Source organism: Thermothielavioides terrestris, chromosome 1 (assembly GCF_000226115.1).
Source record: "Thermothielavioides terrestris NRRL 8126 chromosome 1, complete sequence".
NCBI lineage: Eukaryota > Fungi > Ascomycota > Sordariomycetes > Sordariales > Chaetomiaceae > Thermothielavioides > Thermothielavioides terrestris.
Window position 1 is genome coordinate 7,016,711 of NC_016457.1, and position 501,801 is coordinate 7,518,511.

Sequence of the window (501,801 nt, forward strand, 5' to 3'; positions counted from 1 at the left end):
ATAGCCTATAACGATAGGATAGTATAAATTAGCAATATCTTAGGAATACTAGCAAGGGCTATCCTTAGGTAGGTGAAGATCGATAGTAACTGACTTAACGGTATATGATAGGTCGTCCTTCTTTTTATAATTGCTATACTCCTCTACTATTAGGATACAATTTAAATTAGTCTATAGATGCGGTATTGAATCTAATAGCTAGATCAAATTAATGCCAACTTTGATATCCGCTAGCGTAGATCTAATGTTGAATAGGAGAATCCTATAGCGTACTAAGCCGACCAAGTGTAAACGAGGTTGAGAAGACGTACCTAAATCTTCTTATACTTATATCTTAAGTCGCTTATCTTCTATATTAGGATACTTAGTCAGTTTAGAGGCGTTAGAAGCCTAGGTGTCAGCCTAAAGCTTGGCCTTCACCTGCTAGGCAATTTGCTTAATAAGTTTTATAGTGTTAGGCTTGGTTATAGCGATATCCTAAGCTATCGCTAATAGAATCCCCTAGGCAAGCTAGGTTGCCGACTAAGTAGGCTACTCTATTAGACAGAGGTTGGGTAGTATAGCCTTTAGCATTAGCGGTATAGTAGATAGGAAATCCTAAGCTATTATAATCTTATTTTAATAGTCCTTATTATCTATAATATTACAAATACGGTCTTTGTCCTAAATATACTCTTTAATCTAGTAAATAGCTAAGGGATCAAATTGGACCTTCTTCTACTTTGAGATAGTTAGCTTAGTTATCGGCTTTAAAGTAGGTTTAGAAGTCGACTTGTCCTTCTTCTTCTTAGTAAGAGGTGGGCGAGCTGCCTTTAAGTTATAGGCTATTAGGTGAATAATAAGCTGATAGGCGTCCTCGACGGCCTAAGCTTTGGCTATTATATACTTTATCTTCTGTTAAGCAGCTATAGCGTCTTCTATCGAGAGCGTTGCTATCAGAGGAGGCTCGGTAGTCAACGTAGATATATATAGAGCTCCCTTCTAGGTAGGGGCTGCTCCTTATAGCTGGTTATAACGTAGGGCATTGGACTATATAACTATAGGAGGTGGTAGCTAGTTTGTAATTCGACGATGAAAGTTGGCCTCTTAGATATACAATAGGATTTTATACTAGTAGGGGCACTCTAGCGTTATATAGTTAATATCTATAACACTATACTAGTTATAGTAGAATCGCTAAAGGGGCTTGAACTATAGCTAGGGTTATACTCCCTAAATATTGGGAGGAGGTAGGGCCGACTAATATAGCTAAAATTAATTAGGCTAAAACTAGCCTAGTCGAAACTAGCTCGACTGATCTTACTTAGGGTTATATAGCTATTGGTACTAGACATTCTAAGGGTAGGGAGTAGGTTGGGCTAACGGAGCCAATCGGATAGCTACGGTAATCGACTCTATAAGCTTCTTAATAAGCTGTATTTAGGGATCCTACTTATCCTTATCGATATCGTCTTCTATAGGCTTTTCAGACTCTTTGAGTTCTAAGGCAATATACCGAATCTTAATGTATATATCTTCGAAAGTTATATCCTTAGATAGCTTATCTTTATAGTTATATAAAACCATTTTCTAAGTACTATAAAGGCAGTTATAAACCTAAGCCTAAAGGGCTAGGTCCTTTTTACCGTTGTATATACCTAAGATAAGTCGGTTGGCAAGGATATACTTGACTTTTAGATCTAGGATTTTACACTCTAAATCTTTGGCTTTATATAAATAATAGTCTAGCGGCTCTCTATTATTCTAGGCAAAGGAGTTAGCTACAACGAAGTCGTCAATAGATTCGGAAGCCTTAGGCTCTAGGAACTAGGCTAGAAATACTACCTTAATGTCCTTAAATTTCTTATAATCGCTATAGTAGCTAGATAACTACTATTCGTATATTAGGCTATATAAGCTAGCAACATATAACGTGCTAGCCTTATAGCGTCTGCAGATAAGCGTACGATGTTCTATTCAACTACCTTAAGGAGAGAAAAGGAGAAGTACAGGCTACGGTTCTCGCGTACAGAGTTTTCAAGGGCTCGTATACAGGGGGCTCGGGTCGATATTATTCTAGGCGCGAGGCAGGTCCGCCTCGGGCCCATAGCAGGCCCGTCATAGGACCGCTATAGATCCTAGGCGTAGCCCTACATACCTAGCCCAGGTATAGCCCGGTCCGTAACATACCCCCCCCCTCCCGGATAGGAAGCTAGTTTAGGATATACGTAGCGTAGCGCTAGGCGCAGGTCTAGCGTAGTATAGGGTCAATCATAGCGAACGCCAGTGTCCAACCCAGTATTCAGGCAGCTCAGCGCTACTACCTATAATCCTACTGCCTAGCCACGGGTTATTTATTTACCTCGCTCTTACAGGACGCTGATTGGCCCCTTCCTCGCCCCGCGCTCTCCTCCACAACAGCCATATCGCGTAAGGCGTACTCGCTAATCGGGTACAACAGACCCCCTACCCATTGCCAATAAAACCCCTCCCCCTACACGAACTCGCTCTCCGCATTCTCTTCTCGTTTCTAATACACGCCCTCTCCCTACTCCTACGACTTTGTCTTCCTCCTACTCATATATCGACATTTCTCTCTTTATCCCGCTTCGCACACGTTCTTCGTTTATTACACTTCTATCTTATATATATCTTCCGCCCTTCGCGTTTTTTTTTTTTTTTTTTTTTTTCTCGCCTCCTGCTCACTCCGTCGAACGTTCACCTTATACGTTATCGGCCTCTTCTTATATAAGTTGTATAGTCATCCAGTGTCTATACTCCTATTGTATTAGCCCTATCGTCGTCATTATACGTCCAACCACTTTATTAACTACATTCGCCACATTTCTATTTCGCGCCTAACTTGTCTTATAATCCTTCCTCTTCACGTTCGCTCAATCCCCTAGCCGCCTCCTCCATACATATAGCTCACGTACGTTCTATCTACTCGCTTCGCCCTCTATAGTAGCTTCCTATTTCCCTCGCGATTCCGATATATTCCCAAGACTTACCCACTATAATGTCGGCAATAGTCGCTTCTCTTAGAGATAGCGGCGAAGGACGTTGTCCTAGAGGGGACGACAACCAAGATCGCAATGTACATCACCCTATATTAGGCCCACTCTAGCCTCGGACTAGAAGCTAATAGCGTCCTAGACAGAACTACAATAACCGTAGCAACTCCTCTTATTACGCTATTGGTAGCTATATTATAGAGGGAGATTCTAACGATAAGGATAACACCCTCCTAGAGGAGGAGGGAGATATCTACTTCAATTATATCGAGCGACTTCTTTATAATAACTTGGTGGATTACGTTCAAGGCTAGGGAGAAAGCTGCTCGAAATACACTAAAGCCTATACTAAGTGCCGTTAAGATCTAGCACTTTAGACAACGAACGCCTCTCTATACGCTAGTCTAAAACGCTTAGTCAAGTTTTACACTGATAACCAAGCTATCGCTAAGCCCGCTTAGAAGAAGACCAAGACTAAGCTAGCTCGTCGTACTATCTTGACACTATAATTCAGTACTTTCGTATATAACTTCTGTAATACGATTGGTATGGCCCTATAGCATTGGTCTCTAATGCGCTTTGCCTTCGTACCCAACGCGCTTCTAGCCCCCCCTTTATCTCCTTCGACCCTAGGCTAGCAAGGAGCCCTAGTTCTATACTAGGCTCCTTAGGACAACCTCGCTATACAACATTATAGCCGCCTAGTTAAGTATATAGCGCAATATCTCGATTCCTCCTAGCGAGAGAATCGGCGTATCGTAGAGGCTATTTACACTATAGCGTAGTCTCAGGCAACCGTCCTAGAGACAAATTCACGTCTTATAGACTATATTATCACGCTTACTACCCTCTCGCCCATCTATATCCCTTAGGGGTCCCACCCCCGCCACTCTCCCTACACACGTTCCCCCGCCTATAACCTATACTATAGTCGACGCCCTTCCTCCCTAGTAGAGGACATACTATACGCCTATCAAGTGCATATATAGCCCCCGCCTCGGACCCCTCGCGTCGCTACTCCACCCCCTTGTACGCCCACTTCGCCTATATACCCGTTCGAAGATAAAGAAAAGATTGCCGACATAGGTCTCGTTATAGACCCTAAATAAGTAACGCTACTAGTACGTCCCATTGTTTTTTTATATATAGTTCCGTTCTATCTAGGTTTAGGAGGATAACTAGGCTCAAGCGTATTATAGTTTTCCTACGCCTATATAGTTGTATTTGTCTAAGTAGCCAGTCTTTGTAGGGTAGTCTATATACGAATACAACGTTTCCCCTTCCTCCTCCAGTTCGACACTGGCCCGTCATTGTATTGTACGTCTCCCTACTCCTATTTGAATTCGTCGAATATAGTAGTCTCTAAGAAGTTCTCTAAAGGCTCCTACGTTGGTTTGTTGTAACCTACCCACTTAACGTATATATCACGGTTGTTCCCTCTCCCTCTTACGTTCTAAGCTTTGAAGATCGCCTCTACCCTATATTCCTATTGAGGAACACCCTTCTTCGATATAACCTATACGGGGTCTAGTCTCTTATCTATAACTTTCTACGAAGGAAGTAGGTTAGAAGCTACTCGTTTAACTAAGTCAATATAGAAGGTCAAGTATAGACCGCTTAGTACGTTAAGCGTCATCGTTAGCGGGGTCGGCACCACGACTACCTTATACTTAGCATTTAGCTAGTTGAGCTTCTTACTAGGGCGGTTCGTCTTTATATTACGTAGAGAGAGCTATACCTCGTCCCCTACCTAGAACCTCTCGGCTAGGTAGTAGGAGCGGTTCGTATTCGTCTACTACCACTACTACGTATACGCGATAGCTACTTAGGTCTACTCTATCCCCTCCTTTAGGTGACGGAGGAACCTAGCAACGCGACCTTCCAAGGATACTACGGACGCCGTTAGGATCGTAATAAGCTGTATAGAGCTTATATCGAACCTATAAAGGAGGTAGTTTAGGCTTACTCCGGTCATGGACAAGTCCCTATTGTTGAATATGAACTAGTAGGCTAGGAGATATTTAGGCTAGTCGTACTATGTAAAGGAGACGAAGATCCGGAGGATTGCCTATACCTCTTAGTTGACCTACTCCGTCCCTCTATTCGTCTAAGGATAGTAAGAAGTCGATAGGAGCTGCTCTACCCCTACCGCTTTATACAACGTAGTCTAGAACCTACTTAGCTAGTCTAACCTATAGTCGGTTATAATTTAGGTCGGGAACCTATAGAAACGCTACTATACGTTATAGAATCGAAGGGTATACTCTTCCGCTCCTATCGAATACATTACCTCGAGCTATATATACTTAGAGAGACGGTTGGTGATCACTATAAGGTAGCTAGGCGCTCCCTCGTCTCTCGTAGAGAGGTTAGTTATAAAGTCAATGGAGATCTGTTTCTAGAAGCGATCGGGGATAGGCAAGGGCTATAGGAGCCTTTGACGTAGCTATCGGGAGATCTTACTTCGGCGGCACTGATTATAGTTCCTAATGAACCACTTTACATTAGATAATATAAGGTCCTAGTAATAATCTCTCTAGAGCATTTTAAATAGTCTATTACGCCCTAGGTGTCCTAATATAGCTAAGTCATAGATCTACTAGATAATCGTAGTAGTCAGAGGCTCCTATATAGAGAGCTAGAGACGGCTATAGAACTAGAGCGCGCTTTACGTATTAAAGGAGTAGTCTACGATCTAGGTCTATACTATATTCGTCTCCTTAGGAAACTTCCAAGCTTCGTTGTAGACGGCTTAGAGCTAGTGAGCATAGTGCTCGTCTTTAGTAATACCCTCGTTCTATAGGGCAACGAGCTACTTGTCCTCGAAGAGCGTTTCTCCTATAGGTAGCCTAGCCTCCTCCTATACACTAGTCTAGTATACCTTGATTAGGGGAAGCAGCTAGGCGATACGCTAGTTGTCTTTAGGCTCGTCCTACTTACGCTAGGAGAGCGTATTAGGGCATAAGGCCTAGGATCCTAGCCAGTACTTCAGCTCGAAGTTGAACAAGGAGAGTGTCTCCGCCCATTTGGCCTATCGTTCACTGATCGAATACGGCTAAGTGAAGTACTTAAGATTCTTATAGTTGGTTAGGATAGTGAAAGGGGCTACTACACTTCGAAGCTCCGTCGACTAGGCCTTAAGGTACAAGATAATAGCCAATAGCTCTTTATCGTAGATAGTATAGTTGCGTTTAGTAGGGCTTAGTTTTACGGAGTAGTAGGCTATAGGGTAAAGGACCTCGTCCTCCCCCCACTAAGACAAGTACCTACTAAGTGTCGTACTAGAATAGTCCGCTTCTACGATCGTCTCCCTCTCGGGATCCTACTAGGCGAGGATTAGCTCCAATATAAACGTGGCCTTAAGTATATCGAAAGCCTCCTATTCCTCTTTGCCCTAGTAGAATAGGACATTTTTATAGGTAAGACGTATCAATAGGGCTACCTTTTTAGAGAAGTTGGAGATAAAGTTATAATAGAAGTTAGCGAACCTAAAGAAGCTCTATACTCCTTAGACTCTATAGGGTACCTCCTATTTATAGATAGCTTTGATCTTTTTAGGGTCGGGGTAGATATAAACTCCTACCTCTACGATATACCCTAGATATTTGACTTCCTTCATTGTAAATATATACTTCTTAAGGTCTAGGTTGAGGCCTATATCCTTTAGCCTCCAAAGGACCTTATATACCTTCCTTATATAGTTCTTCCGGCTCCTGCTCGAATATACTAAAACATCGTTAAAGTACACTGTTATATAGTCCCTTAGCATTAGGCTAAGGGCGTTGTTGATATATCTTTGGAACGTTGTAGAAGCATCTATAAGCCTAAAGGGGCAGACTAGCTACTCAAATAGCCTAAACTTTATATAAAACGCCGTAAGGTGCTCATCCCCTTCGGCTATCTAGATACGATAGAAGGCAGCTCTAACATCTAGCTTTATAAGCCATTTGGCCCTAGCTAGGGACTAGAGAGTCTCCTTAATTAAAGGGAGTAGGTACCGGTCTTGCTTAATAATCTTGTTCAGAGCCCAATAATCTATATAGAACCTCTATCCCCCTCCTAGCTTCTTTACAAGGAGGACTAGGGCAGCCACTAATGAGAAGCTTACCTAGATCTATCCCTTGTCTATCAGGTCTACGACCTACTTTCGAATCTCTAGGAGGTAGTCCCTTAGTATATTATATAAAGGTCCCTATAGGAGCTTAGGAAGTTTCCTATCTAAGCTCGTCTTAAGACGGATATAATAGTTGGCCTTCCCTCGATAGGGAGGTAGGCTATTCGCCTTTTCCTTGTCGAAGAGGTTGGCGAAGTCTCGTAGCTCCTTTAGCAATATAATCTTTAGGTCTAGGTCGACGTTAGGCTAGGAGATGGCAGCCTCTAATATAGTGGTCATCTCGTGGATACTAGTAACGAGGAATATGTCTTAGGCTCCTTTAGACTTCTTCTTTTATACTCTATAGGCTAAGCCTATAAATACTACGCCTATAATTAGGGTAGTGTTAGTTTCTTTCCACTACAAAGAGCACTCGTATACCTATAGGCCGCCTTACGAATTAACGGTAAAGACCCCGTTGGCTAGGTCTAGCACGATCCTATAGTAGTTTATCTAAAGGAGCCTTAGAATAACGTCGTAGGCTAGTCCTAGGACTATATAAAATATAGTAGTACTAATCTACCTATCGATATCTATTACAACCTAGGCGATATATATAATTTTCTTTATAATTTATACCCCCTTGACTACAACGCCTAGGGTACAGAGAGTCAGCAAGCTTATTTGCTTGATCTTTAACCACTAATATACTCTTTCGCTAATAGCTCTATAGCTCTAATACCTACTATCCACTTATACGTTTATAAAACCAAAGGAGTTTAGGAAAACGGAGATTAGAAAGGGTAGCTTATCCATTCTCTCTCTAATCTCTATAAATTCGTTCTATAAGCGGCTAGGTCCTTTCAGCCCCTATACAAGACTTTATATAGGGGCTACTCTTTTTCCTCCTCCTCCTTAGAAGAGGAGTCCTCCTCTACCTATTCCTTAGCCTCTAGCTTGTTGATGTCGACCTAAAGAGCTAGCCTCTTAGCTAGGGCGAAGGGACAAGCGGCTACAAAGTGACCCTAGCGCCTATAACGGATATAGGCTCTAGCCTATTGACACGCTATATATACTTCGTCGTTTACCTACTTCGCCTATAGCGCGTTCGCGCCTCGCTTTCCTCTGTTCTACTGCTACTTTCCTCTATAGCCCCTATTAGCTCCCCCCTAGGCGGAGGCAGTGTAGGCTACATTGATCCTAGTCATCGGTATATCTCCGTCTATATCCTTCTCCGTATCTACGTTAGGCCTAGGTCGCTTGCCCTAGGACTACTAATGTCGTTCCTCTAGGCGGAGGGCCTCTAGATCAGTAGCGATCTTATAGTACTTTGTAATAGCTATAACGTAGTCGTTCTATAGAACTCCCTATCCTACTATAATATATTTCAACTTTAGGGAGAGGTATCGTTGTAGTTTAATAAGTCGTACCTCGTCGCTCTAATTAAGTCCTCTAGCCTTCGATAGCTTCGCTTTAAAGCGAATAAGGAAGGAGGAGAACGGCTCGTTATCTCCCTAGCAGAGTATATCTAGCTCCGTCAAGGCTATAACCTGTTTATAGGGGTCTATATAAACGGTTGTAAGGTACTCAAGGAACGCTTCTAGGTCGTAATTGTAGCGGGGCCCTCCTAACTCGTAGAAGGCTACAACCTTGGCCTAAATTCCCTAGCTAAGGTTCCCCTAAATGAATACCTACTAGTCGTAGAGGCCTCCGATAAAGTCCCGGTCTACCACTAGGATATACGCTATCGTAGCCCTCTAGGCGGCAAAGAGTTCCTTCTTGCCATCGAAGGGTTGTCCTACGGGGAGGCGTTTCCGCTACGTCCTAGGAGCTACCGGAGCCGTAGCGTCAATCGTCGGAGCCGGGGCGTAGGCTACTACAGGGGCGTTTATAGTCTGAGCTACGGCGATCTAGGCTACACAGAGTTCCTCGATAGTTACATTCTACTGTACAATCGTTTCCTGCAAGACTTAGAAGTGTTCGTGGACCCAATCTAGGTCCGGAACCTACGGGACGCCTAGGTTGTTTATAGTGGCGTCCGGTCCGCTCGGTGCCGACGTCGAAACGCCTAGTATACTGCTCTCGTCTACGCCTAGAAGCAACAACTGCTCTATCTGCCTGAAGGTAGTTGAACTATAACGTACTAGCCTTATAGCGTCTGCAGATAAGCGTACGATGTTCTATTCAACTACTTTAAGGAGAGAAAAGGAGAAGTACAGGCTACGGTTCTCGTGCACAGAGTTTTCAGGGGCTCGCGTATAGGGGGCTCGGGTCGATGTTATTCCGGGCGCGAGGCGGGTCCGCCTCGGGCCCGTGGCGGGCCCGTCATGGGACCGCTATGGATCCTGGGCGTAGCCCCACATACCCAGCCCGGGTATAGCCCGGTCCGTAACACAACAAACCGATATAAAGTGACGTTGTCCACTATATTCTAAGCAACGCCTAGTATCTAAATATATATATAGATTATAGAGATGTAAAACTAGGCCAACTCCTAGTAGTAGCTATAAAATTCTAGCTAAGATGCTATTACATTTATACTTTTACAACGCTAAGTCGTAGAGAATAGTATAGGTACTGCTACTATAACGTTTAAACATTAGGGCGATAGTAGGTTTGAAATAAGCGGGGACGATACTAATAACTTATTGCTAGCTTTGTAGCGCTCTAATAATCTAAGCTCTTAGAATTAGGATTATAACAGAGCTAAACTAATCTCTAGGCTTATAGACGTAGAAGATAAAGTAGCTTAATCCTATAGGGTTTTTTACAAAGACTTACTAGATAACAACGATATACGAAATTAGCTACACTGATATACTAAACTAATTAAAGATTAATAATAATGATAGAATAAATAGTTAGTAGGCTAATAATACCGCCAACTAATAAAAACGAAAGGGTATACTATAGTAATTCGACGCTCTTTGAAAACAGTGATAATAATAGTTGTAGGATTGATTCTCTTTTAGGCTAAGTAGGGTAGATGCCCTTTTTCTAGTCTTCTAGTTACCTAAACGCTACTTCTATAGTCTAGTTTACAATTGTCGCTACTACTTAATTTACAATAGGCTTACCGATCTTATAATACTAGATAATATAATAAAGTACCGCTCTAGTGATATTAAGAAAGGGAAAGAGTTCCTTAGAAGGTAGATATTGCCTTATACATTGCCTTTCTAAGGTTACAACTTCCGCTAGTAGAAGGAGTTAGCTATATCTAGGTTAGGTTAGGACTACGATTTTACTAAGTCTAGCTTCCCTAGGTTTTTAGCTAAGGAGGAGGTCGTACTAGTCGATTTAAGTGAAAATTCGAATTCTAAGTTCAAGGCCTTTATTAGAGCTGCTAGAGCTTAGTGTAAATCTATCGCCTATTAACTTCCTTTGTATCCAGAGTATATCCCGCTACCCTAATTTCTTAGTAGATATAAATTCAAGGTCTTAACTTCCTAACTGTTAAAGCTAGTTTCTAGAAACCTTAATAGAAACCTCGGGGAAGTTTCTTAAAGGCTTAGATAAATATCGTAGTAATAAGCAATGGGATTCTTAGGCTATTGTAGAGGTTGGCTAGAAAGTTGAGGTCTCTAGACTTAAGCTCGATCTAGGCTATAGCAATATATATCTAAGAATATTTTTCGGCTACTACTACTAGCTAGGCTACTCTAGCCTCCCTCTAGGGCAACTGCCTAAGACCTAAGTCGCTTAGTATCGTAGAGGCTTCGGTACTCCCGTAGCTTCTACCGGCTTTAACAGTCTTATCGATAGCTATAACGCTTTCCCCTACTCCGCTATAGCCAATGTCGGTAGCCTAAGTCGCTATAAAATCGTGATTACAAGTTTATAATAGTAGTAATAGTAACCAGTGCCAACGTTGCTATTAGAAAACGGGCCTTTAAATGGCTATAAAACAAATAAATAGACTAGAAGCCAATGCTAGTATCGAGGCCTAAACTGAACAAACGGCGCCAAATTATACAATCGAATAACCAAATTATAATGCAATCGAGGCCCAACTTAGGGCAAACCGTCAAGAAGACATCAAAACGGTCAAGGTATAGCTACCGAAAAACATAGAAGAAAACCAGGGCCTAGACTAGATCGTAGAAGGGCTACACAAATAAAAGAAAAAGGAACAGCCTTAGGCGGGATGAAGCCACCCAAATCCTGTTATTGGGCACTATAAAGCAAAGAGGTGAAAGCGGTTGATTTTTCTAAGTATAGGAGGCCAGGATCTGAGATGCTAAATACGGCCTGTACGCCTTTCTGGCGCTGACTAAACTTTCTCCATCCTCCTAGGTGGCCTGTGCTGCCTCCTACAGTATGGAGGGCCGCTCGCCGGATCAGACACGCCGGTGCCGACCGACGAAGGCCCGATATTCCGTCCTCCTTACCAAGTAAACCACACGCTAGTTATTGCGTGAGCCCAGCGTTCGTTGTCAACCGAATTCGCCAAGCGGACACGAAATTTGCTCACCGGCTGTGTATCCGTTATCCACCTGGGTTCGCTCGATGGCTTTCGGATGCCAAATACCGTTGTCACCCCCCCCGAGATGAACGGACACATTTCGGTGGATGGGCCAGCTTGGAGCAGCACCTACGGGCCCGTGGCCGTATCACTATACATTTTCATATCGTGTGCAGACCATAGACAAATATCCCCTGACATCCAGACCGAGAGTTACACCGCCGTTACGATGAAAGCTCAGAGGCTCGATGCCCCCGCCTCCGATTGGGATCCGACGCAGATTGAACCAAGCTAAGCTACACTTAAGAACCCGTCATCCTGAGTTAATAGCAGCACAAAACTCGCCGGCCAGGGCTTGAAATGCAGCAAAGTGGGGGAGTGGCCAAACCGGCGACAAGCAGGTTCGTTGACCTTTGGAGCCGGCCGGTGCCCATCTACCGTCAGAATGACTCTGTACCAGCAGCCATGAGACACAACAACATGTTCCAAGCTGATCAAGGCCGGTTTCTGTACCTTGGACAGCATCCTTGCTCGGCCGTTTGCTCGGCCAAGCACGAACTTGTCACAGTACAAGCGATGGAAGATTCCCATAGTGTCGAATGCGAGTGCGGCCGAGCCAGAGCCCGCTGCCGTCTCGACATGGACGCAAACGCCGGCAACAAGTGGCTGTCAGAGGCGCTCAGTACGAGATTCCCCCACGTCACAGCCCATGGCCCCGAACGGACTGTCTCGCAGCGAATGGGTTGGTTGCCAAGCTGTGTCTTGCACAGTCGGTCAGGTCAGGTCAGAGCCGGAAAAACGGAGTCATAAAAGTCGGTGAGCGAGTGTTGCCAGCGACGATTTGTGCTGCTATGTGTCCACGATTGCTGGCGCAGAAAAAAAAAAAAAAAAAAAAAAAAAAAAAAAAAAAAAAAAAAAAAAAAAAAAAAAAAAAAAATAGAGCTGGTCGTGGCAGGGTGTGCAACTACGACGGGTTTCAATAAGCCCTACCATTCAAACACTGCGTTGAACTTCGCCGCCCACAGCGAGTAGGCTGGATGCACCTCGACACCCCCCTTTCTTAGCTCTCTCCCCTCCCCTGCCAGCTCAGCAAGCTCCGAGCTTTTCCAGAGCCATTGCCCAACGAAACGGGTGCTCTGCACAGCTTGCATCAGGCCGGAGCTACCCCTCCATCACCCCTCCTCGCGGGGCACCTCATTGCTGCCATGCATGTAAGAGGGGCCGCGCTTTCGCCGCGGACGCCGCGATCCAACCGAGATGCGCTAGCCTGCAGGTCGCTGATGAGTTGTTGCGCCTTCTTTGCCGATACGGTCTTGCCAAGCATAGAACCGCAAGAAATGCCGGGTAGGCCGTAGAAAAATTCGAGATAAATTGCTTTCACATTTTTCAGATTTTTTTCTTTGAAGAAAAGGTATCGCAGTGGATCTGTCTTTCCGCGGCTGAGTGCTGTTTGAGTGAGGGAATGAGTACCTCACCTTCACAACACACCGCCGGTTCTCAGCCTCACCGTCGTCAGGCTTACTACCGCGCCCAACCTGCTGCTTCTCCCTCCCTCCTGAAACCGAATAAAAATGCTTGAAAGGAAGTTGTTGATGACTTGACGACAAGCTAGCTGTCTCATCTGGGAACCAAAACTGCACTTACACGCCGCAAGCCTAAACACACACAAGGAGAAAACGGAACACCGTTCGTTGAGCCCCGAACCCTGCGATGCAGCGTTTGTAAGCCTTCGAATCCTCACCGACTGTTACCCATAACTTTCCAATCCTTACTCCGTAGTTCCGTACCTCGGTGCGCTTGCTGACTTACGGTAGCTTGCTTGGCGGCAGACCTCTCAACAATTTCCCTCACCTCATAACTAAACCCACGGCTAGCGTTTTGCACACCTCATGCCCCACAAGCCAGACATTCGCGCGTGAAACGCGCGTGCGTGTAATGAGACACGCGTGAAGCCCCAACGGAGCTAACGTTCGCTTATTTAGGGCCATGGCGTCATTACCCGCCCAAGCTTGGCCCTCCCAAACTTGATAACCGGGCCGCTTTCCCAAGACAACATCACAGCGGTGGTTGCACCTGATCCTACTGCCTTCTTTCGCTCTCTCATAGTCTCGTAATAATTTTGACAGTTTAGTGCTGACGTACTGGCCCAAAGTAAATGGCCATCACAGTGGCTGTATACCGCTGTCAGCCCCAAAAGCGGGGAGGTCGCGTTCGTGGGGTGGGAGCCCCGCCCCCGCCGCGTCTTGGAGTCACCTCAAGACACAACTGAATAGGTAACTAAAACTCGTGGATTGAGGGGCTCTGCGTTGAGAATGGGAAGCACAGAATCCTCGCAGAGGTGGGGGAAAATGGATGGTTGTCGAAGAGATGGCCATCATTCCATCGAAGCGAAGCTGTTGGGTAGCCAGCTGAGAGCCACTCTCTCGAGACGCATCCAGGGCATCCCCCCTCAAGTGCTTATTCCGTGCACAGGACACAGCAATCACAGTAGCGATTTCAAGTCTTTCAAATGGACCAAAAAAAAAACCCGCGGTTCAGTCCTGCTGCTCCTCTGACTGTAGCCGTCCCGGTGTCCCTATCACGAGAGCACGGAGAAGAACCGGTGCCGACAGAACGCCGCGAAAACCTGGAATGTGCCGGAGTGGTTACCTACCTACCTAGTGACCTCACCATGGCTGACATAAAGGAGGGAAACCGGGCGGGTGTGTTGTGGTAGTAAAGTCCAGTAGCACGTACCTTTAACGAGATGGTCCCGATCGGATCGGGTAGATCGTAGGTGCGGTGGGTGGTGACACCCACCGGATTCGTCTTCCAGGTCTGGGTGGCGCGTGTGGTATGTGCATGTCAATTTACTGTACCTACACGCAGGAGTTAAGGATTAACACGGATAATGCCGAGTCTGCCAGCAACGTCGAGCATTGCGTCGACACCACTCATCACAACGCCCAAGACATGGAACTCTTCTCAAGCAAACAGATCAACATCCACACCACCTAGTTCCCGTTTGCCCCCCGACCACCACCTGGAATGTACATACTGTATATAGCGTGCGTACCTATCCGCCCTCCTCCCGCGTGACCGCACAAACGATCGCCATCCCACGTGGCAGAACCAACAAACAAAGACGCGAAACGGCCAGCAAAACAGAAGAAGCAGCACAACAAGAGGTAAATAATGACGCGCCCTTTCCCTCGCTCGGGCACAAGCCCCTCGATCTCGGGACCGGGGCCGGCCGGACGGGGCTGTCCAAGACCGTCCGGCCACCACGAGAACATAGTCATAAGTATCCAACAGACAATCCGCACGGCCCTAGGAAGAAAGGCATGGTTTCCGTGACCGGATCGGCCGACTGAGGAGTCAGTGTCCAAACTCTCACAACCGCCTCCGTTCGCTGTTCTTGAACTGTTGAGTTCGTTCCGACGTTCTTGGGATCTCATCCAGCACAGCGGCTCGCCACCTGCCCCTGTCATTCCACGCTGTGCCATGCCATGCCACGGAAACAGAAAGCCGGCAGTCCTATTCCATATAGTAGCCATTTAATGGAGGGGGGATGATGCACGAGAATCTACACCCGTTGAAGCCAAGAAGCCACGGCCCGGAGAACGGAGGACGGAGGGCGGAGGTCGGGGAACGGAGGACGGCGGCGGGTGAGGGAGAAAAGGGGCTTGGGGGACGCAGGTTCGCAGCAAGACAAACAGACAGACAAGAACCACGAGCCAGCCAGCCAGCCAGCTAGCTAGCTAGTCAGCGAACAAACGAACATGCGGCAGGGGAAGGGGAAAAAAGAGAGAGAGAGAGATCAACATTGCCATCAATCCCTGTCTACGCTGCCCCCGGATGGGCGTCGTCTTGGATGGTGCAAACCTCCTTCCTTGATAGTCAAAAGGCGGCTGGGGATGAAAAAGGGAGGGCGCAAAAGAAGGGAGAGAAGAAGGGGTGAAATGCGGGGTGGCGGTGTGCTGAGGTGGAAAGGGGAAAACAAAAAGAGGCTTGACATTCCATTGTCTGTCTCCTTTCCCTCCATTGTGTTACTGCGCAATAAATGAGGTTGAAACTGCGCAAAAAAACCGAAGACGGCTTCCATTGAGGACTCTCGGGTGATGCGTGACAGCTCGGCTCACAATATCCTTCTGAGTTCAGCAAAAGTCAGCCGTAGCTGGAAGACTTGACTCGGCGTCTGGGCGGGCCGAGGTCCATACCTACCGACATACGAGCCAGGTGTGGCCCGAGGCTGTTGTTGCAAGTGGTCGCACAAACTGTCATGTCGATCAGCATTCAGCCACCCGAGGTCACTGCACCCAAGACGTAGGACACGGCACAGGTTTGAAGAATCTTCTTTTCATTTGTTTTCCCTGGATTTTAGGTGACTTTGAAATTTTTTTCTTGGTTTGCCCTGTTGACAGTGAAAAGCGCGGGGCGGGAAGCCACTGGGACGCTGGGCTCGACCACACCTCCCACCACCCGCTCTGTCGAACAAAAATAGTTGCCGAGTCACCCCGGCATTGTTTGACTCCTCCCTGGCAGCTAGTCCCCATTGTCGCAGGTCCCAAAAGACAGGCGCCACACCTTGACCCGTCACGTACCCCCTACTCCCGGACCAAAATGCAAAGGAAATTGGAAGCGCAACCCGCGGTCGCCCGCCAGCGCTTCTTTGCCCCAGAGTACACACTCCCCATGGCCGCCCGTCTTCCTGCTTGAAGTGCGCCAAAATGAAATGCAACCCGTGGTATCATGGTGGTAAAAAAACAAAAACAACGCTGCTGGATAATGAAAAGCGAAAAGAAAAAAAGACCATAATCAGGACAGCACAAGGGTTGTTATGCGCTTCCTCCCGTGCCGTTGACCCGATATCAATGCCAGCCCAGTTTCGTGCAACACGGTAGACCGTGGCCGAGGGCGATGCTCGAGCTTAACCGGTACACGGCAACGATAACCGCTGCCAGGTACACGCCAAGGTGTGAAGTGCCAAGTTCGAGTAACTGTGTGGGCGAGACCGTCTCAGATGGCGAATGGTGGATAGGCCGAGAGATTAGAGTTCTACCAGGCCTGCGCTTGGCCCGTGAACGGGTTCTGGAAGTATTGATCCCAGCTGTTCGGATTGGTGTCGATCTCCTTCTCCTTCTTCATAAACGGCCTCTCCGGATACTGCTTGAGGTTCGCCACGTCGTGCGTAGTGTGGCGGCGCTTCAGGACCGCGTTGGCGGTGGACGTCTTGTGCGACCGCTCGCGGAGGAGATTCCGCCGGAGCGACTCGGTCAGTTCGGTGGCGAGCATGTTACGCCGGGTAGTGCGCGGCGAGAGCGCCGCTTGGTAGTGCATTCCCGTGGCGGTGACGTTGATCGGCTGTGCCGCGGACCGAGGGACTTCGTTGATGGGCCGCATGGGCGGAGCGCGCGAGGTGCCCCTCATCATCAGCGGCGACTCATCCGAGTCGTTCGGAGAGACAGCCACGGAAGGTCCATTGAGCGATGGCCGCGCGCGGGGTATAGCCGAAGTCGACTGCGACGCCACGTTGCCCAGTCTCTGAGCACGGTTGTTGTTCGCCGCCAACATGAGGGTAATCATTGACCGCCGAGACGGCAGATGCGCGGTCGAGTCCACGCGCTTGAAGTTGATCTTTTCTTCGACGCTCGAGTCGCCGCTCTCCACGGTGGACTCCTCCTCCCAGTCCTCGTCGTCATCGTCAATGGCGCTCTCGTCGAGGTAGTCGTCCTCAGTGTCGCTGATAGCCGACGAAGTGAATGTCTGCGTCACGACCTGGTTGTTGAACGAAGCAGTCTTCTTCTGCCCGTCAGGTTTGGGTACCGGCCTCTGGAGTTGTTGGGCATTCTGTGGGGACTCTTCCTCCCCAGACGAACCGCCGATCTGGAACATCTTCGCTCGCGACGGCGCCGCCACCTGCTTTCTAGCCTCGAGTTTGCGGCTGTTGAACGACTCTTCTTCGGAGCCCGAAGAACCGCCGAGAGCAAACATTGCCTGCTGCTTCTTCGGAAGGACAACCTTGGGCGCTGGGGCATCCGTGGGTTCAGGGATCGCAGACGGCGAAGGGGTCTTGGAGGCCTGCGAGGTAATACGGCTCAAAGGCACCTGAGGAGGCGAGAAGCCGCGAGTAACGATCGGCCCGCTCTGATCCGCCGGCGCCGGCAGCTGCTGGGACGCAACCGAATCCGGGGATGGGTTCTCAGAGGTCTCGCAGGGCGACTCGGTCGTGGTGGAACCCGTCCTCTCAGATTCGACACCGCAAGCCGGGGTCTCTGCAACGGGGGAGCGAGGAATGACGGGGAGCGGAGCATTCAGTGGCTCCTTGGTCTCCATGATGGAGACAACCATTTTCTCCAACTCATCGGATGTGATGTGGCGCTCCCGGCCCCGGCTACGACTGCTGGCGCACGAATCCTGTCTCTGTATCCTCGGTCGCGCAATGTCCACCGGCGAGGAGCCTGTGTTGATGTCAACCGCCTCTTCATCGGCGACGGAGTCAACACTGCCGGAAAGCTGGGGGATGTCGTCTCGGGCTGTGACGTGCGTGTACCGGATATCCCGGGCCTTGCTGGTGCGGCACTCGGACACGAGCATCTCTTGACCCTCGCAGCAGAACGTCTCCCGGTTCCACAACCGCCAACTCAAATTCTCTAACCGTCGGCCCTGAGCAACGGAATCCCGACACCTTGCGAAGACTTGGTTGCGCGCCCCGTCAGCAATCAAAGTTTATGCAGTGAGAACGCCACCAAACTTACCAGTCCACATGCTGAAAAGATTTGCTGGGTTCGTCGTGTCGACCTGGTGAATCACATTCGCGTCCACTTGCAGGACGGGGGCCACTAGCGACAGCGGCATGGTGGCTGCGTACTGCTCGACTGCTCGAGCAGGCTCTGAACGTCGGTCAGATCGGTTGGTGAGGGTTTCCCCCGTTGCAGCGATCAAGGCCTAAACTCGTTCGCGGCTTGGTGCAGTAGTTTTCGGTAACTGGTGTGCTCAGCTGAATGCGATCCTTGGATCTGCTCTGCGCCGACAGCGGGACGGAATCGTGTATCGGGCTTCCGTATGAGCGCAAAACTGGCCGCGACCTTCCTGGCTTCTAGCGAATTGACTCGATTTTGTCGGGTCGAGCCTTTCTGTCGCGAGTGCTGTCCAGTCGCTGATGATGCGCCCTTGAGCTAACCCGTCGCTGACCGTGTTCCGCAAGTATTTCTTGTCGCTTTGTCAATGACGTGCGTCTTTGACTATTCGTCGACTGCTAGGAAGCAGGAAATAAGTGGTCAACGACAGTATTGCGGTCGATCGCGAAGTCGGTCGAGAGGACTCGGGAATAGAGAGGGAGAGTGAGGTGTGGTGGGGATGGGCTGTGCATGTATAAGGGAAATCGTTCGGGGCGCAGAAGTTGGGCCAACCCTGGTGCGCGGGATGCGGGTTCGATTCGCGGTGAAATAAAAGCAAGTGCCAGGGCAGGTACCCACGACATCAGAGCCCTGGTCGGGCTCGGTTCCCGGTACCGGTACAAACCCCGGGAAGTTCCCGGCGTAGCTGGCAGCCAGGGGATCCGACAGGCGGATTTGTGGCGGAGGGCGTGCCCGCAGTGATCTCGAGGTGTATTCCGTACCTTGACTGCAGCGACCACCGTTTCCAGTCAAAAGTTTGCGATCCCTTCTGTGTTGCCAAATGGAAAAAATTTCCTCCACGGAGAGCGTATTTATCCTTTGCGGAATAGCACCATATACCGCCACTGTGAATTTTCTTCGCAGGCGGATGGATTACCTTTGGGAAGATCGCAGGGCGTGTTTGGAGGATGAAGGTACATGGGCAAGCAAAAGAGGGAGACGAGTGAAGGGGAAACCTTCGCGCGAACGGACCGAAGACCCTGGAGCCACCCCGCCTGATGGATATTACTCTTTACGGCAGAGCTCCTGGAATTGTTGCCCAATTTGGTTCGGCCTACCTAACCAGTCTATGCCATTTGGAGTAGGAGCGCTCCCGACTGATACGCGTTTCGCAAACGGTGTGTACGCTAACCGCCCAAAACGTTGGCCCTTTCACATCCGTCAGCAAGCGCCGAATGGGGAATCGTCCCCTCCAATTGGCGACGGGACCAGACCTTGCAGATACAAACTACTCCGTAGGCTGTCCTGGATGAGATAATGATTCTCCCCTTCTTGAGTAACTGCTCTAGCTTTTCTTTTGCTTTTGAACATGACAACTACCATGCACAGTACGGAGCTACATGCTTTGCTTTCTCAACTCCTTTGGTGGCCATCTCTCGTCCCCTTCTCCCTTCCAGCTGTCTGACGCTGGTTCGCGAAAAGGTATTTCCCTTTGTGGCAAGATCCCGTTTGACACTTGGTCCCAAAGCGGCGCTGGCTCCGGGAAAGCCAGGAAGCAGCCTTGCCGCTCCCAAAGGGAGTCGCAGTCATGTGCTCAGCTGGAGAGCCTGGGCCACTTCCCCGCAAATCGCCACCTCATGCTCGTTATTTCCTTCCTGTCGGGCCCCAGTGGTTGCCTGCCCGAGGTCAGGCCTGATTGAGGCATCCCGTGATCAGTGGGAACGTACCTTTCTGTTCAATTCCGCTTGCCCCATTGACTCGCTGTTTCCGTCGCAGAGCGAGGTGAGGCGTATGCGGGCAGTAAACGGCGAACAGGTTGCCTACTCGCTGGCGGTGCATAACCTTCCATTGCGAAGCAGCCGAACCCAATTGCAACACGGAGGCCCTCGCCGACTTCGCAACAACGGCCAAAGAGCCAGAGGGCAATGGGCCAACGTAGGATCTGGTCGAATCGCCAGAGGCAACAGGCGCCGTGATGACACGGCCCAAAATACCGGGCGCTGAGTGGCCAGCCAGCCCCGTTTTTTGCAGGCGACAATTCTCCCTTTCTGCTGTTCCTCCTGACCTCGTGATCTTGCCCACTGTCACAGGTGCGCCTCCCCTGATTGCCGCGGGCCTCGCCAAATCGTTGCCACGATGCACGCAGCACTCCGCCGCCGCCCTTTTTTCGCAGTACTGTCACGCTGGTGGCAAAGGCATTTGTCAGGCGGCGATCACTTCTGATCCTTGGACTGACCCGATCGCTGGTGCTATCTAACTGAATTCAACCTTGCGATCGTCGCATTTCACTGCTTCTCTGTCCGCAGAAACACGTCTGCACACTACGGATGTACGGAAGAGTGTCTTGCGTTTGCACAGCACACCCCACGCCCGTGAACCGAGGCCCCTGCCGATACTCAATCTTATTCTGCCGCGGGAGAAGTTCCTGGCCTGCCAGGAGCCCAAAATGACTTGGACCCTTGTTGGCGGAAGCGTTCCCCGTCCGGGCTGGTGGTGTGATAATCGCTGACGCCTGCCGGATGCGGCTTGGCCGACCGCAACGGTCCCAGTTCATTCCTTTCGTCGGGTCGGGGCGACAGGGTGGGTGGTTGCGAAGCCGTGGCACTGGGACGAAGCGAATATTGCTTTTCGCTTGGCGCAAGCAAAAGGGGTGAGGGGGGTTCGCAGGGGACTTGATGAGAAATTGCTCCCTAAGACAACACTAGTGTAGTGTCGCGTTTTCAGATTGCGCTGCGGTATTCCGTACTGGATGCCTGAAAGCAGTTGTTTTGCTGGCCGCTGGCCGTTAGTTAACGTTATGGCAAGCATCTCTTGGTGGTACTGTACCTCTGTGCCGACTCGCCCGTTCTCACAACCCCATGGACGACCACGCAAAAATAGGGCTCTCGTTCTGTTTGCGCAGAACATACCTGGACGCCTGTCGAACGCCGCACCGTCACGATGGTCCAGTAGTTATACATTTGGCTCCTCCAAGCGGATCGATGAGAGTTTACAAGAAGTCGGGACGCAACAGCATCGATCGATGACCCCTTACCCGGAATTGGCAACCTTCCAAGGTTGCTCTTCTCTCCTCGAGTGTAGGACTCCAGTGTGCTCTCACTTCAAGTGTGTTTATGGTAGTCTTGCTTCCTTCTGTCAGCTAGTGTAGACTAGTGTACCGCAAGATTCCGACTGATAAACAGTTGCTCCATCCAAACCCTTGGTCAGTATCAACCAATGAATCCTGCGACAGCGACCCAGCGGCCGTCCGGAAGACCCCACCCCCCGCATGAGCGACCCCCACGTTCAGCACCCTTGTCGGCTCCGGAAATGCTCTCACCATCTACCTCCGCGTGGTTTGCCCTCGGTCAAGGCAAATGGAAGCCAAGAGCACAAATTCGGGCTCCAAGTCCTGCACGTGGTTCGCATCGGCCAGTTGGTTAGCAGGCGATGCTCAACACATGAAGCCCTGTGGTGATTGCAGGCTGATCGTCCAGAAGCCACAAAATCGCAGCCGTCGATAGTTCAGGAGCAGCTGAGGATGCTCCATGTACCTGGTAATGTGACTGGAGCGAAGCGGGCAAATCATACGCTCTCATTACTGTAGAACGAATATCAAAAATGAATGTGCAGTTTTGAGCGAGCAAGCGCAGGCCAAGCATCACGTTAGTGCAACCCCTGCATCGCAGATCTCAAGGGTCCAGATCCAACTGATCACATCCCGCCCCGTCTGTTCCGTCTAGTACACTATAGTGTACGCAGTAGTGCACTTCACTAACCATACTACCCCAGTACACGGGCCGGAGACCCCTATTCTCCGATGGCTGTCAGCTGAAGCGAGAGACAGTGATCAAGTCCAATGAAGTGTTTGCCGAGCTGTGGTCATTTCTGCACCACAGAGTCAAGTGACGGTTCCGAGACGGGCGGCAGCGACCCAACACCGCGGAGTCACCGCCGATGGTTACACAAATGCGGCAGTCTTGGACGCCCCTGTTGTCATGCGTATGCGGGCCGACGGCTTCGCATCCCCAGGGCAATCACGTCCCGTCTGTTTCGACCAAGAGTCTCTGTCCGCCCCCCGACGATTGACAAACACGATCTGCCGTGCGTTCGGAAACAGAGGTTGAAACGCGACGCCCAACGAGCTGGTTCGTTTGCGGCATCGCCAACTGCGCCGCCCCCGAAAGACAGGTTGTTGCTCGGAGGACGTCTCAGGATACCCCTTCCCCCCAACACATGTTGTGTACACGACGCCGCGGGCACCAAGAACAACTTCGTGAAACCCCCACGTCCTTCGCAACGTGGGATTGGGGATGGCAGCTGCGTGTGGCAATGCGGCTATGCTGCGGACAAGGGTTCAAATATGCAGGTGCCGCAGACGGCGGCGTCGGTGTCTTGCTCCCGCTGCATCCCCCATGCCAGCAGGCCGAGCATTCGGACGCAAAGGATGCAGCGCTGGCGCTAGTGTAGTTAAGTAATCGGCGACGGGGACAGATGCAGACGCGGTGCGACCGCTCGTGCAACCGCGGGGCGTCCAGTCCTCTGGCGCCGTTCAGAGACAAGGTCGGTCATTTGCGAATCTGAGTAAGGTAGGAAGCCACGTCAAATCTGGGGCCCCGAAAGCCATCCCCTCAAGTATGTAAGCTGTCCTGCACACTACGGATTACCGTGGACATGTGTCCTGCGGACAGATTGTTCCGTCAATAGGTAGTCAATGATATCCGGTTTTGTGTAGCCCGTCGTCGTATGCCCGTCGGGTGAGCATCACGCCTTCCGGGTATCTGCGTCGGATCTGCAACATGCTTTGTCTGCTGACAGCTACTGAAGCTGACATGATGGTCCGTACGCGCGTATCCATCCCGACGGCGTACGGAATGGCGAGGATCGTGTGGGGTGAAAGATCCAAACGACGGTGCAGCGGTCCGTCACGCACAGCACACATATTGGGACATTGCAAAAGACACAATACCTTGCATCATCTGCATTCGCGGTAGCTTACCTACACTAGTCTACACTAGTGTATGACCTCCCGTTTGCACGGCCCGACAACGACAACGGGGGACAACGCGCGGCGTGCACGACGTGAGGTTGCTTCGGGGTAGAGTTGGTGGAATTTGGAGATTAGCGAGGTTGAGGGGCCGCCCGGGGAAGAGTGGGGACGGTTTCGGCCGAGTCTCACCGAGGAGAACGGACGCCAGGCTCGGAAGTTCCGATCCACGAATCATGAGTCGCCGGTGTCTCCCTCCCGTCAGCTCAGCTTTGTTGAGCCATTGTTGAAGACAGAAACAATACCGTGTATTTAAACAAAACAGCCATGCTTCGATGGTCAATGGCAAATTGCTCGCCGAAACGAGTGCCTGCCCAAGTTGGCCGGTCCTTGTCAGGAGAGGAGGAGAATCACGAATCACCGGTACATTGTTGCCCCGAGGCTGCTTCTTGAGGGCGAATATGGTGGCCTCGGCTTTGACCGTTTCGCCTGCGCTGTAGCCCATCAAAACGGCAGCAATGGGGACCACTGCCGATAGAGGAGGAACCAGAATATGGACAGAGCATCAAGAACCCCGAGTTCGAATGAGGTACGGAGCTCCATACACTGCTACTGTGGTATGCAAGTTTCACACGCCAAGCCGGCCCGCTTCAAGCGCCCTTGCATGCAGAGAAGCGAGTCCTTCGCTTAAGCGGACGACGGCTGTCCGTGCCTGAGGTGAAATTGTATGTACATGTGTCCGTATTTGACATTTGTTCATAAGTACGGATTAGCCGTCGGGATCTGTTGACCCATTCCGGACGGATCTGGACGGAGGCGACGCATAGGTGATGTGGTACCACACGGGAGTTGTGCCTTGAATATCGTCCGTAGTGTACTCGAGATCTCCATCGGCTCTGAACAACCGAGTTGCTTGGATCAGGCTATCCCTTCCATACAACTGTGTAGTGTACATACACTACTGTGTAAGCCTGGCACTACGGAATAGTTGGGGAACGGTACCATTCCTTCTCCATTCCCGGCAGCTCGCACGCCCTGGAGATCCAATTTCGCCTCCCCGCAGTTCCGTCCCGACGGTTATTCTGACCCCCGGCCTGGGCTCGCATCGCAGGTGTCAAAAAAGGGCCACGATATTTAACCGGCACGTGTGGAAGGAAAAAATTGTCCTGGTTCAGGGAGTTTTCGGTTTTCCAGAACATTGCGGAGCTCTGTACCAGGGCCACCCCCCGTCCCTCCGGCGCAATTATTTCCCTCGGCCCAATATGTTCCTTGCTCCTTGCCGACGACGGCCCGACTGCCTTTGCTTTCATTCTCCATCTCCCTGACAAGGGCAATCTTTTCCCCTCATCCAGCAGGATTGCCCCAATTTGTCAACTTGCCCGAAATGGGCGTTTTATTTTTTTTATTTTTATTTACTTTTTTCTTTTATTTTTCTTCAATGTTTCCTTACTGGAACGGTGCAGTCAAGAAGCTCGGTTGAAACGGTCAGCAGCCCCACATCCACGTGTGGCCTGGGATGCGATGTGGCTCGTGCGCCCGCCCTCTCAAGCGACGACCTCCATTGGAGCGGTTGCAATGTGCGAGATGCGAGGCTGTTCATGCCCGTCATGGTGCGTCCGCGAGTGATCGGCTGCGTGACGTCTAACGTTAATCTAGTGTAGAGAGTAGTGTATGCTGTTGTCCTCCTTAAAACTCGGTGTTCGGGATTCTGCACAGTAATCGAAGTTATCCTCAGATAACCCATACACAGTAGTTGCACAGTAGTCTCTTTTCGCCTCAATGGATACGAGCTGAGATGACCGCGGACGTCGCATCTGCCGAACCAGCGCTCGCTGTCGACTCAGGCACCGCCTTGCTCCCCCCTGTCCTCCGGCAGCTGTTTGGAGCCTCTGAGTTCCGCTGCGCCAGTGCAAAGAGGAGTTCCAGATTCAATGCCGTGATGTCCCCGACTCACCGCCCGCACACCGCCTTCCGCGCCTGCAGCCTCCTGCATACACCTTAGTTATCTGCGTCTCAAAGCCAATCAGTCTCATCCAACCGCACGCAGTGTTCTGCTCTTATTTTGGCCACTGACAGCGAAACATAAGACTGTGACTCAACAGAACCAGAGCTCGCTGAGCCTCAGGCAGGTCCGGTTGCTCTTTCCCAGAGCTTCAGCCGGGTTGTGCTTGGACTGCCTCTCGATTGCCGCGTCAGTTACCCGTCCGTTGCCGCGCCCCCGCTCTCTAACCGGGCCAATCCCGGCTTTGCAAGACCGCGCAGGCTGTCAGTTGACGAGGCCATCCGACGGAGAAGCGGATGGGGCCTGGGGCAAAGGAGGCCGCCATGACTGTGAGCGAAAACATGTTCATCTTTCTGTCATTTCAGGGTCCACATCTGCTGGATGGTGTGTTCGGAATGGTCCCTGTCACGACGGCACCGGCAAAGTTGGTGACGAGGTACACTAACTTCCAATGCTCCAAGAGCAGACAAAAACGGTGGGTCGCAACGACGGCCAACACACCATGAAAGTTATCGAACTGGTTACTTTTTTGTTTTACCTCGTTTATTTCCTTAGTTAAGGTACTTAACGTTATTTCGATGCTACAGATCGGCGCAGAATGTCAGGGTATCCTCGTGGGATATCAGCCGCTGTCACCGTTCCCACAAGACAGTGATCCTGACGCTTGGGGTCGACACCAGCACGACCGTCGCATTGCCCACAATCACTACACTACATACACAAGTCCTCGGCCCATGGTCGTTTTGTATTGAACGAATAGGAGAGACAGATGGAACGCTGACAGTCCCTCCGTGAATCATTCCCACCGTCGTAGTGAGGCGTATTCTTTCGCCCTGCCGTAGTGAGGTGTGCTCTTTCGCCCCGCGACCCCATCGACCGTTTCGAATTGAACGACGGCACGGCGAGTCTGGATCTCTCAGATCATCCCCCCCTCCCCACCTCAACATGCCTCCGCTGCCGAGCTGCAGCACGCACAGACGGTCCGGCAATGCGGCGCGCCCGTTGATGAACCTGCTTCTCTTGGGTCGGTATTCACCAGAATAGCCGATGCAGGCGGCGGTAACAAGGCGACGGACGGCATAGTTACTCAGCCCTGTTGACCGTGACCCGCATGGTAGCCGTTGCTCAGATGACGTCTGGACAGTGACAATGTCAATCAACGTTGAACGTTGACGAGAATTGCCTCTCACCGCTACTGCATGTATGTACACGAGGCACGCGGAACACGGGATTCGGGATGGAGGCCTTCTCCCCGAAGATCCGATGGGACCCTCCTTCACCACTGTGTTGTGGAGGGCCGAATTGGACTGAGGGTCTCGGTGTGCGGAAGGGCGGGTCGCAGCAAACCCTCCCCTCCCAAAGCCCTCGTTTCAGGGTCCAGAGCGCCGGCGAACCTCCAAAAAGCGAGGATGTGCTGGGTGAGACACTGGACCCTGGGCTGACCGCTACACCGACTGCCGCGTGTAAAAGGTGTGCTGTCCAGGGTCCACGGGTGTGGTCAGTCGCGTGGGCCGCTGGCCAGATCCATCGCCCGTGACCTCGAGTCCCCAATCACTGACCCGTTTCGCTCCCCCATGATATTCTTTCTTGCCTCGCCCTCACCTCCAGATTCTCAGCTGCAGATCACACTCGGCACCGAATTGAGGTGCGAGCTACACGTGGAGGCGGCCGGCCGGCCGGGGCAAAGGCGCAGATGGGCCGCCCGTTGTTGGCTTTGCCGCCTGCCGCGCCGCAACAAGGGGCGGGTCATGTGCGCTGCTTTTATTGCAGTGATTTGCCAGGCCCGGGCGGCCGGCGCAGCACGTTTGTCCACCAACGGCTCTTTGCCGTTGCTGTGTTGAGGCCGCTGCTCGGCTGGTCGGTGCCTGAAGAGGAAGCTACGAAAATCGGGATCCAGGCAGTGGCCATCAAATGACTTGGTTGCGTTGATCCGCCGTTCTAGCCTTTCGCTGGTCAGCTCTGCGCTTGGTTGCACAGGTCAGGCTCCCCCGGCTCCGGCCGTACAAGTCGGTAGGGAGCTGGATGGTGGACCGCCGAACGACTCCAATTTTACTGTGGTACACTCCACAAAACGCTCGATCTCACGGGCTTTGAGACAGGCATTGTTGCGTCAGCACCGGCGCCCAAGCTTGTTGGTTCCCCGGATGGTCGCTGCTGACGGTGCCACACGGTCTTCAGAGTTGGTTCCATGAGACCCTCTGAATGAAGCGGCACGGCGAACGGGACTGAACTGAGCGACCGAATGCGCAGGCTCTCGGGATTCATTCGTGACAATTCCGTCAGGAAGTGGAATTGGCACCTGGAGATACCACGTGGCTGATACAGGGCCGGAAATGCGGGACGGAGGAAATTTGGGCTCAGCAAGCCGCCGTGGAGATGCCGGCCGAAAAAGAGCCGCGGTTTGCCATACCGAGATTCTGGTTGCTGTGTGGAGGCGAAATTGCATTGTTGCAGTGTAATGTCCACTACAGATACTCAACCGCCTGTCATTCGAAAAGTACCGTGGACATGGCTCGAAGTATCGCGAGACAGAGTTCGGTTGCTGTGTGTTCGCAGCTGCCCCGGAATCTGGGGAATTGGGGGAAATTTCCAAGCTGTTCTGACCTGAAGACCTGTGGCGCCGTGAGCCCAAAAATGGGTACCCACCCAGCCACCTCTGGGCACTGCAGGCTCAGCAGGCGAGCCAGGCGACCGCCTCAGCTTGCATCCAAGGGCTCCCGATTCGACGACTGGCTTCCATCCCGTCTTTCAGAGTGTCAACCGCCAATTCTATGGCAAAGCCATCGAAATCTTCCGACCACTACAACGCCAGCCGGTAAGTATGGGCAAACAGGCTTTGGGTCAGACGACAGCACGGAACGGTCAGGACCCGAGTCGGCCGACGAAGACGCAGCCGAGGACAAGGCAAACTGCAGCAGATCTCATGTGCGCTCGTTCGAGATTGCTCGAGACACGATGCTGCAGCCAGACGCGGCGAGGCTGACATCGCGTGTGCGGCGCCACACCATTCCCGCTCAATCCCGTCAGCCCATCGCCGCTGCCGCACGCAGACCCCCGGCCTCAGATCTGGCCCCGAACAGTCGCTGACTTCTCCGCGCCACGCAATCCGATGCTCCAGGGGCCGAATTCTTGGGCACAAGGTCAGCCGACACAGCGATGCGGTTGAGCGTACATGGTCATTACTGCCGTACCACTCGAGTCTGAAGACGCTGGATCTGTTCCAGACTGCCGAAGCTCGAGACCATTCGGTAGTTGGTACGGCTCGAAGCCAAGATCCCTCGACCCTGTCCGTAAGCCGACGCTTTCGATTCGAGGTCTCTCCTTTGTTATCTCGCCGTCTGACCCCGAATACGCCCCGGTCGGGGTCCGAAATGGCGTTGGTGCGGCCATCCTGAACTCAACGCCGCGGACTAGTGAAGTCAGAGTGGTATCACAGGCTCCATCACGAACTTGATAATACTGTCGTGCTACCCTATGGTTTACTCAAACGACAAGACGTCAGAGGCTGCTGTCAATCTCACCCTCTCCTGCAACCTCATTCACCTGAACATAGCTGACAACGCTGTGCAACCGAAAAATCTCCGCCAATGTCACGAGCGATCGGGCGAGAATGCGGAGACATACAGCCTCGCCAACACTGTATGCACAACGCTGCTTGATTCAAGGACCGGGCACGAGGTTCCCTGGCCGTTGGCTGGGGTGTTTGGCCGGATGGTCTCCGCTCTTTGCCAGGGCCAATTCTACGCTTCGCTCATCGCTCACCACTCGGCAGGACTGGCAAACGGGTTCGGATGGGAGCCCCAATATCGTCACGTTGGCATTCGGAAGTTTTACGGGGTGTTGGCACTGGTGGTTGGGTAGTACGATGGTCATCGAGTCGTGAGCTCCAACGCCCCGGGACCGGTCTCTTGATGCTGCCAGTCAGCTTGCTCTTTTGCCCCCCTTTTCACGATCCCGTTCACAAGGGACGTTCGTTACTACCGACGTTTCCGGTCTTGGGACCCAAGGACCTGTCGTTGCCGCCATCTGGATGACGTGCATCACCCCGGCAGATATTGCTGACCTCATGATTTAGTTTGATGTACAACGCGAGCTTGTTTGCGTGCAAGACACTCGGGACCGGCGTAATCTCACCATCTCTCCGGGGAAGCGCGGCGCCCGCGCACTACGCCTCGGACCGTTCCTTTTCTCCCGAATGATGATTTGTGAGTTCACGGATGGTCAGACTTTACACTACATGACAAGCGCGCACCGTCAGCGCTCGTGTCACACTCGAGTCTCCAGGACGCGCCAATGGGAATGATCCCGGTGAGGCAGGTGAGAACCCACGGTGAGGCTTCGCCGCCCTGTTGCGTCTGGGGAAGAGCCAATGGCAGGCCAGCGGCTTCGCGGATCTGCGGGCTGGCCGTTCCTGGAACTGGAGCATTGCGGTTGCCAAATCCAGCCCTACAAGACCCAAATTTGGGTTGCAGTTGCAGCTTTACCTGCCAGGTGGTCAAGTGCCGGGTCGAGTACCATTCCCCCAATGAACACCAGCCGTTTTACATTTCTCATTTTACCTATTTTATTTTGTTTTCGTTTCTCCAAGGTCAACCGTCCCGTCTCCGTCTCTGCAACGCCAGCTTCGTTGAGATGTCCGTGTCCTGTCTAGGCACAGTGGCGTTCATATTCGGTTGGACCAAGGCGCTCTGTCCTGTGACATGCGCAAGACTTATGCACGGAATGAAGCAGTAGCGCGCCTTTTGAGAGGCTTGACCGCCTCTTCTGCTTGCGACATGTGCCTCTCGTTTCTTGTTCACATGGTGTTTCGCAGACAACAGCCGTTCTGCAGGCCGTTGAGGCGTTCCCGTCCCCGCTTAGGCTAAATCGGCCGGTTAAAGTCGCGGGGGACGGGAACCGACTCGCCGGGTGGCCGCTGCGTTCAGCTGACAGGGTTGCAAGAGCTTCGAGCTCAGCCCAACAGCTCGCCGTTTAGCCGGCGGAGGGGACCCGTTGCAGCACTGACAGGGCGGGCGGAAAGGAGGCTGGCAGCCCGACAACGCCGTGCAGACGCCCAGACCCTGATGCCGGCGCGCAATCACACCAACCCTGGTTGCGCATGGGCCGCAGTTATGGCGCTCAAGAGAACGCGGGTCGCGGTTGTCAATGAGACAGTGACGCGCCTGCGAAATACCTCCGTGCCGTTGCGAAGTTACCATCTTCGCAGGGCTCTGGGCGACGCCGAACCCTGGAGGAAATGCAATCCCCTCTTCCTATTCGTCATGCGGAAGCCTCGTCACCTAACAGGCGTGAAACGAGTCCACGCCGCGTCTGTGCTCTGGCTTCAACGCATTGAAGACCGTGACCAGTCGGTCACGTCCCAGCTGACTGTCCCAGTTGCGATTTCCCCCCGGAACGCGGGGGACCAGGCCAGGAAGCAGGGGTCCTGAGAGGGCGAGCCTCCACGGTTGGACAATGGCGTGATCACATGAAGTTGAAGCCTCTCGGCGACCTCCTTCACCCTGTTCGCCTGCCTTTGCCTTGCCCCCATGTCCAACGGCATCACCAGGCTCGCGAGAAGCCGAATCACTGCAAAGGGGCGCTCTGTTCCCCGCGCCGCCAGGTGCGCCGCAGATGTGATGAGATGGTTGGCAAGCCGGGCCGCTTGCGTGATCGGCCAGCGATGACAATGAGGAATGGTGCCTCCGTTACACAAGTTACACGACACCGCACGTTGGACGAGTCAACGAAACTCGAATTTGCAGAGCACCCTAGGTAGTTACTCGGCAGCGTATTTACACTACACTGCCATTGCCTCCCGAGCGAACGCTACAAACTCGCGGCAGTTCGGTTCGGCTAGCGAAGCGAATCTACCCGGCTATGCATGGAACTTCGCCGTCCGGGCCGTCTTCTGCTTGCTGCCCGTGCGTGGGTTGTAGCGAAGTGCACGGCAGTCTTCTTGTCACCCCTTTTGGGAACTGTCACCGGCCCTGAAGCTCCCAAAAGGAGAACGCTCATCATCACACGCGTCCACACTGGGCCGCCCGTCCCAAGCGCCCCGTGCGACTGGGCTACCACCCCCTCCCCCCACCCTACCGGATCAAGCGCCGCGGGCGCGGGAGGCGGGGGTGGGTGACAGTGGGGAGTGGAGGGGGGCGTGGGTTTGAGGAAGGGGAGATTCGGGGACCGGCCGCATTGGGAACATCGCGAAACTGTTTGTGGATGAGACGGATTCGGGGGTGGTTCTTTTTGGACACGCTGGCACGCCGCATCCTTCCGTTGGCTGTGCCGCTTCTTGGATTTGCCGGCGTCGGCGTCGGTTCTCGCTTCGCTGCGAGACCGGCTGGCCGTTCCGCTCCTATGGCAGCTCTGGTTGAGAGCTCGGGGCGGAAGCCTGATGCCAACAGCGTAGCATGTACCAAGGTTATGCCTTCACAATGTGAGTAGCGTACTGTGGAAGTCTCGCCCGGCACTTCAAGCGAGTTGCCGAAGCGTCACACCCCGCCCTGTGCCCTCCAGATCCTGTGATAAGTTTGTTTAATTTATTTATAAGCGACTAGTTAAGCGCGCCGGTGCCGCCACCACCTCGCTCGCCCAATGACCGGTCGGTCGGGCCAGTCGGGTCGGTGTGCCGGCTGGCCAGTCAGAGAAATAAGCAAAAGCGACGCTGACGATCAGCGGACCTTAGCAAACCTTTTCTCGAACACACGGTTTCGGTGAAGTACGCCCGGAACTCAACAGGGCTGGCTCGTTGGGTTACGCTCAGGGAAACGTGAGTGAGCAGCAAATACAGAACAACGACGAGAGAACGCTGTGGTGAAGTCCAGGCTGTGTCGGGAGCTTTGTTGGGGAAAGGGGGGATGGCGGGGCCAAGGATAGATCACGCGCTGCGATCTGAAACAGTTGTGATGGGCGGAGGAGCTGACGGCTGGATGCGGGTTCATGGCGACAACGCTGGCTGCGGTGCGGCGAGGCTGATCAAATCACCAAGTAAGCGCCTGATACACACGTTGTGGGCGTGACGTTTCTGAGGATTGTTTTCTTTGGTGCAAGAAAGTCGCGGATTCAGGGGTCTTGGCATCAGAGCGAGAAGACTTGGATCAGAACTGTGAAGAGCCTTGAGTTGTTAGTTGCAAAGGGAAACAATACAACGAACTATTTGCTGCTACTGGCTGAGTGGCGAGGGCAAAATTCCAGTCCGACAGTAAAACGGTAGTCTACAGTCGAACAGAATGAAGCCCACTACGAAAAGCGCGGCAGCTGGATAAGTCTTCGACGGCTGACAACAATGTTTATCGGAGCCATTGAGCAGGGAGTCGAGAGTTGGTGTTGGTAAACCAAGACTGTACATAACTACCAGTAGCAGCGCTATTCTCTTTACTCTCAGTCGTTCCATTTGCCATGAAACATGGCAAGAGCGTTATCAGAGACGATGAAGCAGGGGTTGCGGTCCCTCCTTTCCTTCGCCCCCGTCCAGCATACTCCTGAAACCTTGTTTACTTAGAACTCGAAGCACTGCAGTCTTGCTACTCCTGGCAGACCCATCTTGCCGTGCTGTAAGGGCTTGAGTGTGCGAGGTTGGACAAGCCGGTGTTCCATCTCACCGGCGTCACATGGCTGGACAGAGGATTGCCATCCTCAGGAAGCTCCATCCCCGACGAGTCTCGAGGCGGATATCAAGTGAGCCAAAAGTGACAAAGAGCGGCGTCTTGATACAACGCTCATCTCATTGCCTTTCCTCTTTGAGTATTTGCCGTGTAGACGAGTGTATTAGTAGATGCGCAAACAAACGCCAATAACGAAGAGAGCGTTTCCGAGCAGCTTGAGCTTCAGAAGATGCATTAACTGCTGAACATGAGAATAGGCTGACTTGACCGGATGGAATTCGGTCAGCTTCGAGTCAAAGAGACTTGGACAGGCGAGAGACGAGAATCGCAAAGGACAAGACAATGCAGCGCCTTGGCAGCCATCATGGTTAAACTGGGTGCCCTGCTGCACAAGGAAGGCCAAAATGCAGCTTCGACAGCCGGATTACAACTGCCTTTGATAGAATTTGGTGGGAGTCATCAGCGGTATGGGGTTTCCCTTCCACGTGGATTCTTTGCTCGGCAAGAAGTCCATACAAAACTTCACAGCAACACCACTACCAACGGATGTGTGACTGAGAGCGGATCAGTGGTGGCTGCAAACCAGCAGTTCATCATGTAGCTTACTGTGCAGAGCGAAAGCCTTGGACAGGTGACATGCGGTACTATCTTCGTCATGGTGTCCGCATGGTGCCTATTCCGTGGCATCTCACTTGTCTTGCACATCATGACCATCCAGTTCAGGCAGTATTCCTTTTGCCTGCCGGAAGAAGCCCGGCGGCATGATATGTACACCTATCTGGTGATGGAATCCCAGAGTAAGGGCAACATGATTGGGTCTTGTGGAACCAGTGTACTGCTGTCATTGTGTAGTGGCCGGCACTGGCGATAGGCTTCGCAACTGGAAAGGGGTTCAGTGCACGGGGAACGGCTGTTGACGACCATCGTGCAACGAAGGACACCACCACAGCTCGTTCCAAGGTCCTGGATACGACAAGAGGAGAATGAGACCATATACCGAGGGTATGTTCATCCCCGGAACGATGATGCAGCATGTCCAGCAATCTCCGTGGTCTGACGTGCTGCCAGACATGTTTCCTCGTCACCTGCGCCACCAAGGCTGCCTGACTGGAAGAAAAACAGAAAAATCCACGACGGATATTGTCCCGTTCGACCGAATGGGCAGTTACACATGGTCGAGTGCCTTTGCTCTTTGCCGAGCCGACATATCGACGTCACCGGCAGGTCGCATGTGGCCCGGTTTGTAGGAATGGCAAATCGACATCCTCGGGCAAAAGGTGATCGCTTCGGCAATTGCAGGTGTTAGCGTGAATTAGGGATCTGCCGTATGTCCGGCAGTGGGGACTCATTGAGGCACCCTCGGTAACATGTAGACAGCGGCGTTTCTCTCATGACAGACACGTGTTTTGCGCCGTGCCTGTTGTTCCCGAGAATGGGTTGCGAGATCGTCTGGGAGGTGACTTCAGAAGCATTTTTTCCACGTGCTCCGTCCAGGAAGCGGCCCAAGGGCCTCGGAAACACCTCCTTTTTTCGGGAGCTGTGACGTCGAAGTGTTAGTGGCTGCAACCTGAAATGGAGGCTGGCATCCAGTCGCTCGGAAACCTGCGGTGGGTCACAACCTTGGAAATAATGGACCCAAATTTCCCTTTTTTCTCATTTTTCTAGAACAGAAAAATCTGAATAAACCTGTCAGTTGTTTTATGTGCTGGAACTTTTCGAAAACGGAACCAGGGCATGCGTTAGGTTGCGTTGCCTTTACAGAGACGTTACGGAAGAGTTGCGCACACACAGAGGTCACCGCCCCACAGACAGGCGGGACTGGACTTTCTCAGCCCCTGACCAGGCTACCCTCGGGTCAAGCCCAGCCAATTGAATTTGGTGAACACGCTCGGCTGCTTCCCGGAAGGGGAAGCGCCATGCGCACGGTGAGGCCGCGAGACCCCATCTGACCTTCTGGCGTCCTTCTGGAAGGAGCTCACGAACCTCCTGGTCGTTCCTTGCGTAATCTCGCCAGCTTCCGGACTAAGGAAAGGGCACCAAAAGACCCACGCCGGTGAGTCCAGGCTGTGACCTCGCGATGCCGTTGCTAGGGCGAAATCCGAGCGATGATTTGACCAGCAACCCAGGAAACAGTGACTAACGTTAACTCATGTTAGTAACGTCAGTTTGGGTTCTTCGGCGTTGCCGATGCTGCTCGGACGCCGTCCGCGTCCATTTCTAGCAGAAGGAAGGATCGCCGTCAAACTCGGCCCGGGAGGAGACATGGTACCGCGGCGCCGTCAATGCCGCCATGGTTTTTGTTGATGGGTGCAATGCGAGTTGGCCAAGCAGGCACCAAGGAAGCGTCAGGCCATCTTCCGCAGGATCGGGGGGGCATGTCCTTCGCTCATACTCGGTGCATGAACTGGCGGTGGACGGTCCGCTCAACTCATCTCCGCTGGCTGAGCGGAGGATTCGAAGCCGAGCGGTCGGGCCGAGTTCAACACCGCGCTTCTCCAGGCCCCTGCCTCGAAGACTAGTGAAGTTCACCAAGCACCCAGCTGAGACGACAGGGCTTGCTGTCAAAGCGCTGCTTCAGGCACGATATGTACCAGTACACAACTGCGAAGCATCGTCTCAGTTCATTGCGCACATTCTAACTCGGTGGACGGAGTAAACCGTAACTACCGTACCTAAACTTAGCATTCTTCGGTCGAGCGTGAAACGCTGAGGTTTCATGAGCAAGAACCCTCAGGCCAGATACGATAGTTAATGGATTCCAGCGCACCGCTGGAGCCTTCTGGTGGGTACTCAGCCGGGCGACGCACTGAACCGCGCATTGCGTTGAGTTATCTTCTAGCGCGAGGAGCAATTGTTGCTGGACATGAAGATCCATCCGCTTTTCTTGCTTTCCAGGTTCTGTTGTTGTCGAGCGCAGAAGGAGCTCGTTCCACGAAAGGTTCGGGGTAAGAGCCTCCCACCAGTGCCAAGTCAGGTTTGAAAGCGTTAGCTGCTGTGGTGCCGCCGATTGCCCCGCCTGGTTGGCTCGTGCGCGTTCAACGACATTCCAGATCTGACACGCTATAGCGAGCTGCAATGTGTAGATACAACAATAGGATCGTAGCAGAGCATCGGAATGCAAAGAGAGTGCGTTGTTCTAGTACAAAGGAAAGCTAAGGACTGAACAGAGCGTGGTATATATATATCCAGGAGTAGGGAAATTATAGCCAGTGCGCTATACCAAGCTCTGAACCCCTTACCCCTAACGTGATATACCCCCTAGTTGTTCAATAGAGCGCTTAAATACATGTAGTTGAACAACTAGACTACGAAAAACTAGAATATAGGAAATCCTTATAAACAGTAGGTTGTATAGGAGTAGGTTGTATAAGGCTATAAGAAATTCTAAAGTACAGTTCTAGCTAAGTAGAGCGCCTAGATCTAGAGAGAGGTATAAATTCTTGCCTATAGAAGCTTAAGCTTCCTTCTTCCTATATATATCCTTTTGTTTATATATATAGTAGCTACTACCACTATTACTATTTTTAGCTCCCTAGAGTATATAAGACTATTATACTTCTATACTTCGATATCTTCTTAGACGAATCGCCTATATTTTCACCTACTTCTTTAGAGTAGGGTAATAGTACTAAAGAGCTTATAATAGAGCCTACTACCCTATATACTACTTCTAAAGAGCCTACTATACCTTTTTCCAATTAGTACTATAGTCTTCTAGTCGAGTAAATTATATACTTTTCCTTCTAGCTTACTACTATATCGCTCTAATATACCCCCTAGTTATACTCTATAAATAACTATAGAACGTAAGATCCTATACTTAGGTTGTATATATACTATTCTTATAGACTCCTATAATAGAACCTACTACAACTATAATGGCTATAGTGTATATTGCTAGTACTATAAATACTTTAACTATAGCTATAAGCTAATTCTACCTACTACTATAGAAAAGGTATAAGCTTTAACCTTAGCTATCAACGACCTCGACTAAAAGGTAAATCCTAATTATCTACTACTCTAGACCCTCTATCTAATAGCTGAGTAGGCTATAAAGAAGATTCGTTCTATACTTTGTATACTCTTAAACAATCTTTAGAAGGTCGAGGAAGAGGGAGAGCAATAGGATATAGAGATAGTAGAGCTAAAGGAGTAGTAGCCTTAATAGTAGGTATAGGTATAGAAGTAGGCGTAGAAGGTTCCTATAGTCGCTTAGAGTAGTGCCCTAGATAACCCCCTTAGTTTTATACCTATAGCGTTAATAGAAAGTAAAGCGTAGAAGGTACTCTCTAAGTAAATAAAGAACAATAAACTAGTTAATAATTGGGAGCTAGAGTAGGTCGTTATATATATAATAGAGCTAGTAAAGTAGTTAGAGATATAAGCTAAGATCCTTTAGCTTTAGAGAAAGGTGGCGATAATAAAGCTTATTAATCGCTAGAATATATAAGGCAAGAGCGTAGAATAGTAGTAGTAGATAGTCTTTAAAAAGAAGATAGTTGACTTCTCTACTCTTTTTTTACCTAATATATATCTTAAAGGTTTAATAAAGTATAGAAGTGTTTAAACTTCTGCTTTAAAAGCTACTTCGTTAAACCGTCTATAGATATCTATACTATAGGAAGGTAGAGTATATTGAACTACTTATTCTAATACTCCTAACGAAGCTATATATTGTAAATATCTATATAGCGTAGACGAGTATTAATCTTTATATACTCTTCTACTATAAGGCGAATCGTCTATTAGTTGTTATAGAAGATCTTCTAAGGCTTTCTAGTCTTAAATATAAGGTCCTTGAACAAGCGTTTTAGAGCAATTGTCTTAGCTATAGTAACTAATAGAGCTTTTAACTCTACTTTAGTAGAAGATATAGTGACGGTATCTTACTATATAGCTTTCTAAGAGATTAATCTACTAAAGAGCATTATAATATATTCCTATAAAGAGCGTTGTATATCTAGATTATTAGTATACGATATATTAGATATAATCTAAAGCATTTAGTAAACGACTCTACCCCTATACTATATACTAAGGAAGTATATAGTATATAAGTATTAGATAACTTGTTTCGCTATTTTAATATACTCTAGTCCTAGATTTGTTAGGAACTAAGAGAGCTTTATAGCTATAAATGCGACGTTGGGCTAGATTATAACTGTAGAGTAGAGGATTAAGCCTATAAGCTCTTAGTATAGTTTAATCTACTTAGGGGTCGCCTTTTCTTTAAATTTACAAAGCTCCTCTATAAAGAGAGGAATAGCTAAAGCGTTTATAATATCGGAGAGACTATACTTCTTTATAATCTTCTCGATATACTAGTTGTATATAAGCTAGATTTTATACACTCTATAGTTATAGATAACCCTAATCCTAAGGAAGTACTCGATATTACTTTGCTTATATACCTTATACTTTGCTTTAATGCCCTTTATAATATACTCTATAGCTATAGCATTATCTCGATAGTAAACTACTAAGAAGTTGTCGATATAGAAGATAAGGATTATCTTCTTCTTAAAGTCGAGGAATAAGTAGAGTTCTTCTATAGAGGGCTATATACTAAGCTCTTTAAAAGTACTATAGAACTTATTATACTATAGGAGTAGTAAGTCCTTTAGCCTATAAAGAGCCTTTAGAAGCTCTATATAGATCTCTAGTTTTTTAAATCCCTTTAGAAGCTTATAAGTCACCTACTTTGTATCTAGCCTCCTTATATTTAGGAATATCTACTTAATATCGAACTGCTTCACCTTAAGGTCAAAGTACGTTATAAGCGCTATAATAGTACGAAAAGAGTATATAACAAAGGTAGCTATATATATATTTATAATGTTAGTAGTATCTTATAGATCGCCTTATATATAGATATACGCCTTATACTTTTTAAAGTTGCTATCTTTGTCAAGCTTATAGTCGAATATCTATTTTAGGGGTAGAGGCTTTGTTTTTATATACTTTCGTTTAATCTCTTGCTATATTCCCTTGCTCGTAAGATTATAGATCTCCTTATATATAGCCGCTTTAAATTCCTTCCTATATAGGTAGTTCTCTAAGTCTCTCTAGCTCTTTAGGAGAGGAAGGAGCTTAGTATTATAGTATACCGTTAGTATTTGGCTAATAGCGGTAGTAAACACTATATATAGGGTCTAAAACGACTTTAGGAAGAGCGTCTTAATATCCTCCTAAGATATAGGGAAAAGCGTTTTATTACTATCGTAGTATTCCTAGGGAGTAGGATCTAGGTGATTAGTCTAGAACCTTAGCCCTAGGTTCTCCTATATTTCTAACAACCTAATAAAGAAAATGTATATATACTCTAAAGCTATATTCAAAGCTATATTCTTATATACTTTTATAGAAGGCTTCTAAATCTATATACTCTTCCTTATAGATATAAGATACTCCCTAGGCTTATATTATAGTTTTAATATATTCGTTCCTAGCTTATTAGTCAAAGGTTATATTTATAGAGCTTTAGGCCCTATAAGCTAAATATCTTACTCTACTATATATTCCCTTATATTATAGAATATATCCTCTTCTTTACTTTATAGAGCTGTAGGCTCTATAGGCGGAGACGCCTCCTTATACTTACTTTATAGAGCTAGAGGCTCTATAGGCGGAGAAGCCCTATATTCGCTCTTAGGGGTAGCGCTTTATAGGATAGCTATAGCTAGCCTAAGATCCCTAGATGCTCTACTAGTCTCTAGAAGAGTATTAGAATTATCGACTAGACCCCTATTTCTGTTATTACCTCTATTTACAAGCTCTTTCTATAGCTAAGCCTACGGTTCTAGTAATATCTTAAGGGTTAAGAGTCTACCCTATATATACGCTTCCCCTACCTCTAAGTCTTAATCTAGTAGTGTACTCTTGTACTTAGGAATTATAATAGTAATAGACTTAAACGTTGGCCCTCTATACTCAAGTTTATAGAATATTTAAAAAATCGACCTAGTGTCCTAGGTCTCTTTAACCCCTTTATCTAGGTGCTTTACTACCTCTTTAATAATAGTAACTTCTTAAGCTAGAAGCTCTTCCTTATCTAGATAGTAAAAGGTCCTTTCGTTAAACGTTATATTCTTCATTATAATGACCTTATTAAGCTTAGGCACCTAGATATAGTAAATATTAGATGCTTTATACCTAACTAAGTACTTAATTCGCCTATATAGCTATACTTTGAATTCCCTCTTCTAATACCTAGCCTTATACTCCTTATCTAAAGAGTATACTCTATAGCTATATACAAAGATCCTAAACTAGTTAGGGTATAGATCCGCTATTAGCGTTTAATAGAAGGTCGGCTCCTACTAGCGAAAGTAGTTCTTAAACTAGAAGTAGAGCACCTTATTAGGGCTTCGAAGACTATAAGTATAGCTAGGCGAAATGGAATATAAGAAGGTTACTGCCTTTACTCCCTTTGGCTAGAGCTTTATAAGTAGGTTTATAGTAGTAAGTATCTTTATACTTTTAAGTTGTAAGACTTACTTTACTTACTCTAAAGCTCTATTTAGCTATAGAGTATATATTGGTATAAGCTCTAAGTCGATACCCTTGTTATATATCTAGAGCTAGTAAACTATTAGTTAATGATCTTTAAATGCAATAACTTCTATATCGTTGTTCTAGCAAATATTATAGATATTAAGTTTCTATTACCGTTTAATCTAGCGTTTAAAAGCTCTAACGGTATTAAAGAGCTTGGTTTAACCCTTATTAGAGAGTATAAAAGCCTAGATCTATCTATTATATTCGTCCTTGATTATAAGGAGGTACTAGGATCTATTAAACTTAGGAAAGAATGAGAAGAGATTCTAGGAGATACACTAGAATAGGCGTAGAGTACAATGCTCTATTTTATAAAGCGTATTATACTCCTTAGCGTACAATAGAGCGTATACCTTATATTTAATCGTCGACGTTCCTTAGATCTTAACGTTTTTAGTACTCTATACTAATGCCTAAAGAGCTTTCTAACCTAGATATCTAAATCTCTTATACTAAAGCTCCTTAGTATCTTCTTTCTCTTAAGGCGTATATAATATATACGACCTTATATTATCTTTATAAACAACTATATTTACTGTTACTAGGCCTATAAAGCTCTATAAAGGTTGAAGAGTATAAAAGTAAAAGGAAAGGTTCTTCGATTTAAAGAAAACTATATTGAATTTATAAACTAACTACTTAACCTTTATACTCTTCTTAAATGTTCTATACTATAGAGAGTAATCTAGACCTAAATACTAGATATTAGCTATATATAGAGCGATTTTTAATATAATATTAGTATAAAAGCCCTCTACTATAGCGACGTTCTTTAAATAGAGGTCTATAGTTCCTTTCCCCTACTCTCTATCTAGTACCCCCTTTATAATGTACTCTCCTTTTCCTAAAATAGGGAAAGTAGTAGTACCTACTTCTATATAGTTACCGTCTCCTAATAGTATAAAGATACTAGAAACTAAGAGCTTCTTATTATTAACGATATATAAAGTAGTATAGTTGTTGAGGAGAGTACTTTAAAAGAGTAAATAGGTAATAGTAGTCGAGAATATAAGTAGATAGTAAGCTCCTTTACCTAGGAAGCTTAGGTCGATAATAGTGTAGACAATCTTATTAGGAAGAGCTAAGCTAGAGTTCCTTTACTCTATAGAGCTAGAGCTATACTACTTTTAGAGGCTCTTTTAAAGGGAATACCACTTTAGTTCGTTAAAGCGCTCTCTAATTTTAGTAATCTACATTTCTAAAAGCTTATAATAGCTCTTCTCTACTTTAGTAATTACCGTCTAGAGAAACTAGTACTCTACTAGCTTCTATTTATACTTACTATTAGCCTTATAGAGGTATAGGTAGAGCTTCGAGCTATAAAAGCTTATACTATCTAAGGAACTATTGCCTTAAGCTACTCCTAGAGAGGTAAATACGCTATAGCCAAGCCCCTTAGAGTAGATATTGTCGATCTAAATACTAAGGTAAGCGCTTAGCTTATTGAGAGTAGGAATTGGATGTCCCTTAGCTTCGAGTACCTCGATCTTAGAGAGCTAGTACCGAGCCTAGTCTAGGGCGATCTAGTAACCGACTACCTCGATAAGGTGCTTAGACGCTCTAGGTCCAATAACCTCTAGGATATTAAAGCTCTTTGTATATAGGTATACTTTGTTCTAAGAGTAGTACTACTTATATAGGTTGATACCTACTCTATAAGCTTCTTATAGGACTATTATATACTAGTGAACAGCTATATCTTCTATAAGAGCGTCGATAGGGGCGAGCTGCTTATAGAGCTTATAAATAAGGGCCTAGGGGCTACTAAGGCTAGTGTTTAAGATAGCGATATATATAATGTTAAGTAGAGGCTAGTAGACAAAGTATATAATCTACTAGTTAATAAATAAATGTAATTTAACCCTACTCTCCTAGATAATAGAGATTATAAAGTAGTCCTTATATATAGCTTCGAGCTTAGTAGCAACCTTTTATTTAGTAGAAGCCTAAATTTACTCTAAAGGAACCTCTAATGCTTTAGTATACTTTTTATAAAGCTCTTTAATCGCATTTTTCTCTATAGGGACTTTCGATCGCTTATCCTAGGGCTCGTCGAAAATATCTAGATCGTATTTATCCTAGATACTATTGTTTAGAGCTAAGATCTTAAGCTCTATAAACTACTTGGTCTAATCTATATAGGACTAGAGTATAACAGTTGAGTTGCTCTCGGTAGTCGTTATATTGAGATATAGAGCGTAAGAAAAGGAGAGAGAGAGAGAGAGAGAGCTTGCTATAGGTTACTTGCTATATACAATTATAGAGCGCCTAGGCTTATAACTGATATACTATAGCGAGCTGCAATGTGTGGATATAACGGTAGGATCGTAGTAGAGTATCGGAATGTAAAGAGAGTGCGTTGTTCTAGTACAAAGGAAAGCTAAGGACTGAATAGAGTGTGGTATATATATATCCAGGAGTGGGGAAATCATGGCCAGTGCGCTATGCCAAGCTCTGAACCCCTTACCCCTGACGTGACAAGATCTTATCCTGCATCTCGAGGGGCGCGGAGCTCGAAAACGCACCAGAGACGCCGGCATGAGTCACTGCTCTGGCCTTTCATGTTAACATTTGCCGCCGCTTCGCCATTCTGAAGTGACTGCATATCACGCTGTCTCTGCATTTTGACAGAGCTTGCCGCTTAGCATTGCCGCGTTCCTGAACCGTTGAGGATATAACGTAAGCCCGGGCGGGCTTCTCAATTTCTCAATCGGCGGCGACGACGACTTCGGGAGTGTTCCATTGCCGTTCGTTTATTGCATTCCTGCTAGCAAATTACATCACAACGAGCCAGTTTTTTGTACATTGATATCTCCTGGTTCGAACGCTCTCCTGCGCATTGTCGAGATGATCCCAATTCGCACCCGCGGTGGCGCATCACCCAGATTCAGCAGACAGGCCGTGGCAGAAGCGCCCGCGTCCCGGGTTGTGTCGAGACCGGTCCCGGAAAAGGAGGCCAAAGATGCGAGAGGCTATCAGCTCGAGCAGCTGAGACGCCGCTACTCCCCCTCAGAAACGGATCTCGAGAACGGGGATGTCCGCCTCCTGTTCAACCTGAGTCCGTCTGATCCTGACTTTCCCTTTCCCCTCGACCGCCTGGAGTGTGAGCTCCACGTCCCGGCAGGATATCCGAGACAGGCGCCCCAGCTTCACGTCAAGAACACGGACATACCCCGAGGCTTTGCCATCAACATCGAAAGGGGCTGGGACAAGCTCGTCCAGGAGAAGCGTGGCGCGACCCTGCTGGCACTGACCAACGCGCTCGACAGGAACCTGGAGTCGTTCTTGTCGGAGAAGAAGGCCGAGACGGTGAAGTTGACGATATTCAAGGACACACGCCCTCTAGATGACGGGGCATCGGTAGGCCAGACGACCGAATGTCCCGCCCAGCCGGTTCCGAAGCCGTCTGCGGCCGCTCGGCCTTACGTGCCTGAGGAGTCGTACAGCCGCGAGCAGATCGCAGAGGCCAAGTCGAGACGCGCTCAGGAAGTGAGACAACTCGAGGCTCGCATGGGCCGGTTGCCACTGTACCACAAGTCCATCGACGGTATCGTCTACACCCTCCCCCTGGAACCAAAGCAGAGGTCCGATCTTCCCGATGGCCTCCAGCATATCCAATCCGTCCAACTCATCATCCCGCTTCTATACCCACTACAATCCCTGAGGATTCTCCTGAACGACGTGGAGTCCAAGGATGCTGAGCCGTTGGAGGAACTCTTCACGCAGAAGGCGGCTGAGCAGAAGCAGCGATCCTTGATGAGCCATCTGAACTATCTCGCCCAACACTTGCATGTGCTAGCGAAACAGGCCCGGCCACCCCCAGAGACGCATGGGACTGTTGCTGAAGTGCCGAGTGGTGCAGATCAGGAAGCAGAGGAGGCCGAGCATTCGTCAGAGTTGGGCGCTGGAAGAGGTCATGTTCATGTCATTCCCCGGCCGCCGGAATGGACCCTCGACGACGGAACCGACGCGTCATCGGAAGATACGTCGGATGGTGAAGATGGCGAGGAAGGAGGCGCGACGGTTGAACCCCAACAGGCTGATGAGCCGAGCCTGTCGACTCAGACGCGCGAACTGGGGACCGCAATGTCTTTTCCTTCAATCGAACTTCACGGGATTGAGCTTCTCCAGGTTTCTATTCTCAATCTCAGCGTCAAATGCGACCGCTGCAAGACGCTGAACGAGATTGCCGGGCTGAAGGACCAGTTGGAGAAGCCAAGCAGCTGCAAGAAATGCGCCTCCCCCTTCACCATCCGCTTCCGCCAGGAGTTCGTCCACCAGCATTTGAACCGCGCCGGCTTCATCGACGCCGCGGGTTGCGCCGTAGCCGATCTTCTCCCAAGGTAACAAAGCCCCTCTTTCTTTCTCCTCCCACCTTATTCCCCGCCGTCACCACAGCAAAGTCACCCACCGTCTAACTAACCGTCGGGGCAACCCCCCCTCCAGCACGTTCATCCCAACCTGCGCCCGCTGCTCCACGCCCGCCAGCGCGGGCCTGGTCTCGGTGCGCGGCGAGACCACCACCAACGTCTGCCGCGCCTGCCACGCGCGCTTCACCTTCGCCCTGCCCGAGGTCAAGTTCCTGGCCTACGCGCCGGGCCTTCGCCGCACCGCCCCGCCGCCCGCCCGGGGCCCGCGCCGCCCCAGGCAGGACGGCGGCGGCGACGACGACAGGAAGAGGCTGCCGGGGGGGCTGCTGCGCGCCGGCGAGCCGCTGCCCGCCCGCGGCACCTGCGCCCACTACCGGCGCAGCTACCGCTGGTTCCGCTTCTCGTGCTGCGCGCGCGTCTACCCGTGCGACAGGTGCCATGACGAGGCTGAGGCGCACGCCAATGAGTGGGCGAGTCGCATGGTGTGTGGGTGGTGCTCGCGGGAGCAGAGGTATAGCGTGGAGAGTTGGTAAGTCTTTATTATTTTTTTTCTTTACCTACGTGAACTCGCTGGTTACTTGCAAAGGGGTTGCGGCTGACATTAGGGCGTTGGTAAATTAGTGCTTTCTGCGGGAGGAGCGTCATTGGCAAGAGAGGCAAGGGATATTGGGAGGGCGGCAAGGGGACGAGAGATCAGAGGCTGATGAGAAGGGGGGATAAGAGGAAGTACAGGCGGCTCGGGCCGGCGAAGAAGGATGAGTGACGGATGTAAAGCTCCGGCTTTGTCTGGCCCATTGCGTCTGCTCCAATGGGGACTTCTGTTCGAAGGCTCGGTTTTCAAGCTGGCGCTTACGTTCACGCAAGCGTCGCCCTGGTATCATGGCCGTGGCCTGCCCTCTGACGAAGCAGCCTTGCAACAGAGGCAAGCCACGTCGGCGCTCTAAAGGTCCGGAAGTTTCATTTCCCTGTAGTAAATCTGAAATTGGCTGGCTGTCCAGCACTCAGGGACAACACAGAGCCGAACAATCCCCGACTGCAAGAAGCCTGGCCGACTCCAGACTCAACCCCTCGATGGGTTGTGCATCGAGGCTATAACCTGCCACATCTTCGACAGATCCACCCCTCTGAAGCTAGTAGGCTCGGCAACAGATGTTACTCTAGGCTTTCATATCAGACTCGAGCCGCAGGACTGACGCCGTGGTAGCATAAAAGCTCATCCCACCACGGCATGTACACTCTCCACCTTGAGAATGTGTGCTACAAGTGACTTCACGAGCAACCACCGCGTGGGATATGACAGGTACAGTACACCCGCCACGCCGGGCCTAATTCCATGAGAAGAAGGAGATATTGACCGGTGGGTATCAGACACTTTGACTATCCTCGATGGCGGCTGGATGATGGATATGCGGACGGAACCATCCTGGTCACGGTACATGATCTAATGCCCACAGTCCTGACCGCAAGGCAGCAGAATCACCAGTCCCTCGCGGTTCCAAACCCAGGACAAAATCGACGAATAACAGAGATGTTACCTCGGTCATGAGACATGGAGTATCGAGGCCAGGAATGCAACCATGGATGGGTCGGTTGGGCATTCAAGGCAGGCAATGGCATTCCACAACCAGGGCCTCCTTGGGGGAAGCCCACACACATGCCGAGGCATCGGTTTCGGATACCGAGAGGACGCTGCCCCATGGCGGGACAAGTCAAGCCTCGCCGAGGGCCGGGGGCAGGCAGCTGCACGTCCTTGCGCGCCCACTGCCGCGGAACGGACCAACAGCACGCACCGCAAGCGGCACGAGATGGACGGGTGCCTTCCCGGGGAGGGCTCTTCCTTCAAACCGACTGGCCGCCCGAACCGGACCGGACAGCCCCCCCGTGCGAGCAGACCTGGCACGCCCCCGCGAGTAGCGTGATCTCGTGCAGAACTTACGCCTGCTGCACCTGCGCCTGCACTTGCACTTGCACTCTGTTGCACTTGCGACCGCGGTCACGAAACCAGGTCCATCGAAAGCAGCTCGTATGGGCTGCGCATACGGGAGGGAATCGTCAAGGTCCGACGAGCAGAGGAAGGCCGAGTCAGTGCCCCTGAAACACAGGGCCGGCGGCCAGCAAAGAGCAGAGAAGAATAGCACCCAGAGAAACATGGACATGCCGAGTCATTTGCAGGACCGCGTCTCTATCGTCTCCAGCCCTCTGCCTGCCTGCCTGCCTATCAAACAGCAGCAAACCGGACCTCGCAGGCGGCCTGCCAGCACAGGCGCGGCGCCAGTTGGGCGGTTGGGGGTTGGGGGTTGGGGCTGTCGCGCGCCAATCCGCTGGCTAAGCCCTGCGGCCTATGACTGCTGCAAGACACGGCTCTGGATGCTGGTTGGGCCTGGCGTTCGTCACGATCTAATGATGACGGGGGCAAGGAGAGAGTGTGTCTGCTTGATTCTGCTTGATTTGATTTGATATGATTTTGATACGATGTGATGAGGACGCCCAGGCAGAATGAGTATGGCAGGGCAGGGAGAGCCGGGAGGAAGGGAAGGAGCTGGCGCTGCGGCGATGGCGATGGTGGGATTGTTGACGATACGGGCGGGCGCATGGCCTCGGCAGCGAGATGCGATTCGTGGTCGTGGGGTGACGGGTTCCCTGATTTCCATGCACTCGCGCGCGCGGTCGGCGAGGAGGGCTCTTCGTGACGAATGCTCCGGGCAATCCGTCCTCATGGCTCGAATGGCGATTTGACGGACAGCGAGGTGCAGCAGCGGTGAGCAGTCTTCCGTCACGGACTCCCGCTCAGCCCGGGCAGCCTGCCACTGGGGTTGGCCGCGTAGCGTCGCAGGTGGCATTACTCACCTGGTGAGGATGATGAGTTGGCAGTCTGCCGCCAGCGCAGATGACCAACATCTCCATGCAGCCGGGGGCCCAGCCCGAAGGGTTGGCCACACACCCTTTCGCGCTTATGGTTAAGTTTAGTTCACGTCAGTGGAAGACAAAACCCCCCCCAGTCTGGGGCTGCCGTGGGGCTTGGGGAAGGGGCGGGACGCAGCCCAAGGCGGGACGTCCAACCGAACCCAGGCCATGTGACGGCGACTCGGCCACATCAGCTCAGGGCCCAGGAACGCGGCAGCAGTGATGTAGCTGTCTCAAGAAATCATGAAAAAAAAGTGAAAGAAAGAAAAATTATCTCCGTTTACGTTACGTTTTCCTCCATTTTTTTTTTTTTATTTTAGTTCTTTTTTTCCAATTACATTTGCTTCCAACTTGACAAACACCATTGGCAGATCACGGGCTGCTCTGTTTCCTGATCCGGAACTGGCCCAAAGCCTAGCCACATTGTGGCACGTCGTTACACAGATAAGTGTGGTATATTTAGGTTAACATGCCCAGAACGAATGCCTGAGAGGTACTCCCAACGTCCGTTAAGTACTCTACCTGCGCGGCATCATGCGAGATTTGTACCTGTAACTCATTTGATGATGTATCTGTGCCTCCCACCCAATATCCTCCGCTACCCTCCTTCGCAGCTCCCACAACAGAAAGGAGACAAACGACACTGGGAATGCAGAGCCGGATGCGGTCGTGGGAGGTGTCAGCTGGGCCTGAAGAATAAGGCGCAAAGCAAACCACGCATGGGATCGGAGTCCTGCTGAGGGAGGTGAGGTCTTCTCTTTCATTGTCTCGGCCGCCACGAGGGAGGAGCAAACAGGCTGGTTGGGTGTGCCAGGCGTCCTGCAATGGCTCGCGGATCTCCTGAGGTAGCTGACATCGATAAATTCAATCACAATTTTCTGGCAATTTTTTTCTGAGCAAACGGCAAACGGACGCCGAAACCACCATTACGGATCTTGCAACCTTCGAAACGGATCTCAAGATTGTGTAACCCCCAACTCCAAGTCCGGCCCCCGCAGCCCCGAGCCCCAACCCAGCAGCACACTCAACCCAGGCAGGGGCGAGGCGGTGCAAGCAGCTCAGCCCTTCGTCACTCACATCGCCAGGCATCAACCGATCAACCGCCCCGACAGCCTCACTCACCCCGCGCCGAAGCGCCCAAGACGGAGGCTAGGAAACTACCTGAAATAGACCGCCCGGGCCGCATTCAGCCCACCGTCGACGACGATCATCACGATGGAGGAAAGCTTTCCCATGCAAGAACCGACAGAAGTACCTGGACAAGCGTCCTCCTTCACGCCTCGTGTCTGCGGCCCAACTGCCGCGTAAGTGTGTGACGCTTGAGTTTGGCAGTTGGACTGCCTCCCGTACCCCAAACCAAACCATGCCGCACAAGTGAACCACAAGTGAACCACCACAAACCCCCTCGCCCTACCAATTCCAACCCCCACGCTCCAGCCAAGACAGCACACAAACCAGCAACACGCAAAGTCAAATGCTTACCAAACACCACACACCACCCGCCCCATGTCTCTGTTCCTGGTCGAACCCAACACCCCCTCCCCCTCCCTCTTTTCCCCGTGTCTCGTGACCGGCTGGTGCACAGTAACTCGGTAACTACCTAGGTAACCACCAGGCAAGTAGCGGCGTCCTCTCATGAAGCGCAACACGCCACGCAACGACCTGCCCTTGTGGGGGTCTGAGGCTTGCTACGTGCTACATGCACGACTTGGGTAGGGCAGGTAGGACGGACGGTCGGTGCTACCCCTTACGCGTATGCTTTGTGTCTGCTTGTATGCCGCGTAAAGCGCTATCATGCAGATCATGACTTGCCAGGTACGGAGATAAGAGAGCGCGATCTAGCTTGGAAGCAGAAGTGAGGAGATGAGGTAGGACGATCGGACGGTCGCGAACGTGACACGCGCGCTGGCTGGTAGGGGATCAAAAATGGCGGGAGGGAAGGGGGTGCGTTTGTTCTCGGCCGGAAGTAGATAGACGGGCTTTGTTTTGGGTCTGGGTGCGTGCAGCAGAGCCTTGCCTGTTTCCAACAGGAATGGCGTTGGGAGTTTTGTTTTACGGAAGGGAACTCTGACTCGGCTGGTTCCCGTAGCCTTGCAGCGGCTGGCAATCTAAGTGCCTCTAAATAAACTCGACGCTGTCTGTCCAAGAAACAAACTGAAACGGGCCATAAAGCACAGAACACAGACGGCAGGAGTGGCCGGGACCACCTACCGTTGCCGAGAGAGCAAACCGGTCCACGGAACGCATATCGTGGATGAGATGACACGCTGAAGAAGCCGGACCCCCATCTGTTCCACCCCCTAGAATCTTGACTAGAGCGTTTTAGAGCTTGTAGCTATATCTGTTTGGTCGAGTATGCCACCAACGGGATGTCGACCTTGCGGTTCCACGAGTAGAGAGATGCCGTCGGTCTGTCAAGAAGGCTCACCGTCAACGCTGTACCCCCTCAAGGGGTGACAGTGGTGTTGATGGCACGAACATCAGCACTTAACAACGCTGCGGGACCACGCAAATACTGTAGCAAAAGATAAGACCAGCTGGAAATACCATGCTCCATACCTTCTCTGCAGCGATGCCGGACCGCCAGGCATACACTTCTCCTGCGACTATCCCTTACTGCATAACCATTCACTCCTCCACGGCAACCACCAGAACCTCACCAGGCACGCGGTACATCCCCCAGCCATCAAAGCCATCAAACCTTTCCAACCCCCTTCTTCGTGCCCACCCCAAAGAAGAACCTCCCCAGCCTTTGCAACCCACCACCCCTCTCCTTCCTCCTCTCCCTCTCCCTCTCCCCCCTCCCCTCATCCCCGCCAGACCGGTCTTCACCCGTATCACCACCACCCCCCCCTTTCCCATCCAGCGGACGCCCCTACTCGCCCCTGGACACAGCGACGGCATTCCGGTCCGCAAACGGGTTCGCCTCGTCCTCGTCCTCTCCAGCGTCCCCATCCTCTTCTTCCTCCTCCGCGGGGGGTGGGCCCCGCCGCGGCGACAGCATGGCGGGCTTGGTGGCGGCCGAGGGCCGGGGCGGCGGCGCGGGGCGCGACGACGACGAGGCAGACTGCGGCGAGCCGAGGGAGAGCGAGGCCATGCCGCCCGCGAGTCCTTGCGGGCTGGTGGTGGAGGTCGGCGAGCTGGGTTCTTTTCCTTTGGCTTTTTCGGTGACCACTTTGCGGTGGGTAGGGAGAGTATGTTAGCGGACGCGATAGAGGAAGGGTGTCACCGGAGAAGGGCATACTGCGGTAGAGATGGGCCTGCGCGGCGAGCTCGTCGTCCGAGTCGCTGTCGGCGTCGATGGAGCGGTCCAGCTGCTCAAAGGTCATCAGCGCCGTGACGAGTTCGTCGTTGGCGTGTAGCAGGCTGCCGAGCCATTGCTCGGAGTCGACGTGGTGGATCTGGAGGGTTCGTTTAGTTAAACTAGCTGGACTGTGGTGCGGATGGTAAGCAAGAGATGTCGACACTCACGTAGCGCAGGATTTTTCGACGGAGCTGCTTGCACGTCTCGAATCTCTGCAGCGCAAGCTGGTTCTCCGAGATGCGCTCCCGCTCTCGGTTGATGGTCTGCAGCGTGTTCATGAGGTTGGTGGCCGCCATGGCCGCCTCGGCGATGTCGACCTTCATTTGCTCCTGTTCGGCTTCTAGGTTGAACACTCTCGCTTTTTTGCCCTTCTTGCTCTTCTTGTCCTTCGTTTTGCCCGCCTTGGCGTCCCGTGGGGACGCGGAGAAGGACTGCACCACCGGAGGGTTAGTCTGGTTCCACACCGGCGTGTAGGCCGTCGATGCTTGGGCCGGTTCAGGTCTGTCGTCGTCCTCGTCCTCGTCGACAAAGGGGTTCGCAGTCTCCTGGATAACCCTGGACCTTTCCTGCGTTACGACATGTTTGCGCCGCGGAAGTTCCTGAGAACTGTGAGCCGGCAACGACATTATCAAGGCGGTGAGGAGGCTACCTGGTAGAGCCGGGCAACCTGTTCCATGCCGCGAGTGTTTTTGTACTCGTTCGCCCAGCTGAGGAAGAGTTCCGAGCACTTCTTCTTAACCTCGGGATCCGAGAGACTAGCCGTGCCGCAGAAACGGAGACGCTCGAGGAGGGCCTCATCAGCGAAGGTCCTCTGGAAGCGAGGGCCGGCATTCTGAATGAGGCCATCGAGGAGAGTCAAGGCGCGGAGCTGACGGTGCAAGTTGCCGTACTTCAGCTTCTTCCGGATGGCACGGGCAGCCTCGGTGGGGCCCGAGTCTTGGAGGTTGACGACCTCGACGAGATCGGGAATACCGCTGAGATCGTCCACAGGTATTGCCTCACTCGTCAGTCTCTCGATAGTCACGGTGACTGCCGTGTAGGGTTTCTTCTATTGAGCTTCTTAGACATGATGGACCATGAGAACACGGTGAGTGGTGTTGATTACCTGAGAGAACATGGTGGGCTGCCTCGACCTGCCCAGCTCCGGTCCCGCGGTACGGGCTTTGCTTGCTCCCCAACACCAGGTGTCTGGCGGAAGGCGTCAACCAATAGACGCGTTATTCAGGATTGAGGACCGGCCTCAGCGCGCAGACGCGCCACGAGCTCACGACGGTATGAGATGATGAGGGGCTTGTCTATCGATGGTAAGCGGAACATGCCCTGTAGGGGCCATATAAGTCTATCGATGGTGTCTCTTCGGTAGGCCTTGGACAGAGCCGAAGCAAAAAAATTTTCACTTCAGGTTCAACAAGCTGAGGTTCTGCCTGCGTCGACACGGGATGTCGGGAGGTCGCAGTCCGGCGACGGAAGTTGACTGCTGCTGGTGGCTGAGTGATAAGATAAGGCGAGCCCGCGGGGTAGCTCCGGCGGTGCGACAACCAAGCAAAGCTCGTGGTTTCGCACAGGTCAGGGGGGAAAGAATCACGCGACCTTTCCGAATCACAAAACGAGAGGAAGAGGAGGAAGCCACGGCCCAGATTGTTTGTGTTTCAGAGCAGATCATTTGCGAGGTGGCATTGAGAAAGGCACTTCCCCGCGGCCCCGCACCAACGTTAACGTTAACATCGGGATCGTCACTGGGCCCACGCTCAGTCCAAGCTTGCACTTATTAGACAAGGCTGACGACTCGATGGGATGATGGTTGGATTGGTACCCGGAAACCTGCTTGAGTGAGCAAATGGCACCTGGATCTTTCGATCAACGTCTTCATCAAACGTGCGAAACACCTGTGCACTGAATATGATGTAGACCCCCCTGGCTCAATTCTTGGTATGTACGTTACAAGAAGTACCTTTCCCAAACACGTGTTGCCAGGCTGGCAACAATGTTAGACCAAGCACAAGCGCCACGCCTGACGAAACGCTCATCGCAAATACGTAGCAGGGTGCGCAGCCTTCTCCTTGATGGCCAGCCGAGCGTGCAGCATGCCCTTGTTCTTCTGATTTTCCCACTCCTGCCGCCGGCCCTTGTTAATCACGTTCCTCACCCGCCGGTCCGACAGCGCCGTGACGCCCAGCCCTTTCATGTCCCTGGTAACCAGCGCGCGACCGCGAGCGGCAGCATCCCTGCCCGGGCGGGCGCTGCCGTCGACATCCATCTCGTTCTCTCTCTCGGCAGCCTCGATGGCGAGGCGCTCGGCCCGCTCCTCGGCCGTGGGGTGGTTGTACAGGTTCTGGCGGTAGTACTTGCTGAGTGACCGATGGCCGACGGACTTGCCCGACGGAAGGTGGAGCTCGTAGTCGTCGTAGAAAACCGCACGGGCCCGCTTGTGCGAGTGCGCATGCCAGCCGTCTGCTTGGCGGTGTGCGCGCGCACTGCTGCGCGAGTGGTGAGGATGCTTGTCCGGACGCCCGTGCTCATGGTCGTGTCCCTCCGCAGGAACGGCGTGGAGATCGTCAGAGTCGAGTGACGATGCTTCGCTGTCCGTCTCCCAGTTCTCATCCTCCATAACTTCATCACCGTCCTCGCCAGTGAGCTTGGTCTCCCTCTTAGCCCCAAGCTTGGGAGTCTCGTTTTGCTGCTCGTTGTCCTCGGATTCGTCTTCCCAGTCTCCCTCTTCATCCGAGTATGTGCTTCGGAAGTCATAAAACTCGCCGATGTCGAGCTGCTCCTCCTCGGTAATGTACGGGATGTGGCAGTGGCCCTTATCCCGCATGTGTGTTTGCACCGCATACACGTTCGCTTTCACTTTGCCGCAGCCGAGACACTCGTTTAGCGCAAATACCCGCTCCTGGAGGTAGCCGAGCAGGCCTTCAAGGTCCACCAGATACTTCTTTTCTGGGATGAACATGCCGTGAACGCTCTCCATGTGTGCGACGTTGAGAGGCGGGGTTGGGGACTCGTGATTGCAGAAAAGGCACGTCTTCAGCGACGGGGTCAGGGTCGGGGCTGGGGCAGCCGGCTTGCTGGCTATCGGAGTGGGTGCCAAAGGCGTTCTGGACGGCGACTCTTCCTCGCTGGACGTCTGTGACACGGGGTGCTCTGGCTTGTTCTGCGCCTCGGCGGACAAGTGGGGGTTAGAGGGCCGCTTAACGGGCGACGTGGAGTCGTGAAGTCCAGTGGTCCTCAGCCCTTCGACAACCTCGTTAAACTCCTCCTCGGCATCCGAGTCCACCACAGAGTCGGCCGCGGGTTCGCCTAGAGAGAACGACATGGAGCTCGCCTCATCGTCGACTTTGCGGTTCGGCTGAGCTGCCAGTGCGGCAACCCTTGCCTTGTGCTTAGCGCTGCTGAGATGATTCCGGAAGGAGTTCTCGCTGTAGTACGTTTTCTGGCAGATCTCGCAAGCGCGCTCGAAGCCAGCCTTGTCTGCCTGCGCAGTAGTCTCCGCTCGAGCTTGCAGGACTTTTTCGTTGAAAATTTCGGACGAGATGGGCGGCAGCGAAGCGACACGGCGCTTTAGGTTGTACCGACTGCGTGCCGAATGTAAGCTTCCAAGTAACAATCATAGATACATTTGTTGAAGAAGATCACTTACTGCCAGTCGCTGCGCATGTGAGCCCTTTGTAGGTCGCTGTTGCGAAAAGCGACCTGACAAGTGTTGCAAGTGTAGGGATGCAAAGCGCCCGACTCCATGTTCGAAACGCCGCTGCTGGGAGCATACCGACTGCCAATGACGGTGGCCATGGTTTCAAAAATTCGATGTATATGTTGCTCTCTGGGCTGGGTTCCCTGCAAGTCGGCGAGCGGGGTGGCAGGCAGTGGCGAGGAGTCTTTTAGAAGCAGAGAGCGCTGTAGCTCAGTGATACAACGGTCTCCTTAGCAACTCGCCTTATAAAAGGGAAAGGACGTTTCGCGGAGAAGGCGAAACAAGTGGTGCCTGCTGATTAATGCTGGGCAAAGCTCGGAGACGAACGTCAGTCTTTTGGAACAATTTTCTGGTGGCGGTTTAACTATGGCGGGGTTCAACTGTGGACGTCACATTCTCTTGGCAGGCGGGCTGCCACCCAGGTTGCCCGATCTGCAGTGCTCGAGACGCAGCCAAAAAGGTACCTGAGCTGTTAATTACGAGGTAAGCGCTAGAAGAGCAGGAACCAGTCAGCTGCCGAGGGGCAGGTAAAGTACCTTAGTTAGTAATCCGCACATATGCCGTACACTCCAACACTACACCAAAGCTCGGAAACCTCTTAGGGTTAGGGTCTCATATTTGAGTCGGGGGTCTCACGTGCTAACAGTCAGGTATCCGTACGTACTAGCTTTCCCCTTGCTCTCCCGCGATGTGGTGAAAGGCAAAGGTTGAATCTGGGCTCCGGGGTTCCTGTATCCTTGAATCAGGCGCTCAGAACAGCTCATGAGGTCAGAGATGGTAATAACGTGAGTCACGAGAGGAGCTGGGACACTGACCCAATATGGAAGGCAAGGTCCACAGAGGGAGTCGGGCGTGGCTCCGCCAAGCTCGGGTTCGGTGGGTCCCACTCTTTGCGATGTACGGAATACTCCGTACTGTGTACGACTCCCAGCTGGTTGTGGTAGCAGGGCATCATCACCTATTCACTAACTAACGGGTGTTTGACGACGAAATCCGAGCCCTGAATTCCAGGTTCCATCCCACCCAACGCCTCTGCCGCCGCATTTCTTAGTTACGCGCGCTTTTCAGGGTCCAATCTACCCGAAACTCCTGTGCCACGCCCCCCGGAGCCTTCTTCCCCCTCAGCCGCAGCACCCGCGATCGCCGCCCTCTCGCACCAAAGCCGAGCCGAGTCGAGCCGGACCCGCGGATCACAACTAGTCTTTCTCCTCCAACTTCTTCCTCTTCAATGTCCATGTCATGACGCGGGACGCCATGCGGCCAACGAGCGCCGGCGGCAGTAGCCGCAAGAACGACAGCGAACTCGATCTTCTGGCCGGCCTTTGGCAGGAAGCGCGCTTCGCCAGGCTGCCGTGCGATGCTCCCCGCGAGCTGAAGGACCTGGTCGAGGACATCGACAACCCGAAGCGCGTCTACGCAATCCACAAAGCGAGTCGTCGCCACAACTTCCAGCTGCTCGTGCAGAAGTGAGTCTCATCAGGCTGCTTGTGCCTGATTTTGCAACCTGCTAACTGCTGTCGTGCGTCTAGGTATATCGTGCAGCTCCGAGAGGGCTGTGGCGCCGAGCACTGCAATACCTCGACCTGCTTCACCTGCCGGAAGAGGATCGCAGGCCGGGCGCCGGTCCGCAGGTACAACACGACAAGCGCGAGAACATTGGCGTTGCATCTTGCGAGCCAGGAGAATCCAGAACACGGCTTATGCCCAAATTTAAGGCCTCCCAAGGCACCACCTGCCGCCCTCAGCTCCCTCGTCTTCGTTCCGAGTCCCAAGCCCCAACTGCGGGATGAACGAGCCCCGCCTCCCTCCCCGAAAGCTCAAGCCGTGCACAATCATCGTCCCGCATCTCCGAAGACGAGCAATGTGGACCGCATCCAGCCCTCGTCTGCTCGAAGTTGCGCCGGTGAAGGACATGCTGAGAGGGGAGAGAGGATAAAGATTGCACATTCCCGAACTGGACCGGATGACCACAGGCAACCTCGCCGCCCGGGTTTTACGGTCATCGAGGAGCCTGTCAGCAAAGACCACCGGTCCTTTGCGGCAAACCTGTTTGGGACTGTGGCTTTCAAAATGCTGGAGTGGCTCACTCCCGCTGCGGTAGAAGATATGTCCCGGAGAGCGCGGAGTTTTCGAGGTGAGCTGGATTCTGAGGATGGACTCGGAGACGCGGCAGCAGCCAAGCTCGACTCCTCCAAGTCGGAAAACGCAGCCAAATCCGGCCTGTCCAAGTCGCTGCAGGACTCGCCTCTCTCATCTGATGGGCTACACGGGAACCTGGCGAACGGTCGGAGCCCCTGTCTGCCTAGCCAGAGCGAGAAGGAGCCAAGGGGACTGAAGGATGTCCAGCAGCCGCTCGAGCCTGCCCCAGGCCCTCGTGTGACGAATCCGCGCCGGAACTCCAATGCCAAGGTCCGGACCTCATCTGGGACGAAGCCGAAACGGCAGCTCTCAATCGACCCCTATGCACAAGATTCCGCGGCCGAAGAACCCTTCGCAGCTTTACTGAGATCTCCCCGAGCCATTGCGGGACCCGCAGAGAGGGGTTCGCGAGGCCCTAAAACGGCTGGCTCGAGTCTCTCCCGGCCAATATCACAGCTTTCCTCGGCAGGCTTTTTCGACGACGTCTCGCTTGAGAAAATGCCTCCCCCAAAGAGCATCGATGTCAAACCTTGGAACAATCGGGCCCAACCAAGTGCGCCCAAAGTTAGCGAGTCCGGCAGCCTGACGGAAGTCGGCACCGCACCTGGCGTATCTGGTGACCGATCCTGTAGCCTCGGTTCGTCGGCAGCGGCAGGCCAGGACTCGGAATCGGAGGACGAGAGCTTGCTGCCCCAGGCGCTAGCCAGGCTGGACGCCGAAGTTGTCGACTTCCTTTGCGATGTTATCCAGGAGGACGGCACTGCCGAGAAGCACATGCTCGAGCCCCAGTCCGTTACGCGTTTCCACAACCGGCAGGCCGGGCAAAGAAGTCTAGCGAGGCGGAAGCGTCGGTTGGCTCAGGCCTATCCAACCAACATGAGATTGGAGTGGAAGTTGTTCGTTGAGCAAACCCTCTTCTATGTCCTCAGCGATCCACATCTGGCTCTTCGTTCCTTCACCCAAAAGGGCCAGCTCTACGACTCACAGACCCTCTGGTACTGCATGCTGAGGTTGACGCGGATCGCACCTAGCCTGGTGTTCCACAGTCTGTGGATGGCCGCGGCAAGTCTCTTCGCCCCTCCCAAGCCGCTCCAGACCCTGAGGTCGCCGACGACCAAGGTCTTCCCCAAAAACGAACCATCGCTCTCCAACGTGGAGGCAGGACGTCTCCTTTCGATATGCTTGCATGCGTTGGTTGCAGCAGCGCCCCTGGTTAGCGACTCTCGGCAGCTCTACGACATGTCGAGAATCAGATCGCACGGCCTGAGCCTCGCCGGGAGCGGTGCGGTAGCCCGGCAACCGACAGAGCTCTGTCTACAGTACGAAGACATCTTCACGGACGACATGGCGCTTCGGTTAGCGAAGCGCTTGTTCACAGCAATCACGACCCGCCGCTACTTCGACGAGCTGCGCCAGTCAAACATCGACGGGGAAGAACATCAGGAGCAGGACGTGCTAGCGCCGTTGTTCTCCCAACTGGATTTTCTGAATATGGACGCAGTCTATGTCCTTGATTTCTCGTTCCCCGACCGTGCTCTTCACGAAACACGGGTTCCGATTCTCCTTCTGGACTGGGCGAGGGCCGTCATGCTTAACGAGTGGGACGGCTCCCCGGAAGTTGCGGGGGACGGTCCTTTTGGCGGCACCCTCGCCCTGATTGAGGCTATGTGTAAGCCAACTAACCACCACATCACTCAGTGATAATGCCTGCTAACGGTCGTCACAGACAAAAGACGGCACGAGCTCCTCCTGGCCGATGCTCAGTTCCGCTTTGATTATCTCGCAGAGCGCCTGGACACGATCAAAGTTCCCATCTCGTGGTTGTCTCATACGCCGACGCGGCAACGCCTCCACCTTCTGGACTTTCCCTACTTATTCAGCCCCTCCACCCTGGTGTCATACTTCCGAGCAATCAACCTCTCCAGAATGGGCCGTTATTACGAGGAAGCCAGCTCGCTGCATAGCAAGATCAAGCTGATTAGTCACCAAGGAGGTCTAACCCAGCACCATAAGGACGAGCTGACCGAGCGGATGAAAGTGGCGGGAGCCAATTATCTGGTTCTCGATATTTCGAGAGATGCCGTGCTCCAAGACGCGTTCGACCAGCTGTGGCGGAGAGAGGAACGAGAGCTGCTGCGGCCACTGAAAGTCCGTCTGGGGGAGTCGAGCGGCGAAGAAGGCTTCGATTCCGGCGGCGTGCAACAGGAGTTCTTCAGGATGGCCATCGCAGAAGCTCTCAACCCAGACTACGGCGCCTTCACGGTGGATGAGCGCACGCGCATGGCTTGGTTCCTGCCGGGCTCGCTAGAGGACGAATGGAAGTTCGAGCTGATCGGCCTGCTCGTCTCGCTGGCCGTGTACAACGGCCTCACGCTTCCGGTGACATTCCCCAAGGCTCTCTACCGCAAGCTCCTGGGGGAGCCGGTTACCGAGCTGCACCACATCGCCGACGGATGGCCTGATTTGGCAAGTGGACTCACCTCGCTGCTGGAGTGGGATGAGAAAGACGGCCTCGTCGAAGATGTGTTCGCTCGCACCTACGAGTTCTCAGTGTCCACGTTCGGCCAAGTGGTTACCAGAGAAATGAAGCCACTCTCCGACGACCATCACCGTCGCCGCAGCCACCAGCAAGACGAGGCGTGGCCGCAGTTTTCCAAAACCCGCTCCGGCTCCCCGGCGCCCCCCCGCGGCAACCCAGATGGAGACGACGCGCCGCTGGTCACCAGTGCCAACCGCAACGCCTACGTGTCCGACTACATCCGCTACCTCACCGACGTCTCGGTCCGCCCGCAGTACGAGGCCTTCGCCCGCGGCTTCCACACGTGCCTGCACCCGAAGTCGCTCACGCTGCTCACCCCGTCGCTGCTGCAGTCCGTAGTCGAGGGTGTGCAGGAGATCGACATCGCGGAGCTGAAGCGGTACGTGCGCTACATCGGCTGGGACGCGTCGCACCGCACCGTCAGGGACTTCTGGAGCATCGTCAAGCGCTACGACGACAACATGAAGCGCAAGCTGCTCGAGTTCGTCACGGCCAGCGACCGCCTGCCCGTCGGTGGGCCCAAGAACCTCATGTTCATCGTGCAGCGCAACGGCGAGGAGGACGACCCGGCCGGCAGGCTGCCTACCTCGTATACGTGTTACGGCACCTTGCTGCTGCCGGAGTACAAGGACAAGGAGGTGCTGAGGGAGAGACTGGCCATGGCGCTGGAGAACGCGCAGGGGTTCGGGTTTGCTTGAGAGAAAGCCGGTCAGCCAGCAAGCATGCAAGCAAACTCAAATTTCAATTGAGAAGTCGGACGGAGCTGTACACCTTGGGCTGAGGTGGACTGGATCCGAGTCCAGGTGTGCAGCGACGTACTTGAACTCTGTTGTCGGAAGGGTGAGGAGCAACTGGGCGATGATTTCCTTCCGGTCGACCTCTACGTGTTCCTTGCACTTCTCGTTCGTTCCTATGCTAGTACCTAATGGTTGGTTCCCGGGTTGGTGGGATGGTTGGAGGCAAATGGCTGACTACGGCCTGGAATGGATAACGGGACTGACTGTGAGCGAAACTTGTTTCAAAACCACAAAATACATTCTTAATCTGTAGGTAGCGAGTGTATCATTCCGAACGTGGCAGTTTGGAACCTGCCTGAGATAGAGGGGTCTTCTGCTCTGCTCTGCTCTGCTCTGCTCTGCTCTTCTCTGCTCTGGGGAAGGCGAAAAAGCACTCCTTTTCCTCTTCTTTCACACTACCCCTCATTTGGTCAAGGTCTATAATGCCCGGGTTCAATGCCAAGGGATCCATACAGCGCCCATGATACCGCGGGCGTTGAGTAGACATCCAGGGGCAACACAGCCCCAGGGAGACAGAGCCGGACACCTCGATGACTTACTCACAAGCTACCATGATCGCTTGAGCTTAGAATGAGCTTAGAACTAATCCCACACACTCATTCATGCATGTATTGACGCCCACAGGTATCTATTTACCCAGTTTTGTCTCCGGAGCAACTAACTCCTCTTATTGACCCAGGGCATGCATGCTATATGTCTACCACACCCCCAATCTCCACCCTTAGAAGTCTTCCTCGCCCGACCCCGACACAATGACGTTATTCACCTTGAGCACCATGCGGCAGAGCTGGGTGGCCAGCATGAGCTGCTGCTTCTTGCCGATAAGCGGGTCGATGACGAAGGCCTCCTTCATGTCGTTGGACCCGCGGCCCATGCAGTCGACGCCGAGGCGGCCGCGGCCGGCGGGCGTCTTGACCTGCTGGCTCTTGATCTCGGCGAGCGTGGCGATCGGGTTCAGGCCGCTGTTCTCGGCGAGCGCCATGGGGATGGCGTCGAGGGCCTCGGCGAAGGCGCGCATCGCGTACTGCTCCAGGCCGGGCGTCTTGACGGCCGCGTCCTCGACCGCCAGGCTGCAGGCGATCTCGGCCGAGCCGCCGCCGTAGACGACGCGGTTGTCGCGGACGAGGTTGCGCACGACGCAGAGGGCGTCGTGGAGCGAGCGCTTGGCTTCGTCGATGATCTGCATCTTGGTCAGCGGGATGTCTTTCTTCAAGTCGGCTGAGGACTGGGGTGTGGTTTTACCATCTTGTTGCTGCCCCGGACAAACACGGTGACCGCCCGCGTATTGGCGCACTCCTCGATCACAAGCATCTTGTCTCTTGTTGTGCCAAAGGTCATCTCCCGCACGATGCCAGCGGTGCCGAGCTTCTCGGGCTTGAGGTCCTCGAAGCGGGGTACGATCCGGCCGTTGGTCGCGATAGCAATGAGCTCGATCTCCGGACCGCCCACCCACCTTACCGCAGGGAGGTTGTTCTGGAGAAGGAGGTGGTTGGCTTCGTCATCGAAACCCCACTGGCAGATGGCCAGGTTCGCGCCGGCGTCCTTTATTTGCTGGATCATCTCGACAAACTTCTCCCGCTCGTAGTTCTGCAGCTTCTTGAACTCCTCCACGCTGCCGATCTCAAGCTTGTGCTTCGTCTTTGGCTTGGGCGGCTCGAAGGCGCATGTTAGAATGGCGATCTTGGCGTCCCGCACTTCAGACGGCATTTGCGGGTGAGAGAAGTCCTTGTCGACGATGACGCCCTTGACAAGGATCGTGTCCTCAAGTGCACCGCCCACCTTGCCATCCACCTTAATCAGCTCGAAATCGACATCCTTGCGCTCCAGGTCGGCCACGGACAGGACGGCGTCCACGGCAATTTGGGCGAACTGGTCATGCGCCTTGGACACGATCTTGCTCCCCAGGCTCGTCCTCGCCACCTTGACCAGGTTTTCCGTATTCTCCCTGCTGAACTCAATCACGTCCGAAATCTTGTCGAGCTCCGCCACGGCGATGTCACATGCCTGGTCGTAGCCGTCGGCGATCCTGATGGGGTGGATGCCCTTGTCGATGAGCTCAGCCGCCTGTTCCAGAAGAGCGCCGGCCAGGACGACCACACCGGTGGTGCCGTCGCCGATTTCGTCATCTTGCGACTTGGACAACTCGACCAACAGCTTGGCGACGTGGTTCGTGATCTCCATCTGCTGCAAAATAGTCGCGCCATCGTTTGTTACTGTGATGTCGCCGTCGGGGGAGATGAGAATCTTGTCGAGACCGCGCGGGCCTAATGATGTCTTGATGATGTTGGCCACGGTGCGCGCGGCGAGGATGTGGGATTTGACGGCCTCGTTGCCGTACTGGCGCTTCTTCTTGCCCTGACTGGGAGGGAGAGTCAGCAGTGGGGAGCAAGGGGGAGCAGGGGGGCGAATGGGGACGGAGGCGCTGACTCTCTGACGACGATGAACGGCCGGCCCTGCTCATCCTTCATCACCGCCGCTGCAGTGCCGCCCACGTGTTAGCAGGGTGTCGAGCTTATGGCAGCACAGATAGTTGCATACCGTTCGACAAATCCAAGTCTGACCGGCCGCGGGTTAGCTATGAACGCACTCGATGCGATGCGGGGCGCGCGTTAGGTTGGAGCATACTCAACGCCATCTTGACCGCTGCTGTTTGAGCCCCGAGTTGTGCGAAGCTTGTTGAAAAGAAATTGCAGCTTCGGGATCGGGCTTCAGTTGTTGTGTCTGGTGGAAACAGGCACCAGCGTTGGCTCTTCCTGGCTCGGCACTGCTCACGCTCTCTCTCTCGGACGTTAGCGTTCAACAAAAAAATGAGGAGAGGCGTCGGCAGGCTTCCAGGCTGGCAACGGCAGAATCTAAGTCCGACCCAGCGCTGTGGTTGGCTGTTAGGTGGTTCTGGTGTGGGCTGCAGGCAGCTTGCCCCGCGATTTAGGCTTTCACCGCCTGCGCAGATGAGTGAGTGGGGTCGATTCGACCGCAACACCAAGGGGCCATGGTGCTGCCCCGCAGTTGACGGACTGGAGCTACCTTGCGCTCCTCCTGCTCTGAAGCCCAATCACCAGCTCGGCGCAACTCCAGTCGTGCCCGGTTGTCGGACGCATAACGCATCCAGCAGTCCAGCTTGCTTGAACACATTACCTATTTTCTCGGTCTATGAGATCGTGCAACTGGGCATCTGATTCGCCCTCTTCAAGCAGCATCAAGCTCGGCCTACTGTGGCCCGGCAAGCCCTTCCAGAGCACTACGACACACAGCCGGCGCCTCCGATTACAAGTTCCCTCCTCTGGACTCGGACCTCAACATATTACTGTCAACGCTTTGCGACACCTATACTCACCTCCTGAAGCAACGACCTTCTCGCGAACACTCACCCGTCATCGCCCCCGAGATGTCCCGCCATCAGTACATCCGCAATCTGGACTACCAAGATGCCGTGGACGAGTATGAGGGCTACTCGGAAGAGGAAGACGAACTCAGTCCGGAGGACCGCGAGCTGATGGACCAAGGCATTGCCGATGTCCAGGCTGCGCTCGGCGTCGAGGCCTCGAAGGTCACAGTTGCCCAGATCGAGGAGGCTTTGTGGCATTACTACTACGACGTCGACAAGTCGGTCGCCTACCTCACGTCAAAATTCATCAACCCGCGACCCAAGCAGACCAAGCCGGCCGGCCAGAAACCGACTGGTAAGTCTGTCACCTTTACACCTGGCCCAGAAGCGACCGGCCGTTACTCTGAGCTCGACACATCCGCGCGCTGGGCGAGGGACTACCTGGTCACGGCGGATGCTGAACACCCAGAACCTTGGATCCATTGCGCAAGGTTGGTTCGAGATTCGATGGCATGGCGCCAAATCCCGGGACATTCGTCGCCCTTGGCCTCGCCCTTGACTCCAACCACCGTACCCTTCAGATCTACGGCAACATTCTCAGCCTTCTTCCGAGACATGCCGTGGGGCCGCATCCCGAAACACAGGGAGACCACATTTGTTCCACCCCCGGCGCCTCGTGGCGGCCTGCTCGGCGGGTCCGGACAACCGCCCAAAATGACCAAACTGCAGGCTCTCGCTGCCGCGCGGAAGAAAAAGGCTGAGGAAAAGAAGGCCGAGGCGAAGGGAGACGCGCAGGACAAAGTGGAGCAGGCGCGGTCCAAGATGACGGCGCTCTCGGTCGATGACACGCCCGAAGCGAGGGATAACCCGCCCTTAGCTGGGGCATTCGGAAAGCGTCTCAAGACCTCGGAGTTGACGGCAGAGGGCCGGGTTCCCTTGGTTGTCTCTGAGCCAACAACAAGATCTGAACCGTCCCAGCCGGCGTCGGAGACTGCAGAGAAGCCAAAGATCGAGCCATCGATCCAGAAAGCTCGGCCATCCGCGTTTGCGCAGACTCTTTTCGGATCTCCGTCCGACGACTTGCAATCTGCCGGACCAGCATTAGATGCCCCTCCTTTGGCCAGCTCATCATATGCATCGCCCTTGGGTGACTCCAAGCCGCCCGAACCGCGGGAGTTGTTGCCTCTATATCCGAACCTTCCTTCCTCTGTCTTCGACGCCTTTTCCCAGCCCAGCCCGGATGACGTGGTCCTCGAGGCTCAGGCGAAAGGTTCGCTTTTGGGAAAGGCCAAGCGCTAACATGGAAACTAATAGCCGATACAGCTGGCAAAAAGACAGCCGCGCCTCAACCCAAGAAGAAGGGAGCATCGCCCACTGATGCTGTCACCGATGAAGTGAAGGAGATGAAGATTGACGATGCGCCGTTGCCCAAGAGCCGAAACCTCGACGTCCTCTCGGAGTTTGAAAAGAGCAAAAACAAAAATAATGCCAGTTTTGTGGTGGTGGGACACGTGGACGCTGGCAAGAGCACCATGATGGGGCGGCTGCTTCTCGATCTCAAGGTTGTTGACCAGCGGACTGTCGACAAACTCCGCAGAGAAGCCGAGATCATCGGCAAAAGCTCGTTCGCACTGGCCTGGGTCCTGGACCAGCAATCCGAGGAACGCAGCAGAGGCGTCACGATCGACATTGCGACCAACAGATTCGAAACAGACCGGACCGTCTTCACCATTCTCGACGCGCCCGGTCACAAAGACTTCATTCCAAACATGATTGCCGGAGCTAGCCAAGCCGATTTTGCCGTCCTCGTCATCGATGCCAGCATCGGCGCCTTCGAATCCGGCCTGAAGGGCCAAACCAGGGAGCATTCCCTGCTGATACGCAGCATGGGAGTCTCCCGCGTCATTGTGGCTGTCAACAAGCTCGACACCGTCTCCTGGTCGGAGGAAAGATTTAACGAGATCAAAGACCAAGTCTCGGGCTTCCTGTCAGCCACGGGCTTCCAGCAGAAGAACGTGAGCTTCGTGCCGGTTTCCGGTTTGCACGGAGACAATCTGGTTCGGCGTTCCTCGGATGCCGCGGCATCATGGTACACGGGCCCAACTCTTGTGGAAGAGCTGGATAGCTCGGAGCCCAATGCGAGGGCCTTGGAGAAACCGTTGCGGATGACGGTCTCGGAAGTCTACCGCACCATGCAGAGCCCCGTCACCGTCTTCGGCCGGATCGACGCCGGGTCTCTGCAGATGGGCGACGCCCTTCTCGTGCAACCGAGCGGGGAGAAGGCCTACGTCAAGTCGATCCAGGTCGATGACGAGCCAGCCGACTGGGCGGTCGCGGGCCAGAACGTGGTGCTGCACCTCAGCCACATCGAGCCCATCCACGTCAGGGTAGGAGACATCATCTGCGACCCGGCCAAGCCCATCCCCCGGGCGGACACATTCATCATGAAGGCGCTGGCTTTCGACTTCTTGATGCCCATGCAAGTCGACGTGCACCGCGGGCGGCTGCACGCCGCGGGCAGGATCGAGGCGATCTCCGCAGTCCTGGACAAGGTCACAGGCGCGGTGACCAAGAAAAAGCCCAAGATCGTCAAGCCTGCCATGGTGGCGAGAATTGTGGTCAAGCTGGAAGCGCAGGTGCCATTGGAGGCGGGCCAGCGGGTCGTTTTACGAAGCGGCGGACAGACGGTGGCTGCCGGGTTGTTGGAATAGAGCTGCAGTCGACAATTGAGGCTCTTCGGCAGCGGTTATATGTGCAATTACACACCTATACATGCTATTTAGAGCCGCCTGTGGGGTAAGATGGATTCCGCAGGTCTCGTTGCAACGTTCAGTCTGCTGTGGTCATTCCTCTCCATCAGTTGCATGATTGAAGGGCCCTCGAGGCAGCTGTTGCCTCCTGCCCATCAATCTCTATGTGATTCTTAAGCGGTATGTACCTAAGAGTAGACATCAACGTTGTTTGGAAGGAGATGCTGAAACAAATTACCGTGTAAGGCAGGAACCGGAAACTTGCATGCGCCGGATCTGGCCTCACCAAAAGGCCACTCTGGCAGGAACAGGGCCTGGAGTGGCCACGGCACTGAGCTTCTTGCCCGCCCTCTTGGCAAGCAATGGCATGCGGAGCCAAGCCGTAACTTTGCGCCGCTTTCCATTGTTGGAACACGCCTCCTGTTTCGGTTTGCCCCTCCGAAAGGCCAACGGGGATGATGGAATCAGCTGGAAACGGGTGCATTTCAGTCCCCCCCAAGGGCTCGCATCCAAATCGTGTGGTATAACTACCTTAGACATCATGAGACTTAGGTACTGTATGTAAAAAGCATGTCAGTTTTTCTTTGCAATATATGCAGGTCAGGTCCGCAAGCAAACGGGGAAGGGAAACGAGAATTGTACGGAATACACTAGACTCCCAGTTGAACTTTAAGCCAGCCGGAAGAAGTGACGTTAGGTGGGGGTCGCCCATGATCTAACGTTACCCACTGTGCAGTGTAAAGTTACCTTACGGTCGCTGACAGATCGAGGTCTCCCATCCTGTGCGCCAGGGTGGTCAAAGTATAGTGACCTAGAGGGCGTTTCAGCAGGCGGCAGTTTTTGCGGGGTATTAGGTATCCGGTACATGCCGCACGAGCAAGCCTGTCCCTGGCTCAGACGGGGCCGCCAGTGAGTTGCCCCAATCCAGCGGGCGGCGAATGGGGCCAGTGCGGACCCTTACGGGCGAGGTGGCTTCAACCCAGGATAAGGACAGATTTCCCATTCTCCAAAATTTAAGAGAGCATTCAAAAGGCGGGATTGACTTGCTTCTGCTCCCTTCCTCAATTCACCAGCCATCTTCCCTACCACGACGACGGATTCTCGGATTCCCCAACCCTCTTGACCAGCATCCGGTAGGATTGGCTTGAGGAGAGCGCCTGTCGGCAACGACAACCGCCCACCATTCTTTCTCGCTTCACTTCTCTGATCGCCTCTCCACGCCTGCAAGCAGAAGCGCGAGACGTTTTTTTGTTCTTTCCCCTTTTTTATAGAGCCTCCGTCATGGAGCGTCGATCACGGAGCTGGGCCATCGGCCTGAGCTTCATTGGGTTCTTTGCCCTCCTGTTCTCGCTGGGCTTCGTCCAGCAGGTGAAGGCGGACGAGGTCTCGGAGTATGGGACGGTCATCGGTATTGTACGTGCTGTGCACCATGACCCAGCGAGGCATTGCAATGAGGGCTAACGCGAGGTTTCAAACAGGATCTGGGCACCACATACTCGTAAGTCACCTCGCACCCGAAATTCGAAAACTCCGCGCCCTTTGCGCCCTTTCCCGCCTCGCGAGAGGAGCTCCTACAGGACACGGTGTCAGCTTCGCAGTGGGATGGATATGGTGCGGATTGGGCAACAAAGGACTAACATGCTCCAGATGTGTGGGTGTGATGCAGAAGGGCAAGGTCGAGATTCTGGTGAATGATCAAGGTGCGTTGGAAATGGCTGCAACGCTGTCGAGCGCAGCTGACGTCCCGTTTGCAGGAAACCGTATCACGCCGTCTTATGTCGCCTTTACCGATGAGGAGAGACTGGTCGGAGACGCCGCCAAGAACCAGGCCGCGGCAAACCCCCACAGGACAATCTTCGACATCAAGCGCCTGATCGGCCGCAAGTTCTCCGAGAAGGAGGTCCAGACCGACATCAAGCACTTCCCCTACAAGTATGGCAACTTCGACATCCCACTTCTTCTGATCGTTGGCTAACCTAGCGCGCAGGGTCGTTTCCAAGGATGACAAGCCTGTCGTCAAGGTCGAGGTTGGCGGCGTTGAGAAGACTTTCACTCCCGAGGAGATCTCCGCCATGGTTCTTGCCAAGGTATGCCCCCGCCCCGGGCAGCGAGGGTCGGCACAAAATTCGGTCGCTGACAACCCCACAGATGAAGGAGACTGCCGAGGCCTACCTCGGAAAGAAGGTCACCCACGCCGTCGTCACGGTTCCGGCCTACTTCAACGACAATCAGCGTCAGGCCACCAAGGACGCCGGCATGATCGCTGGTCTCAACGTCCTCCGTATCGTCAACGAGCCCACTGCTGCCGCTATTGCCTACGGTCTGGACAAGACCTCGGGCGAGCGCCAGATCATCGTCTACGACCTTGGCGGTGGTACTTTCGATGTCTCGCTTCTCTCCATCGACCAGGGTGTCTTCGAGGTCCTGGCTACCGCCGGTGACACCCACCTTGGTGGCGAGGACTTCGACCAGCGCATCATCAACCACTTCGCCAAGACGTTCAACAAGAAGCACGGTGTCGATGTCACCACCGACTCCAAGGCCATGGGCAAGCTCAAGCGCGAGGCCGAGAAGGCCAAGCGCACTCTGTCGAGCCAAATGTCCACTCGCGTCGAGATCGAGGCCTTCTTCCAGGGCAAGGACTTCAGCGAGACGCTGACCCGGGCCAAGTTCGAGGAGCTCAACAACGACCTCTTCAGGAAGACCCTGAAGCCAGTCGAGCAGGTGCTCAAGGACGCCAAGATCAGCAAGAGCGACATCGACGACATCGTCCTCGTCGGCGGTTCGACCCGTATCCCCAAGGTCCAGGCCCTCATCGAGGAATTCTTCGGCGGCAAGACTGCCAGCAAGGGTATCAACCCCGATGAGGCCGTTGCCTTCGGCGCCGCCGTCCAGGCCGGTGTTCTGAGTGGCGAGGAGGGCACGGAGGAGATCGTGCTCATGGACGTCAACCCGCTTACCCTCGGTATCGAGACCACGGGCGGTGTCATGACCAAGCTCATCCCCCGCAACACCCCCATCCCGACTCGCAAGAGCCAGATCTTCTCGACCGCCGCCGACAACCAACCGGTTGTGCTGATCCAGGTCTACGAGGGTGAGCGCTCGATGACCAAGGACAACAACTTGCTCGGCAAGTTCGAGCTCACCGGCATCCCGCCGGCGCCCCGTGGCGTGCCCCAGATTGAGGTCTCGTTTGAGCTCGACGCCAACGGTATCCTCAAGGTCTCTGCCCACGACAAGGGCACTGGCAAGGGCGAGTCCATCACCATCACCAACGACAAGGGCCGCCTCACCCAGGAGGAGATCGACCGCATGATCGCCGAGGCGGAGAAGTACGCCGAGGAGGACAAGGCGACGCGCGAGCGCATCGAGGCTCGCAACAGCCTGGAGAACTACGCCTTCAGCCTGAAGAACCAGGTCAACGACGAGGAGGGCCTGGGCAAGAAGATCTCCGAGGAGGACAAGGAGACTATCTTGGAAGCTGTCAAGGAGGCCCAGGACTGGCTCGAGGAGAACGGTTAGTTCCCACTTTCTCTCTCTGCTCTATCTGATTTCAAAGGACATTGATACTAACATTCGACCACTTGCAGCTTCCACCGCCACCACAGAGGACTTTGAGGAGCAGAAGGAGAAGCTGTCCAACGTGGCCTACCCCATCACGAGCAAGCTGTACTCGGGCGGCGCGGCCGCCGGCGGCGAGGATGAGCCGGAGGGCCATGACGAGCTTTAAAAAGAGTAATTTGAGCAGTGTACTTAGTACCATAGAGATTCCCCATTTTTTTTTCTTCTGTTTTGATCCTCCCGGTTGTCGGTGTGTGGCATAAAATTACCTATCCGGCTTGTCTCTCTCCTGAGTGGGGGGGTTGGGTTACTGGCAGTGTTTGTCTTGGCCTCGGTCGTCCCATCGTTGTTGCCTTATGTCGGTGTGCCTGGTGTTGGTGTGTTAGTGTGTCGGTGAGTCGGCGAGTCGGTGCGTAGGAGTGTCGATGTCATTGTTGTGTTGGCACGTAGATGTGTTGGTGTGTTGGTAACGTAATAGTGTGGGAGTGGTGTTATTGTTTGAGTGTGCTGTTCTAGTGAGTGTTCTGATGTTCCTGTGGGGGCTACTTGCTGCATTCACTGTCGAATGTACAACGTGAGATGGGTTATTGACTGGTGTTTTGCATTTAACTAAGCGAAGATCGGTTGGTGAACACTCAGATGATTGTTGGTTATTTGGCGAAGCAGACGATGGTTCAGCCAGTGATGGTTCAGTCGGTGAAATCACTCGTGAGAGGTAAAGTTTGGTGATTGGAGCTCCAGGGTTGTGTGTGTATCTCTTATCCTGGAACTTGGCGCCACCGAGCTGTCTGTTCGTTGACGCCGGGTGAGGCGGAGAGAAGGAAAGGGCGGGAAATGAGGGAGGGGAAACGGAGTGTGTGCGTTTTCCTGTAGACGATCGCACTCACGGGAGTGGGTGGCTGGCCAGGGGACGAAGAAAGGTCAGGCAGGTAAAGGCCAAAGGAGGAGGAGGAGTCGAGTCTACTTCCAAAGTGAGCGCTACTAGGGACTTGTGTGGGACATGATTGGATGGTAAGACGAAGGCTTTGCAGGTTATCATTGATTCACCAACCTCGGGGGCGGGCGGTTAGTGAGTCAAGAACGTGGAATCGGTTTACAAGGGGATGTGCCCGCTGCTGCTCCGGTTTGTCTGTGCTCAACGAACGGCCTCATCGCACAAGAGCATGTTAGACGCAGGAAATGAGAAGACGCGCTCTTGCTCTTGCAAAGACAGAGGAACCTCTATTCGTGAGCAATGGTTGGTATCCTTGCCGAGAAACATTGCTTATAGGAGGTGTGGGATTCCCTTGGAGCGGGAGCTCAGGTAGTTACTCTAGTTGCTGGTGTGCTCTGAATGTCTGGCCGCCAGCAGGAAAGCGTACGAAGGACGGACGATCGTAAGTAGTTCAGCAGCTCAACATCCAATGCCCCCAATGTTGCTGTGTTGTGGGAGGCAGGGCCGGACAATACCGTCCCAATCTCCCTTATCAGTTTTCCTCCATGTCCCGTGACTGACCACGCCGACTTATGGCACAGCTGATGGGCAGCATCAATGGCAGCACAGGTTACTAACCTTTCTGTGGTTTAGGCGTGTCGTTCTCCGTAGTCAATTGAATTGCAGAAGAGATTGGTTGCCCGGCCAACGGTAACCCCCTTTTTCAGGGGGCTCCACTTACAGGAGTTCGTTCCAGGCACTGACAACTTCCACTAAGTTCGCGGGCCGTTGGAGAGGAAGTTTCGCCGTGTTTGTCGGCCAATAAAGTGCGGCATATCCTCTTACTTCGTGGGTCATTAACGGCTCTTGCACAGGGCGCGTTCCCTCCTCCATAGCTTCTGCCGCTTCGAGCATGCGCTTCACTGAGACGACGAAATCAACGCGACAGGCAGTGGGGCTCAGTGAAGCTGCTGAGAGTTGGTTGCATCAAATTATGACAGAGACAAAGCGATATTTATGTGAATCAGCTGAGGAGCGGGCGGTGTGCTACATTTGAGGATTGAAGAAAGGTGAAGACCTGGGGTTGGGAACGGGGCAAGAATATCAGCCGCCGTTTGATTTCACTTGGTAAAAGGCCATGCAGTACCCGCTCGGGTAATCAAATGAATTGGGAATTGTCCTCTGGTGGACGGGTCTGGCAGACATTTCGCAGTGCGTATAGTAAGTGAGCAAACTATTCTCAGTGCTGTGGCGAACAGGCTTGTAATTACGTAGATGGCTGACCAGAGAGTCATTCAAGGAAGCCTGAACAACGTGGCGAGGAGCAACGCCGCTGCAAAAGGCTCGGACCACAAGCTTTCTAGAGAATCATAACCCACGATGGATATGAAACCGTAGTACGGATACTGATAAAGCGCAATCCCCCCATCCGTCCCTCCAGGCTTGACATGGTGCCAAACACAGTTACACGAGATCCGAGATATCCATAGAGGCGTCTAGCTAATAGGGCCCCAAATCCTTCTTCCCGTCACCTTGTCCTCGCGCCACCATTGCTCCACCTCGCCATCCCACTGCCATTCTCCCAGCTCCGCTGAAGGGAGGAAAGGGCCCACAAGGGTAGCAAACACGTGCGGATCGCCGCTTAACGTATATTTCTGGATTAATCTCTGCCGCTCTCGCAGTTGGAAGTCGAGGAACTGGCGCTGCTTCTCCCGCGCGAGCCCTTTGGGAGTTGTTGGAGCGATGGCGGGTGGTGGTGGTTTCGCTGGCGCTCTGGGTGCTTCGGACTCTCTGGAAGCCCCAGGGCTTCCTGGGCTTGTGATGCCCTTCCTTGATTGCTGAGATTGCTGTCGTTGTTGCTCGCAGTTCAAAGCCCTCAAGCGGGATCCCCGCTGCCATTTCTTGGGGCTCTCGTTGACATTGCCTCGCGGTACACGCGTCTGAGGCGGTTCGTGGCCAGGCTTACTCGTCTGGCGGCGCTGCAGGCGGGTGTTCTTCCGGGCGCCGTTGGGGTCGTGGTGCGAGACAGCCCCGCTCGAGGGCTTGGGGGATCTCGAGCTTGGCGGCGGGCGGAGACCGCGTCTTACTCTGGCCATGGTGTGAGAGACGGTCTGAGGCATGAGACGCCTATGACGATGCTGCTGAGTGCCGGATCCTTGTATCTCCGCATATCAAGCAGGGTCCATAGTTGAGTTTTCCCACTGGTCAAGTTGGGAATGGACGCGGCATATGGTCAGGGCAAACAGCGCTTAAGACCGCAAGCTCGCAAGACAGCATGGCGCCATTGCTCGGTTCAGCTCGCTCAGAAGGCTGATAATTCCACCGGCATGTGGCCGAATGCGAGGTCGCCACCTGCAAGGCTCTGCAGCCTCGGAGGCACAGTGTGCTGCTGATTTCGTTGTCGGGCAAGTGAACGTACCTGGCTAGGCTGGCACATTAAAGTTGGAACAAGACCTGGTCTGCCTGTCTGTCTTGAGAGATGACTGGGCCGTGACAATCAGGTAATGAGACGTTCGTGCCTAGCGCTATGCTTCGGGCAATCATGTGAATGCTGAGACCTGGAGAGGGGTCCTTGAAATTGGACTGCGTGCTGGCGCGAATCATGGATGTGCGGGCCTGTGGTGCCTGGGATGCTACTTCGGGCACTTAGGCGGCCACGGCACAGGACGAACACCTCAGATAGGTCTTGGCAGTAATGGCCAATGCATGGATGACTGAATGACCGGGTGCAGTTGTCCTTGAGCGGAATGTGGAGTAAGGTAGTCGGCTGGCCGGGCACATTGGTGTGAGTGAAGGGGGGGGACAAGTGCCTGCATCTAAAAAGCGCATGGGGCTGACCGAGAGCACCTGTAGGTATCGGCTGTAGGCAAGAGTCCCGGAGACTGGACGGGGGCATTGGAAGCTCGGGTTGGCACGCGAGCTGGAGGGGAAGGGAAGGTCGCGGTGTGAGCAACCGGATTGAGATGGTGGCTTGTGGGTACCAGGTAAGGTAGCACTCTCACCCGCAGGTACACGTGTAGCTCCTTCCCAACATGGATGTGCCTCCCACGCTCCTGGTGGCCGTTGCCTGGATGAATTGTAAATTGCAGAGGGGAACCGTGCACCGCAAAGTAAATTCCCTTCGACGGGACATCTTCCCAATCGACGGCCCACACGGTCCGTACGGTCCACACGGTGTAGGTTCGACTGGGCTCAGCGAGCAGCCTATTCCGCCCAGATCTCGCTTCCTTGTCCAGTTCTGCCCGTGGGTTCGCCTCGCAACGCTCCAAAGACGTTGCACGCGGTACTATAGAAACGACGGCCTTGGTCGAGCCCCGGCGGAGGCGGAGCAGTAGGTGAGCTTCTATGTCCTCGGCGATGCGCTGTCAACGTCTGATAGCCTGACGCAGCATTCGCGTCCGTATTGGAAAAAGGCTGCCTTTCATCTGCTTTGAAGTGCAGGAAAGGTTTCAGGACGCCCTACGAGTCGCTAGCCAGATACAATGTCTTTTTTGGGGGCCCCTGTCTTCGTATTTTGGTGGTTTTGTCAAGTTTGCCTTGTTACCGAAGGCATCCAAACTTTTTTCGAGACCGCATTGGCCGGTGACGACAAGTTCAGCATGCCCTTCACATTTGCCCTTCCAGGATGGGATATCGTCAGGCTGCCCATCTTGTAGAAGAAAGGTCCCTGATTACGGTTCGCGGACTGTTGTGCGGACTGTTGTTTTGGGCTCGCCTCAAAAGGATACCGCACCCTCCAGGGGCAGGCTCAGTCAGGCTTGCTCTCCGAGTCCGGGGTGTTTTGTCCAGCCTTCCGGTACATTTAATCTTCACGCCCACCCAACGGCGGAAAAAGTTCCGTCTTCTTGAGCGCCATTTTTTTTAGGGGAATCCCGCACCGACACCGCTGTGCTTCCCAGCCGTGCCACAGCCGACATACCTCCCTTCTTATTGCCAACGCGAAGCTTTCAGATATAAGGCCCCCCACCATTCCCCGACCCCCCACCAACACAACTCTTCGCGAGCCGCCTCTCCAATGGACTGGCCGCTTTCCCCGGCAAGCGGTAACTGCACGCCTTCAACCGGGTCTTCCACCTTCCTTCGGGACACGTCAGCTGGGACGCAAAATCCGGATTCTGGTGCTCTTTCAGCTCCGGAAAACCCACCCCAGAGCGGCCTAGCCCCAAGAGTCCACCAGCGTCAGAGAACAACAGCTCCAGGCGTTCGCAGACACAGACGGCTCAACCTCGGAAGCGGAGCATCCAGTGCAGCCCAGATACGGTCGCCGACGGAATTGCGCTCAGCCAGGCCGTCGACGCCGCATCCACTCCCGTCAGACACTGGACTTGAAAATGGCAAAGCCGTGACATTGGACCACAATAGGCGGGAACCTGGAGTAACTCGACAGCCGACCGAGGACAGGCAGCATGTTCCTGAGCGCCGGAGAACTTCCTCGGTGGCGAGTCTTCTGCGACGACTTCGTGCGAGTGGCTCGGTGCACCCCGACTCGGAAAAGAGGCATGCGGTGCAGCTTTTCTCCGCAGACTTCGACAAATATGCTTTCGATGCCGTCTTTAGCCAGCGCCTTGAGCGGTCGTTGGTGACGGCTTCTGCCGTGCGTTTTCTGGGGTTCAAGCCAATGGACCTGCCCCCTGGCGCTGACCGACGGCGGTTCGTTTCACCCTGGGGCTTCATCTACCCCAAAACTTTTGTAACACTGGTGATTGAGCAAGCTCGGATCAACCTTCCGCCAACTCCCCGGGATTTCATTGTCGTGGATGACAGGTTCTCGGAACGGGGCTTCGACATCTTCCTTGGGCGCCGGTGCTTGCAAGCCATGTTCGGCGGAAGGCTCCCTTGCAACACCTCTGATGCGGGGAATCAACAAGCCCAACCCAGGGACCCCGCAGCTAATTCGAATTTCGATGGCAGCAACGCACCGAATTGGGGATTCGATGCCAGTCTTGGAGGATCCGTCCCCACAGCCCCCTGGCTCCCCCTGATGTCGATGGACTCTGGCCCACAGCTAACTGGGAGTAAGTCGACCCCTCTCCCCAAGATATGGCATGAAAATCTGTTTCTGGCTACAAAACTAGCCAAGATTTCTTCATTGTTTGTGCGTGTATCATCTATCGTGTCCAGTCTCTTTTGCCGACGCTTGCCATGGTCAACTCCACTTGAGGCTCTAGTTAAGTTGCGCAACGGTCCGACCCGCTGTGGGTCCCGTTCGTATTTCGTCAGGGTCCACGGCATTGATCCGGAGCTAACAACAACGATCGGACAGACCCGACTCGTTCGACCCAGGAACAGGCAACTTCCGACGGTGGGATATCCTATCAGATTGCTCCGCCGTTCTCCGCGAGCCATGTTCCAATCATCGCCGAGGAACATGACTTCCCGCATCCGCTGCAGGGTCGGTGGGGCCACGACAGCAACCATGGACCTCACTCGACGCAGTGGCCGCCGCTTGGGCCATTGGACGATCTGGATGCTGGCGACACCGGCGGTTGGACGATGTGACAAGCTTGGTTGAAGGGCACCTCGTCCATATTGCAGCTCATTGGCCACATAAAAAGCTTTTTCCTCGAAGCCATTTCCGGTATTCCGTATACGGCCACGGGACTCTTTCCGTCCACCCAAGACCCCCAAACTTCCCAGCGCCTCTCTCCTCGCTGCTGCAGCAAGTCAGGGAACTCTTCGGCGCTTCCCAAGTTCCCTTTCTTTTTGTCTCACTGGCACTTCAACAATCCAAGATCTGGGCGGCACTCAACATCAAAACGTTGCTTACGCCAGGGGAGGTCGAAAGGTGCACGCGAGAACTCGCAGGGACGGCGAGTGCAGTGACTCCCATCGCGACTTCTTAAGTCTAGATCTCCTTCTGACCGACCAGATATTCTGACAGTTGTCGTTTGCAAGCACCAGGTTAAAGTGGGTCCAAGTGCCTGCAACACACCCCAATTTGAACAACAGTAGCCAACAGTGGGCAACCATCGCCATCGATCTTGAAGCTGTAGATACTGCAAAAAACGGCCCAAATAGCCATTTTCTAGTGTTTTTACGTACTTGTTGATAGCTCTACAGTTTATTCTAGCTTAGTTAGCTAGCGATTAATCGAATACTGGGCGTAATGCCGAATACTTACCCCTGAACCCCTGCTTCCCAGCTACCGACTTATTCTTAGGTGTTCAATATACTTTGATGGCTTACCACTATCTTCTAGCCTTCTTAAAGCTGTAGATAATTGTAACGTGCTGGCCTTATGGCGTCTGCAGATAAGCGTACGATGTTCTATTCAACTACCTTAAGGAGAGAAAAGGAGAAGTACAGGCTACGGTTCTCGCGTATAGAGTTTTCAGGGGCTCGCGTACAGGGGGCTCGGGCCGATGTTATTCCAGGCGTAAGGCGGGTCCGCCTCGGGCCTATGGCGAGCCCGTCATAGGACCGCTATAGATCCTAGGCGTAGCCCTATATACCTAGCCTAGGTATAGCCCGGTCTATAATATACCCCCCCCTTTCCGGATAGGGAGCTAGTTTAGGGTATACGTAGCGTAGCGCTAGGCGTAGATCTAGCGTAGCGTAGGGTCGATTATAGCGAATACTAGTGTCCAACCTAATATTTAGGTAGCTTAGCGCTATTGCCTATAATCCTATTACCTAGCTATAAGTTGTTTATTTACCTCGCTCTTATAGGACGCTAATTAGCCCCTTTCTCGCCCTACGCTCTCCTTTATAATAGCTATATCGTATAAGGTGTACCCGCTAATTGGGTATAACAGACCCTCTACCCGTTGCTAATAAAACCCCTCCCCTTATATAAACTTGCTCTTTATATTCTCTTCTTATTTCTAGTATATACCCTCTCCCTATTCCTACGACTTTGTCTTCCTTTTACTTGTATATCGATATTTCTCTCTTTATCCCACTTTATATATATTCCTTGTTTATTATACTTCTATCCTATATATATCTTCTGCCCTTTATATTTTTTCTTACCTCTTATTCGCTTCGTTGAACATTTATCTTATATATTGTTGGCCTTTTTTTATATAAGCTATATAGTTGTCTAATGTCTATACTCCTATTATATCAACCTTATTGTTATTATTATACGTTCGACTACTTTACTAACTATATTCGTTATATTTCTATTTTATATTCGACTTGTCCTATAATCCTTCCTCTTTATATTCACTTAGTCCCTTAGCCACCTCCTCTATATATATAGTTTATATACGTTCTATCTATTTGCTTTGCCCTCTATAGTAGCTTCCTATTTCCTTTACAATTTCAATATATTCCTAAGACTTATTTACTATAATATTGGCAATAGTCGTTTCTCTTAGAGATAATAGCGAGGGACGTCGTCCTAGAGGGGATGATAACTAAGATCGTAATGTATATTACCCTATATCGAGCCTACTCTAGCCTTAGGCTAGAAGCTAATAACGTCTTAGATAGAACTACAACAACTATAGCAACTCCTTTCGTTGCACTATTGGTAGCTATATCGTAGAGGAAGATTCTAACGATAAGGACAACGCCCTCTTAGAAGAAGAGGGAGATGTCTACTTTAATTATATTGAGTAGCTTCTTTATAGTAACTTAGTAGATTATATTTAAAGTTAGGGAGAAAGCTACTTAGAATATACTAAAGCCTATACTAAGTGCTATTAGGATCTAGTACTCTAGGCGATAAACGCCTCTCTATATACTAGTCTAAAACGCTTAATTAAGTTTTATACTAATAACTAAGCTATCGTTGAGCTTACCTAGAAGAAGACCGAGACTAAGCTAGCTCGTTGTACTATTTTAACATTATAATTTAGTACTTTTATATATAACTTCTATAATATAATTAGTATAGCCTTATAGCATTGGTCTCCAATATACTCTACCTTTATACCTAATACGCTTCTAGCTCCCTCTTTATCTCCTTCGACCCTAGGCTAGCGAAGAGCCCTAGTTTTATACTAGGCTCCTTAGGACAACCTTACTATATAGCATTATAGCTATCTAATTAAGTATATAGTATAACATTTTAATTCCTCTTAGCAAGAGAATTGGTATATTGTAGAGGCTATTTACACTATAGCGTAGTCTTAGGCAACTGTCCTAGAGACGAATTCACACCTTATAGACTATATCATTGCGTTTACTACCCTTTTGCCCGTCTATACCCCTTAGGGGTCCCACCCCCGCCACTCTCCCTATATACGTTCCCTCGCCTATAACCTATATTATAGTCGATGCCCTTCTTCCCTAGTAGAGGATATACTATATACCTATTAAACGTATATATAGCCCCCGCCTTAGACCCCTTATATCGCTACTCTACCCCTTTACGTATCCGCTCTACTTATATACCTATTTAAAGATAAGGAAGAGATTGCCAATATAGGTCTCGTTATAGACTTTAAATAAGTAACGCTACTAGTATATCCTATTGTTTTTTTATATATAGTTCCATTCTATCTAGGTTTAGGAGGATGACTAGACTTAGGTGTATTATAGTTTTCCTATACCTATATAGTTATATTTATCTAAGTAGCTAGTCTTTGTAGGGTAGTCTATATATGAATATAACGTTTCCCTTTCCTCCTCTAATTCGATACTAGCTTATCATTGTATTATATATCTCTCTACTCCTATTCGAACTCGTTGAGTATAGTAGTCTCTAGGAAGTTCTCTAAAGGCTCCTACGTTGGTTTATTATAACCTATCTACTTGACGTATATATCGTAGTTATTCCCTCTCCCTTTTATATTCTAAGCTTTAAGGATCGCCTTTACCCTATATTCCTATTAGGGAACACCCTCCTTTGATATAACCTATATAGGGTCTAGTCTCTTATCTATAACTTTCTATAAAGGGAGTAGGTTAGAAGCTACTCGCTCAACTAAGTCAATATAGAAGGTCGGATATAGACCACTTAGTACGTTGAACGTCACTGTTAATAAGGTCGGTACTACGACTACCTTATATTTAGTATTCAACTAGTCGAGCTTCTTATTAAGGCGGTTCATCTTTATATTATATAGAGAGAGCTATACCTTATCCTCTACCTAAAACCTCTTAGCTAGGCGGCGAGAGCGGTTCGCATTCGTCTATTGCCGCTACTATATATATGTAATAGCTACTTAGGTCTACTCTATCCCCTCCTTTAGGTGACAGAGGAACCTAGTAGTACAATCTTCTAAGGATACTATAAGCGCTATCAAGATTGTAATAAGCTATATAGGGCTTATATTGAACCTATAGAAAAGGTAGTTTAGGCTTACTCCAATTATAGACAAGTCCCTATTGTTGAGTGTAAACTAGTAGACTAAGAGATATTTAAGCTAGTTATACTATATAAAGGAGATAAAGATCTAGAGGATTGCCTATACCTTTTAGTTAACCTACTTTGTCCCTTTATCCGTCTAAGGATAGTAAGAAGTCGATAGGAGTTGCTCTACCCCTACCGCCTTATACAATGTAATTTAGAACCTATTTAGCTAGTCTAACCTATAGTCGGTTATAATTTAGGTTAGGAACCTATAGAAACGCTACTATACGTTATAGAATCGAAGGGTATACTCTTCTACTCCTATCGAGTATATTGCCTTGAGCTATATATACTTAGAGAGATAGTTAGTAATTACTATAAGATAGCTAGGCGCTCCCTCGTCTCTTATAGAGAGGTCGGTTATAAAGTCAATAGAGATCTATTTCTAGAAGCGATTAGGGATAGGCAAAGGCTATAAAAGCCTTTGACGTAGCTATCGAAAGATCTTACTCTAGTAGCACTAATTACAATTCCTAATAAACCGCTTTATATTGGACGATATAAGGTCCTAGTGATAATCTCTATAAAGTATTTTAAATAGTCTATTATACCTTAGATATCCTAATATAGTCGAGTTATAAATCCGTTAAATAATCGTAGTAGTTAGGGGCTCCTATATAAGGAGCTAGAGATAGCTATAGAACTAGAGTACGCTTTATATATTAAGGGAGTAGTCTATAATCTAGGTCTACGCTATATTCGCCTCTTTAGGAAACTTCCGAGCTCTGTTATAGACGGCTTAGAGCTAGTAAATATAGTACTCGTCTCTAGTAACACCCTTGTTCTATAGGGTAGCGAGCTACTTGTTTTCGAAGAGCGTTTCTCCTATAGGTAGCCTAGCCTCCTTCTATATATTAGTCTAGTATACCTTGATTAGAGGAAGTAGCTAAGTAATATACTAATTGTCTTTAGGCTCGTCCTACTTATACTAGAAGAGCGTATCAAGGTATAAGGCCTAGGATCCTAGCTAGTACTTTAGCTCGAAGTTGAATAAAGAGAGTATCTTCGCCTATCTAGCCTATTGTTCGCTAATTAGATATAGCTAAGTAAAGTACTTAAGATTCTTATAGTTAGTCAAGATAGTAAAGGGGGCTACTATACTTCGAAGCTCTGTCGACTAGGCCTTAAGGTATAAGATAATAGCCAATAGCTTTTTATTGTAGATAGTATAGTTACGTTTAGTAGAGCTTAGTTTTATAGAGTAGTAGGCTATAGGGTAAAGGACCCTATCCTCCCCCTACTAAGACAAGTACTTGCTAAGTACTATACTAAAATAGTCCATTTCTATAATCGTCTCCCTCTTAAGATCCTACTAGGCGAAGATCAGCTCTAATATAAATATAGCCTTAAATATATCGAAGGCCTTTTATTCCTCCTTGCCTTAGTAGAATAGGACATTTTTATAGGTAAGATATATCAATAGGGCCACCTTCTTAGAGAAGTTAGGGATAAAGTCGTAATAGAAGTTAGTAAACCTAAGGAAGCTCTATACTCCTTAGACTCTATAGGGTACCTCCTACTTATAGATAGCTTTGATCTTCTTAGGGTTAAAGCGGATATAGACTTCTACCTCTACGATATACCCTAGGTATTTAACTTCTTTTATCGCGAATATACACTTCTTAAGGTCTAGGTTAAGGCCTATATCCCTTAACCTCTAAAGGACCTTATATACCTTCCTTATATAGTCCTTCTAACTCCCATTTAAATATACTAAGATATCGTTAAAGTATATTGTTATATAGTCCCCTAGCGTTAAGCTAAAAGCATTGTTGATATATCTTTAGAACGTTGTAGAAGTACCTACGAGCCTAAAGGGGTAGACTAGCTACTTGAATAGCTTAAACCTTATATGAAACGCTATAAGGTACTTATCCCCCTTGGCTATCCGAATACAATAGAAGGTAGCTCTAACATCTAGCTTTATAAGCTATTTAGCCCTAGCTAAGGACTAGAGAATCTCCTTAATTAAAGGGAGTAGGTACTAGTTCTATTTAGTAATCTTATTTAAAGCTTAGTAATCTATATAGAACCTCTATCCCTCTTCTAGCTTCTTTACAAGGAGGACTAGGGCAGCTACTAATAAGGAGCTTATTTAGATCTATCCCTTGTCTATTAGGTCTACGACCTACTTCTAAATCTCTAAAAGGTAGTCCTTTGGTATATTGTATAAGGGTCTCTATAGGAGCTTAGGAGGTTTTCTATCTAGGCTCGTCTTAAAATGGATATAATAGTTGGCCTCCTTTCGATAGGGGGGTAGACCGTTCGCCTTTTCCTTGTCGAAGAGGTTAGCGAAGTCTCGTAGCTCCTCTAGTAAAGCGATCTTCGAGTCTAGGTTAACGTTGGGCTAGGAGATAGCCACCCCTAGTATAGTAGTTATCTTATAGATACTAATGACAAGGAATATGTCTTAGGCTCCTTTAGACTTCTTCTTTTATACCCTATAGGCTAAGCCTATAAACACTATATCTATAATTAGGGTAGTATTAGTTTCTTTCTACTATAAGGAGCACTTATATATTTATAGGCCACTTTACAAATTGATAGTAAGGACCCTATTAGCTAGGTCTAGTACGATCCTATAGTAGTTTATCTAAAGGAGCCTTAGAATAACGTTGTAGGCTAGTCCTAGGACTATATAGAATATAGTAGCACTGATCTACCTATCGATATCTATTACAACCTAGGCGATATATATAATTTTCTTTGTAATTTATATCCCTTTGATTATAACGCCTAAGGTACAAGGAGTCGATAAGCTTATTTACTTAATCCCTAACCACTAATATACTCTTTCGCTAATAGCTCTATAGCTCTAGTATCTACTATCCACTTATATATTTATAAAACCAAAGGAGTTTAAGAAAACGAAGATCAAAAAGGGTAGCTTATCTATTCTCTCTCTAATTTCTATAAACTCGTTCTATAAATAGCTAGGTCCTTTTGACCCCTATATAAGACTTTGTATAAGGGCTACTCTTTTCCCTCCTCCTCCTTAGAGGAAGAGTCCTCCTTTACTTATTCCTTAGCCTCTAGCTTATTAATATCGATCTAAGGAGCTAGCTTCTTAGCTAGGGCAAAGGGATAAGCGACTACGAAGTAACCTTGATACCTACAACGGATATAGGCTCTAGCCTATTGACGTACTATATACACTTCGTCGTTTACCTACTTCGCCTATAGCACGTTTACGCCTCGCTTTCCTCTATTCTACTACTACTTTCCTCTATAGCCTCTATTAGCTCCCCCCTAGGCAAGGGCAATGTAGGCTACGTTGATCCTAGTTATCGGTATATCTTTGTCTATATCCTTCTCTATATCTATATTAGGCCTAGGTCGTTTACCCTAGGACCACTAATGTCGTTCCTCTAGGTAGAGGGCCTCTAGGTCGGTAGCGATCTTATAGTACTTTGTAATAGCTATAGTATAGTCGTTCTATAGAACCCCCTATCCTACTATAATATACTTCAACTTTAGAGAAAGGTATCGTTGTAATCTAATAAGTCGTACTTCGTTGCTCTAATTAAGTCCTCTAGCCTTCGATAGCTTCGCCTTAAAGCGAATAAAGAAGGAGGAGAATAGCTCGTTATCTCTCTAACGGAGTATATCTAGCTCTATCAAGGCTATAACCTACTTATAGGGGTCTATATAAACGGTCGTAAGATACTCGAGGAACGCTCCTAGGTTGTAATTGTAGTAGGGCCCTCCCAACTTGTAGAAGGCTACGACCTTAGCCTGAACTCCCTAGCTAAAGTTCCCCTAAATGAATATCCATTGGTTGTAGGGGCCTTTGATAAAGTCCTAGTCTACTATTAGGATATACGCTATTATAGCCCTCTAGGTAGTAAAGAGTTCCTTCTTACTATCGAAGGGTTGTCCTATAGGGAGACGCTTCTACTATATTCTAGGAGTTGCTAGGGCTATAGCGTCAATCGTTGGAGCTAGGGCGTAGGCTACTATAGGGGCGTTTATAGTCTAAGCTACAGCGATCTAGGCCATATAGAGTTCCTCGATAGTTATATTCTATTGTACAATCGTTTTCTATAAGACTTGGAAGTGTTTATAGACCTAGTCTAGGTCTAGAACCTATAAGACGCCTAGATTGTTTATAGTAGCGTCTAGTCTATTTGGTACTAGCGTTGAAACGCCTAGTATACTACTTTCGTCTACGCTTAAAAGCAACAACTGCTCTATTTGCCTAAAGGTAGTTGAACTATAACGTACTAGCCTTATAGCGTCTATAGATAAGCGTACGATGTTCTATTCAACTACCTTAAGGAGAGAAAAGGAGAAGTATAGGCTACGGTTCTTACGTATAGAGTTTTCAAGGGCTCGTATATAGAGGGCTTAGGCCGATGTTATTCTAGGTACGAGGCGGGTCCGCCTCGGGCCTATAGCGAGCCTGTTATAGGACCGCTATAGATCCTAGGCGTAGCCCTATATACCTAGCCCGGGTATAGCCCGGTCTATAACAATAATGCCTTATTCGAAGGCACTATATAGAATTCTATAGTATTGCGCCCTCTATGCCTCCTAGCGTTGCCTAGCTAGCCTAGCCTGCCTAGCGACCTCCTAACTCTATCCTTAGGCGCCTAGGCGATCTACTGCGTATAATCCTTTGAACTCGCCCTCTTCGTACCTTGGTATAGTTCTCGATAGCGCCTTCAAAGCGTAGTTGTACACCTACGCAACAGAGCGAGGCGCCTAAACTATTTCGCTATAGTTGTAACGTACTAGCCTTATAGCGTCTATAGATAAGCGTATAATATTCTATTCAACTACCTTAAAGAGAGAAAAGGGGAAGTACAGGCTACAGTTCTCGTATATAGAGTTTTCAGGGGCTTATATATAGGGGGCTTAGGCCAATGTTATTCTAAGCGTAAGGCAGGTCCACCTCAGGCCCGTGGCAGGCCCGTTATAGGACCGCTATAGATCCTAGGCGTAGCCCTATATACCTAGCCTAGGTATAGCCTAGTCTATAATATACCCCCCCCTTCCTAGATAGGGAGCTAGTTTAAAGTATATATAGCGTAGCACTAGATATAGATCTAGCGTAGCGTAGGGTCGATTATAGTGAACGTCGATATCTAACCTGGTATTTAGGTAGCTTAGCGCTATTGCCTATAATCCTATTGCCTAGCTATAGGTTATTTATTTACCTTACTTTTACAAGACGCTAATTAACCTTTTCCTCGCTTTATATTCTCCTCTACGATAGCTATATTGTATAAGACGTACCTATTGATCAAGTACGATAAACCCTCTACCTATTGCCAATAAAACCCTTCCTCTTATATAAACTCGCTCCCTATATTCTCTTCTCGTTTCTAGTATATACCTTCTCTCTATTTCTACGACTTTGTCTTCCTTCTATTTATATATCGATATTTCTTTTTTTATCCTACTTTATATACGTTCTTTGTTTATTATACTTCTATCTTATATATATCTTCTGCCCTTTACGTTTTTTCTCGCCTTCTACTCGCTCTATTGAACATTTACTTTATACGTTGTTAGCCTCTTTTTATATAAGCTATATAGTCGTCTAGCGTCTATACTCCTATTATATTGGCCCTATTGTCGTTATTATATATCTAACTACTTTATTAACTGTATCTACTATATTTCTATTTTACGTTCGACTTATCCTATAATCCTTCCTCTTTATATTCGCTTAGTCCCTTAGCCGCCTTCTCTATATATATAGCTTATATATATTCTATCTATTCGCTTTACCTTCTATAGTAGCTTTCTATTTCCTTTATAATTCTAATATATTCTTAAAACTTATTTACTATAATATCGGTAGTAGTCGCTTCTCTTAGAGATAGTAGTAAAGGACATTGTCCTAAAGGGGATAACAATTAAGATTATAACGTATATTACCCTATATTAGGCCTACTTTAGCCCTAGACTAGAAGTTGATAGCGTCCTAGATAAAACTATAATAACCGTAGTAACTCCTTTTATTATATTATTAGTAGCTATATTATAGAGGGAGATTCTAATAATAAGGATAATACCTTTCTAAAGGAAGAGGGAGACATTTACTTTAATTATATTGAGTAGCTTCTTTATAGTAACTTAGTAGATTATATTTAGGGCTAGGGAGAAAGCTACTTAAAATATATTAAAGCCTATACTAAATGCTATTAGGATCTAGCACTTTAGGCGATAAATACCTCTTTATATACTAGTCTAAAATACTTAGTCAAGTTTTATATTAATAACTAAACTATCGCTAAGCCTATCTAGAAGAAGACTAAGACTAAGCTAGCCTATTATACTATTTTAATACTATAATTTAGTACTTTCGTATATAGCTTCTATAATATAATTAGTATAGCCTTATAGTATTAGTCTCTAGTATATTCTACCTTTATATTTAACGTACTTCTAGCTTCCCCTTTATCTCCTTTGACTCTAGGCTAGTAAAGAGCCTTAGTTTTATACTAGGCTCCTTAGGACAATCTCACTATATAGTATTATAGCCGCTTAGTTAAGTATATAGCGTAATATCTCGATTCTTCTTAGCGAGAGAATTAACGTATTACAAAGGCTATTTACACTATAGCGTAGTCTTAGACAACTGTCCTAGAGACGAATTTACACTTTATAGACTATATTATCGCGTTTACTGCCCCTTCGCCTATCTATACCCCTTAGGGGTCCCGCCCTTACTACTCTCCCTATATACGTTCCCTCGTCTATAACCTATACTATAGTCGACGCCTTTCCTCCCTAGTAGAGGACGTACTATATACCTATCAAATATATATATAGCCCCCGCCTTAGACCCCTTGCATTATCGCTCTACCCCCTTGTATATCTGCTCTACCTATATACCTATTCGAAGATAAAGAAGAGATTGCCGATATAGGTCCTGTTATAGACCTTAAATAAGTAACGCCGCTAGTACGTCCTATTGTTTTTTTATATATAGTTCTATTCTATCTAGGTTTAGGAGGATAACTAGACTTAGATGTATTATAGTTTTCTTATATTCGTATAGTTATATTTGTCTAAGTAGCTAGTCTTTATAGGGTAGTCTATATATAAATATAACGTTTCCCTTTCCTCTTTTAGTTCGATATTGGCCTATTATTATATTGTATATCTCTCTACTCTTATTTAAACTTATTAAGTATAGTAGTCTCTAGGAAGTTCTTTAAAGGCTTCTATATTAGTTTATTGTAACCTATCCATTTAACGTATATATTGTAGTTGTTCCCTTTCCCTCTTATATTCTAAGCTTTAAAGATCGCCTCTACCCTATATTTCTATTAGGGAATACCCTCCTTCGATATAACCTATATAGGGTCTAGTCTCTTATCTATAACTTTTTACAAAAGGAGTAGGTCGAAAGCCATTTATTCAACTAAGTTAATATAGAAAGTCGAGTATAGACTACTTAGTATATTAAGCGTTACTATTAGTAGGGTTAGTACTACGACTACTTTATATTTAGTATTTAGCTAGTTGAGCTTTTTACTAAAACGGTTCGTCTTTATATTATATAGAAAGAGCTATACCTCGTCCTCTACCTAGAACCTCTTAGCTAGGTAGTAGGAGCAGTTTATATTTGTCTACTACTACTACTATATATATACAATAGTTACTTAGGTCTACTCTATCCCTTCCTTTAGATAATAGAGGAACCTAGCGATACAACCTTCTAAGGATACTATAGACGCTATTAGGATTGTAATAAGCTATATAAGGCTTATATTAAACCTATAGAGAAGGTAGTTCGGGCTTACTCTAGTTATAGACAAGTCCCTATTGTTAAGTGTAGATTAATAGGCTAGGAGATATTTAGGCTAGTTGTACTATATAAAGGAGACGAAGATCTAGAGGATTGCCTATACTTCTTAGTTGACCTACTTTATCCCTCTATCCGTTTAAAGATAGTAAAAAGTCGATAAGAGTTGCTCTACCCCTATCGCTTTGTACAACGTAGTCTAGAACCTATTTAGCTAGTTCGACCTATAGTCGGTTATAATTTAAGTCGAGAACCTATAGAAACGCTACTATATATTATAGAATCGAAGGATATACTTTTCCGTTCCTATCGAATATATTACCTCGAGCTATATATATTTAGAAAGACGGTCGGTAATCACTATAAGGTAGCTAGGCACTCCTTTGTCTCTTATAGGGAGGTCGGTTATAAAGTCAATAGAGATCTATTTCTAGAAGCGATTAGGGATAGGCAAAGGCTATAGAAGCCCTTGATATAGCTATTAAGAGATTTTACTTTAGTAGTACTAATTATAGTTCCTAATGAACTACTTTATATTAAACGATATAAAGTCCTAGTGATAATCTCTCTAAAGCATTTTAAATAGCCTATTACACTTTAGGTATCCTAATATAACCGAGTTATAAATCTATTAGATAATTATAGTAGTTAAAAGCTTCTATATAGAGAGCTAGAGATGGCTATAGAACTAGAGTACACTTTATATATTAAGGGAGTAGTCTACGATCTAGGTCTATATTATATTTACCTTCTTAGGAAACTTCTAAGCTCTATTGTAGACGGCTTAGAGCTAGTAAGTATAGTACTCGTCTTTAGCAATACCCTTGTTCTATAGGGCAGTGAGCTACTTATCTTTAAAGAGCGTTTCTCCTATAGGTAGCCTAGCCTTTTTCTATATATTAGTCTAATATACTTTAATTAAGGGAAGTAGCTAGGCAATACATTAGTTGTCTTTAGGCTTGTCCTACTTACATTAGAAGAGCGTATTAGGGTATAAAGCCTAGGATCCTAGCTAATATTTTAGCTCGAAGTTGAATAAGGAGAGTGTCTCTACCTATCTAGCCTATCGTTTACTAATTAGATATAGCTAAATGAAGTACTTAAGATTCTTATAGTCGGTCAAGATAGTAAAGAGGGCTACTATACTTCGAAGCTCTACTAACTAAGCCTTAAGGTATAAGATAATAGCCAATAGCTCTTTATTATAGATAATGTAGTTACATTTAGTAGAGCTTAGTTTTATAGAGTAGTAGGCTATAGGGTAAAGGACCTTGTCCTCTCTCTACTAAGACAAGTACCTACTAAGTACTATACTAGAATAGTCTACTTCTATAATCGTCTCCCTTTTAGGATCTTACTAAGTAAGGATCAGCTCCGATATAAATATAGCCTTAAGTATATCGAAGGCCTTCTATTCCTCTTTACTCTAGTAGAATAGGACATTTTTATAGGTAAGACGTATTAATAAAGCTACCTTCTTAGAGAAGTTAGAGATAAAGTCGCAATAGAAGTTAGCGAACCTAAGGAAGCTCTATACTTCTTGGACTCTATAGGGTACCTCCTATTTACAGATAGCTTTAATCTTCTTAAGGTTGAGGTAGATATAGACTTCTACCTCTACGATATACCCTAGGTATTTAACTTCCTTCACTATAAACGTATACTTCTTAAGGTCTAGGTTAAGGCCTATATCCCTTAGCTTCCAAAGGACCTTATATACCTTCCTTATATAGTCCTTCTAGCTCCTACTTAAGTATACTAAAATATCGTTAAGGTATACTATTATATAGTCCTCTAGCATTGGGCCAAGGGTATTATTGATATATCTCTAGAACGTTATAGAAGTACCTATAAGCCTAAAGGGGTAGACTAACTACTTAAATAGCCTAAACCTTATATAAAACACTATAAGGTACTTGTCTCTCTCGGCTATCTAGATATAATAGAAGGTAGCTCTAACGTCTAGCTTTATAAGCTATTTGGCCTTAGCTAAAGACTAGAGAGTCTCTTTAATTAAGGGGAGTAGGTACTAGTTCTACTTAGTAATCTTGTTTAAAGCCTAGTAATCTATATAGAACCTCTATCCCCTTCTTAGCTTCTTTATAAAGAGGACTAGGGTAGCCGCCAATAAAGAGCTTACCTAGATCTATCCCTTATCTATTAGGTCTATAACCTACTTCTAAATCTTTAGGAGATAGTCCCTTAGTATATTATACAAAGGTCCTTATAGGAGCTTAGGAGGTTTCTTATCCAAACCTATTTTAAGATAGATATAATAGTCGGCCTCCCTCTAATAAAGGGGTAGACCGTTTGCCTTTTCCTTATTGAAGAGGTTAGCGAAGTCTTATAGCTCCTCTAGTAGAGTGATCTTTAGGTCTAGGTCGACGTTGAGCTAAGAGATAGCCGCCCCTAGTATAGTGGTCATCTTATAGATATTAGTAACAAAGAATATATCTTAGGCTCCTTTAGACTTCTTCTTTTATACTCTATAGGCTAAGCCTATAAATATTATACCTATAATTAGGGTAGTATTAATTTCTTTCTACTATAAAGAGCATTTATATACCTATAGGCCACTTTACAAATTGACGGTAAAGACCCTATTAGCTAGGTCTAGTACAATCCTATAGTAGTTTATCTAGGGGAGCCCTAAAATAATGTTATAAGCTAGTCCTAGGACTATATAAAATGTAGTAGCACTAATCTATTTATCGATATCTATTACAACCTAGGCGATATATATAATTTTCTTTATAATTTATACCCCCTTGACTATAACGCCTAGGGTATAGGGAGTCGATAAGCTTATTTGCTTAATCCTTAACTACTAATATACTCTTTCGCTAATAGCTCTATAGCTCTAGTACCTACTATCTACTTATATATTTATAAAACTAAAGGAGTTTAAGAAAATAGGGATTAGAAAGAGTAGCTTATCTATTCTCTCTCTAATCTCTATAAACTCGTTCTATAAACGGCTAGGTCCTTTCAACCTCTATATAAGACTTTATATAGGGGCTACTCTTTTCCCTCCTCTTCTTCAAAGGAGGAGTCCTCCTTTACCTATTCCTTAGCCTCTAGCTTATTAATATCGACCTAAAGAGCTAGCCTCTTAGCTAGGGCGAAGGGATAGGCGGCTATAAAGTGACCCTAGCGCCTATAATAGATATAGGCTCTAGCCTATTAATATACTATATATACTTCGTTGTTTACTTACTTCGTCTATAGTATATTTATACCTCGCTTTCCTTTATTCTACTACTACTTTCCTCTATAGCCCCTATTAGCTCCCCCCTAGGCGAGGGCAATATAGGCTATATTGATCCTAGTTATCAATATATCTCTATCTATATCCTTCTCTACGTCTATATTGGGCCTTAGTCGCTTACCCTAAGACTACTAATATCGTTCCTCTAGGTAAAAAGCCTCTAGGTCGATAGCGATTTTACAATACTTTACAATAGCTATAGTATAGTCGTTCTATAGAACCCCCTATCCTACTATAATATACTTCAACTTTAGGGAGAGGCATCGTTATAGTCTACTTCGTTGCTCTAATTAAGTCCTTTAGCCTTCGATAGCTTCGCTTCGAAGTAAATAAGGAAGAAGGAGAATAGCTCGTTGTCTCTCTAATAGAGTATATCTAGCTCTATTAAGGCTATAACCTATTTATAGGGGTTTATATAAATAGTCGCGAAGTACTCGAGGAATACTTCTAAGTCGTAATTATAGCGGGGCCCTCCTAATTTATAGAAGGCTATAACCTTAGCCTAAACTCTCTAGCTAAGGTTCCCCTAAATGAATATCTATTGATTATAGAAGCCTCTAATAAAGTCCTAGTCTATTACTAGGATATATACTATTATAGCCCTTTAAACGATAAAAAGTTCCTTCTTACTATCGAAGGGTTGTCCTATAGAGAAGCGCTTCCACTATATCCTAGAAGCTATTAGAGCTATAGCGTCAATCGTCGAAGCTAGGGTATAAGCTATTGCAAAGGCGTTCATAGTCTAAGCTATAGCGATCTAGGCTATACGAAGTTCCTTAATAATTACATTCTACTATACAATCGTTTCCTATAAGACTTAGAAATGTTTATAGACCTAGTCTAGGTCCAGAACCTATAGGACGCCTAGGTTGTTTATAGTAGCGTCTAGTCCGCTTAGTACTAGCGTTGAAACGCCTAGTGTACTACTCTCGTCTACACTTAAAAGCAACAACTGCTCTATCTACCTAAAGGTAGTTGAACTGTAATATACTAGCCTTATAGCGTCTACAGATAAGCGTACAATGTTCTATTTAACTACTTTAAGGAGAGAAAAGGGGAAGTATAGGCTACGGTTCTCGTATATAGAGTTTTCAGGGGCTCGCGTATAGGGGGCTCAGGCCAATGTTATTCTAGGCGCGAGGCGGGTCCGCCTTAGGCCCGTGGCGGGCCCGTCATAGGACTGCTATAGATCCTAGGCGTAGCCCTATATACCTAGCCTAGGTATAGCCCGGTCTATAACAGTAGTGCCCGCCTAGCTCCTAAACCTCCTAGACCTCCTAAGCTCCCTGAGCCTGCCGCTAGTGCCGCTAGTCGGATCAAGATCGTCTTACGCTATACCGCCGATGCCCTAGCCGATATAACGTCTACCGGTAATAAGCGGATTAGGGTCGTCTCGCGCTATATCGCTAAAGCCGCTATATCCGAAGCTGCCGCTACCCCTACCGCCGATGCCCTAGCCAATGCAATGCCTACCAGTAATAAGAGGATTAGGGTTATCTTACGCTATACCGCTAAAGCTACTGCTACTATAGAACTGATCTAGCGTCGCTAGGCTTATAATATATCGAAGCTATAGAATAGAAGCGTATCTACTGCTTGCTTACACTTATAATCGAAGCCTATATCTCGCTTAAAGTCCTAGATATATTTAAAATTGTATTCTATATCCTAGGGGCGTTTAGATTACTAGTTGTAACGCCTTTGATTACTGCCCTTTAAACCGATCGAAATACTTGATTTAGAAGAAGGTTTCGATATAGAGGAGGCTTTATAAGGCTATTTATAAGAGGAGGATATTAATATTTATATATATAACGAGCTACTATCCTTACTACTATAGCTATTACAATGGTTCAATACGTTGCGCTTATTGTACTAGCCTTCTTAATCGCTAGATGCCTCGCCGCTATTCGCACTATTGTAGGCTTAAACCTAAGACTACTCTCAATCGCCTATACTAGATGCCTTACTACTATTAGTACGATCGTAGGCCTAAACCTAAGACTGCTCCCAATCGTTTATGCTAGATGCTACGCTATTAGCTTATATACTACGTTCCCCTTGTTGTCGAGCTAACAATATATTGGTGGAATAGCCTGCTTTGCTAAGTACGATTATCGTTAATATTACCTATACCGCTATATTCTTCCTAAATACGTTCTACTAGAGCCTTTGAATACTACTACCGCTTCTATAGGAGTAGACCTATCGTTGTAAAGTTCTAGTAGAATATACTGAATAGGGCGATAAGGTTGATGATTTAGCTATTAGCAACAGTTTAGGCGTGAAGATCAAGGATATTATATCTAGCCTATACAACGAAGTGGTTAGCAACGTTCAACGAAGTGGTATTGTATTAGATCTTAAGTATATAACTACTTTTATAAGTGTAGTTACCTATATAAGCGTAAAAGCTAATTTGATAGTCTAGTTGAATTCGAAAAGGGCACATTCTTTATAGACGCGCCTAATATATATTAGTAGTACCAACGAACTGATGAAGGCGCTATTGAGCCAACCTATAAAGGACTATTCTATTAGTATTAAGTATAAATTCGAGCTAACTAATACGCTACAAGTGGCATCCTTAGTTATTTCTACGCCTTTATCTCCTATATCTACACCTTCTTACCAACTATTCGATTGTACTGCTATAGTACTGGCTAATACTAGTTGATCTATACAGTTAACTAAACTGGTTACGCCTACTAGCGAAGGCTAGAGATTGGTAGCTAAGCGCAAGACGCCTATAAATACAATATTATAAGAGGTAGAAGATCGTAACGCTCAAGAGCCGAATAAGGCGTATTTCTATCTCCTAATAGATAAATAGCGCTATAACCTAGGTATAGCCTATTAGAACTACTATAAAGATGTAGATATATAGTTCTAGTTCTATTACTAGATAAATAACGATAGTACCTACTATCCTATCACTGTTTAGGAGATAGTAGAGTAGGCTACCTAGATCGAACGTTAGAAGGCTACTGTTAATAGCGCCCTAGGTACCTTGGTTAAGAAATAGATCGGTTCTACAAAGACTAAGGCTGATTAAGGCGTTTAGATAGGTCCTAATAGCGAGATTATAACTAAGCGACTACTAGGCAGAGGGATCTAGTTTATTAACAATGTTAATAGCAATAACTTGAATGATCTAAATAAGATAATGGCACTGCTTTACCTACCACTATAGTTCTACAGTATACCACTATACTATCCTAGGTATTCGCTATATCCTCTAGCTCCCCTAACTATAGCAAAGAACGATGCGCCTAAGCTAGCCTAGCCAACTGGATTCCTAGCCCTTTATTCGAATATAAGCGCTATTTGCCTAGGAAAGCCTCTATCTATTGCTAGTAATGTAAATCTATAGGAGATTATCCTACTACTATATTCTTCGTCGCCGCTACTTAAGCTAGAAGGAAAGGAACCCTCTAATATAGTTAATAACTTTATTAAGACCTTTGCTTGCTAATATAGCCTATTAGGTTAAAAGGATGTAATAACGGCTCTCTACTAAGTTAGTAGGTTTCTATATATCGAAGATAGAAGGGTTTACAATATTCGTTAACTTCTAGATATATAGTTCTCTAATAACGGCTTCCTATAATACTTTGTTGCTATGTTCTATAGCGCTATAAAAGGCTTTTTAAAGGAAGAAGTAGAACTGGCTAGCTTTAATAGGAACCTAGCTCGCTAGACCTAATAGGCTATATAGAGCACTAAACACGTTGTATAACGTACTAAACAGGCTATATAGAGCGCGAGGCACGTTGTACAACGTGTTGAACACGCTATATAGAGCGCTAAGCAGGATAGTATATTCTTTCTATATTGTTATAATTATATAGCTAACGTTTGATTGTATACTAATTTCTTTAATTATCGACTTATCGATCGATCTGCTATACAATTCCCTCCTTAATGCCTCGATCTATTATATACCTAGGTTTAGGCTACTAGATCTAGAAGAGTTGGCGCTAGGATACTAGGAAAACATTATATAAGAGGAGGAAGATAGCTTAACAACGGCTTTATATATAGATGATGATGATAGTGAACTGTGACTAGGAATCTATCTATAAGATATAGTGTTTAACCAACGGTTCTGGTACTCTAGAACTCTTGGAACTACTTTGAATATACTGCTATATAATCTACCGCCTTGTCCTCCTTCTAGAACGGTATTATCGCCTTCTTAAAGTGCCTATATACTGCTAGGAGGTTGTTACTAACAGTAGTATAGGTACTATAAAGGAACTCTTTGAAGTCTTCCTTTAAATAATCCTATAGAAGTATCTTCTAGTAGTTGCGGCAGATATAAGCCTTTGTATTATAGAACGTTGCTTTAATTAGGTTTAAATCTAGCGAATATAGCGGTAAATACTATAGTAGAACACTAGCCTTCTAATAAAGTTGTTTAACGGCATAGCTCTAATACTACGATGTATTATCTATAACGAGAATGCTATAGTGGTCTAGGAATAGCTTTATTTTAGCTAGAACGTAGTCCTTAAGCTATACGAGGAAGCCTTCCTAATTGCTATAACCCTGCTAGACCAATAGATTAAGAACGTTATCAACTATAATCGTAGGGAGGATATAGTAGCGTTTACCTCTTTTAACAACGTTGTCGACGATAAGAGTAATGCCTAGTAGCGTTTAGCTAGTACGATAAACACTATCTCTTTGATCTAGGCCTAATTCGTTGTAGAATACAAATATCTTAGTAATAAACATCGTAACTTTTTTAATATAATCGAGCTAGAGGATATAGTTCTATTATATACCTCTTTGTAAAGCAACCTTCTTCTTTTAATCGGCTATACAAAGATAATATAATATCGTCGATAGAGATATAAATATATAGCATTCTTTAAAAAAGAAGGCCTATATTTCGTCGAAGTAGAGGTTAGACTTACTTATAAAGTAGTTAAGAAGCTCCTAGCAGATATAGTATATATATTAGCTAACTATTAGGAAGATCGTTAATAATACGTTGGTATAGAACGAACCTCTATAGCCTATAGCTATAGTATATAGGAGTTCTATAGCGTTTTTGGCTTTGGAAAAGGATCGCTAGTAAGGTCGAATATACGCCTATACCGGTATACCTATATTAGGCTAATGTCTACTTTGTATACAATGACCTATAGCGTTTCCCTAGCGTATATTATAACGGCGATTAGGCGCCTCTAGCGGTCATTGATATATCGAACTATAGTGCCTAGACGCCCTGTCTCTAAGTAAGGAACTAGGGCGCGTTGCGTGTATAGCGAGGCGGGTATCGGGGCGGTTCAAAGGCAGGCACTTAGGCGGTTCGAAGGCGGGCTCCAAAGCGGTTCGTAGGTAGGCTCTAGGGTAGTTCGAAGGCGGGCTCCTAGGCAGTTCGAAGGCAGGCTCCTAGGCAGTTCAAAGGCAGGTACTTAGGTAGTTCGAAGGCAGGCACTCAGGCAGTTCGAGGGCGGGTTCCTAGGCGGTTCGAAGGTGGGCTTCGATAGCTGGGTTCAGGGGCTCGATGGTTGTGCTAACTAAGCTGTAGATATCAACAAGCACGCAAAAACACTAGAAAATGGCTATTTGGGCCGTTTTTTGCAGTATCTATAGCTTTAAGATCGATGGCGATAGTTGCCTACTGTTGGCTACTGTTGTTCAAATTGGGGTGTGTTGCAGGCACTTGGACCCACTTTAACCTGGTGCTTGCAAACGACAAAGGCTTGCTTAGACTCTGAGCGGCAACGCAGAAGTGCATTTCACTAGAGATAAGCTCCTTATGCGCCTGCTTCATTTCATTCTGTTACGAGATATCCATAGGGATTGTTTCTGAGTATGACGTCGTTTGGATCGGGAAGAGTTACTTGGGAGGAGCGCCCGGCTCAAACCAGGGTTGTTTGGTGGTGTCGGTGCTCGTGATCTCGGTCTTGTTTTGGTTGCCTTCCGGGGGTGGTCAGGGTGGAATTCGGTCAGGATTGAAATTGGAATTACGGAGCAAGTGCGGCGTCTAAGTGTTTGGGTTAGGGTTAGCATCAAAGGATGGGCTTCTCATTAGCAGGGTTGAGGTTCACGGCGGACTCTCCTTGCGAACCTAGAAGGCAGAAATCAATGGACAGGAAGGCGGTATCTTGCGTGAGTTACACGGCCGCTTTTCATTCTCTAAATGGCGACTCATAAATTTGATTGTCTCGTACTTGGCGACCCGCATACAGGTTGTAGGTCGCGTAGCCAACGTGACCCTAACCCTGCTGTGAGTCTCGCTTTTTTTATGTTTGGTCGAGTGCGGCATTTGGCAGAGAGACTCCGCAGATACAAAGAGATCTCCTATAATTGATGTCTCTAGATGGTGAAGACGAAGTGTATATACGGTTCAAAACAGTGGCTAGGCCGTAGGAGCTAAAGGTTCTCTTTTCCTGCTTGGGTAGTCTTTACTACGATCCTACGATTTCTGTTGTTCTTTTCCTCTCTTTCCCTCCTTCCTTCTTTCTCTCTTTCTTTTTTTCTTTTTTTCTTTTTTTTTTTTCAGTTTTTTCATTATCTTTTTTTTGGTACTGTTCTCGCTTCTCAGTACTCATTTGAGATAGCGCATTACTGTTCTTTCTCCTAGTAGCAGTACCGTTTTGTACAGCAAAAGGGAAAGAGAAGCTTGAGAAGAGTGGTTTAGGAAGTATACGAGTGAACATCGTCCTTAAGACGAGGAAGGTCCCTGTCAGAACCAGCCTAGCCCGAGGCACCGGGCCGGCCCACCGAGATTAGGATCCACTGGCTTGATGCCCAACTGCCGCCTAAGACTGGGCTCCTGATTAGGAGAACTCTCCTACAATACAACATCTTAAATACCACGATTGATCTCAGTTATATACATTGCTTATATCGTAATAGCTTCATCTTCCTAAGCCTATATAGCGGTTCCAATAATTAAGAGTCTCATTGGCTCGAAAACCTAGCCCTATCTCTAAGTATACGACCCTATATATAGCGCTTAGTAGCAACTACTATATCTTCGAAAGCCAATACAAAGATCGATATCATCTTAGCTAGCCTAGATAACTAAGTAGCTTAGAATCGTAAGTTCGTCAATAAGGCTAAGCACCTCGACCTATTCGACTATTTCGAGGGTAAGGTAGAGCTCCTCCTAAAGCCTACAATAGCTAATACCTACGATCTCGCCTATAAACGTATCTAGCGTAAGCTCTAAGAATATATCATCGAACTATAGGCTTCTATACCGGCTATAGCTGTAAGAGCTCTAGCCGATCTAGAAGCGCCTACTATAGGCGAATAGCGGCCTAGCACTGCCTCTATAGCCTAGGATGACAATATAGATTCCTAGATCCTCTCTAAGAACGAGGATCTATAAGAGTAGCCTAGTGTCAAGGCACTGAATAGCCGTTAAAGGAAGCTCTACAATAAGAGAGAGAAATAGTTTAATAACAATATCGCTATCGTTATTATATAGGTCGAGAAGAATCTAGATTATAAGTATAAGGACTATAAACGTTAGACTAATTACTTTACCTAGATACTAACCTTTATAACTACTATAGTAGTAGCTAACTATTGGTCTACCTACTTTATAGAGTATATCGACCTTTAAATATAGTACAATAACCTTAAGAAGACTGTTTAGCCAACTATCGAAACGATAATAGAGCTTTAAATATATATTTATATCTATTTCAATATATTTAAATACCCTAGGAATATATATATTAAGGAGGCTAATTTCAAAAGGTAGCTTATTAAATAGAAGAACCTAATAGATAAAGCCTCCCTCTAGAGGATAAGTAAAGTAAAGGATCCTAGCCTATAGTTCAATAAACTAATAGCTACGCTAGAGAAGCTATTCCTAAGCTTTATTTCCCTCTATACTATAAGTAAAATAGAGATCTTTAAAAAGCTAACCTTTTAAAATATAGCTATAGAAGTCTATAAAGGTATATACCTATTCCTTAAGAAGGCGCCTAACTATATAGGAAAAGGATCCTTCCTAATATATAGCTCTAGAGAGAAAGAAAACAAGGACCCTAAGTAACTAGAAGATTAGGAGGATCGCCCTAGACGCTAAACTAATTATAAAGAGGGAGCTAGAATCAGCTAATCCTACTCTAAATATAAGCTAAGTATACCTATAGCTCCTAGTACCTCTATAAGGTCCTTAAGTATATTAAGGAAGTACTATATCTATAATTACTTCTATCTAATTAAGTAGTGTTACTACTTAAACCTTAAGAGTATACTACCTAGGTAGGAACCTAGAGAATACGTTAAAGCTTATATAGAGGCCAATTTAAAGGCTGATTTAACTCTACGAGTAGAGGCCAATAAGCTCTAGATAAAAAGGTCTAGGAGTAGCCTCGCTAACGATATAAAGAGTAATATAAGCGAAGATCCACTATTATATTAATTAGCTAACCGCTTTAAAAGAGCTATAGCTATATTCCTAATGAAAAAGCCTAAGGTCCTCGAAGTAGATATAGCTGATACCAATGCCTTTAAAGAGGGTACTGCTCCTAAAGAGAGTATTACCTAGGAAAAGGGTAATGTCTCTAAAGTAGGTACTGCCTCTAAAGTAGGTATCGCCCTTAATATAGGCAACGCCCCTAACGTAGGTACTAACATTATAGCGATATTTAGCTATTAATATATCGCGAGAATATAGCGGTAGAGAGCTATAGGTAAATGTATAGTGAGCTTCGCTATAATCCTAGCTATATTCTAGATAGGCTAGAGATATCCTTTAATCAACTTAGTAATCCTAGATTTAGGGTTAACTATTTATATCGCTAACTATCTAAGTAGGTTTAAAAGGCCTCCTAAGTTGGCTACGTCTAATAACTATATCTAGGTAAACGAGTACCCTATTTAGATTGAAGGATATAGCAAAATAGATATTAAACTATAGAACGATAAAGGCATTATAGTTCTTACACTATATAATATAGCTTACTACTTAACCTTTGTATATAATATTATATCGTTAGAGTAGCTTAACCGACGAGGGATCTAGTAGAACAATAGGCTAAAGAGTATACCGAACTACCTACTTAGACGCTAAGATTATACGCTCCTTGGATATACTATAAAGAGGCTCTAACAATATATTTTCGAATATATACCCGAAGACTATACGCCTATAGCCTTTACTATCTAAACGAAGAGGCTCGATTGCTAGGCTCGCTATATAGAGAGTGTAGTAGATACTATAACTTAGTACCTACGCCTTAGCTATATAGGCCTAAAGGCCCTTAAACACTTCGTTAATTGCTTATAAGGAGGGTATATCAAAGGTGTACCAACGTTCGAATATAATGGTTATAGCCTTAGCAAGTTAAAACGTAGGCCTAATCGTATTCCTAGGCTATTGAACTACAGCCTAGGCGACAGGATCGCTTTAGATCTATACCTTTTTTAAAAAGGTCGATAACGCTTTAAACATCTACTATTAGTAATAGATCGATATTTAGGTATAATATAGGACTATTATCTATATAATTATAAGGCGCTAGGTATCCTAGTAGCTATTAAATACCTTGCTATACTACTTAAAAGGCAGTATTAGCTATATATTAAGGTCCTAGAGTATAACAATGAATTTATATAGACAAGCGCTATTACTACCTAGGTAGAGAGACAAGGTATTCAAATAGAGCCTTTAGCGCCTAATACGCCTATATAGAACAGAGGCGTTAAACGCTTAAGGGGTATAATTAAAGAGAAGGCTAGAACAATAGCTATTAGTGTATAGTTGCTAGGGCAACTATAGCTAGAGGTCACTAGAGTCGTAGTATATCTCTACAATAGGACACTATCCTTGACAATAGAGTAGATAACGCTACTAGATCGCTTTTATACCTTCTTTGCTAAGAGAGATAGCCTAAGAGCCTTAGAGTATAAGCTATACTAAGGGTATTTGAAGGTCTATAGTTATAAGGTATTTACTATAATAAATACTACTAAGAAGAAAGAAAGGTACTTTAAATAGTTCTAACTAAGAGCTTAGATTAGCTACTTTGTAGGATACAATTCTTTAAATATCTATTGTATCTAGAACCTAGCTACCGACTAAATGGTATATATATGTAATATAATCTTTAACGAAAAGTAGGTATACCTAGGCGATCTAAAGCTTATAGTATAAGATATTCCCTAGGTAGACCTTAAAGAGCTAAAGCATTAGCTTAATGCTAAAGGCGCTAATAATGCTAATTAGCTAGATAACAACGATCTTATACCTATAGCTAAGGAAGAGGATACAATAGAGGCGTTTAATATACCTTTAACAACCTTTGAAGAACTAGAAGAGAGCCTAGCTACTATCGAAAAAGTGTTAGATACTATTGTAGTAAAAGACGATACTATAGGCACCTTCCTAGAGTTCTAATATCCAACTCCTCTACCTACTCCGCTAAGCGCCCTAATCGTGGCTACCTTCCTAGGCTTATGTTCGCCTAGAGCCTTTAAAAGAGTATTCCAACTATAGGAGGCCGCCTTTAATGTAGGAATATTAGGCCCTAGAGCTACTGAACGTAGGTACTTAAGGAGGGTCCTCTATATAAAGGAAGAGAAAGAGAAACTCGCTTAAAAGAGTAAAAAGAAGGCTAAGAAGGTAGTTGGTGCTATTAAAAAGGAAGATAGTAATACTAAAAGGATCTTCTAAGAAGAAGTTAATCGCCTATAGTAAGAAGGTAAGCTTAGATCTATCTACTAGTCGATACTTTCGCCTATACCTTAATAGTACTTTGAACTTAAAGATTATCTACTAGGCTAGCTATTCCTAGAAGCTAAATATAATTATCTTTAAAGCTATAAAGTAATAGGCTCTTAGGAAAAGATTCGCTATTATAATAAGGAGGTCTAGAGCAAGTAGATCCTAGATTATATATAAGTATACGTCTATAAGTTTAATAAGAGTAGGCACTTCGTTAAATATAAGGCAAGGCTAGTAGTATATAGCGATCAGTAAAAGAAGAGGTTCACTAAGGAGAACTATATAGCTATATTCGCTATATAATCCTTTAGAATAGTACTTACTACTATAGCGAGGTTCGACCTAGAACTAAAGTAGTTCGATATAGTTAACGCCTTTGTTAATATAAAGATCAATAAGGATATTTATATAGAGATGCTATATAGCTATTGTAAGCTAGGAACTATCTTAAAGCTAAAGAAGACGCTTTATAGCCTATAAAAGTCTCCCCTTTTCTAGCAATAAGAGCTAATAGCTACTCTAAGGAACCTAGGGTTCTAGGCTATACTATAAGAGCCCTATATTATAACGAATAAAGGTATTATTATCTTCTTCTATATAGATAATATCGTCTTCGCCTATTGTAAAAAGGATTAACACTAAGCTAACGAAGTGATTAGCTAGCTATAAGAAAAGTATAAATTTATAAAAGGAGATAACCTCCTATAGTTCCTAAATATAGAGATTTATTACAACTATAAAAGGCGTTTAATTTAGCTTAGCTAGATAGCGTATATCGAGAAGATTATAAGGTTAGCCTAGAGAGAAGGAGAGCTAGAGACTCTAATAGCTAAGGGCAAATTACTCCTATACAACGATATTGCTAGCTATAGCTCTATTGGACTCTATTAAAGGAAGGTTAGCTTAATCCTATATATAGCCGTCAATATACGTCTAGACATTGCTTTTGTAGCCTCTAAGCTTATATAGTTCAATTAGAACCTAGGACTAGAATACTACTATATAGCTAATTAAGTATTATAATACCTTTATTAAATGAGGTTCTAGGCCCTCTAGCTAGGAGGAGGAGATATCCTAATTATAGCTAGCGATACTAGCTTTGTCGACAATAATATTAATCATAAAAGCTTATAAGGTTACATTATTATCCTATTTAGAGAGCTAATCGCCTAGCGAGCTAGTAAATAGGATATAGTAACTATATCAACTATAGAGGTAGAGTTGTTAGTATTTATATAGGTAGTGAAAGAAGATATATTGTTATAGACCGGGCTATACCCGGGCTAGGTATGTGGGGCTGCGCCTAGGATCCGCGGCGGCCCTAGGACGGATCCGCGGCGGCCCTAGGACGGACCCGTAGCGGGCCCGCCTCGCGCCTAGAATAACGTTGGTCTGAACCTACTTTGTAAGCCCCTGAAAAACTCTATATACAGGGACCGTAGCCTATACTTCTCCTTTTTCCTTCCTTAAGGTAGTTGAATAGAACATCGTACACTTATCTATAGACGCTATAAGGCCAGTATATTACAGTTCAACTACCTTTACGTAGATAGAGTAGCTATTACTTTTAGGTATAGACGAGAGTAGTACACTAAGCGTTTCGACGCTAGTACCGAGTAGGCTAGACACTACTATAAACAACCTAAGTGTCCTGTAAGTTCTAGACCTAGATTAGGTCTATAAACATTTCTAACTCTTATAGGAGACGATTGTACGTTAGAACGTAACTATTAAAGAACTTTATATAGCCTAGATTGCCGTAGCTTAGACTATAAACGCCTTCATAGTAGTAAACGCCTAGGCTCCGACGATTAATACTATAGCTTTAGCAGCTCCTTAGATATAGTAGAAGCGCCTCTCTATAGAACAACCCTTCGATAGTAAAAAGGAGCTCTTTACTACTTAGAGGGCTACAATAGTATATATCCTAGTAGTGGACTAGGACTTTATTAAGGGTCTCTACGACTAGTGGATATTCATTTGGAGGAACCTTAGCTAGGGGGTCTAGGCCAAGGTCGTAGCCTTCTATAAATTAGGAGGACCTAGTTGCAACTACGACCTAGGAGCATTTCTTAAATATCTTACAATAGTCTATATAGACCTCTATAAATAAGTTATAGCTTTGACGAAGCTAGATATATTTCGCTAAAGAGACAATGAGCTATTCTCCTCCTTTATTATTCGCTTTAAAGCGAAGCTATCGAAGGCTAGAGGACTCAATTAGAGCGACAAGGTACAATTTATTAGACTATAACGATACCTCTCCCTAAAGTTGAAGTATATCGTAGTAGGATAGGGGGTCTTGTAGAACAACTATATTGTAGCTATTACAAAGTACTATAAGATCGCTACCGACCTAGAGGCTCTCCGCCTAGAGGAACGACATTAGCGGTCCTAGGGTAAGCGACCTAGGCCCAATGTAGATACGGAGAAGGATATAGATAGAGATATACCAATAACTAGGATCAATACAACCTATATTGCCCTAGCTTAGGAAGGAGCTAATAGAGGTTATAGAGGAAAGTAGTAGCGAAATAGAGGAAAACAAAGTATAAACGCGCTATAGGCGAAGTAGATAAGCAACGAGGTATATATAGTACACTAATAGGCTAGAGCCTATATTTATTATAGGCGCTAAAGCCACTTTATAGCCACCTATCCCTTCGCCCTAGCTAAGAGACTAGCTCCTTAGGTCGATATCAATAAGTTGAAGGCCAAGGAATAGATAGAGAAGGACTCCCTCTCTAAGGAGGAGGAGGGAAAAGAGTAGCCCCTATACAAAGTCTTATACAAAGGCCGAAAGGACCTAGCCGTTTATAGAACGAGTTTATAGAGATTAGAGAGAGAATAGATAAGCCCCCCTTTCTTATCTCTATTTTTCTAAACTCCTTTAGTTTTATAAATATATAAATGGATAGTAGGTGCTAGAGCTATAGAGCTATTAGCGAGAGAGTATATTAGAGGTTAAAGATCAAGTAGATAAGCTTACTAACTCTCTATACCTTAGGTATTATAGTTAAGGGGGTATAAATTACAAAGAAAATTATATATATCGCCTATATTACAATAGACGTTGATAGGTAGATCAGTGCTACTATATTCTATATAGTACTAAGGCTAGCCTACAACGTTATATTGGGGCTCCCTTAGATAAACTACTATAGGATTGTACTAGACCTAGCTAATAGGGTCCTTACTGTCAATTCGCAAGGTAGCCTATAGGTATATAAGTGCTCTTTGTAGTAGAAGGAAGCTAACGCTACTCTAATTATAGGTATAATGTTTATAGGCTTGGCCTATAGAGTATAAAGGAAAAAGTCTAAAGGGGTATAAGATACGTTCCTTGTCACTAGTATCTACGAGATAACTATTATACTAGGAGTAGCCGTCTCCTAGCCTAATACCGACCTAGACCCGAAGGTCGTTTTGTCGAAGGAGTTGTATAACTTTGCTAACCTCTTTGATAAAGAGAAGGCGAACGACCTCCCCTTCTATCGAGGGGAGGCCAACTATTATATCCGTCTTAAGACGGGCCTAGATAGAAAACCTCCTAAACTCCTATAGGGACCCTTATATAATATACCAAAGGACTATCTCTTAGAGATTCGGAAGTAGGTTATAGACCTGTTGAATAAAGGATAGATCTAGGTAAGCTCTTTATCGGTAGCTGCCCTAGTCCTCTTTATAAAGAAGCTAAGAAGAGGATAGAGGTTCTATATAGACTACCGAGCTCTAAACAAGATTACTAAATAGGACTAGTACCCGCTCCCCCTAATCAAGGAGACTCTTCGGTCCTTGGCTAGGGCCAAATGGCTTACGAAGCTAGACGTTAGAGCTATATTCTATTATATCCGAATAGCTAAGGGGGATAAGTACCTTATAGCGTTTCATATAAGGTTTAGACTATTCGAGTAGCTAGTCTACCCCTTTAAGCTTGTAGGTACTCCTACAACGTTCTAGAGATATATTAACAATGCCCTTAGTCCAACGCTAAGAGACTATATAACAATATACCTTAACGACGTCTTAGTATACTTGAGCGGAAGCCGAAAGGACTATATAAAGAAGGTATATAAGGTCCTCTAAAGACTAAGGGATATAGGCCTCAACCTAGACCTTAAGAAATATATATTTACAATAAAGGAAATTAAATACCTAGGGTATATCGTAGAGGCTAGGGTCTATATCCGCCCTAACCCTAAGAAGATCAAGGCTATCTATAAGTAGGAGGCACCCTATAAGGTCTAAGGAGTATAGAGCTTCCTAGAATTCGCTAATTTCTATTACAACTTTATCCCCAACTTCTCTAAGAAGGTAGCCCTATTAATATACCTTACCTATAAGAATATCCCTTTCCGCTAGGGCAAAGAGGAGTAGAACGCCTTTAATATACTTAAAGCTACATTTATATCGGAGCCGATCCTCGCCTAATAGGATCCTAAGAGAGAGACGATCGTAGAAGTGGACTATTCTAGTATAGCACTTAGTAGATACTTATCTTAGTAGGGAGAGGACAAGGTTCTTTACCCTATAACCTACTACTTTATAAAACTAAGCCCTACTAAGTATAACTATACTATCTATAATAAAGAGCTATTGGCTATTATCTTGTATCTTAAGGCCTAGTCGACGGAGCTTCGGAGTATAGTAGCCCCCTTTACTATCCTAATCGACTATAAAAACCTTAAGTACTTTACCTAGCTATATTCGATCAATGAACAGTAAGCCTAATAGGTAGAGACGCTCTCCCTATTTAACTTCGAGCTAAAGTACCAACTAGGATCCTAGGCTTTGTACCCCAATATACTCTCTTAGTATAAATAAGACAAGCCTAAAGATAACTAGCGTATCGCCTAGCTACTTCCTTCGATCAAGGTATACTAGACCAACGTATAGGAGGAGGCTAGGTTGCTTATAGAAGAGACGCTCTTCGAGGACAAGTAGCTTATAGCCCTATAGGACGAGGGTATTGTCGAAGATAAGTACTATACTCACCGACTCTAGGCCATTTACAACGGAGCTTAGAAGTTTCTAAAGGAGACGAATATAGTATAAACCTAGATCGTAGACTACTCTCTTAATATATAAAGTATACTCTAGTTCTATAGCCGTCTCTAGCTCCCTATATAGGAGCCCCTAACTACTATAATTATCTAATAGATCTATAACTTAGCTATATTGGAATACCTAAGGTGCAACGAGCTATTTAAAATACTTTAAAGAGATTACTACTAGAACCTTATATTGTCTAATATAAAGTAGTTCATTAGGAACTACAACCAATGCCGCTAAAGTAAAATCTCTTAGTAGCTACGTTAAGGGCTTTTACAACCCCTACCTATCCCTAATCGCTTTTAGAAGCAGATCTCCATTGACTTTATAACCAACCTCCCTACAAAAGACGAGGGGGCGCCTAGCTACCTTATAGTAATCACCGACTACCTCTCTAAATATATATAGCTTAAAGCAATATATTTAATAGAAGTAGAAGAGTATACCCTCTAGTTCTATAATATATAATAGCGCTTCTATAGGTTCTCGACTCAAATTATAACCGATTATAGGTCGGACTAGTTAAATAGGTTCTAGACTACGCTATATAAGGCGGTAGGGGTAGAACAGCTCTTATCAACTTCTTACTATCCCTAGACGAATAAGGGAATAGAGCGGGTTAACTAAAAGGTATAGGCTATCCTCTAGATCTTCGTCTTCTTTATATAGTACGACTAGCCTAAATACCTCCTAGCCTACCAATTTACGCTTAACAATAGGGACTCGTCTATAACCGGGGTAAGCCTGAATTATCTCCTCTATAGGTTCGATATAAGCTCTATACAACTTATTACAATCCCAACGACGTCTATAGCAACCCTAGAGAGCTACGCTACTAAGTTCCTCTGCTATCTAAAGGAAGGAATAGAGTAGACCTAAATAGCTATTGTATATACGTAGTAGCAGTAGTAGGCGAATATAAACCACTCTCGCCACCTAGCTAAGAGGTTTAAGGTAGGGGATAAGGTATAGCTCTCTCTATATAATATAAAGACGAACCGCCTTAGTAAGAAACTCGATTAGCTAAATGCTAAATACAAAGTGGTCGTAGTACCTACCCCCTTGACAATAACGCTCGATATACTAAGTGGTCTATACCCAACCTTCTATATCGATCTAGTTAAGTGAGTAGCCTTCGATCTACTCCCTTTGTAGAAAGTTATAAATAAGTAGCTAGACCCTATATAGGTTATATCGAAGGAGGGTATTCCTTAGTAGGAGTATAGGATAAAGGCGATCCTTAAAGCTTAGAACACTAGGAGGAAGGGAAACAACTACGATATATACGTCAAATAGGTAGGTTACAATAAACTAACGTAGAAGCCCCTAGAGAACTTCTTAGATACTACTATATTCGACAAATTTGAATAGGAATAGGGAGATATATAATACAACGATAGGCCAAGGTCGAACCGGAGGAGGAAAGGAAAACGTAATATTCGTATATAGACTACCTTATAAGAAACGACAACGATAAAACGAATATAGCTCGATAGTACTACTAGGCGTATAATTACCCCGATATATCTAGCTATAGCCTTATTACAAAAGAACGATAAGAAAAATATAAGTGCGGAGAAGCCCTAATACGCCAACTAGGTCTCCTTCCTTAGATATAGGTAGTCCTCTAGCCTTACCTTAGCGTCAATCCTATAGTACTATAGGATACCTAAGCGCAAACTAAGGGGAAGCGAGGTCGGTAGCTAATGTATTACCTACTCTAAGATCTCTAAAGCAAGGCGGGGGTAGATATCAAAGTTACTACAACTACTCTAGTCGATAAGTTGGTTCGATAACGGGTCGAGACGTAGGATAAAGCGGGAGCGAGGCTATAGCAAAGGATAGAGCTGTCTCTAGCTCTATTCTATAGCCTCTTTGTCTCCAGATAGTACTATATCGCTAATAAATAGATATTTAATACCCTCGTTAGACGATAAGAGCACCTTTATAATCAGCTATCTATTAGACCTACTAAAGGTTTAGGGTAGGGGATTAGCGTACTCCTAAGGGACGTAGGCAAGGTTCTTAAAGAAAGAGGATAGACGGCGCTAAGGACGTAGGACGAAGGGAACTAAGGCAATATCGCGCCTAGTAGGAGTTGTACTATAGCTATCTCGTAGAGAAGAGCTAGACTATAGTAAGCTCAAAATATAGTCGATAAGACAGTTATTAGTATTAATGACTATCGTAATAGCGTCGACCAAATAATGTATATCGTATTAGTAGGCTTCCTCGTTGTTTATTAAACGATAAGTTAGGTAGGTAGCTAGCTAGGTAGAGTGGTCTAGGGAGAAGGTAAGCGAATTATAGGGTATTAAAGCCCTACAACGGCTTAGTATAGTAAGGAAGACGACTAAGATCTAAGGGACAATGTAAGTCGAAGTCTATTCGGTAATAGACGAAGGGAGCAATGCTAGCTAAACAAGGATACGATACGTCTATACATTATTAAAGGCGGTTTAAAAAGACTATATTAGCTTCTAGAATTTACATTTAAAGACTATATAGCGAGTAGGCTATAAGCTTGTCTTCTTCTAAACTAGGGTCTCGATAGCCTAGCCTATATTATATACTTTAAGGATTTTCTTTAAACTAAACTAAAGGCGAGGGTTTATTACCTATAATATAGAGTCCTACTTATATATAGTATAGGCCTTCCGACATTCTTTATAAGATTTACTACGACTAGAGGTATATTCGACCTTAGTACTACTAAGAAGGCGAGCGATATACTATATATAGAACTCTCCTTTATTAAGGAGTAGTTTATTTTCTTCGTTGTCGGAGTCTCCTTCAACAATAAATTCGCTAATCAATAGCTTATTGTTCTTCTAACGATTGTTTCGATTCTATAACGTTGTAGTTAGCGAACGACTTAGGTCTATAGCGGAGTCGTCCTAGAAGTACTTATATTATAGTCTTCGTTATTATTGCTACTAGAATAGTAGCCTATGCCACTACCTCTAAGAGTAGCGGCGGCGATTGACATTTTAGCGTTCCTATATACGAACGTAGTAAGCGAGTTTCGAAACTATATCGCTATCAAAGGGGGGGACGAAGAGACTTTTATAGGAGCCGAGGTAATAACGAATAGCGTACTCGAAGGTATAGACAAACGTAAGGTAGGAGTGTAAAAGAAAAGAAACGTATATAAAGTAGAATAGGGAGAACGATGTCACTGTATAAGAAGAGGGAAGAACAGATTGTAGAGGAGGAAGGGGAGGCGTATATTAGGTATAGGAAGAAAATATAAGAAAGTCAAGTTGTATAGAAGGAGGGATTTAAATAACAGTGGACAAGGTTAGATCGTATATAATCAATAGGTATACTTAGTACAACGCGGTTATGATATACGAACGTACGAAACGAGGAAGGGCCAATCAACGGCTTGCCAAGCGATATAAATAAACAACTTGAGCCTAGGCAATAGGACGGCTACGAGTAGCAAAGCCTTAATAGGCAACTACATCGGACTACCCTAATAGCGAGGTAGGCGCTATACAACTGGATAGCAAGTGCCGGCGTCTATCACGACTAGCGCTACGCTGGACCTGAACCGTGCTCGATACAACGTTACGTATACTCTAATTTAGCCACCCAACGGGGCGGGGGGGGGGTATATTACGGACTAGGCTATACCTAGGCTAGGTATATAGGGCTACGCCCAGGATCCATGGTGGCCCTAGGACGGATCCGCGGCGGCCCTGGGATGGACCTGTAGCGGGCCCGCCTCGCGTCCGGAATAACGTCGGTCCAAACCCACTTCGCGAGCCCCTAAAAAACTCTGTGCGTAGAGACCGTAGCCTATACTTCTCCTTTTTCCTTCCTTAAGGTAGTTGAATAGAACATCGTACGCTTATCTGCAGACGCTATAAGGCTAGCACGTTACATATATTCTTTTAGTGCCTATTAGAGGCACTAGAGATCTATCTAGATAATAAGATCCTATCGATCAAGTATAATAATAAGTAGACGATCTAGTTGATCAACGCTAAAATACCTATACTATAGACAAAGCTAAAATATATTGATATTTTAATATAGGGCAAGAGGAACAAGGGGGGTTATGTGACCTATATGTCTATATATATAGATTAGATAAGGGTGCTCTACGCCCTACGTTGTAGACTTTGCAACGCTAGGCCCATTTGGGCAGGCGGTATACACATATATGTTCTGCCCTATAGGCATATATTTCTTAGCGTACTACCGCCTAGATCTTCGATCTACTACGATCATCAATCTACATCTTATTATTCTATACATCTATAGCACTTCTCTATATTAAGTAGTAGCTACGACTTCAAGATCATTGACCTAATTATTCTTTTATCGTCATCAATCGACTAGCCTATATAGCGGCCTTGCCAATAGCAGTAGCCAGTTAAACTACCGCTTTCTTTATATAGCGACTTAACAAGGTCGATAGCGTTGGAAGCATCCTACCTTTGAACGACGGTTCAGTTAAAGAGCCTCAATCATATAGCGGTTCTATCGATAGCGATTACAATCTTCAGCTATCGATCGATTAGTCTATATAATGGCGATCGCTAATAGCGTCGCCAATAGTAGTAGCCGATCAACCATCTAGTTCTTCTTATATAGCGGCAACGGCCAATAGCGATTAGAACGCCTTCTTCTTCTTCAGCCTTCCAACGAACCTTTTAGTAGGCCCTTGTCGACCATCTTTAATCGACTTCAATTAGCTAATCTAACTAATCAATAATACATCTATTCGACCTAGCTTCTACGGTTTAAACCAAGGCGATAGTCAAGATAGCCGATCACGGCTACAATACTCGTTCTCGCGCCTCCTCGCCAGCTAAGCAACTCTCTAAGTACAACGCCGCTATATCTAAGAAGATCAAAGAGACGTTATATACCCTACGTAAGGGCATTATTCCTCTAACTCTAGAGCTACCTACTCCCTAAAAGTGTACTTATTGTAATATCGACATTGGCTAAGATGATTATAACGATATACAACTAGGCGATAAGCTATCCTTCAAAGACGTTTAGAGTGACCCTAAGGAGGCTAAAGATATTCTAAACCTCTTAGAGCATATTAAGGTTAATACCAATCGGCCTTTTATTAAATAGCTTAGTTAAACCGTTGGCAAATATATAGCCTTGCTCGAGGATACTGTCAATATAGTCAACTAGCTTTGGAAGAAGGTCGCTAGTATTCGACCTACGTTTAAGAAGTTAATAGACTTTTATAATCGCTTTAAGGGCGTTCTAGAAGTTATAGGCCAACTCTAGACTATCGCTATCTAAACTAGAGAAATAGTACAATAGGTTCAGTACTAGGATAAGCTTTTTATACGGTATATACGTAATATAGACGATCGGCTAAGTAAGATCGATAACGCTATTGCCTAGCTAGTCGCTAAGGACTAGGCGACTAATCTAGTACTAGCTAAAGAGCCTTTGCTAGCTACTCCTATATCAACTATAGCACTATAGCTATATGCCCCCTCGATATAGAGCCGCCGCTCGGTTATAATAGTAGCTTCTTTATATAAAAGCCTTCGCCTACCTCCCTAGGTTAAGCCTATATAGCCTTGTCTATAAACTGTCTTTCCTATTCCTTTGGAGGGCATCGACATCGGTATAGCTTACAACCTAGCTATAGACACTCTACTAAGGCGTTAGGCCTATACTACGCCCCCTAACAATTCGCGCCTAGGTGGCTAGCGCTAGGCTAAGTCGCCTATAAGCGACCCTCACTAAGGCGAGCCGCCTTAGGGTGGCCAACGCTAGGCTATATCGCTTCTTAGGCGGCCCCCTAGCGCCAATGGCTATAATCTAAATAACCTAAACGACCTAGATAATAGCGATAGTAGGCGCCACCTAAACAACAACCGCCTACCTTTTCCGCCTTATCCTCCGAACCACGGCTACTAGGAATACTCTTACAATACTGTAGGTACCAGAGGTAGCCAATCTATCTCCGCCTTTAAGATTAAACGCAATGATATTAGCACTTTCAATCCTAGCTACGAGGACTCTAACGATATAGGTATCGTTATAGATAGTAAGAACGTAATTTTTACTGATATCTATTGCTTTATTCAACGTTTATCTACCTTTCTAGAGGACCTTAACACTGGCTACGACGTAGCCTAGTAGATCTTATACCTCCTACCTATAGTTCTCGCTAGCCAAGCCCTCCTCTAGTAGAATAGCGAGGTCACTATATAGGAGTGTTTATAATAGCGCTAGGCTAGCCTTTATATAGTCTTTGATCAATTAGTAGAGCGTTTTACAATAGATCGCTAAGTAGCTATCAACAAGTTTAACCGAGGACGGTTAACTATTAGGTATATCGTAGAGAACCCTAATGCCCTAATGAACTTCTTTTAGAAGAAGTTACGTTTTATATATATAGTAGGCTAGATCAATTATAATAATTTAAATTAATATAATGCTATAAGTACTATCTATAACTATTTAGATTCGACTATTATATCTTTTCTTCTATAGCCTAAGACAAAGTACACTCTAGTGCACTATATATATAAGATTATAGAAGTATAGCCTATACTTGTTACTATAGCTTATAACAAGTTCCTAGAGTTAAAGAAGTCTTCGTTTACTAATAAGTCTACTACTTCTAGCAATACCAAGTCTAATAAGAAGCTCTCTAAATACGTTGATCGCTATAGCGACGACCGCTAGAACTACGACGATAACCACTATAACTAAGATCGCGATCAAAGTGGCAAATACCGCCTAGATAACTACGATTTTAAGTATAACGATCAAGCCCGAGACCGAATATACTTTATTAATAACGCTAATTCAAAGACATTATCTAATTCGAAAGCTAACGACGAAGCTAAGGCTAATCGTAAGTCATCCGTTTCTAATAGTATCGACAAGTTGGATATCGCCTATATAGCTTACAATTTAAAGCTAACCTATTATAAATGCTATTAGACATTTAACACAGTTCCCGCTACTAATATATATATCTACACCTATAGTAAGACAATCGTTCCTAAGAGCGTTCACCGCTATCGAGCTAATTAGACTAACCTAGACCGTCGAACCTACAGATATTGCGATACCCTGTTTAATTCTTGGAACTAGCTCTTTAAACACTTGAAGGTCTATTCGGTAGCTACTTCCAGCTCTATTAAGTGCTTAGAATAGGCAACCGTAGTTACCGACGATGTCTCTAAGGACGATATCCTATTCGCCGAAGGCTCTAGCCCTACAATGAACTTCGCTATTAACCTAGAAGTCTAGGAGGCCTCCGAAGTGGCCGACCTAGGTATCGATAGCCTATATAGCGCTTATATATACTTATATATCAAGGCCTATGTTTAGCCCAACTACGAGGACCTAGAAGTTTACCTCGATCTAGGCGCTAGCTATTCGATTATCGATAAGACCTTCCTAAGTACCTTCGAACATTCGATTAAACGCTATAATAGCCGAATTCATAGTATCGGAAAGACCTCGCTTACCTAGTAGGCGACCTTCGTCATTTACCTACTAGACGTTACCGCTACTAGCCTAGCCCTCCTCAAGTTTACTTGGTCTACCTAGGTAGTAGATAAGCTATCTACTAACCTCCTATTAGGAGCCGACTTCCTAGATCTATATTAGGCCTCTATCGATTATAGTATAAAGATCGCTAGCCTATATAGTATCTTAGGAGGATTCGATATACTATTCGCTATATATACCTAGATGTTCCCCTATATATATAAGGTCAAGACTATATACATTGTCACTTTATAGCCTAAGTAGGAAGTGTATATCGCTATAGAATATAAACCTCTCTCAATAGACTGGCTTATAATATTCAACGCTCGCTATCCTACTATATTAAACGCCGTTGTCAATGCTAAGACCCCTAAGGTAGTAGCTTTTAAGAACCTAACTAAGGGAGTTCTCATTATTCTAAAGCGCTACCCTATTAGCTATATCAAGGATATTAACGATAGTGGTTATATCGCCTATTCCTAGGAGATAGCCTTTATAGCATTGACTATAGTGACCGCCTTGACTGCTATATCGTCTACCGCTATAAGCTTTGGGTCAGTTTAGACTGTTATTCAGTATACTAACCTTAGTGTATTAGCCGCCTTCGATATATATAGCCTAGTTTATACTATTCTAGGAGACTTAGTACAACTTATAAGCGATATTTCGTCTTAATCTCTAGTATCTTCTTAAAATCCGTTAGAGTCCTCGACGCCTTATAGCGACGTAGTATATTAGCTAACTACTTTATTCGAATCTAGACCTATATTATACTAATTAATGTACCTACTAAGCTAGCTAGCCTAGCCTATAGTGCGCTAATCGATCTAGGATCCTAGCATTGAAGGCTATATCAATGGGTATAATCTAAGCCCTAAGCCTATATACCTAGATTCTACTAATAGGTGTAATATACCTTCTACGCTAGAGGCTAATAGTTATATCAATAGGTATAATCCTAGCCTTGAATTGCCTATAGATAACTATAAGCCGATAGTGCTAGAGAAGTATTCGACTCTAGGCCTCAAGATATCTACCGACTTACTAGAGATACTTACTTCAGAGGGCGTATACCTATATACCTAAGATTATAAGCTAGCTTAGCGATTTGTTAACATCGTTAAGCGTTATCCCTACCTATAGAAGGATAAGGGCCAAATTATCTAGGACGAAGAGAATATAATATAAGTGCCTCTCGTAGAAGGCTAGTAATATCAGAAGATTCGTACTCGCTAATACCCTCTAAGCGTTTACGATTACGAGGTTCTCGACGCCACTTTTGACGAACTATATCGATAAAAGCGCTTTGAATAGGCTACAAAGGCTACTCCTTTCGTATACCTAGTATTTGTCGTTTAGTATACCTCTTATAGTAAGATCAAGGGCTATATAGTCATCGATTTATATATTCTCAACAAGGTTATAGTACTCGACAACTACCTTCTGCCTTTATAATCGGACATTATTGCGTATCTACAAGGTAAGAAGTTTATCACCGTGATCGATACTATATCCTTCTTTTACTAATTCGATATATATCCTCTATATCGTAACCGCTTCACTCTGATCAGCCCTTATAGATTGGAATAGCCGAAAGTATATCTAATAGGCTACTACAACACCTCTACGTATATCTAGCGCTTTATAGATTAGTTGCTTTGCCTTTACGCCTCTTTCGCCTATACATTTATCAACGACATCATTATCTTTAGCAACATTATAGATAAGTACGCTAAGTACCTAGAAACTATCTTTAGCTTATTCGAGAAGAAGAATATCTCTATCGCGCTAGCTAAATTATATATCGTATACCCTAGCGTAGAGCTACTTAGTTTCTACGTCGATAGATTTGGACTAACTAATATAGAGCACTATATCGCCGCCTTTAGGAACCTTGCCTTTCTAAATAACCTAAAGGCTCTAGAGCAGTATATTAGCGTATTAGGCTTTCTACGCTATCTAATCCTATACTATATATAGCTCATCGAGCCTCTCTAGAACTGTAAGACTATATTGCTTACGAAAGGCCGAGCTACTGGCTAAGTATAAAATAGAAACCTCAACAAACGTGCCGCCTATTCCGCTAAGACCTTCTTCGAACCTACGCCTACTAAGAAAGCCTTTTTCGAAGCTATCTAGGATACTATCTATAAGCTAGATCCAATAATTTTAGTCTATTTCGACCCTGATAAGACCCTCTTCTTATAGATCGATAGCTACCTAGAGCGTAGCTTCGACATTATAGTGTTCTACCTTACTAATGGTTATAAGTAGAAGCCTAGGACTATTATCCTATTAACCTAGGTTCGGCCTATTATATTTCTAAGCCAGTGCCTTACTAAGGAGGAACTCTAGTATAGACCTTCTAAATAGGAGGTCGCCTACCTTGTTTAGGCAGTTAAAAAACTATATACTACGATTCACTTATCGTATAAGCCTATCGTCGTCTTTATAGATTACACTTCTATAAAAGGCATCGTCAACTAGACTATTTTAGATATATCGTCTATTGAGCAAGCTAATCGTAGGCTTATCAACGCCTCTATTTACCTTTTATAGTACAATTTAGAGATCTATTACCTTCTAGGCTACTTAAACCTGGTATCTAACGCGCTTAGCTATTTGAAAGCTCTATAGGATAATTTAAATTACGAGAATAGCTCTAATGACAACGACGTAGTCCTCGACAATATCTAGTTCGCCTTCGTGAAAGCGAAGCTAGATAACAACCTTTACGCTCGCTTTATAGTTATATACTCTTATAACGCTAAGTACACCGCTATTATCAAAGATCTTACCGTTGAATCGGCTACTAAGGGCAATAGCAAGGTTTTCTCTTGGCCTAGTCTCCCGTTCATCCTTGTAGATAGCCTTCTCTATAATATTCGACCTAATGGATTACACTTACTCTATATACCTCACGATATAATTTAGACTATCCTAGAAGCTACCTACAATAAGAAGCACTACTTTGGCACTAAGCGGATATTATACGACTTACGAGGTATATTGATAGCTTGTAAAACCTATAACGTTAAAAAGTACATTAAACTATACCTAAAGTACCAAGTTAATATAATAGATCGTCGCCCTAAACTAGGCAACTATTAACCAATTCGACTATCCAATACCTTACTGATATATATTATCACTATCGATTTTATTCTAGGCCTACCGAAGGTCCTAGCTATTGGTTCGCCCTAGTAGCTCCTAAACTATAACCACTTCGATAGCTTGCTTACAGTATTTTATAAGTTATTGAAGCGTACTCTCCTTATTCTAGGCAATTCTAGCTATTCAGCTTAGGAATAGAGGTATATTCTAATTCGTCAACTGCTTCTTAGCGACTAGGGTGTACCTACTACGATCATCTCTAACTACAATTACAAATTTACTTCCGACCTTTGGCAAGGCGTTTAGAAGGCTCTAGGCACCAAATTGCTAATAACAATATCCTACCACCTATAAGTGGACAGCCTTTCGGAGCGTAAGAACTAGACTATAGAAATCGTAATCTACTTCTATGTATTTAAGCGCCCTAAAGGCAATTAGCTAGATATTATCGTGCCTCTACAATGGCACCTTAATAACGTTTATACTAAAGCCGTTAAATCCTCGCTTTATAAGTAGCTCTTTAGCTTCAAGCTTCCTAGACCTTTGGAAGCTCTTACCAACTAGGCTACCTAATGTGGAGAAGTGCTATAGATGCGTAGAATAACAAAATGTCGATTGATAATAGTGGTAGATCGAAGATCTAAGCGGCGGTGCGCTAAGAAATACGTGCCTATAGGGCAGAACACGTGTATGTACCTCGCTTGCCCAATCAGGCCTAGCGTTGCAAACTTTGCAACGTAGGGCGTAGGGCACCCTTATCTAATCTATATATATAGATATATAGGTTATATAACCCCCCTATTCCTCTTGCTTTATATCAAGTCCAGGCCTATAGGAAAAAACGGCAATGCCCTTATTGCCTTGTTTATCTAGATCCTCCGTATTATCAAATACCCTTCAATCGAGCGCTATAATATAGGGCTAGAAGCGTAGTGCCGGATTGATCTAGATAGCGGTCAACTGACTTTTTCTATATTTGGTTGTTATCTATAGGAATAGGGTTCTTACGAGGCTAGCCGCGTTTATAGGCTGGTCGAGGTGCCTAATTAGGTATAGGAGGCTTATCGCGAGAGACTAGGCGATCTAGATGATTGCCTTTACGAACCTAGTATTCGTTGATTAGGCGCTATATATAGCGTAGCTTGTATATAGTCTTCTAGACGCTCTCTTCTCGGCTATAGCCGATCTATTTGATTAGGTATTTAAGGCCTTTATGTATAACCTTGTAGTTAAAGATTACGTCAACCTTATATTTATCGTCCGATTCGTTGTTATTAGAGGAGCGGTCCAATTGAGAGTTAACAATTAGGCTAGGAGGTGGCGTATTATAGTCGAAAGGATCGTCTTCCTAAGGAGCTAGGCGAAGGTGAGCGATAGAGATAACTAGATAGATATCTATATTAGCTAGGAGATCTAATTTATACGTTAGATGGCCAATGTAGCGCTTAATTAGAAAAGGTCTAGCGCGCTACTACGAGTACTTCTAGGACGGGTTGCCTAGGAGATAGTAACTATAGTATAGGTATAAATAAACCTTGTTGTCTATATTGAACTCAATGTCGTAGTATTTACTATTGTAATAGCGTTTAGTATACACTATTGCAAAGTCTATACTTAATTAAGTATCTTAGTGTAGAGTATTTTATAAAGCTAGGATAGTAGCTAGCTTAGTAGTAGCCTAGTTAGTAAGAGCTTCCAACGGTCTAGGAAGCTTAAAGCCAAAGAGCTACTTATAAGGTGAGGATTTGACGGCTTTAGTATAAGCGTTATTAAGATACTATTGTAGAGGTACAATAATATCTAGCCAATTGCCTTTAAAGCGCTTAAATATATAGAAGCGAATCGCGATTTCTATAGTCTAGTTCTTACGTTTAGAAAGGCTGTCCGCTTATAGATAGTAGGACGTCGTTATTAGCAACTTAGTGCCTAGAGCCTTCTAGACGCCTTGCTAAAGGTCAGAAGTAAACTTGTAATTATAGTCGAAGATGATTACAGTAGGTATGCCCTAGTCGCTAAGAAGTAGTTGGCGAATCAGAATATACCCCTATTCCTAGGCCGAATAGCTAGAATTGCCTAGAATAAGGAGGGTATACTTTGATAACTTATAAAATATTATAAGTAAGCTATTGAAGTAGTCGTAGTTCAGGAGCTGCTAGGGCGAACTAGTAGCTAGGACCTTCGGTAGGCCTAGAATAAAATCGATAGCGATGACGTATATTAGCAAGGTATCGAATAGTCGAATTAGTTGATAGTTGCCTAGTTTAGAGCGACGATCCGTTGCATTGACTTGGTACTTTGGGTATAGTTTAATATACTTCTTAACGTTGTAGGTTTTATAGGCTATTGACATACTTTATAAGTTATATAATATCCGCTTAGTGCCAAAGTAGTGCTTTTTATTATAGATAGCTTCTAAGATAGTTTAAATTATTTTATAAAGTATATAGAGCGAGTATAATCCATTAGGTCGAATGTTATAGAGAAGGCTATCTATAAAGATGAATAGGAGGCTAGGCTAAAAGAAAACTTTACTATTGCCCTTAGTAGCCAATTCGACATTAAGATCTTTGATAATAGTGGTATATATAGCGTTATAAGAGTATATAGCTACGAAACGAGCTTGGAGGTTGTTATCCAATTTCGTTTCTACGAAGGTGAACTAGATGTTGTTGAGGACTACGTCGTTGTTATCGGAGCTATTCTCGTAGTTCGGATTATCCTATAGAGCTTTTAAATAGCTAAGTGTATTAGGTACTAGGTTTAGGTGGCCTAGAAGGTGATAGATCTCTAAGTTGTACTATAAAAGGTAAATAGAGGAGTTGATAAGCCTATAATTAGCTTACTTAGTAGACAATATATCTAAAATAGTCTGGTTGACAATGCCTTTTATAGAGGTATGATCTATAAGGACGACAACCGGCTTATACGACAAGTGAATCATAGTATATAGTTTCTTAACTACCTAAATAAGGTAGACGACCTTTTGTTTAGAAGGTCTATACCGGAGTTCCTCCTTAGTAAGGCATTAGCTTAGGAATATAATAGGCCGAACTTAAGTCGATAGGATGATAGTTCTAAGCTTCTATTTATAGCTATTAGCAAGGTAGAACACTATAACGCTAAAGCTATACTCTAGGTATCCGTCGATCTATAGGAAAAGGGTTTTATTAGGATTAAAATGGACTAAAATAGTTGGGTCCAGCTTATAGATAGCGTCCTAAACAGCTTCGAAGGAGGCTTTTTCGGCTAGTGTAGGTTCGAAGGAAGTCTTAACGCAATAGGCGGTGCACTTGCTAAGGTTACTATATTGTACTTGGCTAGTGGCTCGGCCTTTTATAAGTAGTATAGTCTTACGGTTCTAGAGAGGCTCGATAAGCTATACGTAGTACAGGATTAGATGGTGTAGAAATCCTAATACGCCAATATACTGCTCTAGAGCCTTTAAATTGTTTAGAAAGGCGAGGTTCCGAAAGGTGGCTATATAGTACTTAGTGTTAGTCAATCTAAATCTATCGATATAGAAACTAAGAAGCTCTATACTAGGGTATACGATATAAGATTTAGCTAGTACAATAGAGATATTCTTCTTCTTAAATAGACTGAAGACGGTCTCTAAGTGCTTGGCGTATTCTTTAGCTATATCGCTAAAGATAATAATATCGTTGATAAATGCTTAGGCGAAAGAGGTATAAGGGCGAAGCAACTGATCTATAAAGCGCTAGATATATATAGGAGTATTACAGTAGCCTATAAGGTATACTTTTAGCTATTCTAATCTATAAGGGCTAATTAGGGTAAAGCGATTATAATATAGAGGATAGATATTAAATTGGTAGAAGAAGGACGTAGTATCGATCATAGTAATAAACTTTTTGCCTTATAGGTATATAATAATGTCCAATTGGAGTAGTAGAGGGTAGTTGTTAGGTATTGTAACCTTGTTGAGAGTATATAAATCGATGACAATATAGCCTTTGATCTTACTATAAGAGGTACGTTAAACGACAAATACTAGGTATACGAAAGGAGTGGCCTTTGTGGCCTATTCGAAGCGCTTTTACTAGTATAGTTCGTCGAAGGTGGCGTTAAGAACTTTGTAATCGTGTACGCTTAGAGGGTATTGGCGGGTATAGATCTTCTGATATTGCTAGCGTTCTATAAGAGGCATTTATATTATATTCTCTTCGTTTTAAACGATCTAGCCCTTATCCTTCTATAGGCGAGGATAACGCTTAACGATGTTAATAAATCGTTGTACTAGCTTACAATCTTAGGTATATACGTATATACCCTTTGAAGTAAGTATCTCTAGTAAGTCGGTAGGTATCTTAAGGCCTAGAGTCGAATGCTTCTCTAGTACTACTGGCTTATAGTTATCTATAGGCAATTTAAGGCTAGGATTATACCTATTGGTATAACTATTAGCCTTTAGCGTAGGAGGTGTATTGCGCTTATTGGTAGAATCTAGGTATATAGGCTTAGAGCTTAGATTATACCTATTGGTATAGCCTTCAATACTAGGATCCTAGATTGATTAGCGTAATGTAGACTAGGCTAGCTAGCCTAGTAGGTATACCAATTGGTATAATATAGATCTAGATTCGGATAAAGTAGTTAGCTAATATATTATATCGCTATAAGGCGTTAAGGACTCTAGTAGATCTTAAGAAGATACTAGAGATTAAGATGAAATATCGTTTATAAGTTGTACTAAGTCTCCTAGAATAGCGTGAACTAGGCTATATATATCGAAGGCAGCTAATATACTAGGGTTGGTATACTAAATGGCGGTCTAAACTAAACTAGAGCTTATAGTAGTAGACGATATAGTAGTTAAAGCGGTTACTATAGTCAATGCTATAAAGGCTGTCTCCTAGGAATAGGCGATATAACTACTATCGTTAATATCTTTAATTTAGCCAATGGGGTAGCGCTTTAGAATAGTAAGAACTCCCTTAGTTAGGTTCTTAAGAGCTACTACCTTAGAGGTCTTAACGTTGACAATAGCATTTAGTATAGTAGAATAGCGAGCGTTGAACATTATAGACCAACCTATTAGGAGAGGTTTATATTCTATAGCAACGAACGCTTCTTATTTAGGCTATAAGGTAACAATATATATAGTCTTGACCTTATATATATAGAGAAATGTCTAGGTATATATAGCGAATGGTATATCGAATCTTCTTAGGATACTATATAAGTTAGCAATCTTTATACTATAATCGATAGAGGTCTAATATAGATCTAGGAAGTTAGCTCCTAATAGGAGGTTGGCGAATAGCTTATCTACTACCTAGGTAGACTAAGTAAACTTAAGGAGGGTTAGGCTAATAGCAGTGATACTTAGTAGGTAAATGACGAAGGTTGCCTATTAGGTAGGCGAGGTCTTTCTAATGCTACAAATTTGGCTATTATAGTGTTTAATCGAGTGTTCGAGGGTACTTAAGAAGGTTTTGTCAATGATTAAACGGCTAGTACCTAGATCAAGGTAAACTTCTAAGTCTTTATAGCTAGGCTAAATATAGGCCTTGATATACAAGTAGGTGTAGGCGCTATATAGGCTGTCGATACTTAGGTTGGCCGTTTCGGGGGCCTCTTATACCTCTAAGTCGATGGCGAAGTCTATAGCTAGACTAGAGCCTTTGGCAAGTAGGATATCGTCCTCCGAAGCGTTATTAGCAATAGCGATTATATACTCTAAGCACTTGATAGTACTAGAAGCGGCTACTAAATAGGTTTTTAGGTACTTAAAAAGCTAGTTCTACAAATTATATAGGGTATTATAGTATCTGTAGGTTCGACGGCTTAGGTTGGCTTAATTAGCTCGATAGCGGCAAACGCTTTTAGGAACAATTGTCTTACTATAAGCGCGGATATATATATTGGTAGTAGGAACTATGTTGAATGTCTAATAACACTTGTAATAGGTCAGCTTTGAATTATAAACTATATAGGCAATATCCGATTTGTCGATGCCATTGGAAATAGATGACTTATAATCAGCCTTAGCTTCGTTATTAGCTTCTAAATCGGATAACGTCTTTAAATTAGTATTGTCAATAAGGTGTATATAGTCTTAGGCTCGATCGTTATACTTAGGATTACGGTTATCCAAATAGTGCTTGCCACCTTGGTCGTGATCTCGGTTATAGTGGTTATCGTCGTAGTTCTAGCGGTCGTTACTATAGCGATCGGCGTATCTAGAGAGCTTTTTATTAGACTTGGTATTACTAGAAATAGTAGACTTATTAGTAAGCAAAGACTTCTTCAACTCTAGGAACTTATTATAAGCTATAGTAATAAGTGTAGGCTATACTTCTATAATCTTATATATATAGCGTACTAGAGTATACTTTATCTTAGGCTATAGAAAAAAAAATATAATAGTCGAGTCCAAACGGTTGTAAATAGTGCCTATAGCGTTATACTAGTTTGAATTGTTATAATTGATTTAGCCTATTATATATATAAAATGTAACTTCTTTTAGAAGAAGTTCATTAAAGCGTTAGGGTTCTCTATAATATGCCTAATAATTAACTATCCTCGGTTGAACTTGTTGATAGCTATTTAACGATCTATTATAAAACGCTCTACTAATTGATTAAAGACTATATAAAGACCTACTTAATACTACTATAAACGCTCCTATATAGTAACTTCGCTATTCTACTAGAGGAGAGCTTGGTTAGTAAGAACTATAGATAGAAGGTATAAGATTTACTAGGCTATATCGTAGCTAATGTCTAAGTCCTCTAGAAAAGTTGATAAACGCTAGATAAAGCAATGGATATTAGTAAAAATCACGTTCTTACTATCTATAACGATGCCTATATCGTCTAGGTCCTCGTAGTTAGGATTGAAAGTACCAATATTATCGTACTTAATCTTGAAGATAGAGATAGATTAGCTGCCTCTAGTACTTATAGTATTATAAGAGTGCTCTTAGTAGCTATAGTTTAAAGGAGGCAAGAAAGGTGGGTAGTTGTTGTTTAGGCAGCTATTTAGACAGCGCCCTTTATCACTATTGTCTAGGTCGCTTAGGTCGTTTAGATTATAGCCGCTAGCGCTAGGGGGCCGCCTAAGAAGTGATATAGCCTAGCGTTAGCTACCCTAAGGCGGCCCACCTTAAGGAGGGTCGCTTAAAGGCGACTTAGCCTAGTGCTAGCCGCCTAGGCGCGAATTGTTAGGGTATATAATATAGGCCTAGTATACTAGCGGTGTGCCTATAGCTAGGTTATAAGCTATATTGATGTCGACGCCCTCTAAGGGAATAGGAAAGGCGGTTTATATACGAAGTTGAGTAGGCTAGACTAGGGGAGGTGCGTAGAGGCTCTCTATTAGAGAGGCTACCGTTGCTACTAAGTAGCGGCTCTAAATCGAAGGGGTATATAGCTATAGCTTTGTAGTCGATATAAGAGTAGCTAGTAGAGGCTCTTTAGCTAGCCTAAGATTAGTTGATAGGTTCTTAGTAGTTAACTAAGTAATAGCATTATCGATTTTGCTTAGCTAATTATCTATATTATATATATACTATATAAGGAGCTTTTCTTAATACTAGACCTATTAGACGACTTTGCTAGTTTAAATAGTAGCTACTTAAAGTTGACCTATAACCTTTAGTAGGTCTTTAAAGTAGTTGTAAAAGTTCGTTAACCTATTAAGTATAGGTCGAATCTCAGTAACGTTAGCCTAAAGTTGATTAACTATAGTAATAGTGCTCTTAAGTAAAGTGGTATATTCGTCGATAATCTAGCTAAGCTACTTAACAAAAGGCCAATTAGTATTGACCTTGATATATTCTAGGAGGTTCAGAATATCTTTCGCTTCCTTAGGATTGCTCTAAGTATCTTCGAAGGATAGCTTATCGCCTAGTTGAGTATTATTAGGATCATCCTCTTAGTTGGCGACGATGTAGCGATAAGTATATTCCTAGGAAGTAGGCAGCTCTAGAGCTAGAGGAATAAAACCCTTATATAGGGTGTATAACGTCTCTTTAATCTTCTTAGATATAGCGGTATTGTACTTAGAGAGTTGCTTAGCTAGCGAGGAGGTGTAAGAACGAGTGTTATAGCTATAATTGGCTATCTTGCCTATTGCCTTAGTTTAAACTATAGAAGTTAGGTCGAATAGGTATATTATTAATATATTGATAGTTAACGAAGGCCTAATGAAAGGTTCGTCGTTGGGCTAGAGAAAAGGGCGTTCTAATCGCTATTGGCCGTCGCTATTGCGTAAGAAGAACTAGATAGTTGATTGGCCATTGCTGTTAGCGATATTGTTGGCGATCGCTATTGCGTAGACTGATTGATCGATAGCTAAAGATCGTAATCGCTGTCGGTAGAACCGCTATACGATCGAGGCTCTTCGATTGAACCGTCGTTCGAAGGTAGGATTAGGTGCTTCTAACGTTGTCGACCTCGTTAAGTCGCTATACGAAGAAAGCGGGGGTTCAATTGGCTATTGCTATCGGTAAAGCCGCTATATAGGCTAGTCGATTGATAACGAAAGAAGAAAATGATTAGGTCAATGATCTTATAGTCGTAGCTATCACTTAATATAGAGAAGTGCTATAGATATATAGAATAATAAGATGTCGATTGATGATGGTGGTAGATCGAAGATCTAGGCGGCGGTGTGCTAAGAAATATATGCCTATAGGGCAGAACATATGTGCGTACCCTGCCTGCCCGATCGGGCCTAGCGTTGTAAACTCTGCAACGTAGGGCGTGGGGTACCCTTATCTAATCTATGTATATAGATATATAGGTTATATGACCCCGCTATTCCTCTTGCCCTATATCACTACCGCTAAGCCGGCTACTATTCTAGCTCTACGAGATGCTCTATATTAGGATACTCAATTGAGCATAGACTTTGCTATAGTATACGCTAAACGCTATTACGATAGTAAACACTGCGACATTGAGTTCAATGTAGGCAACAAGGTTTATTTATGCCTATACTATAGTTACTATCTCCTAGGTAACCTATCCTAGAAGTATTTGCAATAGTGTACTAGGCCTTTTCCAATTAAGCGCTACGTTAGCCACCTAGCTTACGAATTAGATCTCCTAGCTAATATAGGTATCTACCTAGTCATTTCTATCGCTCACCTTCGCTTAGCTCCTTAGGAAGACGATCCTTTCAACTATAATACGCTGCCTTTTAGCCTAATCGTCGACTCTCAATCGGACTACTCCTCTAATAACAACGAATCGAGCGATAAATACGAGGTTAATATAATCCTTGACTATAAAGTTATATATAAAGGCCTAAAATACCTAATTAAATAGACTAGCTACGACTAAGAAAAGAGTATCTAAAAGACTATACTCAAGCTACGTTATATATAGCGTCTAATCAACGAATACTAGGCTCGTAAAGGCGATCATCTAGATCGCCTAGTCTTTCGAGAAGAGCCTCCTATACCTGATCAAGTACCTCAACCGGCCTGTAAGCGTAGCCGGCCTTGTAAGAACCTTGTTCCTACTAACGATAACAAGATATAAAAGAAGTTAGTTGATTGCTATCTAGATCAATCTAGCACTACGCTTCTAGCTCTACGTCGTAGTACTTGATTGAAGGGTATTTAACGATACAGAGGATCTAGATAGGTAAGGCAATGAGGGCATTGCCGTTTTTTCCTATAGGCCTGGACTTGATATAGGGTAGGAGGAATAGGGGGGGTTATATGACCTATATGTCTATATACGTAGATTAGATAAGGGTGCTCTACGCCCTACGTTGCAGACTTTGCAACGCTAGGCCCATTTAGGCAGGCGGTGTACGCATATGTGTTCTGCCCTATAGGCATATATTTCTTAGCGTACCACTGCCTAGATCTTCAATCTACTACGATCATTAATCTATATCTTGTTATTCTACGCATCTACAGCACTTCTCCGCATCATATTTATAACTACTAGCTATATTAAGAAGCTTAGAATAAGAGAGTTAACGTAGATTATATACCTTTAAATTAGATATTAGCTAATAGCTTAATAAAGGCGCTAGAACTAGAGCCCTATAAGAAGTTTATAGCAATACTCAATCTAGCGAATATCTAGGCCCTTATTAAGATCTACGTCTATTAAGTGACGTAGAAGGAAGAAATATAGAGCTAGAAGAAGGCTCTAGCTAAATAGAAGGTTCGGTTTATAGTATAATATATAGGATTAAGAAAGGTAGGTGTCACGGCATATATACGAACCGCTGTTGAGTAGGAGCTAGCATAGCTCTAAGACGGAGTGAGCACCTAGAACCTAGAAGTTTATATCTATAACGTACGATATAACGTATATGCTCGGAGCCTAGGAACCGTAGCTAAAAGGGTAGGCAGTCGCCTACCGAGGCGGAGGAAGATTCCTTATCCTCTAAGGATTAGCCTCTAATTATAATAGGAGATATATGTAGATAGTGTCGCCTTAGAAACTGCAACTACTTGCCCTAGTCACTACTATAGTACTGTTGTACTTCTTTGCTTTGAGGTATTTTACTAGTAGTACTTAAAGACTCCTATTATAGATTCTAATGCTTCTTCCTCTACTAGCTAAGATGCTGTCTATTTATAGTACCTCGACTTAGATACCTATATCCTTGTCCTACTTATCGCTATTAGTCATTGTCAATTCGTCTATAAATCTAGTGCAACTTTATAATTCTGAAATAGGGTCTCTTCCTAGCTTTTGCCATCTATCTCCTTTACTTCCTAGTGTTCTACCGTAGGGAGAGACGCTCTCTATAGGGGACCTACTATAGAGGGTATAAGCCTATATTACTTAGCTTTGGGCTCTAAAGGAGCTTAAGGACTAGGAGTAAGAATTGCTTTAGTCGTTAGGAATAGGTAAATCGCCTAGTAAACGGAAAAGGAATAGTGTTAGATCAATTAACAATAGTAAAGATAGAGGGTAGGATCGCTAAACTATTAAGGTTAAGAACATTATACTATTGGAAAAGAACATTACCTTTTAAAAACGTTGGATTTAGCTCTAAGATCTTTATCGAGCCTTTAAGGGTAACCCTAAATGCTTTAAAATAGAAAAGAATTAGATTCTTTTTACTGTTAATAAGATAGAGTAAACGCTATATACCTATTGGTATAGCTACTACAACAACCTGCTAAAAGAAAAATGAGTAGTAGTAGAGTCGATATAGAGGGTCTTTAAAGACTAGACCACTTTGTATATCAAGGACCTTGCTAATAGTTAGTTGGAAATCGCTAAGGCTATCAACTAGGCAAAGTAATAAGAGAGCTAGAGCCCTTTAAACTTTTACTAATACCTTGATTCCTTAGAGGCCTAGACTAAGCGCTAAGACAATAAGAAATAGGCTCTTTTATTCTACTCTAAGTTGTTGCTATAGATTTAGTTGTATATTGACTAATATTTCTTTAAAAAACCTAAGACCTATAAGGCTATAGTTCGGCTAGTAATCTAGATCTAGAATATTAAGTAGCGTAATATTCGCTAGAGACCTCTGAAGGTCGATTAAAGATCTAGGCGGTTCTCCGATTATAAATAGCGAGGTCGAGGGCAATCTATATATTAGGATCGTTATAGTTAGCCCTACTTTAATAATGTAGTAGAGAAGGAAAAGTGGAGCTATAACGACAAAGAGACGAAGGATAGGAGTAACAATTCCTTTACTTATTGGACCTATAGTAAGATAGGTTACTTCTCCTATAACTGCTTTAAAAAGCCTAAAGGTATAGGCAAGGTTAGAGGTATAAGACGTTGAGGCTATAGAGGTATTTGTTATACCCTAAGAACCGAGTATAAAACGAGCCTTAGTTATTTGTAAGACGATAGCGAAAAGGAGGGAAAAGCTTATACCTAATAGTAGACCTTAGTACTATTAGCGTACTCTTCCTATATAGGGACTAAGTTATAGAATATTTCTAAGCTATTGCTACCCTATATATTAAAAAACCCTAGGAGGTTATAGTAGATTTAGATACTTATACTAAGATTGATATAGTTAGCCTTAAGTTTGTAAAGCAGTATTATCTTCCTATAGTGAAGCCCTCTTTGCTATAAACTTGTATAGTAGACGCTTAGGTGTCCTAGTCGTATAGAGTGTTCTCTATACCTCTAGAGCTATTAGACGGAAGAGGTGTAATATAGAGGCTTAACGTCTCTTATATAGCTATTGAACGCCCTTTGATCAAGGGAGGGTTAGCTATTATTTTAGAGATATCTACAATAGTAGAAGAATATATCTTGCTATTTCTAGTAGCTAAAGAATAGTAGTTTATATCTAAGACCATTAAAGTTCGTTTTAAACGTCTAAAGCAGTTTACTAAAACGTTATGCTAAAAACCCTATATTTATGCTCTATTTATATACCCCGATGTACTGTAAGCTCTGTTCTCTAAGGAGGAGGAGGACGAAGAGACGTAGGTAAAACTGTTCTAAGGTAAGGACGAAATCCCTAAGGAGCTCTAAGACTTTACTAATATATTGGACTCTACTAAAGCCGATATTCTACCGCTATATTGTAAGACCGATTATACTATTGAGCTATTGCTAGGTACGATACTACTAGTAGGGCCTATTTACCTATTAGATTAAAAGGAGTTGGATATCCTTAAGGAAAACTTTTGTAAAAACCTAGCGAAAGGGCGTATCTAAGAATCTTAGAGCCTAGCTATAAGCTTGGTTTTATTTATACTTAAGAAGGATAGTACTCTCCGACTTTATATCGATTACTAAGGGCTTAATAAAATTATAAGGAAGAACCGCTATCTATTGCCTTTAATTTTAAAGATCTTAGACTATACAATTAGTACTAAGTACTTTAGTAAGTTGGATATTAAAGAGGCCTATTACCGAATCTATATCAAGGAGGGGGATAAATGGAAGATAGCCTTTTATATCTAATATAGCCTATTCGAATATTTGGTTATACTCTTTAAGTTAACCAATGCTTTAGCAACCTTCTAAAGTTATATCTATTAGGCACTAAGGCGACTTATAGACGATTTCTATATAGCTTTCTTTAATAACGTCCTTATCTTTTTAAAAGACTATAATATCTATACTTCCTATATTTGGCAAGTCCTTAAGAAGCTACGAGCTATATAGTTATACTATAAGCTAAACAAATGTTAGTTTTACTAACGTAAAGTCGAATTCCTTAGATACCTAGTGACTTCTAAGGGAATTACTATAGATCTAACCTAAGTTTAAACTATTTAGAAATAGCTAGAGCCTACTACTTACTAGGATATTTAAATCTTCCTTAGGTTCTATAATTTTTATTAGCGGTTTATCTCCTACTATTTAGAATTAGCGTTGCTTCTAACTGCCCTACTAAAGGGATTAGAAAAGGGAAGGAAACTAGGATCCCTCTAATTCATTAGTAAGGAATAAACGGCTTTTAAGCAACTTAAGTAAGCTTTTATAGAGGCGTTAACATTACGCTACTATAACCTATAGAGGAAGGTAACTATTGAGACTAATACCTTCGACTTCGCTATAGGAGCGGTCTTATCTTAAGAAGAAGATAATAGGATAAGACAACCTATAGCCTTTTAGTTAGCTAAGTTCTTTAGATTGCCTAAGAATTATAGGACACCTAATAAGGAAATAATAGCGATTATTAAGGCCTTTAAGCATTAGCGCTATTATATTAAAGGGAGTAACTTTCTAGTTATTGTCCTCTCTAACTACAATAATCTATAGAGCTTTATAAAACAGATATACTTAAATAGACACTAAGCTAGGTGGTATATATACCTTATAGAGTACAATTTTATTATTAAGCACTAGGCGGATAAACGAAACCTAGCTAACAGGCTATTAAGGAGACCCAACTACGAAGAAGGGTCGGCTTTAGAACGTATAGTATAGTTGCCAACTCTATAGAATAAGATAGTTAGACTCTAGCAAATGTTTGCTAAAGAGAGGCTTCTATATATTCAATCTATTATATAGATAGGTATAAGATACTAGATGTCTAATAGCGTAGAGAGCCAACTATATATTAGCCCTAAGATAGCTATAAAACGTTAGACAATCACTACCTAGCTAGTAAAGTAGAGTACTTAAGAGCCCTCTAATATAGACGAACTTAAAGAATTGTTTAATCGAGAGCAAATCGTTCCTAGAAAGGTCGTAGCTACTTATATACAAAGCGAAGCCTTATATAACTTAGTACCTTCTAAAACAATAAGAGAGTTGATCCTAGAGTTGTAAAACTTAAATCTAGTAACGCAAAGAATCAAAGACCACCTATAGACTCTATAGCAAAGAACTAATGTTACCTTTAAATAGAAGTTAGGACTTGATAACGAGCTATTATATTAAGCTAAGCTTTATATCTCTATTAAGGAGGCTATAAAGCAAAAGCTCCTTAGGCGATACTATAATGATCTCTTAGCGAAATACTTTAGTTATAACTAAACTAAGGAGTTAGTATAATGGAAGTACTATTAGCTAAGTATCGATAGAGAAGTAAACGAATACTATAATATCTACCTAGTATATTAGTACTAGAAACCATTAAGATATCGACCTTATAGTAACCTTTAATCGCTATTAATACTAATATAACCTTAGAGTAAGATTGCTATAGATTTTATTATAGGTTTTCCTATAATAGAACAACTAGATAGCGAAAAGGATATAATCCTAGTTATAGTCGACCAGTATACGAAGATAAGTCGATTCTTCTTTATCTTAACCTCTATTTATAGCTAAGAGTTAGTAGAACTCCTCTATCGAGAGATTGAGCTTAAGTACAAAGTACCTTATAGATACTTTAGTAATCGAGGCTTAGTCTTTACCTTCTAATTCTAGAGCGATCTTTGCTATTTAAACTAAGTAAACTATAGACTTTTAATAGCATTTTACTCCTAAACCAATAGCTAAACTAAATAAATAAACTAAACCTTTATCCAATACCTCTAATATTTTATCTCTTTAAATCCTATTACTTAGGCAATACTCCTCTCTAAAGCTAAATTCGTTTATAATAATTCCGTTAATACAACTATTGGCGTTACCCCTTTTCGAGTATTTATAGGTTACAACCCTACGATTTCCCATTATATTGAGGACGATGCTCAATAGAGGAGGGTACTATACTCTAACGTAGTAGAATAGATTAAGAAGCTTAAGAAATTACGCTAATAGCTAGAGCAACATTGGGCCAACGCTATAGCAAGTTAGAAACAGTACTACAACGAAAAATATAAGCTAATAGAGTTCTAGAAGGGAGCCCTAGTTAAGTTGTCTATTTAGAATCTAAGACTTAAGACTAGTAAGAAGCTAAAGCCCTAGTTCGTTAGGCTATTCTAAGTATTAGACTAAGTAGGATCGCTAGCGTATTAGTTGGCCTTATTATATAAATATATAAAGCTATATAATATATTCCTAGTAGCTTTGTTAGAGCCTTAGTATATACGAACTATAGCTAAAGAAACCTAGATGCTAATGCTAGACCTAGAGGATAATAAAGAATAAGAGGTCGAAGAAGTATAGGTTAAACAATAAATCGAAGGCGAAATATTCTTTTAGGTAAAGTAGGTAGATTAGCTATTAGAGTATAACTAGTAGGTCTACAAAGATAATATAGCGAACGTATAGTGGATAATCTACTAGTTTCGATAAATATATAAAGCTACTACTAAAAGGAAGCGAGGGGAGGACGCTTAAAGTGTATTAAGCAATATATAATATAGCGATATTAGGTCGGCTTAGTCGTAGCTAGAGACTAATATACGTAAATTAATTTATATAGTTATATATAGATAAAATAGCTAGACCCTCTCCCTAAAACCTTAATTAAACTATAAGAGAACGTTAGGTTAGCGACTTATAGAGTAGATAGATCTACTCTATTAGGTCTAGGGCATTTTCGTAATCGCCAATTTTATTAGTAAGCAATAGGATCAACTCTTTAGCGAAATTATATTTTACCTATATCTAGGTAAGATAGCCTATATTGTTAGGACAAAGGCGGTAAGCCCTTTTCAAGTCCTATACTTCTAGCTTACATTGGTACTAAATCGCTATTAATATTCTTAGTAATTAGCCTAAGGGATAGATAGGAGTGACCTACTATCAACAAAGATATATTATCTAAGCGCTTAGGCTATAAAAAGAGGAAAACGTTGAGTTCTATATATTTGACAACTATAGCCTTAAAGGCTAGTTGCTAGTCGGTTATAAGGCGCTTATTCAACGTAATACTATAGATATAGCGGTAAGCCTCGTCTATAGCGTAGAATATATTGACTAACTTTTTTGATAAATGTACAATGTTGTAGTAAATGTCGTCTAAAAAGGCGAATTCCTTATTATTCTCCTAACTACTAAAGGACTTACAATTAGATAGAACTTGACTTTCCTTAGCCTTATAGAGGAGGTGAGCGATATATAAACCGATTATTAGATTAGTTAAATCGCTAGATATTATACCTATAGCTTAATAAAGTTAGTAGACGAACTATTGCTAAGTATTAGTCCTAAGCTACCTACCGATATATAAATATCTTTCCTTTTAATATATTGGTCGTAGCGACTTAAAGAGGACTTAGTAATAATGTACTTAGGAATAACAGGTATTAACGAGTTATATAGAAGATTTTTATACGTTGTATATAGACATTTGAGGTATAGCGACTTCTTATAGGCGGGAAGTATAAGAAACTCTTTAAGATCTATAATAAATTAGTAGAGAAAAGGTAGTAAGTATAAAACGAAGAGAAACGACGATATATAGATAGTAATGAACGTAAGAATATAAAGTAAGTAAATAGAGAAGAAGAGAACGTTATAATTAATAAGATAATAATATATAAAGAAAAGAAAATACAAAGTGCAAAGTGTAGCTATAATAAAGTGAATTTAAAAGCGAGAAGTAGATAGTTTATATACAATAGTAAAATATAAATTATTATAAAAAGGGTAAAGCGTACTATATATATTGCTCTAGCAACTAGTCTAACTTTATAGGGATACTCTACTAAATCCTAGGCGAAGCTCGTAGTTAGGTAGACAACCTATTACTCTTTGTACCGCTAGTCGGTGAGTCTGTATAGGTAGACGGACCTTTTCTAGAGATCGGGCAATGTGGTACGCTGTCGACTACGAAGTCTAAACTTGTCCTAAACTGTTATAGCACGTGTGCAAACCGCTGTCGAGTAGGAGCCGGTATAGCTCCAAGACGGAGTGAGCACCTAGAACCTAGAAGCTTATATCTATAATATACGATATGACGTATATGCTCGGAGCCTGGGAACCATAGCTAAAAGGGTGGGCAGTTGCCTACCGAGGCGGAGGAAGATTCCTGATCCTCTAAGGATCAGCCTTTGATTACAATAGGAGATATACGTAGACAGTGTTGCCTTGGAAACTGCAACTACTTGCCCTAGTCACTGCTGTGGTACTGTTGTACTTCTCTGCCTTGAGGCATCTCACCAGTAGCACTCGAAGACTCCTGTTACAGTAGGCGCGTAAAGCTCGGTAGATCAGGGCAATAGTAGAAGGACCTTAACACTATAGAATTGCTAGATTAGGAAGGACGTAGCGTTGGGAATAGCTTTATAGATTACTAGATTTGGTAGGCTAGAGCCGGAGGCTCGACCTAGGGGGGTGTGTTAGAACTAGCCCGGCCCGGGGCACCGGGCCGGCCTACCGAGATTAGGATCCACCGGCTTGATACCCAACTGCCGCCCAAGACTAGGCTCCTGATCAGGAGAACTCTCCTACAATACAACATCCTGAACACCACGATTGATCCCAGTTGTACGCATTGCTTGCATCGTGATAGCTTCATCTTCCTGAGCCTGCGCAGCGGTTCCAACAGTCCCTATGTCGCACTACCTCTTTTTTGACGAAATGTCGTTTCTCGCAGTGGAATTCTCGGAAAGGACTGTATTTGAGTCTTGGTGAGGGAATACAAGAAGCCATGTCGGTGGCCTATACAGCCCTCCCTTTCACACCGGTGTTAGGTGTATTAAGTTGACGGACATCTTGAAATCCCACCCACCGAAGCCAAATATCCAAGTCCTCTGGTTTTCTTTCTAACAAAAGAGTGCACATTCTTGGCTGCGAAGGCCCGTGATGAGATTCTAAATAAAAAGAAAGAAAAAAGAAAGAAAGAAGGAAAAAACAAAGAAAGAAAGAAAGAATCCCAGAACGAAGTTTCAAAAGAGAGACCGCATATGTTCGTCTACCTGAAGAATCCCACAGAGTGAGAAGAAAGGTCGAGGTGAAGGCTAGAAGATCGGCCTACCAAGGCAGTCCCAATTTCCAATGGAGCCCGACGCGGAGGCCATTACGGCAAGGAGACCGCCTGCGTCGCCATTACGGTCAAGCATGGCCTCGGCTTCCATCCTCTGCAGCCGGAGAGCTTCGTGTTGCTTGTTCATGTCGTCGTCGACGAGGAGGTCGTCGTTGGCGAGGTGGCCGTCCGCACAGCTGTCCTCTCGACAAAGTCCCCAAATTGGCGGTTCGCTTGCCTGGTCCATGCCCAACGCCGAATAGCGTGCACTTGAGTTCAAGGTAACAGTTGAAGAGGTGGGATCCGAACACAAAGAGACGCAGTCCTCGTCATCGTCTTCTGGTAATTCGGCAAATTCAAAGGTGAGATCCCCATCAAACGGATAGCGCAGTGGCGGTTGGACAAGCCAATCTGGTCTGTTGCAGAACCTTGGTTCGAGCGGGCATGCCTGGGAGGGATAATTGCCGGGAGGTTGTAGGTGCTGCGAGGCGACCAAGATTCTGTGAGCCCAGTCGAGCCCGCCGCTGAAGCTCACGTCACTCGCGGTGTCGTCGACGTCGAGAAGATGACGAGTCGTGAACTTGGGGTACGAACTGCCAGGGAAAGTCCAGTCGAGCTTGATGAAGCAGTCTCCGGCTCTTGCACTGCCCCGGATTGCGTCTACATTGCGGCTGCTTAGGAAGGCCACTAGACGGGCAGAAATGACGTGGGAAGCACCGTGATCGTGGCTTAGGGCTTCCACAGCGTATCCCTGGGGCCGGGCCAAGACACCGTCCTGGCCGTACACTGACAGCTCTTGGATGCAGATTGTCGACTGGGACGGGTCAGCAAAATGGCTATTTGAGTGGCCAGCGGAGCCTACAGATTCGGCACCCAACGCGTCCTCGCGATGGTTCGTGCTTGACAACATGTTTGAACGTCTTCGGGTGCGATAGAAAAGCTCAGATGTGGATTTGGGGAGCGAGCAGAGCACATCGAGACTGCAAATGACACTGGAAGGCCTGTTTGAGATGATACGGGGCCCAATGCGAAAATGGAGGTGTGTTCGGTGGTGGTCGCGTACACAGCGAATTACCCCCGATCTGCCTAAGTGTCGGGACTTGACTTGTTTTATATTGGCCAGTTAGAACTCAAAGCCTGCAACCAGGCTTCAAGACGAGGCTGCGGTCTTGGGGTCATGACACGGGCTGCATACCTTAGGTATCTGAGGCACATTGACAATCACCGACACCGAATAGTAACAATGAGGACGGCAAGTGTGGGTACCTTGGGAAGTACCTCGGGCGGCATCCGGAATCGGCCTCGAATCTCGTCCTCTCTGCAAACTCAGCAGTCTTGTCCTCACTGCTAGCTCAGCAGTCTCGCCAAGGTGACCGGGCACGCCTGCTGTTTCTGGAAATTGTATTTTCGGCTGGTTTCGGGATCACATCTGGCAACCCCGTCAGCTGGTTGGCTGGCCACCCCGTGAAGCGGCTGCAGGCGCGCAAAGGCGCCTTCGTTCGCGGCCCGACCAATCCGTACCTGCTCGGTGGCCCTGCGAAGAGTGTGTTGGGAAAGTTGCAATAACCAACCTACAAAGTCCCATCTCGTGAATAACCCCCGTTCAGTTGCTTGACATACCTGGTACCTCAGGTAGGTCAGGCCAGGCGATGCTTGTGTCCCGGTTCACTCAGAATTGTGCAGCAAGGGGCAAAGAGCACAGTGGAAGCCGCATCTCTGAGTTGTCTCAGGAGGCATCTGCATCTTCGTGTGTGGATGCGGCCCGATCGGCGACTTTGAGAACCCTGGTTCGCGCACCGCCCACACAAGCACCAGCTTGAGCCTGCTACAGGTAGCTGCCTACCTACGCTAATGCAGCTCGTTGTTGCGAGCGTGGAATGGATTCGGTTTAAACTGTATGTACCTACCAAGGTATCTCATGGTACCTAAGCTTACAACTCTGCCAGACGGGATCGGTCGCCTCGCTGCTGCACCTTCCATCCACAGCAAGCCCGCTTCCCAAAGGCGAACCAATGTGTTGAAGCCTCTCGTGCCATAAAACTTTGCCCTTGGTTCCCGTAGTCCATTAAGAAGGCACTCCTCTCCCTTCGCCCTCTCACAAGGGAAGCACTCGACCCAATAGTCAGCTTAAGGTACCTTAGGTCGCCTTAGGTAATTTTCGCTTCCCCAGTCCCCTCCGCACCGGATTGCTACGGTCCAAGCTCCGGCCTCGTGCCCGTTTGGCCTCGAGCGCAGAGCCCTCCTCTGCGCATCCTCCGCGAGGTCGAGCGGTGCAAACCACAACAGCAGTTCTTAGCCTCAGCAGTCTGGTTGCCGTTGTGGTACAGTCTTCCGATCATCCATCCATCCCCTCAGCCTCCCAATGTCTTAGATAGTGCCCAAGTTGTTACACCTGGCTCTCTCTGAGAATCACCGTCGTGCGCAAGCCCCTGGGAAACAAAGAAAGACTTCAACAATCTCGTTGTTTCCCTCACCACTTAGCGGCACATTCCCCACCGCCAGCTTGGGGGCGCCCACGCATATCCTCGGTTCTCTGGTGCGTCTGCTAAAATCTAGACGGCTTCCATGTTTGGAATGCTAACCATCTCGCAACAGACTCCAACTTGCGTCACCCTGTTTGCTGTACGCTTAGACGCTCGGTAAACAAACAGCACATCACGGGCCGTGCAAACTACCCTCGGGGAAGTCTCCCATCCAGACCACGGAATGGACAGTACAGGGCATCCGGCTGCTCCGTCCCGCCCGCCGGGCCCTCCGCGCCGCCCATTGCGGAATATCAACTTCGACGCCCTTCATCCCACCGAATTTCAGACGGACATGCAGTTCTTGACGGCCAACTTGAACTGGGTGACCTTGCCCTGCGGTTTCGCCAGTCCGCGCTGGCCCCAGTCCTTCGTTCCTAACTGGGTCGTCGAGGCGCTGAAACTGCCGATCGTCTCCATACCCCCGGAAGACGTGCGAACGTACCTGACGCCGCGAGGACGGATCAGGAGCACGCGGTTTGCCGTCCTCTACGTCAGGGCTGTTCACCTGAACACGAACTTCATGCTCGTGCCGCTCCCCATCTTGGAGAGTGAAACCCACGGCAACTTGGGTGTGAGCATGATCATCGGAAGGGGCTTGCTCGACAGCTACCTCAACTGCGGTGCCGGCGTACCCTATCTTTTTTAACAGCTTACGTTGCGATCAGAGTCTCTGATCGCTAAAGGGACGAATACGCCATGATCTGTTAATGGACCGATAGGCCTGCCATGCTGACATTGCGGGGGGTTTTCCCCTCCACACGCTGACACACCTCACGACGGCTAAAACCTTGGGGAAGATGTCCATTACATGAGAATGGACAAGGCAGACGGCCGCTGCCGCTAAAAACTGCGCTCGGCCGTCTATGCTCCTTGGTTTTATGATTCCGGTGTTGGGCTGAAGCGAGGATGATGGTTTGTTTCAAGGGCAGTTGTGTTTTTGCTTACTTATACCAGGTGCACGCTCTGTCCCCCGGACATTGAGCCAACGCGCTGCCATGCCTGCACTTACTGCAGCAGCAGCGCAGCCCTGGACCTTGTTACGAAGCATTTCTTCCAATCTATTGCACTTTCCGCCATTCTTTCTTTTTTTATTTTTTTTTTTTAATTTTTTTCTTTTCACGTCTGCGAGAGCATCAGATTGGATACTACGCTCTGCCAGACTATATATAGCATGCTATTGACTTCTCAGCCGTCAACTGTGGCATATTTTCCCAATCGTTGTGACATTTCAAGACTTCTCTTGAGTTTGCGCATTTACACAGCCCAGGAAAGCGATCCCCTGAGCTCCCTCTTCTGGATCTCTTGACCCGAGAAGCCAGCAAACCGGGGAAACGTGGTAACGCGAAGGTAGGTCCAATTCCCAACGGTCCCAGATGCCCCTTTCCCTTGACTGCCGTGTATGTTCCAATGACCTACAACGGTTGTCCGGCTTGCTTCGGTTGGCAACAGGATCCCGGGTGCTCTCTGTTGGTAGCCCCGTCCTGCCCCCCTGATCTCAACAAGACGCGAGATCACAAACACACTTCAAAGCAGTGGGCTTGCACAATAAACGAATATTTGGAATATCATGCTCCCTCAATTCCTGTTCTTCTCCGCATCATTTTAGGCCAGTTGCAGAGCAGAACGGAGCACAACGAGTCGGGGGAGAAGCCCTTCTCCACGGCCGGGGTCCAGTGTGTCCGAAGTTTCGACTTCCCAAAACGGAAATATGTTTTTGTGATGGACCAATCAAATGCATGTATCTGACCGGTTCCCTACCTTACCCCCGGACCGTTCCCCGGTGTCGGTCGGCGGCCGTGGCTCGGCTCGGCGCTAGCTCCTGCTTCTGCTGTCAAGACACGCAGAAGAGGGGTAAAACAAGGCAACCTTTCTGCCACCGTCGTCAGCCAGTGAACAGCGACGCCGCGATCCCTGCTGACCAGTGTGTCAAGCGACGGACTCGCTGCGATCTTTTGAAGCACCGCCCCCGCATTAACTCGACCAGAGCGTCTTTGTACATGTACTTCGACGGTACATCCATACGGCCAGAGGGCTGATCGGGGAAGAGGGCCTTGCGGCCCTGGAAATGAGAGAGCCGCGGCTAGGCTGAATGGAAGACGCAGAGGGGCCTTCGTTGCTCCTTTTGCCAAAAAGATGCATACGCACTCAGGCTGCCGGCGTGTGTGCCGGGCTGGGCTGGGCTGGGCTGGGCTGAAGAAGCGGCTGGCGGTGGTTGACGAAATGCGGCGGGAGGCTTGGGGCATCGAGGCTGGTCGCCTACCTAGCTCACTCACTGCCGCTGACTGACTGGCTGGCTGAATGGGTAAATACGCAGGTAGGGAGTGGAAAACGAAAAACCTGGTCGTGGAGAACCTAGGATACCAGCATGAAGCCAGGCTAAGAACAAGGTAGTCCTGAGAGTCAACGGCTTAATAACGGCACTGGCATTTAGTGCTATTCCCGGGCACGTCACCCCAATGCTGTACAACACATTGCTAATACCAAAGGCGAATAACCGGCAAGTTGTACTCATTGGGGCTTCCCGTTCGAGTAATGAGGGACGGCTCAAAGATTCAGGGACCGGCGGGAAGGAAGGCACAGGGCGGGACGCGAGACACAGCGCGAACCCCTGCACCAAAGAGCTTCCCACAGCCGCGGCAGGATCTCGACTCCAAGACTCCTAAGCTGTATGACGTAGACTTGCAGACAAAGCTGGTGGGTTCTTCAACATCACAGGAACATAAATCTCGAGCAACAATCACACCGAAAACGCTGCTCTGAATTCCACTCGAAGACCAGTCGAATCCGATCAAGCAAAACAAACGTTAAATCCTCGTCTCCTCCAACGCCAAGCAGGGAGTTCAAGACACACAATTGCGAAGCCGTGAGTGGAGCCACAAGTTCCGTGTGCCTCTAAGCCAGTCTCAAGAGTCGTCATAGAAAGGAAGGTCGTCAAGCGAAGCTCCTTGCGCAGGACCACCCGTTCCGATGACTGAATGCATCTGCGTGTCAGGGGCCGTTTCCCCTTGGTCATTTACCTCCGTGCAAAGAAATCCAATCGGTATGCCACCCCCTCCATCACTCCTTCATCTTGACGTAGTTGCTCGGGAATATCCCGTGCCTTGTGCCAATCATGCCCGTCCTGTCGCAAAAGTCAGTCAGCATCATTCTCCTCCTCGAATCTCCCAGCATTGGAGAAGAACAAACGTACCACCAGTCGTTGTCGCTGTCCGTCTTCTTCAGCACGGTGATGATATCGCCCTTCTTGAACCCGAGATCGCCCGGCTGGTCCGGCTCGAAGTTGTAGAGCGCGATGGCCTCGTTCTTCTTGAGCATGGCCTCCTTGCTGGCATAATTCGGTTTCGGTGCTGCCGGCCGTCCGGGTCCCACCTTCTTCTCCGTGCCGTCGCCAGCCGCGCCTGTCCCGCCGTAGGTGTCGTTGAAGGTATTCGACCTCGAACCCTGCCCAAACGACCTCGGCTGATCATAGACGTCGTCCTGCCAGGTTGTCGACCGCTTCGGCCGGCCGAACTCGTCGTGCGCCGGCCCGCCGCTGACGTAGCCCTCGTCTCGCGACTGTCCCTCCCTGTACCCCGGCCCGGTCCGGTTGCCCCAGATGACCTCGTCGCGGTGGTCGTCGTAGATTGGTATGTCGTTGTACATCCTGTCGTCAATGGTGCCCGCCGACAGGCCATTGAAGATGCGTGAATTGAGGATGCTCAGGAGCGGCGCGGCCTGCGGCGGGGGCCGCTCGCCGCCGGAGAGCAGCTCGCGCGCCGTGACCGGGCGGCCGTACAGCTTGGCGTTAGCATCCCTGCGCTCGATGATGACCGACCCTTCGAGCGAGACGCCCGCGAACAGGCCCTTGGTCTTGGAGTAACTGAAGACGGCGGCCACGCTGCGCAGCGAGGCGGCGCCCGCGGCTTCGGCGTTCCTGCCGACGGGGCCCGCGGCGACTGACACGTTCCCGCCGAGCGTGAGGGAGCCGGCTTGCGAGAAGGTCTTGACGGCGCTCGAGTCGTTGAGGATGAAGACGAAGTCGGTCAGCTCAAAGCCAATCTGCCCGCCGAAGCCGGCACCGCCGGTCGCGATTGCCGAGGGGGCGCTCCAGGAACCGTCGTGGAGGCGCGCGACGACGAGACCGCTGCCGAAGCGGGCGGAGCCAAGGAAGCCGGCTTTGATTACTGTGAGGATTGCAAGGCCCTGTTGCGCAGAGGCGTTTAGAACGGGGAAATCAGCGTAAGGGATGAACAGCGTGGCCTACCTTGGCGCTGGCGAGGACCGACGGCGGGATGACCTTGTCGGGGCCAAACGCTTGTCGGGGGTCGATGAACGAGGACAGAATCTTGCCACACTTCTTGCATTCCGCTGCGATCGAAGTCAGTCAACGTGTCGCAAGAAACTCCAGCTGACAAGATGGTGTGGGAGGTGGCGACCGGGCGGTAGGTACGGGGAAACGTACACGCCAGAGACGACGGAAGCGGATTGTGGATACCCATGGCTGCTGGGTGAGCGCACGATCTAGGGGGAAGACACTGCAAAAGGGAGGCGGACTTCGAGCGCGCAAAGGATCGGGTCCGGAGTAGGGATCGCGAGGTGGTATGGCAGTCAGAGGCCGCCTACGTCGCACACCAAGTCCGTATTCCGGTCGTGAGCCGGGAAGACCAAGGTAGGTGGGGCAAAGGATCTGAGCGCGAATTCGCTTCTCGGATACTCCAGATGGAGCGATGCGATTGCGGCCAGAAAGTCAAACGGAGTAATGACACCTCACAGGAGTTATAATGTTATATTCCTACAACAAGCAAACGAGAGGGTTTTGTTGCGACGAAATTCAGAGGCTGCCGCGCGTTCGTGGCAGGCGGCGCTGGCGGCACAGACGGAAGCTTCCAGGTTCCCCGCAGCAGGCTGAAGTTGGGTCCACACACGCCCAGGACTTCCGTTAGTTCATAACAGGGGACGAAAGTTACGCTAGTATTCTTACTTTACTGCGGACGGTAGAGATCAGTAGAGCGAGAGATCATGAGAACGGATCAAAATCCCCCTAACCTGGCAGGTATCCAGCTACATACGAGGTTGGAAGTTCAAGGTAGTGCTTTTCCTTTATTTTCAACCTTACACTCATTCCTCGACAACGATCTGCGGTACGGAGTAGATTGTGACCGTGACTACCCGTCGTCCAGATACACTGAGGTAAAGTTACGCTGTAACGTATCCGTAATCACAATGTTTCGCCTACCGCTAAAGTTCCCCATACAGCACGTGCCTTGGAGTGGGCTGACATCATGCAGCGGAGCAGCGGGAGATATGAGCGCCACAGAGTGGCTGAGCCACATGACCGCCAAGCCGGCTTCCCCTGGTCGCAAACGGCCAGCCCCTTTCATGAACGTCTGGGGATTGCGTCGCGAGTTGCCGCAGAACCCCAACCAGCCTCGAGCCTCGAAGCAACCAAAGTTCTAAGGAGCAGCACCCGCTCCTCAGCCGCGCTCAATATCGCCGCTTATTGACGGTCGCGCCGATATCTCGCGCATTTCCAAACCTGGCCATCAGCGCTCATCAACAATCCGAAACACCGTCCCAGAGCCTGGCGCATCTCGACGAACCATCAACGACTGCGACCCCACCGAATCGTCAGTAGCCAGTTACCTACCTAGGTAGCTATCGGAACAAAGCTTTGCGTGTAGAAGTTCTCCAAATCCAGTCTTCTTCACCCGTCACCGCGCCCCCTTCCCGCGCGAAAGCCGAGACGCACCACTCCACCCACCAACTTGAAACGATCGTCAAGCGAGAAGTTAGACAGACGACAGGCGTCGACAACAGCAAAAATGTCCGAGGCCTACGAGCGCGAGCGCCAGAATAACGCCCGCTTGGATGAGCTCTCGGCCAAGGTCTCGGCCCTTCGCGGCGTGACCATCGACATCTACGACAGCGCGCGCTCGCACGAGGTGATCGAGTCGACGGTGCGTTGCGCCATTCTTTCCCTTTTGTGATTGTAACTGACCCGGTATTTTTTTACTTTCTCTCCAGAGCGAGACCTTCTCCTCGATGACGACACAGCTCAAGGGCTCGGCGGGCCGGCTGGGGCGGATGGCGGCGTCCGGGAACAAGGTGGCCATTTTCAAGCTGTCGGGCATCATCATCGGGACCGTGCTGGTGCTGTATTACATCTGGAGGTTGTTTTTCTAGGTCAGGTTCGGTATGGCATTGAGATGGGCGCGGCCGAGGCGGTTTGGTCGTTCAGACAGCCGGGCTCCCGGCGTGTTTCGGATGCGGAGCGGGAGCGGGAGTGGGTCGGGGATGGGGATGTGGTGCTGTGTGGTCGTTCAGGGCACGGGCTGCTGGTATGGTAATGCAGAGCTGGGCAACGCAGTGGGTGGTGCATGGCACGGGACTTGGGATACAATACCGCTTTCCGTGAGGGTTGGGCTTTGGGTTTGCGCGGGCATAGCAAGGCGTTGGGCGTTTCTTGATGGCGCACATTTATCCCGGAAAAGAAGTAGATACATACGCGTTGGTCAAACGGGATCAGATGCAATGGACGGTTTTATATATTCCTCCACACGAGGGTAGAACCGACCTCTCCGTTTTTGTCTCGCTTCCCGCTATGCAACCTGCCATATGTTCACTGAATCGCCCTCATCCTGATTGCGTGCCTGTCTAACTTAGCTTTCGATTCTAGCCGACAGCGTAAGCAGCTCACTGCCAGACGTTGGAAAAAAGATCATCACTCCCTCCAAACCCTGCTGCCGGCGTGGATCCGTTCCCAGCACTTGGTGCCGTTGTGCTGCTCGTCCAACCCCCGAACTCCTCGTCTGCCGCTACCTTGGGCGCAAAGCCTCCCGATGGGCCAGGAACGATGGGCTTGCTGGCGAGCGATGCCCACCCAAGATCGTTCGCTGCGCTGGCTGTAGCGGCCTTGGGCGGCTCTGGGGCGGCCTTGGGGGCTTCCGGGGCAGCCCAGGCATTGCCACCCCACACGTCGGAATTCGACAAGTTACTGGCGCCGAGGGAGCCCAAAGAGCCGAGGGGATTGGAGCTCGCCGTTGTAGATGGCGCCGGAGAAGGCTTCGTCTGGTTAGCGGAGAGGTTGAACACGGATGTAGTGGTGGTTGTCGTGGCCTTGGCCAGCGCCGGCTGCGGGGCGGCGGCGGGGGGCGGGGAAGATGCGGAAAGATCAAACAGATCACCCAAGGCAGAGGAGGCGGGTGCCGGGGCGGGTTTAGACGGCACCGCAGACGAACTCATAGATCCCCAGCCGGATGGGCTCCCGATGGACTGCTTGGACTGGTGAGCGGACGCTGCGGGCTTCGAATCGAAGAAGCTGCCACCACTCAGACCGGAGAACGCGGAGCCGCTCGATTGAGGTGCCGGCCGGGAAGCTGTGAAAGACCCAAGGCTGGAGAAGGCATCGGGTTGCGCTGGTTTCGGGGACGGCGAACTGGCGAAGCTTAAGTTACTGAAAGCATCGTTAAGTCCGCCCATTGAGCCCTGCGTCTGCGGCATGCCTGAAGGAGAGGGCAGCCCGCTCAACGACCCAGACGGAGCGTGCGAGGGCTGCGGGGCAACTGGCTGAGGCTGTGGTCGCGGGGCTGTTGCATAAAGTGAGAGAATAGACTGCTTGAGATCAGGACGTGACTGGGTTCCACCGCTTGCTGTCCCCGTTGTGCTCGCCGGCCGCGGCGGCACGGCCGGTTGGGTTCCCAGAAAATCCAACCCCAAAAGAGAGTCTTTTGTACTGGTCGCCTTCGGCGGGGCGGGATCAGATTTCGGAGGCACCTGCATCGCGGCTGGGCCGGCCGTGCTCGCTCTTGGCGGGACCGGTACAGGACTCGGGGCCGCGGCCGGGACCGGATCAGCTCCGATAAGATCGGGCTGCGGGGTTGCAGACTGTCCGATGGACGCCTTGCGCATGGATTCCCTCCGGTCCACGTTCTGCTTCTCCTTGACAACGCTTAGCGGCACGTCGTCATCGCCGTCCGCATCGAGCGTCGCCGGATCTGGCATGGGCCCATCCATTACCCATCTCTTTAGCTCATACTTGGTGCGGATAAAGTTCTCAATCTTGGCCTCGGATGGGATATGGCCAGGTGCTAATTTCGACTCCCAGTACTTGTTTGCGCGCGCATTACCCCAGTTCAGGATGCTCTGCAGTTGCTCATCGGTCCAGGCGTCTAGGTCGACGGATTTAACTCGGCTGATGTGTGTGCCCATTCCGCGGTGGATGCCCGAGCAGCGGATGCAGATGAAGACGCCGAGATTCCAGCTAGCCCATCGCGGGTCTGCATGTGCGCATCTGTCAGCATCGCTGCTTCGGCGCAAGGGGCAGCAAAGAAGCAGCACTCACGCTTGTTGCGCTTGCAGTCGGCGCACACCTTGTTGGCCTCTAGCTTGAGCAGGTTCTTGATGGTCTGTTGGTTCTGCGCTGCCCGCTCCGCAGCGGGGTTCGGCGGGCGGCGCGACATGGCGGCGAGGCGGTAGGACTCAGTGATGGCGAGTGCTGTGTTGGCGCGAGGTTCTGTCGAGTTCGAAACAGCTGGCGCATGCAGTTGAGGTTGCCCGATAACGTTGAGTTCCGGGTTAGGGGTGCGGGACCCGGATAACAGGATGCGGGACGGTAAAAGGGGATAAGTGGGGCTTACGTTATATTCGGAAATACCTCGAAGGAAACGTTATCGTGGAGTTGGCTTTACGGGCATACAGTGGCGAGTTGCGGCAGCACCGATAGCTGCACTCTCAACCCTTGCCATGCTGGAACGAAAAGCATGCCCGTCGGCTCTAAGGAAGACAGAGATTCCACCAGGGCAAGAACCTGCAAAAGGAACTTTGGATGCTCAACGGGATTATAACCTTTGCGAATGTTTTGCTTCTCCCGAAACACTAGAGGAGCAGTGTAAGACGCATCTCGCGGCAGAACCAGCAAGCAGTATTGGTACGATCAGCGCTCCGTAATTACGCACATATGTCCATGGTGTATGATAGGTAATTTATCCCGAGGGGCAATCTGGACTCAATAAAGATACCTTGCGTTACCACAACGCGTCCAGGCTCACGATGCTGTGTAATGAAGCTAATTCATGTTTTCGAAATCTGGAATCGTACCGTGTATGAACGGTAGATTCTTGATAAGGAACAGATCAAAGAAAGGGAACGAGTACAAGTCCGTAGGCCCATGTAAGACGTTTCACTGTGGTAACAGGGCAATTGCGGCGAAAGATATTCATGATGCCGAAAATTACCACCTAGCTCTGACGAAGCCCCGTATTGCCGGATTGAGGACGCTGATTCCAAAGCGCATCCAACACAGCCTCAGCTGCCAACTCAGCCCAAGGCGTGATTTGTCACTGTTCATCCCACTGTAACGATTTCATGCTTCACTCAGGGCTGGTCCCGAAACGGCCTACATTCTGAAAGCATATAAGCTCTAGGTTATCCCCCAAGGCCAGCAGCCCCTGAATCCCATCTGCACCACAACCCTTCATGCGCGCGCGACTCTTCCGCGTCCTGCTCACACTCTCCCAACTCACACGACCAGCCTCTTTGCGCCAGTCCCCACGAGCCGCAAGAGCCCCGATCATCCTCAAGTCCATGCCCTCTATCCCCTTTCTCAGCGCTCTATTTGGCAGCTCAGCATCGACCGCCAACAAAAACACCATGACATCATCCTATCCCGACCAGCGAACCCCAGAGGAATGGCGCGCCGTCCTTAGCCCTGGTAAGTCTCACCCTGGAAACAGCCATCCATCCCATGCCGAAAGATACAAAAAACCATACTAAAAGCCACCAGAACAATTCCGCATCCTGCGCGAGAAAGGCACCGAGCCGCCCGGCACGGGCGAGTACGACAAGCACTACCCGGAGGCGGGGGTGTACACGTGCGCGGGGTGCGGCGCGCCGCTGTACCGGGCGCGGCACAAGTTCGCGTCCGGGTGCGGCTGGCCGGCCTACTTCGACAGCATCCCGGGGGCGGTCGCCCGGCACGAGGACCGCTCGTTCGGCATGGTGCGCACCGAGATCGTGTGCGCCAACTGCGGCGGCCACCTGGGCCACGTCTTCAAGGGCGAGGGGTTCCCCACGCCGACGGACGAGCGGCACTGCGTGAACAGCATTTCGCTGAAGTTCGTCGAGGATGAGGAGGTGGTGGTGGAGGGGAAAGGGGCGGTTGGTGAGGGGAAGGGGGGAAAGGAAAGTAAAGCTTAGCTTGAGGTCAGGATGCAGGTAGCCATGAATTCTAACGAATGATGAACAAAGAAAAGAAGGTTGGGAACTCGCAGCGCTGTATCAAAAGTGCAAACCACCTGTAAAGATGGGATTCCTCAGATTCGCCAGAACTGTCCTAGACGCTGCTTATCTCATGCTAAATTACCACCAGTCGGGCATCAGAAAACATAACCGCCGACTCGAACCTCCCTCATCTTTTGCACCGCGGCGACCACGATCTCCTCCCAGCGTTGTGTGAACTCTCGCTCATACCTCGACAAAGCATCGGAAACATCTCGTGAACTTTCTGTCGAAGCCAAGGCGATCTCTCCTCTCTTCATGTAGTCCTCCCATAGCCTGCTCGCTTCGCACAAGCCTTGATGTTGGATCTGCGAGATTCGGAGTAGCACATTGTCCTCGATCTCCCGATTGACCGGATGTTCGAGCAACGTCGGACTTGAACTCCCAAACAAGGCACCATCGAACGATCCACTGCCCATTTCTGGCTGCGAGAAGCTGAATCCGCCCCTTTTCTCTGAGCCGGCGGCGGGGGCGGAATCATGGTTCAGGTCGCTGAGCCCGTCGGTCAAGTTTGGCTCCGAAGTGTCATCGGTTGTATGGAATCTTCGAAGGCTGGGTCGTTCCTGCGTGGGTTGAACGTCTCCTGGGGCGTTCGACGTCACGCTCAACGGCGTCTGGGCCCGGTCGCCTCCTAGCTTCTCCCCATTTGTGCCGAAATTTGACGACCTGACTGGGAAGGGAGCCGAGTCGACACCGGGCACACTAGAAGACAGTGCCCGACCCAGGTACCGAGCTCTTGAAGAGTGCAGGGCATCGCCGGTGCTGGCTGTCTTGTTGAAATGCTTCGAGACGGTGTACAACCTGGTGCCTTGGTGCTCCAGCGATGCCGAGGTCCGCCTCACCCTCGGACGAGCTGAAGAGACTGAGCCGATTTTGCTAACTTTGTATATACCCTCTCCCAGAATCCCGGGAACGCCCAGAGTCGTCGCCGGCCGAGACGGTACAAATGCTGGCGACCACGGTCGAATGCCTGCTGAGAAGTCTGCGGGTTGCCCTAGCGGCTGACTAGGAGGGCGGTGGAGGAGGACGCTGTGTGGATACCTTTCCAGATATGATGAGGAGGTGCCTTGCGAGCTTGATGTGGCGGTCAAAGAGGAGGCTGAGTTCAGCTGTGGCGGATTGCTGGGGGGTCTGTATAAGGATGGCGTGTTCTGGCCAGGCGGTGTCCATGCACCGAAAGCAACCGGTCCTGTTGTGATACTACCGTCTTGGCCGTCCTTTTCATATTCTATTTCGATGTCTAGGGCGTGGAATTCACGTATGACTCTCTCGAGATCAGAGGCTTCCCGTAGGGTGATTCGCAATGTAGAGGAAACCTGAGTTGAGTACAGTAAGCAAGGATTGCTCGTCTCGCCATAAGCCAGCTGAGGCATCTCTCACATTCTCCGTGCCCTTTGGATAGCAGAGCATGAGCGAACATTGGGACAAGGAGCAAGTGACACGGTGGCGGCGGACTGGGTCAGCCTCCAAGCCCGCTGAAGACGGCCTAAATTCGGCCAAGTCCAGCTTCACCTGTCGCCACGCATCAGTGTGAGCGGCCCACGGGTCTGGCTACCAACTTTGTACTGACCAGTTCATCTACCTTGTCCTTGACGTGAACCATCAGGAAGTGGCGCCAAAGTGGCATTCGCGGTCGTGAACCGGTGTATGGCCTCCGCGGAGCCAGCTGGAGCTGTGGCTTGAGTACCAGTTGAGGTTTCTTGTATGCATTCGGCCTATCATCCATGCAAATGCTCTCCAAATCAAACCGGAGTATCGTCCGCCTGGCATGCGTCGAGTCCTGTGACGCGGACATCTTGGCAGTTCGCGGCGGCTAGAACGAGACGGCATTGAACGTCGAGGATCCGGTGGACACCGCAGATGATCAGTCGGAAGTGTTGTCTTAACCACCTACCTAAGTGAGAGAGAAGCGAGAATTAAGCGACTGGAATCTTAGCTTGGGCTGCGAGTGCCCCAGGTGTTGCTCCGGTTGGAGGGGTGGAAGGAGCAACCGGGAGCAGTTCACATCCTCCTTAAGGCTGTGGCTGTTGCCGGGATATTAAGGTAGCTTAGGTAGTCAGGCATTTCTTTAGAACTTGGAACTAGCAAACCTACCTCACTTTCTCCTGGTGAGTTCACTGAGATTTCGTACACCATAGGTTTCATAATCGATCAAACTGATGCTCTATTTTCTTTGTGGTGAAGTTGTTCTCGCTGGCAAGTTCAGCAGTCACCCGGATGCTAGGGGCAATGTATAAATGAACGGGTAATAGTATTGAGCCTTCATACTTTCGGCATCAATTTCAGCCCAGCTCTGTCATGACAGACTATGGTGCAATGAGTTCCGTTCACTCCATTCAACAGAAACCCTCCATTGCCTGCTCGACTCAAAGGGCGGTTGCCAAATCTCTCTTGATTGCTGGTATGGTCCGTGCGCGGCGCTAGCGCCGTTGCAGCATGGCGTGGCCCACAATTCCCCCAGCAAGCTTATCAGGGTGCACGCCAAAAACTTCCAGGTTCCTCCAAACGCCAATCGCCGCCTCGCCTAGCACCTCGCGTCGCATCGCGAAGTATCTATCGCGTATTTTGCAGCGTGCGCGGGACCGAGAATTAAGTCGATTGCAATCGGCTTGTCTTCCAGCAACATTCCACGTATCCCATCTTTGAATTTGAGTACCTAAGAAGCACTGATCATCAATTTGTTTCGCGCATCTCGCCGACTTGTTGCGCGCATCGATTTTGGGCGCCGCGCTGCGCTCCAGGCGCCAAGATGGCCCCAACGAAACCCACCGTTGAGCACACGGTCGACCGCACCCCCGAGTATGAGAAGTTCATCGAGGAATTGCGCGCCTTCCACGAGAAGCGCGGCACGAATTTCGACCCTGAGCCCAAGATGGGCACAATCACCGTCGACCTCCTCAAGCTCTTCAAGTACATTGTCGACCATGGCGGCTACGACAAAGTGTCGGATGAGAAGTTGATGTGGCGGAAGATGTGTGAGGGCCTGGGCTTGATGCGACACAATGCGCCGGCAGATGCGTATACCTTGAAGCAAATTTTCTACAAGAATCTCGCCGCATACGAAATCAAGACAATTCACAACAAGGAGCCTCCTCCGCCCGAGATCCTCGAATTCACCACCGCCAAAGGCGGCGGCCTTCTGACGAGGACGCTCGAAACCTTCCAGGCCAAGAACAAGCCTGATCGCGAAGGCTCTACTGAAGACGGCACGCCGAACAGGGAGCGGCGCACCGAGGATACTCCCACTTCTGGCCGGGCGTCTCGGGGACTGAGGGAAGCCCCGCCCCCAAGGGTCATCTTCCATCCTGATACCGGCCCGTCGCGAACGTCACGGCACTCCTCAGGCCAACAATCTGGGGCGTCCGCTTCGACGACGCACTCTCAGGCTCAGGCTCACCCGCAACACAACTCGCAGCCGCACGCCGCGCCGGTCACGATGCAGCAGAACCACCCGCACCCCAGCCGCGGGGGTCCCTCTCACGGTTACAACGCTCCAGGGCCTGAAATGAGCAACCCGCTGGTACAGAGCTACCAGCCCGGCCCGCCGATTCAGGTGCCGCTGCGCACTGTGGACACTCCAGCTAGCAACCCGGATTCGTTTGTAAAGAAACAGCGGCTTTTGCGACAGCCAGCCGGTCCAGTGCCCAATCCCGGCACTCTAGTGCGCAACTCTGTCCCCATGGGTGGGTTATCCTAGACCCCCAGGCCGAGTGCATCTCAATTTCCTTGCCATTGCTAATGTTGATTAGGGACGCTTGATGGGCCCAATATCTATGAGAGGTGCCTTCTAGCTCTCCGTTCCGGGATCAAAGAAGAACAGGCTTTCGGCCTGAATCACCTCGTGAAGATCTCGTACGAGCGGGGCGACAAGTACAAATTCTCGCAGTTCAGCGGTCTCGCAGAGGGCTTGACCGAGTTCGCGCTGGGCGTCGGGAATATGTTTTTCGAGATCGACTGGACCATCTGCAACGACCCAGACGCCGACGAAGGCGACCTGGGCGAGCTCGACGGTATCAACGGCACCGCCGACATTCTCGAGAGGATTGCCCAGCTGAAACCGAAGGACGTCCATGATAACTTCCAGCCCGCTGAGTTCACCGACCAGCTGACGTTGGTCACCGAGGCGGTCCTGACCATCCGGAACATGGTCATGCTTCCTGACAATGCGTGGTTCATGGCCGACTACCCACCTATCAAGGACCTACTCTGCATTCTTCTCCACCTTCCACCGCTGGATCTTGTCGTCGAGCTGAAGCACTGCGCCCTCGACATCGCGGAGCAGATCACCCCTTTCCTCGTTCTCGATTCCGAGGATCCGCTGTATCAGACGTTGTTGGCGCAACTCCAATCGTCGGACCGTGGGATCATCCTCACTTCCCTTCGGGCAATCGGCCGCATCGCCATGAACCACCCGACCGAGACGAACAAGCTGGGCGGCGTCCCGCCCACTGTCCTGCAGTCCCTGATGGACTGGCTCCTGCTCAATGACGACGAGCTCGTGGATGCCTGTCTTGATTTCCTCTACCAGTACACGGCCGTCGTCGCCAACCTGGACGTCTTGTTGGAGGCTACCAACGTCGAGCATCTGGTCGTACATCTCGTCCGACTACTCTCGCATGGGGCCAAACGCTTCCAGCGAGAGGTTGTCATAAGCGAGGCTCGCGTGGCCTACGAAGTATCGGCTGAGCGAGTCGTGCCGATCCCTAGGGACCTCCAAGAGCGCCTGCTTGGTCTTGAAGAGCCCGATCGCTGTTACGGATGGCTTCGGTGCTTCTTCGAAGAGGACCCCGATGCCCAGATTACCCAGATCGACATCTGGCAAGCCTACAACGCGGCATTCCTCGAACCGATGAGGCGGATGGGTCGCCCGATGATCAACGCCGCCGAGTTTATTAGACACATAAGCACTGTCTATAAGAACGCCGGCGCTCAGGTCATCCGCGAGGGACCCAACGGGGAGATGCAGAAGTTCATTATGCGTGGAATCCGCCCTCGGCCCTTCCCGATCACGCCGGAAGGGCAAGCGTACTTCCAGTGCCAGTGGCAGCGCGCGCCCGGCCCGCAAGGCCAGCCCACCCGATGCGGCGTTTGGAACCTGACCGCCGAGAACATGTGGCGCCACATCCTGGTCGACCACCTGAAAGAAATCCCCGGCGAGGACGGCAAGTACCGCAACCGCGAGGCCGCGTTCGCTTGCCTCTGGGACGACTGCACCAAGTACCCTAAGCCGACCACCCTCCACCTCGCGCAGCTCATGACCCACATCAAAACCCACCTTAGGGCGGAAGAAGCCCTGCGTTCCTCCCCCGTGATCAACCCGACCGTCGCCACCGTCGACGGCGCCGGACCCTCGCCCAGTCCCGGTTCAGGCCCGATCACGTCTCCGGCCAGGCGCGCACCCACCTTCCCCACCACCCCCGCCTCGGCGGGCAAGGTGCGTGTGGTCCGGCCCGCCAAGACGATCACTGTCACCGTCGAGGAGACGGCCAGCGCGCGCGACGAGCGCAACCCCGCCGCCGCGCCCCAGGCCGCCGGCATCCCGCTCTCGGCTGTGCTGATCCTGCGCAACATCGCCCGCAACGTGGTCAAGACGGCCGCCGAGGAGAAGCTGGTGAAGGAGAACGCCGCTGGCGCTGATGCTACCGCTGCTGCCGGTAGTGGTAAGGGTGATACTGTGGAGATGGGCGGGTGGAACGAGCGGCTGTTCAGGCCCGTTCTCCCGCGGCTGTGGGAGGTGTTCACCGAGAACAAGCTGCTCGCGCCTTACCTGACGAATCTGTTCCAGCTCCTGGATAGGGGCAGCGAGAAGGAGCGGTTCGAGTTTGGGGTGTGATGGTTTTTATTTTTTTTTCTCCGCCGGTATGGCTGAGAGCTGCACGACCAGCGTGCAGCGGTTGGAGGAAAGGAGAGATACGTGGTGACTTGGGCAGCGCGGGATAACATACATTAGCCCCAGCGCAAGAGGTTTTTCTGCAGATGGCTGGCGCTCTTCTTTCTACATGGGAAAGGAAAGGGGGATTAAAGGAACATGGGAAGAGGGCGGGCAGCGGAAAATCACCAATGTGGCGCGGGGAAACTGATGGCCGGCCTTGTTTGTGGATGCTGGCTGGCTGATTATCTTTGTAGAGTAATACCCTTCCTTTGCCTAGCGTTCCGGGGAGATAGGGGAAGGGTTAGGTATGGAATGTTCTGTATGGAATTAACGATCTTTGTAATGCTGGGTTCTTCCAGGGGGCGAGGGACGTGAAAGTAATGCGCCCTGACTATCCGACATGGTCGAAATCATGCATTCCGTAGATGAGCTACAGTACTGGTCGTGGATATGCCTGGTAGGTCATGTGCGGTCCATAGCCCTGGGTGCACTCGCCATGCTGGCGATCCGACGGTAACCTGTACGGTACGGTACGGGACAACAGATTCTTGCTGAATGAACACCTACACTACGCTCGAGCCATCCAGGAGTTGTGTCGCGCGCTTCCACTCACGATGGTTCCGTGGGGGGGAACCCACGCGTCCTGTACCAGAGATGTGAGAGACGGTACATGCACAACGATCCAGAATAGGCCCACGATCCAACGTCGCGCGGGACAGGCCGCCGCTAGTTACGGTCTGGGCCGTCTCGGGGGGCACGCGGCTGCGAAAACGGCAAGCGGAACGAGACATCGTGAACACACACCCATGGACGGTTAGCCGGTTAGCCGGCTGCAATTGACCCCCCCTCGCCTACGTACAGTAGGGCTGCATGCTGCGGTCCGGGTATCCGGGTATGCTGTGGTCCGAGCTTTTCGGGGTCTTCCAGGGGTACGAACGCTGCTTTGGGGGGGTGGCAAGAATTGAGGCTATCGTGAGATCTGGGGAAGAAGCAAGGCCCTTCGATTAGTGTTACCGGCAGGCCGGGAACGGGACGGTTTTTGCGGGCTGATGGCTAAAGAGGTCCCGCCAAGACTAATTTCGGCCAATTGTCGGCAATGTTTTTACAGCGTCAGTACCCCGCCAAGACCGCCAAGGGGTTTGCACTATCGCCACGGGTTAGCCACGGGTTAGTTCGCCGGGGGTGCAGGGGGCGGCGCCAGCCCCCCGCTGGTTAGGGTGAGGGTTATGGTTAGGGTAAGGGTCAAGGTTAGGGTGAGGGTTAACTTCGTTTTCTTTTTTTTCGATTTGGTTGAGGTTTCGTAAAGTTGTTGCAACGAGTCTTTGCGATTGTTCGTTGTTATGTTGCTCGAAGTCGTCGAGGCCCCGTCGCGGCCCCGCTCACCCCGTGGCGATTGTAAATACTTGTAAGCGGCAGTCTCCGAAATTAGTCTTGGCGGGACCTCTTTAGCCATAACCTTTTGCGGTGGCGGCTCGCTTGCTAGCATCGTGTGGCACAAACCGGGCGGTGTTCGTGGTCCGGGTTCGAGATCAACGGACGATCTTGCTGATGATCAATCTGCGGTGTCTGTAGTGTAAAGATGGACATCGGCGTGCGCGGGACGAAGATGAGCGCAGAGAAAACGTGAGGAACGTAGGCAACCTGAAGGAATGCAGAGCACACTGCGCTCATCTCCCTCCTCTGCTGTCCAGCACCGGGGGGCAAGCTCCAGCTTTCCAGCCAATTTGTGGCGGGTTGAAAACCCTAAGCGGCGCGAGTGGGGCGTTCAAGGGTTTCTGAAGTTGGGGTCAAAGACAAATACGGAATACATAAAAATCTTTCCTGCCTAGCTTGCCAAGACCGCCACACATAGGACAGAATACTCCCCAGAGGGTCGTCGTTAAAGAGGTCCCGCCAAGACTAATTTCGGAGACTGCCGTGTACAAGTAATTACAAATCGCCAAGGGTGAGCGAGGCTACCACGACTTCGAACATCAACAATGTAAAATCGCAAGACTCGTAACAACAACAACTTTACAATACTTCAACCAAATCGAAAAAAAAAGAAAACGAAGATAACCTATACTCTAACTATAACCTATATCCTCACCTTAACTTATATCCTAACTAGCGGGGGGCTAGTGCCGCCCTCTGTACCCCTGGCGAACTAACCCTTGGCGATAGTGCAAACCCTATAGCGATCTTGGCGACGTACTGACGGTGTAAAAACATTGTCGACAATTGGCCGAAATTAGTCTTGGCGGGACCTCTTTAACGTCTACCCCCCAGAGAGGGATTTCGGAGCTAGGAGGTTCCTAGTCGTTGGGCATGGAGGCTGAATCGTTTGGCTCTAAGATTCTCACCGAGCCCTGCAGCGTAAGGTGTAGCTAGTGTATCTGTTACGGACCGGGCTATACCCGGGCTGGGTATGTGGGGCTACGCCCAGGATCCACAGCGGTCCCATGACGGGCCCGCCACGGGCCCGAGGCGGACCCGCCTCGCGCCCGGAATAACATCGGCCCGAGCCCCCTGCACGCGAGCCCCTGAAAACTCTGCGCGCGAGAACCGCAGCCTGTACTTCTCCTTTTCTCTCCTTAAGGTAGTTGAATAGAACATCGTGCGCTTATCTGCAGACGCCATAAGGCCAGCACGTTACAGTATCTCCGGTTCTCTAGTGTATTCATCCATGCACCAACGGCGTCCTGTGTCGGCAATGATTACCGGTTTCAACGCGTTAGCAGAAAAGACTGAAGATAGGCTGCGACAGATCTTGTGGCCAGATGCTGCGTGGGAGGAGAGCGGGGTAACGCTCTATGCCGCTCTTCTTGTACGCCAAGTAGTTCAACAGCGTGGTTGGACAGGATGCGAGGGGTTATCGGGCTCCTCTTGTGCAGTGTTGGCGCATCCACTACTCTGAACATCAGGTAGTGTATGTAGTACACTAGCCCCATACCTCGTGTTGCGCGCCACTACACTGGTGAACACGCAAGCTGGGACTTCGTTCCGACAAGCGGCGTAGCGATCAGCAAGTTGCTAGCTCGAGGCTAAGTGGGGAGCAGGTTCGAGATTTTGAGGTAGACGTTAAAGAGGTTCCGCCAAGACTAATTTCGGCCAATTGTCGGCAATGTTTTTACAACGTTTTTACGTAGCCACGATCGCCAAGGCGTTTACACTATCGCCAAGCGGTTAGTTCGCCGGGGGTGTGGGGGACGGCGCCAGCCCCCCGTAGTTAGGATTTAGGTTATAGATAGGATATAGGTTATAGTTAGGGTGCAGGTTATCCTCGTTTTCTTTTTTTTCGATTTGGTTGAGGTATTATAAAGTTGTTGTTGTTGCGAGTCTTTGCGATTTTGCATTGTTGATGTTCGAAGTCGTGGCGGCCCCGCTCACCCTTGGCGATTTGTAATTACTTGTATACGGCAGTCTCCGAAATTAGGCTTGGCGGGACCTCTTTAACGACGACCGATTTTGATCCAGCTGCATGGGTGGCCCCATGGATATGGAATGCAGATATGTGGTGTCACTGGTGTGCTTGTTCTCGGACAAGTCCCGCAGTGGATTCTTGCCACCCCCGGTCTTTGGTGAGATGGAAGATTGGAGACCGTTCCAGCCCAAGCGCGCGCTACCCCTGACCTCCGAGTCAAGAGGTTGCCCCATGGAAGCTCGGGCATCGGAACTCAGGGAGGCTCAGGTTGCTCAGGTGGCCACATGACCATGCAAGATTTTCCCTGTCGCCGCTGACACGCAGGGCAGCGCTTGCAGCAGCGGCATGTCGTTTGACGTCTCCTAGTGAACACTGTAGTGTAAGCACACTAGTGTACGTGGAGCACGGCAAAGTGATGAAAAAAGATAATCCGTGGACGTTAACCTCGAATGAGGTTACTGGACATACCTCCCTCTGGTTATCTCGATAATGGGGTAGATTGGAGACAGGTTGGCAGCTTGCAGTGGTAACAATGCTCTCAATGCTCTCGCCAAATTGGTTTGAGAGATGCCATCACCTAACTATTGCCAGTTCAGCAAAGCGATATGGATCGAGACGACCCTCAAACCCTCTTCGCTTGGAAAATCGCTCTGGCCCCGCCGTTGTGGTGGGTAACATCAACTACCGTACCTAGTGAACCTAGTACGGAGTAGCCGACAGCTGGTGGAGGAACTCGAGAAGCTTGAGCTTGCGGGACGCTCCCGACCATCCGCACTAACTGACGCACGAGAGCGAGACATGTCCCGGTGGCATGCAGGGAATCTTGACTGATCACAGCATGATACTCACCGCTTTATCTCGTTGCTGCTTGTGTAGGTAGCGTAGAGAAGCGGCAGCAGTGAGGAGGGGGTTTCTGTTGGTCACTGATTTCGATGGAAGCGGCTGTTGAGAGGGGAACCTCGATGGGAATTGCAGAATTCTAGGCCCCCCACGCGCTCCATTCATCGAATTTCCTTCGCCAAGCCGCTCGACGCGCCTTCCTGCATTGTAACCCCATGTGCCTAGCGTTAGGTGGGTACGGCGGGGCAGAACGGGGGCGACAAGGGTACCTCCTCGCCCAGGCTTGGCCCACACTCATTTCTGGTGGCCGCGGAGCATCCCCTGCCAGACCCGCAACCCTGGGCAGACAGAGAAACACCGCGACGCATCTCAGGAGTGCAGCTCTGTGCAGGGACATTCCATCCAGGCCTGACTTGAGACAAGGTACACTGCCTCTGTCCATCCACGACAGAGCAGGTCTTCCGCGTCGGCTTTGCCGATCAATCGGGGCCGGGCTCGGGGCAAAATGTTCGTTGTGTACTGTACTCGTCACATAACTCAGGTACCTCGTGTACAACAGCAGCGCGTAAGGTGCCTTGAGTGAACGGGTAGGTAAATTGGGTAATCGAGGTTTGCAGCGGTTGAAAAACTGATCATCTCAGCCCCTGCCAGCCCTTCTCAAGGGTCAACCCCCACTTCCCCGTTGAGTTAAGCAGTTGCACCATCAAACATCTCAAAACACCAAAATTTGTCGCGCTGAGATATTTGCCCTTTTGGAAATCCTTTGGTGCACAGGCAATCCGGCTGTTCTCCGCGGCTGAAACAGCCACCCCCTCCCCTCCCTTCCCCCACCCCCCTCCCAGGGACCCGGTACCGGACTTACTTTGGGGCAAAACGTGGGCTGTGAAAATCGCTGATGGTCTTGTGACTCCTTCTCCCAATCTCTCGGTCCCACAGACATACTCTCACCGCTCACTAATGCCGCGTCGGCATGCTCGGACAATGTACTGGTCGCTTGTTATGTATCCTCTGTTGAGAGTGATCCTGCCAGGGGTAGTCCATACCGACATAGATAAATACCCGTCCGAGGGCCGTTTGTTTCTGTAGATAACTTCAACTTTGAAAATCAACTCAGAGACCCTCGGCAATCCCTCCGCCAACCGCCAACTATCGGTAGAAGACAAGGTGCGTGGACTCGGGCTTCCTTTGTTGGTTGCTTTGTGAGTTTGAGGGGCACGTCTGGCGGCGTCTTCGCGGAGAGCTCGACTCGCAGCTGCCATCCAGCAGCATTCAAGCTGTGACCCATTTTGGCCCATTTCGCTACACTGCAACATTGAGCTTGACTTCTCGCTACACTGTTGGATTGCGGTGGTTTGCCCGTGGAACACTGCTTGGACTCGAGCAGAAGCATCCAGAACCCAAGCTAACCGTGTTCGCGGTGCAGCCGTTTTTCTTGGTGTCCTTACTAAGGGGTGTACCACTTGACCTCTTCCACTCAAAAAGTTCGTATCCGCCGGCACTTGCGAACCGCGCGTTGCGTGGAGACCCGAAGACTGGACCCGCGTCAAAAAAAGAGCGATCTCGACTCAAGTCCCGCCACCGTTCTGGACCCGCCTCTCCAACTTCAGCCCCTCGCCTCGCCCGGCCCTATCCGCAGTTTGGACGTTCCTCGCTACCTGACCTGCTTGGCTCTGTGACGGGACATCCGCGCTTGCTGGCCACCCCCTCCTCGAAAATTCGAAAACCATCCTCTCCTATAAATAACAAAAAAGAGGAAGGCCTGACGGTTTCCCATAACTGTCAGGTTTCTTCACATCGCACGCAGTTTTGTGGTCGCTATTGAGGAGCCCAGGTACCTTTGACGTACCTTGAAACCCACCTACCTTCACTTCCACACACTCTCTCCTGACTTACACGCGCGTTTCTTCCCACTTGCTCCGGTGCCAACCACAACCTGCCGCACCAGACAACGCCACCAACTCTTTTTTGGCGTGTGCACATCTGCAGTGACTTGTGAAGGATTTGCCTTCGCAGCGTCCTCTTCTTTCCCACTTGCTCGTTCTTTGGGCTCACGCGAAAACGGTCTTCTGGGAAACTTTCGTTCAGGCAACCCACGCCCGGTCACCGATTTTGCCTGAACTCCCAACTTTGCGTCTCTCAACATCGCGTCTCAGCCGATTCTGAGAGTCGAGAATTCTTCAAGGTCCAATTCTCGCTGAGTGCGACTTCTCTATACAAGTCGCTCGCTTATACCCCTTTGGGAAGGAACCCTTGCGCATACAAACAGCACAATCACAATGGCCGCCGCTGCTCGGACTGCCCGCCTGGCCCCGCGCCTCGCCGCGATCTCGAGCCGGGCTCTCACCCGCCCCGCCGTCGCTTCGGCTGCCCAACGCGCTGCATTTTCCGTGTCGGCCAGGCGCTCCAAGTCCGAGGTGATCAAGGAGACTGAGGTCCCCGTGTCTGTCTACAATCCGGATGCTAAGGGCATCGCGTCGTCTACCTCGGACCACTTCAAGATTCCCGTTCAGCCTGCTGCTCCCGCCGCGGAGCCCATCGCTGAGGATGACGATTCGGTCACGCCGCTGCAGGAGAAGGTGTACCGCCAGATGCCACGCACGCTCCAGAAGATGAGTGTCATGGGCAAGGTCATCATCATCACGGGGTGAGTCTTGCCTATTCTGAAAGAATGACTACTGCTCAATTGATGTGAACTTGTGGTGCTAACCGACTGCTAGCGGTGCCCGTGGTCTCGGAAACCACATGGCTCGTGCCTGCGCCGAAGCCGGTGCCAAGGCCATCGCCATCTTCGACGCCAACCAGGAGCTCGGTGACGAGGCTGCGGCCGAGCTGCACCAAAAGACCGGTCTGCCCGTCTCGTTCTTTAAGGTGGATGTGCGCGACGGGAATGCCATCAATGCCGCCGTGCAGAACGTGGTCGACCTCTACGGCACGCCCGACGTGCTGGTCAACTCAGCCGGCATCGCCGACTCCAACATCAAGGCCGAGAACTACGACCCGGCCATGTTCCGCCGCCTCATCGACATCAACCTGAACGGCTCCTTCCTCATGTCCCAGGCCGTCGGCCGCGCCATGATGGCCGCCGGCAAGCCCGGCTCCATCATCCTGGTCGCCTCCATGTCCGGCTCCATCGTCAACTACCCGCAGGAGCAGTCATGCTACAACGCTTCCAAGGCCGGTGTGATTCAGCTCGGCAAGTCGCTCGCTGCTGAGTGGGCCAAGTACAACATCCGCGTCAACTGCATCTCGCCCGGCTACATGGACACTGCCCTGAACAAGGTTCCCGCCCTCGACGCCCAGAAGAAGATCTGGAAGTCGCTCACGCCGCAGAACCGCCTCGGCGCCGTCGACGAGCTCAACGGCCTCTGCGTCTTCCTGGCCTCGGACGCCTCGAGCTTCATGACCGGCTCCAACGTCATCATTGATGGCGGCTACACGCTCTACTGAGCGGCTCGTTCTGGGGGGGACGTGTGGTTGCCTTCACGGATCGGCGGGGATACCCTAATAGACGGCATACTGGGATTTGTTTGGGGTTTTCGGAACCGGTTTCTTCCGGCCACAGCGGTTTGATCTAATGAGTGGACTGCGGGAAGGATATCCGTCCGCTGGAGCACAGGTCGGTGAGTTGCTACGGGAACGGAACTTCTCTTTTTTCTTGTTCTTTCCGGGTTCTCACGGTCTGGCTTGGCGCCTGCTTTCTTTGGGCTTCAACGACTGGCGCACGGCAGGTAAACAGAAGGATCACGATGGCTCTCCTCGATCAGGTAGTTCTGGTTGGGGGGGATAAAAAACAGCAGCTACAAATAAATACTTAATTCGACCGCTACTTGGTCTTAAACTCCTTCCCAACAGCCCCGCTGGGCAAAACAATTACGTTGACATGCCTTCAGATGTGAGTAACTGACTGACCTCCACGAGGAAGCAATAGGTCCCAATATTGATGATGACCCTGTCTCCTACAACGAGATTGGTTCTCAAACCTTGTGCCCATACGATGACCGAAGCCCTTCTCAGAGCCCCTGACAAAGCGTATCTTTCTCACCCCGAGCATCGCATGCTGTGCAACAATAAGAAGCCGGACATAGGTAAGTTGGCCCGTTATCAAACAACAGCCAGACCATCTCAAGCCCACTGTATATAACCCGGACCAAGCGAGGCATAGATAGATAGATAGGTCTGGTCTGTCCACCTCCAAACACCTCCGTGATACACATGAATAGACTCTCCACCGTGGCCACCGTCACCATCACTAGCATCGTCAATGCCCAAAGAAGGCAGGCCAGAGGAGGATAGTTCTCACATTGTGACTCCATACAAGTAGTAACATGGAACAACCGACCCCACAAAACCAACCAAGCGTTCCATCAATAATAGCCCCCAGTTCCGCAAACGCTTCTTCCTCCCACCTAGCATACCCTACATAAAGAATCTCCAGGCGACGACAAGGAGCGGGACGACCAAACCCCACCTCACCATCTTCCTTTGGAGACTAACTACCGCGCGAAAGAAAAAAAGTGAACACCAATCCCAGACAAACTAGGCCTGACTGAGCACCGATTGGGAGAGGGTGAAGAAGAAAGAAGTCCCCACCGATTTGCCCGCTTTCTTGCCTGCCATATTGAACTCCCAAGTGCCGCTCTGCTGACCGCGCAGTTGCTCTCTTTCCTTTATTCCTTCCCCGCCATGGCCGCCATTGATTAGAACCGCTCGCCAGGTCCCACAGCTCCCGGGAATGAGGAAAGGAGGGAGGTATGAGTTTGAAAGTTGACGGGTCCAAGTCATCCACGGCGAAAGACCACGCCGTGGGGAGAGAAAGGGGGGAGGGGAGGAGGAAGACAGCAACGGCGGGGACCTGACCAGGGAATCCTAACCGCGCTGTCTCCCCCAATGAGCAATGTCGAATGCCTCCCAAATGTACCCCCTTCCCCAACCAAAGTATTGGATCCGTCCCATCGTCCCGCGGTATAGGTTTGGATATAGCGTCCCGCCATGCCATATTCCCAATGCTTGCCCGATCCGATCCGTGACCATCGGAATCAGATCTGGCCAGTCCAACAAGCCCCCCTAAGAACGAAACCGCGTGCGGCTCATCGGCTTCTTCTTGCAGCTTCCCACATGCCTTGCTTTGCCCTCCGACCTTGCAGCCATGCATGTAACGCAACGCAACGCAAAAGTGAGCGCTGGAAACTGAGCCGGAGTGCGCGTAAAAGGAACCCAAAACAAAACCCAAACTTTTCGAGAGCACCATTGAAAAGCAGCCGATACCACCTTATAGGCGGGGGGTGCCCAGCCAGAGATGGCTGGGAGCAGCAGCATGCCTGCCTGCGGTGGTGTGCTGGATAGTCAGAACCGACAATGAAGAACCGGCAGAGTTCTCCACAGACACACACCAAAGAGGCGCATATCTTCCCGCTTGAGCGACCAACTGTTGCGGTGAACAGGGGGCTCCAAACAAGAACCGACTCGCCGGGGCAGATTTATGTGTTCAATGTCAACTGGGTGGAGATGATGAGAAAAAGAAAAAGGAAGGGGGAAGGGGGAGGAAGCAGGGAGAAAAAAAACCAGGACCGCATCTGACAATAAAATGAAAGCAGAAGGCAAATAAATTGGAAGAGTTCGCAAAACAATGCACTATGCCGCCTGCCTGCTTGCCATGAGAGTTTGCGTCAAAGGAGAAACGACAATCAGGCTTGCTGCAACAGAATTCAACGAAATTCACGGGATCGAGCCCTGGCAGGATAATAGCAGGAATGAACTTCGCCAAGCGAAAAAAGAGCCAGGTAATAGATATTGCAAGCTCGATCCGAGGGGGGAGAAAAAAGGTGTTCATTGCCCCTTGCGGGCCTTCTCCTGCGCCCTCGCCTCTCGTGCAGCCCTGACCAAAGGCGCGAGAGTGGATAGGTCGACGCATTGTTTCATGAAGTCGTGCTAAGGTGAGGGGCATGTTAGCTTCCCTGGACAATCCAATGCAAGGTGGTGAAAGAAAAAAAAAAGGTGGTCACAAGAGAAACACATACCCTCAAAAGATCATGAGCGCTGGCCCTTTTCTCCGGGTCGACCTTGAGCGCAAAGTACAGGAAGTCGCGGAAGACGGGCGACAGCTCATGCTCGTTCTTGATCTGCGGCGTCCCAGTGGTAGCGATCAGCCACAGAGCGCGCAGCGGCGACTCGGTCAGGTAGGGCGGCTCGCCCTCGATCATCTCGATGGCCATGATGCCCAGCGACCATATGTCCACCTTGCGGCCGTACTCCTTCCGCGTAACCACCTCCGGCGCCATCCAATACGGCGTGCCGACCATCGTCGTACGCTTGTTCTGCGCCTCGTTGATGGTCGCACAGAACCCGAAGTCGGCTGCGGGTGAGGGAGGGGAAAAGAAAAAGGACCCGAGTTAGTCAAACGGCGACCGGCAGGGAGGAGAGACATTTTCAGGATACAAAAAAGCGGGGAGAGGGCCTGTGGGGGGAGGGGCGGGAGGGCAAAGGCGCAAACAGAGACTTACTTAGCTTGATGTTGCCATCCATGCTGAGCAGGATATTGTCTGACTTGATGTCGCGGTGGATGACACCCTTCGAGTGCAGATGCTGCAAGCCGAGGAGGGTTTCCCTGCATACAGAGGCGATCTGCCCCTCGGTCATGATGTTGAAAGTCACCACGTCGGTCAAGCTGCCGCCCTCCATGTACTCCATCACGACCCACAGTTCGCCTCCGCACAGGTAGCTGTCGATGAAGTTGACAATGTTGGGATGAGAGCTCTCCTTCATGACGAGGATCTCGTTGATGATCAGGTCCTTCTTTGGTTGCTGTTCCAGGTTCATCTGCTTGATGGCCACCAGCCGGTTGGTCCCCCTTTCATGGCCCGTGTACACGCCGCCCGAGGCACCCTGGCCGATCTTGGTGAAGCCGCGATAGATCTCTCTCGGGTCGCCCTCGGAACATATCTTCTTCAGGGCGGCGACCACGTCAACGCCGTTGCTCTGCCGTGGCCTGTGCCGCGGCCTCGATCCCGGTTGCGCAAGCCTAGCTTGCTGCGCCTGTAGCATCCGATTGGCTCCAGTCGGATCCGCTTGCTGCAAGTGCTGGTGCTGCGAAGATGGCGGGGTTGGTTGCTGCCGCTTGCTCGCTTGCCGCCCCAGCTGCCCGCTCATGGCCGCTTGCGCCTGTGCCATGGCCTGCTCCTGCTGTTGCTGCAGCAGTTGCTGCTGGTAGACTGCTGCCTGGGTCGCCGGCGAGGTGGTGGAAGGAGAGGGCTGCGAAGGCATGTAGGGCGATGTGCCGTTTGCTCGTGAATTGGACCTCGACCTCGATCGGTGCTCTTCCGGTAGCATCGGCACGGCATCTTTGGGGGGAACGTAGGACGGCGAGACGTCGTCCCCAGGCGGGGCCATGCCGATTCCCGAGTCCTTTGCGGGATATGCCGGTTGTGTCCGGGTCGCAAGGCTGGTCGGAGGCTTCGGCGCCGGTCGACTGGGCATTAGGTTGATGTCCTTCATCGGAGGCCCCGGTGGCCCCTTGGGGATCGGAGGCGGGGCCCGGGGGTTCTCGAAGCTGCCTTCGTGGGCGACGTTGGGGAACCTCGGGCTCGCTGGGGGGCTGATCATGGGGGACATTCCGCCATAACCGGACTGCAGCAGGCCGGGGGAAGGGATGGTCGTCGCGGACGACGGGGTGGTGGCGATGCCGCGTAGGTCGGTTGCTCGCGCATCGTGGAATTTCTCTAGTTGCTGGTCCTCCTGCGGCTTTTCTTGCGTCTCTTTGTAAAACGTCAGGACGTCGACGAGGATCTGCGGGTGTTCTCGCGTGTCCTTCTCTGTGATGCCGCTCTCGTTGAGAAGGCGCTGCCACTCTTTTGGCAGACCCTGTCGACCAGTCAGCTCAATCGGCGGTGCTCGGAAGCGGGCGATTTTTTCCTTACCGTGAACTGGCCTGTGGAACTGTCATATCCGACATGCGTTAAGTGCACTGGATTCTCTGGCTTCGAGATGAGCGGCTTCCTCTGCGACCCCACCAGGCTGTTCATAAAGCCGGAGAAACCCGATTTCTTCCTGAGCATGCTGGGGAGCTTGCTCTCCTTGGACTCGTCCGAGTAGCGCTTGGTCGGCGCGCCGCTGTCGGCTTTGGATCCACTGGCCTTCTCGCTGAGAACCGAGGGCTCGCCGGCCGGAAAGACTGCCGACCGGCGGAGAGGCGGGGGCGAGTGTCCCATGGTCGGCGCCCCGGGATCCGCGTGGGGTGAGTGAGACAATGTAGGATGGGGCGGGGTTGGAGAGGAGATGTCGTCGTTGTCGCCGCTTTTGCCGTAATGGCCGTCGCCGTCGCTATTATTGCTGGTGTTATTGCTGGTTCTGTTGCTCCCGTGCACGGGCGATTTCGTCGCGGCGATGCGGTCGAGAATTGCTGTGCCGTCAAACGGGGCGCCAATTAACTCGTCGGATGTCTTGGTACTGAGCGGTTGCAGGGCGTCCACAGGCGGGACGTGTCGTGGTTGCTGCGCGTCAGTCCGGCTTTCCAGAGACCAGGGATGCGACTGGAAGGGCCCAGATGGCGCCGCAGGCTCGCGGCCGGGAAGGAGGGGGGAGGTGTGCGACCGGCCTGCTGTGTGCAAGAACGCGGGCGACGGCGCGGCGGCGGGGGAGAAGCGTGGCGAGGATTCGGAGTCGAACGCGGTATTCAGAGCGGGAGTCCTAGTGCCCAAGGGCGCGCTGGGAGCCCGTCTCAAGCTGGTCGAGCTTCTTTTGCTTCCTAGAGATCGGGCGTCAACACGGCCGTCGGGCCCGGCACTGGCGATGGAGCTCGAATGGTGGGGAGAGCGGTGCGCTGCAGCTACCGGCGGCGGCGGCTTCTTAGTGAGCCTGCGGCGTTGCGAACCGGCGCTGGAGCCAAGCTGCGGACTGTCCATTGCACGGCCCAGAGTCCGGGTACGGGGACGGGAAAGGAGGCAGAGAATGGCAATACCAAAAAAAATTCAACGTACAGTTTGGAGCCAGACAAAGCAGCTGGGATGGGTGCCGGGGTAATTGGAGGCGCGGAACGAGGGTCGCAAGCGAGCAAAATTGCGTTTCCTGGCCGTTCGTTGCTCCTGCTTGATCTCGTCCTCTGCTTGGCTGTTCCGTGCTTCCAGGTTCCCAGGTTGGCCGCTGTTCAAGATGGCTCTCGCACACTGGCCAGCTCTGGTCAGATTAGCGGGGCCCTCCCTGATTGGCACCTGCAACCCTGGATAAAGCTGCTAAGAAGTGGCCACACACAGTGCGAAACCTGTCCGCAGGCCAGCTACACAGCTCAGGTAGGTATACCAGCTTTGGGAGCATTGGCCGGACGGGACGGGAACTGGGACCAGGAAAACGGTACCTGGGCACGGAGGAGGACCCTGGACGCCACTGCAGCATTCTGAATTCGGGCCGGGCGATATCGCGGTGGTTGAAGCGCTTGCACAGATACCTGACCTACCCAGATACTTCTTACACAGTACTTTCCAGTTCGGAGTGCTCCATTCCGTAGGTACCTGAGGTATCTATCTGCCTTACCAGTCCCCGTAATGTGCACTCTTTGACCACAGACGCAACCGCGTTGCTGCGGTAGGTAGTGTACGACGGAATTAATGTAGGTACCTTGGTATGGTAGGTGTGGGAGGGCAAAGGGGATGGGGCGAAGGATGGGGACACGGCCGCGAGATGCTGTCGCACCACCACGACAATTGTCGCCCATTGCGTGGTCAATCATGTCCATTGACCATTTCGCTGGCTGTGAAGGTCCGACCGATGAATCTTGCAATGCCGCACCTCCGCGCGAACAACCCCCGGTCAAGCCCGTGGCGGCCCAGTCACCTTCCAAGAGGCCAGCAAACGCGCGCAGCTTGCGACGGAGCAGGGCTCAGGGACGGGCAACCGAAAGCTGTTGCCGCCCCTCTCTGGCTCAGTGATTAGATACCTTGGCAGTTAATGAACTGTCCTCCAGCAGCAGCGGCAGCTATCTCTTTGAATAGGAAGTAAGCAATAAACGGCAAAGAAAACAATCTGACCGGCATCAGCATTCCCGCCACCATGGAATGGGTAACGTAGGTAGGTCGTTAACCGCCGCTGTTGCCGCTCGTGAATCAACAAGGCACGGACAACATCCAAGCAAACAGCCCAGCCATGGAAGGGGTTGTCTGTGTGGGGCGAGCTGCCCTCGATGCTAACTATGTGGGGTCTCGGGGCGGGATGAAGGAGCGGGCGGTGGGGCGCGAACAGACACCTCTAGGGATTACCGTACCTAGTTACAGCACGTAAGTTACAGACATACGGAATACATCCGTTAGACATTAGGTGGGTGGGAGCGAGCGTTGCGGCGTCCGAGTCACTTCACAGCTGGTATGGAGGCTGCCTCACCAGGTACTTGCGAGGGTCTGAAAAGGAACTTGACTGAACCCTGTTGTTCTCGCTCTGCAATTTTCTGCTCCGGATGTACGGAACACATGTACAGATTAAACGCGAAGGAAGGCAGAATACAGGTGATCGACACCCGGCTGAACACGACCGTTTCAATGTCTGCATCCTTGGCTTGGACCCCACTAACCGTTTGGCGCACCGCAGCGGGAAGCGGGGCTCGGTCCGGCCAAGTTTGCTCAAGCCCGAGGCCGATGATGCACTTGGCGGCCTTGGATGAGGATGATTCCCCTTCCATAGTAGGTACTGTACCTACCATAGTGCAGTGTGAGGCACGCAGTCCCGGCAGTGCGGCTCTTGTTTGGGCGATGCGAGTTCTGATGGCGGGGGGAGGGACAAGCGCCGACTACCTAGATGCCAATGGGCAAAGCCATGACGTGGTCGAAGAAGCGGCTGTGGTAGAATCGGTTCGTCCTCGACCGACTGGACTCGGCCATCTCGAACCTGATCAATTGGATGCCGGCGAACTGCCTGCCTGAACCGGATGCACGACGGATACCCAACTGCCGCGGCGCTCAGCCACATTTCCAGCCGCTCCGCGTTCTCGAAGATGCCCAGGCGCGCCGATCCCTCTGATCTCGACTGCCGCCCGCATTGGGGGACTGGCCCCGCGAGATACATACACCACAAAGCAGGTCCCTCAGGTCCCGTATGGACAGTCCCGCACACAGCGACCTGACAGTTGCCAGCCGGACCCTTACCCCCTGAATTGAATCCCGAAACCAAGTTACTGTGCAGGGCCAAGGCACTCTTGCAGGAAGCAGGTCTGTCTCTCGCTTTTGGCATGCAGCTGCGGTGAAGCGACACGTGAGAAGCGTCTTGCTGCCGTTCACGCCGGCATCTGAAGTGAATGGCTGAGCAGAATCGTAGTGACGGCTCTCCCGTTTCTCTCCCAGCAAGAAGAGAGACCCCCCTTTTGACCCCCACCGAAGGCTCAAGTTACAGCCCAACGGCCCATCACTCCGACTCGGCAGACCTGCATGGCGTGGGAGGGCGTGGCCATTCTGCAACGGACACGAGGCCCTCCCGCTGTAGGTAATCTGTGTGGATGTGCACATACCCGGACGTCAACTAGGGTCCGCATGCGCGTTGTGCAACGCGGGGGGCGAGATGGCGGAGAGCCGAATGCTCGTCAACCTCTCGGACAATCGTCGGGTTGCCCAATGTGAGCCAGCGCAGTGCTGTGCTTTTGCGGACGCATGGTGGGAATTGGACCTGCATATCAAATATTCTGGCCAAACACGACTTAGCCAAGCACTCCTGGGTCCTCAATTGATTGATGTATGTACAGCTGTATCCGTACGGAGTATCCGTACATGGAGGGGTGCGGGAACGTTTACTTTGTGATGACTTCCATCCGGTCCATAGATGGGAACACCAAAAGGCTTTCTGCCACTGGCGATTCCAGATTCCGAACCCCCAAGGTCCAGGTTCTGCGCTACGACTCGCTCGCTGACCTCTCTGGCCCAAACTACCTATTAATGTTTCCAGATATCTTATACCATACGGAATAGTCAACTCTTCAACTGTTCCACTGTAGCGCTAACATTCATATGACAGCTCAGTCTTGCGCAGCTGGGCTCTCAGTATGGAACTGCAGGCTCGACACACGTTCGCACGCTCCAAGGCCCCATGCCAAATGACCCACAGCATCACATGTCGCAGACACACCCGCATGGAAATCTGCGTAGCACCTGAAGCATTCTCGATTGCTTCCGGACGCCGTACATACCTACATAGTTGAAGCACATGCACCGAGTCTGACGGCATGTGTTTGTCGTCCTCACGGAACACATCACTAGGGTTAGGGTTTTGCGCCAGCGGGGGCTGGGTGCCTCGAGCATTTGCCCATTGATGGCGTGCCAAGCCTTCCATGTGGTCCCTGGCCAAATGTTCAACATTTTTTTTCGGCGTCTGCAAGCAAGGTTGCGGGACCGTGCAATTGGCCCCCCCGGACTGGATATCAGACCCACGGCAGTTCGAGGCTCGTGAGCAACCTCGCTCCGCAGCTTGTCTGGCCTTTTCTCTGTGCTCCGCCGCTCCTCGGTGCAGCTGCCGTAGCCCATCCTCACCACCGAGCATCGATTCCCTTCTCCCAATTCGGCCGCACAAGCTGACGATCAGGATCCATCGGCCCTTCTTCCGACCAACTTGCTGCGCCGTGGCTGCGACTGAGCGTGCAAGCGAAGGGGTCGCTGCACTTACGCAACCAGCAACTCCCTCTACTTGCGACGACTGAGTGGTCGGCTGGCCCTTGTGCGGTCGCCCTTCCTGCTCGAAGCCGTTCTGATCTATCAATTGCTCCCACTCCTCCACCAAGGCGTCTGTGAGTCTGCTCTCCAGCGTCGCTCCTGGCGCGCCCCCGTCGCCGCGAGTACTGGGCCTGACGTCCTGACCAGCGAGTGTCTAGAGCCAGATCCGCCTTGCATTGGGCTAGCTCAAACGCCTTGGCGCCTTTCTTGCGGTCGATCGAGCCATTGACATTTTTTGAGAACGGCCACGGGAGACACGATGTCCGACCACACCGCTGCCGAGCCGTCCGCCGCGAGTCGGCTGCTCCAACAACACCGGTCACACCATGTGACGGTCGAGGATGCCAGCGACGAGGACCTTCCCGCTAAACCTGCCGCCGGCACCGAAGCAACTGCCAGCGAAGCGCATGCGTCATCCTCGAACTCAACGCCTGCTGGTGGGGCTGCGAAGCAAAAGGCCAACCTGGCTACAGACTCCCACGAGGTGTTCCCGGAACTGGGCGGAGCGGCATCCAAGCCTGCGGCGAATGTTCCCCCGGTCTGGGCTGCTCGCACCAACGCAAACGGCAAGACAAACGGCGCCAGCCCGGCCAATGGCACCCCCATGGCGTCTGCGCCACCCTCCGGCGCCACCACGCCGACCGGCCCGGCCCTCCGCGGTGCCCCGAGTCTGTCCATTCCGGGTCGGAACGTCGAATACATGATCCTTGAGGCTCAGCATGTGCTCCCGCGAGCCCAACTAAAGCGGCCTCTTGCCGATATCGTCAAGGACTTCAACCGCAAGTCCCGGGCCCAGATCAAGGTGATCACCCAGCCCGACAACAAGGTCAGGGTCGAGGCCACCGGCCCCTCGGAGATTGCGACACAGGCGCTCAAGGACTTCGTCGCCCTGATCGGCACCAAGCTGACGATCAAGGTGCCGATTCCTCGGTCCGCGAGGGCCCACATCATCGGCAAGGGCGGAGCCACCATCAGGGCTCTGCAAGAAAAGACGGGCGCTCGGATCCAGATGCCCAAGGCTGAGGATTCCCCCCCTCCCGTGGACGAGGATGACGACAGCACCATCGACGTTACCATCGAGGGCAACTCGCAGCAGGCCGCCGCGGCGCAAAATGCCGTGCTCAAGATTGTCGGCGAGCGTACGGCGAACGTCAGCACCTCGCTAAAAGGGATACCCGCCGAGTTCTACCCCTTCATTGCCGGTCCCAACAACAGCTTCATCAACGCCATCGAGCAGGACAAGGGGATCCAGATTCGTGTGCCTCCTTACCAAGCCTGGTCGTCCCAGCCCCCCGTTGCGCCAGCTCCGGGGCAACGTCCCGATTTCGCCCCCGCCGCCGACAGCTTCATCCACCTGGCCGGTGAGCGCGAGGCCGTGAAGGCCGCTCGGGAGGAGATCGAGAGACGCGCTCAGGAGCTCCGTGAGCAACTGTTCTTGGAGCAGTTCTCCATCCAGCGGGGACGTCACCAATTCATCATCGGGGAGAGGGGCATCCCGATACACCAGTTCTTCGAAGAAACGGGATGCACTATCGTCTTGCCGAACGATGAGGACGACGACCTTGTCAGCATCATTGGCCCGGCCCACCAGGTCCAGACCGGCCTGGAGAGGGCGATGGACCTGGCCATGAACATGCAGTGCTCCAACATTGATATCTCCCGCTTCCACCGCCAAGCGCCTGGCGGTGCTGCGGCTCACGCGCGCAATGTCACTCGCTACTTGCGCCAGAGAAAGGAGCTGGAGCGGCTGGAGAAGGAGTACAACGTCCACGTGAACACGCCCTTCTCCGAAGAGGGCGCCCTGCCGTGGGAGCTCTACTCGCGCGATGGCAAGAATGCCATCAGGGCCCAAGCAGCGATCAAAGGTTTGGTGGATAGCCATCCTCCGGCGCGGATGGCGACCGTTGCCGTCGACCCGTTTTTCCACCATTACATTCGGAACGAGGTGACACCTCACGTGCGGCAGGCTTACGGCGTCCACCTGGTTGTTCCAGAGGCCTCAGAGCCGACGGCTCCTGTCTTGTTAGTCTACGAAGGCCCCTCGAGTGCCGACTCGTACCAGATCCCGCGGTCTCAGCCGGCGCAACAAGAGATCAACGAGATGCAAAGGTGGCTGCGGGAAGCTCAGAGCCATCTGGTCAATTTGATGAACCAGCAGGAAGCCGTCACATCTCAAGCCATCGAGGTGCCGCAGAAGTAAGTGCGATACCGGTTCGCGTGCTTTTTTTTGGCCAAGGACGGACGAGTAACATGTTGATAGGTACCATGACAAACTCCGGAAGTTCATCAAAAGTGAGCAGGACAAGGCGGCCAATCCGGTGCGCGCGCGTGTCTCCAACGTTGGCAATACCGTCACCATCCGCGGTCCTAGCTCCGTTGTGGACTGGCTCTCCACCAGGTGTCTCGAGTTCATCGAGCAAGAGAAGCAGGACGAGAAGGAGCGCGGCTTCATTCTGGAGTTCAACTTTCCCCAGAAGTTTGCCAACCACCTGATCGGCAAGGGCGGGAGCCACATCCGGGATTTGAGGGAAAAGTTCGACGTCGACATCCAGGTGAATGACGGCAAGGTGCAATTGAAAGGGCCCAAGGCCAAGGCGGAGGCCGCGAAATCCCACATCACTGCCCTCGCCCGTCAGTTGGAGGACGAGGCGACACACGTGCTCAAGGTCGACCCCAAGTTCCACCGCGAGCTGATCGGTGCTCAGGGCAGCCAGATCAACAGGCTGCAAACCCGGTATAAGGTCCTCATCTTCTTCCCGCGCAGCCCGAAGAACGCCAAGGATGACGAGTCTGTTGCCGAATCGGCCAGCGATTCCGGGAAAGCACGCCGCCAGCAGGCGCCCGACGAGGTTATCATCCGCGGCCCGAAGCGGGGTGCCGACGAGGCCCGTGACGAGCTGCTCTCGCTTTTGCAGTATCTGAAGGACAACTCTTTTACCGCCACCGTGACTGTCCAACAGAGGCAACTGCCGTCTCTGATCGGGTCGGGCGGCGCTGCCCTGGAACAGCTGCGTCAGACGACGGGGGCCAAGATTGACGTGCCCGGCGCGAAGGAATCCGCCGACAGTGAAGTCGAGATTTCGATCAAGGGCACCAAGACCCAAGTAGCTGCGGCCAAGAAGATTCTGGAGGAGAAGAAAGCCATCTTTGAGGATACAGTGGTCAAGACGATCGAGGTGGATAGGAAGTATCACAAGGCCCTGATCGGTGCTGGAGGTAGGCTCGGGTTGATACCCTCGAGTGGTCATTGTTTTGTGGCTGCTAACGGATGCATGCAGGCTCTGCTCTCCGCGACCTTGTCCTCAAGGCGGGCGGTTCTGATGACCGCCGCGAACTTGCCCGGACGATCCAGTTCCCCAAGCAGGATGCCGACGGCAACACGATCAAGGTGGAAGGCCGCACGGCAGTGGTGGACAAGATCATTGCTCAGATCAAGGCCTTCGTGGAGGAACGTGAGGGGCAGGTTACTGAGGTTTTGGATGTGCCCGTCGATAAGCACCGGACCTTGATCGGCCGAGGCGGCGAAGCCAAGCGAAACCTCGAGGCCCAGTTCAAGGTTTCCATCGACGTGCCCCGTCAGGGCAGTGGCCAAACCGCCGTCAAGATTGTCGGCCAGTCTGCCGACGTCGAGAAGGCCAAGGCGCACATCCAATCTCTGGTCAAGGAACAAGAAGGCGAAACCGTCCAGGTCCCCCGCGCTCTGCACCACGCCATTGCCAACAACGGTCAGATCTTCCGCAGGTTCAGAAACGACTTCCACGTCACGGTCGACCACGCCGGACACGCTGTCCCGCCCAAGCCGTCCGCCCCGGCCAACACGCGCGCCAACGGCGGCGCCCTCCCCCTCATCACCGACGAGGCCGATGCCGTCGCAGACGCCCACTCCTGGAAACTGGTCGAGCAGCAGACCTCTGCCGAGGAGGGTAACATCCCCTGGGTGCTTCGCGGCGCGCCCGAAAACGTTGAGAAGGCCAAAAAGGCCATCGAGGCGGCACTCGAGCAGGCCAGCAAGAACAACACGACCGGCTACCTCATCCTGCCCGACCCCAGGACGTACCGCTTCGTCATCGGCCAGGGCGGCAGCAAGGTCAACGCGATCCGCAAGCAGAGCGGCTGCCGGATCAACGTGCCCCGCGACCAGTCGCAGGGCGAGGCAATCGAGATTGTCGGCTCGCGGGACGGTGTCGAGAAGGCCAAGGAGCTTATCCTGGCCGCCGTGAAGGAGGGCGTCAGCGCCAGCGGCGCCAGCGGACGGCAGCCGCGCGAGTAGGACCGCGCGGCGACGGCCGTCTCGTTGTCGGTGGGCGCGCGCACTTGGCTGCCGATGGGTTAGCTCGGAGGTAGCCAGCCGTGCCTTGGGATGGGGTGGGTATGGATGGAGGGACGGAGAGGGATGCTCGCCACTCATTCGCTCAGTTCGATCAGTATGTTAGTCACTGGAAGGAGGAGACAAATCGGGAGGTGGGTTGGGTTTGCAAAGGTTGGGTGCTTGGTGGTTGATCTGCAACATACAAATGGAACAGGCAGACCGTGGCGAGTTGGTTTGTTTGGCAGGCGCGCGAGCATGTTCATACATGCATGCATGCATGTATGCATCGCTTGCCCTGCTTCGAGGTGCGATTTGATGGGTAGAGTTATCTAGGTAGTTAATCCCTATTCTATATCGCGTTGTGTTGTATTTCCTGCCGTGATTGCGCAGTTGCTTTGCGTAGCTGATGTTCAGTTAATTACCTTATCTCAGGCAGGTAGCCAAGGTAGTCCAAGATAATGGTCACTTGACGCAAAAGCAGTTTGAGAGACGATCAAGTGCGCAATGGAGAGAGGGGGGGATGGACATGGACGACGAGCAGACGCAGAGGGAATTTGGTTACAAAGAGGGGAATACCACCAACACCACACAGCCTCAGCCAGCGGATTCCGCTCTAACTGTTGCAGATAGCCGGCTAAGACTTGGAGGAAGCAGCCTGCAAGTCGATCCGCCAACAATCAAGGGGCATGCGGTGACTGCGCAGGGAAATACACGATGGCGTCCAATCAACCCCCCCGGCAGCGATTCGACCCCGGGCCGAACCCTCCCCCTGAGACCGCTGTTTGTGTCTACACTACTGCTCCAAGCATCCCAAACTTCAAATCATGGCGGATGCAGACAAGGACGGCAGAAACAACGACAGCGGCAACGGCAATGGCAGCGTTCCCGCTCCCACCCCAGCTCCTGCCACAAAGAACAAGCGGGACCGGGAGAATGGCATGTTCGCAGACTCGCTTGTGGACGCGAGATCCGAAGAGCTCGACGGCCTGCTGCAGAGGAAATTGGACCTCTTGTTTGAAAAGAACCGAATGATGGACATCTTCAACTTTATCATCAAACACCGGCCAGGGACCCCAGTACGGCCCCATCAGTCCGTCCGTGGCTCTTACAATGCCGTCTTCGGCGTCGAATACACCGACGGGCATGCGATCCTCCGGGTGCCGCTTCCAGGGAGCGTCGCTTTTGGAGACGAGAAGGTCCGAGCCGAGGTGGCAACCATGCGGTACATCGAGAAGATGACCTCGGTGCCCGTGCCGCACATCTACCACTGGGGCACCGCCGCGGAGAACCCCCTCGGGCTCGGTGCCTTCATCATTACGGAATACATCCCCCACGCAAAGAATCTAACCGAGGTGCTCGGTGTACCGAATGTCGAGGGTGGCCAGCAGAAGTATCTGGACCCCAATGTTCCCAAGGACAAGCTCGAACGCATGTACAAGCAGGTCGCCGGCATCGTCCTGCAGCTCTCCAAGCTGGAGATGCCCAAGATCGGCTCTCTCCGGGAGGAGGAGGAAGGGGGCTCCTTCATCGTCGGCGGCCGCCCACTCACCAAGGACATGAACGACCTGGTCACCATGGGCGGGATCCCGCCCGCCGTCCTCCCGCCGGAAGACGCCACCTACCGGACCTCGGACGAGTGGTACGCGGCCCTCGCCGACCTGCACGTCGCCCACCTGGCCTTCCAGCGCAACAACGCCATCGCCTCGGCCGACGACTGCCGCGACAAGTTCGTCGCCCGCTACCTCTTCCGCCAGCAGGCGCGCCGCGGGAAGCTTCTCGCGCCCGCCCACGACAAATCGTCAGCAGCACCAGCAGCAGCAGCAGCAGACGGACGACCGCCGCCAGGGAAGTGGCGGGAGAAGGAGAAGGAGAAGGCGAAGGAGAAGGAGAAGGAGACGTTCCGTCTGCAGATCGACGACTTCCGGCCGCACAACATCCTGGTCGACGCGGACCTCAACGTGGTGGGCGTCGTCGACTGGGAGTGGGCCTACTTCGCCCCGGCCTCCTTCGCCCGCGCCCCGCCGTGGTGGCTGCTGCTCACCGTGCCCGAGTACTGGCGCGGCACCGTCCTGGACTTCCGGGACGAGTTCGCGGGCGTGCTGGACGTCTTCCTCAGGGCGCTGCGCGCCTGTGAGGACGAGGAGGAGGAGGAGAAAGCGAAGGAGAAGGAAGAGGAGGACGAGGAGGAGGAGGAAGAGTGGTCGATCGAGCGGTACATCAGCGCGCTGAGCCTCAGCCCCGACGACGACGACGACGACGACGCGGTTCGGCTGTCGGACCGCATGAGATGGAGCTGGGAGGCGGGGGATTTCTGGGCCGTCTACGCGGCCCGTCGGTGCTACGCGTTCGAGCCCGTGTTTTGGGAGTTCCTGGACGAGCGCTTCTTTGGCGAGAACGTCGAGGGCGGTTACGAAGGGAGGATGCACTTGCTGTCGGAGAAGGCGAAGAGGCGGATGGAGCTGTTGGTCGAGCGGAAGCTGGGGGAGCGCAAGGAGAAAAAGATTGTAGACTGGGACCCTGACGAGGCCAAGGCCTATCTGGCCGAGATCCTCGCTGATCTCGATTAACACACTCGGCCCTACTTAATCCGTCGTTTGCAACCAAGCACTCGTACGAGTACACTTAAACAACTAAGCTTGGAGCGAGGGAGAGAAAGGGAGTAAATCCAGGCTGATGAGCGGCGTATCTTCTGGCTGGCTTGACGGGTAGTGAACAGAAAGGGCTAGCTAGTGTGACGGGCTCTTCCATTAACAGACCTAGCTCTGGAGGGATTCGCCGAACTGAAGGTGAACGCAAGGGAACTGGATTCGGCGAAGCCAAAAGCAACGTTGTTAAATACCCCGACCACCACCACATGTGTAACCGGCCCCTAATGCGATCACCCTTTATCTAGAATAATTTTCCTTCCCCCTACCACGTACGGCCATAGGTGGTAGAAAACTCGGGATCCCGTCCGCTCTCCCCTAGATAAGCTACCAACCGCCGGATTAGTAGTTGGGTCGGTGACGACCAGCGAATCCCCGGTGCTGTACGTTTTTGCCCTTTTTTCTTCTTTCCTGTTCGCTTCTACCTTATTCATTTTTTTTTTTTTTATTGACACCAGTTAGTTAATTCCATCGCGAAGTCCACTACCTATGTCACGACGTTGTGGTGCGTCATGGTGAGGCGGAAGGAAGGAAAGGGTGGATTGAGGATGAGGGTGGGGAGTATTGACTGACTGGTTTGTGGGCGGTATAATGACGACTACCAAACTGTTTTGGCGCCATCTCTGATCTCCAGCCTTCAATTACGCAGCAGGTAACCTAGCGCAGGTTTGTTGAACATCCTGTCGCCTAGTGATCCTTTTGCAGTCTTGGAAGATCCCGTGCTCTATGATTTGTCTACGTAACCACATAACTACAATTCAACACTTACATAAAATCCTCCTCTTCTCCCTCCTCCTCCTCCGTCTCGTCCGCATCCAGCCTCCTCCCCATCGCCAGCCGCGCCGCCTCGTCCGCCAGCGTGATGATATCGCGCAGAAGCTCCTCGGGCCGACTCCGCGGCGGCAAAGTTGCTGACGACGCCGTTCCCGATCCCGCGCCACCCTGCATCGGCGGCAACGTGTTCCTGCTGTCGTGCGTGTTCCCCAACTTGCTATCGATATCCGCCACGGCCGCCGCGACAGCGGCCGCAGACGCCAGCGGCGGGAGCGCCCGCCCAGCACCGGCAGACGAGCTGGAAGGGACAACGGGTTTGGGCGGCGCGGCCTCGCCGGGCGCTCGAAGGCGGACCTTGACCTCCCCCGCGATGCCGTCTATCCGCAGGGATGTGGTCGGCGGGGTCTGGCCGTCTCCCGCCTGGGGAGGCCGCAGATTGGGCGGCGGGGACGTGGCGATCAGCTCGCGCAGGTACTTGTTGGCCTCCTCGGAGCCGTCCATGAGCCACTTGAGGCAGATCTGGACGCGCTCGCGGGCATAGCGGTTGTGGTCGTCGTAGACGCAGCAGTTGAGCAGGCTGATGATGCCGTTGTGGCGGAGGATCTGGGACTGCACCTCCGGATTGCCCGGGCTGCTGCGGCCGGGCGGTGGCTGGAGCAGGCCGGCCAGGATGTGCAGGATCTGGCCTTTGATTCCGGCCCAGGGGTATTTGTGCGCTGGCTCCTCGAGCGGCGGAGGCGGGGCGAGCGGGTGGTCTTCCGAGTCGTAGCCTTGGTCATGATCGTCATGGCGGGCGGCATGTTGTGCTTGTTGTTGGCGGTGAGCCGCGCTGTTCGCCGGGTCGACCATTGGTTTCTTGGGCACGCCGGCTTCTAGGCCCTTCAGAAGGGTCAGCAGTTCGTATGTGGCTTCCCATTCGATCAGGTAGCGCCGAGTCTCGGGAACCTCGATGACGGTGTTCAAAAGCTCCAAGAACTGCTGTATCCCGTCCTTGGCGCGTTCCATATCCCAGCTATCGACTGGGAAGTCGGCCGGGTCGCAGAGCTCGTTGCGGATCTGGGCCTGCAGATGCATCAGCGCCGCACACTCGGGCACTATCCGGCTGCGGAACTGGATGAACAGGAAGTGCAGCAGCTTGACGTCCCGGAGATGCTCCTTCGAGTCGGCAGGTGGTGGGTCGTTGTTCCGGGCTCGGAACATGTTGTTGACCAGCCTAAGGAGAACAGTCTGAGCGGGAGAGATGATGTCCTTGGGGATGCGCAAAGACTGCCAGGCATAAGGAACCAGCGCGCTGTGGTGGATCGCCTCGACGATCTGCGTCGTGAGCTGGAAGATCAGCGACTGCTCGCTCTTTTCCCAGACGGCAATGAACACGAGAATCTCCCGAAGCAGGCTTCTCCCGCACTCAAGTGCCAAGAACATCCTGCATCGTGTCTTCTGGAGGTTCTCGCCCGCCCGGCTCAATGCCAAGCCGGCGTTGTCCAGGATGCAGGACTTGACGATCATATGTAGCGCCTCGATCTGCTTAGGGTCGAGAATGTTGGGGACCTCGGTCAGCAGGCCGTTCATGGGCCCTTCGCCGTACGAGTCGTCATCGTCGATGTCTTCCTCCTCTATCATGTCATCATTGTACTCGTGGACGTAATGGCCGCCGTCCTTGCCTTCTTGGTCTGCGACCCCTCCGGGCAATGAGGCGCCCTCGGCGGAGTGAACGGAGCCCTCGTGCTCGGCAGTGCGGTATGAGTGGGCGTACCGGTTGACGAGATTTGCTTTGCAGTTCTCGGTCCTCTGCTGGGCAAACTCGACTGTCGGCATAGGGACGACCCACTCGTCGTAGTTGGGATCCCGAGTCTTGAGCCACCACGTATCGATCTCCCTCGACACCCGACCGTAGGCTTTGTCTTGCTCGAACTTATCGGGCTCGTCTTCTTTCCACTGCGGCGTGATCTTGGTGTCGTCGGTGACGTCGTCTGCCCGCACACGCACCGTGCCTTCGGGCAGCCAGTTCCATGCCAGTGGAGAAATACAGGGCAGGTGGCCCGGAGGAGAACCTTTGCTCGCTACAGTGTTCTCGTACTCGGTAAGCAGCTGGCGTGCCTTGTCGCAGAAGCGCGAATTGCGCTCAAACCAGTTTTGGACTTCAGTCTTGGCCACGTCGGGACGGAAGTCTCCGTAGACGTTGCCATCCGGCTCGTCTGCGAGGGCATCGTCGTCGAAAAGAACGGTGGACCAAAATGCCATCTTGTTGCGGTCGTTCTTGGCAATCCAATTATGCGCTTGCTGGAGACATGTCACGAGCAGCTTCTTGTCTAGGAGCGAGTCAGCAATGGATCCAGAGCCCGAAGGGGGCGAGTATCTCTTACACAACTCGGTAATCTCGCTCAGCTTTAAGCGAGCAGCCTCCTCGAGAACGTCACCGTCATAAGCCTTACTTGTGACGTTGATGCAGAGGATGATTGTCTGGTAGAGCATCTGGTCGAACTGGGCGGCAGCACACAGGTCCTGGGGAATCTCGGGCTCCGGAACGACGAGAAGGTTCCTTGCAATGTGCATAAGTTTGATGAGCAGCTGGAGATCCTCCTTGAGGGAGGGGTAGTTCTTCGTTATCAGGGCCGTGCTCTCCAGCGGCGTCACGCCCTTGTCAGGATCGTTGAGGCTGGCGAGGGGCCCGATGGACCTCGTGGTCAAACTGGGGATGGCGGCAGCAAAGTCTCTAGTGAGCCATATCCAGACCTCGACGCTCTTGGACAGAACCTCTCTGGGAGGCGTGTTAGAGAAGCAGATCTGGGGCAGGACAGGACGGGCGGAAGGCCAGGCTCTCACCTGACGTCTTTTAGATTGTGTGTCTTCTCCAGTGTTCTCGAGATGAACTTGGTGACATATGCCATGGTCCGGGGTCCAATGGCAGGGTCAAGCTTGAGCCAGCCCTCAAAACAACTCATGGCGGAGGTGAAGCAAAGCTCCTCGATGCTCAAAGGCCGGTGAGGGGTCGCTGCCGCCGGAGGGGCAGCCTCGGCCGGCGACGCGGTAGACGCCATGGCTATGCACTGCCAAGACTACGTCGTCCGTCCACAGTTTCGCTGTCAGACTTCAGTCTCCGGTCTCGCCGGTTCGCCGTCGATGTACGAGTTACAGTCAACTCTGAGAGGAAGGCGGCGAAGTCGTCCGGAGTAGTAGAGAGGTGTTGTTGAGCCCCCGGTTATGATGGCGATATTCAAAGATGTGGAAAGGAAGGAACAAAAAGTAAATTCAACGGCGATTTTATAATATATCCACTTCCAGGCTGCTGCCTTTCCGCTGATATCTGGAAGTTTTGAAGCTGTTTATTATTTCCTGGCGTGCGCAAGATTCGGCCGTCGATTTTGAGCCCAGTGTGTGATAATTAACAAACCGAAGTCCCCATCCCGCTTCACTGCGGCAGGCAGACGGGTCCCCACTCCGGGCTAACCGCTTCAGATCGTACCCCCTGTCCAGGCCGCTAGTGTACCAGACAAGGATGGACCCGTCAAAAGTCAACGTCGTCGCAGCGGCGGGGTAAAAATTGCCCCGTCAGCCCCTCCAAGAATTGCGAGAGCGGGCGCAGGGGACGGGGTAGAGGACCGCCTGCTGAATAAAAGGCGACTGCTTGAAGCTGCCGAACGAAGCCTGCTGCCGCCGTGCTGCCGCCGTGCTGCCGCTGTCGTCAAAAACACTCGGACTCAACTTTTACCTCCCCCCGCCCATTCATTCATTCATTCATTCGTTGACTCGCTCAACTCAGCCAACAATCACCCGGCCGCCCGCCATGACCGTCGATCTCGTTGATCTCCCGTCGAACTTCGACAGTGAGGCACCTCCGTGCTCCTATACTAAACTGCTGTAGCCTGCCTCGTTCCCCTAAACTAACCAATCCGCAACTCCTAACCAGGGCCGGTGCACATCGCCGTAATAGGCGGCACGGGCCTGTCCAGCCTGCCGGGCTACACCCCCGTCGCCGCCCTGACGCCGGTCACGCCGTGGGGCACGCCTTCGTCGCCGATCCTCATCCTCGAGCACGCCGGCGTGCCGGTGGCCTTCCTGGCGCGGCACGGGCTGCACCACCAGCTGGCGCCGCACGAGGTGCCGTCGCGCGCCAACATCGCCGCGCTGCGCGCGCTGGGCGTGCGCACGGTCATCGCCTTCTCCGCCGTCGGCTCGCTGCGCGAGGAGATCAAGCCGATGGACTTCGTCGTGCCGGACCAGATCATCGACCGCACCAAGGGCGTGCGGCCCTTCACCTTCTTCGAGGGCGGCGTGGTGGGCCACGTCGGCTTCGCGGACCCGTTCGACGCCGGGCTGGCCGCCGTCGTGCAGCGGTGCGCGGCCGCCATGCGCGGCGACGGCGTCACCCTGCACAGCGGCGGCACCGTCGTGTGCATGGAGGGCCCGCAGTTCAGCACCCGCGCCGAGAGCAACATGTACCGGGCCTGGGGCGGCAGCGTCATCAACATGAGCGCGCTGCCCGAGGCGAAGCTGGCGCGCGAGGCCGAGCTGGCGTACCAGATGATCTGCATGGCGACCGACTACGACTGCTGGCACACGACCGAGGATGTGGACGTGGCCATGGTGATGAAGTACATGGCGGCCAACAGCGAGAACGCGAAGCACCTGGTGGGCGCCGTGCTGGACGAGCTGTGCAAGAACGAGAACAGCGAGCTGGTGCTGGCCAAGAAGTGGGAGGGCAGCGCCCAGGGCGCGGTCAAGTTCATGACCAAGCCTGCCGGGCGGGATCCTGAGGCGATGAAGAGGATCGAGTATCTGTTCCCAGGGTTCTGGGCCGAGTGATGGGGTGGAACTGAGCGGTGGGTGGTTTGTTTTGGGCCTTGCTAGATAGGAATGGGTATCTGGGAGTTGATAGACGCGGCAGATGATAGATAGACCTGCCGGAGGAACATAGAACGGCGTTTTAATGACCATAGCGTATGTCAACTGGGATTTTGCATGACTGAATGCCGTCTACTGCAAGATGGTGCAGACCATATGAAAGTAGGTATCGTCAATATCCATGAATGCAACCGAGCCGAATATGCCCACCAAAACCCCCCATCCCTCATCATCAACACACGACTACCATCACAGCAATGCCGCCCATATCAAACACGCCACAACACCACAAACAAACAAACAAAGCACAAGATTCAAACAAAAACACACACAAAAAAAGAAAAAAAATAATAGATCAAATGATCACATCAGAAGATACAGCGCCCTCACCGCCTTCTCCACAACCGCGACATGCCACGGGCGGACGTCGACGTCCCTCTCGACGACGCCGCGGACGCGCGCCAGGGTGCCCAGCCCGCGGAAGTACGTCAGCATCTCGCGCAGCAGGCCGTCGTACAGCGCGCGCGCGTTGTCGCTGAACACCACGTTGACCTCCATGGCGACCGGCGCGTCCTCGGCGCGCGCCCCCGTCCGCTTGACCAGGTAGCCGCTGGCCAGCGCCGGGTTGAGGTCCGTCAGCGACGCCGAGTTGTTGAGCCGGTGCGAGACCACCACGCCCCAGGTGGTCTCGGTCGCGTCGACGAGCGTCGTGTCGGGGGCGTCGGGGTCTGGGGCGGGTTGTGCGTGGGACTGGGGCTGGGAGGAGGAGGAGGTGGTGGTGGTGGGGTTGTTGTCGCCGCCGGGGGTGGTGGTGCCGATCGGCGTGGATGGGTTGTTCCCGGATTGATCTGGAGAGACCCCCGAGAGTGGTTGCGGGGTTGAAGCGGGTGTGGTGTAGAAGGCGGACGGGGCGGACTGCGGGATCGTGCCGGCGGGCGGGATGAGCTGGAGTGACGGGTCCGTGTCGACGGTCAGCAGCACCAGGCTGATAGTGGCGCGGTTCTCCGCCTGGGCCATGCCCGACCAGAGCTCCATTTCGTGCTGGTCCATGGGACCGCACTTAGTGATGACAAGCCGCCAGTGGACCTTGCACGACGAGATCAAGTCGTACGTGGTCTCCCACATCTCGTGGATGACTTCCGCCAGCTGCCTCGACAGCGGCTTGCCTCGTCTCCCAAGACAGTAGGCTGCCGTTGTTTGAGTGCTGCCCCTGTTGTCCGTCCAGGCGGCGGCGATCCAGCGCTCATCTACACTGCGTGCGTACGCGATGTGCATGCACGAGTTCTCCCGGAGCAGGCTCGGCGAGGGAGTGGCGGCCAGCTTGAAATCGATGCCTCGTGGCAGCGCCCGTTCCAGCACTATCGCTGCTACGGGCGTGGGACCGCCAAAGAGCGTGCAGCGGTCGTAGGTCTCGATGCAAAGCCTGGCGCACTCGGATGGGGACAAGACAACGAGGAACGTCTCCGAGGCGACCGCGTCGACGGGCACGAGCTGGAGCACCAGCTGGTTGGCAACCTTCTTCTTCCTGTCCGACATGCATCGCTTGTACTGCTCAAGGAGCTCCTGGAAGGCGGAACACAAGTCCACAATGGAACCGGGGTTTTCCGGCGTGTATGCGAAGTACACCACGATATTCTTTCCCGAAACCGGGGAGCTTGCGAGAGCCACAGCGAGACTCGCCATTCGGTCCGTGTACGCCGACCGAGCAGGGGGAAGATTGAGCCCGGGAGAGGCAATCTCTGGGTCGGTTGAGAGCAATACGACGCCGTCCGCGATGTCGCCAGCCGGGGGTAGCCTCTCAAACGTGCCCAGTCTCATGGACTCGTACGTGCTTTTGACCCTATCCAGAAACGCGGATGCATTGTCCCGCATGCTTTCAGACTGGGGTAGGACGCACAATCCCACGACATCCTTCGGACCCTGGGCGGGCGCAAGCCCCAAGGTATCCCAGAAAGACACGGCAGACGGCAACACCGAGAGCTGTGTGTCGTAGCGTCGGAGCTCGACATGCGGTGCAGGGATGGAGAATATGCCGGGCTTGGGAAAATCGGCGGGTCTCATCTGGACCCGGCCATTGGGTTGTACCAGTAAGGGCACGTCCTGAACTTCCGCAAAGGGCCGAAGTTGGCATCCCGCCGCCCCGGCAAGCGACCGTGGCAAAGCCTTCTGCAAGCCCTTGATCGAGTACCGGATGGCCTTGATCAGGCTTCGGCGCACATCTTGGGTTTCGGAGCTCGGCCGTTGCGGAAACAGTCTGAGAAAGCCGCCGGCCGCCTGCTCGGTGAGGATCTGCGCTACTGTGATAAAATCGTCGTCGGAAATGGATACGCGGAGCGGCACAGGCTCCGGGTCTGCGAAGTACTTAGCAAGGGGAAACTCGGGGATCTCGGAGTTGGAGAGCCGGGAGAAATCGACGGGGCCGTAGGCCGGAGAATCGGTCGAGATGTTGTCCAGCTCCCTGAAAGAGGCGGCCATAGATGTGACGTCGTCGTCCGGACGCCTCCTGACCACGCTCGACTTGGCCGGGGAGGAAGCGCGGCCCACACGGTCGCTCGCGTCGTCCGAATCCGAAGCCCAGCTGCTGTCGTCCGAGTCTGAGCGGCCATAATCCGGCTGTGTCGGACTATTGCTGCTGGTGTTACCAGCCAGCTTGGCCAAAATGGAGCCAATGTCTGACGGTAGTTCTTTGAGATTCCTTCGCTGCCTTGAAAAGCCTGGGAGCCGGTTCCTGGTCAGGGGGCTACCGGTCGGCGAGAACCCCTTCTCCATGTCTTTCAGACCAGAAGACCTGTAGGCGAACGGTCCTTCGTCTTCATACTTCCGCCGAACGAGCGAAAGGGCGGGATCAAAATCGACCTTTTCGAATATACTGCGACGGCGGGCCGGGCGCTGCGGGTTGTTGGGTAGCGATGTGGGCGGTGGGCAGATCGATCCCCGAAATCGCTTGAGAACTGATCCGAGATTGCTGGGGCTCGGGTTCCTCTTGATCCCGAGGGTAGAATTAAGATTAAAGCTTTCCATATTAGTCTGCTGCCGCCTCTCCTCAAGCGTGCTGCGGGCGTGCTTCAACTCAGGCTTCGTAAAATGCGGCGATCCTGAACGGACAACGTCCTTGGTTTCCTTTGCGCCAGGCGCAGCCTGGGCGAGCTCATCAAAATTTTGGTTCCTATCCTCCGAGCCAGCTAATCCCGAAGGATGAATGTCTGGAAGCAGCGGAACATCCATCTCAACGGCAGCAGGCTGCTCATCGAAGAAGTTGAAGTCGGCATCCGTGAGTTCGTTCCCTTCAAACATATCTTCTCCTAGATCGCCGAATATATTTTCCTCGGAAAAGTTGTTTGCAGGCTGCCCTGGCCTGGGCTCTGCTCCATCCCATCCGACGTGGAAGCCATCCGAAGGCGGCGCGTTCTGCTGTACTGCCGCTTGCGCACCAACCTGGGCGTTCGTCCCTGGTTGGCCGGCCGGACTCTGAACCGTACCGCCTTCGAACGAGGGCGTAACTCCCACGGGCTGAACCACATCTGGAGGAGTTGGGTACACGGCTCCCGCTGCGGGTTGTGGCCCACCATTGCTGGAGCGCCAGAGCGCCATGGGCGAGTAGCCGTTGGCCTGGGGATGACTTTTGAGCTCCGCGTCAGCATGCCCGCGCACCAAGGCAGCAGCACCTCTTTCCTTCCGGTCTGCAACAACTTGTTCTCTCTCAGACACCCCTTGACACCACAGCTTTGCCTTGGTCAAGGGGTCCAGGCTGTTGTCGGCGGTTCCAGACAAAGCCTTTTCGTACGAGATGTCCAATGCGGGTTCGATCTTGGGCTTGCGGAAGCAGAGAACCGCCGGCCAGGGCGCAGTTGGACCCGAGCTGACCAGGGGTGTCCTTTTCCCGTCGGCCCTTTGTTCGTATGGCTTTCTTTGAAGAAAGTGTATATTTAGCCAAGAACAGCCGTCCAACATGGACGGCGACATACCACGCATCTGAAGCAACCTGCAACATGTTGCTTTCCATTGCTGGAACCTGTCGCCGCGGTCTGACCTCAACCCGTTCAGCTGTGTGTCGGGGGTTTGCCCAAACCCGCCGTCAGCCGCTTGGGTCTCGGTGTCCACGATCCCTTGCAGAGCCCCGAATGTCCCAAACGGCGCTGCGAGGACAGTTGGCCCCGCGTGGAGCAGGCTCGACCGCAAGACGTCGGCGGAGGACACCAGGCCCTGGAGCACCGACACATGAAGGGAGATGACGAGCGATCCTGTTGTTGTTAGGTAGGTGCGAAACGTGGCGAGAGCCGCGCTGCGCGTTGGTTGGCTCCACTCGGCATCGCCGGAATTAAAGGCGTGGGAAGGCAGCAAGGCAGAGCGGTGGTTAAGCAGAATAGCGCCAACAGCACGACAGAAGTACGTCGTCAGGGATGAGAGGACGGCTGTGATGAAGAATTCGTGTATCTCGCGCGCTGGGACCGACCCATAGCCCTTGACATCGCCCACTGGTGTCGATGCCACCTTGCCGTCCACGGCCAGGGGAGGAGGGAAGCTGAAGGACTGGGCGCTTCTCATGCCCACGTCAAGGGCAGAGCCTGTGGATGACGAGCTGCTGGGCGTGTTGATGGCGTTTGTGCCCGGCGGCTTGTTCCTGAGCAGCCCGATTGGTTCCAAGTTCCCGTCCGCAACAAGGCCGAGGGGATAACCGCAGACCTCCATTCTCGGATGAAGACCCAGCCGTTCTGGGGAGGTAGCCGCAGTGGAGTCGCGGGACGAGAGGTAGAAGCACCATATTCCGCGCCGCACGGCGTCCATGTACACCAGGTGGCCATCGCTGCGCAAGGCGTCTTCGACATCGGACGCGTTGAACGTGTAAGTCGAAGATTGCGAGGCGATGGGCTCGTAAATTCGGAAGGAGATGTCGGAAACTTGGCTCTGAGCGCAGCTTTTGTCAGCTTCATTATCGTCATCAGATCAATAAACTGAGACCAAGCCCCGAGGCACTCGGCTTACAATCAACAGCGTGTTCGTCTCGTATCCCCCAGCGTCCATGTCGAGGAAGCTCCCGCGCGGAAGGGGGAGGTGCGAGAGTCGGGAGATCAGCCACCGAGGCCGGGCGTCCTAGGTGCAGCTAGGCGAGAAGTCGAGGGCATGCGGACAGAGGGTCTCTAACGACCAAGACTGAGGCGTAGAGGGTAAGGACGGTGTCCACGGTGTCGACGGCCCTGCATGGGTAGCGGGCTATACCCGGCGGCTGCGGAGGGAGGGTACGGTTCGGATGGTTCGCGCTCTGTATGCCGGGTTGCTGCACTCCATGGCAACAGCGGCCGAGACACGCTCCGCGAATCACGGACAGCTCGCTGCCAGAGACATACAAGCAGCGTCGGACCGAGAACTCGGCACCACTCCTCTCGGTGGCGGGTCTCGGCGCGTGGCAAGCGACGGGGCGGCCTGGCCAATTCCACCGACGGAAAGAGCGGCGCTCGATTCGGCGTGTGCAGCTCTGGATGGCGCCGGCAGAAAGCTCGATGCGACTCGGCGAGGAAACCAGGAAGCTTACTGAAAGGGGGTCGTCTGGTGCAACTTCAAGCAGTTCTTACGTCGTACAAGCATGCAGCACCAGCCAGCGTGAGATGCCCACAGTGCAGTAGTGACTTATCGCAGTTGTCCTGGGACCTTGCCGAGTGGAGGAACGCCAAGCCGCTCGAGAGGGGCAGGGGTCGTCCAAGGTACCCCGTATTCCGTACATACGGGTACTTGCACCGTCATCAGGAACATGGAAGTTATGGTCGCTGTGAGGCTTCAAAAGAGGCAATGATGGCATCCCAGCCTATGTCGTCCGCATTGCATTTCGCAGCCACCTACTTCCGTCAGCGCTCTGGTGAAGCAGTTCAGGAGAGTAGGGGACGGCGTATGTACATGTACATTACAATTACCGAAAACGGACTGGGTTGGGCCCCGCACAGTGCGTATTCATTGGAGTGTGGAGCGAGGAGCGGGTCAAAGAACCCTGCATCCCTTGCTCCCCGCCTTCCGTTCGCAGTGGGCGGTCGAAACTTTTTGGTTTTCTGCCAAGCAGGTATTGACCCATGGGCATCAGAAGCTTGCATCTTGCAACAGTTCAACACTTTAGAACTGTTCCAGCACCACCAAGAAACGCACGATGAAATTAACAAACCCTGGGCCTGTTCCAGTGTAGGTACCCAATTCTGTTGGATAGCTAGAACTCCAAGGACTACAAGCTTTTTTTTTCTTTCCTGGGGGGATGGAGAGGGAGTGAGGGTGCGACGAAGCAGACGCTGACCCGCGGTGCCAGATACACGGTCGCGGGGCCATCGACGGCACGGCCGCTGCCAGACTGGCTTGCGCGGCGCAGGAAGAGGTCCTCCAAGTACGACCCCGAAAACCTCAACAACTTTGAGCTGCTCCAAGAATTCGAGTTTGAGGAGGGTGGGTCATCTTTGATTTCTTCATTCCGTTCTTCATGGGCGGCCCGGCTGCACTACACCTCGGGTCTTTAGCAGAAGTTCCTAACAATGACTTCATTCAGCCAGCAACTGCGTCCGAGTCAGCGAGGATGGCAACTGGATCATGAGCACGGGCACCTACAAGCCTCAGTTCCACGTACACTCGACCCAAGAATTGTCGCTGTCCTTCTCCCGCCACACGAAGTCCGAGAACACGACGTTCCTCCTCCTCAGTTCCGACTATTCGAAAAGCGTCCACTTACAGTCCGATCGGTCGTTAGAGTTCCACACGCCCATGGGATGCCACTACGAGGTCAGGATTCCCAGGTTCGGCAGAGACTTGGCATACCTCCGCCAGAACACCGAGGTGCTTATTCCTGCCGTCGGCCTGAGCTCGGATGGCTCTGGATATGGCGAGGTCTTCCGCCTAGATCTGGAGAGGGGCCAGTTTCTCCGGCCGTGGCAGATTGACGTGGGCGAGGACGACCCTGGGAGCGGCTTGCAAGGGAGCATTCATGTGGGCGCAGTCAATGTCGCAGCAGTAGCAGAGAGGACGCATGGCCTCTGCGCTTTCGGCACATCCGTGAGCACCGTCGAGTTCTACGACCCGCGCAGCAAGGCGCGAGTGGCTGTTCTTGGGGGGCACGAAGGCGAAGTCACGGCCCTCGACTATAGTGAGGACGGACTGTCGCTTGCCCTCGGCACGAGCACCGGCCAGATTCGCGTATTCGACCTCAGAAACCCCCGTCCGCTGCTGAAGAAGGACCAAGGAATGGGGCTCCCCATCAAAAACCTGATCCATCTGAAGACGCCCACCGAGGAGCGTAAGCTTCTTTCGGCCGACAAGCGCATCATCAAAATCTGGGACGAGCAGACTGGGGACCTCTGGACCTCGGTCGAACCGTTGGTCGACCTCAACTTTGTCACTCATGTGCCAGACTCGGGCATGATCTTGACTGCGAACGAAGTAAGCTTATTCCACAGCGCCGACGAAGTCAGGGTGCCTTGCTAACACAGTGATTCCAGGGCAAGCATATGCACTGCTTCTTCATTCCTGACCTAGGCCTTGCACCCAGATGGTGTCACTTCTTGGACAACCTGGTCCACGAGATGGAGAACGAGAAGCAGACCGAGACTTATGACAACTACAAGTTCTTGACCAAGCCCGAGCTCAAGTCCCTCAGCCTGGACCACCTTATCGGAAAGACCAACCTGCTGCGACCGTACATGCACGGCTACTTTGTCGCTGCTAAGCTGTACGATCAGGCTCGTCTTATCGCCAACCCCTACATTTGGGAAGAGGAGCGGGCCAAGAGGATTAAAGAGAAAATTGAGAAGGAGCGCTCAAGCCGCATCAGGGGTATCAAGAGGGTCAAGGTTAACCAAAAACTGGCCGACAAGATCCTGCAGCGGCAGGAGAAGAGAGGCAAAGTGGACGCTGAAGCAGGCGTTCTCGGCGACTCCCGGTTCAACAAGCTCTTTGAGGACGAGGAATTCATGGTCGACGAGACCAGCCAAGAATTTCGCGCCCTCAACCCCAGCACCAAAGTGGAGGGTGCGGCAGGCCAGGATGTTCCCATGCGCGGTGGCGACTCGAGCGACGAAGAGAGCGGCTCCGATGCCGAGAGCGAGTCCAGGAGACCAGACGGCGACCTGCTCATGCAAGTATCGTCCTCGAAGGCCCAAGGCGGCAGGATCAAGGACGTGGCATTTGGCTCCAGGGAGCAGAAGGAGGCACGTGCCACGAGAGCTCGGGGCGGCGATGTTGTTGGAGAACAACAAATCACATTTGTACCGGAATCGAAAAAGAAGAGCAAGCCGCAACCTGCGCCTCCGGCGGTCAAGCGCCAGGACAGGAGGAGCGCAAGCAACAACACCTTCCGACGGCTATAGAGGCCAGTCCCGCTTCCGTTCGGATCCTATATCTTACAAGCATACTGCACCGTCTTTGGCGGAAAATCGCGCGATTCGTGGATCGTGGGCCTCGGCTGCCACCGCTCCAGGTTGCCGTCCACTGCCTCCTATGCCGCCAGCCTACCCAGCGGCTACCAGCAGCATCACCCAACACTATCCTCTCTCGCCTTCCCACCCCGGCTCATCCGATTCCCGCCCCTACTTCCGGCTGAAATTCGTCCTCTTCTTCTTGGACTTGTCGAGGCCCTTCTCGAGGTCAAGATACTCGGGCTTGACCCTCGGCGTCGGCGGCACGTCGTCCAGCCTGCTTCGCCGCCCTCCCCTGCTGCCGGATTCCTTGACCGAGCGCGGAAACTCGGTCCGCCGCGGCGTCAGCGCCGTGACCACCTTGCGCGCGGACCGCCGCAGCGTCTCCTTCATGGTCCACTCGCGCTTCTTGGCGACGAAGAACAGCACTGAGGTGACGACTGTTGCGCGGAGCGGGTCAGTTGTGTTTTTGTTGTCCGGGAGCGGATGGGGGTAGGCGGTGTTGGTGCGCTGATGGAGGGAGGGAAGGGGGACTCACTGCCGAAGAGCGACACCACGACCACGACGATGATGATGGCGATGAGGGCGCCGCGGGAGAGCGACACCCCGCTGGTGGAGGTCCCTTCCGCGCCGGCGACGCTGCCGTCGAAGTTGTCTCCGTTGGCGTCTGTGCTGTCTCTTGCGAGATTGAGATGTCCTATGGTTGATGCCATCTTGGTGGGATGTATCTGATTGTTTGTCGGTCTGACTGTCTGTCTGTTGTGTTCGGTTGTCGTCTCACAGAGATGAGTGGAGTGGCAGGAAGCTGGGACGATGAAGCGCGTTCACGACCGTGAGACCAGCAGCGGCCGGGGAGAATGAGAAGATGGGTGCAAGATGAGGAGAGAAGGGAAGGGTGGAGGTCTGCTTTGCCGCTGAGGTGTGACAGTCGAGTATATAGGACTGGGGCCCATAACCATTGCAGCACACCGACTCAGGGCGTCACTCCACACGAAGCAATGCTTGGATAAGGTTGTAGCTACTACGCCCATCACAACGCAGCCCTGGTGGTCACTCGTTCCTGATTGAGTGTCTGTGACGACCTGAGGTCTGTTCCCGGTTCGCTTGCACACGCACCCGTTACGCTCCGGCACTTGCAGCAACAGCGGAAGCATGCGATTGGGGGCTGTGAGTCCAGTCAACAAGCCATCCCGTTGCAAAGTCCAGACTCGGGAGTTCTGAGACCCCTGCGCCTTCACTTCGCCGTCGCTCTCTTCCCCTCTCGCCATCTCATTGGCGCTCGCCGTGTTCTTGCAAGCGCCCGGCCATGTGAGCGGCCCAGTCAATGGTCAGGTTGACGATTGGCGTTGGGCTGGCAGGGGTTGCGGCGTGGGGCACACGGGCGCTGTCGGGTGCCGTTCAGGGGTAGGCCTGCAGCTGGCCAATGAGAGGGATTGGATGTCTCGTTGCAGGCGGCTCGATGCGGACGTCACATCACATCGCATTCGACGGATGGTCTTTTTTTGGACTTGCTGAAGGCTCGACGGGGAGGACTTGAAGTTCTCGAGGATGGAGCGAGAAAGTGGGAAAAGAGAAAAAATGAAATAAAAGAATGTAGGAAAAAAGGATTGGAAAGCGCTGGTGCCAGGGTGTTTGGGGTATGGATTACTTACTGCTTTGTTCCCACCCATCCAGGATCTCCAGGTTGTGCGTCGCTTGTCGCTTGAGCTTCAAGATTGCTGTATTGTAGGTATCGCTCAGGGCACACGCTGCACGCTGACAGCAGGCCCCTGCGGACTTCGTGTCCGCCTGTTGAGTTGATCGTCGACTTGCCGGACATCTCTCTCCCTCCTCTTTACCGGCAACTCCCTAATTGCCTCTGAATCTCACGCGGTCAGAAGGCAGGTTGCTGCTGTGGTTGCTTGGGAACCTCACGCGGTCCCGTCGCATCAAATTTCATGTCGACTACCTGACTGTTCGGTCTTCGACGAAAGGACGGCGATGGTCTGTGAATCGAACCGTCAGCCTCGCGGGAATTCACCCTTGAACCGGGGGGCTTTTCGACGACAGCAGGATGCTGCCGCTTGGCCACCAGCGCCTCCTTTTTCGTTGTGTCTGGCCTTGCGGGCCTCCGTCTATAAGCCTCTGGTACCAGGCAGGATGGACGGCAGGAACGCTCGATGACGGTTGCTGCCCCTGGGCGGCGCCACAGGGGACTTCCCACCGGGCCATGACTGGCAAAGTGTGGCGAGTTCAGAGCTAGGAAGACGCCCCTGCTACGGATCTGGCGCGATAAGCAGAACAGTGGCGGACAAGTCCGACCGCCGGATGTCTCGACACCACCAGGTTTCATGACGGTGATGACCGGACTAAATTTACAATGCAACTTGCGAGGAGAAGGGCGCCGAGCGGCTGTGGAGAGCAGCCGTGAATAATCGTATAGAAAGGGGGAAAATACGATGCCGGCAGCGTCGCTGTCCTGGCTTACAGATTTCCTGTATGCTCCATTCCCTCCCTCGGTTCATCCCTCATAATGGAAGTTGGCTTCAGAAGCACCTCGATTGCTTGGTCAAGAACGGCCGAAAAAGAGATACTCAACGGCATCGCATGCTTTGCCTCTAGCAATTGGATGACATTGGAAGTTCATGTGCAATACGTCTTCGTAATCCTTCTAACACCCACAGCCGTCAGAAGCGATCAGCTTTGGGGGTATTGCTCGGCTGGTTGATGGAAAAGCACTACCGTTGCCCTCCGTTGGAGACGGCAACGACCACCTGAGGAAGGCGCAGCCGAGTCTACCAAACCCTAAGCAACCCTCCAAGGGGCTCATCATGAGCGGGACTCGGAGAACTCGGTGGCTTTCCAAGTGGAAGGAACGACACGCCTGGCGGCAAGCACTGCTCAACCTCTCTGGCTTCCTGGTTCCACTCCACGTTTCTGCAACTCGGAGACACGCAGCCGAAGCCTCCATTGGCGAACCGAGATCATTTCGATCCCCGAACAGCCCTTGCGGGCTTTGCTCTCTTGGGAGAGCTCAGTTTTGCCCCTGTCTTAATGCTGTCCGGCTAGACATATCTCTTGCTTACCTGCATCCCCTGACAGCGAAGTCCGTCTAAAGACAGCCGCTGCTGAGCCGGAGGGAATCAACTTCGGCGAGCGAGGTTCAAGGAAGAGGTCCCAGGAGGTGCGCATTTGTCTGAGTCGAAAACGGACTCTGTGCTGACTGGATGCCAAACCCATCAGCAATGACACACTCGTCACCGGCCCAGGCCCGGGCATCCGAGCCCTTAGGCGATATACCACCCATTCCAAGCAGTCTGAGCGACACCATGGACAACATGACACATCACGATGGGGGTGCAGAAGGCCCGTTGGACCTGCAAGAGCTGCCGATCCTTTCGCAACCTGCCACGGAGCAGGACGGGATCAAGCACGACCATTTTCCCCCTGAAGGACCAGACCGTTACACTGCTTCCGCAGAATCAATGTTGTTGGAGAAGCCAACAAGTCTTTCCAAGCCACCGGACCTGGAGAGGGGCTTCCAGTTTGGCCCGCCGGTGCGACTAGCCCCTGATCACTTCACAAGAATACCAGGAAAACAGGTCCTCATTCACCAAGATGTCCACGCTCAACATCCAGGGAACGATCCTGTGCACCGCAAGGCCAACGAAGTTCACAGATCTGGGTTTCTTCCTTCTTTGGGCGGTCAGCCAGTGGCGAACGCCTCCAACAGCAAGCTCTTGCCCTCGGATCTTCCACAAGCTCATCCCTGGGCCGCCGGGAAAGAATCCGTGGAAGGGCAAAACAACAAGCTCAGTGAAGCGTCTGTGGCAGAATCGCAGCCTCGACGGATGGAGAAGCCTCCTTTCTCGGACTCACCAAACAGTCTGTTTGTGCCATCCATCCAAGCACCAACAACCTGCCTTGAAGACAGGTCTGCCGCTCTCCTGCACGAGGGAAAATCGAAAACCCAGGCTTCGGGCTCAAAGGCGGCAGGGGTGGATGCATCGATACCCCATTGCGAGCCCCGTACTTCCCCGCTCATGGTGCAGCACCATCACTGCAACGCAAGCCCGAACTGGGATTCTCATGAACACAGTCAGGTGTCACCACACGCGAGGCCAGAGCAAGAAACGAGAGATGGCAAGCACATGTCTCCTCCGGTACCCCGCCAACTCATGAGAGAACCTACGGATCGCACCCGACGTCTGATGGTGAACCGACCAGTGCGGGAGATGGCACAGGGCAGGCCCGCCAGGCCGGCTTATCGGTCTCGCCCCGAATCTCGGAGCTCTAACGTGTCCAGACAGAGGTGAGCCTCTTAAGAGCGGGAATTAGTGTTGTCCCAGACACTAACCACACGGACAGGTCCAGGTGCGGATCGCTGGCTTCCAGTCCAATGCTTCGGCAACGGCGGGTGAATATCAGCCATGAGTTCACCACCGGAATGGCCGAGGTTATCAACCAGTTCACACAGCAGCAAAATGCCGCACTCGAGGAGCAGAAGGCAAAATACCACAAGTATATCAAGCGACTCAAACGCGAACTTGCTGAAGAATCCGATGTCATTGCTCAACAGACTTCTCAGATCAGCACCCAAACGCACGAGATCAAGGATCTTCAGGCCTCCAGAGAAGAAATGGCAGGCCAGCTCCGAGACCTCAAAGCCAAGTTGGGAGCTTCTGAGGATCGAGCGCGGAAACTGGAGGAAAAGTACCGCGCTTGCAAGACGCATCTCAACTCGGCCATCCAGGAGCAACAGGATCTCTACACTCGCTCAAAGAAGCACTGGGAACAGTCAATTGAGGAAATGCGGGCAATGGAGAAATCCCAGAACACTGAGACGGAGATGACGGTTCGCAAGGCGGAAGCAATCAGAGCGCAGATGATGGAGAAGGTGCGCCAGGCCATCGCACAGAACAAAACCGAAGCGCTGGAATGTAAGTATTCACAATTGGGAGGGAATAACAGCCGATTCTGACACTCTCGTCCAGTGTACAAGAGGATGGATGCTCTGACGCAGCAACTCGAAGAAAAGGAAGTCGAGCTCAGTCGGGAACGGGAGTCCACTCGAGTCTTGTCTGAGAAGCTGCAGCGCCTTCAAGCCACCTCGACCGGTTTCGAGGCACTAGCGGCCCAGGGTAAAGAGATCTTGAACCGGCTCGGTGAGCAAGCGAAGAAGACAGAAGAGCAGCGTCAAAAACTCGCAGACGAATTACGGGATAGGTAAACATTTCGGGCATTGGAAGACCAGGAATATGGCTAACACGGCGTATGCAGACTTGATGCAGTTGCAAACCGCCTTGAGGCTCTGTCAGGCATGGCGTCCAGTCAGTCCGATGCGTTGGCCAGTCTCCGGCAGACTCAAGATGAGTCCATGAACAGGTGAGCGCGCCCTATAGGATATGGCCCTCCACCTGCCCACGACGTTTCTGACGGGCTGAGTGCAGTGTGACCATCAAGCTGGGCAACATGCTGGAATGTCGAGAAGCTGCTAAGAATGCGACAACTCAGCTGTCGACAGATCTCGAGATCAATCTGGCGAAGGTTTGGCAGCGGCTGGACAACCAGCTTGAGTCCCTCAGTAAGCAACTGGCGGAGAAATCCGAAGAGAACGGCATGATGTCGACTCTGTATAGGAGAAAGGAGGCCGAGTGCGAGAAGCACATGAAGGAGCTTGCAGCGCTCCGAGATACCACGGAGAAACAGGAGCAGCAAATTCAAGATCTCGACTCCAGCCTGTTTGCTCTGGATGCGGCGCACGAAGAAAGCGAGGACAAGATTCGACGACTGGAGGAGTCAGCTGCAGAGACAGCGCAGCTCAGAGAAGAACTGAAGTCCAAAGCTGCTGTTGTGGCCGAGCTGCAGAGTAAGCTCGACGCCCAAGATAGGGCACATGCTTCCGAATTGCACACGTACACTTCCGACATCCGCAAGCTTGTCCAGGCCCTCCAGGAAAAGGACCTGTCTTCAGGGATCGCAGCTCAACAGGCAGCCGAGGCAGCTCGCTGTGAAATCCGGCTCGAGATGGAGAAGGCTAACTCAAAGACCGAGAGACTCCTTCACGAGACAGAGCAGCAGCGGAATGCTTTGGCCAGTCAAGTGGAAGAGCTCAAGCAGGAGTTGAGAGAAAAGGAGCAGGCCGATTCCCGGAATTCCGCCACAATCCACTCGCTCCAGGAGCGTCTCTCGACAGCGGAAGCAAAGCAAAATACCATGACCGACGAATTCACCCAACGGTTAGCTAGTTTGGGGGAGTCGGAAAGCCGGCTAACGTCTCAAGTCGCAGATTTAGAGACGGAGCTTAAGGCCACGAAGGATCGGGCTGTCGAGTTAGAGGGGGAAAGCCGGCTCCAGCACGCAAGATTCGAAGCACTCATTGCGGGCTTGAAGCAATGGGCAGCGCAAGTAGGGTTGAGTACTGACGGCTTGAATGGCTTGGGCGACGGCAACAAAAGTGTCGAGGAAATCAGAGCAGAGCTCCTTCGGGCCCTGGGACAGCCGCAGTTTTCTCGAAGATCCCAGACGCTCACCCCCGAGGAGCACACTGATTTGAGGCCCGACGTGGAGAACTCCAGGTTCTTCTCAGGGGGCGCTGGTCAGTCGCAGACAGACGTCGAAACGCACACTGCTCTCGATCAGCGCACAAATGGCGGCGCCGACGAAGCTTTGCGTGAAGGCACGCGAACAGAGGGTGTCTCGGATGAAAACAGCCAGCTGCCGTATGCATCAACGCTGCACCACATGAGGCGTGTCGTGGTCCGCAGCCCGGCCAACGCCCCGAGCGAGCCGGTTGCGCCATCTATCGATCAGGAGAAGATGCGGAGACGAGGAGCTCTGCAGCCAAAGTCCATCATGAAGCGTGTCACTCGGAGCACATCTAGCATGATGAAACAAGGGGAATCCAACTCAGCGGCGGGCCATGGGGCGTTCAAAAGAAACGGAGGTATTGAGAGCCTCCAGGGCACTTCCGCTTTGAATGGCTGTAAGGGGAGGCCCGAAGGCACTAGAGTTACCCCGGCGCCGGACCTGCAGCCTCCTGAGAACACAGATGGAGTCTTGTCGAGGCGGCCCAGCAAACGCAGACGCTCCGAAACGGCGAAACTCGACGACTCGGGCCGCGCCCTTGGCGCCCCCAGCCAAGGAAAGACGACAGAACTGTCGATCTCCGGGAGCGTGCCCGCACCCCAGAGGGCAGAGCCGGACTTCACCTACACGGCACTAGCTGGACCGCAGCAAGGGGATCCTGAGAGCCATCGTCGGCGCCATCCGTCTAATGCCAGCATTTCTCAAGAGAGTAGATCGACCGCAGCGCAAAACTCACGGAGAAAGCCTGGTTCTGGTTCACAAGGTTCGCAACGAACCGCCTCGGCCCACGCAACCCAAGTTCTGGGGCCTCGACAACCGAATTTGCGAACATACGGTTCACAGCGAACGAGCGGAGAACATCGCGCAGTCAAGGACACGCAGTCCTCCTTAGAATCACAATCGCAAACCCGGTATTGGCAGAGGTTGAAGGAGTCGCAAGACTCAATCACCTTCTCTCACGGCGCCAACGAGGCTGAGAACTTGCTGGCTGCCTTTCGGGATTGATAACGAGATGTTGCACTTACCATTTGCTCTGTGGTCTTGGAAGATATTGTGCTGATGACTAGCTGGACGAGTCGAGTTGCCATGGTCTGTTCAACCAGCCATGGTCGGCTGTTTTGACAACGGGGTAAAAGGGAGAAAGGGGAAGCAGTGATGCGGTGCTGTGGAAGCTCGGGAAGAGTTTTGAAGCTTTAGGCCGTGTTCTGGGCGCAAGGGTGTCTCGTCGGGTCGGACCTGTATGGAGAAGTAAAAGAGGGAATCAATTGACCGCCTGACTCGAGTCCTCCGCGGTGCCGGTCCAAACAAGTGGCTCATTGCCATTTCCCTGAACCGCCATTGTTCAGGATGGAACAGCAGGCATCCGTTCTTGCACCCGAAACGGTCTCACCGATCGCTGTAGGACAGTTATACCACAATAATACCTCTAGATCTATCCTCACTCCAAAATCCGAAAAAAACGCCAACCATGCTGTCTGTCATGGTGTTTTGGTACACCGGCGAGTCCCGTGGTATAATAATACACGTATTTCTCCGGCAAACATCGAGGCGAACGGGCCGCAACCCGCCCGTCATGTGCAAGCCGAATCGAAAACCGGACCGAGTCGAGTCGAGTCGAGTCGAGTCAAGCGGGACTCCCGCCCATGGCCCAAGTACGAGCGTGCCGTACACCATCCACTCCCCAACCCCTCCCCTCCTCTCTCTCCCTGCTTCTTTGGCACTCGGTGGTGGCCCTAAGAGCCCGGCATTCATCCGTCCTCGTGGAAGAAGGGCGCTTCGTCGTCCTTCCGTTCGTTTCCAGAGCCAAAACCACATATGCGCCATGTCGCCGCAACCGCGCATCGATTCATCGATCGATCATTTGCCCTTTCGTTTTTGCTCGAGGAAGAGAACTCTCCTCCGGACTGTGTGAAGCGCGGGCGAGCAGAGAGAGAGCCGTTAGCGGTTCCGTTTTCTCGCGCAGTGTCTCGCCAGCCAGCCAACCAGCCAACCAGCTCCGATCGTCACCGGTGGTGTTCCGACTGGGGCTTTTGTTTGTTCTCTCCCGGAGGGAAGCCAGGAGAAGGGGCGGGGGGACAAAAAGGGGAAGGGGGGGTGTGTTCGCGGCGTACCTATCGGGTCGTATTTGATCATGCTCATGGGCAGGGACGTCCGCGGGCGCGTGAAGGTGTAGAAATAGCCTGTCATGGCCATGGAGAGCAGGCGCACGCTGATGATGCGCGATTTGGCTGGTGGGAGAAGGCGGTTAGTCGGGAACAGGGAGGTTGGTTGGGCGGGCTCTTGAAGGGGGGGGGAAGGGGGAACTGTTTACCCTTCTTTGCCATTTTGGAGCTGGGCTTAAGCTGCTGGCGCTGCCGCCCCGGTTTGCTTTGGCTTTGGCGATGTTCGGGGTCGTGGTCGGCGGGCAGCTCTGCGCGGATCGCGGATCGGGAGTTGGAGGTTTTGCTGCCGGGTCGAGTTTCCAGGGTTCGGGTTGGGCTGCGCGGCTGAGTTTCGGAAAAAGATGCTATTCCGTGAAATGCTATCATTGTAAGCGAGCTTTCGTCCAGAGTCTGAATTCATGAATTTGGCTGTAAGTTACGAATACTCGGTCACTAAGGAATCCCCTGCGTATCGCTTGCCCGTCTTCATACGACCTAAGAACTCACTACTCTCCATATATTATTCTCTTGTATATGAACCTTGTTGTTTGCTTCCTCTGCGGAGCTGAGTCTGACATTTCCTGAGGTGAACGGCTGTGGTGAATTTCATGCGTCAACCTCAACCTCGGACAAACATGCGTATATGCATAAATTTCGCTCGTTACATATGAATGCTAAACTATCTGATGTTCGACGGATCGCGGGGAATCACATCAAACAGCACTGCTAAACATGCCAAAGTTCCAGCACTGCGTCCGGGAACCCAATGGCCGTCAGCTGCTCTCTCTCTCTCAACCATTGAGGGTACCTTAGGTGTTATCGCAGCTCGCCCCTGACAGGAAGAGGACCCTTGCTCGTTTAGGTACTTGCGATGGTCGCACACCGCCCGCCAAATGGAGTCGGCCTTATCGGAGCAGTGCCTCCGGGGGACACGATAAATCCGCTGTGCAAACCGTTCCTGTTGTCATTTTCGTTGCTCATTGAGCTTTCTTCCTGCCGAGATCTTGCGCGACGCTTGTCAACCCGAGTTTAGATGAGAAGCCGAAGGTGACTCATTGGTATGCGTACGTTCCGAGGAAAACAGACCGTGGGCTTGACACTCGGCTTGACACTAACAATTGGCGTTGAGGTCAGGAAACTTTGCGCGCCGCCTCCACTTTTCGACTTTCCACAGCGAGCTCCCAGTCGCAAGCTGCTCAGCAGCCGGGCGTCAAGCCTGCCGCCAGATGGCACCCTTACTGGTGCAGATTGCTCGCCGTGGGCCGACACTCAGTCGCTCGGCAGGCCACTCCAGTGGCCCGAGGTTGAACCCCAGCATTGTGCTGCAGGGTCTGACCCGCCGAAGAGGTAGGTGCCGAACGAGCACTGTTTCTTTGTTCCATTTACTGCTTGTCCGCCCCCCGTTTTGTGTCAACTCGATGCGCACCTGTCCGCCGCCTGTCTGAGGAACTCTGCAGTGGCCCTGCAGTCGGCTGCACCGCCTGTGTTGGAGGATTTTCCCTTTCTGTCCCTTCCATACCCATCAACATGGGCAGGCTGGCTGTCGTGAATGCCCGCTGCGGTTTCGGCGCCGCGGCGGGCTAACGCACAAGCAATCCCGGGATGGCCCGCAACGCTGCCCCGACGGGAGCCGGATGCATCAGTCGAATGACACAAGAGAGGATGACACGAGAGAATTCCTGCACTGGGCTGAGCAGCCTGCTGGTCCTCCATCCCCAGTTCCACACACTGAATGAAGGCCGTGCATTGCTCGGCCGTATTCCCTGGTTCCTGCTCTGTTGCTCTTTTTCGTCGCAGTCCAGCTGCCCGACGAGAAGCCGGTTTCCCTGATGACTGTCAAACGGCCCCTCTTGTTCTCAACTTCGTCCTGAAACCTTACTCAACAACCTAACGTCAAGATACCCCCCCGCCCCTGGGTGTCTTCTAACAACCCACGCTCACCGCCGTAGATTTCTCCCGCTCAACCATTACCGCCCCGCCGTCTCATTCCATTACCCCACTACCAGATCGTGCCGCACGCGCTGCGCAACCGGTCCTGTCAAGTCTGTCGTCGTCTCACCAGAAGCGCACCATGGCGTCCTCCACCTCGCGTCGGCGACTCAACCTCGACAACATCAACCCCCACGTCAGGGCTGCCAAGTATGCCGTGCGCGGTGAGCTGGCCGTCCGATCTGAGGAGTACCGTGCCTCGCTGCTCAGTGGCGCGACCGACTTGCCCTTCAAGGAGGTCATCTCGGCAAACATCGGCAACCCCCAGCAGCTCGACCAGAAACCCATCACCTTCTTCCGCCAGGTCCTCAGCATCCTTGAGAACCCGGCCCTGCTCGAGAAGGGCGATGTCCTGGTGAACCACCTGGGCTACAAGCCCGACGTGTTGGAGCGGGCTAAGAGGTTGCTTGATCAGGTCGGCTCCGTGGGTGCCTACAGTGCCAGCAACGGCGCTCCCGCCATCCGCCAGAGTGTCGCCGAGTTTTTGGAGAGTAGGTGCCTCTGTTTTGTGCGCTGCTGCCGGGGTTGGCCCAAGTAGCTAACCCCACACAGGACGTGATGGGTTCCCCGCTAATCAGGCCGACATCTACCTCTCGGCTGGTGCTTCTTCGGGTGTCAACACTCTTCTGCACATCATCTGCGCCGGCGAGAAGTCGGGTGTCCTGATTCCGATCCCGCAGTACCCTCTGTACACGGCTTCCCTCTCTGTCCTCAACGCCACCGCTGTGCCGTACTACCTGGACGAGTCCAAGAACTGGGGCACTGACCTGGGCACCATAAAGGCGGCCCACGAGAAAGCCAAGGCTGAGGGCATTGACGTGCGCGCCATCGTCATCATCAACCCCGGCAACCCGACGGGTGCTTCGCTGCCTGAAGAACACATCCGCGCCGTGATCGAGTTCGCGCGCCAGGAGCGCCTTGTCATCCTCGCCGACGAGGTCTACCAGACCAACGTCTTCATCGGCGAGTTCATCAGCTTCAAGCGCATGCTGCGCCAGATGCAGAAGGAGAAGCCCGGCGTCTACGACGACATCGAGCTCGCCTCCCTGCACTCGGTGTCCAAGGGCATGGTGGGCGAGTGCGGCCACCGGGGCGGCTACTTCGAGCTCGTCGGCTTCGACCCGGCCGTGCAGGCCGAGATCTACAAGTTCGTCTCCATCATGCTCTGCGCCCCCGTCATCGGCCAGTGCCTCGTCGAGCTCATGGTCAACCCGCCGAAGCCGGGCGAGCCCAGCTACCCGCTCTACAAGCAGGAGTACGACGCCATCTTCAACGGCCTGCGCGAGCGCGCCACCGCCCTGCACAAGGCCTTCCAGCAGATGGAGGGCGTCGAGTGCGGCGAGCCCCAGGGCTCCATGTACCTCTTCCCGACCATCAAGCTGCCCGCCAAGGCCGCCGCCGCCGCCGCCGCCGAGGGCCGCACCCCGGACGAGTTCTACTGCATGCGCCTGCTCGAGGCCACCGGCGTGTGTGTCGTGCCCGGCTCCGGCTTCGGCCAGAAGGAGGGCACCCTGCACTTCCGCACCACCTTCCTCCCCCCCGGCACCGAGTGGGTCGGCAGCATCGTCAAGTTCCACAAGGAGTTCATGGATAAGTACCGCTGAGCTTGAGGGGAAAAGGAGCAGGCGACGTGCTGGTGGGATAGCGGCGGTTTTTGGTTTTAAAACGCCTCTTCCACCTCTAGGGGGAGGGTGGGACGGGTACTGTACAGCTCACGGAATGAGCACCCTGGTGTGCCCTGGTTTTACAGCGCGGGGCAGCCTGCATTGCATAGCATGATAGCATTGCAAGCGTTGGTTTGGTCTGTCTGACCGTTGGGGGTCTGAGCTCCAATAAATACCCTGCTCGTCAACTGCGGTGTTTGTTTTCCTGTGCTGCGGCTGGAACTTGGATTTCTGATAAAAAAAATCTGGTAGACAACTACATTTCGCCGATAGAAAAGGAAGATTTGGGATGGGCCAGTCGTTTTGATACATATGTTGGTGAAGAAAAGGACAATTCGCGGTGCTGCTTTACGACGGCCCAACTCGGTATCGTATAGCTAGTGTTTTGTCACTGCCCTAGCGCTGCCTCTGCTTATCGATGGTCCTTCCGCACCTTAAGCAGGTTGATTCATAACACTAGCACTATGCTCTACGCGTTTCGGGCACGGGGCATTGTACTTGGATGTATGTACCTAACCCGCTTTCAAGACAACCACATCACCACACCTCCCGGCCAACCCCCCCATTGGGGGGTCGCCTGCTGTACTACGCCCTCTCGCTCCCCCGCAACCGGACGGCCTGCCCGTACTTCTGCAGCTTGGTGATCAGCTGGTCGCCCTGGCGCACCACGTCCTGGTACTGCTTGTTCTTGTCGTCCGGCCGGTTCGTCTCGATGACGCCGTGGCCGGCGACGCGGTCGATCGTGCAGGGGATGCGGCCGGCCGCGATGAACTTGGCGAGGTCGCTTTGTCAAAGGGACATAGGTCGTTAGCCTCCGCTGCTATACCTACTACAGTGTTGTGAGGGGTGGGGGGGGAGAGAGAGGGGCAAAGGAACGCATACCGATCCAGAAAGTCGACCGTCACGCCAAAGTCGTTGGCCATGCTGTCGAGCCCGACGACGCGGTAGCTCTGCAGCAGCTGCTGGTAGGCGCGCAGGCGCATCTCGCGGATGAACCAGCCCCGGTGCTCGTGCAGGTAGCGGTCCTGGGTCAGGAACTGCTCCTCGACGAGGGCCAGCGCCTGGAAGAACAGCTTGTACCGGCCGTTGTACAGGCTGCTGACGAGCTGGGCGAGCGGGCTGAAGTCGACCGCCAGCTCGGACTCGGGCTGCTCGATGGTGCTGCCGAGCGTCGTCAGGTTGACGGCCTTGACCGGCGCGGCCGCTGGCGCCGTGGTGGCGTCCGCCATGTCGGCGTCGGCGCCGGGCCCGGCCGAGATGGCGCCGCTCAGCGCGAGCAGCTTCTCCTCGCCGTCGCCGAGGATCGCCTTGATTTCTGGCGCGTCGACCACCTTGGACTTGAAATCGACGCGCTTGAGGGAGACTGAGCCGGCGAGCACGGCGTAGATGACCAGGTTGCTGTAGGTGCAGAGCTCGTACGAGGTGAAGGTCGACAGGCTGTCGAGGAGGAGCGGCGCCGCGAAGTTGTAGCTGCGGACGGTGAGCAGGAACAGGCCTTCGTACGCCTTCAGCCGGTTGCGCCGGTCCCAGTCACCGCCACTCTCGACCAGCGTCTTGGCGCGCTCGACGTGCTTCTTGACGAGGTGCTTGTCGCCATAGAAGAGACCCATCCGGATGATGGCAAGCACGAGGTCGATCTTGGTGCCGAGCACGCCGGTTTTCTCGAAGACGTCCTCGTATGCGGCGATGGCTTTCTCCTGTTGGGCGAGAACGGTCAGCCAAGGGTCTCAACCGAGTGTCCGAATGCGCTCGCGCACCTTGTCGCCGACCCGGGCCCAGAACTCGGCCCGCTTGCCCCGCGCAGCTTGGATCTCCGTGTCGCCAGCCTTCTCAACGGCTTCCTCCTCCTCCTTCTGAAACTCCTCCAGCTCACGGTCGTTGTCGGCCTTCAGCGATTGGTACAGTGCCTCGTCCCAGGGCAGGTTTATGCTAGCGGTTGCGCTCTTGGTCGCGATCATGCCGGCAGCACTGCTCTTCCTACTCGGGGGCTTGCCGGGGACGTTCGCGCTGCCCTCGCCAACCGCATTGAGAATGCCGTCTATCGGGTGTGCCAGGTACCGATAGAAAGGCGCCATCTTGTGCTCGGAAATGGCATCCTGGAGATGCTTCGCGGCCATCTCTTGCGCGGCCCGGGAGGCGTACGAGTTTGTGAGAGTGAAAACATCCTGCGCGAGCGGCAGCAGCGGCCACTTCGCGTACTGGGGGTCGGAACCCATCGTTCTGGTGGTGGAGGAGCGGGATGAGTTCCTCGGTTGCGAGGCGGTTCACACGCGAGCAGCTCTTCGGCCAGGAGTCGGTTGCTTGTGCCTGTTTGTTTGGTCCAATTGGGAATCGGGCTCAGAGCTATCGCTAACCGAACGGTGAGTGTCACTGGTCGAGATTGTCTCGGGTTGTTCGCGGCGCGAGGGTTATGGCTTTATGCTTGTAGTCGTGGATGCAGATGCAAGTTCCAGATCGATGTGCCCGATGCTCGGGTTGCTCCGTCAGCTGTCGGCTGGCTTGAGCGCGGCCCGCAAGGCTGCAAAGCTCGCGTCACTGAGCTGACAGGGGTAAGAAATCCATGCTTTGATTCGCTGCGGCTGGCAAGTGGGGAAGCGGTTTTGACATTCGTAGGTAGGTACCTACCTACCACAGTCCGGACGGCTTCCCAAAGGATGTCGAAGCAAGAAAAGCATTTGTCAACGATGGAACTTCGACTTTATCTACTCCGAAAGGAGGATTCGGATATGGATGATTTTGCGAAAAAAAAAAAAGCAAGAGAATGTAGCATTACTGTTAGAAAGCTTATATTCTCCTTTAACAGACCGCATTTGAGAAAGATGCCCGAAGATGGAAGTTCTCGCTTGCAAGGCTTGGTATTCCGTACCCTGCCGTATTCGGTAAGTGAGGTATGTAACAGTCATCGCGCCTTTCTGTTCTCCAAGCCCGCGACCTCCCAACAACACTGTTTCTACACTGCACTTCGAAAACTGAAACTGCAACAAAGAAATAGCAAGGCTCACTGCCGTCCCTGAGGGTATCAATTTCTGGTTTGATATCAACTGATTGACACAAAGCAAGATTTTCTTCCACAAGCCTGGATTAACTGGGCTGTACCCCCAGTTTAACTGCCTAACTTTTGGATTCTCGCTGCGCCCGCGGATAGCCATGGCCGGCGATCACGACAATGACGACCTTCCCCAGCCTTTCGACGCAAAGAAATTAGCTCCCGCCCGAAAGCGACAACGGTCCACCTCTCCCAGCGGAAACGCGACCGCCAGCAGCTCAGGCGAGGTCCCCCGTAAGCTCAAGCGGCCGGGCCAGCGCGCCCGCATCAGCGAGGCCGAGCGAGAGCAGATCCGGCAGCGCGCTCTCGAGCGCGAGCGGCAATTCCAGCAACAAGCCGCCGAGGAGGAACTCAAGCAGCGGTCAGCCATCAACGACGTGGTGAAAGCGCACTACAATGCCGTCCCCGAGCGTGGCCGGGAGTGGCGGAAGACGGAGAGCCGGATCAAGGGCCTGAGATCGTTCAACAATTGGGTGAAGAGTTGCATGATTCAGAAGTTTTCCCCCGACGAGGACCATGTGCCGGGGGCGATGGAACGGGGGATCAGCTCCGGCAATCGGCTGCTGGTGCTGGATATTGGGTGCGGCAAGGGAGGCGATCTGTTCAAGTGGCAGCAGGCGCCTCAGACAGTGGATCTCTACGTCGGATTGGATCCGGCTGAGGTTTCGATTGGACAGGCACGGGAGCGGTACCGAAGCATGTTGAACCGAGGCGGAGGCGGTGGGCGCGGCGGCAGGGGCGGCCACCACCGCCGCCCGCAGCAGCGCATATTCGAGGCCAGGTTTCACGTCAAGGATTGCTATACCGAATCGATCGGGGACGTCGACATTGTGCGGCAGGTCGGGTTCTCGGCATCCAACGTCAGCAGCCCCCGTGGGTTCGACGTGGTCAGCATGATGTTCTGCATGCACTACGCCTTCGAAACCGAGGAGAAGGCGCGACAGATGCTCAAGAACGTGTCTGGCGCTTTGAAGAAAGGCGGCCGCTTTATCGGGTGCATTCCAAACTCGGACGTCATCAGCTCCAAGGTGGTCGCGTTCAACAAGCGGATGGAAGAGAAGAAGCAGAAAAAGGCCAAGGCCCAAGACGCAACAACAACGACGACGGCAACAACAACAGCAACAGCAACAACAACAACAAACCCCGCAGAGCCCCCAACAACAACAACCGCCACCTCCGACCCGTCCCCGCCAAAGGAGAACGGCGAGGTCGACGACGAAGAAGAAGGCGAGGCCGAAGACACCGCCTCGTGGGGCAACGACATCTACCGCGTGCGCTTCCCCGGCGCGACGCCGGCGGACGGCATCTTCCGCCCGCCCTTCGGCTGGAAGTACAGCTTCTTCCTGCACGAGGCGGTCGAGGAGGTGCCCGAGTACGTGGTGCCGTGGGAGGCCTTCCGCGCGCTGGCCGAGGACTACAACCTGGAGCTGCAGTACCACCGGCCGTTCGCCGAGGTCTGGCAGACCGAGAAGGACGACCGCGAGCTCGGCCCGCTCAGCGAGCGCATGGGCGTGCGCGACCGCGCCACCGGCCGCCTGCTCGTCTCCGACGAGGAGATGGAGGTCGCTAGTTTCTACGTCGCGTTTTGCTTTTATCGGGTATGAGGGCGGTCGGGCGGACATCATCATTGGCATTTTGGGTCTGTGGTTTGCGCTTTATTTAGATGGCAAGTGGCGTCGCGGATCGCCCATTCTACTCTGGTTTTATCGTGTGTTTCCGCGTGCAAGCTTTCGAAGGGGGTCGTCGTAGGGCAGGGATTTCCTGCTGATTTTCCCCTTCATCCCGGGACAGCAGAGAAGGATCTCGTTGCAGTTCGTTAGAGATGTGATCCCGGTTGTGAGCAGTAGCTGATCAAACTCGATACCCCATCACAGTCTAATTATCCAAGGCGTCGTTTGAGAACACAACCTGCGTAGCTCGAATCGGACGTGGCCCATAAGATTTGAACTGTCTGCGTCATGGTGCGCAGGCAGACAACCATGATTACAGTCGAGAATTAAACACTAAAGCTACACCTATTAAAGGTTTCCTTGTATGATTGAGGAGCGTGGGGTATCATGTTCCTTTCCTTGCCAACCAACGGCGCAAGTAGGGGCTATGGCTCGCGATCAACAAGCCAGAAGAAGATGGAATCCAACATCGGTGAGATCATGGCCATCCATCCGCCCAACCCTGCGCCCCCAGAAAGAAAAAGACTCCGTCGAATGCACCCATGCTGATTGATCCTCCCTCGCGCGTTCCAGCTCCTGCGCCTCTCACCCCCAGCATAAATAACTCCTCCACCCCAGATCCACAACAACAGGCACTCATCTCGGCTCTGTGCCCTACACGGAGTTGGTCGACCGCCTCCAAATCATAAAGGCGGCCAGGGCGGCGCACGAGGTGGCCGCGAGGGCCATGTACAGGCTCGTCCGGTCGGGCGGCTCCTCCGACTTGGGGAAGGCAGTGCTCGGGTTGGTGGCGGCCTCGGCGAGGGCGACGAACAGCTCGCTGATGCTGTTCCAGGTGACGCTGACGTGCAGCGGGGCGGCCATGTTGAGGGCGGCGGTGTAGGCGTCGGGCTGCAGCTCGCTGCGCTGCGTCGTCTTGTCGCGGTCGGCCTTGAGCGCCGTGTAGATGGCCGGCAGCTCGTCGAGCTGCGGGTAGCGCTTGCGCAGGTCGACGATGTGCGAGAACGAGTCCGGCTCGGACGAGTCGTACGCGTAGCAAATCAGGTCGCACGCGTCGAGCTTTGCCTGGTTCTCTAGGATGGCGGGCTCCAGCTCGCCAAGCTCTTCGAGGATCAGGTAGCACTGCTTGCCGCCGGGCAGCTCGACGCTGTTGACGGCGCGCCGGGGTTTGATGGTTGGGTGGTAGAGCCCATCGAAGGGCCGGTTGAGGAAGGCGTCGAGCAGCGAGGATTTTCCCGCCCCGGCCGAGCCGACAATGTAGCAGAGGACGACGTTCCGTTCGACGCGGCCGGGCCTCCGCCTCCGCTTCCGCGGCTTGGTTACCTTCAGCGCAGCGGTCGTCAAGTCGCGAGCGTTCGGCCCCTCGAAGCCCAGGTAAGCGAGGTATTCGAGCGTGGTCTTGGGTTCCAGAAAGGTCGTCATGCTCCACTGCGCCAGCCAGCCCTGCAGCGTGATGTGGCCAGCCTCGTTCCGGACGGTGGATGAGGGGAACGACGTTTCCAACCAAGACTGTGGCAGCCCTGGCGTTGGGGCGAAGAGAGCCGCCAATTCCTGGTCGTTGAGGCCGCCGTCGTTATCCTTGTCGAACGTCAAGAAAAGATCCATGAAGAAGCGGTACCCTGCCGGGCTGAGTTCAGCTGAGGCGTAGTCTGGGACATCAAAACGAGGATGGAGGAAGCTGTCTTCCAGGCTCAGACTGTCGGTGTAGTGATGCTTCCTCAGAATGAACCATATCGTCTCGTGGCGCCCTTTCTCCGCATACAGCTTGTTCAGGTACAGAAACCCATGGACGTCAAGGCCCTTCTCTATGCTGGATGTCGGCACAGCTTTGCTGACAGTCAACTTGATGTTGTTGAGCTCCTCCGGCAGCAGAGGTTTCTCGAACGACTTTTCCTGAAACTCGTGCATCTCCTCGTCGTTCAGATAGCCGTCCTGGTCCTTGTCGCACAGGTAGAACACCCTCTTTAACGCAGCCACGCACGCGGGCTTCAGCTGGCACTCCTTGTGGTCGTACAGCGGTGCGATGGGGTGGGTGACGGCCTTCTGACAGAGGTAGAAGACCTCGATGACGTTGTGCTGCTCCTTGGCGCTCGTGCGGATGCACGAATCGATCTCCCTGAACTCGGCCATGACGGGCAGCATCTCTTCGTCGAACACTTGCGGCGTGGACCCGGAGCCGGCGAGGTCCGATTTGTTTGCACACAGCACGACGGGGACGTTGACCCCGAGGGAGCGGAAATAGGGCATCCAGAAGAGGGCGACGCGTTCATAGCTGTAGTGGTCCGCGTAGACCAGCAAGATGACGTTGCACTTTCGTATCTCCTTGCGCAGCGTTGTGCGGTCTTGAGGGCGGGCCGACGTGTCGACGATGGTGGTGGTGACATTTTCCGGGGTGCCGATGGTCGGCGGCAGGGTAACCTGGGGAAGCACCGACTGGATCTTGTTGGCGACGAAAGTGTCCTTCACGAGCGAGGCGATCAGGCTGGACTTGCCGGTCCCCTCGTCGCCGCAGACGCAGATCCGGACTACTGCGGGCAGTCAGGTAAACCAGCTCTCTCGGCTTCTCAGCTGCAGGTGCGGAGAGAGATCGGGCAATGCGGCACCTACCGGTGGTCATTTTTGCGGCCAGGTATCAATCTCCGCATCCACACGCTGCCGTGGTCTTAGAGCAATTCCATGGCCATCGAGTATCCGCCGTATTTTGGCCGGGGGAGGGAAGGCGGTATTTGCCTTGATCAATGGCCAAAATGGCGCTGCGTCAGACCATGGATGGCTTTTTGACAGCTTTTTGACAGCTGATGGGCTTCGGTGTTCGAGCTCAGGCGGCGCCAGCAAACGTTAGCGGTCCTTTCCGGGATTAGCTCCCATTCAGGCCCCGCATGTTGACGTCCTTTCCACACACTGTTGCAGACCGTCCCCCACACTCATCCACCAGTTGCAATGTACGGATTACTGTGTCACACTCCCGCGCTCTTTCCAGGCCAGGTCGGTCCAGAAACTTGCACTTCGGTCCGGGCAGTTTTATTTGCGGATGTGATACGGGACATTGCGATGCTCGCCTTGCCTGTGCGAACGTCACTGAGGCGTTGGACAGGAGTACCCGGCTGGTTGCCTGATGTGTTGGACTCAAGCGGTCTTGTCGCACTGTATCACATATCGTACATTCGACGGAGTACTGTACATGTGGGTACAAGGTCGCACTGGAAGGTCCCTTGGTGATCTCAATGCTGTAAACACAACTTGCTCCAGACTTTGAACCCAGCTCCTTTGGGCCCCTACGAATCTCAGTCAGTCTACTATTTCCTTACTACATACAGCTGGAGTCGGAATCATCCGGCCAAAGACGCATATACCGACTAGATAGAAACCCCTTTTAAGGCGTTCGTGAACGAAATGATTCCTTCCCGTGCCACACTGTCAATGGAGAGTCGCTTAGTTACCCCACACCGTGGGGACCCTATCCTGCCGCCGTTCCGTCGATCCCAGGATGGGCCGACGATGGCACCCCTGTTGCCGCTCTCCTGGGATGCTTGGGTTCGTCTTAGCGCTGCAACGTCTTCTTCGGACGAACATCAAACGGTGTCCAGTATCGGGAGCCTCGTCGATTATCGGTTATCTCCCACCTCGCTGCCGTCTCGGTCCTCCCTGTCCAGCCCTGCCATCCCCGAAGACCCTGGGAGCCCACCTGCTTCATATCTGCACGCCGCTGGCCACTATTACGTCCTTGGCAAGCCGCCGCGTCACCCTGGCTTCACCCCGGCCAGCTAAGCAGCCACCATGTTGTATGAGTGGAAACCAAGATGAAATGAAATAACGGCAGCGCGGCACAATGGCTGATGGCTTCTTCGCAGCGTGCTTCCACCCCCGCCTCGATACCCATCCCAGCAAGGATACAATGGCCTTGCGACCGGCCAGCCCATACCCATGATCGAGACGAACAACGTCCTCACCAACCCCTCGGGGCCCGAGTACCAGTTCTTGGTCGGTGAAGGCAAGTTTCGACTCCCGCAACCATTGCAAAGGGCCCCGGTGTCGGGCACCCCCTGGACGCACCCGTACTGATTGATTCTCCCAAGGGTTGTACGTGCTCAAGGAGGACCTGCATCTGGCGACTCCCCCACCGCACCCATCCGAGGCCCCGATTGTGAATCCGAATCCGCTCGCGACGACCCCCCAGCCAGCCACCACAGGAACGCGGCTTTCGCTGCTCAATCTGGATGTCAGTCCGGTGTCGCCCGCCGTCTACCGGACAATCTCGCGGTCAGACGGGGCTCAGGGGAGCATACAGGAGCACCCGGAGGAGAGCCAATCGTCGACCGATGTGCGCGAGAGCAGCAGCGATGCTGGGCGCATCAACTCGACCGACGCCCTTTTCTTTACGCCGAATGCGCCAGCATTTGGCGAGGGCAACACCCTCCTTGCGCCGGCAGCCCAGAAGGATGCAGGCAAGCGGCGCAAGCCCAAGAACAACATATCTAAGAGCAATTCTTCCTTCATTTCCAGGGTGATCAACCACGAGCAGATTGCGAAGCGGCTGCAGGACCGGCCACGAGACGGGCTGTTCGCCTTTGCCAATGTTAACCGAGCCTTTCAGTGGCTTGATCTCTCATCCCCGCAAAAGGTGAAGGGAAGCGGCAGCTAGCGTGGTGGGTGGGCTCATGCTGACTGCCGCCAGGCCGAGTACTTGACCAAGATCCTGTTTACAAAGGCTCACTGCTTGTGCCATGACGTGAACAAGGTTACTAAGAGCTCAACCCACATTGACCTGGTCATGGGGTTCTCAACCGGCGAAATCATCTGGTGGGAGCCCTTCACACAGCGATACACCCGGCTCAACAAGAATGTAGGTTCTGCAGTCCACCTTATTTGATTCGCACAACTCACCACCGCAGGGTATCATCAACGGGACACCAGTATCTGAGATCAGGTGGATACCAGGCTCAGAAAACCTCTTCCTTGCGGCACACATGGATGGCACCCTTGTAGTCTACGACAAGGAGAAGGAGGACGCGATCTTCTCACCACAAGAGGAGGGAGGCACCCGTGTGAGTGGCGAGATCAACGGCACCGGCAGGGTCAACTACTCGTCGCAAATACATGTCCGCAAATCGGTGCACTCCAAGAACCAGAAGACGAACCCGATAGCGGTGTGGAAGCTGTCCAACCATCGCATAAACGCCTTTGCCTTCTCCCCCGACAACCGCCATCTCGCCGTCGTCTCCGAGGACGGCACGCTGAGGATAATCGATTATCTCGAAGAACAGTACGTACACACAATCTTCTCACCAACCCCTTCACTTACTTACTTACTAACCCGCTGCTTTCCCCCCCAGGCTCCTCGACCTCTTCTACAGCTACTACGGCGGCCTGACGTGCGTCTGCTGGTCGCCCGACGGCAAGTACGTCGTCACGGGCGGCCAGGACGACCTCATCTCCATCTGGTGCCCGTCCGAGAGCCCCGCGCTCATCGCGCGCTGCCAGGGCCACCACTCGTGGGTCACGTCGGTGGCGTTCGACCGCTGGCGCTGCGACGACCGCAACTACCGGTTCGGCAGCGTCGGCGAGGACCGCAGGATCTGCCTGTGGGATTTCAGCGTCGGCATGCTGCACCGGCCGAGGGCGGTATGTTGCGCTGCTTTCTTTTCTGTTTTGTTTTTGGGTCTCTTTTACTCGTTCTTTTCCTTCCTTTTTGGGAAGAAGACTCAAAGGGAATGCTGATTCAGAGCTGACCCCTAAACAGGCCTCCGTCCGACAGCGGGGCTCCATCTCGTCGCGGCCCGGCCACGCGCCGCTGCAGCGCGCCGAGACATCCGGCACGGCGGGAACCAGCGGCTCGGGCCGGGTGCGGTCCGACTCGGGCCTCTCGGCGGCGCCGGCGGACGGGGACAAGGAGAAGGTGCTGCCGCACCCGGTGGAGCCCAGGGCGACCACGGCGACGTTGCCGCCTGTTCTGGTGGGTCACCTCATGCCGCAGCGCAAATTTGGAAGCCCTGGAAGACGGGGGCTGGAACGGCTGGCTAACACGGAGAGCAGAGCAAAACGGTGGATAATGACCCGCTTTGCTGGCTGGATTTTACGCCGGATGCGATTTTGACGAGCTGCAAGACTGGTGAGGAGCGGCCGCTGTTACTGTCCGGAGCGCTTGAGCGGGTGCGGGCTAACGCGGCTTTACAGGGCATATCCGGACGTGGAACCGGCCTTCGGAGCTGTCGCCGCAGTTGGAGGAGAAGCGGAAGAGCTGAGGGAGTTGGTCCGTCTGGAGAGGCCAGGCAGTTGCGTGGTCGGTTGCGTGGGAGTTGTGCGTTACTCGCATCCCGTGGGGTGGATCCTGGGCGTTGGTTGGGCTGTTTGCGTGCGATGGAAGCCGGCACACCGGAGAGGGGGATGTTATTCATTCCGTTAGTAGTAGTGTATTGTCAATATGTATATCAAGTATCGTTCACTGCCTTGTCGAACCCGACTCACGGTCCGGGGGACTCGATGGTCCTTGAGGTCTCCCCTTCCTGTGTCTCCCAATCATTCGAACGGTGGCTCAAGCATCACGTCTTGAATGTACCGGTCCGGGTCATGGTTGTTCCCCTGGTATGTACCGATGCAAGCAAAGAAGCGGTGTATGAGCCGAAAGAGATCGGATCAGATGACAACGGAGTGCGATGACCACCTTAGGCTCTTTGTTCTTCCTCAGACCCACCCGGTACTTATGTTGTAACGGATAGCGCAATGTTGGATTTGGATCAGGCCAATGATGGTTTCGAGGCACGAGGTTTTCGGCCAGATTCACGTTGGGTTCAAGGAGAAATTCTGTTGGGTGTTTGTTTGGGGGGGGGGGGGGGGGGGGGTTGGAAAGAGACTGTATCTGGCAGTATTGGCTCTTCAGAGGCACGGTTTCGGCACGAAACCCACATTCCCGAGACATGGCTGTGTGTGCGAATTTCACAAGTCGAATGAATTGCCAACCTCGCGGGTACACTACCTCCCTTACGCGGCCGAACCTGTTTTGGACCTCGGCCTCATGAACATACCTAGGTACCTGAGTTATTGTTGGAAGGTATGGTTGGAAGGGCCTCCTTGCCGAGACATCGAGTTCCACGACGGAGCTCGGTTCATGGCATGACGTGATGGGAATGTGAAGTCTGGCCAGTCGTTGTCGCGGCATGACGTCGCTGCAGGTGACGGTAGGCTGGGAAGGGTGGGAAGTTATTAAGCGGTGGGCTCGTCGAGGTGCTGATGGGTGGTTGCAGGCGGCTCATGGAGACCCCTGGTCGTTGTCTCACATCGTCCGCCCCTTTCGTGCGATCATGCACATGTGGTACGTCGCCTGCAGGCGGGTGTCCTTGGAACACCACGTCCATTGAACATCGGGATCCGAGGCAATTCTGCCCGAGGTTGAATCATCTACCTTGCACAGCTACGCCGACCGAGGTTCGCTGGGGCACATGTGTTAGCTGTTGTCATGCTCGGTTATACCCTAGGTAGTGTTATCAGACATCCCGAAGGGTTTGCTTCGTTTCGGACCAGTTGTCCACTTCAATCTGAATGAAGGCACAGGGCCTTGTACCCGCAATCATGTCGAAGGATTGGTTGCACCAGGCCCGATCATGCAACGTAGGTGGCGGCCGGAAGCCTTCCGAGAAGTGGGCTGGCACGAAAGGATCCGTTTTTTGTGCATAGTGTACATCTTAACTGAGGTTGATATTGGCCTGATTTTGAAGCTCGGTGATCGGCGAAACCGGTTCGTCACATCTCAGCACGTGCTGCGGAAATAACGTTGCACAGGGTCCAGATGCTTCCGCTCGGGAGTGTGCCCTAACTTTTATTGGTAGTTAAGGTAAGGTATGTAAAATATTCTCGGACGTTTAACACAACTGCCGTACCTATAGTACCTGATTTCCCAAGGAAGATGGCGCAGTGCGATGGTTATCATCCAATCGCCAATCGCGCTATCTAGGTTAAATCCTTGTTGGAATCTCGACTCATCGCTGGTGGTGGAGACTCAGAGGGATTTTCTTTGGTGATATCATTCGTGTTTAATGCCCTTGGGAGGTAAGGAGACGAGCCAATCAGATCGGGGAAGAGGCATCCGAACTTCGGAGCGGTGATGTGTGTTATCGGCGGATTTCCCGACGTCAGGTACCGTATAAACACTGCACCACATGGCACGCACGGTAGTGGTATCTAGACTACCCGGAAGCCAGCACTGGCGACCTGGGAACAGTTGTGTTACACGTTAACGTTATCCACTTGATGGCCAGCAAGCAGTGGCGAATATCGGGAAAGATCGCTTCCCGGGCAGATCACAGACGGCAGGAACTCGGCATCTGCTGGCGATCACCCTGCCAAGCCGATGTGTCTGGTCGGACGAGGCTCAACCGGGGATGCAACGGCTGCATGGCTCCTCTCCGACTGTTGCGCAAGACTGGTGGAGTTTCGGCTACTGTGAGATGGTCCAGGTCTCAATGTGCTTTCCGTTGTCACTTTGGTCCATCATCAGCGGGGCAGTTGAGTCCAACCCTTGTGTTCTGGAAGGAGGATCCAACGGCGTACTGTATAAGGAAGGTGGGGCACAACCTTTGGTTATTCCAACTCCGAGGCCGTAGGTGCTGGACCAGTCCAAGCACCTGAACCAAGCATGCCTCCAAGTGGAGTTGTGAGATAACGGGCGCGTATTGATCGGGGCTGAAACGCAAGAGCAGGCAATGCTGCCATGCTGCGCCGGACTGCGGCGTCTTGGACAGCCCTGGTCCGTTGGGCTTGATATCAGTGGACTGGAAGCGAATTGGCCAATCAGAGGCGCAAACATCACCACAGCCCTGTGGGAGAACGGCAGCGAGTTTTAAGTCTCACACCCCCACGCTCGCGCCATCGACCCAACCAGCAAAACCTTCCTTCTTCTGGTGGAGGCAACGGACCTTTTTTTTCCCTTCTTCACTTGTGATTTTTTTCCCCTCCACGTTTCTCTTTTCCCGCCCTTTGGCCCCCGCTTTCTCTATCACGGATATGGAATGTTGCGACGTCCCTTGTGCCGACTGTGCACTGCTAGGTACCATGTACATACATACTGTGTACAGAAGTACATAACACGATTCTCGGGCGTTCTCGGTGGTAAGGACGGGGATGCACATAAGGCACCTGATTTCCCTCCGGTTGTGGCCGGATTCCATGCTATAACTTAAGGAGTAAGACTTTGCTGTCCGCTGCCTGCCGGGAACCAGTACGCAGCCTCGGGCCAGTCAAAGCGTTGCTCTGGACCGCCCGGCTTACCTCCGTGCATGGCCGTTGCTCGGAGGTACCGGGTCTTCCGCTATAAATGGGGCACGTCTCGTAGTGTTCACTAATGCCGGCCACAGCCCTGTCATCCGATTTGGGCAACCGCGGCAGGCCTGCATGAGCTGGGCCTCGCTTGCCGTGGGTACCCTGCCCTGCACGCCGCGCCACCTTGACGGTTCCCGTATCTTGGAACACCCAGTTTTCCGTTTTTCACTGTCCCTCTTCCCTTCCCACCATCCCACCCTGACAGCCTCCTAACCACCTATTCCCTACTTATGAGTCAGTATTTCTAGGTCCCGCGCGGGCCCTTTTCCTTTCTCCTACCGTCATACCACTCCGGAAACCTCCAGAGTGCTACCTCTCGTAGACCATGCCGTCGTTCAACCCTTTCACCCCGGTGTCTGGGCGCTACACGCTCTTCGAGATCCGGTAAGTTTTTTTAATTTTTGGCTTTAGCATGGGTGTCTGCCTGCATATGCCGCTCAATGCCGATCTCAGCCTAGGTGCCTAACTGAATACCCACCGTCAACAGGCTCGAGAACGACTTCATCGTTTTCCGGGGCAACGAACACGAAGCCGCGGGCCAGCTTCTCAAGGGCACAGTCGTCCTTTGTCTGTCGGCGCCGCTTAGACTCGAAAACATCCACCTCAAGCTAACAGGCACTGTTCACTATACGTACGTCCCAAACGTAATGTGCCGGAGGGTCATACCGATCGAGAGCGCTGACTCTTGTCCAGCTGGACCGATGCCAAGGTGACGGCCACTGGCATTTCCACCCACAAAGTCGACAAGGCGTTGCAGATTCTGGAGCACCGATGGCCGCCATTCGTAGGGATCGGAGCGCCAGACCCAGCAGGGGACGGCTCTCGTCAGCAGACAAAGGGCACCACGTTGCCGCCGGGAAACTACGAATGGCCGTTCGAGTTATTGCTGGGGGGCGACACCACCGAGAGCGTTGAGGGGATGCGCGAGGCGAGCATCATGTACAAGCTGAAGGCGACGATAGCGCGGGGCAAGCTCCTGCACGACATACACGCTTACAAACAGTTGCGTGTCATTCGAACTCTCGATGCATCGGCGCTCGAGTTCCTCCATGCCATGAGCATTGAGAACATATGGCCCAACAAGATCGAGTACTCGATTGTCGTGCCGCAGAAGGCGATCGTCTTCGGCAGCTCCATCCCGGTCGAGATGAGATTTACCCCGCTCTTGAAGGGCCTCGAGCTCGGCGACATCACGATCAAACTGCTCGAGGTCCACGACATCATCCTCACTTCACAGACGGGTCACTCCATCAGGGAACACAAGAAGGAGAGGGAAATCGACATGTGGACCCTTTCCGTGAGCAGAGAGGAACATTGGCGAGACATCATCGACGGCGATAACGGCCCAGAGGGCTGGGTGGTGGACACGTCGCTGGACCTGCCTAAGAAGCTGAGCCAGTGTCTCCAGGACGTGAACACCCAGGGGATCAAGATCCGGCACAAGCTGAAGATAGTGGTGGCACTCAATAACCCTGACGGCCACGTTTCAGAGCTGCGCGCGACGCTGCCCGTGACGATTTTCATCTCGCCAAACATGCCGCTAGACGAGGAGGGCAACCTCGTCCGCCTACTGCCCAATGGAGCGTCGAGAGAGGCGGCTACCATGGCGCCGCCGAGTTACAATGACCATCGGCTGGACCAGCTCTATGAGGATATCGACCTCATCAACCTCCACTCGCCCATCGGTGGCCGGTCAGGGGTGAGCAGCCCGTTGCTCGGCCACTCGAGGGCGGGCTCGACCGACAACCTCCCGGCTTTGGTGCAGGGCGCCTCCGTCCATCCGGACCTGCTTGCGCATAGGTTGCACAGCATGTCGTTGGAGGAGCGGCATAGGAACGCCTCGTGGAACTCCAATCTCTCGGCAGCGGGAACCTTGCCCAGGACAGGCACAAGCAACGCGGCGCACGCCGGTGATGAAACTCGCATCTCACCCCCGCCTTCGGCGCCGCTTACGCGGCAAAATAGCGGCGACGGGCCGTCGGGATCCAGCACGCCGCCCGAGCACGTCGACTTTCCGCAGATCTCGGAGCTGTCCCGAGTGCCCAGCTACCAAACGGCCGTGAAGACACCGGTCCGGCCGTTGGCCACGGACATGTTCGACCTCCCAGACTACGAGACGGCCCTGAGTACGCCCAGCTCACGACCTGGGTCGCCTCGGCTTAGCGTGATTGTGCCGCCGCCGGGCGACAGCCTGGACACCATCACGGCAGCGGTACACGAGACGCTCCCGGCGTCAAGTCACGAGCCCGCGCCGGCTCCGGATACGGCACCGGCTCTCGCCCCTGCTCCCATTACTGCTTCCGCCTCCGCCTCTGCTCCGGTTTCGAGAGAACCCAGCCAGCCACCGCCGACGCAAAGCCGCCGGCCTCACAGGCGACAGTTCTCTGCGAATCTCTCCCTCTCGAATGTCCTGCACATTTGGGGAGAGGGGGACGAGGCCCGCCGGGTCCACTTGCTGCAGGCACGCAGTGGGTAGTATGGGGCTCGGCCGGCTGGTCGCAAGGAGCCACCGGTGTCCGCACACTGTGCCGCGGCGCGTGCATAATCCTGTATAAGTGTACCGCGTTCTATTTCTTTTCTGTTGCATCGCATGGCTTGAACGGCGTTTCTCGGGGATGGTGGTCTCTTTGGATTTTTTGGGAAGGGGCAATAAACTACGGTACCTGGGGGAAAGGGTGGCATTCATCGGAAAGGACTAGTTGAATGACGGCTGGGGAGGCTTCGGCGGTTTTTTTTTTTTTTTTTTTTTTTTCCTTGGTTTCCTCTATTTCCTGATACCCTATCACCTACCTAACTAACGATCCGGCCGGTAATCCTAAATAGAGACTTCAGCATTTGCTGTTCCTTCTAGACAGTATATGATCGGGTGTGTTACACTCCGGCCGTTTGAGTGCATTGGCGTACATCACATGCAGGGACCAAGCGCACAGGAGATAACTACCCTACACCATTTTCTTATTGCTGAGAACATCGCGAGCTGTGCGCGAGACCCGAGGCGAGATCCAAGGCAGATCACTGGAACATCAACACGGCCGCAATTTGCGTAAGTTGAATGGTGAGAAAAGTTACACAGTTTACATGAGTTTACACACCTTCCCCTCCCCACCCCCTTGCTCACGAGATAGCCATCGACGTCATTACATGCAAGAACCCTGAGGAGCGTTTTGACTTAAGTCGCCCCGTGCGAATGTTTGATCCCAAGTCCTGTGCTCATACAAAATTAGTGCCGGCATTTTCTTTAAATCACTTTGCAACACTTCCAACAAGAGGGACGAAGAAGAGACTCGAATGTCTCGAACAGAGGCTCTGGTGCCACTATCCAAAGCCACACCGCCGGCAGCTGGACAAGGGTTAGTTATCTTCGAGCTAATTACGTCATGGCGTGATGCCGTCTAGCGCAGATCGTCGCAGGGATTGTGGAGGTAGCGGAAATATGCAGCGGGTTCGTCTTGGCACCAATTCTTCATTTCTTCAGTGGATCCACGGCGAGAGGGGCCAAGCTGCCGACGCCAGCGGCGCTCGCACAGACGCTCTCTTTCTCCACCGTCCTAAACACTCCCGTACCTTGAGGAAGTGTAGCTACCAACCACATATACTTAAGCTTAAGCTATCGGGCTGGCCTGCTGCCCAACCTGCTTTTTGGGACTCGTTTTGGAGGGTTCCCGCATGATCGTCCATGACCTCATTGCTTGCGAGCATTGGCCGGCCAGCGATTGCTTAACGTTAGTTGGGCGCTCTTGTCGTCCGAACCTTTGGAGAAGCATCTGATTTCCGGACCAAAGCTTCCAGCCAGCTAGCTACCTAGGTATTGTCTATTGTCCAGACCTCCAGACACCGCAAAGCGACCCAGTGAGATAGATCTTTTGGAAGGCGCATCTTGTTCTTACACCATGAAGCGATTTGCCAGCATCCGCCGAGACAAACGGAACTCCGCCGACATGGCAGCGACCAGCCAGGCTGCCGCACCGCCCAGACAGGAGACGCTGTCGAGCATCGCCAGCGACGAGGCCGTGCCCGACACGGACCCGAACACCGTACGTTTGCAGACGCCATGCTGACGAGCGACAGCGCGTCTGTGTGATACCGAGCATATACAATGTATCTGACCTGCCGCAGACCGCCGGCCTGCTCGCGCAGCGGCTGCAGGCGTGGAAGCATGCCGTCGTCTACCTCGAGGAGTACATGGGGGCCGTCGAGAAGATCCATAAGGCGCAGGCGAAGGAGTATGAGAAGGTGTTGAAGGTATCTCCTTTTTTTTCTTTCTCTCTTTTCTCCTCCTCAGCTCTCCCGGGCTGTTAGTGTGTCCTGACGCATACATGCCTCCCAGACCATCTCGAAGCCCCTTAGGGAGGGGGAGCACTTCGACCAGAGCCTCGGCGGCGTGGCCGGCTTCTTTGAGAACATGCGAGTCAACACGCAGGCGCTCATCAACACCAACCTCGAGACGGAAAAGAACATCAGGGGCTCGGCGATTCCGGTCATCGAACGCTTGCATAAGGAGATCAAGCACAAGGCCAAGGAACTAGCCAACGGTGCCGAGAAGGCCGCCAAGGAGGTCGAGAAGGCGCGCAACACGACCCAGAAGCACATCGAGCTGCTTGGCCAGCACGCCGCCTCGTTCGAGGCCACCGGCGGCAAGGCCTCGCCCGCCGAAGACCCCTACGTCCTCGCGCGCGGCGTTATCCACCGGCTCAACAAGCAGATCATCGAGGAGAACAACCAGCACAACGACCTCGTCGCCGTGCAGACCAACTTCGAGGCCTTCGAGCGCCACATCGTCCAGGTGATCCAGCAGGCCATGGAGACCTTCAACTCCTTCACCGGCGGGCAGGCCCTGAAGGTGCAGGCGCTGCACGCCGACATGCTCGGCGCCGCCCAGCGCATCCCGCCCGACTTCGAGTGGAAGGCCTTCGTGCGCCGGTGCGGCGACAGCCTCGCCAACCCGTCGCAGCCGCCGCGCACCGTCGACGCCGTCACCTTCCCCAACATGTCCCACCCGTCGACCAAGCCGCTGATCGAGGGCTCGCTCGAGCGCAAGAGCCGCAACAAGCTCTCGTGGGGCTACCAGACGGGCTACTACGTCGTGACGCCGTCCAAGTTCCTGCACGAGTTCCGCGACGACGACAACCTGCGCCGCGACCCCGTCCCGGAGCTGAGCATCTACCTGCCCGACGCCGTCGTCGGCGCCCCGCACGGCGACAAGTTCAGCGTCAAGGGCAAGGACCGGTCCGCCCACGTCGGCGCCAAGCTCGCCGGCACCGCCGAGCTCGCCTTCAAGGCCCACTCGCCCGCCGAGGCCCAGAAGTGGTTCGACGTCATCCGCCGCGCGGCCGGCGCCGCCGCGGCGTCCTCGCCGAGCGCGAGCCTGGGCAGCGAGGCGGCGAGTCCGGTCGATGCGGCTGCCGCGGCAGACAAGGAGAAGGGGGAGAAGCCCCGGCCGGTCGTGGCTGTCCCGCCGCAGGAGACGGGCATCACCGGCGGCGAGACGGTGGCTAGTCCGGTGGCTGTTGCGGGGACGCCGACGGCGGTGAATGGTGGTGCGGCCGCGGCCGGGAAGGAGGGGAAGGTGTAGGTTGGGTGTTACCACCAGAGGGAGGGGGGCGGGAGGGGGTTGTTGATTACGCTTGGCTTGGCTGCGCGCCGGCGGTTGGATACAGTTGTCGGTTGGGGGCGGGGAAGTGGGTTGGTTATCGTTGGACTGCTCTGTTCAGTTCATACCCCCCTTTGTTTAATGTCAGGCAAGTAGGGCCAGGAGTTGGAGCCGATACCCTTGGAGGTAGTTCAGCATCCGCTTACTCGCATCCTCTTAAATATATAGCAATAATACCCGTTATCTTTAGTAAACTCTTGTTGTGAGTTTTGGAATTCCCCTGAGGTTTCAAGCTGAATTCAGGACGCCCCAGTAGACTTTTCTTGGGCGACTCTAGTTCTGGAAAGAGTGATCTGCCCTCTTCCCCAGCAAGTAACATGGACGGGCTAACAAAAGGCACTCGCTGCCAACCGCCGTCTGTAAGACATATCTGGATTGGGCGCCTCCTGTGGCGCCCGCTTACCTACGCAAGATCCTTGACCGGTAGCTAGGTAGTGACACCGAGGAGCTGATGTGATGCGGTTCAAGCCACCGGGAGTTCACGGTTTAGACGGCGGTTACGGAGAAGAAGGAGGTATACCACGTAGTCCCTGGGACCAAATGGCGGGTTCAATTCCTTCTGGAACTTCTGTCTGTGTTCCGGTTGTCACGGCAGACCATTCAGTCCTTCCGCCTCAGAAGGAAGGACACTTGCCCTGGGGTCGAAAAGGGGTCGAAGTCAAGGTCGCTGCCTCGGGTAAACTGAGGACAGCCCAAGCAGTCGGAACCTGGGCGCATCACCTCGCATAACCGAGCTCGGGTGCGAGTGCATGTTCCAACACCGGGCGCCGGCAAGGGAACTGGACTCGAGAACATCGCGTGGCGTGGCGCGCCTGCTGAAACGGAAGCATGTTGATGGATGTCAAAAACTACTTGACCCCCGTACATACCTAGGTACCTACATACCGGCTGTATTTCAACGGCGGCAGCATCGCATCGCGCGGCAGGCGCGGTGACGGAGGTGAAAGATGACAAGGGGCAAACGCACAGCGGCCGAGCAGCAACGCTCGATGAAACCCGAGCAGTCGGCGAGATGTGACAGAGTCCAAGCGACGGCGACCAGGATCGATCAATATTAACTAAACGGTTGACAAGGCGTAGCCGGTGAACAAAGAAAAACAAGCCCCCAGCTTGGCACGACAACCGGCGCGCCGCAACCGCATCTGCCGCCCGGGGCATATGGGGATGGGGAAAGTCAGCCACGAGGAGAGGTTGTGAAACACAAAGCCACATGATAGAGCCATCGCATCGGAAAATTAGCAACATCCTATACTCGGTGAGCCAAGCCGCTGCCAGCGAGCGAGCCATTCAGCTCTGCCTGCCGCCGGAACGAAGCCATCGGCCGCGGATCACACCGGTTGGCTCAGCTTACAGGACCGCCCGGGCAGCCTTGTGTGACTGTGCAAAGCGGGGTCCATACCGCGCAGGATTGCAGCCGGCGAAGCGTTTCAACGAGTCCAGAAAACCAGGGCTGCCGAAGAGGGTGGGTAGCAGAGTCGAGAGAGCCAATCGGGAGAGAGCAGGGCGTCTGGATGAGGCTGAGAGGGGAAGCTCGTCTTGCGTCTGGGGCGCGCGCGTGGCTCGCTGCTGGCCAACCGCTTTCGGAGCTGTGACGCGGGAAGATGGTAAATAAGGCGTCGCGGGCACGTCCAGATGCAAGCTAGATTTCCTATCTCATGCACGCTGCAGTGAAAGGGAGTCGAGTCTACCTGTTGTCCTGCGAGCCTCGCCCAGCCTCGCTCGAGCACGCGGGACTAGGATCCGCCACGGTTCTGGCGCGTGAAACCCACAGCAAGGGCGCTCTTGCTGCATGATGCTATTTCCTCTTGAGGCTTCTCTCCGCACGTCGTGATTGGCATACGAGCCGCCCGGTGGGCGGCCGGCTGAGAGATGCATTCAAGCCATCCGAATGATTAGGAGACTCGGGCCGTGGGCAATCGCCGAGAAACCCTCTGAACCCATCGTCTCTGTACAGGACAGGCGCGCCGGCAGCAAGGGCGCGGGTAAGACCCTCGTTGGATGGGGCTCCTCGTTATTGGTCGCCTCACCTCACCCCGCGAATGTTGTTTGCATGACACCACGCGTCAAAGTCAGTTCCGAGCGTAGTAATCGGGTGAGGTCATGTAGGATTCTGGAGCTCCTTCGTCTGCCGCGACTTGTTTCTCGCACCCGCCCGGTGACGTGATGTCTATATCTCCAACAGGCCTCGCCCCTGCTCGTTTTTCTGTTATGATCTTCGGAGCACCAACACAACTCGCCCTCCCCTCAGCCTTGCCTCGCGTGCTGAGTTCGCTCGCCATCCCTGATCAAAGAAGCCTCGTGAGCTTAGCCGGGGACCCGGTAGCTCGAGCCTCGCTCTCTTGAGCTGTTGGTGTTCTTCGAAACGTCTGTTGACCCTTCACTCCCACGCCATGACGAAGCAATGGGACAAGTACCGGGAAATCATCATTGCCGAGTACAAGGACCACAACAAGCCCCTTCATGAGGTGCGGAAGTTCATGGTAGTGAGGTACGGGTTCAGGGCTTCGTAAGTGCAGCCCCTCTCTGCTCCTGACAGAGGATGGGTGAGATGGTCGGGAGAGGAAATTGAAGTTGGGCTGGAACCCGGTTCGGCCAGTTTCTGACGATATCGCGTAGCACCCGCGCATATCGATCGCGTTTCGACAAGTGGGGGATCCACAAGTACTCGCGTCGTCAGCGTCCGCGGTCCGTAAGTCCCGGCACGAGGGCGTCCGCATCCGACTGCACCATGCGGGCCTCTCCACAGCCGAACTCCGACGTGGACGAGGGCAGTTCGCAAGGGGCCTCACCACCTGATGCGACACGAATCGAGCTGCTGAACCCGGGGGCAGGCATTACCACGCCCAGAGTGGGCCTCGGGAAGTGAGACTTCGGTGTTGGCGATGACAAGGAAACCCACCGCTGACGTGCTCGTTCGCGGCTAGTCCCCTCTGCCTCGCCAAGGCCGACTTCCCATATGTCCCAGTCACGCCCTCGCCCAGTCCAGCCATTGAACATGGCCCTGCCTTTCCTTTGAACAAGTTCGGCGGCGAACTTTCTGCATTTGGTTCGCAGAACATCAATTGTTACCCGGCCGCTTCAATGCCGATTTATCGCCAAGGCCACAGAGACGCGGCGACGATCTCCTCAGACACGCCGGGCCCGGGCCAGGTGCCCTTAACCTTCATCCAGCCGGGGTATGGGTACCCAGTCGGCCTTCTCGCGGTCCATCAGTAGCTTCCACAACGTCTCGTAAGTCTCGATGCTGGGATTCCATGATTTCGCTGATACAAAGCTTGGAATGGTCAGAATTTCCCGATTCCACAGGAAAAGGTCGAGGGGCAGTCGGGACAGATTCGCGGGTCGCAAGAGGAAATTGTGGGCCAGGCAACTAGGAGTGAGGGCGACGGTGGGTGACGGCCTGTTTCTGGGTGGGTGCGGCCCAATTCCCCTCCCTGGCACGTAGGACTGCTCATCTCACCAAAACCCAGCATGGAGAACGCGGGTAGACGATCATGGAATTTGCGCGCGGAGAAATGATGGATGGCGAAGGGAATTGGATCAGTACTTCCTGGCGCACCGGGTGAGCGACAGCGGCAGGGAGCAAAACGATGGGCTGGCAATTTTCATGTTGGTTTTTTTGACATCAATCGTCGTCGATCTCCTCCATTCGGCGGCGGGATCGGTCTCTCTCCTTTTTGAGTTGGGTGGATGGCCCGATGACCACGCTGGAATCAACGTCTTCTTCTTCGGGCTCAATATCGGATGTGTCGGCCTCCCCTCGCCTGGCGGCTTGCTCTGCTCGCTTGACCTTCCGCAGGACAACCTCGTCGAGATACAGGTCCTTGATACGCAGGTCCTAGATCATATGTTAACGGCCGGATTGAGGACTGGAAACGGAACCACTTGCGTGTTCTTGCACATACCTTTGAGCAGACAGGGCATTTCGCAACGCCTCCGCTGCTTCGAATAAACTCCATGATCGCGGCCTTCTCAAACGTGTGCTTGCACTGGTGGTTGCTGTAGGGCTCCTTGAACATCTGCAGCGAGAGCGGGCACTTAAGATCGATGATCTCGCGCTCAACCACGAGGTCGTCGTCTTCGTGAGCGTCGGGCGGCACTCCCTTTGTAGGGCGCCCCTGGTCATCGAACCACGTGGACGGATCTGGGAGCGGGACCTGGTCTTCTGAGTGCAGCGCATCGTGCCAGTTCTTCTTGAACGCGATGTAGTCGTTGTGTACGGCATATCGCTGGTAGGCGCTCAATGCCTCGTACTCGTCCCTCTTCGCTTTGCGGGCAGCGTTCAGCAGCTCCTTGACGCCAACCAGAGGGGGGACATCCGCTGCGGCCTCGGCCCCATCCACCACGTCGTCACCTTCTTCGCCTGCGGCATCCCCGGAGGCCCCGCCGTCGTCATCGTCATCGTCGTCACTGCCAACTACGCGCCGCCTCGAAGCCCTTGTTCTGGGCTCTTGCGGTTTTGGCTCCGGTCGGGCTTGCTGAGCGTTCAACCCCTCCATCACCTTTTCCAGCACAGCCTGCTGGTCCTCAAGCTCGGCACGGCTGTCAATCAGCCAACGCGTGGCCTCTTCGCATGAGTCGGTCAACTCGGTGATGGCTGCGTCCAACTGGGCGACGTATTCTTCGAGAGACACCTCGGCCTCGTTCTTCTCGTCGCCCCTCGCTCGACGCTTCTCAGCCATGTGGGAGAGCGATCTTTTGCGCGCAAAGAGGATGTCGTTGATGCTGCCAACGCTCTCAAACAGGAAGGCAGTCGACTTGTTGAGATGCTTCTCGTACTGGCGCCTCGAGCTGTCGATCTCGCGGTTGCTGTACAGGGATGCCAGCTTCTGCTTGATCTTTTCGTCCATGGGGTACGAGGGCGGCTCGTAAGGCGGCAGCTCGAGAGGAACATCCTCGCCGGCCGAGCGTCCCGGGGCCGCCTCGGGGCGCCGGGTGCGTTGAAGCAGACGCGGCATCGCGGGGTCTTGGAGAGTGCGAGTCGGCTCGAGTCGGCTCGAGTCAGTTGCTCAGCACGGAGAGATCGACACGCTGCGCTGTGTGCAAAGATCGATACAATTCAATTATTGCTTCCACGCGAGATTGGGCGTAGTTCAACTTGTCTTTGAGGTTCTCGAGCAGCGCAGTCAGCAGGGCACGACAGGCAGAAAACGCGTCTGGAGCAATCAATGCACGGAAGCGGAATACGCGACCTGCCGAATAAAGCAGGTGGGGTTAACGCAGGAGGACGCTTTACCATATTAGGTTAACATCTGATGCTTCTGCCCCCGGTTCTGTACCCTGACATCGAGCAACGGAACTCCCGGCAGCTCAAGACCCTCACTCACTCAAACTTCCATCTATGGACGGCACGCAGATGGAAACTCTGCTCTGCTACGGGTAGCTTGGGGACTCCCATGCGTGACCGATGGTCTGTATATTCCTCAAAGGCTGTGCGACATTCATCCCAGAGGTACCTTACGATTTTAGGACCATCGCGCGAGGAAATTTGCTGCGATAGATGTACCGCAGTCAGTAAGTTTCTGTGTGATGTCTCGGAGGAGAATGGGTGAGATGGCATCGACAGGAGAAATGCAAGTGTTTGGATGGGCATCAGGGGTTGAGGGGGGTCGGCCTGTGGTCGGGGCTTGTCTGAAGCCGAGGCAGGCGATCGCATGCATGCAGGATGATACCCGTGGCAACGGAACCTCGCTTGCGTTTCTGGAACCAGATTTGAGGAGTGACTCGCGCTCGTTCTGAAGGTTGCTATGTGCCGGGCGAAGAGAAGATATCTACGAAAAATAAATGTACGATCTACGATGGATGCATTTGTTGCCTATGGCCTTCCCCACGCCACGTGTGCAGCGTCGTCCCCCGCTGTGCGCTCCTATCACGCTCTCCTCCCCGCTCGCCCTTCCAAATTTCACTGCCGCACAACCTTACGACTGCTTGAAGGTCGAGCCGATGGGGCCGAACTTGATGTTCGCTATTGGCTGAAGTCAGCAAATCACTCTCGAGACACAAACAACGACGGCGAGACGCACAGTAGATGACCTGGTTGCTGGCCTGGTTGGCCTCGACGTCCTTGGGCACGCCCGAGCTGGTGTCGCAGGTGCCGCGGGCCTTGCCGGGCTCGCTCGGGTCGGCGTCGACGGGGTAGGTCGAGTCGAGCCAGAGCATGTTGGCGTAGTGGTCGTCCCACAGCGACATGACCAGCACCATCGGGGTCTGGACGGCCTTGCTGAACTGGGGGAAGCCGCCCTTCTCGTTGAAGACGTCGCGGTCGCCAAAGGCCACCTTCTGGGCCTTGCAGAAGTCGGGCGTGATGCTGTTGCCCGGGTTGTTGGGGATCGTGCTGTTGGCGTTCTCAATCACCTTTCCGTCCTGAACGTAGAAGCGCTTGATCTCAGAGAGCTCGCCATCGCTGCCCTTGATGAACTGGGTGACCACGGTGAACTTCTTGGTCGTGTCGACCGTCATGCTGGGGCCGTAGAAGTCCTTGACACCCTGGCGGTAGGCATTGAAGTCGCAGCCGTCGGGGTCGCAGTCGCCACCATAGCGGTCGCCGGAGTAGGTGCCGCCACAGCTATCGCCCTCGCACTGGTGCTGCTCAACTGTTTCGCAGGGGTGAGGAGTCACGGCCGCCGAGATAGAGTTGGCCTCCCTGGCACTTGGTTAGAAGGCGCTCCCCGTCGTGATTAGGAAAGCGGCTGGCAGGACGTACCAGATATCCATCTCTGCGCAGCAAGAGCCGTACTGGCCGACACCGGCGTTCTGGTCGTTGGACGAGGGAGTCCACTGAGCAGAGTTCGCCTGGCCGTTGATGAACTTCAGGTCGCGCGGGCATTGCGCATCGCAGTAGCCAGTGCCGTACTTGGCGCCAGCCTTGTTGGCCGAGTACTTGGACATGCCACCGTCCTCGTCCATGGCAACGAAGTACAGAGCGCCGTTGAGACCGCAACTGGCCGCTGTTAGTTTCGCCGGCCAGCCAGCACTGCAGACCGCCTACCCGACTTACCCAAGTTTCGAGACGTCCACATCAAACGTGAACTCATTCCCGAGCAGCGTGAACATCTGATACTTGGTCGAGCTGGCCATCATGTACAGGCGGGAGCCGATGTTGGTGGCTGAAGCCTATTTGTTAACGACTCGTGTCAGGGGGTCAGAGCGAACGGGTCGACCACCTACAGTAGGAGCCCTTGGTAACAAATTTGAGGGTGAGGGCATTGCCACTGGTCGTGACACCATAAGTGCCCGAGTAGTCGGCACCGTCCAGAGCGCAGTTAGCGGCGCACGACTTGGCGTCGGAGCAGATGGTCGTGTTCCACTCGTTGCCCGTGTAGCAGTTGGTGTAGCCATTCTTGTCATGGACCCAGCGCCAGTTGGAGTCGATGACAACCTCGCCCTGCACGGTCGTGCAGGAGCCGCCGGAGCTGCACTTCTGCCAAGACATCTTGGGGTGATTCTCGGCGGTCTGCGTGCCGGCCTGCTGGGCAACAGCCGCGCCCGCGAGGGCGCCGAGCGCGAGGATCTTGGAAAGCATCTTGAACAGAGTCAGGAACGATCGGTTCTGTGATGGCCAGGCCTGCAAAAATGATGCCGGTGGCTTATTTTGCTGAGCGGGAGGGGGCAGATGGGAGGTTTTATAGACTTCTTCCACTACTGTCGAAGACGGAGCACCTCAAGAATTTCAAGGGATCGCAGTCCGGAGCATGCCGCTTCCTCCCCGGCACGGAGGAGACGCTCCTCGGCAAGATGGGCCTGCAAGCCGAACGTGCATGCCCTACAGAAGTCGAGGCTAAGATAAGAATGGTCTGAGTAAATGAAGTCATATAGATCGTCGGCGCATTGCTCCCTGTAAGGACGGTTTTGCGCCCCAATCTATTTCTTCAGCAAGGCACCGTCTGCGTCTCATTGGTGCGCCGGCCCAACCCCCATCCGTAGGCCTATAAGTCGGGGAAGCGCTGCGCCCGGTGCAAGGACTTGGTCGAGTCTGTGCCTGCGGCAGTTCGGCCATGGGCCGGACCCCAATCCAAGAAGGGGAGCCCGTGAATGGGCATGAACCGAAAAGAGAAGAGCAGCGGGGCTAGTAAGGACCATCCCCATATCCAAGATCTAGCCTCAGCTCGAGAGCTGGCCACCCGCGTTGGGGCTCGCTTGATCTCCTCCCAGATTGCGGGGAGCAGCTAGTCTCGGCTGCCATCCCAAGGACCCAATGCCGTCCTACGGAGCCACGGTCCACGGCATAGAAGGGCCGAAGACTGTTGGGTGGGGGAAGGGGGTGTGGAAGAGGGAAAGAATATCTGGGAAAACGAAAGAAGCAGCAGATCAGCTGCAGCCCACGCCGGCACGGATGGCCGAGGGCCGGAGACAAGTGGAGCTCTGCTTCCGAGCCGCTTCATGCCACCGCGTGGTTGGCGCGAGTGGTAACACCCGGCTCGTCCGCATTACGGGTAGACCCACTGACACCTCGTGGTACCGCGCGGGAAGCAAACCACTGCCGAGAAAAGACGGCTAAAACATCGGCTGTCAGGCTAGTGTAAACGAGCGGCTTGGCTGCGGTCGTTGCTAGCAGCCCGTCAGGCTGTACATCGGAGCATGTCGAGTTCCAGCTCTGCCGCGACGACAGCTTGGTCAGGCTGAGGTCGCGCAAAACAGAAGAAAGCACATCCAAGATCCTCAGCTTGCTCGGCAAGAGCCTCCACTTTCGGGGAGGCGCAAGGGGGGGAGCCGGCTGTCCCGACGGGGAGTCAAATGAGCTCGATCGGCGGAATCACCGTGTAGGTGATGAGACGTCAATATGGGGAGCAAATATTGCATAACCGCACCCCGAGGGGAAATAATCGACGCGCCAGCCAGAACAACCGCGGTCGAATAGTTGCAAGCAATCGATCGGTCCGAGATTGACCTGCTGGCTGGGTGGCACTGCGTGGTCAGGACTGCTCCGGAATCGCCTTCTTCATTCTTCATGCGCGAGGATAAAGCCTCGGGATTGACAGATCGCCAGATGCACCGCAGCTCACCTAGCCAGCGACAAGGCGGAGATGGAGGTGGCAGCAGTCGAATCCTGCGGCAACCGTTTCCGCCGCGCTGGAAGCTGGGGGCGCGGGCGAATGAGGTGTTGGAGCGGCGCAACCGACCCCAAACAGCCTGTCGAGGATATATGAGCTACCCCGCGAGCTTTAGCCAGGCTGCAACACTGGGGAAAGCAACGTCATCTCAATAAATGACCGTCCTCAGAGCTTGGCCAACGCTCTGTCCCCTGGAGGGATCCGCGGCTTGTTTATTTTCCTGATATTCCAGGAGAGCGCGGACACTGGCTTCCGGCGCCAACACAGGAAGTCGAGCGTCAGCTGTCGCCCCGAATCCGTCGAACGTACGGTGGTTCGTAGCAGCACGCGGGCGGGCCGATGATCGCGCTCGGCAGTTGAGTGCAGCCAGCGTGCTGGAGGTACATGTACATGTATCAGGCAGCAGCTGAACTAGAAACTTCGAAACGGAAACTACCAGGTACCTAACGTTAGAAGGAGCGAACGGGGGTGGATGGTCAGTGATGCCAGGGGCGGCGGCACTCATCGCGTGCGCCTGCGAGGTCTTAATGGCTGTTGGTATCTTGTCCGCTGCAGAATGAGAACGTTTTGAGAACGGAGAGAATTCCCTCTTGAAGCCGGGTTTCCGACGAAGTTGTTTGGAAGATCGCCGGATGGACGTTCTTGGCGGCCCAGGTCCTGATTGCTGTGGTCCAGTCGCATGCTTCCTGGCTATGAACTCATTAAGTGTACCCTGGCCTTATCACGGTTATAGTAAGGATAGACCTTCTGGTCCAGTTGTGGCATGCCAAGGAGGGTTAATATACGGAATACTGCGTATGGCAAATCACTGCCGTCCCAAGTTGCTATGATGTTGCAATCCATAGCAAATTCAAAATGAGCTCAAGTCGCTTCCCAGGAAGAAGGGGCAACCGCCCTACCGTCGAATGCCTCGTATATGCTATGTACTGTGCAACACCATATCTTCACGCTAAGGTGACAGCATATCAGTGTGGAATCCTAGTATTCTAACGTTTGATGCGAGGTGATACTGGTGACTGTGGCCTGGTAACTAGAGACATGGACGGAAAGGTAGTGAAGACAGATTTCAGACCACCAGACCACCGGTTGGTGAGGGAAAATGCCTGTGAGAACTTCCAGGCATTCCATTGTTTTCCGAAGACACCGTCGTATGAAAGTGTCGAGTTCATACTACATTCCACGCTAACGTTAGCTTGCCCAGTGCCCAGCGCAGTTCCCAGCGAGACTCGGATGCAATCACAGGACGATAGCAAATACATTGAAAATAGGAAAGGATCATCTCATCCTTTGCCTAGTGGGCACCGCAGCTCCAAGCGTGAGTGAGGTAAATACATAAAATGAAGAGAAAAAGACCATCACCTAGGATGGATGCGGGCAACGGGACAGCGACAATATTGCAGGTAAAACAGAAGCCGTTTTGCGGATGGAGCCCTAAGATTTTACCTGTACAACCTGAGGCGCAGGAAGAGCCTCGGCGATGCGGTGCTGGACCGCAATATTTGCTTTGTTGATACTCCGGGGTATGGGTGTCATGAAGGTCTTAGAGACGGAGTGAAGGACGGCTCATATGATCCGTTTTTGGCTAATCATGGCGACGTCACTGAACAAGCACGCCTTCCACCTGGAACAGGTAGTATCCTCGTTCTCTATGGCTCGAATAGCTTGATATCGACCAAATCGCTGCTTCGGCATTGCAAACTGTACTAAGCTGCAAAATGCAGTCTATGAGGTGTCAGAATATACGGCCCTGAGCTAGAAGTCCCAATAACGAAAAATGGGGCAGCGAAGGTTTTTAGCTCAATGGTTCAACATAAGGATCTGACTGCGGTGGAAGTTTGATACGTAGGAACCCGCCCGGGACCTTGAGCTAGTCGGTGTCTCTTCTGTCAATTTCTCTTCTAACTTTTTCCCGTGCTCTTTCTTTCCTTCAGACTATACACTGCGCAAGGAACCTTCAGTCTGCCGCCCTGATCAAGTGAACACATGTGTGGATGCCTGAAATCTCCCTCAGCGAACGGGCTCAGCTTCCCACTTTCACTGATAAGTTCCGATACACCTAAAATCACTCGGCCGTTTATGCTTGGGAATCCTCTCCCCGCGCCATGGAAGCTCGGTTTCAGATGTACAGTCTGCAATCCGACGGTGCCCAGGGTTCGCGATGAAGTGGTCCGTGGTTGAGAGACAAACACATTCCATGTAAAAAATACTTTTGCCCGATTTACCCTTGCGGACTGTATGTGCTAGCCTCTTGCCTGTTTCTTCGCACATTTCCATCCGTTGTAAATCAAGAAACAGTTTGATTCTACAATAACGGAGAGGGATGTCGACGGTGAATGCGCCCGCTGGAAAAAGGCATGCCGGCTTCCACAGTACTCGGACAACGGGCGCTATCTCCAGTGGCATCATCTTTCCGGCTATGCGCCGGGTCTTTGATTGTTTCCAAGCCTGTTAGAAGCGCCTAAGCCGATACGCGCAAGCCCTACCGAGCTTCTTGAAGCCGCTCTCTGATGGCGGTTGTTCGGTTTCAGCGCCTAAGCCGATACGCGCAAGCCCTACCGAGCTTCTTGAAGCCGCTCTCTGATGGCGGTTGTTCGGTTTCCAAGTTCACGCCCCAACCGTCGGGCCCAAGTCGCCAGATGCCAATGAGTATTCCGTAAATGGGTTCTAAATGGCTGCTGGCAGAACCATAATGGCCAAAAACTCATCAACGTAATCCCTAGGTGACTACCCACAAGCCCAGTATTCTACCCCTGGAAGGAGGTTTCTGTGCCCGCACCGGTCCTCGATCCCACCGTTAAAGCTGTTGACCTCCTACTAAGCAAGCCGAGAGCCGAGACGTTAACGGCCGCGATGCTGTGGAGGAAGCGGGGCAGGGTAAGTGGAGATTCAAGACTGGTCGAACGTCTGAGCGAATTCCGCGGGATGAGAATGAAACACAACACTCAAATGCCCGGAGAAATCTCGCATGACAGTGTTGAATGCGGACATATCTCGCACTATCTACCTGCCTTACTTATCTAGTCTATCTCCATTCCTGCCGCAACAGCATCGCACAACGCTTCCAGGTCTGGCACTCCGTGGAAATCCACACGCAGGCCGCTTGGACGAATGCAACCGTTATTGTGTGTCATGGTTGCGCCGGCCAGCCAGTCATTGGGCGGGCCGCCGGAACCCCCGCACTGCGCTGCGTTGCTTGGTGGAAACTATCGAAGCAGAATGGGTGGGGGATTAGTATACAATCGACGAGAATCAACGTTATCGGAGGCTCGTGAGTCTTAAAAATTCAAATTCCTGTCGAGCACCTTGTGTTCGCTCATCAGCACCCCACAACTGTCGTTCCCCATATCGCCAAGAGCATCCCGGGATCGAAATATTCAGAATCATTATGGCGTTGACGGCGGCCCTTGCTCTCGCGGCGCTGCTGCCGGCCGCGGCCGGCGAGACGGTCCTCGGCGTCTACATTTTTCATCGGCACGGTGACCGAACGGCCAAGGAGTGGCCGCCGACGGCGCTGACAGCCCTGGGAACGGAGCAGGTGCTCAGTTCCGGTACCTACTACCGTAACCGCTACATCGGGGCAAATGCCAGCTCTCCGATCGCCGGCGTCAGCCACGACCTAGCCGTGCTGTCGCAGTTGAGCGTGAGCGCGCCCGTCGACTCGGTGCTTCAGAACTCGGCCCAGGCCTTTCTGCAGGGCCTGTACCCGCCGGCCGGCTCCGTCGCGACGCAGAAGCTCGCCAACGGCACGGACACCAACCCTCCCCTCGGCGGATATCAGTACATTCCCGTCAACGCCGTGACAAGCGCTGCGAGTGGTTCCAGTTCCGAGAACAGCGTGTGGCTCCAGGGCACGTCTGGGTGTGGGAACGCTATGATCAGCAGCAATGAGTACTACACCAGCACCGAGTACCTGGATACGCTGGCTAGCACGGCCGATTTCTACAAGAGCCTCGAGCCTGTCATCAACGGCACCTTCACCGAGGCACAGGCCAGCTTCAAAAACGCCTATGCGAGTAGGTAACCCTGTTGTTTCCAGGCGATGCCGCTGGGGAAGGAAGGCATGAATTGAATGTTCACGATATAAACAGTCTACGACCTGATTCACGTTGCTACAATCCACAACAGCACCATCCCCTCATCCTCGCTCCTCACCCCTGAGACGCTGCACCAGCTCCAGACGCGCGCCGACCAGCACGAGTGGGGGCTGGCCTACAACAGCAGCTCGCCCATCCGCGCGGTCTCGGGCGCCGTGCTCGCCGCGCAGATCGTGCAGTCGCTGAACAGCACGCTCCAGACGGCCTCGGCCGCCAGCGGCCTGAAGCTGGGCATCCAGTTCGGCGCCTACGGCACGTTCATGTCCTTCTTCGGGCTCGCGCAGCTGCCGGCCGTGAGCGCCGACTTCACCGGCATGGTCGACTACGCGTCCTCGTTCGCGGTCGAGCTCGTGACCAACTCGACGGCCGCGCGCCCCGCGGCCGCCGACGTCGCCGTGCGCTTCCTCTTCTCCAACGGCAGCGCCGGCCTCAACGCCGCCGGCCTGCAGCCCTTCCCGCTGTTCGGCCGGCGCGAGACCCTGCTGCCCTGGGACACCTTCGCCTCCGAGATGGGCAAGTTCGCCATCGGCGACACGGGCGCGTGGTGCCGCGCGTGCGGCAACACCACGGGCGTGTGCGCGGACTACGCGGCCGGCGCGGCCGGCGCCGCTGGGGGAGACGCGGGCAACGGCGGCGGCGACGGCGGGGTTTCGAGGCCCGTGGCCGGGGTCATCGGCGCCGTGGTTACGCTCGTCGTCGTCCTGGCGCTGGAGGGCCTGCTCATGGCCGTCGCTGGCCTGCGGCTAACCAAGAAGAAGGCAGCCTTCAGCACGGAAGCCCAGGCGGACAAGTTGTCTACGTCCAGTAAGTAAGGTAGACACCGGAATGGCCATGGAAGTTGCTGTTCGCATTCAGTCTAGCTCAGGTTGTCTCCGTATTGAGTCATCTGGTTCTCTCTGATGCGCAACACCCTTAGTGACTAGTAGACGGCGACGGAGTCGGCCGAGGCAGAAACCTGCACTGTGGTATTAGTGTTTCAGGTCATGTAGAGACCGCAAGACTCTGTACCTTTGTTAGCGCCAGACTTGACAGGAGAATTACCCGTGGTTTCCTTCCGCATGCTGGCATCAGGCACGTCAGCGTCTCGTCGCAACCCTAACCCTGTTCAAGCCCTCCGAAGCGACCTCTCCTGCGTCATCGGGCAACCAAGGCACTCGGAGGTCCGTGACTTCTCTCCACCGGCCTCTCTGAAGGAGGGCGGGCGGATGGGTTTAATTAAATCCGCATGGTTGGTTTCCATCCAGATGGGGATGGTGGAATGATCTTAAGTCCGGAGACAAGCGGCTCCCCTCCCCTCATGCAAGCAATCCGAGAGAGCCGCGACTTCCCGAGGAAACAACACGCAAAGACAACGACGAAGTCAAGAACCCGTGAGCCAATCGAGGCCTCTTCACCGGCTCGAGCAAGTTACAGAAACCGAGAGAGACACACCAGGAAACCCCGCCAACACCACCAAAATGCCGATCCGCCGCCCCGTCCCCGTCAAGCTTTACAAGAAGGACGCGGCCGAAACGCTGCGCATCGGCCCGCTGACGATCCGCGTGTACGAGGACGGCTCGCTGACCGAGAACCGGGTCAGCGGCGTGCTGCTCGAGGTGCCCGCCGGCCAGAGCGGGCCGCCGATGCACTGGCACCGCTTCCACGACGAGCTGTTTTTCGTGACCAAAGGTACTTCTTTTTTATTTCTCTGGCGGCACCCCTCACACTACTGAAGCAAAGAGGGTTTAAACGTCCCATATGGGCGTATGGGCGGCGCGTTGTGGTTGTTTGCTCACGGCGGCGGTGGCGTAAATGTAGGGACCATGACCTTCGTGACGCCCGACGGCGAGGTGACCGCCTCGGCGGGGGATCTGATGACCGTGCCCCCGGGGGCGATCCACACGTTCAAGAACGCGTCCGAGACGGAGGACTGCGAGTGCTACATGACGGCCACGCCAGGTGAAGTAGGCCCGACGATCCATCTTTGGGAGCGAGGTGTTTCCTGACTTTGAATACTTCGCACGTCACGTTGCAGGTCACTATGTCGACTGTGAGTTTCGCAAGCCCCCTTTACCAGCCAGCTCTGGCAGCCGGCGCAGAAGAGACGGAGGGCGGCAAAAACGGTGCTGACTGGGTGCTCAGACTTTAGAATGCTGTCCAAAGCAGTGGACGCCGGCAAGCAGCTCACTCCTGCAGATGTGCAGCATCTGATGGCTTTGTTTGGGACATTCCCGCCGGATGTCGAGTCGGAACCGTGATGCGGTTGCTGCAAACTGGCGGCTGCAGCAATGTCAGGGGTTGACGGGCTGTACCTCTGTCGACGCGGCGGTGTTGACTGGATTCCCAGTTTGTGAATCGCTGCAATGAATAGCAGAACGGCATGCCCTATTCAAACTGACTCGGAGGCTTCTCATGCATTAGGAGGAGTGAAGGAACAGCCATAGACCCAGGTCAAGCAGCCTTTCCTTGCAGCCTTCCAGAACGCCGCCTGCCGGGCTCGACGTTATTAGCCACTGCCGCTTTTTCTTCCATCTTGACCCCCTTCCGCCCACCATTTGTTGGCGTCTTCGTCGAAGCAGTTTTGCTCTTCTTTGCCGGTGCCTCGTCGTCCTCTGCCTTTCTCCTTTTCTTGTTCTGGGGCTGGTCATCCTCGCCTTTGGCACCCTTCGACTTCGCGGGTTGCTTCGGCTTCGATTCTCCCTGGTCGGATTCAATGAGCTTCTCCTTTACCCCCGGGACGATGCGGCCGCTCTTCTTCTGGACGTCCGGCACGTAACAGCTTGTCCTCCCGCCCACGGTAAGAAAGGCCAACCTTTCGCCGCTGGGAAGATGACCCACCGCCCCTTTCGCGCCCTTGTTCCATCGGTAGTGGAACAACCAGTCCTTGGGAAACTCGTCGGAATCCCCGAGTTTGTCAACCGCAAACTGGCATACGTAACGGATGGCCTCGTACAGTCTTTTGATCTGCTCGTCGGTGAAGTCATCGCAGTACTGCTCAGGATGAAGCTTGGCTTGATAGAGAACTTCGTCACCGACCCAGTTGCCGATCCCGCTGATGACGCTCTGATCGAGAATGAGGGCCTTGATGGGCACGTGGCGCGAGCGCATCTTGTCTCGCAGGTACCCCTCGGTGAAGACATCTGTATCGACCACGGGATCCGGCCCGTTTTCGACGAGCGGTGAGTACTTTCTGATGCTCTCGCCGGGGCAATCGACCAGGCGGACACGGCCGAAGCGCCTGGGATCAGTGAAAGCGATCTCGACCGTCGGATCTTCGGTCTTCAGGTGGAACTTCCAGTACTTCGGAGGCCAGGCGTCCAATTCCTCAGGCTTCATTTTCTTGTAATAGTTGGTGTATGCTGTTCGGTCGCCCTTAATGTGGATCCAGCCTGGCGAGGAGGGGTTAGCTCGTGCGTAGATAGAGGTTCGCGCGATGAACAGTACCTGTCATGCCGAAGTGCATTACTGGATGGGGCGGTTTGTCGAGAACAAGCCTTGACCATGTCAGTGGTGATCCGGGCTCGCAAGCGGTGGACGGCCCACCAAAAGTATTTGCCCTGTGAGCCCGCCGAGAGAACCTTTTTGCCCGTCAACGCCTCGGCAACCTCGGGCCCCGTAGTACCAGCCTTGCCGAACACATTGGTATCTTCTATCGCCTTGACGCTCTTGATCGACTTTCCGACCAGGTGTAGGCGCAGGTAGTGCACAATGCGGGCGACTGCGTTTTTGGGCGCCCCAACTCCGTCAGCGGGAGCCATCTGGAATGGGAAAAACGCTATCACCGAACTCACCCTCGGCAATCTCAGGCATATCGGGCCACTTTGTTGTAATTCCTCCCGATGATCTGTTGCATAGAAGTAACGCCAGCTGTTCGCGGCGAACCAAGGCGGCGACGCGTGACGGGGAACCCGGGCTGTGGAGAGTTGAGTGGAAGACGCGAAACAGAAGCGCGGTCACATGATCTTGGACAGACCCAAGCTCCTCCTTTGACCCACCAGAGAACCGGAATTTCACAGCTTCTCCACACCACAGGGAGCCAAGCTTCAAAAACTGAGGTCGAACATTTTTTTTTCCATTTTCTGCTTTCCAATTCCCCAACATCAACCATCGCAGCCGAGCTTCTGGTAAGTGACCGCTTTTCCATTTTTACATGGCGCACAGCAGGCAGCTGCCTGATGACAAGCCAATACCGCAAACTAGAGTCTTTGATCTACGGACATGAAACTAGAAATTGATACGTCAGTCTGATCGCTGCCGCTGCTGCTGCCGTCGCGTTGCCTTCAACCTGAATAGAGTCGTTCAGAAGCTGACTGGCAAGAAGGAACTCCAGGTCCCCACGAGTACCAATCGCCGGCCGGTTGAAGATCCAGAGATGGCTTGGAAAGGCTGACCGCCGTTTTGTTGAGGCGGCTCGTCATTACGCCGAGACATGGCGAAGAAATCGCACGCGGCTACGAATCCTTCCACTGCTTGAGGTCAACGGGTTAGTGCGCGACTTGATTACACAATCTTGTTTTTCTCGTGATGAACAGTTCTTTGCTTCGGCAAGTTGGAATTACCGACTGATTCCCCTTGAAGAAAAACAGCTGGCTGTTTCTGAGTTTTCCACCTATTTGTCTTTGCACGACGCTTCCCTTAGTTAGCCAGACGCTGACTGCCAACAGCAGATTCACGAGTACGTAAGCGCCTTTCTCTGCCAGACGTCGACGGACTTCCGTGATGAAGCGGCACTGGGCTCCGATATCACATGAGCAGACATGCCACGTTGCGACAGGCCTAGAAAACCTCGTCCACTGATCTCCATCCATTGCCACGCTTTCTTGTCCAATGTGTTGGACGCTGAAGCTAACTGTACTGGAGAAGACGGCAGCAGTTTGAGCCGGCCCAGTTGCGCGGAAGCCGCATTTTGTAAGTAAACAAACCAACTGCCCCTTTCCTGCCATACTTGGGTGATGACTCTAGATGACGAGTCTGATTCGGGATTCCCGCTGAAGACAACCTTTTTAACTACCATTCATGCTTTTCTGACATTTCTGGACCGACATACGGCATCGCGTTCCCCTGCAAAGATTTGCGCTAACTGCTAGCAAGATCGTTGCACTTCTCCCCCAAGCAGAGACCCATCCAATCTAGCCGCCGCGTGATCGTCAGGTATGTTGAGTCCGTTGAACGACCTTTTGCTTCACTGCACCGCTCTCGTGATGACTCGACTTTACAATTGACAAGCATATGTCAGAGCTCACGCTAAGATGACATCGTCATGTCTGATTCTTTTCCCCTGACACGTCACAGTCCTCATTCACCTTGATGAATGCGTGCTAACTGTCCTAGCGTACTCAACCCGTTCTAGCTCGTCGATTGCCCAGAACTCTCGGCCTTCAGTCTCAACCTTCAGTGTAGACTGCAATGGTAAGCAACACCATTTCTCACTACGGTCCCCTGGCTTCTATGATGATTTCAATTTTATCACGACGGTCTACATAGCTTATGCTTTGATGATATCGCCGGTGACACGGCTTGAACACTGATAGAGCCACTGTCTGGGTGCTTGATTCCCCACCAATGCCGAGAGTTCGAGGCTAACATCAAGAAGGGCTGCAGGACAAAACCGACTGTGTTGCCTTGGCCTCGGCCGAATTTCCTGGCCTTCCGAAGAGCCTCAGGTCAGTGCTTCCCCGGTACTAACAGTCGCGGGCATTGCCTTGCGGTATGCTTCAAGCCGATATTGTGACTGCCATGAGCCGGTATGTCTAGCTCTCTTTCCACACAACACGTTTCATGCCATGAAGTACCACTGCATGTAGAAGCTTCAATCCGTAGCTCAATACATTCATTGCCGCTGAGAACCTTCCTGAGGGTACTCTCTCTGCTCCAGAGTTTATGCCTTGACAAAAACGCCCATTTCGAAACCTTTCCATCATAACCCGACCAAACATCTTCTCGAGAGAGCAAACAAACACTGGATGATTAACCACTTCCACTGTCCCAACTTCGAAACACCGTCCATGGCGTGGTCCTCCGTAAACCCTCATACTCGGCCGAGCCCTTTCTCTCCGTCCCCAAAGCAATGCATCCGACATACAGCGGTGCGACACATTGGAAGTTGCTGGCTGGATAGGCGAACCATTTGCGCTGGTGCCTAGATTGGCGCTCCGCCTCGGTTGCGAAGAAGCCGTTTGTAAAAAAACAAGAAACAAATACAGCAACGGTCAGCGAGTGAAGCAGGAACAGGGCAAAGCGTGGTTGCCGGGGCCCTTCTGTCAAGCATCATGCTGGTTGTGTCTTGTTGTTTATTTCGCAGGGGGTGTTGTCACCCGGCACCGACTCATCAAAGGCTGGATCTTAAAGAGGTCCCGCCAAGACTAATTTCGGCCAATTGTCGGCAATGTTTTTACAGCGTCAGTACCCCGCCAAGACCGCCAAGGGGTTTGCACTATCGCCACGGGTTAGCCACGGGTTAGTTCGCCAGGGGTACGGGGGGCGGCGTCAGCCCCCCGCTGGTTAGGGTTCGGGTTAATGGTTAGGATTCGGGTTAAGGTTAGGGTACGGGTTAACTTCGTTTCCTTTTTTTTCGATTTGGTTGAGGTTTCGCGAAGTTGTTGCTACGAGTCTTTGCAATTCTTCGTTGTTGATGTTGCTCGAAGTCGTGGCGACCCCGCTCACCCCGTGGCGATTTGTAAATACTTGTAAGCGGTAGGTTCCGAAATTAGTCTTGGCGGGACCTCTTTAAGGATAACCACAAGTATGTCCCTGGTTACGTATATGTTTACTTTCTCCTTTTCCCATTTCTTCTTTCTTTCTTTCTTTCTTCTTTTTATTTTTTTCTCTCTTTCCTTTCTTCAGGCAGGCTGTGGGCTAACCCATGTCAGCAATGGCAGTGCCCTTGCCGAAAACCTACCTAACCAACTGTGGCGTTCAGCTCATAACTTAGACAGGACAGATCGTGTGTGGAGAACCTGGCACGGAGCTCAGCCGCACTGCACCGCGATGGCAGCCTCTTCTTGCTTCTCCCTCCGCACACCCAGCCGGCTGACGGACGGCGGATAACAGCAGCCATGTCCAGCTCGAATCCGTCGGCGACGGACATCATCACGTACATCGGCGTGCCGCTGGCCGTGCTCGGGGTGCTCCCGATCCTGTACAACACGGCGGTGACGCTGGCGGCCGTGTCGCGCATCAAGCGCATGCTGCGGCACAGCAGGCTGACGGCCCTCACGCGCAGCGACGTGGTCAACCGCGTCATCGAGGTCGAGCTGCCGCGCTACGCCGTGCGGCCCTGGGACCGGTTCGCCGACCGCGCGCAGTACTGGACGCTCTCGCGCCACCCGTCCAGCATCCCCGGCGGCAGCTGGACCACCTTCAACTGGCAGACCAACGTCATCGGCTTCAAGACGCAGCGCGTCGAGTATGCCGACCAGCTGCGCCAGCCCCAGGTCGAGGTGGCCTTTGACGAGCTGGTGTGCTACCTGCTAGATCTCGGCGCCGTGCCGGACCCGCAAGGCTGGCGGCTCTTGCGGTCGGCGGGCCTGTGGACGCCCGTCGGCTGCGCGTTGATGCTGTCGCCCGACGGGAAGGAGAAGGCGCTGACCATCGCGCCGCTCGACGGCTCCGACGGCTACCTGAGCCTGGCGGTCACCTGGGCTGGGCCCTGGACGACGCGCGACTACACCCACCTGCCGCCGTACTGGGTGCGTCTTCCACCACCGCCACCACCACCTCCCGCCCCATCAACAGCGGAGGACGAGGGTTCCACAAAAGCTGAGGTCAGCAAGGACTCCAGCTCGGCGGCAGAAGCGGAAGGGAGCGCCGACCTGCCCCGGGAGGAAGCATCCTCCAGCCTCAAGAAGCCATCGCTCGACTCGGCCCGGCAACGCGGCATCACCAGCTCCAGCAACCCCATCACCTGCCAAATCTCAGCCGACGGCATCGTCACGGCGCTCAGCCAAGACCCGGACCGCCAGTTCGCCAGCACCGTGCACCTCGACAGCCTGTACATCGAGCACCTGCGCGTGCGGCCGGGGCAGTCGGCGGGCGCGTGGTTCGCGAGCGCGGCGACGGCGTACGGCACGAGCAGCCAGACGATCCTGTGGAACTACAAGATCCCGGACGACATCCTGCGCTTCGCGCGCCGCGAGACGGTGCCCTGCGGCGTGTTGGTGCTGCTGGGCGTCGTCGACGAGGCCGCCACGCCCGAGTGGGCCACCCGGCAGCACGGCGGCGGCGACGACGACCACGCCCGGCAGCTCGACCTGTTCGCCCGGCGCCACCGGGAGCAGCGCGCCGCCATGGAGGCCGAGGCCAGGATGCCGCCTGCGCAGAGGGCCGCCGCCGTACAACAGCGGGTCATGCGCGAGAATCAGGAGCGGCTGCAGGATAGTAAGGCTCCCCTCTCCCTTTTCCTCTTTGGTGTGATCCTTGAATGGCGGGTAGGTCGCGCTGGAGGCTAACCGTGGAACAGTGAAGGACAAGCTGCGAGCGGAGGCACAGCGCAAGGAGACGCGCATGATGGAGGCGCTGCAAAGCCCCAAGTGGGATACCAAGCTCGTGGCGGAGCACAACCTCGCGTGGCTGAAGACGACGGGCGCGGTGTCTGGCGAGTGCGGCGTCAAGGAGGTCGTGGGGACGCTGCTCCACCGGATGGTGCTCGACGGGGAGTTCACCTCGAGGCTCTGCCGGATGCTGGATCTGTGGAAGGCGTGGGCCGAGAACGGCGGCATGCGCAAGTCGGACCTGGCGGCGCTGCAGGAGGACCAGACGACCTTTGCGTATGCGACCTTGCTGGTGGCTATCATCGAGGGGACCTCGTCGGCATTGGAGGGGACGCTGTCGATGGACTTGCAGGAGTGTCTGCGGATGTGGAGAATCGTCAGGTTAGGGTAGTCTCTTTTTCTGAAACTGTATAGCATCCTTCATGGTGCACCATCTCGACGATTAAATATAATATACCCTGCCGAGCGGTCCTTTTTTGTACACATATAATACAGCCATTGCTCAGGACACCCCCCTCACCCCACCCTCTGCACGCCAAAGAAGTAATTCCCCACCTTCTCGCTGCCCCTCACCTCCTTCCACCCCAGCCCGGGCACGTACACGACGCCCATCACCCTCGGCGGGCCCCACAGCCCGCCCTTCCCCTCGAAATAGGCCCTCAGCTCCCCCTCATTGATGTACTTGTCCCAGTCGTGCGTGCCGCGGGGCACGACGCCCAGCAGGTCCTCGGCCACCAGCTTGGTCGTCAGCCAGCTCGTCCAGGTGCGCGCGATCGTGCTCAGCACCAGCCAGCCGCCCGGCCGCACGAACTCGCCCACGCGGTCGAGGAACGCCGCCGGGTAGTCCACGTGCTCGACCACCTCGAACACGCTGACGACGTCGAACCGGTCGGCGGGGCGCGCGGGCAGCGCCAGCGTCTCGATCGTCGCGTTGAGGTACGTCAGCCGCGGCTCGCCGGCGTGGCTGTTGCTGTTGTTGTTGTTGCTGCTGCTGCTGCTGCTGCTGCTGCTGCTGCTGCTGTTGTGTGGGAGGAGCAAGAAGGGATCGCGCTTGGCGTGCGCGCGGGCGACGGCGAGGATCGTCGGCGACGGGTCGATCGCGGTCACGGAGTGCGTGGTGGGCAGCCGCGCGGCGGACTCGGCGAAGATGCCGCCGCCGCAGCCGACGTCGAGGTAGCGGAGGCCGGTGGGCGTGGTTGGTGATGTTGAGTCTCGGGAAGACGAGGAGGAGAGGCAGGCGCGGATGAAGTCGTGCCGCAGCGGGTTCATCAGGTGCAGCGGCCGCGAGGGGCCGTGCGGGTCCCACCAGGAGGAGGCGAGGGCGGAGAAGTGGGAGATTTCGGTTTCATTGACCGAGGAGGTGGAGGAGGAGGGAGACGAGTGTGTGGTTGCGGAAGGGTTGTGGTGGACGCGTGGGGTGGTGCCGAGCGTCCGGGATGGTTGAGGGAAGGGGAGGATTTGCGCTGTGGCAGCCGCTATCCGGGTCCATGGAGACGGACGTGCCGGGCTGGCCAGCCGCGGAAGGAGCCGTGGTGGTGGCCGCATTTCGGTCGGGATGAAGGTCGGTGGTGGGTGCTCGGCCGTGCCGCGCGCGGATCGGATCGCCCGAGCTGCACGCTGCACTGGAGGTCAAGGCCTGGCCGTTTTTGGGGGATCTGCAGTGCAATTGCTCGGCACCTCAGCGATGCAGCCAGACCCACCTAGCCGCGCGGGGTTCTAGAACAGTTCTAGCGTCCCCGCGCAGCTGTCGCAGTGCCCCGCTTTCAAGGGACTTCCAGGGCCGTTGTTCCCACGCCAAGTTGATTAACTTCACAGTTTTCCGAGAATCGCAGGATTGCCGAGCCGAGACCAACGGACGATGTGTTTGTCAGCGCCCGTCATCATTGATGACAGGCAGACCACATATCGGGCACGTCATGTAATCCAAGAAGCCTTGTTAGTCAGACCATGGATGACTTTGCGGAACTCCAGACTAATCCTCTCTGTACGGAAGTGCAGAACGCTGCACTGTGAATCTGCGGCAAGCATGTGCCTGGGCGAGCCCGAGAAATTGGACCCCGAGCTTTCGGCATCCGGCACCCCACCAACGCCGAGATGGCCCTCGGTGGTCATCCGACTGACCTGACCCCCCTCGTCCTCGACATCGAACTCTAAGAATTGACGGAAGCACATCTCGTGAGTTATGAATTGCGACATGACACAAGCTCCGACCTTGACACTAAACGGCGCTGAGTAATCTGTCGAAAAGTAAAGAATCAGAGGGGCGCCGAATTCGCTCCCGCCCAGACCGCAATCGTCTAAATTGAATTTTCCAACCCTCACCACCAACCACATCGTCGACCCCGCCACCACCTCCCTCCCGCCGACGCAGAGCCAGCAACCGATCCATCGCAGCCATGCCGTCGACGACCCCGTCCTCTGGTCACATCGACCGGTCCCAATTCGACAGCATCCCCGACACCGTCCAAGCCTTCCGTACGCCGGCCCTCCCCGTACCCTTCCTCCCCCCACCCCACGCACGTCGGCAACCTCTGTCCCCAAACTAACTTGCCCCCCTTCCCCCTCTCCCGGCACCAGGCAACGGCGAATTCGTGGTGGTCCTCGACGACCCGTCGCGCGAGAACGAAGCAGACCTGATCATCGCGGCGGAGGCCGTCACGACGGAGCAGATGGGCTTCCTGATCCGGCACACGTCGGGGCTGGTGTGCGCGCCGGTGCTGCCGGCGCGCGCGCGGGAGCTGGCGCTGCCGCCGATGGTGGCGCGCAACGAGGACCCGCGGGGCACGGCGTACACGGTCAGCGTGGACGCGGCCGACGCGCGCGTCAGCACGGGCATCAGCGCGCACGACCGCGCCCTGGCCTGCCGCTTCCTGGCCGACGACGCCGGCCGCTCCGCCGCCGACTTCCGCCGCCCCGGCCACGTGTTCCCCCTGTGCGCGAAGCCCGGCGGCGTGCGCCAGCGCCGCGGCCACACCGAGGCCGCCATCGACCTGTGCCGCCTCGCCGGGAAGAAGCCCGCCGCGGTGATCAGCGAGCTGGTCGACGACGGCGCCGAGGTGCCCGGCCGCGCCCTGCGGGAGGCGCCGGGGATGCTGAGGGGCGAGGCGTGCGTCGCCTTTGCGAGGAAGTGGGGGTTGAAGGTGTGCACGATTGCGGATTTGGTGGAATATCTGGAGAAGACGGAGGGGAAGCTGCCGGTGAATGGCTCGTGAGGGATTTCCGGCTCGAAGTGGTGGGATGGCATATAAGAGGTTTAAATCATGGTGGCGGTGTGTTTTCACGCGCCTGCATCTACACACCCAGGGGCTGATAGATCCGAGGGGGTTTCTTGGTGCATCGCACATGTAGATATCGTCTTGGACACGGCGGCGCATCGCGGTTTTGGGTTTGGCTGGGCCGTTGCTGATAGAAAAAAAAGAAGAGGTTTCACAGCCTTGTAGTAGACAGGTTGCAAATCCGTCGGACAGCACCCGCTATTGCATGGAGCATCGATGTGGCTGAAATCAAGCCGATAATACTATGCGACACAAACGCCAACCAGCCCCCTTTTTTTTGTCTTTCCAATCTATGCAACAACAACAAACAAGCTGAGTCGCTAGTACATCGGCTTCGACATGGGCGCAATAAGGCCCTGCTTGACGATCACCCGAGGCTTCGTCGCCTCCTGGAACGTCTCCTTGGTCATCCACTCGGGGCCGACCGGCAGCCGCAACGAGCGCTCGTACTGCTGCTGCGACTCGAAAGGATGCGGCAGCTGCGTGGCAAGATACTTGTCGTTCTGCAGCAAAGCGTTAGCCGGACACTCTTTTTTCCTGCACGGACAACCCGCTGAGACAAACCTTTTTGATGCGCTTCTCGTTGATGATGACGTCCTTCAACCTAAAGTCCTTGCGGTCCTTCTTCTTGACGCCCTCGACCTTGGTGACGAACCGGCCCTGGTGCCGCTTCTTCTCGCGGTTGCTCACACCTTCGCCGACCCAGCTGCCCCAGCCGGGGAGGGTGTTATCCACCTCCTTCTCGTCGTCCTCTTGCTCGATCGCGGCCTTCTCCTTCTCGAACTGGCCGTGCACGTCCTCGCCGGCGAACGCCCGCTCGATCAGCTTCTGGTCGCGGATTGCCATGGGGAGGTGGAGCGCAGCCTCGTCGTCCGACTCGTTCGCCCCATCCGCAGGAACCACTCCGTTCCCTTCCGGCTTGGACTTGGGCTTGGCTGCTTTGATCTCCAGCGTCGCGGTGTTGGATAGGTCTACCTCCACGGTCCTCGGTTTGCTCCCCTTCTTGCTCTTGCTGCTGGACGACTCGCCCTGGGACCAGACTCCAGCAGTGCCCGGGGCTGATGCTGCGGGCTCGGCCGTAGTCCACGCGCCAGCGATGCCAGAAGCCGAGGGTTGCGGTGCGGCCTGCGTCTCGGGCTGAGATTGTGATGCCCCTGAACGGATGCCGGCCCCAGCCGAGTTGTCCGCCCCATATTCCTCAGCAGCTTTGGCCTTCTTGCTGGCGGCCGTGCTTGCCTTGGTGGTGGTTGCAGAGTTGCCCATGCCAAACTGCCGGCGGCCAACTTCCACCTCATCCGGCTCGGAAGCTCCTTCGTAGTCCGAGTCTAGCTGGCGACGGAGCTCAGCGATAGCTTCTTCGTTTTCCTTCTTGCGCTGCTCCTCCGCGCGCTGCATGAACTTCATCTGCATGAGCTTCGACGGAGGCTCTTCGCCGTCTCCGTAAGCAGCCGCGCGCTCCAGCTCCGCCAGCAGACGACGCCGATCGTCACCAGCTTCTGAGGCCTCCGAGACGTCAGAGCCATCATCCTCATCGTCTGACCCGCCAGCTCGGCCCTCGACGCGACGGCGCAGATCTTCCTTTCTCCGCGCCATCTCGGCGAGGCCAGCGCGGAAATCCTCGTCCCAGACGGCGCGGCCGGCTTTCTTGCCGAGCTTGGCCCACTTGCTCTCCTTGTGGCGCGTTCCGACGCGCTCCAGCGCCCGTCTCCGGTCCAAGGCTTCGCGCTCATCCTCAGAATCCAGCTCGCCGGCCGCAAGCGCCTCCTCGCGTTCAGCCTGCTCCTGGCGGAGAAGTTCTTTGCGATGGATCCGGCGGTAGGTCTTGCTCTTGATCTTCTTGATGCGCTTCGCCCTGGCCATCTCCCGCGAGTATAATTCCCGCTCGCGCCGCCGCTGCCGTTGGATCTCTTTCAATTCAGCTTGCGACAAGCCGGACTGGCCCGCGCCGTCTGCAGCTTCCTTCTTTTCAGGTTTGGCGCTGGGGCCTAGCCCGCTCTCCTCCATGATTGCCAGGATGGTTTGCTCCAACTCGGTTCCGGCGGTCTTATTGGTGATGGGCATGAGCTCTCCGCTGTCGAGGCCACGGTCGTGGGCATTTTGGGCGAGAGGGAAGACCAGATGATCGGCCCGCCGGTTGTGCTTGACCGTCTCGATCCACCTGTCGAGCGTCTCGTTGGTTTTCTCGTAGGCCGCACTGCGGAGCAGACGATCCTGCTGGCGCTTGGGCAGGGGGACATCAAGCTTCTTGGAGGAGCCCGGCTTGACCGCCTTCTCTTCCTTGTTCATGAGACGGAGCGACCGCTTGATGTGCGGATCCTTGACGCCCGCCAAGCCAAGGTCCTTCAGACTGAGCTTGGTCTTGTTTTGCCCTGCCTCTTGCTCCTTATCAGCCTCCTCATCTTCGCCAGCAAACCCAGCGATCATGCTTTGCAGAGCATCCAGCTTCGACTCGTCAGCCTCGCCATCCTCATCGTCCTCGCTCTCGTCGTCCGCGTCAGTGGACTCTTCCTCCTCCTCTTCGGACCCCGACTCTTCCTCCTGGCCCTCGCCGTCCTCCTCCTCCTCAGAAAACTGGTCTAGCGCAGTCGCCAGATCAATGGCGTCCGAGCCGAGCGACTCAAGGTCCTCTTCCTCCTCTTGTTCTTCTTGTCCCTCATCTCCCTCATCCCCTCCCCTCCTCCGTTTGGATTTCTTTTTCCCCTTCGAGCTACTCCCCCCAAACGCAAACCCCTCAAACCGTTCTTCATCGCTCTCGCCAAACGCCTCGTCCGAATCCAGCTCCGAGTCCTCATCCTCCCCACCCACACCCACATGCCACTCCTCACTCTCACTCCCTCCACCGTCCCCATTTCCACCTTCATCGTCAGAGGAGAACCCAGCAAACCCGCCATCCCCCTCATCTCTCCGCGCCCTCTTCGCCCGCCTGGCCCCATGCCCCAGCCCATCCCCACCATCACCATCCGCACCGAAACCGTCCCCGCCCTCCTCCTCGTCGTCGTGGTGCGCCCTCTTCCCTGCCCGACCGTCCTCCCGCTCCAAGCCGCGCGTGCGCACCCCGCGCGGCGCCGCGTCGGGCTCCTGCGCGGCGGCCAGCGCGAACGCGTCGAGCGCTTTGGCGGTCGCTTTTGCGCGCGACTTCTTGAGCGTCCGCGCGTGCGATTTGCCGGGCGGGTGGCGGCCGCCTGAGGCGGAGGAGGAGGAGGGGGTCGGGAGGAGGGGGCGGCCGTGGGCTTGGCGGCCTGGCATTTTTTTTTTTTTTTTTGGGTGTTTCTCTGCCTTGATGGAAATTATGGAAGGGAAGGGGCTGTTGTTGTGATGTGTTGGGATATGGTGGCCCGCTTGCAGGCCTTGGGAAGGCAGGCGGCGGAACGGTGGATGGATTGGAATATTTGGTTGTTTTCTGCCGGAAAATTGATGGGCAACTTTTGGGCGGTGAGGAACGATGTGTGGTGGGGCTCACAGAGCTGCCGCTGTCTGCTCGAGCTCGGCGCTTGGCGCGCCGGGGGTTGGCATCTTGCCTGCCGGGAAGTTAGGACGACAGTCCATCATCGCGGTCCGCAAAAATTCCCGAACTTCTCCCAACTCGCGATCAACCACCACCAGTACCATCCCACCCCTCGACCGCCTCCATCCTCCCTCGGTACCCCCAACACACAGAGAGAGACACACACTACCACACACTCCCGCCTGCCCGTCCGCCGCAATGCAGCCCACCCGCGTGCTGCAGGCGCTGCGCTACCGCCGGCTGCGCCTGACCACCAAGGACGTCAACAAGGGCTACTACAAGGGCACGCGCACGGGGTCCATGGGACGGCACACCAAGCACGGCGGCTACATCATCGACTGGAACAAGGTGCGCACATATGTGTGCCCGTCGCTGGAGGGGTTCAAGGTGCGTTTTTCTTCTTCCCCAGGAATCGCCACCCGCGACGAAGAGCAAAAACTGCAATTGGCGATGATGATGATGGTTGACGGATGCGTTGGTCCAGCTCACCCCGTTCGTGACCCGCAATATGCCCCGCACGTTTGGCCAGTACGAGGGGAACAAGCTCGGGCCCAGGGATCCTGCGACGTATCTTGCGCGGTGGAAGGCTGAGAACGGGTTGGATTAAGGGGGTTTTGCTATCATTTTGCTGGAGGATGGAACCCGGCTGAGCTGGGGATTTCCAGTGCGAGTCACAGCGAAGGACGGGTTCCGAGCATGGGAATTGAGGGAAAGAGCCTGCGCAGCGCCTGTTTCTGCAATATGCAGATGGCAGCACATCATCGGACGGCGTTATGAGGCGTTTTGTAAGAGTAAAACATGTATCAAATGTATCAACATGTCGCACCGTTTATTCCTCTGGTTGACAATCCCGCCGCTATGCAACTCGATCGGGATTCAACAAAGAGCGCTGCGATATACTGTTTAGCTATTTGTGTGGTGCGAATTAAGTCAATATCCAATGCCTTGATGCATAAAGTCCGAAGGCGAAGAACGAAAGACTACATCTCCCTAACTCATCAAGCACCAGCCTCTGCAGCTCCCTCCTCGGCCGTCACAAACCTATCCAAAGGAGGCCTCTCACTTGGCGAGGCTAGCGTCAAGAACGGTGTTACGAAAGGAGTTGCAGTCCCCGGCGTCTCGCCCTCCCGATGCTTTGGCTTGTCCGGCTCACCCGAGCCAACGGCCCCCTGGTCCTCCGAGACCTCCGCCGATGGCGCCGCCACGACGCTGCTCGAGTCTGCGGTCGATACCCGGGTGGATCGCTGGTCCATTGGAGTCGCCAGCGTGATCATGCTCGCCGTCTCGGGCTCCTTGCGCAGGCTGAAGGGCGTCGCCAGACCGCCGATGATGACCCGCTTTCCGGTGACTCCCGTCTCGTAAGCGTCATCGGGCGACAAAAGCGCCGTCGCCGACTGGTGGTTCGCTGTCTGGGCCCCCGCCTCACTGCTGCTAGGGCTCACAGGCCCGGCCGGTTCCAAGTCAGCCGACTTATCCGCGTCGTTCCCCCTCTCCGCTTGATCCGCCCCGACGAGGCTCGTCCACGCCTGGCTGTTGCTCGTTTGCGCCGCCGACGGCACACCCTTCCCCTCGCGCGCCGCCCGCTCCTGCTTTTCCAGATCCGAAAACGCACGCGCGCCCTGCCCCTGGCTGGCGCTGGCGGCGGTAACCTCGGGCGTCTTCGCCGCGTGCTGCTCCCGCTGGACCGTCATCTCGTCATGCTTGGAGCCCCACAGCGCCCAGAGCGACAGGCCCAGCCCGCGCGCCTTCTTCTCCTTCAACTCCCTCGCACCGAGCTTCCTCCGTCCCGCGAGCGCGCTCGGCGGCGGGACCTCGCCGTCGCCGAACACCTCGTAGCCCGTGGCCATGTCGCGCAGGCGCTTCTTGTGCACGCGCGCCTTGGTTTGCTTGAAGCGCGCGTCCCATCGCTTCTTGTGCTCGAGCCACTTGCGCAGGGTGCCGGCTTTGACGACGCCAACTTGGTTGCGGGCCATACAGCAGCCCGGGAGCTCTGAAGGGGGCGGCAACGGGAGGATATCGCCGTGGCGTGTGACTCGCTGGCGGATCATGTGGTTCTCAAACGGCGGGAGCGGGTCTCCTGCGCGGCCAACTGAAGAATACTGCGCAGCGGACTGGTCCTCGACAATGGTCCGCTCTTTCCTCGCCTTCTGCATGTGTGTTAGTAAATCTCTGCTTTGTACGCATTCTCATCTCCATGGAACTCACTGCCGTCTGCTGCTCGCTCTCGTCGGAGGAGGTCGAGCTTGAAATGACGGATATTTCATCGTCCTGAACAATCTCCACCTCGGTTTTCTGCGCCCTCGCCAATGCCCAGGCCGAGAACTGTGCGACACTCTGGATCTCCAAATCAGTAATTGAAAGAACTAGACAGCTGCGGCCTGAACTTACCCTGAACATAAACTTCGCCGGCCGGGTGAAACTCAGCGTAGGTGCAACGTGGCACAAGTCGTCCCACACCTGCAGCTGAACATCTGTAGGCTCATACCGGTCCACCAGGGTCTTCGCCCGGTCGTCCATCAGTGTCTCGGGAGGCAAGTATCGCGCAGGGTCCGCGCATTTATGAGCCAGATAAATCTGCTCATCGCGCAACATCTCGCCGCCGCCAACCATGATTAACAGCGGCGGCAGGCCGCCCAGCGTGGGCTGCATGATGGGGCTGACCAACGGATGCGCGATCAGCTCGTTGGTGGTGTACATCTGTCGCAGGTGTCAGTAAACAAACGGGCGGACTGTCACAAGAAAGGAAAAGACCCCACCTGTATCTGCTCCTTGACATCGACTTGCTCGCCATCGATGAGGAACGTCAACCGGTGCGTGCGCTGCGCAACGTCCTCGGTCCTCGGTATGCCGCTCTCCTCAGCAGGCTCGCCTTTCTCTTTATGAATCTCTTTTTTCTGGGCCATGGCGACCTTCTTGAGCTCGGCGAGCTCCTCCTCGTCAGGTGGCGGCCACACTCGGGAGGGTTTGTGATGAAATCCGGACGCCGGGAGGTAGTCCAGGGGGCAGTGTCCCGCGACACTCGGGAATGAGTGCGTCAGGTCGACCCACGGGCTGATGAGCACGGCGCCGGCAGGCAAAGGGATGCCCCTATCTCTGAGGATGACCATCATGGAGAGGATCATACCGCCCCCGGCCGAATCACCGGCCAGGATCACGGTGCTCGGATGTTGATGTGTGATGAGATACAGGTACGTAGCCAAACAGTCCTGAAGCCCGCACGGGAAAGGGAACTGGGGTGCCAGCCGGTACCTCGGTGCCAGCGCCCTCGCCTTGAGCTTACGCGCATGGCGCTGGATCTGATAGCGGTGATCGTCCACACTGCCAAAGTAGTAGGCGCCGCCGTGGACGTAGAGCATGACACGGTTGCCCGGGTTCGAGCCCCTCTTGCGCTCTTGGTAGTCTGCTTTCATCTCGATCCACTCGGCCTTGAGCGGGCTATTGGGCTTGCGCCACTGCCACCACGCCTTGCCGCCAACCTGGCGGATCCCGTCCGGGCCCAACTGCTCGACCAGAAGATCGGCTGCCCGCAGGAGGTCCTCCTCTGGTATCACGACATGGTCGACCTTGACCCACTGCGGATGTGGTACCCACTGGCTGGTAAACGCCTGCAGCTCCTCGACAGTATGGTGCGAGGCATGGGTGAGAAACGAGCGAATCAGATGTAGCCCCTCGTCGTACGAAAGATGTGCTGTAGGCTTATGAGCGAGCGGTTTGCGGTTCAAGTACTGTTTTTTTGTTTTGTTTTCAGCCCAATTCCGCAAGCCACAGAAGCACCCGCTCGACTTACATGCGTCAAGAGCGTGGATAAAGCAGTTGGCGTGACCGCCAGACTGACGGTCGCGGTGTTCATCATGACATCCAAAGTATTACTGGGCTTGTGATGTGACACGCCGGGTTGGGTTGATGTTGGATATGTCGGTATTTATTTCCACAAGTAATCCATGATGTCATCCGACACTTGGAACCTCACAACACGCTGCTTCAGGCTGCAGGCACCCATTGGGCCGGCGGTCGGCTGCGCAGCGCTGATCTTGGCGGCAAACTGTCTGGCCAGGAGGCGATCTGCCGCAGAGACGCGGTCAAACGAGTGAAGAACCGAGCCTTGGATTGGATCTGAGTAAGTCTACGTTGTAGACTCCCGGCAAACACTGATATTCTTCCGTTGCGGTTAAGCCCGAGGAGTCTGTTAACGAGCGGAACAGACGAAGCCCCTGATGAAAGCGCGGAAGCCCCTGAGCGGACCTGCCCGAACCAGGGTGCTCCTGGCCTGGGCTTGGGTAGGGAGCGCACTGACCACCAACATCTGGTAGTAATCGATAAGGCGGCTTGGCTGCTCCCCACGATGCAAGCTCCGCGTCACCTCGAGTTTGCCTGCCCAAGACCCGACTGCTTTTATTCGCACAGATCGCTCGCCTTCGATTTCCCCTAATTGAGACCATAGTATGAGACTCAGAATATACACCGCCATTTGACCAAGGTGTTACAACAATTGCCCAACATGGCGACTCAGTACGAAGGTAGGAGCACCACTTGCATCAACCCCGCGATGCGGGAGAACAGACCCCTCCATCCGACAGAAACACTAACCTCCCACTCCGCTTTCCATAGTCGAGCACAACATCAAACCCACCACTTCCACCACCCGCCGTCGGCGACAAGTAGACATGTCAACATTCACCGCCCACCTGCACACCCTCGACCCCGAAACCCCCTCCACCGCCTCGACCACCCAGCAACGACCACCGCACGAACCGCACAACAACCCGCACGCGGTGCCCAACCCGGCTGACACCGCGGCGCTCTTCCGCCTGCTGCAGGACCAGATGGGCACGCTGGCGACGACGGCGCCGACGGAGAGCAACCGGGCCTTCCTGCAGTCGCTGGTGGAGGCGCTGGAGCTGGACGTGGCGCACCCACCGCGGCAGCTCGAGGGCGTGACGCAGGAGTTCCTCGACGGGCTGGACCGCGTGCCGCGCAGGGCGCTCAAGGACGACGACGCCTGCCCCATCTGCGCCGAGCGCTTCCTGGACGACCCGTACCCCCTCGTCGTCGAGCTGCCCTGCCACGGGAGCCACCGGTTTGATCTGGAGTGCGTCGGGCCCTGGCTGAGGGGGAAGGGGACGTGTCCGCTGTGTAGGAAGGAGTTGGGGAAGAGGAGGGAGGTTGTGCAAAGGGGTGGTGGTGGTGGTGGTGAGGGGGAGGAAGAGGAAGAGGATGATGTGAATGGGTTGTATGCGTGAAGGGGGAATAGGGAGAACGGACTCAGGGGTGGAGCACGAGTGGGAAATGGAGGGAGTATGGGAAGTCACTGGGTGCTCAAGTGCCCGAAATCTTCGGCCGCGCCAGCCGCTAAGTGGGCGGGAGCGCTTCTTCTGTGTTGCAAGCAATGGTTTGGATGCCTTGGCGTCGGGTTCAACGCATAATCATGGTTGAAAAAAGCCGTCAGAATTTGAAGATGCGACCCCCCTCTTCCCTCGAACAGGCCACCATGGATCACCAATCTTCGTATGTGACCCCCAGCAACTAGACTGGGAGTGTTGGTCTCTACTCCTGCACCGTCCTTTTCCACATCCCAGTTTTGTTACTAGCTGCCCTCACATGGGCGCCACCTTGCCATGCTTCTTCCCAATGCTCCCCTTGCTCCTCGTCTTCTTATCCGAGTCGTCTGTCGACTTCTCTGACGGGTTTGATGACTTCGAGAATTCTTGGTTCGCTCCGCTCGCATCGAGCGGGTTGCCATTGCTTGCTTGCGCCGCTGACTCCATGGCGGCGGCCGGGTCTGTCTTCTTCGGGTTGAAGGCTGCGTCCGTCTTTTCGGCCAACTGGTCGTCGTAGCCGCTCTTGGTGCCCTCGGAGCGGCGAGGATTGAGGGACTCACGGTCCTTAGTGTTGCTCGAATTGTCGGATGCAGCCAGACCTCCGGTTGCATGATATCTCCTCGAGCGATACAATGAACTGGATAAGGACGCCGGGGCGCTGGGACGCAGTGTTCGCGCCCGGAAGAGGAGGGTTTGTGCGGATGTCCGCATAGAAGCCATTGCGGTTGACAGGAAGCCGGCGAAGATGGTCAATTGGAAAGTTTTTGGGTGGAGGTCCAGATTGTCTATTGTTCACTCTTTTGTTTCAAGACACAATTTGGCGCCCAGTTAGACACTTAATCTCGGCGGGATGCAGCTTGAGTTCACTGCTGGACGAGCTGTTGCCCAGAATGAAGTGTGACGTCACCATAGGTTGCAGGGTAAGGTACCTTAGTTACCCCCGCAGTGGGTCAACTCAACCTTGAACCCCCTCGGTTTGCCTAGTCCTCTCGCCATTTTGCCGGGTAGACGTTAAAGAGGTCCCGCCAAGACTAATTTCGGCCAATTGTCGGCAATGTTTTTACACCGTCAGTACGTCGCCAAGATCGCCACGGGGTTTGCACTATCGCCAAGGGTTAGTTCGCTAGGGGTACGGAGGGCGGCGCCAGCCCCCCGCTAGTTAGGATTTAGGTTAAGGTGAGGATACAGGTTATAGTTAGGGTGCGGGTTATCCTCGTTTTCTTTTTTTTTTCAATTTGGTTGAGGTATCGTAAAGTTGTTTTTGTTGCGAGTCTTGCGATTTTGCATTGTTGATGTTCGAAGTCGTAGCGGCCCTGCTCACCCTTGGCGATTTGTAATTACTTGTACGTAGCAGTCTCCGAAATTAGTCTTGGCGGGACCTCTTTAACGACGACCTTTTGCCGCTCCTCATGTCTCGGTACAAACTTGAGATCCATGTGAAGAAATGTTAGAAACAAGTTGTGCTAACTAGACTGGATTTTATAGTTAGGAGCCGGACCAACAAATCGTCTGCCACTTTTTCATTGCCTGACCTAGCGCATTTAGTGATGAGACTGTTCTTTCAGCACGCGCGCCACAGCACGTGGGTCAACATATCATGAATCAAGTTCGAGAGACAGTAGGACTGGTATCGCATAAGCCCTTGTTTCCGAGCCAAAAAGCTTCTCCGGATCATCTCACAAGGAATGCTTGGAGTTCGCAATGTTGACGGGGTGCTGGACAACCACAGACCTACTACCCACCACCCACTCCGTACCTTAGTGGGACACTGGCCGTGTCTCAGGTAGACGAGCTATCCAGCTATTCTAGGCCTCGAACGCTGGCAATTCAGATGCGCACACTCCACAGCTGGACCGTCGTGACCTTCGATGTCTCCAAAATCCTCCGAGGCGCGCTTGCTCCTATGTTCCGCTCGAGTTTCGCCCAATAGTGCGGAATACGAAGTATGGAACCGGCGGCGGCACGAGGACATCGCGGACACGGAAATCAACGCAACATTCACCTTTGCAATTGGCATATTCGTCCAACTTACCCTGCTATGCCGCGCTATCATCAACACACTCCTGCAACCGAGGGGCACAAGGATGATGTGTCACTTGAGACCTTCTGCAACGTCGCGCCGCGTGCATGCCGTACGACATGCTGAAGTGGATAAATGTCGATCTGCCGCACCGCTAAACCGGGAAATTGGCAACCATCGACGGAAGGGATGGGACCTCTGCCATTTGGCGGCGCATGCGGCTCGAATAGGGACGAGGCGGGCGTCGATGGGTTGCCAGACCTTCGGGGATACCGGAGGGGCTTTTTAGGTGGTAGTTAAACCGTTTGTTTGGGAACTTCGGGCGCCGGTGGCCCCGAAATATTGCTGCAGGATTCCGAACGTAGAGTACGGATACTGTGTGTATGTAGGTAGGTATGTAGTGTAGTGTGGCGCACAGAGAACCGGACTGGAATCTCCTTCGTTCTCAAACAGCCCCCTGATGCGGCAGAACCCTTCTAGAAGGCTTCCATCCTTGGACGGATGCAAGCCCATCGGATTCAGCTGGCTGCATTTCACCTGCAGCCGAGGGTTATTCGCGTGGCTGCGGACATCGCCGAGCGGCAGGCGCAACTGCCCAATCAGGGCGTGAAACCTGCAATCCCGTCTTCCTTCTGCCCACAAGACTGTCCAAGAAAATCATGCTCGCGCGGTGGGCGGGAAAAACAGGAAGCCAAGCATATCTGCGTTCTCGACCCCTCTTTACGATGTATAATAGTTACTGCACCGAGGCGACCGTTGCAGTTGACTTCGCGGTGCGGGGTTCTTTTCGATGGTCTCTGCTAGTGCCCAACCCTTCGGGAGCAGCGGTTAAAATGGTGTGTCTGAAACGGAGCGTCGGCTGCGACCATGCACCTCGCACGTGGGACGGGAGCACGGATCTGGCCTCTCCACGAGTGTGCGAATGACGGATTACTCTACCCGAGACGCGCTTGTTCCGCATCGGGCTGCTAGGTGTTCACGTGCAGTTACACAGTACGGAATATCCTGATTGAGGAAAGTTTCAGCCGAGGTGCGCAAAAAAAGGTCCCAGCTATTCGATGCTGGTTTGAGCTGAAAAACTCGCTGACAAGGCTGGACTCACCATGGCACGCCTGGTGGAGGCTCGGTAGTGTGATGCAGAACACAGTGCATGATCCCGCAAACCTCAGTGGGTCATCTTCCAGGGGTTCCCCGGTTAACGCTACCCTATACTAGTGTACACTAGCGTTAAGGGGCTGCAGTCAGCAGGAGGACGAATCCAAGGCCGACCAGCGCAAGGCACCCAAGTATCCGAACGGCGGTGTCCCTGCCACGGTCCGGCGCTGCAGACCGAATTCGATCCGTGCCGGAGAACTGAAATGTTGCGAGACCGGAGGGCATGATGATGGGGACCAGAGGTGCCCAGGTGGAGTTACACTAGTGTATGTAGCGGATTACACTAGGCTAGCTCGGCAGGGACTGGTTGTTTGCCACGCGTTCGCTGCCCGTGCGCCGCCCTTCGCTCCTTGGCTGCCATCAACCGTGGCCACGAGAAAACCGTGGCCACGAGGTCGCCACGCTTACGAGCAGGGGGGCGGAGAGCCAGTGGAAATCCGTGCCGGGGCTGGTAGTCCGACACAGTACACTCAGCCCCCCGCTACACAGTACACTAGTGTACACTAGTGTACGGAATATTCCGTACAACACCGACCCCATTAAATCCACAAACCCTCTTCATTAGAACCACAAACCCCCCATGGTGCGGCCCGTGCGCTCCTAACCCAACAAACAATCATATACAGCAATCACATACAGGAAACGTATACACAGGAAACGCTACAAATCGACGATATTGCTAGTATTGTTAAAGGGGCAATACGCTAGGCAAGGCGCTAAGAAATGTACTAGGTAGACATCGAAGCCCTGCTATAGCCTTCGAGAGCGTCGAGGTTGGCCATTGCTTATTCTTTACTATAGCAACGACAGTGTTATATAATCTTGTGTGACTCGCACCTAGGGTTAGGGTGATATGCACCTATGTAGCTCAGGCTCGTAGTGATGCGCGCTGCAAAATTTGGGTGGGAGCGCACGGGCCACACCCTCGAGGGGTTGTGGTTCTAATGAAAAGGGGTTGTGGATTTAATGGGGTCGGTACAACACTGGCATATGTGCAGCGGACAGACGATCCCAGCAGGCCACTGCCTACACTACAGCAGGTGTCGCTCTTGGATTCAATTGCGGGAACATCCAATTGGCGACTGGCAATGGTCTGGCGACCGCTCGCGGCCGCAAACGAATTTCAACGGTGCCACAGCGGTGCAGCCATGTGGCATTAATTGCCTTCTGCGGGATGTGACTGAAACCGCTTGCTCAGATGACCGCCGTAATCCGCGGATGATGAAGGGGTTCGAAAAAAGTGTGCAAGAACGCCGTGGCGGCGGCGCCTGCAGAAACCAAGCTCCATTCGGGATGCGATCTGCGCTCGTGGATCGGTGAGGCGCTCCATTAGCGATTCCATTTCCCGAGGCAAACGTCCCGCGTCGGAAAATTCTTTGTCTACGCTGAAAGAGGGCGAAGAAAGGCAGGCAGATAATACCATACCGTAGCATTGTGTGAGATGGCGGAATTGTTTCCTGAATTGCCCGTTTGAGACACAGCAAGACTCCCGTCTCGGTCACACAGAAGAGGTACAATCGTTGATCACGATGCCTGTCCATCCGGATTGCTAGGGTTCGCATCCCTGTAACACAACTAAATCCCACTACGGGATACGGGATTCGTTACACTCCGGATACACTACAGCAATCCCAAGCCTGGGCTCCAAACTCCGGCCAGTACGGAGGCTTCGAGCTCGGACTCTTCGAAAACCCAAACCACTCAACCAATTTGCAAGAATCTACCTACCAACCCCGCCCCCGCCCTAAAATTTTCTCTGGCCAGCACAGAAAACAAATTCCCTCTACCTACTAGCCACCTTGCCCCATTTTCTTCCCGCGCTGCCAAGCCCTCTAGCCGACAAAGCGATTTAGCCGCGCGCTTCCTAGCCTTAATTGCGCTCGATCGAGTTCAATCGTGAGTGTCCAATATTGATTCCCTACTATTGGAATATTCTGAGTGTAGGTTGCTAATGGTTTTTATAGTTGCTTATTATCTCCCTTTGTCGCCCTTGAGTCATTGTCTATTAGAATATCTAACCTTGATCAACTGTCACTATAGCGCCTTAGCTTAGCGACTTTACGTTTTCTAGCGTGCCCTTTACTTTGACGTAGACCAAATGTAAGAACTATAAAATAGCCCTAGAGCTTACAATATAGATTATAAATAAACTATATTAGTCTAAATAGAACAATATCTAGGTACTACTAGAGAAATATTAGGTAGGGGATTCTAAATCATTAGCGATTTTATAGAACCGTTTTTTAATTTATTTCTAAGATATTAAATACCTTTTTATTGTTAGGAAATACTTCAAAGGCAAAGAAGAAGTCGAATATAAATAGGACTTACGTCGACCTAAGTATACCTTTATAATAGCGATATTTATTTTTTTTAATCGTTGTAACCCAACTGTCAACTACTAATAATATAGTAAAGATCAAGATTTACAACCTATTTATATCTATTATTTATTGCCTATCGAATATAGTAAAAACTTATATACCAACTACTTCTATTCTAGCTATAGCCCTAAGTGCTCATTTATTAAGAGTAGGTTTCCTTTATATTTTATAGCTCTAGAGCAATGTTGACTAGACAATAAAGGCGAAGGAGCTTAAGGAGCAACGAAAGTATAAGAAGATCGATAATTCCTAGCTATTTATATTTACTATAGCTATAGTAGCGACGTTAGTCCAACGTAAAATATAGAAGAAGATTTTAAAGGAGACTATTAAAGTGTATATAATAGAGGTTATATCAAGCTAAATAACGATATCGATAAACAATAATAACGAGCTAGAGGACGATACTATAGATAGGGAGCTAGAATCGATCCTTTAAAGACAAATGTATTAGGTATAGGGATATAGGCTTAGATTTAAGGTAGAGACAATGGATTAAGGTAACGGATATACAATTGTCAAAGGGTTATTTTAACGTTAATACAATATACCTTAGATACCGACGATGACTATTAACAACCTATAACAACTATCCCTACCCTCTAATAACTATCGACCTCCTAGGATAACTATCTTTACTCTAAGATAAGTGTCTCTACCCTATAATGACTGTTGACCCCCTATAATAACTGTCTCTACCCTATAAGTACCCTCTCTACCTAACGATCACCCTCCTTACTCTATAATCACCCTCTCTACCTAGCGAGCACCCTCCCTACCTAGCGAGTACCCTCCCTACCTAACGATCACCCTCCCTACCTAGCGAGTACCCTCCCTACCTAGCGATCACCCTCTCTACCTAGCGAGCACCCTCCCTACCTAGCGAGCACCCTCCCTATCTAGCGACGCCTACCCCTACCGCGTAGCACCTAGCGACACCCTACGACGCCTACCTCTACTGCGTAGTACCTAGCGATATTCTATAACACCTACCTCTACTATACAATGACCGCTAAAAGCCCCTAATAATAGGTATGTCCCTAGAATACCTAAGCAATATATAGGTATACCTATATATACCTAAGAACTTTATAGACTAAATGCAATCGAGGCTAATTATATATGATCGAGTTTACTAAAGGCGGGACAAGGCAGAGTTATATTGGTCCAATAACATTTTTAACCTTATATAAGTTTAGAATATAAATTATAAACCCTATATATATTCTTCTTTACTATTGTAAATATCTTTTTTATTATACTCCATTTCCTCTATTTATTAATATATTCTACTAATTCAATAGGATATCCTTAGATTGACCTTAAGCCCTATAAGGATTTTATCCTTTAGCAATATCAAGCTAGGCTTACCTATACCTAGATCCTTTCAAATCTTTACTCTAAATATAGGGTTCAAGTTGGTATAACTATATTCTACTCCTATCTAAAGCGTTAGGGCGTTGCTACCCACCAACAACGTATAAAGGATTCTAATGCCCTCTAAGAAACTATTGAAGATAAGTTCTTTATAATTGATTCCTCTGATAAATAGATCTTCTAGCATTGTCGATCCCTTAGTTTTATAGTATTAAGAGAGGGTTTGATTAAACTTTGTAAAGTACTTAGGATTTTCTAGCGCTAAACTACGGATTAGCTTACTCTTTAGGAATCTAAAGTCCTAGAGTAGATTTAACAAACTCTAAGTACAGCTATCTTAATCCCTCGGCTTAGTCGTCGTAGTCTATAGAAGTTTGTCCTTTAGAACATAAAGATCAGCATTCTAGTAAGAAACCTTGCTCTTCTTTCTTAGAACCTCTATCCTAATTATATCTTTAAACGAGTATAGAGAATATAGACGCGTCGAGGGGGATTTACTTTGCCTAGTCTAAACTATACCTAGAGTGTCGATAGCTATTGTAAATTAGTAGACTATAGCATTGAGATCTATACGGGGATTAACGCCTACTTGTAGTTTGTTCTATAGTGCTACGTTGGGATTTCTACACTTACTAAACACTCTATTTTCCTTTAATATTTTAGGGTTGTCAAAGAGCTTAATTTTATTTTAATAATAATTCGGTTAGACTAAGGAGTTGAGACTTTGATAATAGCAACTACTTATATTTAGCTTTCTTTAGATATAAAGGACTATCGTCGACTTAAACTAAGGAGGAATAAAGATAGAGGCATTGGATAATATACGTTTAAGGGAAGAGGTAAAGTAGATTTCCCTATTCTTCTAGAAGAGGTAGATATCTCCTAACTTCTTAAACGACCCTTCTTATTCAAGGATTGCTATACCTTTAGGAAGAGCACTAAGAACTAGCAGATTAAGTTATAGTAGAACTAGCTTTGTAAAGGTCGTTTAGGTTTCTAGTAAGTAAATTACTATAATTTACATTTGATTATATATAATTAAGTCCAATTATACTTAGTCACCTAAGCTAATCTATTATTAGGATCTCTTTAGAAGGCTTTACTATAAAGACGGTTGGAATAGCGACTATTTACCTAATTATATTGCTCTACTCTATATCTATATACCTATTATCCAGTTTGAAGTTACCAACTTCGTCAATTACTAGAACAACTATACTATTTATAAACAAAAGAACTAGCGATATATTTATACTAGAACCCTTTAGAAGATATTCACCTATATATAGCCAAGGGTAGATATAGTCGACTATCGTCTACTACTATTATATAACCGCTAGGAGTTCCTTAACGAGCTTATAAAGATCGACAACATCGAGGTCGACCAATATCTCTCTAACAATATACTAACCCTTTGCAAATCACTTATAACGATATTTAACGAATTGGTTAGCAATTGGCTAGACTCGCCCTACCTCAATAAATATATACACCTTTAGAATCGCCTTACGCTTTATAAGTCTTAGGGGCACTAACCTTAGTTGTACTTACTTAAGAAGCCTACTAGTAGATAGATATAGTTCAAGCTTAATCTTAAATATTAAGGTATTTTTCTTAATGAGTTTTAAAGTAGAGAAGACGATTCTATAGCTATAGTAATTGATAAATTACAATAGGGTTTAAATCTCGCTAAAAGAAGTAGCGAAGAACAGAATAATAACGATAAGATTAAAGAGGAAGAGGATAAACCTAAACAAGATAGGGCAAAGAATATAGAATAAGGGCCTCCAATAGCTAATACAATATTGTTAGTCGACGTTGATTAAATTAAAAGGCTTATTAGAAGGGATATTTTTAACAATGTCTACCGCTTTTACTAGCTAATTTAGACGCCCTATATTATAAAAAGGAATACTATTTATAGGTAACTATATACCCTTATCTTCGAACTTAGCTAGCTCCTCTAGTATATACTCAGTTTTAGGGCCTAGGTCAGGGTCAGGATAAGCTACCTCCTAGTGCTTCTTTATATAACCCTCTTAGTTTTATATAGCCTTAGAATAGGCCCTCTACTTCGAGCTATATACGACTTTAGTCGCTACCTCCTTCTTCGTCTTCGCCTAGGTTACAACGTTTAGCTCTAACTTAACGATATCTAGCTCCGACTTAACGATACTACGCTCTAACTTAATATTTAGCTCCGACTTAATAACGCCTAGCTCCGATTTAATAGCGTTAGGCTTAGACTTAATACCTTACTCCGACTTAGTATAATCCACCTTCGACTTAATAAATAGGTCGTTATCGGAGTTAGAACCGAAGTATTCTCCTTTATCTCCTAACTCTACTTAGGGCTTGACAAAGCTCTCCTTCGACTTTAGCTAAAAAGCCTTTTTCGAATATAATTGAGCTTACTTAGCCTTAGGCAAGGGAATATCCTCCTTATCTATAGCTACTAACTCCTAATTTATTAATAAGTTGAAGTATATCACCTTATTAGGACCGAACTTCGACTTGTTGGCCGTTATAGCCTAGAACTTCTATAAGGTCACTGGCTTATTAGGTTTTAGACTAGAGAGCTCAATAATTAGGACCTATACCTTCGGAGTAACTTGACTAACGAAGCAGAAGTCTAATAGCTTATAGACTTTGTTGATATAGGCTAGTTCGAAAAGCCCTTTGATAAGCTTATAGTAATTGACCCAACGTTTCGAAAGTAAGTAGGGCTACGACCTATATTTACTAAACAATATAACTTTGGTCCATTGTTAGTGTATATAGCTTATAACTATCGAAGTGGTATACTCTCCTACCTAGAGTTCTGTTACACGCCGATGGTCCTCGGTGACCATCTGACGGTAAACGTGTAAGGGTGAGAAAGATCAATGCCTCATAGCCTCGTCAGCTGATGAGGCGGCACTCCTAAACACTAGTATGTGTCACAAAAGTATGTTGATGCAATCTGTCTTCCTACGAAGGGGTTCCAGGTGAGGTTCCCCTTTTTAAGGGAACGCTCGTCACCCCTGACCGCGGTGTAGTCATGGGTGCCCTTGCCACAGTTGCGTGTAACAAGTTCAAAAGCGATATTAACGACAAGATTTTACTATATACTATAGCCGTCTTCGGCGATACTCTTAGTATAGTTAAACTCCGCTATTCGATAAACGGAGCTTAGGCTCGCTATACTCGATATACTCTAAGAGGCTATTAAACTTGCTAAGCTTAGGCTCGTCTTAGAGAGTAAAGAGGAGCTAAACGAAGAGGTGGAATAGTAGGTATAGACGACTAGGAGCATTTATAGGGTTTAGCTACATTTAGGCTTCTCTAGAGAATCCTCAATTGTAATAGAAACAATCTAAGATCGGTAGAAGAGATATAAATAACGAGTTGGATACTCTATATAAATGTCATTATAGGAGCGACCTAATATAGGGTAAAAGCGGTATTTCTAAAAGTTGTTATATAACATTGTCGGTAGATAATAGTATTCGATTATATATAATTAAGTTTAAGTTCAAGCGATTTAGTTGACTTTGAGGAAAGGACAAATAAATAAAAGGGATTTTAGTTACTTTTTATATTTATTTTTAATACTAAAGATGTTAGGGATAATTATCTTCTATTGTCCTAGGCGATAGGTATATTATATTTTCTATTAAAGGTTAGATATAGTCCTAAACAGAGGTTTTTAAGCAAAGCCATTTTGACTTTACCGACTTTATAGAATATAGCTTTATTATATAATCTCTCGCCTATTGTATATTGTCTATATCCCTTATCAATATCTATACCCTATACTTAATCCCTCTCCCTAAGACCTAATCCCCTTTATCTATCGTCTAGACCCTATAACTATATCCCTTTACGTTTCCCTATCTATTATCATTTACTAATATACCTATTTCTTAGGGCTCCCCCTCTTAGCTTAGAGTTCCTCTACGTCTTTAATCTATTTTTTAAAAGTCTTAAGCTCCTTTATCGTCGACTTTTATAGGTACTTAGGTATAAAACCTTTAAAGTCTCTAAGCTCCTTCTTGCCCCTTTAGATAAGCTCTTTATACTCCTTATCTACTTCTATTAGCATTATACTAATACTAAGGAATAGAATTAAAATATACCTAGATATAATAAGCACTAAGTACTTAGGCTAAAGTAGTAACAGTTGGTATACGCTCTTTTACTATATTTATTAGCTAGTTAGTAGTATATCTTGTAGAGGCTATAGGAATAGGGGTTACTACAATTTTTATAGTCTATATTCTATTTTCCACCTTCGTTGAAAAGAAATAGCGCTATTGCTATAGTATAGGTTTATCTATCGAAGTCGAAGGTCGCTAGTTTCTTTTCGCCCTTTATCTAGACTATCTTTAACTCTAAAGGCCACTAGATAATCTATAAAATAATTAGAAAATATTTTTATATAATTAAGAATAATTAGGGATAACCAACTAGCTTCTAGGCGAATAGCTTCTAGACGTTGCTATACTTAGACTCCTCGAGCTACTTTATAGTCGTTATTATAAGGTCTTAGGGTACTAAGGCCGACTAACGCTCCTCTAGCGTCTATTTAAGGGTCTATATCTAAAGGCTATCGTCACTAGGGGAAGACGCTATAGTGACTGCTAATCGAGGTTAGAGATTCTAACCGATAGTAACTTAAGGGCGACTAAGGGCGACTATAAAAACTATTAGCAACCTACGTTTAGAAACTTCTAATAGTAGGGAATCAATACTAGACGCTTACAATTGAACTCGATCGAGCACGATTAAGGCTAGGAACTACGTAGCTAAATTAGTCTATTGGCTAGAGGGCTTGGTAGCTTAGGAAGAAAATAGGCCTAGGTGGCTAGTGGGTGGAAGGGATTTGTTTTCTATAGCGGCTAGAGAAAACTTTTGGGGCGGGGGCGGGGTAAGTTGGTAGCCAGGGTCTGGTTACGCCAAATTTGCCAGGTGGTTTAGGTTTTCGAAGAGTCCGAGCTCGAAGCCTCCGTAGGCCAGGCACGTCCGGGGCTTGGCTGCTGCCGTGACCACGCTTTCACCCCCTAGCACTCCACTCCACCAACCTCACAGACCAACCCCATTCCTGCTCCGCTTGTCCTGTCTCATAAACTGACCTGACCATCTTTTCGCACCATCTGGGAAAGCCGTGGGCCCTTTTGGAAGTCAACGACCACAACCGCCGTTTTGCATCGCCTGGTAGCACCGTGTGCTACGGAGTGCCCGCGCACCAGTCGTCCCAAGATCGCTGGTTGCACTCACCTGAGCTGCCGCGTTTCGCGATACCCCTCAATCGCCGGCCGACTCCTGCCGCTCGCTTGCCCCGTCGAAAGGTACCTCCGCCTCAGCCCGCACACTCCGGGCCCGGCCAGCCACACCGGCGGTCACACCAAGAACCGGACTGGAGTGGCCTCCTTCACAAATAGTTTCGCACAGAGTCAGTCGGCTTTTTGCCTTCGAATCAACCGCGACGGTGACAGGCGTGCCTTGCTCCCGCCGGCCCGTCCCGCCTCTCCCCCCCCTCCCTCTCACGCGGATGTCGATCAGGCTTGGTTTCATTCCGGACACGAACCGCCTCGGTTGTCTCGACCGCTCCCGGAGCAGGTAATTGTGTGGTTTTTATGGAGCCTTGACTAGCGGTCTGCTTTACACAACGCATCGGGCCGAACTGCTTGGGGGGTGGATCGAGTAATAGGAGGTCATGGGCAACAGCCAGGGCAAGCCCGTTGAGCTCGACGGCGAGGGTGAGTTCTCTTGTTTGATATCTCGCTCCCATATGCCTCAATTCTGCCTACTGACGCTGGTCGTGCCGGCCCCCAGTGAACCTGAACCACTTCCGTCTCCTCAGAGTCGTCGGCCGAGGTGCATTTGGCAAAGTACGGATCGTCGAACGAAAGGACACCGGGCTATCCTTCGCTCTCAAATACATCAGGAAAGATGAAGGTGGGATGCGGCCCAGATTCCCGACACTTGGAGGGCAGGAAAAGCTGACTCGCGCCCACCAGTCGTGCGGTCAGAAAGTGTGCGCAATATCATACGCGAGAGGCGGATGCTCGAGCACGTGAACCATCCGTTCATCTGCAACTTGCGATACAGCTTCCAAGACATCGAGTACATGTACGCAACGCACCTCTCGTCTTCTGGACCCAGGCTGACCGGTGCAGGTACTTGGTCGTCGACCTCATGAGCGGTGGAGATCTGCGGTTCCATATCTCGAGGAAGACCTTCACCGAGGAGGCGGTCAGGTTCTGGATAGCGGAGCTGGGCTGTGCCCTCAGGTACATCCACGGCCAGGGCATCATCCACCGTGATGTCAAGCCAGATAACGTATTACTCGACGCCGACGGACATGTGCATCTCACAGATTTCGTATGTTTGCTCCAACCCTCTGCCCCCAGACATAGGGGAACGCTGACCGGTTTTTCAGAATGTTGCCTCGGATGTTTTGCCGAACAAAGTCCTGACGAGCAAGTCAGGCACACTAGCCTACTTGGCACCAGAAGTCTACGCCGGGAATGGCTACGATGTTCGTGCAGATTGGTGGTCGCTGGGTGTCCTGTTCTACGAGTGCATATACAACAAGGTACGCTAGGCGGACTGTATCCCCTGACCATGGATACCAGGCGCGTTCTGTGCCACCAGCCACACAGCCATCACGAGCGCTAACGCATCCTTCAGAGGCCGTTCGAGGGAAATTCCGAGTCCTCCCTGAGCACCGTCATCCAAGCCGCCAAACCCAAGTTCCCCGTCACGAACCCTCCCGTATCGCTACCGTGCATGTACGCCATCAAGGACGCTTTGAACCCGGACCCGAATAAGCGCTTAGGCTCGACGTGGGAAAGTTTCACACAGCATGAGTTCTTCTCGTGCATCGACTTCATCGCGCTCGAGAGGAAGGAGATTGAGCCAGTCTTCGTGCCGTCCTCGGAGAAGACGAACTTTGACGCCACGTACGACTTGGAAGAGCTATTGTTGGAGGAGGCCCCGCTTGAGGCTCGCGCGCGCAGACAGAAGCCCCGCGAGAGGCTAAAAGACGACGCCACAGACAAGGAGATCCGGGAGGACGAGCTCTACCGCATGATCGAGACGGATTTCCGGCCGTTCGACTACACAGTTGCGGCCTACAAGAAGTGTGTCATGACCACCTCCCCCTGTTTTGCACTGGCATTTCCCCCTGGCTGACGCGGATCTAGGATCACGCAGCAACAGCAAGCGCTAGCAAGCGGGAAAGACGCGGCCGCGAGCGCGCCAGACAGCCCGGAGAACCTGCAACCGCAGGCGTTAACCACCGACGAAGCCACCCCATCCCCCGCCAGCAACGGCACGACACCAGCATCACCACCATCATCACAACAACAACACCAACCGCAGGAGGGCAACAAGCCGCACCAGCGCCCCCCAAGCAACCACCAACGGCGCGGCGCGCCAGGCCGCCCGCCGCCGCCGCTGCCGCCCTATCCGCAGACCTACACGGCCGGCGGCGGCAGCCACCGGCCGGGGCGCGGCGGGGCGCCGGGCATGATCATCGAGAGCCCGACCGGTGGCGTGCAGGTGACGCTGGACGGCGGCAGCAGCTGGAGCGAGCTGGCGCGGCAGGACGCCACGCTTCCCGCGGACGCGAGCGGCGCCAGCATCGGGCTCGGCGGCGCCGGCGGAGGCGGCGCCGGCGGCAAGCACCAGGGCGCCGAGACCTCCGGCGGCGTGTTCGGCTTCCTCCGCGGCAAGAAGGGCCGCGGGAACAGCCCCAAGCCCAAGGAGCGCGGCGTGCTGGGGAAGGAGGGGGCCAGAGTTATTTTGGGGTGAGGGGAGCGAAAGGGGCGGTGGGTTGGTAATCTCAGCGTGGAGGGATTTGTGGATACAGCAGGTAGTGGTGGTGGGCTTCACTAATCGGAACACAGGGGGAGGGGGGGAAATGGGGGAGTGAGTCTCTCGTCTCTTTTTTTCTTCTTTCTTTCCTTTTTAATGCCCCTTTTGCGATGCCCATCTGAATGCATACATACGCGCGTTGTGCGATTTGGCTTTACAGTTGACATTTACACGAGGGGGGTCTTCGGCGGTGGGAGAGGAGGAATAGAACATGGCTGGCTGTCACTGGGGGGATGCGGGGATAATCTGGGGTGAAATGGCGCCGAGTTCTGTTGTTGTTGTTGTTGTTGTTGTTGTGGTTGTTGTTTGTGCGGCTCGGGCCCATCAGCAGCATCCTCAGCGTTGTTTTATCGTCGTCTTGGTTGCCTGATTTTAGTGTTGTTATATGCCTGCGCTGTGTACATCTTGGTTGTATATTCTCTGGCCTTGTGTGGTTGTCATTTGTTTGAGCAAGCGAGAGCGAGAATTAGAATATGAGCGAACTGTATGTACAAGCGTTGGACAAGGTCTTTGCCCTGTCGTTTGCCGGGGATGAGTTTCCCGGGGCATATTGGTCCCGCCAAGGTCTTGTTGTAGCTTGAGCTGAACTAAGTTGGGCCAGGAAGTGTACGAGTTGATGTAGGTCGACATGTCGGTTAGTGAGGCTCAAGGAACGTGTCGGCAGGTCGGTCAATGATACCCCAGCTTGAGGTCAACGGGTACGGCGGCACTCCGGGTTTGCTCTCTGGTTATATGTCTGCTGCGGCTCATTGTTGCATGAGAACGCGGCATGATCTCCGTTCCCTGCCGGAGCTGAGCTGTCAGCCGTGAAGCGCCGGTATTTGGGCGAATATACAGGTGGGTGTCTATGTTGGAACCGGGGGTAAGCGGACGTAGGCAAAGCACACTCCAGAGGCAACTAAGAAGCTCACGGCTCTGCTGTCGCCCCGCCGTCGTCCTTCTCCCTACTCAACCACCAGTCCCGGCTAAGTCTTTCTCTAACCCCTCCAGAAAGGTCTCTGTCATCTTCTTCGCCCTCCGCTCACCGATCTCCCTCCTCCGCGCCTCAATCTCCCGCTTTCTCCTCGCCGCCTCCTCCTCCCTCTTCTTCCTCACCTCCTCCGTCCGCTTCCGCTCCTCCTCCAACGCCTTCATCTCCTCCTCCCGCTTCTCCTCCTCACGCGAGAACTTGTAGAACCCGACGCCCTTGGTGCGGATCTCCCGGTCCGCATCGTAGTGCGTGGCCTCGGGCGGCGTGGGGCTGCGGTCGCGCTTGCGCGCCAGCGCCTCCATCGCGTCGAGCCCGTCGCGCGCCGTGAAGGCCTCGGTCTGCACCGCGTCGCCGTGGATCAGCTCGGCCGGCGCCTTGGGCCGCGCCGACATGTGCTCGAGCTCGGTGGTCGAGGCGGCGGCGCGGGCGGCGCGCCGCTCGAGCCGGAGGATCTGCGCGCGCGTGAGGTGGCGCACGCGCCCGAACTCGTCGGTGTACTCGTGCAGGGTGGTGTCGATGTTCGGTTCGGCTTCGGGTTCTGAGTCTGAGTCTGAGGAGGACGAAGATGGGGCGTCGGGGTTGTTCTTGTTGGATTGGGATTCGGCCCATTTGCGGTCAAAGTCCACGAGGCCTATTTCCCGGCCAATGTAGTCGCCGCGTTGCATGGCGGCGTACAGACGGGCTTTGGACTCCATCCTGCGGCGGATGAATTCGCGCTCGGCTTTGCTCTCTTCGGTACCAACGGGGGATTTGAGGGCAAGCTTCTTGCTCTCTTTAGCTTCGGTGTTGGCGTCTTTGCGCTTGATTTTGGTCTTGGAGAGCTCATCTGTCTTCAACTTCGACGGGCGAGTCCGGCCGGTAGTGGTTGCCGCGGACGAGTCCCCTGCTGGTGGGTTGGCAAAGGATGTGGCAAGCAAGGAGCTCAGTTGTGAGGCGAAGGCAAGAGACCCCGACAGCGGCATCTCCTTCTTCTGCTTTTTGGGCGGCGGTTGCCCGTACAAGTGCGGATCTTGTGGCATTGTGGCGAGGGTCGTGGGATGGTGACTCGTGGCATGAAAAAGGAATCAGGGAGCGCCGACGGGACAATAGGTTCTGCCTACGGTCTCCGAATTCCCGAGCTCATAGGTTGCAGGCACTGTGTTCGGGTGGTTACCAGACAGAGCCTCACAAGCTGCTGGTTGCTTGGATAACGCAGGCTAAGTTCGGAGGCACCCTTGCGGCCAGGAAGCATGAGGTGTCGCCGAAGTGGCTGCATACATACAGGTGGGGCAACCCATGACAAGGCGCAAGTGGCAGGAATGTGCTGGTTTTCCAGGACCCCTGCAATACAGGTGCTTGGCGTAATCACTGAGGACAGCCCAGGGAGCTCCCAACCTGGAACGAGCATGTGGATTCCTGTTGGCCAACTTCAGATGCCCTGGGTCGCGCCCGCCATCCCTGCTCTGCTTCTGCCGGTCCTTATCGCTGATGCTGTGGCATCCTCCCTTCGTCCACTTCTCGACCTCCGCATATCTAGCGTAACTCGCCCATACTTGCATCTCGCCCTGATGGAAATCCGGCTCGCTCGGGCGGGGATCATGCCACATCATTGCCTTGGACTCCCGACAAGCTGAGGTGACCCGCCGAGGACCATTCAGTCGACGACTGCGATATCCTCGGCAACTGTCGCTGATCGACCATATGCACAAACACGCTCGCATGCAGCTGCAGCTATCAGGATAACACAACCGTATCTGCGTTTCCCCCCGGACGCCAACGGGGTGCTCCCGGATCTTCCATTTTCAACACCGCTTCACCCAAGATGGCCGATTACGCTTCAGAGGTCGCCAGCTGGTTTACCTGGCTCTCCGAGCTCAGCATCGTTCCGAGCGAATACCAATATATTATCCGCATCATATCCGCCTTCTTTGTAAGCTGGGTTCTCCTCTCAGTTCTTGCTTGCTTCCAGGCTAGCTGTTGACAGAGTGTGTGCTCGCAGGTAACGCTGGGCCTCGTGCCCATCGTGCCGATCGCGTTGCTGGTGATCTACGATGTTGGGCTCTGGCTCTGGAGGCTCGCCGCCGCTAGCCGGCGTGCAAGGTCCTTGATGCATGCTGGCGGTACTGGCGACTTCCAAATAGCGGCAAGCCACGGACCGGCTCCTAACGTATCGATCGCGGTGAAGAAGACGAACTAGAAATTTGCCGTCTCCCGTTCCGGAGGCGGCCATCTGCGTCACACACTTGTGGGAAAGGGGGATGGAAAGCAGCAGCAGCAGCAGCAGCAAGAAACTGCTTTGGAGTTCAGCATTTTTTGACTGCCTGTCGGGATGGCGCCGAGTTCGGCGGCCTAAGCAATCTGAGAGAGCACCTTGAGGAGGTCGCTTGTCACGCCCATTGCTGTCACGTCGCCGCCGGCGCCGGCGCCCTGGATGATCAGCGGGTTGCTTCCGTACCGTTTAGTGTAGAAGCTGATGATGTTATCGCTGCCTTTCAGCGCCGCAATGGGGTGTGACAGATCGAACTTCTCGAGCCCGACCCTGACCTGCTTCGTGGCGACGTCGATGCTGCCCACAAAGCGCACCACCTTGCCCTCCCGCTCCGCCTCCGCCTTTGTCTCCTCCATCTGGGCGTCAAACGCCGGCAGCTTCTCGAGGAACTCGTCCCCGCTGGCCGCCGACTCGAGCTCCTTGGGGATCAGGCTCTGCACGGGGAAAGACGTCGGCGACTCGACCGGCAGGCCCGCCAGCCGCGCGAGGATGGTCAGCTTACGGGCGACGTCCAGCCCGTTCAGGTCGTCCCGCGGGTCCGGCTCTGTGTAGCCCAGCTCCTTGGCCTTCTTCACCTCGGCCGACCACCTGCCGCCGCCGGAGCCCGAGGCCGGGGCAAACGAGTTGAACAGGAACGACATCGTGCCGCTGAAGACGCCCTCGATCTTGGTCACCTCGTCGCCCGTGTCGACGAGGTCCTTGAGCGTCGAGATGACGGGCAGGCCGGCGCCGACCGACGACTCGTGGTACACCTTGGCGCCCGACTGCGCGGCCGCGGCGAAGATGTCCTGCCACAGCTTGTAGGGGCCCGAGAAGGCCTTCTTGTTGGGCGTCACGATGCTGATGCCGCGGCCGAGGAAGAGCGGGTAGGCGTCGGCGACGTCCTGGGAGCTGGTGTTGTCGACGAGCACCGTCTTAGAACCCGAGGTGCCGAGGAAGTCGGCCAGCTTGGGCAGCGGCAGCGGAGCGTGCGGGGACGCGGCGAGCGTCGACGGGAGGTCGCGGAAGTCGATGGCCACGTGGTCGGTGCTGTACAGCGCCTTCTTGCTCGTGCAGATGTAGGTAACGACGAGCTTCGGGCTGGGACGCCGGGCGGCGAGCTGCTCGAGCTGCGATAGGAAGCACTTTCCTACGCCGCCAAGGCCTATGGGAGTCGCGGCTGTTAGCTTGGGCATGGCCATGGAAGGAGATCCAGTGAGGGGCTGTGGGCTGGGGACTGGGCTGTGCTAGTAGCATACCGATGATGGCGATGTTGACCTGTCGAACCGAGGTTGCAGCCATTGCATCTATTCTTGTGGTGCTTTCCTGCTCTAATAATTGATCTCACTTCCAGCCTGTGTCCAGCACGGAGCCGACGGTGGAGGGGCACCTTGACTCTAAAATGTCGACATGGCTGCCGCCGATAGCGGGGCAGATGGATCCCGCAGCTTGGAGCAGGGGTGCTCCCCACGCTGCCACTCGTGCTGTGGGACCCTGTCAAGGAATCTTTTCTTGAGAGGTAGGTAAATTACCTACTGAATGTCATTGCTTTTACATCCGCAAGTTTTGCATCTCATACCGACAATCTCAAAATCATATAACAGGGACGGGCTGGATACCGCTTGCTGCGCAAATAATATACTATCTGTTCAAAGTCCCAAATCTTGCAATATGGGCCGCGCCAAAAAAGACAGGAGGCAGAAGCGCGAAGACTACCGCGCGGCGCTGAGGGAGGACGATGTCACGGAGCTGCCCAGAAAGAAGTTTTACCGCCAGAGAGCGCACGCCAACCCCTTCTCCGACCACCGATTAATATAGTGCGTGCAGCAGTCATAGTCACCGGGCCCTGGAACCGCTGTAGCTGACTGACGTGTAGCCCGCCACACCCAGATCAGATGGACTGGTCCTCATTATATCCAGACTACGTCGTCGATGAGCCTCAGCAAGACCAGCAGACTCCAGCCCCAGAAACACCGTCAGATCGCGAGCTCACGCCAGCCAGACCGAAGAGGATATCCAAAGACGTCGAAGTGGCCGACATCGGCTGTGGCTTCGGCGGCCTGCTGGTGGCGCTCGCGCCCCTGATGCCCGAAACGCTGATCCTGGGGCTCGAGATCCGCGTGTCGGTCACCCAGTTCGTCGAGGACCGCATCAAGGCGCTGCGGCGGCAGAACGAAGCGGCGGGGCTGTACCGCAACGTGGGCGTGCTGCGCGCCAACACGATGAAGTTCCTGCCCAACTTCTTCCGCAAGGGCCAGCTCGCCAAGGTCTTCATCTGCTTCCCGGACCCGCACTTCAAGGCGCGCAAGCACAAGCAGCGCATCGTCTCGACCACGCTCAACTCCGAGTACGCGTACGTGCTGCGGCCTGGCGGGATCGTGTACACCATCACGGACGTGCCGGATCTGCACGAGTGGATGGTGCAGCACTTCGAGGCGCACCCGTCCTTCGAGCGCGTGCCCGAGGACGAGCAGGAGGCCGACCCGTGCGTGCCCATCATGCGCACCGAGACGGAGGAGGGGAAGAAGGTTGAGAGGCATAAGGGGCAGAAGCACGTCGCGCTGTTTAGGAGGCTGGAGGATCCTGCTTGGTGAGGGCAAGAGGAGGACCGGCCAAGAAGTCGGGTTAGGTCCCGAAGCGGCGGGAAAAGAGGCATGCGGCACGTTCTCAAAGTGAACATATACCCAACACTGAACAAAGATGCCCGTGTCGACGGTCTCAACCTCTGTCGGCGTATGCGGTCAGAGGTGTCTCGAACACTCCGTCCCAGTCAACTGCCCATGATTTCAGGCTACCACGCTGTGTGTAGTTCGCCCTCTGCCCACGTTGCCACGCAACAGCCGAGTGAGATCATGTGCGCCGGCTAGTTGACTTCTACCAAAACTGGGTCTCACCTTGACTGTTGGGCGGCGAAACGCCAACGGAGACACCGTAACTGGATTGATTACACCAACTCTTTCAACACCGATGACCGCCCAACTGTTGTGTGTCGTCAACCCATACCCGTCAACCCCCCCGCGCCATTTTTTTTCCTTGGGATCAACCGTTATCCGGGCGAGGGCGGCTTAGGCCCTCTCGCTGACTGTTACCTTCTGGCGTTCCTCCATGAGGTTATTCCAGGCTCCCTTCCACGCAAGGCATCCTGCCGGCCAGCCTACACCATACATACATGACACAGATACCGGCAACTAGACCGAACATGCGAGAGACGTAAACAAGCTCAGCTGTCTCAACACAGCCGGAAACTCCGTGGTTCATGTTTTTGAATCAACACCCTCCCTCTACATCAAACAACCCACCCACCCATGCAACTCTGCCTTAGCCCCCAGAACCTCCTACGCCAACACCCCGTATCCTGACCTATCCCGACCAGAGTCATCCAGACATGACGCAATACCAAGTTCATGGCAAGAGAAAAAGATGAAAATGACAAAAAGAAAAAGAAGGGGAAGGACGCTACAAGTCCAACGCCTGGGTATTATCGTCCCGCATCTCGTCGCTGCCCAGCTCCTTCTCGAGCTCGTCGGCCACGAAGCTCTCGTACTCCTCCAGGCTCTTCTGGATGTGCATCTTGAACTTGATGACGTCGTTGAGCATGCGCATCGTCTCGGTGTGCAGCTCCTCGCGCAGCGCGTTGGCGCGGAGGGTGAGCTGTTCGTACCTGTGGCGCGGTGCAAGCACTGTCAGTTCCTCTTTCTTTTTTTTTTTTTTTTTCCTTTCTTTTTTTTTTCCTGAAGTTCTGGTTGTAGGACTTGGAGATAGACAGAGAAGTAAAGAAAAAAGAAAAAGAAAAAGAGAGAGGGAAACTCACTCGATATTGGTGTTCATCTCGCGCTGCTCCATCAGCTGAACCGACTCGGACAGCTGGGCGCGCATCTTGGCGAGCTCCTTCTCCATCTTCTCGATCTGGGCGTCCGAGGCGAGCTTCTGGGCCGTCGTGACCTCCTTGGTCTTCTCGTACTCCTCCTCGGCGGCGCGCACGCGGTGCTCGAGCGCCTCGACCTCGCTGCGCTTGTCCTCGATGGCCTCCTTGGCCCGGTCCAGCAGGTCGTGGTCCTCCATCATGGCGTCGAGCGCGGCCTTGCGCCGCTCCGAGATCTCCTTGCGCAGCCCCAGGAAGCTGTTCTTAACCTGCCCCCGGAGGTCCAGGTTGAGCACGTGCGCCGGCTGGTAGCCCGTCACGGGGTCCGCCAGCAGCCGGTCGCTCTCGGGATGCACGGCCGAGCCGGAGCCCTGCAGCTGCGACGACGTGAAGGCGGGCGGCCCCTCGTTGACCATGAGCTGCAGCTCGTAGTCGCGGCCCTTCGCGTTAACCGCCGTCGCGGGAATCAGGCCGATCTGGTACGCGATTGTGTTGTACCGGTCGACCATGCGCTCGAGGTCGTCCAGGCGCTGGCTGGCCTCCAGCTCCTTCTCGGCCACCTTCCGCTTGACGTCGTCCAGCCGCTGCTCGGCCGACTCGATGCTCTTCTGCAGACGCTCCCGCTCGGCAGTCATGCGGTCGATATCCTGCATGCTGATCCCCTGGTCGTCCACGGCCTCCTTCAGCCGGCGGCGCTCCTCCTCGGCCTCGCGCAGCTCGCCCTGCAGCTTGTCGAGCTCCTCCTGCAGCACCTGGATGCGGGCCTCGTACTTCTCGGACCGCTGCAGCGCCAGCGTGTTGTACTCCTCGAACTTGGCCTTGTCCTCCTCCATGATCCTAAAATGGTTGTCCAGCACGGCCGGGTCGGGCATCGACTTCTCGAGCTCCTCGATCTCCTTGAGCAGCCGCGCGTGCTCGCCCTCGAGCATCTCCAGCTCCTGCACGTACTTGGCGTTGGACCGCTCGAACTCCCGCGCCATGGCCTGCACGTGCGGCGCCAGGGCCTTCTCCACGTCCTCGTCGCCGGCCTCGTCGTCCATGTTGAGCCAGTCCTGGTAGGCGTTCGTCAGGAAGTCGAAGATGATGTTATCACCCGTGACGTCGACGCCGGCCTCCAGGCACGCGTCGACGTACTGGTTGACCGAGTAGCGCTCCAGCATCTGGGCCAGCTGCATCATCCAGTGCAGCAGCCCCAGGAAGGTGCTCCAGTTCTGGCCGCCGACGGCGGCGATCTGGCTCTTGGTGATGCTCCGCTCGTACGGGTACCGCAGCTGCTTCAGCAGCGGCGGCACCTCCTGGTCGATGTTCTTCTGGAAGCGGTAGCTCGGGTCGATGCGCCGGTAGAGCCATTGGAACATGAAGTTGAAGTCCTTCTGCGTCGGCGATCTGATAAAATTGTCCGACAGCTTGTGGCTCATCTCCATCTCGAAGTTGTGCTTGGCCATGTACTCGATCAGCTCTTGCCCCAGCCGGTTCTGGTATGACCTGTCCTTGAGCGGTCGCGGGTCTCGCGGTACGCCGGCCGCCTGGGGGGCCTGCTGGAAGAAGCTCTGGTGGCCGCCCATGGGGCCGGCGATCGTGGAGGGGCGGGCGCGGTAGACGCTGCTGCGGCGTTCATGGTCGGTGGACGGGCCGGGGGTGTGGTATGGCTTCAGCGCAGCCGTGGTGCTGGGGTTGTAGCCCGCGACCGAGGCGCGCTTGACCGAGGACAGGCCGATGTCAGCAAGGTTTGTGCCGGACGAGGAGCGCTGGAATAATGGCTGGTTCGGGCGCGACATGGCCAGCGAATGGCGCGACCCGGACACGGAGCGGCCGTGGCTGGCGCTGCCGATGGCGCTGGATCGCTTCATGGTGGAGGAGGGTTGCGGGATACCCGAGTTCAGGTTGAGCCCTCCTAGGGTCTGCTGCGGCAGACAGAAATCAGCGCTGGCCTGTTTCATTGCGACGGGGAGAGGCCTCTGCAGGGGAAATGCGCCGAGCGGCGAGACTGGAAGGCTTTGCGACTCCGTACCTCCCTGGGTCTCCGGACGCTCCAGAGTCCATTGTCTTGCGACATGGTCCGCAAAAAGCCAGAAAGTTGTTCGTGCCTTGTGTGCAGGTGGAAGAAAGCTGGAAAGAAAAAGCACGTCAAGCTAAGTTGAATGTCTAGCTGTTTGGGCTGCCGTCTGGTGGATATGGATGCGATCGCGTAACCTCGTTCAAGATCGAGCCCAGCGCGGCGGGATGGCCTTTCGCGATGACGAAAAGTCAATGTGTAATTACGGCGAATGGTTGCTGCCCGTTGCCCAGGTAAACAGACTGCGGGGCATCGGGCACTCGATCGCGTCTGGACCCTGGCAAACTTGGAGTGGGTCTGTGTGGTGGGCCACGGCGTGCCAGCAGGCACGTGACGCCAAGCGTCCCAAATCCGGCGGTTTGGCGGCTCCCACGCTTGGCGTTCACTGGAGTGGACCATGGGTTGCACGGCTGGGTGCACGGCCGAGTGCAACGGCAGCCGCTGGCGAACCTCGGCTGGTGATCCGCCCATCACATTGCCGGTCTAGTCATCAGCCTTTCCGAACGCGCCTCAAAGTATCACTGTTCATAAGCTCGATCCGGCATCACAGTGTAGATGAAGCCCCAAAGCTGAAGCCCATCGACTGAAAGCTGCACTGCCGTGATACGCGCATCGCGAATGGCCATCCGCCAGGACCTGGTCGCTTCGGCGGCTAAATGTGAGTATCGCTGTCGTCGCCGCCGCCGATGAAGGCGGCATCGAGGTGCTCTGCTGCATAATGGCCTAACACCCGCTTAAACCTAGTCCTCCAAGACCCCAGCGTTGCCTCAACCCCAATTGAGAAGAAGCTCGCTTTCCTTCAAGCCAAGAACCTCACACAAGAAGAAATCAATGCGGCGCTCGCGCGAGCAGGCTCCGATGGCGCGCCAGTCCAGGCATCGCCATCCCAAACAAGTCCCCCAGTTGCGCAGCCGCCGCCGTACGCTGGACAATACCCGCCACCGTATCAGCCGTACGGATGGCCGCAGCCGCCGCCTCAACCAGTCCCGCATCGTGACTGGCGCGACTGGTTTATCATGGCGACGGTGGTGAGTGGGGTGACGTATGGGCTCTACAGCCTAGGAAAGGTGAGATATATTGAAGGTTCCCTGTCTCGTCCGCTCGCAAAGTGCTAACCTGCTGGGCAGCGCTACATCTACCCGCTGATCGCCCCACCTACACCGGAGCGGCTTGAGCAGGACAAAAAGGCCATCGACGAGCAGTTCGAGAAGACGTTCGCCCTAGTCGAGCAGCTCGCCAAGGACACAGAGGCGCTCAAAGCCGCAGAGAAGGAGCGGACAGAGCGGCTGGACATAGCCATCAACGAGCTCGAATCCGTCATCAGCGACCTCCGATCGGCGAACAGGCGGCGCGACGAGGAGGCACAGCGCGTCAGAGACGAGGTGCAGAACCTGAAGGACTCGATCCCGCGGGCGCTCAACAGCCAAAAGGACCTGACCGACGCGAGGCTCCGGGAGGTCAACGCGGAGCTTAAGAGCCTGAAGACGCTGATCACGCAGCGCATGAACCCGACGGCGACGTCGGCCAGCGTCAGCAACTACCTGCGCCCGTCCGCCAGCGGAAACGCGACCCCGAGCAGCGCCGCCGCTACGCCCGCGCCGGCCGATAATGCCGCCAGCGAGAACAAGGAGGAGGCGAAGCCGGCTGCTCAGGACTACCTCTCCAACTCCAGCCGCGGCTCGCCATTCGGCAGCGGCATGCAGGCCAAAGCGTCGATCCCATCGTGGCAGATGATGACGGCTAAGAGCGCGGGATCATCCAGCTCGGCGGCGGCGGCAGCGGCTAATGGTACGGATGGCGGAAGCAGCAGCGAGGCGCAAGAAGGTGCGGGGAGCGCTTGACAGGGTGCCATCTGACGGAGCGGGCCAGGGATAATATGGAGGAGGTGTTGATTCGGTGATTACGAGAGCGTTGGGTTTGTACACTACCACTGCAGCCGTCACTGATGGAAGGCCGGTTCTGTACGCAATGGGTTTCATGCCTGGTTTGAAAGCGGGAAGCCTGGTTTCGTCCTCGTATGTCAGGGCTTGTATGAGGGTGATTCCGTGCAAGTTGCAGCGCTCCCTACAGCGCGCTTGTACGGCGTGAGGGGGTAGAAATCGCGACAAGGTAATCTATATAATGATACCATCACAAAGTGTGCACGGAAACCTGTTGTATTACCGGTTGGGGGCATGAGGTGTGTGGATTTCGTTCTGATATGAGGATCTCGATGCCACCCTTTTTTTTGGTCTTGGTAGCGATCCAGCAAACGGTCCCTTGAACGGGAAGGCTTGCGAGCGAGCGGATTGTGATTGGCCAGAGCAGCGGAGATTTAGGCCCGCATTGCACTAGCCAACGTTGGTTATCCCCGCTGCCGAGGTTCTTTCTCCCCTTCATGCGTCCTTGTCAGTTGACCTTCATGAACCTACGGAGTCCTGTGTACGGCCACAGCTCCCAGTCCTGATTCGGATTCGACTATCTCGCTGAGGTGCTTGCTATTTGCGGCTGGCTTGCAGACAGTAGCCGAATGCGGCATGTGTCGCGACTTGACGGGTACCGCAGCGCGGGCGGTGGACCGACCCGAGGAAAGGGAACCCCTTTCTTTGCCGGGATGGATAGTCTGTTCCCCCACAGCTATGTGAATTCAATGCAACCACTGCTCGCGCGTTCTCTTTAGTCGGCAATGGCCTCTCCAAGTCCTGGTAGGCCCGGCGGTTTCTTCTTGTCGGTCATGAATACCCCTTAAATGCGGCTCCGTTCTTATGCCAACAATCGCCGTCGTGATTCCTGTTCCTCCACCTCTTGCTGTCTTCGACCTGCCTATATATCATATAATTCTGTAGTTTAACTCAGTGGCGTCCTTCAACCGCGCTCCCTTCCCCCTCCCCCTCCCCTACCCTCTTCGCCATGTCTGCTCAAGAACCGGTCCCCCGGCCTCAGTCCGACGACGAGGCCGCGGGCAAGAGCCCCAACATGTGGCTCGCCCTGCTCCCCCGGATCCCGCTTCTGCTGCGGGTCGCCATCCTCCACATGCTGCGCCTCTCCGAGCAGTCCAAGTATCTCGACCTGCGCACCGAGCTCACCATCGCTGTGCTGCGCTCGTTGCTCAACTCGCCCAAACCGCTGAGCATCTCGGCGGCCCAGAAGTTGTCGACCCGGGCGCCCAAGATTAAGGGTCGGATCTGGATCAGCACTTACGCGTGCCCGCCTCCGCCAGCCGGGGAGACCGGCCTGCAGGATGCCATCGCCAAGGCCGTCGACGGCCTGCGGAATCCCAAGGCGCCGCCGCCCGCCTACCAGATGGCGGAACCGGCGCCGGTCGAGGCCGAGTGGACCGGCTACCGCGCGAACGCGACACCCGAGTCCCGTCTGCCGGACGTCCCGGAGAAGGAGCTGTACGCCGAGATGATGAAGGAGGTCAAGAGCCCCGTGACGATCCTCTACTTCCACGGCGGCGCCTACTACCTGCTGGACCCGGCAACCCACCGTCCGACGACCAAGAGGCTGGCCAAGCTGACGGGCGGCCGGGTCTACTCGGTGCGGTACCGTCTGGCGCCCCAGCACCCCTTCCCCGCCGCGCTGATGGATGCGCTGATGTCGTATCTCGCGCTGCTCTACCCGCCCGAGGGCGCCTTCCACGAGCCCGTCCCGCCCGAGCACATCGTCTTCGCCGGCGACAGGTGAGCCTCTCTGCCTCCCCTCCTCCCCCCCACCCCCCTATCCCTCCAGCCTTTACTCACATCCTGGTCCCCCAAACCCCTAGCGCCGGCGGCAACCTCGCTCTCGCCCTCCTCCAACTGATCCTCCACCTCAACCGCACCGTCCCCACCACCACCGGCGGCTACCAGATCCCCTGGCACGGCACCACCCGCGCCCTCCCCCTCCCGGCCGGCGTGGCCGTCAACTCGCCCTGGCTGGACATCACGCACTCGTTCCCCTCCTGCACGGCCAACGCGCGCTTCGACTACCTGCCGACGCCGGCGCAGCAGCGAGCAGCGGAGCGCGCACGCCCGCCCTGCGCCGCCTGGCCCGCCTCCCCGCCGCGCGCCCACCTGTACGCGCCCGACGCGCTGCTGCTGGCGCACCCGCTCGCGTCGCTCGTCGCGGCGCCCTCGTGGGCCGGCGCCCCGCCTGTCTATGTGTGCCTCGGCTGGGAGCTGCTCGCCGACGAGGGCAAGTTCGTCGCGTGCAAGATGGCCCGCCAAGGGGTGAAGGTCGTCTGGGAGGAGTTCGAGGCCATGCCCCACTGCTTTGCCCTGCTCTTCCCGCGGCTGAGGGAGGCCGGGCGCTGTCTGGACGGCTGGGCCGGGTTTGCGAAGGCCGTTGTCGAGGGTGGTGGTGGACGCGGGGTGGTGGAGAGCAGGTTCGTCACGGTCCGGGCCAGGACGCTGGAGGAGGTCAACCGTGATCCTGGGGAGTTGTGGACGGATGGGGAGGACGTGGTGCTCGAGCGGCTGTGGAGCAGGCTGAGGGAGCGGGGGGTGCCTCAGGAGGGGGTTGCGAAGTTGTAGGAGGGGGATGTGGTGACGGAGGATGAGCGCCAAGATGCATGGCTAGAGGGGGTGTATAATGACGGATGTGCGAGTTCCTGGATTATACCCTGAGTGTATACACCGCGGCAGGAATAATAGACTTAGTTCGTCTCATCTACTCGCCACGGGGATGAGTGCGTGGGCAATTAGTGAAAGCCGTTGCCGCTGCAAGTAAGTGAGCGGACCCACATAGCAAACAAACTGTGTAAAACCCCCAGCCTCGTTTTGAGCTTCGTCTCACTAAGACACTCTCCGCGCCTCTCACGCGACAACTCGGAGCAAAAGCGCCATGTAAAATCCAAAATCCAAAGAGGCGGGAAAGAGAAAAGTAGGGAAAAAAAAGTTTTAAAAAAAAAGGAAAAAAATGGACCGCCACAAAGCGGCCGTCGCCGCCCTCTCCGCAGCGATCCGCGCCCTGCACCGCCGCGGCCTGCCCTACCGCGTCTCGCACGGCAGCACCAACTCGACGCGCCCGCGGCCCGCGGCCTCGCCCGCCACGCCCGTCGTCGACATCTCCCACCTGTCCGGCGTGCTCGCCGTCGACCCGGCCCGCCGCACCGCCCTGGTCGAGCCCAACGTGCCCATGGACCGCCTCGTCGAGGCCACCCTGCCGCTCGGCCTGGTCCCGCCCGTCGTCATGGAGTTCCCCGGCATCACCGCCGGCGGCGGGTTCGCCGGCACCGCCGGCGAGAGCAGTAGCTTCCGCCACGGGTTCTTTGATGACACGGTGCAGAGGGTGGAGATGGTGCTTGCTGATGGGGAGGTCGTTGAGGCCAGGCCTGGGGATGGGGGCGCGGATGCGGAGGGGGAGGGTGAGGGGAGGAGGGGGGATCTGTTTCGGGGTGCCCGCCGGCGCGGTCGGGACGCTCGGGCTGACCACCCTGCTGGAGATCAGGTTGATGCAGGCGCGCAGGTTCGTCAAGACGAGGTATCGGCGCACGGGCAGCGTGGCGGAGGCCGTGGAGGCCGTGCGCGAGGAGGTGCGCCGGCCCGGGGTGGATTATGTCGATGGCATCCTGTTCTCCAAGGACCACGGCGTCGTCGTCACGGGCGAGCTGACGGACGAGATGCCCGAGGGCGCCAGGCCGCAGACGTTCAGCGGGCCGTGGGACCCCTGGTTCTACCTGCACGCGCGCGAGAAGACGGCGGCGGTGGCGGCCGGGACTGATTCCGCCCCGGTGGACTACGTGCCGCTGGCCGAGTACCTGTTCCGGTACGACCGCGGCGGCTTCTGGGTCGGCGCGGCGGCGTTCGAGTACTTCAAGCTCGTGCCGTTCAACCGCTTCTTCCGCTGGTTCCTCGACGACTTCCTGCACACGCGCATGATGTACCGCGCGCTGCACGGCTCCGGCGAGAGCGCGCGCTTCGTCGTGCAGGACGTCGCCATGCCGTTCGAGACGACCGAGCGCTTCGTCGACTACACGTCGTCCGAGCTCGGCATCTGGCCGCTGTGGCTCTGCCCGCTCAAGCGGCGCGCCCCGCCGACCTTCCACCCCTTCACCACGCTGCCCGAGGGCGTCGATCGGAAGGAGGACGACCTGATGCTCAACGTCGGCGTCTGGGGCTGGGGCCCGTCCGACCCGGCCGAGTTCGTCAGGAAGAACCGCGAGCTCGAGCACAAGGTGCGCGAACTGGGCGGCATGAAGTGGCTGTACGCCCACACCTACTACCCGCAGGACGAGTTCTGGCCCATGTACGGCGGCCGCGGCTGGTACGACGCGCTACGGGCGAAGTACCACGCCGAGACGCTCCCGACGGTGTGGGATAAAGTGCACGTCGATGCGGCGGCTGCCGGCGGCAAGAAGCGGCACTGGCTCAAGAGGCGGTGGCCCATCGGCGGCTTGTACGGCATCTACAAGAGCATCCAGAGCAAGGACTACATGCTACATCGGCATGCAAAGTGGAAGTGGAAGGGCGAGTGATATCCGGCGGCGTTGGCGTCCTGGTAGCGTCTGGGCTAGACGGTGGGTAGAAGATGAGGCGGTATGTACCAACCCTGTACTCTAACTAGAACTTAGACATAAATAGACGAATGCGAATGTGGCGACTGGTTTCCATGGCGACTGGCTCTATGCTACCAGCTGTTCCAGGTTAATGTTCCAGAGTGCCAGCAACTCCGGATTGTCCACGTTTAAGGGAGCTAGCTGGCTGCTCCCTACAAAGACAAGGTTCCTAAACGTGAACGCTCCTCAACGCTTCGACTACGTGCTCCGTGAAGGCCTCCTGCAACGCAATCCCCACGCTAGAGTCGTTCGACTGGTCCGCCAGTTCGTCCACGCCAAACCCCTTCTCGCCGTGGGCCCACAAACACCTCTCCACCGCCCGCCAGTACCTGTCGCCCGCAATATTGCGCAGCTCCTGGAGCGGATTCGGCAGGCCGGCCTCCTCAAAGGGCGCCCCGCCCTGGATCCCCAGCAACCAGTCCCTCACCATTTTGGACTCGCCCAGCGGCACACTGTGCCCGTCTACTCCTCCGCCGCTGTCCGCTTCCTTCTTCCCCAGGTGCATCAGCGTGGACAGCTTCTCCCAGTGGGCAATCTCCAGCAGGACCAGGCCCAGGCTGTACAGGTCGTACGTCTTCCTCGAGTTGCGCTCGGTCGGGCGCTCCCGCTGGATGGCGGGCCAGCGGTACAGGTCCCAGACGACGTCTACTTCCCTCGCCGTGGTGTGCGTGCCGTCGGGGCGCGAGAACTCGAAGCCGGACAGGACGGGCTTCTCCGGGTCGTAGCCTAGGCCGGCGTCGTCAGCAGCGGCCCCCCCTGCGTCGCCGTTGAAGTGGAACAGGACGTTGTCGCTGAAGATGCCCTTGTGCAGCCAGTTGACGGCGTGCAGGTCCAGCACGGTGGCGCACAGGGCCGAGGCCATGGCGACGCGCTGCGACAGGCTGGGGCGGAGGCGGGCGCCGCGGCCGAACATGTCGTGCAGCGAGAGCACGCGCGTGTCGTAGTCGCTGCCGTCGGGCATCTTGAAGATCCACCCGTAGCGGTCCGCGCCCGACACGTCGCGGTCGTCGAAGTAGCCGATGCACTCGGGCGCGTGCAGCGTCGCCGGCTTGGGCAGGTGCAGCATCTCGGCCAGCGCGAGCGTGCGCAGGCCCGCTTCCTTCTCCCTGTCGGAGCCCGGCGGGATGTTGCCGATGGACTTCCACTCGATCCAGACGGGGATGTCGCCCTCGTTGGTGGTGAGGATGCCCCGCGGCCGGGGGAGGCGCTCGGGCGCGTCGACTTCGTGCTCGTTCCAGGTGAAGTCTTCGCTGAGGTCGGCCTCGCTGTACGCGCGGACGGTGATGCCGAGCTCGGAGAGCCGGCCGGAGATGTCGAAGGTCGGGTCGTGCGCCAGCTGGGACAGGATGGACTCGGAGGCGCGGCTGATCTTCTTCAGCTGGATGAGGTCCTGGAGCGTCCTGTCGTTGGTATGGGCCTCCTTTTCCTTGCGGGTCAGCGCGGACGTGGAGATGAGGCTCGTGACGGCATCCAGCATGAACTTCAGGTCCTGGACGTTGTCTCTGGTCAGGATCATCTCCCTGTATGTCTTGGCCGTGATGTCGTCGATCCGCTTCTCCCGGTAGTTCCTCATGAGCTCATGCAGCCGCTCCGTGAGGACATGGAGATCCTGCAGCAGCGCAGCGAAGGCGTCCTTGTCAATCGCTACCCATCGCACCCGTATTGGATGGGTGACGACATCTTTCGCATTTCGCGCAGCCTTTTCGAAGAATTCCCGGATATGGTTGGTTCCCCGACGATGCCTGCGCTCTTTCTTCTTTGCCTCGTACGACACTGCCAGGCTGGAGATGGCCTTGAGGACATCGATGTCCGTCGGCTGGCCGTCAATCCCCTTCTCGTGATCTCCTTCCTTGGAAGGGCGCGGCACTTCGTTCCCGTAGCGGGCATTGAGATCCCTGAACTCGGAAAGAAGCCACTGGATTCGGGCAATGGTGGCCGCCAGCTCAATTCCCTCGGCTCCCAGCGTGGCACCGAGAGTCGAGCCTTCGGGAACGTCGATCAGACCAGCAGCCTTACCCCAGGCCAGGACGCGGTTGTACTCGATGATAAGCTGCAGCCTGTATTGCTCGTACTCTCTTGGCATGTCCACCAGAGCAGTGATGAAGTTGAAGACTGCACAGCCGTCAGTTTCTCATAGTTCGACTGCCAAGGCGGGGGATGCTTACTCCTGACAGTGGCGTCAAACACGTCGCACGTCAGGGAGATGATCCCCGAAGCAACCTCCATGCTGCCGGCCTCTGTTTGAAGGAAAGGAAAAGAGAAAGAGAAGATGAAGAGCAGGATCAAGGGGATGCAAGAGGGAACCGCTTCTTGCGAGGATCGTCTTTAAACTACGACTAGAGGTTATCACCGCAGGTCGCTGCTTTCACCTCCGAGACATCAGCAACCTCTCTAAGGTGCCTCTGTTCGCACTTGAGGTTTAGGCCAGGCCGCCAGTGGTTGACAGCACAGCCAAGCGGCGACCTGCGATCTGCGTCGTGCGACGAGTGCTCACCCAATCATGGCGCGCCAAACAACGAGAAGCGGCTGCCTTGGCCCGACAGTTTGGAGTCCTGCAGTAGCGCGGCCGAGGTGTTTTATTCTTCCGTGCGCAGGAGGCCATCCGTAGTATTTCTTGAGCCAAGGCAGTGCAGGTGCTGTGAGTCACGGTGGGGTGGGAGATTTGAGGCATTGGTTGACATGCAGTCACTATAACTGGTACGGAGTACATAAGGGTTGGAAGTTGCAGGTCGCTGGTGTCCAAGCAGAATAGTTAACGTGAATGTCCTACCTCTAGTGTACTAGCCATTTCCACAATCTCACATGCACATCGGGGCAGTCGTGTTGAGACTTCTGGCGTGCCCTGGCATTGTGCAATGGGCGCAGCTGACAATACAACTTCAAAAGTGAGTGGAAGGTTCCAGGATTCCAGCCCGTCCATTGTTGGAGTCCAGGCCAGCTCAGGGACGCGCCCACTAAAAAGGTGGCTGAAGCAAGGCTGGCTCGGCAGCCAGTCAGCTGCCGAGAGTGCCTGATTTTCGCAGGGGCTCAAGCGCAGCAGCACCAAAGCAGCGGCTAACGTCATTTCAATAACGTGAGCAGGGCTGCGGGCTCCCTCACCTGACACGATTCTTCGATTTCTTGATTTTACCTGAGGGTTTTCAGCAGCGGGCGATTTTCTCTCGCCGGGTTCCCTTGAATTCTCACTTGCCACTGGCAACCAGTCATTTCTGAGCCTTCGCATTCAACAGGCGAAATGACAGAAGTCGCACGCCCTCCGGGAGAGCCCCGGCCTCAAGCTCCAGCGCCGGTCTCCGCTCTCCGCTCATCCAGGCCGAAGCCGAAGCGGGTAGCGACCCGCGTCTCCATCGTCACTCCGAAAGACTCCACCACCTCCGATGCGACGAGCCCGCGTCCCGCGTCCGCAGGGACCCCGCCCGGTTTGAAGGTGACGTCGACGCCTTGGGCGAAGAGGCTCATCCTGACGCTCGACGGCGGCGGCATCAGGGGATACTCGTCACTCATCGTTCTGCGAGCCTTGATGCGCGAGATCGCCCGCATTGAACAGTCGCTCGAGCCGCGCGCCTCGGCCAGCACGCATACCACCCAGATCCCTCGCCACGAGATTCCCGATGATGTGTTCAAGGACGGCCAGTACCTGCCCTGCCACTACTTCGACTATATCGCGGGCACCAGCGTCGGCGGTTTGGTTGCGATCATGTTGGGCATGCTGGGGATGAGCGTTGATGATTGCATCGATGAATTCCACCGACAGAACAAGGCCATTCCGCTGGCCGACAATGCCTCGGTCGTGTCATCTATCGAGTTCCCGCTCCTGTACCGGCGGAGCACCTGGCCTACGAAGCGCACCCGCTCCTTCTTCGACACGTTTGCCAAATTCACCGTGACAGCGACCGGCCGGACCCTCACCGGCACATCCACGGTGCCTTCCCTATCTCCCGCCTCGTCCCAGGTCTCAGCCGCCTCCAGCGAGTTCCGCAAGGACGTCTACCAATGCCAGACCCTCGCCTGGTGCACCGAGGTCGAGCCCAAGCGCGCGCGCCGGCCCTACGCGTTCTGCACGTACGCCGAAGACGAGAACAGCAACTCGGGGCAGCTCATCTCGATCCCCGAGGTCGCCAAAGCCATCACGACGCCCTCCCGCTACTACTTCAAGCCCTTCAAGCTGGGCTCGGGCCAGTTCGTCGACGGCAGCAAGCAGATCCGCGACCCGACCCTCGAGGTCCTCAAGGAGATCAGCTCGCTCCTCGACGAGAGCGAGCCGGCCATCGACCTGCTCCTGAGTCTCGGCACGGATGAGCACCACGCCTGGTTCTACGAGAAACTGCGCGGCATCAACACCGCGACTGCGGCTTCAGCGGCGGACAGGCAGGCCATCAGCAAGGAAGAGGGCCGCTCCTACAAGCACTACCACCGCTTCGAGGTGCCCGACATCAAACTCGGGTGGCGCAAGAAGTACTTCCTGCGCGAGATCGAGCAGGCCACGGACGCGTGGCTGGCAGCGCCCGCGCAGCAGGCCGAGATCACGCGGTACGCGACCATGCTGGTGGAGCGACGGCGGGCGCGGGCGGCCACGACGCGGTGGGAGACGTTCGCGCTGGGCGTGCGGTACGTCTGCTTCCACGACGAGTGCAAGGGCGACGGCCGCGCGGAGGCGCTGGAGGAGCAGGACCGGGGCGTGCGCTGGTTCGAGGGCCGCGGCGCCTTCTTCGACCACCTCGACCGCAAGCACCGCCTGCTGAAGATGGCGGCCAGGGGCCCGATGGACGTGGAGAAGGAGCTGGACAAGGGCCGCCGGTTTGGTTGTATCTAGGGGTGCGGTCCTACTACAAGAAAATGTTGACCTGAACGTGAAACGGGGGACAGGGCGGGTCATTGACAGGGAAGGGGACAAGGACGGAGGGTGGCGTTCGCCGGTCATCGATGGGTTCGGGTTGCTTGAGGCTGGGTTTGCCTCTGTGTCAGGCGTTTCTGTATGGGCACGCATAGCGAGCATGGCGTTCAGGGCAGCAGTTAGACAGGTCATTCCTCCTGAGCAGCATGTAATGGTCATGGTCACGCGTTTGACGGACTCTCTGTGCCTTGCTGTCAGCCTTGGTGCTGTGAACTGGTCGCCGTGCCACTCAATCAGATATCGGCCTTCCCCACGTGCCTCACCACCGAAATGCTTGTCTGCCAAGCACACTTCCGTGGGCACGCCATACGACTATTGTAATACTCGGCGTTTTCGTGACACTGCACATTTCCGTGTTGTAAACCGTCCCTGACGGTCCATCTCTCGCCCAGTGCCCCACTCCGGCAAACGACCAAACGCGCAACCCGGCATCTTGGCGCGGCCCCGCCCCGGTCCACTCACACCTTGCGTGCAGCAGCCGCCCTAACTTGCGTCTTAGCTTCTTGCAGGTCTTGGCATGTTTGGGAGGCCTCCCTCCTCCCCTCCGTGCCGGGCCGCCTGCGATAAGAAGCTGAGTGCCAGAAAGCCTCGTGATGCAAATTCCCCGACATCAAATTGCGATTGGCAAGATTCTCGCGCCTGGTCTTACTCATTGGAAGTCCAGAGATGCATATGCCATCTGCACCTTACGTGCGCTCCCCCGCTCGCTGTGTGCTCATTGGGACTTGGGATCGTCGAAACGAACAGGGACGATGACGCAGCGGTCCCACAATGTTCCAGATGCGGAGACTTATCGATCGTTACACAGTATGTAATCGACCCCATTAAAATTACAATCCAGATCCATTAGTCTTACAATCCACCAGGTGTGGCCTGTGCGTTCCCCACCAAATCTTGCAGTGAGCGTCACCATCCAGCCTCGCCACAATGATCGCCATTGAAACTGCTGAAAGAACCCAGTATTCTATGGCTACTTAACGGAGATGGCACTTGCCAAGGCGGGTGCAAAGTATACTATGCAGCACAGTGACGAATTTGCATAGAGGATAGAAATCTCTTCGAGGCGTTAACTTCAGGTACTGAGGTAGGGAGGCGCTTATCGATTAGCCAAGGGCACGTGACCTGCACAGCGGGCCTGCACTTGGTAGGGTAGGCGGTCAAGGTAGGCAGTGCTCGTGGAGTGGTATGCGCTGCAGAATTCTGGGAGGAGACGCATGGGCCGCCCCTGGTGGGCTGTAAGACTAATGGATCTGGGTTGTAATTTTAATGGGGTCGGTATGTAATCCGTAGTGTAGTGGAGAGCTAGTGTAAAACATGGTTCTCCGCACGGAGACTTCTCAGAGCTAAACTAGTACACCATAAGCTGAATGCACTCCGTAACATGTACTGTGTACGGATCTGAACCTAAGTTAATTGTGTACATTGGAAAAGGGAAAGTGTCAGTATAACCAAGGCAGACAGCAGAAGCAGGGCAAACACCCGGTCTGTTTGGTCCCTGTTTGGCAACTTACTGTGGAAGTGAAGTGTCGATGTTTCAACTGGGACCAACGCGGGCAACTGCATTCCTTCGGCAGCGAGGGATTACGGCACGGACAAAAAAGCGCAGTTTAGCTAACCCTGCCGACGAGAAGAGTCGGAACTCCAACAGCAAGACGGATAGCGCGCCGTTCGCTCCGTGGAAGAAGACGAAAGCGACCTGCAGAGGTTCACTGCCACCCTTGGCATTGGCATTGGCGTGGGCATTGGGCACTTCACCCTGCTGATCCGATTCGAAGGCTTGAGACCGGGCTGGTCTGGGCAAGATCAAGGGGAAGCATCGTGCCGACTGCTGACGCGGTGGGTGTGATATCAGATGTGCATTGCTAATCCCGGGGTCTGTTTTTGCGGAGAAATAACGCGTGTCCCGCAATTGCTGAATACGCCCGAGCAGATTGATGTTTGGAGTGGTTGGGTGGTTCTTGACTCGGCGGCTACAACTATTCCGTCTGTACTCGACGGATACTGTGTCCATTTCACAGTACACTACACCAGGTAACACTAGCGTAGGATCCTAGCATCCGGATCTGGAAACCCCACACGCTTGCTTGCCCGTCCCCTGTAACGGCACTAGCATCTGCAGTCAATCGCGCTCCGCATCCCGCAGTTGGTCCTTGCAGTCGCTGCCACCAAGTGGCAGTTGAAAGACGTTCCATTACGCTTAGTCCCTATCTCGGTAACTCTATTTACTCTCCACACTTCCCAGACCGGCGGGCGAAGTACTGCGAGCTACCATAATAAAGCAAAGCGACTTGTGTGGTCGCCATGTGTAAGTAGGCTGCCTTGGCCCTTCCTTCCCTGTCAATCGACGCCCCCCGAAGCCCTGAAGTCGCCTCCCACATCTTGTCACCTCCCCCCTCCTAGCAGGGTTGGTCCCCTGCCCATTGAGCGCCGCCGCCCCTTCCATCTAGCGAACTCGTCGGTGCAGCCGAGCGCGCGCCCCGTCCGCTACTCAGTTGCTCGAGATGAACGGCTCCGGTCGTCGGGCCGGCCATCTCCATTGACAGCGCTTTCTCTAGACCCGCGCTGCGAGGACAGCGGCCATGGGCAACAACAGCTTGAACGGCAATCGCTTAACTAGTCCTACAGTCAACGTCAAGACGCGCGACCACCTGCGCCGGATTGAAACCGGGAAACTCTCGAGTCCGCCCAACGGCAATACCAGTAGCACCAGCGCCAGCGGCTACGTCGCCAACCCCGACGACATGGACGACGACGGTGAGCGCAGACCTCTTCTAGTGCACCAGCACCACACCCACTCCACCCTGCGGCCCGAGCCTGGCTTCTGGCGCCACCTCCTCTTCAACCGCCAGAGCAGCCCCGGAATCCACCACGCGAACCCCCTGGTGCGCTGGCCGGCCCGGGCATGGAACGTGACCAAGGTTACGTTGTTTAGCTGTATGTATCCCGCCCTCCCGAGACCGGCAGACGCGTGTGGTCTAAGTCGTGCTTCTTGCAGCCTGGATCAATGTCCTCCTAGTCTTCGTGCCGCTCGGCATCGTCGCCGGCATGCAGGAATGGAGCGCCCCCTCGGTTTTCACCCTCAACTTCTTCGCCATCATCCCGCTGGCTGCCGTCCTCTCGTTTGCCACCGAGGAGATTGCAGCCCGCCTGGGCGAGACGCTCGGCGGCCTGGTGAACGCGACCTTCGGCAACGCCGTCGAGCTGATCGTTAGCATCGTCGCGCTGCGCGCCGGCGAGATCGAGGTCGTGCAGGCGTCCATGCTGGGGTCCATCCTGTCCAACCTGCTCCTCGTTCTCGGCATGTGCTTCTTCCTCGGCGGCATCAACAACATGCGCGACCGCAACGGCAACGGCATAGAACAGAGCTTCGCCCAGGGCACCGCCCAGACGACCTGCTCGCTCATGGCCCTCGCCTCGGCCTCCATGATCCTCCCCGCCGCGCTCTACGGCGTCCTCGACCGCGCCGACCAAGAGAACAAGGAGGCCAGCATTCTGATTCTATCGCGCGGCACCGCCTTGGTTCTGCTGTCACTTTACTGCCTCTACCTCGTCTTCGCCCTGCGGACGCATAAGCAGTTGTTTGAGCCCGAGACGCAGAACGCCTCGGCCGACGGCAACGAGGCGGAACACGAGCCCCTTCTGAGCCCCTGGGCAGCCGCCCTCGTGCTGGTGGCCGTGACCCTTATCATCTCGGTTTGCGCCGACCACATGGTGAACAGCATCGACGCGTTGGTCGCGACGGGCAAGATCAGCAAGTCCTTCATCGGCCTGATCCTGATCCCCATCGTCGGCAACGCCGCCGAGCACGTCACGGCCTGCGTGGTGGCCATCAAAGACAAGATGGATCTGGCGATGGGCGTGGCTATCGGCTCGAGCATCCAGATCGCCCTGCTCGTCACGCCCGCGCTGGTCATGCTCGGCTGGGCTATCGGTCAGCCCATGACGCTGCATTTCGAGACGTGTAAGCCCCTTGTTCTCGCCTCCCCCCCCCTTCCCCCCCGTTCGTCGGCACGACTAAGCCTGCATGCAGTCCAAACCATTGCATTCGCGCTGTCTGTCCTCGTCGTAACCTACACCGTCCAAGACGGCAAGTCCAACTACCTCGAGGGCGCAATGGTAATTCCTGTTCCTGTCCCTCCATCCCGCCAGGGAATGCCTTGTGAGAACCAGCGTAGCAAGCTAACATCCGCCGTGCAGCTCTTGGGCCTCTACATGATCATCGCCCTCGCCTTCTTGGCTAGCCCGACGGATGCCCTCCACAAGCTTTCTTCTTCGCTTTCGCTTCCTTGGCAGTGACACATCGTCCATTCGCGATGTCCATTCCCGCTACCATTACCGCCATCATCATCATCATCATCATCATTACCAGCGGGCTAACTTCCTACGGCCCGATCTGGATTGAATATATCTGTACAAATACCCTGATATCCGAAAGTCCGGGGTGAATACGTTCTGGTTGAGCCGGGTACCGCCGGAACGGTGTATGGCCCGGCCTATGAAGCAAGCAAGCAATCATGCATGCTAGTCCGCAGGCGAAGCGTTGGATGTTGTCTACGAAGAAGGGTTGGATCACGCTGTACGATAGGATACCTTGCTGGACAAAAATGGAGTATATGTCAATGTGTGTATGTACCTAGCCAAGCAGGAGGTTATTCTCGTACCTCAGATACGGTGTTGATCAAGTCACTGGGTAGGTAGTCCGTTTAAGTATCATCGCCATTGCGTTGTTGGGTTAACTTAGGCGTCTTATTGGATGCTCCCTACTCCTCGAAATTGGTTTGACTCCGGAAAATCGATGAGCTGAGCACTCTGTTGACCACACGCTGCCGAACAAGGGGAAGGCATTCGGAGAATTCTAGCATGTGCGCCAATGCATACCTCAAACAAGCAACTCTAGAATACCGGGGTCCACGACAGGAGAATGCATTTCCCAAAGAGGCACTCTCAGAGCGCAAGCATGCGAGCAAGTTCTGAACTATCAGGCCCATCCGGATTACCATCTCACTCCCGCCCCCTTTCATTCCTGCCCAGATACAACCGGCCATCCCATAGCAGACTCAGACACCAAAAGCAAGCAAGCAGGCGGTCGGATGGATGGATGGTTGGGTAGGGGGAATATATGGTACTGAGGCACATAAGTAGGTTAGGTAGGTAGGTAGACAGGTAGGAAATAACTAGGTGGGAAAAGGAGGAAAAAGACAGAAGCCAGTGGCGCCACCAGTCCGTTTCATTTATTGTTTGTCCGCCGATACCAGCCACCCGAGGCCCACGAACCCCAACCCCAACACATGCCCATGTCGTCCGACGAAGAGAAAAAGTGAAAGTAAAGTGGAAACTCCGCGCCAGCCCAGACCATGTGTATTATACGTACAACAAACAGGGCCAGGTGAAAGAAAGCTTCCTGGTCCACGCAAGCAGATGGGTGGTGTTGACCACCTTGGCATTGCCGGTATATTAGGTGCCTGAGGTCGGCTGGAAGAGGAATAGAGACCCTGAGATATGGGCACACGGACGACCTATAGCCGGTCGTCGGTCGCTTTGGTCGCTTTGGTAGCGGGGAAGAGGGAATACGCCTCTGGCTTCGCGGCCGAGACAACCTGTAGTCGGACGACATTCCAAATATCGGCGCGACGGCCATCTCCATCCCAGAGTAAAAGCCGCTTACTGCGCATTCGTCCAGAGCTCAGCCTGACGGCCCTTAGCGTCGTAGGCAGGATTGCCCGGCTCTGCGCTGCCAGGGCGGCGGGTGGCCGGCGCGCTGTTGTAAAACATTTGGGCAATCGGGGTGCCGCTCTGGTAAACGTCGGATGGATCTGGGTACGTGTATCCGTTGCCATTGGGGCTCTGGGTGGGAGAGCCCACGGGGCCGGGAGAGGGCCACCCGACGCTGGCAACATGGGGACTCCCAGCCACACTGCCGGGGCCCTGCTGATGCTCGATGCTCGGCTCCATGGTCTGTGGCGGAGCGTATCCGGTGGGGTGGGATGTGGGGCGCATGCCGTTGTTGTATCCCGTGGATGCCGTGGGCGACGGACTGCCAACGTGGACATCGCCGCGAAGGTGCGGGGGAAGCGAGTTGTTCGCCAGATACTGCATGCTGTTCATATTGGCCAGATCTGCGCTCGGTGACATCGACATGGCGCCCTGGGCGGGGGACGGCGTGGTCAGAGGAGACTCGTGATTCGATGCCTGCTCGCTTGAGGACCGCGACTTGTTTCGAGCCGCAGCAGCCGCAGCGGCACTAGCGCCTTGAGCCAATGCCTCGGCCCGCGCGCGGGCCGAATCTTCGACCGTACCGACGTGGTGGTTTTGGTGCCGAGTCAAGGTCGTACGACGAGTGAAGGTCTTCTGACAGTCCTCGTAAGGGCATTTGTACGGCCGCTTGCCGGAGTGGATACGACGATGTCGCGCCAACGAGCTGCTATCACTGAAGGGCTGCATAGGGCTGTTAGCGAGTTTATTAGACTAGCAATCCTGAGTCTTGCTTACCTTGCCACATCGCTCGCACTGATGCGGCTTCTCGCCGGTGTGAACACGAGAATGGACCGTGAGCGCCGAACGTTGGATGAACCGCTTGTCACAGCCAGGGTAATCACAGGCATGTGGTCGGATACCGCTGTGGATCCGCTCTGATGAAAAATCAGCACGAGATCGACGTAACGACACCGGCTTAGACTCACCATGCCGAGCAAGATCGCTCCGCCTCGTGAATGGTTTCCCGCAGGTGCCACACGGGAAAGACTTCGCCGGTTGAGCGCGTGCCTCAGCCGGCGCGTAACCCCCTGGCGGGATTCCGGCCACGAGTTCAGGGGGCAAATCAGGATGGAGCATTGCAGAGTTCATCGGAGCAGGTGCCATGTTGGCACTCGGCACCGGCGGCAAGGGAGCTGCGGCCATGGCAGTCGGGGAAGGGTAAGAGGCGTTCATCGGACCAGAATATCTCGACTGTTCTGAGCCGTGGGAAGCGTCCGGCTGGTCGCCTTGGATTTGGTGCGTTTGAGCTGGACGCGATGGCTGCTGCTGCTGTTGTTGCTGTTGCTGCTGCGGCTGCGGTTGCGGCTGCTGCTGCTGTTGCTGTTGTTGCTCCTGTTGCTGCTGTTGCTGTTGTTGTTCAGGAGCGAGACCCTGTTGTGGCTGCAGCATTCCTGACTCGGCTTTGATATTAAGGACGCTCCCGATGCCCATGGCACCGCCTGATGACGGCGACTGTGACATTATGGGTCTTCGTGTCGGTGGAGGGATGGTTCACTTTAATGGTGACTGTTAGCAAAAACACAAAACCGAGCGGTGAGCGACTCGAAACAGCCGGCCAAAGACGCGTCAAAGAACAGGCAAAGAAGCGCCACGCGTGCTCCAGGCCATCAGGTGCAAACACGCAGCAGCACATTTGCTGTGAACAATCTTTCAATAGCCAAGCTGATCGCCAAAGCTGGGGATCGCCGATGGCTGATGACCGACTAACGAGTAATGATGAAAGAAAGAAGGAGCCGAGAGAAAGTTGATAAATGAGGCGGGGTTGACGTAAGTCTGAAATTTTCTCACCTGAGAACGAGGATGAAGTCCAAAGCTGAAACCTCAAGGCCGGGCGCTGTTGCCGCAGCGAAGTACAGAGACCGACTGAAAGACCCAGAGCCGTATGTAAGTCGATTCTCGGTTGTTGAGTGGTGTTGTTGATGACTCGTGCACGGTTCAGAAAGGGTGCTGTGCTGGATGATGAAAGAAGCAGGCGCCTTGACCACAATTCAATCGCTTAAAAGTTGGCGACCGTTGCGCTGGCTCGAGCCACTGTGGAGAAGCCGCAACCTTGTTGGCCACACCTTTTGCGACTTCCTGCCACAAAAACTGGCTGGCTGAGGCCACGCTTTGCAATTCAGCGGTGGAAGGTGCACACTGCAGAGTTTGCAGTGGGAAGAAAACAGAAGAAAGGGAAAGATCCAATAGCAGAGACCACGGCAGAGCCAATGGGATCCCGATACCCTTCTCGCAAGTGGGTCCTGAACAGGACAGCTGCAGCTCACGACACTGCCGTCAGCAGCGTGGGCGGTCAAAGGGCAGAACCAGATTGACCGATCCGATGTGACCGATCAGCTCGCTCTGGCAACTTGTGCGCAGAACACCGCGAGCAAACAAAGACCAGTTTTCCAGCTTCCTCTGTCTGAAACAGGCGGTTGGATGCCTGCTCTGGAGCGGTGCGCAAAGCACTGCGCCCAAATTCCGCAACCACTGCCAGCTCGCTCTGACAGATCCAGCTTGTCTTGCACCGTGTTTTGCTCAGCAAGCACCAATCTTCATTCGACAATCTCGTTCGACATAAGTTGGCGTAAGTTCCGAACGAGGGTCGCGTCTCAGTCGCCGATGGGAAATGGAGATCTATAGGGCGCTCGGTGCTCGTTAGCTCCCCCGTTATCAGCCGAAAGGCCCGATGCAGTAATAAAGAACACATCTCGTTTGCAATGCTCGAAGAGAAGGCAGGTGTGATGGCTTGTGTGACAAGCAAAGGGACACAACGCGATATTGGTTGCCAGACGCCATTCCTCGAGGCAGCTCTGCCCCGACGACACTGCGTCGGGCAAACTTTGTGTTGGAAAGATGCCGATGCGCGCCGAGGACGCGCAATGGCAAAGCGTATGCAAACAGACGGGCAGCGTAGGGAGGGCACGAAAGCTGACGCGAACGCGACCAACAGGACAAGCCTGCCCCTTCCTCAGGGTGATCGGACAGGAAGCGAAGCGGGCATGGTGACAGGTTGGGGGGTGTTTGCAGCCGATTGGGACCGAGATCCTATCAGGGATTTCTTGGGCTATGCTTACTCGGCGACTTCGATGCGTTCTGCGCTTCGTTGAGCGGCGCGACTGTCGCCCGACCAGGTGGCAATGCGGAGCAGGTCGCGAGAAGGACGGATCGCGAGAAGGATGGATCGCGTCGCGGCTCGGGCTTCGATGGAGGTGGGCTGATGCAAGAACAGAGCTGCAAACCCTGACAAAGGGGGCGATCAAAGAAGTAAGTTTATAGGAAAGAAAATAACATCGCTCGGCACTGGAGGTTGAGGCAGGACCCTTGTGCAGACTAGGATTTCCAGCCTGGGGAGGAAAGCCGCACCGGGGCAGCAGCAGGGTAACGTTATGTCCAGTGCAGGTTGAAACGAACGGCGAGCCAGGGTCCCAAGACCCATTGTGGGCCCCTGCCGGCATTATCTGCGTGCCCTGTCTGATAGCAACTGTGCATGAGGCTACCTCCAAGTTGCGGAATTATTCTCTACTAAGGAGGTTCCCCCTCAGCATTTTTCTAACGTTAGCATGCCTTACAGTGAACACGGTGTGGAGTCGGGCCCACCAAATCTCTGCGTGAGTGCTGGCAAGACGGGACCACAAGCCTCAGAGCTCAGAGCTGTCAACCTAATCCAAGCTCAGAGCTGTCAACCTAATCCAAGCTCAGAGCTGTCAACCTAATCCAAGCTCTGGAAGCTTTTTTCGATGTTCTTGACCATCACGACAATCCAAGCCAACCAAAATCTGCAGAACCTCCTGTTAGATGGTAGGCATACAAGGATTTGGCTTTTCTCCTGACACTTATCAGATTGCTCGACCTGAGGGCGACCTTGCGTGGGGAAGGGGAATTGGCTGCGCATGGCTAAAATCACCAGCGCTCGCAGCCGATGGAAGCGAAGTGCAAATCAGCCGAGCATCCCTCGCAGCACACAACACCACCCGCACTCCATGAGCTCGGGCACATCTAAATCATGCAGGAGCGGCCGTCGCGAGGTATCTCTAAAGTAATGCTGGCGTATCCCAGGTAAGTGTCGAGGCTGTGGAGAGGAGTACCCAGACAGCAAGCACTGTGTGTGGTTGGTTATAGCCATCGAGGGCGAGTGAGTGTCCGGGCGGGTGTCTGCTTGACTCAGTTTTCTGCGACCTCGCTGCCGTACTCTCCACTAGGTAGTAGTGTACACAACATTCACTGGAGGTTCCCAGTGGGCAGGCGCCAGATATGGTCCGGATCTGATCACCAAACAGCCATCTTGAGACGGGAGAGCGGGGCGAAGCAAACCTTCCACGGCTTCGATTCATGCTTCCATTGCAACCCCCCACATGATGGGCGTGGTGAGTGGCTCTGCAAGCCCCTGAATATCTGCCCGTGCGCTGCTGGTCCTGCCGGCGGCCAAAGCTCCTGCGAACAGCGCTTGCACCAACCCACCAGGCGAAACCTGAAACGTGGGACGGGTTCTTTTGATTGGGGGCTTCGGATGGGAAGCACGGGGACAATGAGATTGGCACAGTCAGCTGAGATTGAGACATTCATTTTCGAGGGTACCGGCATCCACGAAGCTCGCCAGCTTTGGTTGGGCGCATGGAGTCGCCGAGATGTGGTCGGTGCATGAAAGACTTCCACATCCTTGTTCTGGCAAGCAGGGGCGTGGCCCCTGATCAGAATCGTTTTGGGGATATGGACACGCCCACCCAAATGCGGTCCCCAGAACAGCAAGTCCGAAAAGAGCAGGACTCGGGAGTCTCAAGACCGTCAGCGTAGAAATTGATGCATCTGTCCGAGATCTCTCGTATGCCCTCGCTGAGTCGCCAGAGACAAATAGGCGACGGCATGGTGCGCGGTGCACTATATATGTCTGTAGGTATACAACACGAGCTGATCTGGGGTGCCGTGCAGGCAAAGCTCTGTTGTGGGGTGTATCAAAGCTTCCACGATCCTTCGCCGAAGCTTCTCCCGCCCCTGGCCTGCATCGGTGGATCCTCGGCTCGCAAGCCTGGCCTTGTGGGCGTCTCCTGCATGGCGCAGGGGCCCGACGGTCCGATCAGTCTCCGGGCCACATTTCCGGCCTCAGCTGCTTCGGCTTGGTTCCCTGCGAAAAGTAGTGTACCTGGTAGTGTAAGTGCGGGCCTGGAGGGCTTCTGAGGTCAAGGCTCGGTTTCGAGGCCTCAACATCGTTTGATGGTTTGAGAAAATCGCAGCCTTGTTTGTCAGACCACGCGGCGGCGATTCTATTGCCTCGCGGGTCTTGCAGTCGGCCGTCTCCGGCACAATTGCCGGGACCGAACGCGCCGGCGCGAGCACGGCTCATGCTTGGCATCCGCGGCCCCGCTCGACGGGACGCCCATGGCCATCAGTTCGGAAAGCGGGAATGCATGCCCAGGATCAGTCAGGGGAGTCGCATCCCCCCCGGATCATCCGGGACTTCGTTTTACAGAAACTGAAGATGGCCAAGCAGCAAGAATGTTGTTGTCCCGGCTTCGGTCACCCATTTCCGATCGTCCCGGCTCATCCGCACTCCACCACGGAATACATCTCGCCATCCCGGCGGTCATCCGACCAGATGCGTCCGCAGTCGGCGACAGGGTGGGCACCTCCGGGAAGAAGACCGCGGCTGCGCACTACAAAAGACTAAAGCAACCGGGTTGGTCTCCAAATGAGGCGCTGCGTCCGCCACTTGCTGCTTCTCATGCCTGCTCTCGCTCTGGGAATGGGCCACCATCCCTCTCGATCATCTTGGGCTTCAGTAACCATGTTGCCGAGGATCAGCAGCGACGGGAATATGGCACGATCTACGGCTGGACAACTCAGCTTGCAGATGGCGCGAAATCCCCCCGGCCGGCGGTCACCAGCTCTATGTGCTTGGATCAGTAATCCAATATTCTCTGATTATAATTCTGCACTTCGGGGTGGAGACGCGGGAGGCGGGTTGGCCCGTTGGCTGAACTGCATCCTGTCTGTATTACTGTTTCCAACGGCTGCTTGTTCATAATGATCAACGACCCGGCAGCTGCTCGCTGGCCTGTTTTGAGTTGCCGTGTGCCTTTTTTTTTCTCGCTTGGGTCCCTAGCCCTGATGTAGATGTGACTGCTTATCCCGCTCTCAACGCCCTTCACTAACACCTCGGCTGTCGCTTCGAGGAGCTGAGGTCCACGCGAGGAAGACATGGATCTTTTGCCTCATTAGTGCGTGTTCAAAGTCCGCTCTCGATTCGCTTACCGGGCGCAAAGAACTGCAATAGAGTCAACAAGAAGAGGTCAAGGACACAGGAGGGGGCGTCCGCTAGTGGAACTACCCCTTTCACCTTTCTAACTATACCTCGAGGCGACGCCTACACAAGATGACCAAGTTTACGTTCGAGATCGACGTCTACTCAGACACCATCTGCCCATGGTGCTACATCGGCAAGAAGGCTCTCGACAACGCCATAGCCACTTACACGGCACAACATCCCGACGCCGAGTTCAAGTTGACATGGAAGCCGTATATGCTGTGGCCCCATGCGAGGGTCTCCGGTATGCAAGCACTTCACAGAACGGGCTTGGGCCTCTGGTGGGCGCAAGACTACCCCTCCTCTCCCGAGGGCTGGCCGGTTCGGGCCTTCAACTGACTTGCACGCCAGCATTTGACAAAGGGGAACTTCTGCGCGCCATCTACGGCCCGGATGCGCCCGCCATGTTGGAGCGCTTCACCCGACTCGGAGCGGAGTACGGCATCGACTTCCGGTGGGGCGGTAAGACGGGCAACACGCGGGACTCGCACAAGCTGATCCTGCTGGCGATGGAGCGAGACGAGGCCGAAGCGAGAGCCTCCTCTTCCTCCCCTGAATCGCCACCCGCAGAAGCAACACCCACCACCACCACCACCACCACCTCCTCCTCCTCCTCCTCCTCCGCCGCCGCCACAACAACAACAACAACAACAACCCCCTCAGCAGCCCCCCCAACCGCGACCGCGCCCCAACCCCCCCTCCGCCACCAGCAAACCCACCAAGACCGCACAGTAACCCACCTCTTCGCCTCCGCCTTGACCCGGCAGGAGGACCTCTCTTCGCGCGCCTTCCTCGCGCGCGCCGCCGTCGAGCTGGGCCTGCTGCCGACCGAGGCGGCCGCGCACGCCTACCTGGCGATGGGGGACGGCAAGCGCGACGGCTACCGGAATGGCAGCTACGATAACGACCACAACAACAACAACAACAACAGCCACTTCGACGACGACGAAGACGACGACGACGACGACGACAACAACCACGACATCCACGACTCCTCGGAAAACGAAGAGCAAAACGAAGAGCAAGACGAAGAGCAAAACGAAGAGCAAAACGAAGAGCGAAACGAAGAGCAAAAGGAAGAGCAAATAAAAGAGGAAGACAAAGACGAAGAAGACGAAGCCAGTCTCGACCCGGGCCGCCTCGTGGACGCGTCGTCGGCGCGGGCGCGGCAGATCGGCGTGACGGCGGTGCCGAGCTACGTGGTGCAGGGGCGGTGGCAGGTGGGCGGGATGCAGCGGGAGGGGGTCTGGCTGGGCTTGTTTGAGACCGTGGTGCAGGCTGCTGCTGCTGCTACTACTGCTTCTTCTTCTGCTGCTGCTGGCGGTGGTGGTGGTGATGGCGGTGGTGGTGCTGGGGCTGGGCGGCACGGACGGGTTGGGGCGGTGGTGGACGGAGTGAATGGGTTTGTGGAAGGGGATAGGGGGAGGAGGAGGATGGGAGGGGCAGGGCGGGAATGAGGAGGGGTGCACGTGTGGAAGAGGATGAGGGGGATTTTCCTCGGGGGTTCGATGGGGTGAATAGGTGAGGAGGGGCTAGGTTGGAGTTCGAATGTTGAATACGGCGCAAGGCTGGACGGATGCCGAACAATCGGTTGATTTTCTGACAGTTATTGTACACACAGATTACCTGCTCGCGATCGACACAGGTTCCGTTCCCACAAGTGATCTCAGCGCGGGCTCGTGTGAGGGAGAGCCTCTCAACAGCCGCAGAAACAAACGCCAATGCCCCCCGAAAAGCAACCCCCAATTTCCCTCTAAAACATCGCAATGCCTTTTTCCGTGCCAGGACAGCCACGCAAGCCAGAGTAAAAGCAGACAACCGATGGATTTGATACCGACCCACGCCATGACATGACTCATAAGAACCCTGAACCGGCCCATTCTTCCCAGCGCCAACCCAATGCAAGGGGAATGGATGAGAAAAAAGGATATAGAAAAAACAAAAGAGAAAAGCGCCTTCCACCATGTGTTGCTTAGGCGCCACCAGTCCCAAATAAAGCACGCAGGATTCCACCCACCCTTAACGCCTCAAGCTGCTGTAATCCTTCAGAAGATGCTCCATATGCACGTTCGTCGACTTGCCGGTCCGGCGCTGCGCCCGCTTCTTCTTCTTCTCCACCTTGGGCGCCTGGGCGGCCTTGAGCCGCGGGTCCTCGGACGCGGGCTTCTGCTGGGCGGCCAGCAGCCGGCCGACGATGTTCTCCGGGCTGGGCACCTCGACGCGGGCCCACATGAGCTTGAGCTGCGGGTCGACCTCGTGGAACAGGCTGGGGTCGTCGAGCCAGACCATGCGCGGGGCGCCGTCCTTCTTGGCGCGCACGACCAGCAGCTTGTGCTCGGCCTCGAGCTCGTTGATGGCGGCCTCGCAGTCGGGCCAGCCGTCCTTCAGGTCCTTGACGCTGACGCCGCTCGCGTCTGTCTTCTTCTGCAGGTACGCCAGCAGCGACGTCTTGTCCTTGACCTCCGGGATCGTCGGGCGGTGCACGTAGGTGCCGGACCGCCAGGTCTGCTCGCTCAGCTCCGGGTCGGGGATCCACTGGATGTGCGGGTTGCGGCGCATCTGCTCGATGAAGAACTCCTGCTCGGACTCGGGCCGCCCCGTCGCCGACAGGTAGCCGAGCACGTCGAGCCCCGTTTGCGGCTCGCCCTTTTCGCGCAGCCAGCGCACTGCGTAGGCCATCTGCGAGATGATGCTCTCGCCCGTGCCCGTCAGCGCCGGCTGCGAGTAGACAATGTTGCCGGGCGTGTCGCGGTCCTTGCGCGGAGTCATGGTGCCGGCGGCCGCCGAGGTTGTCGAGCCGATTGACGGGGACGGCGACGGAGGCGCGAGCGTGCGCCCCGCCACGAGGCCGGCCTTGGTTGCGTTCGACATGTTCAACCACGCGTAGGTCTTCTTTCCTGGGCGGACAGGCTTGGCGGAGTCGGGTTGGGAGGATCGCCGAGGAGACCGCGCGGGCTGTTGGGCGAGTTGCGCTGGTTGCTGCTGAGTAGATGGCGCCCCCGACTGCGACGGGTAGTCTTTAAAAGCTCCGGGGTTAGGCTGCGGAGGAGCTTGAGTCGCTTCCCAACGAGGTTGAGCAGCGCTTTGTTGCTGGCTCAAGGGCAATGAGGTCGATTGGGTCGCCGCCATTGGAGTGGCAATACAGGGATTCGTTATCGTTATCGGGTACCGGATAATTGCATACCTATGGCTGCAAACAGTTGCAGACAGTGGGAGTAGGAATGAAAATAACGGGATCTACAGTCCAAGCAATGGATGCTCCGGTTTGCGAGTTCCCAAAAGCTGTGGTGGTTTGAGAATAGCGAAGATGCAGAAATTCACAGCCCTTAAGTTGGGAAGGAGAACACAAAGCAGTCAATGCGGCAGGTTATCTGCCATATTCAAGTCTTTTCGACGCAGATTCTGGACAGTGCCTGCATGGCCGCATCGCGAACAACGGCGCACTTGACAAGGACGGTGCAGACATGGCGTCAACATGAGCACAAAAAAGACCAAGGGCTTGAAGCGCATGTGACCTTGGCCGCATCAGGCTTGCAGAATTACAAAAGTCTATAAGTTATGCGACAATTCCAGCCAGGCACTTGCTGCTGCACCCGAGAGATGGCGGAGCAGCGGGCCTCCTGGTTCGCTTGCTTGCTTGCTTGCTTCCTGACGCCGAAATGCATGAACCTCTGGCATACAAGATATCCCCCATCATAAACCGATCCCATCTGTAGTTGTTGAATACCAAAAGAAGTAGCCACCACTCCTGGCAGGCATCTGCTGCGAAGGACGAGCCGCCTGGGACCGCATCCAAGTGCATCATAGGGGAACGAGATGAGCACCTAGGCAGGCGCTAGTGGGTTTCTCCGGTTCCATCTGGTGCAGGCCAGCAGCGCAAGCAGAGCCCCGGAACCCCACGCATTGGTCAGAAACATCTTGCGCGTTCGCCGTGACCGTCAACCGCGTGGAAGCAAGCTAGGCGCTCTGCGCACCCTGCTGTTGCTGCAGGTACTGGTAGGCAAAGTACGCGACCGCACCGCCGATGAGGACAAGGGCATAGACGCCGAAGCCGAAGCCCGCCGAGGAGGAATTCGCGGCCGGAGGCACCGCGCCGGGAGCGGGGGTCTTGGGCTTTGGGTCGCCGGGCTGTTACACAGTTAGCGACCAGATCGGCCGGCAGGTGTGCTGACATGCACATGTAATTATGACTGCGTGGAGGGGCTGCTTACGTTACGCTTCAGCGTGCCGACCTTGAGCTTGGCCAGCGTCTCGCGGGCCTCGTCGCTGTGGCCGACATCCTCGAAGGCCTCGGTGGCGTCCTGGCCAGCAACGTCGAGAAGGACCTCCTCGCCACCGCTGTTGAGAAGGTGGTGGTGTTAGCGGCCGATGAGGGGAATCGCCGAGATTGGGGGGGCCAGCTGCCTCGGAAGATGATATGCGGAGGAAATGCTGTCGGGCGGAATGGCACTTACGGGTGCTCGTCCACGAATTTGGTCACATCGTAGATCTGGTCGTGGATGACGAGGTAAAGGTCCTTCTTGGTGTTGTGCTCGGCGACGTCCTGGTACGTGAGCTCCTTGGTGGCCATCTTGACTGGTTCTGTCGGGGAAATTGTCGTCTTCGAAAATCGGCCGATACCGTTTTTCTGGACAGCTGTATTGTTAGAAAGGTTCACGCAGCGGCTGGGAACAGGCGCCGCGATAAGAGGCAATTGCGCTGGGAGCCGTACGAGAAATTCGGAGACTTGTGCACGACAAAAGTGTTCAGTTGCGACCGGACGGCGACGGGCAGGCTGGAGACGGTTGTCGGAGGAAAGGGGGGCGGACGGGAAAAAAGAATCGAAGTCCCGGGCTCGGTGATGGGGAACAGGATCTCCCAGCCCGGACAGGCACCTGGGCAGGCGGCAGTGCTTGGACAACGGTCGCCAGAAACCCCTGGCCGAGAAGCTCTGCCTGGCGGACCCCGACGGGAATCCCGCTTGGCAGGTCCCCCAACCCAGAAGCAGCCAATCAGGGCTAATCGAAATTATACCACCTGGGCCCTGATTCGTCCAATGGGACGGTGGTTCGATTCGGAGACTGCGGTGCCGTCGGGGTGGAGCGACAGCTGGCAGTCGCGAAGGATGCTTTGCCCTCTGGCCTGTGATCGTTCACTTCTTACTGGGCCCTTCTCCGCGATGGAGCGGTGACCATTTTCCGGGAAGGTTCCATCCCGAGTCCACCGGCCCGCACCTCATGGCAGGGCTGAGGTGTGCTGCCCCGATTCAGGATTATCGGATGCGCCTATCGGAGAATAACTGGCCCCCATCTTATCTCGGGCTCGCAACGAAGTCTGAATGGCGAGGTCCAGCACGGAATCTTGCGCAAGCAATCCAAGGACAGATATGAGTGCAGTGTAGGCATTCGAACCCCCAGACGTCAGCTACCACGGGTAGAAGTGGACAGGGTCCTTCGGATCTGGAGAATAAATTCCTTGCACAAAACATGCCCACGCTTTGGTTGGTTAACCCATGGCGCAGCGAAGCAGATTGAGCAAGTTGAGGATCTCCGCAGGAGGGTGGTAGCTGCCTATCTCCTCGCCGCGCCGCCGCCAATATCCTGGCCCAGCCTGTAGCTCGCGACTTTGTCCCACTCGATCTTCTGCCTCGTTACAGGCAGCTGCCTCCTCAACGCCTTGAACGCGCCCTCGCTCAAGCTCGTGAAGCTCCGGTTCAGCTCCTCCTGGTATTTCTTCTCGGCCGCGGAGATCTCCCGGGCGATGCCCGCGCCAGTGGCGGATGGCACGGACGCGGTCAGAGGCTTGTTGGTCAGGAGCCGCACGTTGCCGTCCTCGTAGTAGTGCACGTCAACCTTGATGGATCCTTCGAGGGAGTTCGACGAGGGATCGAAGATGTAGAGTGAGCGCCAGCGCCCGTTCCTGCGGCGGGGGTCAGCACGGCAAGGGAACAGGCGAACTGCCAGAGAGCCATACCAGAAGTTATTGGGGCTGTATTTGTTCGCGACGATGATGATGGCGATCTTTGAGTCGTTCTCTATCGGGTAGGCGCCGTAGGCCGCATTCGTGAAGTGCTCTTTGACGTACGCCGAGAGCCCCTTGAGTATCGATTTTCTAGCAGACGCAAGCGTGAGTCCCATGTTGTTGCAACCCCGCCTCGAGTCTCGAGCCCTCACGTTAGATCCGCCTGAGCGCCGTCCAGCACGTGGCTTTCCGTTGCGCTGGCTTTCTGCGTGGCATGGTCGAACGCGAAGCTACACGAGCTCTCGACGTCGTAGTATCGGCCGCCGCCCAGTGAGTTGTGCGAGCTGACAATGACCTGCTGGCTGCCGCCCGGGAGCTTGACGGTCGTAAACTGCTCCTCGTTGTACTTCTTGAAGGCCGGACCGAGCTCGTCCACCAGGTTCGGGGTTGAGATCGTCAGCGCTTTGATGTCTGCCGGCAAGCGGTCAGGTTACGGTTCCAACATAGGTGTGGAGTGGGATCCATGCCTGCGAGGACATCCGCTAGCTGGAGGAAGCCCGTTAGCACAGTCACCACGCTGGCTGGAACTGGTTTGGAGAACTGCGCTTCAGTTGGGGCCTAGGACGAGCTTACCTCTCCGGGCGGAGCGCCCTCCACGAATGAGGACACAATTGCCTTGGGGGACGACATTGCAAAGAAAAGGCGCGAACAAGTTTAAACGATTCCCCAGCTCTTCCAGGTTGCGCAGCTGACGGTCAACGTCGACAGGCTCCGGCCAGGGCGGTCCGACAAGCAAGCTGTTGATGAAACCAAGATGCGGGGCATTGGTGGGATGCGAGCTGGTGCGCCAAGACTATGGCGGACAGGGGTACCTAAGGTACTGTGGTATCTGCTTCGTCTGATCCAGCCAGGTTGGCTCTCCGTAACATCCTCAACCAACCAATCTCGCGATATTTTTCATTGCACGGCCAGGCTTTCTACACTGCACGACTGTGCTACCGCTAAACTCCTGCAAGGTTGAAACACACACAACATAACTTGCTCGGTGTTCCACATTACACAAATGCGCCACTTCACCTGTCAACGCCGCGCCTGCTCTGCTCCGATGCGATCCTTCTTTGAGCGCAACATCGATCCAAGTCCAAATCAGTACTCTAGCACCTTCTTGATGTTGTCATAAATCCCTGGCCAAAGTCAGCATGGAGCGGACGTGTCGCATGGGCAGGGAGACCTACTTGCGACATCCGGCGCGTTGAACGTCTCGAACATGAGCGGAGTATGTATGCTCCAGCCGGCAACGCGGGCGACCGGCGCCTCCAACCTGACAAAAGTCGCGGGGTCTTCTTGGATCGCAGCAGCTACCTCGGCCCCGACGCCAGCGTTGATCATGGCCTCGTGGACGACGAGACACCGACCGGTTTTTCGGACGCTCCGGAACACGGTCTCCTTGTCCCAGGGGTAGATGGTCCTGAGGTCGATCAGTTCGACCGTAATGCCCAGGTCCTGCTCGGCCTGCTTGAGCGCCGCCATGCACTTGTACAGCGGCTGGCCATACGACACGATGGTGACGTCGGACCCCTCCTTCAACACCTCGGCCTTGGACAGCGGCAGCGTGTAGGCGGCTGTTGGGACCTGCTCAACCGCCGCGCGATACAGGATCTTGGGCTCCATGAACACGCAGGGATCGTTACTGCGGATGGCCGACAACAGCAACCCCTTGGCCTGGAGCGGCGACCTGGGCATGATGACACGCAACCCAGGAATGTGCGTGAACAGGCTCTCGGGCGACTGCGAGTGATACAGCGCGCCGTGGCCGACGCCGCCGCAGGGCATCCTGACCGTCAGCCCGCCCGCGCTGCGGCCCCCGGAGCCGTCGCGGTAGCGGAACTTGGCGGCCTCGTTGACCAGCTGGTCGAAAGCCGGGTAGACGTAGTCGGCAAATTGTATCTCGGCGACGGGCCGCATCCCCTCGGCGGCGACGCCAATAGCGAAGCCCATGATGCCCTGCTCGGTAAGCGGCGTGTTGAACACGCGGTCGCCTCCGTATGTCTCGGCCAGCTTGCCCGTGCAGCGGAAGACGCCGCCAAAGGCGACATCCTCGCCGAAAACGAGGACGGACTCGTCTTCGGCCAGGGCGATCGACAGCGCGTCGTTGATCGCCTGGAAGAGGTTCATGCGCTTCGTCGTGCCATTCCGGACTTCGGGTGGCAGCTCGGCGTTTCCCAATGCTGACTGCGACGTGTGCGATAGCAAAGGAGTTGTCGAGTAGTCGATTGGGAGGTTCAGCTTCGCGTTTGGAGGATGTGTCGAGTATTGCCGCCGAGATGGAAGCAGGGCGGGAGCCGATGCCGACGCCGCCGCGGCGAGGGGTCCTCGTCGAGCCAACAACGCCCGCGACAGCGTGCGAATTGATGAGCCCTTCATTGTCCCAGGAGTCCGGGGAGCAGCCGAGTAGTTTCTATTTCAAGAGTCGTCTACTTCGTACATGCATTGTCAAGACAAGCAAATGTTGAGGGGGAAGACAGCAGATGGAAGCTGGGATGGAGGAGGGATGGCGGCCGCATCGGCTTGCGACGGCTTTGTGGGCCGAGCCTCTTCCTGGCGATCCATTTCGCGGGGCCCCGCCAGGACCCCCCAATTTGGCCCGCAAGCTGCCGGCGATGATCATTCGACAGGGGACCTGCCGGGTGAGATGCCAGACGATAGCGAAAAAGATGCGCCGTAGGTTATCCTCTCAGACGGAGAGTTCCAACATTCAGATGAACACATCTTTGATGGGCGGCATTTGCAAATTAAACTTTGTCAGTGCAAAGTTCCTGGGTTTCCCAGTTTCCACCGCGATGACGTCTGCTCAGCCATCTTGGCGCCGAAGACCCCTGTCCGATACGGTTGCCCTGCCAACAATCGCCCACTCTTTACACAGTGGTTTGAAGGATCAAGGCAGAAGCTGCGACGCCGCGAGGCAACGAATCAGTAAGATGACGTGGCAGGGCACCGACGCAGCGACATTTCAAGCATCTCTTTAGCTTCAATTTTCCCCTATCTGTACCACTGTGATTCCGGCTAATTACCGTGTGCGATATACACGATGCATTTCTAACTCATCCAAACGCTACACTTTCCCTCCCACCACATACACCAAAAGGCTCGAAATAGAAGTGGGAACATGCCGCGCGACCCCTCCGCGGCCCGCCACTCCCGCTCCCAGTCCCATGACCGACACCATCGCAGCGGCGACCGCGAGCGCCGCCACCGGCGGGGGTCCTCGGCAGCAGCCGAAGACGCGCACGCATACCAGCAGCAGCGGCGCAAGAAGCGCCGTCAAAGTAGCAGCGGCACGCCGGTTCGCGACTACCAGACCTCGGAGGACGCCGGCGGCTCGCCGCAGGTGCTGTCGGCGGCCGCGCTGGCGAGGCTGAACTGGGAGAATGCGAAGCAGGCCGGCGGCGACAAGCGGCGAGATAGGGAACGGGAGCGGGAAAGGGAAAGAGAGCGGGAGTTGAGAAGGGAGCGGCGACGTGAGCTGGAGAGGGAACGGAACAGGCAGAGGGAAAGGAGCAGAGGCTACGAGGTCGTGGACGTCTCACCCACGAGGGAAAGAGGCGAGGATGACGATCGGCGGCATCGGGACCGCGACAGAGCAAAGAAAAAGAAGGGCCATAGGGTAGTGAGCGGTGCCGTTGTCGAAGAAGGGAGGGGTGGTGTGGGTGAAAAACCGTGGACCGGCTTGAGAGGCGGTTGGAGGGGAAGCGATGACAGCGTGTCGAGGGAAAAGGAGGACCTGTACCGCGGCAAGAAGATACCGTGGTACAAACAGAAAAAGAAACTATGTGAGTGCCGCGCTGGATGGGGAGATGGGAATGGTCTCAGCTCACAGCCGCAGGGATACTCATCGGCGTCTGCACCGTCCTGCTCATCATCATTATCATCGTGGCTGCGGTGGTCGTCCCCAAACTCGGCTCGGATGAGGACAACGGCGACAACAGTAGCGGCAACAGTAACCTGTCGGGGATACCTGCAGGCAGCATCCCCCCGGACGCGCCGTCGTGGTTGAATCCTTTTCTCTGGAAAGACACGACCGACTTCAACCTCACATACACGACGGCGACCGTGGGCGATTTGCCCATCATGGGTCTCAACTCAACCTGGGACGACTCTGCAAAAGCCAACGACCATGTTCCGGCGCTGAACGAAGCCTGGGGAGACTACGCGAAGCGGCCGGCACGGGGAGTCAACGTAGGCGGGTGGCTCTCGATCGAGCCCTTCATCACGCCGTCGTTGTTCAACTACGACTCCCGCCTGGGCATTGTCGACGAATACACTCTCTGCAAGTACCTCGGCTCGCGGTGCGAGAGCGTGCTCGAACAGCACTACGCAACGTTTGTGACCGAAGATACCTTCCGGCAGATCAGGGACGCCGGGCTCGACCACGTTCGCATCCCCTTCTCGTACTGGGCGGTCCAGACGTACGACGGGGACCCGTACCTCTTCCGCACGTCGTGGCGCTACCTGCTCCGCGGCATCGAGTGGTGCCGGCGCTACGGGCTGCGCGTCAACCTCGACCTGCACGGGCTGCCGGGCAGCCAGAACGGGTGGAACCACAGCGGGCGGCTGGGCCCCATCGGGTGGTTGAACGGCACGGACGGCGCGCTCAACGCGAACCGGTCGCTCGAGATCCACGACCGGCTGTCGCAGTTCTTCGCGCAGCCGCGGTACAAGAACATCATCAGCCACTACGGGCTGGCCAACGAGCCCAAGATGACCTTCCTGCCGGTCGACGACGTGCTCGCGTGGACCGAGAGCGCGTACCGGCTGGTGCGCAAGAACGGCGTGGCGGACGCGGTGGTCGTCTTCGGCGACGGCTTCCGCGGGCTGGCCAACTGGCAGGGCGAGCTGCAGGACCTCTCCAACGCGGCGCTGGACGTGCACCAGTACCTCATCTTCAACGTCAACCAGATCGTCTTCAACCACTCGGCCAAGGTGCGGTACGCGTGCGAGGGCTGGACCCAGCAGACGCTGCAGAGCATGGACCGGGCCACGGGCTTCGGCCCCACGCTGATGGCCGAGTGGTCGCAGGCCGACACCGACTGCGCCCAGTACCTGACCAACGTCGGCTGGGGCAACCGCTGGACGGGCACGCTGGTGCAGGGCGACGCGTCGGTCGACGCCACCACGCCCCGGTGCCCGACCATGAACAGCAGCTGCAGCTGCGCGCTGGCCAACGCGCCGGCCAGCAGCTGGAGCGCCCCGTACAAGCAGTTCCTCAAGATGTTCGCCGAGGCGCAGATGTCGAGCTTCGAGAAGGGCTGGGGCTGGTTTTACTGGGTGTGGGACACGGAGGATGCGTAAGTACACCCTAGCTCTCTGTCTTCCTGTTTCTTTCCCCGTGATGACCACGGCTTCCGCTGACTTGGTGTGGTTGTTTCTTTTTTCGGTTGGACAGGCCGCAGTGGAGCTACAAGAAGGGGCTGGAGGCGGGTGTCCTGCCGGCCAAGGCGTATGAGAGGGATTTTGATTGCGACCTGTCGCAAATTCCGAGCTTCTCGGACTTACCAGAGACGTACTAGAAGATATAGAGATGGGAACCCCCCTTCCCTCCCACACCCCCCGATCATCATTCTTGGATAATAAGTGGCTTTGCTCGGCGTTTTGGGAGTTAGGGTCTCCTTCCGGTCAGTCCGAGCGGTGGCGGTGGCATGTATGTACGTTGTTGATAGTCTCCAGAGGACGGGCTGAAGGGCACTTATTGCATGTAGACTGGGATTGGAAGAACGAGCAGTCGATATGTTGGGGGGCGATGCGAGAGTTGAAGGCATCTTTTGGCTGCAAATAGACGGAGGTTCAAGCTCCATGTCCAGGAGGTGTATCGCCGCCATGCCGTTGGTCTTGATCTTTGCGATTCTCCAGTTATCTGTGAAGCCCAACAGTCCGCCGGTCTCGGCTGTTCTTGGCCGGTCGCCGATTCCAATTAGAGTGGCACCTTGTCGTTTTTTCTGCACCAAGCGCAACTTACAACTTTTCGATGCTATGCCTGAATGGGACCGGGGATGTCGAATACTCAAAAGACTCAATCTGTGCTTGCGTCCAAGAACATAACTCACGAACTTACGTAGTGTAAAGGCGCTTGACTTGGTTACCCTTGGCCCTCAACTCGTCAAAGGGACGAGGCATCATCCGAGGTTTTCTTCTTGTCTTCACGACATTACGGAAGCAATCCGTCCAGGTACGCGACCCCAAAATGACCCAAGATCTTACAGCCTGGTATCGCGTATTAGTCACCTGGTGAGTTACCTTACGGAATCTGGAGGTTGACAGTCTGGAAATTAGTCATCGCTGAGCGATACTGCTTGGTTTTCTCGAGAATCCATCTCGCAAGAAGCCATCCCGCAAGTCGGGGATAACCGGCGAGCCCACGCCTATCCCCGAGAAGTCTCGCGCCTGCAGCAAGGCGGCGAAAAGGCCACAAATTTAACGGTTTGGAATACGGAATACTTCGGTACACGTGCCAAAACCCAGTCGCCTCCGCTCGCCCCCGTCTTGTTCCCGATGGAACAATGCAGCCGGGATGGGCGACTGCCGCCCGTGCCATATCCGCAAAGCGTTAGTTAGTCGCTATAACTCAGGTAGCTTTGCACAGTACCGGAATACCCTAGGCGATAACGATCCATCCCCATCCCATCGGGGGTTGTTTGACACCCATGGAGGGCTGATGAGTAAGGCATTGGGGAAAAGCTTTTCCCCTCGTCGCATTTACGAGATGGGCTGCAGCAAACGCCGTGTCCACCCCGGCCTTGGGCGACAGCGGCCGGCTGCTCTCGCCAGCAAGGGCGTGAGATCGCTTGGCTGGGAGTTAAAATTGCGGGCTCCATCGTGCAGAGCTTTGGAGCGAACTCCACCGAACTCCGCTGAAGAATCAGTCAGAGTCGTTCATCCGAACGAGCTCCATCCCACACTCGGAGATAGAGGCCGGGGTTGGTCAGACGCGCTTCATAAACGTCATGGCTTCCCCTGTCGTCCATCCAGCCGTGGAATTGTTTTGACTAGGGAACGTCAACAACATCAAGTGTATCGTGTGTCTTGACCCTCTCGCCGTGATTGCAATTTTCGTTGTGAGCTTCTACGCAGTAGCCGCGCCCGGTGATGCTCGCAGACTCGTCACGCTTCTCACATCAGCTCCATCCGCGCTCGGCGTGAGCTAACCCGAGGCCATCTGGACCGGCCCAAGAAGCACATTCACCTCAGAGAGAATTGGGACGAGATGGCAGAAACAATGGACGAAAAGGAAAGGGAGCCCGAGTTCGGGCGAGCCAAACCCGATAACTCGGACATGGAAACCGCCCGCGAGGGCGAAAGCCAGAGCCAGCCGGACCAGCAGCTCAAGGATGTCGAGAAAGTCAGCTCCGAGACGGGCTTCGAGCCGATCCGGCCGGGCGCAGACCAGCGCCGCCTGAGCATCGACACCATCTCGACGCTGCGGCGCGAGCGCTCCAACAACGGCTGGGGCTGCGACGACATTGAGACCGACGCCAACGGCGGCACCATCGCGCCATACAACCACCCAGGGCCGGAGGACCACGACCCATTCGAGGTCGGCTGGGACGGCGGTGACAGTGACCCGCTCTGCCCGCGCAGCTTCTCGATCTGGCGCAAGTGGCTCATCGTCGCCATCACGAGCATCGGCTCTTTCTGTGTGTAAGCAAGCCAAGCACCTTGCCATTCCCCTCATCATCATCATCATCATCATCATCACCACATCCTCTCTCTCCCCAACAACCTGCAAGTCATGTGCTTACCCAGCCGCCGGCCTCGACACAGAACCAACGCCTCGGCCTCGTACACGGCCACGTACGGGCAGATGAACGCCGAGTTCGAGACGACGCGGCTGGTGGCCACGCTGGGGCTGTCGACCTTCGTGCTGGGCATCGCGCTGGGGCCCTTCTGGTCGCCGCTGGCCGAGTTCTACGGCCGCCGGCCCATCTACCTGTGCTCCTTCGCCGGCTTCATCGTCTGGCTGATCCCCACCGCCGTCGCCCAGAACATCCAGACCGTCATCGTCGCCCGCTTCTTCCAGGGCCTCGCCGGCAGCGCCTTCCTCTCCGTCTCCGGCGGCACCGTCGGCGACCTGTTCACCCGCGAGACCATGCTCGCGCCCATGGCCGTCTTCGCCCTCGCCCCGTTCGTCGGGCCATCGACCGGCCCCGTCGTCGGCGGCTTGATCAACATGTACACCAACTGGCGCTGGACGCATTATGTGCTGCTGATATGGGCCGGCGTGCTGTTGTTGAGCATTGCGCTGTTCGTGCCGGAGACTTATCGTCAGTTGTTTTCTTTTCCTTTTCCTTTTACTTTTTGTTTTCTTTTTTGTTTTTGTGTTGGTTTTGTTTTGATTTTTCTCTCTTGGTGTGGCGGCATGTCGTGTTCAGGGGCTCGCAGGTTGCTGACAAACACACCCGCCGTTTAACCAGATCCCGTGCTGCTGAAGAAGAAAGCACAGCAGATCCGAAAAGCAACCGGCGACGACAGGTGGCGGGCCCCGATAGAAAAGACCACCAGGTCCATTTCCAAAACGGTGGCCTACTCGCTGCTGCGGCCCTTCCAGATCCTCTTCTTCGAGCCCATGGCCCTCATCCTCAACGTCTACACCGCCGTCCTCCTGGGCCTGCTGTACCTGTTCTTCGGCGCCTTCCCGCTGATCTTCAGCACCAACCACGGCTTCAACCTCTGGCAGGTCGGCCTGACCTTCATGGGTCTGCTCGTCGCCATGGTGCTCGCCTGCCTCAGCACGCCCTTCTGGACCAAGTACCGGCACAGCCTGGTGGAGAAGCGGCGCAAGGAGACCGGGGTGCTCAAGGACGAGCCCGAGGACCAGCTCCCGCCCGTCATCTTCGGCGCCCCGCTGATCACGGGCGGCCTGTTTTGGTTCGGCTTCACCACGTATCCTGAGGTGCATTGGATCGTGCCCATCATTGGCTCTGGCGTGTTCGGTCTTGGGTGAGTACAGCGATTTTCCCTGGACAGATTCCTTTTCTTTCCCCCTCCTTCCGATGTGATTCGCAGGCGGCGACGGGCCCACGGGATCCGGATGTCTGGCGATACCTCCTTCACAGGTCGTAGAATGTCAGAGCGAAACATGAGCTACACACCATAGTGCAAGCCACGTCAACCTGCTCCTACACCACCGTTTCAGCCCCCTTTCCTCTTTCTAGCCAATGCTTTCGTCACGGGCCGTCCGGGGGCGGCCTATCCCGTCGCGTTTTCCGTCACATCTTGCGTATCCGAGCGTCTCCAAGTATCGCGCCCCAAGTGGTTACCCGTCGCTAACCGTGGGGTGTGTCTCGCAGGATGTCGCTCGCTTTTACCGGAGTCTTCACATTTCTGGTGAGTGTACCCGAGTCCCTCCCTCCCTCTGGGCCTCCGTGAAGAGCACGGATAGCCCCGCGGCCCACGGCATCCGACTCCGGTGTCAGGGTAGTTATTGGATGAGAGATCGATGTTGACGCCTGTTCGGTGCGTTCAGGTCGACGCATACCCGCGGTACGCAGCGAGCGCGCTGGCATCCAATGCCCTTGTGAGGTGCACTTTCGCAGGTAAGCTTGGGCTCTGCTGCTGATGACGTGTTCCATATCCCAGCTTGATCTTGAGTGTGCTGACACTGGGCCCAGCCGCCTTCCCGCTGTTCGGCATTCAGATGTACGAGCGCCTTGGCTTTCAGTGGGCCACGGCACTGTTGGCCTTCGTGACGCTCGCCCTGCTGCCGTTCCCCTACATCTTCTTCCGTTTCGGCAAGAGGATACGGGCCAAGAGCAGGTTCGCGACCGCCACCTAGGAGCGTGGGGGGCACATCGATGTGGAGACGTGGTTACGCCCGTCTCAGACCTGCCCAATGATCGAAGTGGGCGTGTTCCAGGCTGCTGCGAGCTCGGCTGTGGACTGCGCGTGGACTGCCGTGAGCGCATCGGCATCGGTAGCTGGGGAATCCGCGGCAGGCACTTGGTGGCGTCAGCCTGCGGCCGGGCGTCAATGGGATGATCCAATCGAGCTCCTTACGACGACATGAGCAAAACTCCACCTGTTCCCTGCCCTGCCAGCTTCTTGGCGCTCCCGGGAGTATAGTCATAACCCTGTTGGGTGGCTGTTGTCTCATGCGACTGGGCGTGGTTGGCAACACAGATATGGCCTGTTGGGGCATCCGGAGCTCATCGATTTGAGTCCGGAGCCTTGTTACGGGACGAGTTGGTTGATGCAATGCCGCTGGCGAACATGGCGGGCATGGTGGGCATGGTGGAAGCGGAGAAGCCGAGGTTGGTTATGTCGTGCGTCTCCTCAAGAGACTCCGGATGATGTGCCTGTTGCCGGACAGACTCTGTTTTGGAGAACCGGCACAGTCCACAGTCTCATTGGAGCTCGATGGATGCGGACACTGGTTATGTACAGTCCGTGGATTGACATTGGCCGAGGAGGCCGAAGGAGATGCTGCTCAGTAATCCGGAGACTAATTTTTAATCACCCAGTCATGCAAGATGGGAGGCTGAGACAACCCCGTCTCTCGTCTGTGGTAAATCACCATTCGAGGTCTGACTTGTTGCAACGGGAATGATTGCTTGTTTCTGCTTCCGACGGTGTGTGGGACGAGGTGAGCTGGGACAGTCTATGATGGATGGATGCGTGGATAATGGGTTGTGCCATGTTGCTGTGCTGTGGGTGCAGCACTCTCTTGGAGGGCTCACTGAGCGAGCACGTGGACATGCCTGGACGAATTCCCGTCATTGAGTGAGGTAGGTGCCTAGTGCTGAACAAAAGGGTGGATTCCCTAGAGGGCAGGAAGGAAACACACTGAAGTCAGGTAACGTCACAGGAACAGCAGGTGCAGGCCATGTCGACAGCTCGGTATACCAGATACGCACCTTCCTGATGCTCAAGCAAACCGTGCGGACTGAGAGGGTTGTGTATTCCGTACTGTGCTGGGTAAGGTAAGGTAGCTGACTGCTTGGCGCATGCTCCATCGTGTCGGATTAACTATTTTTCCAAGGGCTGAACTTTCCGCTCACGTCACCTGAAAACTTAAGGTGTGTAATTACACAGTGCGAGGCCAGGACAGTGAATGGAGCAACAGTTCCCAGCAATCAGAGCGAGAGAGTACCCACTGCCGAGCCGCATGCATGGAAGACTGGAAGACAACGCAGCAGATGCTGCTTCGATGCGTTAGGACTGAACCACTTGCGATATCCAGCTTGTTCCACGTTGTGTGCATTCGCGCGTCAGGACGCAAGAGTGCCAAGTGCGAAGTGCGAAGTACAAGATAAAAAACCCCGCAGCAAGCGGCAAGGAGGAAGCTGCAAGGAAGCTTAAGCTCGGCTCAACTGCACAGTGCACAGAGGAGCTATGCCACTGCCCGCCTCGACTGAACGACAGTCTTCCACAAGCCCAAGGAAGGGGGGCCAAACCACACCAGCCGAATCTAGCCCGATCCATGGAATGAGGAAAGAGCACACGACCACCCATCGCAGCTGGTTCTTCCCACACAATCGCCATTGCGAACAAGACCAGGTGCGCCTGGTCGGTAATGGCTTCGACGTTCAATTCTCACCTCCCATCCAGTCCGCCCCACCCTGGACTGCCTTCAGTACAGATTACGATCCCCACCTGGCAGTGTTCCCATTCTGCGAACCCGCTGGATCACGGTACTTTCCAGCGCACCTTACGTACCTTCGACGACTTCGCCTCAGTCATATTGCAGCTTGCCGACGACGTCAGCGCGTGACGATAGCCGATCACGGAGATTGCGACAGTCTGGACACCCACGGAGGAGGAGGAGGAAAAGGAATGGGAGGGCCGTGGGGGGAGGTGCTGGTCACGGACATCCCACCTCCAACCACCCAGCACCAACCACCAAAGAGGCGACGTATGTCGCTGGAGAAAGTCGACGCACCGCAAAAGCCACGCGTTTCGAAAGTCCGCTTCCGCACCAATTAGCCTCGGATCTGCGCTGCGGCGAGTTCAACCCGGCAGGCCCCATACCACCGACACCTGCGCCAAGGCCTCGCACAAGCATACCTGCGCAGTGCTACCCGCGCAGTGCTCAGTGGGCGTTGACGGCTAGTCGCAGGTTGAATGCCTTCCTATCACTCCTGTGCGACGCGCAATTGCCAGCGCTCGAGAGCCTCTCCGGACCGCGCCAGGACCCTATCCGCCGCTGCGTGACTCGACCGCCTCTGCGCAACCATAAGCACCGTCGCGCCCCTCAGCGGCCCAGCTTCCGTTAGGCCCGCCTGGACGGTGGCGCTCCGGCTGTTGCACAGGGACCATCTGCGATCAATTTCCCCGAGCCAATTGGCAGGAGCACCAGGAGAGCTGCTGGAGGAGGATACGAGACAGCCGCTGTCGCTGTGTATCGGGCCTCGTCAGCTGCCACGAAGCACACCCCCTTTTGTCTTGGGCTGACGATCAACGCTCCTTATTGCGGGAGCCCATAGGGTGCTCTGCTGAAGGGCAGAAGGGGGGAAAAAAGAACGAAAGCTTTAGAAAGCCACCGAGAGCCTTGGACGCTCCATCCTGTGTCGCAGGGCCTCGTCGTCGCTCTTCGCTGCCGTCCAGACGCCTCAGTAAGACGATCAGGGAGTTCGTGTCATCCACTCCCTGAGCGCACACCGTGCTGCGCTGCCCGCTTCCGTGCCTCTCTCAGCTCGCCAGAGCTCTCTCTACCTTGGCACCTCAGGCGACGTGCAGCGCCCCAATCACTTGCCGTGGTGGTGCCACCGCTGTGATACTGCTGCAGGATCCTTCAGGCGCTCCTCATCTGCTCCTCCCTTTTTCAAAGCCTTATCCCGGAGCCGAGCCGGCCCTGGTTTGACCTGGGCGCTCCTGCATTGCTGCGCTGTCCTTACTGGTCGGGTCGTATATAAGCTAGGGCACAATGCCGGAAGACGGTGTGCATTCCGGGCCTGAGGCTCCCGGCGCCATGTCGGAGAGCGAGAACGAGTACGACGAAAACGAGCAGTTCACCAAAGAGGAGGACGACAAGATGGCGGATCAGAGTGCCACTTCGGAAGGCGCCGAGGCTAGCGGCGAGGTCAAAAAGAAGTATGACCCGAAAGACCCCTTGCGGCCTCGCAGGAAGAAGGCCCGGCGGGCCTGCTTCGCCTGCCAGAGAGCCCACCTGACTTGCGGTAAGCCTGCTTCCCCAGTCCGTGGTGTTTGTTCCTTCCTCCAGCCCCTCCTGGAACCGGGAGTGCCGGCGTTCAGTGCCCGTTGTCGCGGTGTGATGTGATGGGCCTGCCCTTTCACCCGTTTACTCCTCCGCCCGGTGCGGCGAGGCTAAGGCACGTCCACGAACGGTTATTCGTTAGCTGACGGGCGGCTTAGGGGACGAGCGGCCATGTCAGCGGTGCATCAAGCGCGGGCTGATGGATAGCTGCCAAGATGGAGTGAGGAAGAAGGCCAAGTATCTGCACGATGCGCCCCCTGAGGCGTTAAGGCCGGTCCTGGGTCCGAACTATAACCCAAACCCGACGCCGCCACGGCAGAACGACCCCCGCCATCCCAGCATCTCGGCTTCGGAGGCATCCTCCGCCGCGGGGACCTTCTTCTCGCAGCAGTCCTCCACTCAGTTTCCCCTCTTCTCTAACGCCCAGACCCCGATGGGGACCATGGCGGAGTCTATTCCGTTTGCGAGCCAGCAGTCGCCCGTATCCCCATCCTTCCAGACATCAAGCAACTCACAAATGGGGGGTTTGAATGTGCCGCCTGTGTCGAGCCCCATGACAAACTTCGGTGCCCTACCGTTCGACCCGAGCGATCCAAACATCTTCAACTTCAACCTCGAGGGACTCAACTTCGGCAGCCAGTATGGCGCCATGGAATTTGGGATGCTGGGGCACATGTCATCCGGTGCTGCCGAGACGCCTCCGCAGGATAACACGATGCCACAGTCCGCGAGCGGCAGCCTCGGCTATGGGCCCGGCGTGTTCGCCAACGGCGTCAACCAGTTCGACCTGCTCGACGGTTTCCTCGGCTTGGACGCCAGCCAGAACGGCGTATATTCCCAAGGTAACCTACAGCATGGGCTCCCACACGCTTATGCGATAGCTGCAGCCCCCGGCAGCGCCCAGAGTCCCAGTACCGACAATAACAGTCCGCAACCAACCACGCTTGGATTCGATGGCTCTCCCACCATGGCAACCTTCGCCTCGACGTCGGGGTCGACCAATAAGCCAGCAAGCCAGGCGCGACCATCCACCAGACAAGCAAGCGCCCTGGCCAAACTTGGCCAGCAGTCGATCCTAGGGAAGCGCGACAGGGACCCTTCTTTTATCTACGACTCAGTCAAAGAACCGTTCGGGTACGTTGCGAGCTTCCACAGGCTCTTCAATCTCATCCAGAGCCGGTTCTCGGCGGCACACGCGTCGCGCATCGCAAAGTCGCTGGCTAGCATCCGGCCGTCCCTGTTGGCGTCAACAAGAAACTTGACAAGGCAAGACCTGGTCTTCATGGAGAAGTACTTTCAGCGGTCGCTGTTCGAGTACGAGGAGTTTATGCATCAATGCTCCAGCCCGACGCTCGCCTGCAGACGGACCGGCGAAGTGGCAGGCGTCAACAAGGAGTTTACGGCGCTGACAGGGTGGACCAAGGACGTCCTGCTCGGCAAACAGCCGAATCGCAACGTCAACCTGGGAGGCGCGGCGGCCGGCAACGCGAGTTCCAAGGGGCGGGTCGGGCTCGCAACTCCGCGGCTGAAGAGTCTCAACGCCGAGTCCCTCGGGTCCACGGACGGCCCGCAGCCGGTCTTCCTCGCCGAAATTCTGGACCACGACAGCGTCGTCGAGTTCTACGAGGACTACTCGCAGCTCGCCTTCAACGACAGCCGAGGCCACAAGACGCGCAAGTGCCGCATCTTGAAGTATCGGCCGCCGGACAAGGAGGACGGGGCGGGCGAAGGCACTGCCAGCGAGCAGACGCCGCAGAAGGATCCGCGGGATAGCATTCTGAGCAACCGTGTGGCCAAGATCGACGGCGAGCACGGGATATCGAAGCTGGAGCGCGACGGCAAGTTGGAATGCAGCTACACGTGGACCATCAAGCGCGACATGTTTGATATGCCCATGTTGTTCATCATTAATGTGAGTGGATCTTCGTGGTGTCCGAAGCTCTTGGTCCTGTCATGTTGGCTAACGCTGATGTGTTTACTTCTCGCAGTTCCTTCCATGCTATTATCTGAACCATAACCAATTGGCCGTGTAAACGGAGCATCCATGCATTTTCGGATCGGAAAAGAAAAGGACACGCAAAAACGGGTTGCATTTCACGGTGTCGGGCAAAATTGGGATTCAGATACCTCAGCAGTGTATTTTGTGAGCATTTTCTTCCCTGGACCTTCAGCCCCAGGCATAGGGCTGGGCCGAAATCGAACATGTCTACGGAATATTGTTCATGCCATCATCGTCGTGATGCTCATTAGGGCCGCTGCTCGGCCTGCTGCACGGCCTAGGAAGCACACGCCGTCTAACTACCTATATCCATCCAGGACTCCCAGGTTCCCCCGTCTATACACACCCAGCTTCGTCGCCCCAACCGACACCCCTCCCTCCCACCAACCCTCACCTCCCCTCTCTGTCCCCCTCCTCCTCCCCAACCAACCAGCCAGCCTCCAACCGGCCCCCGGTCAGCACCACCTTCTCCTTCTTCCTCCCCTCCTCCCCTTCCTCTTCCTCCCCGGGCACGTCCTCGACGGCGACGGCCAGCCCGCGCGGCGCCCACGCGGGCCGCGCCAGGCTGCGCCGCGCCACGTCGCAGTCGAACCGGATGTCCGCCACCAGCGCCTCCAGCCCGGCGTAGTCGCGCTCCTCGCGCACGAAGCCGCAGATCAGCAGCCGCATCTCGACGCCGTAGAAGTCCGCCCCGAACGCGTGCAGCACGTGCACCTCGGCCGAGCGGACCGTGTTCTTGTAGAACGGGTTGTAGCCGATTGACATCACCATGGGGAAGACGGTGAAGGTTGTTGGGTTGTTGCTTCGTCCCGGGGTGGGCTGCTCTGGTGGGGGGGCTGAGGCGTTGGTTTCTTGGTTGGTGGTGGTGGTTGTTGTGGTGGTGCTGGTAGTGGTGGTGGTGGTGGGTGAGTAATCCGGGTGGGAGGGCGGCAGGTTGAGGGCGGCCCAGCCGAAGTAGACGCCCGACGGGACCGAGGAGATCCAGGGGGTGAGCGCGTCGTCGACGGGCAGGTTGGCGGTCGGGATGCCGAGCTCTTTGGAGCCGCGGCCGAAACCGCTTATTACTAGGCCGGACATGCGCAGCGGGTAGGGCGGTGACGGCCCGGAGTCGTCGCCGATTATGAGCGGGCGGTTGGGGGTTGCCATGGTGGGGCTCGCTTTTGTGTTTTGAGTCTCCGGTTGAGAATGGGTGTGGCTTGGTGAGGGTATAGTATCGGTCGGACCTGGGGAAGAGATGGCAAGTGTTGTAGGTGGGTGAGGCGATTGCTGTGAAGGACGCTGAGTGAGTGGTGACTCAAGCTTCAAACGGATGAGGCTGCTGGATGGAAACGGAGTGAATCCCTTGGATGGCGGGGTACAATGGAGGAGTCCGGGATAGTGGGGTTCCTGGTCAGGGGTTGCCGCCCAAGATAAGATAAAAGGACCCCTTGTTGTGGACGAACTTGACCCTTATTGTTGGCGGCGGGAGAGGCGCTCTTATACGCAGATGCCACATGGATTCGTCGGCATCGGACGGCAGGTCCAGAAGCCCCGTCTTACTTACAGAGAGCTAAGTAGTGGGTGCCTATTCCGGCCACCATGAGCTGATGGGACAAACACGGATTCAAGCTGCAAAAAATCAAATCTGTGGTTTGAGACCAGTCTGCGGGTGATCGTACATGCGAGACAACATTAAACCCATCAATCTCATACAATACAAACCGCCTGCTTCCTCAGCCTACTCAGCCACTCCCACGCGTGTCCGTAAGCCACCTTTAACTCTTCCACTCGGTCCGTCCTAGCCTCACAATGTCGCTCTGCTCCAACACCCAGTATTTGGCCGGCGCCTTCCCCTCCTCCGCAATCCTCGCAGCCTGCACCGCCGCCCGGGCGATCACTTCGGCCTCCTGTGCAAACTTGTCCCGCAGGCCCAGCCCGAAAATCCTCCCCAGCCCCCGCGCCATGCCGTTCAGAAGCGGCCCGCCCTGGTGCGGCACCTCGCGCTCGCCCAAGATCAGGCCCGGGCGCAGGATGATGGCCGTGTCGAACCCGAGCTCCTTGACCGTGTCCTCGACGCCGATTTTCATCTTGCTATAGGGCACGGCGCTGCTGAGCAGGCCCCGGGTGCCGCCGCTCGAGACGAAGACGAAGCGGCGCACGCCGGCCGCCTTGGCCGCGCGCGCGAGCTCGACGTTCAGGTCGTGGTCGATCTTCCACTGGTTCGCGATGCCGCCGGCCTGCGCGCGCGTGGTGCCGAGCGCCGAGAAGACCGTCGACGGGACCGGCGTGATGGCCGAGAGCTTGGCGGCCCACTGCGTGGTGTCGCCGTCGACCACGGCGTGCAGCTTGGCGCCGGTCGACTTGGGCGGCCGCCGCGAGATGGTGTGCACCGCGCTGTATGCGCTGGCCGAGGTATCGGCGAGCAGCGTGCTGAGGATGTGCGAGCCGACGAGGCCGGTGCTGCCGATCAAGACGGCTGAGGCCATGGCGGGATTGTGTTGCGGTACAAGCTCAGGTGAGTGCTGTCGAGTGCTCTTCTTACTTCGTAGCTAATTGAATTTGGGTATCGATAGACGTCTGTGGAATGGGTTGCGTGCCGATGAATACTTCCAGTCTGGATTACGACGGAACGACTGCCTGATTACCTCATAGTGTGCCATGGGGGACGGCCGAGATGGTCATGGCGCCCATCTCGTTGGTCAGGGACAGTCCCACAGACCGAAATGCTTCCCCAGGGGAAGAGCGTCAGGTAATTTACCTGAGGTACGTTAATGTCTCCTTTCGACAGTAACCTTCAACTTAGAATACTTCCTCTTGAAAATTATCCCTTCTCTCACAGATGTTCTCTTGCACTGAGAGACGTTCTTGCAACTATTTTCTCTAAGAGGAGGGTAGAGTTCGTTTGGGCGACCCTTATAAGCGATGATATTGGAAAATCGAACATCCTCCTACGACTATGTGATCCAATTCGTGCTCCAAGATGGTAGCAGAAACCATGTCGGCCACCCCCATGGCGCGCTATGGTACCTACCTGAGACACGCCGAGGTCTGATGGTGAAGGGTGCCTGCCGCCTCGAGGTGAAACCTGGGACAGCGCATACAAGGCCAGTGGCACACTGAGCAACTAGCGGTACTCCGTTTTGGCGAAGGTTCCGGGACCTTTGTCGGAGGAGATATCAGGCCGAGACACGAGAATGGCTGTAAACGGTCGGCGACTTTTCCTAATACGGTCTTTTCCAGTCGGATTCGGGTTGCTTCAGGAGTGCTGAGAGTAGCGCACGATGCCTGTCCCACTTTGGCAATGTCGTCATAGCTTGCTGGCAGCGTTAAGTCAAGTCGCAGCTCAGTCGCAGCCTGCTGCCGTACAACCCTAACCCTTTCTCATTCCGTTGCCCTGGAACCCAAACCTACCTTGGGAAAAAAAAAGTTCTTTGGCAGCCCAGTTCAAGAACCCCACCATCCCACCCGGAGGGTCGACTGCTCTCACGACGGCGCGCCCAACCGCCCATTGCCCTGACCTACGCCTCTCCTCCTACAAGTTGTGAATCTCAGCAAACATGACCAGCCCTTCCACACCGAGTCCGGGTAAGCCAGGCCTCCCTACCCTACCTGCCCCCCCTTCCCCGGCGTTCCCACCAGCAACCACAGCAACTAACAACGAGCCTCCGCAGCAACCTGCCAATCCAACTTCGAGCAAGGCGTCGCGCTGGCGCTGCACCTCTGGCCGGCGCTCACGCTGGCCGTGCAGAACAACTGGGGCGGGCCGGACTCGTCCGACAAGCGCGACTGGTTCGCCGGCGCCATCGTCGACTTGTTCCCGGACGTGTCGTCCCTCACGCCCGCCCAGCTGCAGCAGCGCGCCCACGCCACCGCCACTGCCTTCTCCTCCGCCTCATCATCAAGACAACAGCAGACGACGACGGCGACAACTCAACAACGACAACCCGCGCAGAACGGCGCCGCGGCATCGGCGGCAGAGGAGCCCGACCAGGAGGACGTCGAGGCGGTGCTGCTGCAGGTGATGCTGGACGAGTTCGAGGTGAACGTGGAGGACGACTCGGCGTTCGAGGTGGCGGAGCAGGTGGTGCGGCTGCGCGGGGAGTGCCTGCACGGGCGGTTCGACGGGGTCGAGGAGCTGCGGCGGCGGTGGGAGGCCCGGAAGGGGGGCGGTGGCGCCAAGGTGGTTTTCCAAAAGGGGGAGGATCAAGACGGGGAGACGGATTGGGATACTGATGATGATGATGATGAGGATGAGGAGGATGAAAGGGAGGGGGGCGGGGACGGGGAGGATGTGGAGATGGAGGAGGCGCCTGCGCTGGTGCAGACCAGAAGGGTGAGGGAGGAGCCCGAGGTGGATGAGGATGGGTTTACCAAGGTTACGAGGAGGAAACGGTAAGATGAGCTGGTTGCGAGTGATGGGAGGATGGACGGGGTGCGCAACGCGACGGTAATGCCTGAATTGGGGTACACCTTTACACTACATGATGGAGGAGCCACAGGCCCCTCCTACCCTCGGGGATAACTGCGACGAGCACGAACACGACGGCCATCCAACTCCAGCCAACCACTTGCCTCGAACCCAAACCCAGATTCGTATTCAACGCCGAAAACGCAGAACCGCTTACTCCCAATCCTCCTCGTCGCTTTCATCGTCCACCTGCCGCGACTCCTTCGGGCTGCTGGGCGCCTGACTGGGGACGCCCGACCTGGCGCCAACGACGTCGTAGCTCGCGTCACTGCCCGCCTGCGACTTCTCGTCGTTGGACTTGCGCGGCTCCGACGGCTTGAGGAGGTCTTGGCTGGCAGTAGGAGGGTGGATGGTGGTTGACGACTCGGTCGAGCCGGGCCGGTAGGGCGCCGGTGCCGCTTTGCTGGACTCCTCCTCGGCCTCGTCATCCGAGTCCTCGTCCCAGCCAACTTCCTCCTCAGCAGAAGCGGCTGTTCTCCCGAGTTAGTAATAGAGCACACAAAAGCGAGTAGAGTTCAAGTGCTGGCGCCCACCTTTGAGCAAGTCCCGCCGCCGCGCCTCAGCGGTCTCAATCCCGTGCCTGAGGAAGTAGTACCTCTTCCAGAAATCCGCGTAAGGCACCTGATCGGGCACCAGCTTCTCCATGGTGGCCCTGAGCTCGGGGTATTTGTCAAGGTCGCTGGCGATGTCCCCGGTCTTCTTTTCCACATCGAACTCCTTCGCCCAGGCCTCATACTCGGCGCCACTGCCATCCTTGGTGAAGCTGTCAGGGGAGCTGTGGATGACATGAAGCTGCGCATCAAACCGCGTCGAGTGGATCACTCTCTTCCCCTGCGCGTCCTTGCTTTCGAACAGTACCGTGCCTCCCTGGCTCTCTGCCTCGTCGCCGCTCGGCGGCGCGATCTGGATGGCGTCCCGGAAGAAGTCCCGCAGATTCGATCCGAACCTGAGCAGCGCCTCATCTGCCGCGTCCTCGGCCCTCTGGAGATCCCTGAGTCGCTTGGCCGCCTCGCCGCGGAGCCTGGAGAGCACGGTCTCGGATTCCTTGATGGCGTCCTCCGAGGACGTGTCCTTCGTCGCTGTCGGGGTCGTCTCGGTGTTCTCGCCCGCTTCTCTCGATGCTTGGTCCGAGGAGGAAGATATTGCGGCCAGCGCTGAGGTGTTCAGGGACAGAGATCGTGTGTGGTTGATGATTGACTGGCGCAGGTCGGTGAAGCCGCGCGTGGCATCCTGGCCCACAGCGGACAGCTCCTGCTGGGCCTCGCGGTAGACGGATTCGCCCTGTGAGAGATGGCCGGTCAGGATGGCGGCGGCAATATCAACACGACTGACGACGACAGACCTGCTTCACAACGCTCCCGAGGAAGCCCCCAATCCGGGCGCCCCACGGGCTCGACGAGAAGGTGCGGTAGACATCCTGCAGGTCGGCGTTCAAGCTCGATTGCTGGGCGGGCTTCTTGTCTCCGGACTGCGAGTCGTCGTGCTCCTCCGGCAAGCTCGACTCCAGGATATGGTCGTATGCAAGGTCCATTGCGGCTCGACCTCCGCTGCGTTTGCTAGGCGGCTCGGTTTCTTGGCCAGCTGCGGCCCGTCCAGAAGGGTAGTTATCTTCACACACGCCAGCTCGATGCGGTGGAGTCACGTCTGCGGGGCGTTTGCGCTCTGCGGTTGGACAAGGCTGATGGCATGATGTCGGCTCGCCTGCCGCTTGCTTGGGTGCGGAGATGCCAGCCCAGCTCGGAACCCCACGGTACCCCAGCAGGCGACGCACAGACCATGGCGAACGAGCCAACGATTGGGCTTTGTGTTCAGCCTGACGGTGCACGTTTCTGTCCTTGCCGCTTCTCGCCCTGTTTCAGGCAAGCCAGATGGCGGCGAGCTGCCTCCGTCTATCCGACCTCCACAATAGTGTGCAAGACTCTTCACTGAGCCGCGCCGCTGTGAGTGGTGAAGCAAAGCTTGGCAGGGCCGAGGCCGATGCCATTGCCACCCTCAGCCTACCGTAGCCGAAGACGAACGCTCACCGATAACCTGGACCCTAACCAATAACCTTAACCCGAAACTGAACCTGCTCGCAGTGGTTGAGGCTCCAACGCTCCAAACACTAACGTATGACGTCAGCACCACCCTCGACAGACGCCCACCATACCGCATTTTCGAGACATGTCAAGCGGTCGTTGATAATCCTACATCTATCGCAAGCCGACAACGAAGTCAGCACCTTTTTATACCTAGTGTACTCCGTAGATATCACCATTCTGCATCGATTCAGGATCGACACTGTGAGGGGACACAGCTAAATGGGGGAAAGATGGAGGACAGAAGGGCGCTAACAACACCAGCAGGGGGACATCTCCACCGCCAAGACAGAGTCCAGCTGTGGCATCCAATCACTCCTCAGATAGCTCTGGAGGATTGGCTTGGGAAATGAGCCTAAGCTTCCTTCCTCGCCTCCTCTCTGTAATGTACACAGTACACATTCGAAAGGCACGGCATTGAAGCTTCGCTTCAGACATCAAAGACATAGGTAGATAGAAGCAGTAAATGCTTGGATCCAGGGCTTCAATCTCCATTAAACACTGTCCCCATTCAAATTCATGCAGAATGTCGTGTTTCTGCAGGTGTCTGACTCAGCGCCCAGGACGGCGTACAGAAGGTACCTTACCTACCAACCAACCGTACTGCGATGTATGAACGGCGTTCTCCGAACGGAAGGGTCAAGACGTGCGCGTCATGAACGAGCGTCAAAACTCTCAGGAAGTGCCAGCAAGTCTTGGCAACAAGAAAGGCAGTGGGGCAGCGGCTGATTTGAGGGCGACCGCCAGCATCCATCGTGCACGGACTGAGCAAATCGGAGGAATTCCCAAGCCTTCCATGACGCTGACAAATCCATGCCGGTCATTGACCCCGCCTGCCCACGCAGGCCCCCTCGGTCTGACCCATCGATCAGGTTGTGACCATCTGAGCCCTTCTGTCGACAGGACGGGTTGTGTCAGGTACAGACCAGGCAGGCTCCCAACGTGCGAAATCCAGGCAGAAAATCAGGCAATAAAGGCGGCCCGCATCGGTCCGGTTCAATTGCTAGCTCCGACTTCGAACTTCCCAGCCACTAACGGAGGCCTGACCTCAACGTGTCCCAGGCTTGGGGGAAGGGCCAACGAACTCTCCGGTTTCAACCTGTGTGGTGCCCGCGATCTGAGCTCCGCTCCAGTGGCTAAACCCCCCTTCAGTTCTTTGCTCACAGCTTCTTCGTCCGAAGGAGCAGCGGCACCACTGACTGACGTCCCCGGCTCTGCCCTGCGTGCCTTTGTTTCAAGCGTTTTCATACCCCGCTCCCTGGGGTCCGTGAGGTCGGGACTCGCTCGGACTTAACCGCGGTCGCCCGTCGAAACCGACGCAGGACCGAACACGTTTCTTCTGCCGTCTACGAGGAGCTAGATTTCGCCTTGCGAAAGCATTCTCCTTGAATCTTGCATCCGTCGGGATTCCAAGTTGAAGCCGAAGCGCCGTTCAGCGCCGTTCAGCGCCAGTGCCAGCAGAGATGACGTCGGCTCGGAACCCGCTGCAGAATCTCATCCTAACTCCGCAGCAGCAGAGCCTGCTGTTTGCCGCCCTCAACTCCAACCGACCGAGCAACGGCTCGTCGAACAACGGCCTCACCATGTCGCCGCTGCAATTTGATGGCTCGCCCATCCAGAGGGCTGATGGATTGCCCAGTTACCAGGGCAGCCCAGACCTTGACTATGACTACGACTTTGCCGGTCCGGATTCCAGTTTTGATTTCTCTTTTGACGATGCCAGCCAGCCCAAGATGATTGGCGATCTGCCAGACACTAAGCGAGCCGCCAAGTCCGAGTCTGCCGATGGCGACTCCCCGGAGAAGCGGAGCCATCCGGGCGATGGGGAAGACTCGGGGGCGAAGCGACGGGAGAGCGAGGAGAAGGTGGCCAAGAAGCCAGGCAGGAAGCCTCTCACAACTGAGCCGAGCTCTGTAAGTGCCCACGGCAGTGGTCCTGGCGTCTCTGAGCCGACGAGACTCGGGTGCTGACAGGTTGCCTCAGAAGCGGAAAGCCCAGAATCGGGCCGCCCAGCGAGCGTTCAGGGAGCGCAAGGAGAAGCACTTGAGAGATCTAGAGAACAAGGTCCAAGAGCTGGAGAAGCTGTCCGAAACAACAAATAACGAGAACGAGGCGCTCCGTGCCCAGGTGGAGAAGCTGACGATGGAACTGAATGAGTACAAAAAACGGCTATCCTTGCTCTCGAGTGGCCGGTCTGTTGCCCAGGGTCCCGCCGCGCACACCTTTGGAAACCTTTTCGTCGACAAGCTTAACGACGTCAACTTTCAATTCGAATTCCCCAAGTTCGGCAATCTCCCGGGCCCGCCCGTCAACACCACCAAGAAATCATCCACCGCTGCCTCGCAACCGCAAAAGCAAAACGGCGTTGACCATCAGAGCCCCAGTGAGAGCTCGCAGGATGGCGTCAGTCCAAGCAACTCGAGCAGTTACAGCCAGGTGGGCCGGGCCAAGGAAGACTTGACAGCCCTCTCTTCCGGACTTTTCACGCCACCCCTCAGCAACGGGCATGGAACGAGCGGCTCGTCCATCAGCCTGGACTCGCACTACAATCTGGGCGGTGCCACAGCAACGAGTTCGCCCTCTGCGTCCTCCAATTCCAACGTGGGCGGCCCTAGCTCTTCGTGCGGGACCTCTCCCGAACCGTTTACTCAGTCGCCCATGGGCTTCAAGCCCGTCGACACACTCGCCACCATTGGGGAGGAACAAACCAGTCTCAGCAATCAAACACAAGGTGAGGATTCCCGTGGCTCGAGCTGCAGTGACGGCGAAGAGGGCGTGGCGCCAGCGGTTTGGCAGGGCGATAGGCGCTAACCTGCCCGCAGAGCTCGGCCATTTTGGCAATGCCGGCTTTGACGACTTCACCAGCTGGCTTCCCCAGTCCGATTTCCAGTTTGACCCGCAGCTGTTTGGCGGTTACCGCGACCCGCAGGAGAGCCTCTTCTCTCAGGGCTTTGACGACAGCTTCTTCAACGACGCACTGGATGTGGACTTCATCACGCCCTATAACCTCCCGATTACAACTTCGGCAGCACCCAAGAAGGATCTCATCGCTCAGATCGATGCTGCCAAGAACGAAGACGAGGCTGGCACAACCGGCCAGCTGCTCGACTGCAACAAAGTTTGGTACGGTCAACCAGTACTGGATCGGATATCGCATGGTCTTGCTTACAATCCGCACAGGGAGAAAATATCGAACTGCCCCAGGGCGAAGTCCGGCGACTTCGATCTGGAGGGCCTCTGCGCCGATTTGCAGAAGAAGGCCAAGTGCGACGGCCATGGCCCCGTGGTCAGCGAGGAGGATTTCCATCACGCCCTGAAGAAGTATCTATGCAAGGATGAGGAGACGGCCGCCCGGGTCGCCGCGGCAGCCAAGCAGACGCAGTCGCAGACGACCAAGTCTCAGTCGTAAAATTACCGGCCTGCTTTTGCAACCGCTTGTATACTCTGTACAACAAACTCTGGATTGGACCACTTTCCAGGCAGCACACATCATCCTCGGCGTCTTTGGCCGTCTTGGACTCGCTCCCACAACCGGCGCTTTCGGCGTTCAAACTGGACGGGGAAAAATGGGCATTTGGTAAGGCGGGGGCGCCGCGCCTAGAAAGGGGCAGAAAGCTTCGTCAAAACTCTCCGGTCTTCGGGAAGGCATCGGCATTCACTCGTGTGCTTGCTCTTTGCGGAATGGGCTGCATTGGAAAGGGGTGGAGGGGGGACGGGCTTGGATGCGGGAATATGGGATATACCTATTCTGGGAGAACTTGAAACGATTTGCTTTGTGCAGCTGTACTTGTTGGGTTTCGAGTACGGTTTCTGTCCTCGGTTTGGCACCGACATATTTGGTCACGGCGGAGTGAGGTGTGCGAGGGCTTTTCTCCTGCCTGGCGATTGCTGGGGTTGCCGTCGCTCTTGCTATTGCTGTTGTCGGTTCATAGTGTAGATGCAACAGATTGCGCAGCTCTGGTTACTTGCGGTAATTACCATCTCGACTCTCTGCGCGCTGGCCTGGGTTTTGGGTGGACAAACGTATTTTTATTTGTAGCTGCTCGCAGTTTGTGTTTTCGTGACGTTTGGTTGAGTGTTTCCGGGGGCACATCTGGCTTGGGTTCCAGAATGTATCTGCCAGAAGAGAACTTCCATGTTGATGTCAGCCAACAGTAACGTTAGCGTATGGATAGTCAGTTAGGGGAGCAAGCAACACCTTTCTATGTCCTTCACGAAAGACTCGGCTGTTGTTGTTGAGGATCCATACCGAGGTAGGATAAGGGCTGGAAAACCTGGACCTGGCTGATTATACAGGTGCTCATTCAAGCTGGAGTTGTAATCAGCGGTGACAGACGTTGAGTCCAGTTATTATAATAAGTGATTGGGTCAAGTAGTTAGCACAGCACAAAGATTTCAGTGTTCAGATAGTCCCTCGGTGATGTTCCCGTCACTCGATCTCCGATGTCACTTTGCTCTCAACCACAGGGCCGGTTTGGGGTTTGGCTGTGAAACATCACTGAAGCTTCGGCTCAGGGTTGTTCTGCCTCGTTTTACTCTCCTCTTCCATTCCCCTACAACTGTCACTCCTTGAACATGGTCACCGAGCGTATAAGAACGGGTGGACAGACATTCAGACCCAGCAGGAGAGGGAAGTCTTCAGTGTAACTACATGCTAATGCAGCAAACTTGTCAACCCTTTCCAAGTCAACAGCTAACAAAATTGGGTGTATATTGGTTAGGTGAGCGCAAACTCTAGAACCAGGTGGACAAGTTCTACCAGGCACGGCTATTGCCATGGGAACTCGAAACAGCCCAAAGGCACCCAAGAGATGTAAAGCCAGCCAGTCCTTCCAGCCACAAGGAATCAGGGCCATACGGAAGACTCAGCAAGCGAAACCCAGGGCACGCTTCTCTTCTCAAGCTAGTCTCTCTCTCCCGGAGTTGCTACATCACAACGCCCCATTCTCAATATGCGGAGCACCTCGTCCGATGAACTTGGGGCACCTCACAGGCGAGCCTAAAGATATAGATAGGGCTGGCAAAGCTCGGGAGACAACCACGGCCGTAAACGTTCATTTTGCTTAGGTATATGCCTGTTTCAAGGACTCGAACTGCCCCTGAATCCCTTTTCCCGAGACCACGCAGCGGCAAACAGCGTGCTAGGGGCATCCGCAGCCAGGTCATTGCAGCAGCGCAACGTAAAAAGGATAACTAGATACATCCAAGAGAATCCGGCCAGGTCCATTTAAATAGATAGGTAGACAGATCCGTGGATATAAGCAGACCGAACGAGTCCTCCAGCGGGACAATCAAGGCTCTATGACACAACCACAGGGAACCAACTCATTCGTTCAACCGCTCGGGGATCCTCAACCTCAACCTTGACTCACTGCTTCTTCGCCTTCCTCCCTTCAAAACAACCCCGCTTCCCTCGGGACCCAACACGACGAAATACCCAGACACCCTCGCACGGCAGCAAATAGCCAAACAAATTCCGCTACCTAGATACAGACCCTCAATAGCCGAGACCACCAATGAAAAGACGCATGACACGACATGATAGACGCGCAACAAGAACTTGTTGTCTCCCTTTCCCTTCCATACATCATAGATAGATAGATAGATAGCTGTAGTAGCCCCCTTTCCTAGCCTTGCCTTGCCGCACAACTCCTGTTTAGAGGGCCCCCAGACAAACGCCGCCACCGACCAGAGAGACAGACACACACACACACACGCAGAAAAAAAATTACCTCATCCCAGCCCAGATGAGAGAAAGCCAGAAGGAAGCCGAATAGCAGGCCGTATGCTCGTTGTTTTTAAGATGCCGATCCCAGATGAAATGTTCGCGACTGAAGGGCGAGAAACGTATGAAAACCCACACAGGAACGACTGGATGGGGTGGACGGGTTGGATGAGTGAATAAATACAGCGCAGAGACAACACCGAGCCGATCATCAGCCGCAGCGGCCAGGGCAGGACACGCCACGGCACATCAGGTCAGATACCAGATACAGGCGCAGGGGCTGACATCGCTGGGCGACCGCCTGGCGAGGTCGGGGGCGGGCGTGGGCGCGCCGGGCGGGAGGACGGCCTCGGTCTCCTGGATGTCGACGACGACGGGGATGCCGTCGCGGTCGCGCACCACGCGCGCCTCCTGCCCGGGCGCCTGGATCTCCACCTGCGTGCACCGCGCGCGCGGCGCGCCCGCCGTCGAGATGCGCCGCTCCTCCAGCTTGACCACCTTGGGGTAGCGCGCCGGCGGCATCGGGAAGTCATCGCCGGTGTCGATCGGGCCGAAGGGTCCTGTTGGTGTCGCGGTGGTGGTGAAAGCGGAGGAGGAGGAGGTGGTGGTGGTGGAAGAGGAGGAAGAATAGGTGGTAGAGGAGGAAGTGGGGGTTTGCGTCATGGGTGGCCCGCTCTCTGGGTTGTGCTCCGGCCAGTTGCCCTTAGTCCACCATGGCGGTGTTGGGTTGACTTCTGCTCGCGCGTTCACCGGCGTTGTTGTTGTTGTTGTTGATGATGATATCGCCGTCGTCGTGGACGACGATTCTGTTGATGATGAGGACCACCATGTATTCGGCCAATTCGGCGAGGTAATATTCTGCTGGGCATAGATGAAACTACCAGAGATGTCAACAATACAGTTCCCAACTTGAACAGCGAGAGAACCACGAGAAGTTCGTCCCCTTCGACTACTGGAGCCAAGCGTGAAAATGGGGGAAGGAGGGAGTCCGGATCGTTGACTTACAGTTCAAGATAGGTATCCGGCCAATTGCATACCCAAGGCTTCTCACCGGGCTGTGCAATCCCCTTCCGCTTGAAGGCCGATATCCCATCGATGGGAGGATCGAGGTGGCGAGCTCGACGCTGCGAGTTCGGAACGCTGAGCCAACCTTCGGGTAGAATGACGGTCTTGTTGTACGACAACATTTTGTACCACGCGGGTCCGCGATTTGGCTCCGACCTGTCGCTGACGAGTTCCAGTGGAACGGGCCGCGGGATGGTGGGAGGCTGCTCCCCGTAGGAATACACGTAGCTCGCGAGCGTGTAAGAGTGGTTGGAGTTCAGCGAGGCGAGGTAGTTGTGGTCATCCTTGGAGATAGTCATCTGCAGGCCGGAAGATACCAGACAGTTCCAGGCCTGCGACATGCTCGGGTCCAAAAAACATGTGTTTGACGATGTCGACACGGCCATGAGCGGCACCGAATAAGTCCCTGTTGGTAGGGGCTGGAGATCCGGCGGCGCAGTGGTGGGCCAGGTGTCGAACGTGGGTTCCCTGCAGGATGTCAACAACGGCGGTTCCCTATCGACATGACAAGCCACCGGTACTTACCAAGTCCCATCCCGGTGTCCCGGCGGCGGCTTCTTTTGTCGTCCCAAGAACACGCCAATCGCGGCGCCGAGGACGATAGCCATGATCACCAGAACCACGCCGGTCAGGCATAACGCCCAATATGGAACCACGCCGCACAGCTTCCGTCTCATCCAGAGCTGCCATTTCTTCGGTGGTGATCCTTTTTCCGACACACCCTCGTCCATATTGATCCGTCGCTGGCTGTCGTCTGAGGCGAAACTGCGCGTCGAGTGCCGCGACCGCGGAGAGCCAAGGTCATCGGTCGACTCAAACTCGGGATTCCTGGTGGCTAGCCCTATGCCTCCCGCTCCCGGAATCGTCAGGACGGCGGACGCAGGCGCCGTCTGGATGGGAGGCACAATCGAGGCCCCTCCGGGAGCGGGATCGATGGTCCCGTCCATCGCGGCTGCCTTCCTAGCATAGGCCTCGTCGGGATACCGGGTATACGGAGGCAGCTGCTCGGTGTGGCCATCGGGACCAATGATGTCGCCAATATCATCGCCATCGGGCCCTGCCCGCCGCCGGTACTGATCTGGCAGACCGTGGAAGCCAAGGGGAATCGCGTCCGGCCGAACCGCATCTGCATCCAGCTCGACACCCGTGCTATCGGCTTGGGGGTAGAGGGCATAGGGATGGCTCGGGCCCCTCGGACCGTTATAGGACGACTCGGATGGCGGCACCGTCGACGACGTCACCGTGCTCATTGTCCTCGCCGGTCTGACGTTCTGCGGGTACATTTGGTACGGGTGTGATGGGGCGGACGGTCCCTGGTATGGGCCATCGCGGGGATAGTAGATGGTCGATTGGGTCGACTCGGTTGAGTTTGTCGCTCGCCGAGCCAGCTTTGTTGGCCCGTCGTGCGGTGACGACGAGCGTAATGCCATCTGGATTTTCGGGGTAGTCGTGGGGCGATCGGTCCTTGACGACGAAGCCGGGCTGTCGTCGGGCACGAGTGTTGACGAGCCCGAAGTCAGCGAGGGCGTAGACATCCCGCGCGGCCGGAATCCATCCGAAACCATGCCCCCCAAAGCAAGGTCGTGATCCTCATCGACAGCATCAAGCGATATTCGCGCCGAAGTCCTCGCCGACACCCTCCGCTCCAAGTCGTTGGTCTTGTCGCTTGGGGGCGCCATGGTTGGACGGTCAGGTCTCAAGGGTTCGGAACAGCTGCGGTCTCGTCTGGAGAGACGGCCGTCGGGGGCCGCCGCCAACTCTTCAACGCTAGGTGGAGGCTCCCTCTGCAGTCATCGACGCCCCTGTGTGCCGCCCCGTCTCGGTTGCTTGACGGGAGCGTCCTCGCGGTCTGGTTTCGGCGCGATCCGGGGAGGTCGCTGCCCGCAGATGACGGCGCTGCGGCTCGATTTCCTCGATTTCTTCCTCGATTTCTTCCTCGCTTTTCTTGATATTTCCTAGATTTCCTCGTTCTCTCGCGGTGCGTGTTTTTCTGGCGGTCAGGTGGTCGCAGTGGATGGTTGGCAGGAAATCGGGAATCAGCCCCGGCTGAAATCGCTGGATCTTGGCCAGGGCACGGAGAAGTGAACAGCCAGATGAACGGCACTGAACGTGGTTGTGGGTGTGCCGGACAGTTCAGGGACAAGCAGTCTCGATTGGTTTCGGACTCGAATTGGGGGGCCACAGGACCGCTTGCCATTGGCGGGCGTGGATTTGACCCACCTCATCTCCGGGCGTATTTGCCTTGGCGGGACCGTCGGAGGGCGCTTGGTGCACCTTAGAAGGCAGGGATGCGCACTGTCCGTGCTTGGCCATCGCTCTCGTTTGACCCTGTCTTCCTCCTCCGTGCTATGTCCTCAAAAAAGACTGCAGTGTAGATCCGTCCTCCGTAAATCCGTCCTCCGTCCTCCATCCTCCGCATGCACGCCCAGCGCCCTCATTGCCCGGCAGTCCTCTGGCACATTTTCACTGACGCTCTCGAGAGCGCGATGTCGGCTGGGCTGCAGGATGGAGGAAAGAAAAACAACCTGGACGGCGATGTCTCGGCAGCATCTGCCCAGTGCAATTTATGGGCCGCTGCACCAATATCCTCAAGCGCTGGGATTTGCCGGAGAGTTGAGCCGAGCAAGCAGCCATTCCAAGGTAGCAGCAACCTACACTACAGCTTAGGCGGCTGCGCATCTGCGTTGCGACGGTGAAGAAAAGGACGGGCAGAACCATCACGCCGCCGAAAAGGGGCCTCACCGAACGGACCTACATAGCAACCATATGGGTAGGTCTCCCTGCCGATCGTCGAGTTGTCTACTACCGCCCGACAAGCAGACTGCCCTCCAATCTTCCGTTGTGCACCCCTCCATGTACGTGGTATAAAGCAGCCCAGGCTCGCTGTATACTATAAAGTAATAATTCATCGAGCTCGCTTGGACACTCTCCACACTTTCCAGGCGGTGAAACACCTGTCCTGAGCGAGTCTGTCGAGGTACGCCGGAAGCCAGAACGGCTCACGCTGCGGTTCTTCCTGGGCTCAAACTCGCCTGACATCGGACGCTCAAGGTGTCGACCCGGTCCTGGACGAGAGTAACTGTCCAGGCACCTTCAACCGCAGAAGCACATATTCGCTTGTGTTGATCCAACAAATAGCTTGAGATGACTCGGTCCGGGTAAGGTGGACGACAAGCACGCAAACAGATCGCAATCGGCCAAAGTGTGGGGGGGCATCATTCACATATGATGTACCATTCAAGTCGGATCACGTCGGTCGGCTCAACTCCTGCGGGCACCTTGCTCGTGTGGGGTGTGCCTGCTTCCGAGATGCATCAAATCAATGCCACTTCGGTTGAATTGCCCCCGGTTGCCCTACACAGTATAACGCAAGAGCACACAATGCAAACGATTCAGCAGATCCCATCATGCTGTGGTATTTTGGTCTCGGTGTGCAAGCGCCAATCTCTGCAGTTCAAGTTTCGACACTGATGCCATCAATCCTGCGGCGCACCATCGCCAAGAGGCCTGATTATTGGAGAATAACAAATGTGAGCCTTCCAGTCAACCTTATTTGGTTACTTGACTTTAACGTTAACTAGCGGATGGAAGCTGCGGCTCCCGTCGTGCCGACGGAATGCTGACGGGCAGTTGCGGTCGACACCCATGAAATGCTCAATAAACTTCCTCCATTAATAGACGGGGGGCAAGCGATCTTGATGGAGGCCACACTTTATGGTCAAAGGCAATTGCCGAACGGAGAGCAGGCGTCCTTGGGTTGAAAACTCTCGCGACTCCAATTGACATGGGACACGGCGACTGGCGACCAGTGGGACCGTTGATTCGACACATTGATCGAGTGTAGCAGCAGTTGGCAGTGAGAGAGGCTCAATGATGAGGATCAACCAGCTGAGTGATGTCTCTGCTGGAAAAAAACGGACGCTTTTTTTGCGTTTGCTCTGGGCCAGTTCACCATTTCTGCCCCGCGTTTGCTTGGCGGGTCACTCGTGGGAAGGGTTGCATCGAGCGCCAAAATGTGGATAACTGGACAGGAGCCAAGCTCCAGGCAGCCCCGCAGCCCACGCAGCCCCGCTTGCTCCTTCTCTCCCCACCATCACGCACCCTCCAAAACCGGCTGTCCGGGCCCTATTTTGGCAGTTTTGCTCGCTGTTGCAGCCTCACTTCAAGATGTTGGAGGCGTTGGAGAGAAGCCGCCCATTCTTAAGGCGAACAGAAAAGCTTTGCTGATTTGCCCACTCCACGAGGCTCTGAGATGGAGCTGCAGCAGGGCTGACTAGCCTGATCGCCCAGCTCGAGGGAGGCGTAACCCCAACACCGCGCAGAGGGCAGCTCTGCTCTCGTGAATCTCTGCCGGTCTCACTACTGTGGTAACCTCGCCGTGCACATTCAGAAGAGGGATACCTACGTCCGTGAACTGGGACAAGCATCCGTCTCCGCACAACTACCCCAATCTACACGCGGAATCCGGATGCTGCTGCGCTGCGCTTGACTGCCTGCAGAGGACAGAGGCCTCGGTCGCAGACGGGAACCCGCATGCTGACCGCCAGTGCTGCAGCGAGGCAGCCACTGCAGTATCTAGAGAAAGCAGGGCGGGTGGCCTACTGGTGTCGGACAGCACGCACCTTGCAGGAGAGAGGGGAAGCGTGGCCCGAGGCGCCTGGGGAGACGGTACACCAATCGATTCGACGCCCAGCTTGTGTGCCAAACACCCATGCTTCCGATCTGCCCAGCCTGCGAGCACAGTCGACAGGCGAGGCTCCTGGACGCTGCAACGAATCAAGACGGCCGGATCTGCGCTCGAGCAGCACAGCTTGTGGTTTCGTGGTGCCCGAGCCTCGCGCAGACTGGGTCGGACAGCCGCTGGGCGTGTCTACTTTTGGCCCTCGATTCGCTGTGTGCAACCATGCATCATGCAGTCCCGGACGCGCCGCTTCGCCCGACTCGGCTGCACGCCGGTAAACCAGGCGCACGGCGCGTGTCTTCCCCCTTCCTCCAGTACGCCCCGACTTGGTGACGGGCGCTCTGCGAGCGCTACGCACGTTTGCACTCTTCATATTTCAGGGCGGCGCCCGTCTTCTTCTTGTCGATCCTCTCTCTGTCTCTCTCTCCTCTTTGCAAACGCCCTGCACTTTCTGCCGATTGCCATTGGTGACGGGTGTTGAACATCTACATGTGAGCCACATCACCACCATACCACCTCCCTTCGACTTCCTCTAGGATAGACCAAAGCCGTCTGGCCTGTCAGGCTTTACTTCTCATCACAATTGGACTTTTCAAGGGGCTTGATTGCCCATCCCCGCCATGTCGGCTCGCTCCAGCAGCTCGGGTTCCAGCTCACGGGGCTCCGGCGAGTACAAGGAAATTCGTCTTCCCGACAGCCGGGCCGTCAGCGCCTTAATCTACTTCTGGTATATACTTTTCGGTTTTCTCGGGGTCACCCGCCCTCCTGGAACCAGAGCTTTTGCTCTGAATTCCTCCGGAGGTCACGCAAAAAGGAACTTCGTCTCTGACATGCATGGTTAGCGGCCGGAATCCGCGGAAAGTCAAATCCGTCCGTCGGTACTACGACGACGATTTCGACACTCGAAGCACTGGCTCGGGCGGCTCTGTCTTCTCGTGGGCCAGCGGAACGAGCCAGGTGTACCTGGTCGAGACGACCGCCGACTACTGGAATCGGGGCGACGACTCGGACTCGGTATCATATTCGTCCTCCAAAAAACGGCGGTCGTCAAAGAGAGGCCGGTCCTCTCGGACGTCCCACCGCAGCCACCCCACGGGCACCTGGCCTAGGCACGCATCTGTCGAGGACGACGATGACGATGACGATGACGACAGCAGTGATGATGGCAGCTTCGATGGCTATGGCGGCCCGGCCGCCGGTCCTTACCCGCATCCCGGTATGATGCCGCCCCAGGGACCGCCTCCGGAAGCCTTCCAGCCCGGCTACGGCATGTATCCGCAGCATGCCTCTCCACCTCCGATGCATCCCAACGGCTTCCCGACCCCGCCCCCGCCGCCGGCATCAGCCATGCCGCCGCCACCGCCACCGCCTGGTGGCCATTTCGTGCCCGGTCGTGACGGCATCCAAGTGTTTGTGGACGGCTGATTGGTTATTTTCTTCCCCTTCTGGTATTCCGAGGCTCGTTGGTGAAAAGTGTACGGGCGTATCAAGCGGCGTTTGGGAGAGTCTTTCCCACTGGCGTTTTGGTTTGGATTTCGGCGGCTCCCGTGCAACAAATCATCACATCATCCGGGCAACAGGACGGGTGCTTACCTCTTTGGTTTACGACGCAATGCTCTTTGGTTCCGGCCATCGTCTCACATTTCCGGGCGACAGGCCAATAATGAGACATGACTTCTTTCTTGCTGCATTCGAGCGTGGTGACTCGGGACTCGAGCACGCTGATTCAGCTCCACGACAGCGTCGTTCCCGACGCAGTATTTGGAGATGCGGATAGACGAACCCTAACCCGCTCATGCCACCCGGACCTTCACCTGTGCCGCATCCCTGCCTTCCCGCGTACTACCTAGACAACTCCCTCTCGTAGCGCGCTTCTCATCACGGCGCTTCGACGGCTTCGGAGAGCTCGAGTACTCAGTAGACGCCTGTGACGTTGAGTCACCGGGTAAAGTCGGCGGCTCGTTTCCAGATGTGAACATGTGCACATCGAAAGCTCCTTTCTGCTAACCAACCAGGTCGAAGTCCCTTGCGTATTCAAGGACGTCTAGGATGCCCTGCCGGTTTTCCAAACTCATGAAACCCACAGTCGACCTTCGCGCATGGGGTAAAAAAGGGCTGGAAGGATGGAGGTTATGCGGGGTGCGTGATCGGTCTCGGCTTAACTTTGAACGGTGCGGAATGACTACTGCGCCACCACGAGGCACCGTTCTGTCTCCCTCTTCCCCGCGAGCCGCAGTGGCGCGCCGACAACTCGCAGATGAGGCAGCCTTGCGGATGCGGCGAACCACCTCATCGGCCGGAACCACCCTAGTGAACAAGGCGGCCGGGCGTGACTCACCAATGGGGATGCCCGGCCGAGCGGCCCACTGACGGCCTCCCGGAGGACGCCGGCAGGTAAGGTAGGTACTGTGGTAGAGAGGTGAGCCCCGCACCGCACGCTGCCGCCGCCACCCCACTTGCCGGATTCGGGGTCTTGCGGCGGAGGAGTTGCTGTGTGCAACCGCGATGCGTGTACTTCACAGTACAGATTTTCGAGTCGGGGCTTCGTGGATGGGGATTCGATCAGCCGCGCGTTCAACTGACTGACTCAACTGCTTAGCAGTCTTTGATATCTTGTGTTGAGAGACCCTGCGAGTTGCCTCCGAGCAGCCTTGTAGGGCGACGCAGGAACATGACCAGGGGGTTCATGACCCACCCTCGCCCAGGCTGCGGCCCCTCTCCTCCGCAAGCTTCAGGTTCACCGCCTGCTAGGGAGCGCCCTTCGGTTTGACTCGGCCTATTCAGACTTACACAGTAAGACCTGTTGGCAGTTGTTGATAACGCGCATATCAATCATGCACGCGTCCAGCCTATGGCATCTCGATTCGGCCTTTCTCAGTCCTCCGCTCTCTGGAGTCTGGACGGGACACATGCAGGACACAATGACCCGCAGTGATGCCTAACATCCGATGACGTGGTGAGCAGGTTGCCAAGGAACCGACTTCCAGGTTGCACGCAATGCGGACAACCTTCTAATCGGCTCGGCGAGGAGCAAAAGGTAAATAATCGGGAATCGCGTCCTCAGCAAGTTCAGCAAGGCGCCAGCAAGTGGCGGGTGATCGTTGACGCTCAACGTTAGTTAGCGTTAACGGCGTTCAAACGGCGGCCAATGACACACCCGCCGCTGCTTGCGGGGGAGGCTGAACCGATTCTCCCCACTGTCCTGCCGTCCTCAACGCCCGGGGTCATCGCTTGGAAATTGTTCGCAGCAGGGTTGCCACATCCGAAAGTCGACGGTCACCAGTGAGAAGCATGCGCGGTGGCTCAGTGAAAACTTTTCATGCATTGTTGGTGGGCTTGGGCGCCGAGAAACCGGGTCACCAGTGTGACATGGGTCGGCATCCAGCCAATACCGAGATGCAGTGTCGACGGCTGTGTACCGACACACAGCCAGCGTGACACTCCATTAGGGCCTCTGCGTCGCGGTTCTGGGATGCCTCAAGGATGCGTTGCTTGAGGACTATGCCGTGCTGCTGCCTTGCGGGAAATGGCTTGACAGATAAAATGGCCACGAGTAGAAGCACCGCAAGGACCAGCCATTGCCTCGGAATGACAACAAAGGCGTGCCATGCAGTAATCCTGCAGCCTCCGAACGCAGTCAGCATCCCATCTCGGTCAGCGCTCATCGTTGATCGATCTATCGGTCAATAACCGATAAGTATCCATCCCTTTCCCGTCCACAATCCCCCAACATCTTCAAGCTGTTTCCGTTTTCGGGTGGCGTTTTCGCCTCTTCCTCCTCCTCCTCCTCCTCCTCCCTCCGTTCATACCTCTTCTTCGTCCCCCGATATCACTACTCTCTCTCGCGCCTGCTCGAGGTCCTCACCATGGACGACGCCGTTCCTACCTCCACACTGGGGGAGGGACTCGCGACCGGCGCCCCGCAAAATGCCCTCCTCGACTTCTTCTTCCCCGGCTTCTCCATGGTCTCCAGCGCCGTCAGCAAGTACCTGCACATCGACCTGAACCTGTACATCCCGCTGGTCCTGCTTTTCGGCGGCCTGACCTTCGCGTGGCGCTACTTCAGCGAGTACTTCTCGGGCCTGGTCGAGAGCCATCTCATGTCGGCCGTCGACATCCGGCCCGACGACGAAATCTACAACATGCTCATGGCCTGGGTGGCCAACCAACGCTTCGCGCAGAGCGCCCGCCGCTTCGTGGTCAACACCAACCTGAACTCGCGGTCGTGGTTCCTCTGGCGGTGGAACGACGACGACGCCGACTCCGAGGAGGACGACGGCCCATCGGTCGGCCGCAAGAAGAAGAAGAGGGTCCTCGCTTATACGCCGACCTTTGGCAGCCACTGGTTCCTGTACAAGGGCCGCCTCCTCATCTTCCGGCGGCTGCAGAACCAGCAGCATTCGCCCTACCTGACCTTGTCGGAGCGCGAGGAGATCTCCATCTCGTGCTTCGGGCGCGATCCCTGGGTGCTCAAGGAGCTGCTCCATGAGGCGCGGGACTACTACGTGAAGCGCGACGAGGCCAAGACGCTCATCTACCAGGGCACGACCCGCTCGGGGAGCTGCGAGCCCCAGTGGCAGCGGTGCATGGTCCGGACGCCGCGGCCCTTGTCGACCGTCATCCTGAACGAGCAGGTCAAGAAGGAGCTGATCGACGACGTGACCGACTACCTCAACCCGGCGACCCGCCGGTGGTACGCCAACCGCGGCATCCCCTACCGGCGCGGGTACCTGCTCTACGGCCCGCCCGGCACCGGCAAGTCCTCACTCTCTCTCGCGCTGGCCGGCTTCTTCAAGATGCGCATCTACATCGTCAGCCTGAACTCGGTCACCGCCAACGAGGAGAACCTGGCCACGCTCTTTGCCGAGTTGCCGCGTCGGTGTGTGGTCCTTCTCGAGGATATTGACGTGAGTAGCCCACCTTCCCCCCCAAACTGCAGAACGGTCAATGTGGCTGACATTGTGCGCAGACTGCTGGCCTCACCCACACTCGCGATGGTGAGAACCAAGCCGATAATGCCGTCAACAATGACGAGGAGGCTCCCACACGTAACCGGCGCCAGCCAGGAACCAACAACAACAATAACAACAACAACCCCAACAATACGACTGGACGCCTCAGCCTTTCCGGACTGGTATGTTCAAGCTTGTCGCTCGTCATAAGCATGAAACGGTATAGCTGACGTGTTTGGGTCTAGTTGAACATCCTGGACGGTGTTGCCTCGACTGAAGGCCGCGTGCTGATCATGACGACCAACCACCTTGTAAGTTGGCACCACTATCCATTCTCACTCCCAAAAAACAACATCTGGCTGACGCAGGCCGGCAGGAAAAACTCGACAAGGCCCTGATCCGCCCCGGACGCGTGGACATGATGGTCAAGTTCGGCCGGGCCGACGCCGGGATGACGGCCGCCATCTTCCGCGCGATCTACGCCCCGCTGGAAGGCGACGACGGAATCACCGCCGGCGCCGGGTCGGCCTCCTCACCTTCGGCTTCCACCTCGCGGGCGCTCTTCCAGCTCGAGAGGAGCCTCAAGCCGGCGGCGCTGCGGAGCGCCGAGGAGGAGGGGAAGCGCGAGGCCGAGGCGGCGGAGGCGGCGCGCCGGAAGGAGGAGACCATTGCCAGGGTGAACGCGCTGGCGGAGCAGTTCGCGGCCAAAATACCCGCGCACGAGTTCTCGCCGGCCGAGATTCAAGGGTTCCTGCTCAAGAACAAGCGGGACCCGGAAAAGGCGGTCGAGGGGGCTGAGCAGTGGGTGGTGGACACGCGGAAGGAGAAGAAGGAGAAGGAGTTGAAGGAGGCGCAGGAGAAGAGGGAGAAGGAGGAGAAGGAGAAGGAGAAGGAAGAGGAGGAGAAGAGGAAGAAGAAGGAGAAGAAGGACAAGAAGAAGGGGAAGAAGGAGTCGTCGAAGCGGAAGGCGAAGAAGAGCTCGTCCTCGAGGTCAAAGAAGAAGACCAGCAGCGACAGCGAGGTCGGGTCCGGTTCGTCGTCGTCGTCTGACGAGGCCGAGAACGAGTCCGAGTCTGAGCGCGAGAAGGAGAAGGAAACCGCCAAGAAGACAGCGATGACGACAACCACAACGAGCAAGCCCGCGGCTTCTGCCCCTGCTGCTGCCGATGCTGATGCCGATGCCGACACCCCTGCTCAGCTGAAGGAGACGGGATCATCCGAGGTCGAGGCCAAGGCCAAGGTCGAGCCTGCCGTCACCACCCCTGCTGTCACCGTCACGATCGACATGGACAAGGCCAAGGAGGCTGCCGTTGAGGCGCAGCGGACGCCGCAGAGTGTCGATTCCGGGTACGGCACGCCGTGAAGGGAGGGCGCCAACCGGGGGGATGGTTTCGACTAGCGTTCGGCTGCCCCTGGATATCGGATCATGGTTTCGTACGTTAGCGGATAACGATTGGGTTGAGGCTGTGTTAACGTTTGTTCATCCTACTTGCGGGATAATGTTGCATCGGGCGGCGTTTAGGACCGGATGGGAGTTGGCTTTGTAAACAGCATTCTCCGCTCGTTGTGGTAATTTCGAAGTAGAGGTTCCAGGTTACCCAGGTAAATATCAAGAACAACCGCTCTGCAAAGATCAGTCTACCTGACCACAGTATCTCTTTGAGGAGTGACTACTTAGCACCCAGCATGCGAAAGTGTCAATGCGACAGCTCCAAAGCTGTCAAGTCGTGGTCATGGTGGATGAAAACTTGATGCTGAGCATATCTCATCATGATCTCGCTGCGCGAAGCCGATCAACAAGCCGCCTTGGGGTTGCTGATGAATCGGCGATTGCCCTGATTGGCGAGCCGGCACCCCAACAAGGCAGGTCCGGTTCGTCATCCACTAAGAGAAGCTGCTCAGCCACGCCAACGCAACGACGTCTCAACAGCAGCCGTTCCTGCAGCAAGTGTTACCCGCCGACGAATGAAATTGCAGGGCACCGCCCTTGGTGGGGTACAGTTCCTTTTGTGCGGATTACTGTATTGTACTCCGTACATTGAGCTCCAGGTCCCCGAGCTTGGGTCCCAAAGGGTTCTCACGTAGTGTAGCTACGAATCGTTCCATGCTGCTATCGTATTGTAAGCTAGAAGTCAAGAGTTGAGACGCTATTCCGTAGAATGGGTTGTAGGTGCTGAGTGCGCGCAGTTCTAGCAAACGTACCGACGGAAAGCCGATGTTGAAAGCCGATGTTGCCATGATTTTTGGACATTGCGTGTTTGTTGCAAGATGGTGCGTGTAACTTCGGTACAGTACGCTACCTGAGGTACCATACAGTGCCAATGTCGAAGGCGTGCCCTGACCACATCTCACCAGTATCTTCTCCACACCAGCACGGTTCGTCCCGTCCTACGTCCTACGCACAAGTTTGATCACCGCACACCTGGAGCTTAGGTAGATGCCAGTCAAGTCGGGCTGTGCACACTATTCTCTGCAAACTGTTGTTTTCCGTTTCGTATCAATATCCACTACAACAATTAGATCCAGGGAGATTACTTCTTGGCCGCTGAAGGGGAGCGACGTTGGCACCCCTGCTCTGGGTAGGGACTCGCAGCTATAAATCTTGCGAGCTGGACGCCTGGATGAGCTTTTGATCGCTGGCAAGGACGGAGCACGGAGCTAGTTCTTTCGAACCTTCACCTCTGACATCTGACGCACATCTCTCATCTATTCTGCGTCCCGCCTCCTCGAGCAACCCGCGTACGTCAGGTTGATATTGTCCGGCCCCGTCCTAGACTATTGTTCCCTGCTTGGTGTGTGGCTTCCCAAAATTTTCTATTTGAGCCACCTTCCCGCACCCTACCTACCTGACCTACTCCGTTGACTTGTCTTCGCTACCTATTCTAACTCCCACTCTGCATTCGAACAAAGACGTGGGCTTCCCAAACGCTCCGTTCGAGAACCACACAGACACCAACCTCACTGTTTTGGTGGGTACGTCCTTGCTGCCGCCCAGTCTCCTATCAGAGTATCCTCATTAGACCATCTGCATGTTGGGAAAACTGGGGCCTGGGCCTGTCGAGCCCACCGCGATGGGGAAACGGCGGTGAATGGGTTAGGTTTTGAAATAACATGGGAAGACACGCTAACTGCTTAACTAAACGACCCCTCCAAAAGTCGAGGAGACCCGCCTCCTTTTCTCTCAACAACAGTTTCTCCCGCCTACAACCGCCCTCATCCTCACTTGCAAACGCCAATTGCTCGCCCGACATGGCCTCCCGTCCTCAGAACATCGGCATTAAGGCCATCGAAATCTATTTTCCCAGCCAGGTATGTGTTTGCGCTGCTCCTCGGCGCGGCAGAACGCGCCGCCGTCCGTCCCACCGACATCGCTAACAGCAGCTGTCCGCTGCAGTATGTTGAGCAATCCGAGCTCGAGAAATTCGACGGTGTCAGCACCGGGAAGTACACAATCGGCCTTGGGCAGACCAAGATGAGCTTCTGTGATGATCGCGAGGGTCAGTAGTGTCCTCCCCCGGGCATCGAATCTTTTTTGTTCGCTTCCGCAGCCGTCCGCTAGCTTTGGACCCCTAGTTGCTTGGGGCGGTTGGCGGGTCCGTGGCAACCAGTCGTGTGCTTCCTCCATGGTCATTCGTCAGGGGCTGATTTGGACACGGGGTGCCCCGCCGTCTCAGACATCTACTCGTTCAGCTTGACCGTGGTCTCCAAGCTCCTCAAGAAATATGACATCGACACAAACTCGATCGGCCGCCTCGAGGTCGGCACCGAGACGATCCTCGACAAGTCCAAGTCTGTCAAGTCGGTGTTGATGCAGCTTTTCGGTGACAATACCAACATCGAGGGTGTCGACACGGTGAATGCATGCTATGGCGGCACCAACGCCGTCTTCAACGCGGTCAACTGGATCGAGTCTTCGGCGTGGGATGGCCGTGATGCGATCGTCGTTGCCGGCGACATCGCGCTCTACGCCAAGGGTAATGCCCGGCCCACGGGCGGCGCCGGCGCCGTCGCCATGCTGATTGGCCCCGACGCGCCGATCGTCTTCGAGCCTGGCCTTCGCGGCACCTACATGCAGCACGCCTACGACTTCTACAAGCCCGACCTCACGAGCGAGTATCCTTACGTCGACGGCCACTTCTCCCTCACCTGCTACACCAAGGCGCTTGATGCCGCCTACCGGGCCTACTGCAAGCGCGAGAGGCAGTTCGCCAACGGTGTCAACGGTGTCAACGGCCACGTGAATGGCAGCGAGAGCGCTTCCCCCAAGACCCCGCTGGACCGCTTCGACTATCTCTCCTTCCACGCTCCGAATTGCAAGCTTGTGGCCAAGTCCTACGGCCGTCTTCTGTACCACGATTACCTCGCGGACCCTGAGAACAAGGCCTTCGCTGAGGTTCCCGCCGAGTTCCGCGACATGGACTACGAGAAGTCCCTGCTCGACAAGACGGTCGAGAAAGTGTTCATGGGCCTCACCAAGAAACGCTTCCAGGAGCGCGTCGCCCCGGGCACCCAGGTGGCGACCAATGTCGGCAACATGTACTGTGCTAGCCTCTGGGGTGGTCTGGCCGGCTTGATCTCGAACGTCGACGATGCGACCCTGCAGGGCAAGAGGATAGCCATGTTCAGCTACGGCTCCGGTCTTGCCGCCAGCTTCTTCTCACTCCGCGTCAACGGCAGCACCGAGAAGATGCGTCAGATCCTCGATATCTCCAACAAGCTCGCCGCCCGGCGCGGGGTGCCCCCGGAGACGTACGATGCTGTAAGTTGGCGCCGCAACACACAGATCTCTTACCGCTTGCTTGGTTGGCTGTTAACAAGTTTGCTCCAGATGTGCGACCTCCGCAAGAAGGCCCACCTCCAGAAGGACTACACCCCCCAGGGTGACGTCTCCACCATTGCCCCTGGCACCTACTACCTCGTCAAGGTCGACGATATGTTCAAGCGGGTGTACGCCATCAAGGAGTAAAAGATGGAAAATATATCCAGTTGTCCAACGACACATGAGATGATCCAGCACTGCGTTTCTTCTTCCTTCGATTCTGAAGCTTAATAATAGAGGACACGGATGCACGCATTCTTCGGCACTCCAAAAATCGCAACTGCTTCGTCCGGCGCAACGATGGATGACACACTGGGTGCGGGTTGCATGGCAATTCTTCCTGTTAGTCTTGCCTGCTTCCATTGACTCGGCACTTTCATGGTTGAAGGAAGAGGGGTGCGTTGATTGGGTGGTGGTTGGGGCGCGGTGCTGCGGGTAGACGTCGATATCCTGTTATTCCCCCCCCGCGCGACCGTAATGTCTTTGACACTTATTTTTTTTTTCTCCGCGCGGGGTTGGGCTCCGTCACGTTGGGTTTACCTAGACCTGTTGTTTTATATAGGTGCTGGGATGCCGCCGGCTCTAGGCCGGTGAGTCAGTGGCCTGCTCCTTGGGGCATAGAGTATAAAGAGTACGATTGGTGATATTCTTGTTGGACCTTTGTGAGGGTGAGGTGAGTTGTTTACCAGAAGTGAACTCCCGTCATTAAACGGTGGGACGTTCCCTTGCCGAAGCACCTTGAGAGTAGGGGTTCTTGGTCCTTTGCCAGGCCGAGGTATTGGACGGTTTGACTCGTACCCCCTTGGGTATCCAGATTCTGCATGCTGTGTCGCTGCTCTTGGTTCTCCTCTGAAAGGCTCGATAAGTCCTCTGCCGAGTCTCCAGCGTTATGTCCACAGCAAAACTAAGTGAACTTTCTGATTGATCGAATAGCGTAGTTGATTATCACGTCCGTAACTTCTCCAGCTTGAACTTGTGGATCCGATCAAGCAAAGCTGCCGTGGTTTTGATTCCCTTCTAATTTTGGCCGTCTGCCCTCGATAACAGGGAATGTCATGAGCATTTCAGAGTCCTCTCCTGCCCCACGATATCACGATGGTGAAACCCTCCCCCAGCCCCTTGCTTTTTCCCTTGAGAAGGAGGGGCTGTGAGTCAACGAGTTTATCTGCAGTCAGTCGCCCGCTGCTGGCGAACACCCCGCGCCATGCATTGAGATGCGTCATCTTTTCAGGCTTGAGCTTGGAGTCATCAGCTCTCGCAACCCTTATTCGAGTGAATTGATCTGTCGACATCCGCAGCTTTATTGGCCACTCTTTCTTTTGGGGCGTGCGGTTGGCCAATCGCTCCGGCAGTTTGGTACCGTTGTGTCGAGTTTGTTGCTGCAGAGAGCTCGGCAGCCTTGCAGCTGCTGGAAACCTTGGAATGCAGGACCCACACCCGCGCCCAGGGTTAAATGGGAAGTCATGTGCGTCGTGGCTGCCTCGCGTCGGCAGCACGTCGCGTCTCCCGCAGGGGCCACAACACGCAGTCCTGCCGTGAGCACTGAGCAGCGAGCAGCCCACTGCAGCCTGCAGACACAATCCCTGTTCCTCTCTGAGAAGCTGCCAGCTTCTTTGCATCCCATTCCTTTTTTTTTATAATAATTGCTGGCAGGCGCCCTCTTCGATGCGCATTTGTCCGCCAACAACCGCCTTTGTTAATGTAGACGCGCTTGGTGCTAGCGCGTCGTCGTGCTCTGCGTGCTCAAAATGGCGGACCAACGGGACAAGCCAGGCCTCTTCGACTCGTGCCTGATCGCGTTCGTCCAGAGCAAGTCGTTGTCGAGCTCGGTCATCGCACAGGTACGCGCCTACGTAGGCAACCGGTCTCCAAAACGTCGCTAACGAGGGCGCAGCTCTCCCAGATTGTCCGGGACCATGGCGCCGAGGTCCTCGAGCCGGATCGCAAAGGCAGGATCCGCATTCCGCAAGCCACCCACATTGTGTCCAACACGATCGATTTCGACCAGTATGCCGAGTCGCAGGCCATGATGATTCCGGTCGTAAGATCTGAGTGGATCAAGGCGTCCATCGCCCGCAACAAGGTGGCTCAGGTCCGCCCGTTCTCGCCGGATCCGAGGATGATCTTCTCCAACGTCATCCTCACCTGTGCCGACATCCCAGATGTCGACAAGGAAGCCATTACCGGCGCGATCATGGCTCTCGGTGGGATGGAGTCCAAGGATCTGTCGCGGCAGACCACACATATCTGCGCCTTGTCGCTGGATCACCCCAAGTGCATCGAAGCCCAGAGGAAGAACCTGAAATGCAAAATCGTCCTTCCCCACTGGTAAGATGACCCCGGAGCTTTGCTACCTGGGTTGGGACTCATCGATCCGTGCTTAGGTTCGACGATTGCTTCCGGTTGGGCAAGAGGATTGATGAGGGCCCTTACCTGCTGCCAGATCCCGAGATCCTCCGCAAGGCGCCAGAAGAGATCGTCAAAGTTCCTTCGAGCCAGCAACTGGAGGGCGCCACATCGACAGTCCCGAGCGGACCGTATGAGACCCAAGGCAGCGAGAAACTGGTCGTCTTTGCCCAGAAAAAAGTCATGCTCTCCTGGGACCTTCCCATCAGTGCTATGCTACGCAAGACTCTCGCGGACAAAATCACGAAGGGCGATGGAGAGGTTGTGGACGAGGTCGAAGCGTGTGATATGTTCATTTGCCAGTACCGCGACGGTGAGCAGTACGTCCGCGCTGCCCAGCAGGGGAAGGATGTGGGCACTTTGGCCTGGCTGTACCACTTGATGGTGTACAACGAGTGGACATCTCCCTTCCGCCGCCTCCTTCATTACCCGCAACCGCGGCATGGCATTCCTGGTTTCAAGGATATGCGGATCACGATTTCCAATTACGGAGGCGAAGCGAGGATATACCTCGAGAATCTCATCAAGGCGGCGGGTGCCACCTTCACCAAGACCATGAAGGCCGAGAACACGCATCTGATCACAGCGCGCATGCACAGCGAGAAGTGCGAGGCGGCCAAGGACTGGAAGATCGAGATCGTCAACCACCTCTGGATCGAGGAGAGTTACGCTGCCTGTCAAGCCCTGCCTCTCAACAACCCCAAGTATCGGCATTTCCCGCCCCGGACGAATTTAGGTGAGGTTATTGGCCAGACATTCCTGGACGAGCCCACGCTCCGAGAGATGTACTATCCGGGCGGGGAGGAAAACATGGACGAGACAGCCAAGAAGAAGAGGAGGATCAACGAACGAGCTCAGAAAAACGCGCTCAAGGTGGGCCTGGACCGAGATTTTAGAGTTATGGAGGACTCCAGCCCCGCGCCGACCAAGTCGACGACGAAACCCCGAGCTGCGCCAGCGGCTGGGAACTTTGTGACTCCCGCCAAGGGCCGCCATGTCCGGTCTGGCAAGGAAAACGACACCCCCTCCGTCTTGTCTAGCGCCAGCCGCAGTGCCAAGGCGCAGGCGCTCTCCAAACTGCAGGACCTAGCTCCGGACATTGCGCTGTACGAAAAGGAGAAAAAACGGTCTACGAAAGACGGCCATGGCATATGGGGTGGCAAACGTGCGGCAGACCAGCTCGACAAGCAGCGTGCGGACAGAAGTTCAAGCCCGGCAAGCAAGGCAGCGGAGGACGATATCGACGACGAGCCGGAACACAAGCGGCCGGCCAAGAGGGCGAAGGTATCCTTGCCAGAGGTCGACATGCGCATCTGCCTGACGGGGTACAAGAGATGGGTCGGGGACAAGGCGACGGAGGAGGCCGACCGGGTACGTAGCGCTTCGGACTTGGTCCTCCTCAAGCAACCACTAACACGCTTCCAGAGAAAACTTCGCTTGCTCGGCATACAGATCGTGCAGGAGAACGCGCCGTTCGACTACCTCGCGGCGCCCGGCATGATCCGGACCATGAAGTTCCTCAGGTGTCTCGCCAAAGGCCCGGATGTGATCGACTCGTCCTTCATCACGGCTTGCATCGAAACGGGCAAGAGACCCAACATCAAGGACCACCTGCTCGTCGACAAAGCCAACGAGGCGAAGTTTGGCGTCAGCATCGAGAAGGCGGTCAGCCGGGCGCGGGCCAACCGCGGCCGGCTGCTCTGGGGAGTGCCCGTGTACTGCACCGCCGAGATCCCCAACGGGGTCGACGCCTTCAAGAACATCGCCGAGGCGAACGGGGCCATCTTCAAGGTCTACCGCGCCAGGAGCGGCACCACCATCAAGCCGACGACCGAGGAGGAGGACGGCGGCGCCGACCCGGACCCAGTGTACCTGCTCACGGGGTCCTCGCCGGCCGAGAGGCAGCTGTGGCCGCGGTTCGAGGAAATGGCGCGCAAGGGGCACATGGAGCCGCGGATTGTTGTGTCGGACTGGTTGCTGGACGTGGCCATGCGGCAGGAGCTGATGTTTGACCCCAAGTATCTGATGAGCAATCGGCTAGCCGAGCAGCCGAATAACCATGTTGAGAAGTAGCCTGTTGGAGAGGTGGCTGTGCAGGTAGCCTGGCGTTGGGGGAGGGATGGGATTGCATTAGCGTTGGAGATTCTTCGCCGTTTTCGAGTCCTGTTTCGGCTACGCTTCAAGACTAGGAAGCTCGTTCACTCCAGCCACCGCTTCTCCTGCCTGTCCCGCAAGCGCGCTGTCGGTATTAATCAGAAGAACTTAACACCCCGTGAATCCTCCTGCCCGAACACCTGCGCCTTGCCGCGCTTGACGAGCACGTTGAGCGCCTTGAGCAGCAACTCCTGATCCAGCCCATGGAATTCTGTTCCCCCAAATCAGTCCGTCGAGTCAGCAAATCTCCCTCTCTCCGTGTGTGAACTCCCTCCCGATGACGATGACGATGAGGTGATGGTTCAACTTACCCTCCCCCCTGGTCCCGTCCCCCTCGACGAGCTCGTACAGCGTCAGCACGCTGCCCCGCTGCCCCGTGGCATCCACCCACCCCTCCACCAGCGCTGCCCACTCCTCCGGCGTCCGCCAGTAGATCCACGCTACGTCTCCTTCCCCGCCGCCACCACCACCACCACCCGCCCCGTCGAAGCCCCCACCACTACCATTGCTGCTGCTGCTGCCGCCGCCGGCCACGTACTCGGCGCGGCCGTCCCGCCGCAGGAAGTCGATCACCTCGCGGATGTCGGCCAGGCTCAGCCGGCGGTTGATCCGCCTGTTGTAAAACAGCTCGGACGTGTCGAGGGACGGGTTGGTCGTCGAGCCGGTTCCGGGTCCGGTTCCGGTTCCGGGTCCCGGGCCGGGCGCTGCTGTCTCGGTTCCTGCGGCCGTGGCGGTGCTGCTGCTGCTGGTGCTGCTGCCGGAGAGCGACAGCTTGAAGATGCGGTGGTGGCGGCAGTAGGCGAGCACCAGGGTTGACCACTTGACTAGCTGGGCGTGGTGGGTTGTGAGGTTGGTCTGGCGGGTGAAGAAGGGCGGGAAGGAGTATTCTGGGGGGAACTGGAAGGGGGGGGTTGTATTTGGGGAGGGTGAGGTGGTTGGCGGCGGCGGGGTGGACATGGTTGGGGAGGAAGGGAGGGGGGATGTATGTGGCGGGGAATGAAAGTCTTATTTTGTGTTGTCAAGTGAGGTAAATAGGAGGGTGAATGAAGCTGGTGATGGATTTGATCAGTGAAGCCGGGCGGTTTAAGTCGACCAAGATGAATGAGCCTTGGAAGGTTGAGTGATAGGCCTGGCGGGCGGGCAGCAGGACTGTAGCCAGCGAGCGCGTTGAGTCCTTCCAAGAACCACGACTGTTACTCTCAGTTTTCGTCACGTTATCAGTTGACGAAGATGAAAGTGGACATTCCAGGTACACCGTGCAAGTTGTCCACGGCAGCAATGTGGAGGGATGATGGCGACGGCGCAAGTTATCAGGGTTAGGGTTAGTGCGAAGGACGCTTTGTGTGGATAAGGTAAGGTAGCTCCGCTTGGGCTGCAGGGATGTGAGCTCCACAGCTGTGCCGTGACTCGACATCACCACTTCCGTACTTGGTGTTAGCCACCGATAAGCAGCAAAGGTGCCGAGGCCCCGGCCCTCGTCCAAGGCAACCCACGACCAGCGAAACATGCGGCGACGAACGCCGCCGGCAGCCTGCCCCCGACCATGGCGCTTCGAGGGAGAGACGTAGCTCTTGCCGGCGTCGCGTGCTTTATCGCCTGGGGCTATGCCGTCAATTGGTTCCCGGTGCTGCGCTGGGCCGGCCACGCCTTTGTTGGCGGTGTGCTGTTGACCGTCGCTGCCCTGCTCGCTGCCCTGCTCGCGCTTGTGCTCCTGTCCTCGCGCGGCGGGGTCCGGCACCAGCTCCGGAAACCCGCCAGACCCCGTGCCGCCGCCTTTCTTGCGCCCGACGCATGGACGACCGAGGTCGCCGCGCTGCGGCGGCGCCAGGCCTATGCCAAGACGCCGTTCTGCCCCGAGTACCCCAGGCTTTCGGCCGCCCTCGACGAGGTCCTCGAGAACATCCTCCGCGACTTCATCCGCTCATGGTACGGGAGCATTAGCAGCAACCCTGTGTTTACCGACGAGGTCGACAAGGCCATACGGGGCGCACTGCTTCAGGTCCGCGACCGGCTGCAGAGCCTGGACCTCGCCGAGGTGATAACGACGCGCCTCGTTCCCATCATGACCGCACACTTCCGCGACTTCGCTGACGCCGAGCGCTCGGTGAGGGGGCGCAAGCTGAATCGGTCCGTCACCGAGACGGAGGAGTTGGACCTTGCGATTGCGTCAAAATACAAGCGAGGCAAGCTTCATCCGGCTGCCAACCTGGCCTTCTCGGATACCAAGACGGTCCAGCAGGATTACCTGCGGCAGACCATGTCCAGGATTCTGCCTAGGGTCTTGCCCGAGAGTTTGCTTGCCTCGAGAGCCGTCTCGATCCTAATCCGCGAGATCACCGCTTGCGCCGTCATGTTCCCCGTGATGCAGATGTTGTCGGACCCGGATACGTGGAACCAGTTGATGGAGAACTACGGCAGGACCGTCCTCCAGGACCGCTCCACTGTCCGCAGGCTCCGTGCCGCGCTAGATCAACACGCCTCCCCGGCCCCGAAGTCCGGCAGACCCATCGCCTTTCCGCGTCTGACCCCCACGGACAGCGAGCGGAGATTCGAGAAGTTCATCAGGGCCATTAGGAAGCTCAACAACCTCTCGGATGCCAGGCGTTTTCGCAGCGAAGTTGCCAGCCAGCTCAAGAGAGACTCACAGCAGGAGAATGCGGATCAGGTTTATCTGCGCCGGCTGGAGATGGGCAAGCGCTTGCTGGATCAGAGGGTGCAGCACTTGGCCGCTGGAGGCGGGCGCCGACCACTTCCCCCACCCATGGAGCCCCCCGCACCGAGCGAGTCGCGGCTGGAGCATGCTTCGCTCGCCGAGCTACTTCGGGACCCCTCCGCTCTCTCCTACTTCATGGAGTACATGGACCGGCAGCGCCTTATGCCCATGGTCCAATTCTGGCTTGTCGTGGATGGCTTCCGCAACCCTCTTGAGGATGATGGCCCCGAGGGTGAGCAACTACCGTTGCAGCTACCCCCGTGGACCGAATCAGACAGGCTCGACCTCGCGCAGATCGACGCTGCCTACCTCAGCAGGCCCGAGCTGAAAGTCCCAGACTCCTCGAAGCGCACCATCCAGGAGTTCCTCCAGGCTGGGAAGCAGGCAACACCTGAGCAGTACTACAGGGCGCGCAGGGCCATCCTGCGGGCGCAGAGCGCCGTTCTGGAAGAGATGCGCGTCAAGTACCTGCCAAGCTTCAAAAAGTCCGATCTGTTCTTCAAGGCGCTGGCGGCCGAGGAGGCCTCAAGGCGCACGGCGTCCTCCACCCCCGTGCCCAGATCTGGGTCCCCTCTCCCTCGAACCAACTCCTATAACGCTTCCAAGCCGAGTCCCGTGCCGCGCCTCGGCCACAGGCTGCATGCAGGTCCCATCAACCGGCGCTCAGGCTCAACGTCCGACCTAAACGGCATGCATGCTAACGCCAACAACGGCCTCGATCCACTGATTCTCGCTCCCCGAAGATCCGTGGACGAGCCTCGCTCCCCGCCCCCCCTATTCGATGAAGATGAAGCTGGAGAGGACGCCTTGGCGGATTCCGTGGCCAGCCTGGATCAAGACGCGAGTGCAGCGCCACCGGTACCCGATACGAAGGTGGTCCAGGCTATGGAACAGGCGCTCAACGACATCCTTGAGGAGAGCAAACCGCCAACCACGGAAGATCTGAGAGCGTCATTGTTCGGCTATGACGACGCCGGAAGCGGTATTTTCTCTCCGGTTAAGGGCCGGTCGAATAATGAAGGGTCACCTGCAGCTGCACCGACGTCGAAACGAGGATCAGTGGATCTGTCAAGATCCAGTGGGAGCTTATTTGATGCCCCAAGACATAGTGGTGACCACGCTAGGTCGAGTAGAGGCTCGCTAGACGTGGAACGACCGAATAAGGGACAAGAAAAGCCCAGCTTGGCGTCTCTGGGCCTCGTGAGCGCGGCGTCGCGGATCGGCGTGTTTGTCGACGACGACCTCTTTGGCGACGAGGGACAATTTCTGTCTGATGAACCCTCCGACTCGGATGGGGACGGGAATGATGACGATGCCGATGCGGTGCACGAGGCGGCCCCGGGCGATCTCGGCCTCGCAGAGGCGATCACAGCGCTGACCAACGACATCGACAAACTTTATACTCAAGAAGCCGTGGTGGATTCTCTGCTGAAGAAGGCCGAGCTGACCAACAACATGGCCGAGTTGAGGATCCTACGCAAGTCTAAGGCAAGTCTCCAGAGAGAGATACGCCGCAAAGAGCTGCAGAGGCAGCAGTACGTCATCCAGGAGAGCGACAACAGCCTCTATGGGCGCTCGACCATCAAGATCAAGTCGATCCAAGTAGGTCGCGAGGAGGACGGCAAGGAATTCGCCGTCTACGCCATCGAGGTGTCGCGAAACGCCGGTGAAAGAATGCCCGCGGCCACGTGGGTTGTCTACCGCCGCTACAGCGAGTTCCTCGAACTACACCAGAAACTGCGCTCCCGCTACCCTTCGGTGCGCAACCTCGACTTCCCCCGCCGCCGCGTGGTCATGAAGCTCCAAAGCGAATTCCTCCAAAAGCGGCGGGCCGCTCTCGAGAAATACCTCAGTGAGCTGTTGCTCCTCCCCGACGTCTGCCGCAGCCGCGACCTGCGCGCCTTTCTCTCGCAGAGCGTCATCACAGCTGCGAAGGGAGGCGAAAGCGGCGCCGCCGAGCGCGAAGACGGAAACAGCGGCTCCAAGCAGAAAGACATGATCTCGCGCCTCTACGACTCGGTCGCCGACGGCATGGAGGACATCCTGGGCAGCATCCCCGTGCTGGACCAGCTCTCCCTTGCCGGCCAGAACCTCATCGCCGCCGCGACCAACCAGCTCCAGTCTTCGACGACGTCCCTGGGCGGCCTCAGCGAGGACGCCGCCGCGGCAGCCGCGGCAGGCATAGGCGGGGCCGAAGCCGAAGCGGAGCTCAACGCCTTCGAGAGTAAGGAGGCCGCCGCCGAGGAGCCCTTCGTCAAGCCCATCTGCGACATCTTCCTCGAGGTCTTCGAGCTCAACCGCGGCAACAACTGGCTGCGCGGCCGCGCCGTCGTCGTCGTGCTGCACCAGCTGCTGGGCGGCACCATCGAGCGCAAGCTGCGCGAGAACGTGCGCGCGCTCGTCCAGGAGGACGCCATGCTGCGCTACGTCGCCCTGCTGACCGCCGCGCTGTGGCCCTCCTCCTCCTCCTCCTCCTCCTCCTCCTCCGGCGCTGGCGGCGGCGGTGATAGCAGTGTTACGAATGTCAAGAGGTTGCCTCGCTCGCCCGCGGAGAGGGCGCGCACGCGCACCGAGGCCAGCCTCACGCTTGCTACGCTCGTGCCCGATCTCGCCGGGAGCGTGGTGGGCAGGCAGAATGCGCAGGCGGCCAGCCGCAGGGTGTTTGCCACGTTTAATAATGCGCGGTTGAAGTATGCCAGCAACCCCTTTCTTTCTTTTTTCTTTCTTTTTCTTTCTTTCTTTCTTCCTTTTTTTTTCTTTTTTTCTTTTTTTTTTCTCGTTTCTTGCTTCCTATTTGCCTACCTACCTGGGCTTGGCATGCTAACTTGTTAATCTATCTAGTGCGCATCTGGCGTTTACGCTGCTGGACGAGTTGGTTGATATCTTGTTTGGGGATTAAGCGGGCACTTCGACCGGGGATTTACTGTGGAGCGGCTGCATCGCAATGGCGTTCTGTTCTGAACTGTCGGGGTCACCTACCTATCTGTTGGGTCTTGGTTGATGAGGGTTATGTATCTCTTTTGTTGTCTGAGTCTGGAGGCGTCATGGCTGGTGTGGGTGCTGAATCTAGCAGTAGTTAATCTGCGGTCTTGACCTTGAAACTGGTCCTCCGAGATCCAATACAAAATAAATCTGATCTGATGTTGAAGGTTTAGATTATGACCTATGTAGAAGTGAAAAACTTTGCCTAGTATTACCACAGTCAAAGGAAGTCCAAGGAGCGCAGCCAACCAGGAGTGCAAGGCTTCGAGCACGAAACCTCGCTTATGGAAGTTACCTAGGCAATCCGGTAGTTAGTGAATGCAAAACTCATTTGATGCCAAAGAGAAGCTGAATTCACGAGAAATAGAACAGATTCGACTTTGCCAGTGAGATCGGGAAGCGAGAAAGAGAACGTGAAGAAGCGAAAAGAAAGGAGAAGAACAAGGACAGGCAGAAGGAATGGTCAGAAGAGGGAACCACAGCTGTCGTTGCGCTGGCAGGCCAATGGGAGTCTTGGCACAGCCAGCTCAACACGTCACTCCCATTTGCTCCCTGCACCCAAGAGCATGTTGCTGTGCAGGCTTGGCACAGGTGGCCCAGGCCTCCCGCTCACCTGACCCCAGTCAACCGCTGCGCGCCAATTTTCCAAGCCTCCCCATCCAACACTTCCCATTGCCGCGCGAAGCCCACAAGTCGGCCACACCAGGCTTTCATCCCAGGGCGACTCTGACTTGGCACCGCCGTCCGTCATCTGCACATCACCCCGAATTCAGGACACCCGGTTCCGCGCCTTTGAGGCCAAGTTGACATCTCTGAACTTTGCAATAACGTGCGCTGCAACAAGCACTAGGAGGTTGAACTAGAGCGACAGACCGCCAGCCTCGTGCTCGTGCTGGGAATTGGCTTGTGAAGTCGACCCCACCCGCAGCTCTCGCGACAGCGACCGCGTCCCCGCATCGTCGTCTGTTGGCATCGCTCAGTCCATTCAACCAACCATCCAAACCTTGATCGCTCCATCGGAGAAACACGATGACTGAGGTCTCGTCGACCCGCCTCTACCTGGGCAACTTGCCCCGGCATGGTGAGTGGCCTTCCACGGCCCAGCTATCTCTCTCCCTCTCTCCCTTCGACGTCGATGGTTGACCCTCCTGTGCTGACACCCGCCGCAGCCACAAAAGCCGATGTTGAGGCTCACTTTGCGACCCATGGCACCGGCGAGATCACCGAGATCAAACTCATGAATGGCTTCGGCTTTATTGAATATAAGGATCCCATGGATGCCCGGGACGTTGTCCCAGGTAAGCTCCCCATCCGTCCGTCGTCTGCTGCTGCGACTAGGCGAAGACCGCTTGCTAACCGCGCAACTCTTTCCACAGCTTTCCGTACGTTGAGGCCCGATCCACTCTGGAATCCCCGGTCGTCCTGAAACATCCCCCCCGCTGTCCCTGGCTAATGGCATGCACAAGATGGTTCCGATTTCATGGGAGAGCGCCTCACGGTCCAGTTCGCGCGCGGCACTCGCCACCGTGAAGGCAGCGGATACCCCCAAGATCGCAGCGCTCCGCCCCGGCCGCGCCGCACCCCGCACCGCATGCAAATCACTGGACTTCCCAAGGATACCAGCTGGCAGGTCTGTTAAAGCTCTCCCACTTCGTCTTCCTCGGACACAGTATATGGATTTCCCCAGCCTGGGGCGCTTGGAACGAGCCATACCCTTGGCCCGCGACACACTAAATCCTCTCGTTCCTGGTTTGGTCAATTGGCCTGGACTTTGACTCCTTTCCCCCACACAGAGGCCGCGTCGCTGCACCGGCCGGCTTTTTGGTCCGCTTGCTTTCTACATCCTGTGGTCTCTCCGTTGGTGTACGGCACGCTCGAGTTGTTCCAGTCCCGTCCTTCTCCTGGTTCTATTGCCCGTGCCTCGGGTCCATGGAGGGCTTCTTGGCCGGGTACCCTCATGGACTCCGTGCGCGCCTAATCCCCTGGTGCTCTTGGCTTCGCTGGACTGGGCTGGTTCTTCTCGTGGGATTCGCCAACATCGACTCCGGGATCTCAACTTACAATGGACTCTGGCTCTAGGACCTGAAAGATTTCGCCCGGGAGTCGGGCCTGGATGTCGTCTACTCCGAGACGAACCGCAACGGCAGCAACGAAGGGTATGATGCAACCCCGCCTGATCTGTACCGGGCCCTACGCGCTGACCATCACTCTATCTAGCTTTGTCGAGTTTGAAACCGCCGCCGACCTTCGGGCTGCGGTCGAGAAGCTGGACGGTCGCGAGTTCAAGAACTGCCGCGTGACCTGTGTTGCCAATGTAATGCTGCGAACCCGTCGATTCTCGTCTGTCTAACTAATCCTCCTAACAGACTCAGCCTGAGCCTCCCAGAGGCGAGCGCGGCCGTTCTCGGTCTCCGCGTCGGTTTTACAACCCGCGCCCGATAGATGACTATGACCGCCGCCCAGGCCCTCCGCGTGGATATAGCCCCCACCGCGATGGTTACCGGGATGGCTACCGGGATGGCTACCGTGAGCGCACCCCGCCCCTTCGTCGGGACTATTATGATGACAGGAGGGGAGGCTACCGTTCGCCGCCCCCGCGCCGCGGACCGCCGCCGATGGACGACTATCCGCCCCCGCGCGGTCGCTATGACGACCCCTACCGGCCCCCTCGGGACTACCCGCCCGACCCCTACATGAACGGGCGCGGCCCCTATGATCGCCGCCCTCCGCCGCCGGACTTCCCGCCCCGGGATCCCTACCTGCGCGAGCCGTACCCTCGCGAGTATGAGCGCCGCTACTAGGACTGGGAACGGGTACCTCCACTGAGTGGCCTCGGGCCGCGATTGAGATGACGCCGGGCTGATGATGAAAGCTTTCCTCGATTTTTCTGTTTCATTAGGCTGGCTGTCTTTGCACGAAAAACGCCTGGAGCTATGGGTCGGGCTCTCTGCGTGTCTTATCCCTTTTTGTCGATGCATTTCTCTTGCACTTTTCCTTGTCCCCCTTTTCTTATCTAGGCCCTTTGCAGCCTGCACCCCCAATGTTCCTCTGACGGTTCGGACTCGTTCTTTCTGTAGGCGCTGGGTCGAAGGTCTTGACTTGGGAAGAGTTATGATGTACGATGTGGTAGCCACCAGGGACCGAAGGCGCCCCGGGGCTAGAGAGTTCATGCCGTGCACGCCGTGTATCGCATGTACCGAATGATCGCAAAAGTCGTCAAACCATAGGAGGCTGATGTCTGTTTCGAAGCTTGTCAAACGTCCTTCCCTTTCTGTGCATGCATATTTTCTTCAGGTTCTGAGCCTGCGCGCCAGAGCAGGGTTTGTTATGCTATGTGCTTTGCTTCGTGATCAGGTGAAGGTGTGCTCCGTCCGTGTCGTTGATGAGAGATCCAGCTGCGTGCGCCCTTGATGTTTGCGATTTCTTAGAAATAAAGCAGCTAGCTGAGTGAGGGACCCTCTAGGCAATATTAGCATGCAGTACGGTTTGAAGATTACGGTACCTCCGTCGTCAGAATGTAACTGAATGCTGTTTGGCTTTACAGTCAATGAAAAAGAAATTCAAAGCTAAGATGTGTTGAAGGAAACGGTGCTCCCGCTTACGTGTAGATTCTCTTATGACGCGCTGTACGGTTCTATTCCTGCCTTGAAATCCCGATACACTACTATGGCGATGGCTCGATCAGGGCCATTTTCTCTGAGCTAGCGAGCTCTCCCAACCTCTCCTCCCTCATCGGCCTCCTTGCCATCCTCTCGGATGGTGTGGCAGCAAAGAGCTCTCCAGACGTCACCGACTTCGAGCTTCACCCCCGTCCTATTCCGATCTGAATTCGAAGTGCAGCTGACACTGTTGCTCGACTCACGGAGGGCCGTCTCGCCCTGCTGAGAAGCAAGGCTCGGAGCCATGTACTTTGGCTGTCTGTTGATCACTTGAATTTGCTTCCAAGTTCAGCTAGCTGCATGTCAACGTTAGTCCACATCGGGGAACTGCCTACGCGATGATGCAGTTTCGGCAGGCGGGTGTAAGAGGCGTAGCAGGGCTCCTTCGAATGCCCGCAGCCAGCTGGGCTCTCGGCGGTTCGCAACTTGCAAGTGCCCCAAGCCGCAAGGCTGGCCAAGTTCGCCCCCTTCGCGGGCGTCCAATGCGCGTCGGGGATTTTGGATTGACCATCACACTAGCGCATGTGGTGATGCCTAAAGGAAGGATTGGGTTGCCAGTTTCTGGGATTTTTGTTTCAGGCTGCAGTCCCAGGGCGGCTAACGGCATCGATCCACAGGTCTGCGCTGCGCAGCAGCCTACCCCTCGCTGTTTCATCAGCCGCATTTTGAGCCTCCTCACAAGCGGAGAGCGGAGAGAGTCTAAAAGTGTAGGGGAACCTCTCTCTTCTCTCCATTGTTGACCGACCACACACATACATAGTACTCCGGAGGAGTCATTCATCGTTTCCGGTTCCTTGCTTTCTCCTTCAGAAAGAACCCCTCGGTGCTCAGACGCGGCTGTGAGGCTCCACCATAAAGACGAAGATGGCTACAACTCCGCGTAAATGGCAGTTTTCCATGCTTCCAAAAGGCGCCAATGCTTCGGAACGAATCCCCCGGAACTTGGCTGAGGCCTCCGACGACTGGCGGAAGCCGCGAAGTTCGCCGTCAAGCGACCTAGCGGGCACGCTCGCCAATGTATCCCCGGGCCAGAGAGGCGAAGAGAAATCAAGCACATCCGCGACGCGCAAGAAGCCGGACCGACGCAGTCTATCAAGTCCGCCCACACCTGGGATCAATGTAAGCAACTACCGGACGAGCCGTGTAGCCCCCACATCTCTACCCCATGCTGAAGCCTGCTCCCTGCCACAGATTCTTGAAAGCCCGGAATACAGGCCCGGCTTTGACGGCGGAGAAGGCCTGGAAGCCGGCGACGAGGGTCAGAGCGACGACGAGCAGGGCTCAGACTCTGATGACGACTCTATCGGAAACCAGTTTGCCCTTGACGGCGACCCTGGCACGGGCATTGATGCCGGTGCCGGCAAAGACGTCGGCCAAGACATGAGAAAGTTGCCGCCGGTCACAGAAACCGAGTTCTACAGCAACCTCGTCTTTCTCTCCATTCTCCGCCCGAAAGTCGGACCCCACAAGCGTCGGTCCAGGGACCTTGAATTTGTGGACATGGCGGGCCCGACACCGAGCCCTCCTCCGGCCCAGATCGAGCTCCAGCGTGACTTCCTGGATAGGCTCTGCTACCTCGCCGACTTCAGAAAAGGGGGCGATACCGTCACCGCGGCGGCCATAGAGTTCTACAGGCTGCCGCGACGGCCCGGCGTTGGAGGTGGCAGTGCGCAGGAGCAGCAGCGGCTCCAGTCGCAGCCCCAGCAGCTCCAGCAGACCCAGGTGATATGGTTTGCCGCAAACGCCGGGGTCAGCAAGGAGGCCTGGGAAGCGCTGCTCGAGGTCCAGCGTCTCATCAACGAGAACCGGACGGAAGGCTGGGCCGAGGAGTGGCTCGCCAGAGAGATCTGCGACAAATTCGCCAGCCTCGCCGCTTGCCGGGAACAGGGGTGCTGTAGCCGCAAAAACAAGCAGAGAACTTCCAGAGGCACCCACCGCATCAACTACTACGCCAAGTTCATAAAGAAGCACGGAAACAGAGTCTGCGAATTGCTCGACAGACGGAAGATTGCCGACCAGAGCGACTTGGCCCCCATCAAAAACTGGATCAAGGACCTGCAAGGAATCAGGACGCCCGTGGGCCTAGTCATGGCGTGCTACAACTGCTGGTTCGAGGAGCCGTACAGGAGCTTCCTCAAGCAGGCGACCGACGCCTCCTCGTCCGAGCCCGAGTTCACGGCGGAACTCAAGGATTTCGCCCACTTCGTCGCCCGTCTGGGTGCGCACCAATATGCCGCCCTGAGGGTGGCGGCGGCAATCAAGCGTCTGCCGTACTTCGGCAGCAACCGCAACTGCTGGGTCAAGTTCGACAGCCTGCCCAAGCCCTATCACATCTCTCTCGAGCCCGTCCCCGTCTCGCTCGCCAGCGCCTTCGTGAGCCCGGCCCCCGACGGGGCGGAGACGGACCCGCCGTGCTCGACTCCATGGAACATCATCCACCGGCTGGGCCAATACTTCCCCGGCGACGGTCCGAAGCTGGCGGCCGGGTACTACCTCGAGGAGTGCCGGCGCGGTCAGCCCGGGTCGGCGACCGTCTTCAGCTTCCACAACGAGGTCCAGCGCTGGCTGTCGAACAAAAAGGGCGTCCTCCTGACGCGCCAACACGCCGAGCTTCAGGTGGCCAACTTCTTCAACGCTGGTCGCGTACCGTTCCAGGACCATGACCGCTACATCGGCTGCAGCAAGGGCGCCTGCTGGTTCTGCTTCCAATACCTGGCGAACCTGCGGCCGACCACCACCCGGCCCGGCGCCGCCGCCGACGACGGCTTCGTCGAGCCCTCGTGCCACAACGAGGTCCTGCCGGGCGTCCGCTTCCCCCAGTCCAAGACGGACAAATCCCGGTCCATGATGGATGACATGCGGGCCCTGCTGAACGACATAGTGCTGCGCACCATCCGCGACGCGCTCCTGGGCAACGTGCAGGAGTTCGAGAAGCGTTACCAGTCGACTGACACCTGGATGGATCGTACAGTCTATGAACCGTCTTCTTGGATGCAGGAGGAGGATATTAGGAGCGTGGCGCCGTTCTGAACTATGAGCAAAGCCAAGATTATTGTCACTTTTTACACTGAGCTGGGGAAGATGGAGATGTGGGAAAGATGGAAAATGCATTGTCGAGCCCATTTAGCTTCTGTATCTCTAGGGTTAAAATTGCAAGTCATTCGCGTTAGAATCCATACATCCGTCTCTTCCCTCCGTGGTCGGCTCCGTCCAGGCTCCGTCCAGGCTCTGGCCGCTTCGAGCGGGCCGGGTGAGCAAAGGCAGCTCACCCCTAGGGGAAAGGAGTGTGAGCTGCAGGCGCTGAGGCATGCACGTCCAACCAGACTCCCTCCAACAATAGCAATGGAGGAAACACTAAAACTTAGCATCACCGACCAGCTCTATCATACACCAACGCGCTTCCTTCTGGAATTGATCCAGAATGCAGACCAATAACCGATACCAAGCCGACGTCTTCTCCAGTCTCAACTTGCCGCTCTGTGAACGATCTGGCCTGCCGTATTTCCGTACGGATTACAACGGAGTCGGCTTCATGCTCAGTCATATCAATGCCCTGGCGGGGCCGGGGGAGAGCACGAAAAATAGCCACTGGCAGCAGCGGGCAGAAAAGATACATCGGCGAAAAAGGCACCGGGTTCAAGTCCTTGTTCAAGGTGGGTGATGTCGTTCACGCCATGAGCGGCAGCTACCAGTTCAAGCTCCGCGACCAGCGGATCGGCATCTGTGTGTTGAAAACGCCTTGACCGCTTGGCCCCTACTAAGCGCCGGCGGCTCTGAAGCGCGGGCCAGAGACGCCGGCCAGTCGCGCGGCCACTGGTGGGGATCTGGACCCACTTTTGCGTCGGCGCTGTGCCGGGAGGGAGTGGGCCCAGCTGGGGTACACAAAATCTCAATGCATGGGCCGTGCCGGCGCCGGCCCAGGATGGTGACGGGTGTGTTGTGTGGTGCTGTTTTTACTTGCATTCCGTTGTTCTAGTTCCTAGTACTTCTACCTTATCTGGTGTACTAGTCTTTGCTTTCCTTGATCCCCTTGGCTCTGTTTCCTTTGCCTCTTTTTTTCCTTTCTTACCTTCTACAGTTGCCGTGGCAGCGCCAGCGGCTTGGCAAGCCACCCTGAATCACTGGCTATGAACCAGCCCAGCAGGGCGATCTGGGAGTGCCGCTCGCATGGGTGGTCGGGAAGGCAGGAGCCTCGGCACATTTTGGCCCGCAGGCCCTCCGAACTGGAATGGAGGGGAGGGAGGCGGCTAACATGGCGGTTGGCATACCGCCAAGGGTGCCCAATGGACGTCCTTGAGTCACTCTTTGGACTGTACGGAATACAAGGGCGGGTTCCTCTTTTTAGGTACCTGGTATGTATCCAGCTTAGCGCATTCACAGGCATCTCGTGGGGCCACTGCCTGGCCCAACACTGGAAGTTAAGCGCCAACAGCAGCAACAACAACAGAAAACCCCCCCCCCCCCCACCCCCGGTTTTTTTTGCTTTTCTTTTTTCTTTTTTTTTTTTTTCTTGTTTTTCTTTCCCCTCTCCAATTCGAGCAGGAGAGTCCCCATTTTTGCAGGCCAGAATCCAGGAAAATAGATCTAAGTATTCCAGCCAACATCCTGGCTGCGCGCTCAGGAAAAGTAAGTAGGTGGATGGAATCAATTCTCTGCTAACTAGGTAGTCAAATATCAGGTCCTTTCAATGGCGCGGGCAATACGCGCCGAGATTTTGAAAGTAAAGGAAGAACAGGTTCAAATCCACAAAATAGGTAAGTGGATTTGCATGTTAGCTGCACGCTGGGATGTCTGCCTTGGGGTTGCCTGGTTTGAAACCTTCCAGGTTGCAAACTGACACAGCCTTGGCTGCCTTTCCAGGTTGCTCAGTTGGCAGCCCACCAGAATCGCAGGCCCGGTACATACATGTACCTGAAATCTACCTACCTGAGTACCGACAGGTAGGTGCCCACACACTCAGAAGACGTTTTTGGAAAACAAGACCGCCGCCAAAGTGGCCACAATGTGCATTTGTTTCAGGTAGTTGGCAGCGTTTCTTCCATCGAGACCAATTGCCGTCGCCCGAGCAAGAGAGAAAATCAGCCTACCAAGCTCTACCACGATGAGCCCCCCACACACACCGGTGCAAGGCATTCCACGACACCCACGGGTTCAAGGCAGCCGCTCGCAATTCTGCCTTGGCAGAAGGGGCGGAGAGCCCATGCATCCGAGCGTTGCATGGTTGGTGGCACACACGTTTACGCAGCGGGCCTGTTGGCCCTCCTATGTTTGTGCAGTCGCCGCTTCACAGAGCCGCAGCGCGTCGAGTGCAAGTGAGATGTCGAGTGCAAATGGGATACTTCGTGAACGATTGGCTCTCCTTGGCCGATTGCTGCTTGAACTCATGCGGAGATCGGTTGAACGAAGAGGTGCGGCCGGGTGAATGTTGGCTGCTTGAGACAACGGAGACTCTTTCCCAAATGCAAGGCTCGGGTGACCATATAAGAGACGGACTGTGACGAAGAGGCGACGCTCTCGCTCGGTCACTTCTCATTTTTCCACCAGGCACCTTCTTTTCTCAGTACCGGCTCCAGATAAGCACTACAATCAACAAGCCCTCACGCGGCCTTTACTATTCCGCCTACACCCTTACTCTTTAGCCTCAGCGTTTGTGAATCTTGGTATGCTCTTCCCGAGTTGGCCCGGCCGAGGAAATTGATGCGTCCCTTGAAACAGTGTATACCCTGGTGACTTTGATGTGAAGTTGCCGCTTACTTGGGGCTTAGCGGTATGCTGACCTGGGTTCTCATCAGATCCTCCTCCCGGCTTGAAAGGGCAGAGCGCAACAATGCCGACGGAACAACAACGGAACCTGACACCACAACGGAGTGTCTGCACCCAGTGGCAGATTCGGTACACCTGTGGGCATACACTCAACATGGAGTTCGTCAAATGCCCAACGCACGAGAAGAAGGAGGAGGAGCGTTGCCGGTATGGAGTGTGGGAATACATGGACGCCAAATACTCGACGCACAAGTGTAGAGAATGTTTGAAGAGCGCTTAAACGCTCGGCAATCTCGGGCCTCAAACCGGTGAAACTTGTTGGTAGAAGCGAAATCGGAGGTTACTTTCATCAACGTCCTACTCTATGTACCAAGGGCGCCCTGTTCCAGACTCATCGGCCAACTGGCTCTCCAGCTTCTCATTTTCTTCTTCCAGTAAGGCTCCCGTGGCGTCTGCGGCAGGAGTCGACATCTCGAAGTCGATGAACTTTGGCCCATCCGGGGTGATGATGATGTTGTACTTGCAAAGGTCGCCGTGGAGGAGCACGCGATGCAGCTTGTGGAGAGCTTCTCTGCAGGACTCGAGGTCTCCCACACCTGCAGCTCGGCCTTCCAGGGACTCCACCAGAAACCCGACAACGCGATCAGGCGTCTCTTCGAAAACATAGCCCAACAGTTTTGGCGCCAAGCCAGTGTCCGCCAGAGCCAAGGCGTGGTAGGCATCGAGTTCCCGGGTCAAGTACCGCAGTTCATGCGGAAAGCGAGCGATCTTGAGGTAACAAGAGCGTCCTTCATGGGACACCTCGAAAACTCTGTGCGTGACCGGGCGACGAAGCTCGAGGCTGAACAGGTCATAGGTCGGGTAGATATCGAGGAGATGCTTTTTCGGTACGGTGTGCGGGAGGAATGCGTTGGTTTCGCACCATATGCGATCACCGTCCATATGGACAGTAAGCGTTTTCCAGTCGCCGTTCCATTCCTTCAGCTTGCTGAGCTCCTTGATGACCGACGGGCCATACGTCCGTTTCTCCTCGGGAATGATGGCGAGATTGGTGACGGTGACGTACAGCACGCGATTCACCGTTCCCGAGACGCGGCGGATCCTGTAGAGACAGTCGTCAAACCCGAGGTCGAGGGAGAGCAGCGTGTCCATGGGTGTGGAAGTCTCTAGATTGTCAGAACTCGGTAGCAAAATCAGAAGGTTAGCCATGCCTCACCTCCCGTCACAGCGGTGCCGAACTCAACACCACAGGCCGACGCGAGGAGTTTTTGTGTTGGCGGTCGAGGGAGACCAATGGGTTTCTGAAAAGACGCCCACGAGCTCGGTGCAGTCACGTGTTCTAGGCAGCGCGGCACCAGCGATCGCCATCGCAGGCCATTGGATCACCGAAACCTTGTGACAGCGTCTGCATGGCGCGAATGTCACAGGATACAGTCGGTCCGGAATCCAGGAGATTTGGAATCGCATCGCATTCTCAGCGTGGAGACCATCACGGACGGAAATTATTTGCGAGAGACATTGAATCACTAGCGTGAATTGGAACACTCGGAGGGATTAGTCAGGTGTCTGCTTACCTATCATCGCTGGCATGCTGGTGCTTACAATTGTGACCGCGAGCTGGACGGAGAATCCGTAATCGCGCGAGGTTGCTGCCACCGTGCTGCAAGACACCATGTCCCTCCGATTTTGTCCACCGATACGGTCCGCCTTAAAAGGCCGGGCTACTCCCCGACCTCTGGTCGCCCATGTTCACCAGACTTGCCAGTGTCGAATCCGACGTGACGTCTCACCCCTGACTAATAGCAGAGAAGCCCTTACATCTCATCTTCGCGCGCCAGCCCCCGTTTTCCGAACAAGAAACTTCACCACCACTGCCAATCTCCAAAGAAAACCAGACGAAATGGCGGAACCGACGGGCCTCGTCGCGAAATCTGGCATTGAGCTCTTGACCTTTGGTGAGCTGCATCTGGCTCCGACAGTCCCGCCCTGAACGACCACTTACCCGGGCGTTGCAGGAACCCCCAACGGCTGGAAAGTCTCCATCTTCCTCGAAGAGCTCAAGGAAGCCTACGGCAAGGAGTACACGGTCCAATCCATCAACATCGGCAAAAACACCCAGAAACAGCCGTGGTACACGGCCTTCAACCCCAACGGCCGCATCCCCACCATCATCGACCACGACCGCGGCGGCTTTGCCGTCTTCGAAACTCTCGCCATTCTGCAGTACCTCGCCCGCCACTACGACCCCGAGCACAAGTTCAGCTTCCCCGTCGACTCGGACGACTATTCCGTCGCCGAGCAGTGGGTCGCCTGGCAGCACGGCGGGGTGGGGCCCATGTAAGCTACCACCCCCTTACCCCAACCCTCCATTCCTAACAACGTCCGCGGCGTACAACGTCCCATCCGTAGATGAAGCTAACCCCATCCGCGCACCCGTCCCCAGGCAAGGCCAAGCGAACCACTTCGTCCTGGCCGCGGCGGAGAAGATCGCCTACCCGATCCAGCGGTACGTGGGCGAGACGGAGCGGCTGTACGGCGTGCTGGAGGCGCGGCTCGCCGCCGGGCGCGACTACGTCGCCGGCCCGGGCCGCGGCACGTACAGCATCGCCGACATCAGCCTGCTCGGCTGGGTCAACCTGGCGTCCTACCTCGGCATCGACCTGCCCGGCCGCTTCCCGCACGTGAGCGCCTGGCTGGACCGCCTGCTCGCGCGCCCCGCCGTGCAGCGCGGCCTGGCGGTGCCCGGCGGCGCCCCCAGCCGGCTGGGCAAGCAAAGCGTTGAGCGGGCCCTGCGCGGGGAGGAGGGGCTGGAGGATGTGAGGGACAAGGTCGAGGCCAACAGGAGGTTGGTGGAGGAGGCGAAGGTGAAGTATGGGTAGAAGTACGCGTCGCCTTAGTTGGGGCTAGACGGGGGTGCGGGTGCGGGCGTGTGTTCTTGTTTTCTTTGTCTGGCATGAGCGCGTCAGCCTGAACTGCTTGTGAAGCGGTTCAACTTTCGTTGGAAAATCAGAGCACCCTCCGATTTGGATGAGGGTGATGTGTTCTCCGGTTAGATATTAAAGAATTAGCTGAGTTGTGAGAGTTGTTTGAGCCGGAGTATGTGCCCCCTTTGATCTCCTGTTGTAGCTGTCGATTGATGAATGTGAGGGAGAGGAGAGAAATGGGGATTCCGATCTTGCAGGGGTCAAATAAGCTCGTGGAGCAGCGGGGCGTTGAATGGCGCAGCGGACTGAGCGGGCCACGGTGTGGGGCACTTTACACGAACTGCTTATCTTATCGCGCCCAAAAGCAGCTCTGAAGTGAATTCCCAAAATTTTGCCCTCTGGTTGGAGGGAGAGAACGGCCTGGAAACCAGAAACTCGCACTCACCTTCCAAGAGCAACCACGATGAAACGGAAACTGGACAAGAACGACGAGCCCTCAGAGGCCGTGTCAGAACCCCCATCAAAGCCCGGCCAGCCAGAGAAGCAAGAGCCCGCAGAAGCAGAAGCAGCCGAGCCGTCTTTCGCCGACTTGGGCCTCGACCCGCGCCTGGTGCAGGCCGTCGCCAAGCAGAGCTTCGAGAAGCCGACTCTCGTGCAACGGAAGGCCATTCCATTAGCTCTGCAGGGCCAGGATGTGCTGTGCAAGGCCAGGACCGGTTCCGGCAAGACGGCCGCCTACGTGCTCCCCGTCCTGTCCGGCATCTTGAGGCGCAAAATCGTGCGTGTTCCTGCCGCCAGTACCATCTATCTATCATGCGCTGCTGAGCACCGTGCTGACCAATCTCAGACCGATCCAACCCCATGCACCGCCGCCCTGATCCTCGTCCCGACCCGTGAGCTCGCCGATCAAATCTTTAAGGCGATCGAACAGTTCTCCGCCTTCTGCGCCAAGGACATCCACGCCGCCCGGCTGACCGAGAACGTCTCCGACGCCGTGCAGCGCTCCCTGCTCGCCAACATCCCGGACGTCGTCGTCGCGACCCCGGCCCGCGCATGGCACAGCGTCAACTCGTCGGCCCTCTCGCTCGCCAAGCTGCAGTACCTGGTGCTGGACGAGGCCGACCTGGTGCTGTCATACGGGTACGACGAGGACATGGAGAACCTCTCGCGCGCGCTGCCAAAGGGCGTGCAGACCATCATGATGAGCGCCACGCTGTCGACCGAGCTGGAAACGCTGAAGGGGATGTTCTGCCGGAATCCGACCCTGCTGGATCTGAAGGAGGAGTTTGGCGCCGAGGACGAGAAGCTCACGCAGTTTTACGTCAAGTATGTTGCTGTTTGGTCGAGGTTGGTGGTGCTTTGGATGGGGGACGCTGAGCTAACAGACGCTAGGTGCGGCGAGGACGACAAGTGGTTGATTGCGTACCTCATCTTCAAGCTGCAGCTGATTAAAGGCCCGTGTCTGATCTTTGTCGCCGACATTGATCGGTCTTACCGGTTGAAGGTGGTCTCCAATCGTTCCTTGCCCGCAGTGACTCATGTTGCTGACGCCATCTGCAGCTCTTCTTTGAACAGTTCAGCATCAGGAGCTGCATCCTGAACTCGGAGCTTCCGGTCAACACCCGAATCAAAATCATCGAGGAATTCAACCGCGTATGCCGGACCGCTTGGATATGGAGAAAGGCGAAGTCAACGCTAATACACCGTACAGGGTATCTACGACATCATTATCGCATCCGACGAGAAAAGCGAATTGTTCGGGGATGAAGCCGCCGGCGAGGGAGGGGACGACAAGAAGGAATCAAAGAAGAAGTCAAAGGCTAAGGAAGGAGAAGACAATGTGGAACCACCGAAAAAGCGGCGGAAGAATAGGAAGGACGAAGAATACGGGGTATCCCGAGGTAGGCTTCCAAGTCACACTTGCAGGGCCCGCCCCCTGACTGGTTCCAGGCATCGACTTCAAAAACGTCGCCGCTGTGGTCAACTTCGACATGCCCACTTCTGCCTCCTCATACACACACAGGATAGGCCGCACCGCCCGCGCCGGCCGCGCCGGCATTGCGCTCTCCTTCGTCGTTCCCAAAGAGCTCTTCGGCAAGCACAAGCCAACATCCATCAAAAGCTGCGAGAAGGATGAGAAGGTGCTGGCCAAGATCATAAAGCAGCAGGCCAAGCTCAACAGAAAGTTGGAGCCATACAACTTCAACAAGTCGCAGATGGAAGCCTTCAGATACCGCATGAACGACGGTGAGTCCTGACCGAGCCTGTCCTGCTACTGATCGTCTAACTCGTCTCAGCACTTCGCGCCGTCACCAAAGTGGCTATCCGAGAGGCGAGAACAAAAGAACTGAGACAAGAACTCTTGAGGAGCGAGACCCTGAAGCGGTGAGTATTTCTCATTATAGCAGCTGCGTGGGTGGATGGCAAGGGCTCAGCGGCATCCTAACTTGGCTCTGCAGGTACTTCGAGGAGAATCCCACAGAGCTCGCCCATCTGAGACACGACGGGGAGCTCGGCAGGAGAACACGGCAGCAGCCTCATCTCAAGCACGTGCCTGACTACCTGCTTCCCAAGGAGGGGAAAGAGGCGTTGGCATCCAAGCAGGTCGGTTTCGTGCCGTTCAAGAAGGAGGGGGGCAAGGACAGGAGACACCACAGGAAAGGCAAGCCAAAGGGCCGGTCCTTCAAGGTTGGCGGGAAAAACGACCCGCTGAAGACATTCAAGGTGCGGCGGAAGGCGAAGTGAGGGACTCGCTTGTCAGTTATCTGTTGGGTTCCTTAGGGCTACTTCATTGGTAAAGGCGCACAATCCATACCCAATGTCTCTCTCGAGCTCAAGGGACGTCATTCTGGCCCGCTGGCTGCGGTTGGTTGCTTCACTATCCGCTGCAGAGGCTGATGTGTCCTGCATGGGATGCCGATAACCCCCGCCAGCTTGGGACGCTCTGCAGTGTTAGAGGTGAGTTGAAGACTGCTTGCTGGTCGCCGAGTCAACAGATGGGTAGTTTCACGTCTTGTGAGGCGGGCAAGGGGTAGCGAGCTAAATGCCCCTGAAATCAACAGCGGCCCGCCGCCGCCTCCATGTCAATGGCAGAGCGGGAAGCAAGGGATGTCAGGCAACACCGGAAACTTACCCCGCATCCTACTGTCTTCTCCGCGAACAACCAAAATCCACGAGGACCTACGTACGCGGCCTCGCCACGCCATCTCGCCACTGCCAAGGAACTATCTGGCCATAAAACCCCGACACAACACATCACCCAGAGAACCTTCACCACGCCAAGCAAACCAACAAACAACCCCTCCCAAAAACCCATCATCACAAGCCTCATACCCCTGGCCTACGAGAAAGCCTCACCACACCAATCGCAAAGATGCCCGACCATACCCCCACCATTCCGTCCAACCCGCAACATTCCCCGGGCACCTGCACAGCCAGCGAAAATGCCACCACCAACAACAGCAGCAGCAGCAGCAGCAGCGACGGCGGCAGCGCAGAGACCGGCCCCAACGCTGCAGAGCAGCACGTAGCGACAGGCGCGGGCGTCGACACGGGCGCGGGGACGACGCGGCCCAAGACGGAGGCCGAGCTGGAGGCGGACCGGCGGTATGAGGAGGCCATCGAGGAGGAGTATGCGAAGCGCGAGGGCGGGGCGTGAAGGAGGAAGGAAGGAAGGGTGGAAAGGGGACTGGAAAGGGGGGAAGGGGGCTGGAAAGGGGGCAAGGGCTCTCCTTTTCCTCCCATGATTAGGCCATGAGAGAGGGTGGGTGAGCGGGTGGTGATCACTGCATCCCACTCACCACACTTACACTTCCGTGCGCCATGATGGCTGGAGAAAAAGCGGCCCGTGAAATCATTCAGAGCATTAGCACTACCACTACCATTTAGCGCTACCATCGTATATACCCGCCGCCTCATCTCACACGGCCCATCATGCCCTCTCTTGCCCTCCCGCCACGCGGATCGGGTGCGCCTCGGTGTTGAAGACGAACTGGTTCGTGTGGTCGGCCTTGACCTGCCACGGAGCATCCTGCGACGACACCATCACAATGTCAGCATCTCTTTCCTAAGTCTCTCCGCCGTCGAGCAGTAGGCAGGCCGCACTCACCTCGGCATGGATCAGATAGCTGTACTTCAACACCTCGGCGAACCAGAAGCTCTCCTGGAAGTCATCGAAGCCGCCGCCGCCGGGCTTGTTCACGTCCTTGATATCCGAGTAGCCGCTGCCGACGCGGCAGGTGGCGTTGATGGCCTGGAAGGCGGCCCAGGCCCAGTCCTGGTACTTGGGGTCGCCGGTGGCGCGGTAGGCGTAGTAGTAGCTCTCGAGGACCTCCGGGCGCAGCACGTAGGCGCCGTTGTCGATCCAGAAGCCGGACGCGTTGTAGAAGGCGGCCTGGGCGGCCGGCGGGCCCGGGTTGTTGGGCGCGTTCAGCGGCACCAGCGACGCGTCCTGCCACGAGAAGATCTCGGGCCCGATGCCCGTCGCCGTCGACGTGTACGTGTCGTGACACCCGTCCACCAGCGCCAGCCCGAAGCGCGTGTACCGCGGCTCGTCCAGCGTGAGCCCGCCCAGGATGAAGTTGCCACCGTTGAAGCAGGCGACTGGGAAAGCCGGGATAGGGCATTGTTAGTGAGGGTAGGTATGGAAAGATGGGTGGTAGCGGTTCGGGACAAGGGAAAATAGGGCATTGGGGGGGACTTTGTGAGGAAAGTGGGCGCGCCTACGGTGCTGCGAGGTGAAACGCAGTGTCGTGTTCTGCCACATGGCGAGGTACGTGAGGTCGGGCCGCGTGGTCGGGTGCGACGCGAGGTACTTGATGGACGAGTCGGCCGCGGCCACCCAACGGTCGCGGTACTTGGCAAACCGCTGCGGGTCGTACAGGTACATCTTGATGAGATACTCATAGAAGCTGTCGTCGCCGCCGCCCCAACCGCCGTTGCCGTCCACGAACTGGCCGTCCGAGAGCCTCACGTTGGTCCCCAGCAGACCGGGAAACGGCTGACCCAGGGCCGGCGACGGGGACAACAGATACGACTCGCCCTTCTGAGCCAGCGCTCCGTACTGGGGATCACCGGTCAGGTCACTCAGGCGCGTCCACTCGAGCACCAGCGTGCCGATGGTGGCGATTCCGTTGGTGTCCGAGCCACCCCGGCGCGGCGGGTTGAAGTAGAGGTTGTTGTCCGGGACGCCGCTCGTCGTGTTGAAGGCGACTTTGAGGTTGTCGGCCAGCCGCTTGGCCTGGGTCAGGATAGCCGTCACATTGGCGGTCTTGCTGACGTTATCACTGAGAGGGCCCGTGATAAGGTCGTGGGCTGTTTTGTTGGGCGCGTCAGATGTTGCCAACGGCCCCGGCCCCGTGGCAGCATCACACCTGGGGCTTACTCACCAGCCAGCAGACCACCGAGGTAGCGGATGGTGGTCTCGAACAGGGACACGCTGTCGGTGGTGTTGTCGAAGTTGATGGTCGGCACGTAGGCCAGAATCTGGCCTACGACGTCCCACTTGCCCATGACCAGCGCGGTGCTGAAGGCGTCGACCGCGCTTGCGCCCCATCCGTTCCTGGAGAGCAGCAGCAACCGCCAGTCAGACACACCTACAACCCACAACCAGCGAAGACGCCAGCACCAGGGCCGGCAGCCGAGTAGGCACGCACCTGTCGTCCGCATACCCGTTCGTCACGGGCCGCAGCGAGTCGTGCGGGAACGCGTATTTGTAGTAGCCATCCCACGAGACCTGGAACGCGTCCTTGACCGCGTCGGCACGCTGCCGGTTGGTGACGTAGCGCGGGGCGGCCCGGGACTGGTGGGGGGCGGCGACAGCGGAGGAGCCTGTGAGGGCCAGCAGGAGGGCAGCAGCCCCGCGGACGGAGAGCGAGCGCATGGCCGTGTGTGCGTGCTTGCGACCGAGAGAACGAGGGAGTGGAATCCCGGCAACGCCAGGAATAACAGGATAACCACAGCAACCCGTACACAAGCAATGCAAAGACGGCGACTCCGGAGAGACAAGTAAGGATAACGTCGCCGAAAGGCGCGGGGTAGCCGGGGGTAGCCGAAAGAGCGGGCGATCAAGTAATAATAAACCTCGCGCTCATGCGGACACCCCAGCGGCCAGGAATTCCGGGACACGGCACATAACGGGCAAATGCCGGGGCGGGGGGAAGGGAATGGACGCCGAGCCGGTCTGCACCATGGCTCATGGCTCCTTCGCCCTGCAAGCTGGTCTGAGACATATCCAAGTCGATTCGTTCCAACGTCCTGCCCCGTCTGCGAAGCTGCACATGATTGCTGCGGAGGAAGGAAACACAGACCAGGCACGAGGAATCTTTGGTCCACAGGGCGATTCCCTGTGATCGGTAGTTCCCCCCACTAAGACCCTGCTGAGTGCCGATCCTAGCGCGCAGTGCACCCACGCAGGGTTGCTTTCGGGGGTTGTCTGTGCCGTGATTGGTCAATTCCCCTGATACCTGCCTAAAGCAGTAGGCGCTTGGATAGCGCTTGGTGGCCGGTGGGGGCCGCGCGAGACACCGCAGACCCAACTCTATCCCAAGAATTGTGAGTTCTTTGGTTGCAGTGCAGTTCCTGTATTGTCGTCTGACCAGCTCAGGTGTCCTGATGTGATTTTTTGGCGTTTGCCCTGGCAGTGTCTTGCCCTTCGCCCTGTGTTCTGATGTGTCCCTTGCCGAGGGGCAGTTAAGGCGATGGGTCGCCGACACCTGGCATGCAGCGGCCACGGAATGGCCAAGGCCAAGGCTGGGTTAGGCGCGACGGAGATCCCAATACCACATTCATCTGGCCGCCCAACTCAGCATCAGGGTCAAAACTGGCGTGACCTGGAAAAGGCGGAAATGGCCCGAAGGCCCTGAGGAGGCCAGCTCGGAATAACTGCCAAGTACGTTGTGTCGTGTTGGGTCCGAGAAGGATGGTCGAGGAGCAAGGTACGGATTCCATCTCGCAATATGAAAGCGATATCCGCCTCAGGTAACAGTGCGACGTAATATTGCTGATGTAAGCCGAGGAAATTGGCCGAGAAATGCTCGGCTGCGAGGAAGGTAACACGGCATGTTTGTTTCCTATCGAACGGCGAGCCGCTTCCTCGGCGGTGACCCAACGCCGCGGATGCATAAAGCAGGTAATATAGAGCCAAATTGGCCGCCGTTCCTCCGTGCAACGCTCCAAGTCGCATGACAACGCGGGCAGCAAGCGGAGAGCGGAACGTTGCACATGCTGCAACCCCGCCGCTGGTTGATGGACGCCTGTGTGCACTTTCGCAGAGAACACGTTGGGAACCATCCCAGCTTCCGTGCGCCTCTCCCGCCAATGCCGCTGCTTGGCACTGTCACCTGCCATGTGAAGTTGACTTCCAGGGAAGTTCTCGCCCCATGCAAGCTCCAAGTACCTCGGCCGACATTTTTACCTTCCGCATCCGCATCCGTCTGGCCGGCGGCACGCAACCAAAGAGTAACGGTAGGAGCCAGGCAACAGACCTGCGGCATCGTCCGGATGAAATGCTGCCGCATTGTTACTCCGCGCGTGGACGGCCACCGATACGATGTGCATCCCCGCATAGGAGAACGCATGTCTCGTGTCCAGCATTCTGCTCGTTGGCCAAGGCCATGCCGAGCAACCGATGCCGGTGTTAATACCATGCGGTGTTTGTGCTGTGCAGCGCAAGGTGCAAAGGGCACTCTTCCCTTCGGGAATATCGGCCCCTCCGGTTAGCCCTTCTCTCTCAGCCGCGCCAGGGCCGCGGCTACGCCTTCACTCAGCTGCTCGTCCCTGCGGGCCGGGGCCGGGGCCGCCGGGGGAAATACCCGGCCCGCTACCGGCTGTTTCCCCCGCTGCTTCTCACTGGGCGCGCCCTCCGCTTCCATCTCCGCCACGACAGCCTCCGCCTCCGCATCGCCCTCCTCCTCCTCCCCTTCATTCCCTCCCGCACCGGCACCGCTACCCGTCACCCTCGCGGCCGGGGCGCTCCGCTTCGCCGCCTTCCTCACCCGGAACGGCTCCTCCACCGCCTTACACCAAGCCCTCACTTTCTTCTCGCCCCAGCCGCCGACGACGGCGATCTGCTCCGGCTCGGCGTTGACGGCGTGCCTGAGGCTCCCGAACGCGCTCACGAGCGCGACGGCGTCGGCCTTGTTGATGTTGCGCGGCACCGTGACGAACTCGACGAGGCGCTCGGCGTAGCCGGCCGCCTGCTGGCCGCGGATGGCCGCGAAGCCGGCGTGCTCGTACGCCTTGTACAGCTCGAGGTAGCGCGCCGCCTCCGCCGCCGACCAGGCCAGCACCACCGTCACCCGGTTGACCAGCGACGTCTTGCTCAGCTCCCGCAGCGCGTCCTCGTGGTTCGGGATGTCCACCAGCGTGAGCAGCACCCGCAGGTTGTACCGCCCCTGCAGGTTGCGGATGCGCGTGTAGATGTATTCTGGGTGGAGGCGGTGGTATTTGAGGCTGCGTGGGTGGCGATCGTCAGCGTGTGATGAGTGAGTGTGTCGTTTTGGAAATTTCTAGAAGCGGTGGCGTCTGTGACTGAACGAGGAGGGGGAGGGGAGGGGGGTGTTGTGTGCGTATGCGGAACGAACGAACCTCAGAAACAGCGCACAGGTGGTCTGCCCCAGTCCGTAGTCCGCGGGGATGTCGCTGTATTCCCACGCGACAGACTTCAGGCACGACAGCACCGGGTTGCCCTTCTGCCGCGGAGAGACGAGGATCGAGGACCCCGAGCCCCGGCCTGGCAGCGCCTGCGGGGTGGGCTGCACGACCTTGGGGCCTCCCGAGGAAGCCGATGCGTTCGACGGCGGTGCCCGGTCGAGTCGCTGCGGCGTCGGCTGCTGGATTCTGGGGGGGCCTGCTCGGGCTGGTGGTGCTCGGTCGGGCGGGCGCGGCGCTAGATTGGCCTGCGCTGATGCGAGCTCGACTAGAGCATCGTCGGCATCGCCGAACTCGTCGTCCATTCTGCGCCGCTGTTGCAGCTACAGTCGTGCTGGCAATTGCGAATAAATGCCTGGTCGAGTTTGCCTGCGGGCGGATGAAAACGCGTCGGCAGGCGATAACGTTAGCGTCTTTCGGTGGCACACTGCCAAGCACCGGGACCCTTGTAGCGCAGCGGGCGATCCCCGTGACCAGGGTACCGTAACTTACAAAGTATTCCGTACACAGTTCCGTACCTTTTTTGAAACCCCGACAAACCTCAAACTCCGCCATCAGAATGGCCAACGGCTGGGCAACGTCGACGGCGGGCAGTTCTCCTTCTGCCCTCGTCTTCTCGTCTAGGTGTGCACAGATGCCTATACTGAAACTGTATATATGCTGAAACTGTTAATTTGTCTTCAAGCCAGGCTAAAGATATATAATCCCGCAGGAAGCAAGTGCACGAGAACCCCAGCCAGAACTCCCGTCCATATCTAAATTGGTATCATCGTGCCAAACTCTAAACCAGCTCATCCGGACCAAGCTCGGCTTCATCGTCATTACCCTCCCTCCTTGCAGCGCCGGCCAGCGAGTCGTGTATCGAGTACAACGCCCTTAGCCACACGTCGAACATCATCTCCATCGACGTTGCCTGCTGCTGTGCATTGCCGCCGCGGCTGTCCTCGACCACCTGGTCCCGCAGCCGCTCGTACGCCTCGATCATGGCCCACACCTGCAGCGCCGAGGTGGTCGCGGAAGCGCAGCTCGGGCGGCCGGCCATGGCCGAGGACAGCTCGCGCGTGAGGAGGTCGAGGCAGATCTGCAGGCTGACGTTGCCGTCGGCAGATGCGGCCGATGCTGCTGCGGCACATGAATGTCTTGCCAGGGAGGGCGGCAGCAGCGGCGACTCCGGCCGCGGGGAGAACGAGATGGGCTTGAAGTAGACGGTCTCGTCCTGGAATGACACCAGCGTGCCGTCGTCCGACGTCGGGGACGGATCCGGCAGTTCGACCGTCGCCCGTTGCGAGGTGGTGCCGGTGCGAGTCTCGCCCGGCAGGTACACTGATGAGCTGCTTCGCGGCTTGAGGGTCAGTGGTTCGTCGTGGTCGCGGTCGCTGCCCTGCGGGGATAAGGCCGGCTCCGAGTAAGCATCCGAGTACACGGAGCTGGGCCGGGATTCGAGCAACGCCCGGTACTGCTCTGCGATGAGGTCCACGCTCGAAGTCCTGCCCAGGACGTTGCCGGCCCTCGGGCCATCCTCTGGCGGCGTGATCGATAGAATCGGCGTCTTTGGGCGACGTCTCATGGTCGAGGTGAAAGGGCTTTGGGGATCTGCGCGGGATGACGGTTGCGGCGGCGGGCGGCTGGGGATGAGATAAGAGGAGCGCTCGGGCGGTTCGTAGACCTGATCTGGGCGATGTTCTTCGGGAGAATTCAAAGGCGGCTTAGGATTATAGAAACACGCCTCTCTCCGGGAGGATACGTCTTCTCTGGGCTCGCCGCGTTCCGAAGGCGCCAGTGACCAACGACGCCGTGACCGAGATGCGGGCTTGTTCAACGTGGTATCGGATTCATTGGTCGCCACAGGCTGGTTCGATGCCCTCAAGCCGAAGCGGCATGCGAAGATGCTATGTTGCTTGGTGGCGCTCTTTTGGAGTTTTCTTCGCGGCCGGTCGGCTTTGGCGGCCGACAGGCCGCCCTTCCTTTGTTCCATTGTTTATTGAACAATGCCTATTTAGGCGACGAGGATAATAGCAGGCCGCACGGCAGGTACAATGTGTAACAGCATAATCACTCATCGGCAGGCGCTGCGCCGGGATGGAAACGGAAGGGTTCGAGTAGTCAATTATAACTCAAGATGCGGACTGTCTGATAAAGATGACGTCCGAATCACTCGCCCGGCGAGCCGACGCCGCTCGGGGGACACCCAGTCCTGATGAGAAGGGGCCATGGCGGCCTGTCGGTGCTCGAAACCGGTTCCGCCTGGACTCGCAGAGCTCGCGCCACAGAGGCAACGCCCCTGAGAATCTTCTCGTCGACCTGAGTCATGAACGAAGCGAGGGGTTTCTGTGGCGTGTACTTCCCTTGGCGGCGTTGAAGCTGAGTTCGGTCGAGGGGTCCAAGGTGAGCTTGTGGTTCTACTGCTTCGACTGAGTCGGTTAGACAGCTCAAATGAAAAAAAGGCCCATTCACTTGAGGTCATCCTATATGCGGTCAAGAGAGTAAAGTAGCACGGCCTAAGCGGACGGGCAGGTTCCGAGGGACGGGCAGGTTCCGAGGGGCATTTCGCTCGGATGTGTCCTCAGGGAAGCGTCCTGCATTGGCCCCCGACATCGAACATGCTGGAGGTTGGGGCTTGGTGATTCTCTGGCGCTGTTAGGGCGGAAGAAGCAGTCAAGAGAACCTTTGCAGTAGCGCTGCTTGTTGCGGGCTATGACCCGAAAACCAAAACCAAGCCGTAAAGTTTGAGGAGGGGCGGAAAGGCGCACATCGGATGTCCGACACACCGTAAGACCGTCGACGTGCACAATGGAATTTAAAAAGGAAAAGGTAAGTGATGTTGCTACGGACCACTGCTCTCAGAAAACTCAATTTGCTGCTTACACAGTGAATCCGTACACAGAAGGTGCTGAGCAGCCTGAGGCCTTTTTCCCTTCTTGTGTACTGTACAAAAGTTTTAACCCTGGCCACAAGCACGAACCCACTTGCTCGGTTTGGAGCAGTTGCGGTCGCGGATAACTCCCAGGTACCTTAAGTTAGAGGGTGGACTCTCAGCTGCGATTCCCATCAAGGGCTTCGGTGTCACAAGGCTCACAGGGCGCTCATCGGCCGCTCTTGACGACGGAGCAGGTTGCCACCGGTTCAATCTACACTTCAAGCAGCTGGCGCGTTGATCTTCGGTGTTGCGCAAGATCTTGTCGCATACCTTACTCTGAAAGCACACGAGGCACAGCAAGCAGTCGATCCCCCCCCTTTGATAGTGGCGAGCAGCCCGCGACCCTAGCTTCACAGCAGGACCCAGGCACGGACGTGCGACCCGAACTCGGTCTTGGGCGCGGTTGTACTCTGATTATTATTCCGACGGAGACGCCAGCAAATCCAACGAAGGGATCCCTACACGGAACGATCCAGTGTCGCCGCCATGGGGTCATGGTGTGGGCCTGCTCGGAGACGTCCGTACCCCGTGATTTTCCATCAATCATGAGTCGCGGTGCCTGCCCCTGAACTTGTGTACCGCAGTAAACTTCAACCCCACTATGCAGTGCCCCTCACTTCCCCGAGGCCGGGCGCCCGCCGCTCAGCGTCGGAAGTGGATGGCTGAGGTCGTGTCCTCGAGCTGCCATGATGGTGTCGGGGTTCAAGAGATAGTTGCCAGCCGGGAGGGAAATACCTAAAACTGGACGGATACCTGCTGGGCCATTTTTCTTCAGAATTGGCACTCTGAACTCCTCGTTTCTCCTTCCAAACCCCCCGCCCCCTGCCCGCCCCCACCAAACACCACAGCACAGCAGCAGAGATGGCCGAAATAACCATCACCGGCTGGACGACGCGCGATGTCCGCTTTCCCACCTCGCTGGACAAGACGGGCTCGGATGCCATGAACGCAGCGGGCGACTACTCGGCCGCCTACTGCATTCTGCAGACCGACTCGGCCTACACTGGTCACGGCATGGTACGGAGGCCCCCGGCTGCGAACCTCCCAAGCTCGTGCTGACATTGTGACCGCAGACCTTCACCATTGGCCGCGGCAACGACATTGTCTGCGCAGCCATCAACCACGTCGCCGAGCGCATCAAGGGCAGGACACTCTCCAGCCTGGTTGCCCACTGGGGCCAAACATGGCGCCACCTCGTCAACGACAGCCAGCTGCGGTGGATTGGCCCGGAGAAGGGTGTCATCCACCTCGCCCTCGGCGCCGTCGTCAACGCCGTCTGGGACCTGTGGGCCAAGGTGCTCGGCAAGCCCGTGTGGCGCGTCGTGGCCGAGATGACGCCGGAGCAGTTCGTCGACTGCATCGACTTCCGCTACATCACCGACGCCGTCACGCCCGAGGAGGCCGTCGCCATGCTGAGGGAGTCCGAGGCCGGCAAGGCCGACCGCCTCCGCGACGCCGAGAACAGCCGGGCCGTGCCCGCCTACACGACCAGCGCCGGCTGGCTCGGCTACGGCGAGGACAAGATGCGCGCGCTGCTGCAGGAGACGCAGGCCAAGGGGTACAAGCACTTCAAGCTCAAGGTCGGCGGCAACGTCGAGCAGGACCGGCGGCGGCTGGCCATCGCGCGCGAGGTGATCGGCTACGACCGGGGCAACGTCCTGATGGTGGACGCCAACCAGGTGTGGTCCGTGCCCGAGGCCATCGAGTACATGAAGCAGCTGGCCGAGTTCAAGCCGTGGTTCATCGAGGAGCCGACGTCGCCCGACGACATCCTCGGCCACAAGGCGGTGCGGGACGCCCTGCGGCCGTACGGCATCGGCGTGGCCACGGGCGAGATGTGCCAGAACCGCGTCATCTTCAAGCAGTTGCTGATGGCGGGCGCCATCGACGTGTGCCAGATCGACGCGTGCCGCATGGGCGGCGTCAACGAGGTGCTCGCCGTGCTGCTCATGGCCAAGAAGTACGGCGTCCCGATCGTGCCGCACTCGGGCGGCGTCGGCCTGCCCGAGTACACCCAGCACCTCAGCACCATCGACTACGTCGTCGTCAGCGGCAAGCGCTCCGTGCTCGAGTACGTCGACCACCTGCACGAGCACTTCCTGCACCCGTCCGTCATCAAGGACGGCTTCTACCAGACCCCCATGGACCCCGGCTACAGCGTCGAGATGAAGCCCGAGAGCATGGACCGCTTCGAGTACCCCGGCGGCCCGGCCAGCTGGTGGAGGAGCGAGGAGGCCCGGCCGATATTGGAGGGCGAGAAGATCTAGCGAGGAGTTGGCGGTGTCGTTTCGAGCCTGCATTTTGTGCATTGAGCGTTGCAGGAGCGGCTTTTGAGCGTTGCGGAAGCGGCATTTGGCACTGGATTTAAATAGAACGGGAATACGTCACTTTAATTCACATCACGGCGCCTTGCTTACTCCCGGCAACAAAGCTCTGCTACGAAGCAGGGAGATAAGCAAAAGACTCGTAATAAACCAGGTTTACATACCTACCTATCCACGTACCATCATGATATCAATGTAGCACTGGCTAGGTTGAGGGTGTTCAGGAAGGTAAGAGGCCCTAACTTTGTATCAAAGCCAAGGACAGTCTTGAAACGAAATAACTAAGGTCCTGACTGCGCCTTTACACTGCTAAAACCAATTTAGGAGAGGTTGCTATAACTTAGATGGCATATTTCAAGGTCACTCTTAGTGTATCATTAGCACTGCGTCCACCATGGGTTCTCAGCGACTAAATACGATACTAGAATCAGCTTGAGACCAACCTCCACTGCCACTGTCAAACGCTCAACTTCGTGTCTACTGCCTTCCTCTACTCCCCATCCTCAAGCACATACATCAACGCAGTGCCCATAACCGGCGCCGGCGCCGCGCCCTCCATCACCGGCGCGTGCCTCGCAAAGTCATAATCCGCCCTCACACTCCACCGATCCCCCGGCGCGACCCGCCCAATCCTCTCGCAGGCGCTCATACCCGACAGATGGCGTCCCGCAACCGCATCCCGTCCTCCTCCTCCTCCTCCTCCGCCGCCGCCGCCATGCCGACCCCGCTCCTCCTCCCCGTACCGCGCCACAGACCGACACACGGTCCGCGCGCCCCGCCACACGTCCAGCTCCACTCCGCCGTCCTGCAGGTGCGCCAGCACGAGCACCACCTCGCCGGACAGGTCGGCCGTCCAGGGCGGGTCCATGGCCAGGCTAAAGGGCACCTGGGCGCCGCCGCCGCCTCCCCCGCCGCCTCCCCCGACGGCCGGGACGGGCACCTCGGACCCGTGCTGCAAGCAGCTGCCGTCGATGTCGAGCCAGACGGGCGTCGCGTTGCGGAAGCCGCTCGCGGCGGCGCGGGGGCACGGCACGAATTCCCAGTCCATGGTGAGCACGGCGGCCTGGGCGGTGGTCGGCGAGGGGTTCATCAGCTTGAGGGTGAAGATCAGGATGGCGGTGGGCGAGAGGGGGTAGCCTGCTTTGAGGGTGCTGTTGTTTTTTTCTCTCGCTTTTTGTGTTAGCTTTCTGCCAGCCGAGCGGGTGGTAAGAAAGCCTAAAGAGAGAGGAAGGGGAAAAGGCCTGACCTGCCCAGAGAGATGTCTGCCTCGGCACGCTCGTTGCCCGAGGCGTAGATCGGCGCTGCGAGCAGCGGACACGTCGCGGAGTCGCGCTCTAGGTTGGTGACGAGCACGTGGCGGAGCCAGACGTCTGTGTCGCGGTTGGCACTGCCGGTCCCATCGGGGTGCTGCAGGTCGGCTCGAATGCGCGTGAGCAGGCAGTCTTTACAGGGCGGCGCGGTTTGCAGTGAAAAGCGCTTGACGCCGTTTTCCTCGGTTGCCGGAGGCACGGTAAAGCGGCCGTAGTTGATCCTGACGCGCTGAGAGCCGAAATGGGCAAAGGACCGCGGATGTAGCACTTCAGGTGTGTCGAGGTTGCTGGCTGAAAAGCCAGCGTTCCGGATATCCGGGGATAGCGCCGCACCGGAGCCCACGAGGCTCATGAGGGTTTTGAACCAGGCCGCCTTCATTTGAAGCGTGATTGCGCTGGTACAATACACCGTTTGTTGACCGTTGGGGTAAGGCCAGCGGAGTCCGCACGGCGAGAAGGCCTACACACCCTCTCCGCGAGCGGATGTGGAAAAGAGGAAGGCACGTCCATGCCGTTCCATGCCGGTTCGAAAATAAACTCAAATCCGCCGGGCAGTACTGCGCGTCCTTGGTCGGGAATGATTGATGGAGAAGCCCAAACCTTCAACATTTGGGGTTGCACAGCGTGACATCTGAAGCAGACTCAACGCAAGTCCGTGAAGTCCGGAATCAAGCCCAACTAATTGGGTGGCCGCAACTACAATCCGGAGCTGCTGGCGGGGGGAGTGACGCAGCTCTCTTCTATCAACCTCTCTCGCCCAAAGCCTCCGGTGCATCGGACGGGCGTGGTGCCAGCAGTTTGTTTCACCGCATGGTCAACCCCTGACGTGGCCAGCAGTCGCAACCTCCAAGATGTCCTTCTCAAGTCCCTCGACATGAACGACAGAGATCCCCGCATTTTCCAAGCTGAGTCTCCCCGTGTTCTCGGCCACGAATGTCTCGGGCTCCATGATGCCGACATACACAGTCCGGATGGACCCGGCCAGGCGGAGCACTCTCTCGACGCACGGCAGATTCCCGCTCAGCCGCTTCGAGCAGGGCTCGACGGTAGTGTAGAGCGCCAGTTCGGGCGGGAGAACTTGCTTGAGATTCTCTTCGGAGACGCCATGCTTCTCGGCAAGCTTCATGAAGCAGCATTGCTCCGCATGCGTGTTCCCTGGAAGCTCGAGCGTGTAGCCGGTCGCGAGAATCTCGTTTGTGGCCAAGTCCACCAGAACTGCTCCCACGCGATAGTTGGTCGGCTTCGGAGGCGACTTCCGCGCGTGCTCCAAGGCGAGCTGCATGTATGCCTTGTGGTCGCCTGGCCGGACGGAAGACATGTTCTGCGCGACGTGAGCTGAGGAGGTGGACTGGCAAGCTGGTGGTGGGGGATACAGGGAGCTTCAGGATGAATTCGTACTGTACGGATGTAAAGTACTCCCCAAACAGTGCAGTCATCCGTGGGAGGTGATTATCACACTGTATCTGCCGCCCCACTATTGACACGGCTCGTTCAGCAGCAACGGCGCTGACGCGACCTGACGCGACGCGATCGCGAATCCATTTAACATTACCCAACTCTCCCGGTGTGCGGATTACAAGTAGCCAGCCGGGGAACGTGGTCCTCGGCCACCTCAACGCACAAAAAGCCCCGACAACCACGATGTCCGACCACGACGATCTCACAGACGGCGAGCCGCCCTCGATTGACCCGTACGAGGTCCTTGGCCTCGAGCGCACCGCATCGCCGGATCAGGTCAAATCGGCCTACCGCAAAGCGGCGCTCAAAACTCATCCCGACAAGGCTCCCGAGGACCAAAAAGAAGAGGCCAAAGCAAAATTCCAAGAGGTCGCCTTCGCCTACGCCGTCCTCTCCGACCCGGCCCGGCGCAAGCGCTACGACGAGACCGGCTCTACATCGGAGGCGGTCGTCGACTCCGAAGGCTTCAGCTGGACCGAATACTACCGCGAGCAGTACCGCGATGCGATTTCAGAGGAAGCGATCAAGCAGTTTGCAGCGCGGTACAAGAACTCGGACGAGGAGAAGGACGACGTTCTAGCGGCCTACGAGGAGTTCGAGGGCGACATGGACAAGATCTACGAGACGGTCATGCTGAGCAACGTGCTCGAGGACGACGCGCGGTTCCGCGCGATGATCGACGCGGCGATCGAGGCGGGCGACGTGCCGCGCTTCGATGCCTACGCGAAGGAGACCAAGAAGGCCCGGCAGGCGCGCGTCAGGGCGGCCAAGAAGGAGGCGCAGGAGGCCGACGAGCTGGCCAAGGAGCTCGGCGTGTACGACAAGCTGCGCGGGGGCGGCAAGAAGAGCCAGAAGGATTCCGAGGCTGGCCTGACCGCCTTGATCCAGCGGAATCAGGCGTCCAGAGCGAGCATGCTGGACAAGCTGGCGGAGAAGTACGGGGCTGTGCCAAAGGCCGGGAAAGGCAAGAAGAGGGGGGCGAAGGTGCTGGAGGAGCCGGATATCTCGGAGGAGCAGTTCCAAGCGATCCAGGCTGATATGGCGAAGAGGAAAAAACGCAAATGACGGCTTGCTTTCGGAGCGCTGGCGTTTATGAAGGCGGTTTTGGTCACCGGGCTCTTGGGCGATGCATCGAGGATCGGCATGGGGTATGAAGGACTTGTGCCTCGGCGTTGGGAGGTGGGATGTTTTTTCAACGTACTGGTCCGCTGAATGCTTGTTTGCTGCTTACGTTTTCTGAACCTGCAATTGCAATGGCTCGTCAAAAGCAACTTAAAGCTGTGTTTTCCTACATTTAAATCCCATTCGGGCCGGATCAACGGCCCTCTCCCTCCAATCTGGAGGTGTACGACCAAGACAAAGCTCAAGTGGCCAGAAAATGATTGGCCTTGGTTGGGCTCTTTCCCAGTTGGGCTCACTAACAGACGTCACCTGGTCAACGCGCACGAGGGCTGCTTGGTCTTGGCACTGTTGCCTTTACCTCAGCGGGGTCGTGAAATCAACTTCAAAGGTGCACCTGCCTTCCCTGACCGTCACATCTCAAGAACCCAAACGGGCATATGTATTAGACTGTCATGGTTATGGGAACCTTCGATTGGTTGTGAACAGGCATGATGACCTGTGACTGAATCAACCAGGCTGCCCGCCCAGCCACGCGACGCCGAAGATGCCATGACCGACGCGACGAAGCCCGAGCTCTACCCGCAATACTGTTTCCACCTGTCGCCGACCATCAACCGTTGGTGCCATTTCCGGATCGCCGACATCTGGAGATTGAGATGCCATCCTGGCTTCCAAGGTACGACGACGTGATCATTGCGTTCCACGGTGCGGCGGATGGCATGGCAAGTCTAACGCTAGCGCACCGGTTAGGCCAGGATGTCTACTTCCACCTCAATCACCCGATAAAATGGATCCGCATTTCCGGTGTTGTAGTTGCAATCACCGAGCGTGAGAAGAAGCACTTCTACACGATTGATGATGGCAGCGGGGCAACATTAGAGTGCGTCGTCAATGTGCCCGGAACGGCTGCCGTTGAAGCAGCCCCCAATGGCAAACAAAATCCAAATCCGAATCCGAATCCTCTCCCGGTAATTGACGCTCCCATCGATGTGGGACACGTGCTGGATATCAAGGGCAGCGTCGGCACCTTCCGCAAGGACAAGCAGATTCGTGCCGAAAAAATTGTGCATCTTCGCACGACAGAACAGGAGGTCGCGTTCTGGGAGAAGGTTGCGCAGCTCAAGAGAGATGTGCTGTCCAAACCATGGGTTCTAGACCCGAGAGAGGTGAGGAGATGCCGAAAAGAGGAGGAGGGGAGGCACACCAGCCGCCGGCAGAAGGACTGCGCGAGTGAGAGACATGGGAAGAGGCCGGTTCGTGGGGCAGGAGTGCGGAACACAAAGTTGCACAATGAGGAGAGCAAGCCGCACCACGAGAAGGGCGAAAGGAAGGCCAGGGACTACAGGGAGCCCTTAGCAAGGCGGCCGGTCAGACAGACGGGGCTTGAGAAAAGGAGGGCGGCCAAGCCTGTCACGAGGCTGATTCCGGTGACGGGCAAGTACGACGCCCTGGGATTGTGACTCCGAGACGAACTCGCAGTCCTCAGCATCATTCCGCAGCACACAACATATTGAAGACAACTCACGCGATGCGTGTTTCATCCTTGGCAGCAATGTCTTTCCACCGGGCTGGGTCCACTGTCTGAGATCCCACCACCTCGATCATTGGTCTGCCCCTCACCAGTCGAACGGATGCAGACAGAATCGTTGCCCTGGTTGGTTGGAGGTTCTTGCTACGTCGCATACCAGCAACGCCAGAGTTCGTGGAAGAAGACAGCACCCAAACACTGCCTACCCTTTGGAACCAGAGGGGATGCTTGCATTTGCCCTTGGAGAATTTCGCCCTGAATCAACGCTGGGCCCTGTACAACCCCGGGATAAACATTTCTCGTTCTCTTGCGTCTCATGGCTCGCGCCGCAACGCATTCCTAGCGAAATCCGGTTCTCGAAAGTTGATCCATGTCAGTCACACCCTCACGCTGCTGACCAGGGTTGTCACCAGACAGGGATGCAGGAGCGCTTGCCTCACGAGGTTGGACATCGCAACCGACAATGTGCAGCGCTGGATCCACTTCCAAGCTACCACCGGACCTCAAGGCAAGACCAGCTTCCAGGAAACCGGTTCTTATTAATTGGGATGCATCCTCCTCCAAACCACGCAATCCCCCTAGTTAGTCCATCCTCAGCCCTACGAGTTACTAAACTATTATCTACACTACACTGCCAGATCGCAATCCCTGTTAAGTCAGACCCTGGTCTCGGCGCCCACCTGCTCTGTCACCTCCTGTGTATTTACACTAGATCAACTTGACCTGCCTTCCCATACATCGATACCGTTGTCCTGTTGTTGTTTTCCAGCTCTGCGTCTGTGATCCGATACCTCAGCATTCCAACGATTCCAAGGTAAGGGCCTGTTTTCATGTTGATTCCAAGACTCACGGATCCACATCTCCTCATCAGCCGCGCAGCCACACATGCCAGCCAGCCAGCCAGGAGACGATCTTGTCTCTGGGGAGCAACGGCCGGCTCGGGATGATCACGGCGCAATCTGAAAACAGCCAGCACGGTCATCTCAGATGGCGTCCGCCCAGATGGAGTTGGGAAGGTTTATATGCCCCGACGACCCAGCTGCTTGGGGCTCCCTCAGCTGGCACTCCTGGATATGCCGCCCGTCGTCAAAAATGGAGAAGATACGGAGGCTAGCGTTCGTGCTGCTAACTGTCTTGCAGGTTGTTGTATCTCTCCCCTTCCAAGGAGACGACAACTCTGAACATCTAAGCCAAGAAGTTGTCCAGGCGCCCTCCTTGCAGCTTCATGCTCCTCAAGAAGCTGGCGGTGCGGCTTTGGTCCTTCCGCAGCGTACCGAGACTCTCAGGCAAGCGGCCAGCACCCCTTTGCCAGTGACGGAACGAGCTTGGGACGCTCCTCGGCCTAGAGACGCTTTCACCTCTCGCGCCAAGGTCATCACGAGCTTTGGTCCATCTGGAACGGTCCAGATCCTCGCCAGCACAAAGACGCCAGCCCCCGGCATCACCCCATCCGCTCTCGAGACGCTAGGGCATGTTACCTCGGTGCCAATCTTGACGAGCCCGATCCCCAAGCCAACTTCGCTGCTCCCTGTGGCTTCAATCTTGGTGAGTTTGCAGGCCACGGCGTCGATCGCTATCAAAATGGCGGCCCAGGACATTTTCGCCGATCCCATTTCCACAGATGCGCCACCCGCAAACATCGGCAGGAAGCAGGACCATCCGGCGCCGAGGCTGGGCATCGCGAAGAACGGCCCGATTGAGACCAACAAGTTCTACGCGAATTTCTTCCTGGGCAACCAGACCTCGCCGACGTACTTGCACCCGTACGCGGTGTCCTGGGCGCGGGGCCAGGGGGCGTCAGCGAGCTGGGGCCTGGCTATTTCGCATGTGGAGGGCAGTCAGAGGGTCTACGGCCAGACCAGCCCAGAAACGGGCGCCGCGGCGTACTTCATCAACCCCATCGGCATTCAGTCCGTCTGCCTTTCGGCGAAGGAACTGGGAACCGACACGGCGCTGACCACGGAGTCGCTGACCGACTTCTCCGTCCAAGTCAGTCTGCGACCGAACGCACAAGCCGGTGCCGCGGTGCAGTTCCCGTTGGTCCAGGGCTCGGCGTTCATCACTGCCATCTACAATGGGGCTTCTCCAGTGATCCAGACAGGCGTCTTCTTCAGGACCGTCACCCGCACCACCACGGATCCGAAGCCTGGAGTCACCAAGTACAAGCTCCACCTCGAAGACGGCAGGACCTGGTTGGTGTATGCATACCACACGCGAGGAGACCCGCTGGATCTTGAAGTGGTCAACAACGGGTTCGCACAAGCCAAGGGGCCGTTCTACGGCATCATCCAGGTTGCTAAGGACCCTGGGAATGGCGAGGCGGTGTACGACCAGGCGTGCGGTGCGTATCCCACCGGCATCGAGCTGTCGGGGTCCGTGGACGACAAGACGGGGACGTACAAGTTCTGTTTCCAGAAGGCCGGCATGCCCGCGACGACGCTCGCGATGTTCGCGCTGCCTCACCACCAGAGCTCGTTCGACGCCGCCACCCGGAGCAAGGTGACCGGCGTGCTGCTGCAGACCACGACTAAGGGCATGGCTGCCGCAGTCGTCGCTGATTCATGGACCATGGTCGAGTCGAACCTGCCGACCAACGTGGGCTTCTTGCCCTGGTCGCCGCAGGCCGGGACTGTCACCGCCATCTCCGACGCGACCAAGCGATTCATCCACAACATCTCTCAGCAGGAGACGTCGCAGGATATCCTGCAGCAGACGAACCAGGACTCGATGTATTTCAACGGGAAGGTGAGGTGGCAACATTTCCAGCGGCACGCTTTGGAAGCTAAACAGATCACAGGCGCTGGCCAAGTTTGCTAGTCTCATCTTGGCGGTCCAGGAGCTGCTGGGAGATCAGGAGTTGGCCCAGGCCGGACTGAACAAGCTGAAGGTGGCCTTCGCCCGCTTCGTACAGAATGCGCAGCAGTACCCGCTTGTGTACGAGAGTAAGCACGGGATACCACCGCTCAGTTGTCTCTTCTCTTGTTTCTGGTTGGCAGGTCTAACATGGGATCAGGCGCGTGGGGAGGAGTGGTATCGTCGGCGACGTACGTGACAGGCGACACGGGTATGGACTTTGGCAACACGTATTACAACGACCACCACTTCCATTACGGCTACTTCATCTACACGGCCGCCGTCATCGGACACCTCGATCCGTCGTGGATCGGCCCCAACAAGGCCTACGTCAACATGCTCGTCCGCGACGTCGCCAACCCCAGCACGCGGGACCCGTACTTCCCCGTCTGGCGGTCCTTCGACTGGTACCACGGCCACAGCTGGGCGCACGGCCTCTTCGACACGCTCGATGGCAAAGACCAGGAGTCCAGTTCCGAAGACACCATGCACGCGTACGCCATCAAGATGTGGGGCTCCGTCTCTGGCGACAAGAAGATGGAAGCTCGGTGAGTCCCGAATTCTCATCCCTACTCACCTTTCTCTCTCCCTTGCCCCTCGGACGGGGTAACTTAGGCCGAGGTAGAACAAGGCGGTGCGTAACTGACCAAAAGAGCAAAAAGCGGCAACCTGATGCTCTCAGTCCAGGCCCGGTCGATGCAGTCCTACTACCTCTACACGGCATCCAACACGGTCGAGCCGCCCGAATTTATCGGAAACAAGGTGGCCGGCATCCTGTTCGAGAACAAGATCGACCACACGACCTGGTTCGGCACCAACATCGAGTACATCCAGGGCATCCACATGCTGCCGCTGCTGCCGCACACGCCCTTCATCCGCACCCCCAAGTTCGTCGCCGAGGAGTGGGCCACCTACTTCAGCGGCGGCCGCGCCGAGGCCGTCCAGGGCGGCTGGAAGGGCATCCTCTTCGGCAACTACGCCACGATCGACCCCCGCGGCGCCTACACCTTCTTCAGCCAGCCAAATTTTGATCCGAGCTGGCTCGACGGCGGCGCGAGCTTGACCTGGTACCTGTGCTACTCTGCCGGTGAGTCCCAATTTTTTTTTCGAGTTCTTTTCTTCTTTCTACCTCCCTATCTTATGAAGGCATGGGGGAGACTGTGTTGAGACTGTGCTGACGGTTGTCTCGATAGCGCTCGGCGGGCTGTGAAGGAGTGAGGTGGGTTCAAGTTCCCTGTAAACAGCTGGTTTGCGTATTCTTCGTCTCTAGCGTTTTGTTGGGATACTGGTTGGTTGTGGGATATTGGGGCGTGGTCAAATCCTCATTCGCTGGCAAGGAGTCGTGGCTCTGGCATCTGGCAAGATGACAACATGACTTAGCCACTTTCTTGTATATGACTTGGAAGACAACACATCCCTTGTTCTCCTGGGGGGCATTAATAACGAATACACTTCCCTAATACCTCGCCGACAGTCTCGCTTTCCGCAAAGGAACCAGATCCCGCATTTCAGGGTCCTGGTTAGCCACAACGTGTCTGCTGAGGGTGGAATTTACAGTTCAATCTCGGGGAAATCCGGGATCTTGCTTGACTATCTGGAGTAGCAATTACGTGGCCTGGGGAAGGAGGCAACTGATGGAGAGGTCATGCGGCCGTCAAAAGTGGGAGCAGCCGGCAGCGAAGTCGAGCCTTGTTTGGCCCCAGGTATGGACCACATGAGCAAAGCTGACTCACACCATCATCAGGTCAGAGAGTGGTGTAAGGTCCTTTCGGATCCGATGCTCGGCCGGTTTTCTTGCCAGAGCACTGGCCGCACCTGCCTTCTTTCCCATCCTGGGACCTCAACCGGAGCCCCGACCCAGGGGCTAGGGTTAGGGTACGCGATAGTTCGCAGCGACGTTTGTTGCTTTCAATGGGTAACTACCTAGGCAGTTAAGATGTAGAAAGGGATCCTGGTATTAGTCTTAAGTTCGGATTCCAAGGAAGTGATTGATCCCTTTCCCGACATGCCAATTCTCAAAGCTGCATCACCGGGCAGTATTCTGTAGAAAGGACCAGTGTCTGCCCGAGTTGGCATCTGCTCAGAGGTTCTTGATTGCTCCTGCCCTGAATCTTGGTTCGCTGCGGATGACGGCCGGGTCCGATCCACCCGTCAGGCACCCACCGCGCCGCCGCCATGCATCCAATCTGCGGGGCACCCCGGTTCTGAAAAGGGGTTGAGGTAGCCAAGGGGGCCGCCCGTCCCGCACCTCTCTTGGACAGGGACCAGTCGGCATTGGGCAGTGTCAGCCGCAAGGAAGATCCAAGAAATGTTGCCTTACACAGCTGTATTGTAGAATCCGGGGGGTGTCGGTATTCCAACCCTCCCTTTTCTCGTTGGCAAATTAACCTTAAGCTGCCCGCTCGGGTTCGCCTTGAAAACGCACAGCGCACCCCCGGCTTGACCTTCACCGAGGCCGCATACCCCGAGCGCTGTTCTCGGCCACTCAACCGCCCGCTCCGCCGGTGAGAGAACAGGGCGGCGCCAATCTGAAGCTGCAGCCGCAGGCGGCTGGTGAGTTGTGCGGCTGGGGCTGGTGTCAAATCACAATTCGTAACCAGGGCGATCAAAAGCTGACCTGTCGCCGCAGCAGAGCACTCCCGCAAACAGGTGCGCTGCCTGCTCATGTGCGCGCTGGGGGACGCAGCCTTACCTTCTTTGCCTCCGCTCACTGAGCCTTTACTTTTTTCTTTTGAGTACCACCTCCTTTGTCTCGTCATCGGCAGTCTCGGCTGCCTCTTCCGCCTGTGTCATCGGCTTCGTGCTCCGCTGTTTCCCCCTTCTCGGCCCCGACCCATCGGCATCGGCGCTCGACGGACTCGGCCCGAGATCCTGCGAACTGTACCACAGCAACCCGCAGACATCATCCCAGTCTTACTCGACTGCTTAGCCTCCCCGCCAACTTTGTCCCACCCATCCCATCCTACCAAAGAGAGGCCCGATGTCGTTCGAGTCCGACGGCAGCCAGTCGTCCCAGGCACAGACCATCCCGCTGAGTGAGTTTCTCAGCTCTGAGGATGACAAGAACTTTGTCTGGGACGACACCGATCGGGAAACCTCAGCCGCTTGGCTTGTAGCCTTGAAGGGCAGCGGCCTCTCTTCGGACAAACACAAGATCTTCCATCACTGTTCCAAGGAGTACCTCAAGCCGCCGAGCCCATTCGTACAACAGGGTCCGGAGCTGGGCGAGTCCGGATCGACCGTTGTCTACAGAGTCACTGCTCCCGAGGGTTATGCGTACCGTCGGCCTCTCGCACTGAAAGTGATCGTCTGCAAGGAGGCCACACGACCTCCCGGGCCTGACAGCGAAGCGCGCAGCAATGCCCTGAAGGAAGTCGGGACCCTGTCCAAGCTCCGGCACCCGCACATCGTTGCCTACGTAGCGTCGTTCGAAGACTATTGCATCCAGACCCGCGAGATCAAACGCCGGGCGAGGGGCAGAGCGCACGCAATGTCCCAAATCAACGAGAGGGTTAAGAAGCACATCCTTGGCATCGCCATGTACCCCCCGGCTCAATGCAACCTACGGGCCTTCATGGAGGAAGTCTTTCAGAACCCCAAGGCGGCGGCGGACTGGATCATCCCGCAACTCCACACGTACTTCGGATGCCTGGCACAAGCCGTGGCATATCTGCACCGTAAGGGCGTGCAGATCCGCCACAAGGACATCAAGCCGGAGAATATCGTCGTCGACGACTTCGGCCTGCCCGTGCTCACCGACTTTGGTCTGTCCAAGCATTTCGAGACGGATGAACTGTCGGATGGCCCGACGCCAAAGACATTAAAGTATGCTGACCCGGAAGGTCTCATGGAGCGCAGCCGGAACGCGAGCTCGGACATTTTCTCGCTCGGCTGCGTCTTCCTCGAAATCGCCACCGTCCTCCTCGGCAAGCCGCCCAGGTTCGCAGAGGACGAACTCGATCGCGGTCGGCTCCGGCGCACCTCGTCGTCGTCGGCCTCCCCGGCCCCACACTACGGACTCCTATCAAGCGACTACTTCACGTACGCCGAGTCGCTGCACAACCTGGACGCCTACCTCTCGACTCTCACCCTCCTCGGCCGCGACCTGGCAGCCTCGGACCGGTCGCGGGAGGGCTCGGTCGCGGCCGTGCTCGCCATCCTGCCCCACATCCGCCAGATGATGGACGAGGACATGACCCGGCGGCCCAAGGCGGTCCAGCTGTATCCCTGGTTCCGGCACCTGTACGACGTGTACGAGAGCCCGGGCCCGTGCCCGAACTGCGAGGAGGAGCGCCGGACCGGCAACGCGATCCCCCCGCCCCGCAGCCGCAGCCGTAGCCCGACGCTGAACCGGAGCGGCACCGTCGGGACTCCGCAGGTCGTCCGCAGGAACACGTCGGCGTCGATGGCCACCACCTTTGCCGCTTCGCAGGCTTCGCAGGCTTCGCAAGCGGATGGCAACTCTGAGTCTGGGGACTCGGACTGAGCGGAAGTGGATCAGTGATGTGTCTTGACGGGTGGATGGCAGATTCAGCCGCTGGGCTTTTCTTTCTTTTGCCTTGTCTTGTCTTTTTCTCCCTTTTTGTTTCCGGCTGGTTGGGTCATTTCCTCCTCTCTCCTCGCATTTCATCGCGGATTTTTGCGACCGGGAAGCGAGCATCATATGATCATAGCGATGGCGAGCTGGCGGCCAAGCATGCATGCATGGGTATGGGCGATGACAGGCATGACCGGCTTTTGGGTTCGGCTGGGGGATGGTTAGGGGCCCACGGAATTATGGATGGCATGGTGTCTTGGGAGATGTATGGTGGTTGTACCATTGTGCTGTGGTATCATACATGTCGGTTTTTCTTCACGGGTTCTGCCCCCAGGTCTAGCGGGGCGGGCGAGACCACCTGTCATGGTCCGGTTGGGGTTTGGGGACATCGGTATCTCGCTACGGGGTCACGTAGCCGGTTGTCATACATACACAGGAAGAGGAATACACAAAAGGTTTCTCCCTGGCTGATGAGTAAGGAGCTCAAGTTTGATGCAAGGCACTGCCTAACCTGGACGTTACACGCGAGGCAAGAAGGACAGAGATTCGCGTTCCGGGGGAAGCTCGTGTTGAAGCAGTGAGCTGGCGCATGCGATGCCATTCATCAATACATTGTTCGAGCTTCGTTTCACTGACTTTCATTGCCCGTTCCAGACACATGTACCACCTCGTTTGCTCAGCCCGTGCTCTTGCTGGGCAAGCCATTCCCAGCATCAAGTTCATCTCCGAACACGAATTGGATGAACCGTCATATTTGCAGCTCTACAGTACATTGGACAGACAACGAAGCGGTAGCCGTGTGAGAAATGGCAAGGAAGTGGAACCTTCGGTCAGACCGAGTCTGAAAATTGGGTGGAAGCATAAAGCTTGCGGCAGCCACATACCTGTTTCCTTCCAGAGTCTATCCATGTGGTTATGTTTAGCTCAACTGAGTCTCTATGTCTCCCGGGGATCCCTGTGTGCTGTCCAGTTCCAGTAGGCCTTCTTGAATAAGTTGGCAACACTCATCCCCCTCTTTTGAGCGCCAAGTCCTGGATTGACTCGGAGTACCCGGCCCAGCAGCGGTCAGTGACGCAGTTTGGCACATCGCCTTCCGCATCTGCGGTGGGAAGATGTCTTTCTTGAAGAGCTCAACAACGTCGAGGTTGGGGCTGTCATCCCGGTTGTCCGTACGGCGCGTGGCCCCTCGTCATGCAGTGGGGGAGCGAGCCCGATGACAAACTGCTCCGTCTTCGGCGGCGAATGAGCGGCATGTTCTCCCACAGCTTGTCACGTCGGTCGACTGTAGTTAGCTAATATGCTAGAGCTTGGAGCTGGTTCATCCTACACGAAGGTTCACCTCTATGAGACTCTTATTTGGAGGTTCTTTGTTAGACATCTCAAGGTTGTGGGTTTGACCCCACGTAGGGCTTGATTCCCTGACAGTGACTGCTATTTTTTCCGGGTTGATTCTGATGTTCCCGCACGTCCTATCCTTTCTCTCGGTTTAATGTACATAAATATTCCTGGGGTTGAGGCTGGTTTGGTTTTCTTTATGACTAGGAGAAGCGCTTTGCTATTACTCGGCCTGCTCTCTGAACCGTTGAGGAGGTCAGTTGTCTGCCAGGCATAATGAAAATGAATGTCTTCGATCCAGTACGAGATTAAACCTGACTCGAGTTGCCTTTTCATTTTCACAGTTACGCAGGAAAGAGTTGGATCAATGAGACAACCCACCCCGGTGAGTCGAGCAGGGTACGCCGATCTCAGATCCTGCGACTCAGGGTAACCTGGCGGTCATTCAAAGACTTAAAGTTCTGGCCAGCCGATATTGTGGATTCCATCTCCTTCTGGAAGTGTGCATTCCTTCGCAATTCTCGAGCCGATGAACCGAGGTGGTGCCGAGGGCTGTGCAGCGAATGATGTACAGTCCGAGCGTCTAGACAGAGAGAGATCTTTGACGTGCTTTGGGCTTTGCAGTAGCACCAAACATTAGCCCAACGCATTGGGTCTCTGGAAACCGGCCATCCACAAGATTCGGGGCTTCATCAAGGGCGGATGCCGCTGCGGAGGAAGACTGTGCTTCCTTCGAGCTCGAGCTGAAAGACGTTTATTGGAGACGCCAACAGGACTCGATGACATGTAAGATACTGTTGTAGATTATGGGAGTGACGATCATCCAAATGCCATGACTTTTGTTGTGTATGTACACTACCTTCACACCTGGCTCAACCTCTCGGTGTTCGACGCCCTCGAGCAGCAAGAGTTCGGTAGGCGGGGTTACAGCGGGGTGCCAGCGGGGCGCCGGCGGGGTTAAAGCGGTGGACCCCGCTGATAATCCCCCCGCGCCTCGGTTCCCCCGCAAATGTTCCACCAATGGGCCAGGCCTCGGCCCCAGTTTTCATCCCCAAGGTTCTCCGCAGGATGCGACCTCGGCATGCGCCTTCCAGCTTCAGCCTGGAAGAGATTGACCCGACCGGCACGCTGGCTCGAAATTGGCTCGAGTTGCACCAAGCACATGGACGCTTGAGGAGAACGCCCAGCCGCAGCCAGCTAGCCCGGCGCTTAAACACCCGACGCCGCCCGCTGCAATGTGCGCGCCCCTGTTGCGGCGGACCGTCGTCCCTCGAGTTGTCGCCCTCCCGACTGTTGGAGCCTCCGCCCTGTGGAACGCGATAGCGTCACTCCCAGTATCAACAGCCCCGCGTGCATCGAAAATCACCCTCCGCCGGCTTACACATCCACATCATAATCGCTGTACGAATAGCTAGGACCAGGCCTTGCTCTTATGTCGACCTGCCCAATTCTGACCCCTCCAAAGCCCCGCGTCACCAGCCATTATCAGCGTTATCTCGTCCGCGGCCGAAGCGAGCCATTGTCCCGCCCTCCCGGAAGCACGGAGATCAAATACGCTTTTTCCAATCCTGCAAGCACTTGGGAAGCGAGCGCCAGCAGCATCAACACCAACGCCCACGCACCATGGTCCACAGTGCAAACCCGATTCCAGCTCGCGTTGAGAACACGGTCGTCCCCGGCGTTGAGGACACGGTCATCCCCGGCGGTCCAAAATCAAGCCTGGACGGGCCGTTTATGAAGCCCACTACAGCCGACGGCCTCGTCAACTTGTCCCCTCACCACGAAGACCATCTCCCGGGGGGAATTTTGGAGACGGACGAGGAGAGGGAGCGCCGCTGGTTCGTCGGCAGCATCGACCAGGGCACCACGTCGTCACGCTTCCTTATTTTCAACGGCGAGGGCGACCCTGTCGCGAGCCATCAGCTAGAGTTTGAGAACCTGTACCCCAAGTCAGGGTATGCTATGCCCACCCACTCCTTTCCCTTCTTCACCCCCGCATCACCTTCACACCTTGCCTGCGGATCTACTGCTGCGAAGCAACGGCATCCCTTTTCGTGCTAACTTCAACGCTACCTAAATCCAGATGGCACGAGCATGATCCTCTCGAACTTCTACGCTCCGTCGAGGAGTGCATTGACGAGGCCGTGCGCAAGTTTGTCGACCTGGGGTACTCGATATCCGACATCCGGTCGATCGGCATCACGAACCAGCGCGAGACGACAGTAGTGTGGGACAGCGTCACCGGCGAGCCCTTGCACAATGCCATTGTCTGGCCCGACACCCGCACACAGGCGCTCGTGCGCGAGCTCAAGTCGCGCGAGTCATCAGATAGCCTTTTGGACCTCTGCGGTCTGCCCCTCTCCACGTACCCCAGCAGTGTCAAGTTGCTCTGGCTCCTTCGAAACGTAGATTCCGTGAAACAAGCGTATGAGGAAGGCCGGCTCGCGTTTGGAACCGTCGACTCCTGGCTCATCTACCGGCTCAACGGCGGTGCAAATGCCGCCAAGCCCGTCCATGTGACCGACAGCACTAACGCCAGCAGGACTATGTTCATGAACCTGCGCACCCTGCAGTACGACGACAAGCTGCTGGGATTTTTTGGCATCGACAGGACCAAGGTGCAGCTGCCTAAGATTGTGCCGTCATCAGACCCCGAGTGCTTCGGGAAGCTCGCCAGTGGGCCGCTGGCGGGCATCCCCATCGCCGGGTGTTTGGGCGACCAGTCTAGCGCCCTGGTCGGCCAGTGCGGCTTCAGTCCGGGTCAGGCCAAGAACACATACGGTACTGGCTGCTTCCTCCTGTACAATGTCGGCACCGAGCCCGTCATCTCCAAGTACGGTCTTCTGGCCACGGTAGCCTACGACTTCGGGCGCGGCAGGAAACCAGTGTATGCCCTCGAGGGGAGCATCGCCGTCGCCGGCGCTGGCGTCAAGTTCCTCATGAACAACCTCGGCTTTGGCACTCAATCAAGCGACATCACCTCCCTGGCCGAATCAGTGCCGGACAACGGTGGCGTCGTCTTCGTCACAGCCTTCAGCGGCCTCTTCGCTCCGTACTGGATAGACGACGCCAAGGGCACGCTCTGTAAGCCTCCTTTTTTTTTTTTTTTTTTTCCTCCCCCGCTCTCGCTGACTCACGCCCGCTGACACTGGTCCGCAGTCGGCATCACGCAGCACACGACCAAGGCGCACATCGCGCGCGCCACGCTCGAGGCGACCTGCTACCAGACGCGCGCGATCCTCGAGGCCATGGAGAAGGACTCGAACCACAAGCTCGAGTCGCTCGCCGTCGACGGCGGCCTGTCCAACTCGGACCTGTGCATGCAGACGCAGGCCGACGTCTGCGGCATCCCGGTCGACCGCCCGCGCATGCGTGAAACCACGGCCCTCGGCGCCGCCATCGCCGCCGGCCTGGCCACCGGCGTCTGGCGCGAGCTCGACGACCTCAAAGAGGTCAATCGCAACGGCCGCAAGGTGTTCCTGCCGCAGATGGACAAGGCCAAGGCGGACAGGTTGTTCCGCAAGTGGGAGCAGGCCGTGGAGATGAGTAGGGGGTGGGTCAGGGAGGACAATTCTGATTTTGAGTAGGTGGTATGTGCGTGTGTGGGTGTTTGTGTGTTTTTTTAAGTTGTTGTTGCATGGCGAGCGGCTTTGGGGTCTGATTTATCTTCTCTTTTTCGCTTCTTACTTCTCAGGGCATGATGGGGTTTAGCGAGTTGGCTTTGATTTGGCGTTTTTTGTCTGTTTCCGGGGCCTGTATGGGTTGGTTATCTGTTCTTCGGTGCTGAGTGTATTGGTCTGATAACCGTGAATACCACCGTCATCACCTTGTGGACTTAGCGGAGCGGAGAGGACGGGAGTGGCCGGCTGTATACCACAGTATGATATTCGATAGTCATAATAGAATAATAGGCGTTCAGGTCTCCTTGACGTTGAATGCATGGCTTGCCTTGCAACATGAGGCCCTTCTGGGGTCGAGATGAGATTCAATGGGGATATTTAGGCTGCTCACTTTCGGAGTCATGAGAGTCCTATCACCTATGAAGACAACACATTCAAGAATTGGCACTGGCTTGCCACAATAAGCCAGCGCCGAACTCCAACGACCACTCTACCTTCATGTTGTGTTGGAGCAGGCAATCAACCGCGGAGAACCTCATAAGCCTCATTCAGCTCCGGGTCAACCAGGCGCAAAGCGCATGATCAGCTCGGGCCCTGGTCCTATCCTGATGCTTTGTTCGTTCAATGTCCATATGGGCGAGGCCGCCTTACTCAGGGGCAGGTCCACTACCACAGTACTACTGTACGGAATACAGGCAAACCATCCTGGAACTCATCGTTTGTTTAGTGTCCCCGTATGATGCCATACATTCCTCGCGAATCCCATGATGTTCTTGTAAGAAACAATGCCACGCCTGCTGTGTGAGCAGCGTACCTTACTTAGCTGGGCAATATCTCGAGATCAATGCGTGAATGTCATCACTCCATGGCGGGGTGTCCATCCAAAACTCCCGGAACCGAAGCAGATGGAAAGTTCCGAGACATTCTCACGGCCGGCCGAGTTGCCCTTGCTTGGGCGTAGTCCTCGAACCATGACAAGCCAGGGCCCCTAAGGGAAGCATCGGAAGACAATCATTTGAATTGCTCCAGGACGTTACGCTGGTGCATGCCGTGCCATTCAGCAAACTCACAACCCATTGCAACTTGGGCATACCAGGCGAGCGAGGGAGTTCGGATGGAAAGGGGGCAGGGGTTAGGGGAGGGGGAGGAGGAAAACGTTGCCCGGGGAAACCAGCCCCAGAACACCACACCCATACCAAGGAGAGGGTAAAAAACCAGACAAGCCCTAGGAAACCAGAACACTCGGGTCTAAGACCGTAAGCGAAACAAATATGCCAGAGAGACGGAGGGACTCCTGAAGACCCCAAGCCGTGACGCCGGACAAGTGGAGGCGGAAATTCCCAGAGGCCAGAAGGAGAATGGCGGCGTCGGTCTGGCTGGAGGAGATAACCGGGGGACTAGATACGTTGAGGAAGCTGGTATGGCGAGGGAGTCAGGGCGAGGGTGGGAGGCTAAGGGATAGAACGGTGAGGAATCTGTGGTGGAAGGCATCTCCGCGGCTGCCGCTGTGTCTGGTGATGGAGCTCCGCTGTGGGATGTGGCCAGGGCCGAGTTGACTGGTGGTGTTGTTGCCGCTGCCGCTGCCGTTGTTGCTGTGTTAATAGTCCTAGTAGTGGCTGTACTGCGAGTGAGCGTCAGCTGAGAGTCATCCGTGTGCCAGGGCTGGCAATCAGTTACAAACATCAGCCACGAGAAAGTAGCGAAGCAAGTAATGTGAACGCATACCGTTGCGCTGCGATCGCTGGTGAAGTTCGCTCATAGAGTCCCGAGGCTGCCTGGTTCCCCTTTGGTATCCTTTTGAGACTGCAACGAAGGGGCTCATGGCAACATATTCGTGGCGCCGTGCACACATCCAATACAACGCACTCATCAGCCATTGCTCCGCGGTGTCAGTTCAGTGATGTTTATTGCGCTGCGATAGTGCTCCCACCACCGAGTGCAGATCCGGAATCCCGCCCGACAGCCTACGCCAGAGTCATTTTTTCCCGGCCCGTCTCCATGATGCTAAGTGCAGTATCCATAGCCCTCCCTGAACCCCGGAACCGCCCGACGCGATGTCGAATCCCAGTTCATGTACATCCATAACCGCCCGTTGTAATCTTCCGGAGATTCCGTCTCCCAGAAACGGTTCCAAACAGAGCACCCCGGCTACCGCATCAACATCGGAGACGGCCACGGTTGCTCGAATCCAGACGTCAGGCCCTGGTGGCGCAGTAGTTATTGACAGGCCGAAGCAGATGGCGAATGCAGAGAGAAGAGGTTTCCGCTCAGAGACGCAATCGGCGTGTAGTGTAGCTCGCCGTGTTCCGCCTCCGTTTTGGTATTAGAAAGGAGGTTTTTTAAGTAGGGCATTTAAAAAGGCCTAAGAGTGGTGTAGTGTATCTCAAACGAAGAAAGAGGAAGGCAAGCCTCGGTCGCCCGGACAGCAAACATGGCCACACCACATGGCTCCGGTTACATGATGATGGCCGGCACGTCGACGTTGGACTTGATGGTCTTGTGAGGGAGGATGCTGCCGCCGTTGACGTAGACCTCGTCGCCGATGGTGACGTCGTCGCCCAGAACAGTCACGTTCTCGAGGCGCGCCCAGCGGCCAACGGTGCTGTTCCAGCCGACGATGGTGCTCTTGACCCAGGCGTGGTCCTTGACCTTAGACCCGGCCATCAGCACGCAGCGCTGCAGCCGCACACCGTCGCCCACCACGACGTCCGGGCCGATGGTCACGTTCGGTCCTATCCTGCAGTTTTTGCCGATCTTGGCTGAGGGATCGATCATCACGTTGCCGCCGTGCACATACGGCTCCGTGGGCGGGGTGAGCAGCTTGGAGCCCTTCTTCGAAAGTGACGACAGATACAGGCAAGTGCCTGTGAGGAAGTCCTTGGGCTGCCCGACATCCATCCAGAAGCCTTCGAGGTCGAACGAGTGCAGCTGACCGTCCTTGGCCATGGCGGGGAAAGTCTCGTGCTCGATGGACGTGGGCCGCAGTTCGATGCGCTTTAGCACCGACGTGTTGAGGATGTAAATGCCGGCATTGATGCGGTTGCCGACAAACTCGACCGGCTTCTCGACGAAGCGGTCAATGCGTGAGGGGTGGTTCGGCTTGTGGACGATGACACCATATTTGGATGGCTCCTCCACCTTGGTCACAACAATAGTGCCCTCATCGCCGTGCGACTTGTGGAATTCGGCCAGCTCCTTGAGGGGGTATTCGCAGGTGACGTCCGAGTTCAGAACGAAGAAGGGCGAATCGTCCTTTGTCAGGACCTTCTCGGCAAGTTTCAGGGGCCCAGCAGTGCCCAGGGGTTCGCTCTCGATCGAGATGGTGATGTTGATGCCGAATTGCTGCTCATACTGTTGTTGTTCGCGGGCACGTCAGCTCGACTACCTACACAGCCGCTCGTCACCGGCTCCCAGGGCACTCGGAGCACTCACCTCGGCCAAGTACTTTTCCATAATCTCCGGACGGTAGTTCACAGCCAGGACGATGTCGGTGACACCAACAGCGGCGAGGGCCTCGATCTGGTGCAGAATCATACGCTTGTTGCCGAATTCCACCAGTGGTTTCGGCAGGGTGAGGGTCTGCCAGGGCGGCGTTAGCCATTGTTTGGTACGGTGTGCGTGCTGGTCCCTCTATTCGGGAGAGCGCCGGTTGCTGCAAGTACTCGAAGCCGGGGGACGCACCAGAGGGCGCAGGCGTGTGCCAAAGCCGCCGACAAGAATTAAGGCTACAGTGCACAAAAGAAGGTCAGCCTCGGTTTCCCTGCACCGCTTGCACCGACAGCACCGCCTGCACCACCTGCACTGCGGCAGCCGGCACGCGGTTCTGCTTACCCTTCATGTTTGCTGCGGGTGGTCGTAGACGAACGAGTGGGTTGAGTAGCAAAGGGTGGAAGCAACGAGCGTAAGAAGAGGATACTGCGTAAACGCGAAAGTTAGGAAGGCGGTTTGGGGTGCGGGGAATGGCGTTCAACTCCCCTACTTTAAGTTACCGTGAAGAGAACAGAGGAGCCGCCGTGACTGCTTTGCACACACAGCAATGGCAAGCTCTCCCGAAATACGTAACCACAAGGCGTGGCACTTGGTCAGAGGTGGCAAGACTGCAAAAAGGCCCAAATTGGGAATTCAGGAGAAGGACACCTCTCGTGATGGGTTGGCCTTCAAGGGGCAGAGGAGGAGTTGCCTGGGCCACATGCCAAGCCAGCAACCAATCAGGATCTGTCATTTCCCATGGCGAGATTGCAGCGTGCCCATGTCCACGTCGATTACGATTGTGGGTACCTCCGTTCCCTGCTTTGCGTATCGATACGCTGTAAACCGTACATCAGGGGCCTGCCAGGAGCTGTCCGCTGCCAGCACGACGCTGCAACTGATGGTGTCTGAGGCAACACAACCCATGACTATCCGTAATCCACCTTGACTATCCGTATTCCGCACACAGGACTCAGCAAAAGCTTCTGCGAGACAAAGACAAGAACTCCTTGCCGTGGTCACCTGCTCGTCTTCTCCCGCGCCAATGACCACCCCGCATTTGCTTTGTTGGGGCCACGCACAGCGGCGGTTACTCGAGAGGAGACTCGAGAGGAGGTGCGTACCTTAATCACGATATTCCGTACACCCTCGACCATGCCCCGGCCACCTCCCTGCCAGGAAGTTATGGCCACGCAATCTTGCGAATCCGGGCCCGCGGACCTTCCAAAGCAAAGCACCTTTGATACATGTATCTGTGACCACGAAGATGATGAATCCCACCTGTTGACGTGGATGTCACACAATCAGAGCCTCGCTCAAGATCACCATCCGCAAATAAAGGCCCAGGGTTCCCCAGTGGAACGTTGAAACGGGCAAAACCATTGCACCAAGCAAGACGCACAGCAGTGCACCACATTGGTTGACTGGGTAGGCAATGGACGTTCGCCTTCCCTGGCTGAGTCCAAGTGCGTGATACACCAGATCCAGTGCCGATGAAGCCTGCCACAGCTTCACTTATAGGACACAAAACGGACAACCCAGCTAGCCAGTAGAGGCCGAACGTGGATTCCATTCCAGTTGTATCCTGAAAGTGTCCACAACTCTCCAGTAATAAGCGAGGTAGCTCGTAGTCGTCATTCGTCAGTCGTTATTCATCGTCATCGTCATTCATCATTCATAAAAGCGTGCAAAGTCTCCCGGCAAGATCAGAAGAGAAAGCTGAGAATCCCCTCTCCCTTGTACCCTCATGTACCGCGTCTCCTGGGAGCCGCCTCCGAAATGAAGCCCCTGAATATCTGAGTGGAATAGCCAAAACCTTCCTTCGCCGGAAATGCGGCATGAAAGCGCCAGGCAGAATGCAGAATGCAATGATGCGTCCAAAGCCGCGTTTCTCACAGCCATGGCGCGCTTGACCTTTGACTTGAAGGTGACCCAACTCGAGCAAGAAAAAAAAAAAAAAATCAATCCTTCGCTTCCTGACTGCCAAAGTTCGTCCACAAACTCACTCCTCTTTGTCGCCGTACCCAGTCCAGTCCAGGCCAGGCGAGTCCAGTCCAGTCCAGTCCCTCGAATCCAGGGAGAAGCCTCTCCGGAGTGTCCCACGGTCCAGCTTCGTCTCCTCGCGTACGGCCCTCGAGTGCCTTCTAGAGTTAACCCCGACTCAACAAAGCCACCGGCCATCGGTCCGTCTTCCTTGCCAGAGTGTTTCCCGGTCCTGTGTTGCCCAGCTGGGAAAGGGAAGCATGGAAAGAAGAGAGAGAGCGGAGGATGGAATGGGAGAGCAGAACAAGTCAGAAGCAGAAGCAGAAGCAGAAGCAAAAGTAGAAGCAGCAAAAAAATAAGCCCGGGCTCTCAAAGTCTTTTTGTATCAAGTAAGCAAGCAAGCGAAAATGCCAGGTGACAAGCATAGCAGACGCGGAGAAAGAAGAAGAGAGCCCGTGAAAGCACATGCCATCTTCAGAAGGTAAACCAGAGGCGATGTGTGTCCTGGCAGTGGTTGAAGAAAGAGGCCATCCATGCGTGCTTGAAAATGTTCGTCGAAAGCAAAAAGATAAGGCCGAATGCTGTTTGTCTAGCGGTGGTCGTAACGGTCGTTCATTCATGTCGTGGCGATGCTGTTGGTAAAAAAAAGGAAGGGGAAAGGCGCTCCGTCTTGAAGAATTGAGAAAGAAAAACTCATGACTTTCGCTCCCGTCCCGGGCCTCCGGTTCCGTGGTCCTCGGAATGGAGCAATGCCACCACCAATTGGGGTATATATCCGCGGCCAAACGTCCCCATCCTCTTGCCTTGTCGCTGTGAAGCCTTCTCCGAATTTTATAGCAGAAAAACGATCCGGTTCTTGATTAACGCAGCTTGAGCTGCTTTGCCCTGCGCCGTCCGCATGGGCTGGAACACCCCCAAAAACTCAACGGAATCCAATGGGAAGGTCGGCAGACCTGAGTGAGGATTCAGCGAATCCAAATCCTGGGCCACCCAGGGACAAGGGGCTTTTGTCACACCACGAAATGCGGCTCTGTCGCCCCCCACCCTCCCCGCTCTCACTCTAGAGAGGTGGTCGAGCTGCTGCTGGAATGATGGCCAGATCTGCTCCTGTGTCCGTGATTGGAGGAAGACGCATGACGGCTGTTCTTCCTGGCCTTGCGGCTGGATTCATCCGCGGGCAGGCCCTGGACGATGCCATTGCGGGCCAGCATGCCCCCATTGACCGAGAAGTTCCGGCAGACCATAAAGGCACGCATGGCTGCGTTCTCCTCGGCTAGAGACCTGGACTCGTATGCAAGGTCCGTCTGGTACTCGCGCCCATTGACCAAGACCAGGCATGTGTAGCCGTCGCCTTCGCGGTACGACTCATACAACGGGTCATGCCACCCACGGCGCCGGCAGAGGCCTGCAAGTCATCCCCGGTTAGCCCTGTGCTCATAGCAGCTGCCCATTGGACATCAAGCCTCTGTGGGGGAGGCGCAGGATCAGAGGCGGGAAGATCGGGATCCTCAGACGGCGCGAGCCATTCTGCATGACAGCCCAACATGAACATCCTCAGCCCTACGGGATGCATTGGGCGGGCAAGGGACCAGCAGATCGAAAAAAGGCCGGCCTTATAAGTGATGGCCGGGGGTTGAGTATCGGGATTAAGACAACGAGCAGGTGGGTGCGGGGGATCAAGCATGTGGGAAGTTTCCTCCTTTTTGAAGCCGCCCCCCACAGCACCATAACAGAATGACGTGTGATTGAGCTTGTCGACTTCGGGGCGGAGTTGTCTACGCATCCACGAACACAAGGGGGTAAAGGATGAACCAGCGACTTACTCTCCAGGTACTGAATGTAGAAACCGCCCATTGTGTCGATCTCTCTCAGTAAGCTCGGTGCGGCCGGAACAGTGTATGTAAGATGGTCAAGGTCCCGGCAGGCCTGCGGGAACAAGGGCAAGAGAAAAGTGTGTTATGAGTTTGAGTTGTAAACAAACTGCCGGGCCAAGAACCGAGTCGGGCTGATGTGCTGCAGTCGAGCCCAACCTACGAGCAAATGGGGTATAGGGTCGGGCAGAGAAGAAGGGAAGGCAATGCCGGAAGTTGAAGGTTTGTCTCACAGATGGGAGGGTGGTGTGAGCTGGAAGATTGCGAATGTCAGGGTTGATATGCGGCGTATGTCTCCAGAGCGACGTCAGGAAGGGGAGTCCGAGGGCCGGCACCAGAGAGACTGGTGTGCTTTATCGCGGTGACGAGACGGGGAATGCGGGGCGGGGATGGCAGAAATGCCCAAATCAGAGATGCAACGAGAAAACAACGGGGAATTCGAACGGCGAGGAGGGAAGGTTCGCGAGACGCATGTCCACTGGGAGATGCGGCTCAAAGTGCGACCCATCTTGATGCGCTGGCGTGTGTCGTTGCCAGTTGATACAACCGCAGAGGCCGGGCAACTCCACACCAACAACATGGGGTGATGCACCGTCCTGCCAGAGCGATCTCGTTTGATAACTCCGGCCAGTCTAGATCGGGGAAAGTCGAGGACCCTAGCACCGATGTTGCGCCTCCTCGACCTGTTGCTATTTCCAACTGGCCCATTCGGCCTCCACCGTCTCCCCTCCTACCCACGCCATCACGGTTTGTTTTTGTCCGATGTTTGGGCGGACCCGCGTGCTTGCTGTGGGTACAGAGGGGTGAGAAGCGTTGGTATGCGGAGACCTCACAGCACATATTCGCAAACTGGTCGGCCCAGGAAGCCAGTAATCCGGACAAGTATGCTCACGCAAACCTGGACAGCGGAGACACAAGAGCGCTCGTGGAGACTCGGCAGCCCTGGTCGGCCGTTGTTCCTGCCACTGCCGGATCTCGGCCAACACGTCCCCCACTCCCTGCTGAAACTCGGGGGACGCAAAGGAAGGGATTGCCTTGCTCGCCAACTGAGGAATCCTTGACCGGGGGGTTGGACGAGGGAACGAGACCGTCTGCGAGATCCCACGACCAGGACTGCTGGTGCGCTTGCAGCGGATCGCTCGCGTAATGTGCCATGTACTGTACATACAGCCCGAGAAAGTAACGAAATGGTGCGCGACGGCTAGAGTCTGTCCGTCCATACTTCGCACATCCAAACTTGCGAGGGAGCCATGCATGTACGCCTGCCGAGAACGTTGCGGACAACCGTGAGAAAAGTAGCCCGCGGCGGAACCACGCCGCGCGACTACATGGCATGGGCCGGTGGGGAAGGGGAAGAAGGTTGGCGCCCCAAGAGCACCAGCCAGTTAGCGAAGACGCAGGTGTCCGGGGCCAATCTGCAAAGCCGGAGACAGGAGAGAAGGCATTCTTAGAGGCAGTCTCGTGGGCCATGCAGCTCGGGACCATGCCAGTCCCGCATCTCCCGTCACCGTCGGCAAGCGACGTTCGAATGAAGGCAACGGAGAGCGGTTCTGGAAACCTTCCCGCCGACGCGTGGCCGGACAGCGCCGGGCAGGCTGGCGAATCAGAAGCAGGCAACTGGACTTTTCGGGATGACAGGCACCCACGCTCGGCCAGAGATGATTCAAGGAACAGCGCTTGTCGAGATTGTCGAAGGCCCCGCGAGAGAAGCATTGGAGGTCCATGATCGTTGATCGCCCGGATGGCGAATCCATCAGTCCAGGGCCCCTCCCGGTCGCCAGTCCAGGAAGCAAGGCCAGGGTGGCGAGCTGGCAGCAGGAGAATGGCTGGCTCGAGAGGGCGCACCACGAAGTCGGTGAGGAAGCGATGAGGTGCATGAACAGTGGCTGGGGACCGCTGCGGAAACCCTTGCATGCCCTGCATCGGACCCTAACGGCGAACGGCGTCTCTGAGTGGCGGACGCGGTCGCAAGGCAACCAGGCACAGGCCAACCTTCACGCTCATGCAATGATGAGTTGGCACTGCCGCTTGATATTAACAAGAACCCAGGAATGGGTCGCGGCGCGAGGGGGGCAAAGGCAATGGCGAATAAACTCAAACGGAATGCGTGCAGCTACAGCAACATCGGCCGGGCCTCGGAACCCACGAAGCTCATCCCGCCCAAGCGAGAGCGGGGAGACGAGTGACGGAAGACGGAAGACGGCAGGCGGCTGGAATTGCAGGCAGGAGTGTGTCGTTCGCTTCAGTGACCCGAGCAATTGGCGACAGGTGAAGCTTTGCGAGGTTGGGGTAAGCCAGCACGCCCTCCTGCATGCCGTCGTTGACACAAGACGGAGAGAGGCGGTGGGCCGAAAGATCTGGTCAGTCCGTCATCGCTGACCGACAGTGGGAAATTAGCGTGGGGCAACTCCACCAGAATGGAAGGCGCGACGGAATTGTAACAGTCAAACCAGATTGCCTGGCAACGGCAGGCGCAACTGCGCAACTTAGACTCTCTCCGTCAGCCGGCACTCGGCTGTTTGCAATCGGGCTCATCGAGATCGTTCACAGAGACGCACCGCCCAGGTAGTCGCCGTTTCGATGAGGGATCCTTGTATGTGCGCGCTGAGTGGTCGGCCTGGGAAAGGCTGTGAGCACTAGGAAGAATTTCTGGAACCATCAACGGCCCAATCCGATGGGCTCCTCGAGTTCCAAGCGTCCGTCCCAAGCAAACGCCGGCGCGGCGGCTCACCACTCACGCGGAGCCACGCGGAGCCCTGGCAGAGGACCATCTCGTCTCGTCAATGTCATTCGCGCTCGCCCCGCGGCCTGGCAGTCATCGTATTACATCATCAAATCCTGCCCGTCTCGAATGTGAGGGTAAACTGGCCGCCACTGGATCGTCGTCCTCAGGCGACAGGGTCCGGGCATCCACACAGGCTATAACAGCATCTCTCTTTCTGACTACCGGCGGTGCCGGCTCCGGGATTTGCTCCGGCAAACGCAATGCTCCGGCGCCGGGATGGCCAAATTCTGAGCTGCCTGACAGACAAGGGGCGGGAGCAGGAGGGGTCAACTCCACCCCGCAGCACCCGACAAGGAGGGGCAAAGTGCCCCTCCCCCGGCGGCGCCAGTGCGTCCCAACCCCCCGTAATTAACGTCATAGGGCGGGACCTGGAGTGCAGCTTGGAGGGCAACTTGGGAGCAACCCGAGCCGGCTACACCACCAAAATATTCAGCGAATCTGCAGCTGGGAATCACCCTAATACAGACACAACCGGAGCGGCTGGTTCGGGGACCAAGGACAAGAATTGGGTAACTTACCGGCATCGACCGCGCGAGGCGCAGAAGTCTCGCTCTCCTCGGTCCCCCCCATGTCCTGCACCCTCGGCTGCGCTACGCAGCTACATGCCGATGGCAATACTCAACTCTTTCCGGCACCTCTTTTTCTGGGACGTTCTGTCTCTGCCTCAGCTAGGCGCTGTGTATCCTGTTCCCTCGCCCACCTAATCCTCGGGCAGCTCACACAACACGCAGCTGTGACGTCTGGGTGCAGGTATGTCGCAAGACGCCGTGCCATGTAACCTTCCACAAATTCCCATTCCAGATCCGGGGGTGTCTATTCGTGGTCATCCTCCGGACATCATCTCGGACCCCATCCCCGAGGCCCATTCGCGCGGCCAGGGTGTCGCAGACTTGCTTGCGGGAACAACTGGGCCCGATGTGGAATGAGACGGAAAGACGGTCAGGAACGGCGTCTGGCCTGCAGATCGTTGCTGCTCCGAGCTTTCAACATGCTCGGGCCTGCACGGCAGGCCTCGTCCGTCCGTCAACCAAGCCCCTAAAGGACAAAGGAAAATAGGGGATTTAACTAAGGTGGCCGAGAAGATATTTCTGGTCTGCCGCGTGGGGCGACAGAACGCGTCTCGGCCCCGACCGGCCCTTGCTCGCCTGAAACCGCCCCTCCTCTACCGCCGGGGAGGGATGGTGGTGGTGGTGGCGTAGTAATGGAAGGATCGATGGTAGCGGCTCGGGCATTTTCCGGCCTCGAGCGGGCCGGCAGCAATGTCGTGCAGGACGGAGGGGGGCCCATCCACCAGCGAACCTGCCAGTACGTACCATTTCCTCTGGAGACAGGCAGGGCGATAGTCATCCTGCATGAACGGGAGCGGGGAGGGAATTGGCCCCTTTGTGGTATCCGCAGCCCTCGGACAGGCCCGGCGTGTTTGCTTCCCTTGCCTCACACTCGGGTTACCTATGAAGGGAGGCTACTCGAACGGTCAGTCTGTTTTGCGTGGTTCAAGATCCGAATCCAGGTGGGCAGTTGTAGGCCGGCCACTTCTTCGCGAACCAGCTCTATCAGGGACATCCCGCCCTGATACTCTGCGAGAGTTACCCTGTACGGAGCCATGCCAGCGTCCTAGACGCAAACAGAAACTTTGAGCCTGCATTGTTGCTCTCCATATTCCTGCGCTATGCAGTGTGTGTGCCCAACACAGGCTAGCTGGACTGTTGACGCCGCTAAACCGACGAGTCCAGGGTGAACGTTTCACGGCAATGACACCCCAACTTCCACCACCCAGCGTCGCAAACCTCCCAACAAGCAAGTGACGTGTCATGGCATAGAAGACGTGACGTATCCCGAGACCAGACACGTGATGGAATGAAAGGCGGCAAGGAGCAGCAGCAGGCAGGACGGACACTTAATCTTCAGCACATGTGCCCGTCTCAGCGAACTACAATCCCTGCTTCTTCCGAAAGTACTCCTTCATGGCCAACACATTTTGCTGCGGGATGGCGTAGACGGGGTGGATCGGGCGCACGCGGTCCTTGTTGTCAAAGATCTGCACGCCCTCGAGGTAGGGCAGCACGGCCCACACCAGATCTGCCGCTGCTGCCGCCGCTTTGGGTGGCGATGCGTCCGAGGATGCTGCGGTCTCGTTCTCCTCATCGGGCTGCTGCTGCTGCTGCTGCTGCTGCTGCGGCGGCGGCGGCGCGTCGGGCTCATCCAGCTCCCACTGGTGCTGGGCGGAGCTGAGGCCCGAGAGGACGTAGCAGGAGTGGTAGGCGTCCGAGTTTCTGGTTGGGAGGAGAGCGAGCGAGACATGGTCAGCCGCAGGTCTGCCACATGACTGGGCACGGGATTGAGATGGGGACGGGGATGAGCCAAGCGCGGGAGAGAGGGAACGACGGAGTTGGGGGGCGAGACTGTGGAGGGGCCGAGGAAGAGGACGCGACACACTCACTTTCCAGGTTTATCGCGCAGCCCACCCCTTTTGGTTTGGTCTTGGCAGCAGCAAAGGATATACCGGATCAGGCCTTCCCGGCTGAATAGGGTGTCGTCTGCGGGTGGGAGTCCGCCTCTGCTGTTGGTGCTGCTGCTGGTCGTGGTGGCGGCGGCGGCTGGGCCGTCTGGGGCCGCGCTCGCCCCACCAGCACCGCCGCTGTTGAGACACGCCTCGATCAGAGGGAAGCAACCGCCTACCCAGAAGCTGTAGCAGCCGTCGACGAGCTTGTTTGTCCGGCCGGAGAAGCCTCCCTCGGGTGCATACTGCCGTGACGACAGCCAGGCGATCAGCCGTGGAACGTCAAGGTAGCTGTGCGTGGACCTCATCAGCATGCAGTGCTCCTTTGCCACACGTGGGTTGAATAGATGGATGCAGCATCACTCGCCTGTGTTGCGTACCTCGGGATGCTGCGGGCTGGGTGGTCCAAGAGTGCGAGGCAACCCAACGCGCAGAAGGCATATGCCCCGTGCGCTTCAGCGTTGGGCTGGCCAGAGATGCCGCCCTCAAACGTTTGGCCTGGGTGAGTTAGCCATGCATCCCGAACACCGTCGGGCTCTCAATCACCATGGCTTACATCGCCGGACGTAGTCCCCCACTCCCGAGAGGAGGTTCACGCTGCTGTCTCCAGTCCATGCTGGGGACTCTGGCGTCAGGTCCAGCGGGAGTCCAAGCAGGGTGATGATAATGGCGGCGCAGTATGCCCCCCTTTTCCCTGGTGGTTAGTAGGGCGTTCCTCGTGTCCGCGGACTCGGACGACATACCTGATGTCTTCCTCGCCGCCGAGGCAAACTTGGAACCCGCCGTCAGGCTGTTTGAGACTGCAGAGCCATCGCCACATCGCCTTCCGATCGACAACTTCGTATGCTTCCTCTCCCCCGACCAGCGCAAGTGACAGGACCACCGCGTACGTAGTGGCCAAGTGAGAAAGCTGCCGGCCGCCCCCGCCAAAGCCGCCGGTGTCATTCTGCATCGAGCGCGCGGTCTCGGCCACGGATTCTCGATAGGACGTCACATCCTCCCCCAGCAGGGTGAGCGCCGCCAGACACCAGTACAGGAACCATGGCCTGCTGGCGTCGGCGGCAACGAAGGCGCCAGGCAGTCTGCCGAGGCTTTTGTGGAGGAACCTGACGTGCCTCTCCCGATCCAGACGGGGCACGCCATGCTCGTTGTACTCGAACGCGGCATCCTCTCCGCTCAGGAACGGCAGGCAGACGCCGACCGTTTCGTCCTGGACCTGGGACGTGCCCGTAACCAGGGAGTCCCTGACGGGCGGGAGTTGGGTGAACAGATCCGGAATCATGGGCTCGAAGCTTCTCGTGTCAAGTACGATTTCCTCGTCGACTGCCTCGCTGTCCGGACTGACTGGTCTTGCCGTCGCGGGTGCTGGTGGCCGTCGCTGCTGGGTCGCCATCTTCCTCCACGGGAAGACGACACCCTTTTGTCGCATTCGGAACCTTTGTTGCTGGGTGTGCAGTTCACCGCATGTGTCGATGGAACGGTCCGCACAAGGGGAACAATACTTGCGACGGTCTCCTCCCTAACATTATCCTGTCCCGCCGCAAATGGAAACTCTCGATGTTTGCCTCAGCCGCGATTTGTGATTGGGCTTCCAGCTGCTTTGGCGTGGGCGCCAGATGCCAAGAACAAGAAACGTGAAGGTTGAGCATCAAATAACTTATCTCGATTTGGAAAAGTGGATCCTCGAACCTCGCTCGGGACGGCGTGGTTCTCGCTGCTATTTCCTCCTCTTGTTCCCTCAACGGTGTTTTGTGTCAAATGGATAGGTTGGGGCTGACTCTCATGCGCTCGAAGATTCGATGCTGCTCTGTCGCACTCACATTGTCGTCAGACTTATCCAAGATCATGCTGTGACCCGTGGTTTGGGTCTCGAATGAAGGCTGAGCGGCCGGAACCCCGCATCACCGAGTCCCGCCCTGTAGCACCGCACCACCTCGAACTGCCACTCCGCTCCGGTCTGCCCATCCACGTGCCGCTGTTGGCAAGCTGCTGGGTTCGCTCCGAGAAGCTTCCAGTTTCATTATGCGGTCCGTTTGGCTTCAGAAGAGCTCCCAGGCGCTTAGTGTACACAATACGGAGGAGCTCATTCAGAAGCAGCTGGATTCATTGCGGAACTCGTAACAAGTAAAGCGCGGTTGGTTGTCTTACGACCAAAGCCGGCCAATCATCCTTCCTGCAGAGCCGCACAACGCACTTTTCCCCTCATCTGAGAGACATCCGTCTATCGTTAACTAACTGACTCTTCGGCGCCGGCTCAAGTTGTATGCCGATGAACCTGCTCTGCCAGGGTTGCGGAGCTTTGAGGGAACCCCTGGAGGCCAGTTCGAACCTCTCCTGCCACGGAGTTGTGATAATATTTCGGTCCATGAAGTGAACTTAGTGTAAACTAACTAGTCACGCTGTGGAATGTGCTTTTGAGCATTGCCGTGTGGATGCTCCCGCAGATCAGAGGTCGTCCGATGTATGGAATACACTACCACTTTCAGGCCTTGGTTTGCGGGGATCTGAGACATCCAAGGTTTGGACTTTGGAGTATGCTGTAGTAGTGTAGGTGTGTAGTGTACTGTACACTAGCAACGGATAACAATGCGGGGCAAGGTCTCCAGTGTTTGAGGCCAGCCTGTTTCTCACTGTATGTTCTGTACATACACTCACTGAGAAACCCTGTTCATACGACTCAACAAACGTCGCTTTCAGGCCTGAAATGCAAAAGGCTTCTTTCACTTGGAAAGATAGACCAACTGTCGGCGCCTTCGGGATCTGGCAACTGGGAATGCTCCGAGACGCTTGACCGGCCAACCGCAGCAAGGGGATCAATCCGAGTTCCGTCAAGCGTGAACTCCCCCATGTCAGGCAGCGGATAGTAAGGGCCCATGCAGAGCAAGTGCCTCCCAATCACGTTCACACACTCGTGTGTCCGACCAACCCAGAGCACAAGAATGCCGCTGCCCTGACGCGAGGGAGACGAAGACGCGTGCCGTTGTGCGGGAGCAGTGCGATCAAACGGCGTCTGCGAGTCGTGCGCGTTTTCTGGCAGATCCTCCCTTCACGCATCGTGAGCTCGCTCGGATGTGTCCTGGCGTGGGGGGTTTGGATCCTTCTTAACCCTGTCTGCCAGCCCCTGCTGGAGAGGACCGATGGCCAGCAACGGCTTGCTCCATCCAAGAGTCCACCGTGTGTTCAACCTGAGAGCCGAGGAGGAAGGCCCAAAAGCCCTGAAAACATTTTCCTGTTGCAGCGCGCCCCAACCGGCTTGTGGCGGCGATAGTTAGTGGAGTCAGGAGCAAGTTGTTTGTTCGAGACCCCCCGCAGAGAAGTGGTGGCACTCTTATCTGAAAAGAGAGCAGGTTTCTTTTGCCCGGCTTGGCTTTGCACCTCCTTTCCTTAAATGGCCGAGACTTGGATGAATATCGGCAGCATTGCTGTCTGCTGCCCCTGAACTTCGAGCTTTCAAGAGCCCAATTGGCCTTCGTACGGAGTAACTACACTGCATCCGTATTCACATTTTGAGCTCAGGCTGCTGGACTGTATTCCGTAATTCCGGACTACACGTGTACAGGACTCGCGGTTCATGGGAGGTTCAGGGTCCAACTTACACTAAGGAACCCACTGCACGTCTTCCCGAGAAGAGATCTGATAACCGGACTCTCTCACAGCCACCAGAGCCGAATGCAACCTAATGTAGGGACTTTGCGACGCCGTCATGTTGCATGAGAGGGGCCATCGAGTTCCTACTGTAGGAGCACACAAGATGCTGTAAACACAACGTTTCACAAGAGTTACTCCGTACTGTAGTGCAGTAACGATCTGTCTCGGCCTGTCTCTCCGCGGTTCTTACCTTAGGTAGGTAGCTAGGACTTTACCAAGCACCGTCTGGAGTTGTCCCTAAGAGTTAATGGTGCTCGAGATTCAAGCTGGTGCTTCCCAGAGCCACGACAGAGCCAATCTGCTCCAATCAGATTTGGCTTGCTACACTAGAGTCACTTGGCTGTCGGACAAAGGCGGAAGACCGCATGGCTTGCAAGGCTTGGAATGTCTGATCATTACTGTGGTAGTTAGCCGCCAATTGGGGGAATTGATTCGGCAGAAGCCGAGGTGATGTGACGCAAGACGCTGCTGTCAAACAGAAACCGGCTGCCATGCCACAGAAGCCGTTACGCCTCGCATATCCAGGGAGACAGAGTCCGACGGAGTACGTCGTAGTGTTGCGGTCATGGCCGCGGTTGTTCAGGAGTACCTGCGTCCTTGTTCCGTTCCTTCGCTTCCTTCCTGGCCTTGGTTTCGACGATGCTGCACCTCCAACGCCTTGAGAGCGCATGTGTGCTTCCTCAGATCTGCGCAACTGCCAAAGACTCTGAGTGGCCTGCGGGTCAAGCCGCCCCACCACCAGATATCCGAGGGGATTGTGACCACATGTGGATCCTTGATCGTTGAGTCTCACACCAACAATGCACAACCTGAGGCGTGCCACACTCAGCAACTGCCATGTCAACCATGGAATTAAAGGCTGGACAATGCTGCAAACAACTCGTGCCTTTACTTGATACACATATGCATTTGCTTTCCTTCCTTGCCACCTAGTTTTGGCACTCGCATATAGAATTAAGGCCTTTTCACCACGAGAGAGTCGAGTTAGTTGGCAGCTAGCGGGGCTGGGAACTCAGCTTGTTGAACCCGGTAACTGACGAGTGTCAAGGTCCCAGCACAGTGCGGCGGGGCTGGAGACGGGATCTCCACCAACTAGCGGCTTGGCCTTCCTGCTGGTGATTGGATGACAGGATCCCGCAGCCACCCGCGGCTTGCATATTCCGGGGCCACGGCCCAATCAGGGCCAGGCTTGCGACCGGGGTCTGAATGCACTCTCACCGCCTCTTCAACCGACAGGAGCGAGTTGCTGGGAGAGGGCACGGCAACTGGAGCGGGGGTGGACGGCGTCCCAATGCGGTCCACTGGCCCCGTCCAGGACCTCCCATCGCGATCTTGCGCTCCTCCCACGCTCACGCAACGCCTGAACGGGTTCCTCCCGCGTCGCCTTCCCCGGACTCGCGCGGCCTTCCCCAGACTCGCACTGCCTCCTTTCCCTTTCCTCCAAGCAACACAGACAGACGAAGGCGGGGACCCTTCTTTTTCCGTCGCCGGTGCGAGAGACGTCCCAGTTCAAGTCCCAGTCCCGGTGCCAGTACCAAACCGTCCGAAGAGAGAGAAAGAGGGAGAGCGTTGACGCTTGGAATGAACTCCTCTTGACCGACTCGGTGTCGTCGACCAGAAAGAGCGGTGTCCGGATGCCCTCGCCCCCCTGCTCTGCCCTCGCTCTGCCTTCCCCCTGCTCCCGGCGCCTCAAGACATCCCGAATCTCCTCCAATCCCTTTTTGACCGACTCTCCCTCTTGGTTTCCCTTCTCGGCGTTGCCACGATGACCTACGACTTCAACGCCGCTGGGGGGGATACCGCACTGTTGGAGCAGCTTGTGTTTGACCACCACCGCGACCGCTACTCGTATCCCGCTGTCTCCTCGGCCGCCCCGTCCCAGGACCTCACCTCGACGGCCCTGACCACCATGTCGCAGGCGAGCCGGCAGAGCTCGAGCCCGGTCGCGAGCTGGCTCCCGCTGGACCTGACGGGCTCCGTGAGCGCGCCCGTCTCGATTCACTCCCCCAACTCCGCCAGCGTGACGCCTTCTTCCCCGGACGACCAGAGCGCCCATTCGCCCGGGCGTCAGAGCAGCACCATGTCGAGCCCGCTCCAACAGCAACCCTCACCGTACCAGACCGCTGCTCACTCGAACCCCGCGGGCCTCATTCCGGACTGGTCTCTACCTCTGCAGGCTCAGCAGCAGCCTGCCGCTGAGCTCGCTCAGTTCATCCAGGACCCGGCCATGATGAGCTTCAACCCATACACCTCCAACTTCCAGCCCGCCGCGATTGACTACCTTCCCGCAACCACGCAGGCCTCGCTCGAGACCGCGCTCCAACTGGAGCCGACATTTGCCGCCATCTCTCCGATCGACCCGACCTCCCGGGTAATGCAGTGGGGGGCCGGCATGGCGAATTGGCAGGATTTCGACCCGACTCTGAACTTTCAGCCGGACGGGCTCCCGCGCGTCCGAAGCCTTGGGAGTCACTCCCCCACGGGCACCTTCCTCGAGGTCCTCTCGCTGGGCTCGAGCAGCGACAACGGCTGGACGTCGGTCGACATGTACCCGAATTGCGACAATTTCTCGCAGCCACAACATTCGCAAAACCCTGCAATTTTCAATCCTAGCCAAACGCTCCACCTGAGAAACAACTCGGACTCGTCAGCGTCGGACGCCAACTCGCTTGAGTTTGGCAGCTACGAGGAGGTCACCTTCCCCTATTCTCCTTTCTCGCCCGACTCCGATGCTTTTGCGGACCAGACGAACAACCACCGCAACTGCTTGCCGGGAGAGCACCGACATCAGCCGTCGACGTCCTCGGAGCTCATCAGCCCGTCTGCCGTTGTTGCGCCCGTGCCCATCAAGACCGCTTCGGCTACTCGACCCGTTGTTGCCAGCGGCTCCAGCGGTTCTGGCTCCGGCTCGACATCGCCTCCTGCGAGAAGGAATTCGGGGACGAGAAAGAGCCCTATTGCCAAGGCCACAAAATCCGTCATCCGCAGGACGTCTACGGGTAAGAAGGATGGCACCGGCGAGAAGAAGGTGGGCAGGCGGCGCGGTCCTCTGCTCCCAGAGCAACGCAAGCAGGCAAGCGAAATCCGGAAGCTCAGGGCCTGTCTCCGCTGCAAGTTTCTCAAGAAGACGTGCGACAAAGGCGAGCCTTGTGCGGGCTGCCAGCCCTCGCACGCCCGCCTGTGGCAGGTCCCTTGCACTCGCATCGACATCAAAGACATCGGCTACTTCATGAAGGACTGGAAGGCCGACTACGAGCGCCACCTCGACCGCGGCATGTCTGTGTTCAACGTCAAGGGCTTCGCGCAGAAGGAGACGCTGATGTGGATCACCCACGGCTATGGCTTCTGCCTGCCGGTCATGGTCCGTGAAGTTTACGTGGCAGATGACAGCTGCTTCCATGTGGACTGGGTCGAATCGTCGCTGCAAGATCAAGACCCGATTGATTTTGAGATCCGCACCGAGCGCCTCGACGTGGGCCACGAGGGTATCTCGCTGGAGGCTCTCAACGAGTACTTGGACAAGCACATCGACGAGGGCTTTGAGCGCTTCATCGACGATCACTTCGAGGGCACGCCTTTCATCACCGAGATCTTCAAGACGGCTCACCGCTTCTATATGAAGGAGAGGCTGCCTGTCATCCGCAAGGCCCTGAAGCTCGTCGTGGCCTACAACCTCACACTGCACATCACCCTGGTCGAGCAGCCCCCGACGGATGTGCCTATCGAGGGCCAGATTGACGACGAGGACTCCAAGTACTACGGCAAGGTCGTCGCCCCCGTCATGATCAACTTCCAGATCAAGTGCGCCCTGGCCGACATGTGGCGCGAGCTGCAGAAGGACATCCTCGAGGAGCTGTCGGCTCTGTACTCGAGCGTCTACAGTGGAGAGCGCCTAAAGAACTGGCCAACCATCTTCATGCTCGCCTCCATCCTGCTGGCCGTCTGGGAGGAGATCCAATTCGACTGCCACTATCGGGTCCCCGACCCGGTCGCTGTAGAGAAGTTCTGCAACGACATGGAGACGGTGCCGGTTGGCGTCATCGTCGGGCTCTTCCACGCCATCTCGCAGAAGCTTCCGGCCTTTACGGAGTGGGACACGCGGAGACACGGCCAGCTGCTCAACAACAACCCTGCTGTCTGCGAGGCGATGACTGAAGTGCGGCAGCATATCATCAAGCACGGTGAGTGCAAGGGTCCCCCGTGGTGCTGCCGGGATTCACAGGTGCTAATGCTCCCAACCCAGAGGACTACCTGCGCACGCGCGCCGATACCAAGTTTGACCGATATGACTTCGACTCATTATCGAACAAGCTTCTGTCCAAGCTAGTTATTCGGTCGAACTAGGCGCGTCCTCTCGCCTCCGTTGTTGCGGGCCTTGCTGCGTCCCCATTGCGATGCGATACCCCCGTTGTCGTTGATGGTATAAACCTTTCCTCACATGTACCTACGAGGAAGGAGGTGATTTTTTTTTTGTTGATTTCCTTTCCCTACGTTGTTTGTGTTTGATCTGATGGCCTGCTGCTCAGCGACGGCGTTGATGTTATCTGTTCTGCCATGTTATTGCTCTCGTACTTATTCTCTTGCCACGACTCTCGTTACTTCTTCACTTTTCCTTCTTTACTCTCTCTCTGGGCTGGCCCACTGCAACGGGACCACGCTGCTACGGAAATGACTGACGTCCATCATGACGGGAAAGACATTGAGTTACGACCTCACATCGTCGCATATCATTACTTACCCCCTATTTTTACACATGCTGGATGGTTTTTGTTTGAAGCAGACAGACGCGAGCGCGCGTGGGCGTGCGCCCAGTACGACGCCGACAGAACTTGAATATGCCATTGATGGCATTTCAGCGGTTTGGGGGATCATGGGACGGGAAAGGGCGCATGGAGTAAGGACGGTTGTGTTGGGAATCGACGCTTTTGGAGCTTCCTCCTCTTCGTCCCGTCACGAACGCGATTGCGACGCCGCCACGTCAAGACGAAAAAAGCAGAGCATATAGAAAAAGCGATGTTTTGCATGGATTTTCATTTGGCTCGGCATTTGTTGGATAGGCCGCGGCTGTCTCCTCCTGAGAGACACCATCAAGAGGTCACTCACCTGCCTAGGTAGGCACATGTACCTAGGTAGTTGAGGGGGATTGAAGGACAGCAGTTGGCTGGTTGACTGGAAGAGGATTGAGGACTTTTTTAATTGAATGCTTGTTTGAAGTGCCCTCTGCAACATCTTGTTTCGCTGCTGTGCGGAATTGTGAGACGGATTGCGCTGGGTTGAGCCGTCTGCAAAGCGAGTTATCGTCGACAGGTTGCCTTCCCATTCCAACTCCCCCCTGTCTGACAAGTGACGATGTAATCCGTACACAGCAAAGACATGAAGCTCACAAACGTGCGATTACTCAGGTTCTCGCTCATGCAGCATACTGACTAGATTGAAAATCTTGACGGCTGTTTCGGGCTTCTCCGAGCTCTACAGCTCCGTACCATTCTTCGCTTTTTTTCTTTTTCTTCCCCTCACGGAGCTAGGTAGTTAAGTGGTGCAGGTCTCGGGCATTCCCGGAACCAGGACTCTGCCTACTGCCACGACCTCTGGTGCTGGTGGACTGTGAGCACGGACAGAGAAATGGACGAGCACCAACGGCGTGTCGGCGAGTCTGGTGAACATGGTCAGGCGAGCGATGCCTCTTTATCATTCCGGATGATCTGGCAGTGGCTTTTCCGTGGGTGGGGTGAGGACCGACCCGAGACCGAAAGGCTTCCCGCATTGAGAAGGCTGAGTTGGCTGCAGAGATTGACAGGGGCAGAGGTTTGGATGTGGGTCTCGCAGCTCAAATGGGGTGATGACGTCGCTCAGTCGAGAGTTCCTTGGCCCCAGCAGCTTGCGATATCTCCGGTACCGGGTTAGGGCGAGGCATGTTTTGAGGAGTATCGTGTGTGAAATCAGGTAGTTACCGAGTATACCGTAGTTTGGATGCATCTCATATCTTGAGAATGATACTCTTTTGTAATGCGAGTGTCATGATTCTGCATTCTTTGCTCTCAGTCCTCGTCTGCGCCGGGGCAGGCAAAGAATGGGGCACGCCAAGGGTCGCGACACTGCCGAGGCTACTTCCGTACAGAACCAAACGGTAGCGAAGTGTATACCACTTTCAGGCTGTACGAGAATTCGATCACGCTTCTCAGGTTGATTAAATTTGCGTGACGGAGTCTTCGAAAAGGATTGAGAAACGGCGGACCGCATTCGCCCTTCGAACCGGCGCCGAAACGCGGATGGCACCCGACGAGCTATGAGATTGCCCCGCTCACCCTTGGCTGCGGCCAGTCCGGCCTCAGGTGACCGCTCGGAAGCCACGGGTGCTTTCGCGAACCATGACACTTCTGGGCTCGGCATGAAGGTGATTGATGTAGTGTCGAAAGGCATACAGGGGACACATTTGTCCTCAGTAGTGTAGTGTACACCTGGTCCATCTCCCTGGACCCAGCAGGGTCGTCGTTAAAGAGGTCCCGCCAAGCCTAATTTCGGAGACTGCCGTATACAAGTAATTTCAAATCGCCAAGGGTGAGCGGGACCGCCACGACTTTGAACATCAACAATGCAAAATCGCAAAGACTCGAAACAACAACAACTTTACAATACCTCAACTAAATCGAAAAAAAAAGAAAACGAGGATAACCCGTACCATAACTATAACCCATATCCTATCCTTAACCCAAATCCTAACTACGGGGGGCTAGCGCCGTCCCCCGTACCCCCGGCGAACTAACCGCTTGGCGATAGTGCAAACGCCTTGGCGATCGTAGCTATGTAAAAACGTTGTAAAAACATTGCCGACAATTGGCCGAAATTAGTCTTGGCGGGACCTCTTTAACGTCCACCCCCAGCAGCTCGCACCATTCGCTTGCCGATCACGTCACAGGCCTGGGCTCACGTTATCAGCAAATGCGGGGGGGGCAGCTGAGTGAGTGATCCTGCAGGGTCCAGATGTGTTCAGCAAAGGCTGATAAGTGCCGAGTTATCTCAAAGAAAGGCCAAAGCCAGGAACGAGCGACAGTACGTGCAGAGGCTCGATTGCTTCGAGTCGTCCAATACTGTACTGTAGCGAAAAAGACACTCTAGGTTATTTAAGCGGCAAAGCAGATTGGGGCGCACAGGAAATGATTCGGCCAGCTTATTCAGCATTCCGTTTGGGGACCAACAGGGGCGAGGCTGCAGGTCTTTGCCGCCTGACCTAAGCCGCTGGCTATTCTGGCAACTTCCCTGCACTTCCCTCCCTCCGCATTGACCAGTTGGCGCCTGCCTGACGCATTCACAGCCACCCCGCCTGCCAACCCTCTCCAACCGCCGACCTATTTAACCTTGACCACTTCCCTTTCCCACAGTCACACTTCTTTCCATCAACAACTTTCAAACTTGCATTTCGCCATCGAGCGCCATTCTTCCAGGAACTCAGAAAGCCATTCCAACCATCACTCGAGCACTCAACAACGAACCCTGTCGTTGCCCAACATGCAGATCTTCGTCAAGACTTGTAAGTTTGCCCCTGCCGTTCCGTCGACGATCGGGCCATCGATCGCAAGATGCAATACTGACACAGGCTTCAGTGACCGGCAAGACGATCACCCTCGAGGTGGAGTCCTCCGATACCATCGACAACGTCAAGTCGAAGATTCAGGACAAGGAGGGCATTCCTCCCGACCAGCAGCGCCTGATTTTCGCGGGCAAGCAGCTTGAGGATGGCCGCACCCTCTCCGACTACAACATCCAGAAGGAGTCGACGCTCCATCTCGTCCTTCGCCTCCGTGGCGGTATGCAGATCTTCGTGAAGACCCTGACCGGCAAGACCATCACCCTTGAGGTGGAGTCGTCGGACACCATCGACAACGTCAAGTCGAAGATCCAGGACAAAGAAGGCATCCCTCCCGACCAGCAGCGCCTGATTTTCGCCGGAAAGCAACTCGAAGATGGCCGCACCCTCTCGGACTACAACATCCAGAAGGAGTCGACCCTGCATCTTGTCCTCCGTCTGCGTGGTGGCATGCAGATCTTCGTCAAGACTCTGACGGGGAAGACGATCACGTTGGAGGTCGAGTCGTCGGACACGATTGACAACGTGAAGTCCAAGATCCAGGACAAGGAGGGCATCCCGCCTGACCAGCAGCGTCTCATCTTCGCTGGCAAGCAGTTGGAGGATGGCCGGACTCTGTCCGACTACAACATTCAGAAGGAGAGCACCCTGCACTTGGTTCTCCGGCTTCGCGGTGGCATGCAGATCTTCGTCAAGACCCTCACGGGGAAGACGATCACTCTGGAGGTCGAGTCATCGGATACGATTGACAACGTGAAGTCGAAGATTCAGGACAAGGAGGGCATTCCCCCGGATCAACAGCGGTTGATCTTTGCGGGAAAGCAGTTGGAGGATGGTCGGACGCTCTCTGACTACAACATCCAGAAGGAGAGCACGCTCCACCTGGTGCTGCGTCTCCGCGGTGGCCAGTAAGTGGTCGGACTTGTGGTGATGGGAAACAGCGGTTTTGGTATGGTCAGCCGGGGAAGGCGACCGCATGGGCATTTGGTTTCGTAGTATTATGACACCGTCACGTCAAAATCGAGATACCACTGATCATTGACTCTGGTTGAGTCTGCACCACTTCGCATTGAGACATTCGTAGGCGCCCCGCTCGTGGATGACGGAACGTGTGCTTGAAGAGCGCCAAGACCGCGTGCGCAACAGCCCACCTTGCAGCTCGCTCGTTAAATTTAGCAAAGAACTTCCTCCGAATAACTGACATCCCACTCTTTCCGTCCGCGAAAGTAGCGACGGAGACAGTGGCGAAGCTGATTTTATAATGGATTGTGCTGGGAGACTACGCAACCCTCGAGATGCAGAGCCTCCTTGACCCTCTGCAAATCTTTTTGCCACCCACCCTTAGGTTTATCTGCAGTGTCTTTCCCAACAACCACCGCCTAGCTGCACATATTTAAAGGTTCGTCGTGCGAGCCGCGCGGATCTCCAGCACGGTTCGACAGTCGAAAACGAAGGTCGTCGGCTATGCCGCAATATTATTACCACCTCAAATTCGAGCTGTACCCCACGCCCGATCCAACAGCGAGCGCTGCCGCCGCCCCAGCCGACAACGACGACCGAGGTTGCAGCATCAACCCCGCGAACAACGACATCTGGGTGCCCGCGCCTGGCGCAAGTGTCTTTGACGACCTGCCTGCGCACCAACCGCGCACCCGCCAACCCACGTCGCAGGGACGTCACGCACCATCGTCAACCTACGGCGACGACGGTAGATACCGCGAGCCTGACGACGGGTGGTACGCCGCCGCGAGCGCTGCCGCGGCCGCGAACTCGCGGGTCATCGACTGCGGCGGCTACCGCGGCACGACGCACGACACCGACGGCATCCTGGGCGATCGCCACAACGGCGTCGACGGCGACAGCGACAGCGGCAGTGGGCGTCTAGTGGTGCGGCTCAGCGAGCGGCAGTACCGCGCCCGCGCACAGGACACGTCGCCGCCGCCGCGGGTGGCCAACGGGATTGGTCCGCACACGGCCGTGCGGGACTGGCGGTTTGGGCGCATCAATATCGAGAGCTACGATCTTGTCCGGCCGGCCGGGAGCGGGGGTACGTCGCAGCATTCCCATCATCATCATCATCATCATCCCGGTGCTGTGACGATGGCCGGGAAGCCCGGGGAGGCTGGGCAGACGGAGGCTGCCACGCCTGCGGCAAGCCTGGGCCCGAATCTGGGCGGCATGGGCCAGGCGACCAAGGCGAGGTATATCCCGCTGGAGACGAAGAATACGGAGGCTGGGTGGGGGATTGTGCATCTCTACCGCGAGGCAGATGAGTCAAGTGCGTTGAGGGAGCTGCCGGAGGTTGGGGATGGGCCCAGGGAAGGTGATAGTCGCGCCGGGGGAAGTGAGGAAGAGGGCACGATCCTGTGCATTCCGGCTGTGCCCAGCTACATGTCGCCGAGCGACTTCTTGGGGTTTGTTGGAGAGAAGTGGAGGGGCGATGTCAGTCACTACCGGATGGTCATGACGAGCAAGATGAGTCGGTATATGGTTCTCATGAAGTTTCGGGACCGCAGGAGGGCGCGAGAGTGGCGGAAGGAGTTCAACGGCAAGCCGTTTGACAGCGTAGAGGTGAGTTATCCCGTCCTCTCTTGGCTTCTTGCCAAGGGCACCTGCGCTGATAATGTCCGAGTAGACCGAGATCTGCCATGTCACATTCATCAAGTCCATCACGGTCGAGACACCGAGCCAGACAAGGTCCCAAAGGAAAGCCTCGGAGGGCAACGACGACCGCTTCTCGGCCGCATCTCCCGTCAACTCGCTGAAGCCTTTCCCACCGCCGACGCCAAATCTCATCGAGCTCCCGACCTGCGCCGTGTGCCTCGAACGGATGGACGACACCACCGGCCTGATGACGATTCTCTGCCAGCACGTCTTCCACTGCACCTGTCTGCAGACATGGAAAGGTTCGGGCTGCCCCGTCTGCCGGGCAACGAACCCCAAGCCTACCCAGGACGACTACGACCCGGACAATCCATACTCACGGCCGTTCGGCTCCGGCGTGGCCAACATCTGCAACAACTGCAACTGCACCGACGACCTCTGGATCTGCCTCATCTGCGGCAACGTCGGCTGCGGGCGCTACAACGGCGGACACGCGAAGGAGCACTGGAAGCTGACGGCGCACAGTTTCAGCCTCGAGCTGGAGACGCAGCACGTCTGGGACTATGCGGGCGACATGTGGGTGCACCGGCTGATCCGCGACAAGGGCGACGGGAAGGTGGTCGAGCTGCCGAGTCACACCCCGCATCACGACCGCCAAGCCGGGGCGGCGCAGGAGGACGTCGTCCCGCGCGCCAAGCTCGACAGCATCGGGATGGAGTACACGCACCTGCTCACCAGCCAGCTCGAGAGCCAGCGGATCTACTTCGAGGAGATGGTCAACAAGGCGGCCGACAAGGCGGCCAAGGCGTCGGCGGCGGCGGAGGCCGCCTCGGCGCAGGCCGGCGAGGCGCTCGCGCAGCTCGCCGCGCTGCGCGAGGAGCACCGCGCGCTCAAGGACGAGACCGTCCCGTCGCTGGAGCGGGAGCTGGCGCGCGAGAAGGCGCGCGCGGCCAAGTCGGCGGAGCTGGCGCGCAGCCTGGGCAAGGCGCTGCAGGAGGAGAAGGAGGTCAGCGCGGGGCTGATGAAGCGCATCGAGCACCTGCAGGGCGAGGCCGCGGGGGCGACCAAGGCGGCGGAGCAGCTGCGGGCGGAGAATGAGGAGCTCAAGGAGATGAACCGCGATCTGAGCATGTTCATCAGCGGGCAGGAGAAGCTGCGAGAGCTGGAGAAGGAGGGGGCGGTTGGGCAGGGGGAGCTGGAGCAGGGCGTGGTCGGCGTTCCCGAGGGGTCGTCGGGCAGTCGGAGGAAGGGGAAAGGCAGGGCGAAGAAGTGAGGATCACTATCGGCTTTTGCGGCGGTCTGAGGTAACTTGCTTGGTATGATATCGCGTTGCCTACCTATCAACCAATTTCGAAGACGCTGCTTTGGCAGAACGTCCACGGTCACCTGAAAAGGCGTTGAGCCGGTGGCCTGAGCGAGCTTTCTCGAGAGGTGGTCCTACAGGAAAAAAAGTATGTGCCTCTACGAAAGCGATTACTGGTAGGTTCAGTATGTTGGAGTCCATAGGCCCCTTTCCGCCTCCTCCCTGGCAATGGCCGGGACAAACGGCCACACCGAACCGCTGAAGGTCCGAGGCAGGACGGAATAGTGGACTGTGGCAGTTAGAGGCATGAGATATTGAGTTTCCGATGTCGCCCATAGCCTAGTCCCTGGTATGGTAATCTGGACGATGAGGTGAAACGGCATCACGCCCGCGACCAAGCAGCGTCGCAGGTGGTGCAGTTTCCTGTTCGCGAAACGGAGAAGGTCTTGTTCGTTAGGTAGGTACCTCCCACTTCACAGATGTCGCCTTTCCAATTTGGGCAAATTTGGTGCTGCCCGCCGAGCTGGGTCTGCCATTGCTGGCGGGCGTTCACTTGGCTCCGTGTGGCCGAGGCGGCCGCCCAATCACGGCCGGGCGGTGGCGGTAACGTTTGCTCCAACCGCGCATCGAAACAGGCACCCGGACCAACGGTGACATCGTGGGACCCACATCTCCCTCTGCTGGCCTGCAAATGGAACTGATTTTCTCACCTCCTTGCAGCTGCGCTTCTCGAGCATTCCAGCCTTTCTTTCAGCCTCTCGTTCAAAGCTTCGTGCCGGTTTATCCTCACCACTCTGCATTCTCTGCTGGATAGATAGCCCTGATACCACTGATACGCAGCCCCCATTTTGTCTCTCAACCTAATAATTATCTCATCCCTACATTGCCCTGGGAGTGTTCAGCCGCCGACCCCACTCCCAAGTTCCCTTCACATGTAACGATTAGCGCACCCCAGGCCAGGCTTGACCCCGAGCTTCAGCATCCAGATTGCGACAGATTGCGGCATCGACGCGCCGCCCGAAACCGCCGATCGACTGACTGCGCTCCCGTTGAGCTTATTGAGGGGTATACGAGAGGAACCCTTGAGCCGGGTCATCCCTTCCCCAAGCTTAAGACCGCTGTTTTGCGTTAATGGCTCGCCGGAGCTAGAGGACCCGGGAGTCTGGAGAAGCGACGAGCTCAGCGTACCCGCGCACGTGTCGACCGCGAGCAAAAATTGGAGATATTCGTCTCCAGATACACTTGAAAGTCACGGAAACATTACAAAAAGAACCAAGCCGAGGGCCGTTATTTCCGCCTCTCGATCTTCCGCCTCTCGATCCGTCTGTCCTGCTATCTCGGTCAATACCGGGCCCCTGGGGCTCTCTTCACTTCCCCATCACCATGTCCGCGGACAACTCCCGATCGGCCCAGCAGGGCGCAAGCTTGTCTGCTGCTTCCAAGGATCTGTACCCGATGAGCGAGTGGAAGTATGACACATTTCTGTGGACGCTGTCAGTGCTGGTGGACCTCTTCTTCCGTGAAGTACATCCCCGCGGCGCCTGGAGAGTGCCCCGGCATGGCCCAGTGCTCTTCGTCGCTGCTCCACATGCAAATCAGGTAGGCAACGCTGTCCTGCTCCGTGTCTCGCACAAAACTGACCGCCGGCGTTGTTTCACAGTTCGTGGATGGCCTCATTCTCCAGCGCACACTCAAGAACGAGGCGCGCCGCCGCGTCTCGCTTCTCATCGCACAAAAATCGGTGAAGGGGTTCATTGGATGGGCGTCGCGGCAGGTTGGCTCGGTTCCTGTCGGCCGAGCGCAAGACTCGGCGAAGCCTGGACAGGGCACCATCTACCTACCTGATCCCGTCAACGATCCGACCCTCATTCGCGGCATCGGCACAGACTTCGAGAAGCAGGCTGAAGTCGGTGGCATGCTCTTCCTCCCGTCTGCTAAGGGTCAGAGCGGGTCGAGCGTCGATGTCGCGCAGATCATCGGGCCCGAGGAAATCCGCATCAAGCGTCCATTTACTAGCAAACTTGCCATGATGCAGCTCACTGGCCGCGAGGATATCGATGATAACGGCAAGTTTACGGATAAGGACACCACCGGGCCGAAACCCGGCTACGAGGGAACCAAGTACAAGCTTGCCCCGCACATCGACCAATCCAAGGTCTACCAGGCCGTGTTCGACCGTCTTAAATCTGGCGGGTGCGTCGGCATCTTCCCGGAGGGAGGTAGCCACGACCGCACAGATCTCCTCCCGCTCAAGGCGGGCGTGGCCATCATGGCTCTGGGAACGCTCGCCGAAGCGCCCAACTGTGGCCTCAAGATCGTCCCGGTCGGCATGAACTACTTCCACGCCCACAAGTTCCGCTCGCGGGCCGTCATCGAGTTCGGGCCTCCGTTCGAAGTCCCGGCAAAGCTTGTCGACATGTACAAGAACAACCAGAGGCGAGACGCGATCGGCCAGCTCCTAGACATGGTGCACTCGGCGCTCAGCGCCGTCACCGTCTCTGCACCCGACTACGACACGCTGATGGTGATCCAAGCCGCGAGGAGGCTCTATAACCCTACCGGCAAGAAGCTTCCTTTGCCCATCGTTGTCGAGCTGAACCGCCGGTTAGCCATGGGGTACGAGAGGTACAAAACAGATGAGCGGATCATCAAGCTTAAACAATCGGTCGCCGAATACAATAAGCAACTCCGCTATCTTAACCTCCGCGACCATCAGGTCGAGTACGGCAGAATGGCGTGGCCAACAGTCGTCTTGACATTTATCTACCGGCTCGGCAAGCTGCTCGTTCTCTCTGCCGGCGTGCTCCCTGGGCTCGTCCTCTTCGCGCCCGTCTTCATCGCGACAAAGTACATCAGCGTGCAGAAGGCAAAGACGGCACTGGCCGGCTCCTCAGTCAAGATACAGGGAAGGGACGTGATGGCAACATGGAAGCTCTTGGTCGCGATGGCCTTTGCGCCCATCCTGTACAACTTCTACACGTGTGTCCTGGCCTACAGGGTCTATCGGGACCGGCTCTTTGGCTACGTCCCCGAGTGGGTGCCCGTCTGGGCCGTGTTTCTGGCCGGCTGGGTAGTCTTCCCAGCCATCACCTTTGCGGCGCTCCGATTCGGCGAGGTGGGCATGGACATTCTCAAATCGCTCAGGCCACTCGCGCTCTGCATCAACCCGTCGTCAAGCTACAACATCAGCCAGCTCCGCGAACGGCGCGCCGAGCTCAGCGCGGAGGTCACGCGCCTCATCAACACGCTCGGGCCCGAGATGTTCCCCGACTTTGAGCACACGCGCCTGGTCTTCGACGCCAACCCGCGCGCGCTGGCAACCGACACCGCCAGCCAGGACGGCATGTCGCCGGTCTCGCCCGCCAACCAGACAGCGCACACGCGCAGCCGCAGCGGTGCGTCCACGCCCGGCGGGCCCGGCAGCCCCGGCAGCCCGCCGCTCCTGCGGCGCAGCAGCACGACGCAGTCGAGCCGCGCGATCCCGCGCAACGAGTCGTTCAGCAACATCGGCCAGGCGCCGCTGTTCGCCACGCGCCCGCCCAGCCGCGACCGGAGCAGGAGCAGCAGCGCCGGGGGCGGCCTGGCCTCGGCCTCGGGCTCGGCCGCCTTCCCCGTCAGCGCGTTCACGACGCTGGATAGCAAGGAGGGGTTCGACCACGCGAACCGCAGGATCCGCGAGGCGATGAGGGAGCGGGGCGAGCTCAGGCGCCGGCAGCGGCTGAAGCTGAGGGAGAAGAGGATGGAGTGGGCTGGGGCGGACGACGACGACGACGATGTGGAGGAGGCGGAGCTGGAGGAGGAGGAGGATGAGGAGGTGACGAGTGATGAGGCGGAGAGTGGTGTCGGCAGCTCGGTGGCGGATTATGAGGAGGCGAGGAAGCAGAGGTGAATGGAGAAGGGTGGCTGTGGTGTGTTTCTGCTATCTTTCTCTGTGTTCGATGTCTCTTGTTTTCTCATTGGGGTAATATGGGAGCGGATGTGGCTTCCATGTATCACCATGGTTATCTTGCCGTTATCGACTCTGGACTGGGCGGCTAGCGGTGTACTGCGTTCTAAAAAAAGGGTTTCGAAGGATTGAAAATCGTCTCCTGGGCGAGCTTCATGAGTTTACGCTGGGCTTGTCGTAGATCTAGATCTGTCTCCTTGCACGAGATGGATGATGAGGGGTGTTTGATGCGAATGAAGAACGGTTAAGAAAGAACAACCGGTTGTTGTTGCTTTCCCTTTTTGGCTTTCCCTTTTTGGTGTTCCTCGTCTTCTCCGGGCCGCTGCGCCTCCCTTTTTGGTGCAACCTTCCGCTTCGATGTCAGATGATCTGATAAGTTAACTACCTTAGGCACCCACCCTACGGAGTTAGTTGGCTGCGGGCTTATCATTGGTGGCCCTGTCGTAGCTCTCACCAGGCTCCCGTGCGTGTTGTCTCTTATCATTACGCAATCTTCCGCGCAAGACCATGACGCAATGCCTGCCAGCCGCACACCTCAGAAGGTGCATGCTGCGTACCGTGCCACGGCAACAACCTACCATAGCGCGCGGAGGGGGGTAGCCGACATCGTCTCCACTACTATTTTACAGAGCCAAGATGTCTCTACTCCAAGACCCTCGTACAATTGACTTACACCCAAAATGCTTTTCCAACCAAAATGGTCCTTTAGCAATAAGACTGTTTTTCTTCAAAGTATAACTTCTAAACTAAATCAATCTTTCAATAAAAATAGTCTCTAAGCTAGAAGATAATCTTAAAAAAATTTTATATATAGGTAAAAATATAAGTATTTTAACTTTTTTCTTTCTTTACAATGTAACTTACAATGTAACTTACAATGTAACTTACAGTGTGATTTACAGTGTAACTTACACTACGGTTTACACTATGGTTTACACTACGGTTTACACTACGGCTTACACTACGGCTTACACTACGGCTTACACTACGGCTTACACTATAGCTTACACTATAGCTAAGAGGTTTAAAAAAGTTAACCACAACGTTGATTTGAACTAGTAACCTCTCAATTACATAGTCGACCTACGTACCACTGTACTACTAACTATTGCTTTTGGCGTTAGATCTCTACTCTATATACCGGCCATATCCTGCACTCTGTGTATGCTAGCCGCATCCTGCACTCTATGTATGCCGGCCGCATCCTACGCACTCTATGTATACCAGCCGCATCCTGTGCACTCTGTGTGCTAGCATCCTGCACTCTGTGTGCGGGCACTCTATATGCTAGCCACATCCTGCACTCTGTGTATGCTAGCCACATCCTGCACTCTATATATGCTAGCCGCATCCTACGCACTCTATATATACTAGCTGCATCCTACGCACTCTATATATACTAGCTGCATCCTACGCACTCTATGTACTAGCATCCTACACTCTATGTACAAGCACTCTGTATGCTAGCCGTATCCTACACTCTATATATACTGGCTATATTGTCATAGCACGTACATAAGCCGCTGTTGAGTAGGCGCTAGCACAGTTCTAAGACGAAGTGAGCACCTAGAACCTAGAAGCTTATATCTATAACGTGCGATACAACGTATATACTTGAAGCCTAGGAACTGTAGCTAAAAAGGTAGGTAGTCGCCTACCAAGGCGAAGGAAGATTCCTAATCCTCTAAGGATTAGCCTCTAATTACAATAGAAGACGTATTTAAATGGTATCGCTTTAGAAACTATAATTACTTACCCTAGTCACTACTATAGTATTATTATACTTCTCTACTTTAAAGTATCTTACTAGTAGTATTTGAAGACTTCTATTATAGATTCTAATCTTTCTTCCTCTATTAGCTATAATACTATTCGTTTATAGTACTTTAACTTAGATACATATATCCTTGTCCTACTTATCGCTATTAGTTACTATTAATTTGTCTATAAATTTAGTACAACTTTATAATTCTAAAACGAAGTCTCTTCCTAGCTCTCGCCACCTATCTTCTTGTTACACGAACAAAGTGGGTTGCTACCCGACCTCGTCAGCCAAGGTAGCGGAGCACTCAAACCAAGCAAGAGCTTCGGAGGAGTGCAAGATGGATGTATTGTAAGAGTGTAAGATGTGGGCAAGTGCCCACCTAAATACAGGAGTGTGGTGGCCTATGCGTAAGGTAGCCTGTGCACTGTTGCGGGGCCTAGTGCTGTTGTGGGGCCCAGTGGGCCCAGTGGACCCACACTTACGCAGTTGGCCACAGGTGGCCACAGGTGACCTACAACTGTGTGTAACAATTGCCCCCCCTACAAACAAATAGAAAAGCTGTCCTCAGCTTGCAGGTCCATTGTATCTTGCACCTTAGCCATCCAACCATTTAATCCATTTAATCTACCTGTCGGGTTCTTGATCGGGGCGACTGGTCGGAGCGATTGATCGGCCGATTGATTGGTCGGAGGTTGGAGTGGTCAGAAGGATGGGAGCCGGGCTGGGGCGACGAGGTATTTGGAAAAAGTGGTCGCGATTGACGGTTGGAAGGATAGGAGCCGGGCCGGGGCGACAAGGTCTTAGAAAGTGGTCGCAATTGACGTGGTCTTTGGGAGCCGAGCCGGGGCGACGAAGTGTTGAAGGTCGCGTATTGTCGCGTTGCCCTGGATACCGACCTCCAGGTTAGGTCTCAGGAGCTCGAGGGCTTCGCAATACTTAGAGACCACCTAAGTAAGCAAAACTACAAGTGCTTCCTGGCAGGGCACTCGGGGCACTTGCGCCTATATGTGGTTGCCTAAGCCATATGACGCGGTACTGCTCGGGCACGCTGTTGATGAACACTGGCTCCCTTACAAAGGAACCTTATAGTTCACTATAGGTTCGAGTCCAGTAGTGGGCACCACTTGTTATACGAACAAAGTGGGTTGCTACCCGACCTCGTCAGCCAAGGTAGCGGAGCACTCAAACTAAGCAGGAGCTTCGGAGGAGTGTAAGATGGATGTATTGCAAGAGTGTGAGATGCGGGCAAGTGCCCACCTAAATACAAGAGTGTGGTGGCCTGTGCGTAAGGTGGCCTGTGCACTGTTGCGGGGCCCAGTGCTGTTGTAGGGCCCAGTGGGCCCAGTGGACCCACACTTGCGCAGTTGGCCACAGGTGGCCACAGGTGACCCACAACTGCGTGTAACACTTCTTCACCTCCTAGTATTCTATTATAGGGAGAGACGCTCTCTATAAGGGACCTACTATAGAGGGTATAGGCCTATATTACTTAGCTTTAGGCTTTAAAGGAGCTTAAAGACTAGGAGTAGGAATTGCTTTAGTCGTTAGAAATAGGTAAGTCGCCTAGTAAATAGAAGAGGAATAGTGCTAGATTAACCGACGATAGTAAAGATAGAGGGCAAGATCGCTAAGCTATTAAAGTTAAGAACATTATACTATTAGAAGAGAACGTTATTTTTTAAAAATATTAGATTTAGCTCTAAGATCTTTATTAAACCTTTAAAGGTAACTATAAACGCTTTAAAATAGAAAAGAATCGGATCCTCTTCGCTATCGATAAAATAGAATAAACGCTATATATCTATTAGTATAGCTACTATAATAATCTATTAAAAGAAGAATAAATAATAGTAAAGTCGATATAGAGGGTCTTTAAAGATTAGACTACTTCGTATATTAAGGACCTTGCTAATAGTTAGTTAGAAATCGCTAAGGCTATCGACTAGACGAAGCAACGAAAAGGCTAGAGCCCTTTAAACTTTTATTAATACCTCGATTCCTTAGAGGCCTAGACTAAGTACTAAGATAATAAGAAATAGGCTCTCTTATTCTACTCTAAGTTATTGCTATAGATTTAGTTGTATATCGACTAATACTTCTTTAAAAAACCTAAGACCTATAAGGCTATAGTTTAGCTAGTAACCTAGATTTAGAACGTTAAATAGTATAATATTTACTAAAGACCTTTAAAAGTTGATTAAGGATCTAAGTAGCTCTCTAATTATAAATAGCAAGGTCGAAGGCAATCTATACGTTAAGATCGTTATAGTCGGCCTTACTCTAATAATATAGTAGAGAAGGAAAAGCGGAGCTATAATAATAAGGAGGCGAAGGATAGGAGTAATAATTCCTTTACCTATTGGACCTATAGTAAAATAGATTACTTCTTCTATAACTGTCCTAAGAAGCTTAAAGGTATAAGCAAGATTAAAGGTATAAGACGTCGAGGCTATAGAGGTACTTATTACACCCTAAGAACTAAGTATAAAATGAGCCCTAGTTATTTATAAGACGATAGCGAAAAGGAGGGAAAAGCTTATACCTAGTAGTAGACCCTAGTACTACTAGCGTACTCTTCCTATATAGGGACTAAGTTATAGAATACTTCTAAGCTACTACTACCCTATATACTAAGAAACCCTAGGAGGTTATAATAGATTTAGATATCTATACTAAGATTAATATAGTTAACTTTAAGTTTATAAGGCAGTATTATCTTCCTATAGTAAAGCCCTCTTCGCTATAGACTTATATAGTAGACGCTTAGATATCCTAGTTATATAGAGTATTCTTTATACCCTTAGAGCTATTAGATAGAAAAGGTATAATATAGAGGCTTAACGTTTCCTATATAGCTATTGACTATCCTTTAATTAAAGGAGGGTTAGCTATTATTCTAGGGATACTTATAATAGTAGAAGAATATATCTTACTATTTCTAGTAGCTAAAGAATAGTAGTTTATACCTAAGACTATTAAAGTTCGTTTTAAATGTTTAAAGCGGTTTACTAAAACATTGTACTAAAAGCCCTATATTTATACTCTATTTATATACCCCAATATACTATAAGCTCTATTCCCTAAGGAGGAGGAGGATAAGGAGACGTAGGCGAAGCTGTCCTAAAGCAAGGATAAAATCCCTAAGGAGCTCTAAGACTTTGCTAATATATTGGACTCTACTAAGGCTAATGTTCTACCGTTATATTATAAGACCGATTATACTATTAAGCTATTACTAGGTACAATATCGTTAGTAGAGCCTATTTATCTATTAGCTTAAAAGGAGTTGAATATCCTTAAGGAATACCTTTATAAAAACTTAGTAAAAAGGTATATCTAAGAATCTTAGAGCTTAGCTATAAGCCTAGTTTTATTTATACCTAAGAAGAATAATACCCTCTAACTCTATATCGATTACTAAGGGCTTAATAAAATTATAAGGAAAAACTACTACCTATTACCTTTAATCTTAGAGATCTTAGACTATATAATTGGTACTAAGTACTTTAGTAAATTAAATATTAAGGAAGTCTACTATCGAATCTATATTAAGGAGGAGAACAAATAGAAAATAGCCTTTTATACCTAATATAGCCTATTTAAATACTTGGTTATACCCTTTAGGTTAACTAACGCCCTAGGAACCTTCTAAAGTTACATCTATTAGACACTAGGGCGACTTATAGACGATTTCTATATAGCTTTCCTTAATAACGTCCTAATCTTTTTAAAAGACTATAATATTTATACTTCCTATATTTAATAAGTCCTTAAGAAGCTATAAGCTATATAGTTATACTATAAGCTAAGTAAATGTCAGTTTTACCAACGTAAGGTCGAGTTCCTTAGATACCTAATAACTCCTAAGGGAATTACTATAGATCTAACCTATGTTTAAACTCTTTAGGAATAGCTAGAGCCTACTATTTACTAAGATATTTAAATCTTCTTTAGGTTCTATAATTTTTATTAACGGTTTATCTCCTATTATTTAGAATTAGTATTACCTCTAACTACCCTATTAAAGGGATTAGAAAAGAAGAGAAAACTAGGATCCTTCTAATTTACTAACAAAGAATAAATAGCTTTTAAACGACTTAAGCAAGCTTTTATAGAAGCGCTAACATTATACTACTATAACCTATAAAGGAAAGTAACTATTAAGACTAATACCTCTAACTTTGCTATAGGAGTAGTCCTATCTTAAGAAGAAGACGATAGGACGAGACAACCTATAGCCTTTTAATTAGCTAAGTTCTCTAAATTACCTAAGAATTATAGGATATCTAATAAAGAAATAATAGTAATTATCGAGGCCTTTAAGCATTGGCGCTATTACATTGAAGAAAGTAACTTTCTAGTTACTATTCTCTCTAACTACAATAATCTATAGAGCTTTATAAAGTAGATATACCTAAATAGGCGCTAAGCTAAGTAGTATATATACCTTATAGAGTATAATTTTATTATTAAGCACTAGGCGGGTAAGCAAAACCTAGTTGATAGGCTATTAAGGAGACCTAACTATAAAGAAAGGTCGGCTTTAAAATATATAGTGTAGTTGCTAACTCTATAAAACAAGATAGTTGGACTCCAACAAGTATTCGCTAAAGAGAAGCTTCTATATATTTAATCTATTATATAGATAGGTATAGGATACTAGATGCCTAACAGTATAAAGAGCTAACTATATATTAGCCCTAAGATAGCTATAAAACGTTAGATAGTCACTACCTAGCTAGTAAAGTAAGGCATTTAAGAGCCCCCTAGTATAGACAAACTCGAAAAATTGCTTGGTCAAAAGCAAATTATACCTAGAAAGGTCGTAGCTACTTATATATAAGGCGAAGCCCTATATAACTTAGTACTTTCTAAAACAATAAGAGAGTTAATCCTAAAGTTATAGAACTTAGATCTAGTAATATAAAGAATCAAAGATCGCCTATAGACTCTATAGTAAAGAACTAATATTACCTCTAAATAGAAGTTAAGACCTAATGACGAGTTGTTATATTAAGCTAAGTGATATAGGGCAGGAGGAATAGGGGGGTTATGTGACCTATGTGTCTATGTACGTAGATTAGATAAGGGTGCCCTACGCTCTACGTTGCAGACTTTGCAACGCTAGGCCTATTTGGGTAGGCGGTATACGTATATATGTTCTGCCCTATAGATATATATTTCTTAGCGTACTACTGCCTAGATCTTCGATCTACTACTATCATTAATCTATATCTTGTTATTCTACGTATCTATAGCACTTCTCTGCATTAAGTGGTAGCTACGACTTTAAAATCATTGACTTAATTATTCTTTTCGTTATTAATCGACTAGCCTATGTAGCGGCTTTGCTAACAGCAGTAGCTAGTTGAACCCCCGCTTTCTTTGCGTAGCGACTTAATAAGGTTGACAACGTTGAAGGCATCTAATCTACTTTGAACGACAGTTTAGTCGAAGAGCCTCGATCGTATAGCGGTTCTATCGACAGCGATTGCGATCTTTAGCTATCGATCGATCAGTCTACGTAGTGGCGATCCCGGTCGTCGACAGCAGTGGCTAATTAACTATATAGTTCTTCTTACGTAGTAGCGATGGCTAATAGCGATTAGAACGCCCTTTCTAGCCTAACGACGAACCTTTTATTAGGCCTTCGTCAACTATTAATACGTTAATAATATGCCTATTCGACCTAACTTCTATAGTTTAAACTAAGGTGATAGTCAAGATAGCTAATCACAACTATAACATTTGTTTTCGCGCCTCCTCGCTAGCTAAGCAGCTCTCTAAGTACAACGCTACTATATCTAAGAAGATCGAGGAGATGTTACGTACCCTATATAAGGGCTTTATTCCTCTAGCTTTAGAGCTATCTACTTACTAAGAGTGTACTCATTGTAATATCAATATTGGCTAAGATGATTATAACGATATATAACTAGGCGATAAGCTATCCTTCGAAGATATCTAGAGCGACTCCGAGGAAGTTAAAGACATTCTGAACCTTTTAGAGTACATTAAGGTCGGTACTAATCGGCCTTTTATTAAGTGGCTTAGCTAGACCGTTAGCAAATATACTACTTTATTTAAATATACTATTACTATAGTTAATCAACTTTAGACTAATATCGCTAAGATTCGACCTATATTTGATAGGTTAACGAACTTTTACGACTGTTTTAAGAACCTACTAAAGATTATAAGTCAACTTTAAGTAGTTGCTACTTAGACTAGTAAAGTCGCCTAATAGGTCTAGTATTAAGAAGAGCTCTTTATATAGTATATATATAATATAGATAATTGACTAAGCAAGATTGATAACGCTATTATTTAGTTAGCTACTAAGAACCTATTAGCTAATCCTAGGCTAGCTAAGGAGCCTTCGCTAGCTACTCCTATATCGACTATAAAGCTCTAGCTATACGCCTCTTCGATTTAGAGCTACCATTTAGTAGCAACGGTAGCCTCTCTAATAGAGAGCCTTTACGCGCCTCCCTTGGTCTAACCTGCTTAACCTTGTATATAGACCACCTTTCCTATCCCTTTAGAGGGCGTTGATATCGGTGTAGTTTATAACCTAGCTATAAGCACGCCTCTAGTGCGTTAGGCCTACATTATATACTCTAACAACGTATATTTAGACGGCTACCGCTAGAACGTATTGCTAAATAGCGACCCTTACTAAGCTAAGTCGCTATAGGACGGCCTATACTAGGCTATATCGCTTTAGGGCAGCCTATACTAGGCTGAGTTACGTCCTAGCGGCCGCTGCTAGGCTATATCGCCTCTTAGATAGCCCCTTAGCGCTAGTAGCTAAGATCTAAACGATCTAGACAATCTAGATAATAGCGATAGTAGGCGCTACCTAGGCAACTATCCTAATATCTACCTACTTTTCCTGCCTCCTCCGAACTACGGTTACTAAGAGCATTCCTATAATATCGCTAGTACTAGAGGTAGCCGATTTATCTCTACTTTTAAGATTAAGTACAATGATATCAGCACTTTTAATCCTAGTTATAAGGACCTTAACGATATAGGCATTATTATAGATAGTAAAAACGTAATTTTTACTGATATCCATTGCTTTATCTAACGTTTATCAACTTTTCTAGAGGACCCTAACACTAGCTACAATATAGCTTAGCAAATCCTATACCTCCTGTCTACAGTTCTCGCTAGCTAGGCTCTCCTTTAGTAGAACGGCGAAGTCAGTGTTTAAGAGCGTTTATAGTAGTATTAGGCTAGCCTAAATATAGTCTTTGATCAATTGGTAGAGCGTTTTACAATAGATCGCTAAATAGCTATTAATAAGTTTAACTAAGGACAGTTAACTATTAGGTATATCGCTAAGAACCCTAATGCCTTAATGAACTTCTTCTAGAAGAAGTTGCGTTTTATATATATAGTAGGCTAGATCAATTATAATAACTTAAACTAGTACAACGCTATAGACATTATTTATAACCGTCTAGACTCAACTATTATATCTTTTCTTCTATAGCCAAAGACGAAGTATACTCTAGTATACTATATATATAAGATTATAGAAGTATAGCCTACACTTATTACTATAGCTCGCGACAAGTTCCTAGAGTTAAAGAAGTCTTCGCTTATAAGCAAGTCTCCCACTTCCGGCAATACTAAGTCTAATAAGAAGCTCTCTAGATACGCTAATCACTATGGCGATAACCGCTAGAACTATAACTATAACAACGACCACTATAACTAAGATCGCAATTAAGACAGTAAACGCCGCCTAGATAACCGTGATTCTAAGCGTAATGATCGAGCCTAAGACTGTACACACCTTATCGACGACGCTAATTCGAAGACGTTATCCGATTTAGAAGCCGATAACAAAGCCGAAGCTAATTGTAAGTTATCTATTTCCAACGACACTGACAAGTTAGATATTGCCTATATAGCTTACAATTTAAAGCTAACCTGTTACAAGTGCTATTAGACCTTCAATACGGTTCCTACTACTAATATATACATCTATACCTATAGCAAGACAATTGTTCCTAAGAGCGTTCGCCGCTATCGAGCTAATTAGACTAGCCTAGGCTATCGAACTTATAGATATTATAATACCTTGTTTAACTCCTAGAACTAGCTCTTTAAGTACCTAAAAACCTATTCGGTAGCCGCTTCTAGCTCTATTAAGTGCTTAGAGTAGGTAACCGCTATCGCCAAGGATGCCTTAGAGGACGACATTCTACTCGCTAAAGGCTCTGGCCCCACCGTAGATTTTACCGCTAACCTAGAAGTGTAGGAAGCCTCTAAAGTGGCTAACCTAAGTATCGATAGCCTATATAGCGCCTATATCTATTTATACGTCAAGGCCTACACTTAGCCTAACTATAAGGACCTAGAGGTTTACCTCGACCTAGGTACTAGCCGTTCGATTATCGACAAGACCTTCCTAAGCACTTTCGAACATTCAATTAAATGCTATAATAGCTATATTCGCGGCATTGGAAAGACCTCGCCTACCTAGTAGGCGACCTTCGTCATTTACCTACTAGACGTTACTACTATTGGCCTAGTACTCCTCAAGTTTACTTAGTCCGCCTAGGTAGTAGATAAGCTATTCGCCAACCTCCTGTTGGGAGCCGACTTCCTAGATCTATATTAGGCCTCTATCGATTATAGTATAAAGATCGCTAGCCTACGTAGTATCCTAGGAGGATTTAATATACTATTTGCTATATATATCTAGACGTTCTCCTATATACATAAGGTTGAGACTATATACGCCGTTACCTTGTAGCCTAAGCAGGAAGCGTTTGTCGCTATAGAATATAAGCCTCTTCTAATAGACTAGTTTATAATATTCAACGCTCGCTATTCTACTATACTAAATACCGTTGTTAACACTAAGACCCTAAAGGTAGTAGCTTTTAAGAACCTAACTAAGGGAGTTCTTACTATTCCGAAGCGCTATCCTATTAGCTATATCAAAGATACTAATAATAGCAGTTACCTCGCTTGTTCGTAGGAGATAGCCTTTATAGCATTGACTATAGTAACCGCCTTAATAGCGATGTCTACCGCTATAAACCCTAGTTCTATTTAAACCGCTATTTAGTATACTAGCCTTAGTATATCAACTGCATTCGATATATATAGCCTAGTTTATACTATTCTAGAAGACTCTATGTAGTTTATAAGCAATGTTTCGTCCTAGACCCTAGTATCTTCCTAAGATTCGCTAGAGCTATCGACGCCTTATAGCGATATAGTGTATTAGCTAACTACTTTATCCGAATCTAAGACTATATTATACTAATTGGTATACCTACTAAGCTAGCTAGCCTAGCTAGCATTGCGCTAATTGATCTAGGATCCTAGCATTGATAGTTACCCTAATAGGTACAATTCTAGCTCTAAATTACAGTCTAATAACTGTAAGCCGGTGGTACTAAAGAAACACTCGACTCTAGGCCTTAAGATACTTACCGACTTACTAGAGATACTTACTTTAGAGGGCGTATATATATATACCTAAGATTATAAGCTAGTATAGCGATTTATTAATATTGTTAAGCGTTATCTCTGCCTATAGAAGGATAAGGGCTAAGTTGTCTAGGACGAAGAGGATATAATATAGGTACCTTTTATAGAAGGCTAGTAGCATTAGAAGATCCGTGCCTACTAATACCCTCTAAGCGTTTACAATTGAGAGGTTCTCGACGCTACTTTCGACGAACTATATTAATAAAAGCGCTTCGAATAGGCTACAAAGGCTACTCTTTTCGTATACCTAGTATTTGTTGTTTAGTGTACCTCTTATAGTAAGATTAAAGGCTATATAATTATCGATTTACATACTTTTAACAAGGTTATAGTACTTAACAACTACCCTCTGCCTTTATAATTAGATATTATCGTATACCTACTGTTATACCTCGGAACTACCCTAACCCGCGGGGCCCGCCTCGGCACCTGGCACAGCCCTTGGAACGCGCTTTAGCACCTAGCACAACCCTCGGCCTAACCACCTCGCCCTATATCTAGCACCTAGCGTAGCCTAGCCAACTATAGGGCACTACATAGGTCATCTATATACGCTACTAGGGCACACGTTAGTAGCTTGGATTACGTAAGCCACCTAGAGGAGCGATCGGAGGGGTATAGAGCTAAGCGAAGTACGGGGCATTAGGCTCAGCAAGTGCGGGGAACTAAGACATTAGGTCGGCAATAGAGCGGATTAGGCGTACTCAGAGAGCTATATAGGCGCTATAGGATAGCCTAGAAAAGGATCTACGAGCTTAAGAATAGAGGCTAGCCGATATAGAGGAAGATCGAGGGCTAGGATAGGAGAGATAAGGAGGATAGAACCTATAGGCAGTAAAAGAGGCTAGCGTTCAATGCAACTACCTATACCCCCCCTACCTATAGCTACCCTATAGCGTATACTCTACTTATACCTTGCTTATACTCCGTTACTTCAATGTATACCCCCTTCCTTCTAAGAGCCTCCGCTCTTAATAAGTTGAACGCTCTTATCCTACCCTAGGGAGTTGAACTAGTGGAGACGAGCTATAGCCTAGACCTACGCCTATACTATATTTGAGTAGAGCCTTGTACTCTCGCAATCTTAGGCACTTTCTACCAATCTAACCTCTTCGTATACCCTCTCTATACCACCTACGCCTAATGCCACTATAGGTGAGAGCTCCTAGTATACCTAGATTAATCTAAACAGCTCCTATATAATGCCTATCGACCCTCTACTCTCTATCTAGGAGCACAATCTTACTAAGGAGAAGCGCCGTCTAAGCGCTAAGATCGCTTTTAAACGCTGTTATCAAACTATCCTCTAACTATAAGCTTAGTATATATAGCTCTTATACTAGAATATCTAGTTTATATATATTGCTAAAGGCGCTTCCTCTTTAAATTCCAACCCTCTTGCCGCCTAGGCTACTAATACTACTGTATTAGCTATATCTATTGCTACGCCTATATCTATACCTATTCCTACGCCTACTCCTATATCTATTTCTACGTTTATTGCTATATCTAAGGCTACGCCTATAGCCGCTACGCTTATACTTATATTTATAGCTATACCTATTGCTATTAATACTACTTCGCCTACTACTAATCTTAAGTTTAATACTCCTATTATACCTTCGCTAATCCTTTCTAACGCTATAGGAGCTCCCCTTTAGTATATCGCTAGCTTAAACCACCCTACGTATAGTAGTAAAGATGCTTCTTCGCTTTAGGCCTTCCTATACAACTACTATACTAACTTCTAGCTTATAGGCTATTTGCTTAATAGTAGCAACTACGTTATATATATAGTAAGCTACCTCTAAGGCTCGCCTAAGAACGTCTAGGTAAAGTATATCTAGAAGTAGAAGGCTAATCCTAACTTTCGTCTCTTAGCTATTACCTAAGGCGAATTTATTATATTCCTTTAAAACGAACTATCTGATTCCGACTTATACGCCTTTAGTATAGCCTTAGAGTTTAAGCGCCTTATATAGCGTAAAGACGAGACTATCCTAGAGTTTATTAAACAGTTTACTAGCGTTATTGCCAATATACCTTCGAAGTAGGATAAACCTACCTATATAGTCACCCTCCTACCAAAGTTCTACCTAAAGATTAGCTTTATCTTTAATTGCTCCCTTTAATTACCTACTACGTTCTAGTAGCTTATAAGCTTTGCCTACTATATCGAGTATAGTTAGTGTATTACTAGTACCTCTCGCTATCGCCTTTACTTGTTAAACAACGCCCTTATAGCTCTATAGCCGCTACGCCCTGTCAATGCCCTGCCTACGCCTTTTTAATACCCCGTTCGATACTTCATCTATGGTAGAGAGGGCTATCACTATACTAACTGCCCTAAGAACCGCCCTCCTACCTAGCCTACTCTGCCTCCTACCCTACCTACTTAGCTTGTTCTATCTATAGCTACGCCTACCTAGCTCCCTCCTATATAGCCTATACCCTAGCAACTTGCCTTAAATACTGTTGTAGTACCTACTACTATGCCTAAGTTGTATCTAGTTTACTATACCTACAACGAAGTTGGCTACATCTCTATATTCTACCCTAAAGCTATTTACCGTCGCTATAGGCGTATAGGCTATACTGCTATTCGTTGCTTAGAGCCTCTAAACCTAAACGCCTAGAACAATCTAAACCTTGCTCTACTTAGGCGCGACTATAGCGCCAACGCTACCTAGGAACTTAGGGGGCCTAGGTCGTCTCAGATCAAGAGCATTGTCCTTATATACTTAGATAAGAATTAGAAGCCTATAATAGCAATGCTAGATACTAGGTTAGATTATAATATAATTAGTTATAGCTTTTTAACTAAATACTTATAGTTGACTAAGTTCATTTAGTACTTTAGATTTACTACTATTAGCAATATACCTATTTTAACGTATAGCGTATACCCCTTATATATTTATATTACTAACTACCTTAGATACTCTTAGACCTATCTACTACGCTTTGTAGTTATAGATATTAAGCTATTTACAATCCTCTTAGGCTAGACTTAGATAGAGATAGCTAAGCTATTCTTCAACTACTATAAAAAGACTTAGACTTACTTGAACTTAAAGCGCTATTTTAGCTTATAAGTTGAGCCTAAGTAGGATTAGAGCGACAATACTTTCCTTGTTGCTATGCTTATACTAGTTACCGACCTAGCTAAACCGCCTAACCTAGCTAACCTAGACGACCTAGCTAAAGACTCGTCTACTATTAGCTTATAGCCTACTACTCCTAAGTTCCTAGAAATATATAAAGCCTACTAAGACCTCTTTTCTATTGTAGATCGACCTCCCCTACTTTACTATATTATACTTAAGCACTATATCGACCTTGAAGACAATGCAACTACGCTATAGGGCCTAATCTACCTGCTTAGTAAAAAGGAATTAGAGACTCTACGAAAGTAGCTTGTAGAGGCTTTAGAGAAGAAGTGGATCCGCCTTTCTATTAGTCCTATAGGCGCGCCTATTCTATTTATTCTAAAGAAGGGAGGCGAATTATACTTCGTTATCGACTATTAGGCGCTCAATTATATTACCTATAAGAACTATGCTCCTATTCCTCTAATTAGCGAGATCCTTAATCGCCTATCTTCTACGAAGATCTATACTAAGCTCAATTTAAAGGATATATACTATCGGATCTAGCTATATAAAGGCAATAAGTAGAAGACCACCTTTCGTATACGCTATAGCCACTTCAAGTTTATTGTAATGCCGATAGGCCTAGCTAATGTACCTACAACCTTCTAGACTTATATCAACTATACCCTCTCTAGCTTTATTGACGTCACTTATATTATATATTTAGATAATATACTAATCTTTAGTAACGACGAAGCTAAGTATAAGCAGTATATATACAAAGTTTTAGAATAGTTATAAAAAGCTAACCTCTATATCAACCTCCCTAAGTGCTAGTTCTATATATATAAAGTCGAATTTCTTAGGTTCATTGTTACCCTAGAGGGCATTAAGATAGAACTATTGTATATTGAAGCTATTGTATAGTAGCTACTACCTCGTAGCGCTTATAATATCTAGGTATTCTTTAGGTTTACTAGCTTCTACTATAAGTTTATTTGTAACTACTCGAAGATCTATACCCCTTTAACTAACCTACTCTAAGGCAATTACACCTTTAAGATAACCTAGGATATAATCGATACGTTCTACAAGCTACAACGTAGATTCTAGGAAGCGCCTATCCTATACTATTTCGACCCTAGCCTTCTAACCTATATAGAGGCAGATACTTCGAAGTTTGCTATTAGCGTAGTCCTCTCCCAACTGTTTAAAGGCCAATAGCACCCTATTGCGTTCTACTCTCGTAAGCTTAGCCCTAAAGAAATATACTATAATATTAATAATAGGGAGCTACTTATACTTATTGACGCCTTTTAAGCCTAGTAGCATTACCTTCTATATTCGTAGACCACTATTATTGCCTTTACTAACTACTTAAACCTCGAGTATATAAAGACAAAGAAGTAGCCCTCTATATAGTAGCTACACTAAAGCAATAAGCTCGTAGAATTTAACTTCGTTATTAAATATTGCCCTAGCCTATAGAACCCCACTAACGGACTTTCTTAAAGACTAGACCTAGTAGAAGGCCCTAGCAACAAGGGCGCTAAGAACCTACTGCTACAACTTCTAAAGGAACGTATTGCTATAGGAAAGGACTATATACTAGGGCACCGCTCTATAGTTAGGGCTATTACTCTAGCTATATAGCCGAAACCTAGTATAGGCCTTAGAGAGTTCAAGGATATATATAAGCTATATAAGCAGGAGTTTAATAAGAGTGTTATACCTAATATACGCCTCGAGCAAGGCAATTAGGAGATCTTATAGCATATAGGTAGCAGTAAACGTTACTATAAGCCTATAGCTAGGGACAAGAGAGAGGCGATAGCATAGAGGCCCCACCTAGATAACGCTTTTCTACTAGTCAACTATAGTATAGACGGAAGTGCTATCTATAGCCTAGATAGACCTAGTAAACTACCGCTAGAGCGTAGCTCCCTAGAGGCCTAAGAAATATATATAAGGGAATTTGGCTACCTAGGGCCTAGGCGGCGACCCCCCTTAGACTAAATGGCCTACAATAGTCTAGCTAATAGTATATATACGCCTAATTACCGCCTATATATCGCTATCGCTACTAGGAAGCTAGTAGAAGACAAAGGCTAGCCTTTTAAGCAGCAACTAATCTAGGTATAGGAAGTCGATCCCTAAGTAACTAAGGGCATTTAGAAGATAGCTTATATATATAAGCAGTAGAAGTATAGAGACGATAGTATCCTACGTTATAGCGGCAGAATCTATATATCTATAGCCCTATAGTATACGCTTTTAACGTACTACTACAACGCTATAATAGGTAGCTATAGCGATATTAGGAAGACTTGCAAGCGCCTAATGCGCTACTACTACTAGCTAGATATATATAAGGAGATCGATCAACATATAGTGGAATATATTATATATAGCTATATAATAAAGTAGTGCAAAACCTCTACACCAACCTGCCCTACCACACCTAGAACCAGGCGTACAAGACAGCTTCTAAAGGAATGTAGTGTCCCTCTGGACAGATGAAGATAGTGCGTATCGAGTAGTGGGAAGGCTGTCTTCTAAGAGGAAGATACGTAGCTTAGGTACGTCTAGTGGGATATAGCGGAAATATAAGAAAGGACAACAAGAATATAGTCAGAGCTCAACAGCTCGAATGCCTATCGTCTAGATAGAGGTAGAACAATAGAAGGAGAGGCTTAATAGCCTTCCTAGAAGAAGAGGGACTACCAACGTAGTATCAACGAACGTACATTGACAATTGCTTGATGTCTTACTTTATAATGAAGAAGATGGGCTTAGCCTACTTAAATATATATAACTAGAGGGTTAGACCTCCCCTAGCAACGAATATAACGCTTTAAGACAAATAGAAAAATAGAAAAACTAGGTCCTCTATATCTAGGTAGTCTATTACCCTAATTTATACTTCTTTTTTGAACTTACTATATACTCCTATAGGTAAGCTTGTACCTTAAAAGCTCTCTGATATATACCTTTTATTGTCGCTACTCCTTGAGCTACTCTCTATATATAGCTCTCTTAGCTTATAAAGGTCTAGCTAGCTATAGTAGTTGATTACACTATCTCTCGTACTCCTCTATCTCCTTAATATATATGTCCTAGCCTTGCTACTATACTAGATATTTATACTTATAGGCAAAGGTATAGTTATATAGGTCGTATAGTAGTAGGCGAAGTAGACGTCTAGGCTTCGCTAGCTCCTTACGAAGGCGTTTACTACGGTACTGTACTGAGGGTGACGTTTAGCTAGATAACGTAGATGATCTTCGCACTTAAAGATACTTCTATACTAGAGTATAAGGTATCTTAAGGTAGTCTAGCCTCCTTATAAGTATATAGATAAGCGTCTCCTCTTCCTAGAGGTAGAGATCAAGTACTATCTTCTTAAGGGCTATTTATACCAGTGCCTCGAGGTTCTTGACTAGGTTATTGCCAAGAAGGCGCTTATAGTCTATCTTGTCTATAGGGGTATCGATAAGCCTTTATATCGTAGTTGCTTATAGCGTAGTAATCTCTATAATCTTAGCTCCGATATCCTACTAAGTCAATATATTGTTAAGATCCTCTACGAGTGCCACTAGTAGACCTAAAGCAACTAGCTAGTCCTTTGGTTAGAGAGGTAGAACAGCGCTAGGTACTAGAAACGTGCTTTATAGCTATTGTCTAAGGTCGCCTATAGGGTCTTGCAAAGGTAGTACGTCGCTAAACTGTCTATCTAGTAGGAGTCCTATAACCCTACAATAGTATACCCGATATACTACGTCCTTCTTTGACTAGGGTACAAAGATAATTTAGACGATAGCGATCACTTCTTCCTTACTTTAGCTAGGGAGCTAGGCTTCTTTGAACGCTACTAAGTATATAGCTAGGATCCTAAGTTCTATATTACTAAAGTGGTCATAGAGATATATAGGTAGGTTATCGAATTCGAGGGTATTGGGTATAGATACGTCGTTGGCTTAGAGGACTTTAATTACCTTGTCTTCGTTGTACTCTGAGAGCGTAGGCTATATAGGTTCTTAGGTTAGAGATAATAGGTCTAGAGGGAGCTTATATATCTTTCCTTTGTTCTACTATAACGAAGGGATTCCTTTAGTATAGAGTAGGTAATCCTTAAAGGTACTAAGAGTATTCCTATAAGCTCCTAACTATAAGTATAATATACATTGTTATATAACTATCTTGCTATCTCCCTAGTATAGCCGAAGCTAAGGTAGCCTAAACTACGTCTATCCGTTTAGAAGGTAGGCCTAGAGCTCTTAAAGAAAGGCCTATATAAACTTGAGGGCGAACTATCTATATTCCTATTCTAAACTTTACTAAGGGCAGTAGATAATGACCTTCTTATATAGCTATAACTAAAGGAACCTATAGACGGACTAGAAAGTAATTTAGACCTTTAATAAGATATCGGTATACGTCTTTATACTCTTAAGTATAGAGTCAAAGTAGTAAAGCTGGCTTACAACTTAGTCGAAGATTACAATAGCTCAATACCTTTTATCGACGAAGCAAAGGAAGACCTAGAAGCGACAACGGTTAGCAATAACCTTTTAGCTAGACCAATAGAACTCCTTTAGTATAGGACTAATATCCGAGATAGGCTACGGATAGAACTAGAGATAGTCCTTGTAAAGGCGAAAGAAAAACTGTATAACGTCTAAGATTATCTAGCCCTCTAGCTATTCCTTAGTAAGCAGTATACCTTCTATATCGAAGAGCGAAATACCTATATCTATAAAATTGACCTTAAAAAACCGATCTATTGTATACCTTCCCTTTAGCTAGCCTAGGAATAGATAGCTTACGATCTTAGGGTTTGTACTAAGCTGAGGGCTCTAAATCTAGTTGGGCTATCGGTTGATTATATCTTATAGGTACTTCTTCGAGGTCTATAGAAATAGAAAAAGCTTAGGACTAGTCTCCCTAGGGTAATTTAGCATCTTTGAGTCTAGCTCTTGCCTTATAAGGGAGGCGTAATGCCTTGTTTAATCGCTATCTCCTATAAGCTTTTATGAACCTAGCGGTATATAAAACTTAAGCTCTTTGAGCGGCTACTTCTATCCTAGGGCGGTAGTTACATTGCTCTAAGGTTGTATAGGCTTTATAAAATTAAGAATCCTACGACGACCTATAGCAATACTTGCGATAGTATATAAAAATTTAGCTTAATAGAAAAGTCGCTCTTTAGGTAGAAAGATCTAGACCGATTGAAGCGATTGTAAGAAAATCTAAGGTACGGTGGGCGAGGCGAAAGAAATAGTCGATTATAAGAGAGTTGGTAGGAGGATTAAGAAAAAGGGGTAGGCAAGCCTTCGAAGGTAAGAAGGCTATTTAGCTCTTTCTTAAACTAGGTAAAAGAAAACGGATAAGGCTTATAGCGCCTACTGATTGGCTAGAAATGAGTATTTATCCCCTAATTTCTTAAGGCCTTCCTCTCCTCTTTGCTATCCTAGAAGTATTTTCTTCCTCCAACCTTCTCGCCACTTTATTCTAGTGCCCTTGTCTCTCTAGGTAGATTAGGTTCTTAGTAGTTGGGTCTTCCACTTCCCTTTCAAATTTATATATAGCTTCTATATACGAATTCGTAACCTAGAAACTATAATGCTAAGTAGCTAGCGTACCTACGATACGTTGTAGGAAATTATCGATAAAGTAAACGACTAGAGGCTACTATTGTATAGGATTACAAACTACTAGATCGATCTTTCGCTAGTACTAAAAACAACGATCTTCGTAGCCTAGAAGTACATTTAGGTAGTTTAAAGTAAGATAAGGGATCCACTAATACTAAAAGATAAGCGCTATACTAACGAATATACTACGATCTTAGTTAAATATAAGGCTATCTATAGTATAATCAAGATCTTCCGATTAAACGTTAAATTGCTATACGTCCAATGGGTCTTGCTAAGCAATTAGTAAGATCAACGTAGGATATAGCAATTAGTTTATATTGACGATAGGCTAGTTAATGTAATTGAATAGCATTGTAACACCTTAGTTCTTTATCCAATGTTCGTAGAGCATTATAATAGTAGACCACTTAGGCGTTGGATATATCATCTTACTATACGTCTAAACCGAGTTTTAGCTCTCTTAATCTAGGTATAGGGTCGTAAATAAGTGCTATACTTCCCTTTTATACTTGCCCTCTAGGTAGAGAAAGACTGATACTCCTATAGTAATAAAGTTCTTTACTAAAGCTATAAACTTTTATACTAACGTTCGACAACTCCTTTTAGCGAAGATAGGGATGTCTATATAACTTAGCCCTTCAATAGCTACGCTTCTCTTACTCCTCTCTTTGCTAATAAGTGTACCAACTGTATCTAGTTAGAGAAGGAATATACCTAGACTTATATCTATAGGAACGATTAGAAGTACCTAGCTTAGGACTTGATCTTATAGAGCTACCTTCTATACGATCTAAAGAACGATCCTAGGCTGAAGCTATATTTGGAAGAGGTAGGCCAAGAGTGGTTTATCCTATTAGAGGATACTATTAGGGAGCAAATAGTGTAATACTAGGCTAACTATAAGAGCTTACGTTGCTAAGGGACAGAGACAACGGATAAGGACGGGTAGAGGGTGGGATATAGTCTAGGAGCTTAGCCTATAGATAGTAGATTGAGAGACTATATACCCTAATTGTAGATTTTTCTTAGCTTTGGTTTTTAGCTTTAAGAAACTTAGTCCTATATAATAGAAACTATCTATCTAGAGGGCAGAAGTAAAAAGAAAAAGGTATAAATGACTATAAGGCTCCTAAGAGCAAGGTTATCCTCTAGGAGGAAAACTTAGGTACTAGCGAAAAAGAATAAGGCCTCGAAGGCTAAAAATGAGCGAAGGATAGCGGATAGATAAAGACTAAGTGAGACGTAGTTAATAGAGATATTATTAGTAAATAGGAGGCCAATATAACAATGGGTATTAGGAAGGAAACGTAGCTAAACGCTAGTAAAACTATTGGAGGCAGTAGCTTCTATACCTTCCCCCCCTTCTAGAATGTACGTCCTTATACGTCTAGAGGGCTAATGTTAAAAACTAGGTGGCTTTCTATAGGGGATTTCGACAATAAGCTCCTAACGAGGTCGCTCTTTCCTTGCCCCTTTTACAGTCGAGCGAGTCTAGCTAGCCTAAGGCGCTATAGTACAACTAGGGGTTTCTTCTTTAAGGACCTCTTCCTCTACTATAATTATAGTGTCCTCTACGACTATTTATATAGTTTCCTCTCTCAATAGGTCGTCGCTATAAGCGCAATGAGGATCGCTAAGGCGGTACCGTCGACTAGTTAAAGCGTTATATAGTTCGCTACTATAAGGAAGCTCGACTAGTTGGCTACTATTAGAATTCTTAGCTAGTTGATAGGGGTGACAACCTATAGTCTGGTCGCTAGTATTCTAGTTGTCTTCGGTAGCGTTAGACCCCTCTTCACTATCTTTATAGAGCTTTAAGCAACCGTCGAGGCGGTAGCGTTCTCCTTAGAAGTGTCTAGTATATATCTCCCCGTTATAGCGAGAGCTTAAGCGATTGTTAAGTCGGTATATCTCGCTATTATAGTACGCTAAGGCAGCTAAGCCTTAGCTAGCACTGGGGTTAGGATCAGCTCCTCTACCGTCCTACACTTTACTATAGCGACCGTTGTAGCGGTGTTCGTCGTCGCTATACCCCTTTGAGCAAAGGAACGGGTTTACACTATCCACTTCTAGCTAGACGTTATCTAATTTAAAGAACTTCTTTATATAGTTCGGAGGATATAGTATCTAGATAGGTATACTATCCAAAGTCTCTAGGAAGTAAATGTCTTAGTCTTTGATTATTCGAATATAGAATAGATTGAACTAGCGATACTCCAACTTCTAGACTAAGCTTATATCTAGCTGCTGAATATTGTTGTAGACGAGGACGAGATCGTCAATAGATATCTCTGTATTTTCTAAGCGAAATTTGCGTTTATAGGCTTTATTGTAGTGTTTAGCTAGCTTTTTACGAGCTATAGCAACCCGTTCGGTGGCAATCTCGTAGTTATACTTAGCTTTCTAGAGGATATAAGTATAGAGGGCAATGAGCTTCGTATAGCGTCTAGCGGAATCCTCTCCCTCTATCTAGGTATAGATAGAGTCCTAGGTAAGAATTCGCTAGGTAGGAACATTAAACTCGACTAGACTAATAGGCTTATAGTTGTAGATAAAAAAGAAGGGAGATATTCTATAAAAGCCTTTGACAGTTATATAATCTATATATAAAATATATAGAAGGAGCTCCCTCTACCTCTTTCCTATACTATTAGTTATCTTTATAAATGAGGTAGTAATCGGGATATAGCTAGCCTCATTTACTCCGTTTATATACGAATTGTATAGCGAGATAATGACTCTCTTAATCTATAGTTTATAGAGGATCTCTTTAACTTCGCCCTTGAACTTAGAGCCTCCGTCGACAACTATAATAATAGGGTAGCCCTAGCGACAAAGGATATATCGTATAATAAAGGACTTGATAGCCTTAAAGGACTTATTCGATAGGATCTTAGCCTCGACGTATCTTGTAAAATCGTTGTAAGCCTCGACGAGGAAACACTTCTTCTCCCTATAGCTAGACGGTATATATTGGATATTGAGGTGCCATTTAATAAAAGGAAAAGGCGGAGGCGCTATCTAACCTACTACTTCCTTAAACCTCTAGGCATCGTACACTTAATACAGTATATAAGCCCAAATCTACTCTATAATATCTTTATATATTCTATGTCAATAGTAGTAGTTCGTTATTTGTTGGTATATCGCCTCTCTTTTACGATAGCCAACCTCGCTATAGCACTAGTCGAAGATTAGACGCCTCTCTTTAGGGGTGTCAACAACGCGCCTATAGTACTATATATGATTTGTACTTCGGAGGAAAAGGTAACGATCTTCGACAAAGTATTTCAACGCTTCTCTTTTAAGCTAATATCGCTTCTAATGTAGACTATAGCTAAACGGAGCTTCTATCGTCGATAGAAAGTAGGCAATGTCCTAGGAGCGCTAGGAGTAACTATCTTAAAGGTAGATAGATTCTAGTCTCCTCTCTAAATACAAAGTCTCTTCGCTTATATAATTGACAAAGATTTAGGCGTTGACCTAGTTATCAATGTCCTCCTTTAACTCCTTTTCTATATAGTCAAAGGGCCTAGGCGGTTTATAGGACAATATATTGGCTACAATGTTCTTAGGGCCTAGGATATACTTGACCTCGAAGTTGAATAAGCGGATCTAGGTAATCTAGTGTATTATAAAAGTACTTAGAACATCGCTTATAGTACTATTGAGCTAATAGACTAGAACTAGAGTATTGGTCTCTACAATAAAATATATATTAAAAAGGTAGTGGCGAAAACGCTTTAGAAGGAAAAGCAGCTCCTTTAGCTCCCTCTTTATAGTATTATACCGCTTCTCTACCTCTAACTAAATGCTGCTCTTAAACCTATATAAGTGTCTCTTGCTATTGGGACTAACCTACTTAAGTATACCTCTCTAGCCAAGGATACTAGCATTGTAAACTAGGAAGATTATACTATACTATAGATCGCTATAGACGAGCGTTATAAGGACTAGAGTAATAGTGATTTTCTCCTTTAGCTTGTCTATCGCCTTTTGCTTAGTAGGCCCTTAAGTCTACTTAGTATCCTTCTTTATTAGAGTATAAAGAGGAATCGCAATAATTGTAAAGCCCTTAATCTAGATCTAGTAGTATCCGACTATTCCAACGAAGGTATATATCTCCTTAATATTAGAATAGGTCTTCTACTCCTTTATCTTAATTACCTTTACTTCCTTAGGAAGGTGCTCGTCAAGTGTATAAAGATAACTAAGTAAGATTGCTTTCGGTTATATCTACTTCGACTTTATTATAGCGATAATCGTACCTACTAGCTCTATATTTAGCAACATTATATCGATATTCTTAAGATACTCGACAACAAATTCGTAACGTCCCTCTCTGTCTAGACGGCCATTATAATTAGATCAAGGGCCTTTTACTACGATATCGTCTAGGTAGACTTGATAGACATCTGGGATAAGGTTACTAAAGATTGTCGTTATAGCCTACTAGAACTAGGCAATAGAATTTGTACCCCCTATTAGCAATGTATATATATAGAAGAGACCAATTAGTGTTAAAAAGGTCGTTAAATTGTAGCTCCGCTTATCGAGATTGACCTAGTTGTAATTAGAGAAAAGATCTAGGAGAGACATTAGCTTATAGCTATTGAAGTCTTTACTAAATTCCTTTGTAGTAGATAGGACGAAAGTGTCGTAGATCGTTATAGCATTAGCCTTTTAAGCATTATTAATAAACTACAATCCATTGTCCTTCTTAAGAACAAAGAACTAGTTATTGTAGTAGCTTATATAGCTATGTTCAATAATCCTATATATCTGCCTCTCTCTAAGTAGATCAATGACCTTCTATATTAACAGTTTTAGAATTAGAATAGACTTGCTTTACTAAGCCTTATATAGGATAGTTTTAATATACTAGGGCGGGACAATATCCTTATAGATATATCTATATTTAATAAAATCCTATATAAGCGTAGCTTTCTAGTTTCGTAAAATCTTAGCGAATATCTCCTTTTCTAGCTTATTAAGGAACCTATCTATAGTAGCGAACATCGTTTAAAGGCGTTCCTCGGTAAGCTTCGAGCCTAGTTTGAGATCTAAGAAACGGGGGACTATAAGATCGTCCTATTCCTTTTTAAACTATATCTTTGCCTTAGCCTTTACAAGCTGCTTTTCTCGCTACAATGGGTCTCCTTCCAATATAGAGCTATCTAATAGTGTCGAATCGACTAGTTGAACCTTGTTTACAACATTCTTCTAGAGTATAAACGTCTTTAAGGTACGTCTAACCTCGCGTTTAAATCCCTGCCTTAGCCTCCAGTTAGAAAAGGGGCTTTCGACTAGGGTCCCCCTCTTCCCTTTTAAATAAGACAATAATTCGATCTCCGTCCATCTAGACGAAGAAGATAAAGAATAAGAATATACAATGTAAAAAAGAGTACTAAAGAGCGGTATATAGGACTTCTATAAAACAAGATGAAAAACCGCTTTACCTATATTATCGTTAAGGAAACCGAAGGCAGTCTCGCCTTCCTCTATCTCTATTTAGTTAGGGATTTTTTTAGGACTCTTTGTCAATCCCTAGAATTGTTCTTAAACGGCTAGTTACATTAGAGATAGTAGGCGGCTCCGCTAGACAATCTTCTTAGAGACGATATATATCTAGACTATCTTTCCTTCTATAAGTAGATTAGTAGTAATTAGATTACTATTATAGTAATTGAAGGTTAGAGCAATATCCTTAATAAACAGTATATCGAAGATTACTTTATACCCACTAGCGGTATCCTTAGTTACAAAGAAGTGAAGGTTAATATCGACTTTGCCTAGGTAAAGAGCGACCTAGGTCTCTCCAAAGAATAGTGTCGAGCTATAAAGACCCTTCGAAACGACTTTAATAGACTAGTATAGTAGTATATATTTCTCGACGACGTTTATCGAGATATAGTTGTACTTTGAACTAAAGTCGATTAGGGCAAGATACTTATTATAATGACCTTTCTTAAACTGGATATATAGAGTAGGTAGCGACTATACTTTTATTATTGTACTAAGTTCTATATACTCCGAGACCGAAAGCGTCGAGATAGATTTCTAGAGTAGAATATAAATATAATCGTCAACGTCTCTAGGTGGACCTTTACAAATCTAGTACTTCTAAAGGCTTCTTATATAGATGCCCTATATACTATCTTTAGTAACTCCGAAGATTGCTAGAACTATCTTAGTCTAGCTAAAGCAAAGGCTACTAAATATATTTATATTAGTATATAGAGCTTATATATAGACCTCTATATCTTTCGGTATAGTGGCTAGCCTATTAGGCTTAAGGATATTGGACCCCTTATAGTCGATGACCTTAATATTAGTAGAAATACTTTGTAGGTATATAATTAGAGCATCCTTATACTTAGGCGAGATATAGACTAAGTCGTTAAAGGTTAGACCGATCTTCGCTTTTATCGTAGTATAGATTATATCCTTTATATACAAAGGCAATATAGCAACCTTCGGTATAGGCGGCTTAGACTATAGCTCCTCTTTCTTCGTACGATTCGCTATAGCTAGGTTCTTAAGGATAGTTATATAAGGAGGCTCTACTAGAGGTATAGGAGTACTACTTATTTAGATATCGTCTTCCCTTTCGTCCTTAGCAAACCAACGTTTAGTAGACGATATACCTTAAAGTATAGTCTCCGCTTCCTTGTCCGTTTCCCCCTTGACTTCCCCCTTAGCTTCCCCTTTGGTCTAGCTAAAGAGAGGAAGAGGTAATTAATAGAATTCGTTAGCCTTTAATATAGATTGTAGAACAACCTTCTAAGTTAAGATACAACCTCCCTCTAATAGGACTATATAAAACGATAACTAATTAGACACTATATAATAGAAGGCGGAGGTAAGCTTAGGCTCCCCTTTGTATATAAGACGATTGATCGTCGTCTAGATAGTTGTAGACTCCTAATATAGCTTAGGCTACTAGAGGTAGTACTTGTTTAGTACTAAGGACATATCTAGCTTAAATAGGCGACTATTTAGGTACTTATACTTACGATAGTACACTTAGTATATAGGGTAGCTATTATATTGTAGGCAATAGGCTATATATATAAGAACGAGCTAGCTAATCTTATCGACCTTTTATATATTATCAATATCCGCCTTTATAAAGGTAATCGTCTTAGTTAGTGTATAGCCCTTCTTACTCCTATTACTAAGGCAATAATCTATACCTTTATAATACATTAGACCTATAGCTATAGCTTTTATAGCCTCTATATATTTAAGAACTATATAGTTAGAGTCACTATAGTAGTAGCAATAGCTAAAACTTATAGGTCTACTATAGCTAGGGGGACAACTGTCAATATATAGACTAGTAACGAAGCTAATATATCTCTCTTATAAGCGACTCCGCTACTGCTAGAAATATATTCGGAGAACCTCGATCTCGTTAGGAGTAGGATCGATTCTATATAAACGGAGAGCCTCGATCTTCCGTTTAAACTGTTTAATAATCTTCTATTTTTAGATATATAGACGTTGGAGCTAATTAGCTAGATCGTCGATGTCGTTGGGCGTAGGTATAAGAGCTTTCTTTAGCTCCTCTTCTTCCTACTTCTATGACTTAGGGATCGTCTTAATAGTAGGTATAGCTAGAGGCGAGTAGTACTTCTATAGATCGATCTTACATTTATAGGTCTTAAGGAAGAGGTCTTCTACGTTAAGACCCTTCTAAAGAGCATTTTAAATAAACTCGAGGAAGTCTATCTACTTTGTAATATAGATAGAGTCCTTATTGTCCTTCTTTAGGGTATACCAACGGTCTTTAAGAGCTACCTAGATCCGTTGATCAAGTATATACTATATTGTTAGAACGATTATATACTATAGCTCCTTATAAACTTTGGTAGAGGCGATAGTGTATATATAGTCAATTAACTCAAAGTAGTTGTAGATAACCTTGCCGACTAGCTAGTATCTCCCTTCGATCAGATTATAAAGGTAACCTCCGTTATTATACTACTTAGGATCATTGCCCTTCTAGCGCTTTAGGAACTTAGCCTTAAAAGTAGCCTAGGTATCTCGGTCCTTTTTCTCCTAGTAACGGATAATAGGCTAGATCGTAGTGTCGTACTAAAGCTCGAATAGATATATATAGGTCTTGTTATTAGTGACCTAATGAGCTTTGTATATCTCTTCGAAGGTCTCGATCTATCGCGTAGCATTCTGACTAGAGAAGCGGCTTTGAAGGCCGGCCTTCGCTAGGGTCGAAAAGGTCGTACTAAGTACGATAGTAAGAACGTACTTAGCTATCTTCTTTAGAACTTCGGCTTCGGATTGACTAGAAGGTATTACTATAGGTACCTCTATATAGATAAGTAGAGTAGAGGTATCTAGCGAAGATGGAAGAGGTGTCTATACCGCTTTAGCTAAGTCTTCTTCGCTTAGTATACCTTAGAAAGGCTATAAGATAGATATGTCTTTGGACTCTCCTTTAGAGGTTAGCATTAGGATTAACAGTATTGTAGAGGTCGATAGAATTCCTAGAGCTTCTATAGATAGTGTACATATATGTCGCTAGAGTCTAGTTATTAGGCGTTTAGCTATCGTCTTTGAGAAAGGCAACGACTATATCGATAGACTATAAAAAGATTGATATATATACTTCTATAGGAATATCGACTTCTTCGACATTTATCTAGAGGAAGAAAACCTTTTAAGTAGCTAGGTTCCTTTGGAATATATAGTCTAAAGGCCCTAAAGGATAACTATAGGTTCTTTGTAAATTATTTAGATATCCTTAGCAACCAATATACTAAACCCAACTAGTATAATAGTAGTAAGAGTATAGCTTTTAAGAAGAAAAGTAAACGTCTATACTAAGACTTTATATCCGATATAAAATAATGCTAGATATATTGTCAAAAGGAGCTAAGTATCGTAAAGGTGTAGTCTTGAGCTTAGAAGTTTGTAAGTAGCTACTATATTTAACCACTTTTGTAACTAGTTTGGCTAGACTAAAGAAGAAAATGACGATCGATGAAAATTTTGTCTTTGCCTCTACTTAGGAGGATAGGACTGTCGTCTTTCGATTAGGTTAGCGTTTTGTAACTGCTATATCGATAATGACGAAGCTTCAATAGGTCTTTAAAGTGTTGAGGATAACGGGATATCTTTTTAATACTTTATACCGTCTAGGCAAAGGAAGGTCTCCTAGGACAAGGTCTCAATAGACCCCTAGAACGTATACGCCTTAACAGGCCTCCGCGCCTCCTAGAGATGCCAATATCGGTATACTAGAGCCTTAATAGGTCGGCTATATCGTCGTTGTATAGCTATTAATATAGCATTGTATAGTTCTATAATCTTAGAAAACTTTGTGGTCTATACTATCCCGTTTGGATATAGAGCTAAGCTTCTCCCCGATTAAGCCCCTATTTGAAGTGGTGTAAAACCTCTATACCAACCTGCCCTACTATACCTAGAACTAGGTATATAAAACAGCTTCTAAAGGAATGTAGTGTCCCTTTGGATAGATAAAGATAGTATATATCGAGTGGTAGGAAGGCTATTTTCCAAGAGGAAGATACGTAGCTTAGGTACGTCTAGTAGGATATAGCGGAAATATAAGAAAGGACAACAAGAATACGGTTAGAGCTCAATAGCTCGAATGCCCATCGTCTAGATAGAGGTAGAACAATAGAAGGAGAGGCTCAATAGCCTTCCTAGAAGAAGAGGGACTACCAACGTAGTATCAACGAACGTATATTGATAACTGCTTAATGTCTTACTTTATAATGAAGAAGATGGGCTTAGCCTACTTAAATATATATGACTAGAGGGTTAGACCTCCCCTAGCAACGAATGCAACGCTCTAAGACAAATAGAAAAACAGAAAAACTGGGTCTCCTATGTCTAGGTAGTCCATTACCCCAATTCAATAAAAGCGAGAACCTACTACCCTTATAGCGAGCTTATAGCACTACTAGTTCCTAAGTATCTATAGCAAGATATTATAGTCAACTTCATTACTAGCCTACCTACCTCTATCGACCCTTATATATATAAGCCCTACAACGCTATCCTTGTTATCGTTAACAAGTTTACTAAGTACACCCTTTATATCGCAATATATAAGCAGCTCTAGGCTAGCGCCTTTGCCTACCTCTTCTTCAATTATATCTACTAACTATTTAGCCTACTATAGACCATTGTTTCCAATCGTAGAAGCTTGTTTATAAACGAGTTTTAGTATATACTCTACGACCTTTTGGATATTATATAAAAGCTAAGTACTATATACTATCCTTAGACTAATAGCTAGATAGAGAAGTAGAATCAGACGTTAGAGCATTACCTATACATTTACTATATATAGGTGTTATAGACCGGGCTATACTCGGGCTAGGTATTGAAGTAGTGCAAAACCTCTACACCAACCTGCCCCACCACACCTAGAACCAGGCGTGCAAGACAGCTTCCAAAGGAATACAGTGTCCCTCTAGACGGATGAAGATAGTGCGTATCAAGTAGTAGGAAGGCTATCTTCCGAGAGGAAGATACATAGCTCAGATGCGTCTAGTAGGATGTAGCGGAAACATAAGAAAGGACAACAATAATACGGTCAGAGCTCAACAGCTCGAATACCTATCGTCTAGACAGAGGTAGAACAATAGAAGAAGAGGCTCAATAGCCTTCCTAGAAGAAGAGGGACCACCAACACAGTATCAACGAATGTATATTGACAACTGCTTAATATCTTACCTTCTAATAAAGAAGATGGGCTTAGCCTACTTAAATATATATGACTAGAGGGTTAGACCTCCCTTAGCAACGAATACAATGCTCTAAGACAAATAGAAAAATAGAAAAACTAGGTCCCCTATATCTAGGTAGTCTATCACCCTAATTTACACTTCCCTTTCGAGCTTACTATACGCTCTTATAGGCAAGCTCGTACTTTAAAAGCTCTTTGATATACGCCTCTCATTGTCGCTACTCCTTAAGCTACTCTCTATATATAGCTCTCTTAGCTTATAAAGGTCTAGCTAGCTATAGTAGTTGATTACACTATCTTTTATACTCCTCTACCTCTTTGATATATATATCCTAGCCTTACTACTATACTAGATACTTATACTTATAGGCAAAGGTATAGTTATATAGGTCGTATAGTAGTAGGCGAAGTAGACGTCTAAGCTTCGCTAGCTCCTTACAAGGACGCTTACTATAGTATTATACTAAGGGTGACGTTCAGCTAGATAATATAGATGATCCTTACGCCTAAAGATACTTCTATACTAGAGTATAAGGCATCTTAAGGTAGTCTAGCCTCCTTATAAACGTATAGACAAGCGTCTCCTCTTCCTAGAGATAGGGATCGAGTACTATCTTCTTAAGGGCTATTTATACCAATGCCTCGAGGTTCTTGACTAGGTTACTACTAAAAAGACATTTATAGTCTATCTTGTCTATAGGGGCATCGACAAGCCTTTGTATTATAGTTGCTTATAGTATAGTAATCTCTATAATCTTAGCTCCAATATCCCACTAGGTCGATATATTATCAAGATCCTCCGTAAATGCCGCTAGCGGACCTAAAGCAATTGGCTAGTCCTCTAGTCGAAAAGGCAGAACAGCGCTAGGTACTAGAAACGTACCTTATAGCTATCGTCCAAAGTCGCCTACAAGGTCTTACAAAGGTAGTACACTACTAAACTGTCCGTCTAGCGGGAGTCCTACGACCTTACGATAATATACCTAGTACACTATATCCTTCTTTGACTAGGGCGTAAAGATAATTTAGGTAGTAGCGATCACTCCTTCCTCGCTCTAGCTAGGGAGCTAGGCTTCCTTAAACGCCACTAAGTATATAGCTAGGATCCTAAGTTCTATATCACTAAAGTGGTCGTAGAGATATATAGGTAGGTCATTGAATTTAGGGGCATTAAATGTAAATACGTCGTCGACTTAGAGGACTTTGATCACCTCGTCTTTGTTGTACTCCGAGAGCGTAGGCTATATAGGTTCTTAGGTCGAAGACAATAGGTTCAGAGGGAGCTTATACATCTTCCCTTTGTTCTATTATAACGAAGGGATTCCTTTAGCGTAGAGTAGACAATCTTTAAAGGTACTAAGAGCATTCTTATAAGCTTCTAACTATAAGTGTAATATACGCCGCTATACAACTATCTCGCTATTTCCCTAGTATAGCCGAAGCTAGGGTAGCCTAAACTATATCTAGCCGTCTAGAAGGCAGGGCTAGAGCTTTTGAAGAAAGGCCTATATAAACTTAAGGGCGAACTATCTATACTCCTATTCTAAACTTTGCTAAGGGCAGTGGATAATGACCTCCTTATATAGCTACGACTAAAGGAACCTATAGATAGACTAGAAAGCAATTTGGACCTCTAATAAGATATCGGCGTATATCTCTATACTTTTAAATATAGAGTCGAAGTAGTAAAGCTGGCCTACGACTTAGTCGAAGATCGTAATAGCCCAATGCTTTTTATCAACGAAACAAAGGAAGACCTAGAAGCGATAACGGTTAGCAATGACCTTCTAGCTAGACCAGTGGAACTCCTTTAGCGTAGGACTAGTATCCGAGATAGGTTATAAGTAGAACTAGAGATAGTCCTTGTAAAGACGAAAGAAAAACTATATAACGTCTAGGATCATCTAGCCCTCTAGCTATTCCTTAGTAAGCAGTATACCTTCTATATCGAAGAGCGAAATACCTATATCTACGAAACTGACCTTGAAAAACCGATCTATCGTATACCTTCCCTCTAGCTAGCTTAGGAATAGGTAGCTTATAATTTTAGGGTTTACACTAAGCCGAGGGCTCTAAATCCAGTTAGGCCGCTAGTTGATTATATCTTATAGGTACTTCTTTAGGGTCTATAGAAATAGAAAAAGCTTAGGACTAGTCTCCCTAGGGTAACTTAGCATCTTTAAGTCTAGCTCTTGCCTTATAAAGGAGGTATAATACCTCGCTTAATTACTATCTTCTATAAGCTTCTACGAACTTAGCGGTATATAAAACTTAAGCTCTCTAAGTGGCTACTTCTATCCTAGGGCAACGATTACATTGGCCTAAGATTATATAGGCCCTACGAAATTAGGAATCTTACGACGACCTATAGCAATGTTCGCGATAGTATATAAAAATTTAGCTCGATAGAAAAGTCGCTCTTTAGGCAAAAAGATCTAGACCGATTAAAGCGATTATAAGAAAATCCAAGGTATAGTAGATAAAGCGAAAGAAATAGTCAATTATAAGAGAGTTGGTAGGAGGATTAAGAAAAAGGGGTAGATAAACCTTCAAAGGCAAGAGGGCTACTTAGCTCTTTCTTAAACTAGGCGAAAGAAAACGGATAAGGCTTGTAGCACCTACTAATTAGCTAGAAATGAGTGTTCGCCCCCTAATTTCTTAAGGCCTTCCTCTCCTCTTTACTATCCTAAAAGCATTTTCTTCCTCCAACCTTCTCGCCACTTTATTCTAGTGCCTTCGTCTCTTTAGGTAGATTAGGTTCTTAGTAGTCGAGTCTTCCACTTCCTTTTCGAATTTATATATAGCTCCTATATACGAATTTGCAACCTAGAAACTATAATACTAAGTAGCTAACGTATCTATAACGTATTATAGGAAATTACCGATAAAATAAACGACTAGAGGCTACTATTATATAGGATTATAAACTATTGGATTAATCTCTCGCTAATGCCGAAAACAATGATCTTCGTAGCCTAGAAGTATATCTAGGTAGTCCAAAGTAAGATAAAGGATCCGTTGATACCGAAAGATAAACGTTATACTAACGAATATACTACGATCTTAGTCGAATATAAAGCTATCTACAGTATAATCAAGATCTTTCAACTAGACGTCAGATTGTTATATATCCAATAGGTCCTATTAAGCAATTAGTAAAATTAACGTAGGATATAGCGATTGGTTTATATCAACGATAAGCTAGTTAACGTAATCGAATAGCACTATAACACCTTGGTTCTTCATCTAATGTTTATAGAGTATTACAATGACAGACCACTTAGGCGTTGAATACATCATCTTACTATATACCTAAACCGAGCTTTAGCTCTCTTAATCTAGGTATAGGGTTGTAAATAAGTACTACGCTTCCCTTTTATACTTGCCCCTTAGGCAAAGGAAGATTGACACTCCTATAGCAACAAAGTTCCTTGCTAAAGCTACAAACTTTTGTACTAGCGTTCAACAACTCCTTTTAGCGAAGACGGAGATATCTATATAACTTAGCCCTTTAATAGCTACGCTTCTCTTACTCCTCTCTTTACTAACAAATGTACCAACTATATCTAGTCGGAGAAGGAATATACCTAGACTTATATCTATAGGAACGATTAAAAGTACCTAGCTTAGGACTTGATCTTGTAGGGCTACCTTCTATATAATCCGAAGAACGATCCTAGGCTAAAGCTACGCCTAGAAGAGGTAGGCTAAAAGTGGTTTATCCCACTAGAGGATGTTATCAAAGAGCAAATAGCGCGATACTAGGCTAATCGTAAGAGCTTACGTTGCTAAAGGATAGAGACAACGGATAAAGATAAGTAAGGGGTAGGATATAGTCTAGGAGCTTGGCCTATAGACAGTAGATTAAAAGACTATATACCCTAATCGTAGATTTTTCTTAGCCTTAGCTTTAGCTCTAAGAAACTCAGTCCTATATAATAGAAACCATCTATCTAAAGGGCAAAAGTGAAAAGAAAAAGGTATAAATGACTATAAGGCTCCTAAGAGTAGGGTCACCCCCTAGGAAAAAAACTTAGGTATTAGCGAAAAAGAATAAGGCTTCGAAGGCTAAAAACGAACGAAGGACAATAGATAGACAAAGACTAAGTAAGACGTAGTTAATAGAGATATCACTAGCGAGTAGAAGGCCAATGTAACAACGGATATTAGGAAGGAAACGTAGCTAAACGCTAGTAAAACCATTAGAGGTAGCAGCTTCTACGCCCTCCCCCTCTTCTAGAATATATATCTCTATATATCTAGAGGGCTAGTGTTAAAAACTAGGTGGCTTTCTATAGAGGATTTCAACGATAAGCTCCTAACGAGGTCGTTTCTTCCTTACCCTCTTTGTAGTCGAGCGAGTCTAGCTAGCCTAAAGCGCTATAGTACAATTAGGGGTTTCTTCTTCGAGGACCTCTTCCTCTATTATAATCGTAGCGTCCTTTACGACCGTTTATATAGTTTCCTCCCTTGGTAGGCCATCGCTATAAGCGCAATGAAGATCGCCAAAGCAGTGCTATTGACTAGTCAAGGCGCTATATAGTTCGCCACTATAAAGAAGCTTGACCAATTAGCTACTATTGGAATTCTTAGCCGGTTAATAGGGGTAACAACCTATAGTCCAATCACTAGTATTCTAGTTGTCTTTAGCGACGCTAAACCCCCTTTTGTTATCCTTATAGAGCTTTAAACGACCGTTGAGGCAGTAGCGTTCTCCCTAGAAGTGTCTAGTATACGTTTCCCCATTGTAGTGTACTAAGGTAGCTAAGCCTCGGCTAGCGTTAAGGTTAGGATTAGCTCCCCTATTGTTCTACACCTCGCTATAGTGACCGTCGTAGCAATGCTCGTCGTTGCTATGCCCCTTTGAGTAGAGGAACAGGTTTATACTATCCACTTCTAGCTAGACGTTATCTAGCTTAAAGAACTTCTTTATATAATTTAGAGGATATAGCGTCTAGATAGATATATCGTCCAAAGTCTCTAGGAAGTAAATATCCTAGTCTTTGATTATCTAAATATAGAATAGGCCGAACTAGCGATACTCTAGCTTCTAGACTAAGCTTATATCTAGCTACCGAATGTTGTTGTAGACAAAGACAAGATCGTTGATAGATATTACTACGTTTTCTAAGCGAAATTTACGTTTATAGGCCTTATTATAGCGTTTAGCTAGCTTTTTATAAGCCGTAGTAACCCGTTTAGTAGCAATCTTATAGTTATACTTAGCTTCCTAGAAGACACGAGTATAGAGGGCAATAAGCTTCGTATAGCGTCTAGTAGGATCCTCTCCCTCTATCTAGGTGTAGACAGAGTCCTAGGTAAGAATTCGCTAGGTAGGAATATTAAACTCGATTAGATTAATAGGCTTATAGTTATAGATAAGAAAGAAGGGAGATATTCTATAAGAGCCCCTAACAGTTGTATAATCTATATATAAAATATATAGAAGGAGCTCTCTCTACCTCTTTCCTATACTATTAGTTATCTTTATAAACGAGGTAGCAATTGGGATATAGCTAGCCTTATTCACTCTGTTCGTATACGAATTGTATAGCGAGATAATGACTCTCTTGATCTATAGTTTATAGAGGATCTCTTTAACTTCGCCCTTAAACTTAGAGCCTCTATCGACAACTATAACAATAGAGTAGCCCTAGCGACAAAGGATATATCGTATAATAAAGGACTTAATAGCCTTAGAGGACTTATTTAGTAGGATCTTAGCTTTAACGTATCTTATAAGATCGTTGTAAGCCTCGACAAGGAAATACTTCTTCTCCCTATAGCTAGACAGTATATATTGGATATCAAGGTGCCATTTAGCAAAAGGAAAAGGCGGAGGCGTTGTCCAACCTACCACTTCCTCGAACCTCTAGGCATTGTACGCTTAATATAGTATATAAGCCTAAATCTACTCTATAATATCTTTGTATATTCTACGCCAATAGTAGTGGTTCGTCATTTGTTGGTACGTCGCCTCTCTTTTACAATAGCCAACCTCACTATAGCACTAGTCGAAGATTAGACGCCTCTCTTTAAAGGTGTCAACAACGCGCCTATAGTACTACGTATAATTTGTACTTTAGAGAAAAAGGTAACGATCCTCAACGAAGTATTTCAACGCTTCCCTTTTAAGCTAACGTCGCTTCTAGTATAGACTATAGCTAAATAGAGCTTCTATCGTCGATAGGAAGTAGGCGATGTCCTAGAAGCGCTAGGAGTAACTATCTTAAAGGCGGATAGGTTCTAGTCTCCCTTTCGAATACGAAGTCTCTTTACCTATATAGTTAACAAAGATTTAGACGTCGACCTAGTCGTCGATATCCTCCTTCGACTCCTTCTCTATATAGTCAAAGGGCCTAGGCAGCTTATAGGACAATGTATCGACTACAACGTTCTTAGGGCCTAGGATATACTTGACCTCAAAGTCGAATAGGCGGATCTAGGTAATCTAACGTATTATAAAAGTACCTAGAACATCGCTCGTAGTACCATTGAGCTAATAGACTAGAACGAGAGTATCGGTCTCTACAATAAAATGTACGCTAAAAAGGTAGTAGCGAAAACGCTTTAAGAGGAAGAGTAGCCCTCTTAGCTCCCTCTTTATAGTATTATACCGCTTCTCTACCTCTAACTAAATGCCGTTTTTAAACCTATATAGGTGTCTCTTACTATTGGGACCAATTTACTTAAGTATACCTCTCTAGCCAAGGATATTAGCGTTATAAACTAGGAAGATTATACTATACTATAGATCGCTATAGACGAGCGTCGTAAAGACTAAAGTAATAGTGATTTTCTCCTTTAGCTCGTCTATCGCCTTTTATTTAGTAGGCCTCCAAGTCTACTTAGTATCCTTCTTTATTAGGGTATAAAGAGGAATTACAATAATCGTAAAGCCTTTAATCTAGATCTGGTAGTATCCAACTATTTCAACGAAGGTATATACCTCCTTAACGTTAGAACAGGTCTTCTACTCCTTTATTTTAATTACCTTTGCTTCTTTAGGAAGACGCCTATTAGGTATATAAAGATAACTAAGTAAGACCGCTTTTAGCTATACCCACTTCGACTTTACTATAGCGATAGTCGTACTTACTAGCTCTATATTTAGCAACACTATATCGATATTTTTAAGATACTTAACAATAAATTCGCAATGTCTCTCTCTATCTAGACGACTATTATAATTAGATCGAGGGCCTTTTATTATAATATCGTCTAGGTAGACTCGACAAATATCTAGGATAAGGTCACTAAAGATCATCGTTATAGCCCATTGAAACTAGGCAACGGAATTTATACCCCTTATCGGTAGTATATATATATAGAAGAGACTAATTGGCGTTGAAAAGGTCGTTAAATCGTAGCTCTGCTTATTAAGATTGACCTAGTCGTAACTAGAGAAGAGATCTAGAAGAGACATTAGCTTATAGCTATCGAAGTCCTTACTAAATTCCTCTATAGTAGATAGGACGAAAGCGTTGTAGATCGTTATAGCATTGGCCTTTTAAGTATTATTAATAAGCTATAATCCACCGTCCTTTTTAAAAACGAGGAACCAGTTATTACAATAGCTCGTATAGCTATATTCGATAATCCTATATATCTACCTCTCTCTAAGTAGATCAATGACCTTTTATATCAGTAGTTTCGAAATTGGAATAGACTTGCTCTGCTAGGCCTTATATAGGATAGTCTTAATATACTAGGACAGGACAATATCCTTATAGATATACCTATACTTAGTGAAATCCTATATAAGCGTAGCTTCCTAGTTTCGTAAGATCTTAGCGAACATCTCCTTTTCTAACTTATTAAGGAACCTATCTATAGTAGCGAGTATCGCTTAAAGGCGCTCCTTAGTAAGCCTTAAGCCTAGCTTAAGATCTAAAAAATAGAGGACTATAAGATCGTCCTATTCCTTCTTAAACTATATCTTCGCCTTAGCCTTTGTAAGCCGCTTTTTTCGCTATAATAGATCTCCCTCTAGCGTAGAGCTATCTGATAGTGCTAAATCGACTAGTCGAACCTTGTTCGTAACATTCTTCTAGAGTATAAACGTCTTTAAGGTATATCTAACCTTATACTCGAATCCCCGCCTTAGCCTCTAGTTGGAAAAGGGGCTTCCGACTAAGGTCCCCCTCTTCCCTTTTGAATAAGATAACAATTCGATCTTTGTCTATCTAGATAGAGAAGATGAAGAATAAGAACGTATAACGTGAAAAAGAGTGCTAAGGAGCGGTATATTGGACTTCTATAAAACAAGATAAAAAACCGCTTTACCTATATTATCGTCGAAGAAACTGAGGGCAGTCTCGCCTTCCTCTATCTCTATCTAGTTAAGGATTTTTTTAGGACTCTTTATCAATCCTTAGAATTGTTTCTAAACGGCTAGTTACATTAGAGATAGTAGGCGGCTCTACTAGACAATCTTCTTAGAGACAATATATACCTAGACTATCTTTCCTTCTATAAGTAGATTAGTAGTAATTAGATTACTATTGTAGTAATCGAAGGTCAGAGTAGTATCTTTGATAAACGGTATACTAAGGATTACTTTATATCTACTAGCAGTGTCCTTAGTTATAAAGAAGTGAAGGTTGATACCGACTCTACCTAGGTAAAGAGCGATCTAGGTCTCTCCGAAGAACGGTGCTAAGCTATAAAGACCCTTTGAAACGACCTTAGTAGGCTAGTATAGTAGCGTATATTTCTCGACGATGCTTATTGAGATATAGTTGTACTTCGAACTAAAGTCGATTAGAGTAAAATACTTATTATAATAACCTTTCTCGAACTAGATATATAGAGTAGGCAACGACTATACTTTTGTTATTACGCTAAGTTCTATATACTCCGAGATTGAAAGCATCGAGATAGATTTTTAGAGTAGGGTATAGATACGATCGTCAACGTCTCTAGGCGGACCTTTACGAATCTAGCGCTCCTAGAGGCTTCCTATATAGATGCCCTATACATTGTCCTTAGTAACTCCGAAGATTGCTAGAACCGTCTTAGTCTAGCTAGAGCGAAAGCTACTAAATATATTTACATTAGTATATAGAGCTTATATATAGACCCTTATATCTTTCAGTATAGTAGCTAGCCTATTAAGCTTAAGGACACTAGACCCTTTGTAGTCGATAACCTTGATATTGGTAGAAATGCTCTATAGGTATACGATTAGAGCGTTCTTATATTTAGGCGAGATATAGACTAAGTTATTAAGGGTTAGACTAGTCTTTGCTTTTATTACAGTGTAGATTATATCCTTTATATATAGAGGCAATATAGCAACCTTTAATATAGGTGGCTTAGACTATAGCTCCTCTTTCTTTATACGATTTGTTGTAGCTAGGTTCTTAAGGATAGTTATACGAGGAGGCTCTACTAGAGGTGTAGGAGTACCGCTTATTTAGATATCGTCTTCCCTTTTGTCTTTAGCGAATCGACGCTTAGTAGGCGGTATACTCTAAAGTATAGTCTCCGCTTCCTTGTCCACTTCCCCCTTAGCTTCCCCCTTAGCTTCTCCCTTGGTCTAGCTAGAGAGAGGAAGAGGTAGTTAGCGGAATTCGTTAGTCTTTAGTATAGATTGTAGGACAACCTTCTAAGTTAAAATACGACCTCCCTCTAATAGGACTATATAAAACGACAACTGATTAGACGCTATATAATGGAAGGCGGAAATGAGCTCAAGCTCCCCTTCGTATATAAGACGATTGATCGTCGTCTAGACGATCGTAGGCTCCTAATATAGCTTAGGCTACTAGAGGTAGTACTTGTTTAATACTAGGGATATATCTAGCTTAAATAGGCGACTATTTAGACGTTTATACTTATAATAGTACGTTTAGTATATAGGGTAGCTATTATATCGTAAGCAATAGGCTATATATGTAAAAACGAACTAGCTAATCTTGCTAACCTTTTATACGTTGTTAATATCTGCCTTTGTAAAGGTGATCGTCTTAGCTAGTATATAGCCCTTCTTACTCCTATCACTAAGGCAGTAATCTATACCCTTACAATATATTAGACCTATAGCTATAGCTTTTATAGCCTCTATATACTTAAGAACTATATAGTTAGAGTCACTATAGTAATAGCAATAGCTAGAACTTATAGGTCTATTATAGCTAGAGAGACAACTATCAATATATAGACTAGTGACGAAGCTAACGCGTCTCTCCTATAAGCGACTCCGCTATTGCTAGAAATACATTTAAAGAACCTTGATCTCGTTAAAAGTAGGATCGATTCTATATAAACGGAGGGCCTTGATCTTCTACTTAAACTACTTAACGATCTTCTATTTCTAGATATATAGACGTTGGAGCTAATTAGCTAGATTGTCAATGTCGTTGGGTATAGGTATAAGAGCTCTCTTCGGCTCCTCTTCTTCCTACTTTTACGGCTTAGGAGTCGTCTTAATAGCAGGCGTAGCCAAAGGCGAGTAGTACTTCTATAGATCGATCTTACGTTTATAGGTCTTAAGGAAGAGGTCTTTTACATTGAGACCCTTCTAAAGAGTATCCTAAACGAACTTAAGGAAGTCTATCTACTTCGTAGTATAGATAGAGTCTTTATCGTCCTTCTTTAGGGTACGCTAGCGGTCCTTAAGAGCTATCTAGATCCGTTAATCAAATGTACGCTATACCGTTAGAACGATTATATACTATAGCTCTTTACGAACTTTGGTAGAGGCGATAGCGTATATATAGTTAATTAACTTAAAATAGTTGTAGATAACCTTGCTAATTGGCTAGTATCTCCTTTCGATCAGATTACAAAGGTAATCTCCGTTACTATACTACTTAGGATCGTCGCCCTTCTAGCGCTTTAGGAACTTAGCCTTGAAAGTAGCCTAGGTGTCTTAGTCCTTTTTCTCCTAGTGACGGATAATAGGCTAGATTATAGTGTTATACCAAAGCTCGAACAGGTATATATAGGTCTTGTCATTAGTAACTTAATAAGCTTCGTACATCTCTTTAAAGGTCTCGATCTATTGTGTAGTATTCTAACTAGAGAAGCGGCTCTAAAGGCTAGCCTTCGTTAGGGTTAGAAAGGTCATGCTAAACACAGTAGTAAGAATATACTTAGCTATCTTCTTTAGAACTTCGGCTTCAGATTGACTAGAAGGTATTACCGTAGATGCCTCCGTATAGATAGGTGGAGTAGAGGTATCTAGCGAAGATAGAAAGGGTGTCTACGTCGCTTTGGCTAGGTCTTCTTCGCTTAATATACCTTGGAAAGGCTATAAGATAGATATGTCCTCAGACTCTCCTTTGGAGATTGGCGTCAAGATTAACGGTGTTATAGAGGTCAATAGAATTTTTAGAGCTTCTATAGACAGTGTATATATATGTCGTTGGAGTCTAGTTATTAGATGTTTAGCTATCGTCTTTAAGAAAGGTAGCGACTATATCGATAAACTGTAAAAAGACTAATATATATACTTCTATAGGAATATCGACTCCTTCGACGTTTATCTAGAGAAAGAAAACCTCTTAAATAGCTAGGTTCCTTCGAAATATACGGTTTAAAGGCTCCGAAGGATGACTATAGGTTCTTTGTAGATCACCTAGATACCTCTAGCAACTAATATACTAAACCCAACTAGCGTAATAGCGATAAGAGTATAGCTCTTAAGAAGAAAAGCAAACGTCTATACTAAGACCTTGTATTCAATATAAAATAGTGCTAGATATACTATTAAAAGGAGCTAAGTGTCGTGAAGATGTAGTCCTAAGCTTAGAAGCTTACGAATAGCTACTACGTTTAACCACTTTCGTAACTAGTTCGGCTAGACCGGAGAAGAAAATGACGATCAATGAAAATTCTACCTTTATCTCTACTTAGGAGGATAGAACTATTGTCTTTCGATTAAGTTAGCGTTTTACAACCGCTACGTCGATAATAACGAAGCCTCAATAGGTCTTCGAAGTATTGAGGATAATAGAATATCTTTTCGATGCCCTATACCGTCTAGGCAAAGGAAGGTCTCTCGAGACAAGGTCTCAACAGACCCCTAGAACGTATATACCTCAATAGGCCTCTACGCCTCCTAGAGATACTAATATCGATATGCTAGAGCCTCAATAGGTCGGCTATATCGTCGTCGTATAGCTATTAACATAGCATCGTATAGTTCTATAATCTTGGAAAACTTCGTAGTCTATATTGTCCCATTTAGATATAGAGCTAAGCTCCTCCCCGATTAAGCCCCTATTTAAAGTAGTATAAAACCTCTATACTAACCTACCCCACTACACCTAGAACTAGGCGTATAAGACAGCTTCCAAAGGAATGTAGTGTCCCTCTAGACAAATGAAGATAGTGTATATCAAGTAGTAGAAAGGCTATCTTCCAAGAGGAAGATACGTAGCTCAAATACGTCTAGTGGGATATAGCGGAAACATAAGAAAGGACAATAATAATACGGTTAAAGCTCAATAGCTCGAATACCCATTGTCTAGATAGAGGTAGAACAATAGAAGGAGAGGCTCAATAGCCTTCCTAGAAGAAGAGGGACTACCAACGTAGTATCAACGAACGTATATTGACAACTGCTTGATGTCTTGCCTCCTAATGAAGAAGATGAGCTTAGCCCACTTAAATATATATAACCAGAGGGTTAGACCTCCCCTAGCAACGAATACAACGCTCTAAGACAAACAGAAAAACAGAAAAACTGGGTCCCCTATGTCCAGGTAGTCTATCACCCCAATTCAGTATATAGGGCTACGCCTAAGATCTATAGCGGTCCTATAACGGGCCCGCTATAGGCCCAAGGCGGACCCGCCTCGCGCCTAGAATAATATTGGCCCGAGCCCCCTATACACGAGCCCTTAAAAACTCTATATATAAGAACTGTAGCCTATACTTCTCCTTTTCTCTCCTTAAGGTAGTTGAATAGAACATTGTACGCTTATTTGTAGACGCTATAAGGCTAGTACGTTATAGTTCAACTACCTTTAGGTAAATAGAGCAGTTGTTGCTTCTAAACGTAGACGAGAGTAGTACACTAGGCATTTCGACGCTAGTACCGAGCAGACTAGACGCTACTATAAACAATTTAGGCGTCCTGTAGATTCTAGACCTAGACTAGGTCTATAAACACTTCTAAGTCTTATAGGAAACGATCGTATAGTAGAACGCAACTATCGAGGAACTCTATATAGCCTAGATCGCTATAGCTTAGACTATAAACGCCTTCGCAATGGCCTATGCCCTAGCTCCAACGATTGACGCTATAGCTCTAGTAGCTCCTAGGATATAGCGGAAGCGCCTCCCTATAGGACAACCCTTCGATAGTAAAAAGGAACTCTTTACTGCCTAGAGGGCTACGATAGTGTATGTCCTAGTAATAGACTAGGACTTTATCGGAGGCCTCTACGACTAGTAGATATTCATTTAGAGGAACTTTAGCTAGGGAGTTTAGGCTAAAGTTATAGCCTTCTATAAGTTGGGAGGGCTCTACTATAATTACAACCTAAGAGTATTCTTCAAATACTTTACAACTATTTATATAGACTTCTATAAGTAGGTTATAGCCTTAACAGAGCTAGATATACTTCGCTAAAGAGATAACGAGCTATTCTCCTCCTTCTTTATTCGCTTTAAGGCAAAGCTATTAAAGGCTAGAGGACTTAATTAAAGCGACGAAGTACAACTTATTAGACTATAACAATGCCTTTCCCTAAAGTTAAAGTATATTATAGTAGGATAGAGGGTTCTATAGAACAACTATACTATAGCTGTTACAAAGTATTGTAAGATCGCTATCGACCTAGAGGCCCTCTATTTAGAGGAACGATATTAGTAGTCTTAGAGTAAGCGACTAGGGCCTAACGTAGATATAGAGAAGAATATAGACGAAGATATACCGATAACCGGGATCAATATAGCCTATATTGCCCCTATCTAGGAGGGAGTTAACAAGGGCTATAGAGGAAAGTAGTAGTAGAACGGAGGAAAGCGAGGCGCGAATATACTATAAGCGAAGTAGGTAAACAACGAAGTATATATAGTACGTTAATAGGCTAGAGCTTATATTTATTATAGGCACTAAGGTCACTTTGTAGCCGTTTATCCCTTCGCCTTAGCTAAGAGGCTAGCTCCTTAAATCGATATTAATAAGCTAGAGGCCGAGGAATAGATAGAGGAGGACTCTTCTTCTAAAGAGGAGGAGGGAAAAGAGTAGCCCCTATACAAAGTCTTATATAAGGGCTAAAAGGACCTAGCTGCTTATAGAACGAGTTTATAGAGATTAAAGAGAAAATAGATAAGCTACCTTTTCTAATCTCTATTTTCTTAAACTTCTCTAGTTTTATAAACGTATAAATAGATAGTAGATACTAAAGCTATAGAGCTATTAGCGAAAGAGTATATTAGCGGTTAGGGATTAAGCAAATAAGCCTATCGACTCCCTATACCCTAGGCGTTATAGTTAAAGGGGTATAAATTATAAAGAAAATTATATATATTATCTAAGTTATAATAGATATTAATAGGTAGATCAGTGTTGCTATATTCTATATAGTTCTAGGACTAGCCTATAACGTTATTCTAGGGCTCCCCTAGATAAACTATTGTAAGATTATACTAGACCTAGCTAATAGGGTCTTTATCGTTAATTTATAAAGCGGCCTATAGGTATATAAGTGCTCTTTATAGTAGAAAGAAACCAACATTACCCTAATTATAGGTATAGTATTTATAGGCTTAGCCTATAAAGTATAAAAGAAGAAGTCTAAAGGAGCCTAAGATACGTTCCTCGTCACTAATATCTATAAGATGACTACTATACTAGGGGCGGCCGTCTCCTAGCCTAACGCCGACCTAGACTTAAAGATCACTTTACTAGAGGAGCTACAAGACTTCGTCGACCTCTTTAACAAAGAAAAGGCAAATAGTCTACCCCCCTATTAGAGAGAGGCCGACTATTATATCTATCTTAAGATAGGCCTAGACGAGAAACCTCCCGAGCTCCTATAGGGACCTTTATATAATATACTAAGGGACTACCTCCTAGAGATTTAGAAGTAGGTCGTAGACCTAATGGACAAAGGATAGATCTAGGTAAACTCCTTATTAGTAGTCGCCCTAGTCCTCTTTATAAAGAAGCTAGAAGGGGGATAGAGGTTCTATATAGATTACTAGGCTTTGAACAAGATTACTAAGCAAGACTAGTACCTACTCCCTTTGATTAAAGAGACTCTCTAGTCCCTAGCTAGGGCTAAATGGCTTACGAAGCTAGACGTTAAAGCTACCTTCTATTGTATCTAGATAGCTAAGGGGGACAAGTACCTTATAGTATTTCGTATAAGGTTTAGGCTATTTAAGTAGCTAGTCTACCCCTTTAGGCTTGTAGGTACTTCTATAATGTTCTAGAGATATATCAATAACGCCCTTAGCCTAATACTAGAGGACTATATAACGATATACTTTAACGATATCTTAGTATACTCGAATAGGAGCTAGAAGGACTATATAAAGAAGGTATATAAAGTCCTTTAGAGGCTAAGGGATATAGGCCTTAACCTAGACCTTAAGAAGTATATATTTACAGTGAAAGAAGTTAAGTACCTAGAGTATATTATAGAGGTAAGAGTCTATATCTACCCTAACCCTAAGAAGATCAAAGCTATCTATAAGTAGGAGGTACCTTATAGAGTCTAAGGAGTATAGAGCTTCCTTAGGTTCACTAACTTCTATTACGATTTTATCCCTAACTTCTTTAAGAAGATAGCCCTATTGATACGTTTTACCTATAAAAATGTCCTATTCCACTAGGGCAAAAAGGAATAGGAGGCCTTTGATATATTTAAGGCTATATTTATATTAGAGCCAATCTTCGCTTAGTAGGATCCTAAGAGGGAGACGATTATAGAAGTGGACTATTCTAGTATAGTACTTAGCGGGTACTTGTCTTAGCGGGGGGAGGACAAGGTCCTTTACCCTATAGCCTACTATTCTACGAAACTAAGCTCTACTAAATGTAACTATACTATCTACGATAAAGAGCTATTAGCTATTATCTTATACCTTAAGGCCTAGTTAGCGGAGCTTCGAAGCGTAGTAGCCCTCTTTACTATCTTGACCGACTATAAGAATCTTAAGTACTTTATTTAGCTATGTCCGATCAGTGAACAATAGGCTAGATAGGCAAAGACACTCTCCTTGTTCAACTTTAAGCTAAAGTACTAGCTAAGATCCTAGGCCTTACGCCCTAATACGCTCTCCTAGCGTAAGTAGGACGAGCCTAAAGACAACTAGTATATCGCCTAGCTACTTCTTCTAATTAAGGTATATTAGACTAGTATATAAGAGGAGGCTAGGCTACCTATAGGAGAAACGCTCTTTAAGGATAAGTAGCTCGCTACCCTATAGAACGAGGGTGTTGCTAAAGACGAGCACTACGTTTACCGGCTCTAAGTCGTCTACGACGGAGCTTAGAAGTTTCTTAAGAAGGCGAATACAATATAGACCTAGATCGTAGACTACTCCCTTAATACGTAAAGTGCGCTTTAGTTCTATAGCTGTCTCTAGCTCCTTATATAGGAACCTTTAACTACTATAATTATCTAGTAGATTTATAACTTAGCTATATCGAGATACCTAGGGCGTAATAGGCTATTTAAAATACTTTAGAGAGATTATTACTAGGACCTTATATTGTTCGATATAAAGTGGTTTATTAGGAATTGCAATTAGTACTATTAGAGTAAGATCTCCTAATAGCTATATCAAAGGCTTCTATAGCCCTTGCCTATCTCTAATCGCTTTTAGAAATAGATCTCTATTGACTTTATAACCGACCTTTCTACGAAAGACGAAGGAGCGCTTAGCTACCTTATAGTGATTATTAACCATCTCTCTAAATATATATAGCTTAAGGTAATATACTTGATAAAAGTAGAAGAGTATACCTTTCGATTCTATAACGTATAGTAGCGTTTCTATAGGTTTCTAACTTAAATTATAACTGACTATAGGTCGGACTAGCTAAATAGGTTCTAAACTACGTTATATAAGGTGGTAGGGGTAGAGCAACTCTTATCGACTTCTTACTATCCCTAGATAGATAGAGGGATAAAGTAGGTCAACTAAGAGGTATAGGCAATTCTCTAGATCTTTATCTCCTTTATATAGTACAACTAGCTTAAACATTTCTTAGCCTACTAGTTTATACTCAACAATAGGGACTTGTCTATAACTAGAGTAAGCCTAAACTACCTCCTCTATAGGTTCGATATAAGCCTTATATAGCTTATTACAATCTCGACGGCGCTTATAGCATCCCTAGAAGGTTGCGTCGCTAGGTTCCTCTATTATCTAAAGAAGGAGATAGAGTAGATCTAAGCAGCTATCGTATATATATAGTAGTGGTAGTAGATAAATATAAACTGCTCCTACTATCTAGCTAAGAGGTTCTAGGTAGGGGACAAGGTATAGCTCTCTCTATATAATATAAAGACGAACCGCCCTAGTAAGAAGTTCGACTAGCTAAATGTTAAATATAAGGTGGTCGTAGTACCAACCTCGTTAACGATGATACTCGATATACTAAACGGTCTATACCCAACCTTTTATATTAATTTAGTTGAGCGAGCGACTTCCGACCTATTCCCTTTATAGAAAGTTATAGATAAGAGACTAGACCCTATATAGGTTATATTGGAGGAGGGTATTCCCTAATAGGAATATAGAGTAGAGGCAATCCTTAAAGCTTAGAATACGAGAGGGAGAGGGAATAACTATAATATATACGTTAAGTAGGTAGGTTATAATAAACTAACGTAGAAGCCTTTAAAGAACTTCCTAGAGACTACTACACTTAACGAGTTTAAATAGGAGTAGAGAGATATACAATACAATAATGGGCTAGTATTAAACTAGAGGAGGAAAGGGAAACGTCGTATTTATATATAGACTACCCTATAAAGATTAGCTATTTAGATAAATACAACTATATAGATATAGGAAAACTACGATATACCTAAGTCTAGTTATCCTCCTAAACCTAGATAGAATGGAACTATATACGAAAAAACAATAGGACGTACTAACAACGTTACTTATTCAAGGTCTATAATAGGACCTATATTAGTAATCTCTTCCTCATCTTCAAATAGGTATATAGATAGAGCAAGCGTATAAGGAGGTAGAGCGGCGATGCAAAGGGTCTAAGGCAAGGGCTATATATACATTTGATAGGCATATAGTACATCCTCTATTAAAGAGAAAGGGCGTTGACCATAGTATAGGTTATAGGCAGGGGAACATATATAGGGAGAGTAGTAGGGGCGGGACCCCTAAAGGGTATAGATGGGCAAGGGGGCAATAAATGTAATAATATAGTCTATAAGGTGTAAATTCGTCTCTAGGACAGTTGCCTAAGACTATACTATAGTATAAACAGCCTCTACAATATACCGATTCTCTCGTTAGGAGAAATCTAGATATTACACTATATACTCAACTAGGTAGCTATAATACTATATAGCGAGGTTGTCCTAAGGAGCCTAGTATAGAACTAAGGCTCTTTATTAACCTAGGGTCAAAGGAGATAAAGGGGGGGCTAGAAGTATATCGAATATAAAGGTAGAGTATATTAGAGACCAATGCTACAAAGCTATACTAATTACGTTATAGAAGCTATATACGAAAGTACTAAATTATAGCGTTAAAATAGTATAATAGGCTAGCTTAGTCTTAGTCTTCTTTTAGGTAGGCTTGGCGACGGCTTAGTTGTCGATATAAAACTTAACTAAACGTTTTAGACTAGTGTATAAAGAGGCGTTTATCGCTTAGAGTGTTAGATCTTAATAGCATTTGGTATAGGCTTTAGTATATTCTAAGCAGCTTTCTCCCTAGCTCTAAACGTAATCTACTAAATTACTATAAAGAAGCTATTCAATATAATTGAGGTAGACGTCTCCCTCCTTCTCTAGGAAGGCGTTATCCTTATCGTTAGAATCTCCCTCTATAATATAGCTACTAATAGTATAACGAGAGGAGTTACTATAGTTGTTACAATTCTATCTAGGACGTTGTTAGCTTCTAGTCTAGGGTCAAAGTAGGTCTAATATAGGGTAACGTATATTACGATCTTAGTTGTCGTTCCCTCTAGGACAATGTCCTTCGCTATTATCTCTAAAAGAAGCGACTACTACCAATATTATAGTAGATAAGTCTTAGGAACGTATTGGAATTATAAAGGAAATAGAAAGCTACTATAAAGGGCAAAGCAAATAGATAGAACGTATATAAGCTATATATATAAAGGAGGCGGCTAGGGGACTAAATAAGTATAAAAAGAAAGGATTATAGGATAAGTCGAATATAAAATGGAAATATAGCGGATATAGTTAGTAAAGTGGTTAGACATATAATAACGACGATAAGGCTAATACAATAAGAATATAGACGCTAGACGACTATATAGCTTATATAAGAAGAGGCTAACAATATATAAGGTAAATATTCAACGAAGTGAGTAGGAGGTAAAAAAAAATATAAAGAGTAGAAGATATATATAAAATAGAAATATAATAAACAAGGAATATATATAAAGTAGGATAAAGAGAGAAATGTCGATATACAAATAGGAGGAAGACAAAGTTATAGGAGTAGAGAGAAGGTGTATACTAGAAACGAGAAGAGAACGTAGAGAGCGAGTTTATATAAAGGAAGAGGTTTTATTAGCAATGGGCGAGGGGTCTATTATACTCGATTAGCGGGTACGCCTTATACGATACAGCTACTATAGAGGAGAGCGCGAGGCGAGGAAGGGGCTAATCAGCGTCCTATAAGAGTAAGGTAAATAAACAACCTACGGCTAGGTAGCAAGATTATAGGTAGTAGCGCTAAGCTACCTAAATACTAGGTTAGACATTGGCGTTCGCTATAATCGACCCTACGCCGCGCTAGATCCGCGTTTGGCGCTACGCTACGTATACCCTAAACCAGCTCCTTATTCGGGAAGGGGGGGGTATGTTATAGACCGGGCTATACCTGGGCTAGGTATATAGGGCTATGCCTAGGATCTATAGCGGTCCTATAACAGGCCCGCTATAGGCCCAAGGTGGACCCGCCTCGCGCCTAGAATAACATTGGCCCAAGCCCCCTGTATACGAGCCCCTAAAAACTCTATACGCGAGAACCGTAGCCTATACTTCTCCTTTTCTCTCCTTAAGGTAGTTGAATAGAACATTGTACGCTTATCTGTAGATGCTATAAGGCTAGCACATTACAGTAGGAGTAGTATAACTAGGTATAGAAGTTGGCTCTAGCTGAATATATTTATAACACCTTAGTATATTCGGCTATAAAAGCGACTCTAATATACCTCCTTTATAGCTACTACCTATACAATCTAATAGACCTACTTACAAATAGCTTAAGCAACGTTCCTACTATAGAGGAGTGTACTAGGAAGCTTGCTAAAGATTGGGAAAGAATCTATAAGGCCCTAGTGTAAGCTAACAAAGGTTATACAAAGTGGTATAACCGTAAGCGTATACCTATAACCTTTAGAGTTAGCTAATAGGTTTAAATCGATTTAAAGTATATTCACTAGTAGCGTCTAAGCAATAAATTCGTAAATAAGTATCTTAGGCCATTTAAAATCATCGCTAATATAGGCAGTAAGAAGATAGTATACCACTTAGATCTCCTACCTATATTTAAGTTCTACCTAGTTTTCTCTATTGCGATGCTTAAGCTATTTAATAGCAACATATAGGAAGCGCTTATATACTACGATCGTATATAGGTCGTTGTATAGAAGTAGCATTAGGAGGTTGAAGCTATTCTTGATTATAGAGGGCTACCTCTCGACAGGTATTTCCTTATTAAGTGGAAGAACTACCTACTAGAGGAGAATACCTAGGAGCTATATAGGTATATTAATAATAGGCCTTTACTATACGCTTACAAAGTATATATTCAAAATGAGCATAGGCGTAGGCGATAAGTGGTAGGAATATAATAAGAGTACTAAACAGCGTTTTAATTAAAGGAAAAAGAAAAGAAAAGAAAAAAGAAAAAACAATGTAAGAGCTATCTACCTACCTAACAGCTACCCCCTATATCGCTAAGTCCTTCTCTAAGCCCTAAATCGACTCCGTTATAAACTCGTTCACCTATATATTACTAGCACCCTCCTTACTACCCTACTCCTCTCCCTCTCCCTCCTATACCGTACCCCCCTCCTCCAATACGTCGAAGCACTTTACTATCTCCTAGATTATATTCTTTAAGTATTAGCTATATATACGCTTTGTAAACGCAATGGACTTATAGACTTACTACTATACCCTCTATACCCTTTATCTACTACTTTAGTGTAGCTAGCCTCTTCGCTACCTCCTCTAGTATAGTACTAGGAGGAGAAGGAGGAGGTAGGAGCGGCGTAGGTACACTAATAAAGTGCTAGAGGCGCCTCTTCAATATACCCTCCACCTTTTGTACCTCCCCCTACTACTTTAAGAAGTTCTTAGAGTAGGCGGTAGAGGTGACTAGAGTACCGCTAATAGCTTTATAGGCCACTATAAACACGTCGACGACGCCTTAGACAAGCGTAGCTAGCTAGAACGTACTTAGTATATACATTGTATATATAGGGGAGATACTTAAAAACTTACCTTTTTGTCGGTGGCGAAGTAGTCCCTTTTATCGAGGGCTTCGATAAAGCTGTAAACTATAGCGAGGGCAATAGGATAAATCTTCATTTTTTTAGAGGAATTAGCAATAGTGTAATACGTATATAATAAAAATGTAGGTTTTAGCTTTAAGGCGCTAAGGTTAGCGCCTTTAAAGGAGGAGGGCAACTTATAGCTAGGCAAATATAGTTTTTCTATATACACTCAATATAGTATAAACTAGAACCTATAAATATATTAGATACAATAGACATATAACTTATATATAGGTATATACTAGCTTAATAGTAGTAGACAAGGGCGCTACTACTATCGAAAAACTTAGCTATACAATGGTAGCAGCTACTATTGTTAGTATATATATAGCCTACGCCTCTAATATACTTCGATTATACTCTCTATACTTATAGAATAATGTAGGTAGCGCCTATAGGGACTCTCTTCTTAGGCGTTGAATTAAGGTCATTAGACTACTATACTATTAGCGATTACGTTGCTCCCTATCTACGTCCTCTCTATATATTGCCCTTCTCTTATAGCCGAAGCTGCCTTTATACGAAGTCGGAGGCTTAGATTCCTCTATCTCTTTGTCCTTGTCCTCTTCCTTCTTTTCCTCCTTTTTATCGTCGTTAGTAGGCGTAGCCGCTACGCTAGATATACACTCTATAGAAGCTATAGGCACATCGTCGGTAGACGACTCTGCTTCGCTAGTAAAGCGCTCTTTAGACGCTATATTAATAGGCCAGAAGCCTAGGCTTAAAAACAACTTTAATATAATTGCTTCTACCCAACGTATTAGTAGTGTCCGCCCTATACTATCTATTGATATTTTAGCGTTGAAGGTCATTTACAAAGCGTAGCTAGAAATAAATAAGTTATTTGAATCTACTATATTATTAGCGCACTATTATATTCTTCCTACTAGCTATATAGCGAGTTCGCTAGCTATATAGCTCTTATATACTAGAATCGCTAAAGCTATCCTATTGATTAAGAGCTATCTTGCCAATCGACTAAACTATTATAGGGCGACCTACTAAGGAGAGGCGAGGGCGGGAACGCTAAAAAAATAAATTATCTATAGAGCGAAGAAGTTAGCTATATATATACGATTAGAGGGAGTGTTAGGAGGAAGTAGAGGGCATATATACAATCGTAATTGTAGGCCAGTATCGCAATGTCGTTGTAGTAGGCTAGGCACTTAGGTAGGCTAAGCACTTACGAAGATAGTATAAAGGAAGAAAGGAGGAAAGGAAGGCTAGGAGCTATAAGCCTAAAAAATATACTTAGTAAGGTGGTCTAAGCTTAAAGGGCTTAAAATCCTATATTTCTTATATTATAATATTCTAGTAGAAGTTTCAATTCCCCTTTTCTATATATATAGCGAAGGCGCTTAGGATATATATAGTATACGCTCCTTACCCCTTTTTCTTTCCTACCGTTACTCTAAATATATATACCTTCTATTTAGTTCTATTTAGCTCTATTATTGCTTTCCTATTTCGGGCCTAAATAGGCCCTAAATAGGCAGCCCTAGATCTAAATAGGCTACTTCTATCTAAGCCACCCTAGATCATATATATAGAGGAGTAGTTAAATCGATAGAGGCTACGTATATAGGAAGATCGTAAACTACGTATATACTACCTAAACTACTACTATATAATCTGCTGCTAGCAGGCTAGGCTATAGGCTAAAGCGCAATTGACAGGAACTATATATATAGCAAGATCGTAAGCTATATATACGCTACCTAAACTATTGTTATATAGTCCGCCGCTAGGTATATAAGGCTACAACCCCGAGGCGCGACTACTATGCCCCTTAGGCTACGGTATAGCAGTCCCTAGGGTTAGGGACCTTGAAGAAGGAGGGCTCTATTATACCCTGGAACTACCTTAACTCGTAGAGCCCGCCTTGGCACCTAGCATAGCCCTTAGAATGTACCTCGGCACCTAGTACAACCTTCAGCCCAACTACCTCGCCCTATATCCGGCACCTAGCGTAGCCTAGCCAACTATAGGGCACTACACAGGTCATCTACGTATACTACTAGGGCGTACATCAGTAGCCCGGATTATATAAGCTACCTAGAGGAGCGATCGGAGGGGTATAGAGCTAAGCGAAGTATAGGGCATTAGGCTAAGTAAGTATAGGGAACTGAGACATTGGGTTAGCAATAGAGCAGATTAGGCGCACTCAGGGAGCTATATAGGCGCTATAGGATAGCCTAAGAAAGGATCTACGAGCTTAGGAATAGAGGCTAGCCAATATAGAGGAAGATTAAGGGCTAGGATAGGAGAGATAAGGAGGATAGAACTTATAGGCAGTAAGAGAGGCTAGCGTTCAATGCAACCACCTGCACCTCCTCTACCCGTAGCTACCCTGTAGCACATGCTCTGCTTATACCTTGCTCGTACTCCGTCACTTCAACGTATACCCCCTTCCTTCTAGGAGCCCCCACTCCTAACACCTACGAGGTAAGAAGTTTATTACTACGATCAATGCTATATCCTTCTTTTATTAATTCGATATATATCTTCTATATTACGACCGCTTTACTCTGATTAGCCTTTATAGATTAGAATAGCTGAAAGTATATCTAATAGGCTACTACAATACTCTTATATATATCTAGCGCTTTATAGATTAGTTGCTTCGCCTTTATACCTCTTTCGCCTATATATTTATTGACGATATTATTATCTTTAGCGACATTGTAGATTAGTACGCTAAGTACCTAGAAACTATCTTTAGTTTCTTTAAGAAGAAGAATATCTCTATTGCTCCTATTAAATCTTATATCGTATATCCTAGCATAGAGCTACTTAGTTTCTATATCGATAGATTTAGACTAACTAATATAGAGCACTGTGTTGCTGCCTTTAGGAACCTCGCCTTTCCAAATAACCTAAAGGCTCTAGAGCAGTATATCGGCGTATTAGGATTTCTACGCTATCTAATCCCGTACTATATACAGCTTATCAAGCCTCTCTAGAATTATAAGACTATACTGTTTACGAAAGGCTAAGCTACTGGCTAAGTATAAAATAGAAACCCTAGTAAGTACGCCGCCTATTGCGCTAAGACCTCCTTCGAATCTACGCCTACTAAGAAAGCCTCCTTCGAAGCTATTTAGAATGCTATCTATAAGCCGGACCCAACTATTTTAGTCCACTTCGACCTTAATAAGACTCTTTTCTTATAGATCGATAGATACCTAGAGTATAGCTTCGGTATTATAGTGTTCTACCTTGCTAATAGTTATAAGTAGAAGCCTAGAACTATTATCCTATCGACTTAGGTTTAGCCTATTATATTCCTAAGCTAATACCTTACTAAAGAAGAACTTTAGTATAGACCTTCTAAATAGGAGGTCGCCTACTTTGTTTAGGTAGTTAAGAAACTACGTACTATAATCTATTCGTTGTATAAGCCTATCATCGTCCTTATAGATTACGTCTCTACGAAAGGCATCGTCAACTAGACTATTTTAGATACGTTATCTACTAAGTAAGCTAATTATAGGCTTATCAACGCCTCTATCTACCTTTTGTAATATAATTTAGAGATCTATTATCTTCTAGGCCACTTGAATTTAGTGCCTAATACACTTAGCTATCTAAAGGCTCTATAGGATGACCTAAACTATAAGAACGGTTCTGTCGACGACGATATAGTCCTCGACAATATCTAGTTCGCCTTTGTGGAAGCGAAGTTGGATAACGACCTTTAAGCTCGCTTTACGGCTATATATTCTTATAACACTAAGTATATAGCTATTATTAAAGATTTTACTGTCGAATTAGCTACTAAGGGCAGTAGTAAGATTTTCTTTTAGCCTAGCTTCCTATTTATCCTTATAGATAGCCTTCTCTATAATATTCGACCTAACGGATTACATTCACTTTATATACCTTACAATATAATTTAGACTATCTTAGAAGCTACCTATAATAAGAAGTAATACTTTAGCATTAAGTAGATATTATACAACTTATAAGGTATATCGATAGCCTATAAAACCTATAACGTTAAAAAGTATATTAAACTATACCTAAAGTACTAAGTTAATACAATGGATCGTCGCTTTAAACTAGGCAACTATTAACCAATTCGACTATCTAATACCTTGCCGATATACGTTATCGCTATCGATTTTATTCTAGGCCTACCGAAGGTCTTAGCTACTAGTTCGCCCTAGTAGCTTCTAAACTACAACTACTTCGATAGTTTGCTTATAGTATCTTATAAGTCATTGAAGTGTACCCTCCTTATTTTAGGCAATTCTAGCTATTCGGCTTAGGAATAGGGGTATATTCTAATTCGCTAACTGCTTTTTAGCGACTAGGGCGTACCTACCGCGATTATCTTCGACTATAATTACAAGTTTATTTCCAACCTTTAGTAAAGCGTTTAGAAGGCTCTAGGCATTAAGTTGCTAATAACGATATTCTACTACCTATAAGTGGATAGCTTTTTGGAGTATAAAAACTAGACTATAGAAATTATAATCTGCTTCAATATATTTAAGCGCTCTAAAAGCAATTAGCTAGATATTATTATACCTCTACAATAGTACTTTAACAACGTTTATACTAAAGCTATTAAATCTTTACTTTATAAGTAGCTCTTTGGCTTTAAGCTTCCTAAACCTTTAGAAGCTTTTACTAACTAGGCTACTACTGAGCTAGCTACTATTCTAGCCCTATAAAATGCTCTATATTAGGATGCTTAATTAAGTATAGACTTCGCTATAGTGTACGTTAAGCGCTATTACAATAGTAAACATCGCGACATTGAGTTTAATATAGGCGACAAGGTTTATTTATACCTATACTATAGTTACTATCTCCTAGGCAACTCGTCCTAGAAGTATTTATAATAGCGCGCTAGGCCTTTTCTAATTAAACGCTACGTTGGGCGCCTAGTATACGAACTAGATCTCCTAGCTAATATAGGTATATACCTAGTTGTTTCTATCGCTTATCTTCGCCTAGCCTCTTAGAAAGAGGATCTATTTAGCTATAATATGTTGCCTCCTAGCTTGATCGTCGACTTTTAATTGGACTACTCTTTAGGTAGCGAATTAGGCAATGAATATAAGGTTGATATAATCTTGAATCATAAGGTTATATGTAAAGGCCTTAAATACTTAATTAAATAGACTAGTTATAGCTAAGAAGAGAGCATTTAGAAAACTATATATAAGCTATATTATATATAGTGCCTAATCGACGAATACTAGGCTTATAAAGGCGATTATCCAGATTGCCTAGTCTCTTAGGAAGAGCCTCCTATACCTGATTAGGCACCTTAACCGGCCTATAAGCGTAGCTGGCCTCGTAAAAACCCTGTTCCCGCTAGCGATAACAAGATGTAGAAGAAGCTAGTTGATCGCTATCTAGATTAATCTAGTACTATACTTCTAGCCCTACGTTGTAGTACTCGATTAAAGGGTATTTAACGATATAGAGGATCTAGATAGGTAAGGCAATGAGGGCATTGCCGTTTTTTCCTATAGGCCTAGACTTGATATAGGGCAGGAGGAATAGGGGAGTTATATAACTTATATGTCTATATATATAGATTAGATAAGGGTGCTTTGCGCTCTACGTTGTAGACTTTGTAACGCTAGGCCCATTTGGGCAGGCGGTGTACGTATATATATTCTGCCCTATAGATATATATTTCTTAGCATACTACCGCCTAGATCTTCGATCTACTACTATCATCAATCTATATCTTATTATTCTACGTATCTATAGCACTTCTTCGCATTACTAAGCTTTATATCCCTACTAAGGAGGCTATAAAGTAAAAGCTCCTTAGGTGATACTATAATAATCCCCTAGTAGGATACTTCGGTTATAACTAAACTAAGGAGTTAATACAACGAAAGTACTATTAGCTAAGTATTAATAGAGAAATAAACGAATATTATAATATCTACCTAGTATATTAGTATTAGAAACTATTAAAATATCGACCTTATAACAACCTTTAATCGCTACTAATACTAATATAACCTTAAAGCGAGATCGCTATAGATTTTATTATAGGTTTTCCTATAGTAGAACAACTAGATAGTAAAAAGGATATAATCCTAGTTATAGTTGACTAATATATAAAGATAAGTCGATTCTTCTCTATCTTAACCTCTATTTATAGCTAAGAGTTAGTAGAACTCCTCTATTGAGAGATTAAACTCAAATATAGAGTACCTTATAGATACCTTAGCGATTAAAGCTTAGTCTTTACCTCCTAATTTTAAAGCGATCTTTGCTATTTAAACTAAATAAACTATAGACTTTCAATAGTATTTTACCTTTAAACTAATAGCTAGACTAAACAAATAAATTAAATCTTTATCTAATACCTCTAATGTTTCGCTTCTTTAAATCCTATCACTTAGGCAACACTCCTCTTTAAAGCTAAATTCGTTTACAACAATTTTATTAATATAACTATTAACGTTACCCCTTTTTAAACACTTATAGGTTACAACCCTATAATTTCCTACTATATTGAGGACAATACTTAACAAAGAAGGGTACTATACCCTAATATAGTAGAATAGATTAAGAAGCTTAAAGAGTTGTATCGATAGCTAGAGCGACATTAGGCTAACGCTATAGCAAGTTAGAAACAGTACTACAACGAAAAATATAAATCAATAGAGTTCTAGAAAGGAGCCTTAGTTAAATTGTCTATTTAGAATCTAAAACTTAAGACTAATAAGAAGCTAAAGCCTTACTTCGTTAAGCCGTTCTAAGTATTAGACTAAGTAGGATCGCTAATATATCGGTTAACCTTACTATATAAGTATATAAAGCTATATAATATATTCCTAGTAGCTCTATTAGAGCCCTAATATATATAAACTATAGCTAAAGAAACCTAGATGCTAATACTAGACCTAGAGGATAATAAAGAATAGGAAGTCGAAAAAAGTATAGGCTAAACAACGAATTAAAAGTAAAATATTCTTTTAGGTAAAGTAGGTAGGTTAGCTATTAGAGTATAACCAATAGGTCTATAAAGACGATATAGCAAATGTATAGCGGATAATCTACTAGTTTCAACGAATATATAAAGCTACTACTAAAAGGAAGTAAGGGGAAGACGCCTAAAGTATATTAAGCAATATATAATATAGCGATATTAGGTTGGCTTAGTTATAGCTAGAGACTAATATATACAAATTAATTTATATAGTTATATATAGATAAAACGACTAGATCCTTTCCCTAAAACTCTAATTAAACTATTAGAGAACACTAGATTAGCAACTTATAAAGTAGACAAATCTACTTTATTAGGTCTAAGACATTGTTATAGTTACTAGTATTATTAGCAATTAGTAAGATTAAAGCCTTAGTGAAATTATATTTCACCTAAGTCTAAGCAAGGTAGCTAGCGTCGTTAGAATGTAGGCGATAGGCTTTTTTTAAATCCTAGACTTATAAATTATATTAATACTAAATCGCTATTAATATTTCAGTTACTTAACCTAAGAGATAAACAAGAGTAACTTACCGACAACTAGAATATATTAGCTAAACGCTTAGGGTATAGAAAGAGAGAGACATTAAGCTCTATATACTTAACTACTATAGCTTTAAAAGCCAATTGCTAGTTGGTAATAAGCTACTTATTTAACGTAATACTATAGACGTAGTAGTAAGCCTTATCTATAATATAGAATATATCGACTAACTTTTTTAATAAATGTACAATACTATAGTAAATATTGTCTAAAAGGGTAAATTCCTTATCGTCCTCCTAACTATTAAAAGACTTATAATTAAATAGAACCTAACTCTTCTTAGCCTTATAGAGGAGGCGAGCGATATATAAACCGATTATTAAATCGGTTAAATCCCTAGACATTGTACCAATAGCCTAATAAAGTTAATAAATAAACTACTGCTAAATGTTAGTTCTAAACTACCTACTAATATATAAATATCCTTCCTTTTAACGTACTAATTATAGTAATTTAAAGAGGATTTAGTAATAATATACTTAGGAATAATAGGTATCAACGAGTTAGATAAAAAATTTTTATAAGCTATATATAGATATTTAAAGTATAGTGACTTCTTATAGACAAGAAGCGTAAAGAACTTTTTAAGATCTATAATAAATTAGTAGAGAGAAAGTAGCGAGTATAAAACGAAGAGAAACAACGATACGTAGATAGTAATAAACGTAGGAACGTAAAGCAAATAAATAAAAAAGAAGAGGGTACTACAATCAATAAAATAATAATATATAAAGAAAAAGAAATATAAAGTATAAAGTATAGCTATAATAATACGAATTTAAAGTAAGGAGTAGATAGTCTATATACAATAGCAAAATATAAATTGTTATAAAAAGGGCAAAGTACACTATATATATTGCCCTAGCAACTAGTCTAACCCTATAAGGACACTCTACTAAACCCTAGGCAAAACTCGTAGTTAAGTAAACAACCTATTACCCTTTATACCACTAGTTAGCAAGTTTATATAGGTAGGTAGACCTTTTCTAGAGATTAGGCAATATAGTATACTGTCAACTATAAAGTCTAAACCTAAGGATAGGTTCTATAGAAGAGAGGACAAACTATTACAGTATATATATAAGCTACTATTAAGCAGGCACTAGTATAGTTCTAAGACAAAGTAAGCACCTAGAATCTAGAAACTTATATCTATAATATATAATATAACGTATATACTTAAAGCCTAGGAACTATAGCTAAAAAGGTAGGTAGTCGCCTACTAAGGCAGAGAAAGATTCCTAATCCTCTAAGGATCAGCCTCTAATTACAATAGGAGACACATTCAGACAGTGTCGCTTTAGAAACTGCAATTACTCGCCCTAGTCACTGCTATAGTACTGTTATACTTCTCTGCCTTAAAGCATCTCACCAGTAGCACTCGAAGACTCCTATTACACATATCTTACGTACTCTGTGTATACTAGCCGCATCCTATATACTCTATATACTAGCATCCTACACTCTGTATATAAGCACTCTATGTGTTAGCTATATTCTGCACTTTGTATACTAGCTACATCCTGCACTCTGTATACTAGCTACATCCTGCACTCTGTATATACTCGCATCTTATACCTTACTTGCAAGGAAAATGATCTTAGGAAGAAAATAGG

The 501,801-nt window shown here is 52.5% G+C and overlaps 110 protein-coding genes across 110 annotated transcripts; 64 read left to right on the plus strand and 46 right to left on the minus strand.

Moving 5' to 3' along the window:
* Window positions 1-16,337: 16,337 nt before the first annotated feature.
* THITE_2109709 (uncharacterized protein) lies at window positions 16,338-18,571 on the minus strand. Its single transcript, XM_003650315.1, has 2 exons — window positions 18,289-18,571; window positions 16,338-18,228 (listed from the first exon to the last, which is right to left on the minus strand). The coding sequence occupies exons 1-2, from the start codon at window positions 18,386-18,388 to the stop codon at window positions 16,589-16,591; spliced, it is 1,740 nt and encodes a 579-aa protein (XP_003650363.1). The 5' UTR covers window positions 18,389-18,571; the 3' UTR covers window positions 16,338-16,588.
* A 24,424-nt stretch (window positions 18,572-42,995) lies between these two features.
* THITE_2109716 (uncharacterized protein) lies at window positions 42,996-45,091 on the plus strand. The gene has a single exon (XM_003650316.1). The coding sequence runs from the start codon at window positions 43,331-43,333 to the stop codon at window positions 44,828-44,830; it is 1,500 nt and encodes a 499-aa protein (XP_003650364.1). The 5' UTR covers window positions 42,996-43,330; the 3' UTR covers window positions 44,831-45,091.
* A 5,474-nt stretch (window positions 45,092-50,565) lies between these two features.
* On the minus strand, window positions 50,566-52,339 carry THITE_2109723 (uncharacterized protein). Its single transcript, XM_003650317.1, has 5 exons — window positions 52,167-52,339; window positions 51,711-52,109; window positions 51,229-51,660; window positions 51,002-51,158; window positions 50,566-50,931 (listed from the first exon to the last, which is right to left on the minus strand). Exons 1-5 carry the CDS (start codon window positions 52,176-52,178, stop codon window positions 50,633-50,635), a joined length of 1,299 nt encoding a protein of 432 aa, XP_003650365.1. The 5' UTR covers window positions 52,179-52,339; the 3' UTR covers window positions 50,566-50,632.
* Window positions 52,340-52,958: 619 nt separating this feature from the next.
* Window positions 52,959-54,981, minus strand: THITE_2109729 (uncharacterized protein). The gene is made up of 2 exons (XM_003650318.1): window positions 54,699-54,981; window positions 52,959-54,633 (listed from the first exon to the last, which is right to left on the minus strand). Exons 1-2 carry the CDS (start codon window positions 54,845-54,847, stop codon window positions 53,085-53,087), a joined length of 1,698 nt encoding a protein of 565 aa, XP_003650366.1. The 5' UTR covers window positions 54,848-54,981; the 3' UTR covers window positions 52,959-53,084.
* A 705-nt stretch (window positions 54,982-55,686) lies between these two features.
* On the plus strand, window positions 55,687-60,205 carry THITE_2109730 (uncharacterized protein). The gene is made up of 3 exons (XM_003650319.1): window positions 55,687-56,215; window positions 56,279-58,557; window positions 58,615-60,205. Exons 1-3 carry the CDS (start codon window positions 55,989-55,991, stop codon window positions 60,123-60,125), a joined length of 4,017 nt encoding a protein of 1,338 aa, XP_003650367.1. The 5' UTR covers window positions 55,687-55,988; the 3' UTR covers window positions 60,126-60,205.
* Window positions 60,206-60,828: 623 nt separating this feature from the next.
* THITE_2109732 (uncharacterized protein) lies at window positions 60,829-63,092 on the minus strand. The gene is made up of 5 exons (XM_003650320.1): window positions 62,850-63,092; window positions 62,763-62,780; window positions 62,652-62,700; window positions 61,467-62,583; window positions 60,829-61,404 (listed from the first exon to the last, which is right to left on the minus strand). The coding sequence occupies exons 1-5, from the start codon at window positions 62,857-62,859 to the stop codon at window positions 60,946-60,948; spliced, it is 1,653 nt and encodes a 550-aa protein (XP_003650368.1). The 5' UTR covers window positions 62,860-63,092; the 3' UTR covers window positions 60,829-60,945.
* Window positions 63,093-64,694: 1,602 nt separating this feature from the next.
* THITE_2109737 (uncharacterized protein) lies at window positions 64,695-66,333 on the plus strand. The gene has a single exon (XM_003650321.1). The coding sequence runs from the start codon at window positions 64,953-64,955 to the stop codon at window positions 66,258-66,260; it is 1,308 nt and encodes a 435-aa protein (XP_003650369.1). The 5' UTR covers window positions 64,695-64,952; the 3' UTR covers window positions 66,261-66,333.
* A 1,145-nt stretch (window positions 66,334-67,478) lies between these two features.
* Window positions 67,479-70,122, plus strand: THITE_2109740 (uncharacterized protein). The gene is made up of 7 exons (XM_003650322.1): window positions 67,479-67,712; window positions 67,778-67,797; window positions 67,947-67,999; window positions 68,054-68,231; window positions 68,287-68,386; window positions 68,448-69,816; window positions 69,890-70,122. Exons 1-7 carry the CDS (start codon window positions 67,581-67,583, stop codon window positions 70,027-70,029), a joined length of 1,992 nt encoding a protein of 663 aa, XP_003650370.1. The 5' UTR covers window positions 67,479-67,580; the 3' UTR covers window positions 70,030-70,122.
* Window positions 70,123-72,269: 2,147 nt separating this feature from the next.
* On the minus strand, window positions 72,270-72,869 carry THITE_2126443 (uncharacterized protein; the record flags this gene model as incomplete). Its single annotated transcript, XM_003650323.1, has 1 exon — window positions 72,270-72,869. The coding sequence occupies one exon, from the start codon at window positions 72,867-72,869 to the stop codon at window positions 72,270-72,272; it is 600 nt and encodes a 199-aa protein (XP_003650371.1).
* A 1,919-nt stretch (window positions 72,870-74,788) lies between these two features.
* THITE_157951 (uncharacterized protein) lies at window positions 74,789-76,272 on the plus strand (the record flags this gene model as incomplete). Its single annotated transcript, XM_003650324.1, has 4 exons — window positions 74,789-74,816; window positions 74,924-75,084; window positions 75,161-75,788; window positions 76,037-76,272. 4 exons carry the CDS (start codon window positions 74,789-74,791, stop codon window positions 76,270-76,272), a joined length of 1,053 nt encoding a protein of 350 aa, XP_003650372.1.
* A 59,430-nt stretch (window positions 76,273-135,702) lies between these two features.
* THITE_2149316 (uncharacterized protein) lies at window positions 135,703-136,927 on the minus strand (the record flags this gene model as incomplete). Its single annotated transcript, XM_003650325.1, has 3 exons — window positions 136,903-136,927; window positions 136,570-136,811; window positions 135,703-136,521 (listed from the first exon to the last, which is right to left on the minus strand). The coding sequence occupies exons 2-3, from the start codon at window positions 136,615-136,617 to the stop codon at window positions 135,703-135,705; spliced, it is 867 nt and encodes a 288-aa protein (XP_003650373.1). The 5' UTR covers window positions 136,618-136,811; window positions 136,903-136,927.
* Window positions 136,928-138,413: 1,486 nt separating this feature from the next.
* Window positions 138,414-138,878, plus strand: THITE_2085544 (uncharacterized protein; the record flags this gene model as incomplete). Its single annotated transcript, XM_003650326.1, has 1 exon — window positions 138,414-138,878. The coding sequence occupies one exon, from the start codon at window positions 138,414-138,416 to the stop codon at window positions 138,876-138,878; it is 465 nt and encodes a 154-aa protein (XP_003650374.1).
* A 2,262-nt stretch (window positions 138,879-141,140) lies between these two features.
* THITE_2109747 (uncharacterized protein) lies at window positions 141,141-142,866 on the minus strand. The gene is made up of 5 exons (XM_003650327.1): window positions 142,766-142,866; window positions 142,674-142,712; window positions 142,476-142,579; window positions 141,423-142,414; window positions 141,141-141,353 (listed from the first exon to the last, which is right to left on the minus strand). The coding sequence occupies exons 2-5, from the start codon at window positions 142,708-142,710 to the stop codon at window positions 141,290-141,292; spliced, it is 1,197 nt and encodes a 398-aa protein (XP_003650375.1). The 5' UTR covers window positions 142,711-142,712; window positions 142,766-142,866; the 3' UTR covers window positions 141,141-141,289.
* Window positions 142,867-143,592: 726 nt separating this feature from the next.
* Window positions 143,593-144,717, plus strand: THITE_109093 (uncharacterized protein). The gene is made up of 2 exons (XM_003650328.1): window positions 143,593-144,168; window positions 144,236-144,717. The coding sequence occupies exons 1-2, from the start codon at window positions 144,034-144,036 to the stop codon at window positions 144,392-144,394; spliced, it is 294 nt and encodes a 97-aa protein (XP_003650376.1). The 5' UTR covers window positions 143,593-144,033; the 3' UTR covers window positions 144,395-144,717.
* A 79-nt stretch (window positions 144,718-144,796) lies between these two features.
* THITE_2109750 (uncharacterized protein) lies at window positions 144,797-146,776 on the minus strand. Its single transcript, XM_003650329.1, has 2 exons — window positions 146,553-146,776; window positions 144,797-146,487 (listed from the first exon to the last, which is right to left on the minus strand). The coding sequence occupies exons 1-2, from the start codon at window positions 146,668-146,670 to the stop codon at window positions 144,905-144,907; spliced, it is 1,701 nt and encodes a 566-aa protein (XP_003650377.1). The 5' UTR covers window positions 146,671-146,776; the 3' UTR covers window positions 144,797-144,904.
* Window positions 146,777-147,471: 695 nt separating this feature from the next.
* THITE_2109753 (uncharacterized protein) lies at window positions 147,472-148,495 on the plus strand. The gene is made up of 2 exons (XM_003650330.1): window positions 147,472-147,920; window positions 147,993-148,495. The coding sequence occupies exons 1-2, from the start codon at window positions 147,686-147,688 to the stop codon at window positions 148,403-148,405; spliced, it is 648 nt and encodes a 215-aa protein (XP_003650378.1). The 5' UTR covers window positions 147,472-147,685; the 3' UTR covers window positions 148,406-148,495.
* A 641-nt stretch (window positions 148,496-149,136) lies between these two features.
* Window positions 149,137-149,859, minus strand: THITE_48675 (uncharacterized protein; the record flags this gene model as incomplete). The annotated part of the gene is made up of 1 exon (XM_003650331.1): window positions 149,137-149,859. A coding segment is annotated over one exon (723 nt), but the record flags the coding sequence as incomplete, so codon positions are not given.
* Window positions 149,860-151,079: 1,220 nt separating this feature from the next.
* Window positions 151,080-154,699, plus strand: THITE_135489 (uncharacterized protein). The gene is made up of 2 exons (XM_003650332.1): window positions 151,080-152,169; window positions 152,236-154,699. Exons 1-2 carry the CDS (start codon window positions 151,236-151,238, stop codon window positions 154,317-154,319), a joined length of 3,018 nt encoding a protein of 1,005 aa, XP_003650380.1. The 5' UTR covers window positions 151,080-151,235; the 3' UTR covers window positions 154,320-154,699.
* Window positions 154,700-160,021: 5,322 nt separating this feature from the next.
* THITE_2109761 (uncharacterized protein) lies at window positions 160,022-162,330 on the plus strand. The gene is made up of 3 exons (XM_003650333.1): window positions 160,022-160,432; window positions 160,547-161,245; window positions 161,319-162,330. Exons 2-3 carry the CDS (start codon window positions 160,878-160,880, stop codon window positions 162,046-162,048), a joined length of 1,098 nt encoding a protein of 365 aa, XP_003650381.1. The 5' UTR covers window positions 160,022-160,432; window positions 160,547-160,877; the 3' UTR covers window positions 162,049-162,330.
* Window positions 162,331-164,138: 1,808 nt separating this feature from the next.
* THITE_2109765 (uncharacterized protein) lies at window positions 164,139-167,735 on the minus strand. Its single transcript, XM_003650334.1, has 4 exons — window positions 166,515-167,735; window positions 165,102-166,458; window positions 164,619-164,953; window positions 164,139-164,529 (listed from the first exon to the last, which is right to left on the minus strand). Exons 1-4 carry the CDS (start codon window positions 167,496-167,498, stop codon window positions 164,428-164,430), a joined length of 2,778 nt encoding a protein of 925 aa, XP_003650382.1. The 5' UTR covers window positions 167,499-167,735; the 3' UTR covers window positions 164,139-164,427.
* A 3,705-nt stretch (window positions 167,736-171,440) lies between these two features.
* On the plus strand, window positions 171,441-175,612 carry THITE_2109768 (uncharacterized protein). Its single transcript, XM_003650335.1, has 3 exons — window positions 171,441-173,471; window positions 173,536-174,491; window positions 174,554-175,612. The coding sequence occupies exons 1-3, from the start codon at window positions 171,535-171,537 to the stop codon at window positions 175,543-175,545; spliced, it is 3,885 nt and encodes a 1,294-aa protein (XP_003650383.1). The 5' UTR covers window positions 171,441-171,534; the 3' UTR covers window positions 175,546-175,612.
* Window positions 175,613-176,408: 796 nt separating this feature from the next.
* On the plus strand, window positions 176,409-177,221 carry THITE_48601 (uncharacterized protein; the record flags this gene model as incomplete). The annotated part of the gene is made up of 1 exon (XM_003650336.1): window positions 176,409-177,221. A coding segment is annotated over one exon (813 nt), but the record flags the coding sequence as incomplete, so codon positions are not given.
* Window positions 177,222-177,266: 45 nt separating this feature from the next.
* Window positions 177,267-178,136, plus strand: THITE_2012285 (uncharacterized protein; the record flags this gene model as incomplete). The annotated part of the gene is made up of 2 exons (XM_003650337.1): window positions 177,267-177,524; window positions 177,567-178,136. Coding segments are annotated over 2 exons (828 nt in total), but the record flags the coding sequence as incomplete, so codon positions are not given.
* Window positions 178,137-178,462: 326 nt separating this feature from the next.
* On the minus strand, window positions 178,463-178,666 carry THITE_2042926 (uncharacterized protein; the record flags this gene model as incomplete). The annotated part of the gene is made up of 1 exon (XM_003650338.1): window positions 178,463-178,666. A coding segment is annotated over one exon (204 nt), but the record flags the coding sequence as incomplete, so codon positions are not given.
* Window positions 178,667-178,897: 231 nt separating this feature from the next.
* THITE_2109771 (uncharacterized protein) lies at window positions 178,898-182,460 on the minus strand. The gene is made up of 3 exons (XM_003650339.1): window positions 181,827-182,460; window positions 181,367-181,761; window positions 178,898-181,312 (listed from the first exon to the last, which is right to left on the minus strand). Exons 1-3 carry the CDS (start codon window positions 182,039-182,041, stop codon window positions 178,995-178,997), a joined length of 2,928 nt encoding a protein of 975 aa, XP_003650387.1. The 5' UTR covers window positions 182,042-182,460; the 3' UTR covers window positions 178,898-178,994.
* Window positions 182,399-184,073, plus strand: THITE_2109773 (uncharacterized protein). Its single transcript, XM_003650340.1, has 2 exons — window positions 182,399-182,827; window positions 182,911-184,073. Exons 1-2 carry the CDS (start codon window positions 182,788-182,790, stop codon window positions 183,804-183,806), a joined length of 936 nt encoding a protein of 311 aa, XP_003650388.1. The 5' UTR covers window positions 182,399-182,787; the 3' UTR covers window positions 183,807-184,073.
* A 135-nt stretch (window positions 184,074-184,208) lies between these two features.
* Window positions 184,209-189,027, minus strand: THITE_135495 (uncharacterized protein; the record flags this gene model as incomplete). The annotated part of the gene is made up of 3 exons (XM_003650341.1): window positions 188,829-189,027; window positions 188,159-188,750; window positions 184,209-188,086 (listed from the first exon to the last, which is right to left on the minus strand). Exons 1-3 carry the CDS (start codon window positions 188,865-188,867, stop codon window positions 184,209-184,211), a joined length of 4,509 nt encoding a protein of 1,502 aa, XP_003650389.1. The 5' UTR covers window positions 188,868-189,027.
* An 851-nt stretch (window positions 189,028-189,878) lies between these two features.
* THITE_2109778 (uncharacterized protein) lies at window positions 189,879-192,442 on the plus strand. The gene is made up of 4 exons (XM_003650342.1): window positions 189,879-190,010; window positions 190,132-190,265; window positions 190,366-191,249; window positions 191,309-192,442. The coding sequence occupies exons 1-4, from the start codon at window positions 189,979-189,981 to the stop codon at window positions 192,173-192,175; spliced, it is 1,917 nt and encodes a 638-aa protein (XP_003650390.1). The 5' UTR covers window positions 189,879-189,978; the 3' UTR covers window positions 192,176-192,442.
* A 3,911-nt stretch (window positions 192,443-196,353) lies between these two features.
* THITE_2037083 (uncharacterized protein) lies at window positions 196,354-199,795 on the plus strand (the record flags this gene model as incomplete). The annotated part of the gene is made up of 5 exons (XM_003650343.1): window positions 196,354-196,514; window positions 196,571-196,999; window positions 197,207-197,428; window positions 197,483-197,587; window positions 197,653-199,795. 5 exons carry the CDS (start codon window positions 196,354-196,356, stop codon window positions 199,793-199,795), a joined length of 3,060 nt encoding a protein of 1,019 aa, XP_003650391.1.
* A 237-nt stretch (window positions 199,796-200,032) lies between these two features.
* Window positions 200,033-201,193, minus strand: THITE_2169592 (mitochondrial 54S ribosomal protein YmL39). Its single transcript, XM_003650344.1, has 3 exons — window positions 201,102-201,193; window positions 200,902-201,018; window positions 200,033-200,694 (listed from the first exon to the last, which is right to left on the minus strand). The coding sequence occupies exons 1-3, from the start codon at window positions 201,112-201,114 to the stop codon at window positions 200,648-200,650; spliced, it is 177 nt and encodes a 58-aa protein (XP_003650392.1). The 5' UTR covers window positions 201,115-201,193; the 3' UTR covers window positions 200,033-200,647.
* A 515-nt stretch (window positions 201,194-201,708) lies between these two features.
* Window positions 201,709-204,578, plus strand: THITE_2109783 (uncharacterized protein). Its single transcript, XM_003650345.1, has 4 exons — window positions 201,709-201,995; window positions 202,066-202,278; window positions 202,881-203,411; window positions 203,473-204,578. The coding sequence occupies exons 3-4, from the start codon at window positions 203,003-203,005 to the stop codon at window positions 204,522-204,524; spliced, it is 1,461 nt and encodes a 486-aa protein (XP_003650393.1). The 5' UTR covers window positions 201,709-201,995; window positions 202,066-202,278; window positions 202,881-203,002; the 3' UTR covers window positions 204,525-204,578.
* Window positions 204,579-205,032: 454 nt separating this feature from the next.
* Window positions 205,033-206,900, minus strand: THITE_2109788 (uncharacterized protein). The gene is made up of 3 exons (XM_003650346.1): window positions 206,342-206,900; window positions 205,467-206,281; window positions 205,033-205,368 (listed from the first exon to the last, which is right to left on the minus strand). The coding sequence occupies exons 1-3, from the start codon at window positions 206,798-206,800 to the stop codon at window positions 205,170-205,172; spliced, it is 1,473 nt and encodes a 490-aa protein (XP_003650394.1). The 5' UTR covers window positions 206,801-206,900; the 3' UTR covers window positions 205,033-205,169.
* Window positions 206,901-207,516: 616 nt separating this feature from the next.
* Window positions 207,517-209,449, plus strand: THITE_2109791 (uncharacterized protein). The gene has a single exon (XM_003650347.1). The coding sequence runs from the start codon at window positions 207,732-207,734 to the stop codon at window positions 209,232-209,234; it is 1,503 nt and encodes a 500-aa protein (XP_003650395.1). The 5' UTR covers window positions 207,517-207,731; the 3' UTR covers window positions 209,235-209,449.
* A 454-nt stretch (window positions 209,450-209,903) lies between these two features.
* On the minus strand, window positions 209,904-212,115 carry THITE_2109794 (uncharacterized protein). Its single transcript, XM_003650348.1, has 2 exons — window positions 211,908-212,115; window positions 209,904-211,828 (listed from the first exon to the last, which is right to left on the minus strand). Exons 1-2 carry the CDS (start codon window positions 211,915-211,917, stop codon window positions 209,955-209,957), a joined length of 1,884 nt encoding a protein of 627 aa, XP_003650396.1. The 5' UTR covers window positions 211,918-212,115; the 3' UTR covers window positions 209,904-209,954.
* A 683-nt stretch (window positions 212,116-212,798) lies between these two features.
* Window positions 212,799-215,542, plus strand: THITE_123498 (uncharacterized protein; the record flags this gene model as incomplete). The annotated part of the gene is made up of 8 exons (XM_003650349.1): window positions 212,799-212,911; window positions 213,152-213,285; window positions 213,377-213,921; window positions 214,193-214,563; window positions 214,634-214,922; window positions 215,041-215,253; window positions 215,334-215,409; window positions 215,475-215,542. The coding sequence occupies 8 exons, from the start codon at window positions 212,799-212,801 to the stop codon at window positions 215,540-215,542; spliced, it is 1,809 nt and encodes a 602-aa protein (XP_003650397.1).
* A 3,204-nt stretch (window positions 215,543-218,746) lies between these two features.
* Window positions 218,747-221,279, plus strand: THITE_2109802 (uncharacterized protein). The gene is made up of 3 exons (XM_003650350.1): window positions 218,747-218,996; window positions 219,100-219,243; window positions 219,306-221,279. Exons 1-3 carry the CDS (start codon window positions 218,938-218,940, stop codon window positions 221,086-221,088), a joined length of 1,986 nt encoding a protein of 661 aa, XP_003650398.1. The 5' UTR covers window positions 218,747-218,937; the 3' UTR covers window positions 221,089-221,279.
* Window positions 221,280-222,371: 1,092 nt separating this feature from the next.
* On the plus strand, window positions 222,372-224,207 carry THITE_2109805 (uncharacterized protein). Its single transcript, XM_003650351.1, has 4 exons — window positions 222,372-222,417; window positions 222,509-222,646; window positions 222,729-222,854; window positions 222,940-224,207. Exons 2-4 carry the CDS (start codon window positions 222,551-222,553, stop codon window positions 224,182-224,184), a joined length of 1,467 nt encoding a protein of 488 aa, XP_003650399.1. The 5' UTR covers window positions 222,372-222,417; window positions 222,509-222,550; the 3' UTR covers window positions 224,185-224,207.
* Window positions 224,208-226,652: 2,445 nt separating this feature from the next.
* THITE_2038894 (uncharacterized protein) lies at window positions 226,653-227,128 on the plus strand (the record flags this gene model as incomplete). Its single annotated transcript, XM_003650352.1, has 2 exons — window positions 226,653-226,768; window positions 226,879-227,128. The coding sequence occupies 2 exons, from the start codon at window positions 226,653-226,655 to the stop codon at window positions 227,126-227,128; spliced, it is 366 nt and encodes a 121-aa protein (XP_003650400.1).
* Window positions 227,129-227,797: 669 nt separating this feature from the next.
* On the minus strand, window positions 227,798-229,408 carry THITE_2109810 (uncharacterized protein). The gene is made up of 2 exons (XM_003650353.1): window positions 228,168-229,408; window positions 227,798-228,100 (listed from the first exon to the last, which is right to left on the minus strand). The coding sequence occupies exons 1-2, from the start codon at window positions 229,218-229,220 to the stop codon at window positions 227,888-227,890; spliced, it is 1,266 nt and encodes a 421-aa protein (XP_003650401.1). The 5' UTR covers window positions 229,221-229,408; the 3' UTR covers window positions 227,798-227,887.
* Window positions 229,409-230,157: 749 nt separating this feature from the next.
* Window positions 230,158-231,709, minus strand: THITE_62596 (glycoside hydrolase family 7 protein). Its single transcript, XM_003650354.1, has 5 exons — window positions 231,430-231,709; window positions 231,260-231,368; window positions 230,962-231,202; window positions 230,286-230,901; window positions 230,158-230,227 (listed from the first exon to the last, which is right to left on the minus strand). Exons 1-5 carry the CDS (start codon window positions 231,692-231,694, stop codon window positions 230,181-230,183), a joined length of 1,278 nt encoding a protein of 425 aa, XP_003650402.1. The 5' UTR covers window positions 231,695-231,709; the 3' UTR covers window positions 230,158-230,180.
* A 4,792-nt stretch (window positions 231,710-236,501) lies between these two features.
* Window positions 236,502-238,472, plus strand: THITE_2109813 (uncharacterized protein). Its single transcript, XM_003650355.1, has 2 exons — window positions 236,502-237,325; window positions 237,401-238,472. The coding sequence occupies exons 1-2, from the start codon at window positions 236,698-236,700 to the stop codon at window positions 238,216-238,218; spliced, it is 1,446 nt and encodes a 481-aa protein (XP_003650403.1). The 5' UTR covers window positions 236,502-236,697; the 3' UTR covers window positions 238,219-238,472.
* Window positions 238,473-238,544: 72 nt separating this feature from the next.
* THITE_2109814 (uncharacterized protein) lies at window positions 238,545-239,199 on the plus strand. Its single transcript, XM_003650356.1, has 2 exons — window positions 238,545-238,776; window positions 238,832-239,199. The coding sequence occupies exon 2, from the start codon at window positions 238,864-238,866 to the stop codon at window positions 239,116-239,118; it is 255 nt and encodes an 84-aa protein (XP_003650404.1). The 5' UTR covers window positions 238,545-238,776; window positions 238,832-238,863; the 3' UTR covers window positions 239,119-239,199.
* A 2-nt stretch (window positions 239,200-239,201) lies between these two features.
* Window positions 239,202-239,468, plus strand: THITE_2109817 (uncharacterized protein). The gene has a single exon (XM_003650357.1). The coding sequence runs from the start codon at window positions 239,209-239,211 to the stop codon at window positions 239,389-239,391; it is 183 nt and encodes a 60-aa protein (XP_003650405.1). The 5' UTR covers window positions 239,202-239,208; the 3' UTR covers window positions 239,392-239,468.
* A 1-nt stretch (window position 239,469) lies between these two features.
* Window positions 239,470-241,297, minus strand: THITE_2109818 (uncharacterized protein). The gene is made up of 4 exons (XM_003650358.1): window positions 241,177-241,297; window positions 240,929-241,103; window positions 240,830-240,879; window positions 239,470-240,774 (listed from the first exon to the last, which is right to left on the minus strand). The coding sequence occupies exons 1-4, from the start codon at window positions 241,193-241,195 to the stop codon at window positions 239,837-239,839; spliced, it is 1,182 nt and encodes a 393-aa protein (XP_003650406.1). The 5' UTR covers window positions 241,196-241,297; the 3' UTR covers window positions 239,470-239,836.
* A 2,892-nt stretch (window positions 241,298-244,189) lies between these two features.
* On the plus strand, window positions 244,190-246,328 carry THITE_2109822 (uncharacterized protein). The gene is made up of 2 exons (XM_003650359.1): window positions 244,190-245,761; window positions 245,844-246,328. Exons 1-2 carry the CDS (start codon window positions 244,441-244,443, stop codon window positions 246,263-246,265), a joined length of 1,743 nt encoding a protein of 580 aa, XP_003650407.1. The 5' UTR covers window positions 244,190-244,440; the 3' UTR covers window positions 246,266-246,328.
* Window positions 246,329-246,396: 68 nt separating this feature from the next.
* THITE_2012986 (uncharacterized protein) lies at window positions 246,397-247,317 on the minus strand (the record flags this gene model as incomplete). The annotated part of the gene is made up of 1 exon (XM_003650360.1): window positions 246,397-247,317. A coding segment is annotated over one exon (921 nt), but the record flags the coding sequence as incomplete, so codon positions are not given.
* Window positions 247,318-247,594: 277 nt separating this feature from the next.
* Window positions 247,595-249,457, plus strand: THITE_2109828 (uncharacterized protein). The gene is made up of 4 exons (XM_003650361.1): window positions 247,595-247,809; window positions 247,873-248,049; window positions 248,123-248,349; window positions 248,452-249,457. The coding sequence occupies exons 3-4, from the start codon at window positions 248,271-248,273 to the stop codon at window positions 249,084-249,086; spliced, it is 714 nt and encodes a 237-aa protein (XP_003650409.1). The 5' UTR covers window positions 247,595-247,809; window positions 247,873-248,049; window positions 248,123-248,270; the 3' UTR covers window positions 249,087-249,457.
* Window positions 249,458-249,469: 12 nt separating this feature from the next.
* THITE_2040798 (uncharacterized protein) lies at window positions 249,470-252,395 on the minus strand (the record flags this gene model as incomplete). Its single annotated transcript, XM_003650362.1, has 3 exons — window positions 249,470-249,628; window positions 249,714-252,051; window positions 252,286-252,395. 3 exons carry the CDS (start codon window positions 252,393-252,395, stop codon window positions 249,470-249,472), a joined length of 2,607 nt encoding a protein of 868 aa, XP_003650410.1.
* A 457-nt stretch (window positions 252,396-252,852) lies between these two features.
* On the plus strand, window positions 252,853-253,261 carry THITE_2142028 (uncharacterized protein; the record flags this gene model as incomplete). The annotated part of the gene is made up of 2 exons (XM_003650363.1): window positions 252,853-253,041; window positions 253,139-253,261. 2 exons carry the CDS (start codon window positions 252,853-252,855, stop codon window positions 253,259-253,261), a joined length of 312 nt encoding a protein of 103 aa, XP_003650411.1.
* A 273-nt stretch (window positions 253,262-253,534) lies between these two features.
* On the minus strand, window positions 253,535-256,620 carry THITE_2109832 (uncharacterized protein). The gene is made up of 5 exons (XM_003650364.1): window positions 256,442-256,620; window positions 255,411-256,379; window positions 255,043-255,351; window positions 254,860-254,988; window positions 253,535-254,801 (listed from the first exon to the last, which is right to left on the minus strand). Exons 1-5 carry the CDS (start codon window positions 256,505-256,507, stop codon window positions 253,653-253,655), a joined length of 2,622 nt encoding a protein of 873 aa, XP_003650412.1. The 5' UTR covers window positions 256,508-256,620; the 3' UTR covers window positions 253,535-253,652.
* A 224-nt stretch (window positions 256,621-256,844) lies between these two features.
* THITE_2109834 (uncharacterized protein) lies at window positions 256,845-258,071 on the plus strand. Its single transcript, XM_003650365.1, has 2 exons — window positions 256,845-257,171; window positions 257,263-258,071. Exons 1-2 carry the CDS (start codon window positions 257,153-257,155, stop codon window positions 257,892-257,894), a joined length of 651 nt encoding a protein of 216 aa, XP_003650413.1. The 5' UTR covers window positions 256,845-257,152; the 3' UTR covers window positions 257,895-258,071.
* On the minus strand, window positions 258,072-259,007 carry THITE_2109836 (uncharacterized protein). Its single transcript, XM_003650366.1, has one exon. It carries the CDS (start codon window positions 258,690-258,692, stop codon window positions 258,249-258,251), a length of 444 nt encoding a protein of 147 aa, XP_003650414.1. The 5' UTR covers window positions 258,693-259,007; the 3' UTR covers window positions 258,072-258,248.
* Window positions 259,008-270,606: 11,599 nt separating this feature from the next.
* On the plus strand, window positions 270,607-272,708 carry THITE_2072310 (uncharacterized protein; the record flags this gene model as incomplete). Its single annotated transcript, XM_003650367.1, has 7 exons — window positions 270,607-270,649; window positions 270,726-270,848; window positions 270,911-271,022; window positions 271,070-271,274; window positions 271,333-271,488; window positions 271,584-272,035; window positions 272,099-272,708. The coding sequence occupies 7 exons, from the start codon at window positions 270,607-270,609 to the stop codon at window positions 272,706-272,708; spliced, it is 1,701 nt and encodes a 566-aa protein (XP_003650415.1).
* Window positions 272,709-273,719: 1,011 nt separating this feature from the next.
* Window positions 273,720-274,760, minus strand: THITE_2041261 (uncharacterized protein; the record flags this gene model as incomplete). The annotated part of the gene is made up of 1 exon (XM_003650368.1): window positions 273,720-274,760. One exon carries the CDS (start codon window positions 274,758-274,760, stop codon window positions 273,720-273,722), a length of 1,041 nt encoding a protein of 346 aa, XP_003650416.1.
* A 995-nt stretch (window positions 274,761-275,755) lies between these two features.
* THITE_2109840 (uncharacterized protein) lies at window positions 275,756-277,383 on the minus strand. The gene is made up of 2 exons (XM_003650369.1): window positions 277,228-277,383; window positions 275,756-277,133 (listed from the first exon to the last, which is right to left on the minus strand). Exons 1-2 carry the CDS (start codon window positions 277,268-277,270, stop codon window positions 276,070-276,072), a joined length of 1,107 nt encoding a protein of 368 aa, XP_003650417.1. The 5' UTR covers window positions 277,271-277,383; the 3' UTR covers window positions 275,756-276,069.
* Window positions 277,384-277,402: 19 nt separating this feature from the next.
* Window positions 277,403-278,975, plus strand: THITE_2109842 (uncharacterized protein). The gene is made up of 2 exons (XM_003650370.1): window positions 277,403-277,785; window positions 277,845-278,975. The coding sequence occupies exons 1-2, from the start codon at window positions 277,640-277,642 to the stop codon at window positions 278,560-278,562; spliced, it is 864 nt and encodes a 287-aa protein (XP_003650418.1). The 5' UTR covers window positions 277,403-277,639; the 3' UTR covers window positions 278,563-278,975.
* A 61-nt stretch (window positions 278,976-279,036) lies between these two features.
* THITE_2109844 (uncharacterized protein) lies at window positions 279,037-282,099 on the minus strand. The gene is made up of 3 exons (XM_003650371.1): window positions 281,842-282,099; window positions 279,780-281,734; window positions 279,037-279,629 (listed from the first exon to the last, which is right to left on the minus strand). Exons 1-3 carry the CDS (start codon window positions 281,884-281,886, stop codon window positions 279,425-279,427), a joined length of 2,205 nt encoding a protein of 734 aa, XP_003650419.1. The 5' UTR covers window positions 281,887-282,099; the 3' UTR covers window positions 279,037-279,424.
* A 191-nt stretch (window positions 282,100-282,290) lies between these two features.
* On the plus strand, window positions 282,291-283,872 carry THITE_2109847 (uncharacterized protein). The gene is made up of 3 exons (XM_003650372.1): window positions 282,291-282,544; window positions 282,631-282,953; window positions 283,014-283,872. The coding sequence occupies exons 1-3, from the start codon at window positions 282,505-282,507 to the stop codon at window positions 283,725-283,727; spliced, it is 1,077 nt and encodes a 358-aa protein (XP_003650420.1). The 5' UTR covers window positions 282,291-282,504; the 3' UTR covers window positions 283,728-283,872.
* A 626-nt stretch (window positions 283,873-284,498) lies between these two features.
* On the plus strand, window positions 284,499-285,576 carry THITE_2109849 (uncharacterized protein). The gene has a single exon (XM_003650373.1). The coding sequence runs from the start codon at window positions 284,842-284,844 to the stop codon at window positions 285,550-285,552; it is 711 nt and encodes a 236-aa protein (XP_003650421.1). The 5' UTR covers window positions 284,499-284,841; the 3' UTR covers window positions 285,553-285,576.
* Window positions 285,577-286,925: 1,349 nt separating this feature from the next.
* THITE_2109850 (uncharacterized protein) lies at window positions 286,926-288,447 on the plus strand. Its single transcript, XM_003650374.1, has one exon. It carries the CDS (start codon window positions 287,186-287,188, stop codon window positions 288,320-288,322), a length of 1,137 nt encoding a protein of 378 aa, XP_003650422.1. The 5' UTR covers window positions 286,926-287,185; the 3' UTR covers window positions 288,323-288,447.
* On the minus strand, window positions 288,448-290,725 carry THITE_2109852 (uncharacterized protein). The gene is made up of 2 exons (XM_003650375.1): window positions 290,569-290,725; window positions 288,448-290,515 (listed from the first exon to the last, which is right to left on the minus strand). Exons 1-2 carry the CDS (start codon window positions 290,627-290,629, stop codon window positions 288,573-288,575), a joined length of 2,004 nt encoding a protein of 667 aa, XP_003650423.1. The 5' UTR covers window positions 290,630-290,725; the 3' UTR covers window positions 288,448-288,572.
* A 759-nt stretch (window positions 290,726-291,484) lies between these two features.
* THITE_2109853 (uncharacterized protein) lies at window positions 291,485-293,307 on the plus strand. The gene has a single exon (XM_003650376.1). The coding sequence runs from the start codon at window positions 291,639-291,641 to the stop codon at window positions 293,214-293,216; it is 1,578 nt and encodes a 525-aa protein (XP_003650424.1). The 5' UTR covers window positions 291,485-291,638; the 3' UTR covers window positions 293,217-293,307.
* Window positions 293,308-295,456: 2,149 nt separating this feature from the next.
* Window positions 295,457-297,704, plus strand: THITE_2109854 (uncharacterized protein). The gene is made up of 5 exons (XM_003650377.1): window positions 295,457-295,602; window positions 295,923-296,231; window positions 296,293-297,258; window positions 297,328-297,413; window positions 297,495-297,704. The coding sequence occupies exons 1-5, from the start codon at window positions 295,599-295,601 to the stop codon at window positions 297,591-297,593; spliced, it is 1,464 nt and encodes a 487-aa protein (XP_003650425.1). The 5' UTR covers window positions 295,457-295,598; the 3' UTR covers window positions 297,594-297,704.
* A 1,069-nt stretch (window positions 297,705-298,773) lies between these two features.
* Window positions 298,774-301,187, minus strand: THITE_2109856 (uncharacterized protein). Its single transcript, XM_003650378.1, has 4 exons — window positions 300,840-301,187; window positions 299,978-300,545; window positions 299,787-299,926; window positions 298,774-299,732 (listed from the first exon to the last, which is right to left on the minus strand). The coding sequence occupies exons 2-4, from the start codon at window positions 300,510-300,512 to the stop codon at window positions 298,959-298,961; spliced, it is 1,449 nt and encodes a 482-aa protein (XP_003650426.1). The 5' UTR covers window positions 300,513-300,545; window positions 300,840-301,187; the 3' UTR covers window positions 298,774-298,958.
* A 4,213-nt stretch (window positions 301,188-305,400) lies between these two features.
* On the plus strand, window positions 305,401-305,864 carry THITE_2019398 (uncharacterized protein; the record flags this gene model as incomplete). Its single annotated transcript, XM_003650379.1, has 2 exons — window positions 305,401-305,575; window positions 305,683-305,864. Coding segments are annotated over 2 exons (357 nt in total), but the record flags the coding sequence as incomplete, so codon positions are not given.
* Window positions 305,865-306,909: 1,045 nt separating this feature from the next.
* Window positions 306,910-308,106, minus strand: THITE_2169599 (uncharacterized protein). Its single transcript, XM_003650380.1, has one exon. The coding sequence runs from the start codon at window positions 308,098-308,100 to the stop codon at window positions 307,351-307,353; it is 750 nt and encodes a 249-aa protein (XP_003650428.1). The 5' UTR covers window positions 308,101-308,106; the 3' UTR covers window positions 306,910-307,350.
* A 758-nt stretch (window positions 308,107-308,864) lies between these two features.
* On the minus strand, window positions 308,865-310,126 carry THITE_2153454 (uncharacterized protein). The gene is made up of 4 exons (XM_003650381.1): window positions 310,043-310,126; window positions 309,786-309,958; window positions 309,543-309,669; window positions 308,865-309,459 (listed from the first exon to the last, which is right to left on the minus strand). Exons 2-4 carry the CDS (start codon window positions 309,899-309,901, stop codon window positions 309,289-309,291), a joined length of 414 nt encoding a protein of 137 aa, XP_003650429.1. The 5' UTR covers window positions 309,902-309,958; window positions 310,043-310,126; the 3' UTR covers window positions 308,865-309,288.
* Window positions 310,127-310,591: 465 nt separating this feature from the next.
* On the minus strand, window positions 310,592-311,961 carry THITE_2072333 (uncharacterized protein; the record flags this gene model as incomplete). The annotated part of the gene is made up of 5 exons (XM_003650382.1): window positions 310,592-311,229; window positions 311,284-311,421; window positions 311,484-311,742; window positions 311,809-311,813; window positions 311,897-311,961. 5 exons carry the CDS (start codon window positions 311,959-311,961, stop codon window positions 310,881-310,883), a joined length of 816 nt encoding a protein of 271 aa, XP_003650430.1. The 3' UTR covers window positions 310,592-310,880.
* A 259-nt stretch (window positions 311,962-312,220) lies between these two features.
* Window positions 312,221-313,910, minus strand: THITE_2109867 (uncharacterized protein). The gene is made up of 2 exons (XM_003650383.1): window positions 312,507-313,910; window positions 312,221-312,455 (listed from the first exon to the last, which is right to left on the minus strand). The coding sequence occupies exons 1-2, from the start codon at window positions 313,693-313,695 to the stop codon at window positions 312,418-312,420; spliced, it is 1,227 nt and encodes a 408-aa protein (XP_003650431.1). The 5' UTR covers window positions 313,696-313,910; the 3' UTR covers window positions 312,221-312,417.
* A 1,193-nt stretch (window positions 313,911-315,103) lies between these two features.
* Window positions 315,104-316,707, plus strand: THITE_2109869 (glycoside hydrolase family 5 protein). The gene has a single exon (XM_003650384.1). The coding sequence runs from the start codon at window positions 315,118-315,120 to the stop codon at window positions 316,618-316,620; it is 1,503 nt and encodes a 500-aa protein (XP_003650432.1). The 5' UTR covers window positions 315,104-315,117; the 3' UTR covers window positions 316,621-316,707.
* Window positions 316,708-318,355: 1,648 nt separating this feature from the next.
* Window positions 318,356-321,304, plus strand: THITE_2109873 (uncharacterized protein). Its single transcript, XM_003650385.1, has 6 exons — window positions 318,356-318,963; window positions 319,087-319,586; window positions 319,737-320,262; window positions 320,613-320,649; window positions 320,789-320,858; window positions 320,934-321,304. The coding sequence occupies exons 1-6, from the start codon at window positions 318,542-318,544 to the stop codon at window positions 321,095-321,097; spliced, it is 1,719 nt and encodes a 572-aa protein (XP_003650433.1). The 5' UTR covers window positions 318,356-318,541; the 3' UTR covers window positions 321,098-321,304.
* A 2,410-nt stretch (window positions 321,305-323,714) lies between these two features.
* On the plus strand, window positions 323,715-326,686 carry THITE_2109877 (uncharacterized protein). Its single transcript, XM_003650386.1, has 3 exons — window positions 323,715-324,437; window positions 324,634-326,387; window positions 326,464-326,686. Exons 1-3 carry the CDS (start codon window positions 324,185-324,187, stop codon window positions 326,506-326,508), a joined length of 2,052 nt encoding a protein of 683 aa, XP_003650434.1. The 5' UTR covers window positions 323,715-324,184; the 3' UTR covers window positions 326,509-326,686.
* A 178-nt stretch (window positions 326,687-326,864) lies between these two features.
* THITE_2142055 (uncharacterized protein) lies at window positions 326,865-327,620 on the minus strand (the record flags this gene model as incomplete). Its single annotated transcript, XM_003650387.1, has 1 exon — window positions 326,865-327,620. One exon carries the CDS (start codon window positions 327,618-327,620, stop codon window positions 326,865-326,867), a length of 756 nt encoding a protein of 251 aa, XP_003650435.1.
* Window positions 327,621-327,924: 304 nt separating this feature from the next.
* Window positions 327,925-329,080, minus strand: THITE_2109880 (uncharacterized protein). Its single transcript, XM_003650388.1, has one exon. The coding sequence runs from the start codon at window positions 328,937-328,939 to the stop codon at window positions 328,229-328,231; it is 711 nt and encodes a 236-aa protein (XP_003650436.1). The 5' UTR covers window positions 328,940-329,080; the 3' UTR covers window positions 327,925-328,228.
* A 779-nt stretch (window positions 329,081-329,859) lies between these two features.
* THITE_2109881 (uncharacterized protein) lies at window positions 329,860-330,904 on the plus strand. The gene is made up of 2 exons (XM_003650389.1): window positions 329,860-330,038; window positions 330,125-330,904. Exons 1-2 carry the CDS (start codon window positions 330,011-330,013, stop codon window positions 330,847-330,849), a joined length of 753 nt encoding a protein of 250 aa, XP_003650437.1. The 5' UTR covers window positions 329,860-330,010; the 3' UTR covers window positions 330,850-330,904.
* Window positions 330,881-332,895, minus strand: THITE_2109883 (uncharacterized protein). Its single transcript, XM_003650390.1, has 3 exons — window positions 332,264-332,895; window positions 331,455-332,202; window positions 330,881-331,391 (listed from the first exon to the last, which is right to left on the minus strand). The coding sequence occupies exons 1-3, from the start codon at window positions 332,450-332,452 to the stop codon at window positions 331,075-331,077; spliced, it is 1,254 nt and encodes a 417-aa protein (XP_003650438.1). The 5' UTR covers window positions 332,453-332,895; the 3' UTR covers window positions 330,881-331,074.
* A 1,483-nt stretch (window positions 332,896-334,378) lies between these two features.
* Window positions 334,379-336,502, plus strand: THITE_2109887 (uncharacterized protein). The gene is made up of 4 exons (XM_003650391.1): window positions 334,379-334,912; window positions 334,983-335,730; window positions 335,822-336,122; window positions 336,180-336,502. Exons 1-4 carry the CDS (start codon window positions 334,463-334,465, stop codon window positions 336,406-336,408), a joined length of 1,728 nt encoding a protein of 575 aa, XP_003650439.1. The 5' UTR covers window positions 334,379-334,462; the 3' UTR covers window positions 336,409-336,502.
* Window positions 336,503-338,542: 2,040 nt separating this feature from the next.
* Window positions 338,543-341,468, minus strand: THITE_2094378 (uncharacterized protein; the record flags this gene model as incomplete). Its single annotated transcript, XM_003650392.1, has 4 exons — window positions 338,543-339,401; window positions 339,475-339,601; window positions 339,730-340,257; window positions 340,315-341,468. 4 exons carry the CDS (start codon window positions 341,466-341,468, stop codon window positions 339,384-339,386), a joined length of 1,827 nt encoding a protein of 608 aa, XP_003650440.1. The 3' UTR covers window positions 338,543-339,383.
* A 3,606-nt stretch (window positions 341,469-345,074) lies between these two features.
* On the plus strand, window positions 345,075-345,984 carry THITE_2109890 (uncharacterized protein). Its single transcript, XM_003650393.1, has one exon. It carries the CDS (start codon window positions 345,305-345,307, stop codon window positions 345,893-345,895), a length of 591 nt encoding a protein of 196 aa, XP_003650441.1. The 5' UTR covers window positions 345,075-345,304; the 3' UTR covers window positions 345,896-345,984.
* A 2,252-nt stretch (window positions 345,985-348,236) lies between these two features.
* Window positions 348,237-350,954, plus strand: THITE_2109894 (uncharacterized protein). Its single transcript, XM_003650394.1, has 4 exons — window positions 348,237-349,377; window positions 349,440-349,604; window positions 349,668-349,733; window positions 349,799-350,954. The coding sequence occupies exons 1-4, from the start codon at window positions 348,337-348,339 to the stop codon at window positions 350,783-350,785; spliced, it is 2,259 nt and encodes a 752-aa protein (XP_003650442.1). The 5' UTR covers window positions 348,237-348,336; the 3' UTR covers window positions 350,786-350,954.
* A 1,118-nt stretch (window positions 350,955-352,072) lies between these two features.
* Window positions 352,073-354,887, plus strand: THITE_127590 (hydroxymethylglutaryl-CoA synthase). The gene is made up of 6 exons (XM_003650395.1): window positions 352,073-352,214; window positions 352,333-352,395; window positions 352,579-352,731; window positions 352,817-352,919; window positions 353,097-354,181; window positions 354,251-354,887. The coding sequence occupies exons 3-6, from the start codon at window positions 352,672-352,674 to the stop codon at window positions 354,386-354,388; spliced, it is 1,386 nt and encodes a 461-aa protein (XP_003650443.1). The 5' UTR covers window positions 352,073-352,214; window positions 352,333-352,395; window positions 352,579-352,671; the 3' UTR covers window positions 354,389-354,887.
* Window positions 354,888-355,733: 846 nt separating this feature from the next.
* Window positions 355,734-358,879, plus strand: THITE_2109905 (uncharacterized protein). The gene is made up of 4 exons (XM_003650396.1): window positions 355,734-356,082; window positions 356,136-356,569; window positions 356,626-358,018; window positions 358,073-358,879. Exons 1-4 carry the CDS (start codon window positions 355,990-355,992, stop codon window positions 358,718-358,720), a joined length of 2,568 nt encoding a protein of 855 aa, XP_003650444.1. The 5' UTR covers window positions 355,734-355,989; the 3' UTR covers window positions 358,721-358,879.
* On the minus strand, window positions 358,880-360,084 carry THITE_2109907 (uncharacterized protein). Its single transcript, XM_003650397.1, has one exon. The coding sequence runs from the start codon at window positions 359,756-359,758 to the stop codon at window positions 359,039-359,041; it is 720 nt and encodes a 239-aa protein (XP_003650445.1). The 5' UTR covers window positions 359,759-360,084; the 3' UTR covers window positions 358,880-359,038.
* Window positions 360,085-360,250: 166 nt separating this feature from the next.
* Window positions 360,251-364,602, plus strand: THITE_2109909 (uncharacterized protein). Its single transcript, XM_003650398.1, has 2 exons — window positions 360,251-364,204; window positions 364,356-364,602. Exons 1-2 carry the CDS (start codon window positions 360,345-360,347, stop codon window positions 364,411-364,413), a joined length of 3,918 nt encoding a protein of 1,305 aa, XP_003650446.1. The 5' UTR covers window positions 360,251-360,344; the 3' UTR covers window positions 364,414-364,602.
* Window positions 364,603-365,386: 784 nt separating this feature from the next.
* On the plus strand, window positions 365,387-366,087 carry THITE_2109910 (uncharacterized protein). The gene is made up of 3 exons (XM_003650399.1): window positions 365,387-365,577; window positions 365,666-365,794; window positions 365,873-366,087. Exons 1-3 carry the CDS (start codon window positions 365,526-365,528, stop codon window positions 365,920-365,922), a joined length of 231 nt encoding a protein of 76 aa, XP_003650447.1. The 5' UTR covers window positions 365,387-365,525; the 3' UTR covers window positions 365,923-366,087.
* Window positions 366,088-366,456: 369 nt separating this feature from the next.
* Window positions 366,457-368,078, plus strand: THITE_2109917 (uncharacterized protein). The gene is made up of 2 exons (XM_003650400.1): window positions 366,457-366,810; window positions 366,863-368,078. The coding sequence occupies exons 1-2, from the start codon at window positions 366,658-366,660 to the stop codon at window positions 367,295-367,297; spliced, it is 588 nt and encodes a 195-aa protein (XP_003650448.1). The 5' UTR covers window positions 366,457-366,657; the 3' UTR covers window positions 367,298-368,078.
* Window positions 368,079-369,019: 941 nt separating this feature from the next.
* Window positions 369,020-371,185, plus strand: THITE_2126511 (uncharacterized protein; the record flags this gene model as incomplete). The annotated part of the gene is made up of 2 exons (XM_003650401.1): window positions 369,020-369,274; window positions 369,347-371,185. 2 exons carry the CDS (start codon window positions 369,020-369,022, stop codon window positions 371,183-371,185), a joined length of 2,094 nt encoding a protein of 697 aa, XP_003650449.1.
* Window positions 371,186-371,829: 644 nt separating this feature from the next.
* THITE_2085619 (uncharacterized protein) lies at window positions 371,830-372,084 on the plus strand (the record flags this gene model as incomplete). Its single annotated transcript, XM_003650402.1, has 2 exons — window positions 371,830-371,878; window positions 371,918-372,084. 2 exons carry the CDS (start codon window positions 371,830-371,832, stop codon window positions 372,082-372,084), a joined length of 216 nt encoding a protein of 71 aa, XP_003650450.1.
* A 2,191-nt stretch (window positions 372,085-374,275) lies between these two features.
* Window positions 374,276-375,070, minus strand: THITE_2085620 (uncharacterized protein; the record flags this gene model as incomplete). The annotated part of the gene is made up of 1 exon (XM_003650403.1): window positions 374,276-375,070. The coding sequence occupies one exon, from the start codon at window positions 375,068-375,070 to the stop codon at window positions 374,276-374,278; it is 795 nt and encodes a 264-aa protein (XP_003650451.1).
* A 748-nt stretch (window positions 375,071-375,818) lies between these two features.
* On the plus strand, window positions 375,819-379,672 carry THITE_2072362 (uncharacterized protein; the record flags this gene model as incomplete). Its single annotated transcript, XM_003650404.1, has 11 exons — window positions 375,819-375,873; window positions 375,934-376,255; window positions 376,362-376,793; window positions 377,296-377,620; window positions 377,690-378,168; window positions 378,235-378,346; window positions 378,403-378,495; window positions 378,554-378,743; window positions 378,871-379,089; window positions 379,140-379,227; window positions 379,302-379,672. 11 exons carry the CDS (start codon window positions 375,819-375,821, stop codon window positions 379,585-379,587), a joined length of 2,601 nt encoding a protein of 866 aa, XP_003650452.1. The 3' UTR covers window positions 379,588-379,672.
* A 994-nt stretch (window positions 379,673-380,666) lies between these two features.
* THITE_2109930 (glycoside hydrolase family 47 protein) lies at window positions 380,667-382,879 on the minus strand. The gene is made up of 5 exons (XM_003650405.1): window positions 382,497-382,879; window positions 382,230-382,402; window positions 381,568-382,155; window positions 380,951-381,444; window positions 380,667-380,872 (listed from the first exon to the last, which is right to left on the minus strand). The coding sequence occupies exons 1-5, from the start codon at window positions 382,721-382,723 to the stop codon at window positions 380,774-380,776; spliced, it is 1,581 nt and encodes a 526-aa protein (XP_003650453.1). The 5' UTR covers window positions 382,724-382,879; the 3' UTR covers window positions 380,667-380,773.
* Window positions 382,880-384,373: 1,494 nt separating this feature from the next.
* THITE_2109933 (uncharacterized protein) lies at window positions 384,374-385,865 on the minus strand. Its single transcript, XM_003650406.1, has 2 exons — window positions 385,429-385,865; window positions 384,374-385,293 (listed from the first exon to the last, which is right to left on the minus strand). Exons 1-2 carry the CDS (start codon window positions 385,794-385,796, stop codon window positions 384,558-384,560), a joined length of 1,104 nt encoding a protein of 367 aa, XP_003650454.1. The 5' UTR covers window positions 385,797-385,865; the 3' UTR covers window positions 384,374-384,557.
* A 348-nt stretch (window positions 385,866-386,213) lies between these two features.
* On the minus strand, window positions 386,214-387,554 carry THITE_2109935 (uncharacterized protein). Its single transcript, XM_003650407.1, has one exon. The coding sequence runs from the start codon at window positions 387,464-387,466 to the stop codon at window positions 386,273-386,275; it is 1,194 nt and encodes a 397-aa protein (XP_003650455.1). The 5' UTR covers window positions 387,467-387,554; the 3' UTR covers window positions 386,214-386,272.
* On the plus strand, window positions 387,555-387,974 carry THITE_2109936 (uncharacterized protein). Its single transcript, XM_003650408.1, has one exon. The coding sequence runs from the start codon at window positions 387,631-387,633 to the stop codon at window positions 387,904-387,906; it is 276 nt and encodes a 91-aa protein (XP_003650456.1). The 5' UTR covers window positions 387,555-387,630; the 3' UTR covers window positions 387,907-387,974.
* A 1,090-nt stretch (window positions 387,975-389,064) lies between these two features.
* Window positions 389,065-390,899, plus strand: THITE_2153466 (uncharacterized protein). Its single transcript, XM_003650409.1, has 2 exons — window positions 389,065-389,425; window positions 389,482-390,899. The coding sequence occupies exons 1-2, from the start codon at window positions 389,270-389,272 to the stop codon at window positions 390,673-390,675; spliced, it is 1,350 nt and encodes a 449-aa protein (XP_003650457.1). The 5' UTR covers window positions 389,065-389,269; the 3' UTR covers window positions 390,676-390,899.
* A 47-nt stretch (window positions 390,900-390,946) lies between these two features.
* Window positions 390,947-392,515, minus strand: THITE_2109939 (uncharacterized protein). Its single transcript, XM_003650410.1, has 2 exons — window positions 391,979-392,515; window positions 390,947-391,883 (listed from the first exon to the last, which is right to left on the minus strand). The coding sequence occupies exons 1-2, from the start codon at window positions 392,419-392,421 to the stop codon at window positions 391,223-391,225; spliced, it is 1,104 nt and encodes a 367-aa protein (XP_003650458.1). The 5' UTR covers window positions 392,422-392,515; the 3' UTR covers window positions 390,947-391,222.
* THITE_2109940 (uncharacterized protein) lies at window positions 392,516-393,426 on the minus strand. Its single transcript, XM_003650411.1, has one exon. It carries the CDS (start codon window positions 393,358-393,360, stop codon window positions 392,857-392,859), a length of 504 nt encoding a protein of 167 aa, XP_003650459.1. The 5' UTR covers window positions 393,361-393,426; the 3' UTR covers window positions 392,516-392,856.
* A 132-nt stretch (window positions 393,427-393,558) lies between these two features.
* THITE_2109941 (uncharacterized protein) lies at window positions 393,559-394,956 on the plus strand. The gene has a single exon (XM_003650412.1). The coding sequence runs from the start codon at window positions 393,684-393,686 to the stop codon at window positions 394,563-394,565; it is 882 nt and encodes a 293-aa protein (XP_003650460.1). The 5' UTR covers window positions 393,559-393,683; the 3' UTR covers window positions 394,566-394,956.
* Window positions 394,957-394,962: 6 nt separating this feature from the next.
* THITE_2109943 (uncharacterized protein) lies at window positions 394,963-396,228 on the plus strand. Its single transcript, XM_003650413.1, has 2 exons — window positions 394,963-395,298; window positions 395,373-396,228. The coding sequence occupies exons 1-2, from the start codon at window positions 395,172-395,174 to the stop codon at window positions 396,080-396,082; spliced, it is 837 nt and encodes a 278-aa protein (XP_003650461.1). The 5' UTR covers window positions 394,963-395,171; the 3' UTR covers window positions 396,083-396,228.
* Window positions 396,229-397,192: 964 nt separating this feature from the next.
* THITE_2109946 (glycoside hydrolase family 81 protein) lies at window positions 397,193-400,571 on the plus strand. Its single transcript, XM_003650414.1, has 5 exons — window positions 397,193-398,895; window positions 398,948-399,092; window positions 399,164-399,551; window positions 399,666-400,090; window positions 400,197-400,571. The coding sequence occupies exons 1-5, from the start codon at window positions 397,243-397,245 to the stop codon at window positions 400,211-400,213; spliced, it is 2,628 nt and encodes an 875-aa protein (XP_003650462.1). The 5' UTR covers window positions 397,193-397,242; the 3' UTR covers window positions 400,214-400,571.
* Window positions 400,572-401,785: 1,214 nt separating this feature from the next.
* On the plus strand, window positions 401,786-403,636 carry THITE_2109947 (uncharacterized protein). The gene has a single exon (XM_003650415.1). It carries the CDS (start codon window positions 401,984-401,986, stop codon window positions 403,487-403,489), a length of 1,506 nt encoding a protein of 501 aa, XP_003650463.1. The 5' UTR covers window positions 401,786-401,983; the 3' UTR covers window positions 403,490-403,636.
* Window positions 403,637-405,952: 2,316 nt separating this feature from the next.
* On the plus strand, window positions 405,953-408,522 carry THITE_2109948 (uncharacterized protein). The gene is made up of 4 exons (XM_003650416.1): window positions 405,953-406,276; window positions 406,341-406,830; window positions 406,959-407,959; window positions 408,035-408,522. The coding sequence occupies exons 2-4, from the start codon at window positions 406,499-406,501 to the stop codon at window positions 408,460-408,462; spliced, it is 1,761 nt and encodes a 586-aa protein (XP_003650464.1). The 5' UTR covers window positions 405,953-406,276; window positions 406,341-406,498; the 3' UTR covers window positions 408,463-408,522.
* A 1,862-nt stretch (window positions 408,523-410,384) lies between these two features.
* Window positions 410,385-412,627, minus strand: THITE_2169612 (uncharacterized protein). The gene is made up of 5 exons (XM_003650417.1): window positions 412,475-412,627; window positions 412,327-412,410; window positions 412,177-412,220; window positions 411,928-412,074; window positions 410,385-411,846 (listed from the first exon to the last, which is right to left on the minus strand). Exons 2-5 carry the CDS (start codon window positions 412,331-412,333, stop codon window positions 410,950-410,952), a joined length of 1,095 nt encoding a protein of 364 aa, XP_003650465.1. The 5' UTR covers window positions 412,334-412,410; window positions 412,475-412,627; the 3' UTR covers window positions 410,385-410,949.
* Window positions 412,628-415,001: 2,374 nt separating this feature from the next.
* THITE_48178 (uncharacterized protein) lies at window positions 415,002-415,800 on the minus strand (the record flags this gene model as incomplete). The annotated part of the gene is made up of 2 exons (XM_003650418.1): window positions 415,002-415,351; window positions 415,770-415,800. 2 exons carry the CDS (start codon window positions 415,798-415,800, stop codon window positions 415,002-415,004), a joined length of 381 nt encoding a protein of 126 aa, XP_003650466.1.
* Window positions 415,801-420,353: 4,553 nt separating this feature from the next.
* On the minus strand, window positions 420,354-422,624 carry THITE_2109960 (uncharacterized protein). The gene is made up of 5 exons (XM_003650419.1): window positions 421,846-422,624; window positions 421,659-421,789; window positions 421,483-421,600; window positions 421,043-421,393; window positions 420,354-420,875 (listed from the first exon to the last, which is right to left on the minus strand). The coding sequence occupies exons 1-5, from the start codon at window positions 422,493-422,495 to the stop codon at window positions 420,533-420,535; spliced, it is 1,593 nt and encodes a 530-aa protein (XP_003650467.1). The 5' UTR covers window positions 422,496-422,624; the 3' UTR covers window positions 420,354-420,532.
* Window positions 422,625-426,431: 3,807 nt separating this feature from the next.
* THITE_2109964 (uncharacterized protein) lies at window positions 426,432-429,264 on the plus strand. The gene is made up of 2 exons (XM_003650420.1): window positions 426,432-428,931; window positions 428,994-429,264. The coding sequence occupies exons 1-2, from the start codon at window positions 426,516-426,518 to the stop codon at window positions 429,092-429,094; spliced, it is 2,517 nt and encodes an 838-aa protein (XP_003650468.1). The 5' UTR covers window positions 426,432-426,515; the 3' UTR covers window positions 429,095-429,264.
* Window positions 429,265-432,148: 2,884 nt separating this feature from the next.
* Window positions 432,149-433,527, plus strand: THITE_2072392 (uncharacterized protein). The gene is made up of 2 exons (XM_003650421.1): window positions 432,149-432,278; window positions 432,352-433,527. The coding sequence occupies exons 1-2, from the start codon at window positions 432,257-432,259 to the stop codon at window positions 433,245-433,247; spliced, it is 918 nt and encodes a 305-aa protein (XP_003650469.1). The 5' UTR covers window positions 432,149-432,256; the 3' UTR covers window positions 433,248-433,527.
* Window positions 433,528-433,669: 142 nt separating this feature from the next.
* On the plus strand, window positions 433,670-436,242 carry THITE_2109966 (uncharacterized protein). The gene is made up of 2 exons (XM_003650422.1): window positions 433,670-434,906; window positions 434,971-436,242. The coding sequence occupies exons 1-2, from the start codon at window positions 433,800-433,802 to the stop codon at window positions 436,210-436,212; spliced, it is 2,349 nt and encodes a 782-aa protein (XP_003650470.1). The 5' UTR covers window positions 433,670-433,799; the 3' UTR covers window positions 436,213-436,242.
* Window positions 436,243-437,334: 1,092 nt separating this feature from the next.
* On the plus strand, window positions 437,335-440,607 carry THITE_2109967 (uncharacterized protein). The gene is made up of 2 exons (XM_003650423.1): window positions 437,335-437,841; window positions 437,903-440,607. Exons 1-2 carry the CDS (start codon window positions 437,626-437,628, stop codon window positions 440,129-440,131), a joined length of 2,445 nt encoding a protein of 814 aa, XP_003650471.1. The 5' UTR covers window positions 437,335-437,625; the 3' UTR covers window positions 440,132-440,607.
* A 54,757-nt stretch (window positions 440,608-495,364) lies between these two features.
* On the plus strand, window positions 495,365-495,634 carry THITE_2038514 (uncharacterized protein; the record flags this gene model as incomplete). The annotated part of the gene is made up of 1 exon (XM_003650424.1): window positions 495,365-495,634. A coding segment is annotated over one exon (270 nt), but the record flags the coding sequence as incomplete, so codon positions are not given.
* Between the last annotated feature and the right edge of the window lie 6,167 nt (window positions 495,635-501,801).

Excerpts from the sequence above, each read along its gene's own strand:
- THITE_2109709 (XM_003650315.1), bottom strand. The coding sequence starts at position 18,388 with ATGCCGCTGTCGCTAGTGGCCCCCGTCCTGCAAGTGGACGCGAATGTG. Across the intron at positions 18,229-18,288 it reads TCTTTTCAGCATGTGGACTG|TCTTCGCAAGGTGTCGGGAT; the intron begins GTAAGTTTGGTG and ends CGCGCAACCAAG.
- THITE_2109716 (XM_003650316.1), top strand. The coding sequence starts at position 43,331 with ATGATCCCAATTCGCACCCGCGGTGGCGCATCACCCAGATTCAGCAGA.
- THITE_2109723 (XM_003650317.1), bottom strand. Across the intron at positions 51,661-51,710 it reads AGGTTGCCCGGCTCTACCAG|GAACTTCCGCGGCGCAAACA; the intron begins GTAGCCTCCTCA and ends CACAGTTCTCAG. Across the intron at positions 50,932-51,001 it reads GCAGGCCCATCTCTACCGCA|TGGTCACCGAAAAAGCCAAA; the intron begins GTATGCCCTTCT and ends CCCACCGCAAAG.
- THITE_2109729 (XM_003650318.1), bottom strand. The coding sequence starts at position 54,847 with ATGGCCACCGTCATTGGCAGTCGGTATGCTCCCAGCAGCGGCGTTTCG. Across the intron at positions 54,634-54,698 it reads CACATGCGCAGCGACTGGCA|TCGGTACAACCTAAAGCGCC; the intron begins GTAAGTGATCTT and ends TTCGGCACGCAG.
- THITE_2109730 (XM_003650319.1), top strand. The coding sequence starts at position 55,989 with ATGACGCGGGACGCCATGCGGCCAACGAGCGCCGGCGGCAGTAGCCGC. Across the intron at positions 56,216-56,278 it reads TTCCAGCTGCTCGTGCAGAA|GTATATCGTGCAGCTCCGAG; the intron begins GTGAGTCTCATC and ends TCGTGCGTCTAG. Across the intron at positions 58,558-58,614 it reads CGCCCTGATTGAGGCTATGT|ACAAAAGACGGCACGAGCTC; the intron begins GTAAGCCAACTA and ends CGGTCGTCACAG.
- THITE_2109732 (XM_003650320.1), bottom strand. Across the intron at positions 62,584-62,651 it reads CCGTTCATCGTCGTCAGAGA|TCAGGGCAAGAAGAAGCGCC; the intron begins GTCAGCGCCTCC and ends TCTCCCTCCCAG. Across the intron at positions 61,405-61,466 it reads TCCGGGGCAGCAACAAGATG|ATCATCGACGAAGCCAAGCG; the intron begins GTAAAACCACAC and ends ACCAAGATGCAG.
- THITE_2109737 (XM_003650321.1), top strand. The coding sequence starts at position 64,953 with ATGAAGATTGACGATGCGCCGTTGCCCAAGAGCCGAAACCTCGACGTC.
- THITE_2109740 (XM_003650322.1), top strand. The coding sequence starts at position 67,581 with ATGGAGCGTCGATCACGGAGCTGGGCCATCGGCCTGAGCTTCATTGGG. Across the intron at positions 68,232-68,286 it reads ATCAAGCACTTCCCCTACAA|GGTCGTTTCCAAGGATGACA; the intron begins GTATGGCAACTT and ends CCTAGCGCGCAG. Across the intron at positions 69,817-69,889 it reads GGACTGGCTCGAGGAGAACG|CTTCCACCGCCACCACAGAG; the intron begins GTTAGTTCCCAC and ends GACCACTTGCAG.
- THITE_2109747 (XM_003650327.1), bottom strand. The coding sequence starts at position 142,710 with ATGGGTATCCACAATCCGCTTCCGTCGTCTCTGGCGT. Across the intron at positions 142,415-142,475 it reads CGGTCCTCGCCAGCGCCAAG|GGCCTTGCAATCCTCACAGT; the intron begins GTAGGCCACGCT and ends TCTGCGCAACAG. Across the intron at positions 141,354-141,422 it reads GACAGCGACAACGACTGGTG|GACGGGCATGATTGGCACAA; the intron begins GTACGTTTGTTC and ends CTTTTGCGACAG.
- THITE_109093 (XM_003650328.1), top strand. The coding sequence starts at position 144,034 with ATGTCCGAGGCCTACGAGCGCGAGCGCCAGAATAACGCCCGCTTGGAT. Across the intron at positions 144,169-144,235 it reads ACGAGGTGATCGAGTCGACG|AGCGAGACCTTCTCCTCGAT; the intron begins GTGCGTTGCGCC and ends CTTTCTCTCCAG.
- THITE_2109750 (XM_003650329.1), bottom strand. The coding sequence starts at position 146,670 with ATGTCGCGCCGCCCGCCGAACCCCGCTGCGGAGCGGGCAGCGCAGAAC. Across the intron at positions 146,488-146,552 it reads CGACTGCAAGCGCAACAAGC|ACCCGCGATGGGCTAGCTGG; the intron begins GTGAGTGCTGCT and ends GCGCACATGCAG.
- THITE_2109753 (XM_003650330.1), top strand. The coding sequence starts at position 147,686 with ATGCGCGCGCGACTCTTCCGCGTCCTGCTCACACTCTCCCAACTCACA. Across the intron at positions 147,921-147,992 it reads GCGCGCCGTCCTTAGCCCTG|AACAATTCCGCATCCTGCGC; the intron begins GTAAGTCTCACC and ends AAAAGCCACCAG.
- THITE_135489 (XM_003650332.1), top strand. The coding sequence starts at position 151,236 with ATGGCCCCAACGAAACCCACCGTTGAGCACACGGTCGACCGCACCCCC. Across the intron at positions 152,170-152,235 it reads GCGCAACTCTGTCCCCATGG|GGACGCTTGATGGGCCCAAT; the intron begins GTGGGTTATCCT and ends AATGTTGATTAG.
- THITE_2109761 (XM_003650333.1), top strand. The coding sequence starts at position 160,878 with ATGGCCGCCGCTGCTCGGACTGCCCGCCTGGCCCCGCGCCTCGCCGCG. Across the intron at positions 161,246-161,318 it reads AAGGTCATCATCATCACGGG|CGGTGCCCGTGGTCTCGGAA; the intron begins GTGAGTCTTGCC and ends ACCGACTGCTAG.
- THITE_2109765 (XM_003650334.1), bottom strand. The coding sequence starts at position 167,498 with ATGGACAGTCCGCAGCTTGGCTCCAGCGCCGGTTCGCAACGCCGCAGG. Across the intron at positions 164,954-165,101 it reads GGATGGCAACATCAAGCTAA|CCGACTTCGGGTTCTGTGCG; the intron begins GTAAGTCTCTGT and ends CCTCACCCGCAG. Across the intron at positions 164,530-164,618 it reads GCGCTCATGATCTTTTGAGG|CACGACTTCATGAAACAATG; the intron begins GTATGTGTTTCT and ends CCCTCACCTTAG.
- THITE_2109768 (XM_003650335.1), top strand. The coding sequence starts at position 171,535 with ATGTCCGACCACACCGCTGCCGAGCCGTCCGCCGCGAGTCGGCTGCTC. Across the intron at positions 173,472-173,535 it reads GCCATCGAGGTGCCGCAGAA|GTACCATGACAAACTCCGGA; the intron begins GTAAGTGCGATA and ends ACATGTTGATAG. Across the intron at positions 174,492-174,553 it reads GGCCCTGATCGGTGCTGGAG|GCTCTGCTCTCCGCGACCTT; the intron begins GTAGGCTCGGGT and ends GGATGCATGCAG.
- THITE_2109771 (XM_003650339.1), bottom strand. The coding sequence starts at position 182,041 with ATGGCGTCTACCGCGTCGCCGGCCGAGGCTGCCCCTCCGGCGGCAGCG. Across the intron at positions 181,762-181,826 it reads CACAATCTAAAAGACGTCAG|AGAGGTTCTGTCCAAGAGCG; the intron begins GTGAGAGCCTGG and ends CACGCCTCCCAG. Across the intron at positions 181,313-181,366 it reads GAGCGAGATTACCGAGTTGT|ACAAGAAGCTGCTCGTGACA; the intron begins GTAAGAGATACT and ends ACTCGCTCCTAG.
- THITE_2109773 (XM_003650340.1), top strand. The coding sequence starts at position 182,788 with ATGACCGTCGATCTCGTTGATCTCCCGTCGAACTTCGACA. Across the intron at positions 182,828-182,910 it reads TCTCCCGTCGAACTTCGACA|GGCCGGTGCACATCGCCGTA; the intron begins GTGAGGCACCTC and ends ACTCCTAACCAG.
- THITE_2109778 (XM_003650342.1), top strand. The coding sequence starts at position 189,979 with ATGAAATTAACAAACCCTGGGCCTGTTCCAGT. Across the intron at positions 190,011-190,131 it reads AACCCTGGGCCTGTTCCAGT|ATACACGGTCGCGGGGCCAT; the intron begins GTAGGTACCCAA and ends CCGCGGTGCCAG. Across the intron at positions 190,266-190,365 it reads AGAATTCGAGTTTGAGGAGG|CCAGCAACTGCGTCCGAGTC; the intron begins GTGGGTCATCTT and ends GACTTCATTCAG.
- THITE_2169592 (XM_003650344.1), bottom strand. Across the intron at positions 200,695-200,901 it reads GATCAAATACGACCCGATAG|TCCGGAGGAGAGTTCTCTTC; the intron begins GTACGCCGCGAA and ends CGCTTCACACAG.
- THITE_2109783 (XM_003650345.1), top strand. The coding sequence starts at position 203,003 with ATGGCGTCCTCCACCTCGCGTCGGCGACTCAACCTCGACAACATCAAC. Across the intron at positions 203,412-203,472 it reads TGTCGCCGAGTTTTTGGAGA|GACGTGATGGGTTCCCCGCT; the intron begins GTAGGTGCCTCT and ends AACCCCACACAG.
- THITE_2109788 (XM_003650346.1), bottom strand. The coding sequence starts at position 206,800 with ATGGGTTCCGACCCCCAGTACGCGAAGTGGCCGCTGCTGCCGCTCGCG. Across the intron at positions 206,282-206,341 it reads GGGCCCGGGTCGGCGACAAG|GAGAAAGCCATCGCCGCATA; the intron begins GTGCGCGAGCGC and ends CTCGCCCAACAG. Across the intron at positions 205,369-205,466 it reads ACGGTCGACTTTCTGGATCG|CGACCTCGCCAAGTTCATCG; the intron begins GTATGCGTTCCT and ends CCTTTGACAAAG.
- THITE_2109791 (XM_003650347.1), top strand. The coding sequence starts at position 207,732 with ATGGCCGGCGATCACGACAATGACGACCTTCCCCAGCCTTTCGACGCA.
- THITE_2109802 (XM_003650350.1), top strand. The coding sequence starts at position 218,938 with ATGCCGTCGTTCAACCCTTTCACCCCGGTGTCTGGGCGCTACACGCTC. Across the intron at positions 218,997-219,099 it reads TACACGCTCTTCGAGATCCG|GCTCGAGAACGACTTCATCG; the intron begins GTAAGTTTTTTT and ends CACCGTCAACAG. Across the intron at positions 219,244-219,305 it reads ACAGGCACTGTTCACTATAC|CTGGACCGATGCCAAGGTGA; the intron begins GTACGTCCCAAA and ends ACTCTTGTCCAG.
- THITE_2109805 (XM_003650351.1), top strand. The coding sequence starts at position 222,551 with ATGGCAGCGACCAGCCAGGCTGCCGCACCGCCCAGACAGGAGACGCTG. Across the intron at positions 222,647-222,728 it reads CCGACACGGACCCGAACACC|ACCGCCGGCCTGCTCGCGCA; the intron begins GTACGTTTGCAG and ends GACCTGCCGCAG. Across the intron at positions 222,855-222,939 it reads AGTATGAGAAGGTGTTGAAG|ACCATCTCGAAGCCCCTTAG; the intron begins GTATCTCCTTTT and ends CATGCCTCCCAG.
- THITE_2109810 (XM_003650353.1), bottom strand. The coding sequence starts at position 229,220 with ATGCCGCGTCTGCTTCAACGCACCCGGCGCCCCGAGGCGGCCCCGGGA. Across the intron at positions 228,101-228,167 it reads AATGCCCTGTCTGCTCAAAG|GACCTGCGTATCAAGGACCT; the intron begins GTATGTGCAAGA and ends CATATGATCTAG.
- THITE_62596 (XM_003650354.1), bottom strand. The coding sequence starts at position 231,694 with ATGTCTTGGCAGAAGTGCAGCTCCGGCGGCTCCTGCACGACCGTGCAG. Across the intron at positions 231,369-231,429 it reads TGTTACCAAGGGCTCCTACT|CCACCAACATCGGCTCCCGC; the intron begins GTAGGTGGTCGA and ends AATAGGCTTCAG. Across the intron at positions 230,902-230,961 it reads CAGAGATGGATATCTGGTAC|GCCAACTCTATCTCGGCGGC; the intron begins GTCCTGCCAGCC and ends AGTGCCAGGGAG.
- THITE_2109813 (XM_003650355.1), top strand. The coding sequence starts at position 236,698 with ATGGCGTTGACGGCGGCCCTTGCTCTCGCGGCGCTGCTGCCGGCCGCG. Across the intron at positions 237,326-237,400 it reads CTTCAAAAACGCCTATGCGA|TCTACGACCTGATTCACGTT; the intron begins GTAGGTAACCCT and ends CGATATAAACAG.
- THITE_2109814 (XM_003650356.1), top strand. The coding sequence starts at position 238,864 with ATGCCGATCCGCCGCCCCGTCCCCGTCAAGCTTTACAAGAAGGACGCG.
- THITE_2109817 (XM_003650357.1), top strand. The coding sequence starts at position 239,209 with ATGACCTTCGTGACGCCCGACGGCGAGGTGACCGCCTCGGCGGGGGAT.
- THITE_2109818 (XM_003650358.1), bottom strand. Across the intron at positions 240,880-240,928 it reads TCACAGGGCAAATACTTTTG|GCTTGTTCTCGACAAACCGC; the intron begins GTGGGCCGTCCA and ends GACATGGTCAAG. Across the intron at positions 240,775-240,829 it reads AATGCACTTCGGCATGACAG|GCTGGATCCACATTAAGGGC; the intron begins GTACTGTTCATC and ends CCTCCTCGCCAG.
- THITE_2109822 (XM_003650359.1), top strand. The coding sequence starts at position 244,441 with ATGTCCAGCTCGAATCCGTCGGCGACGGACATCATCACGTACATCGGC. Across the intron at positions 245,762-245,843 it reads TCAGGAGCGGCTGCAGGATA|TGAAGGACAAGCTGCGAGCG; the intron begins GTAAGGCTCCCC and ends ACCGTGGAACAG.
- THITE_2109828 (XM_003650361.1), top strand. The coding sequence starts at position 248,271 with ATGCCGTCGACGACCCCGTCCTCTGGTCACATCGACCGGTCCCAATTC. Across the intron at positions 248,350-248,451 it reads CGACACCGTCCAAGCCTTCC|GCAACGGCGAATTCGTGGTG; the intron begins GTACGCCGGCCC and ends TCCCGGCACCAG.
- THITE_2109832 (XM_003650364.1), bottom strand. The coding sequence starts at position 256,507 with ATGATGAACACCGCGACCGTCAGTCTGGCGGTCACGCCAACTGCTTTA. Across the intron at positions 256,380-256,441 it reads TATCCACGCTCTTGACGCAT|TACTTGAACCGCAAACCGCT; the intron begins GTAAGTCGAGCG and ends ACAAAAAAACAG. Across the intron at positions 255,352-255,410 it reads ATGTCAAGGAGCAGATACAG|ATGTACACCACCAACGAGCT; the intron begins GTGGGGTCTTTT and ends CACCTGCGACAG.
- THITE_2109836 (XM_003650366.1), bottom strand. The coding sequence starts at position 258,692 with ATGGCTTCTATGCGGACATCCGCACAAACCCTCCTCTTCCGGGCGCGA.
- THITE_2109840 (XM_003650369.1), bottom strand. The coding sequence starts at position 277,270 with ATGGCTGCAACCTCGGTTCGACAGGTCAACATCGCCATCATCG. Across the intron at positions 277,134-277,227 it reads GGTCAACATCGCCATCATCG|GCCTTGGCGGCGTAGGAAAG; the intron begins GTATGCTACTAG and ends CGACTCCCATAG.
- THITE_2109842 (XM_003650370.1), top strand. The coding sequence starts at position 277,640 with ATGGGCCGCGCCAAAAAAGACAGGAGGCAGAAGCGCGAAGACTACCGC. Across the intron at positions 277,786-277,844 it reads TCCGACCACCGATTAATATA|CCCGCCACACCCAGATCAGA; the intron begins GTGCGTGCAGCA and ends ACTGACGTGTAG.
- THITE_2109844 (XM_003650371.1), bottom strand. The coding sequence starts at position 281,886 with ATGTCGCAAGACAATGGACTCTGGAGCGTCCGGAGACCCAGGGAG. Across the intron at positions 281,735-281,841 it reads GCGTCCGGAGACCCAGGGAG|CAGACCCTAGGAGGGCTCAA; the intron begins GTACGGAGTCGC and ends TGTCTGCCGCAG. Across the intron at positions 279,630-279,779 it reads GAGATGAACACCAATATCGA|GTACGAACAGCTCACCCTCC; the intron begins GTGAGTTTCCCT and ends ACCGCGCCACAG.
- THITE_2109847 (XM_003650372.1), top strand. The coding sequence starts at position 282,505 with ATGGCCATCCGCCAGGACCTGGTCGCTTCGGCGGCTAAAT. Across the intron at positions 282,545-282,630 it reads GGTCGCTTCGGCGGCTAAAT|TCCTCCAAGACCCCAGCGTT; the intron begins GTGAGTATCGCT and ends GCTTAAACCTAG. Across the intron at positions 282,954-283,013 it reads GGCTCTACAGCCTAGGAAAG|CGCTACATCTACCCGCTGAT; the intron begins GTGAGATATATT and ends CCTGCTGGGCAG.
- THITE_2109849 (XM_003650373.1), top strand. The coding sequence starts at position 284,842 with ATGTGGCTCGCCCTGCTCCCCCGGATCCCGCTTCTGCTGCGGGTCGCC.
- THITE_2109850 (XM_003650374.1), top strand. The coding sequence starts at position 287,186 with ATGGGGGCGCGGATGCGGAGGGGGAGGGTGAGGGGAGGAGGGGGGATC.
- THITE_2109852 (XM_003650375.1), bottom strand. The coding sequence starts at position 290,629 with ATGGAGGTTGCTTCGGGGATCATCTCCCTGACGTGCGACGTGTTTGAC. Across the intron at positions 290,516-290,568 it reads GTTTGACGCCACTGTCAGGA|TCTTCAACTTCATCACTGCT; the intron begins GTAAGCATCCCC and ends ACGGCTGTGCAG.
- THITE_2109853 (XM_003650376.1), top strand. The coding sequence starts at position 291,639 with ATGACAGAAGTCGCACGCCCTCCGGGAGAGCCCCGGCCTCAAGCTCCA.
- THITE_2109854 (XM_003650377.1), top strand. Across the intron at positions 296,232-296,292 it reads CAAGGTTACGTTGTTTAGCT|CCTGGATCAATGTCCTCCTA; the intron begins GTATGTATCCCG and ends TGCTTCTTGCAG. Across the intron at positions 297,259-297,327 it reads GACGCTGCATTTCGAGACGT|TCCAAACCATTGCATTCGCG; the intron begins GTAAGCCCCTTG and ends GCCTGCATGCAG.
- THITE_2109856 (XM_003650378.1), bottom strand. The coding sequence starts at position 300,512 with ATGTCACAGTCGCCGTCATCAGGCGGTGCCATGGGCATCGGGAGCGTC. Across the intron at positions 299,927-299,977 it reads GAGCGATCTTGCTCGGCATG|AGCGGATCCACAGCGGTATC; the intron begins GTGAGTCTAAGC and ends ATTTTTCATCAG. Across the intron at positions 299,733-299,786 it reads AGTGCGAGCGATGTGGCAAG|CCCTTCAGTGATAGCAGCTC; the intron begins GTAAGCAAGACT and ends AGCCCTATGCAG.
- THITE_2169599 (XM_003650380.1), bottom strand. The coding sequence starts at position 308,100 with ATGACTCCGCGCAAGGACCGCGACACGCCCGGCAACATTGTCTACTCG.
- THITE_2153454 (XM_003650381.1), bottom strand. The coding sequence starts at position 309,901 with ATGGCCACCAAGGAGCTCACGTACCAGGACGTCGCCGAGCACAACACC. Across the intron at positions 309,670-309,785 it reads AAATTCGTGGACGAGCACCC|CGGTGGCGAGGAGGTCCTTC; the intron begins GTAAGTGCCATT and ends CCTTCTCAACAG. Across the intron at positions 309,460-309,542 it reads TCGGCACGCTGAAGCGTAAC|CCCGGCGACCCAAAGCCCAA; the intron begins GTAAGCAGCCCC and ends ACTGTGTAACAG.
- THITE_2109867 (XM_003650383.1), bottom strand. The coding sequence starts at position 313,695 with ATGAAGGGCTCATCAATTCGCACGCTGTCGCGGGCGTTGTTGGCTCGA. Across the intron at positions 312,456-312,506 it reads CAACGCGCCGGATGTCGCAA|GGATTTATGACAACATCAAG; the intron begins GTAGGTCTCCCT and ends GACTTTGGCCAG.
- THITE_2109869 (XM_003650384.1), top strand. The coding sequence starts at position 315,118 with ATGGGGAGATGGGAATGGTCTCAGCTCACAGCCGCAGGGATACTCATC.
- THITE_2109873 (XM_003650385.1), top strand. The coding sequence starts at position 318,542 with ATGGACGAAAAGGAAAGGGAGCCCGAGTTCGGGCGAGCCAAACCCGAT. Across the intron at positions 319,587-319,736 it reads GTTCGTGCCGGAGACTTATC|ATCCCGTGCTGCTGAAGAAG; the intron begins GTCAGTTGTTTT and ends CCGTTTAACCAG. Across the intron at positions 320,650-320,788 it reads CCGGAGTCTTCACATTTCTG|GTCGACGCATACCCGCGGTA; the intron begins GTGAGTGTACCC and ends CGGTGCGTTCAG.
- THITE_2109877 (XM_003650386.1), top strand. The coding sequence starts at position 324,185 with ATGCCGGAAGACGGTGTGCATTCCGGGCCTGAGGCTCCCGGCGCCATG. Across the intron at positions 324,438-324,633 it reads GAGAGCCCACCTGACTTGCG|GGGACGAGCGGCCATGTCAG; the intron begins GTAAGCCTGCTT and ends CGGGCGGCTTAG. Across the intron at positions 326,388-326,463 it reads CCATGTTGTTCATCATTAAT|TTCCTTCCATGCTATTATCT; the intron begins GTGAGTGGATCT and ends TACTTCTCGCAG.
- THITE_2109880 (XM_003650388.1), bottom strand. The coding sequence starts at position 328,939 with ATGGCCTCAGCCGTCTTGATCGGCAGCACCGGCCTCGTCGGCTCGCAC.
- THITE_2109881 (XM_003650389.1), top strand. The coding sequence starts at position 330,011 with ATGACCAGCCCTTCCACACCGAGTCCGG. Across the intron at positions 330,039-330,124 it reads CCCTTCCACACCGAGTCCGG|CAACCTGCCAATCCAACTTC; the intron begins GTAAGCCAGGCC and ends GAGCCTCCGCAG.
- THITE_2109883 (XM_003650390.1), bottom strand. The coding sequence starts at position 332,452 with ATGGACCTTGCATACGACCATATCCTGGAGTCGAGCTTGCCGGAGGAG. Across the intron at positions 332,203-332,263 it reads TCGGGAGCGTTGTGAAGCAG|GGCGAATCCGTCTACCGCGA; the intron begins GTCTGTCGTCGT and ends CATCTCTCACAG. Across the intron at positions 331,392-331,454 it reads GCGGCGGGACTTGCTCAAAG|CCGCTTCTGCTGAGGAGGAA; the intron begins GTGGGCGCCAGC and ends TCGGGAGAACAG.
- THITE_2109887 (XM_003650391.1), top strand. The coding sequence starts at position 334,463 with ATGACGTCGGCTCGGAACCCGCTGCAGAATCTCATCCTAACTCCGCAG. Across the intron at positions 334,913-334,982 it reads TCACAACTGAGCCGAGCTCT|AAGCGGAAAGCCCAGAATCG; the intron begins GTAAGTGCCCAC and ends AGGTTGCCTCAG. Across the intron at positions 335,731-335,821 it reads TCTCAGCAATCAAACACAAG|AGCTCGGCCATTTTGGCAAT; the intron begins GTGAGGATTCCC and ends ACCTGCCCGCAG.
- THITE_2109890 (XM_003650393.1), top strand. The coding sequence starts at position 345,305 with ATGGTTAGCGGCCGGAATCCGCGGAAAGTCAAATCCGTCCGTCGGTAC.
- THITE_2109894 (XM_003650394.1), top strand. The coding sequence starts at position 348,337 with ATGGACGACGCCGTTCCTACCTCCACACTGGGGGAGGGACTCGCGACC. Across the intron at positions 349,378-349,439 it reads TCCTTCTCGAGGATATTGAC|ACTGCTGGCCTCACCCACAC; the intron begins GTGAGTAGCCCA and ends CATTGTGCGCAG. Across the intron at positions 349,734-349,798 it reads TCATGACGACCAACCACCTT|GAAAAACTCGACAAGGCCCT; the intron begins GTAAGTTGGCAC and ends GCAGGCCGGCAG.
- THITE_127590 (XM_003650395.1), top strand. The coding sequence starts at position 352,672 with ATGGCCTCCCGTCCTCAGAACATCGGCATTAAGGCCATCGAAATCTAT. Across the intron at positions 352,732-352,816 it reads AAATCTATTTTCCCAGCCAG|TATGTTGAGCAATCCGAGCT; the intron begins GTATGTGTTTGC and ends TGTCCGCTGCAG. Across the intron at positions 352,920-353,096 it reads CTTCTGTGATGATCGCGAGG|ACATCTACTCGTTCAGCTTG; the intron begins GTCAGTAGTGTC and ends CCGCCGTCTCAG.
- THITE_2109905 (XM_003650396.1), top strand. The coding sequence starts at position 355,990 with ATGGCGGACCAACGGGACAAGCCAGGCCTCTTCGACTCGTGCCTGATC. Across the intron at positions 356,570-356,625 it reads AAAATCGTCCTTCCCCACTG|GTTCGACGATTGCTTCCGGT; the intron begins GTAAGATGACCC and ends ATCCGTGCTTAG. Across the intron at positions 358,019-358,072 it reads CGACGGAGGAGGCCGACCGG|AGAAAACTTCGCTTGCTCGG; the intron begins GTACGTAGCGCT and ends ACACGCTTCCAG.
- THITE_2109907 (XM_003650397.1), bottom strand. The coding sequence starts at position 359,758 with ATGTCCACCCCGCCGCCGCCAACCACCTCACCCTCCCCAAATACAACC.
- THITE_2109909 (XM_003650398.1), top strand. The coding sequence starts at position 360,345 with ATGGCGCTTCGAGGGAGAGACGTAGCTCTTGCCGGCGTCGCGTGCTTT. Across the intron at positions 364,205-364,355 it reads TTTAATAATGCGCGGTTGAA|TGCGCATCTGGCGTTTACGC; the intron begins GTATGCCAGCAA and ends TAATCTATCTAG.
- THITE_2109910 (XM_003650399.1), top strand. The coding sequence starts at position 365,526 with ATGACTGAGGTCTCGTCGACCCGCCTCTACCTGGGCAACTTGCCCCGG. Across the intron at positions 365,578-365,665 it reads GGGCAACTTGCCCCGGCATG|CCACAAAAGCCGATGTTGAG; the intron begins GTGAGTGGCCTT and ends CACCCGCCGCAG. Across the intron at positions 365,795-365,872 it reads TGCCCGGGACGTTGTCCCAG|CTTTCCGTACGTTGAGGCCC; the intron begins GTAAGCTCCCCA and ends CTCTTTCCACAG.
- THITE_2109917 (XM_003650400.1), top strand. The coding sequence starts at position 366,658 with ATGCAACCCCGCCTGATCTGTACCGGGCCCTACGCGCTGACCATCACT. Across the intron at positions 366,811-366,862 it reads GCGTGACCTGTGTTGCCAAT|ACTCAGCCTGAGCCTCCCAG; the intron begins GTAATGCTGCGA and ends TCCTCCTAACAG.
- THITE_2109930 (XM_003650405.1), bottom strand. The coding sequence starts at position 382,723 with ATGCGCTCGCTCTCCGTCCGCGGGGCTGCTGCCCTCCTGCTGGCCCTC. Across the intron at positions 382,156-382,229 it reads CCTCGGTGGTCTGCTGGCTG|CCCACGACCTTATCACGGGC; the intron begins GTGAGTAAGCCC and ends CCAACAAAACAG. Across the intron at positions 381,445-381,567 it reads GCGTTTCACCTCGCAGCACC|TCGCCTGCTTCAACGGTGGC; the intron begins GTAGGCGCGCCC and ends CGGCTTTCCCAG.
- THITE_2109933 (XM_003650406.1), bottom strand. The coding sequence starts at position 385,796 with ATGGACGACGAGTTCGGCGATGCCGACGATGCTCTAGTCGAGCTCGCA. Across the intron at positions 385,294-385,428 it reads ACCTGTGCGCTGTTTCTGAG|CCTCAAATACCACCGCCTCC; the intron begins GTTCGTTCGTTC and ends CCACCCACGCAG.
- THITE_2109935 (XM_003650407.1), bottom strand. The coding sequence starts at position 387,466 with ATGGAACAAAGGAAGGGCGGCCTGTCGGCCGCCAAAGCCGACCGGCCG.
- THITE_2109936 (XM_003650408.1), top strand. The coding sequence starts at position 387,631 with ATGACGTCCGAATCACTCGCCCGGCGAGCCGACGCCGCTCGGGGGACA.
- THITE_2153466 (XM_003650409.1), top strand. The coding sequence starts at position 389,270 with ATGGCCGAAATAACCATCACCGGCTGGACGACGCGCGATGTCCGCTTT. Across the intron at positions 389,426-389,481 it reads CCTACACTGGTCACGGCATG|ACCTTCACCATTGGCCGCGG; the intron begins GTACGGAGGCCC and ends TTGTGACCGCAG.
- THITE_2109939 (XM_003650410.1), bottom strand. The coding sequence starts at position 392,421 with ATGAAGGCGGCCTGGTTCAAAACCCTCATGAGCCTCGTGGGCTCCGGT. Across the intron at positions 391,884-391,978 it reads GCAGACATCTCTCTGGGCAG|CACCCTCAAAGCAGGCTACC; the intron begins GTCAGGCCTTTT and ends AAAAAACAACAG.
- THITE_2109940 (XM_003650411.1), bottom strand. The coding sequence starts at position 393,360 with ATGTCTTCCGTCCGGCCAGGCGACCACAAGGCATACATGCAGCTCGCC.
- THITE_2109941 (XM_003650412.1), top strand. The coding sequence starts at position 393,684 with ATGTCCGACCACGACGATCTCACAGACGGCGAGCCGCCCTCGATTGAC.
- THITE_2109943 (XM_003650413.1), top strand. The coding sequence starts at position 395,172 with ATGACCGACGCGACGAAGCCCGAGCTCTACCCGCAATACTGTTTCCAC. Across the intron at positions 395,299-395,372 it reads ATGCCATCCTGGCTTCCAAG|GCCAGGATGTCTACTTCCAC; the intron begins GTACGACGACGT and ends CGCACCGGTTAG.
- THITE_2109946 (XM_003650414.1), top strand. The coding sequence starts at position 397,243 with ATGGAGAAGATACGGAGGCTAGCGTTCGTGCTGCTAACTGTCTTGCAG. Across the intron at positions 398,896-398,947 it reads CGATGTATTTCAACGGGAAG|GCGCTGGCCAAGTTTGCTAG; the intron begins GTGAGGTGGCAA and ends AACAGATCACAG. Across the intron at positions 399,093-399,163 it reads GTACCCGCTTGTGTACGAGA|GCGCGTGGGGAGGAGTGGTA; the intron begins GTAAGCACGGGA and ends ACATGGGATCAG.
- THITE_2109947 (XM_003650415.1), top strand. The coding sequence starts at position 401,984 with ATGTCGTTCGAGTCCGACGGCAGCCAGTCGTCCCAGGCACAGACCATC.
- THITE_2109948 (XM_003650416.1), top strand. The coding sequence starts at position 406,499 with ATGGTCCACAGTGCAAACCCGATTCCAGCTCGCGTTGAGAACACGGTC. Across the intron at positions 406,831-406,958 it reads AACCTGTACCCCAAGTCAGG|ATGGCACGAGCATGATCCTC; the intron begins GTATGCTATGCC and ends ACCTAAATCCAG. Across the intron at positions 407,960-408,034 it reads CGACGCCAAGGGCACGCTCT|TCGGCATCACGCAGCACACG; the intron begins GTAAGCCTCCTT and ends ACTGGTCCGCAG.
- THITE_2169612 (XM_003650417.1), bottom strand. Across the intron at positions 412,075-412,176 it reads GCACACGCCTGCGCCCTCTG|ACCCTCACCCTGCCGAAACC; the intron begins GTGCGTCCCCCG and ends CCGCCCTGGCAG. Across the intron at positions 411,847-411,927 it reads TGGAAAAGTACTTGGCCGAG|TATGAGCAGCAATTCGGCAT; the intron begins GTGAGTGCTCCG and ends GAACAACAACAG.
- THITE_2109960 (XM_003650419.1), bottom strand. The coding sequence starts at position 422,495 with ATGGCGACCCAGCAGCGACGGCCACCAGCACCCGCGACGGCAAGACCA. Across the intron at positions 421,790-421,845 it reads GGCGGCGAGGAAGACATCAG|GGGGGCATACTGCGCCGCCA; the intron begins GTATGTCGTCCG and ends ACCAGGGAAAAG. Across the intron at positions 421,601-421,658 it reads GGGGGACTACGTCCGGCGAT|GCCAAACGTTTGAGGGCGGC; the intron begins GTAAGCCATGGT and ends TAACTCACCCAG.
- THITE_2109964 (XM_003650420.1), top strand. The coding sequence starts at position 426,516 with ATGACCTACGACTTCAACGCCGCTGGGGGGGATACCGCACTGTTGGAG. Across the intron at positions 428,932-428,993 it reads GCAGCATATCATCAAGCACG|AGGACTACCTGCGCACGCGC; the intron begins GTGAGTGCAAGG and ends CTCCCAACCCAG.
- THITE_2072392 (XM_003650421.1), top strand. The coding sequence starts at position 432,257 with ATGCAGATCTTCGTCAAGACTT. Across the intron at positions 432,279-432,351 it reads GCAGATCTTCGTCAAGACTT|TGACCGGCAAGACGATCACC; the intron begins GTAAGTTTGCCC and ends CACAGGCTTCAG.
- THITE_2109966 (XM_003650422.1), top strand. The coding sequence starts at position 433,800 with ATGCCGCAATATTATTACCACCTCAAATTCGAGCTGTACCCCACGCCC. Across the intron at positions 434,907-434,970 it reads AGCCGTTTGACAGCGTAGAG|ACCGAGATCTGCCATGTCAC; the intron begins GTGAGTTATCCC and ends ATGTCCGAGTAG.
- THITE_2109967 (XM_003650423.1), top strand. The coding sequence starts at position 437,626 with ATGTCCGCGGACAACTCCCGATCGGCCCAGCAGGGCGCAAGCTTGTCT. Across the intron at positions 437,842-437,902 it reads CTGCTCCACATGCAAATCAG|TTCGTGGATGGCCTCATTCT; the intron begins GTAGGCAACGCT and ends GTTGTTTCACAG.